The 482,802-nt window shown below is 36.7% G+C and overlaps 1 protein-coding gene and 5 long non-coding RNA genes across 7 annotated transcripts; 3 read left to right on the top strand and 3 right to left on the bottom strand.

The window, feature by feature from the left end:
- Positions 1–26,353: 26,353 nt before the first annotated feature.
- On the bottom strand, positions 26,354–446,623 carry LOC126920134 (UPF0489 protein C5orf22 homolog). Its single transcript, XM_050730096.1, has 5 exons — positions 446,361–446,623; positions 341,007–341,201; positions 181,070–181,185; positions 29,432–29,650; positions 26,354–26,581 (listed from the first exon to the last, which is right to left on the bottom strand). Exons 1-5 carry the CDS (start codon positions 446,394–446,396, stop codon positions 26,449–26,451), a joined length of 699 nt encoding a protein of 232 aa, XP_050586053.1. The 5' UTR covers positions 446,397–446,623; the 3' UTR covers positions 26,354–26,448.
- On the top strand, positions 193,168–200,823 carry LOC126920151 (uncharacterized). The gene is made up of 2 exons (XR_007711899.1): positions 193,168–195,333; positions 196,088–200,823. It is a non-coding gene; the product is annotated as an uncharacterized LOC126920151 (long non-coding RNA).
- On the top strand, positions 249,017–279,479 carry LOC126920138 (uncharacterized). Its single transcript, XR_007711895.1, has 2 exons — positions 249,017–252,144; positions 265,633–279,479. It is a non-coding gene; the product is annotated as an uncharacterized LOC126920138 (long non-coding RNA).
- On the bottom strand, positions 361,101–365,866 carry LOC126920140 (uncharacterized). Its single transcript, XR_007711896.1, has 3 exons — positions 365,777–365,866; positions 362,112–364,042; positions 361,101–362,050 (listed from the first exon to the last, which is right to left on the bottom strand). It is a non-coding gene; the product is annotated as an uncharacterized LOC126920140 (long non-coding RNA).
- LOC126920145 (uncharacterized) lies at positions 400,447–403,457 on the bottom strand. Of its 2 annotated transcripts, XR_007711898.1 has the most exons (4): positions 402,073–403,457; positions 401,312–401,766; positions 400,862–401,222; positions 400,447–400,790 (listed from the first exon to the last, which is right to left on the bottom strand). It is a non-coding gene; the product is annotated as an uncharacterized LOC126920145 (long non-coding RNA). The 2 variants fall into 2 exon arrangements; XR_007711897.1 differs by having other exon boundaries at positions 401,312–403,452.
- Positions 446,624–475,797: 29,174 nt separating the features above from the next.
- On the top strand, positions 475,798–478,695 carry LOC126915644 (uncharacterized). The gene is made up of 2 exons (XR_007710281.1): positions 475,798–478,309; positions 478,402–478,695. It is a non-coding gene; the product is annotated as an uncharacterized LOC126915644 (long non-coding RNA).
- The last annotated feature ends 4,107 nt before the right edge of the window (positions 478,696–482,802 follow it).

The following is a 482,802-nucleotide window of genomic DNA, read 5'->3' as shown; positions in this document are numbered from 1 at the left end:
ATAGCTTCGTACGGTGGATGCTGTAAAGTAGTTTGCATGATATCGAGATGGCTTATTATCGATGGAGGTTGAAAAGTTTGTTGTACATGTTGGTTTTTAATCTTCAACCATTGCAACAGATAGAGAAATAATTGCAATGTGTAGGGAAGTAGCGTATGTTTTTATTTGCAAGGGATATTAATTGTTTTGCCGCTACTGACGCATAAGTTGCATTTTGCCAGATTTTTGGTAATGCTGTTGACACAACTATTGCGATTTTGTATTTATTAAATATTTATCGATGTTGCATCTTCGTGGTTAAGAGAAGAATATCGTGAAACACGGAAAGAATATTGTGATACGTTGGTATTTGATGCGGTTACTCATTGATTTTTTAAAACTGGTTTGTTCGAATAAGGGTTGATAATAAAGCTGGATGCAAAGATACTTATGGGAAAAAGAATACGTTACTACAGGGGAGAGAAAATGAAATTTCAGTGGCAGCGACAGTGTTAAATATTTAATACTATTTTACGTTATATATTTAGCATCCATTTACTTAATAAATATTTACATATGAATACATTATGTTCTTATATTTTAAATATTATTAAGTACATAGTTAAATATTTAATAATACAAATTTTCATTCGAGTAAGAAAAGTTCAAAGTAAAAAGAATATCAGGAATTTGTATACGGGCCTTAATAGATCATTATATTAATGAGGTTTGTATTCGAGTAGCGGGAAATTACGATATTCTTTTTAAGCCTTTTTGCAGCCTCACTTTCAGAATTAAAAAAAAAAAAAATGTTGATAACTGGAAAATTTTAGAATCGTTTTAACATCTTAAGTTATAATTATTTTCGGAGAAATTTTTTTAGAAATATCACGTCTTTAAAGAACAGTTCTCTGATTTGCTTTTAATTGTCGTTCCAAAAAGAATCAAACATCTTTTCATTATTTTGATATCATATTCATTATACCATTTTATCATTATATCATTGTTCTATTCCTCTGAAAATGGCAAACATCTGTTTTCAAAAATTCTATTTTACTTATTTTCCATTCATTTTATATTATACACCTATCATATATATTTGCATGTTTTGAAATTATTAATTTCTACTTATATTCCGTTAAATATATTTCCATTGTAACATGAAATATTTTCCAAATTTTATTGACCATTGTCGGAGATTTAATAATTAGAATACGAATAATTTTCCGAATAGAATATGGTGTTTGTATCGTCACAGAATAAACGAGGGTGGTTGGAGTGGGGGTTAGAGGGTGGTTCCTCGACCAACGATACAATTCAAGCTCCTCTTCTGTGCAATGGCGCCCGTTTGAGTTTTGTGTTCCTTAAATGTTCTCGTTAAATCTATTTAATTAACTCATTAATCGCGGTAAGAAGAAATTGGAAAATTCGCAAATACATTGCAATAAAATAACAAAAACCCTACAAGAATCATAATGTTGTGACTTTATTTACAACTATATCATTAAATATTCTATGAATTCTTACGGACACAATGTATTATTTTATAATTACAAAATATTAAGAATATTTAGTAATTTAAAAGCAGTTGCATTACAACGATTATCTCAAAATTCTTCTAAAAATATAAATCTAGCATAAGATTAAATTAAATTAAAATTAAATGTTGGGAGAAAATTAAGTGATGCGATAGCGAAACAAGTTATTTGTTTATATAAAAGTTACTACTTTATTTATAAAAATGACATCGTTAGAATTAAAAGTTAAAGGAAGTCCTTATTCTTGATTGAAATTCTTTATTGGAACGTGTCAAACATCGACTACTCTTGATCTTGTTGAAAAGGTAAAGGCTACCCCTCAATGATATTCGATGTGAACCTGCGGATGGTTTTACCTGGTCGCGTGCCACCTACCTGCTGCGCACCGAACAGGTACGATATCGATTCTATTGGGTATCGAATCAATGGTGCGAAAATAATAAAAGGTATTGATACCTGTTGCTGGAAGCCCGATTTGTTACCTGCCTCCCTTCCATGCACTGCCAGGCAATTTAATCATTTCCTTTCTTCGAACAGGATATATTTGTAAACAATATTCACCCATTAACCCTATTTTCTTCAATAATTTAACGTGTAAGATATATATGTAAAAATCGTATATGAGATGCACGATGAAGATGACGAGAAAGATTTTTTAGATTTTCAAGTTTAGTTATTTCTGTGTAGCGTGAAAAAGTTTTAGGTTTAGTTTACGTGTATATAAGGACACGTAAAAAATTCTGAAGTGGTATTTATAAATTAGTAAGATTAGTAAGTAACTTAGATGATGGAGAAGAATTTTTATTTGTCAATTTAATGAATTATAAATATTCGCTTTTATTCAAAAACAAAAGCAAATAAAACAAAACGGTACAAGTGGTATTTTTATAAAAATAAAAACGATGTAATATCGTAATAATAGTTTGCAATAAATATTTTCGATATCAATTAAATTTCAACGAGCTCGTCTGGCTCATTCTGAAATTATCCATGCATCATTCTGTCGCTACTTTGCTCGAGAATATTGAAATATAACAGGTATTGAAAATATTTTCAATTTATACCGCATAATTCTTTGTTTGTCTCGGTATTTGCTAAACGAGATTCGCTCTTACATCGAAGGGGCCTCAAACACTTCCCGTCTTCAGCCACGTTGTTAAAAGTACGAGCTATAAGCGAGCGTAAAATGAAGTTTTAATGGCGTCGCGTTCAATTCTACCGGTCCTCTCTCCCCCCATCGTCTTATTTTGTTTCCTCTTTTTTTTCGGTGGGGGTCGATAATCGCCATCGTCACGTTTTATTCCGCGTCGGCTACGGTGGTTCGGGTTTACGAAGGATTTTCGAGGTAAGCGGTGTAAAATCGCTTCGTCGACATTCTACGACTTCCTCCCTGACGATGGTGACGACGAGAGTTAATTACGCTGTAATTAACGTATAAGGTAATCCAGGACTTACATTTCGTTCGAACAAGAGACCGGGATCGCAATTAATGCGCAGCCTTGTAAGATCTATCACTTTGTAGGGTTAGTTTCGGAGGGAACAACGTTTTAGGGTCGTAACGATTTCGAATCCTGTCGAAGTTTCTCGTCCAGGTCGTGTAAAAAAAGTGTCTATGTATTTGTTAAGTATATTAAATTTATTTGTTACTTTTAAATTACGACATCGTTCTAAAATAACATTAAAGAACGGGGTAAGTAAAATATCAGTGATTCTATACAAAATGACTTTGCATTTCTTTTATACGATTTTATAGAAAATATTATAGAAAATATAAAGGAATCTAATAATAGCGTTAGATATGCTTCTAAAAATTCTACTTATAAACATTACAATTTAAAATTATTTGCAAGTATGGATGTTTATTCGAGCTAATAAAAATGAAAATGAAATTTGCGGTACTAAATGCAAAATAAACTATTATTACGACTATAAATATTTTATTATGGGATTGTATAAAGATTTGAATAAAAAATATTGAATTTTAGTTGTAAAATTTACAAGTGACAAAGGATAGCTTCTCACTTTTCAATTGAAACTTCGGCCAATGTTATCGGCTGTAAAGCCACCCTTAATATGTTTCAACCACCCTTTGCTAGAGGGTAGGCGCATCGAACACGTTTTCCCCCATTCAGTCAAGGTAGAAATTTCCCTTATCTGTAAAGACCTTTGCGGTTATAGATTCCTGTTTTACCACACTCAGTGGCTCTCAATATTGCATCCCATGTTAATTTTCACGTTTGAAGGTATCTCACGTATTAGACGCGTCGCATCGGCTCGCTTCTAAACGATTTATGTGCATGATAAAACAGTCACTTACGCGTTGAAAGCAGGAAAATTGCTCGTATAAATTCGAATTTACCATCTTAATTGCTTTCGTTTATCTTCCAGCGAAAGTATTTCCACGCATTCAAACGATCGCTAATACGTAATTATGCTTTACGGAAATGCAATCGTAATAAAATTATGTACGTCATTAGGTACTAAAAAATCATGTATTTAATTATTGAAAATCTTCTTACGTCTGTCCTTTTGTATTGTCTATCAATTATGGTATATATTCTAGCCTTAACAATAAAGTCTAATCATTTCAAATAGGATCGTGATTGTCGAAATCCGAGATAAATCTATTTTAGTGTGAACCAGAACCAGTTGCTGTCATTAGCGATCTTATGTCTTTAAACCTCGTGCCTGTTCTGCCAACTGAGAAGAGGGTGGTTGAGATTAAGTCTGTGGCCACTCCACCTGGGACGAAGAGAGGTCAACTATAAGGATAACCAAACAAGTCATTGCCATATTAAATTGGCAACGTGGATAAAGCCACTGGGGCAACACCCAAGGAGGATGAGTCTGAGGGACTGGCTGCTCAGCTAGATATGACGATGGAAGCGCTGGGTGGGACTGTTGATCGGGATACGCCTGGGGGGCTTTATGACACCAGAATCATTGACCACTCACGTGATCGCCTCTTAGTGATAAACGAGTTTATGAGATATAAGGGTGCCAACTCTCATCATAAGAAAAATGCTCGCAAGAAGTAAATAAATATTAATTTAATAAATATCTTATTCCTTTCTTACAAAACTTCAAATTTGTAAGTCTTTGAATAAATATCGCCAAACGATTGGTAAAAAAAAATTTGCTTGAAAAATCTTTGTCGATAGGAAGGAAAGTACACGTTGGAGAAATGAACGTGCGAAGTAATCGAACGTGGAAGAAATCACGTGTCGAGTAAATGGAGAAATAGGAGAGCCGGTTATGCTTTGACAATGTATTCTCTCCTGTAAAAACAGTTATTATTTTTCCGACGATTGTTCGAGCAGGCAGATGTATACTGAAAGGTCGTTTCTTCTCTCTCTCTCTCTCTCACTCTTTCTTTTCTCTCTGTTGCACTTTCGTGTTCGACAAAATTTGCATACACGGGAACGAATCGCAGGATCCGGAAGGACGTCAGGTAGCGATGCGTCACAGTTCGCGCGTCGCTGTGTGCGTGCATACGGTGAAAATGAAGTGGCTCAGGGCATTAATAACTGTACAAAAGGGCCTTAAGACCGGGATGGGAAACGTGGACCACGATGCATAAATTAAATCGAAACGAGTTCCGCGAGACAACAGATCGAAAAGGGTCGAAGCCTCCGTCATTTTCTGCTCGCCCAGAACACTCATAGTACGTTGCTGTTTTCATTGACGTTCGCTAGTAACGATTCAGATGGCAGTTTCCTGCTATTAACATATTAATGAGTTCTTTGAACGTAGTTCTTTTATGAATATTTATTGTATAATGGTTTTGAGAAGATACCGGGAAGTTTAGAATATGCGAACGATACGAAAATATTTCGACATTGGTAGATTAAATCGTTCGAGATATTGAGAGCAAAAGGAAACTAATCTCGATGCTAAACGAGCTAAGTAATTCCATGTTTAAAATAGACAAGAGCACAAAATATTCAGTATAATTGATTTCGTTGTACGTATCCGAATTTAATTTGGAAAAAATGAATTTCTCCATCTTTATATAATTAATACAGCTTATTAGAATAAATCACACTGAGAAAAATTGTGATCTAGTCCACTTTTGCAACACAATGTAGCCATTTAACTCATTTATGATTATTTAATAAAAAAACGAGAAGAAAAAATACTTTTGTTGTTAACAATTCCACATCGGCGCAACGATGAAATTATCGAAATAAATTAACTCATCGGTATCTACTCGAAAACTAATCAGAATATAATTTAATTACATCGGGGATCCGTGACAAAGTCTGGCCCTCGAACGCTGTGGATGAGAGTCATGTCGTGTTGTAACGACTTTTGGGCGGAGGATTAAGCGCGATGATCAGCATTGATAAAGACACAAATCCCCGAGGAGGGCAGGAAAGAGAAAGGAGCAGAAGTAGGGAGAGGAACGTGTCCACCGGTGCTGAAGAATGCGAGGACATTATGATGCTCTTATTTTTCGATCCCCTTCGGTTGTCGTAAATGAGACAGAGACACCATCATTCTTGATAATCCTTGTAAATTGGCACGATCGTTCCTCATCAAGTTTATTGAATTAATGCGCGATCTCTTTCACGATATTGCAGCCTCAGCACTCGATGATCTTCCTCGAACGTTTCAAGAATTCGTAAGATTTTTCGCCATAATTTCATCTTTGTTCGTTTGAAGTTTCAATTTTAATAATAATCCTCGATCTAATTCATTTTACAGTGAATGCATGTTCTGACGAACTATCATTTTGATGAATTTACCACAGGCTCACATTCACAGGCAAGCGTTCAAACATTTGCGGATACTTTTTATGAATATGTTACGTGTGTTGCACGAAACATTTTGAAATTTCATCGGCATTGTTATGGGACCGACTATCATCGGAAGTTACAAGATATTTAGTACAATTACGCTCGTATATTTCTCAGAGATCATAAAAATATTTAAACAGTGAACTATCCGCTATATCAACGAACCTCGATATTCAGCGGAACCGTCTTCGACGCTTATTACGTGCTTAACACGACAATTCTTGTCGTATACTACCTTTTTGGTAAATAAATGTTTCGTAACATAACATTTCGTAACTTGGACGTACACGTTCAAATTGGTTTCAAGTTTCAACGATATAATCATGGCAATCGAGCCTTATTACAGTGCAGTACTACTGAAGTTTCAGAATATTTTATATAACATATACAATGTGGACATAAAAGTTTTCTATGTTAAGTGCTCAAACACTTTTGTGTGTCAGTGTATGTATATTCCCACAAGAACATGCCTTTCGATCTTTAGATGTTTCATTCATGCCAATGACGATTCGTCGAAACACGCATTTACCGTAACCTTAAACTTACAATCAGACGATAATTTAATTAACGGGTTTATACGATACTGGTCTGGATAAAAGGAAAAAATAGAAGAGGAAAAATGCCGCGTTTTTGCCGTTGTGGTAGACAAAAGCATCGGATGTCATCGGATCTTTAAGCTGTCGCTGTAACTCATCTTGCAACTTTCACCCTGGTTGCCTGTACACTACCCTAGACAGTTTTGTTCCTTTCTGTCGGGCGGAAAGCAATTGTTTCGACCTGGCAGTCTGCAAGAGAGAAAGAATAAAGTACGAAGAGTGGTCGGTAGGTGTGGAGGGGCGGGAAAAGAGAAGAGGGGAGGTGTGGGGGACAGAAATTATAAATGCGCGACTGCCAGCGACACCCCATTACTCGGTTGGGGCCCTCTTCTTTTCGGCGCCATTGCATCGAAAATACTCGCACGACCGAAAACAAAAGACGAATACTGCAGCCTCCCTTTCGAGAGTTGTTTTTTCGCTTGTATTAATGCGGTACACGGTGCAGATACACGGTTAAAATATTAAAACGCGCCAGAATTACAAGTAAAACGAAACGCGCCGCATGACGACGAATTTTGTCAGGCAAACTTTCTACCCTTCTCGCGGCCGGTGCCAAGAAAATCCGACCGGCGAAGATCACGAGCGTTTACGTGCCGGGGACAAAGGGGTTAAGCGTCGGGTCAATTCGCGACTTTAATTCGGAATGCGGTTGAACAAACAGTTTCGCAGAGAAGAATAATATGCTTACTTTTGTTCGGAAAATTGCTTACAAAAGTTTATCAACACTCGTGCAAATAATCTATGTTAGATAGTAAACGAGATTTCGTTTTCGGCAGTTATAAATGCAAATATTTTTTAAATCCAAATGGTTCGTAATTATATGATAGTAGTTTGTATTTATAGGAAGTATTATATTTCAATATTTAATATTTATATCGAATCAAAATGATTCACCTACTGTTATACAAATATTTCAATTTCAACCTTTTACGCGAGGACTATATACGTGGAATGTATCCGTATGGAGCGTATACGTTATTCTTTATATTTTAATTATTCATACGTATGTTCTTCAATTAAATACACATATATCTTTGCAACGTGTGTGCGTTCAAAAAGCTCGCAATGTTAAACTGATTTATAATTTCGCATTTCGTTCAGTGTTCGTATATCGCAGGGCTTATACGATAAGGTCAGGAGACACGACTGTTCCCTTTTCTTCTCGTCTTCTTTTTTCCATTCGTTTCAACCTCGTAAATCCGCGTCTATGTTGGTCTGGGGTTGAGCGCGCACTCCGACGCGCATCGATCCGAGGCGTCGCGTCGCCTGCCTCTCTTTTTGGATCCTCGGCATGTGTTTCCCTTCGAACCTACCGACGAACACTATCTCGTTCTTTCCCTATCTCTATCGATAGAAGTTGCAACTTGCAATCGACAAAATCTTAATCATCGCATTTTTATTCTTAGATTATTTTAGATGGTATGCAATCGAAGCGGAGTATTTATTAATAATCAAATTTCAATCAAAATTAAATCAACTATAGATACAATAGCCTTTTTAAATAAATAATTATAAGGATATTTTTTACTTTTTATTAATACTAAAGCTGTCAAACTTTGATGTACATCTGAATATTTATCATTTTGTCTTTAAATATTAGATATTATGATCAACGAAATGTACTCGTTTGATCATATATGTAATATAACTTTTTGAAAAATTCTACTCGAAAAATTTAAAATATTATTAAAAATTTTACCTCTTCTTTATGTATACAAATATTCTATACGCTTATGGGGCTGAAATAAAATCTCGTATGAGATTTTAATCGTTTAATACGAAAAGAAATGATTACGATAATGATAATGTGATAAACGATGTGATAAACGATATCATAAACGATTATGATAATGTGATAAATGCGAATAAGTATATATAATCACGGTTTTAATTTAATAGAAGTTAACGTTAATTTCGCTAAAAGTGCCTGTATATGGCAATTGTAAAAAAGAAATAACTGTGAAACCGAGCATTTTGACAAGTTTAGTAGTTCTACTATTAAATACATGTGATAGTTATTTTGTTATTTACTAAAACAATAATCTTAATATTCTTATTAAAAGTAAAATATATTATTGATGAGAAAACCTAGGAATAAGTATAGTAATCTTACTAAATAGAAATACTTATATTTTATTAATACTATCAATTCCAACAAGATTTAAACTTGCTGATCGTTTAAATTTCTTTTTATAAATTAAAAAATATTTGATGATAGTTTCAACTTATATTTAAAAATGTTCATCTCTTGAAACACTGTCCCTGGTATTTTTCAATTTCGTTTCGAACAAAAGTCGGCCCAACTGGTCCCGAGGAAGGACTTAACTTCATTAGCGTGTCGTAACTTCCTTGGTATTATGGTAAATGTTACCGCGATGCTTACTCGGTGATTTCCCGTCGTCGGATTAATTTAATACAGACACACGGATTTCAAACTAATTTCTTATCCAAGGAACCGAGATCGTTTCAAAGTTTCCGTTTGTTAGATCACTCTAAATTGAACGGAGTACGGAAGTCTCGAAGATCAAGTAAACCCGTTTTATCGCTTTTTCATGTTACGGCTTGCTGGCGTACTGCGAATTTGCAGGAACATTAATTCTAACGTAGAATAGAAAGATCGAGTCTATTTCACGTCTTTGCGAACTATAAACCCGGAATTTCTTTATTAAACGACGAGTTATTTAAACGTCTGTACAAGTACGAAATTTTTTATGATTAACGCTTTGATAATTGTTTCATGGTACCGTGAAATTCTTTAACACAGTATTTTATCTTGGAAAACCAATCTAGGTAATCGCATTTTATATAAATAGACACAATAACGAATTAGCATTTAGTTATGAATAATGAATTGAAATGTAAAATTGAAAAATGGATGAAAAGATTGAAATTCATGATATGTAATAAAATTAGCGCGGTTTATAATTTCCCCAATAAAAATTAGCTTGAGAAATATATAAAATTCTGTGCAAACAGAAAGGGAGAGATCTATCAATTTTAAACAAAAGATTTTATCTACCCCATGAACCTAAACAGAGTTGCTGTCAATTCCGAAAATTACCATTAACATCATTGTATACCTACACGTCGATCATTAGTATTAGAATACTTGCCGTATCATATATTGCTTCCATCTATTAACTACTTTATTAAATCTATTATTTCACTCGCATCATATCTATCTTATGGTCTAAAATACAAAATAAAATATTTATTAGAGTTTCCCAATAAATGCACAACCAACAGCTGTCCTAATATTTCAGTCACTCATAAGTCATATTGACCAACTGCATAAATTGAAAAGTTCAGAAAAGTGACAACATTACAAACGTTGTTTCTTAAATTTTCCTTAGAATTTCCCGTTATTCATGTCATCTTCTCGCGACGAACGAACTTATGGAAATAAGTATTTGTTTTTTGAAAATCGAATATCAATTGTATATACTTATGCAACGTGACAAAGAAATGAATAAAAAATGGAAAGTTAACCAGCTTGGTTTGTAAGTGGTTCTTTTACATCAGACAATATACGTTGACCGCGTGCCAACAACGCGTCTCCAAACGATATCTTGCAGCGACGAAATGGTGGAACGATGGTCGAATCGTGCGAAATACTTTCTATTCTCGAAGTCGTCCGCATGAATCAAGTATACGGTAATACCGGGTGGAACTCTGCTGGAATAACGTCACATTCTCTTCCTCTCACGTGAAGAACACGGGGAGGAAAGGAGTTTGCAGAAGCGGGGACCGGTTTCTCGTATTTCCTGCCTCTTTCTCGCATCCACCCGCGATCAATAGCGTGTATTCTTGACGCGCACACATTGTATCCGAAGAGAATGAGAGAGCAGGCGCCCAACTGCTCCTACAACGAAGACAGAGCGACGCGAACACGCGCGCACACTCGCGTCCCAAGCTCGTGGTACATGCGTGTGCGTTCGCGAGGGAAGCGCACACGTGTGACGGAGAGAACGCGGAGAGGAGCAGACGGAATATGCGAGCACAGAGACGACTCGCGTAAGCTTCAATCTTCGCCTTCCATCGCGAGAGAGGCGAAGAGGGTGAAGGAGAGAAGGACAGGGTGAGACAGGTAGGGGCCAGGGTGGAACGAGAAAGGGAGCGAGAAGAAAGACGAAGGAGAGCTCGACCAGGCCGAGGGGGTGGCGGCAAGGAGAAATAGAAGAACTTTTATCCGACCGGCACCGAACCGAAAAGCTTTTTCCAGCTTTCGAGCTTTTACACACTCGCGCTTTCTCGAGCGACGAAAGGTCGCCCCAGATGGAAATCGCTTCAACTTCTTCTCTATCTCTTCGTGCACGCGTGTAGGATGCACGCGAGTGCTATACGTGATTCTAGGTTTTTTTCTATTACGTGGCTTTTTTTGGCAATCTGAATCGGGGTTAATGTTCGTTCGATAGTGCATTTCGAGCATGTTAGGTATATTCCTTTCTCACTACGTACAGTATGTACACTACCGGGGACGTCTGGTGCAACTCGATTAAAAGATCGAGACAAGATCAACTACTCCGCTAAATGTAAATTGAAAGAAAAAGTAAATCTGCATTGGTCTATTTCCGTGCTTGTCTATAAGAAATACATAATTGACGTTTAATAGAATCTATATAAACTTTTATAATATTACTAAGAACATATATTTCAATCGCTTCTAATATCGTACAGACTTAGTCTATTATTATACTTAACTTAGATATTAGATAGATCGTATTTTTTATATTGCATATTGCGCCATTTTTGTTTCCTATTGACCTTATTCTCTTTACACTTTACACTTTACGCTTCAAATTTATTTTATAAGCAACGATGATACTTTGTAAAAGAGTTTTCACGAATAAATTCGACGCACGAAGTCGAAATAACGATCGGTGCAGGTGGTGCACAGGCGAACTCCCTTGGTATTCCATAAGACATTGTTTCGGTGTTTTCTCCGGTGATTTATTGATAATCGGCATAACGGGCACGATGCCGGAGACGCTATAACGATGCCACTCCATCTTGGTTCGCCCTGGCGACGCTATTCGTTGCTCTTTTCTCTTCCTCCTTCGAGTTTTTGCCTCCTTCCGTTCGCGCCCTCGGATGTCGGTGATGAATGGATCCTGGCGAACCTCCAGGACAGGGAGAAGGGAAAAAAGATATCCCGGCCTATGCGGGAATTATTCGAAGACGAAGACGTCGTTGTCGGGGGTGTGAAAGAAGAAACGACAACACGGGCCTCGAGCTGCCTGAGACGGACAGGGAATGGGGAAGAAGGTCTGCCGACGACGTCGGGCTTTCGTATGATTGATCGAAGCCACTATAGTTTACTATAGCGGATGATCGTTAATGATATCCATCGACGGAGAACCTGATCCATTATTAACGTTGTCATCAATATCTTTTCGCGAGCATTTTGCTTCGCCGTATTTCCAACCACGTTCCATGCAATGGATCTCGTTTATAATTTTCCATCGCGACAGCCGATTTTTACCCGACTTTTGTCAACAATTTTCCGTGAAACATCGTTGTCTATCGTTAGTAAATTTTTAAATTATAGATTTGGTTAATCACGTTCGTGAGTTGAAAATTACCGAAACGAAGGGATGCTTTGTTCAAAATTGCAACAACACTTATACATTCTGCGCTGAATATTATTCAAGCGAAAAAATTATTTGCTTGAAATTATTATATCATATGACTCTGTTCGTTTCAAAAAGCGGGGTTTAATTCATTTCATTGGGCAATGTTCGCTTGAAAATTTCGTAGCATATCTCTCTCATCAAATAAAATTAAAGTATTTTAAATTGGGATGAAACCACACTTCCAGAAGTAATACGATTAAAAATGGAATAAAAGATATTAACAGAAATTCATGAAATTTACATTCAAGTATTTTTATTCAATGATAAAACATTTTCCATTACGCGTTTAATTCTGTAGGAGTAAAAAACGAACATATAACTGAAACTCATAATATTTAGGGATAAAAGAAACTATTTCAAATTCTTTTAAATAATTTTAATATATGTCGGTGCTCTGAATACCAGGCTCATTAGCATCTTTTTCTCGTGGAATATCAATGGCTACCGATACGTGTCATCTTCTTTCTTTTCCGTGTCACTAAGCACCTGCCCCGTTCAGGGCGCAGGTAAAACACACGTTGGATGTTTAAATTAAACGTGGGAAAGGGATGGTGTGGCCGTTTTGACGCTCTTCTCACTGAGAAGGTCGCATAAATCAGCATACATATGTTCGTTGAAGAAAAAACTTGAACGTACTACGTTCGAAGACGAAGGGTATGTTTTTCTTCACAGGAGTTTCGAGGGCCTTTCCATGGCTGGGAGGGGGGAGGGGGGCAGGGAGAGGAGGTAAACGCCAACTGAAGGGCTGGAAAAGAGCGAGAAAAATTCATCGCTTGAATTTTCCATTTCCAAGAGCGCGAACCCCTTCGTGCGTTTTCGAATAATAGTTCTGAGGGGCGAGGCAAGTGGGTATCAAATGTCATGTCCCATCGACATGATTTCACTTGTTTAGTTTTCGAATGCGTACTACTGCTGTCGAGATTTGATTATAAAAAATAATTCACTAATAATTTTTTGGCACCTGTGGAATCATATTAACGTTATTTTGTGTATGAGATGGAATTTGTAAAATTCTATTTTGGAAAGCGATGAAATCATATAATTCTATTTTGCGTATGAGAAATGAAATTATACAATTTTATTTTAGGATTACATGAAATATTATTTTATTTCATTTGAAGTAAAAAGGCAATAATATGATATTTTCAATTTTCTAATATCATTTTTAACGCTAGAATACTTGAATATCAGAATATAGTTTTTAAAGTAATTTTATCGTTAATTCAACGTTTGTCGTTGTACGAAGTATGATATTGCACTGATAATACGACTGAGTATTTTTTTAATAATAAAAATAGTGGCCGAAGGCACGTGACAATCGTCACTAATAAATCAAAATCGTGTACATTGTAAAGTGGTTTGACAAAGGATTCGATAGATCGTATATCCTGGGACCGCAAGCTCCGCGGTCTACAATAGCGCTGCGGTACAATAGTGACGATACAAATATACCTTAAACGTCAATTAATCAATCCTGGGCGAGGTCGAAGGTCGAGAGCGATTCGACAAACTGAAGTGCAGTTAGGAAACGCAGTCATCCTGTTGCACAATAGAACTACTTACAGTTTGTCAAAGCTGCATCATTTATTTCAATCTGTTAGGAATTTGATTCTTTTTTTTGATATATCACATATCATATTCGTAACTGATAAATAAATAAACGATGGATGTTTATGCTAATTGATATTTCAATAAATATAATGAAAGAGATGGAACCAAGGCAAAGATTTGTTTCATCCATCAAATATTATAACGATCATTGGTTTGGATATTTTGTACGATTTCACATATTCTGTGCATTTTTGAATCCTTAAATTTTCCGTAAATGCATGAACATTCGCAGCCGACGAATAAGAAACGTAACATTATCAAGTTCGTTTTAAATTTGAAGGAAAACAATTCAGATTATTCGACAAGACGGATAAACGAGGGTTCGTGTTTCTCCACTTTAAAAACAATTATTTGCAGAAAAGGAACAAAGTGAAAGGAAACGGGTCAAAAGGTATCGGAGGGTGCTTAGTTAAAAATCGATTGAAATCGGCATTTCACGGTGCGCCTGTACAATGGTGTTTTCATTTCTCCGATCCTTAATGATGCATTCTTTTATGCCAAGCTCCAGTTCTCTTATTTTTTCTTTTCGTCTCTGTTCCTCCGACTCCGTTCCACCTTTTTCTTCCCTCTTTCTCAATTAAGGAAGCTGAAGATCGCGCGCCGACGCGCTCGTTTAACCTTCCATTTTTCCAGGGACTCGTCCTCTATTTATTTTCTTAGTAAATTACTTGAGGACGGTCCGGGACACGGCGAAAAGGGGTGGCCGGCCGGGGTGAATTGTCGGAGGGGGTGTGCGGGGTTTGGCCACGAAAGAGAGAGCGAGAGTGAACGGTGAGGAGAGGGAAAGAGAGACGGACAGAGTTTAAAGACGTCTACACCCACCTGTTGAGACGCTCTCATAATTAATTCCATTTCATACCGCCACGCGCTTACTTTCTTCGGACCACGGTGGTAAGAGCAAGAAACCGAGTAGGAAAAGGACAACCAGAACGATAGACCGCTTATCGCACAGTTTAAGCAAGTCTATTCTGCACGTGTTCGTTTCTAATTTTCAAATTGCCTTGAGGTAATTTCTGTTAATAGGAAAGTTTTATCCTTTTCTTTGTCACGACTACTCGATAGCCTTAACTACGCATTTTCCGATTATTAGTCAAGGCAAAGGAATTAAACTATTTTATCATTAATTTACAGCAATTACGTCATGAATTTTGTTTTATTTTGCCTTGAGTGATAGAAATAAAAAATTTAAGAATAATAAAGAAATGGTAGTAATTAAGTATTCTTTGGAGAGTATTCCCGGAAAAAGTTATACGATACGTTTATTCGTGTCTCGGATCAAAGTATTTAAATATTTTAAAACCCAGATATTAAAATATGATGTTACGTAAAAACGGAAAATAAAATATCTTTCACTCGTTAAGCGAGAAAGACGAGTTAACTCCTCATTAGAATAATAATTCCTTTTATTTAGAAATTTCCTATCTTCTTACATGTAGTTTTATTTTTGTTACAAATAAATTATACTTGCATTTCCAAGGACTGAAACTGACCTAATTGAAATTAGTTTGCCCTTATTAGAATTTTCGAATTGAGGGATGTCTCGATTAATATGTCAAGGAATGTAATATTTATTGCCGGCAAAATTACGATATATTTATTTTCTTCATAATAAGAGACAGGTTAGAGAACGCGAAGTCGTCGTTAAGAATGAATAACATTATACAAAAGTTATAATTCAACAATTACATTCAGATTTTCTGGTTAGTTTTCAGTTATAGAAAGAATCACTCGAGACTCGGCGGAGAAACCGGGCGCACACGTACACAGAGAGATCGGTTTTAGTTTAGACGGAGTATAGTTCGGCGGCAAAACTTTCTTTCGCATCCATTCGGTCGCGTTTTAATCTTTCTCCGGGTTTGGAAAGCCGCGGGGCCGTCTGCTCCTTCGGGTAGTTTCATTTCAATTTCATCCCCCGTCTCGTATTCCAGCCATCTCCAAACCTCGAAGCTAACGGAAGAGGCAAGGAATAGATATCTACATTATGCTGATACGAACCAACTACGTTTCATCCGCCTCCTACCCACGATCCACCCTCGTATCTTTCTGGCCAACCCCCTTTTTCCCCTTTCTTCCCTCGTGTTTCTTCCATCCTTTGGTTTAATCCTGCCAACTGCGATATGTAAGATTCTTCTACGAATTTACATGATATATAAGGAAGAGTGTATCATATGGTTTACGAAGAAAATAGTCCCCTTTCGTTAACTATAAAGTTCTTTTAAAAATAATAGGTTCTATGTAAATATGAAGCATTGGATTTTTTAAATACATATATATGTAATTTCTTTCAAGTTAAATTATTTCCGATCATATTTTTTGATATTGGTTATTTAGATAGCATATATCTTGTACTTTTTATGCTTTTTAATTAATCTAGGAATTTATCATTTATGTTAATGTCCAGAGACGAATAAGAATTCGTTTTTATACAAGTAGATGGTTAATTTTTATTGTTTAATAACTAGGCACGTATAATATATTTTAATAAACTGCGCATAAACATGACTTTTGATAATCCTAATACTTTTTATTGATTATTATATTATATACTTTATTACAGCACTACATATAGTAAGTGACGTATCAGTCTATCAACTTTATGCCTGATTGATGCAATAGATTGTAATAGCGATCCTCTAATTGTTTTAAGTAGTGAATATTATACAAGACTAGTCCTTCATATACCTCAACTCTGTTCCATACATTTACCTGCCATTAAAGCTTCGCTTTGAGCCAAAAAAATTTACGCTAATGATATTAACAAACACTATTACGTCAGATACGCCAGAAGAAAGCGCGAGAATTTACCGTTAGAATTCAGTGCGCGTATCGGAGTTTAGATTCCCGTGACTCTGTGGGGTGGCGTTAAGAGAAAAACAGGATACGTAAGAAAGTAGCCATCGTTCGGCTAAAAGCGGAAAAGGAAATCGTTCCCCGCCTCCGTTGACGCTGGGGGGTGACCTTCTTCCTTCCTTTTTTTTCCAAGTGAACTCATGCGAAATATCGATTCGCCATGGCAGCATGGAGCATATAAATAAGAAGAGTTTTCCTGCGTGCACACGCGTCACTGGCCACGCCACGTTCTCGCAGCCCCTCCAGCCCATTTCTCTGGCATTTACGTCACGGCACTGGGGGGGTTTTACACCGGAGATGGGTGGAGGGCTGCGCTCATGGAACAGAGGATGAGCGAGCTTCACCGTCGAGAGGGGGTGAGAGGGATGCGAAAGAGACGGGCCAGAGGGACGGAGATTATGCTGCAGGACTTCTGGGTGGGGGGAAACCTACTGCCTACGAACGAAACATCTCCCTCAAAAACCACCCTCGCACCCTCTCCCGTGTCCCTTCTGGCCTGTCTCGTTCTCTCCATCGGTCGACCCTGTACATCTACCTCTGGTATCGATTCACTCGCGATCTTGCCACTGACGACGAGATACCTTCGCCCTGACAGAAAAAAAGACAAAAAAGGAAAGGAAAGGAAGAAAGAGAGAAAAGGGAGTACCGATGATAGCGCGATAGGTGAAAGTGAACGGCAGCTGTACGTCCTTTCTACAAAGTCGGCTTCATCGATCTGGTCAAGGATTACAAATATTTGGACTTCTCAGAATTTAGAAATTGTGACAAAGTTTAGAGAACGAGAAAGATCGAGAAATTCTTCTTACTACGATATTCGAGAATGAAAGTGACACACTCCGTTCGAAGAGGTTAACCAAATATCATATGTTGCAACGGGACAAACCGACTCTCCTTATCCCAAAGCATTTCGCGTAGTTTGCAATTACCTCGAATTTGTCGCGGAATGTAATAACGCCGGGTCTCTACGATCGCGATTGCGGAGGATTACCGTCGTGGGCGACATTAGAATCCTCGTTTCAAAGTGTCGAGCAATCGCGCGGCATATTGTTAAGCGACCCTTTCGATGCCGATGTTCGAGGAAAAGTTGGTCCTCGGATAATAGAGGGAGAGAGAGAGAGCGAGAGAGAGAGAGAGAGAGAGAGAGAGAGAGAAATAAAGGAAAAAAATAGGGACACGATCCGCGACTCCGGAATTATTCGATCTGTGCTTCGAGATTCGAGTGGAGAGAGGGTCTGGCACAAGGGTCAGAGGTTGAGGATGTTTTGGGTGACTTGGAAGGGCGGGGTGGCGTTCGCGTGGCTGCTTGGAAGTTTGCCGGGTGGAGCATAATGTCTCTAATGAATCCTCAAACTCAAATTAAAAGTTCGAAATTGTCGGCAGTCAGCGAATGCGACACTCGATTCCGTAACAATGCAAAGTTCGCTGTTCCTCGTGTACCTCCGGCTCTGTGTTGAGAACGAGAGAAGAGGCCCAAAACAAATTATCGGCTGTCTCGTTCACAATACGCCTTCGAGGGGTTTCCGTGCATACCCGGACTATAGGAAAGAATTTCTCTTTCTTACTTGACATCTTGTTTCCCTCGCGCAAAAGAAGAAAGTACTCGTCTCATCGGCCACGCTCTGTCGTGCTTCGTTAATCCAGAACAAATTAACTGAACGGTTCAGACGACGATTCCACTAACACTTCTTTGCTCTGTCCTCGTTCCGCGAAAAGCGTTTCGTTGGAACTTATCATGTGTAAAGTTGTTGCTCTTTTTGTTGTGAAATAAGGGTACACGGTTTTTTTTGCTGTAAAGTGATTTTATTCGGTAAAGTGATAATTATTAACAATTGTTAATGTAAAATTTTATACATCGGTGTATACAGATTATCAGAAGAGATTGTTAATTATGATAAAATTTTACGTTCAGGGACGTCGAGCTTAATAAGGAAATTGTTTGTTCGAATTTGTTTAGATCTTGATGAATTAAGAAATTGTAAGTAAGAAGTAATACCGTTAAAACAGATTACTATTTAATTCACATAACAAATTTCCTTTTCGTGTTAAATTATTGGCCTTATCCGTTGGGCAAATAATCTTCAATTACTTAACTTTCGAGTAGGAAAATCGAGGAGTTCAACTCAAATGTTATTCTTTGCGAAGTACTTCAGCGTTAAAATTGTTTGCAGAGAGCGTTTAAACCTCTCATTATGTACATATTTTTAATAATTTGCTCCCATCTTTATACCTTGGAAGTTAGCACAGCGTTCATTTTTATATTTTACATATTTCAATTATTCTTGGTAAGTTACAAAAAAAATTAATTTCTTGTATAATTAATTGCAGTAGTAACATTTTATACGATAAATAATAAATCTAGCGGTACAAATAGTAACGCAAAAATTGCTACAATACCGAAACTCTATTCAAATTCGTTCAAAACACTGTCAAAGGAGGTAAACTGGCAACAGTAGATCGCAATTAGACCCGTCGCAATTTCTCAATAACCGTATATCCACAGAGCTCTAAGGACAAAGAAACATCGCTAGTCCCAGCCATCAGATACAAACTATCAAACGACCATGATTTCTTTCATGTCCCGCTAACAATAACCCCCGACCAACAAATGCTTGGTCTGAAAAAAGCCCCGTCAGTTGAATCTCGATGCCTTACTTGTCTGCTCGTGGTCCCGCGCCGCTAATAATTCAATAAATCGCGTCGACATTGTTGCAGCGTCGGCTCGCCGCGGCTATGCGTATGTTTGCCAGCGCGTTCCAAAAAGAAAATGATTACCTTTTGCCCGTGACTCCGCGTCCAACAGCGTGGGTAATTTTCCGCAGGAAATTTACCGCGGTACATCATTACCTGCTGCAGTCGCCTCCCCCCTCCTCTTTCGTGTCTATGTTCACAAAGAAACGAAGCGTGCGAGCAGGAGCAAGTAAGAAAGAAAGAAAGAAAGAGGAGGAACGCGGTTTGTACCACCTCTTTCTATCTTTTTTCCCCTTTTCTCTTTTCCTCTCTTCCTTTTTCTACGCGTTTCCCCTAATCATTCCTCTCGCTCTATAGTTTCTTCTCGCTCTTTTCTCCGCGAAAAGCGAAAGAACGTCGTTAGCTCGCGTACCGTACCGGCTTGCCTTCCACACCATCGTCCCCCTCTCCGTATAGACGTCGCAAAAGCTAACGGGGAGAGGGGAGGAGGGTGGCTAGTGGTGGGCGTTGGTTGCCGAGGGTCGTCGTCGACCTCCACCCTCTCTCACCCGGTTCCCCTTGAACCGCCTTCCATGCACAGGCCCTGTCTCTCTCTTTCTCTCTTTTCCGCTCTTTCTCTCTCTCGTCTTCTCTCTTTCCCCTCCACCCTTCCGGCCTGAGCCGCGTTCAGCGAAGAGAGGGTGGCCTGGGGTGGGATTGTGTATTCGAGATAAACCACCCTCCCCGTCGACGGGGCGCTGCTGCCACGTGTGCGCCGACCATTTTGCTGAAACATAATGTAACTCGGAACGATGTTAAAATATGGCGCGGCCTCGGAATTACACGCACCCCCGCGTGTATTAGAGAGCCACCAACCACTTTCATCCCTTCCTCCTTCACCCGCTCTTATCGGGAATGGATTCTGGCAGGTTCACTTCGCGCGATTGAATATCAAGCAAAATGGAAAGAAAATGAAAAATGTTTCCAAAGCATGGATGATGCTTGTTCAGCGCCTAGAGACAGTCGTCTCAGCGAAATGCAGTATCTACTCTCTCTTCCCTAGTCTGTTTGCTTCGATGTACAGGTATATCTCGTGGCCGATGTTTGTCTTTAGTTCAAATAATACTTACAATATTTCATTGCTAAGTTTACGTTGTTTACGCGTAACAATTTCGAAAATTTATCGATCGAAATAGATCTTCAATAATCACATGGGCGGTGGTACGTTGCACGAGTTGGTCGATTAAAATCTGTCGATAAGTTTCTCTTCAACTACGCACGTAGTTGTAAATCCGTCTCGTATACGTAGTTTAAAGCTTCGCTCGAAATTCATTCGCGTTGTCTTAAAGGAGAGAGGCGCTTGTTCGAGGGCGAAGTTTCGAGATGAAAAGCCAGTAATGCAACGGGAAAGACATTGATAACAAGCTCGGTTGCGTTTCGAGAATAATATCGCGCGACGTAGTTATTTCGTGCATGAACGACAAGAGCGGGCTGGTTCGAGCCGGCGGACGGCTCGTTAATTTTCTATAATTTCAACGAAAACGCGGTCCTTTTGCGCCACGGCGCGCGTTTAATTTATAATTCTAGCACATGCTCGGCGAATTAAGCTTATCGTCGGTCCCGGTCTCACGTGACGGCTGCGTCGCTCGAGAGAGAAAAATGTCACGGTTATGATTGAATATTTATAACGAGACCGTGTTACGTTTTCGCATCGAATCTCGCCCGGGAAACTCGTCCTGCAGAAACTCTATTACAACGTCGCCGTTTATTTATGTACCATTAAAACTTATAACGGAACTTTTCCTTCCGTGCCTGCGACCATGTAAGAACTGTCAGAACTTCGTCTTGTGACATTATGAAATTACTTGTCCGTTCTCGTCGAAAAGCGTGCCGGATCCCGCATAGAATAAACTTAGACCGTGTAGATGTGATTAAAAACTTTATCGCACGACGACAGTTCGTACTTTTTTTCTCCCCTCTATCCGCCTCAACTTTTCGTTACATCATGATTTTATGATTGAATTTGTAAACCACACTTTTTTCCTCTCTTGTACACCCGGCGACACTAACGATTGCAAAACGTATATATATTTATATCTTTTCTCCTTTTTTTTTTCTTTTTTTTTTTTTTAAATCGATAGAACAGCTGTCGAGGATTTTTCTACGGAAACGGAATCGGTTATGTCGCTAGACACAATCACGTGTCACACGTTCGGAATCGTTCGTAGAAATGTTGGAGAAAAATATGTAGGTTCGATATATGTCACTCGCGCGAGGTACATCGAAAAGTGCCGAGGGGATGCACCGAGCGGTCAGTCGTTTTGCGAGCTACTGACCACTCGCAGTTGCATCCGCTGCACGAGATGCATTCACACACACATGCGATCATCTCGTCACATACTGCACCAACGAGAACGAGGGAATCTGCATGATGGGGCAAACACTTGGCCGTAATTCGATCTCTGGGATTAATTGTGTTACGTGCTTGGACATCCGTGCACCTTGGTTCCCGATTTTATTTTCACCTGGCTCTGCGTATTTCGAAAATTCACCGGGCGATCAACTTTTAACGAAGTTGACGTACGAAAATTACATTAACATAATAATTAATGCATTAATTGAAGAATTAAACTTGCAGACGATCGATAGTAATCGATGAATTATTTCTAGTACGACAAAAATGTTAAAATATTGAAAATAAACGTACATAAATTTTTCAAAATATTAAATTTACGTATTACGTTGAAAGAAGATTTCCCTGGTGTATATACTTTCGATTACAACGGTTAATTATCTAATTATTTTAATGAGTACACGATTTCATTTTAATTAATTATTTTGAAAAAACTTGGATACAACGGCACACTCGTCTACAAAATATACACGTAGCAGTATCGAGCAGCGTGCAACTATTTTTTCGACCGAAACGTCGTATAGTCCCGTAACGACTAGTGGACCTCACCCCTTTGCCTCGTCTTTGAATAATTTTTTTCTCTCTTTCCCTCTCGCTGCTTGCCCCACCCTCCTCCCCATGAGTCTCCGGGTACGAACAAAGGCCTCGAATAAATACAAATAGCACTTTCGAACAACGGCCAACGAGGTCTCCGCCTATGGCGTTGTCTATCACGCGGCCCCGTCCTCTCTCGTTCTTCCTCCTTTTTTTCTTTCATTTGCTATTCATTTTCTCACCGATGCGTCGCCCGTGTGCGACCCTCTATGCGTTTCACGGAGACGTTTTTCGAGAGAACGACCTATAGGTCGAACGAGACGGATCCCCATACTATAATTGGCTTTCTCCGGCGTATCGATATTGCATTATGCCTGCTGATTAGCATACTCACCTCTCTGAAGATCTCTTTCGTCACGCGCATAATCGTCAGGTACGGGAGAGCAAAGGGTCCTCGGGCTCTTTGCCACGGATGGATGAATTGTCTCGTCTGGAAGCTGTGAATCGACGTAGAATGTTCCTAAGTTCGTAAAAATGAATTTTAGTTTATTAGTTATAGATTTATCGGAGCTAAAGCGAAGCATTTTTTATCTGAGCTGCGTTTGTTGAATTTTAAGTTTGGTGACAATGAATTCCATTTAATTTTAATACACTTATCGTAGTTAAAGTGTAGTACTATTTATTCAAATCGTACCTGTTGGAACGAAAATTTATTTTATAGTCTAGTTTATCGGATTTTAGATGAACTTATATTATGTCAATTATTTTTAAATATTAGTATAACTATTGCGAATGATAGATTATGACTGATGGAAAGATTGCGAAGTACTGGAATGGACACACGTTGTGCTCGGAATTAATTTTCTGAACACAAATTCTTAGTATTCTCAATGGGAAATTATGGAACGAATTGCTATCGTATGAACTACCCTATTATCTGTAATTTATAAAAACATTTATTTTATACATATATATATAAATATATAAATTGTTAAATAAGCGATCGTATTTGATAGATTGTGATTTGTTCGTAATAGTTTTTGATGTTAAACGTTCGATCGGTGTTCTTTATTGTACGCTTTTGTTTTCTCGTCTGTTGCGTTTTTTGCGTTTCTGTTTTATGCAAATCAAATACGGGATTACGGTGCCAGGGACGGCTGTACTTTTGCCAGCCAGACCTGGTTTTGAATAATTCCCCTAGAACCCAATGTCACGGTGTCACCTGGGTGAATGAAATCCGAATAGCCATGAGAGAGAATGAGACGCTTAAAATTACGTTCAGACCGTGACGCAAAACAATTCTTTCTGTTAGATTTTCTAAACAATACTATTTTTATAGCCCTTGATAACATTCTTTCCAATGGATAAATACTGTTTTTATTATTTGAAAAATATTTATACCATTATATTTATGTATAACAAAACTTTTTTGGTTCGATGTTTTATATATCTTCGTTATCTATTGAACATTTATAAAATCGCTATTTACAATTACACAAGCGTCGCAAATTTTATTAGTCATGAAGGATAAAATATCATAAGGACGATTGATCGAAGCTTTTTCTTTTTAATAATTTAAATTACTGTTTTTAGGAGAATATTAAAAATCATATTTCGTTCCTTTTAAGTGCCATGTAATGTGCAATACCGAAACATGTACCGAACAAATATCGATATTTCAACAGCGAGAAAAATAATCAAAGTACTTGCTGAAATTACATTGCATTTTCGAAAGACATTAGAAATTCTGCTAATAGTTTAAACCAAGCGTAAGACCGATACTAGGTTACTTGCGCAAGAACGTGCACCTTGTGGAAATTCCTTTCTTAACTGAGCACAGTTGGTGCAGTTTAATGAATATTAATGCACGTATTACTTGAGCGAATGGTTACACCGTCGTCCCGAGGGTCTCGTGAGCTCACTGTTGTTATAGACGAGCAGCGAGAACCTCCCAGTGGCAGAAGTTAATTTTGCACGGATAAGGAACCATAGAAGAAAGGAACGACTGTATTCGTCAATGAATTTGCGAAAAGCTACGGTTCGTAGTGGTCGTAAAGTTTTCAACGGGTCGAAGGTCGAGCCCGTTTTTAATTCGAGGTCAATGGTACTCGAGGGAGATTTAAAACTCGGCCGAACGATGGGTCTGTTGACCCCTAAGATTTTTTACTCAGGGTGGCTGAAATCGGACCACCCTGTCATTAGCATACAAAGGCTTGGTTCTCCGGCCGAGTCCCGCACCGTGGTTAACGACAGTCATTACGTGAGCCTGGCAGCTCGTAAACTTTCCTTGCGGTTCTTTAAAATTCGTCCCTTCTCTACAACCACACTTCCGCATTCACCTTGTTCATTTAACGTTTATTCGCGCGTTATCGCTCGTTTCCTCTGTGCTGACCCTAAACGCGGAATTGTACGATCACTTTAACCATTGAATGACTCATTTCGGCTATGCTACCATGAATAACTAACGAATTGATGCTTAGACGTTAATTTGAATCGGTAATATTTCTTCTTGTATAGGCGTTAGAATGTTTATTCCTTTAGAATCTTATTAAGAATCCTTTCAGTTTAAATTCTAATTCTTTTAATCGAAGAACTTAGGAAAAGAATTGATTCCTTGTGAAAAAAATTGGTATACTAATATTAGAAATAATTTTAATTTTTCGCAATATACTCCGAGTAATTTTATTTTTACTTTTCTCAAATTACTTAGGTACAAGTTACTAGTAAAATATTTTGAAGTCTACAAACGAAACTTCTAGAAATTTATAAACTATTCAAAGTGTTTGCACGAATATCCTGCACGAATTTTAAACCATTTATTAACGCAGTAAATGAAAATGTATCAAAAATGTAACTATCTTGAATCAACAATATGTAATTATAATAAACATCTGGAATATTTCATTTAAAAAGAAGTATCTATATTTTATTTTCCATCATATCGTTGAGGATATTAAACAATTTTCTTATAAATAATCAATCCAAGATAAAGAATTATTTTGCGCAATGTCCGTGGTGTTTCCTGAACAAAGACCTCCATGCCCATTGTACTCTAGAAATTCAATACCTGAAATGATGTATAATACACTACGTGCACGCACATTCAGTACACAATCTGAATGCGTACGAAGGCCATGTTGAGAGACATTTCGCCAGGAAACGCCAACATCTTGGAAGAAGGAAGACGTTTTTTTCTATATTCCTCGGTCTTTTTGCCCCCGCTGACTGAAAAGGGTTGTAAGTAAAAGAGAAACGGAAACGAGGGAAGGTTTTCGAAAGAGGAGGAAGAAACGATCGCTGTTAAGACGTGTGGGAAACTAGCCTACGGTATGCAAATGTGCGGCCGAAGGGACGAGAGAGGGGCACAGGGGTACTCGGTGCAGAAAAACGCTAACCTTCAGGTTGGCATTGTGTTCGCTTCTTATAATGGGCCAGTGGCACCGATCTTATGTAAATCGTCGCTGTGATCAAAGACGTGCCAGTTTCCTTCTTCCTCCTCGCCTTCTGATCTTCTGATGTATTCCATCGATTCGATGCAACGTTGCTGGACTCCTCGACTTACTTTTCTTTGCCCAATGAAAAAAGTGTAATTGGTCTTTACGAGCGTTTCATTTGGTTCTCACTCGAGAACTCGTTGTCTTAGTAACGACCCGCTGCTCGAACCGGTAGATTTTATTTTTATTATGGACCGCGGAATGGCTGACAGAAGATACGATTAACGGAGAGGTGAATATATTTTGTAAAAACGTTTATTGTATTGAAATGAACATTATTCGATTAACATTTATATGTTGGAAAGAAAAGGGTGATTATGTCATGTTTTGACGTTTAAAAAGATTGCTCCTCCTCTTGATAAGCCAATTGGATGTCGATATCTCCTAAACATTCACGAAGTTCTTCGAGCACTGCCATCTGAATTTGATCGACGTCCTCTGACGGACAATATTCGTCTTCGCTGGATCTGTGAACAAGAGCAGATATTCTTCACTTCATGTGCTTTCTCATCAAAGTGTTCCGTTGAATAATATATCGGAAGTTTTATAAATGTTTAATATATAATTGTTATAAATGTCTATTATATAAATAAATATATATATATTGAAGTTTTTTAGAGAAAGTAAAATAAAAGATGGTAGCTTGCAAATAATTTTACGTATAATAGAACTACGTATAATAGAACACTATGACTTGATTTAAATTGATTTTTACAATTGACGATTCCAATTGTAAAATCTTGTAGAACTATTTTGTTACTTGACAAGTTCTTTATCTTCCGATTCTTTAATTTCTGAATTAGATAGAAAATGACGTTCATAAACAAACTTGATACTGATACAGATGATACAGAGGCAGATACAAATATCGATATTTAAACAATGAATGTATATAGTAGACATATCTACTGTGCATTTTAACAGCTAACTTAAATTTATAGTCTGCTGATGCCATGAAAAGTGATTATAAGTAAGTTATAATTATTGATTTATTATTAATTTTGGTTAAAATCAAACGTCGTTGCTATAAATCAAGCGACCTGTGTAAATAATTATGGACGATAAAGTACGTAGATATCGTAAAATCGACTGAACAATGAAGAAATTGCGATGGATAGTGGAAATAAAAATAATCAAAGATTTGGTGAAATATAAACATCACAGGATAAAATGTACATTTAACGATAGCAAATAGTCTCTTTTCGGTCTCGTAAACTCGCTCTCTCTTCTTGTTTCTGTTTAATCGCCGTCTGGCAAACTGAAAGAGAACCTCGGTGCCGTCCAGAGGCGACATCCGGCGGCGTTTCCGCGTCTTTCCCGGAAGCTAGGAGTGCTGGGGGTGGAGACCAAGGGGTCGTCGAGGGCTGCAAGTGGGCCGAGTGGGATGAAATCGATTTTTTTTCTGCCACCGCCGGAAGTCCGAATGCTATTTCCTTAATTTTATCACGAGATGGCGCCAAATCAACCATTTACAGATTATTCCATTATTTTTACCCACGTTTCCATTGCATAATTTGGTTTATTAGATATTTCTACGAGATGAATAAGTATAAGTAATATAACTTTAAATACTCTATCTTCCTTTTGACACGATGAATGTTATGAAATATATTTCAGACTGTAGCACAAATGGTATTAAAGAAAGAATTATTGTAATAAGTAATATACATTGATATAACATACTTAGATGTACTTTTCAACCATTAGTAAAATTTATTGACCTAAATAATCGCATAGGTGGATGATTTAAAATGACTATATTTCCTAACGTACGACGATATCATATTTGTAGAATAAATTTAATTAGACTAATCAGTTGAACTAACTTCAAATAACAATGAAATAAAAGAAACCTGAATTTAAAAATTATTACATACAAACATCTTGTGTTAGTTTTACATAGCAAAATCTAATCGTAATGATAAATCTAATAGTAATTAATATCTGTAAATAGACAATACCATTAATAATGCGCAGTGGAACTAAATAAAGCTATAACATAAAGCTATGAACTTAATCACGTTTTGCCAGAAGAAATCGTAGAATTCGACTCTGGGCGAGCTTCAGAGAGTCCGTGGAAAGATCTCTCTGGCGATGATCTCATTAGTATCGTCGCGTCTCGTATGTTTCATAAATCACAATTTCCCGTAGCGTGGCGCGTTTATTACGAGAGCCGGCAAAATTGAGAAACGGATTACCGTGTCTCGCCTTAATCATCCGGCCAACTAGACCGTAGAACAGAGATAAAAAGGAATAATTAGCATCTGTCGCGGGACATCGAAGACAGAGACATCTGACAACGAGTGCCGAAAGGTCGGGGATTTGATTTTGTGCACCCCTTACAAGGCCACCCCTTGCCCACATGGGAGGTGGGGCTTCATGGTAGCCGAACGTCCATGAACCCACCCTTCGCCCAACCCAACCATACCTCCCCTACGATCCTCCCTTTTTCTCTATTTCCAGCCCTCCCAGCATCTTCTTCCACGCCATCTGCGACCCTGCCGTTCTCTACCTTCGATAGAGACGGACAGCCTTGGAATTCAATTTCACGCGTTTCAAAAACATTCCGCGGCGCGATTATTATCGATAGCTATTTTTGTTACCATCCTCCTTTTAGCGATGGACAGCTCCGTTTATTTTGGGGAAATGTTTGGGGAAGATTTTTAGATTACTTTGTTAAGTTTGCTGAAGGCTATATTAACCACTTAGCTTTCTTTAACGACTATACTCGTCATGAAGAAATGGCAATACTTTGCGTTATCCCTGTTAGTAATAAAATTAGAAAATGGAACAGTTATTTATAACTTAATTCTATATTGTAACAGCCACACGTATTCTGTGTTTGACGAGTATACTCGTCATCGTTTACTTTTTACGACACATTTTAGGCACACAGTTTTCAAAGTTTTCGAAGAGGTCGCTACAATTAACTGGTTAATTGATCGAATGTATTATTCAACTGGGTCACTATGATAAATAGGATTATATAGTCTGGCGTGGGAATTTTAGAAAATAATGTTAGAAAAATCGATAAGTAAAGGAAAACATTTATCGCGTATGAAAAAAAAAAATAAATTTGTTGGGAAATCGGTTTAAAGTAAGAAATTCTGAAGTAGAAAATTTCCTTTTATAAAGTAGCTAATAGTTTCGTAGTTGTAGGAGTTTTTAATAAAGTATTATTTATACGCTTGAAACAGCTCATTTGAATTTTTACGTTATTAAATACATAATACGATTGTAGTAGAAAAAGGCATGAATTCTCGTTATAATTTAGAATGTAAAAATTCGATGTATAAGACTGTACTATCCTTTCATACCTTGCAATTGTTACGATCGTAGGAGGAGTCGGCAGAGCAGTCAAAAAGGATCTGAATGTTACGCTGATTAATCGATTGAGGTCATTAGGCGCAGTAACATGGTCTGGCAAATCAGTATCATCTCTAGTGCATCCTGCATTGTGTATTATTTTCCAGTCAATTTCCGATTGCTTGTAAACGCTGGTCAATTCGCGATAGATTAATTCCACTGCCTCATATCTGAAACACAAAACAGGTTAAGGTTATAATATTTAATCGTACGTGGTAGTTAATTGAACTGTTTGCTTAGTATGAAATACACAAGTAGATCTCCAATTATTTTCTAGATATTTCGTTTAAATTTTATCGCAGCATCTTTAATATTGATGAATTTATGGTAAATTTTATAAATCGAATTTCCCTGATTATAAATTGATCGATCGAACTTAATTCATATTTAAAGTTTGTATACATATAATGTGGTCATTGTTTTCACGTTTCCAGGAGAGAGGAAGAATACATTTTAAAAATATTATATAAATGTTAAATAAGCGACGAAAACTAATACATATTAAATAGCGTCGTTCACTATATTTCTTTACTTTATACAACTTGTTATATCATTTTTATTATTACAATGATACCATGAAAATATTATCTTTTTAAATATTATAGATAATTGAAAAAAGAATTGCATTTTACGGTATCGTTACAGTATTAATGCAAAATATAACCTTACAGTATAATAACTACAAAGTAACGAATATCTAACGAGGAATATTGGTCAATGTTTTGGGAAAATATGTTTACGAGGAAAGTATAACGAAGACTCTACGAGTTCGACCGAGTCACAAAATTCTAGAAAACAGTGCAAGGGCAAGCCGTAAATTTCGTTAACGCGTCGTAAATAATGAAAGCAAACAAGGAAAGGGAAGAAGGAAAGGGAGAGGGAAAGGCCGAGCAATGGAAAGTTTATAATGCCCGGACGATAACACGTGGCTGCAAAAGTTGAGGCATTTCCCGAAGGCACGCGACGAAAGTTAACACGGCCACGAGACCAGTTCCGGGTGGTCGTAATTTGTACTCCGCTTTCCTCCGACCCCTCATCCGCTATCTCTTTTTCTCTAACTCTTTTATACCGGTCTCTCGCCTCCCGCTCTCGCCCTTATCTGATCATAAGTTTTCCTCGTTTTCTGCAGCTGCAATTCGTCCTGCGGCTCGGTCTACACGCTTTCGTTATCAAGGCTACTGAGATTTCACCGGAAGATTGCCGATATCTATGTTAGTAGATTACGATTTATTCGTGAAACCGTGCCTCATGATCGTTCTGGCTTGACATACTTTTTTAGTTATCGTTATACAAATTTCCGCCATGAAAATGGGGAACTTTAACATGAATCGCTATTTCGAGAAATATATCCACTTAGTTGTTACACGAGTCTGTTACTTTTTCTATTTTAAGGCGGATAAAAGAAAGTTAATACCTCTACACTGTGCATACCATATTCAACTATTCAGGAACTTAGTCGTTTCGAATAGAAATTCGAAAGTTCCAAGAGTGCGGTAGGAATCCAAGAAGTCCGATAAAATCAGTCCCACGAAATTTCCGGCCAGGTACCGACCAACAGATCAAACGTGAAACAATTACGGTGTAAGGACGATCGACAAGACGAACATAATTGGGCCTGGAAGTCTTTCTTGGGAGGACCAGCTGCGTGTCTAGAAGCGATGTGCCCGTTTGCTAACGCGCTAACTGTTCATAAGAGAAGACTATCGCCGGCTCTCGCCCACTTTTTCCTCGCTGAATATTAATTATTCTCTCGAAAGGTACACCTGCCCTCACCCCTTGGACCGGACATAACATATACATGGCTGTATACGTGTATCACGGCTCATGATTCTCGCCGCAGATTATCCTAACAGTTGTGTAACGAAGTCGGTAACAATCGGCCTCTCCAGGCTACAAAACCGGTCCCCTATGTCCTGCGACCTGTTATTCCCAAAAATGACTGAAATTCTTTAGAATACCCCATTTCCTATAGAATACCTATATTTTTAGCATTATGAAGTTTTCTATAGGTTTGAATTTTTTTGCGTGTTATATCGATCACTTGAGAGCTAAGTTAAGAGAGTGATTTTTAGAACGATCATTGAGAAACTTATCACAGATTTGTGAAATTTTGTGCTTATGTTAAGATGACGAGTAGGCTTAAATAATACAATAATGAAATTTTATGACGAATTCAGCAAAATTTTTGGTATTCTTCGTTTCTGTGTTTCGAGCTTTTAATTAGAGAGCTTTTCGTGGATTGTTTAATGGGAAGTTTGTATATAATAATTTTATATATAATACGTTTTACCATATAACGTTTTACTTCTTTTTTTTTTTTCTTAATTATTTGCTACAAAGCGCAGTAAGTATGAGCATAATATCTACTTCTTTCTGGTAAAGAAATCTTAATTTAGAGATATAGAAAATTGACTTGATCTATTCTGTAAAATAAGGCATATAAAAAGGTTAACAGAATGATTAAATAATGGAAAAAAAGAACAAAAATTATTCACGATAACGAGTACTTAATTGCAAAGCATAGAATTATGATTTTCAATTTTGAAGCTTCCTCCGCAACAAAGCTCTCCACTTGCGTTATAGAAGATCAAATTATCACACAGACTACACCTACAGTACTATTTAAAAGCGAAGTCAATTATTCAACTACATGACGATTTCACGATGGATGCAACGATCCTTGTCACAGGATCATTCTCACGCGTCCCACACGACGACTGCGCAATGCAACGAAACCTCTATCAGCGATCATTCTTCTTACCACCATTTTTTTTCTTATGTCTATCTCGAAAAGCAGATGCCACAGTATAGAATCCCATCCACGTTTTCACGCTTTTAGCTTTATCTCTATGATTCATATTTTTCGACGCGTAACCGGTTCTGTTATTCCCTGTCGTTATTTTTTCTATTTTTTTTTTTTCTTAACGCGGGTTCCCAGCCTGGAAGGTCGCGGTTCGGTTCAAACACGACAGGAACACACCGAGCGGAGCTAGTGAAATACAGAGAGCGAGGCGAAACATTTTAAATGAGACAGAGACAGGGACAGATAGCGAGAGAGAGAGAGAGAGAGAGAGAGAGAGAGAGAATGGAGACTATAGAAAGATGAAGTGGATAACGAGGAAGGAAGGGAGATACGAAGCTGGTCCACGGTGCCACGTCGAATGAGTTAACGGACAATGGCGGTCCACGTTAAAAAAATAAAGAATGGTGGTGAGGAGGGGCGAAGGGTGGGGCCCTCATTACGAAGGGCGCCCCCGGTGTATTTGTCGATAAGGGGGCCTATATGCAAATGGTCGTCCCTCGCCAGGCGACGGAAAGAAAAAGTTTCCTTCTCTGTTTCGCCAGTTTACTCTGTTTCCCTCGGTGCACGAATAATGCCCTCTCTGACGGTGTACCAAAGTAGAAAAAGGGGGGTATAATGTATCGTAATCAGATGATCAATTATTAAGAGCGCGGCAAAAAAACAACGAGGGTTGACATACGACTGACAGGAGTGGAGCGTATCCGGATGCGAAGGGGGTCTTCGTCCTTTTTTCTTCCTCCTTTTCTCTTTTTCTCTTTTATTGCCGGCTCGGCAAACGACCGCCTCTCGTATGTAATCGATACTCTGAATTTTAGAACGTGCATCGCGAATTTCATTTTCGAAAGTCGACCATTCGTAGATGTTTGGAAATTCCAAGAATGCGAGCAACTGTGTTAATCAAATTTATCAGCGAGAATAATGGTTATACAAGAGGATCGTTTTTCTGTCGTTTTTAATTTATAATGTTAACTTTTATAATCTCATGTGAAATGGAAGTCAAGTACTCATATTTTTATATTTTTTTAAATTTTTGTTATAAACGTTTATCACTATAATATCGTATCTTATTAATATGCCGTTACGCAGACACAAACCAGGTTATTTATATGCAATAATTAAAAATCTTTGATTATACGTTTAAGAATATATTAATAAACTGTGTCCAATTATAATCTTTTTCCCTCATAAGGAAATAAAGTTCTGTTCATGGGAGATTAAAGAATTTATTCATCGTAATCGTTGTTATACTTCTCACGAATCCAGGATTAATTATTATTATTCGTCTTTTTCTCTAAATGGATAGAACAAAAAATTCATTTAGAATGGTGTCCGTATAATGTTGTACGGAGTAACACGATGTTGAAATATTAATATTGCGTTTAAAGAAACGGTACGTTATTTGAACACTGACATGAACAGAGCATGTTAGATGAAAGATAAAATAACAAACTTCCTGATAATAAAAAATAATTGTAATATGTAAAACAACTTTCGTTCAACAACATAAATTATAAATTACGCTAAAAATACGTCGTCATATGAAACAAAATGTATCTTTCAACTCGTTTCTAACGTTATATTTCCTTATTATTTTAAGATTCCTTATATGTAAAATTATTTGAAATTATACCTTTTATGCCATTATAAAATTATTTGAGATATTATTTTATTACATTTTAATAATTTATTATTATTTAATTTTATTACATTTTGATGATTTAATTTTAATAATTAAATCATCAAAATAAACTGTTCTCCAAGTGATGAAAATCTCTATGCAAAAAATACTATCTTAATTTTAGATATTACGTTATAGAAGAACAGCTACTGTTTTACGAATTGAATTATACAAATAACATTTACATGAGAACGTACACAGAGAGATACGTTACAACGTAGGTAGAGTTTTTCATCTTCCGGCTCGGAAGATTCAACGCGATATGAAATCGTGCGCATGAACAAATATGGTTCAGGAGAAAACCCTTCCAGGACATTGTTTAGATATGCATAATAAATGTATCGCTTTCTTCGGATCTCCAGTGCATAACTGAGCAAACTTTCTAGGCATGTGCGTCGAGTACGTTAGGACAGTACTCCGATATCGAGTTACCAATTTTTAATGGATGTGGATCTGGTAGCGATCATGCGTGTGATCGGAGGTAAAAGCTCATCGAGGCTGTTTAAAACACGTGCCTGTTATATGCAACGCTTTGCTTTGTAATTATAATATGCTCCTTTAACCGTACAGTGTTGAAAGTGTGTAGAATGCGTGAGAAATTTGGTAAAAATCAATCTGTAATAATGTAGATGAAAATTCTATGTAATTTTTAATTAAGTCATTGTTGAATATAAAAAAATTTTGTTTCTGCAAAATGGGTTGTAGTATTGTGGGTAAAGCTTGTAATTTCAATCTTCGCTATATTTATAATTTAATTTTAATCTGTGAAAATTTTAGTTTAGTACAGTTTTGATGTACAAGAATTTTAAGATGTAATATCATTTTGTTTAAAATATCTGTATATTATAATACTCATGTTTTATATCTTAGTTATTGATAACTTTAAAAATGTTAAATTTTTAAAGCGATGTTGATAACATATAGATACGAACGTGTGTATGTAGAATCCTTCGTATTATTACTTACATTTTTGATCAGTGACATGATTTTTAATACGCAATCATTTCGAGTTAATCCCCGGGTTGTAGTTTTCTTGCTAAATTTAATGAGATATCTGAGCAAGTTAATCCCATAGCAATTTCCTACCATCTTCTTTATTACACTAATCACAGTGATTCTGGTAGAATATAAGGTAATTATCGTCATTCTAAACGCGAGAACCATGATATTCCTCCGAGATCGCAGTGCATAATAAATCACTATATAATTGAAGAGCAACAATTTAGAAATACAACTTTTCTAGTTTCATATCAATTATTTAAATTGTTTCAACATTTCAGATTACCATCAACCTATTTTTCAGTATTTTAATACTTTTGAGACACAATTTTCTAATTTTTTATTCTATTTATACACCGGATATTTAGTACAATTTAACTAAAGTTTGCTTCGTATACAACGCGATAAAAAATTTGTATTCTAATTATTTTACATATGTATATATTATTTTAATCTAATTATTAGGTGAAATCTAATTATTAATCTTACTTTATAGACAGTAATTTCTTTTACCAGATCCTTATAATCTTGGAGTATGGAAACATCTTTTATTTATCGAGTTCTGCAAGTATTTTTTTCAGGCTAATATACAGTGATTATCGGCATCGACTGTTAAAACTAAAAAGGACAACGATGCGTGCCCGATACCATGGATGTACCTGACTCGTGGCACGTGGCTCTGAAAACACGACAATTTGCTGCATACTCGCAGGTAGCACGAATATATTTGGGGTTGCGGCAGGTATACGCCTATATATCGAGGCGATTGTGAGGGGTGGCTTTGCCAATCAATAGATATTCATCCCCATCGAACCATCGACACTATTGTCGATACACGATGCATTCAGCTGCAGTGTGGGACACGCAGGTTGCACTTTGATGTACCGTACATCGAGTTAAACAGATCATCCACGGATCCATCGACACAGGTTCTTATATTTTCCAATTACTTTTTTTTCCTAACTTAAGTATGTTATCAAACTACTTGAAAATGTGATAGTCCGCTAACGTTATTGTGCTACTTGCGCTAGTTATTTTTCATACAAATCTCTCCAAATTTCTACGTTAATGATATAAAGATCTAAAATTACTCGGAAACGACGAATGTCCAATTATCCTGAAAAGTTATTACGTAATAATAACAGTTTCACATGGAATAATACTTTTTAAATGTAATGAAAGGGGAACGAGAGAGGGAAAGGGAAAGATCATTGTCATATGTTTTTATTCTCCCAAACCAAAGACTAATTAGCCAAAATTTGCTTCCTTATGACACTGCCATTGAACATTTCAATCTGGCAACGGAACTCCCTTAGGCCCCTCGGCACGAAATTAATTAATTAACGGTCGATTCGACATTGACGACGACTGAGAATACGTGTCGTGCAAAATCGTCGTACGAACGTTTTCCCTGCATTGGTACGCGGAACGAGAGAAAGAGGGTGAAAGAGGAAGAAACAGGGCGAACGCAGTGAAGGGAGGCTGGTTTTAACCTCTGCGTGTCCCGCTGAGCGAAAATTTGCATACACGTTCAGGACTTAATTAGGTTACGCCTAGAAAACGGGTTGAAGTTCACACACTTCATTAGAAATTCCAAAGGGCCGTTTCGTTTTGACGTATGCGCCTCTCTGCTTGTTTTTCTCCCCGTTCGCCATTGCCCCTTGGTTCCTTCGCATCCTTGCTACGATAATTGAATGCAGAGCCTTGTGACGGTATTAGAGATTTATTTTCATCATCGCTGATGTTTCTTTTCATCCTCGATATAGATCGTAACTAGCAGTTTATTTGCATGAATTTTGCTCGAGGGAAACGAAGCAACCCTTTCTCTTCGAACGTTTCTTGATAATTCCACAACCGAGATAGAAGTTGATACGCCGTTTCGAAAACGAAGATAAAAGAAGCTTAATCATTAACGATACTTCGCGATGGTATAATTAAAGAATTTTGCGGAAAAATTTCCGTGAAACGACTTCTAGATCGATAAATAGGACGAGATATCGGTGATGCGAAATTTTCGCCGGCTAATGTCTCCGTGAAATTTACATGGCTGCTAGGCGAGAATATTTAACGAGACGAGAAACACGAGTAACATGATACCATGTGAACCGCATCCGTGGCGCACGTCGTCGCTATTATTGCATTTGCATTTGCATAAAACCGGCCCCTACTAATTATAAATTTCATGCGGTGTAACCGTGTAAGGGTGCCTATCTTCCGGATGGACGAGACACGAACAACGCGATCCTGATGTGCCTTAAATCAGAGCCTTATGCAAATGATATCCTGCGTGCCCAAGCATCAGCTGTCTTAACCTATTCCTAGACACGATCTCGTAAGAAATAAAAATGGATCGACCGTCATCCGTTCGTAGAAGGGTCATAGGGCGAAGGGTCTCACAAGAAAGGTATACCAAGTTGGCGGGAACTCGATCTCGTTTCGAATCGACGCGGGAGCAGAACTCTCAACAGAACGGTGTCTTAATTGCGAGCGCGATCGACAATTTGTACGGGAACGGCTTAACGAACTTTCCCTTTGTCACTCGTCCCTATCGATCGCGGTTGAATACCGTCGGGGAGTCGGTGGTAATAATTTTTTAAGAACTCTTCACTTCCTGGCTCCGTCTCCACCCCACCTGCATCTCTGCGGTCGCGATTCGTACAAATTGCAATTTAACAGTGGCAAGAAGGAACTAAAGAGCCAAAGAACCGAAGAAAGAAAGAAAGAAAACGGTGGCCGGTTCTTTGCTTTCCCCGAGGAATTTTATCGAGAGACGTAATCCCGAGGAAGCAGGAGGCGCGGGGTCGTTTAATAACGTAATTAGCCCGAAGGATCTGGAATTTCTGCGGCGGATCGGGAATAAATTAATGCAATTATCCTTGATCGGGGGCGACCGCGAGTGGACGAAAGGGGTGGAGTAGTTCAACTTCCTCCTTTCCTTTTTTTCTCTTCTCCCTTGGTCGCGACACAAGTCTACCAATGATTTCGCCTTTCTCGTAACTCATTGTCGCCATTCTGTTCTTTCTGAGAGAGTTCCCCGGAGTTTTAAACCGACGAAAAGCGAGCCCGGTTTTGGTCTACGTTGCGGACGGAACGCTTATTAACATCTCATCGATTCGACTCGGCCAATTAACTTACTTTTTTTGTGCGCCGCTCGAAAGCTGCATCCTCGAACTCGTTTTTAAATGAATACTCCACGGAACCAGCCGCCCCGCGGGTGGTTTCTTTAGTATGCTAAATATCCCGCCGTACCGCCCCTGGGGAAAAACGTAAGTTCCTAAAACGCCTGACCATCGGTTAACAGTCGCGTTCTTTACGTTCTTTTTTTTGCGAATTTTTTTATTTCTATTCTCTTCCTTTTGGAGGAGGTTTTAGCTTTCCGTGGCCGAAGCGCGTAGTTACGGTCAATTATTAAGTTAACGACACACGTCGACGTAACGTGTTCCCTGAATTGCTTCACCTGTACGAGACTTTCATCGTAAATATTCCGCTTTGTAAGTCTGATATTATGCAAAACGATTCTCTCCTTTTTGCGCTTGCTATGCCGCTCGATAGACAGATACACTTTGTGAATATAATTTTTTATGAATTAATAGTGCTGGGTTAAAAAGCTTCTCCTTGGTTTTTGATCTACGCGTTTCCTATGAATCTGTAATAATCTTCTTTACCGTGACTAATAATTAATTAGGTGAATAATTATTAATGTATTAAGTTTTTGATTCTCGATTATTTACTAATTTTCTCTCATTGTTAGTAGTAACTTTCGTGCAGAGGAAAACTGTTTCTAAAAATTCAGCATGTCTGATTGGTTTTAGTGGTTTAATAGGATTTATCAAGGCATGTGACATGCAATATTCTCGAATTTGTGACCTCGTACAAAATGAAATCATTTATCGTTGCACATCGTTTAATTCGTCACACCAAGTGTTTCAAGATAACACTCTCCTTGAAGAATTAATGGGATTTTTAAATCTTTGTCACTGCTCTATTTGCGGGAAATATATTATAAATTTTCAATAATGATATCAAATCATCAATGATATCAAGCATATTTTTATAAGAATATATTTTTGATATCTTACTTTACTAACTGTATTTTAACTACACTATGCGATATCCTATTGTTCAATTCAGAGAGACAACCTATATGTTAACATTTAAAAAATATTTCCTCCAGAATAATTGTTCCATAAATTAGATATTTCTTTCCTGCGATATACAGGATTTCCTATAAATGTTCTCTATAAATAAAATCCACATAATCATGTATGTGCGCGCACAAATGATATGGTATCATTCGTTCTTTTTAAAATAATCTATAAAGACAGAAATAAAGAATTGTTCAAAATTCATACCTTATACATGAAACGAGTATGAGAAAGTATACAACAGGGGGTGCTCAAGATATTCCATAGCGTGTATAATCCACAAACTTCCCACCCTCGTCTTTGGACACTGATCTGATATATGTATAGAACTCTAGAAACGATTCTCTTGAGCGGTAGATCATCGGTTAGCGACGTGATCTCGCACGAATTAACGGACCCGCATAAGAAGAACGATGCTCACATGCACGACCGTGTGAGTCATGGAAAAAAAGAAGAAAAATAACGAGAAAGTGGGGGTAGGGGAACTAGTATAATTCGTACGAAGGGGCACGTCTTCCGTTCTTCTTTCGTGGATGGGCCTAGATTCTCAGGCACGGGCATGTGCAGCTATGCAAATGTACATAATGTTCAGGAACGTAGTCTATTTTTAGTCACACCCTATAGCACCTCCCTATGAAATTTATATTATTTTGAATTTAATTTGTGGAGCGATGTCTTGATGCTTGATGATTTATTAATTCGTATGAAGTGCATATAAAGTAGCATTGAAATTTGAAGTTAAGGAAAAGGAGATATTTATATGTTTTTATGCGCCTATAGGTTTCAGTTTTAATTTGTAACAAATTAAGGTGCATATACTGAGATATGCGTTAATAGTTATTACATTTAGTAGAAAGTATCAGATTGTTTAAATAATTGTATTTTTCTTTCTTACAGATCGTTAGCTTCTGCCTTAACAAATTTTCTTATCCCAGTCATCACACTTCAGGAAATGAGTGGTTTAAAGAATCATTATTTATCGCACCTTTCTTTATTCCTGATTCCAAGCGTCTTCCTTGAAGTATTCGTACCAATGTCAACTACCATTTTACTGTTGAACACACGTGTGACGCGATTTGTAACTTCTATAACTTTAACCAATTCGTTTATAATCCCAATACACCGAACAACGTTTTCTGTTCCTACCCCTCAATTTCTCCAACTCAAATGTCAAAAATCAAGCAAGGAGAAACTTAACAGAAACTGCTGATTTAGATCAGTGTATCTTATTTCGATGAATTTGGTCGAATATCGTGGTATCGAGAACGCGGCGCGGAAATTGGAGGAATTGACGCGACAGATGCGCCTCTAAATCACGTGCCTGGGAAAGAAAGAGCCCTCAAGGTGGCCGTGCAAAGGGCCCATTACGCGAACCGGCCCCGGAACAAGAAAAAACGACACATTGTGATGCGATGTATGCGCAAAGGGTCGCGCCGTGGGACTAGAACAAAGCACGGCGATAAAAACTGGGCATAAATCCGAGGGCCCGACCATCCGAGGATGAGGAGGAGGAGGAGGGGACGGCCAGGGGGGCCAGTGGGGGCCCTTAACGCTTTCAAACCTGCTCCAATACTTTCAGTCATCCGCGCGTATTCGAGCTGCGTTTCCGCTCGTTTCTTCGCTTCTCTCTTTTGTCTCTACCGCTGCGTTTGCACACGCGATCCGCGCGATCCTCCACCGCGATAACGATTCGCTGCGATCGTTACTCGCCGTAGCTTTTGTTGCCTCGGTGTGCCTCCTTTTACGCTGCCTTTCAATCCGCGAATCGCGAACGGAATTGTTCGACGAGATTTTGTGAGAATTAATTGCAAAAAAAAAAAAAAAAAAAAATGAAATAAGTGAGAAGAATCGAAAAATTATCGTGACGTTTGGAAAATGGAGACTACTGAGAACAGTGGGAGTAATTGAGGATGACGTATATTATCGAATGTAATAGTTGAAGTATTGGTTTGAGAATTCTTCGGAACTTCGTTGTTGTTTAAATAATGTGGTGTAAAGGTAAAAGTGCAAAGAGGAAAAGGTTATAGACTGCGGGTATGAATGAAGTGTATAGGATTTTTCCGTCAAGTCGTAGGATCCAGTATTCATAAAGGACTTTTTGCGCACCTTGAAGGTTCCACGTGGTCCAGGCAGGTCTACAAGGACACGGACCGGAAAGGAATCAAGATTCGTGGGATCTCGAGAATCGAAAACCGGAATGATCTTATCCCCTCTTGTTAGATTTGCACGCGCCTGGTCCAATCGTGGTTCCACCTTGGGCCTGAAGCGACCAGTTTTCGAGCAACTCGCGTTCGGTAAACCTGTTCTCTGATAATCGTCGCGAAAACAAAGGATAATATTTTTCGTTGAGGTGTAGTACATTCTTACAACATCAAATAATTCGGGATGATTTTACGACGTTTAACGTGTGACGTAAAGAAGGTGCGATAAAACTGATACATAAAATAACGTGTTAGTTACGTTGGTGCTATAATACAGAAGTATTCAACATGTTTATCGTTGGGGGGTGTTTCGCAAAGATGGCCGCTGGTACGTCGATGGCCATGCTACGGGGATCTGGAGCATTGGGGCAGTTCGAGATCTCCACCCCTGTTCGTAGGGCGCAAAACTGTAAAGGGTGGTCAGACGTTTCAAGAAGTTTGTGTCCTTAAGTAGGGAACGTTTTAACACGCTGTTTCAAAACATGTGCCATGAAAATAACACAGATATTAAAATATTCGAAGGGCATCTTCCGCAACATATACCGGCGTCGCTGCTACTTTAACAATCCGTAATACCAATGATTTATAATAATTTATAAATACATTACTAGGATAAAGTACTTGCAACTTTCTTCAGCAACGTCGTTGCCTCGCCGTGAACGATCTTTCGTTTTTATTAGCGATAAAAGAAGTGATGCTCGAATTGCCCGACTAATATCATCGTTATTTGTTGCATGGATGGCAAATATTTCCCGGAACGCGTAAAAACAACGTCGATATTAAATACGCGAGTTACGCGCGGAGATAGCGAGTCTACCTGGTTAGCCGGGGCTTTCATCCCTCGCGATATAGGGAGCACGTCTCGAGAGAAAGAAGGGGAAAAATAGTACGAGAGGGAGGAAGATAGAGAGAAAGAGAGAAAGCATAGCCGCGTATGGATTTGCTTGGGACCGTTTCAAGGGTGAGGTTAGACCAGGGCGGTTTGAAAATGATGAAAAAGCTTCTTGCGTCACTGTCAGCCTCTGTCACCCATCCCTTTCGCCTTCTCCTTCCCTCGTCACCTACAGAAGAACCTGCACCCTCGCCCCTATCCATCTTAATATTATTATTTCATTCCGCGAGCCCGTTTTTTAGAGCCTTCTCTCTTGCCCTTCTTTCTCTCTTCTTCTCTTCTTCCCTTTTCTCTCCTCTCTCTTTTTCCCGATTTAATCGTACGAGTACGAGTTCGACCTCCGTTCCCTTCACCGTGAAAACCACCTACCGCCCTTACCCAGCCCTGGAACCAATCCACCCCCGTCAGGGGACACCCTCCACCTTCCGGAGCTCCATCACTTACGGATCAATAGGGTATGGAAGATAAACGCACCTAGAGGGGAACCAGAGGGGCTGTCGGTCGAAAGGAGGAGTAAAAAAGAGGAAACGCAAATGGTATCCACGCTGACTCTCTATCTCTTGTCAACAAGCTGTGGGAATTGTCTTGTTGCTGATGCTGTCGCTGTGGCTTGCAGTTTCCGTGTTAGTCGCTTTCGTATTTGATGTAGCTATTATAGGACTAATGGAATCGTTGATCAATGGGTATAATATAGTACTTAATAGGAACAAATCGTTTCTTTTTTTCTATGTCTAGTTAGTTTTACGTCTTCCTTTTTTTCTTGTTTTATGCAGAATAAAATATGAGAATAAAAACAAAGAAAGTTGTCGTGGATGTCGACTTAATGTAGTTTTTTCGCACATTGCTTTCATGTTTGATGAACTTGTTGTGGAATTGATGGGAGCATCGATTAAGAGAATCATTGAACAGCTAATACGACATCGTTGTAGGAGAGAATCTTCTTTCATTTCTGTGGTTACTTTCTACGCTTTCCTTATTTAAATATTTTATACAGGATAAGATTGTTTTGTTTGCTGACATTCTCGATGTGGCTCGCGCTTTTTGTGCTTTTCACTTTCGTGTTTGATGTAGATATTCCGATAGAGATGGAACTATTGATCAATGAATATAACATATTAATAAAAGGAAATCTTTTTTCTTTTCTACAGTTGTTTCTTAATTTTCTTTTTTGAACATTCTGTATGGTATAAGATGTGAAACTTGTTTTGTGATGCTGATGTACTCGTCGTAGTTCGTAATTTTTGTGCTTGTCGCTTTCAAGATCAATCGAGTCAGTCAATACATCATGATAACACGAGGAAGTTTCTTCTCGATCCTATAGTTATTTTTTACTTCTTATATATAAGATGTTTTAATTATATTCCAAATATCGAGTTCGCAAATTGGCAGATGACTCGATTATTTGGTCCTACATTTTCCTCGCTATCTTGCTCATGAATATTCACGAGGTTGCAGCAGGTTTTTAGATTCTCGTTAAAAAGTATCGATGTTCCTCGGCTGTGGTGGAAGAGGACCAATCTCTGTATCAAGACGAGCCCCCGAAAATATATATTTAGGGCGAATCCCGTGACGTTATCGCGACTATCTCGCATAGAAACGAATAGGAAAGGGGGAGGGAACCTTATTCAACGTCATTTCTTTTATCGATGAACCAGATGAAGCCCGAGTTCTCTCCTCGAAGAAGGAAATCGTTAGGAGAGCGACATGCAAATTCGTTCGAAAGTTTCGCCCACCTCTGGCTCTCTAGCACCCTCTGGGCAAGAAAAGCGGGACAAGGGTAGGCAGAACCCTCGAAGAAGACGAAAGAGTACGCCGGCGACGAAGAAGAGGAAGATAAAGAAGAGAAGGTGGTCGCGAATGTTTTCTGTTTCTGGCTGCTGGCGATTTATGCGCTCGAAATCGTATCGCCCCTGGAAATGAAACGACGAGTAGGAAGGGCAACGAAGCTTCCACGCAAGAACTGCGGGTGATCTACGTGAGATGTTTTGTCTTGAGAAAAATTAGAGATTAAGAAAAAGGTAGAGAGGATAAAATATTCTTAAGAAAAGCTCTTGAAGATCTTGAGTATTGTTTTTCTTACTTGTCTTCTGGTTTAGAAGCGATTAATGCGACTAATGTGATATACATTTTTAGATAGTGGTAATTACGCGAGTGTATAGGTTTGCAAAATTTCGAAGAGAGTTTTCTGCGAAAAGTATTAATTTTTCCAGTTGATTAACAGGATGAGAAACGATGTTTAAATTGTTTGCTTTGATTTCGTAGACGTGAAGTATTTTCGTATTATCCTGTGATATATATCGAAGAATATAGGATACGATTGGAATCTCAAAGTCGGTTCAAAGCTTACTTGGTCGAACGTTCCGTTAGCATCGCAGCGAAGATCAAAGAAACAAGTTCTCTTTGTCTTCTGTCGAGGGTTACTTCGGAGAGTAGCGAATATTAAAATCTGGGAAATGAAATTTTGAACACGCCTTCAAATGTTCATCTGCAAATTACTATCCCTATATATTTCATTTATGCTCGCTTCTTTGTCGAGCAAGGGATACGCTATTCTTTTCGTTGTTTATTCACTAATCGATCGTATGATATTCAACCAGATATCGAATAAATGTTCGAATCATAGCACCGTATGAATTCGCACATAATTCGTTTCTTTTTTTGTTGATTTCGAGACTGAAAATGTGAGAATCAGAGAATCAATTGGACTCGTCGTAAAAATAAATTTCACGACGGAAAAATGATGCTCCTATCTGGTGGGGCGGGGGGGGGTTGGTGGGATTCCGAAGCATTCAAGGGCTGTTTATAGATAACAAATTCTCGCGGTATCCAATTATTTTGATATTCCACCCTTCGCATAAATCTCGTAAAATGCGAGATAACGCAGTTTCGGTCTGCGGGCACAAACGCGAAATCGGGCGCGAGCCTCGTTTTTCAAGCTTCGTGAATTTTTATCGCGCCGCGGCACTGCGTCCGGTGTCGTGTGCCATATTTCCCCGGTCACCCGATAGATTTTAGGCCATGCAAAAATATTGTCAAGCAAGATAAAGTACAAGGGAAAAAGTAGAGGACAAAACAAAAAAAAAAAAGAAAAATGAAAAAAAGGAGGAATAAAAGGACAGAAAAAAGAGAGACAAAAAGGATGAAGGAAACAATGACCGGTCGGTTTCGGATCACCGCAGCCGCCTACCAACTTCCACCTCCTCCTCTTCCTCTTCTTCTTTCCTCGTCTCTTCCTCTAGCTCCCCTTCTCGTTTTCGTCTTTCTTTTAATCGGCCGCGTGCCGTCGGCACAGGGGCGGATGGCAATATTCGAAGCGAACCGAGCCAAGCCAGTTTAATATCAGCAGATCGAGGCACAAATGAATATTCATTAAACACATTTTTCCGATTTTAATTACATCCCCTAAGCGGATCTGGCCTGGGCTTACGCAGCGGTTCCCTTGGCTTCTCTCTGCCTTTCCTTCTCCCATCCGTCTCTTTTCGCGCTTTTTTCCTCCGCTACTTTCTCTTTCGACTCTGCTCCCGTCCTTTCTTCGCCTCTGTCCATCTCTACTCTACCGTTCCCGACCTTATCATTCGTCGTTTCATTCGCTGTCCCATTCTCGCCGATTTCCTCGGTCTCTTTGTAACCTATACGCTTTTTAATGAAATCCACCGCGATGCAAGAGCAGCGAATGCCATTATTAATATCACCAGCCTTATCTTTCAGCAGTAACGAGGAATTACTTTGTTATTAATTCCAATGTTCGGCTCTACCCAGTCCGTTGTTCGAGTTTCGCTCGTCGAATGAAATTGACGTGATCAGAGTATCGAATTGAAACGCTTATAGTTGGGGAATTTTCTTTCGAGACGCAATTTAATTTATGGAAGAAGAAGATAACGAGAAATGTCGAAGTGTTAAAGTATAGTTGTCTCTTCGTTCGATGTCGATTTTGTGCCCCGGTAGTCTAAGCAAATTTTCTCCGTTGCTTAACGCGAACCAAGTGAACAATTTCACGCTATTTGGCTCCTACTTGGTCTTTTAATTTATCAATTTCGATAATTGTGATTACTAGTCGTTGAATTCTATCGCTGCATTTCTTCTTTAACCAAAGTTTATATTATATTAATATAATGTGTTATTAATACCTTTTCGAAGCTAATAGTCGCAAGGTTCTATTATTTTTAAAGTCGCAATATAAGTCACATTCGAAAGTATTGGAAAGTTACAGATATTTTCATTCAACAGAAAGGTAGAAAGTTGTAAATCGTTTCATTCGATAATTAAAAGTGGCCTTTCGTTAAACGAAATTCCAATTGACCATCGTTTGTCACATAAAATTTAAACTTTTCATACGTGTATCTCGCGCATCCGGTAGAAATCTACGCAGAGCACGTAAAAACCTAACACCAGATTATCTAAACGATCCATTATTCCGGTCGTTCACAAAACGTTCTCGCTCGCTTCGAGGATGCGCATGCATTCAGACGACGTCGTAACGTCTGAGGAAACGCGACGCGTTCAGCCTAAAGGGCCTCGTTAAACAATCGTTCCGGCTGTTTTCAATCCTTCTTCTCTTCTCCAGACACCCCCGAATTTTTCTTTGTGCCATACCTCTCCCCCATTTCTCAGCTCACCCCCTTATTCGCCGTCGCACACAGGATCGCGCACATATGACGCGATGGCGAATGGTGAATCGAGCACGCATGCGCCCGACATCGCGTTTTTTTCTCCTCTTCTTTTTCGTACCCCACCCCAATGGCCAGTTGCAAGACGAGGGGTGGTTTGGTGGTTGGGGGTGCGGGTCGGCGAAGTAAGGGTGTTGCCACGGGCAACGCTAACGAGCTCCATGAGCGACGTTAGATAGAGCAACACACCCCCATGGTACCCTCGGAATTCCCCTCCTTTCCTGCTGCTGCTGCTGCTGTTGCTGCTACGACAAACCCCGTAGAAAGTTGGTTATGTATAAATACTCCCTCTTACGTGTGCTACCGTCTATGCAATACGCGGCGGAGGATGAGAGTATGGCGAAAAAAGAAAAGAAGACGGAGCTTGTGGTTCGCCTGCACGTCTATTCAGACCACTTCTTCTTCGTCTTCGTCTTCTTCTACTTCTTCTGCTTCTTCTTCTTGCGCTGCTGTTGGCGTTTTTTCTTTTACCTTACAAGCCGTACAGACGTAATTTAACCACTTTCGCGTGCTCTTCGTTTTTCTTGTCGTTACAGCCTGCAGCTTTGTTTCCCGCTGCTTTATGTCACGCCTCCGGTTTTCTCCGTTCTGTTGTTCTTACCGACACGCGAAATTGATCGCGCGTTACCGTGTGAAATTCAAAGCACTCGTTCTCTCGTTCGTGTCCGAACTGGTTAAGTCGTTTCCCGGCGAGGCGAACGGATTTCACGCTGGATTTTGAGGGAATTGTTTTTACGCAATCGTCCTCCGTCTCGTTTCCTTAATGATGCATTTTTACATATAATGTACGTTGTTTTGTCTGTATATGAGATCCATTTCTCATTATATGTACTTTGGAATTAAACTATTGGAATACAGAGACATCATATTCGTAATATTTATAGTTTCTTATAATTAATCGACGGACGATTATTGTATCGTAATTGCATCACAGTGTGCAGAGTTCCTCGTTTTCGCTCCGGAATGATGAGATAGAGATACGCCTATTGAGTTCTATTATTTTTCTCTGATGAACGCACGTAAATATGTTGTTAAATCACATTTTCTATGTTAATGTTGGTCTACTTTAACAAAGTATTATAAAATTGCTTCACAGTATTATTCTTCCACTTTAACCGTTTTATAACAGTTTGTAAGTAATTTTATGCTACCCTTGCTCTACCGCAACAGTTTTAAAATAACTTCGAAATAGCTTTATACCATTGTTTATTCACTTTATAGCTTCGTAACAATTTTTAAACAGTTTTATACTGCTGTTTATTTTATAGCAGTTCCATAATTTTTTCTAAATATTTTTCTTCCGTCTGTACAAACATGTTTCATCATTTTACGTCACCTCTTTCATTTTCCGATTTCTTCCCTGTGATGATTAGGTGATCTTCGTTCATAGGATAGACGATGTACGTTAATAGATACTTAAGAATTCGCGGCCGAAGGAATTAATTCGAGTTAAAAGGGTTCTTTTCTTCAGGAAGATGTTCAGGGTGAGGATCACGCTGCCAGGGGTGAATCAGCGGGGGGTTTACCGGCCGCGACGGGCTGTGGGAGGGTGATTGTCGGAGCGGGAAGGCAATTACGTAATCAAGTAATTAGTCCCTGACCTCGGTTAACAGGTTTCACCGTGCCATTCAACCGTCCTGATTTCCTACAGAATCTCGGTTTCCTTCCTTTTTCGCTCCTTCGTGAACGATCCGCGCTTTAATGCGCGTAGCAATAAATTTCCACGATGCGAGATTTTTTTCTTTTCTCGATTAGTTTCTCTGATACATACATTTTTCGCGTGGTTATAATTTATTAATCGAAAACCATGCGAAAAAATATGCTGGATCTATTCCTGTTGATTTTCTGATTTTCGTGTTGAAAGGAAGTTCTTTCATAGGAAATAATTAATAAAAAAAAGAGAAATAATCTGTTATCTAAGACATAGAGTCTTTCAGAAATACTTTATGTACTCACCAAGTTTTACGACAAAAATGAACACAACTAATGTTGCGATAATCAATAGTTCGAAATGTTTAAGAGTGTGCTAAAAATATATATTTAATTTCATTGCATTGAGTCTTAAAACTGTCCTTTGTAACAGACAGAAAATGTGATTTACATATATCGTGTCTTTTTCCTGTGATCTTCGTTTAAATATTGTCCAAATATGAACATTTTTAAAGAATAATTTAACTTTGTTTTCTTTTTTCATTTTTCTCAGACGCATTGACTGCTTAGTTATTCGAAATAAAATTGATACTGTTTTGGATTAAGGTTCAATTTTTTAGTATATATAGATCAGAATCTTCGACTAATTTGATTATGTTTTCCTGTGATCCTTGGTTATTCGTTATTATTATCACATATTAGTTGGTGTTAGTGCTGTATCTAGAATTTTCGTATGAAATAATAAATAAAAAACAAAGACAGTTTTCTATTCAATTAACGCATCACTAACTCGTTAGTGATTTTACATTGTAAGACTATTTCGACGATTTAAGATTCTTTCTCGTTTTACCGAAAATGGAAGAAACACGCGAGGTCAGTGCAATCAAACTAGAAAATGAACGAGCCAGAGTTTGCGCAAATTAAAAGATTCCTTATAGAACCATTCACGTTCCGTTTGATAACCAAGAGCGGACGAATCATAATGCGACGGAACGAACCATCATAAAATAGTTGCGTGTCTACCATGACAAAGTAACGCGATTTTTTTCGTGCGAGGAGTGGAATTCATGTAGAAATATTTATTGGAGCGAGAAATGTGTAGACCTTTTTTTTTCTCCTTTCCCCCTCCGATACGAAAGTTTTGAGCAAATTTTTAAAAGCACGATAAAAAGACTAGATGAGGTAACGAGAGGACGGGCAAACGAGTTTCGCGCAAATTGGAGAGTTCCTTTTCGCAAATACAGTTATGAGAAAATCGTTATATTTGAACTGCGTATACTATACATACGCGATAAAGAGAGGGGGAAAAAAAGGAAAAGAGAGAAGAAAAATTATGTTCTCACTCTTTGTGGAAACGCGTACGGTTTTTCCTAATGAGATATTTTTGCGCTTTAGAGGGGAAAAACGAGTTTTTAGCCTTGTAACGTGAATTATGATTTTTGAAATATCGAAGAGAGCGATGTCGCTGTATCAAAAATATCGATGACCATATATGCACAGATATGGATATATTCATCTGTGTACTTTGCGCGGAACAAATGATTGTTCAAACTGAATAAAGAAATATTGATAATTCGGGTAATTATTATATGATAAAATTTGTAATTATTCTGTTAGAAAAGACACTGTTTGCTTGAAATTATACATATTTTATAACCACGTTCCTCGTGTGTATTAATAATAAATAAACGAGTGAGATATATATCTATATATATCTATATATATAATATTCGTGAAACATAGCAGTTTCGTATATCAAAGACTGTACGAGGAGAGTTGCCAGAGAATTTAGAATATTTCATATCTTCTTTGTTCTACTAGGAACATTATGAGCGTGCCGTCTTCATCCCAAGAAATGAAAAAAAATCCCGCGAGCACACGGGACAAGAGGGTGGCTGCAGAGGGGTGGGGCTTGACATCGAAGGCAAGAGAACAGACGGAGGGAACCTTACTTATTGCTATGTTTTAATATAACGATGCTATAACGATGCTTCGTCTGCTGTTACGTTTATTCTGATGTTGCTTCCCCCCTTCTCTCGTCCCATCGTTCTCTTCTTCCTGGTTTCGCTTCAATAATCCATTCGTGATACTTGTTTTCCGTGTGTTGGTAAATCCGCGACGTCATCGTTGCCCGACATACTCCTGCTATTCTTGATTTTTCGCTGGAGTATCGTTCGATCCAGTCGCGTGACGATTGCTCGAGCTTCCCATTATATTTCCAGAGATCAACCCTGTGTATGCAGTAAATATTTCACAGTTTGAACGAATACGCTATAAAGTATCGATGGCAGAATGAAAATATCGCGTAAGTTGCATTGTTCGATTGAGTATTTTCGAGCATCCGTAATTTAGTGAAAAATTAGGAAAACCAGATCAAATTTTCTGTTTCATAGGTAATAAGTATCCTATAGATAGTATGTAAGATTTATTCTATCTATTGTTTTTACAATTTTTATTCATGATATAGAAACTTTCGTCATTTAATAGAAGAATTACAGAAAAATAATGAAATTTTTCTATAGGCGAAAAGATTTTACATATTTTTAATACAATTCTTATCAAGAGAATAGATACTCAGTTGTATAAAATTTTGTCATATCTAAAGGTTCACAATTATTTCAAATTCTAATTTCCATTAGTCATAAAATCTTGTTTTGCCCGACATACTATAGTAATATTATATCTTCGTAAAAATATTAAATGATAAAAAGTCGTGAAACGTTAACGATGCCACTCAATGACGATCGCACTTCATGGCACTCGAGTTTTCAAATATTTTGCCAGAGAATAAATTATTTCTTCATTCGACGGTTGTTTAGCGAGAGCCGTATGTCTCCGATGAGTTGCAACTGTGAGGGTGCAGGATTGGAAGGACGAAGATAACCCGGCAGCGAAGAAGAAATGATCAACGAGGAGGAAGAGTCACAGGCGGCGGAGTGTTCTCTCTCGATTATTGTGCATAGCACAAAGCACGGTTCTTTCTCCATTTCTTTCTCTTCTCTTTCCTACCGTCAACCTCCCTCCTCTGACTATCCTTCTGTATCAGTTTCTCCACTCGGCGTCCTCATCTTGCTGGATAATACCGGCTTGGATATAATAATACTCCCGCGCAAAACACAATGCGATATTTTCTCTTGGTAAATTATCTCTGTGTTGCTTTCTCAAGCTTCTGCTCCTTTCCACCTACTCTGCCTTCCGTCGTCTCCCTTTTGACGATTACTTACTCGCCCTTTGCCCTCCTTTCTTGATCCTGCGATTCGTCTCTTGGCAATACGTCCTCTACCGAATGCACCGTAGATTTTGTTTAGTAATGAATCGCCAAGTTATTTCACTAGAAATACTGCCAATTGTTTGATAGACAATTATGAAAAGAGCAGAATGATCTATGTATATGTAGGCATGAACGAAGGGATTGGTCAATGAATAATAGTTGAAACGCGGAGAAAAATGTGAATTGAATTAAACAAAAATTCCATTCTAAGGATTTTTAATTGGAGCATTTTGACGTTTTATTATCAGGTCACGTTTATAGTTTAGGAATTTGCAATTTTTATTGACAAAGAGTACCCTATCTATAGAAGTATAGAAAGATACAGAAAAGTAAGATTATCAACGGTGGAATTACGAAATCTTTACTACATTTGCAATTATTAAAATTATTCCACGTGCTTTTGATAGAATTAATATTGCCTTTCATTCGAATGGAAACGTGATTACGTATATATACTTTGTTCTTTGATTATACCGCTTCCACTAGAATAATTTCTGTATGATACGAATTGTAATAATTTACGTACATGCCACGGATTGACAGCTCTAGTTCTCAGTTGAATGCTGACTATACATTTTTAAATAATCAAACATGTCCAATCGTCGAAATAAAAATTTCAACAATACACCAACAAAATAGAAAATCTACGAAAAGCAATCTTTATCCATCGAACGATCTTTGAATTTTCACCTCTTCAGTTTTCATGCATCAACGTACGTCGATAGTAATGCACATATAGAATTGTACATACATACGTAGATATATTCTATGCGCTCCGAATTCTTTTATTTTTACAGTCTACGCTGCACGGCGTGAAAGCAATCCGCGCGAAAGCGGAAAGCACAAACAATCTGGCGCGTTCGCGGATGACAAATGTTTTCGTTCCGCGGTGCCATCGAAGTGTAGCACTTTTAAATCCAATTCCTATAATGCCCGCCTCCCCCATACACCCCTCATCGACCATCCCTGCGTCTTTTGCTCGGTCTCTAGCCAAGTGGAGGCGGCGAAAAAGGGGGGTTGCGAGCATGGCCGCAAGCGCGTCCAAACAAACCTAGACCGATGGATTTCAAGCGCTTCGGCTTTCCAGGGATTTGAGGAAACGGGCTTGTATACCCCAACCGGTCGCCCGTTTTCCGCTGCGTGGAATCCTCGCCCCGAAAAGAAACGCGATGATTGTATGATAATGCAAAACCGAGCTTCCCTTAAGATACATTTTGGCGGATTGAAACTGTCTAGATCCTCTAAGACAGCGCTTCCCGACCTTTTTTCAATTGCAATTCCTTTTTGCGATAGCCGAATAATCTCTGATTTCTCTATATATTATTTTTCTATCTTTTCATTTATTAAAGATTAGTGTCATCGTTAGTGGAATATAGCAATGTGGCTGTATCAGCACTAGAACTATTTCCTAAATGTGTTATATATAATAAAATTATAAAAATGCGACGAAGGGAATTTTTATTTTTTGATCATTCGAAAATAACGCGAAAATTAACCACTGTATAACTTAACGATTGCTGGTATAAGCGTAATCCATAATATCGTCTTTTGTAAATTCCAGAATTACGTGATAAAGTAACCATATTAATTGCGGATTAAAATAAACGTTAAAAATGTGCAACTAAAAATAAAATAACCACGATAACCTGCCAGGAAAAGGGTCACGACTCACAAGTTGATAACCAGGGTTCTAAGACGTACGGACGAGACGTACGAGCTCGACCAAATTTATAGCTCTGATTTCTTTTTCCGAATGATATCCAAGATTGTAGAGCAACAGTTCATTCCGGGGACAGGAGGAGGAATATATAAATTTTCGGGGCTGGGAATTTCAGCTGACAAAGCGAGTAATTTCATCGTCGGACGCTCGGTTCCTTTGAAACGGACATGGTTACGCGCGAAATTACGAAACCGTCGGAGTAAAACGTTCTTCACCGACTGTAGAATATTTCGTGCGCATTTTTCCGACATACTCCACGACAATGTTTCGTCTGTGTTCGGTGAATTTCTTTTGCATATAAAAGAAAATCGGGAACACATACAGAAAACGATACACGTGTATCTGTCTATTATTGTTGGCGTTAGTTGAACTGTAAATTCTCGTAAAACGAGAGATGTGGTGGTTAGAACGCGTCGAATACGGTAGAACAATTAAATATCAGTCTCCAAGAAACCAAACTCGGCTTTCTATGCAGTTATCGATTTCGCCGTTATCTAGATACGTAATTCATATACAATATCTCAAAACAAAAATCTTATTTTCATAAATTTATTTATCATAATGGGATAGCAAGAATGATCGCAAATGTCGAGATAAATTTTTAAAAATTTCATCCGTAATCGTCAATTTTTTATGCGTTCCATTTCATGGAATTAAACAACATGGTTTCTGAACGACTTATATATACATTCTTATCATAGTGTAGTTACACAGCACGCATTTCGGTCTTCGGGTATTCAATTCGTCAGAAGGACAGTTCTTCAGAAAGTGCATTCATTGTGACGGCAATCTTAAGCAAAGGATCGGCCGGAAATTATTAATTCCGTTGGTCTTCTTCGCGATGTTACGGAGTCGGTCGCGTGCAAATCCACGAGGAGGAAGAGTCACACACAGTTGCTGTCGCAAAATAATCCCCTATACCGGCTTATTGATCAGATCACAAGTCGTTGGAGCACGCCACCCCATTTCGTCTACCCCTCTCTGCCCCGGTCTTCCCACCTCCCCCTCCCCTCAGCGCTCAGAAACCGGGCATTTTTATTCGTGCAGTTTCACCCCCCTCGTCCTTCCTTCCTTCCTTCCATCTCGCCTCACCTCCCCCACAGCCGCCCTCTCAACGACACTGGGGTGGCAAAGTCGTGAGAGCGCCATTTTTTATTTCACCTACGTCGAGGAACGGCCGCATGGAGATTCATTAATAACAAGCTGCGGCGGTTCCTACGAGGATTAGAGAGAGAAGAAGCGAATCCTCGATTGAGGGGTGTAGGGGTGGAGGGAGCGGCCGGAGGGAGGCGGGCTCGTTTGTTAGGTGGGATCAATCCTCGAACGAATATCGGGGGAAAAGGAAAATTGCACGAGTCGAAATATTCGATGGATTAGAGGACACGTGCCAGCTCACCACGACTTGCCGGCGAGTCTGAAGGAAATTGCTAAGAAATTTTAATAAAGGTTCCCGTGGCTCGGTCGCGGCTGTAATTCAGGGGGGTTGCTTTATCGCTCCGTGCACGGCTCCGTTTGATTCCGTGCGTGATTATCGACGAGTGTAATGCTCCTCTATGTATGCGAATAAAAAAAGTTTCTAAAAGTAGTTCGTCTGGGATGAAACCGTAAGTTTTAAAATGGCACGCTGTCGCGTATCGGGAATTCCAGACATCTGTAATTCAAATACGAGAGAAGTCGACGCGACCGCGCAGAGTCGGATAAGGTGTTTTATTATGCGTCAACATATTACTCTTCTCCTTCTTTTCTTTTTTTTTTCTGGTCGGCCGTTTACTTCTCCCGCTCCGCCGACACTTTTATTTGGTCGATCCTGAGGGTTGGTCTCTCCGTCGAGAGAAGTGCCTTAGGGTGGGCCGTCGCTGTTGCAACGAAGAAAGAGGATTTTTGGTATTTTTCGCGAGAGCAGGGAAACAGAACGGCTGGGCGGAAAAGGACAGATTATAGCTGGTGGGGGTCGGTTAAATAAGGAACAGAAATAAATAGGAAGGGAAGAAAAGAGCTCGTTAGGGGGTCTCCGTGAGTTTCTGAGTACCCAACTACCCGGCCAAACCCTCCCTCTTCTTTCCCTTCGTTTCTCCTTTCCTTCCTGTTCTTCTTCTTGTTCTGACTTCGTCTCTTCCTCTCGCTTTCTCTCCCTCTCTATCTCTCTTTCTCCTTCTCTGTCACTCTATTCCTCTACGTTTCACAGGCATTCCGTGTCATTCCTTTTGCGTTCTCGCTTCAATGATATTTTTGACGTTGCTGTTTACTCTTTTTATGATTGTCACGCCGAGACAAGCTTATCAAAAGATTTGTACCGGAGACTAATTTGTTGAGGGTAAGAATGGGTAAAGATGATGCTAACACACTACTTCGCTCAGATATGTAAACTAGTATTGTTTCATAGGGTACAGTTAATAATTGTATATCCAAATTAAATTAACTAAACTAAATACAAAGTTATGATTGATAGCGTATTTTTATACATTTATGAAAAAAGTTTAAATGTAGAAATATACAGAATGCACATAGTATACAAAGATATATGAAAGATTCAAAACACGATACTTGCTACAATTCCTAACAAGCGGATCAAATCTTTTCTTTAGTTGTGTCACGAAAATACGAATTCGGAAAACTGAACAGCTGAGTGAATTATTAAAGACAAACCGTCGTACCACCGATCCGGAAGTCAGAAGAACTCTTTAAGAACTCGTTTAACAAGCTATTAATCGTTTCTGGGGGCTTGAAATTTTAACGGGTTAATTTTTTCCACTATACATAGGGTGGTTGGGACGCGAGAGGCCGATGCGGAGGATGCAACCCTTTCGTCACGGAAAGGAAGGAAGGAAGGAAGGAAGACCGTCGCCCTGGCAAAGGGTCGACCAGGTTTTGTCGGGGGCTTTCGTCGGTGAGTTTAACGGGGTTTTGCTGGTCGCTGGATCGAGGGTTTAGCCTAGGTGGAAAGAGGTGGTTTAGCGAGTTACGAGCAATTGCCCACCGCCATTCTGCGCCATTGCTTCGTTCTTTAACCGACCAGCCACTTTCTCACCCCCTAAGACCGGTCTCCTATCCCCCTTGCGTGAGAGGGTAAGCGCTTGATAGGAACCGGTGAAAATTGCGTGATTAACCGAAACCATTTCCCTACCCGGTTCATCAGTACGCTTCTGCGACCACAAGGATTGGGATGCCTTCGGGTTATTTGGCCACGGACAATCCTGAAGGACCACGACGTCATCCTGTTCCAACCGTGTTTAGAGGATTGATCCACTAGTGAAGGAAGAGGGTCGTACTTACTTGGTTGGAACGAATGGAAGATCGTCCAATGTCCAATGAAGTTGTCGTTCGTTTCGAACGATCTGTTTTGCGGTTTTATTGTCGTCGATACCAGCGATCGATGGACGAAAAGTTATCGTAGGGTCAAAGGGGACGAACCCTTGAGATTACGTTATAAGTCGCCATGATAGTAGGGATGTAGTTGGGTGTGAGTGGAATAGCGTTTGTGTGTAATGGAAGGTAGTGATGTGATGTGATGTGATGTGATGTGATGTATATAGATGTTTGGAGGAAACGATGGAATGACATTAACATTTTGTTACATTACATTACACGTTACATGGTGTTATTATTACGAGAATAACATTACGTTCAGCGAAGTTGATGTACTTTTATACGTAAGAATAAGGGGAATGATTTTATGTTAAAGTTTTCTCTTTCTCTCTTTTTACCTTGGTTATTTTATGTTCATTATAATTGTATTTATAGTAGGTTAGAGAATATTTTGGTGAGCCTGTTACGTGGAATTATTAAATATCCTTATTTTAAATTACATATATAATATTTATAGTTTTTTTATGATTCTAAAGTAGCTGTTGATTTGAAAATATTTGTCAACGACATCTTTCTTACATTATGAAAATAAAAACGACAGTGAGAATACCAAGGTTAGTGTTCTCTCGCTTCATTTTCCTTTTCTTTCTACTTAAATTTGCCGCAGATCGAATTATCCGGCAGTCGCGAAATTACGCGAGCAGAATCAGCGCGAGGAACGAAACGAAGCGCAAAGCTTAATGTGGATAATCCGCGGTTGATTGGTTCAATTAAAGGTGTCCAGACGGGTATAGACGATTCAATAGTACACACTTTGATTTTTGTCTCCTTATACAGCGGCGAGATATTTGTTCACAAACTGTTCATGAATTTACATAGATCTTTTTCTACAATTTAATTCTGTTTATAGAAAACCATCCCCTTTTTGAATAAAATAAAAATATATTTCTAAGACACTTTGCACTAAAATAATCCTACTTTGCAATAATAAAACTATATAAATAACATTTAATTATTACGTATTAGAAAAGTATCTATATCTATGTATATTTTTATTATAAATCCTAGGTTCTTCATCGAAACGATGATAATTATTCTTCTGTACTCATCTACATTAGATAAAACTGTATTTATTCTACATCTAAATTATGCGAACGGTATCTATCGGTTTTTAAAATCATATATAATAAAAATTTATATATAGATATACATCGCAGATCATTGATGTATCATACTTACGTTAATATCGTTATGGGATAAAAATTCTCATATTATTACAAAATATCAGTTTACAGCAATACAAATTTTTATAAAATGCACACACCGCATATTCAAGCTCTATTCTCAAAAAACCAAGAAATACAAATAATATCTCAGCTAATAAAAATCGAGCGCTGACCAGGAATACAGTAGACGACAGTCGGAAAAATAGTTCACGCGATCAATAGCAAAAATAAAAAAATGTTAACGAGCCTTCTACCGGATGTTAGTGTATTTAAGGTAAAAAGCATCGTCGTCCACGTTTTCCTTGGTGTTTTTCGATCGGTCTCATTCCACTGTCTCCTCTCGAGACATAGCTTAATAGTCCTGTCGCTATCTTGTATTGTAATCAGAGGGTGATAGCATGGCTTCCTGCTGCTGCTGCTGGTGACCCAACACATTCGCACGGCATTAATATTTGATCATGGCTGGCGGGGGTATGTGTATGTTCGCTCACGCAGAGAGGGCGGGGCGAAAGCACACGAAGAAATGTTACCAGGCATGAGGACTATGGACATTCCTTTCCGTTCGAATTTTCGTAATTTTCGTTCCTCGGGAAAATTCGATTTTATAGATGTCGTTTTAAAGATTTGGAAAAATTCTGTACAATCTGAAATTTTATAATTGTCGCAGAAATTTGTTATATTGATATCTTCCTATTAAACCGATATTTACAGATTTTCTAGAGTAACAAAATATATAGTAGTTTGATTCTCTAGCTTTAAATTTAATTAATTCTTATTTATATTTAAAAACAAAGTATATTATATGTTAAGGCGTTGTTAAATATAAACTAATACAGTTGTACGTAAGTTGCAATATAATAGTTTAAAGTACATTTTATTCGAGTCAGAATATCAGCTATTAGCAGTAGCTATTCGTTGGGGCACGTAAATCTCTTACTTTTAATTTATTATTTTCATTTATGTAAAAATGTAATTTGGTCGATTATAAAAATTGATTTAGAATTCTCTTAGTAATTATCCCTTGAAATAAAAAGTATAGCCAAATAATTCGATGTAATCAAAAATGTACTGTTTACTATAGGTAATTAAAGCAACTTGCACATGATATGCTTTCATTTCCGCTAGAACACTTGCACCAGAATAATTTCTTCAAATTGTACAATTACTATTATCATATATTTCCCTCAAAATGAAGTCCAACAAAATGTATACCGACAACGATTATTGTTGTTATTTTCCTTAATATTTATGAGTTTCTTGCGCTGAAGACGACGATGTAATGTGAGGATAATCGAAGGCAATATTCATGGGCTGTAACACGTGGCGCGTCTATGATCTGATTTCAGCCCGTTCCCTTCACGGTAGCGACGGTATAATGTAATCGGAGTCGCGCAAGCACATTAGCTCGAAGCCACGGCCTGGATATCCTACCGTGTTATGGACCGTTCTAATTGTCCCTTAGGAGGCGATGTTTGCACAGGCGAAACTTTTTCTCCCGTTTCTTCTCGTGTACACAAAATTATTTCTCGATCCGTCAACGAGAGGCGAGTGTAAATATCGAGTTTCGTCGTGAGAGGGAAAGAGTTTAGCGTGGAATTACCAGGTGGAGACAATGATTGAAAACGTACACGAGAGAAAGAGCAGCAGAAAGAAGGAAGCATATACCTTATGATTCTCATCTTTTGTCAACATGTATAATCAATAACGTTTTTAATGTCGTGCATTTTTCTATTAGATATAATATAATGTACTAGTGCTCGCTAATTAAAGTTTTTCCACACTCTTGACCAACAGATATCGTTTTTCTGTGAGAAGAGAGATTTCGATTCGCTGGTTGATCGAAACGCAAATATTTTCTCTATATCGATCGTTGATATAACGGAACACGCGGTTTACACGGTTAAAAAGTAAGGAAAATATTTGGCGAACCTGACGAGATTATTCGTGCGGACATATAGATACGATACTGTATCCTGTTACTGAAACACAATTATAAGGGATGTTAGACGCGTTTTAAATTATTGGCTGTAAAATCCACGAGGTAATAATTCCATACAGAAAGTTAAGGTTCCATACAGAAACCATACAGAAACCATTCCATAAGAAAGTTCCATACAGAAAGGTTATAAAATGATATCGTTTTGAGGGAACGTATAATTACGTCTATAGTCTGAGAATTGCTAGAACATACTACTTGCATTAGTACTTCTCGGTATGATACCGAGTATATACTGTACGTGATGAACATCGTTGTTCTTGAAATTTATTTTTACGAAACTTATTTCTTTCATAAGTTCTTTCATAAGACAGAGATCAAGCGAATCCAATATTTATAATTAAGGACAATGTTTTTCGTTTACTATAAAAATGATTAAGAACGTTTCTGTGTCACTGTGACATTCTATGTTTGTTCCATAATAAAAATATGAAATTAAATCAATTAATTTTTGTATGTAAAAATAGTTCTTTTTCTATTATTACCTTGTCAGCGGTATCCTCTATCATATTATATTCGATTTTTATAAAATGGAATTATAGATAAAATCATGTATCCTAGAATATATTTTTGGTTTCATCCTAAATCATCCCGCGTTAATTTTATACTTTATTTCGATAATTGGGTATAACTCGGCTTGTTTACGTTCACAGGAGCGAATCGTTCGTTCTCGTCAGGATGACGTTAATTAGGCTGTCCCTGGTCCCTACTCGAGGGTCGTTTAGGTATCACCCCACGATTATATCGCATCTCCAGAAAGACAACGTTTAGCAAGCCTACCCGCTGCGACTTTTCTTGCCTATAATTGAGGTCGGTCGTACCCATTTGTCTCTACATTAAAACGAGACGATCGTCCGGTCTCTTCCGCCTTTGTTCTATTTACCTGCCTCATAAAGATCCTAATACACTTTGTTCTACCATAATCAAGATTGAAAAATACCCTTTACTTGTTGGTGTAGAATATTAGAATATTAAAACGCGAGACATTGTTTGATATTATTGGAAATGAATGGTAGGACAGCTATAGGAGTATTGTACTGACTGCTTGAACATTATTTCTGTTTCTAATTATGGTTAAAAGGTAATAGATTTATTGTAAATCGTTGGAGCAATTTTTATATTCTTTGATCACCGATTTTTTACATTTCTAACGAATTAATTAGTAAATATGTAACAATTTTTATATCATTAACCAATATTTTTAGAAATTTATATATTATACTATCGTATGGTCTGTATTAACTTTATTATATGAGCTATGGTGCGTTTTAGAGATCATTAATTACATTATACGCTATCTACTATTGGAAATATTATTAACATTCAACAAATAATTCAGTTTTTACAACTATCCACTTCTAAACTCCAGTCACAAACAAATACCTCCGTCAGAAATTCCACTCTACCAAAAAAGAGAATGAAAAGATACTCCGCCATATCATAAATTCAGCACGATAAAAGACTCATAATATATTCCTTGAACGTAATCATTGAAGGGGAAATTTTCGACTTTTTGGTCGGCGTGAAGCTTGATCGACCGGTCAAAGGAAATCTGCGACTTCCAGTCATGGAAGCGTGCAACAAAGTCGTTGTCAGTTAGTATATAAAGAAACGACAGAGGTGGCGATGATGGGAAGCCTGGCAGACGGAGCATAACCGAGTCTTCTGGCGTGAGGTGAACCATGAACGAGGCTCAATCTGCTGGAATCCTGAAGAACGGACATTGATCCACTTCAGGACCGGCTCGGCAGCAAATCGTTTGGAAGATCGTCTTCTAAAAGGACCAGACACAGAGACTGTGGCCTGCCACGCGTATACACACACACACATATATGCATATATATTTGCCGAGCTGAGTATATAGTTCCGGCCAGAATTTCTCTGCACACATAAACACGAGAGTACGTCGATCGAGCGTGAGAACGTCCTTTGCCAGCCCCCGATTCTTCAAGCTTAATTGGTCCGCGAGTCAATTTGAGAACCGAAAAAGGAAGAACAGGTACACCACATAGACGTTGCTTCTTCCGCTCGTGGAGATCTCCTGTAATTTAGCGTTAGACGATGGATCGTTCGGCCCGAGTCAAGGTCGGTTCAGAACAGAATAGAGCAGAATGATCAAAATGATACGAGCCGAAGATTAGAAGAAGACTATTATCGGGAAGATCGATCGTTGGAAATCGATTGGATGGTATTTTTTATGCAGAGTTAGAAATTTAATGGATGTCTGGAAAGCACGTAAGACTTGTTTTAATATTGAGTTAATTTTGATGTAAGAAAATATACTTCCATTTCACGAAGAAAGCTATTACCTCTCTCACTGTTTGATCGCAAATTCCTGTATCCCAAATTATCTAAAATAAGTATAAATATTAAGTATCTCTATCTATGATCTTAATCGATGTCTCTCTATTAGTCGCCCAATTTTCTTGAGATGCAAATGACGTTAGTCGATTATGAGTGAATTAAGTGGATAGTACATTCTTCATAAAACGATTGCTTGGATGTTATAATTCTTCACTGACGATGGAATTTACTGGGTTCTTACAGAATCTCATTATAAATAGGCATACGACAGTACATATTTTTTAAATCTGACTGACTGATAGTTATTCTACAACTTTATTATTAGAAAAGAGATCTGTCTCCGAAAAATCTAACCTTGGTATTTAGTTAATTTCTATATGAATATCTCCTGTTGCACGAAAGAAACTACTATCACGAGACAAATGGAAGAACGATCTTTGATCACAGATTTCTCTTTTACCTACCAAATGAATCGTTCAAAAACGCCTTCGTCGAACTTATCCGCCTATTACTCTCTTCCTGGATCAGCGAATCGACGTTTCGCCGCTCAGATTCCGGGGAAGTCATCTAATACAATTTTCCAGGAGCGTTGGAAATTCAAAGGATCGGAAAGAAGTCGCCGAGTCCGCGTCTCTTTCAGACGAAAGATTAATTGATACGTCTTCGGTGATCCCTGATGGATTTTGACAGTAATCGGTTCGCAGAGGCGCGCCACTTTGTGAGTCGGTTTTTGCCGGCTCATCTTGTCCGGGAAAACCTAGGGGCAGGGAATAAAAAGTGGTGTAATCTAACAGACGATTGGTTGAGAATGGGCCCGGTGTCGGTTGAACGATTTTGCCTGCGGGCGACATGTGGACAGGCAGCAGCAGGTGATTCCGATGTAACATGAAAGTGTGAGCGCTCGTCTGCGTATATACCTGGCCTGCGTGCATTTGCACGCGACCACACTGCACCCACGTGTCGTTCTTCAAACCTCGTGCATCGCGTTGGAACGATAGCGGGCCATTAAGCGCAACGAATTGCGCTGGACAGTGTCCAGCTCGGGAGCGCCGACGAGAGCCGGTCTTTCTGTCGAGATAGCCATCTTCGTATGGAAATTTATTTTTACGGCTCCATATAAGTAGTCACGTATGTTGAAAAAAGAAGGAGACGAAGAAAAACCACGTGCACGTGAGCCAGGTAAAGGTGCTTCGTTAAGATAGATTTATGTGGAACGAAAAGCTTCTGGATGCTCGAGTATTTCGTTAGTATATATATCTTATTTATCTATTTATTTGCTTATTTTACGTAGTGGCTACGAAAACTATATTTGCGCATCATTGTATTTATTACGTAACATTTCGATACTAATTAATTAGATCCAAGCGTATTAAATTTCATAATGATGAAACGTATTAGATTTCAAAATGAAATATAGAAGTTGATAAAAAAGCGGTCCACTGAAAAATAAAAGTATGAATTGAATTTAATTATAAACAGAGGAGATGAAATTCAATCAACGCGGTTCAGACACGTACAAACTACTTGATTTAAGAATCATTCAAAATGGATAGATAATTTTGCACGAAAAGTTACGACAGATGTAGCAATGATACAAAGTCTCATAAAAATTAATTTTCACGATTCAACAAATTTTATCCGTATTTTCGTGATATCTTCTCTTAATTTTAACTATTAAGAAACGCTATGCGCGTTTCCTAGCCCTCTGATAGGCCCTAATGGCAAGCCTAAAATTTGAGTCAATAAACGACTCGATCGATTTTCGATTAATCAGCATACGTGGAGTCACACGAGCGCGAATCAGCCTTCTCACCCTCCGTGGTCCCCTTTTCGCTCTCTGGTTCCTCTTTGTTGTCTCGCGACAAGTCCAGTACACAATCAAGACGAGCGGATACTGTTTACGAAGCGTCGCATCAACGACGACAGGCTAATGGCTTCAAGACATTAAGTTAATTGCTCGGCACATCGTACCTATGTACTCGCATTTGCGTGTGCGACGAGCCCATCTTTCTTTCCCTATCTGCCTTCCGCATTCCCTTCCCACCTTTCTTCTGTCGTCACGTAATGTTCTCCGTAATGGAAGCATCGTAAAGGACATAAGTGCTTCCAGCGTGGACTTTTCGCGGAAAAGAGCCTCATCTTCCTCGTCAATATTCGATCCATTAAAGTGGAAGTTTTCAGACAGGTCGTCGTACTCCCGGCCGTTCATTTGAATCTAACCCAGCGCGGCTTGCTTCGAGTTACAGAAAATATTTTTCCGTCCCGTTCACACGGAGGGATGATTTTGTCGTTAACTGCGGAACACTTGTAATTTCGCATATTCTTAACGCGGTCACAATGTATAAATTTTACGAACGATAATAATAATAATAACAACAATAATTATTACCATGACTTTAATACGCGAAAATATTGTACAAGATGAGAGTAAAATTTAATAAAATGTAAAAAATACTGTGTTACAGGCAGTATACAAACTTGATAAATTAGTTAATCGATAATATATTCAGATTGTGTAGGCACGTTAATAATAAAAAGAAAGAAGAAAAAGAATCAAGAAAAATAAAATTGTAAAAGATTTGACAACGTATCAAAAATAGAACCAGAAACAAGGGACACGACAATGTAATTAACGAATTATATCGAACAACGAACGAATTAAGATATAAATTGAAAGTAATGATTACGAGGGCAGAGAACATGTATGAAATGACGAGATAAATTTATGATATCGTTAGTATACTTGTAAATTGAAAATATCATTCGACGAGACATAACATTCTCCTTCTTATACTCGATTTGCTTTTCTTTTTTATTTCTGTCTGCGATCGTGAATCGAGACGGAGCGAAATTATAACTCCCGTACATGGGGCGTACCGTTTAATGGATACTTCAATTAAAATTGGTCCAATCGGGGACGGGTTAATTAAAACAGTATTTACAAGAGACATGAAATTTAATAGAAAATTCTTCCGTTCATCCGGCCTGTTGAAAGTCATAATGCCGATTATGTAACCGAGAAGCAAGAAAGCAGCAACGTGGCATTCATTAATTCGGCGATGGGACGAAGACCGCGACGGAGCGGGTTAATCGTTATAGAAGAAACTGCTGACGAATTCACGAGCGAGCCTTATAAATATGGATGCTTTCGAAGAGCTGGCAAGGCCCGCTGCTATAACTTAACCTAGAATAATTGTAGAATTATTTCCCACGGAGCCGATCCAGAGCTACCTGGAGATTTCCTACTTTCGAACAATTTTCTTAACGACGCGACGCCGAGAAAATGCTGTTGAATCGAGTCACTCGTAATGCATATTAAATGAGAAATTTTTCGTCGTCCACGTCTCGTTAAGGAAAATATGCACGCGATCGACGATATTTTGATCGTAACTTGTTTTTCTTTATTTCTCATTCTTGGCTATTGTATGCTTTATTAAATATTCAAGATATTCGAATAGAGTTCAAATATAATCTTTATTGTATTACACTACTTCATATCTACGAACGAGAATATATATAATAGTTTAGAATTTTACCACGTAGATATATAAATATGTAAAACTTTTTAACGATTCGATCAACAATATTTTCATTGTGGAAAGAAAAACATATTAGACGATAGAAACGTTAATTTATATTTTTTAAATGAAATAAAAGGCGATTAAATTTTAGGCGAAGGAAACGATCGAGGAATAAATGGGTATAATATAAATATGAAATAAATTATACGATTCGCAAACTATAATATAGTACGATTTATGCAACCTATAAAATCTACATTTTACTTATATTACAACATAACGGTATATAAATATTCTAACTCGTCCGAATGTTAATGTAACTTTATACTTCATCCTCGCCAAAAAATATAACTCAAGAGTGGAAGCAGGGGATGACAGTTTCGTCGCTGATTTTTCCTGCTCGTCGAACCGTCTACGTGTATTTACATAAAAGGGCGAGTCGTTGGAATTTTTAAATCAAATTCCTTATCGGACAAGCACGAGGTCGTGCAAAGGAGAAATTGTGGGGGTGTAACTGGTACAGGATGTAGGGATGATGGCACGGGAAAGGTGAGTCTCTATCCACGAACAGGAAGAGGTAACGAGCTCGTTCCTCCACCACCAATTCCCCTGAAATACTCGCGACCCCCTTCTCAAGTGTCATCTTGCTCCCTCTTCACCTCTCTTTCTCCTTTTTCCCTCTTGTTGTTTCGTTCCTTTTTTAAATCTTGTTTCTTATCCAAAAATTCTTCTCACGTTTCTCCAAGCGACATTCTTGTGGAAAACGAGAAAACGATAGGAAAATGTAAGCTTTATAAAGAGACATTATTGTTAACACAATGACAAGCCATAGTGATTTGATAAAATATAGTTGGCATAACATCTTTAACATAGTTATTTGAAGCAATTATATATTTAACATTTTTAAGATTTGTTTTGGTACCTTTTAATCTTTTTGTTCCCTTTTTTAATAAAAAAAAATATTAAATCCTATTGTGACTAAAAATATTGTTCTCCAATATTTGCCAAATTGTAGCTAAAAGTGTTTGCTTTCCAATTTTTGCTTATTTCTGGCAATTTCCATTAGGTATATTGAAATATGTATTAAGGGTAAGCATGTAATTATAGTGCAATATCTTAGGTATAAGGAAACGGGAAGAGTATATGAGATTGAAAAGGGAGGGACAAAAAGGCAAAAGGAGGGGTTACCGAGGACATAAATCTTCGAAGCTTCCTTATCAAAGGTGCTCCGTTGGGAAATGGCGGCAATCTCGGACCTTTTCGTTCTTGAAATGAAGAAAAGCCGATCTCAAAGCCGATATGCCTATTACGTAGCTACATCTCATTCGACGAAATATGGATGATTGCATCAGAATTTCACGAATCTCTCACTCGTTTATTTTATATATTACCAGCCCAACATTTCTTACAATCTATTACTTCCTACAAGAATGATATACCAATAAACATTCTCATCCACATTTACCTATTTAAATATCCAGTAAACTTTATTCATTTTATCTGATTCATCACCACATTGCAGATTGATATATATTAATTTTAGAAGCTTATATATTGGTATATATTATATATTATGTTGGCTTTAGAATTTTATTGGATACAATAAATAAATATTTAATAATTTATTCAGAAAAATTCTCTTTTATTCCTCTGGAATATTTGTCTAATATTCTCTACTTAGTTAATATAATCAAGTATGATTTACCACACAATTGAAGTGTACAATAACAAAATAATAGGCAAATGGATAAAAAGGTAAATTTAGAATATAGTTATAAACATAGAATCGTATTTCCGCATGGATGAAAGTCAAAATTAAATTCTCCGAATATTATTTTTATATCTTAAGCGGCTACTTGCAGGAACCAAGATCTCAAACCTCCGTCGTTTTCATCAATTTCATAATTCCAGTATCAAAAGACATGTTTTTCAACGCGATACAACTCTATACAAGTGCTTATCTTCGTTCAAACACAAGTTACATCAGGTTTCATAATAATCGTCGAACAATGCATTTCTAAAACAAACTAATCCCATATTGTTCTAAATAACATTTTACGATTTCTAATTCTCCAACAGCAATGACCAGGATACTGCTCCGTTATCCACGTTCTGGAGCGGCTGACGCGAGCGTCGTTAAACTGGCATTGAAAGTACTCATCGATAGAACGATCATATTTCTTTTTCTTCTCTACTTCTTCTTCCTCTTTCCAGTCGTCCGTACGACGACACGAACTTTTCAGTAGGCGTAACAGTCGCCGTTATATAATGTATTCGCATGCATATAGTGACTGGTCGTTATCGTGGTAGTCGGTCGTTCCTTGAAGGGCTGTCAGGTGAGAGAGGGCCCTCGAGCGTAGGGAAATAGGAGTGCTATCGGGGTGAGAAAGGCGGGACGAGCGGGTGGACGAAGGGGAGCGGGTGGCTGAGGGAAGAAGTGAGAAAACACAGAGGGCGAAAGAGAGAGAGAGAAAGGGAGGCTGCTGGCAGAGAAAGAGGAGAGAAAGAGGAGAGAGCTCTCGGCTTTCGCGAGTATTATCTTGTCAGCGTGGATAACGACACCTCGGCGTCGTTCTACAGCCCTCATCAATTATAAATCCCGGCTACCTCTTACTACCAATCGCGATATCCCTATCTCGGGTCCCGCAATCGCAGATCGAGACGTCTCATTATCTCGCTAGTCGGCCATTGCGGTTTCGTCACACGCCTCCGCCCCCCACTCATGACGGAATGGATTGATAGAAAATATGACAACGTGTATCGGTGCGGATATTGATACTTTGTAACGTTCAATGTGAAATACTTATCAGAGGCTACTTTGATCAACTTTGATCAATAAATTGAAAAGCATGGAAAAGTGATATTACAAACGCTATTTCTACCGTTTTCTACCATTACGTATGCCATCCTCTTGAGAATTGAATATTAATCGTGTACTTACGTAATGGAATTAGAAATGGAAGCGGATGAGAATGATTGGGGTTGTACGTTGTTAAAATATAAAGCAGTATTTTAGTAAAAACGGTGGATGTAAGAGACAAGAGAGAAATAGCAGTACTATGAAAATTACTACTATTGCTGGAAGTATTAGATTCACGCATAAATTAATTCATTGTTTTTAGATTCGTCCGTTCTCTCATAATTATTTAAAATTGAAATATTTTTCCAGCAGTTGTATTATAGTAGTTTTGACAGAGTGCTTATTGTATTCACGTATTCTAATATCACTCATCCATCGGCCATTTTCTCAATTTTTTTAGGTTTTTTTCCTAATATCAAAATGACATTATACGTACACTTTCATGTTTATCCTACATTATTATATGATATTTTGGAAGAAAGTGCAACAGCATTACACAAATTTATTTTCCAACTATTTATTAACTAATAATTTAAAAATATTAATTAATGCAATAGAATTCCATTTTTATAATGATGTTAAATATCTACAATAATATAAATGATATCGCCTTTAAAATAATACACATAATTTCATAAACGGAAATACCAGATAACTAGAAATTCATTGTTTCAATTTTGTAACACAAGAAAAACACTTAATTTTATTTATAATTAATTAAACTGTTGTCCCTAAGTTTTAGGATATCTTCTAATATTTAACACGAACTACATACTTTTTTATTGCTCTTATTTTGTATTTATTGCATCGTAATTGTATAATGTATACTACTAAATATAGTAATAATATTCGATAGCGTTTTTCAATAAATGTTACGAGTGGATATCCTAATATCTGTGATCATAATGTATATGACAATATTTCTACATGAAGTAAATGACTCAACTTTTGTAGTATATTTTTCCATCACAGTGAGACGCGTTCGTGCAAAGACTTTGGTTTTACTCGCGATGTGCAAACAGATAAACGCTTGTACCCGCTAATAGTTATTAGTAGTGGACATGTTCTTTACGAGGAACGGTAGCCAGATTATTTGGTAGCCGCTTATAGCGGTCCTTGTTGATTCACGTTGTTGTATAAACGCGCACAAACAACACCATAAGTAAGCAGTGGACAAAATTGAAATGCCAACGCGCTCGTTAAACAGCATCGTAATGTCCTCGATGTTCAGCCGACAAGTGTAACTAATTACGAGCCGTGTTTATAGAATTCAGTGTACGTGCGGTTCACCGATGAAACGTGGAATTCATACTGAATCATCTCTGGCTATCGTTCGTTCAATTTATCGTTGTTTGTTAACATACAAAGAGTCGTAATAATAGTTTGTCATGTCTTTGTAATACAAAGACGTGTCGTAACTTCTAAACGAAGTATTTCATTTGAAAGAGAAAGATATTAAGTTGCCAGGAGTTGCTCGGTCCTCGTTACATGTGACTTAGTCTTCAATCTGTCAAAAACGGCTGGTTTCGGATCTTTCTGTTTTACAATTACTATACAAGTATGAAAATATTATTGGCAAAATTAATATTCATTTTTATGGAAACGAAATACGATTATACGTAGCTTATTTATTTATCTTACAATATTTTAATTGAGACCTTACAGGTTAGTCGTGTGCGTCTTCTTATATTGTATTATACTTACGTAAAATTGAAAACAGTCGTTTGACAACTGTTAAACTGTTAAATTAAAAGTATCGGAAAAAGTACAGAGGAAAAAGGATTATAATTACGAGTAAGGATCAACCCACTACACGTTAATTGTAGTTAAAAATTGCAATTAAGTTCCTCCATAAAATAAAAATGTTCTTCGCTAGAAATGCGAATTACAATATCGACGAAGGTAAAGCTTGGTGCGTCTCTAAATTCAGTAAAACGCCAGCTATGAGTTGCGCAATCCTTTCAAACAGTTTTTTTTTACAAAATTCCGAGTACTGAAAATCGTCAAAAACGTGGAGCTGCTCCGTGCCAGGGTGGCTGTTGACGAAGCGGCGAAAGTCGTAGAATCGTTGGAGAATGTACAGCTTTTGGTTATTAGGATGGACTAACGATCCCGTCATTACGAAAATCAAAATGAATGGACTTTGTCGGTGTGTCTGAAACGTAGAACGATTTTCCTTGGTAGCCGCAAAGAATTCTTGGGCCCTTTTGGCCATTTCCCATTGGAGAACGAACGAAGGTGAAGCAGGTCCACTCCTGATGGACGAAAGGTGTTTCACGTAATGAAGGGTTCTAGTCCGCCTAATAAAAAGTCTCTGCCACTGCACCCGCCTTGTCCTCGTCTATTCGACTGATGGATACGATAAATACACTCTCTTGTCGCAGGAAATGATCTTTCTCCCGGGATGTTGTCATAGTTATAAAGCAGATACTTGTGGTTAATGACGCGAACGATGACACTTTGAAAATTTTGAGAAGTTTTCGTTTCAGGCAATCATTGCGTCGAACGACAATTCGCAACACTTTGAGATCAGTTGTACTGATTTCTGAGGTTCCGTGAAATTGCGAATTTCATGGCGCGGAGTCGAGTGTGCTTTTGCGGATATAAGAAATATTCTATACTTCCTACCTCCGAGGACGCAATTTCCGGACCACTTATGCGAAAGTGCGCGCTGGTTACGGGGTGGGAAATGAAAAATCTGAATACGAACAAATTTGAAAGTTGTTAGATTTTCGAAATGTTAAAACCTGTATAATTTCATATTTATTTTAACACCTTCGAAAGTGAATTTACTAGAGCTGAAGCAGGATAACGATTTTTTATCCTTAGGAGAAAAGTAATAAATATACATATATATTACACGTAACGATTGAATATCAAGGTATACTGTTTATGGGAGAATTTCATCTAGAAATATTTACTTACGATAATTGTTATTTATTAAAGTCATGGTGCTGATAATTTTGTTATGAATATACATATTGATATAGGAGAATCATACCAAGTTCGAAATCAACGTCGTGGCTTAGACGTTAGATTTAACAATAATATTAATTGCATATTTTGGAAGTATATGCTTCAATAAAAAGAAGCTAAACATACATACCAGCATTTATTAAAGGATTAAATACGGTTTATGATGAAGGGCATGTTTATCGTAAAGAAATACAAATCTAATTACTTGACAATTTTCCGGATGGGTAGATTTGAATAATTACACGTTTAGTGAAAGCGAAATGCCATCATGTTACGACACCGTTGTGACATAGTTGTCTGTTAGGTTGCCTAACCCTAGGAGCAAGCATTATGTATATTAGGGTCGGTTAACCCTTTAACGGATACCCTGAGCTTGGCATTCATCAGAGAACGTCTGGTTGCTCAATTTTAGGTGCAAATGGGATGTGGTATTCTGTCTTCATTATTCCTAAACATTTTACACGTTATCTTAAGTTTAACTTGATACTTGATACATTCCCATAACACATAAATAATTTCACGACAAATGAAAACCAAAAATGTTCTGTTTAATTATACAAATTATTTACAATACAATGGAAATAAAAAGATTACTTAAAAAATAAATAACGAAAATTGTTCAAACGTTAAAAGTACAAATACTTTATGCATGATTATCATTTTAACTTTCCTTTCTTTTTTATCGTTCTATCTTCCTAAATGTTAGTAGGGTTGAAATCTAGAGGGTTGATACTATTGGCACCTCGCGAATAGTACCATTCAGGACCGAGTGAGTCGCTGGCTGTAAAAAAAAGTTACCCCTTAAGAAAGAATTCTACCGCATCGATGCGTTAGAGGGTCGAAAAGGGTGAGCTGTTTTATCGACCCCTAAGCTCGTTCACGAGCCAGTGTCATTTATGAATTCACCACTAGATCGTTCTGACGTGTCAAGAGTTTTCAAAATCACGTTTCAAGGATTTATTAAATTACCTCGCTTTTATTTTACGATCTTCAATCGGAGGGAAATAATTTTAAAATGATTAACAAGTAATTATCTGATTTCGTTTATTACGAAGTTTTAGATGTAAAGAAGTTTTTTGTAGCAATGATTAATTAATCCTCAGCGGAGGTCATCAAGTTCCTCCCCATTGTTTGCCGAGGTAAGTTTAAGGACGTTACGTGATTGAATTTTAATAGACCATTTGAATAGACCTTTTTAAGGGCACAACGTAACCAATGTATTATGATTTTATGGAAGTGAAGACATTATTCACATTTCTATTGAAAATTCTACTAGTAAAATCTATTAAGTTCATGTTGTATTAAAATCATTTTTTAAAACATTCGTACATTGTAATTAATATGTTTTGTAATTTATTATTAATTTTCTAATTTGTCATTTGTCGTATTAATCTGCTATATGTACCATATTATTTATGCCGTATAGGTAATTGGAAAGCAAAGTGAGAAACAATTTAAGAAATTTTCAAAAACAGACATATAATTTTATAGAATCAGTTTTGATAAATAAATTTCAATTAACGTTATATGTCTACAAATCCTGCCTCTAAATTGAAATTTAGAGATCCATATATTTAATATATGACGATTTTATGCTTCATACATTACGACAAAGGGGAAACATTTTTAAGGCTTATAGTTAGGAAATCGAATCTTACAATGAAAAAAGACCAAAAATTGCGACATAATTAGAAAATTTCTCCCTTGAATCTTTCCTAGAAATTCCTTCTACGAATCATGAACTAAAGCTTCGTTTAATCCGTAAAATCCCAAATTGAAATTGAAATAAATTTCCTTGGAAAGTCAGCGTACTGCGCAGCATACATAAAATCATTCAAATTCGTAAGAAATCTAAATTCTACCGAAGACAACAACGCAGACTAACACGCGCGAACAAAGGAAGAAAAATTGATGTCAAGATCACGATTTTAATTTGAATCAGCCGAACGTGTGAACGTGGCCTGCGAATCTGTTCTTCGAACGTACCGTGCGGACATAGTCTGCGAATTTTGACTTTTGTTTCAGATCCTCGTTCAAACGTCGCACTATGCAACGTGTTTAAACAACACTTGGAACTTTCACCGCGAATCGAACGATGAAGCGAATTTTAGTATTCGCGATTTAAATGGCGACCGTTCCTCGGAATGCAATATCACACGGATAATAACTCTTGTTTTATTCGCCGGCACATGGTGCTCTCCTGTTTACGACTATTATAAAATACATATAGATATGTACATGTACACGTGTATCAGGAGGCTGTTCGTGTCCGTTTCGCGGCGGATGTATCGCGGCGGGGGCAGAAATATCTCGAGCGTGTAATAAAGCACCGAGAAAAATGTCGAAACTCGAAACCGAGACGAAGCGCGAGCTGCATAATGTACGAGTATCATACGTCACAATCAACTGCACGCGGCGCCAAACGCTTATTTCTCGCGATGGCGCTGCCACGCTATGAAATTACACCAACTTGACTTACGTTCGGGAACGACACCCTGACGCAGTCTAAAACTCTGCTGGCCTAGCCGGGTAAAAATAATTTTCTCGTATATTTAATGCCGTATTTACGTCCATCGCAGCCCCCGGCTAGATCTGTGTTTGCCTGGTAATGAGGATTTCCCAAGGGGTTAACGAGAAACAACAAGGGGTGGTAAGCGTGTTCTTGATGAACGGCTGAAAAATTTGTATTATCGCATCGTTTGGATTATTGGTTCTATTTTAAATAATAAATAAATGATGTATAATAAACGACGAATTACGTACGAAGATCACAGATGTAATATTCAAGTTATATTTCAAATCTTTTATAAGAGTAGTATTTTAAAGTTCAATATATCGTCAGCTACATAGGAACTATCTTTCCATCTGAGTCATAATCTTGGGTGTTTGACAAATATTAAGAACATGGTTTACGCAAAGTAACATTTGTGTTAGTATCAACTTATATTTACATTAATATAGAAACCAAAGATGGAGTATACGTTCGAATTTATTTCCTTCTTCGATAATTTACAGTCATCGAGCGATATAAAGATCAGGAAATTAACAAAGATGAACTTATCATACTTTTTCTATGTGTTCTTCATATATTTCTTCCTTGGATTAGGTGAAGTATTTAAAATGAAATGGATAATATGTTTATTTTATGTAAGAATTTTCTGATCAAATTAAGCTAGCGATATACACAAACTTATGGATTGATCTAATACTACCATGAATCCTAAGATTTGAGCGAATGAGAGTTTGTAAAAGTTTTTTGAAACTCAAATAAGAGGAATGTTAGCAAGTTTTCATGCATAGCAGAGCACAAGTGACATCCATAAAATCGTTCAAGTCGATAATTTCTTCATAATTAAATCTTGTTAAGTGGCATAAAAGACAAGATAAATATTTTTCTTACAAACATGAAAATAATTATTAAGTTTGCGAAAAATCGCTCATTAAACAACATTGCTTACCTGCACAACAAAAATCCGACAATCTATCGTTAATAAAATAAAAATCTCAATAATTGGTTAAGTGAACATCCAGAAGATACTTACGTAGCATAAAAATCCAAACATTTCGATCAAAATTCTCAAACAATCTCTAAAATATGTACTCGATTATTCTGTCTCAGAATCAGATCTCGCGTGTTAAAACGCGAAACAATGTATCCGCTACTAAAGCGTTCGATAATCGTCAGACAAGCCCTATCTACCGAATTGATCGAAAATATGATACCATATGCTAATAACTCACGCATGGCTCGTCGTGGAAAAAAGGACGCATAGGAGAAACGAGGTAAGAAATTAGGGTAACAGCGGTTAGGCTTACCGCACGGGTCGAGCGTATTATGCTCGCGAGGACGAGTATAAAGGTACTGGGATTTCGCATTGTGGTCGCGTTTTCACGACGTTGGAGGAACAGGGAGCGCATACAGCAGATCTCGCGTAAGGTCAGGCAGAGGCTTTTAAACGATCGTGGAACGAGACAGAAGCCAGATAGGGTTGCCTCACCGGATGAGCGCGAGAAGGGCACCACAAACGCGATATGTACCTGCGATGCTGCTGTCCGATCGAATCAGCAGCCGGCTCGTTTCATCGGATATTCGACGTACAAAAGCAAACTCCGCGACTAGGGAAGCTCGAACAACGAGCCACGAGCCGCAAAGTCGTGCCCTGGTCCGGGATCGGTTTTCTTGTTTACCTTGGCATCTGTGCGCGGCGGGCACGTTAAGCCTCGCCAACATCTATGGAATTTGTTCGAAGGAGAAAATGTTCTAAGCGGTGTATTTCTTCGACTCGCAAATGCCATTGATTCCTTTATTTTTTCCATAACTTTTTTTTTTGATAGAATTAGATATATTGGTCAAGCATATTGCATAACGTGATAGTGAAAAATGACAGACAGGCACAGATGGGGACCGATGATGACGCTGCCCTTCTTAATTGAAATATTCTATTGGGTTGGCAACTAAGTGATTGCGGATTTTGTCAATACCACCTAACGACAAAATCCGCAATCACTCAGTTGCCAACCCAATAGATATGTCGCGTGTATTTCATTTTTTAAGGTGCGTAGAAATATTTGAAGTTTTCTACGTTTTCTTTACTTTTCGAGTAAAGTTACGTTCTACAGGATGTTACGGAGTAACAAAATAACAAAGGAAATAATAAAATACGAGTTTCTTCTCAGTGTCGAAATTGTAGATGGAACGTTTTGGTTAAGAAGGGCGAGGTTGCGTTGTGGAGAAATTTCAATGTATTGTTTTCGATAATAGATTCGTTGCTCGAATATTATTGACGAGGCAGTTTGAAGAGATGATGCGAGTGAAATTGGAGAATTAGTTAATAACATACAATAATGCTTACATCTATGCTTACAAGTAAGATGTCAACATCTATGTATCGAGATATGCAAGGGATTTTTTAGGGTAAAATAAAATTACATTATACATATGTGAGTTTCGCTTGTTCATAATATTAGTTTATATTATTATGTATTTAATAATTTTATTATAGGAAATCTCTGTAAAGGATAAAATTCATAAAAACCGTAACAAATTACACATTATTTTATATGTAACAAACATTTCAAAGGGAAACAGTTAGAACAACAGTAAAAAGATTTCTTTATTTGTGACAAATGGCACTACCAACATGTACGCTTTATTTGGCAATTTTTTAAGATGCTTTCAGCTTCGAACAGAGAGCTCCGTTACTTCGCAAAAAAAGCACGGCTAAAAGTGAAAACGACAGAAGCTTCGATCTTTCGAAAACACATATTTCATACCTACCGTGAAAGCAGTATTTTCACGACAATCGCGTGCACAGGATGAAAAAAACTCGATTCGTCGGTAAAACAAGCGACGAGCAAACAAGGTCAGTGGAATAGGAATAGCCATTGGCTTTGAGCTACGAGTTTGTCGATTGATCGACATCGGCTCCAAACCCATCAATTGGTCGAATTCGTCCCCCTTCTGGCGGACGGGGTGGACGCATTTCGATTTCCACCCCCTGCGTGCGAGGGTGCGTTTGTCATCAAACGGCTCGGCCATGCTTGAAATTTCGTGCGATACAGCCGTGGAATATCGATATTCCCTGCCAGCGTTCCCGGATTCCTCAAGGACGACATCAAAGAACGTTATTCGCGACGGATTACATTCACCGGTGGAACATACACGCGTTACTTCCTATCTTTATGATAAAACTCGATGCTCTACGATCTTACCATTCGTAGAATCTAAACCGAACAGTAGACTGCAGAGTCTGCTGGTTGTCCGATTCCGTTTCAATCGACCACTGTTTCATTGAAACGAGAACAACTGACCGGTAAAAAAATCGTCGACATATTCCATGATTATGCCATTTTCGTTCGATTAAATGCAACATTTATCGTATATACATACAGTGGCTCACGAAAGTACTGGAACACTTACCATCGAAAACTTTTACGTTCACGTTTTACGTGCTATGTAAATCATTTTGAGATTTCATTGACGCTGTAATGCAACCAGATTATCACGGCTGCATTTGCAAAATTTAAAACCAGTCTAAAAATGAATGCTAAAATTGTGAGATATTTAGCGCAAATATATATATATTTTATTTATTTATTTAGTAAAAAATTAGTATATCATGGACAGCCATCTTAAACATATAATAAACGTTAGATAAGGTGCCACTAAATATCGCTGGGTATTAATTGACATCCGATATTTTGAAATTAGGCCCACAAGGAGCATAGCGGGAAACTATTGTATTTCGTTCTGAATAACATTCTGCCAATTTCGCCATTCACGATCTCCATTCGATTTATCATTCGCCGTAAAGACAGTGAAAGAAACGAACGACTTCCAATCCCTGCTCCATGAACAAGATCGACTCAGCCAATTTCGATCTTTCAAATAGAAAAAGACTTAAGAGTTTGAAACCAACAGCGCACACTGTTCTTCCGTCACGTGGTGGGAAAAGAGACTTCCGTGAAATTGGCCTCGATGTCACCGAGAGAAGATAATACCGAAGCTCGACCAGCTCTCTCTCCTCACTACGATGGCGAGCTCTTCTGCTCGCGCGAGAATCTATGCTGGCATAGCGCATCGTGATTCTGGTTTCGAGAGAATCCCAGTCTCTTACCCTCTCTGTCCCACCCCCGAAGAAATAAATCTTCGGCCCGGGGCTCTACATCACCGGTTGGCAAGCAATTTGGGCCCCGACGATAACTCATACATGCATCGATAGTACCTGTTCCCCTCTTTTCCTCGCGTATCTACGCCGTCGCGTCTGTGTGCGCGTTCCCGCGCCTGTATACGCATAATATATTATGTATGTACGTATATAAGCCGAGGAAACCGACGGAGAAGATGCACGATGATTCGGTGGCCGTGGCACGATCTTTCGAACGGGCGAAAACGAGACGAGAGCATCGAGATACGGCCAGGATCGACGAAGAAACGAGACGTCACGGTAACAGGGAGGAACGAGCCGATGGAGAGAAAGATCACTGCCAATTTTTACGCGGATCTCGATTTTGAATCGCGTCCAATCGATTAGAGGCAAACGACGATAAGTTTTTGGCTTCTGAAAGCGAGCGTGCGTTGCGGTCTGCGATCGTAATTATTTTTTGACCACTTTATGGGTAAGCTTTACGTACGTGGTTCTTCTTCCAATTATTTCTGTACGTGTTGCTGCGCGAATGTTTATCCGGAGTTTATGTCGTTTTGTACGTATGAATAGAATTTTCATTGATTGTTAGTATGTTTGCTTTGGATAGGGTTGATAGTTGGTTTGTATAAAAGTTACGAGTAGGAAGTTTAATTAAGCGATTGATTTGCTTAATTGGCCTTTGTTATTAGAGATATATTGCTGGTAATATTAATCTGTAATATAGAACACGATTATTCAAATAAGTTGATCTTTGTTTATAAAATATTAAATAGACAATTGGTGGATGTTCTGATATATTAGCCTTACAAGACACTTTATCTATTAATCATCTCTTTCGAGACTTAATTCTTAAGAAGAAAATTTCGACCTTTACAATTTCAAGACTTAAATCCTTCCATTTCCTATATAACAAATAATTAATACTAAAAAGATTCGAACAGATTATTGTGAAATTAAAGAATTGGTAAAAGTTATTATTTTCATTAAGAAATAGAATTATCTGTAAATATTTAACTTCAAAAGACACGAGTATTTCTTTTATATATATTTTTTTTTAATAAAAGCAGACTGTGCTAAAGATATAGAAAAAATATACTATCTCTTATTAGTAATATCAGAAAGAGGAAACTCCGGCATTTCTAGTGTTAAATTAATCTTACATAAAATCGTAGATACGTAAAATCTCGTTTCCATAGCGAGCGAACCAAAGAATATCGGAGTCGTCTTTCGTTCAATACGCTCTCAACATCCGCAAGCGCATTTCCGGATATGGTTTGTACGTTACGTAAGCGTATCGCTCGGTTTCTTACGTAAGCTCTGACGGTACATAGGTAGTTTCGTACGTCTTTGCATATAATTAGAAGAGCATTGAATCGCCCCCCATCGGACGTCTTTTCACCATGAAAAAGCAGGATGGGACCACGGGGGTAAGTCTGCCTCGCATCCGAGTCACGGGGTCGTCGATTCTCGCTCTCTTCTTTTTTTTCTTTTAGCCTTCACAAAAAAGAGGTCTCCTTCGTTCGATGAAAAAAAGGGTTGAACGTTCCTTTCCTAACCGGCAGGTACATGCCTGTGACGTGTTCTAGAGCATATGCATATTACCTGACAATGGTCCATCCGGAAGAGGGTAACTGAATTAGACCAGTACCGTACGAAACCGTCACCCTGTCTGATCGTGGAAATAAAATAATCAAGGACACTATATTTTTATCATCAATCACGTTGCATGAAATTTCCGTAATACTGTTTGGTTATTTAAGTAAATCGAGTTAACGGAAATATTGGAACTCGTCATATGCAGAAACATATTTTCCTCCACTCTTTACGCAGATCGGATCGTTTAGATCCAATACTATTTTTTTCTTTTTGTTATCGTAATCGTCCAAATGATCTGAAATAATTCTGAAATATTTATAAATATCCTCGTTACATCGTATGATTGTTTATTAAGTGAAATGTTTGAAACCTTTTGCGATGAAAATAAAAATCCGGAGGATACAGATAGAAGGATGAAATCTCGCACGAATCCTCAATGATTTAATTCGCCTGTAGTGGGCAGATGTATTAAATCGCATAATCGGAGATTAAAAATAAAAGCCAAGGAACCATACGTATTATCAAATTAAAACTTAGCGAGGTTATAACTAGGTATCTAATTATCTAATTGGTAAAATTATACAAATTGTTCTTATATTTCTTAAAAGAAAATCCTATTTGCCCCTATCTGGCGGCCTATATTCTAAGAAAGAGACGAGGGAAATCGAAGTTACGGTCCTGACGGAGCAACCCTTTCCTTTTTAGGTCCCGTCTGCTTCCTTGAAAATCATCGGCATAAATTATGCATGCAGGTAGCTGGTATTGTGCGACCGGTTACCTCAGCGGGGCCCGATGATAAATTATTGCACATTGAGAATTTCGGGACTAACGAGGGTACGAAATTTGAATATCGTTTCTCGCGCTTTTCATTCTCACGTAGCTCTCTCCTTCTCCCTCCTTTTCTTTCATTTTTTCTCGCAGCCCTTCGCGCGTCTTTGCGTTCCTCTCTTGCTTGCTACGCGCAGTCATCCCGCTGGCCTACCTGAGATCACGTCGGCACAATGACTTCCTGATTTGATTTATCGAACGATTTCTCTTGTATGCGAGAACTTGCATTTATCAAACGACTTTCTTTCTGCCCCTGGAAGCTTGTATCCAACGTGATGAGACTTTTCCGCGTCGAAAGTGGGACAAATTGACGAAACTTCAGGGCTACGTTGGTTAAAACATTTGTTTTGTGTTGAGCTACATGCGCTACAGACGAAAATGTTTAAACTGACTTATAAGCTCCTGGGTTCCATAGAAGACGATTGGTAACGATTTTAAGTTTCTGCGTGGTGTGACACAAATTATTATATAGACCATTTATCTATGAAATTATCTGTTATTATTATTCGGTATTCATACTCCGCAAACTCTTACGAGCAAATCTTTTCTTAAAATTATAACAGAACTTTAACAGCCAGCATTCGTATTACTCGTACATCGATCTTACTAAATAGACTGAAATACCAAAATACAATTGATATAAGATAACAAAGAGATGAACTCTCTCATAGTTTCTATATCGTCAAATTCTCAATTTCGTTTCCTTTATAATTACATGCTTTGAAATTCTCTATTTGCTTCCAAAATACTGTACTTAATATAAAAATCACCAAAGTACTATACGTAATTTAAATCCAACGTTTCCTAATTTTATGAAACGAAATTTCAACTACCGATACAATTCGAATAATCAATATTCGTCACGAATGTAGTTGCTATTTCGACCATATTATAAAACAAAGGATTAAAAGAAAGAAGAAGGAATTACTATAATGTTATCTATACGATTTCCAGCCAAAGCATCCAAAGTCAGGAAAATAAGTCGTCAAAAATTCCGTGGTCAGGATGTGGTATTCGCGAATAGAACACTTCAAAGGGCCACCGAACCGAACCGCCCATCGGTGGAAAACTACACCCTTATAAACAATCGAGGGCCGGCTCGTTGGAGGGGTGGATAGGCATTATGGCCGCCAATTCGGACCCAGTGCCCCTATCACGAGTGAAAAAAATAATGAGCTTCCTACTTTGACCCCACCATTGGAAATTTTAGCCGCTATGGAGCACCGTACGCGCGAATCGGTTGGAAAGAGAAGTTTGAAGGCAAAATAGAGACCAGGAACGAGACTATAGGGTTAAAGAGGAAAAGAGACGATTTATTAGAGAGAAGAGAAAGAAAAGAGAGCGGAAGAGGAAGAACCCCATGCGAGTGATTTGCATACACGGCCAGCCGGCTGCACGATGTGAGTCAGTTTTATCGACGAGGGGTTAAGTCGAGTCGTCTCTCTGCTTTAATGAAGTGGCGTTTCAACGACGAACTTTTCCTTTTTTTTTTTTTGCTGTACTCTTTTTTTCACCGCATGGGCTTTGTAGAAAAAAACCCTTTGTGGTGAACACAAGGGATGTTCCACAGTTGGGATAGTGCGAGTTTGAAGTTGTTGTGTCATGTCGGTGATCGGTGATGTTGTACACGATGTAACCATATTACAGGATGAAAACATGAAATTTATTTTCAGCTGGGGAAGAGTAGCCCGTTTAAAAAAGTAACTGTACATGGTGTTTTGAAATTATTTCAAATCGAGTCGGTTAGAGATTAGAAAATGGCAAGGAAAAGAGAGAAGGCTACGAGTACAAATATCAGCAATTAACGAGAGCGCAATTGTTTTCGTTAATTTCATTTCCTTGCTCCTGGTTATCTTTCGTACGTGCACGAAAGATATTCATTTAACCCTCATGGCAAGAATTTTTATTGTAACGAAATAATTACGCACATATACAGCTTCGTAATAATTCCGTAAATGAGTCTACTTGATGTTTTTTGTTTTTCAAGTTAACAATCAGATTAGTATTTATTGAATTTATGTTTCTACAAAATTAGCAATTAGATTTTGAAAAGACAACACTTGCGTTCTAAATATACGAAAATCGTATTATACAACAATAAACATTCAAATATAAACGCCCGTGCCCTTAACAACAACGACTGGTCGGTCCGTGATCTTCCATTCACCAGTTCCTACTTTGGTCACAAAATTGGGTCACCATCTTTCAAGAACGAGCGTACATTTATTCCTCGCAAATTATTGATCGTCGAAAACAACCATTCTGTCTCACAAATATATCGAAGAAACTGGGCCACGAATATTCCTTGTTTTTCTCTACGATTAAACTCAATCTCGTCTATTTGACATATACTATGGTCAGTCTTCGAATAATTATAATATTTTTCGTAAATAATTATGCAAGAAGATTTATTATCGAATCAACCACTTCACCGTTCGTACGAACCGTGTCTTAAGATACGTCACGAATGCTACTACAATACGACGACACTTGGGACGTTTTTCTTCCGTTTGAGAATTCTCGACGCGAGATCGCGAGTGGCACGAAAGCACTTAGCGGCGTTTTATTAATTACTGGTACGAGTTAAACGAAGGAGAATCTAGGCTGGATGGAGGCGAGAAGCAGCAGCCATCTTGACGCCTGCGTGGAGAGGCGCCGCGACGCTCTCTTGGGGCGTCGTGTCACGGGGGCGGAAAGGGGATGTGCTCTGCGCGGAGAGGCCGATTCTCGGAAAAAGTATTGACTAGAAAAAAAGTGACGAATGTGGCCACGATTTTGATTCGCGAATTTTGAAACAAATTTCACTTCCGTATTTCATTGAGCGTTTTTAATTTCCAGTCATATGTCTAAAATAAAGTTATAAAATCTCTAACGATATTTCTATGCAAGTTTTTAAATTTGCTTTGAACAAAAATATAACGCAAATAAACCTATATTATATATTTCACTATATTTTAAAACAGCAATTTCTGAATTTTTCAGGAGCTCTGAATTTAAACGCAATACACGTACCGTGATTGCTTCGAAGAAAGATTAAGTTTTCTCTCTGAAATTGTGAAAAGTTAAATATCACGTGTAATAATAGCAATTTTCTAGTAATTTTATCGATAAATTTCTTGAAACACGTATTTCATTTTTCTACGATACTACGGCAATCGCTAAATACAGGAACAAAACAGGAAGCGCTCGAGGTTTGTGTATCTCGATAACAGTATAACGATGGAATCGCGAAAACAAGAATATCTTTCCATAGAATTTGATTGGGACGTCGAAAGGCTTCCACATTTTCCTGAATATATTTGCGCGCACATGTAAATATTATATTATACAAGCTATGCATGTACGCGTGTATATTCGTCTACGGTAGATATATCGTATATATAGGCAGATGGGACGCAGACGCCGGCGTCGCGACGTTCGACGGTACAGTTCCCGTCGGACGGTCCTTCGAGATGGTAGGATTCGGTCCCGGATCCACTCTCAGTCCTTTCTACGCCTTCGTCCTGACACATCGTCCTTCCCCCTTATTCTTTTCTTGCCAAACTCGAGGCGAGCGGCACATGAGATTGTGAACGATATTCAGTGCCTGTTTATACGCGAATATAAAATGATTTATTCCGTCTCAAATGAAATCCTACGAAATTAAAACTTCCAACGCTCACGACATTCGATTTACATTTATTAGAAAAATCTGATAGTGAAGTGATCTTTCTTTTCCTTTCACAAATAACTTCTAACCTTATAGATTAACTTGCTCGATTCGTAAAATATTCATTTCGTTCGATTTTACTATCATTTTATCGTAGAATCCCTCGACTTCGACGTTGAAAATAAGACACGATGTTTTCCATTTTCGCGTATCGTTTACATACAGCGAGACGACTGGTGATACGCAAACGGTTGCCCGTAAATATTATGTTACAGATCGAACAAAGATCGTTGTTGTCGGACAAACGATGTTTTTATTTTTTGCCCGTGTTCCGTTGCCGAGTGTTTCCGAGGGAAGGCAACAGCTGATTGTTTCCCTCTCACGGTACGTCGAGCATCCCTCGCCTCGAATTAATTACGTCACCGCTGCCACCTCCCCGCGAGCAACCCTCCCAGCGCTCTTAATCATCCTCCCTTCCTTTCACCGTCGCTCATTCATTTTCACTTTCTCTTTCAGTTGCGTCGTACTCCGCCCGCATCGTACATTCGCTGTCGTTATTTACCTATTTCTGTCCGCGTTCCGACGGTGTTTCGAAAATTGACACGACCACGCGTTCGTTCCACGACAGAATCGACGTGTTCGCGGCACGACGCCGCTGACTCGACGCGATGATCCACGAGAAAACGAAGATCGACAGGTAATTCCTCACGGCGACTGTCAACGGTAAGTGTTCTAGAATTTCTCTTTTCTATATTACTCGTATATATTTGGTATTTGTTATTGAATTATGGTGTCTAAAACAAAAGAAGAAAAAAGAAAGAAGTAAGACACGAAAATTAGATGGTCTAAGAGTCTAGATTGATAGTCACGATCTAAAGAAGATTGCGCGAAAACGATGTTAAAATCGATGTTAGTAGATGTCGATCTTCCCTACTCCAGCCGACTATTGGAATATTTACGATGTTTATGAGACGCAGGCTAAACGGTTATACTTTTGCGCGAGTAATAAATACGATTTCCTTGACGGGGGGCGGAGCGAAGAACCAGGCACAGAAATTGATAAACGCATTATGGCTGAGTTGAAGCGGAAACGGAATCTTTAATTTAGAAACTGGAATATTCCGGAGGGAATATCACGAGGACGTTGAACGGTTGTGATCTAAAGTAGATCATTCACTTTGCTAGTCACTTTCTTAGTTTCGTTTTATCTGATTTTTAACCACTGACTCTACGGAATTTCTCTTATATCGAATATTCCAATTAACGAGCATCTTCGAGGGAATTTTAATAACTATATACAGAGCGAAGGACATTTAAAAATATCGAACTCGTAACAATTTAGGTTTCTCAATAACAGCCACTTACTTCCAATCGATCTGAGTGATATGATCGATTAGTTGAAATTAGTAAAGTCCAATTATTTTTAACTGTTTGCAATCTGTACTCACGAATAGAACAACGATTATTCACGCAAGAAAAATTCTATCTTCCCTTTCGTTTATTTTTGTGATTACGTACGAAAGTTAGTCAATTCTCTATTACCTCTCACTTTCGATATCACTTTCGGTCCCTCTGCATCGAGATTTCGTGTTAAACTGACACGTTTCCGATGACAGGAATCCGCGAGGCCGTTTTGTCGACTGTCGGGTCGACAGAGGGTGGGGAGGAAGACACCGGTTGCACTCATCAAACCCCCTCTCTCGCTACCCTCTTTAACCCTTTAACCCCCTCTACCTTTCCATTGTACTTTCTGCATGTGTAATTGCGATCTCATACAGGCGACGATAGGTAAGTAGACCATGTATGGTACATGTACCATGTACCATGCTGTTGATACGATAGGCCCAGTTCCTTCGCTTCTACGATTCTTCTTTCGTTTCTCCAAAATCTCTTATCGTGGTTTTTACAGATTTTCCAAAGTACTTCTAAACTTTTGAATCATTAGCATATATTAATATATATGAAATTAAGTCCAATTTTATTAACTCTAAAAGGTATTTAATTAAACCTTTAAATTAAGAGTAATTTGATGTTGTCAGTTTTACGTTTATCTCCGAATATTCGTGCGGTTCGAAGGGTTAAAATCAAACTCTAAGATACGTTTCTAAGTGTTTTAAAACTTTGCAACTATCAATATACACTATATATACAATATATAATATACATATATCGCTATATACAAAGATTAACATTAATGTTATTGATTAAAGGAGATTTCCTAATCGAACACAAGGTAATTTAATCTAAAAAGAGATTACGTTCCCCCAGTATGTTCGTGAAGTAGCCCTCGAACAAGCATTAAGACGAAACTCTAAGAGATTCTATTTTTGAATGTTTATTGTAATTTTTATAAATTTGTTTAAATATTTCCAAACTTTTGTTACTATTATACGTGAAAGTTAAATTTTATTATTTTCTAAAGATTTTTAATCGAACACAGGCTAATTTAGGCTTATGAGGACACGTATGTCCTCTCGAATATTCGCACGGTAGCTTCGAAGAAGGATTAAGATAAAATATAGTTCCTTCGTTTCAAATCATGGCATACTTTTTTCTTCCACGGTGTTAGGTATACGCGGTTCGCCTATCCACGCTCAACCCTTTTTTCTTCGCAGAAGGCGGGCGGGATTCACCCTGCGGGGCACCCCGTTGTCGCACCCTTTGTATACCCGCTCGAATAATGAATTATATTTTTCTTTTCCATCGAAGCATAGATTATAATATTTTTTACTATCTATAAAAAGCAAACGGGAGAGAAAGAGCCGTTGGTTGTTCGGCTCTGTTCCCTCCCTGTGCTTCGTGTCTCACCCTGTGTCACGAGCGAGCCTGTCGATGGGAAAAAGGGTTAAAAGGGGGAGGTATGGCACATAAATAATCAGAGCGACTCTTCCTCTACCTGGCCGGGCTTTGCATACGCGCTAACTAACTAACCAGCCTGCCGGTTAACAGACAGCCAACCAGGCAGCCAGAAGAGACACGCGAGCCCACGACATATGCAGTGGGTTGACCCTATCTGTGTTTAATGACCCGCTGATATGCCGCTCTTTCACTGGCGCTTTCTCGGCTCTTTTTTTTCACTCTTCTTCGACCTTTGTGCTTCCCTTTGTTCACGGTGTTTTACGCGTGTTATAGAGAACACTGTGCTTATAAAATGCAGAGTCTACTATTTATTTGAGGCATTTCGTGTTGTATTTTGGGAATGAAATTTTAGCTGCTGTTTCTTTGTTATAAATAGTTGTTTATATCGTAGTTTAGATTTTTCGAAGTTATAGTTTAATTGCTTTTTCGGTCGGGAATATTATAATTATATCTGAAGGAGTATGGAAGAATTAGGAAATATGGAATTGTGAGCGAAATTATCTAGAATAGTAATTTGTAAGTTCCGCAGTCGGAATTTATTTGACATATTAATTATGATTCTCAAACAAGATATTAGAACATCCGGTAAATAAGGCATTCTTATCGACAGTTAAATTTAAAACAGTAGAACTCCTTTTCGTGAAAGAGGAATAGGAAACTTAATTGAAAAATGTCGAACAATTGCAAAAAATGGAGGAAGCATAAATCACTGATTATTAACAGGTAGGTTTATTTGCTTACAGGCTTAATTATTTGCATGGAATTACTTATTAACATTTCAATTCAATATTGGGATATTCCCAATACGTATGTATATACTTCATAAGCATGTACTTACTTCATAAGTAATTGTATAATACTTCATAAGTGCTCCAGTTATCAATAAACACTCCAATTACCCAAATAATCTATAAAAATTCATAGCTACAATATATAATAGTAAAACCTTTCGTAGAATATTTACATATATATATTTTCGACTTTTTTTGACTTCATATAATCAAATAGTCAAATAACGTGACTCAGCTCGAATAATCGTCACTTTGTCCAGTTCGTTTAGCAATTCCCAACGAATCGAACGATTTGATCGTGACCAAACCTAAGCGTAGCTTGGTATTAGAGGTAAAAGGAGGATAAAAGGTGAAATCTTTTTGGTAAACGGCATTCTGGCTTGTATCCCGTTTCACACATGGTGCCGCGAACCCCTTTTGCCTGTATTCTCCGTCTGTGGCAGGTCGGAGCAATGTTTTAGATCTTATCCCCGAAATTATACGTCTGTCTGGCTGTCTGCTCCTACTCCAACCCTCAGGACGTTGGCACGCGGTATCAAACGCTAATCGCATGCCACGGCCCACCTCCTCTTCCTTCTCCTCCTTTATCTTCTACCCTCTGCCCTCCTTTCTCTTTATTCTTTCTTCCTTTTCTTCCTGTCTGGCCTGCTTTACGTCCTTCTGCCTTCCGTTCTCTATCCCGCAGGATAACAGAACGACACCGTCTGCCCCGCGTCTTTCGCGCCTCAGAGAAAACCTGGACGTGAAACCTCGCCTCTTCGAGGGATTTCGAACATCAGGAATTCGTTCTCGCGTTCCTTTTTCGCGCACTGCCGAGCAAATATTTCGATGCGCATGGTTCGACTTGCATTGATACGTACTTTCTTTATATGTTCTATATATATTCTGGATAAATTTTACCGTTTAGAAAAGAATTAGAGAGGTAGATTATTTCCTAGAAGATGATCTATGTACTTTTGAATAGAGATTTAAATTGACAAGTATAAATTTGTAAATTATTATTTGTAACTATATTATTATTTATAATTATTATTATCTTTTAAAGACAAATGTTTCATGTCGAGTTATTTTTCTAATATCCGTATTATTAATCTATGTAGAATACTTAGATACACTATACATAGGGCAACAGGACACGATGGAAATGATTAATTGTCGCTGTTTTTCGATTTTTGTTAAACATACTTTTATATTTCTAATAATTACGAAAGCAAAAAGTCCAAAGTTCATTGGATTAGAAGACTAGTAATACCAAGTACTCGTATTACAGTGAGACAAGTGGATTAATGAAATTAAATGTAATGTACTTAAATTAGTTAAATAATTGAAACTGAGTAGTGCGCAAAAAATGAATGAAGTTGATGATAGTTTTATTTTGCATTTACTAGAATATCTATTGTCTCATCTGTATTAGTTAGAATTAGAATTATGTTGAAATAGAGTTATGTCTGTATCAATGTAACGTCTGTATTAGTTACTTTAGCTACACTTTCTATGGATCACCATTTAGATCTTGTGGTTCTATTTGTTATTCTGAACTGACTTCTCCGAGAAGTAGGGTAGCTAAGTTTTAACAGCGCATTACGTTAAACGTATTAAAGTCACAGTTTCGCCGCGTTAGTTGCACTTTCATTCAGTAATTCTACGCTAACTCGTAACAGCAGAGTGCTATGCAGATTAGTTAAGAGGAAAGACGGAGCGCAAGCGCGGCCATCGCGCAGGACTAAACTCACCCCTAACTTCTCGTCCTGCGTTATTATGCAACAAGTTGCTTTACTCATCCTCTTTCTCTCTCTCTTTCTGGTTTCCAGTTACCCACAGTTATTAAGGGCGTCGTTTTCATTGGGCAACATTCCAACGAAACGTGCGGATATTTTATGCCGTCCTTAAAGACGATGGTTGATTGTTCCTGTTAATCTTTCGCAAATCACGTCCTTTCAGAAGACTCTGACCGGATTTCTCGCATAGAAGAAAATTAAATTATTTCAATTATTTTGATTTTCTGCGCTAGGAACAATAAGAACTTTCATTGCGCTTCTTTTCAAAAATAGAATTAAGTTTTTGATAATTTTACCAGCGAATATTACGCGTTATTTAGAATTGTAGTCTCTTACTTTCTCTCGTTTATCCTTTTTTTCCTTTCATATGTTGCAGTTTGCATATAAATATTGTAGCGTTGAAAGTGATATCTGCTTTTTTGTTTCAAAAATAAAACGATCTAGTATTGAGCTTTTGATAAGAAATAAGCAGTATGAACATTAAAAATTTTATACAGTTACAACGATGAACTCTTGTAAGATATATCTATTTTATTATTTTTGCCACTTTAATTTCTTTGCGATATGTTTCTCGGTTTAGTCATTGATAATTCTACCGTAAAGATCTTAATGTCATCATTTCTCATCTTCTCGTTCCTGTTATTTACCAAAAACGATCTATCTCAGTCTGATCTAAACCAAGTAATCAAAGCGCTATTACGTAACATTCCACGTTGTTATAGAAAGACATTCCGGAATGGTTTCAAGATTACACGTACGATATTTTCATATTGTGAGAAATGTCTAAAGAAAACCTGGAACAGAGAGAGGAAAGGAAGAGAGGAGAATAAGGATAGGAAGATTCCAGAAGTAACGTATTCGAGTCGCAATAACGAGGACGCCCATTTGAATATCCCGCCTTCCTTGCATTTTATTCTTCCTCTCCACGGCTTTTTTTGCCTGCCTCTTTCGTACATTTCGTCGTTTGCTTCCGATACCCACGCAACGCGGCTGCTAACGCGCGCTTGTTCATGCGTGACAGCGATACGCACGTGCACGGAATTGTTAGCATGGAAGCAGTAAAATTAGAGATCGTAAATTCCTTTCGGACGTTCAGACGTCGCGGAATTACGGTTTACGAGGCATTTTCGTTAGTAACGTTTAAACTATGTTACTGGTAAATCTGCGAGGTAATTAAGATCCTTAAAATGTCTAAAAAGATTCGTCGTAGTTCCTTGGATAGCAGATTTGTTACGTATTGTTTATTTGTAAATTTTAGCGTCCTTCTTGCGAAGGTCAATAGTCTTCTGATATTCGACTCGTTTTCCAGAATTAAAGGTCTTGTATGTTGCTAAAATAACAAACTACGATAATATATATGTCGAAATTAATATAGAAATATGGAAATTAAAAATATTATATCCAGAAGTATTTATAATATCATTGTAATAGCATGCTATTGTTGATAGCCCGTTGATGGACGATAAATGTTACCAATAAGTTTCATTTATACTGGTAACTATTTTTCATAACGTTATGGTATTATTATTATAATTATATAGTGTTAATTCTAACGATGTCACCATTCGTACTATGGTAAAATATTGGAACCAATATACAGTGTTTAAAATATCAAATTTGTGTATTTAGAGATACTGAAACTGTCACTTGAGCACGACAATTCCTCGACATATTGTTGTAAAGAATGCTGTTACTCGAAACCATTTTTACCCGAAGCACGGCCATTCTCGCACAACTCAAAATCGTACGGTCGATTAAAAAGACAGAAAAGGGTATTTGCTGATTTATGGGAGGACTCCCTTTCTAATATCTAACCCTTTCGACAAAGGTCAGGGTGGATACTCGAAGAACGGAGGGTTAATCGTATGCATTTTACGGGATTCTTTTTTCTATCGCGGGCCTCTTTTTCGTGTTCGATATTGCGTTACTTCAGCATGCCTGAGCAGAGCGTGACGCGCGTGTAACTTCGCAATAAATCGCGATTATCAATGTCCTTTCCGACTCTTTTATTCGATTTCACCGCGTCCATATGCAGATACGGTCGAGTTATATGGACCGTGAAAGCGGGAAAAGGCACGGCTGCGTTGGTAACGAAATAAAAAAAATCAGAATAAAAAAAGAGAGAAACAAGAAGAGAAAAGAGAAAAACGTATTCGCGTAAAGTCACATTTTCGAGGCCGCAGCGCGCTTTCACAGCGTAGCGGATCTCGCGCTCGAAAAACGTTGGGGTTACCGCGATGTGTGGTAGCTACCTGGCTGCTGAAGTGGTGCAAATATTTGCGTCCTTTTTATAACTCATACAATGCACACGGACATTGTGTGTTTGTTTAAGCGCAACGACTGTGTCAATTTGAAGCATCGTGTATCAGGTTACCATTTTATTCCGACCCAATTCCGACCTTGCGGTTTTAACATCGACTCTACACAGGCTCTAGCCTTCTCGAGAGCTTGAAATAACTACCTTACTTAAAACTGCTTGCACTATCCTCGTCGAATATCCTTGTCGAATATCACCTTCGAATATCCCCGTTGAATATTTTCATAAATTAAACGCCTAATTTATCGATCGGCTGCAGAGTAACCAAAAGAACATTTTTTCGGCCTCGGGCAACAATTTTCACGTTAATGCGTACCGCTATCTCTCGATCAGGCGGTGGATCATTACGGGTCTTTACACGCAAGGGAAATGAGCGTGCACAGATTATTCGCGGTGCCGTTAATGATCACCACCGCGCACTTTGCCTCGCAGCCAAGCCAATGTAGCTTGGAATGCTTACGTCGCGACGCGTTTGTGTAGCCAGATACATGGAACCCGGTTCTTCGCGTCTTCTTACACGCGTAAGCCTTCTACGAACGTATATATTACATACGTTGTTCAATTTCACGACGTCTCGCTTCAATTCAGCCGACGGATTTTCCACCATTACTCCGGCGTATTTCTCCTCTTCCTGCTGTTTCCCCGCCCCCTATACCACCTCTTCCTCCCCTTTTAGTTCTCTCTCCTCTTTTTACCTCCGTCTTTCCCTTGGTTCCTTCCATATCTTTTGGAGTGAAGCTGTGTCAGCTTCAGGGACGGCGCACCACTTTGTGCACGAAGACAAATTGGAAATATCTTGCCGCGAAATATAGCCGCGGTACCGGCTTCGACTCACCGGAATATATGGGGCGACAACGGTATATCCGGTCGTACCGGCTCGTTATTAAATATCCGCCCTCTTCGTACACCGACACGCCCGGCACCCGCCGATCCTGTACACCTACGAGCCCTCCGAACCGGTTACCAAATGGCTCGTGGTGATGCTTCTGTTGCGCGATAACGAACCTCGAAATTGCCGTACCACTTTCCGCGATGAATTGATTTTGCTCCCGCACGTTCCGCTGCGGATGAATTTACTTCCTTTCGCGTGTTCACTTTTTGTATTTTCTATTTTCTTTGCTTGTTTGTAGGTCTCGTTTTTTATTTTCTTAGATCGGTGCGAGCAGTTGGTTTGTTAAGTGGATTATGAAATAGAAATTTAACTAGGGATGTAGAACACCGATGTGTGTTTGTTGGTGTAAAGTGTAAGGGTGTTTCGAGGTTAGAAGAGGTAAGATTTTTTCAGTAATTTTTACGAATAGGATGGATACGTAGATCGATCTCGAGGTGGGTGTAAATAGAAAACGAGAAGATGAAACAAAGGGTAATACGAATTATAATATCGTTGTGACATCGTAATTATGTTTTGTGAAAGAAGCTATAGTCGTCAGTAGGGAATAAAGTTCTCATCGAGTTTAAATATCTAGAAAGTAATCTAAAATATCAACAAATACCTAAGAATACTTCTTATTTTTCTGAATCCGAGACAGAAACGCGAATAAAGAATTTCCTTTGCCCTAACTACAAGTTAATAGCCGCACAAAATCTTTTCAGCTTATCTTTCATTTCCAATCTCCATTTCGGAAACCAATATCCCTAAACATTAACTTAAACAAATCACAACGATTCTTCTCAATTTTCAACAAATAACATTGCATTTAGAAGCCGTGAAATGCGAAAATATAGTTCTTCCTGACACGTACAAAGTGACAGCTATCAAGAGAATCATTAGAGAATAATACAGGAAAGGCTTAGCGATCGCTTAGGCACCGATTCGGCAGATTAAGGAGAAATAGCCGGATAGTTGCCGATCGTTTCAAGGGAATAGGGTGGAAGCTACGACGCTGGCATAACCATTAATATCATCGTCCAATATAATGCCGCATTAGAGAACAGTGGCTGTGTAAAAGGTCCCGAGGGGTTGCGTGGAAATCACCGTAAAGATGTTTGTGCTCGCAACGGCGGCAGGTAGCCGGGTCGTGGGTCAACGTGTGTTCACACACAACAAGAAGGGTGCTTTTTCTCTCATCCACAACACCGAATCTTTGGAAGAAAAATCAGGGTAGCCCGATTAAAGAGCGATTTCCGGAAACGAGTCAGGTGTTACAGTTACACAAAGTCGGCTCGTTTCGTGTGATTCGTTTCCCTAACAAGAAGGAAAACACTGTTTTTCATCCTTTTGTCGTTACTCAAGCGCGATGCACGAGATGTTGACAGACTCCTTTCACCGGTAGCTTCGATGTATTTTATTTTAACAAGGGTGGCTCGAGCCAGACTGCAAACGTTGCGTAAATCTTCGCGACATACAGTGTATAGTAGGAGGAAGTCGATTGATCGAAGATACATTACCGTACATAAGTATTTGGACAGCTAGTCCAATTTCATCGAAAGATTTGTATTTTTCTTAGATTTTCAAAGTTGTATTAGAAGCTCTCTAATGTTATTTCCTTACCTTTTTTAAATCGACAAACTGTGACATCAAATTCTCTGCTAAACTTAAACTAAAACAGAGAATATGCCTGTATCACTTTAACTCCATATTTGTTTGTAACGAACGATTCACGTTTTACGAAATCTATCAACAATATTTAATACAAGTTATGTTGCACAGGATTTGTGAGGAAAATACAACAACGATAGTTATAATCAATATTTATCCCTCTTATAAAGAAGATGTATCACCATACAAAATGGTTCGATAGGAAATATTAATCTCGAAGATCAGAGCCACGTTCCTTCCGAAAATTTTAAATAGTAGACATCGACAAAATTCGTGGTCAGTTAAATGAAACAGAAAAATTACTATCTACAATGTTCAACATCGTAAAATCAACCGTTCGTTGATATTTAAAACGTGTAGCAATGGGACCAAAACTGAAAGAGTTTAAATAATAGAAAAACGAACGACGTAAATTTACTTAGGATAACCTAATATTTATGAATGTTAATGTACGTTGAAGACCATATTCTAGCAATGTGAAACCATATAAGAGGAAGATACACGTTTGTGGCGAGTTGGAGTTATTTTATATGTCGGGATCGCAGGTATTCGCGGGCTCCATATGCCCAGGTAGACAGGCGGACGCGCCACCCTATTGGAAATGGTTACGCAACCCTCCTAGACAAGCACGATCAAGCGGGTGAATAAGAGAGACGAGTAGAACGTGTAGAGTAGGTAGGTAGTCCCGATGAGAAGAGGATGAGAAAGCTACCTACCTACTGAACTGTCGGCACAATGACACCAAATAGGCGGTTGATTGCACAATACGCCGATGTTTATCGACCCATCATCGATACGTGCCTCTTGTGTGCGCGCACCTAGATGCACGCCCGGGACAATCCGCGCGAGCGCGCGCGCGCACACCGAGTCAACAACCGAATGTTACACCCAATTTAAGACGGCCAATGCGGACGCGTTTGATGCGCATTAGAAAGCGAGAGAGCAGAATTGCCCTTTCGAGGATTTCATTCGAACGTCAGCGGATACCGATCCTGATCGGTTGATGACATTCCGATCGGAGAAAATCGCGCGTAAAGAGGAATTCGGACGAACGAGATGGTTAAATGTAACTGGTGCGATGGTAGAAATTATTTGCATATTTTTTACAGTCGAGTGGTATCGATATTTTTTACGATAATTGTCATAGGATTTGTTCGTTTTCTTTCTCACGTAATAAATTAAGATCATCCTTTCATAGCTTCAGTTTTTATAAGTCTGAAAGAATTGAGATATTCGTAAGCAATTTCTTTACGATTCAGTGTTTATAGTTGTTGAACAATTTTCTTTCCTCTTTTCCTATTGTCACGAAATTAGAACCATCTTTTAATAATTCGATTTTTTTTAAATCAGTCTGAGCTATTATAATTATAATTGTCATGGAATTTTTTTCTGCGTTTCTTAACAAATTAAAGCTGACTTGTAATGGATTAGTTTGTCGAAATTGAATTCGTTAAAATTTGTTTCTCTTAGGCGTCAGGATATTGCATGTCTATCGCATAATCATATTACTTTCTTTTTAACTTTTAACGAAGTATCGTAAACAAGTAGTTGAACGTTATAATTTTTTAAATAAGGCTCGTTCTGCTACTGCAAAAATAAATTGAAGTCGTACGAAGAAACGTAAAGAATACATATTTTCCCAACTGTTTCGCGTATTTACGCACCATTCTTAAACATTTAAACTATACATCGAGTCGCTGCAGATTCGCAAAGTATCAGCATCTCATAAGCCAAAAATTTGTTATAAACTTTGAGAAAAAGAAAGTGGTAATCTCGAATGTTAAGCCTCTTGATGCCAGCGATATCCAACAATTTAAGCCTTCGAGTGGACGGTCATATTACAGTATTCCATTACGTGTATTAAAATGTCCGACGTAAAATTCAGAAAGTTAAGCCGGCTGAGTTAAATCTCTTCACGGTAAGCTTGAAAACGGACGACGACTACGAGGATGAGGAAGGAACAAAGTGCATGGTGTATGAAGCGAGTGGTCGTCGAGTTAAAAACTTTCTTACGTCGTTGGCATGCTCCTTTTCTTCATCCTACACACGACGTCGCATCGTGTAAATCTCGCTCGAGTGAATTAAATCCACTTGAAGGAAATCTTGAAATCTTGCTATCGGATCGACAACTTTTCAAAATAAAAGAAGGAAATTCTTGCTACATAACCAAGCAGCTGGCAGTACTCTAACCCATTGAAGATCGAAATTGCATTAACGCAACATTTCGTTTGTCATTCTTCTAATTAATTTATATCACTGAATTCTATTCAGTTCACATTGAAATTTTGAAAAGGAATTTTAAGAATCTTGCCAATATCTGTTTCGTTATCCATCTAGATCCTACAATTTTATGAAAATTGAAGAAGTAGGATCGAAGTATTATTATAACATTATGATAAACTCTCTTAGAATCGTAGAAATTTCCTTTGTATCTCCAACTTCTGCAATGCACTTGTTTGATGTATTCCAACATGTCCATTATTTTAATATATATTCTGCAATTTGGCAAAACTTACTTTATCACTTTTTCTAATAACGTTTCGTTCACGCAAGTTTTACGTGTCGTTTCGCTGTTTAGTCTTTAATGGGTCAAAAGGTATGTAAAGCGAGAAGGAAAAGACAAATTACGATACGCGTTCTCTTAACGATAAATCAAACATGTGCAGCGTTAGTCTTGGTAACTCTTTCCGCATCTTATAGATGGAAGGTTGCAAAATCAGCAAAAATAAAAATGCTAGAAGGGAGAAAGGGAGAAAGGAACAAGAGAAATGACCGAAAGATCGTCGTTAACGTGCACGGATTCGGAAAACGGTCGATCACAATAGCCCAGAATTAAAATCAGCGTGCAAGTTGTCGAGCAATGAGCCATGCTCGGCGAACGCCGTGCCGGATAACCGAGAAAGAAAGAGCGCGCCATGAGGAGAAGGAGGGTGAGCTCACAAGGGGGTTTTGGGGTTGGTCGAGGGTGGTGTGAGTATGTGGGGGTTGAAAGGCGTTGCCTGGCAACCACCCCCGGCTCTGCGTAATGGCCGCCACACACGTCACACACATACTCCCCCTTCTTCTTTTCTCCAACCAACGTTCTCTTTCCTTCTTTCAGCCACGCTGCTCGTTCCTTTTTCTTCCCTCTCGTCTTCTACTCGGCCAAGACACCGTTTTTCCCCGCATAATACATATCCCGCGCGGCCAACTTGTAGGGTGTGGGATGTAGGGTGCGCGGGGGTAAATTCTGAAATTTTGCCCGAATTGAAAATTTCCATATCTTATACTCGTGGCGCGAGACTGGCTGCCTGCTGGCTGCAACCAGTAGTCGTTCTCGTCTTCGCCGTCTCGTAGTCGTCTTCGGCACAAGTCGCGCGACAGCTGCAATCGAATCGAAAAATTTCCCAAAGCTACCGTCCGTCTTATCCACCGACTCGCCTATTGTCGGGACGCTGGTAATCGGCGGAGAAGTGTCGCGACGATTTTCTGGTTTTCCAGGGAATGCTGTTGCGGCGCCTCTAAATGCAAGATCATTCGAGGAAATGTGGAGCAGTATGGTTGTTACTCTTGAACCATGTTGAGTTGAAATATTATTATAGGCACGACGGCGCGGCGTTTAAATTGTTCTTGGAATTTTTAGTAACTGTATCTCTGTATATGTACCGAATGGCTGAATCGTCCAACGGATAAGCTATGTATTTCATAAGTCATATTCTACTTATCTTCTTATGACAAAATTTATGATTGTCTAACGATAAATAAAGGTAGTTGTACAATGACGAAGCTGAAAGTTCACTTGAGACGACGAATTAACTTTTTACTGGAATAAATAAAATCCTACCAACAACACGTGTCGTTTGAAATCAAGAAATTATTGTCCTACGATTTTCTATTTATACGTTGAAATATTTATACCGCCATGCTTTCATCAATATCATTCGAACAAACCATTCCAAAGTTTTTATTAAATTTCACCCTGAAATCCTACACGTGTAACTTAGAATCTGTCGCGTATAACAGATACAAATAAAGAAGTAGGTATTTTGGAAGAAGTCAAAGCAAGGCAACGATAACATCAAAACGTTGAAACGAGTTCATACGATTCCGGGCAATCCAAGCTAAATGGATCACGATGAAGATGATCTCTCCGTGACGGTCGGAAAGCAGAGGCGAAACGGGAAGCACAACACCCGGAAGCAGGAAGCAGAGGGTCGCGAGTCCTTTAATCGGATGTCGGGGCACGTGTTTCGCGGTGGCAGTACTCGCAGCTGCCAGGACATTTATGCAAATCGCGCCTCGAGCCGGCTGAGCTTTCGGCTTTATGCACTCCGTTTTAGTTGGCGAATTTGCATCCGTTGAATCGACTCGCCTTTTCTCTCTCGCTTTCCCTCGTACCCTCTTTCTCTTTCTCTCTCTCTCTCTCTCTTTCTCTCTCTTCTATCTTTCCCTCGTCCTCCGGTCGTACGCCCTTTCTATTTTTACCTTTTACTCGCGACATATACCTGCGAGTACGCGTACGAGCCGCCACGTAACGCACGACAATATCGGCCAATTTGCATACGAGACGCGTCGCTACAGGCTCTTTCAAAGTTCCCTTTTCCTCCACACACCAATCAGCCGCTATCGGGACGAGCTCGTTCCTTCTCTCGTTGGCCTTGTCTACCCGTTGAAGTTGCATGGGGTGAAACAGAAGAGGTAGCGTGCGGTTCAACGAAATCGATTGTTTGCGCAAAAGTAACTGGAACGCTTGGAATAAAGTTTGTGTACAATTTGGGTTAAACTATCTGGAAAATATGGTACGAAGTTTTGGTTTCGAGAACAATGAATTGAAGATTTGTAAAAGTAGGATGTGGTTAAACTTTATGGGAAAACGTGGAATTATGATTTCTGGGTATTAAGATTGGCTTTTGAAGGAAGCCAATCGAACAATCTTTACCGTTCTCATTCCAAATCTTTGTTTAATAAGATTCATATACAGAAATGATGGATAAATTATCGCAGTAATTTCAGTTGTACTATGGTTCCATTAATTTGTCAATTTTAATGATAAAATCTATTAAGTTGAAAGCCAGTTACCTGAAAAAAGGTTCAGTAGAACAAAAATTATATACATTTATTACGTATTTTACGGTGTATATGTATAAAATATTTAAAAATTGAAGGAAATAGGGATTAAGTTATAAAAAAGTAGATGACCGAAAGAAACAACGCTTATAACTCGACTTACGATCATTGGGCACACCGTGTACCGTCTACTCTAATAGAGTTACAGAAATCAGTCTGGCGTATCATAAAATACATTCAAATTTATTCTAAATTCTTTTTGCTATCTTAACATATCTCAGCCAAGCAACATGTCTGCTACAAAAAAATTTTGAAATTTCCCTGGACCTCGTTAATATAGTCAACGCAAACCAAATATTCCACCGAAACCACTCTCGTAAAGTCGATCGAATCCGTGGTCGTAGGATAACTCTCGTGGAGCATCCTGTAGCCGGCGAAAAAAGAGTAACCAATCCGCGTATGCTTGGAGTGGAATAATATTGTCATGCAAATACAGCTAGTCCGCGTACGTATGTTATTACGTACGCGCACACGCAAATCTTCTAACGTGCGTGACACACGTGGCTACACGATACGCGCGAGGACGGCTGCTGTGCAGTGATTTGCATACACCTATGGAGAGTATGGGGTACGGAACAGAGAGAGAGGCTACGAAGAGAAAAGAGGACAAGAAGGACGAAAAAAAGAGAGCTTTCGCTCAACATCTACCTGATTATTCGTTTCGGAGACCTGGAGGGTTCACCGATGGCAAGAGGGTGCGACAGCGACAGAGTAGTAGAGAGAAAAAGAGTGAGAAGAGAACGGATCAAGGACACGGGGATCATAGATCGCCGGGGATACGTACATATTTGCAAATATATTTATCCTGGTTCGACAGGGCCGGAGAGTTAAAAGGGCAAACGATGTACGCTCGATATTGCGTCCGAACTCGTTGAGCCACGGCCAATTTAATGATTTCGTCCTACTCTTCGTCGTGTTCCCGCGAAAAAGGCTAAGGGGCGTGCCACCCGGGGAATCTAATCTTACGCCGTGGAAGCAGATTATCCTATTACTAACATTTTTTACTGGTTTTGCTTTAGAGCAATAAAACGAAAGAAAAATTTTAGTGCTAACTATATCTTTCATCCTGGATGTGTGAATTTTAAATAGATTTACAGGCTAGTAAGGGTAATATGAAGATTGAAAATGTATATAAATTTTGTTACACACCATGGGAAATAATTGCGCTATTACTCATTTAAATTTGTACAGTTTTGCTTTTAGACAATAAGGTGAAATGAGAATGTTTGAAAAATTCAATAGCGTTAGTGTGTTGAACATATACTTCGATTTTTCTTAAATGTTATACGATAATTCTGAGTTGAACTATGGAAGAGGAAAATAGGTATGTGAACACATAGCTGATACACGATCTGAAAGATTTCTATCCTAGTCTCAAGCCCTATTATTCGAAACTCAGGGACAGCCAATCAGGTGACGCAGGTACGCGCGTTTCTAGAACGAAAGAAGGGGTTGATCCTCGAGGTCGCAGGGTACATGATGGGTTCAAGAGTTAGTTTCTTCTGGGACATCATACGTACATCACGGTACATGGAACATAGATATATCCAGTAGTGCGATATAACATATTGGTATTCGATATTCTTCCCTCGCACCGACTAATATTTCGACAACAATCAGTGTTTCAGTGTTTGCATTTATCGAGTACATAGATTTCTTGAAGTTACAGAACACCGTAAAAGATTCGAAAGTATATTTCGCGTAGACGTTAGACAATCTCGAAACATCTGCGTTAGGAATAAAAAAATTAATCAGACAATATCGAGGAGTTGAAATTGTAATCGACGTAAGTGCCACAAGTAAAACAGTACATTTCCAATAAGGATGTTAAAACGTATTTTTCTATTAATTATGACACATCAAATATCACTTGAACTCTATGGACTTCCAATCTTTATCATTTTTGCACATACGGATAAGTGATAAAAGTCTATTGTATCAGTTAAATTCATTTATCTATACTGTCTCAATCATATTCTATAGTTATCGTTTACATTCATAGTTCTGTCTTGCGACAGTCGCAAAACAGATTATTCTTTAGCACTTTCTTCATCGCATGCCCCATCGAATATACTTCTCTTTTCGTTAAAAGAATCATTTCTTTATTTCTTTCTTTCTCTTCTTTTTCCTTTACCTATTATACTACCTCCTCGATTTCCGCAAATACGCCGCTAAAGAAAACGTAGGATTTATTCAAAATTTCCCAGTAGAAATTCACGGGGGTCTACAGGTGAAATAAATTTGATTCGCGACACAATCGGATACGCGGGGATCCGCGAGGCGTTTCCAAAGAAGGGGCGGTGGGAAACGGGTCTCCTTGTTCGTACGTATTCGAGACAGCTCATTCCCTATCTGGCGGTGAAATCAAATCTCCGAGGGCGAAGGAAAAGTGACAGGCTCTCGTTCGCGATCGAAGGAGGCGGCGGAATGCGTGGAATTTCTGGTAACCCGTCAGCCCGGCGATTTCCAGCCAGTCACGTACTTACAGACCAGCTCCGCAACTTCTGACAGATACAAATCTTCCCGAGCCGTTATTTGCAGTGGCGTGGCGTTAACCCCGGCGCTCGTGTGCACTCGACAAATCTCGATATGGAAAATCCACGAAACGTATAAATGTAGCTGTCAGTCGCAGCTTGCACCCCTAACACCTTTATCCTTCGGCCTGGTTGCCTCTTGCCGATGGCGTGGGGTGTGCTGCTGCCTTCCGAGTGTCTGCCGTGTACACGCACGCGTGTCGACAAAATACAGACCGCCGTTTCGTTTACGATAATACAGACTCGTGAATTTAACATTTACGAGTTAAATAGATACCGTGCAAGTTCGCTTTTCTTTTTCTTTTAATTTCAATTCATCGTGTTACGTTCTGTTTATGTTATTGGATAAGGAGGATTGTTGGTATAGATGAAGAAATTTTTGTTGATCGGAGATGGCTTGACAGGTTTGGTGTATGAAGAACGGCGTTTATTAGCGTTACTTCTTCGTTTGTTGGTACTTCTTTATGCTGTGTTGTTGAATTTTCCATTTGTATATTAAAATGAAAGAGAAATTATGAATCGAATTAATTTTGTCTTTGAGAAGTTATTGAGAGATTTGTGATTTTAGAAAATAAAATGAAAATATCGTCTTTCGATCGGAGACCTTTCAATTTTATAGAATATGTTAGGACACGTACATATTTATCGTATTAATAAATATATATACTTTCTAAAAAGCATATATCTTTGGAACAGGCGCAAAATAAAACTAACTAATATGATTTTAGAATACTTTTACTACCAATAGATATACGTACTTACTAAAATTTATAATTTTTTAGCGGAATATGTACGGTATATCGTCGATTTGCTAAGAGCGCCACGAATGAGGCAAACAAATTTGCCATGAAATCTGGCAGAAATAAAAAGTTATTCAACGATTTAGCAATAGAAACAATTTTTATTTCCATAACTTAGCTACCAGCCTTTGAATTTCGAGAGTCTTTCGTAAAATATTATTCTCGTTTATCGTTTACTACCAAATAAAGGGGTAAGCAACCCTCTGAAAACTGTTCTTGTCCAATAGTACAGTTATATGGAATAAGATTAAAAAGACAAATCTGGTACGTCCGTTAGTATCAAACGCAAACTGCAATTAAACAATTGATATTGTCGCAAAATAATTTTTCTTCGTTCTGAGTACGTTCAAATTCCTCCGTAACATTTGGTTTCCTATACGAGACGCGGAGAGCTCTGATTTCACGTGGCGTGTCATGCATCGCGTGTCTATTCTGTGGCGTCTACAGAAGAATTTTCCAGAAAAAGCTCGCAACTTTCCAAGAGTGGCATCGAGATATGAAAATTCCTGACATCCTATATTCGGGCCTTGGTTGGTCGGTCGTTCTTTCCTTTTTTTCCATGAGCCCCCCTGGGGCCTCGATTCTGATAGGGTTGCCACTGGCTTTTCCATATCCGCATACATCGACGCACACCAACAACACGTAAGTACACGTACACGTTACCACCACCACGCGCACGCAGATACTCCAGCCACCCTTATCACATATTTTTGCATATCATGCCACTGTTCTCGGAACCACACCTTTCCGCGGAAGGTCGTAAGATAGAGACAAAATCGTTGGAGAACTAGAGAATGAACAGGATCGGAGGATGACGCGAAGACTCTGTTTCCCTTGTAAAATATAACCGTGGATTCTAATGGAAAAAAGTATTTGCTTGCGTTTTTGCAATATAAATACTGGTTCCTGGTTGTGGTTCTTGACGATGGAATGTTTTTTAGCCGTTTGTGTTTGTGCATTCAACGTTGATTACAAGTCTAGCATTATCGATTTGTTCTTTGAGAATTCGAGAACGTTGTGCAAATTCAGTAATTTTTACAGAGATTGATTTTTTAAATGTACACACAGTTTTGGATATTGCGTGTATGAAAACATGAAATAGTCTCGATTTCTAGTTACAAACATATCTAGTATTAACAACTATTTTCTTCTGAAATAATGCTACTATAACATTGTTAGGTATACATTCTATTTTTCATTTTTAGTCTAACAAACATATATTGCTGAGCATACTATACGAGGTAGTTGACGTGTTAAATTCGATTTAATTTAGTTTGTAATTTTTACTTGTGTAATCTTATAGTAAATAGGTTCAATGGTTTTATAAACATTCTTGTTTCGTTTTAAATTACGTGGTAACAAAATTACCTTTCTTTTGAAAATTCTCAGCTTCTTGGCTGCTAGTCTTACGATATTAGGTATAAAATTTCATAATTATGCACTTTGTATTACAATTCATATTTTTTGTATCGACAATATATAGATATTTATCTCAATTCAAAACATATATGTAACAGATAAGAAAATTGCTGGGGCATACGTCGAACATTCATCGCATAAAAGCGCTCTAAAGAACGTAAACCCAGTTATACATGCCTACTTTCCAACTGTGTCTACGCTTTAGAAAAGAAATCTGCATCAGCCATGGACCGACGAAGTTTCTTTATACCTTTAAATATTCACAGACGAGAGTTCTTTGTCGACGGTATGAAAGTTTTCGTGGCCAAGCAAGTTTCTTGCTTCGACATCCACTCACTTATAATCGCACACACGTTCGTTTTCTTTCGAATGGAAAGGGAAACAGCCGCGGAAAAATTATTCTGAATCTTGTAAGCGTAACGTCCGTGCCTAAGGAAACATTGCGTTTAACTTTTCATCTGCGAGCTCGAATTTCGAGATCGAGCAGCCTCTCGAAAAGCTGCGAGATAGCGGCTAGCACGAGAAGGCGCGAGGTGGAATTGTCAATTTCATAGTCGAACGAAGAACTCGTATCCAGCTCGAAAAGCGTATTGCCTACGGTGCCAAGATACCTTGGCCAAGCCATATTTATATTATTATTAAACATTGCAATGTGCTGTGTATGTGTGTGCACGGCTCATGCATACGTTCTCATATTCCAAACCGAGCTTCCGCCCCCGAAGCTTCTTTCTTCCGCGAGATATTCCATTTGCGCGCCACTCTTTTTATTTCATCCACCTCTTTCACGGCTATAAAAAATATTGTTTCCTGCTGAAACGAAACTGTTTGATCAACATTATGACGTATTGTTATAATACTTTCGTATATGAGATTTATTCTTTATTGGTATTAATTCACATATGCTCGAACATCCTTTGTGTGGTTTTTCAAAATAGTATCAGTTTGCTTGACTCGTGGTAGGAATTGAATATATCAACTATGTCTTTGTATTGTTGTCAATTGATTTTCAAAAAATGGCTATCCGTTACAAAGAACACTGGCTAGCGTGAATAGCGCGATAGAAATGGAAAATATAATGGAATTATCTTCAAATCATCCCTTTGTCCTCTCTACTATTTACAATTCTTTGTCGAAATAATAAGAGTTGATCTTTAAACAATTATTAACTTCTTCTTAAACTTCTTCTTCATCTTAAACTACCTACGGTTTAATCGGCCACTCGATACTCGAAAAAATGTATCGCTTGCCCTACCACACGTGGACACAAATTAGATCATACGACAAGATGCTAAGTGGCTGATATATTGGATTATCGGCTTCCCATATATTAAACGACCCAAATTTCACGTTAGGTTTGGCAGTTTCAGAAATTTCCTCAAATCCTAATCCTACACGTTGCACGCAGAATCCTTCCCATTTATATACCGAATACCTGCGAACTGTATATGTATACCGCATACATACATACACATATAAAGGCAGAGCATTGATATTTTTATTAAAAATTCAGCGAATACGAGCGCGCAGTCTATATGTACGAGGCGGTATTCACGAGTGGCAGCCGGTCTACGGCAGTGCGCTATTCACTTGAGACATTTCGCGGCGTTGGGTTTTCTTCTCGTGTTCCAGGCCGTCGAGAAGGACGAAAAAAGGGCGGAGAGAGAAAAGGTTTGGGCCGCGGAAGGGATAAGGGGTAGCGAACTGGGTGGCAGCGGTGGTTTCCGGAATCCGAGCGGGACGGGGGTGGTTTTTTCTGTTCGTTTCTGGCGGCGAAATAGGAGGGCCGGAGGGCGAGAGCGAGAGAAGAGTGTCTTATACCGCGGGTGCACCGGCCTCTTATATGAAATACTTATACCGGGGGATATTCAGCAAGCTTATATTCGACTCGCATGCAAATCTCCTCCATACTTGATTTCTCGTGGATGCGACGCTCCGGGGGATGATGGCTCGTTTTACGCGGCAACCACTTTTCCTTCTCTCTGCTGCCTCCTTTTTCCCGTCGTTAAGTTCGACCAACGCTGGTATCGTGGCTTCTTTAAAAAGGATGTGCTCTCTGCCGCGTGTCTCGTGAAAACGCTTGCGCAACTTCGAGAAGCAACGTCATTTTATCCGTCACACGATTCCGATATTTGTTCCGATGATTTGAAACGAATTAACCCTGGAATTGTGGTTACGATCTTCTTCAATGTTGTATTATGTGATAAATTGTTTGATATTCTTAGCATGCGACTCTTTAGAATATACGTTTAATCTTTTGAGTTAAGATGCAGCAGCATGAATTCCAATTTTTCTGAAGTCGAACGAAATACAATTTCATTTCTGCAATTTGCTACAAAATTATTGCACAAATTTTGTATGTGTAGATCTGTTTTATAAATATTTCAAATTATTACGTTTTATGATAACAAATCTAGATTCGTTTAAGAATAAGCAGTTCCTTCTTGCAAAAGCAGCTACAAAATCTCAAGTAACTTCAAATTATATTTTTTTACAAATACGATCAATTGCTTCTGTAGAAAATACTCTGATATAATAACATCGGTACGATTTCAATCAACTCCGATGATATTCAATTTATACTCCATCAATACTCGGAATTCTCTAAAATCCACCAAAACCACTGTACAATTCAATTGTATAACCACGGAATAAAAAAGGATGCAGAAGAATTCGATCGAATGGTAACGAGGTAAACACGACATCCTGTTTCTGGTGGGCCGGTACGTCACAGCCATGATTTCTCGACTATTATGGCGAGGCACATGCATCGTGGGTGGTACAATTTTTGCTGGGAAAATATGGCGACCCTCTCGACCTTAGGAATAATATAATCTCGCTATTTTACTTCAACTACTGTGTGTACCACGGCCAGGAAGAATATAGGCGGGTGGAGCAAATAGGATGAGGATGTGTGGGGGATGAAAACAGAAAAAGAGAGGGGGGACGTGATGTAACGTAGTACCCGGAGGGTGCGCGGAGCAAGGGTGGCAGGAATACTGTCGGATGGGGCGCGATGGTCTAGCTTAAAGTACCAAGACACACTGTCTAGCTACGAAATTGTTTGGCGAAATACGCTGGGACTTTGTCACTTCTTTCCGGCTACATTTTCCTGTGCGCACGGCAACGCATATTCCATTTCGAATAACTTCCGAGTGGAAAAACGATGGTTTCATTCACTCTTCGTGGGAAATGGTTCTCGAACTATGTACTTAATTCCTTGATAAATATATAGCTTCTAGGTTTTTGTAAGTTTTATTCGAATCATAGTGGAATGTAACATTTTTAGTAGAATTTTGATTATTTTTCTTCTATCGAATCGTTAATGAAAGTAATAGTGTTTGGTGTGAAAGAGACTAGTGTTATTATGAGCATATAGCGATATTATATCTTTATATTTTTTATTATATTTATATTTTACTATATTTTTGTTATCTTGTTATTTCTTCATTCACTGCTGTAGAAATATAAAGAAACGTATAATTATAGATTGAATATTTTTAATTATCGGTTGATGGACCTGTTATTATCAGTTTTACCATTAATATAACGTACGTCAAGTGGATCGTTATTACATAGACAAGAAATTATATCCTTTTTACATTTATTTATATTTATTTATTTATATTTATTATTACAAACTTATATATTTCATTAAGTATCATTTTCTATCACCACAGAGAGGGAATGCAAAAATAAAGATATTTTACCTGCTTGTATAAAATGTTGAATGCCATATTCTTTGCTTTAGATTTCTTCAGAAAATCATTTTCTTTTTATGAAAGAAAAACTACATTTTCTTTATCTTTCGTTCTCTCGAATCGAAAATCGTAATTTTTCTTTCATCCTGTCAGGCAGCGCGGGATTTTCGCTGAAAATTCAACTATCGCGATCGAAGTTGTCGAAGACGGAGAAGTGAAGGGTGCGGGACGACGTACGGATCCTTCGTCATGACGTTCGTCTCTCTAACCCCTCTGCAAGTGTATGCGCGTGTGTTGCAAAAGAGGGCTGGGTCTTAGGAGGATAGAATCCCGTGGGAGGCGTCTTGAAAGATAGGCTAGATAGTGGCTGCGAAATATGTATGCCTTCAGGATTCTGTACCTTGAACCAGCGAGTCTCGAAGAAGCTGCAGGAAGTCACTTCGCGTATCGCGAAATACTTTGCACCAGCCTTCCTTTTTATGCCTTTTCTTCTTGATACGCGAGGCAATAATGTTCCAAAAAATTTCACGTCGGCGCATATGCAAGGGAAAACTTCGTTGAAATATCATTAGAGTAAAATTATTTTTAGTAAAATAATTTATAAGGAGAATGCAATGGCGAAAAGGTTATCGTGTATGGCCAGTTGAAACATTCGTTTGTCTGCTGAGGTTTATAAATATTTTAACATTCTTTTAATAGAATTCTTAATAGAATATTTCAGTAAAATTTGGTGCATTTTTATTAAAATTCTTATATATTATATTGTTTTGATTGTCTATTAATGATTTTAAGCAACTGTTTGAATTATCTAATAATATGAACACAAGTGAAACTATTTGTATTCTAATAGCCGAATTATTCACGATACGGAATACTAAGGGGCGATAAATTACCGTGACTTACCCCCGTTTACTTAACACACGACGCATCTATCCACTCGTGTTCATTTCTCGAACGTCCCTCTGAAATAACATCGCGCAGAGGAAAGTCCTGACCCACCTTAAGAAGTTCCGCAAAGTACTTCGCAGTAACTTTCACTCTCGTCGAATGAACTTACCCCGAGTTAACGGTCGAAGTAACGAGGAACACTTTTCCTCTCTTGCACCAGCCGTACTGTGGTGTACAATAAATCTTACGCGTTACGACGACCAATAGAAATCGTTGAATAATATTTGAGCGTAAAAAACGAAATTATGCATTTAAACAATAATATTCGCAATTTCAATTTCAGATAAATTTAGAATCGAAATACTTTCTAAAATATTGTAAAATAAAATAAAAAGATAAATAAGATGTGAAACTCGATATCTATGTTTATACTAAAATAATAAGGAAAGAAATTTTCTTTTCCTAACAATTTTAAAGTAAAATTTATTATATAATCGTGAAATATTCCATTTGAATTGATTTTTTAGTTTAATTTAAAAATCATTGCTACCTAACGTAAGAGTCGTATTCAGGAGATCCCAAGTATCGCGACTATCGATTTTGCGTTTCCAGTAATTTTACGTTTCCAAGGAGAGAGACCAGGCCGAGGAAGACGGGCGAACGTGCGTACATATATACACATATGTGTATTTATATGTACGTATGTATGGTACACGCGTATGTATGTCGCCTTATGTGCCACGTACGCCCCCCGTACGTACGAATACGTGTGTTGTATGGGGTAAAAAGGGGGTGACGCCGCGACGCCATGACAGATGCGTATATCTGTCGAAGAAAAAGATGGAGTCTGAAATGCTTCGCGTGTACTAAAAATACTCGAATATTATCGCGAGGAAAAATATCCATAATGTGTTATTTTAAACCGTGCAAAATATATCAAAAAGTTAGCCATAAGATTTTTACGTAAATCGGTGATTCGTCAGATTTAATGTAAAGTACAAGTTTTATTGTTAAATAGCATTGCAATGTTTGGCAGATTATAGGTATAGTGGATCAAAAAGGGGTTATTATCGTTAACTAAATATATAAATTAAAGATCAATGTTAAAAATTTATATTTACTTGAACCTAAAACTTTAAATTAAGATATACTCCACTGAAAATTTTTTAAAGGAAATGTACTTATTCTAGTTTTTTTTATTAAATACGTATTTTTTTAAATAAATACCAAATCTGACAGCAGATAAATCAAGTATCAGTTATCGAATATCCTGAACAATTAATATTCAGTAGAATAGATATTTCTCAGATTCTACACGTAATACTACCGTTATGATGCGACATCTTAAAAAGTGTTCCCTCGCGTGTGACAGGTTTTTCATTTTTAACTTCGTAGAGTTACATGCCATAACAGCGATCCGTGGTAATACAGTAGAATGTCGACGTTGAACCGTCATGGTGATACTTAAGAAACGGGTACAGGATATATAAGGGATGAGCGATGATGCTTGATATTAGGCAGGCACAGGACACGTCACCCCGCGAAACTTAAGTGTAACACAGAGTTGCGAGAGCGGGAGAAGAGCGAAAGAAGAAGGTGGAAAAGGAGGTAGGTGAAGGAGCAGGGTGGGCGGGTTGGTTGGCAAGGATATAAGATAAGGATATACGTGTGCATCGTATCCAGGATCCTTGATCCTTTATCCCAAGAGAGCTCACGCTGGAGATGGAGCTTTTCGAGTCCTCCTTTCAACCGAGACTATGTGTACAGGTCGTTTCAACTCTAAGGAGAATATGACACCAATAATCAGACACCAGTAGCCAACGAATAAAACTATTAAAATTCCACGAAACTCGCTAAACATACAGAAGCTAGAATCGTTGACGTTCAATTAAGTACAACATTTTGTAATACAATACAGCAATAGTGATGTTTAAAATTTAGATGATTATAACCATAATGATCCACTGTTCGAAAAGACAGAATAAGCAAAAGATGTAAAGCGAATGGAAGTAATTCAGCGCACGATATGATAGAGCCAACTGAAACAGCCTGTAGAATCAGCCATAGAGGTTAACACGGCAACGTGATGCGAGATAGACCGTAAAAGATTACTGCGACATACAGTGTGCTGCTTTCTCCTCCATCTCTTTACGTCTCTAGCATCGCCTCGCGATACCACCCTCTCGCGCTCTTAACCCACCCTATCGTCGAGTTCTCCTTTCTGGCGCATCCCGATCTCCCATATCATATTATTCACGGTGAATCCCTTTTCACATTCGCCTCCTCTTGCCTCATCGTCTTCTCCTTCCTCCTCGTTTTCTTCTCTTTTGGTATCAAGCTGGCCATTATGCACGTATTATCGATACTTTATGGACATCGATGCCAATGAAACATTGAAATTTCGCGGCCGCACACATCCCCTCTGCCCTCCTTCTCCTAGCCTGTCCAAGACACGCAGTTTGAATGGCAGCCAAGTATTAACGACGTGTCGTGCAAGCTTCTGGCCTGAATTTATGGTCCCATATCCCAAGGAGAAAATTGGAACTGTGGTTTTCAATGTCGGCCGCAACCAATGACGAGCTTTATGACGCGAAATATAAGGATTACTTGTGTTTCGTTATTCGCTCTTATCTTATGGAGTGGTGAATTGTCGCAGGGAGATGTGAGTAGAAATTTAAAGCAAAGGCTTCTACCGTTAACACTCTATGATGCTGTTTTTAAGAGGATGAATTTTGTCTTTAAGAATTTAGATTTTAAGAGGAGGAACTGTTTGTAAGAAAAAGCAATTTAGAGACTCAAATGGTAAAAGATAGAAGCGTAAATAACGAAGATTTTTAATACAAATTTCCAGTAGAATATTTCTGTTAATTTTAACTTCATCACTTGAATGTTACGAATATTCAGTGTTTGCAGTGGTCCTAAGAGCTAAAAGAAATCATTCTAGCCCTTCCATTTTATCGTATTCTGCGCAAAAGCATCCTGGCACAAAGACAATTTCTTTGTCATCTAAGATAGTATATGGAATATAATGGACTACAAATTTTTATTCTGAAAATTGTATTATTATAAGATACAAAATTAATGAAATTATTTTGCCCGAGTTCCACCGAGAAATTCTACCCTTTTTCCTCACCCCAGTCTTTCTCTTAATATTTTATATCCTTATTTATCCTTCAGCCTATAGACTTAAAAATTTGCAAATATGTTCAGATTAAAAATACGTTGCAAGCCCAACATTGATCAGATTTTCGGTCGTCGTAACGATAAAAATCCTCAAAACCCATATTCCCCTTTCGTAACAACTGGAGAAGAAGAGAAGACAGAAATAGTGGAACATAGTCCCAAGTTTCGATTACGCTCGCATCGTTAACAATTGCGATGTAAGGCATCGGTAGCGAGCGAGCGACCGTCTGGCAAGTCTCTCAGGGAAACATTTTAATACGTCGATCCTAATGGCTCTACAGAGTTTCACAACCGTTTCCATCGTTACGAATGCTTTTCCTGTACACACATGACCGTCCCACGAAACGTCGTCTCCTCGAGCACGTAAGAACACTAAGGACCTTGTCGGTATAGTTTTCTCAAGGGTCGTTCGTTCCTCTGAAATTCAAGTCGAAGAGTACCGGCTCTCCCTCTTCCGTACCCTGTCCTTTTCTAGCTCGTTCGAACCACCGTCGCCTTCCTTTCCTGTTTCCTGCTGGATTCAGAAACGAGGGCAGATACGGAGCGTCCAAATAGGATTTTGCGTATTCCGGCAGACGTCAGGACCATTACCAGGCCAAGAAACAGAGGACAAGGAAAACCCGAGCGCGCTTTGCTCGGAGGCAGACTGGAAGACACAGAAAAAATACAGAATAAGGGAGTGACGCGAACGAGGAAACGGGGAACGATAGACGAAACGGCGGGATTGTTATTTTTAGTATTGCCATTTCGGCTATTGGTATTTGAGTTTGCTTTCTTGTTATCGGCTCATCGTTCTAATTTCTTATAATTTAAACGACTGTCGTTTACGGATTCTATAACTTTTTGGTTATTATGGATCATATACAAATACCATAATTAAATGATACGTAAGCAATGGGGAAGTTGAAGGATAGTTTGACATTTTTAAGGACGAAGGACTTTCTAATGCTGTTGCTGTTACATATACTATATATATGATAAACTTTGGCTCATTATAAATGCTACAGAGATAATATCTACGAGTGCTACACAGGTAATATTTAAGTATCGAGCAATCTTGTAAAAAACGAACACGAAGAAAGAACACAAAGATTGACATTCTCTGACTACCTTAATTTTCCATCCATTTTTATACATTTATCTCCCAATTTTTATGCCTCTATGAGAAAAGTGAAAATTATTTAAAGGAAACAAGATATAATACTCTTTGAAATATTTAATAAAACGAATCGCTACTTAATTCTATTTTTTTCAATTATATTCACAAAAATATGAATTTGCAGAATATCTGGTCTAAATCTAACGAATTCTATTCTCGAACCGAATTATCCAATTCCATTCCTAAAACCAACGTTAATGGTAACACAAATGGTAGCCACCAAACAGAAACCTCCGACAGCCACGAAAGAAGAATAGAAGATGAAGCGAACAGGGGTAGTTGAAGAGAAGCCATCGTACTTTCAGAATAGTATTGTATCATCGTCAGAAACATATGTGGCGAGTAATAAGAAAAGAAGGTGGATTCATAGTAAGAGATAGGCGGATCTCTACGTAGAAACTCGCTGACTGGATCCTGCTGACTGATGGTAAAACTTGAAAGACGTTTAGAATTGGGTCGCCGACTGGGTGAGGGTGATAGTGGTAGCTCCAAGAGGGATGGTTAACATCAATGAAAACGAGGAAGCTGATAGATGCAGAGGAAAAGGGAAAAGAAAAATTCTCTGTCTACGATCAGACCAATATAATATACGAGTTGAAAGCCACGCTTGAAAATGTATACACAGTAACCTGGATAGGGTGATCGGTTCGATTCCAACGAAGCGTAAGCTGGTTCTCCCGAGAATACCAAACTCTCTTGTATGTCGTGCACGTAGATGTTCGAGACTCTGACGACGTCTTTCGGCCTGATTGGCAAGCCGAAGGTTCGTTATTTGACGACCGTGGATTCCTCGTTTGAAAAGGATGGTCAGTCTGGTCAGAGAAACGAACGAATAAAATCGTGAATCTTTTTTAAACTTCCAGGGACCAAGGGATGAAACGTTTTATTGAAGATGAAGCGCACACGGGGGATGCCACTCCGAGTCAAAGAATTATCTCGAGAAGTTTAAGGCCGAGCGAACGATCAAAAGGGCTCCCGCTCGAGGGTGGAATTATTTGCTTTCGAAATTGAATAATGGAACCCTTACGTTTGCAATATTTGCTCTTTTCTCCTTTCAGATCCGACGTAGAAGTTCTCTGTTGAATAAGTTTCAGTTTCGCGAAAGTAACATGCAACTTGATTTTTAATAATTAGAGAATCTTGGAAAGGATTAGAACGTTAGAAAAATTAGTACCTCTTATCGATAATCTCTTTAAGAATATTTTTGTTATACGTTGAAAATAAATACCGCAGAATTGTCTACTATGTAACTATATTTGATAATGAAGATAAAAATTCTCATTAATTCTGAATCAAGACCATTTGACCAATGTCGGTGTTGATAATAATTTTTCTTCTAAAATGTGTCTTCACAGTCCATCGAATGAATTTTCAAGGTTTTATTAATAATGCAAAAAATGAAAGATATTTCGCACATCGTCATTATAATATAATTGAAATTTTGGATCAAAATTTAGAAAATATCTTGACGCTAATTTTACGAAAATTCAATTCTTCGCTTCGTCGAACGAACTTCGAATAGGGCAACACTTTTCGAAAATCGAATAGAATTCCGTAACGCGAACGTTGACTAGGAATTTTTCCTAAAGTTCCCTCTCGTAGTCGAGCTCCATTTCAAAGGTCGCGGTGGGATTTAATTGGCATGAATAATGAATTCCGGTGTGCGGCTTTTGCTGGTACAGAGATATACGTTGCCTGCTGGCTGGCCGGGGTTAGTTGAGGGTGGAAGTGGGGGCGAGAAGCGCAACAGGTTCCACTTAATTATTGAACACTATAACCGGCTGGCACAGCTGCCACCTCCGTTTTTGCACCCCTCACAGCGGCCCGTAATCAACCACCTGTCCGCGATTACGCGAAGGTTAAGGTCGATCGTTGCCCTCAAATCAATGCAAAATTTCTCCTGATTGCTACACTTTTATTACCGTTTCACGATCGAATCTTCAGAAAGGAGAAAATTTTACAAAGAATTATCAAACTAAGTATAGTCTTGTGTTTTATTTGTTTGATATACAACATTTAATGTTAAATATTTTACTTTTAGATTTATGGAAACTTTATAACGAATCTTCAAACGAAACTAAGTATTATATATCTTCTATTCAGCTTAGATATAATGCACAAATGATTTATTTTAGAAACGTAATGCTGAATATTCCGGTTGATTCGCAGAAGTCTACGTTATTTTTCATCTGTCAGGGAATAGAAATCGGATTCGTCGAGCTTCGTAACCGAAGAAAAGAAATATTTCGTATTGGAGAACGTCTCGTTTCACGTTGGCAGCAGTGCACGCGGCAGTACGGGAAATGGGTTCAGAGACGCTGAGACGGTATTGATTTTCTATCCGACGTATGAGAGATGCGTGTTTCGGATGTTCTCCTTGCTCTTTGTTTTCTCCGTTCTCGTCTACTTACCATCGCAGCGCGTTGCATTCTTCAGAATGCACTTTGATAAAATATCTTATTTACGAGTTTAGAAAATACGACGTCGGCCGGAAGCGAAGAGGTAGATCTTCCGGCGCTACACTATATACTTTTCAGAGTATTTCGCAGACTTTGATGCCAACTGAATTCCCATGCATCTTGATAACATAAAAACGTACATAAAATTCTTCCTTGTTCCTTGAAAAATTAGTTTTTAAAAATATCATTCTAACAAATTATCTTAAAAAATAACAAATATATTGTAATGGATATAAGAAAATTATTTCCTTTCGAATTGCTATACACCCGTTGGCATATACTCCATATTATTTTTCATCTCTCCATTCAGAATAATTCGACAGTTCGAAAGAATAAGTTATCGTACGTCAGTTGGCGTACAGGAACGCGAAAAATGGCGTCCCCGTGAAGAATGGATTTCTTCTTCTTCTTACGAGGGTTTTTGCTCCCCGTAGAGAGGGTGGGTGGCTCGTGAGACCGGCTGACGTTGACGAAACGCTATTTGGAAACAACAACTATCGAGAAACTCGCGATATGGGTAAATACAGTGGCTGCTGCAGGCGGCGTCTCTCGAGTTTTCCTCCATAGACTTGCGTACACACGCGAGATCCGTCGGTGTATGTAAATTCGCGAATACGCGGAAGTGCAATGACACACATGCTGTGTATAGAAGGACCGCTTCCGGCGCCCCAAGGGGGAGCACGAACGCGAAAGAAAGAAAACGCAGTTCACCCGCTGGCTGAACTTGACAGATTCGAGAAAAGTTGAAAGAATGTCGTCGGTCTGCTCGCGAATCGTTTCAGTAATAGAGCGCTGAGAGAGAGGAAAAAATCCCCGCAGAAATTCGCACGACGGAGATGTTGATGCATAAACGGTACCTAACAAATGAAAATGTTGGCCCGAGCTGAGAAATATTTTTCTGTTTGCGAAAATAAACTAGGGAAACGCGGTTTGTTAAAATGAAATCAAATAACATTTAGGGATAGTAGGAAAACAGCAGCAAGAACTTTAGCTGTTTTGCGAAGCTTCTACACTGTTTCGTACTTGTGAGATAGTTTTGAGAAATTAGGAGAGATATGATATACAGAAGCTAATATGGTATCGTCAATTCCATTCCTTTTCGATTTGAATTTTTCAACGTCGCGTTGATTATAGAAACGAAATGTATGTGCGTATATCTTTAATGTTACACTGTAGACACAAAATTGCAAATGTTTGAAATTTCTAAATATTCTAGCATTTTTAAAACACCGCTGCTTTTCGATTTACCAATTCTTTTGTCCTAATAATCTGATTTAACATATATACCATATTCGTATAATCTAACTTAAAAGCTGAAACTGTATTTTACCAGAATTAAGATATCAAACGCTTTGACTCGACAGATTTAACGTTTCAGTAACAATCAAATAAAAATAAAATGACATAACAAAATATCCAAAGACGATGTAAATCTCGCTCAATATCATGTGCAAGATTTATTCAACGGTTATATCCTCAGATTTCGCAAAAAGATCAAGCACGACATTTATACACGTGCCATATCTTCCACGCTTGTTATCTAAACAATTTACTAACAAACGACACTTTAACTTTAACTAAATTTTCAATGTTTCTCGTAGTGAGATCTTCCGAGTTCTCTGCGATCGTGTAACGCGAGAACGCAGCGTTGGTAAGCAGCCGCAATTTTGCATGTTTTATCGTGGCGCGAGAGACACGCAGTGGAGTGTCGAGAAGGAGAGGAAACGATGAAAGGTCATGGGATGCGTTTTGCCTTGGCGAGAGGAGCCCGCGGAATTAGCGAGATTTACACGCGACATAAACGCCGCTGAGGGCGTCGTAAAAGTTTTCAGATGCCGTGCTCGGTTGTTGTGCGTGTGAGCGTCCGACACTTGGCTCCACGTATGGCGTCGGGAAAACGTGTCCTACGTGAGACGTTCGACGTCGCTGCCTCCGATCCCTGGGAGCGCATAGGTCGGTATCACTGCCGGAACGGTAACGGCCCCATAAAAATTCGGAATCGCGCTGCAACGGCCAAACTTTCGACGTCCCTTACGAGCGCTGGGATAAGAAACCGTCGTAGACCAACGGTTGGAGAACACGCGATGTTTTCATTGATCGATGCGCCATTAATTTCGGATCGTAGTGTACCAATAAATTTGAATTCAAGGCGGATTTCTCGGGAACTCGGTAGTTGGAACGAGTTTTACGAGTGATAACGGTGTATTCAATTTTTTATGTGAGATGTAATCTTGTGACTGTAGTTTTAAATGTAATTGGGTGTCGTTTTTGGTTGAACGGTAGTTGTTAGCATAGGAATATAGATAAAATTTCGCTTAAAATTAGAGAATTTCTATGGAAAATAATCTTTTATCGCTTTGCAAAAATATTATTTTATGTACTTGTAAGATATGAAGTATTTACCTATATACATGCAAAAATTTATAATATACGATATATAAAGCGTATAAAAACGAGCAGAATAAAATTATAGATTATTTAAAGCTGTAACAAATATGCGATAATTAAAAAAGATTCAGAAACAGTATTATCGTTTTAGCTGCTATGTGAGTGCTTAGTATGTCTGACTATGTGTGATCTGTTCTACTAGCATCGTACAAAATGGACTGCAGCAAGTACAGTGCTATTTCTTTAAAATGTTCTTATACTTTATTATTTTCTTTGCATATAAAAAGATCAACTTTTTTATTTACACATAAGATAATATAGCTGATATTAAATGATTTCTATAATATTAATATTTATTATATAGTAGAGACGTGAATTAACGATATACTAGAAGCGAAGAATTAAAAAGAAGAAACGATAAATCTCGTTTAATACTAGCGGAAGCTTTTTCGAAAAATGTTCGTCTACGTTTATGGGACACCGTAGATGTCGAGGGGTTTGGCACAGAATGTCTCCGCTATAGCGAGCCATTTGTTCCTGCCCTATCTACATCCACAACGTGCTCGGCGTTGCTCGATGAAACATGGCCGCTTCGTTCCCGAAATGGCACTTTGCGAAAACGAATTTTCTGGTTTCCGCAATCTTCGATCGCGCCTATATGCTCGTATGGATGAACATGTGGGTCGGTCTCAGCATAAAAAGAAGAAGAGTAAAAGGCACAGAAATAAATAGTAGTTTTCCATATCTGTAACTTTATGGGTTAATTCTATTCTAAAATAACGAAACATCAAAACATAAAAATATCAAACAAATATAATATCCGCAAATATGTAATAATTTACTTAATTTTTCTCTACACTTATGTTTGTATCTTTCCAAAAGAAATTTTCTTAAATCATCCAATAAACATCATCAACCTCTCGAAAGTTACATTACGAAGGTGCTTAACATTCTTAAAGTCGTATTACAAAAGTACTTAACGCCTTTGAAATCACGTTAGAAAAATTACATTGTAGAGCTTGCTCACTGCAAACATTACTTCATCACGATATCAGACCTCTATCACCTGCACCTTCGGTTTAGCCAACAGATAAACCCCTTTACCTTAATCGTCGATTATTTTCGTCATTTACAGCGTCGTCTTATCTTTGGTCGGCCAGGTCGAACCTAAAGATCGACGTCATCGGAAAAGGGATACGATAGAAGAAGCGGGAGCAAAGAAAGAGGGAGGATACTATGGGTGGGTGTTTTTCGCGTCACGAAGATTATCAATATCCAAACTGCTATCTCTCGAAGGCGCGTGTACACATCCCGTCTACATGCTAAAGAGGCGGTATCTACGAGGGTGTAAACCCCTTGGTAGGCGCATAAACAGCCCTGTAGATTACACGACCATTGGGCCTGGAGCTTCTCCAGCTCGTCAGCGCCCGACAGCCGCCTTCATCTCGTGTAAAATCGTTTCGTGGTCGAATTCAAACGCGTGTCGTCGTACACGAGAATCCATTAGCGTGCACTCGACGAGTCGGTCGATTCCCCCGATTCATCACTCGCCATCGTTGCACCTCTACGAAGAGATGAAATAAAATTGCAGCCAGTTATTGAACCGGCGATCAATCTTCTTCTTTCTCGCGATGCACGCACTGTGTCGACGTTTGTTTAGGCGAGAGCTCGACGCTATTCGAATCGAAGCATGACGCCGCGTATCGCCACGGATTTGCCTTTTAACATATAAAATTAAATAAAATAGGGAAATAGCGATTTATTTTTCGTAACGGTACCGCAGCACTGTAGAAACTGGGCTTTCTAGGGGGATTTGAGATAAAGAGTAGAGGTTTTGTCAATTCTATTATGCGAGGGGTTCCCTGAACACTGGGGAAACTGCATAGATATTTGGTAGGAATTCGCGATACGGAGCGAAGATTTCATTAATTCTATCATCGTCAGATTATCAGATTATCATTATACTACACGTCAGAGACATTGAATAAATATTTCTTGACATATGACTATACTGAATGTAAAACAAAGCAATTATGAAAATATCTTCGTATATAAAAATTGTTAATTGTTAATTGTTAGTAAATATAATGGTAATATGAAAAAGAATGTAACTGTAAGTATACTAGAATGTTTAAAAAGATATGGAGCCTTTGAACATTGATATCAGACATTTTATGAATGAAATCTGTAAATTAATAAAACCTAACTACGAAATAATGATAAGATATCCAAATTGATAAAAGAAGTTTACGAATCTTCATCCTCAAAAAAGTAATTAAATGCTTCCCAAAGATACATTTCTCCTTAATAAATCTGTCTAAAATTTCTCACTTTCGATGACGTCGACCACGACAGCACCCTAATCAGTTCCATATACTAAATCAAAGTTCGAGCATTCCGAAATCTATCGGACCGATGGAAATTATCATGGAGACCAAACTCGGCACTTCTTCACGATCTAACGTGTCCGTGCACATTGAATGATTTCACCATCGTTTCCCATTGGCCACGAGTGCGATAAGGGCAAGTAAGAGGACTGCTTTCAACGTTTCGAGCTGGCAGTGGCTGTAGGTGGTGTAGTCGTAGGGGGTTGAAGACGGCTGCGGATGCGAGATGGTCGCTCGAAGACAGCTACCGATAATAAATCATACGATGATACATTCTATCGTTCCATTGGCGAACGCTCGCCTCATCTCTGTCCTCCGTGAAAAGGAAGATCCTGGAGAGAAAGCTCGAGCTTTCTCGAGAGAGATCACCTCTGCTGCCGGGAGAGAGCTTGCCTCGTCCTCGCGAGCAGGCAATCTATCACTCTTGGAACCTACTACCCAGCATCCCTCGCCAGCTCAACCACAGAGACCCTCCCACGCGTCTACTCGCGCCTCTGAACACCATCCACCTTCCTTATCCTCGTTCTTTACCTTCATCGGGCTCTAGACACACTGACGATCTCTCTCGCGTGCTAAACTTTACTCCTACGTGGCGTTTTCTCTTCGATGCTTCTTTTCGAGAACGTTTTGATTCGAGCAATTGATACTTTGCAGTGATTGAAGAATAAATTCTTGATTAATTAAAAGATATTTGGCTGAGGTTTGGTGGTTGATTGTGCGCTATTTTTTAGGATAGCTTTCAATGGTGGTATGCATGTACTGAGGTTACGTATTTAAATAATACAACATTGTTATAATTACGTTATGGATGTTAATGCATTTATGGAAAGTTTAGATGTCTAAAAGTGTACAGAATATATATAATATGTAGAAGTGAACAAGATAACAAAAATAAAGTATTAATGTAAATAATATTTTAAGAGTAGGATTTTAAATTATTATAAAATTAATATTAAATATTGAATACTTGGGGCTTGAATTTTAAATAGCTTCACAATTGTAAGTAAATGCTGGATTAATAAAATAAAATATAATGTAGAGGATAGTAACTAAACGCTTTACCGGCATGAATCGAGTCGTTTTATTCTACGTTGTAGAATAAAAATTGTTGTATAATTCTAAAAGATCTCTCACGCGCTAGAATCAGAACAATTGTATCTTCTAAAATATAGTCTTTTAATGATAAAATTAATTTTAGGGATATTTCCACATAACTCTGATCTTCCTAAAATAATCTCCCTTATAATTTCTTATAGAGAATAAAATATTTAATACCGCGTAACTAAATATCGAACTAAAAATAACAAACTTGTAATTCTTTCTTGAATTTTCAAAGCAGAGTCGCTATTTTTATAAAACGATATCACGACGAAAGGATGGAGAAAACATTTCGTGTAACGAGTACAAAAATGCACGTAGAATATCGAAGGGTTTCACGATAAGAGACATCATGTAAGTTCACTTGTTACAACGATAAGAGGATCTTTAACAGGGGGAAGAGCCAGGCAGAATCTTTCGTAACGCCATCGTAACGAACGATTATGCAACAAAAGTTCCAGGTAATTGGGGATTTGCAGGGGCTTTACACTTGAGCAACTTACGCTCTGAGTAAGCATGCGAGACACGTTAACAAATGTTGGAATAAGCAGCTTGTCGACGCATGCAGAAGAGCGATGCACTTGTGATTATTTTTTGAAATGGAAATCGCAAGGATCTAACGATATTTCTTTCTGCAAATGACAGTGTCTACTTCAAGAATATAATTAATTTTAGTAGAAGTTAAATGTTCAATGTCTTCTCCAATAAAAATATGAGTAAACTGCACTTAATCTATCGCATTAGTGAATATAAATAGTTATTTTTTATATAAATAATTTTCAAATGATTAATTTCTCTAACAAACACACATATCCATTTTAGATTTTTAATTCCTTGTCTTATAATATCGAATCAATTTTCTCTTGATTCGACAAAAGAAGATTGTGATTATAATTCTAACTTCAATTTCAGTTCTTCAGACTGAGAATTCGTAATTACTAGACTGCAGATGTTTATGTATTTATGGAAAATTCAGATCTGCAAAGACGTACAAGATGGACTTTTATAATAGATTAAAGATATATACAAGATATAATTATATAAAGTACTCGTTATTAGTTCTCAGCTTATCACTTTCAAATTACGTATACAATAATTTATTCATATTTTACACCTGATACACTGTACCAGTGAAAAATTAAAATATAGTTTATCATACGAACTTATCTTTTATGCGCATAAATTATATACATAATTGATCAGTATTAAAGAAGCAACAACATTATGAACATAAAAGTATTTAAAACCTAAAGAATTTCTTTTATTAATCAAAAGTATTACGAGGATGCCATATGGATCAGGTCTTGGGGGGTGTTATGATCTTCCACTCGGCTGAGTTCAATATTTTTTATCAGGACAAAGTCAAGTTCCCATTCCTCTCTTTTCCTCCTTACACTGTTTCTTTTGCCTTTCGACGCAACCCACTGTTTCATATCGTCGATTTTCTATAAGACTGACTCCAAGGCGGTCTAACGCGTCAGAGTTTTCTGCATTCGCGGTAATTTCATAAGGAGCTACCATCCGAAACGATCGCTTCAATCTTTCTCCTTTACCCTGTTCTTTCTTCTTCGCTGATGTATTCTTAATTTAAGCGCCGTCCACATTCCTGGAATTTGAACAAAGCTTCTTCTTTTTTTTTTTTTTTGCTTCCGCGATAAGCACAACACAAACGAGTAATCGAGATTGGCTCGAGCAAAGCGGGTGGATTTTATTTTCTGCGGTTTTTCCATAGCGTTCTGTCGTGGTTCTCTTGAAATACGACCGCTTTGAAATACCTTTCATTTGATTTTAGCCCGTTTAGTATATATTCTTTAGCATGGATTTAAAAAATTTTTTGCTCAGTTTCTTCTCTTCTTATTCCTTAACTTTTCTGGTTCGTACAAGATTCAGTATTTTCTAATTTTTGTTAAATTCCAGAAAAATAATAATTCAGTATTGAATTTTTTTATAAATTTTAGAAAATTTATACGGCTACTTTAGAGTATCGAGATAATACATATAAAATATACTACTCCTGAATAATTTTTGTATTTAAGAATATAAACCATTTTCTATAAAGGTTGAAATTCTTCATTCATCTTTTCTTTCTTTACAAGCAAGTTTAAAACTTGATACACTGTCAATTAATTTCATATCACTACAATTGTTTTTTTATTTGGTTTTGACATTATATTTCTTTCTTCTTTTTGAACATTCTAAAGTGTTGATTATCATAATATTGATTATGATGTTGAATTTTATAAAACATCGTAGGTCTACCACCTACTTTTAATATACAATTTATATTGTCAAACATAAACTTGGACTGTTGAGTCTTATTCTATATCGTAATCAAATTTCTCCTACCAGATCATATTTTAATAACTTTAAAAATTCAAATCAAACAATACGATTGTTGCAATATTTAAAACTAACATACCTTTCCCAAAAGTTACAAAACTTTCTCCAATAATTTCAATGATTTCAGCTAATTAAAAACAAAGAAAAGAAGAGAATACAACAAAGTTTATCACATTTTTTCCTTTCTAAACTTTAATTGTCTTCTCTCTATTATTATACAAGCGATAGTATAAAAGCATAAACAGTTTCTCACAGAAGAATGCCACAAAAACTCGTTTCTACTTAAACCTCTGGTTTTGTTGCAACCTCTTACAAACGCGACGTCGGTGAAAACACGCCTGCATATGATACATTTTACGGTAGACCAGCCACGGTGAAATAATAGGGAGTAACGTATAAAGTTTCGCGTGGTTTCTTTCATGGCACGTCATCGGGAGGATTGCACAGCCTCGTCGATGTCTCCTCCTCCTCGTGTACGTTAAGAGTAATAGAATTTTGATCGAATACAAACAATCGAGCGGGTGGCAACAGGAAAAAGTCGCTCGTGGGAATATGGAGAAGACTCTCTATATACCGTTCATCCAATCATCGCGCGGTTCCGCGTGTCTCCCTTCATCTCGCTACTTACTCTTTCATCTTTTGTCTCTCCTCATTCTTTATTGCATACTTTGTATTTTCCTCGATATATTTTCCGTTTTTGGAATTTGACGTTGGCTACAAAAGCGATTTGTTTTAAATTTCTATGGTTCCGTACGTTTTACATTTTTTCCCATTTATATAATTTACATAATAGATATATGTAATAATTTGCATCGGACAAACAAAGCTTCAACTATGAGATACAATTACTTAAAAATGTTTGATAAGTATATGTTACTATGTAATTTGCCAGAACTCAGGATGAACGAAACTTTACTTGGAATTTTTCTCACAGACTCTCGTTATTAGAATCTCGTTACGAGACCTATTTACATATGAGGCTCTCAGAAAGGCCAAACTGATCAGTTTCACTTTTTATCAATTTTTCAATTTTATTACACAAGTACATGATTAATGTTCTCGCGCGTATAATTCTGAAAAAACAAGTTATTGAACTTTCGTGAGTTCGTTTATTACACGAGGATGATATGAATAATAACAGACTTCAAGATAAATTTTGAAAATAATTTTTACTGTATCATCGCTCTTTACTGCTTTCCAATTTTTTCATGTTCCACCAATGTGGCTTCCGAGTTGCTCATATAATATATCGACTTATCTAGGAATGAATGTAAACTTTATATCAGTTACTTGTATTTAATCACACACTCGGATATATGTTGCAATGTTGTTCGACAGAATCCATACAAGTGATTTTCTGCATGAAATTTTTATAATTCATTAAATAATTTTTCATTTAACGATCAATATAAATCAGTTTTATATTATACTATATACACTATCGTGTATCTCATTCTTGTTAAAATACATAACTCCCTAAACATGTGAAATTTTTATATGATCCAGCGACATCCAATTATTGAAATAAAGTCCTCCAAGCATAAATACAACTTCATTCCTAAAGCTTCGCGATATCGAGGTCGCGTAATAAATGACAGAAGACCTCGAAACGAACCGTTCTCCTCCCATTGTTCCTATCAATATTCCTGCGGAATCCAGCAAGAAATCTCGATGTACATATTTAGCAATTCGGTGTTTCACGCAAGCGTTGTTCTCGAAACGTACCGCGTCTCGTACAATCGAGTTCGCGGATTGTATCGTGGAATCGCGTGACACAGCACGACACGCTGTACCACGTAAATCATGGGTCCTCGATTGGAGATGTGCACGTGTAACGGGGTCTCGCGATCGTCAAGGTAGACTGACGTTTCTCTTATTTGATCGTTGATTGTCATGCGAAACGCCGCACTTCCTATTGATTGGGGCCATTGGGGGTTCCTGTCCCCATCCAGTTCTCTCTTTCTGATACCGTCTTACGCGTGTGTCTTCGCCGTTCCTAGCGGCGGCGGAAGAATACGCCTGGCCTTGTGTACGTGCGTCCTTGTACGTATCGTGGTATCTCGTGACAACAGGGGAAAAAGGAAGGAGAAGAATGCCGGGACAAATTTAGGGACCGTTCGAATGGAGATGCCGTGTCGATGTTACTCGCATTTGCATTCCGACTTTCGATACAAACCCCTTTGTCCCAGACCTTCTGCCTGGTCGCTCCTCTGTTTCCTATCTTCTTTGTTTCTTACCTTTGTTTACCCTCTTTCTCTCCTTCTTTTCTTCTTCCGACTTCGTTCCTTTCTTCTTTTTACTTTCTATTCAACGTCGTCCTCGACTGTCTGCATTCTCTTTCTCAGTTTGCGGTGTCTAGAGTTAACTACCGGATGAAATTTAACCGAAGATCTTTTCCTGGATCTTCACCCTTTTATGATTTTTTGATAAAGTTATGGTACATTAGCTGCTGTAAGTATTAGGACACCTAGTTGTTACATTTACTGCAAAACTCTAGCAGATTTTACTTTATTTAGTATTTTATATCATAATATTTTATATCATAAAATTATATTAATTATTATTAATTATTATTATATTTAGTATTTTATATCATAATATTTTATATCATAAGACGCATATGAAGTAAGCAAAGTAACAGTTTTGTAGTACAATACGTAGAAAATAACAGTAGCGAAAAGTATTCGATCTGTGTTATCAGCAGGCGAATCGATAAGTGTGCTAGTACTTACGATGATATTGGTACCTTTTTCGATACTTTAAATAGCTTTCAATATCATCGTTCACGTCATATATACGTGGACTTTTTCATCCTCCGGTACACACGTATGTTCCATTTAAAATCCAGTTAGTCTGCACTGAAATTCAATTGCAGCAAAATGTAACATCTTTACATCGCTATCGAAAACCGTTTCTCAAGTAAAAAGCTACGTATATCTAGGATCGAGAATTTCTCCTAGTAAAATTGAAACAAGTTCGCGTTCGAAATGAGCCAGAAAATTTCCAGTGGAAAGCGCGATAAAAGCAGGTCAGCGAGATTGCCGCTAGAATTTCGAGTTGCAAGAAACGACAAGGAACAGAGGACGAAGGGAAAAGAATAATAAGCGATGTAAGAGAGAAAGCGACGAGGCGAAGAGAAAGAGAGAGAACGGGTGAAGCCGGAGTGATATGTACGGGGCACAGGTATGCGGGGTGAATATTTCACGAGGAAAATTCAGTTACGGGCCGAAGATTCTCAGGACACGTAGAGCTCGTCCGACGGCGTGCAGCATTTCGAAGTATTTCAGACTTAGTTAGAACGTTTGCGTTTCTATTTAACGTCCGATGCCTTCGAATCCGCCGCGAGTTTCCTTCCTGTTTTCCCCTGCGAGCATACACTGCATTTTTATACGTCACTGACGATGTGGGATGTGACGCGCACTCCCTGCTCGCGATAGCTTTTACGATGACGGGCTACGTTGAAATATTTTATTAAGATCGCGAACAAACCTGCACGAGGTAACGCGTTTCTGGCGTTTTGAAAAATTTAACTTAATGCGTGAAGTGCGGCAAAGAAAGATGAATTTTTTTCTAAAACCATAAGATTCTTTACGATTGACACATTGTTGATTTACATGCACTTATGGACAATTTAGAAATGCATAGAATGCATATGATATATAAAAATATATAGAACATGCAAAGTAGTTACTCGTTATGATATTTAGATGAAACATATTTCTGGTCAAGTCCTAGCTCTTTCAATTATTTTCACAGCGATATGAATTTCCATAAATTGCTTAAATAACAGTCTGCTGATTAATTATTGATAACTATTCGTTTCCTGTGTAATTTCATTATGTTGAACAATTTTTCATAACATCTGGAAGCTAAAGCTTCCGAATTATTAAATGTAATTAAAGCAAATTGTTTCGTTAATATAGAAAAAGTGTATCGAGTATCAGAGGCACAAATAGAATTTGATATAGTGTGAAAAAACATTTCATTATTATAACTATCTACTATATATAAGATATCTCAGTTCTTTAAACTTCGTAAAATTTTGGAATCTAGCTATAGAAGGAGAAATAGTAACGAAAAGAATATCGAGCAAATTCTTGGAAATCCTTCGCATAATCGCAATACGAATTTGTTAAAATTCAACAATGTTATCGACTAGATCGACTAAGAGAAAAATTACGTATGAGATATTCGTTAAGTCAACGTTAGTCCTTAATAGCTTAAACCTCTTCAAACCTCTTCAAATCTCGCCACTACACCAATCGTTATCGAGATATGGAAAATTGCCACAATTTCACGCGAACTTTCCTCCTCGAGAAGGAAGAAAAAGGCGCCGCCTTGGCGTCGTATTAATATCCTCCCCGCCTATTATAAATCGCTGACATCGGGGCCGAGTCGAAAGTAAAAATTCTCGTATCTCGGTGTGTGTACCGCGAGCGGAGCACTCTTTCGTGCGACGCGGTAGCGCAGAATCGAATTCTTCGCCTCATACGCGGGTTCCGGGCTGAAGAAGGAGGGTCGATGGAGAGCAAAATGGAAAGAGGGTTGGTAGCTGAGTCGACGTCTTTCACCCAATATAAGCGTGGAGTGCGCATAAGAGAGAACGAGAACGAGAAAGAGAGAGAGAGAGAGAGAGAGAGAGAGAGGGACGAAAGGGAAGGAAGGAGGAAAATAGACGAGGATGGAAAATGGAAAACCGGAGGAAGGCGCGGGATACGAGATTTCGTATGTCTGGCTGTCTGTCCGTCCGTCTGAACCTGGGGGTACATCAGCAGCCGCCAACGAAAGAAGAACTTGGCAGATAGACGCATGCCGCTGCGCGGAAAACGGAGCAAGGCGGGGAAGGGGAGAAAAAGATAGTACGGATAGTACGGATAGGATAGGTAACCTAATAGAAAGGGCTGGCAGGGGAGCTTGAGCCGACGTCATTGGCAGAAGGCTGTCGACTTGTCTGTGAGAGCGGTTTAAAGTCGAATTCAGAAAGGCGAAATCCTCCGGGGTTATCTGTCCTTGCGACATGGATGCGCGTAACCTCCATGCACGTGCACCGGATAAATACCGGCTCCTATCGTGCTCGTCTTTCCTTCGTTCGATGACACTCTGCGTGCCTTCGTTGTCTTCTAAAGTTAATTTTTTGCAAAGAATCTTATGTTGTATAGATATTGGCACGTTATTGTATTTATCGTAGTTGATGGAGTCCAAGTATATTAAATCTCGTGTCATTTAGTAGCTACTTCTATATGGTTACAAAAATCTAAGCGCCATGTTAGAAAGTAAGGATATGTGTTAATATTTTCCGTAGCTATCGTACACGTAAGTTTCTTGGAAACGTGAATTGGATTTCTGGCTGTCCTACTTTTATTTCCTAGGGTAAAAATAATTTGGATTGGTAACCTCGAAGCGAACAAGTTATATCATTTTTTATAAAACGAATTGCATATTCTACAATGGTTTCATAAACGTATTTCCTCAATATAAGATGCTAAAAATTTGATGAAAGAATAGCATTATAAGCAATAAAAGAAAATATTCAACGATTCTTAGTGCCAGCTAGAAAAAGAATCTTATACTATCCTATAGCTAATGACATCCCCACAAAGAACCACAACTCATCGTTACATCGCACGCTCAAATAATCTAAGACAAATACTGTCTTCCTATTTCCTATTCCCCTCGAAAACCTGTTTCATTAATTAACGAAATTTTACGGCCCCGAAACGAATCCATGTCCGCGTACATGTCAGACGGAAAATACTTTCGAAGGCACCGGAAGAAGAGGGTGACTACGTTGGAGCATACGAGTTTCGCGTCACCCTTAGACTCCATCCTATTCCGCGATTCTACTCACTCATCCCACTTTGCTCAGCCCCTGGGAAGCACAGCGGGACTTCTATTCCTCCCTTCGCAACCCACAGTACCCGACTCTGACGTCCCGACATCCGCAGTCCTCGCCTCTCTCTTTTCTACCTCCGTTTCCTCTCGTTTCGCGTGTTCTTCCCGCTCTCTTTCGCTAACATCGTCCTCCTGCAGCCCCTGGTTTCTTTCCAGGTCGTCGTAGCGGCGTTTTCCCTCTTCCCTCGGCCCTCGAGCTTCGTTCGTTCGTCGTTTTCAACCCTCCTCTCTGCGTCAACTCCTCCCGCCTGCTTCTCGTTCGTACATCCAATATTGTAGATATGTCCCGGTCTCGTCTCGAGAATCGTGAATACGCGCCTAGCGACGCGACGATTCGCACAGGTGTGTTACCGGTAGACAGGTGGAAGCGCCGTCCTTTCCCCGGGAATCGTGGAATTTTCGACGGTGTGCAAGAAACTGCTCCTCGTGGGTAGAAATTGTTTAAATAATACGACTGTTTTACGCGTAGCTGATCGTAGGTTTCATAAGAGTCGTTTTCCAACTTCTTCGATTGCTTCTTTTTATTAGTATCTCAAAATTACTTTTGGTGGCGATGTAATGAGTAAAGCTAGTATTTCGTGAAAGTTTCTGAATTGATTGGTTTTCTAAATTTGAGAATCATTTTCTAAATGGGAGTAGGATTTAGCATTTTTATGATGGAAATCCTACGTGCTGTAAAAATTGAAGGAAGTTCGGAATTTTCACTCGAGTAGAATTCTTTGTCAAAGTATAAACCAAGGAAGAGATAAACGTGAAAGATAATAATAATATATTGCGATATTAATATTATTTACAATATTATCTCGTTACTGATATTAGTACTATTATTACTAATATCTTTATTAAGCATTTACACATTTACGGGAAATTCGAAGATGCAAAAATACACACAAACGTATGTAATATGCAAGGATCAAACTACCGTGCCTATCATTTAGTTATTTAGTAGTTAAAAGCTAAAACAATTATCTAGACCTAAATTTCAATTTCTTCGTTATATTCATAAAAGTATATGAATATGAATTTGCGTAAATTTCCGCAGTCTAATGATTTACCGTCATATCTTATTATTAATCAAACGATAAAATCCACATTCATCATCCTCTTCACAAAATCCATAAAATGTGCAAAACGACCGTTGCCAAAAAATAATCGCATCATCCGTAACACGAGCAAAACCATCCAGCGAATTCATCGGAGCTTAAAGCGTAAATTCGATTGTCACGCTTGCGAGCTCGAATTCCACGAGGATTCATTTGCCCGGAGCGTATCATCCCCTGAGTCAACTTGGTTCCGTTTGCTCTATATTCGCCGGCGCCACCCTCTCTCATTTAAGGGTGCACTCGGAGTCAAGGTCGCGATGAGACGTGAATGAGAGAACGAGCGAGACGAGCTGAGGCGCGAGAACGAGAGGGAAACGGACCGCGAGATAAAGAAAGGGAGCAGTGGGATGAGTAAAAGCGAGAGTAAGCGGGGAAGATGAGAGTCGAAGCGAAGCTGGAGCAAGGTAGATTCCCCTTATAATTAATGTGTAAGGGTAGGTCATGGTACGACCGCCCGTTCTCTGCTCTTCCTTCCAAGGGAATTAAATTACATCAGCTGATTCGAGAGACAGAGAAGGAGAGAACGGGCTAAGGGGAGGAGGACAAAGAAACCGGAGAGCCATTTCCTCACCTTCCTCCTACCATCTTCGAAGCTTCCTCTTCCTTCTGGACCAGCCACGCTACCCCAGCAACCACTTGTTAAACGGTTCCATTGTCCTCGAGACTGTACTCGCGCGAGGATGAGCAGTTGATCAAGGAAACTTTGTCAGGGATGTCGGCACGTTTACGTTGCAGCTATTGTCCACGTTCATCTGGTTCCCCGAGCATGTTTTCAGGAGGATTTTACTCGTTTGCATGGTTTTAGAGTATGAATATTAAGTAGTAGGGTTGGTATTAGCTCTTTTCAATTCTCCTCCCTTTCTTTTTCTTCATTCTCTCTCCCTTTGCCTTTTTTCTCTCCATTTATTTTCCTACTCATTTTTCGTCTATGAAAATTCATATTATACTAAATTCTGGTCTTTAAAATAAAGACCACTGTTTTTTATATTTTTAATCCACTATTCAGATTTTTAGCCTTGCTGCTAATTGCTAATTAATGGTTCTTGTAAATTATACGATCTACTTAATCTACTTAATTATAACAATCTATTTAAATGAAATAATTAGATGACGAAGTAGTTCATACAAGTTGGGAGAAGGCATAAGTACTTATTGTAAAAAGAGTTTCATACAGACTGATTTATTAGTATTCATATAGGTTGAATTAAGTTCAAAGTCTATGAGTTTGTTGAAATATAAAATCGTTTTAAGACCATATAATTTATAATCTTCTTGTAAATACCTTCTCTATTTATTTACCGCGACATAGTATATTTCCTGGAATGTCACTTTGATGATGTGCTGTCACTAAAACTTGTTAGTCCACGCAACGATGTGTCCACGGATCAATAAAAAAATATCATCATAAGGAATTGATACAAATATCATAACAGATAGAAACAAATACAACGTGGAAACCCAAAATACTCGACAACAAAGTATTATTACTGTCGCTTAGTTTTTCAGTCTTCTTGAACGTTCAACTCGTCCCAAACATTCTATACATTTCCACCCTACCTTATTCTACCGCCATTCTTCGCCCTTAAATATCCAAAAGCCCTCTCGATCCAAAAACTAAAAAGCAACTTCCTTCTCCCTCTTTGCCCCCAAAAAACATCATTCTCAAGGAGATCCTTTAAAATTTCCTCCCAAACGGATTGTGGCTGATGGCGAGTTTCACGAGGGGGTTGCAAATCGAGTCTAATCAGGGGCGAGCTTAGACGGATCGCGTTCGAAATTCAGGTCCACGGATCCACCTTCCGAGAAGGATCCTTTCCTGATCGTCGAGAGGATCCTTTCTACCGCGCGACACTCGTTTCGCAACATCAGATCGCGGATGGAGAAGAGAGAAGAAGAGGAGTCGCTTGCCAGAGGAAAACTCGCGGTAGATGCGAAAGGGGAGGGGGTTGCACGTTGGTAACAATCTCGGATAAGGAATAAAGCTCGCAAGGAGGTCGGTGATGGGGATGTGTTGGAGAAAGAACGTAGGGTTTGGAGGGTGCCAGCGGAGGCGGATGCGGTACGACGAGGGATGTACGGAAAATAGAAAGAATTCAGATCACGGGACGTGGCGTGGAGCGAGGGGAAGAAGGGGATGGTGGTGGAAGTAAGCGACGAGGTTGGTTCTAGGAGAAGAGAGGAACGCAAAGAGAAGCGAGGAGGAAAAGAGAAGAATGTGGAAAAAGGGAAAGAGGGTAGAGAGGAGAAGGGCGAGAAAGAGAAAGAGGAAAGGAGTCCCTAGAACGAGAATGGAATCAATACGTGGAGGCAAGTGTGTGCCTCTGGTCCCACATGCGTGTTTCAGTGCCTGGGGAGGCCAAACACGCGAGTTTCCACGCGAGGGGGTGGATAAAGGCAGCCGCCCCCATCTCCACCTTCTTCTCCTCGTCCTCTACTTCTCCGGTCCAACCCTCGGGGGCCACACGCGTGTGCGCGCGTTAGCGTGTGTACCCCATATACGAGGAATTCGATGGTATCGAATGTTATTGGAATTTCTTTCTGCTTGCCTCCGAGGAACAAGCAGTTTGCTCAAATATTGCGAGAAATTATTGTCGCCGACTTTTTGCCGCTAGCTCGGCGGAAGGAATTCGTAATTGTCGGGGATGATGGTATCTACCGCTTCTTTCTCTCCGATTTTATTTAGCTTTGTAACGCAAAAGTTGTGCTTTTTATATCTTTCCTTTTACGTGAAATTTTATTGCTTTGATAAATTGTAGCTTTTCCTTGTTGGTTCCTTGTTGCTTGAGGATGTGTAAATATTGCAGACTATTTTACTTCGGGTCAGTAAGATCTACGTATAGTGGTTTATTTTGTGAAAATTGTTTTAAAGAATTGTTTTATACAAGAAACAAATATTCTGTGGCAATACAGATTCACTATGTTATATCGTTTCATATGTTCGTCGTATTTAATAGTAGATAAAATTGCACCTAAGTTCCATACAATTGTTCGTAATTTAACACCTGATATGAGTCCCTGTAAATCAAAGTGATCCTCTAACTATTATGATACAGAATGATAATGAAGCATTCAAACATGATATAGTTGGAGAAGGAAACAATCTGCTGGATCCAAAAAAATAGATGACAAATCCTTGAAACTTCATAAAATGATAAAACTTCAATAAATAATCTCATGGTATAATCTCAAATCGACTTAAATTATCTGCACAAACTACCAATAAGAGTATATCGTTCTTATCCGCGTCCTTAGACTTTTATATATTAAATTCCGTGAAAGGTTATTATGAAACTTCTTTGAAAACACGAACAGATGTCAGGGGTCTAAAAGCAACTCACGAAAACTGCGATCGAACCGCACCAGGCAAATCCTTGTGCGAATTCTGCGTGTAAATCCATATGGATCGAGAGAAGGGGACTTTGAGATTCAGAACGAAACGAAACTCGATATCTCGGTAATACTTCAGAAATGACTGGAACCAGTAAATGTCGGAACTCGTTGTATGCTTGATGCACGTGTTATAAAAAGACGAGCTCATTATTCATGCCATACGGTGTGAAGTAGAAGCCGCAAAGAGAAATCTTACAGAGACACTTCGAGCCAGTACACTGAAACATATGTGTTTGCATTAAAAAAAAAAAAAAGAACAGCTCGAATAAAGTAATTCAATAATTTTATAACTTTTGTAAGAAAAATATTCTTAAATCGGAGAAACTAGAAATTTCCATTCTGTTGCTGAATATAAGCGAAACTGATTGATTTGTTGTCAGATTTCGCAATAGAATAAATTTCTGTAACAAGAATTGACAGATTTATTTTTAGATTCTACAAATCAAATAAATATATCTTTCTTATATTTTATCGCAGTGCATTTCTTTACTGTTTTGCATATGAAGATACCGTGATAAAATCTTTACTTACAATTCGACAGAAAATGAAATTAATTTTCTTATGCATCGTTGCTTTGCGTATCTTATTTCTTAAATACGAAGGTACTGCGATAGAATTTTTATTTGGAACTTGGCACAGAATTATAATCATCAATCAGAAATTATTCTATTTGCATTATATGCAAATGTTCATTTAAAAAACGATAAACTATTCGAGGAACAGGAAGGATGAGGAAAGCCTTCTACGCATCTTCTTGTCTCGCCAATAAAAATGAAACTCCCATCACGTATGATCGATTCTTTCTGCCTTCATGGGGCTGCAACATCATTTTCGTCCCTTCACCGATCTACCCTACCCTCCTGCTTATCTGACAGGATACGTACGAATACTATTCGTATAAGCAGACTGGAGGAGGAAGACAAGGATGCTCGGAGGGGGGAATATTCTTGACTCTATCAATTCTCCACGGGAATGGTTGGCAGCCACCCATGAACTCTTTGACGTTGTTGATTTCCCTCGGAAGTCTGCTGGTTCGTGTTTGATTCCTTACGTTTGGCATTCGAAAAAATATCTGATTAAAATTCCAGAGATCAATACCTTTTCATTCTACAAAAAACGATGGAATCTAATTGTTATTTTTTTTGTACCTTCCCCATTTGGATTAGAAATTTATAATTTATTGCTTAATATTGAGACTAATGATAATTCGTACCGGTGTACTTTATGGGCGTATAATTTCTTTAAAACATGAAAAATATGAAACTAGGAATATTTTTAGAGAAATTCTATAAAATTTGTCCTGTAAATGTAAATATTTTAAGAAATTATTTAAAAGGATCATACTGACAAATGCATTCCTTTATTTTAGATATTTGTTATACTGTCATTTGTAATATTTCAAAACTCCTTTAAAATAGCAAATAGAAAAGATTTCCAATTTTCCTATCCTACGAAAGATACGCTATATTTATCAAAAATATGAAATTAAAATAATCGTTCTTCTCATGACGAAGTAGTAGTATAAAGTACATATATCTTGTCGAAACTACTCACGTAGAGGTTTTTACTCCGAATGAACGCGCGTGGTGCAATGTTGTCTGTCGAACTAGTCGCTAATACTACTTAACTCCATCACGTGCAGATTTCGTAAGTGCGTGCGCGTTCCGTGGCGGAGAACGCGTGACGATACACGACGAGAAATCCTATTTAATTCCATTCCGCTCGCCTTTCGCAAAGCTGCACGGTATTTACGGAAGTACGCACAGCGCTTCGATAATTCCATTTGCCAGGTCCGTCTGCACAGGCACGTGGTTCATGGAAATCCTGCTGCATTTAAAGCAGTGCACTTCCGAACGCAATCAAGACACGAGTCAACAGCCGTTGGATTTTAACGAAACATTTATATTCTTTTAGTTAAGAAGTCCGTTATGTTTCGTAAATTATTACAATGAGCTGATAGACGTTTATTTGTTAAATGCAACATTGACGAATGGTATAGGTACATACATATGGAAACTGCTTGTTACAATTTGAATTTTATTGACTAAAATCTTCTTTGCGTTTTCTAAAAAATGATATCGATAAGAATCACTTATGTCAATATCTCCTGTATATGCATTAGGCGCTATAATTTATTGATATTTTGCTATGAAATAATATGAAATTTCCTTCCAACAATAAGAATTTCTTCTTCTCTTCTATCGTTAATAATTTTTTAAAGAAATTTATGCATGTATATAGTACATATATTCATACATGTATTATATGTTATTGATGTTATATAATATTATACATGTTACATATATACGTATATTCACGAGAATCTAGCTTCTGTTGTAATATCTTCTAAGAAATGAAGATTATTACAATCAAAATTAATTAATAATAGGAAATAAGAAATTAATTAATAGCTCCTCAATGCTTTTTTTAAAATCCTTTACAAATCACATACTTCACATTCCTCCACTCTAACAAAGCATAATATTTATTTGATCATTTATTTATTGATACCGATTTATTTACTGCAAGACGAACACTTTCTGTTTAAAATCCATTTTGCCAGAAAGCCGTCAAAATTTTGCTCGTAGTCATAAGAATGTAAAATCTAAACCATAATTTCTCTAAATCATCTAAAGCATCTCAAACAATTGTACAGAAGTAACCAAGCACTCGATCAAGTTTTCTCAACGTGGCAGACGTCGACACGGTGTACAATGGTGAATTTATTCAGCGGTGATTCGTTTGCATCTGCTTAGACGCGAAATTGTTGTCAAAAGGCGGGGGAAGGGAGGCGTGTAAAAACGCATACGAATCGCATAACGCGTTAGACGAACGATAGAAAGAGAGAATACAGGGAAAGAGTCCTCCTGTGGACATCTCTGGAAGAAAGGCACGGGGTTGTCATGACGACCGCGCTGAATTCCATAGACACACGCATCCCCCGGGCAGGGGTGAGTTGCACACGTTCTTCGTTCCTGATTGGGCGTTATTTTTTTCCCGATAAGGGTGCACATGGCTTTCACGGAGCCCTTTCGATCGTATCTGCGTGTGAGTGCGTGCCCTCCAAGAGTGTGGGTGGTCTCGAGATTTGAGATTTTAGGGTGGATGGATTTCTTTGTGTCACGTGCGCCTTTAATTCTTTTGTGACTTTCCGTGACATATACACCTACTTCTTAGTCCATAGATCTTGGAGTTTAATCTCGTTTTCCGACAGCAAATCGATTTATATTAGCTTCTATAGTATCGCGGATATTTTTCAGTGAGCTTTGAGAATTTTTATTCGAGCATTCTTTAAAGAACCTTTTATTTATCGTAAGTATTGAGATCGTGACTCTTTTACTATCAGAGAATTGAGTGCCTTGTTAAACGACCGATTCATGTAGAAGTAAGAAAATAAATAATAAAACTTCGTTGCTGAAGTATAGAAATACTATTGCAATTTTTCTGATGCAAATCGCTTACATGCTTGAAAATTTCTTGCAAGGAGTCTTATAAACTTATCTATATTTAATTTCGATAAAATTTTTAATTCTCACGTAAGAAATAAAATTATGGGAAACTTGTCCTCAAGAAATGTAAAACTATGGATCTCTACCATAAAACTTACTATAAGAAATTTTCAGTCAACGATATTTTTACAGCTTTGAATCAAAATAATATCACTATACTCTGGGAACTAAATACTTACGCGAACTTCAGTTTAAGGAAATTTATAATGTGGAATTTCGAAAAAAGATTTTTCTTTTATAACATCGCTCATATCATTAATCTGTCATTAGCTAAAGATTTATATCTTCAGAATTTAAACCTCCAGAAAATTTTCTGGAAATCATATAGAATTGATAATTAATCAAACCTCGACACCTGCATAATCCTTAATTCGAGTCACATCTAAAAATATTCTAAATTTCCGTTGCCTGAACCACAACTCGCATCAAACAAAGCTAGTAAATCCAGAACTGTTCATTCCTCGATACCCCAAAACCAAAAAACCAACCAACCTAGAACGAATCTCCGAAATCAATCAAACGGTCCTCCTCGAAGCCTCGAGGACGCTAGCCATTCTTCAGCCGGCTGCGACAAGAACGAGCGTTCAGTTCGAATTCGACGGATAGGGAAAGGAATGATGTCGGTCCATTTCGCATCCTGTCGCTGGTAGAATTCCGCGGATGCCGAAGACGGGCCATGGCACGAAGGCGTGTTTATTTGGCCGGAAGTCCGTTCATAAATCTGGCTGTTTTCGAGTCTCTTCTGTGAAATATGATAATAGATGCGAGAGCGATGGAGGGCTGTCTGGCAAGGAAGGTAAATCTCGACGAAAACGAGAGAGCCAGAGTCCGCGGACTAACCTTCGTGAGCACTTACCGCCCCTCTTTTTCTCCATTGTGAGCCCACAGAGGTTGAAAGTAACCGACAATATCTTCGTTCAACCCTTTCTCTTTTCGTCTCATTCGCGTAACTTGCATTTCTCTGTTACGTCCGTGCCTCTGTTGAATTCTCAGACATAAGTTTTCCTGAGAAAGTTTGCGGATTACTCATGCGGATGCCACACCGTGCAACATATCACGAAGTGAACTCGTTGGATAAATATGTTTCGTGGCTTCTCGTTGCTTAGCTCTTTCTCGCGACATTTCGCCACGTTTCTTGCCAATTTCTTTTCCTTTTGCAATGCGTTTTAACGTAAGTTGTATTTCCGATGAACTCTGTATGTATTTATCTCTTTCTTTGTCTAATCTTTTACAACAAATCTAAATAGATTTTTATAACGCAGAAGGACCGTAGTAAAAAAGTTCCATACAAAATTCTTGTGAAACTTTTATTTTATTCCTCTGATAGAATACAAAAGTCAACAAGAATCTCTCAAAGGATTACTTCAGCTTATATTTACTTATATCGTATTTACTTAATATTTATTTAAGTTTGAAGATAGAGAAAATATCAGCCTGATCATCGTACATTAAAAATATTATTCGCATACAATAAAAATATTATTCGAAGATCCGCATCACGTTGTCATGAAAATCGCACAAAACACAATAACGTTTGTTAACAAGGAAAACAGTTATATTCTATGAAATAGTGAGAATTTTTAAGACGATCATACGTGTAAACACAATAATTATTTTTCATTCGTATCATCAATCCGCATAACCAAAGTAATCCTCTACATTCGCAAGAAATGGTAGCGACTACAAACACCATCTTCACGGTAGAAAGAGGATATAACAGAATTTCACGTGAGAAGCATCATCATCTTTTCTTTTTCCCTCTAATATTCCCGACAGCACATTCAACCTCTTTACCCTTTTTGTTCTGCTCAAATATACATTGCCGCTTCTTGTTATCCCTCTTCATCCCTCTCATTTGAAGGAGAGCCGCGTTAAGTAGAGGCAGGGTCAGGTTAAGGTAGGTCGTGACTCATAGCTCCTCACCTTGGTTAACCGAGCGCCTTCGTCTTTTTCCTTTCCTCTTCGCGATCTTCCTCCATCTTTCCAACGAGGGTGGGCAGAATTTCTTCCTTCTTTTGTTCTCCTCTTACTCGTTCCTCTCGTTGCCATTCGTTCCGCAATCTCTTTAAGACTTTAGGACGCCGCGGCGGAGGGCACCAGAGGCAGATGAGGTAGAGTATTAATAAAAACTCGCATCGCATCTTATCATCCCTCGAGCGAGTCCTCTTAGCCATCGCCACCACGTGGAAAATGCTCACCACCGCCACTTTCCCTCTTTATCTCTGTCACTCTTACCCTCGAGGAGAATATTGTTTAAACCCACGGAGACTTTACCCCTCGTCGTTGATTTACGCGACACGATTCGCGGTTATTTATGTATTAAAATTCTTTCCTGATTTTTATGGAATTCGCATGTCCCTCTCGCAGATCGCGTTGAACGCTGCGTAATATTGACGTTGACACGCGGGACTGACAGTTTGACTCGTGATCGATGGGGTGAAGCATTTGTTGCGGGACTGTTATTAGAGGGATAAATTGGACTTTGATGAAAGAAAGTATGTAAATTGGACGGAGGATTGGTTCGGGAGGTATTAGGAAGATTTTTAAAAATTTGCTGTACGAATTTTGCAAATTTGATATTTTGATTACAGTACGATGGTGTGGTTAGAAATGAAATTTATCGATTGTTAACGTTGTATAACGATTATTGATTTAAAATTCACTATAAAATTATGATAACGACAAAATTTCTATAAATACAGAATAGTTTATAAATTTATTTAACATATTTAGACGAAGAATAAAAATTATTTCACGTAAATCCTACGTTCACCATTTAATTAATTCTTCACACAGCTATAATTCCTACAAACAACACAGAAAGTTCTCAGTAAACACCTACGCTTTTTGATTAAATAATTGAAATTCATTCAATAAATAAACCCTACAATTTTCAATTATCATTGCTACATATGTACATATATATATCAGATAGCACCGAAGAGTTAAACTAACATTTAATATCTATTTAAAGATATTGATCCTCTTCTTTTTACAATTAAACAAATTTTACAAATCTTCAATTGTAATCCATAAATCAGGAAATAAATTTAATTCTCATATATAATATAACAAATAAGAAGAATAACCTCGATGTATCTAAAATTAACGAATTTAGCGACACGCGTGTAGGTCGACTTTAACGGTCTGCCATTAAGAGAAAGTTTTGGCCAGAAGTGGGTGGCGGTTTATGTCAGGTGGGATGGACGAAACCGCGTGGATGATGACAGAGCCAAAGGGGTGGATGGAAGGTAGATTAAAGCGAGTGAACGAACAAAATACAGAAAGTGAGAGAACGACAGGAAGAGAGAGAGAAAGAGAAACGTGAGGGCGGGGAAAGGGGATAAATGTGTGGGGGTAGTTGGCACGGGGTGGAGAAAGTGGGTAATGGAATTTCGAGAGCGAGAGTCGAGGACAAAATGGCTGGCACGCTTGGTGCTTTCAGAGCGAGAGAATGAGAGAGGGTGGAACGGCTGTGCAGTCGGAGGGGTTGTAGGTTAATTAATTCCGGGACATAAACCCACCCCGCTGTCTACCAGCGTCTTTCTCTCTCGTACAAACTACGAGCTGTCGTACTGCATAGAGAACACGGCCTCGCTTCATAAACTATTATCAAGCGCAAGGTCGCGCTTAAATTGTGCCACTCTGCACAGTTTAAAGGGACCGAGTCAGAAGAATGTTTAAACCGAGACCTAATAAAATTCTGGCAAGGATGAAAGATGGGGTTTTCAGTGAAAAATTGCTCGAGTTAGTTGTACGCGTTGTGGTGGGAATATTGAATGAATTCTGAAGCCGAGTGTTTTTTTTTTTTATTTGAGAACTTCTTATCTCCTTCTTATTCATGTTTACAAAATATTGATCATATTGGTTCTTATGCTTTTTAAGTATATTATAGAAAAATCACTTCTCTATTCGATGTTTCGAATATAATTGATATCAAACATGGATATCAAACATAGTTCTTTTATAAATGGTGATCGGAAAAAATTGTAAATTAATCGATATCAGTGACAGCTGAAATAATTGAAAATTATATATCGATATAAAAAGTTGGATTTAATATCTCAATGAAAACTTGCATTGTATGATGCTTAGAAATAATATAACTGAAAATATTTACTTCTTTCCTTTCTACTTGTACGGATTCATTATAATTTTATTTATATAGAGTATAAATCGTTTTACGTCTCATCTGTATATGGAATACGAATTTTAAAAAATTCTTTCTGCATATACTTTAACTAACATGTCCACAAACGATTTCTTATTAATTTTTCCACAATGACAATCTGAAAGAAAATAAATAAGAAAATAATGCGTTTCAAAATAATTAAACAAAACCGACAGTCGATTAAATAAACTGAAACTTTTAAGACGGTAGGTTTTGCACCACCGATACACCATAGCTTTCTTCGAAATAGGTCCGACACGACGATTTCCCATGTAAATGTATACGAACATTCATCAGAGGCCATTGTAATGCCGTCTCGCGCGCCGCACGCAAGAATTTATTTCGACTTGGCTCGTTTATTGCTTATCATGGAATCCTTGGAAAAGCGTCGATAGTATGGGGCACCACGCACGATCACTACGTCGCTGACACCTCCCCTTTCTCGTTTGTGATTCAATACGTAATCTACGATGCTTTCGTGGCAAAGTTGGCGATACTTGGCGGTAAATCGTCTCGTATGCGAAATACCTGAAACTGCTTTTATAGCAGGTGACAAGAATGTAATTATCTTTTCTATTTTCTTTTCTAGATATATCTTTGACAAAAAATTACAGAAATCTTTATTTGTCAACGTTTGATAATACCATGAAGCGATATTTAATTAAAATCGAACGTATACAGCATAATGGACGAGGTCATTCAATTTTCCATATTATTATTCGATTAAGTTAATGTAATTTGATATAGTGATATATGTATGTATGCGATATTAAAGGATTCTACAAAACAAATAATATTTTTCTAAATTTTGTGTTTCAGATTCCAACAGATTGTATATTTTTCCTATTTGTGGAAAAACATAAAAAAAAGTAACCTGACCTCTTCACCAGATGTGATTGGTAATTATATTTATTTACTTCTACACGAAGAATTTGTTCTAGCATACTCGTACTCAGATTCGTTCATTTGATGCGATATAAGTCATGCTTCTTTGACAAATTATTATAGTCGCGGCAAAACGAGTTAAATATTGGAATATTGAAAGAGAAAATATTCTATTCGTTGAAAATTTATCTCAGTCGACGCATGATGCCATTAAATTAGAAATTATTATCCAGCTTAGTATTGATATATCTCACAATACCAAGATAATTTCGATTATTGAGAGCGAAAGTAAAATTAACACATACACGTCTATTCAGTTTGCATTATATTAATAGTTATATCTATAGAATCTGTTTGTGCTTTATTTATGAATTATCTAAAAGAATTTTCGTAAATTTCGTAATCTTTAATTTACATCGTATCACTATTAGCATCGCATATATTTCAAATTATATAAAATTACATACTGAATCAGGTTCGAAATATCTTATACATGTATATGTATAAATCTCACGATTTCTTAAGAAACACTCTTCGAAGCAGGCGTATCAAAAACTCATTACGATCGATCCTTGGTATTTTCCTTATAATGAGAGGGAAATTCCTAAAATTTTCGGGTCACGCTAAATTTAAACAATTATCCTCCTGTTCATAAATATGCGCATAAGTTCCATTGATGGGGCAAGAAACACCACCGCGTGTCGATATCATTAGGAATATTTCAGCCCTAATTGGATTACAACGAATTTCGTCGACAGACTTTGGTAATTCGATTAGCATCTCAAACACCGAAACCATGAATCGAATAGCCATTTCACCAGGTGGACGACACCATAATTATTCAGATCGCGTTTGTCGTGAGGACAATCGCGCGTATAACGCGACTCAGAACCCGTTAATTAAATGTTCTTTGTATCTTTTATCAATTTTTAACCCATCATCGATTACGATCGTCCGCTTTCGTTTGCATCTGCGTATCATTTATCGAGCACCTGCTTTGCTCGACCTCGTGATACCTTGGTCTGATGACGATCGAAATCGTGTTTCTTATGGTAGCATTCACATCTGATAACATGGAAAAATTGATATCAATTCTTCTATCGTGCATTTTCGAAGTTCATGACCCTTTTTGCGGTCTTCGTTTAATGTAGTCTGATTTAATCTTGAAGAAAGGTTTCGTTTAAAATGTTGTTTCCATAAAGAGACATTGCGATGGGTCGTATCTTTAATTCTCGTTCCACGCGCAAAACTTTCAAAAAGATGAGAATGATCGAGCTTATTCCTTAAAACGTAAGCATTTACTTAACTTTTATTCTCAATTGTAAATTGCACTACAGTTACTACTTTTGCAGACTGATAATCTTTAAAATTTTCAATATCAAATGACTTTGGAAAATATTATCATTATTAATAATATTACAGCTGAACAAATTCGTTATTGAAAAACTGATCTTTATCGTAAGTTTAAAAAACATACTCGAACTATTTGAAATGTTTAAAAGGCATCGATATACAATGTGTTTTGTAGTAAGTAGCATTGTCAAGAATGACTGTATATAGGCACAGGAACGAATCGAAAATATAAAAAAATTTTATTAACACAGAGTTCATTTCCAATAAAATGAATCTAAGTTTCGTCTATATTGAGCTATCAATAAACATACCATGATAATCTATAAATCAATGCAGAGAAAATTTACATTTTCACAAAATTCTTTCAAAAGGATTATCCTACAAACTTACAATTAGAAGCTTAGTAATTTAGTCAAGTGCACGTACGCCCGAATAATCATCAAATTCAATTTTCTTCGAAACAAAGCTACGAGTCAAACAATTTTATTTTATTATTTATAGAAAGTTATTTTATCTTCGATTATACCGATCGCTGTTTTCTACGTGCGCTGTTCACAAAGAAAGGAGTTAGACCACGTGATCGACGTTGTCAACGAATGTGGCTGTCGTCGAGAACGAAATGCTGCGCGTTGCGTGAAATAACGTCGCTCGAGGACCGTTAGCAAGGCCCTCGATAATGGTCGAAATTTGCATAGGGGACGTTCGTTCATTATTCAAATCGAATTATGTCAGCCGATTGACACGTTCTCAGGTGGTGGCTTTTGAAATTGGTGACGCGACCGCCGGGGGTCCTCCACGCGCGAGACGTCGTGAGAGAGTAGCGCATTTGCATACGGAATTGAACTCTTCCATTCGTCGACCCCCCTCGTCCGGGCTCCAACCAAATTCAGGAACAACCCGAGAGAGAAAAGAGACCGACACATTTCTTTCAGACGCACTCGCTGTACCGTGGTTGCTTAGAAAATTATACCTACGAGGTTTTGGTTGTCACGTGGTGGGTTTTCAATTTGAATCGTTTTTGCATCGTGCATTTGGTTTGAAGGAAACGGGCATAAGGTGAGAATTAGAAAAAATGGTAATTGATGACATTACATCTAAAGAAAGTGAATCTGCTTAGTTAGCTTTTTTTTATTTTGATGAAGCTGATGGTAATGATATTACATCGATTATAAATGTTGAGCTTGATAATGAATCGTAGAATTTCTTTTAGATGGAGATGGGATATTTTTTCCGTGAAGAATAATATATTATCTCTCGAATTTTGGAAATTTATAACACAGAGCACATCAATGTCTTATTAGATACATTTCAAGATTAGATTTTACTGTATAAGTTGGTAGAATATTATTATAAACTGTAATTGGTCAAATTTTGATAAATTGTGACAAATTGCAATAGGGTTCCCAAATTTTGTAAAATTTATATTTCGATCGAAAGAAGATATTTTAATAAAATTAAGTAACATAGAAACAATCCATTTGAAAAGTGAAACGAGAGTGGTATTAAACTTTTTTATGGAACTTAAAACTCATGAATGTAAACTCTTTTCTTTCGAAAATAATGTTCAGAAACTTTATGTTTTTTAAAATCATTTCTTATGTTTCTCGCGTATATATTGTGATACGTACAACACTGTATAACCTGAAGTAAAGAAAATTCTGGTCAAGTTAAAAATTGAAAAGACAAGCGAGTATAAAACGAAGAAATCATTACGCTCTTCCGATTCTTTAAGTCATCTTATATCTTTAACATTTATCAAATAATCCCCGCAATTTTAATTTTTGTATTTTAAATATTTTTCGTATAATCAATCTCGTAAGAACATTTCATTCGAAATATTCATTTAATCGTCACAAAGTTCTTAGATCATTCCACTTCTCCGATATATCAACGACAATTTAATTTCCTATTGCACAACTGTATTATGAAAACTTAAGTACGAATATATCTCAACAGTTTGGTTTACGAAACGTATCTCTTACAACGAACTAAAAGAACAAAAAAATCGAAAGAAATTACCGTCATCGTGATGAATTTGCAAGATCGTGCGACCAGTGATCTTTCATCTATTGTCCTGCTTCCAAGAAGTGTCTGCATGATGTTAATTAATTTAAGGGAGCAGCGTAATAGACACACATATAATACACGCTTGTCTGATCTCGATCCGCGATCTTGATATCATTGTTTGTCTGGAATTGCATATTCAATAGCTTCGAGAAACAATTATAACTGTTATCTGTCTTAAGCTTATTCATAGCTGTCTCAATCCCATTCCGCATTTGCAAGCGCGGAAAATTCTAGATACTGTATACTCTATGCTTTCGTACAATTAACCCCTCTTTCTTACATGGCAGTAACTTAAAATTTACTGAAAGTTTTCTCTTCCTCTAATTTAATAGTAATTACAAATACGCGTTATAACAGTGCAATTAGAAATTTTATCCCGTTTATCGAAAATTATCGAATAAAGACAGATGTTTTAAGTTTGTCTGAATAGTTCGATAGAAGATTTTGATAGGGTTATTACTTTATGAATCGAATCTTGTTCATTATTAACAGATATGTTTGAAACCAGTCACAATTTTTAATAATATTTTTTTAATATCTTGAAGAATATGTCAATATTTCAGTCCTAGTAGAATTTTCTTAATATGGTAGTATCTTTTATTATCTTATCGAATATACATGAAAATATAATAATAAAGAAAGTGTATAAACGTGTTATGCAAATAGTGAGAAACAATATTAAATGAGAAAATAGAGGTAAAAATTCAAACACTTTAATTATCAATTATGATATACACGCAATAGTTTCACTCGACCATTACAATAAAACGTGATTTAAAAGATACGAATTACTAGATGCATTTATAATCTCAGGAACTACAATTCTTTTCAATTATTAAAACAAACAACATTATATATCTCAGATAAGATTATCTATTTCCAATTTACTTTAAACGTTAATAAATAAAAAAACGAATTTAAATCTTGATTATACTCTTATTATAGGTACTTAGAATAATCCTACAAATATTTATTTGTAACATTAATAGATATGAAATTCATGTTTCATACAATTCATTTAAGAAATCATAACGGTAATTACTTACTATAAATCAATAGACTACAACATCATATGATTGCTATTATTAGTAGTTAAGATCATTGATTATTAATATTCTCGGTTAATTAAATTTAGTATGGTATTATATTACATTCAATGCAATAACAGATCTTTAATTTATTAATTTTCCACTTTCGACTAAATAATATTGCGTTTCAATGAAATCTGATTGCTTTGACATGAGTTAAACTCTTTCGTTGTACGATTACCATTGTCGAAGCAAACCTAGCATACTATTTATCTGCAACACCCGCGCATTACGTTCTATCAGGAAGTAGAGAGGCAAGCAGATACGTTGACACGTGCATATATTAGGAGGCAAACATCTGTCGGTGGGCAAAGCGTGATAGACGGCCCTAACAGGGTTGTACAATAGTCGAATGGCACCTTGAGAGCTTGGAGGTCGGTACACCCGGAAATGTTTCAAGGTTACGCGTGAAAGATCTTAGAAAAATAATTTATTTTCAGGCTGCCTTCGATATTGATCACTTGACATGAAATAAAGTGAAACTTGCTTTGGAAAGAGATTTGTAAATAACGCTTTTGTCAGTAACTTCGTTTAGTTTAATAGATTCGAAAGATTTAGAATAATTAAATAATTTGTCCATGATAGCTTTGGAAACTGTTACAATATAGAGAGAAAGTGCTTCGTGTTAAAAATAAAAATTCATTAAATATTTAACTTTTGTGGTACAAACTTTTGATATTATTTTTGTAGAAATAAAAAAAAACATTTTAGTTGTCATATATCAATATTATACAATAATAGTATTATATATATTATAGTACCAATTTTTTTTAGTACCATAATATAATATTTTTATAGCTAACAGAAACATACCATTCCAAATTTAATAATTTACTCAGTTTATTTGTAAACCAAATTTTCCAGGAAAAGATTTCATTGTACTAAAATATTTTTTTAGACGAATAAAAGGTAATGAAACAATAGAGAGAGGGGGCGGTGAGAAATCACATAATAATTATGATAATGGTTACATAGTAAAAAATTATCAACCTTCTAAAATAATCGTCAATTCTCATATTTATCAAAATTATAATAATTCTATATTACCTTAGATTTCGAGTAGATAATGTTACGCTCTAAACACAGAGATAATTAACGGAAGCGTTTCGTCATAAACAGGTAGATGGGAGATGCCTAACGGGACGTTAGAAACTTCCAGCGCCATTTATTCTACTCTTTTTCTTACAACGTGAGATATGTCGAATTAAATGATTTACATATAATAACTTTAGTTGCCCATCTGAAAGAAATAGCTTCTATTATGCGTATACTCGGGCACGTATCTGCAGGGCATTAAAAATTGTTAACATGCACGATTTGATTACATTAGAATAAATTAAGATCAAACCATAAGAACGATATATCATAAATGTGTTAAATGCAATGTTTTTTTTTTTTTCTTAAAATATCGAATTACCTTTAATGCTTTACTTCGGTAATTAATAGTTCCTCTATAACAACAACAAATAAGGTAGGAGAAGTATTGCTCATAAGAAAGTACATCACTGCTGGATCGTATTGCACAATGATACACTAACAATATATTAGTGAATTGATAAAAATGGTATATTATGAATCACAGATTTCTTCCCTACATTTTTACAATCTTTTGACAAATTGGATAATCAAATAATCTGTAATTCGTTCAAAATTTCATGAGCAAGGTCACTTATTAATATTAGTAGCTTGTAATTTTATTTTAATATTAGTAAAAAATTTTGATATTAGTAAAAGAAACAGATACTCTTTTCAACACTTTGTTTAAAACAGTAGGAAATATATATTTCGATCTGTTATGCATTAACTTTCGATGCGGAAACTACAACCGAATCCGTATGGCATTTCCTCGAAATGGTATTTCATTCTGGTGGAACAGATCCTCCAAGTTGCGAATCATTCGGAGCTAAATTTATTCCTCGAGGAAGACCAAAATCCTTAAATTTACTGCTTCGATCTTACTTCGGTCCTTACAGAATCCCCACGGTAAACGAGATTCGATGAGACCATGTACCAATGAGATCGATAGTCTCTCCCTACGGATAGTACTGGCTTCCACGCCTGTAAGCATGCAACTGGAACTACTCTTGCGTGCAGAGATCTGTTGCCTGAAAGGATGCTGCCATCTTGTTCAGTTGCGCCGGTACGATCATGTTGCAGGCGTTACATAAAAATTCTATCGCGAAAAAATTATTTGAAAAATATTGTGAGAATGATAAACGGTACGATTCATCTTTAATCGATAATTTTACGGAATAGTCGGAAATTTGATTTATCAGGCATATATATATTAGAAATTTTATATTATATCATATTCTTAGATGTTTACAAAGTAAAAGATAAAAGGCAGAGATTTCACTCGCTTCAGTTCGTAAGAATTTATATATATTGTATAAACTTGTATAAATAAAAGTTAATCGGCGTCAAACTCCTCATATCGTTATACAAGTAAAAATTCTGAAATCAAGTTCCCATCTTTTGAAACTTCTCTTTCCACTAACTCAAATAAAATATTATTTTTTCAATAAAATATCTTCATTCATACAATATTTAATTTTACAAGTAATCATTATATGGTATGTAGCAGTAATGTGTATACAGTACCAACAGTAGATGCTTTGAAAATATTTAAAAATTCCAACAGAAAGTTAAAAAATAAGTAACCAAATATTTCAACTAAATCCAATCTGTTCAATGACAAAGCAAACGATTAACCTACAAACCAAATCATACCTTAAATAAAAATTTGTATAATCGTGTAATCGAAAATTGATAAAAACTTTAATATTTTATTTCCTCTAATAACTTTCAATAAAAATGTAACAACGAATTAAAATACAACGTGTCCATACATAAAGAAACTATCGTATTTGATAAACTGTATAGTTGATAAATTAATTCCACTTCTCCAGTTAACAGGTTAAGCAACCAAATCTCACGAATCGATAGATGCCAATATATCATAATCCATACACGAATCTTCGTTGGAACTGCAAGTTGTTGCACAGACAGGGTCTAGACGCGGGGCGCAACAAACTCGGTTAACCCCGAGTTACGATTCATCCCTCGACTTTTCCTACGTTCTTGGTGCTCGCGTTCACGAGAAGTACGTGGAAGAAGGCGGATGAATGCTCGTGGCTCGGCGGGGATGTTAAATCGTGCGGTAAATTCGCTTGCATTTCACTCTCTGCCGAAGCAGTCCCAAGTAATACGTCGTCCTCGTCGTCGTCGTCGTTCCCGTCGTCATGGAAGGCGTAAGAGGAACTTGGAGCTATTGGAACGGGGTCGAGTCGAAGGTCTGGAGGACGACACGAGGGGTGTGGGCGATAGAAGTAGGGGGTGGGTTCGAAGTCTGATCAGTTTATAAGCGCACATTGAGTTATTGGTAGCTCATCTGCCCCGTCGATATCCGACTGGATGGCTGTTCTCCGTGCTCTCGCTGGCTCTTCTCTTCTGCCACGAAAAGAAACCCCTCGCGGACAAAAAAACTTCGATTCCTTTGTTGTTTCGTGTATAGATAGACGATATTAGTTGTTTTATTCAGCTCGAATTATATATAAGAGGCTGAGAATTATGAGAATACCGTGATGGATTCTTTTGTAAGCATTATAAATTATTAAAATGATTCGTGTTTTATATTTGATAGAAGATGTAATTGGGATACTGATACAAAAGTTGATGCGAAGATATGAAAATTATTTTTATGAATATAAAACGGTGATTACTTCGATGAATTATTGACGTATAGAAAGTCGTTTTAGGTCTATCGCGTTTAGATCGCGAAATGCGTTCTAGTATAATATTTTCTGATTTTTTAATTCGTAAATACAAATATTGTCTGGCAAGATTTGATTTCCTCGGTATTAATTTATAATTAATTCTGCTGCAAGACAAAACTGTAACTGTAATTCAACCTAATAACTCAACCAATAATTCGACCAAATAAATAAATATATATTCACGTTATTTATTTGATTTGCTGTCATGAACGGGATTATTGGAAATAGATATTATAATTTCATGGTTGCTATTAATATGCATAACACACGGAAATCATGAAAACGTGACATGCCGGATACAGCATGCCGGAATCAGAATTTTCTAATGCCTAAGTATACTATGCTAATTTCGATACTTTATCATAACGTCACTCTAACCGTGATAGTTTTCTTTCTACTTTCTCGTTTACCAGTTGTCCATATCGATAAGCTATCAGATGTCGTTGCAAGAACTCAATGAAGTGCATCTACTTTACCAGACCAATGATCTACGAATAAGAATTGCAGATATCCTGTCTTGTACGATCAATCGATACCAAAATGACCATATAGTAATGAAATATTCTGAAAAATTTTCTGGTTTGCCTTATAAAATGTTTTTGAAGAACATAACTACTCAAAAAAGTAGAACGTATTTTAAATAAATTTTCAACTATTTCTATGTATATAATTGTCATTATATCGATAGAATAATAATCCCTTCACCAAAATGACAAACAGAAATATAAAATAATATTATTAATACTTCACTAACGGAGTACTTTTAATGTTTCGTTCTACTAGTATATAGGTCGTCCGAAAAGTTTCTTTCGTTTTATAAGGAAATAATGGATGTAGAACATTTTTCGTTTTATATTACTTTATCAAATTACGTATGATCCATTTTGTTCTATCAAGATAAAGATCACAATGTTCGACAAATTAGATTTCATGTTTGTATAAAGATGCGTCGTTGGAAAAGACGTGTCTGTAAAAGAAAAACACTTTTCGGACAACCTAATATATTTTTGAAAATTAAATGCAGATACCGGTATAAAAACTTAACGATTTATTAAAAATTCTAAAGGCCCTTGATTGTTATTTGCACATTGTTTAGTTAATATCATTTAAATTGCATATTACTGGAGGAACGTATTATATTTCATATTTGCACATTGTAATGTGATTAAATCATATAAGACGTTACTCAACGTGTCGCGACGTTAAATTGTTGACAGAAAAAGAGGTTCTTTAAACGAATTATCCAATAGTTCCAGTATACTTTTCAAACAAGTCTTACCAATGACCCAACCTCGGAAAATATCCATTTTCTTATCGATAAAAACCCAGACAGATAATAAGAAATAATTTTAGCCACTTAAACGAACTTTCGAAGCCGTTTATTACTAACAGTAATTCTGTGGCATATTTAACGAAGAATTACATTTCGAGACGCGTTGCTGCTACTAAAGCACTTTTTCGAGTCGATCGCAAGATAAAAATATCGAAAGATAAATAAAATATCGAAAGATTAATAACCCGTGGCGATCTGCTAAATCAAATCTGCGAGGCACGTAAATGGAACACGATCCTCGAAGCAGTTTCTCATTTTTGAATCGTGACAAGTTAGGAATGTACTTGGACTGATTAGATCTTTGACAAAAAGGATCAAAAAAGTATATCGTATGTCGCGACTGAGACAGTTATTTTATGAAAGAAATAGAAATGTACGAGCGAACAGCTGAAATCAAGCATATTATACGGGCAAACAGCGATATTAAGAATTTTTTCGTCTGGTAGGATTGCTGAAGCTGTACATAAAATAGAGCTCGATACATTAGCTCCGCGATTACGAGTATCGATACGCGAGGGGTGACTCTTCCCGGTTTACGAGGTCATTTTTCTTATTGTTTTCGCAGACTGACGAGAAAAACGAGGAGAGCCTTATTCCTGTTTCTATTCTCGTACGACGTAGACGTATAAATTTCACTGGAGCGTTGTATTGAATTGCAAATATTTGATTGAATTCGACTATAATGGGCGGGAGTAATATTAATATTCTTCATTCATCAGAATCCTCGTATTTATTCCATTAGTCTTTTTCCTTCATAGAATAAATACGTCGCCGACGTACGTAATACGTACTACAATGCCACTTACGTATGCAAAACCCTCAATTACTTAATATGTCGTCGGCAATCGATCAATTTCTCACGAATTTTGCTACGTAACCAAGCCCAGACAAGTAGAGACCAATATACATACATATGTATGTAAAATAGTCGTAGCTTAAATATGAACTCCAATTTAGTTTCTTATATTTGGCCTCTTCATTGTCATATAAAGAATTTTGTATAAAATATGTACATGTACCTATTATGGGATTGCTGCTAAGATATATTCATTATGAGAGGCCCTTTTTTCCAAAAGTTTACTTTAAATAGAAAATATTAAAGGAATTTTATTACTGGACAGTACTTACAGCAAAGGATCTTTTTCTGAAAATTTGATTTATTACTATAAGGATCTTTGATAAAGTTCGAACGTTTTATCGCCTTTCGTCTATATCTAAAGAAGATTAGTTGGCAGCTCAATTTATTCATATGTAAAAATATCATTTCCTTCATTCATTGAACTGAAGAGAAATCGAAGAATACTAATAACCTTCGAACACTATTTAAAATAAAAGATACGCGAAACAAAAGAGCAGAAATCGATCCTCACACCTGTTTATTCGATTTGGGAATTCCCAATGAAAAGGTATCTTTCATTTGTAATTTTTATTATTAAAAAATAGGATGAAATAGATTTGATAGGATGAGAGTTGTGGAACCCTTCTCGTTAAAAATAACATAAGTTTACCAGACAATTATGATAATTCCATCCTTCTAAATACTCGTAGTTCGTTCTTCTCGGATACCCTAGATATCTCGATATTGCCGGTTTTCTATCAAATCAACGTTACGTTGATATAACAACCAAAATGCTCATGCATGTTATAAACTCAAAAATAGTGAATGAACCGAGCAAAGTATCTTACAGTCGCAACAAACGAGAACATCTTCTCGTTGCCTTCCTAGAAAATGAAATCGAACGTATTAATGTGTCGATTTCAGTTTCATCGACGCATAAGTTTCAGTAGGATGAATCCGATGTTTACGACACGCTGTTCTCGCTCCACATTGGCAAGAAAAACGCGAGAAAAGATGGAATGATAGGTTTGTGCGGCAGCGGCCTCGTGAATCCCGCGGATATAACTTCCTATTACCGAACCGTGGCTCCGCGATCCGAATGGAGGTTGGTCGGGGTTTGAGGGGGTGTCCCGTGTGCCAAAGAAGAGGCGTGCATTAGGAGATTGTGTTCGACAGTTGTTTACGACTAGCACCTAACCACCTTCTTCCTCGCCTAGCCTTTTGTGTCTCGAAGCGTACGCTTGGATCTACGCGCGCGAAGGTTTCTTTTATCTCGTCTCTAGCTCCGTGTAGCTCCTCTTCCTCTTGTAGCTTCCACGGTCCTCAGAACCGTGCCAAGACACGGCAAAGGCGTGTATTTACATCGTTGCGCTCGCATAACTCTGCTCGACAAACTGGCGAACCTCTTCGTTCTCTTTCCACGATCCTTCCACTCCTTCGTCCGCGCGAAATCTCCAGTAGTACTCTTTGCAAATGTCTTCTATTGTATTTCGATTTCTTCTGTTTGAATGTTTGAAGGTGGCTCGTACTCGTTAGCTATGCTAACGCTAGAGATGAGATCATAGCCGAGGACAAATTTATTATCAGAGCAATTTTACATGATAATTTACTAAATAATGGTATTAGTGAGCTGACGAGTTACAAATTGTAGATTATATAGATTTCCCTTTCCAATTTTATAATTTTACGTTCACGCCATTTACGTTTCCAATCTTAATTTATAAAAATGTAATTTAACGAAAACGGATAAAATGCAGGTGTTATCGGAGAAGGCGCGCATGAAAAAGCGCGCCGGCTTGGACCTATTAATGTTAAGTTATTCGTAAATATATCGGCATTTGTTATGAAATTATAATGGCTTAGAAATATTTCTAGCGCTAGTAGTATGATTAGTGGATAGACATTGATTATATGTAGCTCTTTTTATTTAATTCCACTCTGGTGATTGTTATTTGAATTTGCATTATACAATTAAAACAATTAAAACGTTATTTCTACATATAATCCTATACGATTATATCATAATTCACAATCATTTTTATCATCAATACTTGAGCAACCTTGTCAAGCAAATTATAGATAATATCTCGTGTTTCGAGTTACTTTATCAGAAAAATTAAGCCACGTTACCAATTGTCAGTGAAAGTAAAATACATGTCTCGTAAACATTTAATATATATGGTAATGTAATAACGCTGTGAATGTAACAATTGACAGCGAATATAATAATTGAGAGTGAAGGATAATTGCACTATTCAAGTCTTTTTACTATAAATAGAACATAATCAATGAATTGCAGGTTAGAAATATATTAGTTCCGGCGACAGGTTTAATTTCCTTCTTCCAGTTCCCATGTCCTCGTGTCTCTGCCAGCAGACTCCAAGCTAGCAAACCCTATCAATATTTTAAATTGCCTGATATGCAGACTGTACATAGTAGTCTTACTGATAATCAACTAACTGGTCTAGGATGGTTTTTCTTTTTCCTCCTCGTTTCCTTCTCAACCCTCTTCGACCATTAAAACACGCTTATCCTCGTAACAGAGTCGAATAAAACTCGTTCACCGCATATATCAATCTGTTTTATTCAAACTATCCTGTTGAGCATATTTAAGAGATGTTCCGCATGACCCAGTTGATAGTGGAAATGTGAGTGTTAAACGTAGACGAACGTCAAATAATTGGACTGAGTAGTTAGAAGAAAGTATTAAACAATGTAAGTGGCAACAGAATAGAAGACGATCTCATTAATGGAAAATAATTCTATGATAAATAAAACATTTTTGGAGAACTGACACTGAGCTTGTAACAACGAAATTTGTCACTGTGTACGATTTTATGTTTTATAAATTAAAAATAGGAAACTTAATAGAAAGATGGCGAACAAATGTAATTACCCATATAATTATCAACATTTCCACATAGAATATGAAGAAACCGCATTGCAAATGTAGAAAATGAAGGGAAACTTCCAATATGATTGCCAATATAATTATCAATATTTTTAACTTAGAATACGAAAAAATTGGACTCTTCGTAGGAAATAACTTTAATTAATTCGATAAATTGTTTACTATTAAAAAAAATGAAATTTGTGAATGCCGTAAACGGTGAAAATCCGCAAATTTCGTGTAATAAATAATGTTTGATGATTTTCATCTCTGATATTTATCGTTGCAACTTCTCAATTTCCTTTTTCTGTCGCTGAGGGAAACGTTAAAGGGAGCCAGATTACGGAGATCCTCGTTGCTCGATCACCGTTGATTACGATTTCTTAGTTCGTTACGACGACTTGAATCGAATGAATGCGCCGGCCACAATTCAATGCGTCATTGTTTGACAGACATTGTTCCCTCGACAGTCTCTCTGCTCTTGATCTTTGGCGTGCTTTGTAACCCTGTCTTCCCGCCAAATACATGCGCCTTCCTACGCCTGACCACCGTCAGGTTGACAGTTGATAGCTGGTAGCGTTAAAATCTAACTGGACTTTGTAAAGTCCAGGTAGATACGAATGATAACAATCGGAAGAAATTTAATTTCAAGAGATCGATATTTTGTGAAAGTGTTGACGGTGAAATTGATTATGCTTTTCTATAATCTCCTATCGAACTTTCGATAAAAACGGAACAAAACATTGTTACATATGAAGCGGCCGATTTAAAGTATATTTTAACTCTGCAACTTATCTTACAAATAAACTGCGTATGCTTATATTTTTGCATATAATTAAGCAAACAGAACCTGGATAGTATATAATTTTTATCTATTAAATATTATAGTAATTAGTGTAGTTCGAATATTTTACATATTTTTGCATATTATATGCATTCCATGAATTTTTATAATTTCGAATTTCTCATAAATGCATAAAAATCCACGGTATAATTATAAAACTAGTTATTTACAAGTTACTGAAACGTTTAATTACATTTCAATAAATGACAGATAGATCATTCGGTTAAATTATAAAATAAGCAACGACAAGTAGAACGACATACGGAAACGAAACAAAAGTAGATTTTATCGATAGTGGATTGGCAGGAATATCGAATCAATTAAAAAAAAAGCGAACGACACCCATAAATAGATGGTTTGAATGATAAACATATCGCGATATGGCTTGATCAACAACTTGCTATATGGATTGAATAGTAAGGTCGATATACAGAAAAAAACCATCTGAATTATGCATGTCATCCAATCTCCGTTATCAGACGTGCTAAAGATACAGTGTAATATTGTAGTAATGCTAGGTGCTTGATTTCAAAACTTGTTAATTCGAAAGTTTGCTTTTATTCCTTCCAAGTGGAGTTTAGAACTTGGCGATAAATATCGACGAATATCCTGAATAAAATGAGATGAAATTAGCTACTTCCTTGCTAAAGAAGGCGGTAATTTATAAGAATTATGGTAGATTTATAGTAGTTAGTTAATGACAGCTTGCAACATGTATCCGCATGTAATTATAGTATACAATAAATTTCCAACATATCCAATTGTTGGTTTGCAACAAACGATTGTATAAAATACGGAGATCCCAAGTTAATTTAATTTACCATTAATCTCTATGTTATTAATATTTTTCGAATATTCAAGAAAGTTAGAAAACATATATTTAATGTCAAAATCAAATGAAAGGAATTTTTTAAAAAAGTGGTTTTGATGTAGGACTTATCGTTAACATATTGAATTTAAAAGTTACGCTTTTGTAGAAGACAAAAATTCTAACTCATCACGTTCTTTCACCTGTGATCTGGGAATAAACGAAATAGCGTTTCTAACGGCAGGAATAAACGGTGCATAGAGAAGTTGCACTGGCGAGTGAGATACTGCAACAAGCCGCGGGTTCGTTTATCACTGGTGCGCTCCAGATGATCCTCAAATTTATTGAGGCCGATATCGAGAAATAGTTTCGCGGAGCCATAGGCATTTTCCAACGAATAACGGCACAGAAGAGCAGCCATACGCGTAGTTAGATAAAGACATTATTGGCCTTGTACGACCAGTAATCAGGGAATTTTTACGCGTTTATTACCGCGTGTGCGCCAATCTGCACTCAATTAACTCCTAAACGAAATAATCGACCAAGAGGTAACCGAAATCAACGAGAAATTAAAGATTGCGTAAATGCACTAAAAGAGATAATGATGTCTTTGCAATGAGAGACGTGGTACGTCTGAATAAAAATATTATTAGAATATTAGCAATCTGGTTAACAAGCTCATTCGCCTTTCTCACTTAACGAGTTGCTCAATTTTGTTAAGCGTTAATATATTATATTAAACAGAAGAAATAAGATAAAAATTGTACATCAATAATATTTCTTACATTACCGCTAGTTATATTATATATCATTTCGCTATCAGCATTATTTTATTTGTACTTTACAATTTGTCCAACTGGACATTTGCTAAATTTTCAGTATTATGAGCAGAATTTTTGGAAAACATGTGTTGTATAAACATGAAGATTCAACTTAAGTCGGAAAGGTCTTTCCATTCCATAACATGATATTATAAATTTTATAAATATAGGGAAGGTATTGGAAAAAATATAATATAAACAGGACAAAATGAACGAACGATTTTCGCTGTTGAACTTTTCCCTTCAGTCAATTGCGGCTATATACATAAATATCGTTTGCATTATCAAAAAGATTGTAATTCTGAGAAACACATTATTCCTGTAACGCGTTTTGCTAATTTTATTCGAGTAAGATGCGAAGAAGCATTTCCATGTTCTTATCAGAACGCAGAATTATTCGAAATTCTTTGATACCTGTCGAAACAAGTAAACTGCAGGAAAGATTATGCACAAGCGATCAGGAGATTCTAAAATTCGTCTCTTAACATGTTAATGTGTACGACTTCTGATTTTCTCGCGCGTTATGTTCACCGTAATTGCTTCGTAGAACCGAATGAATTGCGCTCGCGGCAATACATTTATGATAACGGAGTAATAATACTCGTGACGTCGCGTCATGAGCAAAGGTGGTGGTCATCGGATTAGCATCTGTCGGAATTATCTCAAATAAACGAGTAATTAAAGTGAAATATATAATTCTATATAATTTACTCTTTAATTGTGCCCCTAACGTGGATGATCTTAATTGCCATCGCTTATCGAACGTTGTACCTCGCGATCGACATAAAAATTCTCGATATTTGAGTAACATTGTATTGAAAGAAACTCATACTTACACGCGAGCAGGTGTCCTTCGTACAAGAAGATACAAAATTTCTCGATAAGATTAACAATTTAGCGGCGATATATATAAAGTATAATTAAAAGGCATATTAATAACGGTTTGATACTCCCCTGAAAGTCTTATTCGTTATCGTATCGATACATGCACCAAAATGCTTCGTAATCTATATTAATGAATTTCAATTTGCTACGTTGAATTTTGATTCTTTAATTTCGCAATGAGAAGCGTAGCAATATGTTTAACATATTATTCATTGTAGCATCGATATTGTTATCAAAATATTTTCTAATAGATGTTAGATTATTTTGATTAAAATTTTCATTTTGTTAAATGGGACTTTGATCTGTCAAATTCTAACGAACATAGAATATCAGTACTTTCATAGTAATGGAAGTTGTGATGAATATTAGTTAACGAAAATTGGAATTTCCAGATACGTCTTTGCCTTATAGCAGACACTGGTATCCAGGATATTAATTTTCCTAAATTGGATTTTGATTCTTCAAAATTTCAGAATTTAATTCTTCGAAATTCGCAACGAACGTGTCTTAGCTTCGCTATCTTACTTAAATATAATTAATCTTATTTTTTTTATTATTCCTTATCATTTATAGAAATTATCTTTCTTACTTTATCGTAAAACATATTTCATATACCAATGATATTCATACGTTCCTTTCTCTCTTGTTCCTAACTTCAAACCAAGATAAGAATGTTCTTTCTTATATTTACATCTCCAACCAACCTCGTGGCCCACCTACGCGAATTTCACATAAAAGGGTTTCATTCGTTAGCCTCTTCGCATAAGAAGATCAGTCTGTCTGCAAGGTTGTTTAAACATCGATCTACAATAATAGGACATCATTCTCTACATGATTTTACATCTGTTATCCCGGATGTAACACATTGTATCTAACTGCGACTATAAAGAATGATAAAAACTCTTGTGTTATTCATAACGAATGGTTTTTATATGGGTAAAAAAAAAAAGTACAGTGTAATTATTGATTAAATACGAACATGAATATTTCCCGCATTTATTCACCAGAGCATTTTTATGGACATTTGAAGAATTATTTATGAACAACATTCCGTACGTCGCGGTAATTTATACCTGTGTGCCTCATATTTCTTATATAAGGTGTCTATTATCTAAGCGTTTTCTGTCACACGGTGCTAGATTCTATGAACAGAACTAAGAAAAAAATGTCATACAAGTAAGAACTCGTAAATGTTTCATTAAAAAGAAAAAGATGAGAGTATGAAGAAAAAAATAACAGATCAGTTTCCTTACACAATATTAAACTCCACGGCGAATACGACGATTAAGACCATTTTCTTTGAGTTTCAAGATCATTACACACATACACGAACGACTAAAAATTTGGAATTTTCCCAGTTACACTCGTACTAAATCTCCTGTAGGTTTTTTCATTAATTTGCTATTAACGCTATAGATGAGTATAGCAAATTCTTTTATTTCAATAGATATGCTACGGGAGAGTTTTCTAATTCTTTTAATAGAATTTCGAGCTAATTTCTTAATTTAGATTCTATGGTACGCGTTGTAATAAAAAAAAAAAAATTATTATTACTCCTGAAGGATTTTAAAGCACTAAATTTAGCAAGCAAGAATTATTAACAGTACGAATATTAAAGATTCGTAATGTATTCATTGCAATAAAATGCCATTGACACGAAATTCATATCATAATAAATATACAACATTAGCATTCATTGAATTTAAAGGATATCAACAAGAAATTTGTGTTCTAATAAATATTCAACACTTTGAAGTGAAACATACCTAATCATCGTCAACCTGTTCCTACGCTTTAAAAACACAAGTCTAGTGGTGTGTTTGTTATTTCTTATCTTTGGTATAACATTCTAGTAAAGTATTTTATGAACCTACGCTTACAGTAGCGAACAAGCAAATGTTCGAGACATATGTAAATGAAATGAGAAATTTCATAATGTTACAAACGAAATTATACTCGATGAAAGCACCGAATAGACATATTACATATAAAAAAAATGAATAACCATCGTCGATTTGGTAAAAGATATTTCTACAGGGTTTATTAATATTAATATACTTACACAGCTAACAGTTTTACATTTTTGTTTGTTCGTCACAGAATATGTCACTTCCTTTTTCTTTTTTTACTCATAGAATAAACTAGCACCATTTGTTGAAAAAAAAAAAAACGTGGGACACCCTGTATTTACATTTTCTTTTAGGATATTCGAGACGTTGTTTCATCGGGAAACATAGTCGCGTAATAAAACGTAACATGACAATTACTAGATGTTTGCGATAGCCTGTTGAAGTGGCTGGACAGCCATTAACTTCTAAATTTTAGGTGTGGCCCCCAGATCGGTTGTTAGCAGTAAACGTAACGAGAGATCCTCTACCAAGATACGATGTGTTGAGTAAATACCGGTCGAGAGTGAAGCAAATGAGAGTGGTTACGAGAATATTACAAAATGAAATGTTTCCAAAATGACGTTCGCGTCATCATCATCGCAACCATGTTATTAGCCCTGCAATTAATTATTAAATAAGTTACAATGTTCAGGTTCGGAGTTTTTATCGCGTGTTTTCATTACGATATAATATTGAGTTTATTTCGTATATAATTAACACGTTCCAGCGATTATCTAAAGACGGCAGGGAAATCGCGAGACAATTTTGCTGGAAACGATCGTGTAAAAGTATAATTGTTCCCTTAATTTCGATGTTTGTTGAACTTTCATTATGTTATGATTATGTACAAATTGTATACCGTGAGAAATATTTGATAAGTGTACTCTGAAAACAGTTGGGGCTTATTAAAGGTAGCCGTGAAATTGGTGTGAAGTAAATTTGCTTCCTGAAATGGCTCGTTAAAGGCGCATGCCAAGAAGAAATTACTTTTTGAGAAATATTCAATTTTCGAAATATTTTATTTTGAATGGATAGCTGCATTATTTTTGATAGGTAAAACAGATTTCAGTCCATGTTCTATCTCATTGATAGTTAATAAAAATATTAATTTGCACGAATATCCGCGATCTATTTATTGTAATGTAATTCAATGTATAATACTTATAACAAATGAAACAACTGTTACTTCAATTCCATTTATTCTATCAAAGTATGAAATTACATAAAAACCCTCGATCTATTTATTCAAAAGCTGCTCACTTAAATCACTCACGTTAAAAAATTTAATCTTCAAAGTAAAAAAAAAAAAAAAAACACAACAAAGTTTCAAACTGGAAAGATAGCCTAAAAAGATGCACGAACTGGATACATCACGTATACTGTCAAAAGATCGCCATCGGCGAAAATGTTCGCACGGTATCGATCGTATCGATCGTCGATCATTATATGGCGTGATCAACGTGTGCTGGCTGAAAAGACAAACAGATCCGTAGCTACGTAGTTCGTGCATTCGAAATCGATTCGTTTTCGAAACGCATCTGCCTCTATGCCGATGTTGTTTGTGTAATTTTAATCGAATGATTACACAGCACGCGTCCAGATAAGAGGTTGCTGATTATCTGCCGGTGAAATTGCACTATGTTCCATCGAGAAGGAACGCAACCGGCAGTTAAGCCGTTTTCGCGAATTGGCAACGTCTTGTTATTTCGTGGCTATTTGATTTCTGGATTAAGGACCGACGATGATTAAAAATTTTGCCAGAGCTCGTAGATCAAATTTTTCTTGGAATCTCTGCCTCGATGAATCCTCGTTTAAAATTTATACGATCGATGGATATTCACATTTGTCGAGGGAATTAGATTGATATAGTAATATTAATTGCTTTGTACAAAGTCTTAGATGAAAAAGTGATAAGAGCAATAGGTACAGATAAAAGGAAAGAAAGAGCTTTTAACAATATATTTCGCTATATTAAATGTATATATTATAATATACTTGTATTAATATTTAATCCATTTCATTCTTGATAATAATTAAAATTTGTTATGGGCATAACTCAGTGAATTTTTAAGTTGCACAGAAACTATACTATGTTGAATGGAAACAGTTAAATTTAACATTTGTTAATATTTCAAATTGTTTACTCTGTAATTGTTTAATCTGCAAACGAACTTCATCGTGTTAAATATGATTTTTTAAAAATGATGCATGTGGAAGGTAATATTTAGCATAATTTATAGATATAATTTTAACATATATATATATACGATGCAGGCAATATCTATTGCTATTTTTTAAATACGTATAATTCGGTATGATGATATATTTATTTCAATAATCTTTAGTTGTCTACTATTATCAGCTATCTCATCTGTATCTTATTTTGTTCATATATTTTAATTGGCACATGTGATTCAGTAGAACGTAAATACTAAATGATGTATAACGACATACGTGTATTTGCATAGAAAAGGTGGAAAATCCCAGGCCCGGGTAAGGCGCTTTTTTTGTAATTCTATAATTTATACATAATCAGTTATATAATAACTTCTTTACTACGTATCGCATACATTATATCTTTATTACGCTATAATTTGCTAAACGACGCATGACACGAAGTAAAGGACAACTAACATAGGGAACACATTGTGCAAAGATAAATATAGAAAGATAGCAAGAACATTCTTTATCATTAATCGTAATCTTCCGTTTATATGCAACATATTACGAACCGAAGTAATTAAGCCCCTTGTAACACACAGGAAATTAAATTTGCCTATATACTGTCCATTCTCACATGCCATTTTAGTAAAATATTTTTTTAACTATTTCACTGCGTACCACATGTTACTACATCGATAATTTTCTATACCTAAATGACTGAATTTAGATTTTTAATTTTTAGAAGATTTCAATTTTTTTGAGATTTTTAAAAATTTTACGAATTTCTAAAAATATTAATCGCGAATTATCTTGGAATTATATTTCGAAGAACGACTCAGATATCTTAAAATAACTATTTAATTTGTCCTCAGTGTCTCTTATACTATACTCAAACATTTTTATGTTAATCAAATCCTTGGAATATTACAAGTCTATAAGTAAATTTTTTAGTACTGTCCCGATCTTTGCAAAATTTTATTTTGTACAATATTTCTGACAAGATTATTTTTTCTATAAACACATTTCTCTTCCAGCTACTATACACGTCAACTTAATTATATATAAATTTCTAACACCTAAGGGAAAAAATACTTATCTCCATTATCAACCTTAACTTCATTGAACACAATAGCACTTTACCTATCTATCATGTCGCTTACTCGCCTCAGTGTGCTATTAGTATAAATTACTATTAATTATGCTCTGTCTCAGTAGAAAATACAATCTTCAACACGATCGACAATTTTAACTTTCTAACAATAATTTCTAGCTGGTCTAGTTTTCACGATCTAACGGATCTTTATGGAGATCTTCGATCGATTCTTTAGAATCAGGAAACTTTATAACTTCCTGCTTAAGGAGGTAGAAATACATCTGCGATCTTTACGTTGAAGTTACGAACATCGGAACGTTAGTTCTCTACTTTGGAAGCAATCACGAGCTGTCTTACGAATGATTAAAGAAACGATAGCCGGTCATCGATAATATCTCACGATCAGGACCGCTTATAAAAGTCGATTTATACAATACAGGCAATCCTCGAATAACATGGCTAAATTGCTTCTGTGCGATAACAAATTTTACAGTGCTATAAACCTGACTGTATTTAAATAATTTATATCTATTTCGATACATATAATTATTCATAAATAATTCATATTACAATACATATAATTTATAATCTAGTATCTTTAAGAAACGCCTGATATTCTCAAGAATATTATCCTTTACTCTTGTGAAAAATCGAAAATTTATTGATATTGCCGGCTTGGAGTATGGTGGAAAAATATTAATATCGTCTTCCTTTTAAGAGACAAACGAGGAGATGCCATTCGCCTTCTAACAGTCTCCATAGAAAGATTTGTTGTACGCTAAAAGATTAGCTTCTTTGAACCATCTAATTTAAGAAATAAAATACAGTCGATATCTTCGTTGCTTTTTGAGGAAACATCTTGCAACATTATGTTACAGCCGTCTTGTACTTCGACAATAAACAAAATTTTATATGCACGAAGTCTCACTTCTTCAGAGGCTTCAGTAATTAATCCACCGGAGGCTTAACGAAAGTTGAACAGGCCTTTGTTTTTATTGTAAATCATGCCACGTTTTTTTTTTTCAAATTTACCGTACAGAGAAAACGAAAACATCCAATAAAACTTTTTTCCATGGATATGTAGGTACTTTGGAAACATTATGAGTAGGTTCGCTGTAGAAATAAAGGTCCGTAGCAGACAAATTGAATGGCGCGCGAGCACGCAACGAATGGAGATGTTCGTATATGCACGTGGGCGTGTATAAACGTTCGGTCAGTGAAATCGACGACGTGCAAACCTAGAGAACACGATGTTTAGAAATACCACACGAACAAACAGACGACGTACAGCAAAACGAAGAGTCCGAGCTGTTATCGAGGAAATGGAATATCTTGTGTGTAATATATTCGAATCGAAAACGTTTCTGAAAAGGCAACCAGTCGCTTTTGAAATTTACCACGGCGGAGTTTGCGAACGTTTAGAATGCCGTTTCGTAATATTTACGTTGGCAACGTGTGTAGAAGTCGTGGGCAATCCCGAGGAGGAGCAACGCGTAATTTAAGCAGGAGAAACATTGTTCTAGCTAGATAGCTGGATAAAAAATTCTGCATATTTTATGCATTCAATGCACCGCCAACGCGAAACATATTTGTCGTGCTGGCGACAAGTGTTTTCTTTCGCCTTCTCTCGATTGCTATGTCGATAAATATTCCGTTATTTTTGCGTCATCTTCGACACGGTGTATAGACGTTGGTAGCAGTCTTGGATATGGTATGGTGATCGAGCTAAGCGTGTTATCCTTTTGAATACATATGCAGGGTTGTTTCGTGTGAATTGACTATTTTAACGTTAGAAGTATCAGCGTTTTGTCTGATCTTCGTTATTTCTTCGAGGTAATCATCAGAGAAAGTAGTTGGTTATAATTTTAAATACATAGAGATTTACATATCTTTCTGAAATAAAAATGCTGCCAGTAATTGTATTTAGAGATAGAGAATAATATTTTTCAGGTTGTCAGAAGATCAATTTAACTCAAATGGTATGAGGTAGTATTAAGTAGCTTCATTATTGAAGCTGGTATAAAATGGTAATGCCAGAAAGTAATTCTTTATAATTTTATTAATTAATTTAATTAAAAAACGATAAATAGAAAGAAATTCGGTAGACGAGATATCGACAATGTCAATGTTTGTCGAAACTTTAGATAGAAGAAAAGTTAAATTATATATAAAGAATACAAAGAATATATTTCATAGGATACTATTCCAAAATAATTTGAAATTAAAGTTATTCGCATACTAATGTGATACAACTTTCAGTCTGTGAATATTTTTCTGCTGATACTTTTATACATTACGTTACAAACGGACATAGATTGTCTAAAGGAACTTAAACGAACACAAACGTGTGTAAAATATGATTATGATTTATTCGACATAACACGAATATTATCACACGCGATTGAGATCTCTTTTATTAAACGCCTCTTTTCTTCCACGTTATTCCAAAGCATTCGTGCCATTTCATTTAAGAAATCACATTTTTACATCAACCAACTAAACTATCGCCATACAATTTTCTTATATTTCCCTTATTAGAGAGCGTAATTTCTATCCAAACGCTTCTGACTATATCCAGTTATTCTAATCTCCGTACAAAACTGCTCACCTTAACGAGAAACTAAGAAGAGACTAAGAAGAGACTAAGAAGAGACTAAGAAGAGACTAAGAAGACGAAAAGTCGGAATATTCTTGTCGATACCAATTAACTGAAACGTCCAATTTAGCGCAGATTCTATTCGAAGCGATTCGCGATACAAACGGGAGAAACGAAAAAACGTAGGGTTTGCTCGGCGTGTCGTAAAAGGATCGACAGATCCTAGAGCATACGCGAGGAAGATTACGCGCGGCGTTCTTCACGATGCCTGCAACCCCTTCTCATTAGAAACTCGTAAAACTCTCGAACGCGGTGTGGTCGTAGATACGAGCGAAAAGGATGAGAAGGGAGACAAGAAAGAGAAAGAGAGGCAGAGAGAGGCAGAGTATACTTGACGAGAGAGATAGGAAACGTAGAGTGAAGAGGGAGACGAACGTGGAAACCAGTTTCTTGGGCGTTACTCGATCCAAGGAAGAACGATTTCTTTCCCACGTGGAAACGCCACGGATAAATATACCTGTGGCTCGAGCTCCTTTTATAGGTGTGCGCGATTAGTCACTGGGAATTCACGGGTGCACGTGTGCTTTCTTCTTCTATCGTGGCCTGTTCTGTTCGCCGCGAGTATTTTTAATTATTTCTTGATGGTCGCCGGACGTTGTTGCATTCGATATTAACAGCCCTGATAAATCACTGATGTTACCTTCTTTGGAATACGTTGATACGTTAATAGGAATTAAGAGAAGAATGATTTTTGTTTCCCGAGAGAGAGAGAAGATGAAATTTGTAGGAGTTGAAATTTCATTTGTGAACTAGATTTCTGAGAACGTACAGGTGAAACAATTGTTCGTGATCTTATGCAATCATAATTGACAAGGTACGTTGCTGGATTAATGAGAAATTGGTATTAGTTAAAGTAATTAGTAAAGTAACAGTAATAAGTGGTAATTGTAAAAATATATTACGTTGTCTATAGCTTATTTGTTTTCTTTAAACTTAATATGATTTTAAAAAGAAACACAGGGATTAGTTACTTGTTAAATTTTCTTAAACAATAGTAACACGACGCCTTTTATTTCATAGAAGTAAAACATGAAGATTAATCCACTACTAAATATCTACGATATGGTGAAAAAGATTTGATTCATTAATTGATTTTAAAATTCATCTAGATTTATCTTGGGTTCGTTCGTTTAATATGTAAAGAAATCTGTCTCGAAACAGCCTTTATATCAATAAAGTATCGTTTATATTCTTGCTAGGTCTTGCAAATTTTTATATCGAAAAAGGTGGGTTAATGTTACCGCCTGATTCTCGACATAAAAATTCACGATCATACACGATCGGTTTAAAACATTAACATTCTCATAACATCTTGCCAGTTGTACTCGAATAAGCCAATTCACTATAAGGAATACTAATTTTTCCATTTTTAAAATACATATTTATACACCTGTCACGTGAGATAATTTGGAATTTACGAGAGTAATGTATCTTTAGAACGACAGCCACCATTAGCATCTCAACGAAATATTCAAGAATAATGAGCTTCAATTTACTATTTTTACGAGATTCGGATGTACCATATTATTTCATAGCTTATGCAAATGCAAGAAGAAATGACGGAATAATAGTCATCGTGATTGCCTTGATAAGATTCATAGCGTAGAGCTACCTTTCATTCTCGTGTGAAAATTCCACGATCAGATGCACCTGTGGTTCGCGACCCCTTCTTAATTGCATACGAATAGCCGGACTATTTACATTATTACTTAGGTTTCCCGTTTTACAAGCGTTCTTTGCGATAGATCACTCCGCATAACGTTCTACCCGCTTTGAAACTGATACAACTTTCGATCATATTACGAAAAACGGTAAACGGTAGATTCATATCTCTTTTCAATTTGAAAATTTCTCAGCTTCTTAAAAGATATTTAGATAACATCTTGCTTTCGAGCTAAGTGAAATCGACTTGCATAAAATACAAGATTATTCTATCTTTTAGAAGTTCCTGTCATTGTTATTACCAACTTATATTACTACAGATATTATCAATTTACAATAAAGTTTATTTAAAGAGATGTAAATGTACACAGGTTCATGGAAATAATCGAATTCGAAGACATCTTTTTCTAGACACCTTTTGTGAACATATCGCTTCTGATATATCAAATATCTTGAAATTCCATTAATATCGTTATGAAATTCGACAATCGTTAAATTGGAAAAGTTTAAAGTTAATCTGAAAACAAAAATCACACATATTTAAACAGTCGATTATCCATTGTATTAATAAAACTCAATATTCAGAGAGACCATCTTTGTCACGTATATGTCTAAGATGGCTATTTATGTCGTACACTAATATTTTACTATATGTGCATATGTTTGCAATAAATATCTTGTAATCTCTTTGTACATTTTCAGATTGGTTTTAAATTTGACCAACATAATGATGACAGTTGCGTCTCATCTCGTACCTCGTATTAATGAAATATCATGTTTTATACAACACATAAGATACAGATGCAAAAGATTTCTATGGTGTGTTCAATACTTTTGTGAACCCATGTAGCTTCCTATTAAATAATCGGTATACCTCAAAATCATATTCTTCAGAAGAAATTCCGCAATAATTTTAGTCTACTTTGAGCAAAAACTGTACAGAAGAAAAGCAGCAACACAATTTAAATATTTCCATCATATTGCAAGCTCTTCAATTAAATTCAGCAATCTCAGCGGAACCAATTTTCCGAGAACAAAAACAGTCTGCTGGCGCAAACACAAACCATTTAAAGAGTGAACATCGCAATTCTTCCATCAACCAAAATCTAATTCCAGCGCGAAATACCTACGTGGACGAGTTGCATGGAACTGCAATAAAACATGCATAGCGGACCGGTAAATGGGGTCATCTGCCTCGCGATATTCACAGTGGCTGGCCTCTGCGCGTTTCCGTCGGCCAATTCAACGTCCATTCTTCTTCGACGTTTCCGTCGTAACGTAAAAAAGCGACGTAACAATAAAAAAAAAAAGGAAAAAGATGAAAAAAGAGTAACCTCGGTAGTGGGAGGAAGCGAAAGAAACAGAAGGCAAGAGGAGGAGACGTCAGGTTCGTTAACCCATCGCGTACACGGGGCATCCTTGCAGAAATGCAATTCGCCAGCTGACGATGCGCTTAACTGCAACGAAATGATCGTGATGCAGGAAGAAACACGAGAGAGAGAGAGAGAGAGAGAGAGAGAGAGAGAGAGAGAGAACAGAGGCGAAAAAAAAACAGGAACGAGAGAAAAGGAAATAAATAGCGGTCAAAGACGGTCAGGATAGAAATAGATATAGATTCTATCGGTATAGAAGCTATATAGATATAGATATAGAGAATAGGATGAAGGAAAGGGAGGAGCATCGATGCATTCGATTTTTAATTTCTAATTATTGCGTAATTACCCTGCACTCAGACCCTTCGGTCGTATCGTGTGTGCAGACCTTATGTCTCGATAGAAGCCCTTAGTTATGGGTTGCGATAATTGCCAATTTCCATCGGGTGTTCTTCTAGCTTCTATTAGCACTCGCGCGTGTGCTGTTCGTATCTAGTTCTCGTAACCTGTGCTCACAAAGCCATGGATGCGGCGTCGAATTTTTATGGTTCTACCGGAAAGTTGTTTCAGAGTGGTTACCCGGGTCTAATCGATTACACGTGCTTTCATTTCGCTGCTACGAATGGAGGAATGTCAGTTTTATCGGTTCGAATGGGCATTCGCGTTGCTTGAAACAAATGTAGATGTAGCTTCATTCAGTCGTAGCGAGGCTGCGATCTTTTTCTGGCATTTTTGAATTATGTATAGAGAACACGGAGTGTTTCGATGTTATAATGTTTAATGTTAGACGATAAAACTTGATTGCCGGCTAGTAAAAATGGAAGGGGAAAAGAATTGTAAATTTATAGACGGAGGAAGGAAGAGAGATGAGCGTGGCGCCTTCAGAAATCACGTAGCCCCAAGAGTAATTAGAGATTCAGCACGGCGGCAATCGAATGATAAAATCTGCATATCTTAGTCACGACCGTAGATACACGTTTATCATAGACAACTTTTATTTGTGCGTCATTAAACTGGTAGCTCCCACTGTACGTAACTAATTGCGTATACCATATCCGAGAGACGAAATTAACCGCGGACGGTTAAAGACCGAATAATAAATCAAGTTGGCCAATTATTAAGCCGAACATTTTCAGAGCGTGGAAAGTAAGCTTCAAGTATATTCCTGCGAGTTTAATTAAATAATTTATCATAGCCGCGCAACGCTATAGAAATTAAAAAGTCACGGGCTATAGAGAGCAAAAGTTACAATTTCTTATTTTCATTCTTGTATATTCTTGTGATGTGTTTAAACTACGTCGTGGAATACCAATTGTTTTTATCGAATTCTACCATAAGCAATTTTGTTAGATTTTACTTTACGATGATTACGGTCTGGTTTGTGAAATTAATACGTAAATATTATAAATTAGTATAGCAGAAATTATATAATAAATTCTAATCGTTCTTTAAGGCTTTAATATTATATCATAAATCATTCTTTAAGAAAATATATCAGATTTCGAACCTGAATATTTCTATCGAGCACAATATTATATAAGAAATCTTCAAAAATCTTTCATTTCAAAAATTCCTGTTCTAATTTCTAATAATTTTTCAATTATATCATTACATCGAACATCGATACAATCATTGAATATTATTTACAATGAATAATCCCTATACCAACACTTAATCGTACCAAAGATCCTGATTTAACATTTTGTTAACATTAATACTTCAAGGAACAATATACGTCGCCATTCAATGAATCGAGTGCTTCTTAATTTCTCAGAAAAAAAGGATTAATTTTATTCTCATTAATACAACGAAGAAAATATTTAACAATGTTTAGTACAAAGTAATTTTCAGCATATTTTTATTTACATTACTTTATTGAAACGATTAGATACTTACAAGATCAGTTAATTTATAGTGTCCGAAATGTATTAAAGCCTTAGTTTCTTATCTAGGGAGTTTGATTTAACCCTTCGTTAACTATTTTTGCGGAATGTACACTTACACTAAATATCTCATAGCTCCAACGTACATAAATATCATCAATCATGATAATCGAATCTCATAACACTGCTAATGAAACTTCAAAATATCCTATATAATACATATAATACACCGCTGGCCATAAGTATGAAGAGACTTACTCGCTATATCCATTGGAGAACCGAAACAAAATTTATTTTTTATTTAGTATTACTTGATGCTATAAGGCACACATAATGTAAATAAAATAGCTAGGAATTTATGTACATTTATAACAAGATATCTAGAAATTTATAGTAATAAGATACTTAGCTTTATAACAAGATATCTGGGAAATAAAAGCGATAAAAAGTATTCAATTTGTATTAAATATCAGGAGGTGTTCTAATATGTACTTATAGCCAGCAGTGTAATATTCATAATAGGTTTTTACACCACGTTCGAATATATTTGTGATCTACCTGAATTGCTATATACATATATCCCTACACCGTGCCACAACATCCTCAATAATTTCTTCCAACTATTAACCAACCTCCTCTCCATTTACCCCCACATCGAACCCAATTAAACCAAGCTGAACCTCGATGTGAGCGTCGCTTAATCCGAGACGGGCGCAAATCATCGGGATCGCAGTCGGTGCAGGCAATATCCACTTTGTAATCCGTGCACAGGCCGGCCGTACTGTGCACGGATGCACGAGGAATCGCAGGTAGATGCACACCGGCAGCCCGGATTCCTAGGTGTGCGCATCTCCACGGTGCGCTCATGCTGCACATGCAACACGAGACTATCTGATTCCACGGCGGAAGTCCTGTTCTTGCTCAATAACCTAGGCGATCCGCGGAGAATAATAATTGTTCCAGAGGGGTCCTGGTCTCTCTCTCTCTCTCTCTCTCTCTCTCTTTTTCTCTATCTCTATCTCTATCTATCTAGCTATTTATCTTTCTCTCCGTGTGTAGAAATACAGCAGGTGGAAAATGCTGGTCGCGGCAACTCGTCTCTGGATTTGTGGCCATCGTCGTCGTCGCTCTTGTTGTTTGCCAGATACGAAATGAAATTCCTTGATATTTGCGCGCGATGGGGTTGCTGGCGATTTACCCGGGGAAAATTCAAATCGGTTTTGTTACGATGAACGCGGAATACGTGAAACGAATCCGACGATCCTTATCACGGACGCGGGAATTATCATAATTGTAATTGACGTCGAGTCGGTGAACGGCATTCGATTCTTTGTAGTTTAATCAGAGACTAAGGGGAACCACGCCAGGTCTTTTAATAATTTTGCTTTATTGACCAGAAACAGAGGAGGTTTAATGAATTGCTCGAGATGCTCGTGTAGCAGTGCATTCCTCTGATATAAAATAAACTACATCGTATTTTAATTTCATTAAAATCCTTGTCACCGATCGTCGAAACTGATAAACTTAATATGAAACGATCTAGTAATTAATATACAATTTTATGTTACAAAGTTGTCTGTAGATTTTGCAGATAAACCTGTGTTTTTTATCTTCTCGAAAATTTTCAAGATATGACTCGTAGTACTAATTGCAACTTTATAAATAGTAAAATATTACATGCTTTAATAACTGTACCTTTGGCTTTGCCAATTTATCAGGTAGTTTCATGAGATTTACACCCTTGGACAGATAATCTTCGTTCCGATTATGTCATATTAAAATTCACCTGTTTAATCGGAATGTGACATTAACATCAGAAACTCAACAAAGATCAACTTGTCGTGTCTTCCTTCTGTAATCTTCGTATGCAAAGCATCTTATAATCCATTACAAGATCTGTAATTAAGCTTGCAAAAAAAGTCAAAGGCAATTCGGTTTTATCTTCGATTGCACATCTCTTTCGTGGAATTTGAACTGAAAGTAGATTCTCATGTTCGATGTAATGATTCTCGTGATTCATTTAATCGGAAAAATGACAGATAGTCACAACGCCTTCGGATGGTTCATAATTTTTGGAAACCGATTCGTAACAGCTCCAGATGGATGGCCGATAATCGAAATGGGATAATAAATATCTTTCAAATTATCCGATCGGTCGCAGGTGTATTACAGGTGCAATACCTGTCGCCAGGAATGACCATGCATATGGGGCAGGTGATCTTCTCGAAGAAAAGTTCCCTCAGTGATCTAGAATCGATCTTGATGAGTTCTTCACGGGCTAATGCATCGATAACGAGCACCGACGCCTTAAATTTCGTTGTAGTCGTCGTTTCGACTTCGATTATCCAATCGTCATCTCCCTCTTCCTCTTTAACACCCTTTGAGTCCGTAAGGATTCTCACGATTAGCTACGCACGAGTTGTCATATTTTACTAAAATATTATGTTACGTTGTTCCAAAACAATTTAGATAAAGGGAGGATTGACCCTTTTTGGTAACTGGAATTTCAAATTCAAAATTTCTGTTATGTCCGTGATGGGTCACCTGCTGTTGTGAAATACGATTGTTATAATTTTCTAGGTTGTGATAGCTGACTGCTTTCTGTATATTTAACTTGAAGAATATAAAAGAAGAATACGATAAGTAATATCTCTCTTATTTTTGGTAGGAAAGCAATTTTAAAATTCAATATGTAGTTGTATGCATTACCAAAATTTTCTTTTTATTTGTTTTTGAAGGGGGAAAGTTATTGCTCCAACCTCTTTGTAATTTTAAAAATATTACTTGGCATAGTATTAAAATATTGAAGCCAGTTGCAACTATGCTTTTTGCAAAACTTCATCAACTTAAAAGCTATTTTTAAGAGGTTCGCTTATATATATATATGTATATATATGTGGATCTAATGGGTTGCTTTCATTTCTTCTTTCTAGAAAGAATTTCTATAAAATACTTCCATTTCTACTTGTATTATTAGAAACACATATATTACCAGCAGTCTGCATATCTTCATACATTCACGAGAAATTTAAAAATGCAAAATTGCACGTAATACGCGGAATAAAACATCCTAAACACGTAAACCATTCAAAATATAGTATTCGTCACAATCTTCAGTGGGTGAAACAAATCTCTACATAGATTCTATTGCTTTAACTATGTTCAGAAAAACGTGAATCGCCATAAGCACAACCATACTAAAATACTCTGCGCTTTTCGATAACTCTGATTGTCGATTCTTCGGGTTTCAACCGCGTTATTAGTGCGTTGCACTTTGTGAAGTGAAGTGGAATTCGCAAAACGTCGAAACAAAGAATCAGGAATATGTCATCTAATCATCGTGAAAGTATAAAATCTAAAATTCTTCCAATTCATAACGATCTTTTCTCCAAACACCCTTCCTAGTTTCACACGCGACTTTCACTCTCGTTTTAAAGTTCCACCGTTGAATACTCGAAATTCTGCAACTTTCTCCAGCGCGCATTTAAAACCTGTCTCTAATCGCAACAAGGTAGAGATTTCGAGAAAAAGTTGGTAATGGAAGACGGAAGTGAAACGGGACGAAACAGAGGCGGCGACGGACGGCGCTAATTATCGATCATTATGCGCGCTGTGGGCGGGTAATTGGGATTTATGTTCTCCACGATAATCCACGAGTAATATGGAAGAGAGGGTGAAGGAGTAAAGGCGAACGAGGGCGGCGAAAGTCCGACTTAATGTACCATAGGTTTCGTTTAATTGTTATTTACGTGAAACGATCACGCTATTCTCGGGATCGAAAGGTGGCAGGAGTGCAGAACAAGTGGAACAGATAGAGATAGGCAGGTAGGCACATTGTTGAGAGAAAAGGAGAAAGAGAGAGAAAGGGAAACTGGCTGATTTACTGAACTAATTCGCGACAATTATCAGGTGGAAGAAATAGTAGCCCGAATCACGCGGATCTGTAAATCTTTCGAATGCCTCTCGCGACTCATGTAATTCGACTGTGTGTGCACGCACACAAGGAAGATTTCGTTGATATCGCAGAAAATAACGAACAAGGATTTTTATTTTTTATGACAGGATTACTTACGAGAAGAAATTATTTTGATGCGTGTGGTAGATAGTGAGTTGGATATTTCTACATTTACTTTATCCTTTTAACTATTTCCGCGTTTCTTACGTCTTGCGCGCGGCAATGGTTGCAATTTATTATAATAAGAGGAGAGGATGTAGCTGTTGTGTTGTTGGTGCGAGACAAGATGATAAATGGAGAAATGGAAAGACGTGATTTTGACGATTTTTTAGGTTATGAATGTGTTTAGCGATCTTTAAAGATTGTTACGTGAGCGTGGAAGATCACGTACAGAAGAATATAAATGGAAAGAGACTCTTAAGTATTTATTACTCGACATACTGCAATGTAAGCACAATGCAATATGTCAACAGGAGATCTTTAAATAATTTTTCATTAGAAACTTACGTACAAGTCAGGGTACTGTCGAATACATAATAAAATATTCAATATTTCTAATATTTTTAGAATGCACTTTGATAAAAAAAAAAGGATACATTTTAAGGATTGATTTCAAATTGATATTTAAGAATACATATATGTAGATTTGTTATAAGGATTTATCAAGCCTAGTGTGAAGTTCTTCTTCCTAATATATTTACAATACACATTATCAATTTACGTTATCAACACAAGATTTAGAATCAGTACAGATTATAAGAAATAAGCTATAGAAAATCCTGCAAAAATATCAATTGTATTGTCGATTAATAATGCCGATAATGTCAATAAACATCGAACAGCATTAAGTTTCAATTTTTTTCTGATATCAAAGTTAATACATAATATTTCCAAAATAAATTAAAATTAAGGAAGAGGTCACAGTCATCGATTCCGATAAAATTGTATTTGTCGAATCTAGAGCAAAAATAAGCCATATTCTTTTTTTTAAAACCCATTTACTTTTAAAAGTCTCTTAGCATAAAGAATTTTTAGACGTGTTTGATAACAATTTTCAATGTGTAAAACACATCGTGGAAAACAAACCCAACTTTTACATAATTATCTTTATCACTTCTTAAATTATTACATGATTGTAGAAATGGGAAGACTTCATTATCTGTATTCCAAAGAAAATTCAAGGGTACAACACACGAGTTGCCCCACCATATCAGAAAGTATTTTATAGCAATTCTCGTCTCATCAAATTACAAAACAGCAAACAGATAAAAGAACGAACGTCTGATACAATGAATTCGCATCGTTTATACGGAGCGTCTGTACCTTACGCTTTTTTCCGGTTGCCGTGTCGTCGTCAGACGAAATGCCGGAAGTTTCGATACCGGCTATTCGCCGGTGTAAAAGCCACGACAACACCGAGCAATCCACCGGGCAATAAAATCGGCGACAAGCAGTGAATTCGTGACACGACGACCATAAAGGGATTTATGCGCACGTTCGAAAAGTACGGGCGACGAGGTCGTCGACTACACGGCCACGACCACGGACAAGAAGAAGATACGATAGCAAACGATAATGATAGCTAGTCTCCTGTTACTCTTGCCCTCGAGTTTCATCATAGAATCTTGCAAAAGTCTCTACAAGCATAAATTTTGTCATAAATAAGCATTGCACTTCGTGAATGTGTCCCGTTTATAATCTGGAAAAATCCTCAAAATCACGTCTTTTCATTTCTCTACTCGTTACGCAAGTAGATACAGACGATAATTACGAACCTGATAATGGTTGAGCCAACTAAGCCAACCGATCACGATATTTGCGATGTAGAAGGAATATTAAACGTTTCTCGAGAATATTTATGAATTGAAATTATCTCGACTAGAAGTTGCTTGTTCCGTTTAAACGATTAACAGGAGTACAAGTCGAGTGTGGCTATATGGCGAAATACGGTATGACGTTTTATGGCTTCTAGGAGCCTGACTGAGGAATATTGTTCCCGGGAAGTGGTCCTGGATGTGGTTCGTGGTTGGGAGAATGTAGAGAGAGTTGGAGATTTTTGTGTTAGAGTGTGGAAGGAATTATGATGCAGGTTATGACGAAGTTGGTGTGCCTTTGGTATATTTCGATGTTTCCAGTATAGAACGATCGATGGAAAATGTAGTTATGTGCGAATGAATTTTTATCGTTCGAAGAATGAAAGGAAATTTTAGTTGATCTTTTGGGGACATCGATAAGCTCAGATTCTTACGAGATACTTTATTTAAGGCACTATTCGTAAAGCCAAACATATTTCTCTCTTTCTTTATCATCAGTATCAAAATTCTAAGAAACTTTTAACAAAGATTATATAGAAAAAAAATCAATTCTAATTCTTCTTTATACGCAACAATAATAACAACAATAACGATCTTTATAATCTAAATCGAACATAAATCAAGAATTTACAAACTTACAGACTAACAATAAATACAGATTAATAACTTTGGCAATTCACTAAGTACCGTTGTTATATTTGTAACGTGAAACAATCGATTATCAGATGTTTTCAAATGTTTCAAAGAAATTCGAATATTTGAAATAAAAAGATTGGATGAAATTCAACTGCAAACCTAACCATCCCCTATATTCTCCATATTGGAGACACAAGCAACAGTAATAGAGGAAACAAACGCGAGAAGAACACTGACACATCGCGCGTTATCGAGAGACAGAGGAACGGCATCCTTTCGAAAATGAAAGAATCCCGATGGCTTTTTTCCTGCTTTTGTTCCGCGCATCGATTCCGTCGAGCATTCGTATCCCGACAACTATTTTACAAACCACCATTGAAACAGTACTGTGTGGATCTACGCTCTCTGTGTGGATGTGTACGTGTTTAAGATCCGGTATCGAGAGGGATGACGAGAGAGCGAAGAGAGAAAGGAAAAGGGACTGATGCAGTACGCTGGAAGGATCAGAAAGCCAAAGATCCCGAAGACAGGCACAAAGGGCAGACACGGCAAAGAAATTGCATCGCACGCTAAATCTCGGACGTCAATGCAACCGCCTAATCAATCTTCAATCGACACGATTGATTCTCTCCCCTTTCAACCGGCGACTACTTGATCTCGACGCCTCTCTTCGTCGACGACCTCTACCATCTCGACGTCCCCCGGAAGCTGCACCTCTCTGCTCTTAATGCACGCTCGTGTAATGCTCGTCGATAATGACAGGAAGGAGCGTGAGTGGCAAAAAATATGCAGATAAAGTCTTTACAGTGAAGACTTGTTTGATAGATTTTTATAAACTTTTAAATTCTTAATAGAATTCTGGTTTGACATGCGGATAAATATAGAGCATTTCACAGAACTGGTTTAGTGATATCTTTAGGAATGGTTACGCGTACAAAAGAATCTTATGGAACAATATATGGATAAAGAGTACTTTTAGATGTGAAGATGTGTCTGATGAATTTTGTTTGGCTTTCAAATGATGGATGTAATTTTAGTTTGACATACAGACAAATATAAAGTATTTCGCAGTACTTGTCTAGCGATAATTAAATTTAAAATTGTTGTACGTATAAAAGAATATTGCAAGGCGATATCAAATATTGTTGAGAGGAATATACGCAGTGGAAGTGTTCTTCTAAACCTTCTGACGAATTTGGTTTAGATTTTTATCACAACTTTGCAACAACTACTTTCTTATACGAGTATTATAGTGTGTAGTATAAATACAATTTATTCGCGATAAGATAAGGACTTTTAATGGGCAACAAATATTAACTAAATCTTTCAGCATATCGCCGTGATGAATAGAAAGTCGAAATTCGAGAAAGGATTAGATATCAGAAAAGAAATATAATGAAAAATTATACTCCTCAAACATTACAACGCGAGGAAAGGACTTTGATAATAATTCATTGAAAAAGAATTTTTTGTCTAGCGGTATCGATTTCTAATGACCTTTAAGAAGCCTTTTTTTTGTTACGAATTGAATTATATTTTTTAAATTGTTTCATACCTATACGTATATTTTATATTGTTACTTCTTCTCGTTTAAAGTCCTTCTTACACTTAATATAACAATGTGCAACTATATTCAAAATAGCCATATCTCTCTTTCATTGATCCTTGAAAGCATCTTTTTGATCCATGCAGCAAAATACAAAATCATTTAATTCTGCGTTGTCCAATAAAGTCGTTCGTGGTAGCAAATTGAAATTTCACGCGATTCAGTCTCTCGAGCCTATCGATATATTCTACACATACTCGAATGCAAAGAAAAAGAAAAAATCGAAGAAATTCTTTTCTCTTTTCAATAAGTCACAGGGCACGGTAGCAATTCCTGGGCGATTTGACGTGAAATGGTTCGCGCCTGTTCGTCGTCGATCAGCAATTGAGCAAACAGCGAGTGTTAATAAAACGCGTCGAACGCAGCCAATCCGATTACGGGCTTGAAATGTTCACGTATCGAGGCATTCGTCGCCCGGCTCGAAACTCATTTTAATCCCGTTACCGGCCGCGTGATTTACGAGCTCTCCATGTAAATTGCCTCATTCTCGAATGTCTAATAAAACGTAGAAAAATCGTGCAAACTCACCGCGCCGATTTCTCGCCCTCGTAACCCTGCAGGCTCCTGTGTTCATCCAAATAGTCGAAGAGGTTTTCCAACTCGGTGAGCTGTTCGTTCCTCGCAGCGGTCGTCTCCTTCAGGATCTGCAAGAGAAAGGGGGAACCGGTCGTCAGGACACGTGGTTACGATTCATGGTTAACCGGTTAATTCGATGTAAAAAGGATTGATAGGCGCCACGAGTTATTGTCTCGAACGGTGACTGGCTGAGTGTCTATTCGTGAAAAGTTTTAAGAAATTGAATATCTTGTTCCGAATAGAGAGGCAAGAAGGCGTGGAAGCGAAAGGAATCGTTAAAAGAAAATATAAATATAGTATGGAATTGTACTGTTGGGATGTTTATCGTGACCTTTTACTATAACCTATCACCTTTATTTTCTTCGTGAATATCGTTATTTTGTAATAATTTCTTATAGTTTCGAGCTTTGGATATTGATGTCAATTAATATTTTTCTATTGGAGGTATCAAGGGAATTATTTAAATTCTTCTTGACTTTCAAAATTAAAACTATAGTATAAATATCTTTTAGTATCTCTTCACGTGTAATAATAAAGGAATATATCTCGACGAACTTTTACCGATTAATTTAATTGGTTAACTGATACAATACTTTCTTACTAGATACAATAATTTCTTTACTTATGGCTCTCCTAATTTTCAACCTACTCGTTCCATTTCTGTTACAATTAAACTATATAATACATGAATTTGGAAGAACCAACACTGATTTGATTTTATTAACATCTAATTTCATGGTCGCCGACATTTTTAGTTAAAAGATGATCCAGTTAATGGGCTGAAAACTTCTTGATGAAAATCAATCTCAGACAGCCAAGCTAGTTATTAGGACTATCATCCTTGTTTAAACATACGGATATTCAAATTGCAGATTCATCTACATCTCGTTCTACCATTTCAAGTATCTTCACGTTTCATTTCCATCACTGTCTCCTCTCTTGCGATTTCTGCACAAATTGTACGTAAAACGCAGAAAGTAACGGATAGCTTCCTATAAGAGTTCGCGTAAAGACAGCATAAATTTGCAGCGCGTCGCGACGATGGCATACGTTATACACATATGCCATGCATAAAAATGGTATCCATGATACGCCGACGTGATTTACATAAATATAGTACTCCTGCCTTCCATTACGTCACTACGACGACATAAGGAATCTCTCTTTTCCGACGAGTTCTCCGGAAGCCACAAGTGCGTGGAACGGAAAAAAATCGACGTCAGAACTGTATCGTCAACGATAGGAATAAATTCAAGGATTCACGCGTAACGCATCGATGAAGCGTGTCCTTCGATCTCCATATTTTTCTACATTTTTTCCACCGATCAATGCGATTTTCTTTTTTTTTTTTTTTTTTTTTTCACCTCCAGTTCGATTTCCCTCGCCGAGTAATTACACAATATATTGACGTCATTACGCGTTCGATAAGTTACGTGATATTTAATACTTGACTTTGATAAATTAGCGAATTTTATCTCTCTTTGATCGCGATGAATTATTAATTTTGTTTTTCATTCTTATCTTTTCACAAAACGGCGCGTATGTGTAATATGTATCGTTCTGGAAAATCACACGGGATGTGACGAGGAGAATAAGAAATAAACGTTTTCTACATTGGGCAGATCTTTTTAAATAGAACCTGTATTGTTGACGTCATCTTTTAAAATCGATGGATGAAAAGTTGCCTCGGATGACAATATGTAATGAATTAGCCTGCGTGTTCTCTATCTTCCTTTCTATCTAATCTACATAAAATAGACGTTACAATCCGACATGTGCTAATGTACACTTCGTCGATCGTGTGAAAGAGACCAATGCTATTTCCTTGACCCTTACATTCTAGAACATGAATTTCTTCTCTCTGGCCTTAAATTCCAAACTAAATGAACTTCGGAAGAAAATCTTATTGTGAGCGATTATAATCAAATATTACAAACATTTTCCTTCGTAAAGAATTCAACGAGCTACAATAAAATTTTCATAGTAAGCTCGTCTCAAATCATAGTCAATGGTACGGATGTTTGTATAGTTGATACCAACGAGTTTAAAATTCGTTGAAAAAAAGAAAATATCTTATTACCTATTTTTGGTGGAAAGAAATATACAGCATTGCTAATTGAGTTTAATGATACAACACGGTAAATTAAGGACAGTTTTTCTGCTTTCTCTTATATTATCCAAACTTCAGAGAAATATTTCATTTGCACGAATCTGATACGTGTTTATTTATTTCTTCCTCAATCAAAATTATCCGGCGCCGCAATAATTGAGACACATCGTACGAGACTTTCACAAACCAAACTGATTAACTTTTTATTCATTTCTTAATTTCGTTACATGCGTACACGATTAACATTCGATTCTCAAGAAACAAACGATATACTTCCGTAAGATGACATAAATAATGGTGAATTCAAGGTGAATTTAACTAACGATCATCTTTTTCATACTTTTCAATTCGACAATTTATCCATCGAGAACGTGGCCTGCGAACGTGCGAACGCTGCCTATGAACAGCCTGACAACGTGCGAACGTTGTCTGCGAACGTGGCCAGCGAATTTTGATTTTTGTCCCAAATCCTCAATGAAATGCCGCACTGTGGAACGCTTGGTAAAACGAAAGAAGCAGAGCAAAGAGAGATAGAAACGGTAGCGATGGTACGGGGTTCGCGACAAAGCGGGGCATGGGGTAGGAAAAAATATCGAAGGTAGCGTCCCTCGAAAATAAAATCGGTTTTCCGATAACTGGTTATTTGCTCGCACAAGTGGCTCGCTGACTGGGCGAGCACATCGGAAGCGGTTTTCGCGTGTAATATTATCGAGTTATCGGCGGCAGAGGGGGGCATTGATCGGCTGCCGGAGGGACAGGGAGGAGAGGAAAGAGACGGGTGGAGGAGACAGCCAGAGAGGGTGGAGGAGGTGGAGTAGGTGGATGCGGAGGAATAGGGTGGGTGGAGAGGGCTAGGCGAGCGTGCACTGCACGAGCACAATATATCCGCGTGATTACAATATGTCGGGGCTCGAGAGACCAATATCAACCTGAAGTCGGCTCAGCCAATGCTAATAATCCCTATTGTTGGTGCCTCCACTCGACTGCCTCTCGCGATCGGATACATCTTGTTTCGAAATTTCGAATTGCCTCGTCGTTGCGTCCACCTACCGATCTTCTCTATCTTCCCGCGAGCGTCCTCCACTCTGTATCGTGGAATTTTTTTCCACGCAACGTTTTGCATCGAGGATCGCTGCTGAAATTGTTTGACGTGGGCTTGAGATAGTTGTTTTGTGGAGTATTAAATAGTTTCCTTTTGAAAAGTGGGTGTCGTTGGAGGAAAGTTTGAAGGTTTAAAGTTTCCAGGCTGGATTTTGTCAAGTCGATAATCATTTTGTGGATCTTCTAAAGTATTAAAGTAGCATTCCCATTCGAAAGAGTTTAATAATTAAATACATATCAAGTATACCAGTCGAGAGTACATTAAATATAGCAACTTTGGTTTTAAATAAATGATGGAGGATAAAACATTTATGTATTTACGTATTATCGTACATCAATATTTCTCAACTACTTTAAAATAAAACAATAGAACAAGCTTACTACAGAACGATTTTATCAGAAAATTATGACAAAGTATTTCGTATGAAAGATGAAAATTAATTCTTCCCATAAATACGTTGCACATTTGATCTCAGGTGTCAAGTAACCACTTGAACTTTGATAAAATGTGTAATAATGTAACGGTTGGAATTAATATCAATAGTTAGTGTAACAATCGAGCAGCAAATTGCAACAATTTTCTTATAATCAGACAAGCGATCGTTGAACAGAGATTACATTAATTGAGCAATCCGTTTGTTACATTGCAGTGCGTGCTGTTAAAAGACGGGCCATAATGGTGGTCAGGTATAAACGACGAAAGAAACGAGACTTGTCCTCGACGTTTATCCCTGGCGTCGGCAAGCCAGGCCTCCTTTCACACGTCCCACACGAAAGACGACGAAGCTCGATCTCTTTCAAAACAATTACGCATTCTTCAACGCCAGTTCTCCCACGTCGACATTATCGTCTTGCTGCAATGTTCTCTCCGGGCTTGCCTACACTATTTTCAGAAAAGACCACGGAAGGCTCGACGTTTACTGCTCATCATTCTTACCGAATTGTTTGTCAAGAAACAGATCCCTTTGTTGTTAAATTACTTTAATTCGATGACCTTTTAGAATCTTTATTCGGAGTAATTTTATTGTTATGAGGTCTCCATAAATACACTTTCAGTACTTTTGTAGTGATAGTAATTTCTATTAATAACGAGTCTTTTGTCTGTTTCAGATTTTGAAAGGAAAATGTAGAACTCCTCGTGCAGATGTTACAGCAATGTAAGTATAAACTATGTGTAATATTATTATGAAATTTTTATAAAGATATTATTAAAAACAAGTATTAAATATTAAAATATTGTTGTTATTAACATAATTAAATACTATTATACAATGTACAATAGTAGTTGCATGAAAGGTATGAACACGAAGTTTTATGTTTAGATCACAAATTCTCATTTTTTTAATAAACATAAAGACGTATATTGTTTTAACAAAATTTCTAGCAGAACATCCTCAATGTCCTCAAACTTAAGAAATTTATTAACGAAAGAAGAATACGATTGAGTCAAAAATGATCGGTGATTTAATTATTAATTGTATCATAAAAAGAATATAAACTGAATTCTATCTTATACGAAGATTAATAATACTATTTTCCACATAGTCTGTATCTTATCAAGAAACGATAATTATAATACAATCAATTTCACCAACGCACTGGCACAAAACGCAAATATAATTCATACTATATTCCACCGAAGTAGTCATCTACCGTCATATTTCACGTGATTTAATTACAATTTTAAGAACCGAACATTAATCTCCATAACAACTAGACAGAAATTTCGAAGGTACCAACCTTCACCGGTCGAAATGATCGCAATCGAATATCTCTCGTTTAATTCGCCCAGCTAACCATACCAAAGACGATACCTAACGCGTTCATCCGCCGTGTGCATATATGTAACTACATCGTCCCATTTTCAGTCTACAAATTGAGCTCGTTAATCTCTTTCGAGAGTCGCGATGTGATTTTTTATGGATGTTCTCCGGTTGTAATCGCGGGTTCATATTTAATTTCAGCTGCATGAAGGCCAGTGTTTCGCGATACAAAGACCCACTATCGAGTAACGTTCGGTGATCAAATAAAAGGGGTGGCAATTTCCGGCGCGCGTAACGAGCAATTGAAAAGCTGCAGTACGAGGGTTTAATTAATAACGATTAATTCGACCGATCGGGTTTCTCGAACGACTTTTAAAGGTACATAAGGATTTAATTGGACGTTTGTATCGTACTTTACAAAGACGCGCGTTCGATCAGGGACCAGTAATTTAAATTCAATCTATTCCGGATCGAGTGTCTTGGTCACGCTATATCCTCGATTACGAAAAGGTGACTTCGATGCTTATCGCGGTGAAACGTACAGTCTGATAAGAGCTGGTCATTGGCTCGTTAATCAGCACGCAAGCCGATAGTTGCGAGAGGCGTGTTCAATTAGCTCCGACTATAATATTAATGAATATTAGCGACGGTGTACAAGGAGAGTCGGTCGTGCGTTTCGCTGTCAGAATTTTGCCCAAGGGCTGGAAGCTTCGCTGCTCGAGCTCGGTTCCGTGGTTGGTAGCACTAGCCAGCCATTAAACGTACGAGCATGCGAGCTCTGGTGCATGCGATACTTCGTTTCTAATCGTGGCTTTATTCTGAATTATACACGGGTAATTATTGACTGTGCTCGCCTTCGACTTTTACAAGGTAACGAGGAAGTGAGTCGGGTAAATTAATTCGATGTTTCAGAACCAGCTTCTTTAGCTTGGTTTGTTTCATTTTAGGTTTCACGTAGTTATTAGGAGATGTATTGAAATTATTCGAAGGTTAATGAACGCTTAAGAGGAAAAAGTTTCGTAAATGAATGTGTCTTTTTATATATGCAGACCACGAGGAAATGATATGGTTTTGGCAGACAAATAGTTTATATAATTACGAATTTATATAATTTTATAACTTATATAGTTTTTATAAACAGATAATTTATATTGTAAGGGATTCATATAATAGAAATGTCCACTGATACTCCCTGACACCTACTTATAATTGTTCGTTTCTATACCAAAGGATACGTAGGTCTTAATACGTAGGAGTTTATATTCTGATAAATAGATTCAACTGGTGGGAGTTCATTTAGTCAGACAGTAACTCAGATTTCGTTCAGATATAGATAAAGTTTATAAATAAAATTCCAGTGTATTAGTATAAATATTATAGATAATACCATAGGTTCGTTATAAATTCATATTACAGAAATGGAATTTTTAATTAATAGGCAACAAATAAAATAATAATACGGAAAGCAATACAAAATAGTTTAGATTAGTATTAATGTTATACTTCCTAGATATAAAATGATAACGTAAATGGAGTAACGCATGATTATGGAGCTACTTATAAGCTGGTGAATTTATAAGAATTAAATTACGAGCTTTTGAATTACATTTGAAAATCTTGAAAAACTTACACGGTATTCTCTAATGATAACAATAATAACCTCTTCGAGAATTCATTCTGTATATCAAGTATCTAAGTCAGACTCGTGTTTTTTCATGAGATTACATGACCATTCTGAGCTGTATAAATTATAGTGCTGTTATGTTGATGTACTTAGTTGAATAATAAGCGAAGATGCTGATCGATGCTAATGTATAGCAATTTTTTTAAGTATTCCATTATACAGTGCGGTTGCAAAATTTGGAGGAAAATTAGAAAGAATACAACAAAGAACACCAATTTCATAAAAATGTCAACATAAGCTTGTTATTCGTAATATCGTCTTTTAAAACGTTAAATGTAAAGCATTAAAAATAATATTTTTTTGAATTGAAAATATTTAAGTAAGTCGTGTAATTCATTAATTTCACTTAAGTCAATCGAATTAACTGTACAGTACTATGATTAACGAAAATAAATCAAAATAATATTATAGCCGTTAGAAACGCGAAACTATAATTTTTGTATAGAAGAGATGAGATAAAAAGATATGTAAAGAATTCCATTGATCATTGAAAATTTCACAATTTCTAATCTCATTAATAATATATCAAAGATACGAAAATGTTTACCTCGATTGATTTCTCGGAATCGTCAACGTTTTAGCAGATAGAAAAGAAATTGTTAGTATTGTGTGTTTACTTTCACTAAGCGTATGGTTATTTCGACAATAGCTGTGTGGGAAGTAATTACTAGGTATACATTACGGTTCGATGCACGGCGAAAACAGCGGTTTCAGTATATCTGGCAGTAAATATTGTTGAGTTAGCGGCAATTGTGGCTCGGGGAGGCATAATACCAGTACTTATACCCGGCATGAAATAATTGTTACGGCCTGCAGTCTGTATTTTTGCGGTAAACAGTCACTTCTTGAGTTTGTAATTCAGGAAGGATGCCCATTGTCCTGTTCGAGAAATGTATTTTACAAATTGAACCTTGTTGTGCTTTTATAACTATAATTTTTAAAGTAATGTAAATTTAGAAAATCGTTTCCTCTGATTTTTTGATAAAAACGTACAGGTTGCTGCTTATCATAGCTTATCGAAGTGTGGATCGCGTTAAATATTAAAATATCAGAGTAGCTAACATGTTCGTTAGAAGACTTTTACACGTCGAGAAGACGTAGGATGAACAATTCAAAGTCGATTCAGTTAAAAATTATGCGAGGTAATTCTCACAAACTAGAAATAATAATTTATTTTTAATTTCCCTTAGCTTGCAGATCAATTAGCTTCTGGAATTGAATAAATATACAAATATTTAGGAATAAAAATATAATATCATTTTGTATTTCATTTTACATTTTTCATTTATGTTTCACTTTATGTAGATAAAAAGTTTCTTAGAAGTCTAAGAAGCATAAAAGTTTCACTTTGAACTTTCCCATTAGTTTTGTAATTTTTTAAGCGAAGAATATTCTCAACATTTAACTAACAATAAATCAAAGTACTTTAAACTACTCGATCAACTTCTTTTTAGTTTGATATTCTATCAGTTCTACAATTATCAACGACTAAAGCGTAATACCTTGTACCAAAGAAGTCAAAATGAAAGATATCTGACAAAATATATAGTGCAAGGAAGAAAACAACATTCCATGCATATAATAATCTTTTAAAGAAACATTTAAATGGCTTAAACACATTAAAAATTATTTAAAACTATGAATTGGTAATTTCAGTCATTCTGGTCGAACTACGTTAGTAGAATAAAAATTCTTCTCTATTCAATAAATTGTTTACCAATTCTTCCAATACGAACACCTCCATTTGGTAACTCCAATCATTGTCAAACCATCAAGTTCTTGTTCGGTCATCTAGATCATCGACACAGAAAGAAACTATTTTTGAAAAAATTTCAATGACAAAAAAGAAAGCGACATACAAAAGACCCTTATCAGGTATGATATCATAAATGAACGATGTTCCATTTCTCACGCAATTAGGTATCTCGTGATCGATAACAATCGAGATCCAGTTAGCTCACAATCAGTGCCTGTTACATGGAAAACTACCGATAGTCAATAAATAGCATGTCGACGATCGTCGAGGCGCATGCAACCGCGTTTCCCTTTGCTATTTCCCACGTGTTTCCCTGGCTTTCCTTCACCCAGTGCCGTAGGATGGAATTCCACCGGTCCGGTATATCGACTCGCTTGTTCACGTTTATCCCACTCGTGACCGGCCTACACGCGCCTAGAATGCACTGAAATAATATGATTATGCTAATCAATCGGGGCGCAGAGGTAAAAGGAGAGGAGGGCTTGGGATTCCATTGAATTATTCCCGGCTAGTTCAACACTAGCTCGCTATAACAATTATCAACCACGGTCCATTCATCTTGATCGACTTTAAAAGACATCGCGTAACTCTTATTGTTACCACCAACATAGACAATCTTGTTTCTCACGTCTCACTTTTCTTCATCTTTCTGACTCTCTTCCATCTTCTCGTACCAATGGCGGAACACGGGGGAAGGAATGTAATTTACGGGACGATTTGTAACGTATCGGTTGGTGCAACTGTCCGGCACAACGAACAGGTATTCAAAGCAGCAACAGGGACGACAGAGCCAATCGGGACAAAGTTGCAAAGCTGGATCGGCGAATTAATGCGAAAAATTCAGGCCAACCTTAGAGCCACGCTGGCCTTGAGGCACTCCTATTTTCCCTCCCTGGGAAAAACTGTATCGATCCCGATGGAAACTTTCTCCTTCGATTCGCTCTGAATGTCAGGACGGGACGGGACGGGACGGGACGGGATTCTTTCCAGTTCGAGTTTGTCTGTCACTTTCGTTTCTGGAAGTTGGAACGTTATCATGTGACTGGTGGTTGGAAACTTGAGACTTGACAGAGACGGACTTCAAAATTCAAATTGGGATTTATGATTATCTATATGTCCCTCTTTCAACAAATAAACTCGTGGAAGTGAGTTATATATCTCTTGAAGAGTTGAACAGGAGTTATGTGCAATTGATGGGCCATGGAATTCAAACATTCACAGAACTGGAGTCAATCAATTTAGTTCCTCAAAGTTTTCATGGTCAGTATTATATAATTATCAAAATTGAGCTTTTAAGAAGAATAACCCTAATGATACGAAAATATTGCAAATTCCCTTCATTCTGATCGAATGACACGCTGTGTGTTATCGATATTTTTCCACGACAGATACTGACATTATATTGTATATTCTAAATACCGATATTATGAATGTTATATTGGTATCAGTATCATAATATTACAGTTCATTGAGTATCCTGTACAGTACCCTAATTTCCACCAATTTCACGTTGGACGCAATTGCTCCGCAACACTCATTTTCCAAACTTCCCCAACTAAATCTCTGTCGCTAGTCGGATGTCTTCTAAAATCGATTGAAACCAATCTAATCTCATTATACAATTTCATCACTGCCACCAATTCATCCAAATGATCCGAAAAGCCACCTACCCGTCAACGTGCAAATCTCTAATCCTGAAGTTACATATCGCGACCGATACTGATACGAAAATGAATTCCGCGTGAAAGGCACGGCACAAGAACTTCACCCGAAGCAAGCGTGTCGTCAGGAATTAGGCAACGATGAGAGCGGAGAAAGTGCCACGAAGATTTTAACGAGGGCCCTGAAAATTGCGGGCGGATAAAGGTTAACCGCATCGAGATCGGAGTAAAATGGAGAAAGGATCGTTATAGCTCATTAGCCTTATCGTCTGTTGATCGTTTAACCTCACACCTTTCCGCTGGTCCGTGGCCTGGCAAAACATCTATCCATCTATAGGAATATTGGAATTTTAATAGAGCAACGTTGTAGTCGAAGCAGGCGCGCAGGGTAACGCGATGCCCTAATTGTGCGATTAAGCCAAGACGATCTCGACACAATCGTGGCCCGAGATTCTGGCCGTCACGAAACCATCTTGGGCTCAATGAGAAAAAAAGTCGATCTTCGGCCTCGTATAATAAACAGGGTCCCGTTCTGACGTAAGACAATAAATTCTGCAAACGAGCGAGCTGGCGCACGCCAACGAATAGAACGAAAAGGTCGCCATACGACCAAACGATCTTCTGCTATTCCCTGTTTGATTTACTATATACCTACGAAAGATCGTGAAGATTATCACTGCTGATTCGACAGACAAGTGAAATAAATGTCAAGACACTGGGACAGAGGTCCGTGGAAATCGACGTTAAGTTTTCCTTACACTAATGACAGCTTTCTCCGATTCTTCTCTTTTTCCTGTTTTCTAATTGTACTCTTTTAACGAGGTTCGTAACGCTGGATCGAGCAGAGAAGCGAATTATCTGTGTTTAGAAAAGAGAATTTTTGTCTTTCGATTTTATTCTTCGAACAAGATTTTGTGTTTTATACGAATATATATTATAGAGAGAGGAATTATGTGTAACATATTTTGTGATTTGTAAAAATCGTAAAGTTCTGTAAGATAATTCATAGAAGAGGGAGAAACTACTTTTCTGTAGAAGAATAGCTCTGACGTTTTATTTTACTCGTTCATTGTTAATTTTGCATAAGGTGGATAGTTTAGATTTTAATTCTATTTTGTTAGTTAATTGTTAATTTTTTGTAGAACAGAGAAAGAGAGAATAATTTGGGTGATTTCTTTAATACCACTTGCGTTATTCAACAAGGATGTAACATTAGATGAAGAAGCAAGAAATAATTTTTCTTTAAAATACTTGTTATGATAAATATTTAGAATTAATTTCTGCAGCTCGTTGACGTAGAAGAATGTTTTGTAGAATATTTCTCATTCTGTTAGGATTACCTTAGAATTCGAAATCAACCTGAACGAGATCTATCGAATTAAAATATACAATTTCTGTTTACTATTACCTGTCTTAACATATAAGACGATAAATCACGATACATGATTTTTAATCTGTAATAAATGCAAGAAATTGTTAATGAGATAGAAAGGAAAAGTATTTTTTCGTCAGTCAATATTCGAAATGTCATTTTACACGCATGAATTGTCAAACATATTAAGAACGACGATCGCATATCTATCATGCTGGATTTCACTAAACATTGCCGAAGGATCGCCTTATTAAAATAGAGCCTCTATAATCCGATTTCGGATCGAATCTCAAGAAAGCTGACAACGTTCTATCCCAGACCTTATACATTTTAAATCGTCCCTGGGCGTACACGTTCGTCATTTTTGCCGTTTCATTTCCTTCTTTGCTTTCACTCCTTTATATCGTCATCTGTACGAGTTAATATTTACATTTATTTCAAATAAACCCGAATATTGATTCGTAACTAGATACGTTAGCCGTTTTAGGGGTAAAACATATACCAATTAATTGTTTATGAAATCTTTCTTATAAAATTCTATTTTATTTTTATAAATTAAAACTGCACTTATCCGTCAAAATAAGATAAAAATAGAATATATTCGTGTTAAGAGATTACGTGGGTGTTGGTGAGATTCAATTTTCCGCAATGTATCACAGCGTTAAAAGCGTTTATTTATGGCACGTTTATTTGCATCTTAAACGTTAGTTTCTTTAAGAGCATTACCTTCCAGGCTGTAAATCATAAGTAATAGTGCCTGTTGGTCTCATTAGGACTCCCATTCACATCAAAATATAGCATATTTAGTGTTTGCAAATTTAATGATTTTGAAGGAAACGATTAGTTAGCCAGAAATAGCAAAATGAAATCTTCAACGCGTACAACACAGTTCATAAATCATTTTCATGTTGCGAATTATACTTTGACACAAATATTCGAGAATAATGAAAAGCAAAAACATACGTAAACTTCCGCATGAGTAGGTACTTATTTCAGATAACAATATCTTCTATATTATATGATATTATAATGATCGAGTATATCAAGTAGATTTGTAAATTTGTTCTATCGTGTTTAACCTATACTTACCTTACTGTATAATATAAATGATAGATAAGATAATATAGATAATTATTCATGAAAGTGTTAATTCATTAAAATGTCTACGTTCTTTCATATCTCTTGCGTAAAAGCACAATTATTCCAAGACATAATCTATATTTTTCTCAGTCGTTTCCTTCCGTTAGATAGTTTTTAATGCCAATTAATCTTAGCTCGCAAAAGAAACCACTAGACGAGAGGACAGCGTGCTGTCTCCTGTGTAATTGCACGACTACTCGACGACAGATTAATTGCAAGCGTCTTGTTTGTCGTTATTCGCCGAACACCACGGCACGATCCATATTTATGCGTTCAGATGATGTAACAGCACGTGGATACGGATGCCAGTTCTCTCGACACACCTGGTTAGTGGCAATTTAGTATAATTCGTGTCCGGGAGTTCGCAACTCGCCCGCGTCCATCTTCCAGACGTGTTCGTTCTCGTCCTGGCACTCGTGGCTATCTTGTTTCCAAGTTAATAGTCTCTTTCGTATTTGAGCGACGTACCTAAATTCCATTGGAATTGATAATCTTTGGGACGGAGAAATAGTTAATTTAAATTTTACATTAACGACCTATTTTGAACAAATCGAGGCCAAGGTTAAGGGTTGACAGTCTACGTTTGTCAATTTGAGTTTCTCAGTCTTGTAGCTCGATCGTAAATCAACACAACCCACTTTGACTATAAATTAACGACCTACGTTCGTATCAAATTAATGGTTTACTACGAGATAAAATTAATAAAAGACGTATTGATTGTTAACACAATCGGATTGGCATTATTAATGGATTTGAAATTAGTTGCTCAATTTGTTCTCCAGATGATAAACAAAGTATCATCGTTAATTTATTTCAATTAGTACTTCAATTGTTCATTTTTGTAATTCCTTTTGATATGGATATCCTTTAAATTCAGGTTACATAATATTAAGATATATCAATGTCGAATTAGCAATTGATTTCAAGTTGCCATATTCCGTGTCGCGTGTATCGATATTGGTCCACGACGGTGATTGAAATTAAAATTTTTATTACATTCTTATTCAAATACTTTTCTATTCACATCGAAGCAGTACAAATGTAAAAAGGAATCAAGTTTCCAATTCTCTATAACCCAAACGTTTTTGGCATAGAAAAACGAGGAATCGATAATTGCCATATATATTATAAATAATATTACTATCTTTCTATATCTACATCTTCTAATCTAAATTTTATTCGAAAATTCCCAACTTTCAATATCCTCGCGTCATTGAACATGCAAACTCACTTCGCTATTTAAATCACTAGCCTACTTTGAATAACCTACTTGGAGCTCGAATTAGCAGTCTACTTCGATATGTAATCGGGATCCAAGTTTGGTGTCGAATTGACAGCCTAGTTCGACTTTGAATTCATAGTCGGACGTGATAGTATCCGACACGTGAGGCGCTTTCACGTGTTTCCGTGAACCTTCGATCAGATCACACTGCCTGTCCGCTAATTTCGTTCGCGCGTGGGACTCATTGACGGATAATTGCGTTCTTCCACCCATGTGGGCGTTATTGTTGTGTCATTACCATTATCGTCGCGTAACTGTTAAATGGTGTTCCATAGAAAGGGACCTGAGAAAGAAACCTGTTTTTTTCGTGGCTTCTAGGTGTACCTGGTACGATAGATAAATATATGGTAAGTAACGTCTAAGGAATAGATTTTCAACTATTACCAGCACTTTTTACTATGTTTTAACCTTTAATAAGCAAATTGCTTTCTTGCCAATTCAAGTGAAATTTTTTAACATTTTACAAAAGAATTTTATTTCTATCGAAGAGTTTTACGCTATTATAACAAAAAAAGAATGTAAGAATATTATACTTTAAAGGTTTTTGATACTATTTTAATGAGCTACTAAAATACTATAGAAGATTACTATCTAGTAAGATAAATATTTCCTTCGAAAATTCACTGTATTATAAATATTCCTAATATTTTATGCCGCTATTTCTCTACCAGAAAAGTTCCCAAAGAAAATCACAATATTATCATTAAATACCTTTCACCGTAAAAGCGACTCAAGATCAAATTGAGCAATCACATGCAAATAACAACCTAGATAAAGTCGTTTACAGATACATGTCCCATAGAATTAGCCTCTCAAATAAGTCATCAAAGACAATATGATATACAAACATAGCACGATATTAATTCACCTATCTAAAAAATACACCAAGCCTATAACATCGATTAAAATCAGAAAAAATGTATACGTATGTATACGTTTATATTTTATTAATTCCGCTATCGCACCATATAAAACGTGCTTATACACATATTTCTGAAGGGCAAGCGTTAATTCACGGTTATTACTGCGTGTCCCGTTCATTCCCGTAAACTAGAACCGCTTAACCGGTGTTTAAATCAGCCACAATTACGCGGTTTGCAGGGAAAGCAGGTACAGGGAACGTCTCTGAAATGAGGAGCGAAAATATCCAACTTATGCGCCGGTATCGGATGATTGGAACGTATTCCATCGATATATGTATACTGTGAATCACGAAAGTATTCGAACACTTATAAAAATCTTTTATAAACATATTATATGTGATGTACAGAACATTCTGAAATTTCATTAATATTGTAATGAGGAATGGCTATCATGATAATGTTGATAAAGTTTGAAGCAAGGTTGAAAATATATACGGAAGCTGCAATTTTCATATTCACAAATGATTTCTATAAATATCTTAACACATATCGTAGAAAACTTTCGTGGACATATTATTCGCGTTACATAGAACATTTTGAAATTTCATCAATGCTATATTAAAACACGATTAGCTATATTGATAAAATGTGAAATCAATGTGAAAATGCATATCGATATTAAAATCTTCATGTTCTTAAAAGGTTTCTATGAATGTCTGCACACTTGCCACAAAAAACTTCAACGCGTGTAATATAGGTAGATATATGTTATATAAAACATTTTAGAATATCATCAATATTATAATGCGACGCGATTGTGATAATTATATCGATAAAATTAGAAATCAATCTGAAAATGTATATAGGAGTTACAAGATATTCACTGCAAATATGCATTTGGTAAAAAATTAGTATGCAGCATGAATAAACATAAACATATAAGTATTAAAGATAGTCGTACCGAATATTGAAATTTGTCAATAGTAATTGACTATTTCGATACTTTTGTTATATTTATGGACTATATGTATATTTACATATAATTGTAATTATTAATAATATCATTACAATCATTACCAACACAACTACGATAACCGTGTCACATTACAACATATAATATATTATTTATGTACATAGAATTTTTCTATGGTAAGTGTTCAAATACTTTCATGAGTCACTGTACCTACACACCCTCGATTTAATGCTCAGTCTCAAAGGCCAACGAAGCGTGGAATTTGCTTGACAAATGGCATGGAACTAGCACCAGCACGGGCTAGTACGTCCTTGGAGGAAATCGCGTTCCCCAAGTTGGCGATACGTTTGGCCGAGCGATTAATGTAAAGCGAATGCAGCGGGCGAATATGTGACAGCGCTACGTTGATACCATGCGAGGAATCGACATGAGCGAAGAGTGAATGCCATTTATGAATCGACGGAAAATTGACAGTCACCGTGTCCCCGTAACGAGCGATGGAAAAATATGTATATGCGTGGCGCGTACGCGACGATCTTAATGTTTAATGGAGAGTTAAGCGGCTTAAGTATGGCTGGATGTTTCGAAATGTAATAGTGGTCGAGCATATATACGTGGAATCGTAAGAAGCTTGTTTTATTTAAGGATATACCAAGATTAGAGTGAAAGACAAAGGTACGATGGTGTGATGGAATTAGCATTTGAAGTATTGTATTTCGTATTTGCTTGAAATATTCGGCAAATGTTAGTTGAAGAGTTTGTGAAAGTGGGAAAATTATGGTTTTCAATTTTCTACATTCAATCTTAGAGATTTTTAATCTTATCATGGTTAGAATCTTTTTCCCTACTTTTTATATTTTCGAACCTTCACAGTTCCAAATATCTAAACACCGAGTTATCAAATATGCAAATTCTCGAATTTTCTAACTGTTAGGTTCTCGAATTTTTTAATTCCTTAAGTTTCAAATCCTCGAACTTTTACAATCAGAAAATTCTCAAAATCTCATATTTTCATGTTTTCAATTCTTCAAACTTTAAAATTCAGAAATTTCTAAGCTTTCAAACTCTCAATATCTCATAGATCATCAGATTTTTAACCTTCCAAATCCCACAATTCTCAAACTTTTAAATCATAGCCATCTCTTAAAAACTGATATCTATTCTCCAGCTATACATATAATATTATAAAATAAAATCAAATTTTTTTAATTCTATGATCCTGTATCCATTTCACTAGAAATTGAGGCGACTCTTACAATAACAAGTGCACATTTGCATATCTATATACAACAGGAGTAACGAAACTACCTAAGACATGTAGTACATCGAAATGGTTAAATCTAACCTCGAGTTACCTTACGCTCTTCGAAGAACCTTCCCGTAAATGTTCGTTCTTTTTAAAAGATTGTGATAAATTTTGCAATTTAACGTGCGTACACGCGGTGTATACCGCGAGGATAGGTCGCAAATTCGAGATAAAGTCGCCTGGATACACTTTATCGTCGGTGTTACTCGATACATACCGTGCCGATTCCAAACGGAAGCACCTGAACGGATTTATGCGGCTTTCCTTCGCTCGTTGCGTTCTCTTTTAATTGCGACGATCACAGCTGTTAACGTAAATTGGCAAAGGTCGCAATTCCGCGAATTATAAGCCAAGTCCATATACCGCGGCACGGCATTACGCAATGCGACATAGTCGGACATAGCGGAGGTTTAATTGCGATAGAGAAACATCGCCTAAGAAGTAATAAGTACACGTTGCTTGATTTCGAAGAGAGGAAGCTCGCTTGACTAATTTATCGTGCGTATATATTAATGATGCACGTCACATGCTCAGGTAATTTATTTATAATATGAAAAATTAAAAATATGTTATACGAGAGCAAAGTATTATTATTTGATTAAATAAGAAGCTCACTTGACCAATTTATCGTGACTGTATGTTAGACTGTATGTGTGTGTGTGTTTTTTTTATAACTTTTTTATAATATGTGAAATCAAGAACATGTTATAGATATGAGAGAAATTACTCGATTAGTAAAAAGTTCACTTGACCAATCTATCATGGATATACATACGTGTATTAGAATGTATGTAATAATCTTCTTATGATACGAAGCATTAAAAACATGTTATATGAGAGTAAGGCACTATTATTTACTAAGTGATACGCTGATTTGATCAATTTCTCATGATTATGTATTAAAACGATGCAGTTATCCTTATTATAACATGAAAACCAAAAGCGTGTTATATAAGGGCAAAATATAGTAAAAGGAAACTAGTATAAATAAAAATCCGATTTTATTTTGTTTGTTACTTGCCAATTCAAAATAATAATAGAAATAAAATGATATGTGATGATAATATTAAAAATTCAGAGAAATGTTCACAAAAATTTTGAAACTTTTCTATTAATATTCCAAGTACTATTCCCATATTGAAATCTTTGCTCTTTGCCAAATATCTCTCATTTAATAATATTCGATTCAATCATCTAAAATTGCCCTTTCAAATATCGATCTATATGATATTACAGCATTATAACATCAATAAACCTATAATTTAACCTAGTAACGAAAAAATCTAATTAAAAATTTTTATTGAAAGAAAAAAGGACTTCGAGCTTAAACCAATATAAGAATCTAATTATTTTCCTGTATTAATTATCTTCGCAACGTTCACTCTTCCATATTCAATCCACGAACCTGACATCACAGACTTATGTAAACTAATCAAAGAATATAAATCATTTCACAACATCTAAAAGTGTAATATGAAGAGTAAAAGGTATAAAAATTTCATTTACAAGAGACCAAGCTTGAAAATGTTAAACCAATATAAAACTCTAATCGAACCATTCTCTTCAACGATCTCCACAAATGCCACTTTTCTAATATTAAATCTTTAAGATTCGATGGAAAAAGACATGGCACAAAAGCAAGCAACGCGAAAGTCGATGAAACACAGCTCGGAAAGTAGCTTCTCGTCGCAGCGTGATACCAGTGCCGCGTATAATTACGGTAAGCGCGAATTAGCGTTGAATGAAATTGATTTTACAAATTATGCGTTGTTACGTCATCGTCTCGTATCGTGACCGGACGAGCAACGAAGAACGTCGTAATTCCTCTCGTTGCACGATGATCGCGAACGAGCAATTTAACGATCGCGTTTCCACGGGTTAGAATTTCGAAAGCGTTGGATAACTCCACTTTCGCCGGGAATTCAGCGACGATGGCGTTTTGAAGGCTCTCTCGATCGAAAATCGTGGCGTACTTGTTCGTGGCGAACGCAGGTGGCGAAGGTGTTAATTAATTCGCCTTTGTTCCACCGCCTCTTAGCGGCCGGATCGCTGCCTCGATGGGATCGTTAGTCATCAAAAATTCAGCAGCACCTGCGAGCTTCGAACGCGCGATCGCGTTATTTATGCGCGATTATGCCTCGTGCGCGCTTATACGCGCTAGTGAGTCGCGTGCGCTCATACAGCACTATGCAAAAGTCTGAGGCAATGTTAACCTCTTATCTTATCACATTTCTTTCAAAGCGAATGTATGTATTTGTTCGTTTTATTAACGTTACCTGTAAAAAAAAAAAAGAAAAAATTAAAACTTATTACCCGTAAAACTTATAATGCGGAGTTTAAGGGTTTGTAACAAAAGCAATCCTTATCAACTTTTTCTTAACTTTGGGAAAGCGAAGAAAGGTTTTTGGTTGATAGATTGGTAATTTTGTTTGATAGATTGCAACGCTCTTTAAATAAATATTCGTCATATTGTAGTTACGTAATCGCAATTTATCATATTATATGTAACGAACGTGTATCAAATCCTTGTTGCAAAAGTGACACATCTCGTCATATTATACAGAATGTATATCACGTTCTTGTTATAAGAAGTTGGTTGTCTCGAGGAACTTATTTTTTAATTTGTAACTAAGTTCTTTGAGGTTCTTTGAAGTTACAGATTAAAGAATCAAATAAAAGACATTTGATTTTGTTTCATATATACTATTTTTTCCGATGAATTTCAGTAGCAAGATGATACGTTATTATATTAAACAAAACAATAACTTTAACAAAGATATGTCGCCGTCGATCGTCAGAATGAACTGCTTGTAAAAATACCTCGCAAAAAGATACTGAGAAATATTTACTCTAATGTCGAGGAATATTTTCTTTAATATTACGATCATAACAATATTCATTACATCTTGTTTAATCATGTTTGAGTTAAAGGAAACATAAATGTATTTATACATAATGATTGACCTCTCAATCTTCCTCAAAAAGTTGATGTTGATTTGATAACACTATCTAAGATTTCTTAAGGAGTATTATAAAACTAATTAACATGGAAAAAAACAAGAGAGGAAGAAAAATAGCTAATAACAATGTGAGCTGTTGGGTGGTCCGAGACTTTTGCACGTCACTGTATGTTCGTGTTTATCATCGTTTCAGTCGGTTCAATTATAAACAGCAAGCCATTAAATTAAATTATTTATGAAGCGAAACAGTAGGAGATAGCGTGTCCAGCTATTCACGAGCATTCCTCGCGGCTAAATTGCTAGATATACCGGTTACCAATTCCAACTGTTATACTTTTTGTCAGGAATAATCGGTATCTGGAACTGTACACGTACAACTCGACGATGGATTGACTCCGTGAGGATCACTTTCCATAACTCGATCCTCGATCTTAACGTGTTCGTTTATTCCCTTCGTGTAAGGGACGAATAGACCGCGAAATTAGCATCGAAGAATTCTACCATCTTCTTTATCGAGGCAATTGGAGTAGCTATGAAAAGATCATTTCGCAGTACATCGTACATTGTACATCATCAAACAAATTACAGTTAAGATTACAATATATAACTTTTTTAAATTGTTGGGTTTCAATTTACTTCAAAAATCGTCTTTTTAGCTCTGTATGTAAGGGTGAATTAAAAAATAGCACATTTTGAGAAAAACGCGTTTTAATTATTTTCAGGGAAGAGTGAACTCAACAGAGAATTCTTGTAGCTCATTTTATTTATCGTTTATTTTATTTTTTATCACATCATTTTATTTTAAGTATATCAAATATATCTATTCGTGGATATGCATGTTGGCTGCTATAAAATTAGCTTGGTAAGAAAATATGTACTTTCTGAATTCTGGTGAATTCGCCTTCACTGCTCGGAAAATCTTATACATTATGTTTTAAGGTTTTATTTTACAAGGTATTATTTTTCGCATCGTTTTTCAAAGTTTGCCTTGTTTCTCCATTTATTCTTATTTTGTTTCAGCGAATGAGAAACGTTATGAATTATTTTCGTGAAAATGATAAGGATTGTGAATTATTTTCCTAAGTATGGCAATGGTTGTGAATTATTTTTACAGGAAACTTGGCTCGTTTGGATTGTTATTCATGATTGATATTAACATGGAAAACATGGAGAACGAGAACGAGACACGTATTTTTTTGTACAAAAGTGAACGTAACATCGAGCGCGAAAAATTCAAACTACTCGATTTGCGAAATTAGGGCAAATCGCGTTTCTTTTTCCCCTCGAAGACAGAAAAAGTAGCGGAGGAATAAAATTGAATGGATAATGCACGTTTCGTTTTTCGCAGGTGCAACGATACACCTGCAACGTGCAATCACAATACTTTTCCCAACGTAGTAATTATTTTCTTAAACGCGTGCACGTAGAAACAAAAAGTTAATTTCTTTTTCTATTGAAAAAGAAAATTTCTCACGTCTGTATTGAACAAACGATTCATTTTTTAAATTACTTTCACACCGCCAGCTCTTTTGTATTATCGAAGAACACCTTATTTTCTTTCTAGGGTAACGTAGTAAAAATCATTAATTTAAAGCGGTTAATTACAACAACAAGGGATAAGAACTATTAAATTAGATAATAAATTTGAAGCACAAAATACACATCGATGAATACAAATAAAACTTCTATACGCTGACAACCTCGTATCATCGATCCAAATATTATCACAGTTTTATCATTTTAGGAGGATGATTGGAATTTTATTTTGTCATCTATGATTGAATCGTTCGTATTTAATGTTATTCCTTTATTTGAACGATTGCCTAATAATTTCTTTGAAAGGCTGGCTAACAGTAGAACAAAAATTTTAATTGATTCCTAGACTTGAAATCTAAAATAAAGGAAAAATGATATTACTTTGAAAGATAATATAAAAGAAAAGCTTTATTCAATATGAATAAGAAAAATATAATCCAACGAGAAAAATATCTACAATTTATCATCGTATACATTGTAGCCAAAACTCAAACATTTACTTAGTGCTGCCCTATAAAAACTGACAACAGACGCGGATGATATTCCGCTTATTAGTCAAATCGATTAACTCCGCAAAACAAGACGCGAAAGAAAAAAAAATTGATGAAATGATAAAGGATATGCATCAATCAACGCTTTGACATTAAAGTTTGAAAAAGTGGAATTAACCACTTTGGCCTGTAAATAGCTGTTTTAAAAGAAAGAAATTTTTCTTTATATGCATTATGAAATTGCAAAAAATAAAAATATAAAAAGTGGTTATTGCTCACTGTCTTTATTTTATATCTTCAAACTTGCGTTTCCATTCGTAACGGATCGAAGAGGGCGGAAGTAATTCGAATTCAGAGCAACAAGAGCGCGTTTTACGTACGAAAGGCGGTCTGGTAACGCGATTCCATCGGTGTATTTTTTAATTACAGACTGCCACGCGTACGCCATCTGAGGCTGGGTCGGTTAGATAGGATCTAAGAGTTGGCAGAGACCAACCGTTCGAACGATCTCGTAGATTTCATCTGCGGTAGAATTTCGCGGCGAGAAGGGAACTCGTTATTTATTCGCGACGATACGAGGCCAGGCCTGCACCTATCTTTGCCGGCAGCGAAACGTCGATGGATATTCATGAAAACGTTATGCAATTAGGATCGCTGCAAATGAGAAAAGGCGGATGAAAACGATAAATAATTAGGACCTGTCAGTTGAAAGCCGCCGACAACCTTTTTCCACACTTTTGCTTTTCCGTTGGCTATTAGTTTAATAGCAATCGGGATTTCACGCTCTCTGTGTCAGTCCGATTAGGCTTCCAGTTTCTTCATCGAGCAAAATTGTCCGGAAGTCGTTCCATTTTTATCAACTTTAATATAGTTAAACGTAATTTCTTGCGATTCTAATTAAGAAAAGTTGCAATGGAACGAGCTTATACGAAAATTTTCATCCCGCGATACAGCGAGCATTTAATTCAAATTACCGGTATAATTTGTTTCAAACATAACTTATTTATTACCACTCGTCACTTTTACTTTATGGAACAGAATGTAGATATCTACAGCGATCTGCTGTTGATGTATTAACGGACGATAAGACTGTGTGGTCGTGTATGTGTTTACATGCATGTACACTGATTTATTGTACTTTATTTGAATAAAAGAAAGAGATTTATATTTGATTTATATCAATAGTTTGACGCAAGATGTAGTAATGTTTTGTTACAGATTGGCAAAAGGAGATTTATGTAAGATCTACATCCATGTTCTTAGACGAGATACGTATATACAAGGTATAAAATGTGATATTGAAGTTCTGAAATTCTTTAGTTTCCTTTACCTCAATTTATAGGTTTAACTTATTTAGTAAGGTAATACGATATCCAGATTTTGTTATTACTTGGAAATTAAAGAATGTTAAGTGGCATGTTAATCGTAGTTCTTTAAAAATATAAGTAAAAGGTCGTACGTACTTTCTATCTAAAGCAACGAATTAATAAATCAAATCACTAAATTCCAACAAAGGATAAAAATTCCGATACTCAAAATGACGTGTACAAACATATAATTTACTTTCACCTCCAATCCTTCTATGATTTTGTGCAATCACTAGCAGACGCATGTACTTATTTTAGAGTTTTCATTATAGAATCTTACTGTAATTCATCAAACAGATAAATTACTCACTTTCACCGCAACATCACAATCCACAAAAATGAAAACCTGCTTCGAACATAAATACTTTATCAGAATTATCTTTGTCATAATACTGAGTAATAATTATTAATAACAGTAATCACAGCAATATTTTTAAGAGCATACTTGCATTAATATCGGAAGAGAATTATTGTAATTTTTTACTGCTTTTAAATCTTAAATTACTGTTGCAGTGTATACCTATATTAATAAAATAAATAAATAAAAATAAAATATATATCACAAAGTAATTGCTTCCTCAATTATTAAAATTTTCTCTATTTGTCGCGAAAAATAAAAAGAAAGCAAGAACTATTCCCCGTTTATTTATACTAGCAAGTATACTTAATAATAGATACCTATATACTAACTCTCTTTGACATTTAACGAAGTAACACAAAATAAGATTAGGCGAATGAAATTCTTTATTAATAAAATCATGATATAGGAAATATTACCAAAACATATAGCATAACAAAATTTTCCATATTTTGTTCCATCATACACTTAAAAAAATTCACAAAGTTATTTTATTCTCAATGGTAGATGAAAACCAGAATTTCCTATTAATACTTCAAATTCTATTCTTTCTTAATAAAATAAACCAAGAAGATACTGCGTAAATAACATTCCTTTTTGTAAATAAAGATATAGTTCGATATTACAAACATCGATGAACCCAGCAGAAGTTTTCAATCATTAAAAAAATTCACAAAGATATTCCAATCTTAGCCATTTGTAGAAACTAACTATCAATCCACTAAATTTTATTCACATTATTTAACACTGTGAAACAGAACAAAACTAGTCAAATAAAATTTGATATTAGAAATGCTGTTAAATACGTGTAATTGAATGTGTGAATTGAAACGAACAAGGGTCTAAAGCACACTTAGCACATTTTGAGAAAAACGGTTTCGAAGTTACAATGCTTCACAAGTTTTAAACACCTAACGCACTTCGTATGTTCGACATTACATCGCTTATATTCTGGCGAAATATCTGTGACCAATGTGTACTAAAACGACCGATAAAGACTGTAATTACTGTTAATTGAATTTTGATCAAAATGCGCTATAAAACATTATTCGAGGTTTCCATGCAATTAATAAATTATAATACAATTTTTTATATTCGTATCTCCTGTCATACTTTTTAAAATATTCTCAAATATATTCCATTTCCACTCTACACTTCAACTAAAACTTGACCTTAATCCTCCAAATTTTCTTCTACGCTTTTAGTAGTATAGTCATGATTTACTAAGTATTAATTTGTAGCTACGTTATATGCCTGCCAATTAATACTTAGTAAATCAATCTATGAAAAACACGGTTCACGGATGGGGCGAACGTGTTTCCATCTAGCTGCAGACTCGGCTTTACGCCGCGATTACGCGGGCCACAGTCGCCTCGGATATTCTGCCTGTGTAATAATACCCTGCGAACCGGGCATAATTGCTACCCTCTGTGTGGAAATGGCCATTCTCACTCGAGATAATCGTGCAGAGTCGCACGATTAATAAGCGATAAAGTCGCTGAGCCCTGCCCTTCGCCGCCCACCGCTTCGTTCATTCTTCTTCCCGTTTCTCTTTCCATCCACCGCGATCTTTTCATCCTGACCGAACCTCTCGAAAGCACGACGTGCACTCGCGTCCTCGATAAGCGTCGAAACATCATGCACCTGTTCGATGACTCTCGAGGAACACGAGAACTCTTACGAATTGTCAGGTTTGTAATGACGCGCCAAATAGATGAAGTGTAATGCGTAGAATTACTTTAATATTTGATTTCTATTAGCTGATGCGTAAGCTTGGTCTTGGGCTTTCTGGTATGACGTCGAGATTGGATGCTGCTTCAGATGAGAATTACCGTTCGTCATCGTTGGTTAGACTCGTTGCTGCGATATACAAGACGATCTTTCGTGTGTGATTTTTAGCACTAGAACGATCAGATCATATTGACGAAATTTGATTAAGCAAGTTGATAAAATTATTATTAGGTTGTGGATTTTATGAATGTACGGAAAACTGAAGGGTGCGAAGATTCATAGAGTACACATAATGTGTAAAAGTATATAAAATATCTATGTGGAGTAGCTATTATAATATTTATATAAATTTTTCTTTACGTTTCGTTTCTTCAATTATGTCCTTAAAAACATAAATTTGTACGGTGGAACAAAATAACACTTATATCATTCGATAAATGTATATCAAGTCGAAATAGTCGAATAGGAACGAAATTTCCGAGCAATTTAATATTCATAAATATTCGCAATCTAATTATTATTTTCACTAGTTGTATGTTTTTGTCTTTGAAAAAAAAAGATGTGTTTTTTGAATATTTTGTTTAAAATAATAATATAAATATGCTTACGCGTATTTATACGAAAGTTCGCGGAATTAATATGATTTATATGAATAATAATAATCTCCAGAAGCAACAGAATAATATCAATTTTTCCACCTCGATATACTTTCCTCGCATTAGTAGCCAACAAAGTGTAATCATTGACAAAAACGCACAAACGAGTATACATTATACGCATACGTTATAATCACACGCAGTTCTCGCGCAAAGTACTTCGGACATTAGCTTTCCTTCCAATCTCATTCAACAACTTCCCCCGAGAAAAAGCCAGCAGAACAACTGACGCAACGAGCGCACCATCCATCACAAACCGTGTCGACATAACCGTTGCAAATCCTAAAGCACGCACAGTGTCTCCCTGGTTCGAAATCACGCAATTAGTGGTTCTATTAGTAACGAAGACCAATTCCCTTCGCGGTGAGTGATCGATCGCTATTCTACTATCGTCGCCGTTAATAAGACCAGGACGTTGTCGCAAACTTTTCTATTCGACACTATGATGCAAATAAGCAGTCGAGAATATTACGGAATTTGGTTTATTTCTAGAATCATTTTTCATATTAATTTGATTCTTTTATATTCAAGAGGAAAAATATTATCAAGGATACTACAGCGTAAGATATTATTCTATGAAATACGACGAATGAATTCTTTTCTATATTTTTAGAAAGAATATTCCTTTTACTTTGATTTCATTGTCTATTGAAATAATTATAGTTAGACTGTTTGGAATTTTTCAACTGTATACACTTTTATATTAATCGACTACGATAATTATTCAAACTTTGTGCATATTGTATATCGATCGGTATTGCGTATTTTTCGTAAAAAAGTATCGAAAAGTTTTGTTATATCGACTTGTCACGATCACAATATAAATGTGTAATTCTTATAAAGTATCAAAAACTGATTATAACATAAGGCAAGCATTAATTCCATTATAATCGAATATTTGATATCATGGTATGTCTATAAAGCTTCTTACGGATCGTTTCTTCTAAATCGTCGCGTGATAATCGCAACAGTCGTATCAGAGTTTTTCAAAATGCATTCGTCAAAAGATAGGAGATAATTAATCCACAGCGTCGTCGAGGAAATACTTTCTTCACACTGAGAAGTCAACCGAAAACGATGGAGATAACGGTGTCAAATTCTTGGATATGGCGGATAATATAATTGATTGCGTTTCCTCGATTGATTTATTCCCGACGAACGAGAAGGAAACTTAATTGCCTGGATCGACGTATGCACCGGTCGACGTGTATGTACCTTTTGAACAAGTTGAAGTTGGCGTGTTAGGGTAATTGCAAGATTAATGTGTTGTACATAAAGTAGATTTTTCGCTCGCGCCCGAAGAACGATATCGATCGATCGATCGGCCATTGATATTGATAAATAATATATGTTATTGAATAGGGAGATTCTTGTCGGTGCAACATTTAAAATTGAATATGTATAAAAATCGTAAAAGTAAGAGAAATAATGTTTTTATCACGTTGTATGACATACTTTTGCTTTTTAGATCATTTATAACATACAAAAGTATTTTCCTATTTGGAATCTAATATCTAACAATATCTTCAGTACCATTAATTCATATACATGTCATATATTCACCTAACACAACACCTAAACTATCATGTATCTCCTAAATTAGTAGATTTTCTGGATTTTCCAAAAAAGCACTTAGCAAAAGAACTTTAGTAAAATTCCACGAAAATTCTAGACACCGCTGGAATAATCTAAACAAACCAAAAGCCTTCATATCTACATAAATATTGAAATTAAAACAACATAATACCCAAACAATCAGCTCCTAAATTAATGTTTCTTAATTTCGAAGAAAATTATCTAAGAATTCCCTTTGTGAAACTTCAATAGCCTTTTAAATAGCAACAGAAAAATCTAAATAAACCAAAGGCCTTAATATCTAACAATCGATTTACAATCACCTCTGCAAGTAATACCGTCTTTCCGTAACCGAAGTAAACGCTATTATTCAGTCTCGCGGATCTGGCATACCGATACCGTGGCACGAACGAGTACGGTGCGGTCTACGTGCGATTTATGCGTCGACTGTATCGAAAACAGGTGGTTGCCTAATTAATTCCACGCGATCGGCTTCGGTGTAGCGCGCGAGGCGTGCGAGAAGATAAAAGGCAAAGGAGGAGCGCGGCCAAAAGAAAGGGGCGAAAGGGATCAGGCGCGGATTATTCAATCCGGGACGAATTATCGGTATCTGAGCGATGTATCAGCGTCGAGCAAATTCGAGTGATACACGTGGGGGCACCGTTATCGTGGCCACAGCCGTGCGTATCCGCGAGCCGGCCTCTTTAAATAGTCGCAAGCCTATAGGAACGGGTTTGGAACAGGGCTCGAGAGACCGGCCGTTATCTCTCACAGAAAGGTATTTCCTGCGCGTAGGTACAACGATCATGGCAGATAAGGCAACCGTATACGGGATACAACGCGACAATGCCACGTTTCGCAATGCATGCGCGATCCTTCGCGTGGCAATTTTCATCTGCCTGAAGAACAACGTGGTCGTGGTTGATCTTAGTAATCGATGAATTGGCTTGCAATTAAGAAGTTCTTTTATTCCATCGAATGGTTGGATAGTTGAAGTGGTAAAAGATGTAATTATCCAAGTAAAGTAGAGATAAAAGATCAATATTTTTGTGAAGAAATGTATTTGTACGTTTCGAAAGATACGGTGGAAAATGTATATTATAGGCATTGGTATACCTAATTTATTTTACCTTTTAAGGTTGCTATAATAATAGAGATATGATGGTAAGTGACAATCACATAGGTTGGAAAAAATGCGTCTAATGTGGGATAAATAAACCAGTCGAGGTTATTTTTTATCATTTTGTTCTTTGTTCCTGTTGGAAATTTGTTCATTCAACACTAAAATTATTTTTCACTTCAATTCCTCAATTCTTGGGTGGTCATGAGAAATCTATCAACAACACGATCAATAAAAATTCGAATATGACGAGTAAGAAGAGAGATTGAATTTATCATAGGGATGGAGTAGAAAGTTCGCAACAATGTAATTAGTGGAGATTTTATTGTTTGGAAGATACGATTTAATGGAATTAAATTGATTCTATAAGGTGGACGAAATTGTAATGGATTTGTGTTCTTTCGTATTGGAAACTCGGACGAAGCGAAAAAATGAACCCCGAAGAATAAAGACGACCCCACATATATAAAAATGATAAAAAAGGACCGGATTATTTACTTGAAATCACATTAGACTAGCCGGGTTATTAAATCAGAAATCAAATTTAGATTCCTTAGTTATAAAAACCTAATGTATATCATCTGAGCCTCCTTACATAATTTTATATATTGTATAACTAATAATAATAGTAATAGTAATTTAATAAATGAGAACTTGCAGATTACAAATTTCTATTTTATAATTTTGTCAATTTACGTTAAGTAAAATAATCGGATGATTTGTAATTTGTAAAGCTTCATTTCTTTCATTTATTTAAACTCCGATTGTATACAAGAATTTATTGATATTTGTAATAATAAAATTTCACTAGTAATATTAGTTTATTTGCACAAGAGATCGATCATCCATCAACAAATTTTCATCTTCTTAAATCTTCTAATCTTTGAGAGAACTAAATAACTTCACGTGGGACGCTCCAAAGGACACGTGATGAATAAATTAAATAATCTCCGAAGGGATCGACAAAAAAACGAAGCATTCGATTCAATAATAAATTTTTCTTCATCCATGTATACCTATTTAAGGGACAACAAGTGTCCACTGGGAAGAGATCCTGTCACAGCCGGCGGCGGTACGAACGGGAATGTTAAGCCGGGTGTGCCGAATGGCTGGCATAGCTACGAGTTTGCAGAAATCGTAGATCAAAGCTCGATTAGTCGCGGAGACACGATCGTACCTCGGGCGATATTAATCTTTTATGTAGGCACGCCTTGTTTCATCATATGTGCGAAGGAATAAACGGGAGAAAAGCCACCGGTTATATGTTATATTGTTTGCCGTCAGATGAGACGAACGCAAACGAAAGAAAAAGAATATCGAGGCACCGAGTAATCGCATATCTCGTGCTAATAGCCGATATTATAAGAGAGAATTAAAAACAGTCGGGCATTGTTATTATTAATAAGTCGACGAAAATTAGCGCTAATTAATGATTTCGTATTTAAAATCGTTTATCACGCATACGTTGTTCTCTATATCATATTTGAAGTTTTAAAATGGTACGCGTAAGCAGTAAAAAAGTAAAAACTAATTTCTTCAGCGTGGAAGAATGCAGGTTTTAAGTGACATAATTAAAAAGTTATAAGTAATAGAAGAAATTTATTTTAGCTTCTAGAACCATCGAAAGATAGAATTTTGATCATAAGTGATAATTAAACGGCGAACAATAAAATGAAAGTATAATTACAAATTTATAAATAAATATATCATCTTTTATCCTATTTTATTTCTCGATAAAGGTAGTAAACGTAGAAAATCCAAGACGTTCAACTGATAAGCGATGTGAGTGGCGAAATTTGCAGAAATACGTGTTCTTTTCCTATTGGAAATTCTTACCTTTGATTTATATTTTTATAAAATCTCGAATTGTGTGAGACAGTCGAGAAGAAACTGTCACATATTGTCTTATTTATTGATAGGAGACATCCATTAGTATAAAAAGAAGAAAGAAGGTTTTGCATGTACGAGATATAAAATAGGATATAAAATAACATAGCGAGGTGGGGACAAAGATCAAGGCGAGGTACGAGCTCGTAAATGTTTAAGTAAGACAACCGAGACAAAAGATTAAAAGATGCATGAGCATTATTGGCATACATTATTATTCAATTAAGAGTTAAAATAATCATACGATGATGAGCAACTCGCAATAATTCAAAATGACGTAAGTTCTTAGATAGAAATAAGTTGATGTATATTTAATTTACGTTATAATAAGAAACTATAAAGATGTTGAATACCGTATTGAAATGATAAAGTTGTCTTAATAACTACATAATTGAGTAATTAGATATGAATTTGTAATAGTCGTAAATTTTGAATATATGAGTACAGAGAACATAAAAAGGGAATATTTCCGCATTATTTAGTCAACGATTTAAAAATTAATTTGGTTCGAAGAAAAGAGAGACTTATTTCCTGCATAGCTTATATTGTATTTTCAAATTAGTTATTTAATTATTCTTCGAATATTCATGAAAAATTAGTTATACGTTAGGTTTCATAATCCATACTGTATATGTTGCAAGTAAGTTTGATAGAAAGCAAGATTACTGAAATAGATGCATAAATATTCTTTTTCGCCACACGAGCAGGTAATATAGATGAAAAGATAAATAGGAAAATATGTATGAATCGTGTTCTATTCTCAATTAGTTCAAGTACTCTGATTAGCATCAGAATATTTGAGTCAGATTTCGACGTGTCACCTTCTACACCTTACTCTCTGTTCTCTTAATTACACTTTTTAGTTCCGCTACGCTCTTATATTACTACTTTTCAGCTAAACTTTTCGAACAATAATATCTCATGCGTTCTTTCATAAGATTTCTCTCATAAGATTTTGGTTGAGAGAACATGCTGACTATTCTGAAAGATTTACTTTTCGTGATTTTATAGTGATAGAGTTGCTGGCAACGTGTGGATGGCAACAAGGTCTTATTAAAAAGTTCAATTTACTTAATTACCTTTTTCCATTAACTGTACTAAATGACTTTTATATTGCATATTCCAGTACAATCTTGGTTATTTATGTTGTTAAAAAAACTAGTAACACCATGTATATGTTTTGTACAAATGCTCTTTACACTGTGACTTTACTACGACCAAAGTTTCTTTTCAAAGAATATTTTATTTCTCTTTTATGTAAATAATTGTCATTAAAATCAAAATTATCTGTTAACTAAATCTAGATTTTGTTGTTTAATAATTATAAATATGAATAAATATGTAGAATACATAAATACATTTTTATGTAGAATACATAATATGTAGAATATGTAATATACAGAATATAATATACAGAATATAATATACAGAATATGTAGAATACATAAATACATTTTTTTAAACTAAAAAATTAGCGTGTGTTTCAAAATATATTGGTTGATATAAAATGATTAATGTTTTGTAATCAGCTAGAAATGCTGTCGCATAATGTTTTAATACACATGTTTCCTACATTCCATTATTATCCTCTGAATATTACCCGTTATTATCCTCTGATTTGCCTTTCTAATTTCTTTTCTTTCAATAATTTGCTTTAAATAATCCGTGCAATATATATATATAACACCGTGAAAAGATTATACAACAATTTATTTTCGTTCAACAGTATGTGGAAACATTTCTTTTAAATATATTCAGTTACCATTATAAGATTAATGATATAGATTCTAAGTAATTTAACATTTGCACAATATTATCTTCCAATATGAGATATTTCTTAAGATATTTATATAATTTTACAAGGAAAGGATAAAGAAAATTATTTGTTATTAGTAACATTTTAGTAAACACTGTATAATTATATAAATAGTAATAAAATTTCTATGTTTGTTATTCGAAATCATTCTTGACGAAAATTACATCGAACAATTATTTAACTATTAATAACAGTTTCTTTCAAGAGAGATAAGATTCCGGCTACGTTATACAAAGTTATCATCCAGCAATAGTCATAAATTCTGGTTAACTATTTAATAAGAGACATAGAGATATCGAAATATTGATACGGAAACAGACACACCCTCTTATCGCGATCTCATACAAAGAACTCATATGCCACATAAATTATTACACTTTTACGTTCTTCATTGAGTAATTTTTGCACAAATTATCTGGCATACAAAACACATAAAACAAACACGAAATTACGTAAGAAACATAAAAGAAACAGGCTCGAAGGAAGCGTATTTATCGTTAATCGTGGCCCATTATACGAACGTTAGTATGATTTATTAATATTCCTCTATTAAGGAAATTCAACGAGGCAAGCTGTAAAGCAAAATTATTAATGAATAGTCAATCGGCGTGTTACGTGATCAGTCAAATAATTATGCTTTTCTATCGTACATAAATCACGAGCCGATTGGAATTTCACCGACAGACCAAGACTAGATCGATATCGATCTTTTGCTTGCATGTAGGTTATTTCATTACGCGATTAAAGCACCCTTAATGTCCTCGTATTAAGTTTCTATGGTCGGTATTTTCCAAGCTCGTGGCAGAATTTATCGCCGAGTCGTAATACTAATTCGTAATACTAACCTCGTATCGGGAAACTCGAGAAAATAACCTGTGACCATAATATTAGAACGAATCTAAATTATACGAATCGCCGGAGAATCGCTGTAATTTCGATAATACGATTTTGAAAGTGCGCGTATAACGAGCCATTGTTTTTTTATGGAAATTGAGATATATGATCGGAAAAAGTGAATTCATTTGCTGGAATTCGAAAATATTAATGAAAAATAGACGTTCTCTTACCGAAAGGAACGAGTTACGTAAAAGTGCTATCGTGTAAAGGTATCGTTATTTCTCTAGGCTCTTTCTTATCGTGAAGGTGATGGTTGTTAAAATCTTATTCACTTGTTAGTTATTCATTCAGTTAGAAATTTTACTTTTATAGATATTTTTGTGAAACTTCATGTTGGCGTCACGAGATGTTTAAATACTCCTTGTGTTTCTGGTCGTTCAAAATATTAAGTTACAAAAGAGATTAATAAATTTAAAAAATATCTTATCTTCTTTCTATCAGTGTATACAGTAAAACAATCTTTTGACTTAATTTATTAGGTACATTGAAATTGAGAAAAGAAATTACAATCTCACTAACAAATCTAAAATGATATAAAGGCGATTATAAATCTAAACTAATTGAATTCATATTAAGTTAATTGATTGACTTTATACATATTTTTCTACTAAAATATATTGTACAATTTTATACAAATAAATTGTACAAGTTTCAATACTTAAATTATTTAAATTCGAAAGTATTTAAAATTTCTATCGATCGCAGAACTCAAATTTAATTTACAAAGAAAATCTCTGATACTTCTGACAAGTATTTTACAACTTACTCAACTTCGGTTTATCAAAAATTATTCCATCAACGTATCAATAAAAATTGTTCAAATTCTCTAGACAAAAAGCTCTAAAGCACCATCTTTTTTAAGATTCTCCCATCTCTCAAGTCACAATAAAGCTTAATCCTTCCACGCATCCTTCCTCACAATAATAAATAAATCAGATCAGGACAATTCATCGAAACCATCGTATCTCTACTGACTACTCTAAATCTTACACGCAAAATCATATCACTATACACGAACAGCTGATGTATGTGCCTACAATTTGCAAATGTAAAAGATTTTATCTTCTTTATAAGTCGTTTTTTACCGCGATAAGTCGTTTTTACACCGCGATAAGAGTTAACCCTTCATGGACAAGCCGAAATGTTTCTCCTGTAGCCACCATCATTCAGCGCGGACGCGTTCCCAACTTTAAATCATCATGCCATTAAGCGCATTATTACCATCCGCCTATTCCTCACCGCGAATACGTATCCGCGATAACGATCCTTGTAACGATTTTTTTACACACGTGCCACTCCGCGTCGGCGAGAGAGTTACGACACGTTCAAATTACGTACTCTGAAAGATCACTGATTTTCTTGCGATCGTGTCCTTCGTCCTGCACGGATAATAACTTAATCGATGTTTCCATTATTTTTGAGAGCCGCGGGCAACATGCGTCACGTTCGAATGGATTCACTCGCGATTCGCTTGGAATCGCGTTATTAGCTGTCGACCGCGAGAATGCTCGAACTGATACGTAAATCGTTGTCAATTATTTACCACCGTTTGGCATATCGCGGACTACGTTTTTGTTTTATCCCATACTGTATCTAGGAAACTATGCGCGTTTCTTTCAACGATTATGGCACTCGCGAACGCATTAAGAGTTTACACGGATGTTGGTATGTTACGCTCGCAACTGGGATCGTTTAATCGAATGAAGAACGTTTGAAGAACGATGCTTATGATCGGTATGATAAGTGGAAGTATAGTGATTAAATAGTGATTAATATGGTACGTACAAAAATTGGTACCTTCGTTCTTTTAAAATGTTAATCTAGACGTTCGTGATTATTTGGTTCGTAATAAATCGTAACAATAATTTTATTTAGCTTTCATTTGGGGTTTATATCGAATACAATAATTAAACATCGATATTAGTGTCGATTAATTTCAAATAAGGAATCGTCATTCATCGTGAACCAGAGTACCTTGCGATCATCGTACTGGGCACCAATAGGCACCTTCCTGTTGAAATGTTAATATAGATGTTCTCAATCTTTTTGGTTTATGATTATTTTTGAAATAATTATACTTAATTACCCTTGATTCGAGGCCAACATTGAATGTATTAGGTAAATTCCTATATTATTATCACAATTATTATCCTTCTGGAAAGATGATCGGTATATTTAAGTTAATTGAAGCAGTGATGATCGTGGATGATATTTACCTATATAGTCATATTACAGTTCAGGAGAATTTTCTAGGAAATGCAACATTACATGCATGTATGGGGTCGCTTGGAAAGTTCGTTCCAATTTTTAAGGAGAATTAACCAATACGTAGGCATAGAATACACATTTTTAAATTCAGAACAATGATAAATTAATCTTATATTTAGAAACCGATGTTTGCAGTTACTAATTGTTTAAATGAAAGACGAATTATACTACATCCCTATAACATGATCAAAAATTTCTCTTAGCGAATATTTTGTTCAAGATTAACAGATATCTACTGAATTGACTACATACGTATAAATTATCAGTTCCCCGAAGTTATTGTAAAATATTCTCCAGACGTTATTTAATCGTATTTAATTCTCCGATATTTCAGGCTATAAAAAAATGAATGAAAGAAAATTAAGTTAAAGTAAAACAATCGAAAGCATACCATAAAAAAAATTAAAAAAAATAAATAGAGTAGCAAATAATTAAAGACTCTCCAAAATAAATCTAACTCGGGGAATTTAAACGTTCAAGACGATTAGCATAGTTCAAAGTGACTCTTGGCGAACTCACTTGAGAACGATTTTCCATTCGACGTTGTAATTCAAGTCGAACGGAGGTAACTCGCGTTAATGATCGACCGAAGATCACGGCGCGCGGCGCGAGCGTTACAGACGATGATTTGCGGCAAACAGCGAGCCAGGGAGTAGAACGTCTCAATTAGTCTGGATGTTAATTAGAAAAGAAGCCTAACTATGTGTATATATGTGTGTCTATGTGTGAGCCGCTTTTCACGAAGATGTAAAGCGTACAATTAGTCAACCATCTTCAATTACATTCCGGTAACAAGCATTAGGCCGGCGAGCGGCAATTAACCGTCGACAATGAGGCTGACAAATGATCGATGTTGTCGTTCTTAATGGTTCACGCTCACGGTGATCGATCGTTTCGCCACGACTTTTTCGCGATTTAACGAATAACCTTCCACTTACATGCTCGCGTAATATCCTATGATTTTCGACTTCCAAGCGAGAATCGAGTACAGGATCGAGTATAGGAATGCGATATTCTCAAGCAGCAGAAGGCAATTTTAACAGTGCAACTAACTACCAAACCTATCGAAATTATGGATTTCGGACTTTTTATGTTTGTAGTTGAGAGGTTGGAATGATAAACGGCGGATAAATGTCAGAGGTGAAGATTTCTAATAGGCATAGGAAACGTAGGTATTTTTCTTAATTTTTCTATCTATATCGCTAACCATCTGAATGCTACAAACTTTCATCGTTTGGTATCTACATACGATTTAGATTTACAGAGAAAGTAAATGGTTGACTTTTAATAAATAGTTTTAATAATAATGAATAATAACGAATTTTTATCCCAATACAATTCTTTTTATCTTAATGTCATTGTGTTTTATTATCATTTTAATAATTACAATATTTTATCATACACTTTTCAATTCAGATCACCTATAGAATATTAAATATATAGAATAGTAACTGATATTTAGATACATGTTACGTACTGCGGTAATTTTAGCGTTCAATTCCTCCGTGAAAATTTGTACATTGTTTCAAGGGTATTTTACGTGTCGACGATAGCGATTAATCGATTGCTTAGAAGGAAATCCGTGCTTGCGCATTCACGAACGCCGGAAATGGTTGATTATCCACGATGGATTGTTAAAAGAATCACATGAGAATTGCGAGAAAAATCCGTGTGTATCAACGATGTATAACGTGAGAATAATTTGTAACGCTAATTAATAATTTCCGCTATCGATAGTCGCGCGGTCATTAATTAATACTGGTAATTAATTATGTCTTCATTACACGCTCGATTTAGTTACATGATACATAATACAATATCTAGTAAAATAATCAATTTTTCTACATGAGGAAATGAATTATTAAACACAAATTATAACAAAGTCTTTCTTGTCTAAATTAATGAAGAGAGTTATGAACCTAACGATATTATCAACAGAATTTATTTAGAAATAATATAGATCGTAAAAGATAGAGAGTATAAAATAGCAAACGACAAATAAAATTCCACATTTTCTCGATAGTAGAATTAATATGCAATATACCTAAAATAATTAATACTCAAACTTTCTAAAACACGGAATAGTTAAGAAAATTATTACTTTATTTCATCTTATGTATTTCGGCTGCCGAATAACATAGCTCTTCTTGTGCTCTAAATCATCGAGGCCCCTTTTCAAATGTTTCAAATATTTCCAATAATATTTCAAATATCTAAAAGGAAATACATTCTCGTTATTTGTATAAACTTTATATCTACGATATCTTCGTCATTCACCAAAAATCGATCTATTACAGAGTTAAATAAAATCTTTCGCATGTTCATATTTGGATTTTCCAAGAGAATGTTTAATATAAAATTAAAACGAAAAGTCACGTATACGAATTTCTTCATATTTTTCTCAAATTAAAGATATTTTTTAACGTTGAAAAATATAATTGGGTTGACAATGACCGAAATAACTCAGCGTGGTTAATAACCATTAATGGCATAATGATGTTATATTTAACAGAATCAATTTCCTACAGCTGATTGATCATTATGTCACACACGCTATTTCTCAGCATCATTTACTATCTTAGATCAATATCCGTGAATCCCTGAGCTTTTAACCTGTAAGTACTTGATGTATCGAATGTCCTCGTGCTATGCCACTAACGGTGACGTGATTATTTATGCACGTGCAGAATAATAAGCAAAATTGGGGTCAATCGAAATGGCACCCTATGAATTTGCAAAATGCACCGTTACAACGCTAATAGCGTAGGGTGTCAAGGAAAAGCGATTATAGTATCTTTACGGTTTTTTCAAGATTCTAGAAAAATTTAATAGACGTTAACCACTTAACGTACACGCCCATGACGTATATGGATGTAGTCGATATACTCGGCGCTTAGCTGCCTTTGATCTTTACAGATTCAAGATATAGTATAAAGTACACTTACACACTTTGTAATGTACAAAGATTATTTATAAAGGAAAAATGTTTTATTTTCATGAATGGGTATAAATATTCTTGATGTCATTTTAATTTCGTTGTTATTCTTTTAAGAGGTATTTAATTTTAAAATCATCTCAAGAAGTATTAATTGATTTGAAATAATTAATACTTTATGATCATTTTATTTTATTTTCTCATAAAGAAATAATTTTTTTAGGCCATTTGTTGAGTAACCTTTTCACAGATTGATTTTATACTCGTATTTTTTGATATTCCGTTTTCAGCATTTCAAACGATTAATACCCATTTTTAACTTGTTTCGATCTCTTTGTTTCTTCTAAATAAACCCACGTGTATTCCATAATGTTATGAACAGGACTATATTTGTTTCAGCGCTTTAAATAAAATGATCTAGAAAAACTCATAAACAATGAGTAATACTATAAAAGAAATATCGAAATATTCATTTACATACAGTTCTTCATAATATATTCAGTTACTCATTACGACGCTAATAAGTCAGTTTTATGTACAATATTTTAGATATGTTTCGTACGATAAAACTAAGTTTGGTGCTGTAATTACATATATTAAAACAAGCTATCTGTACAAACAATTTAAACAAGGAGTTTCATCCCAACGCTCATCCAAGAAACCAGGAACGCAGACTAACAATTTATGCGAAACTTTCTCATAAAATAGTTTAGTGGCACGGAAGTGGAACGTGAAACGCACAGTGTGTCCCTTTGCAATCGAAACTATGCAAGACACGTAGTAGACGGTTTGCCAGTATGCGTGAGTGAATTGGCGTGATTGCCATACGACGATCGTGGTCGTAGCTTTGAAGAACGAAGCGAACGAGGAAGAGCAGGAAGAGCCGAAGACATATGACGCGGTATATATCTTCTGTAATCACGTATGCACGTGTACCACTTGTTGATAACAAACGTTTTCCTGCAAACAATTCTATAATGGCGAACAAGTAAATACATCCCCATAAATACGTTCTCTCTCTGATTCTTCTTTGCCTCCTTTTGAATAACGGATCGTACGAGCAAAGAAATCCATTTGACTGTCCATGACAGTTCGTTCGTCCTAATAAATTATCGGCTTGTCGTGCACCTTGAGAAAAATGTCTACAATCGAGACGATTGTCCGACCGTTTTCCTGATGACTGTTATAAAACGTCTACCCGTGGGCAATACGTTTTGACGAACGTTTTAATGTTCTTCTTTGACTGTGGTTACGCCGTGGAGTGATTCTCGGTGTACTATAATATAAATCCGCTACTACCTTCTTCTGGTGTTACATGTATTACATCTAGCGATGGGAATAACGTGATTCGAAACGTATTCTTCGCGTAGTACGCGTGTATGAAAGGAATTGGTTGAACGAGTTTCGGATGTCTGTGTTGTTACGATAATAGCTGAGATTATCGTTCTTTTTCTTTTTATAAGAGTGAGTTTTTATAAGAGATTTTTTAAAGGTTTTTTAAACGCTGAGATTAAATTGAAAATTACGTGATTGAGATTTTCTATTAATTGTTTTGTTAAAATTATTATTAGCTACTATTGTTAACAGTTTCATAACTTAATTGTTCTTAATTATCGATTAAATATTTGGACGTAGTTAAGTATGTTATGGTAGTTGAAATTTCAAGACATCGAAATTCAGAAATCAATATACTATACGATTATATACTGTTGTGATCGATGATTTTCGTAGAAAATATATGTTGTAATTCGAAAATAAATTGCTCAAGAAACTATCGGAACTTTCATAAAGGATTTCAATATCGAATTTTAATCTTGGGGTCTTAGACCTTCAATCTTTGAATCTTCAATGTTAGATCTTTAGATCTTCAATTGTTGACCTGAATTAAAGCGATTCAATGTCACAATATTAAAATACTACAATATATCAATAGCAAAGTATTTAATTGAAAAAGAGCGGAATCGAGTAGCCATCACTACGAAGTCCATCGTTACAATGTCCACTAGCAATAAATAAAGAAGCACAAGGACACTCTGAATGTATATAATGTAAGTGTATACACGAAGAACCGCATCGCTTATTAATATATTGAGCTAGCTGTTTTGTCCAGGAACAGATGGAGATATTTAAATGTCAATACCTCCTGGATATGCCGTCGGCTTCTTTACGATCGGTCGTTAGAACCGATGTAACGTACGTACGTACATCCGGCGTTTACATTTTACGATCCCTTCTTCGTTTTTCTCTTCTTCTTCCTCCAATGTACTATCTACCTTGATCCTAATGTCTGCCGTTACCGTTTTTATTCGACGAGATCGTTTGTCCAGCTGCTTGACGATGAATTTCACTTTTAATCGTGACATTTTATTCTTTCCCTTCGTCTGAACATCATTAGAAATATAATGTTTTGAAACTTGAGCAAAAGATTTAAAAAGAAATTGTATACAATGGCTGAAAAAGCGTATTCAATGTATAAAGTAATTTGATTTTAATATTAAGATATGTAACAATTAGTTGGTTTTAAACATGACAAATGTTTTATAAATCTTTTTGATGCCTTCTTTATTCTTTTAAAAAATTCTATCAAGGGTATTTTAATCTGTTTGTAAAAATATTAAAAATGTACATTAATATGAGGATATTTTTATTTCTAAATTTAACATAAATGTAATTTAATTCATCTTATTTAATCTAAATATACTTTAATTTGATCGTGAGAAATTAAAAGAAATGGAATTATCTATTTACCAAGTATTTACGAAATAATTAGATATTGTAATAAGAAAATGCCAATGGATGATTAAATTAAAGTAAGGTCAGCATTAAAATATATTTTTTAACAAAATGAATATGTACTTTGTAAAAATGAAGTTCTCTTTGACACAAAAAGCAGGTTTAATTTCAGATCTTCATTTAGAAAAGTTAAATTTAATTACTTCTCTCCATTTCAGAAAAAGAGCATTCATCCATTTCTCGAGTTACACTTTCATATCTTTTCACGTGTTAATCTTCATGGGAGGTTTTTTGTAGAAAAAATTATTATCGCAAGTTCTTCCCAAGCAATTTCGGTAAACCAATTTTCTTCCATAATTTCATACGACACAATAAATCAGATCACAAATCACCACATTAGAACAGTAATAGTTACGAATATTACTAATCTACTTCATTCCACTTCCCTGATCTATCTATAATTTTCCCGGTCGATTCGTGAAGGAATTTAATTACATGGCCCTCATCCACAGTACAGTCGACCATAATCGTCGTGCGTTACATAATCGCGGTGCAAAACCTAGGACGTAAAACGATTTTAATACGCTTGATTGTATGTGTGAATATAATTAGTAGTATCGGGAATTATTTCGAAATTAGCATAAAATATTCGCGGAGAAAAAAGCGACACTAGTAGCCGTGATACCATTAAGCCGACAGAAGGAGAAGAAGGTGGAAAAAAGGAGGCAGAACCGTAGGATTTATTGTGGTATTAGCGTTAATGCAGTTCGCTGATTATTGCTCAGCGATGATAAAAGATAATTGCATCTCGTCGAATAGCACAAAATTCAAGATACATAAAATGTCAAATTACAGTTAATTATATATAATTATCCGTACATGCTGCGAATACTTGACGTGAACGCAAAAGATGAAATTTTTAATTAATACTTCTGCGAAATTTATTCCACGTGAAATACTGTCATGCTGATTAGGATAAAAATCGGTAAGAATCATATCGTTAAATGGCTTTACGAGCTCGGTATTTGATTTAATCTAGATAGATTTTGTAAATTTAGCTTTTTATAGAAAAATAACTCTTTTCTTATCTAAATGTGGTCTTATAAACGACCAGTTTTATGAATAGATAAGTCAAGTAGCATTTCGCTTTAATTGGAATGTTTATATCTTTGAAACACGTTATGTGTGTTATACGATTTGATATACGATATTCGAAGGTGAGTGAAATAAGAAATTTATGATACCAATGTAAAATTGTTGATACTAATTCAGGTAGTTTCATTCACAATTACTTCATCTGACTTTAATTTTGGCTTGTTTTGATTTTATTCTGTAGAGCTTCGAACAAATCTGAAAATATTTATAAGAATTGCAAGATATTTAATACAAGTACAGGTATATATGTTTCGTAGAGATCGCAAGAGTATTTATCAATTAGCTATGACATTAATAAACTTCAATATTCAGTGGGACCATATTCGACACTTGGAGCAAAATCTATAATGTTATAGAAAAAGATATTCACAACTGCACAAATATTATAATACATAAAAGTAATGAAAAATTATTCGACTGTACAAAACGGCAGAAAAATATGAAAATCGCATCGTATTAACTTAAAATTCTTTATATCTTTTTTAACAAATCTTCTCTCGTAAGATTTAAAAAAATGTCGGAAAAATCAGCCTCATGAGCAGAACTTTTGCTTGTAATTCCCGGTATCGTCAAATGATACGTTTCCGATCGTTCAGGCTGAAATTATGATCGCGGCCTAGAAAAGCGATTAATTAACGAGTTGGAGGACTCGCGTGACTCGATGAAACTCCATGAAAGGCGCAGCCGAGGCGGTGAAGGCGCGGCTTCGTTCGTTCTCAGACACTTGCCGGCGTGCCATAAATTAACCATAACGATAAAGCAATAGAATATTTTTCGCAGCGGTCCCCGCGTTCACCGTACGAACATGTTAATAATATCGGCGATTTGTACGCGTCGTTCATGGTTAATACTTCATAAAATTCCGACCGGCGATTGCAACAGTGACGATTAATAAATTCGTTAGAACGCAACTAGAAACTGCAGTGGCCGTGGTTAAAATCAATCTCTGATCATTCACGTGTAGTTTGCGCTTTCGATACGGTACTTCATACTTCAACCTGTTCTCCGTACAATAATGACGGACTGGATTTTTCTAGTTCACAACTAAATAAGAGGATGAAGTATCAGGTTCGCGATTAATCGACTGGTGATAATTTGATCCCGATTAAGGATCAAATAGAATGTATGTTTAACCGGTATTAAGATCATATTTTAAGATAGATTAAGATGGGATTATATAAAGAGATTAATCTAAAATATTGATAATCGATGATGGAATTTGTTGTAATTCTGTGAGAAACGTAAATTCCTGTAATCATGTTTATTTCTTTTATTTATATATTTTTTAATATCGAGAATATTGTATAATACGAGAATATTCTATTATTTGTTCTATTATTTCTATTGTTATTTCTATTAATCCCATATTAATGTCACAATGAAGTCGTGGAAATAATTTTATTTTGAAATTAAGAAATGGATAAAAAGTGGAGTTGATCAGTTTAGCTTCTGAAAGGCTCGTATAACATTGTAAAAAACACGAAAGATTACTATGATCAAGTGTCGTTATAGCTTTTATTATAGTTTCAATAAGAATTTCATTTTATCGACTAATTACTTTGCTTATAAGTTAACTTAATACATAGCAACGGGAACTAAAGTCATATAGAGTGTAATAAAATTTATTAGATTGATTTTGTAGAATAATTAATCCTTACGATACATCTGCGAGACTGAGATGAAATGTCATTAATTATGAACGTGAAACAATGACCGCGGATCGTGCGTAATAAAAATGTAAATAAATCAATATCACGCTTTATTATATAGAAAACATTAATTATACGCTATTAAGGTTTTCAATCGAGTATTTCTATACATACTCTGATAATTAATTACTCTCTCCGATTCGAAAGTTCCACTGGTATTACACACAGCAAATCAATATCGAGTAACGTTTACACGGTGAGTAATATAATTAATCAAACCAATAATAGCCTCTATTAGATTTCGAACTCTCCTCAGACCAATCTCGTATTCATTAGCGATTAAGGGTAATCGCTAATCAAGTCAATTTTTATATATCAAAGATAGAAATAAATATTAAAGAAATGACATAGCAAAGTAAGCGTAATACATATGCATATATAACTTATATTTTTACTCATATCATATCATTCCAACAACTTCTCATTGTAAAAGATTGATAATACATCTCAAGAAGTAAATAATTTCCAAGAATATCCATCAACTTAATACAATAAACCTACACTTTTCTTTGATTCGAAGAACACAAAAATAACATATTAAGGTTTTTAATCTTTCTAAGTATTTTAGTCCTCTCTTTTTTGTCAAAGATTTGGCATGAAATTATAGAAAAACATTATGATTTCAATCATCGACACATTCTCGTTGATATAATTCCTTCTTCCATTCCTTTCCTATCTCTAGGTTATTGAATTCTTGCTCTTGTATTTGTGTTCCTCTGATTTAGAAAAATGGTAAAATTTTTTAGTTATAACTTTTTGATAAAAATTTCCAAAGTTCTTTTCAATTCCCTGCTCAATATCGACTGTTTCTTTATTTTCTTTATAAAATTCATATCACATATACATAGTTTGACAAATGCTCATTTTTTGATCTCTCAGCCATTCTTTTACCATTTTGTCAATCTTTCAAAAATTTGCATTTATTGAAATATACTTATATTATTAAATATATTATTAATACATAATTAGGTACATAAATTATTTATTAGTAAATGTATTCAACACATATTGGTTCAGAAAATAACCAACCAGGAAACGACAGAGTCTTGACAGATAGAAAACAATACTTCACTAAATATACATACTGAAAGAACATCAGAACTTACGGAACGACCTAATATCACACGTGAAGGTTCCAGTAGCGGAAAGTTGCCTAGTGGCGAGCGAAGTTAGCGGTTCCATGATTTATGAAGCCGTAGAGCAGGATATGGTCGATGCTAGTGAACTCTCACCATGAGATTTTATGGTTCGAGGTTAAGGAGGTCCGGGTTGGGGTCTAGCGACGCGTTGGTCCTCTTCACGATCGTCCCCATTGTCTATGAGTCGGCCGCAAAATTTTGCTGACGTGTACCGTGACCTCGTAAATTTACCTAACGATCGTCTTCGTTTCTTCCTGGCCCAACGTCCAGTCTATGCCGGCCATTCTTCCGATGAGGTACGTTCATCATCGACCGTGTGAACCGCCGGGGCAAATGCACCAGGATAATCAACGGTGAGGATGTTCGATGACGAGCCAACCAATTTATAATGTTCAGTTTGTGGCAAGGTTGGCGAGATTGTTTCGAAGAGAATAGAGTAGAAAATGAGAAAATATTATGTAGAGGAATGTGACGCAAACTAGAGAGTGCATTATCATTGAGTGGAAATAAAATGTGACTTTTCGAGGAAATAACCGGGTTATTAATAATAAAAGTGAGAGGGAAGATGATGCTGATTTTTCATATAATTTATGCGCATGATCTGTGGTAAAAAAATTCACATTATAGGACATTTTAGTGATTTTGGATTTTTGATATTATATGATACATGATACATCTATAGAAACATGTATATTTAGTACCAATTTTTTAGTATAAATGTGGATTAAACAATTTCAAATTAAAATTCAACATTCATACCTCTCCTCATAAATGATTAATGTTTCTCCTATATTATATCTGCTTCTTTACCACATACTATCATATTTCACGTGCTAACAAGAAATAAATTAACACCATCAATATGAATAGATTATAACAATACAGCTTTCTTACACCCATCGAAGTTAAAGTAACAATTCATTAAACTTCTAAATACCCACACAGAACAATCTCTCAACGCCCACGCAATAGCGTCTACCTAGAATGCAGATTCTTAAGACAGTATTTGCACTTTCGTCGAAACGTTTAACAGTAAATTCAATTGGCTAACGGAACGCCCATGTACAGTTTGTCGACATGAAAGAGCCAGCCTGGTTACGTGAAATCACGAAGAAGGATAGCTTTATCAGTCATTAATCGACATCGAGAGTCGTTAACGTTTCAGCACGAGCTGTTACTCGTTAAACTGTTCTAATCAGCCATCGTTAGTAAATCATAGAGTTATTTAAATGATTTGCCAAGTTGATTAAGTTCTATGATCGTTGAATTGAAATGTTTAGCAAAAGGAAGCGATTTGTAAGGAAATAATGAACAAAACATATCGCTACTCCTTTTACAATCGTCTGGCGTCTTTCTTTTATTTCTTTATTTAAATTCCATCGATTCAAACAATGTTTTATCGATCTCTATACTTGAAAAATTAATTGTATAATTTCGTACTCGTGTGAAGATGAGATGGTACGAGGTATTTTATAAAATAATACAGAACATGCTCCCTTACTATTACAAACTTTAAAATAATTGATCGAGAATAAATGTACGTTTAGACAGACTCAATTTAAAATGCGTTCTCTTACTTAATCATCGAAAAGAACATCCTTCAACAACAGTAAAATGGGTTATTAACATCGCTAATCAATTATGAAATTTATCATAACCCTCTGAACACTCTACCTAGTTGCAATTAAAATAATACCTACAATGAATTTTTAAAAGATAATATACGAATAAATCTTTTAAAAATGTGTTCAAATTGCACGCTATATTTTATCTCAAGATATCAGATTCCTGAAATACCAGTTGGATTAAAAAACTGAGAAGATAAGAAAACTGTGCGACTGGTTTAAAGCCCGAAAGGTAATCTAGTTTTCTTAATTAACGGAATTGCATTAGGCACTATAAAATCGGTTGTTGTACAACCACGACGATCTCATGCAGAGTGAATGCTCTTTCTTTAGTAAAATTAAGGTATAAACGAATATTGTTTCGTCGTTTCTCGTCGAATCGCTCCAGAAACGCCCGTTCAATCGTTATAAATGAGTTTACGAAGAAATTACTCGATGATCGAAGCAAACACGAACAAATTATCTTGCTCTCGCTTTAAATATGTTCTTGCTCATTTGGTCTAAACGCACCTTAAGGTGCGTGCTCGATCGAGGGTGGTTGGCTTGTGTTTACTTGATTATTTAATTAATTTCACGCCGCGTGTGCAGGCGTGGGTACACGCTCGTCCCATCGATTACGTCAGGTAGCACTTTTATTCACACGCGAGTTTATTTTTAACGAAGGCTTCTATTCTAGAAAGGATGGCTCAAGTACTCCGTCTCTTTATTCGTTTCTGTCTTTTTCTCATCTTTATGCGTTAAATTAACATTTTCTTGCCTATACCATTTGCTTTTTTTTGCATTTTTAATAATCACATGCGTTAAATCAATGATGTTAAGTGGCAATTATTCTATCGCGAACGAATACTGCAAATAAGAAATTTATGTATTGACGCTGGTGAATGTAAAGATGTTAAATAGGTTTGACATTTTATTGATTTCATTGAATGGCAAGCCAATAAATGATAATTATCGTATTTGTTTTCGACGTTTGAAGTGCATAGGAAAAGATATTTTCGAAATACCTCGTCATCAATAATTTCTAAATGATTATTATAAATTATATATTCTTATCTTATATTCGTGTCTTACATTGTTATATATCGTATCTTATATATTATATATCATAAGATATATTATTTGAAAACAGAAAAGTAAAAGACGTTTGATGCTACCAATATAAAATATATTTTTTAAAAGAGAAGAAAGAGCAACGTAGGATGCTATGTACGAGCCTTTTTTTCAATTCTCGTAGTTTTAAATTACAAACAAATTGTAGGGAATAATATTAATGAGTTTCAATGAAAGTGCCACGTCAAGAATGCAATAATCAAGATAAAAATTTAATCTTAACGATGTTGTTAAGTTTTAAATACAGAGAGGGTTTTGAATAATTGCAAGTAAGGAAAATTTGTAAGAAGGAAATCAACGCAACTTTCCGCCATGGTAATTGTGCACATCTTATTGTATTCAATGTGTAATTTTATCTTCATCGTCTACAGTGTGCAAATTTCGCTGATTCTCCCTTCTTTCTATTTTTAATCATCGCTAAAGTTCGAGTAATGATTTCAAGCCAGTGTTTTAATGAAACTTGTTCTGACGTATAATCTTTTTGTGATATCAAATGAGATATGTTTTCTATAAACGGAATGGCATTTCATAATTAAATATACATTTTAATGTTTCTAAACGAACATCCTCTATAAAAGGGAACAATGTAATTCAAATATAATTTCATTATACTGAATGGTTTGCTGCAAACCCGTATTATCGTTCAAGATCGATCAATTTTATTCTTTACTACAACTAACAATAATATACTCACCTTCTATCCCATGTTACATATCTTGCCATAAACTTACTGCACATACAGTATATGCTATTTTAATATCTCAATTCTAAATAATGAAATAGTTTTTAAATATAAGATATTAAAAATATTGCAATTGTCCTTAGCGTAATTACGAAGAACTCCAAGATTTAATATCTTTTAAGTTACTATGATAAGACGTCGTTATTTATCCTGTACCTTACCGTGGTTATATATATTTATTTGAAACCTATTCTGCTTATTTAAAAATAGCAGAACACATTACATTATCTTTCTCATTGTAATCCAAAAATTTACAACACATACACTATACGATATTACAATATTTTAATCTTATTTCGCAAAATAATCTGGAACTGTAAACTTATTAAAAAATGTTCCAATCAACCTTTAGCGCAATTACGAAACATTTCAAGGACGATAAATCCAACATCGTTTAATTTACGATGTTAAAACGCGTGTTTCTGGTATTGGTCGCGTTTCGCGAAACTGTGATCAACAAAAAACGTTCTTTTCTCTGTTAGCTGAAAAGTTTCTGTTGCGGTGTGCATCGCGCGAGATGTAATGGAATTCGTTAGGAATTTAATTTCGCGTTGCAACGTTCCTCGACGAGAGCGTAATCGCTGTGGTTCGAAGCCGGAAAAATCGTTACGACCTAATACGCCTGAAAAATATACGGATTTTTTACCTTTCTTTTCCCAGCCCGCAATAGCGTCTGTTATTTTCAATGGCCACTTTCCATTCTCTTTTATTCTTCGCCGAGTCGGTTGCCTCTTTTCTCGAACCAAAGGAAAGTATACTTTAAAGAATTTTTTAGAACTATCTATATATTATACGCATAATGAAACATTTCTGTACAATGATTTTCAATTGGATGTATTTAAATTTAACACTTATCGTGGATGAAATATCTTCCAGTGGGAATTTTATTTTAATATTATCGTACTGCAATAATACCATTCTTTCTTCTCGTATATTATTTGTAACCTATAATAGTATCATCTATTTGATAATAACGAAACATTTAATTTCTCTTGTTTAACTTTATTAATTTTTTAATTTAAAAATGACGTGATGCTGTGAACTTTCACCAGTAATTTTATTTATTTTGGTAATTATTTTGACCAATAATTTGGATCCTGTATAAGTTATAAAGGATTTTATTTATTGGCATTTGCTTTTACTATCAAGACGCAATAAAGATAATACAAAAATCGAGAAAATTAGGAATTTAGAAATAACTGTTACGAGTATTTAGAACGACGTCTGTTGAAGGTGAGGGATCTGAGAAGGGGAACACCGAATTCCAGTAGCCGTGTATCGCTGACTATTTTAACGAGACGATGTTGTCTATCGTATTTATCGTTTCAACCAATCTTGTATCCTCCATTCAAATTCTTCGTCATTTACTTAATTTATTCCGCTCTTTACCTTCTTCTTTACTTACTAATTTATATATCACTCATCTGCTAACATAAACTTTAATATTATCTTACGATGTTCCATAAATTTAGAAGATTACGCAGTTAAATAAGAATTCAACAGATCAAAAGAACGATTTTTTAATAATAAACATTAAAACTTTTACCCTACACGTCGAAGTAATCGTTGCACTCACCGAATGAATTATTATAATGATTGTCCACAAACATCCCCAATTAAAAAAAGAGAAGAAACTACACGAGATACAAAAATACATAACGATTCCTTAAAACACGTGAACACCATGCATTCGCCGATACCACACGCTTGGTATTTACACAAGAACCGGTGAAACGAAAGCAAATAAACGAAGAGCAACCCTTACGCTGTGTAAAACAAACGTTCCACCCTCGACGTTGCTTTTCGAAATTGTGCGGAACACATGGCGCGAAATAAACACGTAAAACGAACACGTTAAACCGCGTTTCTCCCTTTTTTGTTCTCCTTCTTCTTCGACCTTTATGCTACCGTTGACCGATCTCGTGGAAAAATAAAGGGACAAATAAATAATATCGAGAAGGAAAACGGTGGTGCTTTTATGGTGTTCTGAAACGCGAGTGTGCGCACAGCGAGAGTTCAGGAATTTCGATGCTTCTACCGCGCGTCCTTTTATCGGTTCCAGAGCGAGATAACCGTAAGAGGTTGTTGGAGTATTTATCAGAACTACCAATTTTCTGTGAGAATTGTCCCTGTCCGAATGACATTCTTCTCCGCATTATTGAATCTCTGATGACATTTACTGACTACCGTACTCTGCTAGTTAACAAACAAGAAATTTTTCTCTATTTTATATTTGGAAGTATTTGGTGTAATTTGTTTACTTTCGAAGAATGTTTTTAAATCTATATATATTCTATAAGATAGAATAACCTAAAGATTTAAAAATGATAAATTTAATTTAAAGATTTAAAAATATATATATTCCATCTTTAAAAAGTTTCTAAATTAGTGTACTACAATATTATATTAAAGATTATTAATAAACGAATTACATGTCGAGGCCAAATTACTATTATTAATTATTAAGATTTTTGTCTTGCCAATTTTGAACCATATTTTTCTATCATCAAAATTCCTAAGAAAATTGCGTATTTATTTCATTTTATCTTTGACAATATAAAATAATCGTGTAATATAATTTAATTAATCGTTGGTTACAAAGCTGAATGCCAACGATGCTGATTAGTATGCCAAGTGTAATTAGAATTACAAGAATAGAGTTCCGTTGCATTTCCTTTCTCTGGTTTTTCTAGATTTTTCCCTCGATGATCACTATCTATGGAAAAACTTAGACAATTTTCTCACAGAAAATCAACAAGTTAAATATACAGAATTAGAATTAGATTCTAATCTAATTCAAATAATAGACTACCTATACCTTGATGTAGAAACAATAGTATTGTTTTATTTTAATTCTCATAGACATTAAAATTAATCGAAGGCGGTAAGAGAATAATATACGGTTCAATTTTTCTTTCAATTTACTTTCCTTCCTCTTCTCTTTCTGCAATTTTCTTCCTCAATCAACTATAATACCCTGAAAATACCCTAAAAACAGTTACCAATTTCAAACTGAATTATAAACACGATGTACCATATTTCCCAATGATATCAAATTTTCATTGCACCATACGAATTTCCGCTTTATTATATTTTCAACACCCGTTACATAAAGAATATTCACATGCCGTGGACGGTATCCACCTGCTAGTTCCGAGCCAGTAACCCTATTCCTCTGGTATCTGGAATCTAGAAGCCTCTCTAGACGGACGAACACTCTCCAATTTCGGGGCCCGTCCCCTAGAAGAAGAAAGGGACCCTATAAAACGAACTCGGTGCGTTTTAGATGCCCTACGAGGTCCACGCCGAATGCTAAGCCTCTTAAATCTCAAGCCACGTCTCTCTAGCAAGCTTCTTTCATCTGCTTACCAAAGATCTTCTTCGAGATTGGGGTGTTTCCCTCCTCCTTCCATCTCTTTCCTCTTCTCGAGGATCACTAAAAGTGCACGGTATAAAGAATACTGACACGGAGAAACGTAAGTCAGAAGATTTAGTATGCAGCATATTTTTCTTCCTTTTTGTAAAGAGACAAAGATGATGATGCAGAAAATACATTGTAGATTTTCGGATTCGTTAACGTTCCTTATAGTTTCTGATTAAAAGTTATACTTCGTCGTTAAATGCAATTGGGGATCGTGTTTCTCAGATATTTTAAGAAAGTTGAGAATTTATAATGTGATTTTCGAAAATAGAAATAAAATTAGCTTTTATTCCGATGGGTAATTTGCTATGCTTATTCAATTATTCGTTTGAAAAAATTATTTTGTATAGATTTTCGGAACTACAAATATTCAATGTCAAAAATACTTTCTTCGGTATGTTACATTATTTCTGTAGCATTTTTTCCTTTCTTTTTTTTTTACTATTCTTTTCGTAGAAATAATTCTTCGATCGTTCACCAGTATTTTAGTACAAACAGAAAATTATCTATCGCACAAATAATGATTAAACTTGATAATATTTGAAACAAGATCCATATTAACTCAATACGTATTTAATTACGTAATAATATATATCATGCTTGCTCGAATTTTCTACATTTTTCCAATTTAATACCTACAAAAGAAATTTTTACCAAATACTGATTAAATAATAAATTACTTATAAAACATCACCTCGTACGTTCGTCAAATTCTACCTGAAAAATCCTCGCAACAACAATAATAAAATAGAAGAAATAAATAATCAAAAACGATAATAAAAAAGAAGAAAGGAAGAAAATGCGTACACGACATGCAATAGAGAAATAAGATTTGATCAATTTCGTTGATGATTTTTCAACGAGAGAAAGTCAGAAGCAGCGTCTATACGGATGATCGGCGCCGATAAGATTTCAAATCGTTTTCCGGTCGTTGGAGTATTCTTCCGCCGCTCTAAAATCGTCGATCGTCCTCGAACCACCGCTGTTAACCGGACTTTTACGATTCGTACCGCTACATCCAGAAGACTGGGGGAAGATACAACGTACAAAAGTGAAAGAGCAGAACGAAGAAGGGAGAGAATCGTACGGAGACATTTCCGTGGCGTTGTTTGTATGGCGTTCACGATAGCGAGCTCGTACACGGTAACGACTCCTTCGTGTTTCCGGTACGCGTGCCTCACCATCTTCGTCCCACTTCGAGAGCAGAAACACTCGACACGGTGCCGTGTAACTTTGTTTAATCAATTTATCCTTGGAATATACACTTCTTGTATTTTATATTTGTCTTCTTCGCACTCGTTTAACAATTGCTTTTATGATCGTGCTATCCAGAATCTCAATGGTCAGCCTGAGAACTGACGTAACATTAATACGTTGCAAATTTATTCGAGATTCGTTTACTCGTATTTTTAACACGCGAATGTCAGGAATATTTTATTTATTCTTGTTCGTAGTTTCTGTTTCTGATCGAGGTGATGATCGTAAGAGTTTTATGTTTGCAGTATCTAAACGAAAATTGACGGTATTGGTTCATCCATAGATTATACAGGTGTTTATCTATTTATGGGGAAATGAAATGTTCAAAGGTGTACAGAATGTAAATGATATACTAAGATCTATAAAATATGTACAAGATATTATCGAGAGTTATAGTTGTTACATTATCGAGAGGACGAAATTTTTTACTGAAATCTCATTTTCTCAATTATGTTGATAAATATAAATTTGTATCAAAATTCATAGTCTTGCAATCAATAGTACGTCGACGTAGCTTGAGTTAAAATAGCTTCAGTTAAAATCAAATATATCAATCTGTCGTAATTGACACAATCCAAATGATAAATCCAATTAATTGTATTAGAGTTTAATACATCTGTTACAAACAAAACGGTCCATCATGTTCTTTATTAATACTCCAGAACGGAGAGGAGAAAAATATAAATTGAAAATCCTTTGGCTAATATCTAGTACGCCAATCTTCGATAATTATGCCAAACCACATGGAATATCTAATTGTTAGAATTTAATACTGGTACTATTAAAATCCTTTTTATTAATTCTGCAAAAACACAGAAGCAGACATTCGTAAATTAAATATCCTTTAATTGGAAGCTAACGCGTCAATCTTTGATAATAACTAGCCCAGACCAGAAACATCTGAATTATTAGAATTATTGGAATTCGATACAAATGGTATTAAAACGATTTTTATTAATTCTGCACGAGTATAGACAGAAAATTTCATCGACTAGAAATATAAAATCGAAGAGTAATTGTTCGATAATCGAAGCAAATCAAATAAAACGTCCAATTATAAGAAATCATCGATCGATCAATCAGAAATATGTAGATACTATTAGAAATAGATTGTCTAGCGTGCAATACTCGATTAATTCCATCACGTCGGCAAATACTACAAGAACATACCATTTCTAATAGATAGAAAAGTATTCCCGATGTCCATAGAATCTTTCACTAGCAATTACATAATCGAATCGACGATAATTGTTCCGTCTAGTTAGCAGAACGCAGAGTCACAAGACATTCTCCTTTAATTGCATTCAGCCGACAAGACTCTCTTCGATCGACGCATAATAAAATAGCATCCAGGCGCGTTCGCAGACCCCTCGATCTTTCCTCTTAAAGAAAAGGAAAAAAAGAAGACGGTAGTAATGATAAGGATACATTCCCGAGTTCGTGTAAACATACCATAAAAGAGGTGGTAATTAAATATCGTCGATGAACCGAAGTGGACGCGCGGCAATCATTGAAAATTTTCTTACTAAAGAAATCAAAATGACCTCCGTGAAATGCTGATGGCGTACAGGTTCGGACGAAGAGAAAATTTAATGAATGTCGCGAACTGTACGACCAACATTCCCGATGTTTCACTCGTGATTCGTTCCTCGAGTATTTCTTCACGCTATCGTCCCTAAGAAATTAATATTTCATAGGAAATATCCGCTTTTAGATTACAAATAGCTGGACATTTTCGATGTTTCCTTTTCTGTGTAAAATTAACGCGGATATAACGTGGTTATTATACTCCTTGAAGATGAAGATCACTTGCAATATAATTCTGTTCTTCTAATCTAATTTCACCGTTCGCATTTGCCATTGCATTTTTGTTTGAAACGATCAATGAATAGATCAAATGATCATTGAATGATCAAACAGTATGAGTACGTAATATAAAAATTTAATTGATACATTCTTTCGTTAATGCGAACCTCGTACAGAGGGTTTAAATGACATTATTGTACAAAATTTCAGAGAAGAAATAGCTGCGTATCTCAGTAGACATATCATTAATTAGAGTTGAAATTTGAAAAAAAAAACGAGAGATTTAATTGCGTAAAGAGGAGAAAGGCTCCTTACCTGTACACGAATTTCGCAATCGGTTCGATGTCGATATCAATTCACATCGTACAACATGAATAATCCTTCGAAAAATGTTCAAGCAATGACATTTTAATGGATTCTTTGTGTTCTCTTTGAATCGTTGCAATTAATCGAATCGTTATATCTTGACTGACATATAATATAAGTGTTAAATGCAAGTTTCATTTTTAATTCAATTGAATTATGCATAATGGCATTGTATAATGAGAAAGAAACAAATTCCTAGTATTCTTGAGTATTTTTTTGATTTGATAATAGAATTCCAATAGACAAACGGGGAATTTTTATATACGACACCGCGGTTTAATTATATGCGTTCATAATTATGCAGATTGCATCCAGAATTATTTTCGAAAACATGCTTTCCGAAGCGAAGATTCTTCAAATGATCCTTCCGGTTCCGTTGATCGCACACAGTGTGAAAACAAAGCTTTCACCTATACTTTTTCCTTTATTTCGACATTTACGAAAGCTGTTTCCCGTTTGCTCTATTACCTTGGCGCAACTTTCACACAATCAATAAATCCCAATATTTTTTCTCTCAAGAATCCTTAGCATCATTTGCATCCACCGACAGTCATCTGCGCATGTTGCGCGTTTTGCTAAATCAGCCACGCGCAATGAACTCTCTCAACATTCCCACGCATAAATATCCAGCAAATATAGGTTAGAAAATGAAGAAAATCATCGTGATAAATGAAAATTTAACTAAGCTTATCACCGAAGAATTTTCGAAAGGTCAAAAAGTCCAAAAGCAGAAATAATAGTATAATGGATAAAACTACACAAAAATGCATCCCGATATGAAAAAGATCATCGTACCGAAAGAAAATTCCTAAACCTTCGATTTAAAATCCTCGTCAGTCGGAAACATTAAAAAGGAAAAAAGAGAGAAATTACCAATAAAAGTATCCTGCCGATGACTAAAATCACACCGAAGTACGTTTTAACAGAGAACGCCCGAAAACGATTGTACATATGCTGGTCGACTGTTTTGATCCATTTCAACGAGTGCCATATGCTTTCGAGCCACTCGTACCCCTTTTTCCTCTCTTTAACGCCCCACATTTCGAATTTTTTCCATCAACGATATTCCACGGTAAACAATATCGATTTCGTTATTTACCCAACAATTCAGAATCATCCTCCGGTATCAAGCTACGAAAGAGGCGAAAAAAGAGGAGAAGTGGAAGAAGTGGAGGAAAAAAAGAAAAAAAAGAGAGAGGAGGAAAGTATTCCAGCGCGGACGAGGACGAAAAAGAGAGACAGGTATTTACACAGCCGTGACTTGAAATACCCTGAAGCCTTTCGTATACGCTATTTAACGCTATCGGGTTCCCTCTCCGCTCTGCTCACGCCCCTCCTCTCGACAGCTTCTCTATCTGTCGGCCTAGAATGCACCGCGTTAGCTTATACGCGACTAGAACTCGGCTTCGAGGAGCTTTATCCAGGGCCCGAGATAAGTTTCTACGGGCCCCAGGTCCCCAGTTTCGTTGTGGACCTGCCTTGTAATCGACGAAAAAAGAAAAGACACACCGAGAACAGGGAAAAGATACCGAGCATCCTATCCTACTATATTGCGTGTAGGCGTGCCGTGAAGCGTGTGCGCGCGTAGAAAAAAGCACGAGGCAACCTCGTAGACACGGGGTGCAGGTCAGTTTCGTGTCAGCTGCGTTACGCTGTTGGTGGCGGTGCATACGCGTGGTCCTCTGTGGTGCAACCTTTTCCGGTCGACTTGCCCGGACGCGGTATCCAGACGTGAGAGTTCTACGAAGTTTAGAAGGTAGGAATTCAGCTTTTTTAATCGCGCGGGATAAAAGGTGGAAATAGTGGAGGGATTTAGAAATTTATAGCGTTGTATATGTATAATTTAAAGCTTGACGAATGAGAATTTTACGAGAACAAAGGAGAAGTGGATCAGCGATTTGAACCGACAAAAATCTGAGAGATGATAGTTCTTGCTGTAGGATAGTTCGATGTAAATTGTAGAAATGGAAGGATGGTACGAGAATGTGGGAATTTATAATTTTACATTTGAATAATCGGACATCGGCGAATGAGAATTTTATGAGAAGCAATTAGAGAATACAGATTTGAATAGGCAGAGGTTGATGTAATAGGAATTTTTGTCTTCTTTGGATTTCTATTTGTTGAACGCATTAACAACGATCTTTCATAAAAGATTTACAAGTTCCTGAACCGTATTATCTTCTATTCTTTTTATAACATACCAGATAGGTTACTAATAATTTATACCGATGATAAAATAGTTGTTAGTGAATATTCGCTTAACTTGTAAACCTTCGTACTTCGTTCATCTAATCAAAATCTCTTTGCTTCTTTCGATTAATATATTAAACATTATACTTGCAATAAATACACGACGATATATATATAATAATTAATAATTGTATAAAAACAAAAGAATATTACAATAACAAACGAAATTATTATATAAATATATAAATTCCCATTACTGTTAACAATGTTAATCGTCTATATGTCAATGTATTAAATTAATCGATAGCTCAAAATAATAATTAAGCGTGTACCAGACCATTGTTATATCTACCAAACGATCCGAAACCAAACAAACGAATCTACGATAATTCGCAGGAACAAAAAGGGGAAGGAGAACAATGTACTCCTTGTCGGCAAAAAACAATTTGCAAGTGTTTCGCATGCATGGATGATAGACGTACGATAAAGATCAGCCTACAGGTATTCTTATTCAACGCCTTAGTATGTATTATCTGTATAAAAGTAGCTAGGAAACGTTAATGGTTAATCTGCAGCTCTGTTGGCCGCGAGATGAACAGATACACCGTGTATATATCCTCACAGTGGATATAATTAAAGTCTCTGTTAGAGCCTAGCTACGCACGTTCCATCTCTCTCTTTCTCCCTCCTTTTCCCTCTCTCTGATGTAATTCGTGTGGTAATCATCGCTATTATTAACCAATAACCAGTGTAATTAGGTAGGATGCTTGCCTATACCTGGATGGCAGGAGACAAATGGACGCCCGTTACGCGCTTTATGCTCCCTCTGTGTCTCGGTCAGACGTGACGAATGGTGTACATATGTATATTCATTATTGTCGTTTCTTTTCCGTCAAATGCCGCGATAGCCTTTTCGTCAGCGGGATTTCGATGGTAAACAAATTTTTCCCTCGAGGCAAGCTTAATCGATAGGAATTTCAATTTGATTTGTCCGAGTCGGACCAGAGAAGATTCATCTTCCAACGGTATTTACTGGTTGATTTTTTACATTGATTTCCACCTGTACACGTGAAAAATTGCTGGCCATGGAAATCCGTTTTGGTCAGAGTGAAACAAACCTTTTAACTTTTTTTCGATTTTTTCTCCCTTTGTTTTTTCTTTTTTATTTTATTTTATTTATTTATTTTTTCTTTTTTTTTTTGTATATAAAGCGTTTATGTTGGGGTTTCCCGGGTAATGGAAGGAAAAACAACAGTTAGCTCGGAAGTTTAAAATGTTTTTGGAATGGGTATAGAGGTATCGATTGTATAAAGGTATCGAATAGATGAAAAAAGCTTTCGATATAAATTTGTGGATGGATAGATTAAACAGATGACTGTGTTAAAGTCAAAATCGATTTGTTTCTTCTTTATCCAGCGAACAAGTATTTGATATAAAATACAATATAAAAAATTTCTATAAAATACAAGCTGTATATTTCTTTTGCAAATATTTTGAACAGGTCTTATTTTTAAAGAAGAAAGTGATGTACAAGCGTGTTGCATCTAACAGGCTCGTTATATTTACGAATATTTTTGATCCTTCGATAAACTACAATTGACGCGTATGTCAGAAAATTTTCCATATATAAGAGCGTAGAATTATTCTCCAAATTTTTAACGAGTTTGCAAAACCAACAGATATATTATACATATATATTATACATTCGTAAAGTTTTCAAGACAAATCTCATTTTATTACTAGGTTGAATACAAACATAATATTCGAAATAATAAAAATGTTTAATCGAGATACAAAATATTAAATCAATATTATATTCGTCATCGTAAACTGATTACAAAAAGCTTATTGTTAGAACGTATCCTTATCTTCGAATGAAACGTCTTCTTGGCAGATTCAATATTTGATATGAAATCTTTGCAGTCACATTGAAGTACCAAATGATATGAAATTTAATATACTTGAACCTAACCAATTAGCATAAAAAAATAAAAAAATAAAAAAGAAAAATAAAAGCAATAATAGGTATAATGACGTACAAATGCTATTCTCTACCGTGTTACGCTAGAAATTTCAAATATTCGAGAATCGTTGCACAATATCTGCTCTCTCGATCAGCCGAAGTTCTCAATGTCGAAGTGAACGATTTTAACCGCGAAACCAGCAGTCTGTCTCGACTACTTCTCGAAATTACCCCATAAACGGGATCGTTAGATGCACAATAGGTCCGAGAGCAAACTACTGGTTCGACTTCTCGATGGAACTCGCCGAGGGGCAGGTTTCTCAGGTAAAGTCTCGAGGGTCCAGGTATCTGGAAAACGTTCTTGAACACACACAGTGTAACCGAACCGTGGAAAGTTTATGGAAACCCTGTGGAAGCGAACATAGGGGATACAGGTGCATGGGTTGGGAAAAAAGCACTCGAAATCCCATAATCCCAGAGAAAGCCATTCATTCCTCTTTCTCTCTTGCTCCTCGCCGTGGCACAAAAAATTCGAGGCGTGACCGATCCTTTCAGCAGGTTGATTTTTGGAATTAGAGGCTGATTAGGGATACAGGTGAAAAGAGCGAACGATCGCCTCGAACCGATAGAACGCATAATGCATTCAACATTCTGTAACTTTTTTCCCCTATCAATTTTATTCACGGTGACTGGTTTGTTGAATTTTGAAGACGCCTTTGAGTGAATTTACGTTGAAAGAATATTATTTTTCTTTATTTATTAGTACTTCGATTAAAGTAGATTTTGTATATTATTTAAAGAATGAAAAAGTAACGTGAACAGGTGTAAAAAAAACTATGTTATTCTAAAATATAAAGCTGTAAAGAAACATGAAACTTTCGATCTGCTTTCTTTTTTTTTTTTAACTATTTTATTCTATTGTATTCTATTCGCATCTGGTTTTTACAAAATTGGAATCAACAAACTGATATAGCGGATAGATATTGATTTCAGCGATTTTCGTTCTTTTTCAATTTTTAAAGCTTTTAATTTGTCAAGTTGTTATTTCAATAAAAGTTCGATTTTTTTTTTTTTTTTTTATAAACGATTACACGTGCTACGATGAAATCTAGCAAAGGATCATAAAATTGTATCGGATATTTTACAAACTTCCTGAAATACCGAATGCGTCATTCTTCTGTTTGTACGTACAACATTGTTTCATAGTTTATATTTATCGACTGATCTCTCCGTGCAATCACGTACACACCGGATGCGTAAGAATAATTAAGCAATCAAAAAGATCATACGTCACAGCTGTACTTCGGATTATTTACCGTTACGAGCAATTACAAACACTGTTCCATTGTTTAATTACCAATATACGATGTGGACGCAGTTCTGTCCATATGAAACATGCGTGCACGCAACGCGTTATACCTTCCATATAACTAATTGGGCAGGAAAATGAATCATATCCTTCTAAGGATCACGTACAAATTATACTGTTACCTTTCCAACGTATTATCCACTTTTACGTTGTTGTTTAAACTAATTAAAAGAGATTTTCCTTTATTTTCTTCCACTTGTTTCAGCTTTGTGAACAGTGAAATATCAACCAATTAAACTATGATTACCACAACTATTCATTAGTATGTATCTATAAATATTCTTTCACATGACATAACAGATGTATAGTACAATTTCCTTCGAGTTTACCACATTACAGATCATTGGAATATTTATTGAATATTCCAACTGCTATTGAATAAACCTCTTTATACTTAGAAAAGAACGACTACTATTTCTTACAAAAACTATGAAATTTACTTGTTGTTCAATCAAATAGCCCCTACGTAATGCTAACGAATCTTCGACGTTCTTTTAAAGAAATGCGAACGAACTTATTCGCGCAACCCGATTCCAACGAATCTTAAATCACTATTCTTCCTATTTAAATAGACAACTTTCAAAAAAATTAATCCGTATTAAGGCTGATTGCAATAAATGTTAAAGCAACCATATGCTTTCCACGTACAAAGCTAACTTTCAAAGAAGTTAATCCGTATTAAGACGTAACCTGACACAGGGGATGACTGGCTGAACCGTTCAGCTTGGCCTCGTCGGATCGTTTTCGATTTCGACTTTTAGCGAACGATGACACAGCCGTTCGACTGGTCAACGTCGTCGTGTTTCGTCGTTTAAACGAAATCAATTAAGGCCGGCGACAGAGCTGTCGGCGTAATCCGTCGGCTGTTACACAGCCGATTCCACGCGACGTCGTCGCCACAGCGGGGTGCCAGCGTCCAATGGGCTTGCAGGTATTGCGAAACGCCGTGGGCATCCAATCATGTCGGCGGATCGTACCTTTAAGCCCGTCATTACGTCGAATTAGTCTTCCGGGCTTTCCGTGGATCGCGGCTCTCAGCTAGCTGTAATCCGGCGTGTGTTGCGTCGAATGGCAACGTCATCGTTCGATATTATGATAGCGATTCGTCCAGGGATGCGTTTAAAAGCTGTCAGGCGATAAAACGTGCAGAAGTCGCGCGGCGATTCCAATTAAGCGCATTGATTCCGTGCGAAGCTTTCGTGATCGATGCTTAGCGAGATATTAAACCGGCGCTTTGATGATTTTCTGCATATTTTTTTATGAACGTTATTCGATAGAGAATTAATTCGTTTGTATATAAACGTAAAGTAACGTTAAACAGTCGGAGAAACGGTTTATATTTCACTTGGAAATTTCTTTTTATCAAGATTATTTAGTGGGGAATTAGTATATTTGAATATGAATGTAATATGAGAATAATTTAGATACAGAGGAGAAATCATTTAAGTTGTTGGCATTTAAAACTCGGTTTCATAACACCGGCGTTTTGGTGACTCTCTGGAGGTTTTTCGATTAAGATTATTTTATTAATAAAGAAATAACGTATTTGTATATAGATATAATGCAATATTAAATAATCGGGCTATATGCAGGGAAAATCTTTTGGTGAAGTTTGTTTTGGGTTGAAAATCCGGATGGATAATGTAGTTGGTTTTTTATTGTTCAACGTCCTTAGATAATATTGTTTTAAAAGATTTGAGATATAAGTGTATTTAGTAATTAATTCAGATGTAATTTAGAAAATGTTTCCGAAACAATTATTTGCATTCTATTTGATCGATCTTGTTCAATTGAAAATTTCCTCTATAATAGAAACCTTATTTGTATTATTATATTTCATCTACGTAATATCAGTGTAATATAATAAAAAGAATATTGAAGATAATATTAAAGTTCTTATTTTCACGGAGAATTGTATTTTTTCTGACATAAGATAAGAAGGTATTCCTATTAAAAATTGTTGCTTACATTAGTTTGAAGCAAAAGAACTTCTAAATTTTACTTTATAAATAGTAAAATAAATAACAATTAGATTTCTTCGACAATTATTTGATCTCAATCGTATTAAATATCCAGTTTTATTCAATTTCTTACAGAAATATCTCTCACTTCTGAGCGACAAGAATCATAATTACCATGTAATGTTCTTTATCCTGTGATGATCTATAGTAATTCTTTATTTAACCTACAAATTACGCGAAGAAACACGTTCTCGATTAAATCTTTGTTTCTTGCATTATCAACATTCCGGTAAAAATGTTGCAAGAACAATACATACTATCCACTCCACCATGTTCGCCTCCTACACTGCAAGCATAATTACAACCTAAGAACGACGAACGCCAGCCGGGCATAGTAAGCAAGCAAACAACGAGTAGTTCTCTGAATCAGTAAATTGCTACTAATTTCACGCTCGAAAGCGAAGAGTGTTACAAAAAAGAAAAAAGTCAGACGCCTTGTCACGTGATAATCGAGCAGACTAACGAACACGCTCGTTGATCATGTTGTAAACGCGAACAGCTTTCAATATTTTTGATACCGTCCATCGATCTGTCAGTCATCTCGCATCCATGTTCTATCAGTCAGAGAGCCAAACTATCAGTGCGAAAGGACTTTTATTAAATTTCATAGAGCACTTGGAATTATCTACTTAATGGACAAACTGACAATTCAATATATTCAGAAATCGATGTATGAAAATATTATACAGCCACTGTACTTTGTTTTCAAGGTACTTTGGATGCAAAAAGTATATAAAAGTATACGAAAGTATATAGAATGATGTAAAATATATATTGAACGTAGTTAGTTCTTCATCGGAAACAAATTTACCACTTGGTTCAGAGAAATATATTTTCCTACGACTTTTCCTAGACTTTTTTGATACAATTGATGCACTGTTGTTATAACGTATAACATTCCATAGTTTCTTAATAAACGTTATTTTTAATTCATATAAATAGACATTAATTTTCCCAAAAGATATATTTCGACATATCTTGCGCGTTATTTACGTAGAACGTCGAAATCAAGTGACTAAAAATGACTAAATCCCTCTTCAATTTTCTAACCATATTTAATACTATATTTAACCTTATTTCATTAGCCCACTATAATATACGAACTTTTTGACCACTCCATTCATCTTTGCAGAGCGACGCAAACGTTACCTCACAAAATACAATAGTATAAAAGCAAAGAAAGATCAAATGAAGCAAAGAATTATTTTAAACACGACTCTTTCTTTCCTTGGCCGAAGAAAAATCCGGTTTCCCGTAAAGGGTGGATGGGTTGGTCGTCAATTCCCACGTTCGACGTGCGCGCAAGAAGAAGCTGCTCAAAATTCTGTGTCACTCGAGCGATTCTTTTGTCGGCCACTTCGTTAATCGTTGCAGTAACATTCCTCCAGTTAACCGGAAACGCTTCACCCTAGCCCTTATTTTCCTCTTTTTCTTCCAAGAGAAAGAGACAAGCATAATAGCCGCGGTCCCACACGCATAATTATCGCCGACAAACCAACAGATCCTTATCGACGGCAGCGTCATAATTATCAGCGTGTCGGTGGTCACTTACACGTTACACGGCCACGCACATACCGCGCATTGTTTCGCTCGAATTCCGTGGTAATCGACTGTCACCCGACAGATGCTACGTACAAAGCGAAACGAACGAAGAAACAAAAGTAAGAGGAGAGTAGGTTGGTGCCACTGGCTAATATCGGCACCTTGTCACGCGATCGAAATCGATAACGTGGAGACAAAAATCACACGAGGCATTTCGGTCCGAGGCAGATAAATAACGGCGGCCGTGCGGTCTGACCATAATCGTCTTAATCTACTTGACGCGCTCGTTCGCCGCTCAACGCATGACTGCCTGAACTTCTTTTCCTTTTTTCATCGAAGCGTTTCAAGCTACCATGCCGATCCGAGTTTCAAATTCTTGCTGCTACATTCCGGTAAATGATAAATCGAGCCAGTTTGAAAAATGGAAATGCGAAGGCCTAAGGTTTGGTAAGGAATGGGAATCGAGTCGAAGTCGTGGATGTTGGATACCTGCATTGTAATTTTTATTTGCCGAAGAAATTTGAAATATGTTTGCCAGACAGATATGGAAATTCTTTACACGAATGCACGAACAAATAACACAAATATCTTATTAATGTGCACGATGGTTTTGTTTCGATGTGTAATTTCAATATGATTTTGTTTTGTCTGTAAGAATGAAATATGTCGATATTTTATGTGATAGGAAAATTGTTGAATTGTAGAAAGTCTCGTAACGATTTATTAGAGATTTGCTTCTGTAAAATTCTAAGATTTCATTGCTTAAAAATCTTTGAAGTATGAAAAAAGAAACGATGCAAAATAATTGAAAGAGAAAGTCAAAAAGGAGAAAATGATGGACAATAGTATTCTTGCACTGTAATACAGAGTACAAGCGATCTATGGAAACCTATATATATATATATATATATATATATATATATATATACACGGTCCTGGAAAATATCGTAACTAATATTGCAAATGAAGGATCTGTTACAAGATTTTTGTAGCTGTACCTCTGATTCAAAATTCAACCAGATCCATACAACCAAATTAATATTGGATTGTTGTAGATATTTTAGTGGAGAATGGTATGGATCGTTTGTTATAAACTTTTGGAACAAAATGATAAAAATTTAAGATCTTCATGGCACTGATTCTTTACTAATTTTTTTTATCATAATTGATAATTTCCATAGTCTATCTTTCACGGGCATCGCTTTATTCGATGTAAATCAATTTTGAAGCGATGGGAACATCGTTTTTCGACGTGCTCAAACGCACGATTTGGTGGAAATTATACCCATGTGCGCCATCAGGGGCCTCGTTTGCACTGAATTGAGTGTTAATCGGTTGAAAATTTTGTGAAGTAGTCACCTGCTTTATCGACGTCGCGGGAAAATGCGGAATCCATACCGACACGGAAAAACAAGCCCTTCGGCAAGATCGTTTTAAGAACAATATTTTGTGATTACTTCTAACGCTTTGTATTTCATTAACAAATTGATAGTTTCTATACAAATTGAACATAATAAAAACAAAATACTCTTTTTATATTTATAGTCATGTATCATAAAAGGATTAAAATTACGTTTAAGAATATTACCGCTCTAAACATTGAAATTCATATATTAGAGATTATTATTATATATTTTTTAATTCTTACTATAAAATCATTTTGAATATCGTGTCACTTTTGCGTCATGCGCGAAATGTTACGTTAAAAATACAATGAAACGTTAGGAATGCTTTCATCCTGAATTGCGTCGAATTCACCAATAGATGTCGCTAACGTTCAGTCTAGTGACTTCATACGATACGATCGATAACCGAAATAGGAGAGTTTTCTCCCTTACCTACATAAGATATAACAGTAAATTTCTACAACTTTCAAATATTTTCAATATCGCAATATCTTCAACTAAAATACATCTAATTCTCATGAACTCGATACACAGACCTAACTAAATCTGAAACTAACAGACCATCAAAATTTGTTCATCAATTGCATTCTATAAGAACTGTCATTTTTTCTATAACATTTTATTGTTGTTTAACTCATAAACATCCCTCATATCGCCTATTACTATTTCTAAAAGATACGTCATATCGATACCTTAAAGTAAAACGAAAATCGCGAAAGCGTCGAAGATATGAAAAATCCTGAAACAACCCCTGTTCAGAAAAAATATCCACCGCTAGATGTCGGTAGGATGTCCAGATAGCGCTAACTAGTGGGAATTGCGCGGAGCGTTTCTCCCGCCTCGTCTCGAGAGGCTCGAGGAGAGAGAGCCATATTCCCCCGGAAAATCTGTGGCAGCGGAAAAGCGTCGATGGGGAACCCGTCGAAAGGGGGCGGGGTTTTGGCGTGCGGCGTGTTTGCACCGCGGAAGAAGTGGGAAAAAGGCCGAGTGGCTCGCGCCTGCTCCGCTTTTTTCCTCTCTGTCGCTCCGTCTCGCTTCGCACCGCAGCTAGGCGGAGTTTAAAAAAAGATTTCGCGCTCTGTGAGGGGGGAGGTGGAGCCACGGACGCGCGGAATTCCGGAATTTCACGAGTCCTCGCGGTGGCGGGGGAGGAAGACGAGAGACAGTGTCGCGGATGGTATGGGAAGGGATGAAGGGGAAACATATATATCGGTCGTGTGTGTTTCGCGCGGCGGAACGCGGAGAGGGGGAGGGTGCGCGCAGGGAAAGTGGCGAAGGGGAAACTCGCCTGCTCCGGGCAGACCGATCGAGCTCGACAACAGCCAGTTCAACGTGTGCCAACCCTCTTTCGAGATACTGTCTTCTCGTGTCGAGTAAACCGCGCGCCGGTATCTCCGATTTCCTTCGTCACGATTCACGTCGGATCTTCACGTCGATGACAGAGTTCGAATCACGGTGATTTCTTCTCCCGATACGATTATACGAGACGTAATGCTGGTTATTTTAACGAGACGAGGAAAAGTGTGTATATATAACGTGACGTTTTGGAGTGGTCAGTGGAGTTCGTTATCGAGTTTGAGGTAGGCTTTTCTCGTGTGACGGGAACGTGGAACGACGATGATTATCGTTTCGCGATCAACTAAGAAGGAACGCCGTGTCCGAGGAGGAGTTCGTATGCGACGCGTGGATGGCTCGTTGCACTCAAGATCGTTCAAAGTTTCTTGGTTCGTATAATTATATCATGTCATGTACCTTCAAAGTGCTGTGGAAGGATATACGCGTAAGAACGAATGCTCAACGGACGAGTAGCGGCGCGATTTTAGATTTATTTGGAACGTATATCTGGAATCACGTGGTCGAGTGACGGGAGTAATGGTCGGCTAACGACTTGCCACTCTTTTGAAGTTTAAAATTTGATAGTGAACGTTCGGATAGGAAATGTTCATCGGGAACACCGTATGTTTAAAGTAGAAGCTATTTTCGTTTCGTTTTGTATCCGCGTGCTAGAGACTCGAAACTGTCCACTGAAATTTATGATGCTGTGCGTCGCACATATAAACACACACGGGAACATGTACTTAGACACGGTGGCAATGGCTTTTAAAGGGAATAGGGCGACTCGATCGTTGACGAGAGGTCGCCTAAACCGGAAAACCGGGGAACGATTACGAGTGTGTAAATAGGTATTGCTCCGTTCGAGGCCAGTTTGCTTTCTCGTCAGAACGAAACTAACGACGCGTTATCGTCGTACAGCTGAAAGTGCTCGTGTGTACCTTGGCAGCCAGAAGTGATAACCGCGTTGTTAGCTGCAAAATAAGCCGCGTGACAAACACACGCTCAACGATAGCGACGATAAGAAACGTTCTACAACGATCAACCACGAGTTTGATGCACTACGTGGCGGACGTCTCCGAGTTTCCACGATAACCTTGATAAACTGATCCATAAATCAACTGATAACTACAAAATCGGTGAAACGAATTCCAATACTTTCAAAGACCTTTCAGAATCACTCGTTCCTTTATATCTTCTTTGCGTCGTTCATTTTATCGAAATACCTCCACTAGCAAAATGAACGGACGCTGTTTTAAAAGAAGTCGAAAGATCTGAAATTTTGCTCCAATCGATATAACCAAGATTCCAATACGAGCCTCGATCGCCTAATATGATCTCAACACTTCCAATTTCCTCCAAAAATCACGACGCTTTTCCTCCAGTCACGAGCATATAATCGCAGCGTGAAGAGCGCGTGACGCGTGCTGGCTACATTACAAAGTCCTTCTGCTCCCCACTACCACGCGGTATTTCTCGCGCATCCCCTCCACCGACGATATTTCACCACCCCTACCAGGAACTCCGGCACAGGGCGAACAAGGACGAGGACGGACGATCGTTTTCCGCACGAGACCGAGTGGAACGGAACACGTGCCGCGTCGGTGGGGGTGGAGGAGGAGCGATAAAACTGGAGGGGAAACGTAGTGGCAGAACGACGATAGGGGAAGTCGAGGACTCCCCACCAGTGGTTACCACTCCCCTTCCACCAACCAGGGGAGCGCGTTCTCTCCCACATAACGGCGCTAACCGACGGGACCTTTGTTGCCCGCCACGCTCGAACGGTGTCCCGCTCGAGAGTTTGGACGCTGGTGCCGCCCAGCGGTGATCGCAAGAACTTTCAAAGCGCGATGGTGGGGACACCGCGGCTGGTAGTGGGGGAACCGTGGCGATATGGTGGGGGTAGAACGTAAAGGAATTGGTGGGGATGAATGCAGAGAACGGAGCGAGTACGAGGACGGGGGCATGTTGCTCTCAGGACGCGCAGAACGTCAGAGTGGGACGAAAAGGACGGGTGTCTCTCGCTTTCTCGCTCTCTGTATCTCTTTCTCTCTTTCTTCGTTTCTTTCGATCATTTGTCTCTCTCGCTCACTCCTCGTGGAGAGGCAGAGAAAGAGAGGCCGATGGCGGGGTGAGAGCCGGCTTACTACGCGGCGAAACGCTACCACGGCGTTCAGTCGTCAGCGATCAGACCGCCGGGCAGTGTGAACCTTCCTGGGCAGTCTCTTCATCTACTACACTCTTCCTCTGCTGTCCCTTCCTGAACATGAAGCAGTAATCAGCATCTGGGAAAGCCGGAGTACAGCTTCCGTGATCGGATTTGCCTGATCCGTTCTACGATGGTCGTAGACTACCACGATCTTGAAGAAACATCACGCGTAAGGGAACCATTGTAGAAGAATTTACGCGAGAAATTGCATCCAGTGGTGAAAGAGAAGATACACGATTGGACACGCCAAACGAATTGGAGAAGGTTCAAGGAGATAGACTTGGTCTCGCACGATTCCAACTCTGTCTCTTTGAATCTATCCTGATACGAGATACGTTGCAAACGGTGACAAGCAATCGAACAATCCAAGTCTTCGAGAACGCTCGGCAGTCGTTCGATAGCCATACTCGAAGCTAACAGATGTTCAAGAAGATCTTACTAAATAAACGGTTGTCGCGACTGAAATCACCAGAGACGATCATTGTGGGAGCATTTAAAATCGCAAAGAATTCCAGAAGATGTTGGATATCGAGAAGTCGTTTCGACAACGCTCGAAGATGATACGCAACACTCTGTTCCAAACCGCAAGATTCTAAATCCCAGCGGAAGTCAATGTTCGCAATGAAGTTTCGTTATTCGAAATTTCGACATTCGACGAGTGAACCAAAAGAAAAAGAAACAAATTATCCCTTCGTAGTGAGATTCTTGGGAAGACACGTAGGGCTCGTTCGAACGGTTTGTGCTCGGCCTCGCGTCGAGCCACGTGGTGTTCCGAATCGCGCGAACGATCTGCGCTTGATAATCTTCGGCACGTATACGTTCACTTTGCGAAACCGCGGCCCGAAAGAAAGGTGAAAACGATGGCGAATCGACGAGCACGACGAGCCGTCGCAATTCCGAAGATCGGTGAAGCCGTTCGAAAGTAGAATTTCCTTCGTTGCTCGTCAGATATGTGGTACCGTTCGATTGTTACGTAACGAGCATCGAATAACGAGAAACCGTTCACGCATTGGCGAGTCGTACGGCGAGATTTTTGCACCGAACCGTTACTCCTAGTGCGGGATAGTGTAAATCTGTCGGGAAAGATCGACCATACACCGAGGAAGAAACATATGAAAATGTGTGATTAAATTTAAAATAAAGTAAAAGGCAAAGCAAAAATAATTGAGAAAAAGTGGAAGGAATAGCAACACGATGATTCTTATCGTCAACGAAAGTAGTTGAAGAGTACGAAGAAAACGTTACGCTTTACGGACGTGTTAGCAGCCGACGGCTCTTTCGCCAACAGATCGTCACAAATCACCGTTGAAGAACAAGTGAGGTAAGAGTCAACACCGTAAATAAAGCCGATGAAATGCCTTCACGAGATTTCCCATTCGATCGTGTCCGATCGGTACTCGAACTCGTTCCCTGAATTATCCTTTATACCTGAAGAAGCTTCCTATTCGCTCCTTTCGATCGACCTCGCGTTTATTTATGGTGAAGTGTAGATATGAAAACGTTATTTGATATAATACGATCTTTCGCTATTTCTCCAATTTTGAAACGGTGACGCTTTTTGCGAGTGAAAAATCGGAAAGTGAATATAATTCACCATGATAAAATTTTATGAGATCGAACAAGATGCACAGTTCGCTACTTGTCAGATTGTTGAGATAGAAGACAGTATCCTACGCTTCTTCCATATTTACAGCGAAACTTCATTTATTGGAACGAGATTTTAGTTAGTGTCTGACTAGGTAGCGATCGAATCTACGTGAATTCCAATTACGTAAAAAAACATTGTAACAGGAAGAACCAGTGAACATGTCTATTACATGAGCTCCGCTTATATGAACTGTAAGGTTCAACTAAACGAAGTTTTACTCAATAACTCGAACCTCCTGGTAGTCCAACTGTCTCTATCCAAACCTATTACACGAATTAGCCTTGAAAGTGGTTTTCGCTCAATCTACGAAGTACCATTAGCTAAAGCGATGCTATCGAATCGAGAGATTTTCGCGAGTGACATAAACCTTCGACGCTTGCAGCCTCGATTTTCCTCCATAAACACTAACTTTCTAGTACTGGGTAAATTTGTTCGAACGAACGTGGAACAAAGTTCGAAGTTCCCGAAGGAGTTATCTCGTGATTGGTACGGTAGACAGGGGAAACAATTTCCCAACCGATCGTCCACGGGATAGATCCACCTGTTAGGCAAACAGGCTGACCGCAAATCTGCAGCTCGAGAAGAGAGTCCACCTGTAGAGCGGTGGTGTCTCGCGTGTCAAAAAATTTCCTCGTATTCGGACGAACAGAGGAGCACGTGTTCAGGTAACCGCGCCCTCGGGGTCGCATTGTATCCTCGAAAATAGCGACAGAGTCGTTCCTCTTCCTCTCTCTCTCTTTCTCCAACTCTCTCTTCCTTTCTCTCGATGGCTCGTGTGGACCTCTTAATCCTGCGTTCGACAGAATCGGGAAGTCAAGTGCTCCATTCAGCTTTCCGGCTACCTCAAGGGAAAATCGAGGTAGAGTATTATTTAGTGACGCATGCGGTTACCTGTTCGAAGATCTTGGAAAGATTCGTGGCACTCTCGCTGTAAGTTGATTATGGCGGTATTGTGTCCGGGAGATCGAGTTGACTTGATAGTGTTTTATGTTTGGAAATTGAACAGGAAGATGGGATTAGATAAAGTGGTTCTTGAGGTTGAGTAGATTAGGTTTAGATAAATTTGGAGGAAAATGGGTTTCTTCTAGTTGCATGTTGGACAAATACGGGAAACTGAATGTTACGTTCGAGTTGCGAGTAAAGTGATTTCTGAATTTGTGGATAACTCGGGTTTAGTCTAGTTTGAAACGAAATTTCTTTCTTTGGATCGTGCGTTTGATAAATTCGAGAAATTATGTGTTACGTTTGAATTGGAATTAAGAAACCGGTTTTAGGTTCGACTAACTTGGTTTAAGTTAGATTTGGAAGAAAATTGTTGTTTGATTACGCGTTTGAAGAAAAGAAATTAAGTGTTATGTCTGAGGGCTGGAATTTGCTAAAGTGATTTCTGAATTCGAATAGTTTGAGTTGAAATAAAAGAAAGAAGATTGGCTTGTTTTAGAGGTAAGGAATTAACTGTCATATTCGAGTCTTTTACGTTTAATGGGATGAAAAAAGAAGTTGTTAATTTGAAGCATGTTCGTCTACATCTTGTGAAATTCTGAAACCTGCGTGGAATTTTAAGTAGAGATTTTGGAAAAAATATTCATTAATATTATAATAGAAATTAATTGAAATTTTTAAGTAGCGCATTTCTTTCGAAATCATGTAACCTTCGATATGATGACGTATCGTCAAAACCGTGATACCATCATCCTACTATAACTACAAAAATTGACTTCCAAATGTCGCATGATTTCATACGAACATCACAAAGAAGAAATGTAATTTATAATAATAATATCAGTCTGTTATACTGTCTTCAAACTTCACAAATTAGTCAAGTTTCTTCACTTTCCTAATTGCAACTGTACTTCATCGCATCAACCAGATATTTCTAACTCGCACTTATTCGCTTTCACAAACAAAAACGCATCTTTCCTGTATAAGATGGACGTGTATTCACAGTAAAGGATTAATCAAACCTTCGAATGACGACTAATGACAATTATTCACTGAGTACTCCACGACAATTAATATCAAATTCTACAATCCATTATTCGAATTTCATTCAAAACTTCATTAAAACAAATCTCATACTCAAAATCCATCTTTCGGTTTCGCGAAGGTCTGATAAGAGGAAGTCTCGGGGACGTTGAAGTTCGGATCGTTGGTCGAGGGAACTATCAAGAAAAGTATTAATCACACGCGATCAAGTCGTTAGAGACGGATATCGCCGCAATATTTCACGGCGTCACGAGGCTAGCGCAACAGCCTCCGAGCGTACGCACGATTTTTTATCGTCCTTGTCGCCGGGACACAAAACCAGGCAGCTTCTATAATTCATTGCGGTTAGAAGCGTTTCGAAATCGCGCCTCGACGTCTCGAATGCGCAGCGCGGGTATAAATCTTGCTCGATAAGTCGTCGCCTGATTTTCGTGCGGCCTGTGGTTCGAAACTAATCGAAACTCTTGACAACGTTTAGTTAGAAACAAACGAGTTTAGGCTGTGCTTGCAATGGATACGTGTTCTGACGAACGAAACGTCCGATGATCGAAAGCATACATTCGTAAGAATTTGCACAGGCTCGCGAAATATATTATGTGTGTTGTGCGGAATAATTTGAAATTTATTCGGTATCGATAAAGTTTGAAACAAATCTGAAAATAAGATATTTGTTACAAATATATATTCCGCAGTGATTACAAAAATATTTAAACAGTCAATCATTTTAACAAGTCTCAATACTCAGTGGGACCGTTTTCTTACTTTACATATCACATGCTTAAGATAGCTGTTCACTAGTATGTTACTTAATATCTGTGTGCAATAAATATTCTGTAATTTATGTATTCATTTTCGAATTAGTTTTAAAATTGATCAATATGGTCATGACAGTCGTGTTTCGTTACAGTATTTCCAAACGATTTTATAATACATGTTCCATGTACGTATACGTTTTCTCTGGTAATTGTTCAAATACTTTCCTGAACCAGTATGTACGGTACACGTTTGATTGCTCTCGCGTATTCATTAGAATAGACAGTTCGTTAAAACACTGTAACCATAGCTCTAAATATATGTTCGATCGTGAGACCCTTGGCCGTCGGACGCTGAACATGTTTCGCTTCGAAGTGAACTTTAGTTGCTCGAAGATTGGCTTGATTTACGATTGCGAAGTAGGAACGTGTATTAAAATGTGGACGTGAAGGAAAGTGAACGAGATTGTAATTTGAATGGTGGGGCTTTGACTTGCCAAATGTAAGAGTTCGTCTGAAATATTTTGTTCAACTGTTTGGTGTAATTAGTTTGAAGTTTTTAGGTGTTTCTTGTAGAGTAGATGTAGGATTATGGTATATTTGGTTTGAAGTTTCTACTGTTGTACAAGAAGTCTGATAGTTGTTTGGAATTATGTGGTTCCAGAGGGATGAGAAAAGAATTATGTGCAATTACATAGAACGTGTATTGTGTACAAATTCTGAAATTGGTGAAGCCGAACATCGAGTAGTATTGAAGTAACTAATGATTTTATCCACCTGTCAATTTATCGAGATTGTTTAAATATCTTTTACATAAAAAGGAATTCGTTTGTTATTATTCTGTTTGAATGTAAAATAACAAATGCAATGAAAAATTCACGCGAACACGTAAATGACAATGAAATATAATCTAAGGAAATATAACAAATGAAATTAACTTGTGACTTATCCTTTTGAGTAGAAATCACGAGCCTCGTCCGCGTGAGTCCTCTGTTCCAAGCTTAACTTTAATAGACTATACGCTATTATTTTTCAAGTGATTCGTTACTCTATTTGAAAATACACAGATAAAAATTATCATACACTTCAGGATTATTAACAAAGCTCAAATATCGTAAAATATTATGTAGCTCCAAATATAAATTGAATTAGTCGGCCAGTTACAATAATCATCTTGATCGTTATTTTCTTATCGTTCGAAACTTCAATGAAATTCGTTTCCAACTTTAATCGCCAAGCAACAAGTACAACAAAGGAAAAGACAGCTTAAAACAAATCGCAGAGTAAGGCGAATATTCTCCTGTATTCTCAACAACATACCAAACGTGAACTCACTCGCTAACAACAGAACTCAGTCACACTTCCTCAATTTCCAATTTCCATATGAAAACGTTCACCTCCTTTCTGGCACTCGCTTCCTAAAATATGCCCAAAATGCCACAGCTTCGTTCATCTTCATCGCTCCACGCAAAGTCACGAACACTTCTGTTACCCAGTGAGTAACCCAGTGAAACCTGGTAGGTTTAAAAGTCGTCGAGATTTAAGCACTCAATCGACCAACCACCTCGGAAAGAGAGAAAAAGAGAGAAAACGAGAACGGTAGTATCGGATAGCGTCGTGAATGAAATCGATGCGATCGATTCGTTACGCGGTTCCTGAGTAATGCGTTCCAAGAAGCGGGACAATGTGTCTCGGAACGAAAATAAAGGCTTAGACCCCCAGAAGACAGGACCCCAGACAATCGCGTTGCTCGTGCGCGCGCGTTCGTCGAACGTCCCTTTGGGTACAAGCTGCGGTTCGGTAGATATACCCCAGAGGTTCTACCTTCTCCTGGGCCTTATAGGGGCCATTATCCGATCGTGGAATTTGAGATCTGGCCCTTTCAGCCGCGCGTCAAATTATCCCTGAGCACAATGCGCCCGTTGATTGATATCTTCAGTCGTAGCTGCTGTAACGTGGTCTGGGCCCCGTCCGTTCGTTCGCCTCCTTTTGGCCTCATCTCACCTCTCTCTTTCTCTCGTTCATTCTCTTTCGTTTGGTCCCTGTTCTTCATCCAGCGGTTTGCTCTCCGTCCTCGTCGTATCGAGTCGCCGTTCGATTTCCTCGTGTTCGTTTTAAGGCCTGTCCCGCGTAGCGGCCTCGTACAAAGCGAGCGCCGAATATTTCTAGTCGTGGACCCACGCAGTCTTTCTACTTGATTTATTCTAAAACCTTTGGCTTTCTTTCGACCGAGCCACTCCCGATCTGTGGGCCGCGGGAACAAATCCCCTTACGAAACTTTTCGATTACGTTTACCTCGCAGTGTACCGTTTTTGTTACGTCTTCGAGGTAGGTTGATACTCCGAAGTATAGTTGAGAGGATAGGGTTGAAGTCGTGGATGGAAATGTGGAAATTTGTTTTCCAATTCTTCGTAAGAGGCAGCTGATGTAGTAGTATTCTAATTTAAGAATTTTTATATTTTGAAATATAGTCCTCCCATGCTTGTTTTGAAATTTGAATAGTATCTGAGATTGATGATTCTTTCCCAAGAGGAGGTATTATATTACAACATGTTTGAAAGTTTTCAGTATTTCGGCTGTGAGTGTGATCTCATGTTTTATTTAAGTGTATATACCAGCGATCACTTCCTACCCATGGTCCAATGTAGCTAATATCATCAGAGAAATTATGCAACTTACTAGTATTAACAAATTCTATTGCACAATAGTAACAACTTTATCTTATAAAGTGCAAACCAAATTGATAGTCCCATTAACATAAAATTGTCAATTCTCTGATATTATTAATGAACAAATTACCATGTAAGAAGATTCAGAACTTGATAGAAAAGCGAATCTATATAAATGTCATACTAAAAAATCTAAATTCTCGAGCCTTCCTTCGAAACAATCAACTTTATTCGAGTGATTAAAATTTGATACGAATAACCGTTACATCAAATTATTTCCAATGTTTTTTTTTTCGTGATTCTTCTTCTGAGAGATCACCTGAAAGATTTCAAACAAAATATGCTTACTGTTCGTGAATTAGACATCTGCGATAGTATCTGTATCACCTGCAGCTGCCTGAGAAATGTCTCGAAAGCAACACTCTAATCGTTGGTAATTACGCATAGCCGAATTAGGTAATTACTCGAGGCGCACGGCCATCAATTTATCTCTTTACTTAGCCCATTTTAACTCAAATTGGTGTAATTAGCACGAGTCGGAGCATATAATGCCTGACTCCCTGTACGAACTTCCGTGCCTTTCCATACAATTCATCCCCTTTTATGTAATTCTCTTTATCGTCCACGTTCTTCGTTGTTACCTCGTTTGAGTTTGTCTCCTCTGTCAGCTTTTTGCTGTCTCTATATCGCTTACAATTTCTTTAACGTCATGTTTCTTCGTGCTGCAGAATTTGTTCGCTCTATGTTGTTTATTTTCTACTACACGATGAGAGATTGAAATTATGATAAGTTCGTGTGTTTTAATATTAAGAGCGATTGTAATTAACAAAATATTCACTTCGTTACATCCTAACTAAACTAATGGCAGAATATTCGCTTAATTATGTCTTAACTAAAGTTGTTTCATCATATTTGCCTCTTATAAATATTCATGTACGATAACATGTAACGTTCATTATGATGAATCCAAGATGAAACTTTTGCAAGAAGATCACGTATATTGTACAATCATGTGCATTTATCTAATGACCAAAAAGAACCACTTCGAGTCATATAATACAACATATAATAAGTATGTAACTCTTACATCAAAATCATAACTCGCCCACAATTCGTTCAGCAAGTTGTTCATAATTCTGCCAATGAATTTCGCTATCTACATAAACATCTTTGGCATGTTTGCTCAAACATAAATATATACCTCGAGCGAATTCTTTCTCCAACTCGATTCTCAGTCAGCCTAACCAACTCAACTGATCAATTTTCCCTCGAGTTCTCGCCGAACCATACAAAATCGAAGAGGTTGTTCCTGCTCGTCAAAGGGTCTCGCGAGGAAATCTTCCGCGAGACCTAGCCCTCTGTGCGTTTTTTCCGAACAGCTCGACACTAGCGGGCCATTTTTCACGGGCACCTCTCGCCTTTCCACTCCCCGTGTTGGCATTTGAACCGGTCGAAGGGACGTCGAACGACCGGAAGCGAGTTTTCCGCGCCGTCGCCGCCGCCAGCAGCGTCGTCGAGTGGATTTTTCTCGCTTTTCCACTGGCTGCCGGCGTAACGAGGTTACGCCTTAAGTATTTGCTCGTCGATTTCGCGACGATGGGGACTGACTCTCTTTTTCTCTTCCTTTTCCCTCTCGACACCCTACGCCTCGAAAAATTCACCACCCGGAAAAAAAGTTCTACGTGACTTTTCCTCTGCGTTCACCCTCTCCTACTCGCCTCGCGTTTCAACCCCTTGTCTACTTGCTTCTTTTCATCTCCACGGATTTCAACGCCAACTTTCTACTCTTCTCTCCTTCTCCTTCACTTCGCATTTTTCCCACTCTTCTGCTCTCGTTAAGAGTTGGAAAATTTTGGTTGGACAAAGACAGAGAGAAAAGTATAGAAAGGCAAAAGAGGGATAATCGTCGACGGAATTGTTCCGTGCGAGAAAAGTTGTGTCGTGCATGACCGGTGACGGGTATTGGACGAGAGTAACGGCGCTGCACTTTATTGGATAATTTAGTGACGATTTAGAGAACGATTTGGGGGGCTAATGGGATCGTTATTGCGTGGGCAGGCCGGCAGAAAAGTGATTTTTGCGTTTATGAAGAGGATAAAGACACGGATGGACTCGGTAGTCCGTGGTGTATGTTTGCGAATGAATGCTGGAACGTCTGATCATTTGTGATCGTGGTTTCCTTTTCTTTTTCAAGAACACGCGTATGTGGTTTCGTGATCTTTTTCTTTTGAAGACTTAATACATTTTCAGAAGTATATTTTTAATGTTAATTCGTTTATTTTGTTGAAAAATTAAGATATGCAATGTCACCGATAATAAGAGATTCTATTTTCATGACTTTTGAATGAAATTCTTTAGAATTCCTACGACTTCTTTTCGGAAGATTCTCGTATGTTAAATAGAAGATTTCACTTCTTTCAAATACTTCATGATGTAACTTTGACATTTTACGTAATGAGATCAAGTCCGAGAAACAGAACAATCGTCGTATACTTCGATGTAAATTGTATTATATATTAATATCGAAGAGTGGATATTTAAAATCCAATAAATACTTGCTTTAACTGCACAACAAATCTTGGAATATATGCATGTTTCATAGAAAAGAAACAATTTTATTAGAACATTCCATATAGAAGATATGAAATGTTCAATACGTTATCGTTACATATTCATCATCGTGAAAGTATCGATTTCGATTTCATTATCTTCCGACAAATGTCAAACTTTGCATCGAGAATGCGACCGTTTTTGAAACAGAATATGATGACGATATATCTTGAAAGTAACCTTTTTCGAGCGTGAATGCCGGAGGTGAAAGAATCCGATAGTTTACAGGTGTGTCGCGGTAGCATCGTCTATTCTTCACATGCAGCCCTTTCGAAGCGACGTAGGTCGATACCTATGCTTAAAATTTTAGTAGGGCTACCGTTTCAGGTCATGCATGGCGTATAAATATTGTGCATAAATAAGCACGGTTATTTATGGGAATTTTATGAAAATTCGTTCTACCTTCTGCATAGGGATAGGAACACCGCTTAAAGAACCGTTAACTATCTGACACGTGGGTTATATATTTCCCAGTTCAAATCACTGTTAGTTTTGGCATTACATGGTTAGATTTACGAATCTATAAATGTTAAAATTCATATGGTATTTTTTATATAGCAATTTTTACATCGATTTTTCCGTACGAATCTCCGTTAGTTTTGTCATCAAAATTTAGGAATATATGTATATAGATAAAGTTCTATATAGAAAGTATTTCATACTTAAGTTTTCCAGTTCAGATTATTACTAATTTGTCATTAAAACAGCTCAATTCTACGAATGCATAGACACAAAAACTTTGTATCAAATTTTTCAAATTCAAAGTTCTCACGTATGGAAGTTCATATAGATAGAAATCCACGCGATAAACTTTTTTTTTTTTTTTAATACGGACTCGATAAAAATTCGAACTTTCTATTTTTGAAAACGGCTAAAATTAAATTTCCCCGCGTATCATGTAAAACCTTGTACACGCCTCTTATACTCTTACGCTCTGTAAATTGTCAAAAGAGATTCTGAAATAAGATAAACTGTGAAACAAGGAATATATTAGTTCAAGCTGATTGAATAGAAGGAAATATTGAGTTGAAGGTATCCAGAATTCATTAATCGAGACGATAAACGGGGCAGGGTTCGTGAGAAACGAAAGGATCATCGCCTTATGCTAATAGGTGAAAGAAAAACACCCTTGGGGAGTTTTCTCACGGGATGCTTGTCGTCTAAGGAATATTAATAGGTGCCCCTCCCCCCTCTCGACCCATCATTCTTCGACACAAGGAAATTTCCGCGTCGAAGGGTTAAGGGCGAAGCTGCTGGACCATCTGTGTACCTACTTGGAAACCTTCGTTTTCTGACAAACCTTCGCACGTTCTATTAGTATGCCCGCGTTATTATAATATAATACGAGGTGGATCCATCCTGACAATATTTATTCTAGGGGGAGCAGGTAAAGGGTTGATACGGCCGGAATTTAGAAAAACTGCCTTTCGGTGTGGAACAAACAGTTGCATAACTTGAACCCTTTCGTGCAGCCATTATTTCATGTTTATTATTCAAAAACTGAAAGTAAACGTGCGTTTGTTCGTTTAAATCATTTTATGGAGTTGTTGATGCTTTTGACTTTTAATGGAAGTTTTAATGATTTTGAAGTATTTTGGTTGGTTGGACTTTTTATTAAAAATGTTTTGTAGCTAATCTTATAATATTCTCGAGTTGGTTGATTTAACGATTAGGATAGAAAATTTATGTTTTAGAAATTTCAATGAATTATATGTGAAAAAATATACGGATAAATAAATAATGATGATAAATCCTTCGAATTCCGAAAAATTCGGTACGTACTGAAAATCTATAAATTTTCTAGGAAGATTGTAAATTGGACATTTTAATTATTTTGATAATTCTACAAAAAGAAAAAACATATAAATACAGATCATTGATATTTTAAGCAATAATTCGTATTTTTCTCTTTTTTTTTTTTTTTGAAAATAGATAGCTACGAAATTACGATTTAACAGCGTTAACGTTTAATAATTAGCAACGATAAGGAGAATTTAATGCCATTTTATAAATTTTCCACGATGTAAAGCGTTTAATGACAGCGGCGCTTTGCAACAGCAAAATAGCAGTGATGCCATTAAAGTGTTTAAAAATTAATTAATGTCACGAAGCATCGTAAAATTGAAAAGAGGAGAAAGCAATTTTAATTACCTGCAGTAAAAACATCAAAATAACGGAGAATCCATTAAATGTTTCAATTAATTTATTGAACATTTGCCGCTGAATTATCAGTAATACAAAAGAAACAATTTCATATAGCTTTTTGAAATTTGGAGACACAAGGGAATCATTTACATCTCATTTTTCACAAACATTACTGATTATTGCTGGATATTACTGAACATTGAATTATCACAAATATACGAAGACTTTAATTAAAACCCATTAAGACAATAATTTCAAATATTATGAAGAGATAAAAAGTTCCCAAACCACGAAGGAAGCTACATTTTTAATGATAGTATTATTCGCCATTGAATTAGATTGCGAATATTTTTTTCTTATTACAACAATTTTCACAGACTCAGCAGACTATAAATTTAAATTATGTATTAAACAACATGGCAATACATTTTGCTATATATTATATATATCATATTTATATATGTAGATATATGTAGATATATGTAGATAGGGAACAAATATTCAAAGATCAAACAGATCAACACCATAACAGTGATTATCAGAAAGTGTGTAAAGAAAGATATTTCAGCACAGAAATAAAATTCAAGAGCAAAATTCAAGTAGCTTAAATCAATTATCCATCTATTATAATATATTCTATAATAATATTTTTAATATTTCAAACCCAGCTCGATCGATAATTTGATTGACCACGGCAACATCCGCGTAATTCACGCGCGATCGAAAGAGAACGGAGGCAGAAATCCGCGCGATTCTCGAGATCTGGAGGCAGCTCGATCGAAATTAGCCGGGTCGTTGCACGTCGTAGAACAAAATTACGTCGAAGAATCCGCTGGCCAGTGCCCTTTCCTGGGGCCTGTTGCCCTCCCCCGTCGACATCATCCTCGTCTTGATGCGATTATAATGAACGCTCGGTTTACCGTGGAGCCTGATAACCTAACCCCGAAGAAGAAGACGAAGAGAAAAAGAAAAAGGACCAGGCAGAAAAGAGAGAAGATGATGAAGAAAACGAGCACAAGGTAGAGGGTACAAGAAGGAGGAAGAAGAACAAGAAAAAGTTGGGAATGAAAAAAAAAGAAGGAGGAAGAAAAAAACAGGAGAAGAAAAAGCAGAGAGAGTCGAGCAATAATATGAGAAGGCGGGGCAGGCCGGAATACGTAATGCGCTAAGAGCGAAGCCGAAGCGCGTCTTGAACGGAGCATGAAATTGGCTTTTCGGCTGGGATCGATTTGCGACAAAAAAGTTGTTGTTGCTGGTTGTTGCAGCCGCGATGCGAAAGATACAATCGTGCCTGCCGGACCCGACGCTGTTGCTAATTTGAATTCATTTCGTGCCTCTGTTATCCAACAGTTGCTCGCATCTTGCGCGCGAACAAGACGAACATACATTGTCTTGATCTTACGGACGGTGATGATGCGCGTGAAGACTGAATCGCGAGACGAATTTTGCTTCTGAAGCTCGAAATGATATTCAGATATCGCTGATATTTTTGATCTGAAATTTTTAACGGTAATTAGGGAATCTTTATGTATTTATGCGGAATTTAAGTGTTTGGAAGTGTACAGGATGCTCATAATATGCAAAAATATACAAAATATATGAGGTATTCGTTATGATGCGTTGAGGGTACAACGAATCTCTGGAAATCTGAATCTCTATTCAGATTTTATTTCTTTAGTTTTGTTTGTAAAAATATAAATTTGGATAAAAATCTACAGTCTAATAAGCAGCTAATAATATAAATATCTCCATTCCAATCGGTTTGGAAAGAATCTTATTTTAAATATGATTAACTTGGTGCATTCGATGGTGCGAAGTCTCAGGTTGCTTTAATTCTAGATTCGTCAGGTTCTAATACTGTTAGATAATGAATATTCTAAAATCGAAGTCTTCGTAAACAGCTGAGAGAAACGATATTCTCTTTCGACGCTGCAAAAGAAAATATAATAAGAATATGTCAATATTATTCATATTTTACGATTTGGGAAAATATTACCAAATTAGTACGTTATTATTATTGAGCAGAAGATTCGATTTCAAATTAAAGTCCGAATTAACGTTCATAAACTACCATATTTTCAGTTATATTGTTCAAAATTATCAAACGTAAATGCGACACTCGAATACCCGCTTTTAAATATCACGTATGTACATTTTGCGAAAACGTTAATTCGTTCGGAAATATCATACGTCCCACTGGAAATGAAACGCAATCAGTACGATTGCCAATTTTTCTGGCCGTTCAATTTACATAATAACGATTTTTCCATAACAGGGCGAAAGAGACCTCGAGCATGTAATTTCTCCGCGACATTATCGTTTCTTCATATGCATTTACGTCAAGAGACGAAAGTGATATTCGGTGACGCTTGTTTTCTTCTCTCTTTTCAAATTCGCCGCGTTCTCACTGGACATGCCACCGTGTCCCCGTGATTTGCAATAGTGGGTCACGATATCCATATGATTGATACCCCGGCTCGTAATAATAATAATTATTATTAAGCGGCAGCGCATGGGTAAATCCATGCACTCATTTCCTGTATCTCGAAACGAAGGTTCGAATTATCGCTTGTCCGACGTGGGCCAAACAGTCAGCAGCGATGAAAAAAAAAAAAGAAAAAAGAAAGAGAAGAAATAAAAGGGGAGAAAAAGGGAAATAAATCATTCCGTCAAAAATACGGTCGAAAAATACCGAAAAATCGCGGCGATATCGTTGGACCGTCATTCGATTGACCAACTTTTTGCACATTTACAGGCTGTTCTTTTTTTTCCTTCCATCCTTGCCATTTTTCGGTGAGCCAGTATCGAGTACACTTGTAATCCGAGAAACTCGTTACAGCTTGTTCGAACACCGTTTCACGCGAAAATAGGCGTTGTACAGTAAATTTCTCTTTTTTCTTTTTTTTTTTTCGATACCCCTACCTGTTATCCCTTCTCGACAGTAACGTATTCGTTTCGTGCAGTCATGTTGATCGACGACTTTTCTCTGTTTGTTTCAGGTGTGCTACGCTCGGTTGGAAGTGTGCTTGTTGCTTAGTGGCGGTATTTGGTAAGGATCCCCTTCCGTCAAATTGACGGAAAATCGGAAGTGTCGATTTCGATCGCAGTGCACGAATTCACGGTGATGGAATCGGTAATGAATTTTTCTTTGAAAATGTCTATGGTCACAGTGAAGTGGTCCGTGATTTATATTTTCTTTAAACGTTTCGTTCAATTTGAATTTTCAGTCGCACATGCTTAATATGATATATATATATATAAATAATCGATATAATATTTCAAGTTCTAAGAGTAAAGTAGAAAAATCATACGTTTGATCGACGAATTTTAAAGGAGTGCTTTCTAACGGCCGGATTGCGTAAAATTTGAAAAAATACCTGGTATCTACAAAACCGTGAGCGGTCTACGGTTAAAAAGTTTCCCCATAAATTCGTCACTGTCAGAGAAATGATATACGCGGACTGAAATCTCGTCGAATTATCTCGTTCCACTTATCAGGGAATACTTCCAAACAAACCACGGTCTGGCGGCCACGCCCCGCTCTAAAAATCTCCCCTTTGAACAAACTACCAAAAAACAGGACGCACAGACACCCGGCTATCTCGAAAAAAGTCCACTTATCTCCATTTACACTGCATCAACGGATTCTACAAAAATCATTGCTCCACCTCCCGCGGGCAATAAAAGTATCTACACTTCCGTTCCAACTACCCCCTAGACACCGTTCTCACCGTCGTCACACGGGAGGTCCCTAATGACCAACCCATACTTTTCTCTCTAAACTCTTCCACCAAACGTCCAACGTGTAACAATAACAAGAAAGAACGAAAAGCAGACATACAAGAGCTATAAATATAATATCTTTTCATTTTCTAAGATACATTGAAATATTTCCAGTTGTCTATGTTTTTTACCTTTCGAGTAATGTTCTATTATACAGGCTACTACGATTTAATGACTGCATAGTCTTAATTGAACGGAGAAAATGAAAGACGATGCGAAGATATAAAAAGACCTTGACTCTGTATATACCAAAAACATGTATATTTTTGAAATTAAAAGTCAACAGAGACAAATCAATTTCAAAGATGTAAAACATGGTAGAATTTATTTTCAGCAGACGTAAATGAATCGGTGCGTTAAAAGTAATCCGAATAAAGAACCTACTATACCTAATTATGAGAGAGTTAGGAACCAGAGTGAGACAGATTAACTCTTCCCGGGATAACAGGTTTATTATGTTTATGAAAATATGAATTTGCATAAACAACCGTTCCTCATCCTTCGAACGCACGAATTAATTATCGAAGCAGGTATTCTATATCTCGAATCCATTACCTCTTCTCGTGATCCCCAGAAATTCTCATCCATTCAGCCCCCTGGCGGCACCACTGGTACCATTTAAAAAGAAGAATGTCCTATAAGAATACTCTAAAATGAACGAAAGACAGGCAACAGAGAGGATACTAAAAAAAGAAACAAAAAAAATAAAAAATAAAAGGAAGTGTAAAGAAAAGGGAAGATGTTTTCGCGCTTCGAGGGGTGGTTGGGAAGGGTCTGTTACGTCACCGAGAGGAGCGAGGCGCCGAAGAATCCAGCAAGACGATACGGCCCTGCCCTTCGCCGGGCAGATAGGGTATAATCATGGCGAGTTTCGTATCTCGAAGGGGCACACGGGAAGATGGTCCAACATCTGCCGCTGCAGGGAATCTCTGCCCACATGCTGGCCGTCGTGCACGTACGTACGCACGCACACGCGCAAAAAGTGACATAGCTACACGCTGGGACGTCATGTAAATTCATTCGAAACACATGGCAGGGCCGAGGCGGCGTTTTTCTCGTGCGCGCAAAAGGGTTCTTCCACGGTGGAATCCGAGGAGCGCCGCACGGGGGGCTCCGGGTAAAAAAGGCAGACGATAACTTCGACTTTTAGACAAGGACCACTCTCTCTCTCTCTTTCTCTTTCTCTTTCTCCTTACCTTCTCTTTCGCCTTCTCGACCTCTGTCTCTGTTACGAGGGACCACCGGCTCGAATGAGTCCACTGGTTAGCCGCTTCTTTTTTATTTAATCGCCTCGATCATCCAGTGCTCGGGGTGTCCGATGCTTTGCAATTTCGGCTTAGCGAAAATTTAGAGGGTAAAAGCTTCTCTTGAGATATGATTCACCTTGGAGGGGTGGTGGCTATTGGATTTTGTATCGGGGTATTATTTATGAGAATCCCGGTATCGTTCTAAAAATATGGCGAGAAATTGTGGAAACTATTTTTACGAATTCTGTAGGCAAGTAATAAATCAAGGATATGTTGGATTAAATAGGTCAAAGTTCGAATCTGATTTATAGGATTGTTTATAGCGAGCATGAAAATACAGCATCTAATAGATATAACTAAAATCAATCGCGCGAACGCTGTTGAAGGTGTATTTACGCGAGAAGTATTTTTGGAACGATTTCAAACAGAGTACTAATCATAAATAGGTATGGAAGACGTATTAATCGGAGCTAGCGACGAACGTTTTCCCTTTCTGATTAGATTTTTAATAAACGTCAGACGATCTTCTCTAATTAACTTACCATTAAAAGTAAGCACACGATACAATCATTAAATCGAATAGTGTGCAATTATATGTACAAGTATTAAGACAATTAGCTTCAACGAATTATACATCTCGATATCAAACTCATTTCTTAAAAAATCCACTAGAAATCATAATAGAATCCAGTAGAAATCGTAACAAGATCTAACGAAAAATCTAATTGGTCTATCCAGTGATTTTTTTTTAACGAGTCTTCGATCTGATTGTTCCGCGACGTTAAAAGAAGAAATAAGGGAAACCTAATAAAAAAAGACCTAATAAAAAATAGAATCACCGATGTAAAACGCAAAGAAAGGAGCAAGTAAACCAACAAGGAATAAAAATACACCGGCTCGAAATAACAGGGCATTCGGGTAACGAGTGTTCCCTCGTCTAACGAGGGTTCCGTGGAAATCGTTAACGGGGTAATTCTCGCGTTCCGCGGCTAATTACACGCCGAAACCATGAAAATTCCACCGCTCTTGATTCATTATGCTGCCACGAAGACAATAATGGATCGCCTTTTGTTTTCGATTCGTCAAGTTCAAAACCGGGGGAATCTCGATCCGGCTACGAGATAGGCTGGCTCGTTGAAACGTTAACCGCTGCGCCGGAAAACCGCGGCAAGCGAAAAAAAAAAAGAGAACCAGAGGTTAGATAGACAGAACACAGGAGAACGATGGAAAAGAAGGAAAGAGATACACGAACAACGTGTACAGGGAGAAGGACTGTGTGAGGAGAGGAGAGAGAGAGAGAGAGAGAGAGAGAGAGAGAAAGGAAGAGAGACAGGGAAAATAGGAGTAAGCTCGCCGCGCGCGGAATTGCAGAACTGCCTTTAATTAAAGCCATCAAGCTAGTTGAACAATTATCATTAATTATGGACGTTGCTTGGCCGCTCACACGAGCCGTCCTCGTCGTCGTGGCTACCTAGAGAGAACGGTTTCACTTCGTTCGCGTGCACGGCGTCAATTTGAAAAGAGGTGGTTGTAAGAGGAAAGAGGGAACGAGAAAGGGAAAAAGAAGAAGAGAGATAAAAAATGAATACGCGGGAGATGGGGAAGGAAAGGGAAAGAAGTACACACGGCCCTGCCCTCATGATGTATTTTCATCGACGCTCTACTTTGTAGCGTCTTCCTCCTCTTCTTTTTCTTCTTCCCCACTCTCTCCTCGCTTTTTCCTTTACCTGTTAGTCTGAGTAACTGATTTAAGAGGTACAGTCCAATTTGAGATAGCTAGCAAGACGATTTTTACCGCTAATTAAAGGTGCGTTAATTAAAAAAGTACAGCCCCTGGTTTCATGCTCGAATCGGCCTTTGATCGCTTATAAATCGTTGGATCATTAGCCAGCTCGGTTGCTCGCGGACGAAGAAAACCCTTTTGCGGTTCGTGCGCGACGATCAAACGCGGGAAGAATAGACGATTCTTCTTTGATTCTCTCTTTAAGCGGTGTGAAACAATAGTACGTACGGAGAACGGGGAAGAACGAGAAGAAGGGGAGAAGAATATTCCATCGGAATTCATGGCCTTGAGAAATACGATTGTTCAAAGGCGTTTAAAATTCTTTGAGATTAGGGTTGAGAAATCGTCGACGGTAGATTCTTTCCTCGAACGACGAGAAGCAAGCGTAAAAAAAACATGGTGTCATAATAAAAATGACGATTTACGTTCTATGTCATTCTTATAAAATTGGGGTCAATGATTTCAATGATCTACGTACTTCGGACACGTTTTCTCGCATCTTAACGACGTGAAATATCACTGAAGAATGTTAATCTGATGTTTTCAAAGCTATACATATATTTCGAGTTTGTCTTGCCACAATCGAAATAAAGAATGGAGTAGATTCTATTCGATAGGAGTTATTGTAGCATCTGCTTATTGTTATATTTTATAAGATTCTGACTGAACGAAGCTTCTCTATTATTTGAACATAATTTTATTCGTTGGATTAGGATGTGAAAAATTTTCTTGGATTTTCGAATCTTTATGTGTTAGGTTGGTTACTTTGGTTAGTTCGAAATCATTCTAAAGTTAATATACAATGTTAGTTTTCATGGTATCATATTTATCTTCATAGTTAGCCGTGTTATTTTTATAGCTAACTAAAAACAGAAATAGAATATAGATATCCTATTTTGCAACAGCATAGCGCAATTCTTCTTCTATTTCTAGCTCTAAACCGTAAAGATAAACTTGTCCTAATCCATTAAGCGATAATCACAGTCATAAAAAAGCTGGAACAACACGCTACACAAAGTTTTCTCCTTCGATAGTATCTCACTGTTTATCATCGTTCTCTGTGTCTATAATAAATAGATTTAGACGTACACCATTATGTTCATGTATAGTCTTTAACCTTTACTCGATGCTAGGGTAAAGTATCAATTTACTTTTCCTTCAAACGTCACCCAGAGAATATAAAATGAAGTATCTACATTTACCCATTATGCCAACTAGTCTTCAACGATCGTTAACTTGGCTTAAGAACACCTTACTCTTGAAAATAAATCTTCCCTTGTCCGACTATAGTTATTTTACTTCTCTTTCTTATATTTGAGTGCATTAATTGAGAGATTTAAAAAAGAAATGGTATAAGCGAACAAATTTTTTGATTAACTTAATTCCAAGTAAACTATGAGCGAAGATAAACTTTAATAGAAAAATTTGTATACTTCTCATTACTTCATTCACGAAATTACGATCAACAACATAAATTATGCTGCTACAGGAGAAAAATTGAGAAAATAAACTGCCAATGAGAATATTAAAAGAAAGCAAAGATACTTGAATTGAATCTAACTTCGAATTTAATTGAAATCGGTTTGTTTGGAATTTAGAAATCCAAAGGAAAAACGTATAGGTGATAAAATTTTTAATTTAAGATAAATTCTCTAGATACCTAAGCATACATATTGGAATAATCTAAAAATAAAAAATCTACATGTTTTGAACACTACCGTACGCACTTATAAATCTTTAAAAACTCCGAACAAAATTCTCTAAATAAGCATAGATATCACATATTAACATTTCCCCCTATTTATCTCTTTTTACGAAAAGATATAGGTATGTCATTTTTCCTTGGTAGAATTCTTTATTAACAGTACATTTCTCCAATAATTAGAGATTAAAACTACAGATACTTTCGTTTCCTAAACACACCCAGGGAATAGCCACGATTTCTAAAAAGAAAGATAAGAGACGAAACGGGACGAAAAACAAGCTTCCCTAACAGAGAGAAGTCCCTAAAAAACAGGCTCGGTGGCTGACCACGGCTAATCTTCTCGCGCCCCATAATTAATTACGCGTTATCTGGAACAGGTCCCGATTACGGCGTGTGTCTTAACGGGACAATGGTGAACGGGGTCCCCGATAATGGGCCAGATAGCGTGTCCTTATTAGGAAAAATTTAAGGTTCGAGCAGCGTGTTTACGAGCCGGCGCGGCGTTCGGCCCGCGCCAACGACAGAAACCGAGCCATATTTCTCCATGAAATTTAACGAACCTCTGGCGCAATGGGACACCATTAAAAAATTCCTCAGCGTCATATGCCATCGTGCACGCAACGCCGATAAACGCCGGCGGGCGAACGCAGGCCGACTACAGAGTAAACGAACAGGAATGATAATATTACCAGGCGTTTCACGCAAGCGCCTTTGCAAAAGTGCCATCGGTGAAAAAAACTAATTTATTGGACTCGTAGCATAATTGTAAGCAGTACCGATTTATGAGGCCGTGTACGCGTGTCCCGTTCGATACCTTGCACATTGGACACGCTGCGTGAAAGAGCTCCCGCTACGAAGTTTCGCGGTAATTTTCTGTTTTGATATCCATGTTTTGATTCTTTTCTTTTGTTGGGAACTTCCATAGGATAGTCGGAACGGCATGTTTGGAGTTATAGTCAGGAACGTCGAGAATTCTAGTTTAGTGCTTTGACAAATTTCGTTCAACGACGTGGTTACTATTTGTTACGAAAGATGTCAATTATTTGTTAATCGGTAATTTTTCTTAAAATTGTAAGAAAATCGCGAAATTCTAAGTATTATTAATACTGTACTTGGATTTTTAAGAAAAGTATACAAAATTTAATTTTGCTCGTGATTGATCCTATATATAAAGATTCGAAATATGTCGACCAATATCAAGAAAAGGCAAGAACACTGTCTCTTGTATAAAATAGTTTATTCTCTATAGATCCACCACTTTTCTGTGAATATTATTTTTGTCCTTACTATTATAATTAAAATTTCAAAGAAAAAATGTTGAAAAAGATTAGAAAAATATTTCTTATACCAAATAGTTTCTCTACAAATCCATTATTCCGCCATAAATATCAATAACCTTCTTCGATAATGAAGAGATAAAGATACATCTGCATTATGACAGGATATAACATTTCCTAAAATATTCATGAAAATTATTATTTTAGATCTGCCTCGATATAAACGAAGAACGTAAATTTTCGTAACATAGTCGGACGGACGTTTCAATTATTTAAGCTGACAACGAGCGCACTCGGCCGAAAGAGTTGGGAAACTCGAAAGTGCATTTCGTGCACGTAACGAACTTAAATAGACGGATCGTGTGCACCGGTTGGCCCGCGAGTATTATCAGATCAATAATTGCCAAGGAGGGCCGAACTTGCCGAACTTCGGGCCGCGTTTCAAGCTAATTCCTGCCTATCAGACCCGTGTCTGTCACCCGTAGCCTTCTTGGAAGGAAAAAACGAGAAGTTGGTTTCGCGTCACGGGGGAAAATACGGTTGCCATGTACCTAGCGAGACGAACCTCGGGAATTAAAATCATGAAAAATAAAGATTCCAGATGGATTGAAAAGAAACATTTAAATAGTGAAACTACGTAAAATATTTAAAGTTCGAGTGAAAAAGTCGAGAAATTTGAGGAGTATAAAAGAATCATCAAAGCTGCGAAACCGGTGCAGCTTGTATGTAATCAAAATTCATGTTAAAAAATTTCTACAAACATATTTCGACATATATATTTCTATAAATTCTATGTCAATTAAAAAACGATGATATCAAACCCATATAAGGGCATTTCATTTTAAGAGGAAAAACACGCATTATTTTAAATTTATGAAACACTAATTTCCTATCTTACGATGAGCTTCGGATAACGTACATTCACTATAGCTCCATTACCACGTAAATTATTTCATCCTCTGTGCATCGTACCGAGTACATTACAAACGTTAAATGAATATTTTGTACATTCTTGTATACTATATATATTCTATATAATTTTACACGTTTCAATATTCCACGTTCGCATGAACATCAGCAGTTTATTCATTATGCTTACGCGTAAATAAGAAGCGAAGAAAAAAAAACGAATATTTCGTAAATGAAATAATTACTACAAGTCAGCGACTTATTACCCAGAAGGAAATTCTTCGCGAAGTTAAATTATAATCTCCATTCGAACCACCGAAGCTTATTGACTATACATTGAACAAAAACTCGAAGTACCTACGTCGATGAATATGAAGGTATAATCTCTCAGCGAAAAAATACTGGCAAAGCGCAACACAAAGGTACAAAAAAACGACCTCCCGCGTTAAAGGGGTTAAAAGGGACGGGCAGCACGTATTTCTACGATCGTGCCGGGCAACAGGAGGAGCAAAATCGACGACGTTTCGCGCATAATTAAGCAGTTCTTGCGGGCGTATTTCAGGGCCGCGGTGACGTCTCTATCCCATGCGGCTCGCTCATATCGCGGCGTTTACTCGGATTTACATCGCGCATACATATGTATGGAAGAAACTACGATTTGTATCGTCACGTTGGCCAATTAAGGGGCCGGGGTCGTTAACGAAGAGAATAATTAGAAAGCGTTGGCAAGCCGACCGGTGCGGTGGACGACGTGGTGCACGTCCACCTCGCTTTTCAGCTTCTTTTTACTTTCTCAGCTTGGCTTGGCATCGCCGCGAGCCACGTTGGTACATGAAAGAAAGAAAGGAAGAAAAAATCGTAGAGAAAACGAGCGAGAAATGTAAGGGGGAGGGGAAATAAGAATGAAACGAAAAATTCGCGCTCAGGTTCTATAGGTGGTGTAAAGACACGGGGAATTAATATGTCTACCACGTGTATTTGCATTCGAAATGCCTGAATATGAAATGGACGCGCCTCCAGGCAGTCATGGAATATCCGAGAAACGGGCAATTAAAAGGGGGTAATTGGATAGATTCCTTTTCGTAGGACCACCCAGTGTATATGTGTATTATCCGCCGTTTCTTTCCGCGAATATAAACTGTTATAGATGTTTGAATGCTTCACAAAACAAATTAATGTAATACAATTTAGACCTGCGATCTTATCTGGGCAATCATATGCAGTTAACACACATTGATGAAAATAATGGATAATATTAAGTAGCGTAAATATAATACCGATAATTCAAGATCAATGAAAATTGATTTTGCAGAAACAACTGAGTCGAGTGACTTTAAGTGGGTTTGCTCACTGTTGGGATCTTAGAACGATTAAAATACGTTCGTTCATCTATGCTCTAAAACTTTACAGAAATTTTGTGAAATGCCTAGCGAAATGCTATACGTTCAATAATGTTCAATAATAAAACTGTTATTATGAGACCTTATAGGAATATTTTGTTACGTGATAAGCATTTTGTCTTTAGATTTCTGAGTGTTCGAATTATAAGTTAGATTAAAAAGAATCTTTTAGATACAGAAAGACTCATAAGGTAATACAATTAGTCATATTTAAATAATAACTATATATAGTAACAATGGGTAATTTAACATTACTGGTCCGACAACTCCTGACAACAAGAGGGTACTGAAAATTATTTCTAATTATTAATTCGTCACTGATAATACGTATTCTTTGGTACCACTCGCATACTGTTATTACAAATCGATCAAAGTGTTCGGACACTTATGCGCAATACTACTTGAGAATTACTAAATGTCTAGAAAGACAATTCTTTATGTATTATGTATAATTTGGTTCGATTGGCGATGAAAGATATATACGAATTGTAGCGACGAGTTTATTATAATATTTTAGAAGGGTAGGAAATTATTACTTCAGAGTCTGCTTTACGAGTTATTTCTTTGTTCAGACTCCCGGAGATTTTAATTTTGATTGGTTCGCGCCGTGATGGTTAATTACTTCCTCGAGAAGGATTTTAATTAGTTATGGACCTCTTTCGACGGATACAATTTCATAGTTTCTTCCCTTCGAATCTAATCAGAATCTAATTTACCCAGTCTATTACATCCCCTGACATCAAACTGTGATTTTCTAACAAACGCCATTTGCTTGACTGATTAATATCACTTTTTACATGTCTTCGAGTTCATTTATAGCTTTACGTTATAAAATAATTAACTATATACGAAGAACGTGTTATGTAAAAGATATTACAATATATATAAAACTACGAAGGCTATGTTATATGAAATATACCAAGCTTTTCACTTTTTGCTTATTATTCGAACAATATCAAAAAACATCGGGAACAACAAACCTATGGCAGAAAAATTGTATGCAGTGTCGCGTGAATAACAATCAAAATCCTTTGATTTGTCCAAACCGATTCTTCGAATAAATCATTCTAAAGAGGAGACAATTACACTTGTAGATTAATCAATAATCGATTGCAATGTAAATCGATGCTTGTTATTTGTGATCGGGAAAAATTACCCGTCATTAATTCTCACCTAGGTCTTTCAAACCTATCATCAGATATTGTGTAATGAAATTGCGATACAATTGCATTTTTTCTCCAAAACATCTACTCTCAAATATACACACGTATACTACCATTTTTAAGCATATGGAGATTTGAGACGATTTTTATTAATGATACATGGATTTTAACGAAACATGGATTTTATTATTGCTGATATTAATCACCATAGCCTGTCATTTCTAACTTGATAAAACATATCCTTTAAGAAAACGCGCTGAGGACAATTAATAGCCAAAATACCATATCATTTGACACATACAGTCGCAATCTTTTACATTGTTTTACGATAGCTTTAATAAACCTTGTATTCGTCCTGAATTTAGTAATTTCATAATTAAATTACATTCTATCCAAAATAATTTCTGTTCACATAATTTTGAGCGGTACTGTACACACAATGGATTTTTCTGCTCCAAATACTAAAATACCATCGATCAGATTCACGACTGTTGCTCGACTACACGCGACTTTACAAAAAAAAGCCAGCATGCACGGCGAATTAATCGTCTCGATGGTCGATTCGCGGGCCGGGGATCGGATTTGTTGTTTTCACCGGTGGTGCAGATTTTTTTCCCTGCCGGAGACACGTTCGCGAATTAATGGTGATGGTAGTAGTCGAGTGGCGGTAGCGGGGAGGGAATCAAGCGAGGGGAAAAAATTTGATAAACCGCGCCTCTGCGGTGGCTTTTTTCCCTCTACTCTGTGCCTCTCTCTGTAAACCGGCCAGTTGATATTTGCCATGAAAATCGTTCCGCATGTCGGCAAACAGAACGCCACCATGCGTTGAATCGCCTGAAAATATATTCCGATTGGTCGATCGGTGTTTCCCGAAATCGCGACCCGATAAAGAGCAGCGGTGGAACGAAAACGACGAGGGGAGAGGAAAAGAACAAAACAGAAAAAAAGAAAAATATGCGAACACCGACACGATTTTCGGAGGCTGTAAAAAACACGTGTTTGCACGAGGAGCCGCGGTTGGGCCCCGATCAGATGGCTACAGGACTGATTTGCATGCGACCTTTGCCTCCAGGTGTTCCAGAATTTACATACGAAAGGGTGGCGCTCACAGATTTCTCCCCCTCCTGGATCCCAATTTCTTTCTCTTTCTCTCTTCTCCGTTTCTCTTCTCTCGTTTCGTCTCCCTCTGTACCTCTATCTTCCGCTTTCATTCTCGTATTCTCTATCTTGTTCCCTCCACGACGGCTCTGTTCAACCCCCGGTGTACGCATTTATGGGTTACTGGCTCAGCGTGTCGCGTCGTTAACTCGCCGTTAAATTTTCGTTAACGTCGCTCTTTAACCGGTAAGCATTCGCCGGCTGCATGGAAATTACGATCGACGGAAATTAATAGCAAGCTTGGTACAATGTTTCCACGTCGATGTTCATTATACATGTAGAGTAAAAAGTAAATTTGCGTTGATGTTTTTACATGCGGAACATTATGCAAGTAATGTTCTCAATGATATAGTTGGATGAGACTGTATTTGCCAAGTCATTGATATTCAACATAACGCTTCATACAAAATCGAAATTCTTAAATGCATTAAAGATGTCCGATTTGAGAAAATTATATTTGACCAACTATCGAAAATCGATTATAACACTGGTAGCCACTTGATGTTCAAAGATATTCAATTTGTGGAGATGACACTTCTCCGTAATCGATTACTCGTTGAATTTAGTTTCCGTCAAATATACAATTGCAGAGAGCTTCGAACATTTCTATATTTGTTGCACCAGTGTGTGACTCTGTACACAAGAGCATAGAAGCTTCAGTTACTCGAAGAAAAAGAAAAAAATAGTCGAGAGCCGCGGCAAATTTACACAAGCAAATTTGATCTATCAAACGAACTACTTTGCTTCGAAGCAAATAACTTCTCATCGATATTCATATTTCGATTGAATTTCAAGAATTCAAGTTACATAAAGAAAGAAGAAAACAAAGCTATTAGATGTAAAATATATTCGTGACAAACCGGCTGAGGCAATATTTTTTATCGAAAATGATCCAACTGTAACCAGTCGCAAAAAAATTCCTGCTCTCGGCTGAAACGAAGAAAACACACGCCGACGTAGGCGGATTCCGCGAATAGTTCGCGAGCGGAACGACGATTGAACGACTGAAAGGCCGTTATAAATTCAATCACGCGCACGCCGGGCCAGAAACGAGCAAACTGAAAAGAGTCCCATGCAATTACTTGTGATTACGGATCGGTATCGCGCGCGATCGAGGCCGCGGCGAATATCGTTCGCGTGGCACGTAACGAGCGTTTCCACGCGAGCCATTGATTTATTTATCTCGGAACGCGAACGTAGATCGTGTTTATCGTTCAAGATTATCCATCTCACGTCGAGGCGGAAACCGTTTCCAGCTAATCGCATTAATGTTTTGTGGACAAGTCGAGTGTTACTACGTTACTCAAACAATAAACGCGCAACAAAGACAGAATGACTTTGAAAAATTAGATTCTTTAAGAGTGAAAGTTCTTCAAAATTCTATTAGATCCTAGAAGAGTGGCGTTCATTTACCTTGTTTATCGTCTTCTTATTTTTTTTTTTTTATCAAAGCGCCCGATTCTCGGAATATCGAATCGCGATTTTTTCCGCCGCTCGTCCCAGGAGTCCGATTGCACAGTGCCACAAGTAAATGACAGTCTTGTCACGAGACGGCTTGTTTTTCTTTAAATTGTCGTTTTCTTGCCGACTGACAATGAGGTAGTTGCAGTTCTTCGAAATGCACATTAATCGCGTGCAAACATGCTCCGATTTCTTGCCTCTACTTTCTAATTTACTTTTTCAATCTGCAACTGGTTATTCGATGTATCGGAAAATTATATAGGGAAGTTTAATGTGTACACTTGCGCGTCTCGTAAATTCTTCTTTTTCTGAATATGGAATTCGCGATACGAGAGTATAGAGTACTTATTAGATACGTGAATGAATGTTTGATTATAGTGGATAAATAATTGTTTTAAAAGTACAGGGATGGATAATGACCATTCTTTCTAATGAATCACAGTGAACAAATTTAGAAACGAAGGCGGAAATAATATAGCGGTTAAGCCTGAAACAATACCGATTTCGACTACTGTCACTCTAACTTCATGGAAGCTGTAAGAAGGATTTTTCTACTTGGCGTGATATTACAATGTCTAATCGTAAAACAGTCTATCCACTAATTCAACAAGAATATTCAAAATATCGTCATATACTAGTAGCTCGACGAACTTCTCGTGCATCTATAGAGAAATAATTATTTTTCTTTTTATCATCCTGATTCGCGAGGTCACGAGATTCCAACGCAAAATTCTTTTACATCAGCTCTATTCATAATCCCTCACCGATAAGAAAATATTTTCTTCTGAACAACAAGTTCAGCAGCTGCATCAGAATTGCGCTTATCGCAATCCTCCTTTCTCCTCCTTCTCAGAATCATCCAATCAACTCAATCTTCCATACATATATGAATCTTTATATGTTTCTGAAATATTTCGATTTTTCTTCCGTACAAAAAATAAAAAAAGAAAAAAAAATAAATGAGCACAGAACAACATGTTGTAAATTTGCAGCAAAGTATTCGCTAGAATATCGAAAGACAAATCCCTATTTATATTTCATTCGTCAGTTTCGCTTATAAAAATCCAACTAGCGAAAACACTGGTAAACTATTCGCAATATATCCTCGCGCTAAATAATAATAACAAATATAATTCTTCAGAGTAGTTAAACCTCTATGTATATATATTCTTATCAAAAACATGAAAAGTTTGTAGTCGACCGAAACAATTCATAGAACGATATCTATGTACATATAAATGTGTCATGTGATTTTTGTCGGTTCAGTTTACCCCCATCCTTTCCCCTCTTCCGTTCCCAGCTAATCACTTAATCTGCCCCGGAACCTCCCCGGTGTCATTGCGCCTACGCGCGCGTATGATGGCGTGCGTGTGTATGCGTGTTCCGCGATGATGAAGGAGAGGGCCGGCCGGCAGCCATCTTGGTTGACGTCAACTCATGCCGAGCACGCAACCGCGAAACACCGACTTCCTCGTTGCGATAGCGCCTTACTTTTTTATTGCTGCCTCTCTTTTCCTCTTCCCGACCCTCTCTGTTCCGCCACTTCTTTTACGTCCCCTCCGTCTACACACTATGAGGTGTGCTCGTATGTATCGCGTACGTACACGTGTTTAGGTTGCGAAACGAAGCGAAACACCCCTCCCGCGATATCTAAAATGGCGGAATTTAATGGACAAACGCTCGGCCGCTATTCGCCAGTCGCTATGAAAATTAAGGTAGGCGGCGGTGGCGGCTGATCTTTATCGCGGTTCGTTCGGTTTCCCCGTCGTGAAAACGATGAGAAAATCGCGCGCTCCTCGCGTCACTGAGGATCCGCCGCACCTGTTCAACGAGGAAAAACGGTACCGAAGAATCTAGTTCCTTGATTCCTATTGGTCTTTGAAGGGTATTTTAATCGTCGACTTTTTGGTATCGCCGGAAAATGGACAATGATGGTTCGTGTGAAACAATAGCACTAACAGTTTGAGTCTTTTAATGTTAATTTCTCGATGATTCCAGTATCGTTAGATCGTAGACGATTTTGATAATTTGAGTTAAGTTTTAGTTTGGACGTTTGATTTTAGGATATTTAATCTCAACTTGCTTTGTATATTTTAAGGAAGAAATGTTATTGTTGGTCTCGATGAGGTAACATACAGAACATAAATTAAAATACAATTAAAATCGAAAGCAAATTCAATTTATTGCCAATCTAAGCTTTGTGGCGTATCTATGAGCCTACAGTACTAATAGGAGAGTTAAATCGAGGGTTAAATACGGTTGACTAATAATTCGTTTAATGTACCGTGTAATATTTGTTACGTAGCATTCGCTAAAATGAGCATTTTCTACTGTAAACTGCGAGCACGTGGTGTCTGGCTAGGGAGGGCTGAAACCACTTTTATTTCTATCTACTTGTTATTCCTCGCTGAAATCTATATCACTTCGTGTATTACTATTTTATCAATTTGATTCAATCCTACATCACCTTTATTTTTACATATTATGTTCTAATATCGTCTATCGGTATCTTTAATCACATAAACAAGAGTCAACTCGGTTCGTCTTAATCGACGATCTATGATAAATTTTTGATTATGTAAGAATTATACGCTCGTAGTGAAATATCTATGATATTAAAAAACATTGCAACTTTCTTTACGATAAGATAATTTTTTCTTTTTTTTTCCAAACCCTATCGTAATTCATCTTAATCCGGAATGAAGAAAACGGATGATGTATCGACAAATATTTCCGTAATGTCGAAGAACTTTCCTAAGAGCTACACTGTCTTGCCTGTTCTAATATCGTTGCAAACCAGATGTTTATAATTCGTTGGTCAGCTTGTTTGTTAGTCGTGCTAACCAGAGATGATCCAGGTACATACACGTCGAACGAACAATGTGCAGAATCTGGAAGTTGTCTACGTACAGGAAAATGTAGATATGAAGTTGTTTCAGTAAACCGTGCTCCAAATACAATGAACATTTTTTAAAATTTTATTCCAATTTTTAACGTGCTCATAACTGACCTCAGAAAAATAAATTCTCTAACAAGTCTATATCTCACTATTGCGTTAATTAGTTATCATTTTTAATAGATATATGCAGTTGGTCGAAATTTCCTTCATTAGGAATCACATCGTTTGTAATATCTTAAAACTCGCAAACAGCGTTGTTTGAGTTTCATTTTCACTCTTATACTTTATCTTTAATTATATTAAAATTGTTACATTCATAAGCAAGACGATATCCTATATTAAGTTCTTAATTAAAGGGTTCTAAAAGAGAGGACAACATCACAAAAAAGTAGAAAGTAGCGTTCAAATTAATTCGCAGGATAGAAATACGCAATCCAAGCATTTCGGATGTGTGGAAATTAAAATTCCTTGATAACAATCTACGAATAAGCTCAAACCGTATATTATTACAGATTCTTTTAATTAAGAGCCAAAGAACTGTAATCAAGAAGATTAACATTCCAATAAAGTCAATGTGAACGCACACATTAAGGCACCTGAAATAAAAATGCGAAATATAGAAAATAAAAGTTCCGAAAGTAGAAATGCAGAACCCTTAGCGTCTCAGATATATATCGTTTTAAAATTGAAAAGGTTGACAGATTCAATGAACTTGCATCGTTCGACGATCCTTCGATTTGTACCGTGAAGAACCAGTTTTAAAATAGCGAAAAGGATAAGAGGGTGGAAGTAGTGAAGTAAGAAGGAGTAAAAAGACTTGCCGCAGCGGCCGCTGTCGTTGACTCCGATAAAAATTGTCTTTTTTGTAAAAACATCACGATTTATTACGGCGCCTACTGCTCGTCACCGATCGAAAACCTGCTCCGGCAAAAAGCGAATGAAAAACGAGATCAATAGCCGGCCACGTCTCGCTAATCCGGAGTGAGCTCGCGTTTCGTTTTCTTCTTTCGGATGATCACGCCGGCGAGTGGTCGGTTAACGCGCGAAATGGAACGGGTAAACTGTTCTGGACGTTGCTGCACCTTTTCCAGGTGAATATTAATTTTTTATACAATCATTGGATTCGCGTCAATAGTCACGATAGCGGTGAAATAACGCTGAGACAGCAGAAATTGTATTTTTCGTGATCCTTTGTTTTTACACGTGTACGTATGTTTCAGAAACTTGTAACTCTGTAATATCGGATGATTAAATTCATCGATGTCTAAATCTTCAGATAATGTTTTAACTTCTTCTAGTTGTCGATTATGTTATTCGTTATCTGGGAAAATTGACGACAGACTGTTTGCTAAGAAACAACATCGCGCAGTTTTCATAAACGTAGAACTTTAGATTCCTAAAATTAAATTTTAATTAAACTTTCATTACAAAGAATGCAGCAATTTAAGAAAATATGAATCGAATCTGCTGTATTCAATTTTCTAATACATAGTAGAAATTTAGTTTCACTTTATCTCAAGAACAGAAAATGTCCAAATGTCAGATTTTCATTTTACATTTGCTATGGTTACATTTTATCTCAGATTTCTAATAACGAAACTTGCAAATTAGGATTTATCAGGACTTATAAAACTTCCGCAGGGGAAACAAACGATTTGTACGTCGTGCTCGAATCACTATTATCGTTCTGTCATGCCCTATCGCGGGGATTACTGGTGCTGACTGTTACTTGTCTACTTTATTGCCTACTGTGCCGCTGTGCTAGCACTATAATATGCTAATAGAGGGATGCTAGCCTCCCCCTGTAACGACGTATCCTGTTTACGAGAACCGACCCCATGCGTCCCTTTCGCGTTCGCAAGAACGTTACAAAGATCTTAGGAAGACTCGTATGAACAGTGGTTAGTATGCTCGTGTATCGACAGGAAATATCTATTACAGGGGATGAAGTCAAAGATGTATGAATTGACGAACATTTAGAACGTCATATTTCACTACAAGTTGGCATTCTACCTATTACTTTGATAATTCATAGCACTTTTCGTGACTGCAAATTCCACGCAAGTTTTATTATTACATACTCCTCTTTGTACTTTCCTCTGTTTACTTTTTTTTACAGATTCCTTGTGATTCTTTCCTTAAATATAAGATTTTTCTATACATTTCTTTCTTTCTTTAAATTGTTCGCCTCTTCCTTAAATAGAAATTTCTCTAGAGATTTCATTGCGCCGAGAGTAATTCGCAATTAAATCGTCACCTCGTCGACCACTCTTGCTTTCAATTTACAATGGAAAATAATCGGAAAAAGGAGACCCAGCACCGAAGATAAAAACAAAACTGTGAAAACAGCGATATGAAAAAAAAGTTCATCCTATCATTTCTGCGCGTGTAACTCTATCGAAGTCGAGCACGGTCGCGTTTAACCGTAGAGCTGTAGCGCCGATCAACCGTATCGACAGAGGAAACAAAGGCCGGGTAGTTGTTCCGCATGCCGGAAAATTTCGGTCCGATCTCCTCGTAGGAAACAGAACGAATCGAAAAAAAAAACCCGGTCAGTGAAAAAGGAAGCGGTAAAAACACGGGACAAAATGTAGTAAAAAGAAAGAAGAAAAAATAGGGGTGAAATCAAAAGCGTCTCGCGTTGTTTGCACGCATCCAGGTTAAACGGGGATCGGTCGCGCGCGCACGATCATCCAGGCCGGACGATTGACCGAAGCGGAGCTGGGGGGTGGTTTGGGGCTTGGTTACGGGCGTGGTGCACACGATAAAAATGGCGCTACGTCGGGGCGAGGGTGGCCTCTTTTATTCTCGCATAAATGCCGCGTGTGTGATGCACCCCCAACAGACCGCCCCGGTTTACTCTGCTGAAAAACACCGTTCACCTTTTTCTTTCTTTTCTCTCTTATAGCCCAGTCTCCCCACTCTAGCCACCCCCCTGTTCTTCTTTTTTGGTAGCGCGGGAACCCTCGCCCCTGATGCTGTTCTACCCTTCTCGTGATTGGGAGGCACGAGTTTCCCGCTTAACCCCTGAACAGCTTATTATGCGACAGACTCGGGATAGATGGATGGCACGAGAATGGTTTCGGGATTGTCAGAGGGCACGTCGGCGACAGATCGAAAGGTTTTCGAAGGTTTCGAAGGATTGCCGCGTAGACGTCCAATGACACCAAAGGATTTCCTTTGTTCAAGCGTAGGGTTGATTTTGGATTTATATTTTCGAGAAACGGATCTCTCATATAGCCAAACTGATCAAGTTTCTTGCCGTTATTAATTTCACGATAGGTAAATGTAGAATTAATAACCGTCATCTCTTCGTAAATTTATCTATCGTAAGGGAACAGAACGAACAATCGCAAGTTCCAAGGGAAATTTAAAAAAATAGTGTCCGTAATTGTTAGTTTTCTATGCGTTCCGGTTTATGCAGCCGGCTTGTAAATGATTCAAATAAATAAAACACTATGATCATATATTAGTAGACCATATAAAGCCGGGGGATTCTATGGTTTAAAACAAAGAACAAAAAAACGAGAATCAAAGTGTAAGAAACTTTTGTCGCTATAATTATGATAGTCCAGTCTCCAAACGGTGCCAATAAACTTACAAAATGTTTTGTATAACATACACAACGTGATCATAATAAGTGTCTATAGGTTTTCGAATGTGAAGAGTGTCTATAAGTGTCTCGTAAATCTATGTGCGTATTACGGGCGACGTAACGTTACATGTCAGGTGCAATATTATATCGAGGCGGAATTACATCGCATAAAGTATCGATCGGACGAACAATGAACGATTCCGTTGTAGAGTGCCGGACGTGGAATCTGGTGCGGTTTAATCTCGCGTTTCAAAGAGCGCTCTTGACGCTGTCATAACAATAAGTCGAATAGGGGATGCGTAGGAAGATGCAATCAATAATTAAATAAACGACGAAGGTCGCCTCGAAGCCCGACGATTGATCGCGTGATGGGCCTAATGGGCGAGCGTTATGGGGTTTCGACGTTCGTCAAGCGCGCCAGGGGGACCGGAAACTTTCGTTTCTTCTTCGTCTCTGACGAAACTGCGAGTCGTTCCTTGCTCGTGGCACGTTTACTTTGGTGTAAGCTGCTTCTTTAACATACTGTCTTATAAGAATTTTTATGAGAGTTTTATATATTTGTGCTTGATGAAAAGGATTTTAGATACATAAATTGGTAGAAATTAAAGAAGCATAGAAAATATCATACGATTGAATCCCTGATTGAATGATATTATTACAAAGTTGAACGATACAAAGATAAATTTTCACATTTATAAATTTAGCATTTATATTCGATTGAAAATTATTATCGATCTGTTACTTGAAACGTTTCTCTACTTTTATTTCATGGTTTTACCTTCTTTATATACCCAAAAACGATCTTAATAATTTTTCCGAAACATCAAATATATTCATTTGACGATACAATATGCAATTACTAAAGTATTAACCAAGAAAAACGATGAACCATATTGCAATTTGCAAAGAAAAGGCAATATTTCTCGTTCAAAAATATTTCATTATCCCGGGAAAAACATCGCTAAACTCTGTCATTCGCAACTCATATCCTCTGGACGAATTACAATGCCGCTCATTGCTTTGGGAACGCGCCATTCATCGACGCGAGACAGCTCGCGCTCGTGCGGTCAGTTCGGGTGAAAAAACGAGCGTCGGAATGAAAAAAAAATCAGGGTTAGGCAGTCGACGGTGGGTATATAACACGCCCCTAACAATTCCATTTCCGGATGTGATAAACCGTACGATCGCGGCCGCGCAGTAAACCGATCGAACCGGACGTTACAGCGCGACGATCTCGCCCCAAAATTCGGATCGTTTCACGCGACTGTGGCTGACGCATTCGCGCGAACATGCGTGACCTCGCCTCGACAACGATATACCTTTTCTACGTATTCATCCTGTCGATTATCTGTTGCTCTGCATTTTTTTCGACAATTCGATTTCAATAACTGATGTTGCTAAAACATATGTTCTTTTCTAAAAGATAATTGAAGATTTTACTAAGTTTTGAACGTTCGTGTGAGGAGTACCTTCTTCAAGAACTATGTTAAAAAAATACTACTTTCAAATGGAAAAGTTTGAAATTATAAGTGAAAATAATTGAAATTCCCTGAGTATTCACCATAGTGTCGTAAAGATTGATAATAGAGAACATTGAACATTATATCAAATGAAAGATCATAAATTAACATTCAATTTTTACAAATTACTTTTATATATGCGCTTGTTAATACAATTTAGGAAGACATTTTTTAAACGATTGGTTTGTTTTCTAATTCCGTTTATGATCGAAGGAATTACACCTCGCATTGACGAAAAAGGGCGAGATTTGACAAATTTTACAGATTCGTTTAAATTTATCACGGAAAATGAATTTCCAATTGCGCTCGTATAATTTCAAAATAACAAGTCAACAGTAAAACGAGAAATATTTTGAAAGATCATTTTACGACATAATTCTACAAATTTTTTATCACGAGTTACAAAATTTTTACCATCGAAACAAACGTGTATTTATAATTTTACAACAAATATTCCACGGCTACTATCTCAACAATGTTTCATGCTCAATGTCCTCGCTGCAATACTTTTTCCTCTCGCATTTTCTCTGCACGTACCACCGCTAAAAAGGATAATATTTACTTTCTAAACTATACACACGTTAATGACTACTGTGTCTCGTAATAGTCGTCTATTTACCAATTTCAACTTAAATATTCACAATACAGACGTATATATGTATGTCAAAGGAACACACGTTGCAATACCTATAGTTAGAGAAACAGAGATAGAAAAGCAGGAGCGCAGGGGGTGAATAGTCAGAGTATGGGTGAGATGACTATGCAATTGCATTGGCCACACCGTCACGTAGCCACGTTTACGTGGATGCCGGTAGACACGTATAATGGCAGTGCGCGCATCGTCGATAGTTATTGCTTTGTTATTGGACTGCCTGACGCGCAGCCGGCCGGCACCGAATGTTGGATTTCCCTTTATTGGAAATTTCCCGCGTCCCACTTCTGCGATTCCCCGATTTCCCGTCCGCAAATATAACTGGCGAGCCGTCACGCGTGCGATTTCACCCTTCCGCCCTCGCTTTCCCCGTTTCTCCCTCTCGATTCGCCACCTTTGTCTTCCTCTTTTCTATATCCAATCGCGTCGAGTCCTCTCGATCTCGCTCGATAAGGGGTGGATATAAGGACAGTTTCGCGGTTTATGGGTGTGAAATAAAATGAAGTTGGATGTTTGGATAATTGGTTTAGTTACGCGTGATTGATAGTATGGCGAATCTTAGTCTTGGTCTTTTCTGTTTGGAGTTATACTATCTTTAAGAAAATTTCATCTTTCAGGTCTTTTTATTCAGACCATTGGCATTATTGATTATTTGGTGAATTTTTTTGATTAATTTGATCAATTAGACATTTTTTAAATCGAAGCTTTTCACTGATTTGATATGTAAAATTTTTAAAAGTAAGATTGTAGATGTAGGATGTGATTCTTGTATATCTTGTTACGATATGGGAAAAATTAGTTGCAATTAATATAATATCCTGGCAATCTGAAACAATCAAAGATATCTTCATTCTCATCATCATTTGAAACCAAAAGATATGACGGTCATTTATTTGATGTTCTTCATATTGATACCATAACCCAGACAAATAACGAGCCATAATATTCTAGCAATCTCAGACAATAAAAAAGGCCTTAATACGCGTCATCGTTTGAAACCAAGAAATCGTTCGAAAGACACGACGATTGAACAATTCTACTTTACATTCCCTTGAAACTAGGATTTAAATACATTATTTATAATAACATTAAGTTCACTTCCTAAGCGAACATCCATCTTCTTTATAGACCAAAACGATCGAGAGTTGATTTCCTCCATTTTGTGAAAATCTTCCGACCGATCCAATCACCGATGCAACGAAGAAGAGGGTGGGGTTGCACGTGGCTTAATTGATTTGATTTCGAGGGGTTTTCATCCCACTTTCGCTGTGTACGACCCTGCAGCCCTATATTAACGTGGCCCTTTCCCCCCACTTCATGGTGTTTCCCCCCATAGTTTTCGAAAAGGTCGACCGGGGTTCGAACATCGATAAACTCGTCGGCTCACATGCTGAACGATGGCTTCCATCTTGTCATTCTTTCCAACTACGTGCAGCATTCATCTGGAAGATGTATTGCGCGTTTAGAGTATTTGATATCGTCACAGGAGACTCTGTCATTCGATAATGATAATCGTGTCGCATTTACGGGTGCAGATATCGTTTCGTCGTTACGTCATATAAATAGGATTAAATACGTTCTATTCTGCCAGTGATCTCCGGGATGACCTCTTGGCGATATTAATTAGAAATTGCAATATTAAGACGATTGCAGTGGTTGCTTATTCATTGGTAAAGTTTTTATGAAGATTTATATGTTTATGAACACGGCTATGTATAATTATGTATTTATGACACTCTCTAAAAATTGTAACGAGAGGCTTACGTCGGATATTTTACCATATTCTTGCATATAATGTAGACTATGTATATTTTTGAACATTTAAATTCCTCATAAATGCAGAAAAGTCCACGCTCCGATATCTCTTTCCAAAGATTATCTGTAGGAAATGTCACTTATATTATTATTATTAATATTGACCATTTAGGTTATATTTCGTTGTGCTCTATTTTATGTAATTTAATAATTCTCAAAAATTAATTTCATCTCATATAATTTGCTAATTCTGAGAAATTAATTCTTAACATGAGAATATCAATAGTAATAATTTATTAGATTTGCAAAATTTGAAGATTCTGAGTAAAAGTAATTCTTGTTCTTGGAAGTGTCAAAGATGGATCATATGATATATTACACGTCACTCCCAGTTTTCTCGTGTCTTCTAAAAAACAAAGGAAACAGTTGCAGATGATTCTTATTAGCATTTGCCTATCTACGCTAATGCGGTTTTTTGTTTTAATCGTAACTCGTTAACAGTTCATCGTGGTAATCCTTCGAAGGGTGAGTCACGATGGCCGGAAGTCGCCAAGGATGATTCACGAATCCGTCTGCTTGCAAAATCAGCACAAAAGCGATTTTTCTTCCGGTGGACTTGGCAAAATTATATCTCGCGGAAATATTCGGTGACATCATCGTGCGTATAATTCGCCCTTTCGATTCGCAACACAGCGACTGGTCCTGGTTTCGTCGAATGGAAATCGCCATGCGTTTGCAACAGCCGCGAAATTTTGCCAGAAGACGCGTTGCGCAATCCATGCGAACTTGCGCAACGATATTCGCGAAATGAAACATCGTTTCCCAACGATCTCGAAATTGAACGTCCAACTGCGGTTTAAACTTGCATTATTCGCAATTTGTTGCAACAGAAGAGCGTCCGTAATAAATACCAATTTTATGATCCAAGCAATATCTCTATCTATAAATCAAAATTTCGTCTTGTACAATATTCCCCATAAAAATTCTGCGCTAGTGTTTAAGTATGAATTATTTTCTCTTGTCCGAGAAATTGATACGATTTCTTTCGTAAAATAATATTTCACCGACATTTTAAATTGAGAAATTAAAAGAGAGGAATATTTTGAAATAATAATTATGATTATTAAAAAAAACAATCCTTCCATTAAAATTAACAAGAAGAATGCGTATAAGTATACATGTTATCAACATTTTAACGATGGGATAATTTTACCGTGAACGATGATTATGTTCAAATTTTTCAAACGATCAAGATATTGCTATAAAAACAACAAAATGCATACAGAGAAACTTTCCTATTAATATTTTTACTATTATTCGAAAAATATGATACCTATATCTCATGTTTATACATTGCAAACGATTATCTCACTTAAGATGTCAACCGAGATGCTCCGTTGCTAATATCTTAAACTATAGAACAATTAACAATTGCAATATCGCAATCAAATTACTCTATAACAACTATATTTAAACACAACATCAACCATCTGAAATCCTAAAATGAAAATATTGGAATATCTCACACTTCTGCACATCCTCCAAATCCTCCGATACTCTCAACAAATTTCCCCAATTCCCGTAACTCTTTATAGAGAACCAGAAAGAAAATAACCTCCCCTAAGAACCATCATGCCAATTCATCTACCAAAAGGAAGACACGAAGAACACAGGTTCGCCGTTGGTGTTGCAGCCAGAGTTCACGGAGTAATTTTCAATATCCACCTTATTAGCTCGGAATAATATCTCGTCCCAGGAGCTTCGCCTCTCCCCAGGATTACACGGTGCTCGCTCGTTTCCATCGGCGAACGTGGCTGCCTCTAATACCGCTGCCACTCGAAACGAAATCTTATCCATATTTCGTGACTCGAAACACCGGGGATCGCGGACGACGAACACGCGGGACGGAAGGGGACGAAGATTTCCGCGAGGGCGAGCGGAAACGCGAGGAATCCGCGCGTCGAGGGGAGCCAACGGCTCGGTTTCCTTCGTCCCTTCGACACGAGCCTCTTTCGTTTACGACCACGTAGGCGTTTTTACGCGCGCATCCTCGATTTCGTTCCCGGACCAACCGGGTATTAAAGTTCTGTTTTACGCGTCGACGTAACCCCCCGTCGTCTTCCGTTTTACTCTATTTCATCCTGTCGGCGAATCTCCTCTGTTTAAGGAACGAGTGGGATTCTTAGATATCCTTTGAAGAGTTTCGTCATTTTTCGAGGAAGAACAGCCCCATCGAGAACCTTGGCTCTCGCTTGCCATGCCGAATATATTCCTCACCACGTCGAGTTCTCTCGACAAGTTTGATTGCCGCGAAGCGTCGGCGGATGTCAGCGTTTGGTTCGGACAAGATGAACGAGCTCCGCTTGAAAAGCGATTCGAATAAGGGGCGTTTCGTATGGGTTCACTCTCTCTCTCTCCTTCTCTCTCTCCCTCTCTCTCTCTCTCTCTCTCTCTCTCTCTCTCTCTCTCTCTCTCTCTCTCTCTTTCGGTTTCGTGCGTCTCTCTTTTTCGGGCTTTCGAAAGAGTGGGAGACTCGAGGGGGTCGTTCCGTTCGTTTGGATAGGATACTCGCTACTCGAGTGGCCTCCGTAATAAATTGGGAATCATTTTTTGAAGGTGTCTGGGTGATAGTAGTAGCCATAAGAGGAATCAATTTTTGAGAAAGTTCTAGATTTTGCAGGTTGCTTGTTGATTAGGTCGATTATAAACGATTGATAAAGAATTAAACATTAGTAGGATATGTTTCGAAGATATTTGTGTTTACAAAAGAAGTCACTGTAATTATGTTAAAAAATAATTGTAGTTTCGCATTAATGACTCTAAGAAGCATCAGATTCATCGATATACATACGTTCTTTGTAATTCCTAAATTTCAGCAGAAGTTTCTAATATCTCGAAACTCGGTTTGAATAACGATACACATAATAGATAGAGCATAAAAATTCCTAAGCAATATATTTCTCATATGATAAATACAAAAAAACAAGCTCGATTAAGAAGTCATTTGGAATCATTAAGAAACACGAAGCAATAACATCTGACCCATACGATCTTTCATACTAAATTTCAACGTAAACCTAATTAAATAAATTGTAACTTCCAAAACAAAAGAATCAAAATTAAAAAAAGAAACCCTTTGAAAAACGAACCTCGAAAGTAGACATTAAAAGATTCTCAAAAATATTCGAATCTCAATAGTCCAACACAAGACCACGACAAAACTTGAAGCAGCTATGAAGCACAGCAAGCAGTTAGCGTGGAGCTCGTTGTGAAGATCATCGAAAGATTCTCGAGCTACTATTTCTCGGACTGGTTCGTCCCATTTGGCGACTACCCCCGTCCCCCATCGATATTTCCTCGTCGGTAAAGAGGAAGGATTCAGAGCGCGAGGCTCGTAACGCGGAGCAATTTCGCGGGGCCGAGCACCTTGCTATTCACCTTGAAACCGGTCCACGCCGAAGCTGCTCTTCGTTCAGAGGCCAGGGCCTGGCCGATCGAATCGAATCTTCATGTCCGATCTCTCGTTCACCCGCAAACGAGTTCCACCTCGTGCGCGGATGCGAGAATGATTCGCGAGTACCCGTGTTTACTTGCCGAGTCATCTTCTAAATTGCAGCGTGTTACGGGCCGTGTGTCGATCGTGGATCGATATTGCGATAAAAAGAGGAGAAAAACATTATTGGCCGGCAGCGGCGTTCATCGTGCACCGTTCAAGTAGCCGCGAGCGGGTACCGATGTCTAGCTCTTGGCTTCGCGCTCGTTTCCCCGTTATTGCTGAGCTGCGCAATCGATGCCACCAATAACGCCGATATATCGTAAATTGCATTCTAATTAACCGTAAATTTCATCGATGTCCAGGTACCTTTTTACGTGTTCCGCGGAAATTAAGAAATTCTGAAGTTGTTTCGTATTTATTTTGACCATGTACGTTGATAGTTTCTGGCTGAATTGCGTTGGCCTGTTTTTTGGAATTTGATGCAGTTCGATGACCCGTTGGTAAGGCTGATTTTTTTCTTTCTTTTCTAGAAAAAGAAAGGCATCGATCTGGTATCTCTTACGTAATATAGATTTTTCAGGCGCAAAGATCAATCGAATTAGTAACGTGTTCTAATTAACGTTAAATTTACTCAATGTCGAGATATAACATATTTCTTTGCAACGAAAGTAAACGCAGGATAGATTTAAAGTATCTGACATATTTGATATAAATTCAAAATCCTCCGAATACGTTATCTAATCTCTGAATTTTTTCTAAAAAATATCAAGTATTAATTTGATATCTGTTTGATATCTGTCACATGACATCTTTAGCGGCTGAATTATGAGCCGCTTCATTTCGAATTCATGTCGTATTTCATAGAATAAACGATTCTAACGTTGAATAACTACAATAGTCAACGACCGATTATCTCTTTGAACATAACTCAAAGGAAAGAAAAATAATATTAGAAAAAGAGTGTACATTGTAATTCAAGAATCATATTTCATCTCGTTAATAGAATCAATATTATAATAACGATTTCGAAAACACGACGTTCTAATCCTAAATTTCCTTAACCTCGAAATTCCAACAATACTATCCCCAATCCTTTAACTTTTAACCAAATACACAAGCCCACTCTCCCTCTCTCTTTCTCTCTCTTGATCTCAATAAATCGGTCCTGTAGAATCTAGAGTTTAGAACCACGTTGTTTGTCAAAATAATTTATCAACGTGATTCGCCTGGAAGGGTCAGAAGGAATCGCGCGGCGAGCAGAGAAAGTGTCACACGAATCTTTATCACGAGTTCGGTAGCGCGCAAATTGGCCGCGCTATCCACGCCACTATCATTTAACATCGTCGTATATTACGAGCAAAGTTTGTTCGCGCGAGCTCGAGGCTCCCCTTTCCTTCCTCATGCTGTTGCACTCGAAAAGTTCGCATCGGTTCGGTCCAACATCGAAGAGGGAGAAGAAACGTGCAGAGAGGACCTCTCTGTTCGGGAGAGAGGAAGAGATCGGCCAGTCGCGATATATAATGCCGCTGGCATGACAAGGCGAGAGCAATTAGATGTCGCCGGATGCAGCTGCAGGCGATTGCGTCATCAGAGTTACTTTGCAACCTTGATCTCTCCGGAGGGGTCTCCGTTTCCCTGTCCCCCACCTCGAAGTTGCTGGCCTCCCTCTGCCAGGTCTCAGCGGCCACCGCCTCCTCCTTCTTCTTCTTCTCTTTCTTCTTCATCGTTTTCTTCTTATTTTTCTTCTTCTTCTTCTTCTTCTTCTTCCCATTCTGGCCTCCGTTACATTACAGCCCCCTCGATGACGTTTCTCGCGTTTTCTCGGTTTCTCGATGAGATACGTTGGCCAACAGTCCGATGGAAGGAGGAAAAGAGTGATGACTGGTTGATAGAACTTAATGATTATCGCTGTGTTTGTTATTTCTAGCGGAAGGACAGCGAGCGTAGTTGGATCCTCAGGTGGGAGGAATAATTGATGAATCGTACAATGTACACACGTGGCGGATTGGTACATCTAGAACGTAGAATCTTCTCGTCGTTTCAGGTTTTCCTGATAGAAATACCGTCGTATTTTCGCTTACAATTTCGCTTATGCTTGCGTGCGGAATTGCACGTTCAAGTCGTACAATATTGCTGCTGGACGATACTAAACGTGTGGTTATATCTGAAAGCGCAGCTGTCACGTTGATGTCTTTGAAATTCCTGCGTTTTCGATGATTTTACTCGATGTCTCATACGTGAGATTAATTTTGCCAATATGTAAATCTTTATCGAAGTTCTAGATGTTTGCTCCTCAATATTTTTGTCCAAGTACTTGGTCCGATATTCTCTATACATTTAACGTATCTTTGAATTAATTTTACAGTTACAGTAACAGTATTAATTTTACAGTTAAGTACACCTACGTGCTTGAAATAGAATATGCTTTGCAACAAATATAGGCTCAAACTTATTCTTAAAGATAACATGGAAAAAGATGAAATTATTCGAAAAAATAATCGGTGTAACAATATAACCAGAGCATTTTATTTGTCGGTAATAATCATACAGCTGATGAGTTTTATTTGCTGGTAATTACCTTCGGATAAAAAAGGGGGAACAGTTTCTTTCTTCTAGCATTCCTCTGAAATACATTTTCGTTGTAGGTAAGTTAGAAACAAAGAAAGACACTTGTTCCTTAAAAATCTAAAAACTCTCAAATAACTACTCGTTAGCGAACATAACTCTTTACTGATTAATGGCACGAAACGAATCGTCTGTTTTTTTTAACGTCGAAGACGCTATTTTAGAAAGTTGATACGAAACGACCAAGTCCAAGTAGAAGGATCCATTTTCTCCGACAGTTGCGTGTATTTATTAGAAACACGGCGTGTAAAATAGAATTAACTCGTAAATCTGACAGTCTCATGGCGTGACCCGGAAACGGCCATCCAACTCGTATAATTTAGACGCCTATCACGCCAAGAGTCATTAAACAGTCCTCTGGTAGGAGTTCGAGATAGAAACAGGTGCGATTCTCGCGAGATATCACGAACTTAGACGCGTTCCATCCCTTTCTTCTTCTTTTCGTCTTGCTCGATTTTCCATTTAGCTACGAAACGGGACAAAAAAGCGCGACCAAACGAACGAATGACTCGGTTTTTGCCGCGCGCTGATGCTCCTGTGTCGTGATCCCCGCGGCGGAATCGTGGGACTCGTTAAACCGTGCCTTCGCTCAGGTTAATTATCCTTCCAGGCCTTGTATTTACTCTGCCTATGGGATTTTCTTGCCTGCTCGCGAGGAGAAAAAAGAGGAACGCCCACGGGGGGCCAGATTATCCAGGTCCTTTGCTATCTTCCTCCTATCAGACACGAACTTCGCTGATTCTTTTCTGCAACTTCTCCGTCGAAAAGAAACTCGACCACCTGTGTAAGTCGTAAAGGATTTCAGGAGCTAAAGTAGTGACCAGAATTGATATACGAATTTATTGTTTCTTTACTTGTTGCTGTTTCAGAATGGAATTTGACTCGAGTCTTCTTGTATCCATTCTGTTGCATCTGTCTCTTTCGGCTTAAAAAAAAAGACCGTATTTTAAAAAAGAGACCGCTAAGAATTTTCTTAAGTTCGAAGAAGATATAGGAGAGTCGTTGATTCGTTAAATATTTCAGTTAGAATGTTAGAAATTTGTTTGTTTGACGAAACAAGATTGGATAATTGGAACGTAAAAATTCAAAGATGGCGAGAATTAAGAATAGAAACGTGTTCATAGAATCATCTCTCTCACAGAAAACATCTAAAGATAAAATACGTAATTTTTCCTCGTTAAAACTTCCTTTTCGTTTTTTTATAATTAATATTCGTTCGTGCATCACCAGTGTCACATATATAGTATCGCGTTATAAAGAAACGAGAAATTTAAAGACCAAGAGATCGAGACCAAGTAGGCATTCACCAATCACATATGAACTGGTTGTCAGGTTTGGTTGTCCAGGCTATAATGCTTGAAACTGGTGATTGGATTTTTTATAGACTACCTTTGGTGTTTCTTCACACGTTAAGTACGAATCAGTTTATAAAACGTTTAGGTTAATCGGTTGTTAAAAAGTTGGCCCATCAGTCCAGAACTGGAAGATATCACTTAACTGGGTAATAGAATTGGACGATCACGTTCGAAAGCGGCAGTCCAAGTCATAAAATTTCGCGTGAGGACTTCAGACGAGCTAAAAGTTCCTGTATAACTAGTCGATGGCAAAGTCACGTAGGCGTCCACCTAAATAAGGCTACGAAACACTTTCGACGTTAACCGTTCACAATTTGGAATTCATTAAAGACGCAACGTGACTCGATATTTTGAGTAGACGAGTTTCAAATTAACGATTATAACGCAACAACCTACGATCTTATCGGAACGAATAAACAACCGAGGAGATTTCTCGAAAAAAGATCTATAAGACAGGACGGTGAATCGAGTAAATGGTGTTGCAAGTTTCAGTCGTATTTTTAAAAATTTTTATAAGCTTCGACATTTGGTGGGATTATATATGTTCCAATTTGACTGCTATCATTTTCAAGGTTAGACTTCATACGCAGCCTTAAATGAAATTTCAAAATATTTTATAAAGCATATAATCATAAAAATGTTCTATAATAAGTGTTCACATATTTTCTACTACAGGTGTCTTCCTACGTGTTTTCCTATAAATTTCTTTTCATTTCGAGTACTAAATTTTACGACGCTATTATTATTTTTTAAGAATCCTCGGTTTCTTTATAGCTGGCGGTTAAGAAAAAACTGGTAGACGGCTCAGCTTGTTCGATGATTTTCAGCAAGCTTTCGTCATCGAGTCGATTCTTGCTACATAACACAGCTCTCGGAGGAAAGGACGAAGTTCAGGGTAGGGGGAGAACGTATGGATGCGGGCGTGCAACACAGTTTTCTTAAAGAAGGAAAAAAAGTTCCCACGGGTCGCGGAGAACTGCGGAAGAGGGATGTGTACGGGAGCACGTGTAGTATGGCTGCGACAGCTTAAAGCCAATTCACACATGGCCGTCCTTGTTTCGTGGCTCTACCGTTTCAGATGCGTGCAAGTTATGCGTGTTCCTTCGGTATGCAAGTGCGACTGCTAGACATCTGTTTGACGTGTTTGTTAGGCGATCCACAGCCATTCGTGAAGAGGGTTTCCGAGATGAAACAGAGACCCTCCGATCCTACGAGTCTCTCGAGTGCTTCACGAAATTAGGAACGCCGGTGGAAAAATAATTCATCGATAGAAAAAGAATTTTTCAGATTCTTCGTTAGAATTGCTTTCTGTTAATGAAAGTACTGGCGAATAAAAATTATAATACAGTGTCATCCCAAGGATATTTTTAGATTCGAAGTAATAACGAAAAAATAATTTCCAAAACGTATCTTTTTATATTTCGTAGGAAAATTGTATTGTTTGTGTTTAGTTCTAATCTTGTTACTGTTTTAGGTTTTCGAAAAATTTTTAAAGAATCCTGAAATATTTATTAACGTCTCTATTAGTTTATGCAATCGTTCGTTTAGTGATATCTTGGAATATCTTTTAATAAAAGTCAAAGTTCTGTTTGAAGAAGTGGAAGGATGAAATTTTGATTGTCTATAGAGATTCAATTAGTAGGAATTATTTGAAACGGCATTAAAAACTGATTTATATAAATGGATTAATCTTCTGTTCATCAAACGTCTTCTTTAGCTAAGCTAAACTATTAACTCTGATTCTTTATGAAAATTTCTGTTAAAATTCATAAGAGATAAAGAGAAAGGTAACTCAGTATTGATTCGAAGTTCAACAACGCAAAAGTAGAAAATAGCAACTTCCTTCGTAAGAAAACAAAACACGTGTTAATCTGTCGTTGCATAAAGACCATCTATCTACATTTTATTTGACTTGATTGGTACAGCGGAAAGCCATTGCTGCCAGCTGTTTTGAATAATTAACCCAGCAACATCGATCCTCCGATTGCGTTCTTCGATCGAGGAAACAGCGGCCAACGGATTATTTCTTACGTATTCGGGCGAAATTTGGTTTTTAATCAACAGTTTTCTTGTAATTGTATTTTTTAAATTGATCGAGATATTGACAGCAAAAATGTAGAAATAGACTCGGAAGAAAAAATTCTAAGACGTCAAGCTCCATCTTAAAATTGCCTTTAAAGTACAACATCAGTTTCCGTACTTGCCTCCATTTTATCAAGAAAATAATCGAAGCACCTATTTAACGATTGCTCGTCTGTGATCTCACTAGATGCAACGCAAAGAAACAAAGAAAATTGTGTGTAAATTACCAGACGTCATTAGTTTTTCTCCACGCCAAATTGATTATCTTTTCGCGGTGATCTTTGAAAAGACCGCCACGAACACGTATTTACAACGATGGTCACGTCGCGCCTCACATGGCGAACTACGAAACGGTTTTATGTAAATTCTAATCGCGCAACAGTGATATCATTCGACTGACTCACTGGCGGCGGTCACGTTGATCGGACTAATGCATTTAAGTGCGAGCAACCGGCGGCCAGTACTATTAATCGTCCGGTAATCGAATCGCTCAATTGACTCGATTTTCCTTTGAACGCTGGATCGTCTATTGTGCACCGCCTCCTCTTCCTCGGGTTCATCAAAGGTGCGCCACGCGATTTATCCCGTCACGATGATATAACGTTCTATCGATATTTACGGATCTATGCACTTCCTCCTTCTTGCTTTTTAAAAGTTTCTTTTTTCATCTTTAAATATATCGCTGTTTCTCTTTGCTGAATGGTCAAATGGTTATGTAAAATAAGGGAATTGTGAAATATGAGAATACAATATGTGAGATGTGGAGTTTAACCGATTGTTTAAGCTGTCTCTGTGACGTTTGCGATATCGTAACGTTTTTCCCTTAAATTTGGAAAATTATTTTTCGTGACAGGAAGAATAGATGTTTACTGTGAGTAAAATTTGATTTTAACATTCTGAATGCTTTTACCAAAGAATAGCTACAGGTATTGTCACATTCTTCAAAGCAGAATTCCAATATGAAATATAGTTGTCTCTCGAAGCTATCGCTAATGATTCAAAATGCTATTCTTTTACCAATCTTTAATCTCAAGAACCGTCTAATTCAACATTCAATTCAAATAAAAATAATATTGATAGTATATATCGTAAGATCCCAATATTCTCGGGACAACGTCTAATTCGAAATACCGCTAACTTTTTTCATATTCTCCCAGAGAAGAGCATTAAATCTATAATTAAAAACATTTATACACAACAGAAAAAAAACATAGGCGTAAAAATATCCATCAATCTCTCCTTTCACTTGGCGATCTCAATCAGCGGATACCAAAAACATCAAGGAAAAACACGTTTCTTACATCAGTATTTCGATTACTCAACAATATCTAAGAAACTTCCCAAGAAAGACTTTTTACACCGACTGTTCCGTCGTCATTCAGTCCAAAGACCGACGTAAAAAACGAACAAGAAAAATCTATGTTTTTCCCTGCTAGGTAGCAGCACGATCTCGATCACGCTCTCGATCCCGATCACCGGCGATCCACGCCGGCTCTCCTTCCTGTCCCGTCTCCCTTTCCTCGACGTCTTCTTCGTCTTCTTCCTCTCGGACATCGTGTCATTCTTCACCGCCAGGGGCGTTAGTGTCGCCGGTGGACTCGGAAGAAGGAGGGGAAATCAGAGGGCCGTGTGTGTCTTCACCGTCGTGTGTGTTTCTAGCCGGTGCCCCTCGAGACTCTTCAGTGCTTCGCGGGCCTTCGTGGCGAACGGGTTTCACGAAATTGTTCCAAGTCTCATCCAACACGATACTTCTCTTCTTTTTTCTACAAATCAAACTCCAAAGCCGAGAATCCGAAGAGTTTGCGTTGGCCGTTCGAGTGTTTAGGATTCGCCGCTGTTGTTAAGACACGAGCTCGAGTAACGTGTGTCATTTCGTCCAACGATCTTCGTTGCGATCGGTTAGAATCGGTTACTGGTCCTTGAATGGGAATTTATCGGTACACGTTCGCGAGATCCATCGTTGGATCATCGAGGATTGAAAAACATATTGTTCTTCTCGTTCTACGTTACGCGTACAAGAATAAAATTAAAGAAAAGAAGGAGACTCGAACGAAACTTGGAATAAAATTTTAAACAGAAATATAAATTTTCCGAATAGTAGTTTGAATAAAGATCGAGACTTTGTACCAAATCGAAGGTTTGCTACGCGATATTTGTGATAATCGGGGCCCTCGACTTCCTCCGTGAGGAAGCAAAGGAAGAACTATCGGTGTGGTTTAAACAGTGTTTAGTGTGAAACAGTGACAAAAGTGATGAAAAGTACTCCAGTTGGTGTATGCCGAAGAAGATGAAGAATTCGTCGAAGAAATAGACACAAAGGAGATTATACGAATCTTCAATCGGTACGATATGTACTCATATATGGTAGAGATCCAGCAGCGAGGTATAGAGTTCCTACGTAGTGTTCAGAAAGTAGGAACTTCATACCGTGCTCTTGGACTTGCCGAAAGATCGTCGAACAAATTGTATAGCCAGCCGGATATCATGTACTTGCTATATATTGTGGTGTCGAGTGAGAGAAATGAACGAAACGATGCGCGGGGGATCGATGATGGAAAAGTACCGGCGGACGTAGTCAGAGGAGACCCGATAAGCACCCGGGGATTTATCAGCGATCGCTCCATCAGACGACCGTTCCAGGATGCTGATTTTGTCGAAGTAAGTCACGTTGCGAGAAACGAGCCCGTCCAGAGAAAACGTAGCCTTTTCCGCGAACAATCGGCTCACGTTGCCAGCCAACATCGCTTGCGTATCCAATCACGTTAATTTTCTTAAGGCAACAATTCATTCCGCAGAACGAGTTTCCTGAACAGTTCGGATGGTCGTTTCGAAGAGTTCAGGATATTTGTTATATTGGTACCTTCCTGCTGTTTTTTCTTTCAATTATTAGCCAGAATGATAATTTAGAGCGAACTGATGGAAGATTTAGAACGATCAAGGTAATAGTTCACGTTTCAGTAAATAATTTTTTAATGGTTCTTCCTTTTTCTTTCGATTAAGGATTTCATGAAATTCGTATGATGAAAGATTTGGAAGGATCAAAGTAGTATTTCTGAAAAGACGAAGCAAGTTATATGAATCTTTTGTTATATTGATACTTTCTTCTTTTTTTTTTTTTTTTACTTTGAATCGTGGGCTAAAATAATAGCTCAGAGTGAATTAATGAAATTAGTAAAACGAAAGATTTGGAATAACCGAAGTAGATGATGGTCGATAGTATTTTTGAAAATTTCTATTTATTGGTTCGAGAACACTCGATTTTGATGATCTTAACAGGTCGATTTTATTATTACCAGAAAATCTAAAAACTTTGCTTTAAAGAGATATTTTTACTTAAAGGAAGATTTGCATTAGAAACAAAGCAGGTTGAAAAACGTGCAAGAAAGAAAAAAAATGAGTAAGGAAAAGAGGAGAGAAAAAAGAGGAATTGGTTATACATATTTGTATATCCAAAAATAGTATGCTGAAGTTCCTCGGTTACCAAGCAAATATGCGATTTCAGGTTTCATTTTAGACACGAATGGTGGATTTTTCTGTAACCTTCTTAAATAGTCGTTGAACGTATAAATATCTTATTGAAATATTATTGAAGAAAAGATATAGCATATTTGGAGCACGGATGGATTTGATTGGTTCGAACGGAATTTCAGAACGCGAGCTATTCTCGTCGAATCGTATGATATGTTAGAAGGTGTAAGAAATCCGTCTGGGGAAATCGAGAAACCGTCACGATTAATAATTACCGATTAATTATCGATTCGTCGCGTCGCCTGACTGTGCACCACATGACCCTGCCTTTTACGCGAGCACCGCAAAATCGAGGCTATCTTGCGCATCGAGCCGATCACTTGCGAGCATTTTTCTTTTTATAAAATTACACGTGCAACTTAGTTTCACCAAATATTCGGATATTTTTCTAAATATTACTATACTATTTCGGAAGTTCATTAAATACGTAAAAGAGCGAAACGTATGAAAATATAAATAAAAAGAATCGGATATCTCTTTTTGATAGAATAGCAAGAATAATATGTGTTTTGTGGGATATATATGATAGAATCTAACTAAAATATATTTAACAAAGTCAGAATTTGACAAAAATATTTTGGAAATGCAGTATGATATTGTAAATTGAATTCGACGGAGAATAGGATTAGAAGGAAGCAGACAAAATTTATATTTCAGAAAGCATAATAAAAACACGCTTTTATCGGTTAGATGTTCTAAATCTATTGCAAGAATAATGTTTTACGAAATTTAAGAGCTATGGTAGGAAAATATTTTGGAGCTGGTTATTGGAGAAGTAAATACGGGATGCAAATATTTACGAGACAGATTTCTAGGAAGAGACGTCTGCAGCGTGCAACAATCTCTATATGTATGGCATTGGGTTTTCAAAACTTTGCCGTGAACTACTATGTAATATGTACCAATTCTCGATGTCTTATTATTGTATCTCAGATCTTTAATGTTAAAGACAATTTTGTGCGATTATTTTACAAATATACAGAAATGCAATTTTTGCTCGTCTAAACAAAGACGATAATAATTAAGAAACGAATTAAAAGTGAAGATCGTAGATCACGTAGCACGAGCAAAAGAATTAAAAATATGTAAAAAAATTCACCATTCTGGTATCAAAAGAGCTTGGTGAAAAATACAAAATCGCCAATCAACCCATTTGTTCACCATCAAAAGCTACAAATGGAAGAAGAAAAAGACGAAAGAAGAATTCGTAACAGAGGAGACGAATAAATTGCCGCGAAATCAATATTTCCGCACGAAGAGGCGGCTAACAGATAAACGTATTGACGATTCGCGCGTTCTCGATAAGCCGATATTTTTCTTCGATTAACGATAACACCATCGATCTACCATCCCCCTGGCCAGCTACACTTATCATGTAGTCGAGTCGACCAATATTGACAAACGTCAGATAGAGACCTATCTGACGATTTCGAGTATCCACAGTGACTGGAACAACAAAAATCGCCTTCATCCATCATTTGAAAAAATCAACATGGAAATATAAAAAGAAAATAAAGAAATCTTTTTACCACAGCTTTCTATGTATATAACTACATATATAAATTGCCTCTACACCTTCTATATTATATATCATGGGGTAGCCGAACAACCATTCGAACCAATATTGGTCCCGATCGATGTTTGCATGCGGTGACAGGATTATGTTTGACTCAGCGAATCAGTGCTACGGCCATTTGTCACCTCGAGATTAAATAGAAAGCCCAACTGTCTTGGAGGAGCGAATGGGACATGGTACAAGGGTGATTATTAGGCGTCCCTACCTCCAGCCCACCCCCATGAGGTTATGTTCGTACCTTCTTCTTCTTTTTTTCTCTCTCTCTCTCTACGCTAGTTAGCAGCGTTACAACCCCTATGGAGATAAGACATCTCTCGCAGAGAGGATCCTGGTCCCTGGTCGTTGAATTAGCATGCGTTGGTCGCGATGATATTTTTCACGTTGAGACACGTACGGTTTCCTCGACAAATTGTCGCCGTTTATGGGCTCCAGATGGATATTTGCATGAAGGGCGAGTCCGGCCCAAGCGCTTCCCGAGTTCTTCTCTGAACGTAGTACGTGTCTACTTGTTTTATCGAAGTCACCTATGATCGAGAAGGTTTGTTTCGGAGACACTGAACATTTTTCGTAGTGACATTTTTAAGTTTTGCGTAAGTATTTTTAATTAAGAAAAAAGTGACGACAGTTAGTTAAATTGACAGTGTCTTTTAAAAATTTGAGGTACAAATACGTGTTTTTTTTTTGATGGATGTTAACACATGGCTGGTTTATTTCGCGAGTATTGGCGTTTTTTTTGATAGCGAGACTTTTAAGTTCCCTGAGTATTTTTAATATCGTGGGAAATGTTTGATATTGAGCGAGTAGAGTATGATATGTGATAATTAAATTTAGCGTCGTCTAAAAATCTTGTAGATTATAGATTAGGTTATAATTGGAAATGTATCCGAATCTTTTTGTTACTTCGTCAAGGTTCATAGGTTTTTTTAGTATTTTCAGATTGAATCACGAAGCAATTTTCGAGGGAAGATAATGAAGATATCCACGAAGAGATTACGACGATGTAGACACTCATAAAAAATTTTAGTTCAGCTTAGATACGGTAAAGAACTGATAAACTCAAGTATTAACCCAATCCAAACCACTTTTTACTTTATCTTGTACAGTTGCATTTCTGGTTTTATCCTTATCCCAAGTGGTTCTAAATTATCAGATAGGCTATTTAGATTTTTATCATTAAACAAGGAATGAAAAAAGTAGTTGACCTAATTATGGTTTTATAAATTAAAAAATAAAAATGCATACTTTTCTTAATATTTAAAAATCTCTTACGAATCATTAGAATTAATTGATAATAATTTGGTCATTAATTCGCATTACTTTACTCTTCAAAAAACGACCTTTGTAAGTAACCAAAAAATGATCAAAAAAATTACATATTTTAAATCGTTAACATCGATATCTTTCCCAACCTAAAGAATAGAAACACTAAAAATTATTCAATTAAAATCACATATAAATTTCTTCCACTTAAATTACTTTCAATGCCCTTTCATTCAATCGGATGCTCTATTTTTAATGCCTTACCTTTTTTTCAACATTTTCTCTTCGCATTTCGGCACGTGACCCATCTATTCTCTTTCCATCGCTTCTTTTTATTCGTCTCCTTTTGTTTTTTATTTCGATTCAGCGTGACATTCGAAACGGTACGACATTTCGAAAGTTTCGATGGCACAGCATCTGCCCGTTTTTCCATGCGTTGCGTATACGAACGGCCCCAGCAAAAATCACGCACGTGAAGGTGGGGTGCATAAATTATAGTGAACGCCATCTTTCTCCCATGGCGTGCCGATTGGACGAACGAAAAAAATATCCATCCCTCGACCGAAGTGGCTCCTACACACGGGCCACGATTCTCACCCCGAATACGCGAAACTATCGTGGCCGTGCGCGCCATTTTCCTTGCGCGATTTCCACCCCCGTTTTCCGGCCGTGTGCATTTCCCGAGCAGCATTACCATGCTTCGATTACTCGAAACTTAACCGGGGAAAAAAGTATATTGGACTGCTCTAAATCGACTGTCCCAGTTACGTAATTTTTTTTTCCAAAAAGAAAAATATTATTTAAATTGTTGAACTTTTAGAATACTCTACGATCTTCGAATTTTTATACTTTAACATAGGTCTCATTTTACAAACGTAAAAAAAATGTATAATATTCTAAGATGTTTCATGCACACTAATAACAATTTTTTGATATTTTGGTAAAACTTCAGATACCGTTTTATCGTTAAAGAAATATATTTATGATACTTTTCATCGTTGGAGAAATAAATTTCGGCCGAAAATGATGGAAAGAGCGCAGCACGGTAAAATAAATTTTAATCGTTTAATTTTAATCTATTTTTTATTTCTTTGAATATTTCTTCGAAAATTCTTTATTGTCCTCGGATAATAATCTGAATAATTTGTCAGTGATAATTTTAATTTTATAGAATTTAGTTAAAATGATCGAGCTATTGAAGTGGTTCATCATTTTTGTACTATCAAATTCTTAAGAAAAAAAATTGTGAGTAATTCGACACGATTAAAAGTGTATCGACGAACTTGATGGAATAATTTACATTTGTAACTATCAGAAATACTTAAGAGAATAAAAACACTAGCTCTATCATCTCCATTAGTGTGTTACTGTTCGCGTGCTCGAGTACGTACGATTAATCGCCTCCTTTTCTTTTACTTACTCCGATCAATGTTTTTCAAATCATAGGTTATTTAATATTTATTACAGAATTGATAGGTCGACATTTATCTTAATTTCCTTATAATTAATACTTATTCTTATCAAAACCTATTTAACTGATATGTATAGCAGTAAAGTATGAAAGTAACAAAATAAGAATTGTTGATAATGTTTTAATCGTTCAAGCGTTTTCAAGCAAAATAATTTTCACATGATAAAATTATGTGAAAAAACATAAACAGATAGTTTAACGTTTGGCTGAAGGATTTTGAGAATTGGAAAAATTGTCAAGTGTCGCTAACAACGAAACGTTTAAAGTTATCCCATGAAATTCGTCGTAATAAAAGCATTTCCGTGAAACGATCTACTTGTTAGCTCGGAAACGGGATCAAAGTTTTATGCATTCTATCGTATCGGTGTATAACTTTTTACGGCGTTGAAGCACCATTATTGAAAACGGTTCTTCGATCCACGTGACTGTCCATTTCGAGGAATTGAAAACAAGAATATCAAAGGACCGGTTATTTCCAGCAAATTTTAAATAATTTCTTTCGAAATTTGTTCTGTTAGAGGTCAACAGTTTAAAATTTGCTAGTATAAAAGTTCTACCTATGTATCTATGTATACTTATCATTGCTCATTTATTTCTTAATATTTTACTTGTACTGTTGTTGCGTGAAATGTTGTTATAAATAATTTTTTAATGCTTATTTCGTTTATGGATTTTTTACAAATATTAAATATTTATTTATTTAACAGCCGCTCTTTTTACTCAAATAAATGCGTTTGATCAAATAATTTTTATAAAGGAAAATTCAATAAAATGCAATTATATGAAAGATAACAAAAATAAACGACAAAATTTAGCCACAAAAATCGATTTATTCAAGTTTGTTAAATATAAAAAATATTATTTTATCTCTATTATATTTCAAATAGAAAAATACTGAAATACTGGTTAGATTAAAAATGGTTATTTTTAATCACTTTCAGCCTTCTCATTCAACAGTTTTTACCACTTTTTAACATTTGTTTTTGCGATAGAATTCTATTGCAAAATTCAAAACGTTCCATTTCTTTCTAATGCACTCGTAACTCTCATAAATCTCAATCAGAATCATTATTGACTGAGAAATTGAAATGACAGAAAATGTCGGTGAAGATTTTTAATAAAGCAAAAAGCGGATTTCTGTTCATTTTAAGACGTGCATTATTTATCATTTGAACGCTAATGGATTTTCAGCATTAATTACGTTTACATATTTAGAGGAAGAATAAATGGCAAAAAATGTATTGTATGACTTGTACAGTATGTACATTTCCATCTTTTCCAATTAAGGTCTAGCTGCGATAGTTCTAAGAATTAAGATAAATTATTTTATCACTTAATACATTTTCTATCGTCATTCACGTCGTCCTTCATTTCTTTGATCACTTATCTATTTATATCTCTACCATATCAACTTCTTAATGCTTTCAGATTTCACACGTGCTTGCAACACTGTACTATAGCAAGTTATTAACCAACTAAACTATGAATTGATAAGACTACTCTCAAATATTGCTTTATCTCTTCTTCCCAAAGACGCGCAGGGACTATACTACTTTTATGTTACTGCCTAAGAGAAAACTTCAATCCCAGAAGAGTTGGAAGCGAATAAGATGTTTCCAACTCACATATACATAGTTTCTAGTTGATCAGCTTATTTACCAGATCGACTTAACTCCGTAAAACAAAAAATAGAGAAAAATGTTGAAATTATATGAAACAAGCATCAATTAAATGTTTCGGCGCTAGAATTTAAAAAAATTTCATAAAGTGGAGTTAACCACTTTGGCCTGTGAATGCCAGTTCTCATAAATCTTAACCAGGCCAATTCCTAATTCCCATGGGTCCCTTTTTCATTGTCTGCGGTACGTGAACTTCGTTTCTTGACCCTTTCAGTTGCGGGACAAGTGTCACGTTCCAGAATGTTGCAACCGTGAGCACCTGGTGCAATTGCACATTCGACGAAAATTGCGTCGCATTGTGTACTTCATGACGCCGGTACGCAACAGCGTGTCGCAGCAACTTTGGTCATTGAACTTCGCTAGACATGTGGTTCAAGTCTCGCGTGCACAAGGTGCCCAGAAACTCAGGATGCTCGCGCAGAAGGTGTGCGAAGTGCACCCCACAAGACGAATGATGGCCGTAGGACTATTATATCGACGAGATTGAATGTGTATGGACGTCGATGGATGATAGAGAAACGTGTCGGAGAAATGTTTATGAAAAATGCCCCGAATAAGAACTTAGTTATCGATTTCCCACGAACTATTCTCTGTCTGTCGAAACGATAACGTTTTCCAGTTATATATTTTCATGATTATTATTAAATATTTAATAGGTTTTTCTAATTGAAAGTTTGAAGGAGATTCATATAGTGGTGAAAGAATGGCATTGAAAGAGCACGTCAAGAATATTTCTGAGATTGGATCGTGACACGAATTTCATAAAGAATATTTTCGTATTAATTTGCTATATCCGCAAGCTCTAGATATAAGAATATGGTTAAAGATAGCTTTCGAGGCTTTTAAACATAAATTTTTACCAGACAATTTTGAGCAGATCCCAAATCACAGAAATTTTATAAATTACGAATGGTAAACTTAGTTTGCAAATGGGAAACTAACATTTACATATTTTCCCTATTCTCCATCATTATCTATAATTTATCCTAATCAGCTTGAAAGTCGACGATATGTCAATACTGCTTCTCAAAAATTTGCCTACTTAATTCGATAAATGTTACGCAACGAGTTGAAACAAAATCGCAGCATATAATTTTTCAGAAGTAGCTGTTACATAAAAATTCGAAACATTTTTCTCGAAGAATAGTAACTTCGATTCTGATAAGAATATACGGTATGATAACCTCGCAGATTCTTTTAATGAAGAAAAATCACGTTTCAAATGTACGAGCGCAGGTTGGTTCAAAGAGGCAACATCTTAGCGATACTTGCCAGCAGAATCGATTCGAAAAATCAACACACCATCGAGAGCAACTGAAAATCAAAAGGTTGTGGAGCGAGTGAAACAGCGACCACCTATGTTAAACCCGTTCACATTCCGCGCGTACTTAAAAGCGTCCGATCGATCGTAATAAGGGCCGAAATTTATGAGGACGCGATAAACTCGACGATTTACGGCGCCATCGTCGTTAATAAATAACAAAATCGTCGAGCAGCGCGGCCGTCTGAAAACACAAAAGGCCGGGCCAGCGCGAAGTGTAATTTATAAATATCGCCCGGCCAATTTGTTCGCGTCCCCGAAGCGATAATTTCGCGTACCCGATAACCCGCTCGCATTGTGCGTCGATTCATAACTATCGTCGAGTTCCGTCGTTCGAGATATCGCTGGACACCGTACCTTTCGCTTTCCTTCTTTTCTTTTTCCTTTTATAACGTCTTGCTTTTTTTCCCTTCTTCTTCTTCTTCTTCTTCTTCTTCTTCTTTTTATTCCTGGCTCTCACTATGGCAACGACACGATGGTCTCAGAAAACTACCATAAGTGGTGATACGTTGTGTCAGACCACCGTGAGGATATGGAAGATAGCGTGCATTAAGGATGTCGAGTGTCATCGATGTTCTTTTATTATTTGTCTTGGAATCTTCGTAATTTTCTTTGCTTCTGTTTTGTTTGAGTGAAGGGGTTTCATTGTTGAATTTCTTCGTTTTATAGAAGTGTAGCGGTACTCGTCGACAAAAATCATAATGGTTTTTGCCCAGTAAATCCGCTACACAAGAAATCCTGTTTACCCAAAGACGAGCTAATTATAGATCCGACGATCTTAGGCGGTTCCGATCGTTGGTCCAAATCCGTCGTTTTTGCCGTGTTCATAGGCCCTCGAGCAGCTACCCAAAAAGCCAACAATTGTAAACAAGGTGGAGAGCTCAGCGCCCGTTGGGACGTTTCGAGAACATCTTCGAAATTCAAATCCCAACGCCTTTCCTCAACTTCGACGGATATAAATATAGCGAACAGGGTAGCGACGCATTCTTAGTTATCGAGAGACACGAGCAGCAGCAATTAACCGATACTTCTTTGCGCCGATCTATTAGCGACCGCGAACCGAGACAGCAAGTGTATTGTACGACTAGTGTACGCATTGGGTATATTCTAATAAACTACGTAGTTAGTTATACTCTGGTGTTTGTAAAAACTAATCAATCACCTTACCACCTCAGAAGAATCTATAGAATGGGTTACTGGATGTAGGGATGTAAGAGATACGTTCGTTGTATTAAGAATATCGTTGTTAAAAGATACTGTTGCTACTAAATACAGTAATTGTGGCTACTATTAATAAATTAACTAAAGTATTTTTCTTTTTATATTATCATTTGTAAAACATCAAATTATTATCATCGTCGAATAATAGACATTTCATAAATAATAATGTTGGGAAGATATTTTATTTAATTTTTTACTTTTCATGTTAAACTTGTTACTCTGCTTTAATTTCTATTTGCAGTTTCATTTACAGGGATTAACAAATTTATTTGTTTGAACGTATTCCGGCCACATTCGGATTAGCAACGTGTCGAAATATCTGTTCGAACAACGCTAAAACATTTGATACGGATCGCAAAAATCGACAAAATCGTTTCGTTTATTCGTTTGAAACAAACGAGCTCATAACAGTGGAGTATCGCTACGGACCCCAAGCGAGTTTATAACACCCTATGCCGCAATTGACGTAATTGCCAGCACAAGCAAATCAAGTCGCGTCCGCCGTCGTCGCGTGCACGTATTCGAAATCGTTTCAACAGGTCGATGATCTTCCGGTTTCGTTAACAGAAATTCAAAAATATTCAAAGCTTGAAATGACTTGTAATAAAAATACGAAAACTTCATTATTAGTTGCGGTGAATAATATAATTATAAAATATTTATGTGATTGTTTCATATGGTTTTAAATATGGGGAAACTGCAACGAAAATCGTTAGAAACTTAGATTTAACTTTTGGAAAATGTTAGACATTTTCTACTTCTAAATAATTTTTTAATGCATGAATTGCTTTAAAAGACCCTACATCAGTTTCATTTGAAGAATTAAATCAATAAAAATATCCTCTATTCTATTTAAACAATTTTTCCGCTCATTTATTTTACATTTAGTTCGATTATTTTGAAAGAAATTGGAATGATTCCGTTCTAAAAATTTTTTAATTTTCAAATCGATATTTCTTATAAATCTGACGCAATTAATTCGATTAACAAATGGAAAGGTACAATGAATCGTGTAAAAATTATTTTCCTTAAGCGTACAATATTTTTAAGAAGCCATGCGTGCTTGAAGTTTTACTTGAAAAAAAAAAAAAACAATTAATATTAAAAAGCATTAATTCAAATATCATTCAGGACACTATGAAGAATTTTAATTCTATTTTATTTTATATTCATCAATTTCAAGATAAATTAATATACAAATTTCGATTTTATTTTCGAATTTTCCTTCTAAATTGAAATGTATTATGCCATGGTAAGTTTGTCTGAATTTCAGTGAACTCGAAACTTCTCTTATTCTACGTTAAATGCGATCCAGTATGAGCGTACATTCGTGAAGTGCATCGTTGCCCCTCGCAGGAAGTCAAAGCGGCTATAGTCGCATCGTGGTAATGGAAATCGTAAACATTAATTAGCAGGATGACCCTGGTCTGTGAACGAGAAATGGAATTCTGAACTGCAATACGTGGCTTGTGTGACGTAAATCCATCGATCGTTGATCACAGAGCATTAGATTATACGATATAGAGCACGGTTTACTTTGACAAAGAGAAATATCAAGCAGCAGGATGAATACTACTGATTTATTCCCCTTGTGCTTGTCCAATGTGCGAATATATCGATGATTATTTAGTCAAGACTCGAAATAAGAAATGGAAAGCTAATTTTGGTGTTTGAAACTTCGTAAGTGATATATGTTTGATAAATGCATTTAATTTACTTTCTTGTATCAATTAGAATTTTGATAAATAATGCAGATTTATCGATGCTGGTTTTTCCTTTCCGTTTAATTATTCGATGATAATTCAGAATCTGATAAATGCGTTACATTTATTGAATGAAGTAGGGAATCGAGATTTGTTAATTACTGTTTTATCTTTTCCAGAGTAATAGAAGATAATGCTGAAAGACAGTTTCGATAAAACCTTATATTCCACGATCAATAAATTTGTCACTTAGACAGCAAATTAATAAATGCCGTTGTCAATATTGTAATACTTCATTCATTGTTATCTTATTTTATTATCTTTATCTTTGCGTGTTTTACAAAGTCGGTATCGATCCAATACAATCATGTACGCAGGCAATAAAAATATTACGTTTAATCGCGCACAATATTATACTAAGTACTAATTAGAAGTGGAAAAGTATGAATGTAATCAAACGAGTATTTCAACTCTGAAACCTGTTATTCATTAAATATTCCAGATTAAAAAATTATTCCGACCAGTAATACGCGGCTTTGAAGATTTATTTTTAGCGTCTTAGCTTGAAATTCCCTCTTCATTGCACAAATAATATAAATACGGATGAACTTTAAGAAGGATTTAAGAAATCGGTTATTCGACCGTCTCGAACGTTTTCTCAATAATTTAGAAAGCGATTTTAATTCCGATTGTCACGATTGTATTTCGGTGATACGAGCCAGAGCAGATGCAGCCGGGGTCATCTCTGAATAATCGATCGCACCCGAAACCGGCCAGAATTTATAACCGACGATCCCTCTTCGTCTCAATAAACTTGTATAATCGTGCAATATGGTTATATATCGATTCGCCATAAAACAGACGACTGCTCCATCCCGGTGAAATACCGCGAAAATAACTCGCCACGTTTCGTTTAACTCTCCGCAGATCGCCGCGATAAAATCGCCTATAAAATTCAACTACCTGTCGCGTTCATGTAAAAAAAAAAGGGAGGCAGAGAAAGAAAAAATAGAAAGAAAAATAGAAACAGGGGAACGGAACGGAAAAAAAGCGTACGCGCGTACAAAACTACGTGACGTGTGTCATACACACAGGCCGATAGGTGTCACGTCACAGTCGATCTGTACTATGCACACCGTGTTCAGCAAATCGTTATACAATCAGGAAGAAAGTGATTGTTGATGAGTAAAAGAGCGTAAAACGTACGATGCGGTTTTTCCATCTATTGACTGTGTACTACACAGCGTGTAGTTTCTTTTGAAAACGATGAGCTATAATTTCTTGCGTCGTAAAATATTAATAAAGACGTTTGTATCATATTAATCATCCGAAAATTAGAGATCCTAAATTATAGAGGAAGTCTATATTATTTTCAATAGGAGAAGAATTTACATATTGTGTTTCTTAGAATAATAAAAATATTCATCATCTCGGGTTTTTACATATTTATGAGAAACTTAAAGATACATAGGCGCATAGAATACACGTAATACGCAAAAATTCGAAGAAATAGTCAACAATATGCAAAGCACAGAAAGTTAAACAAATTCGTACCTAGACTCTGTTCTTCCAATTATTTTCGTAAAAATACGAATTCACATAGATATCCATGAAATTAGTTATCACCCTTTTAAAGCAATACTAATCAACGCAAACTACTAGCTAACGCAGATCTATGAATGGAATAAAGTTCAGATATCAACAAGTGACTCAGTACCAAAGAAAGTAGTTTTGCTCTTTACACTCGAATAACGCTATTACGAAACGAAATTACTCAGAAGTAACTGTGCGGCATATTACGCGAACGACTCTTGTAAACAGTGAAAATTTCTAAGTTCTGCATGAATATGATACTTCAGATTAAAAGGATTTAGCGCGCATTAAATCATTTCGAAAACCTGCTTTTAACGCACGTTGCGAATAGTTTAAATTGTCACTTCTGAAAGCCAGTTTGTACACAATATAATATGTGTATGGAGTATAAAAAAATGTACGCTACAAAAAACTGCTTCGGCCTGCAAAAATTCATTGCATACTCCTTTTTACGACTTTTAAATGCTTCAAACACCAATAGAAAGAAAAAGAAGGAAACGTGTAACTTATCAACCATTCATTGTTAAAGACGAGACGAAGAGAAATATTATCGTTTTCTTGGTCTCGTTGTTTTCGCCTTTAGCTGCATTTAATTGACTCCGCGGTTTAACTGTGCAAATGTTTTGCCGACTGCTGTTGTTTTCGCACTTGCGGTTCGTCGACTCCGCGGCTTTCGTGACGATGCGACGCGACGCGACGCGGTGCGGCCAAACGTTTCGTTATTCGACGCGTCGTATTTCCGGGAGAGAATGCTATCTGTCGCGTACATTCGTCCATTTCGTTCCTCGCATTGTTTTTCTTTCTTCAGTTTTCGTTTCGTTATTTTTCTTTCAGTTTTTCCCTTTCGTTTTAGTTGCTACTCTCACGATAATGCTCTTCGTCACTCGATAAACCTATCGTTAACGCCCTCGTCACTTCCCGCAGTCAGATCCTCCATACTAAATGGTCACTATGAAATTTGGAAACTTCGATTTGACTTACAGTTTTTCAAATGTAATGTACAAGCTGTCCTCGAATACATTTGAACCTATCCCGTAACAAAATGGTGACAAATTTTTTTAATGATACACAGTTAGGGGCAAAAATAAGTATCAATTAAGTCTCGTTAAATATGGTTTGTTTGCACAAAAATGTAAATATCAATTTCAATTATTTACTAAATAATCTACTACAGTACTACAAGGATATGTAATAAAGCTTATGTAGTATGTGACAGCAGCATTAGTTTCTTTAAATTTCATTCATATCTATTTGTCTCCGACTGTATTTTAAGATCAATGTTATTCTTCTTTTTAGATCTAATAACGAACATCTTAAACTGAATGTCTTAATATAATATCAGCCGTTGCAGGCTCTAAATAATAATATTTCTTCAAAACGATTTCAATGACTTAAAAGAAATACGAAATTCTATATCAAAGTCACAAGATGAACAAGATTACAGTCCGAACGATTAAAAACCATGCACTTTCTCACAAACAATTGCCATCTTCGTTAAAGTTTTACTACAATTTCGACAATTACTTGTTTCGTTAAATTCATGCGCTATAATTCAATTCCGTGTTCGAAAATATCTAACCGGACGGAAAGAAAGAAAATAAAAAAAAAAAAAAAGGAATAAAAAAGTGGAGAATGCAATGAAACGACATCGCAATTAAATCCGCAAAATATGGCTGAGCGCGAATTATTAAAATCAAAACGGGAGGGGGATGAGCAGGGGAGATAAAATTTTTCAAACGAAACGCTGCTTACAACGCGGGCGCGACCGCGGGAAACCTTCGGAATAAACGAATATTTATTTCCGGTTCGCCGACTGGCGTTTTAATTTTAATAAATTCAATTAAACATCTTCCACAAACGAACGAATTTCTGTAACGACGTTTTCGCTGCACGTAAATCGTTTCGACGGCTATATTTATTCAAAAGCGTCGCGGAGAGCCGGTATCATTATGAAAATTTATACACCGGCATGAAATGATTTTGCTAAATTGCTTAATTAGTGAACCGTGGTTTTAAAACGAGTCCTTCGGCTATGCCCATATTACGTGTACGGAAATTTTCGGTAATTTCGACTGTCGTAGCCAGAAATATCCTAATTAAAGATTATCACTCAACTTCGGGACCCTGTGTAAAGAAATTGCAAGCTTTATTCATATTTGCGCGTGTCTTGTGTAAATTCAATATATTTTCTTCATTTAAATAAACGTTAACGCACGATTCGTTTCGATAAAGTTTAATGTATTTTGTGTTTTTATCGAATAGAACATTTGTTGGGGATTTTTCAAAGCTGGTACTTTTAGTGGAGTACCAGTGATTTGATCGATGCCCTCGGCTACTCGTTTGTTTCTGTTGTAATCTGTCTTTCTGTGTGGTCGATGATCATCAAACGTAGATATCAAAGGGGACGGTTCGTTCCGCGATCTATGGCGGAAGATCTTTATCTCCTAGCGGACCATTCTCCCATAGTTATATTCTTCTTATAGACCTGAAGGGTCTTTAGCGGAGACGACTCGAACTTGATGTCAGAGATCGTTGCTATCCTTTATACTTTATGCTGCTGTTATATCTTTCATTTAATATCAGCTTTCACACATTTATTATGTTAACTCTTTTTAAATGTTATTTATGTATTCTCATTCTCGCTTATCAAGTCGTCTACATCAATTTAACTGGTTCTTGCTATTCCAATCGCTTTCTTTCTGTAGTTATTATTCAAACAATTTTATCTCAGCCTTTGGCTATATTATAGTCCCCTTCGTTTATAATAATATTCTTCTTTCACAAATAATTTCATGTATCTGATACTTCTATTTCTGTAATTTCATGTAAAAGATGATTTTTCTATGATTACAAGGTAAATATAAAATTACATTAATACACACAAGTTTCTGCTACTTATTCTCGAACTTCAGAAATCTCTACATATTTTTTCTATTTATTATATTCAGTGTTCTCTTCTTGATAAAAGTGCAATTGCTGAACAATTAATTTGCAATAAATTCTGTTCCAATATTTTTCCTAAATTCGTTAAATCATCCAAGGTTATCGTATACATGTAACAATACGTATGACATAAAGGATGTTAGAACGAACGGCTCTAAAACTTTAAGGGATCCTGGTATTTACAAAGGGGAATAAAAATATTTAATCAATATAGGAATTAAAATCAATACTTTCGGTGTAAAATATAATTTTATATCTCTCTGTATGGATACTTGTGCAGAAAGTTTAGCAAGTAATATAACAAATGCTTGAACAACGTATATCTATAATTAACAAATTTTTAAGCAAAGTTATATTACATAGGCTGTTACGGAATAACAATTAAATATTTTGATTCTAACGAAGGAAAGCAAAGATGACACAAAGAAAACGACGAAACTCTAATTCTCTTCAATTTCGAAATGGTAGATAGGATATTTTAATTAAGAAGTGCAATATTAAAATCTTAAATAATTATTTTTTAACATCCTGCATAGAATTTACGTATATACAATATATATACTAACTATAGTGGCTACAAAAGATATTTGTTCATCCATCCTTATCGATCTATTGTATATCGTCGAATGAAACGTTCTTTTTTAGCAAATTTTACATTTCGTCTTGGCAGTATCAATTTTTTAATAGACAAACGAAACTCAAGTGTACTCAAAGTGCACAAATAATTTTTGTGACCATTGCGTTTACTCTCGTATTTAATGACATGTTTCTTTGCCGCTGGTGCACCATATTCGACAGTTTCTTCTTGTTAAAATCTACGTCATGATAAATGAACTGCCGATGGCCGCTAACCACGCCGGAATGCGGCGACGTCCGCTCGAATAATCACAAGATAATTACTTTCCTGCACACGGTCCGCCCAAACCGCTCAAAAGCCGGATCTCCAGTGTTCCCGCGGGAGTTCCAAGGATTCACGAACGGACGGACGCGTTAAACCGCAGGAAGGAACGGTCTTTCGCTGGCCCGGATACCTAACTCGCTTAAAACTTCTCTAAGAACAATTCTGTTCGTAACTTTTGCAAAATTAATTTCTTTTATTTCGTTCTTCCTTTACGATTCGTTCGACGTCTGCCTCGTTCTTTGTAACAATGTGTGATTTTTAAATAAAACGCTGATTTTCGAAATAAAATTCCCTGTACCATTGAAAGATTAAATTAAAAAAGCTATCATACTATCATAAATAGTATGTTATGCTAACTAGGTAAATGGATTGTGGATATTAATGAGTACTAAATAAATTCATAATTTATGAAATATTTTTTAATAACGTTATAAATAATTTCTGTTGTAATTTTTGTACATTTCCACCACCGAAATCTAAGATTTCGTAATAAAGCAAAGAAAATATGGAAGGAAATAACAGGAGATTAAATTAAACGGAATAATGGAACGAGCTCGCCACGAAGTATTGAGAGTTCGAAACAATTTAGATATGAAGTGGTAGGCACGAACATTGTATTACTAATTTAGTATAAACTTCGCGGAAACATTTCATTCCCCATCTTGAATAATCACTTCACTTTCTATTCGTAGAAAATTAAAAGCAACATTCTTACCCCCTGTACAATTGATTATTCGCGAAATTTCCCAAGTTATCAAGGTTAATGAATTTACTCGAAAAATTTACTGACAATAAATCTAGTACACGTAAATTTTACCAATTTTAAGTCAACCGATTATCTTAATATCCGTAATAACGTAACATTGTAACATAGAAGTTGATAATCTACTATCTGTAACTTATCAATTCATTAACGTTATTGGTTGGTAAATTATCGTGTAAGAGTGTCCTAGTATCCTTAAGCCCTATCTCCACTGATAATGAAACAATAATAAGAAATTGATAAGAAATGACAAAAGAAACAGCAACTTATAGAAACATTTTGCCTACTCTGAAGCAACGTTATTCGAGGAACATCTGGTTTTTGTTTCAGTTTCAAGCCTATTTGTCGCTAGCAACAGATATATGCCATTTGTTTCTGTTTGCTTACGTGTTGCTTCCTATTTTTCTTCTATTTTTACCGCTTCGAATGCAGACAGTTAACAAACGGCAACATTATTTCCTGATAATGAGAACACGAAGGAACTTTGAGAAACATTCGACAACAATCGGCGTCTTTTTCAAGAAACACGAAACCGTAACAAAAAGTTTCTCGTTGTTGCTTCAGTGGAAACAGGGCTTTACATTATCAAAAACGCTTAACCCAGTAACAACCACGGAACCAACCCCAAACATCGTTCAAATTTTCATCCCCAGAAAAGAAACGAATGGATTTATAGAGCGTGTCCATCAGCTCATCGAGAGGCTGGTTGTCTGGCTGCCGCCTTGTCCTGTTCCTGCACGCCTCTCTGTTTCCTCTTCGTTTCCTCTTCGTTTCCTCTTCGTCCCTTTCTTCCCCCTTTCCTCCGACACAGGATCCCAGCTTCGGTGATGGTAACAACGGAAAAGGATCCGCGCGCGTATGTGCAGGCGCACGTAACCGAGGACAGCAATATCGGGGGTGGGATTTATGGGGCATGACGGAGATTTACAACGCTTCTCGCGTCCATGGGCTTCATGGATCGCTGGATCGTAGGGGGACCATGTTCCGCTCGCTTTCGATCGTTCTCGATCTTCTTTTCTGTTGTTGTTGGTACGCTCTCGGTGCGGCCTGTGGCTCGCTCGCTGCACCTGCACCCACGATCGCGCAATCGAGAAACGTCAGATGCGCCCGCGGCCGAATGCGAATCGGATTCGGGTTCAACGAAACGCGTGGGAGGGCCCCGCATGGCAGAACGTGCCGCTGAATCGTAATCGACTCGGTTACATCGATGCAGCGCCAGCCAGGCCGGCGTTCTTTGTTCCTCGTACGTGTCGTTTTCGTAAGTATTTTGCTGGAAGAATTTAGCAAGATGCTGAAGGCCGTTTTCCTCATCTTGTGGTGTGACATCTATTGCCGTTAAGTTTCTGTAGGCTGTAACAGTTTCGGGTCATAGAGATTGTCATAAAAGACTGGGTCTTAGAGAGGTTAAGAAATAAGCATATAATGCTATATGCATATGCATCATTTAAACAAAGATATCCTTTTTATAAGGTGCGCGAAGACTTCTACCAGTGACTGTATATACGTTATTCAGTACCATTGAGAATTTGTTTATGAATATTTATGAATTATCCACTTTGGTCTGGCCTTAAACAATGAAGAAACTTTTCCTAGTAACAATATATATAACTGGCTACTAGAAATCGATCGAGATAAACAAATTCCGTTGTAAAATTTCATCACCAACGAATATAATCTGCATTTGCTGATCAATAACAATCGACATTTTAAGCTCCTTTCAACGTTTAATATCACATTCACCAGATCGGATTTAAGCAAGAACAATTGGCAAAAGACAAACTTGTCACACAGCTTATAATTCAAATTTTATATTCAAATTTTATAATTCAAATTCATCATTCAAACAATTAACACGATTAACGCGCTCTATCGCGATAGAACAGATCTTATCCGCGCATTTCAATCAATTTCTTCCAAACGAAACGAAACTCAACCCACAGTTTGCGATCGGAAAACTTGGTTTGGCACAGCACTCGTTCCGTTTCCAAAGCAATCAGACGAGAGAAAAAAGTTAACCGTGCCCCTTCAACGTGGCGATTAATTGGAAAATCATGCGTTTTCTTGGAATTAATGGGAACGAAAGCACGTGCGGCTTCGTACGGTAGTGCAGTTAATTGGCGCAGCTTTTATTGAGGGTATTAATTTGGGAGAATCGTAAACAGACGCGGACAACGCCCGTTTCTGGATATTATTCGACGAAAAACCGCAACGGCTAACACTCCGCCCGCCGGTGTTTTTTCTTTTTTTTTCTTTTTTTCTCCTCTTCTCTTTCCATCGACGCCGATCGATAGCTAATTACGCGTTTACCCGCGTCGAAACGAATCGCCCGCGGACGAAATTAAAATGATTTTGACCTCGCGCCGACAGTTTTTCGGCCATAATAAACGGAAATAACGAATAGTCCGCACCCCGGACGTTGTTCAAATAAAAATGTACGCGTATGCCTGCTGTCTAGCTTAAGCATATCTGTTTTACTAATATGTACGTGACTTCCGTTTCTTCTGGTTTCTCATCTTCTCTTAGCTATGTTTAGTAGCTTTCCTATGTTTAGTAGATTGAGCGTATGCGTGTAATGAAAAGATTCTTCGAATTTAATTTCATATAGAACGGATCACAGTGATTTGTTTAAAGGAATTCGCTTTGGTAGTCACTTTCTGATCGAATAAATGAATTTTATTTAAATAATTGAAAAATCAATTTCTTTAAGCGTCAGCGTTTTATCAAAAAAAAAAAAAAAACACCCGTTCAATACGACACGATATAATTTGCTTGATTAAGAGATTGTAGAAAAAAAAAAAAAATAGGAATGAAAGAAACAAGTAGATATAAGTATGTATATAACGAGAATGAAATTTGTATGATGTATATGATTCACTGGTATAACATACCGTGAACTCAACTAACTCGATAGTACATACATATTTAATGCTCGAAGAATACAATCTCTCTGTCGAACGAGGCCGCCCCATAAATCAAGCAGCGAGTATTTTCACGATTCGTCGTCCCATCGTTCCGTCAATTCTCCCTCCCGCAGTCTGTTTCGTAAAACCACCCAATCCGGATTTCTCCGTATTTACAAACATTCGCGCGACACGGCCGCAATTCCTGTTCATACGATCCATCATACACTGCGAAGAATTTGTTTCTAGTCTTTTTAACTACACCTCGTCGATCCGCGAATAATTAATCGAATCCCTTGCGAAGTTGATTGACAGTCGTACAGTGTGTCATTTAGCAATATTATTCACTTTCTAAATAAATTATTCATAATCTTTATGGTTTAAAAAAAGAAATGAAAGGCTGACGTCAAAATAGTGCTATTTGAAATACCGTGGTATTTAAAAATAAAGGATGTTTCTGCAGCTGCTGATAATTTCAGTAATCATTCTATTAATAGTTCTATCAAGTGTTTCCAATAAATTTCTGCTCTGTAATGAAGGTATTTTTAATTTCTTATATAGTTCTTATAACATCTACATATTATAGAAATATGACCAATATAATTTAAAGGAAAATAAAATAATAACGATAAAGTAATATTTGAGTACAACGAATGCTAATAAAAGATTTCTTAAACAGATCTTTACACTGTATTATACATAGATATTTTTTATTCGTATATCATTTTCATATTTAATCTACACAATTTAAATAATTGTTTTTATATTCATATTTATATTTGCTACAGGAAAATATACACATTATTTTCCAAAGGTTCTTCAAACGTTCAAAAGGTGTATCTTTAACAATGATCTTTTTCTCTTTTTTCCTCGAGTCACGTATTTCCAATTTCCATTTAATATTTATACACAAATTTGATTTGTTTGTTGGAATAGTTCATCAGTCAACCCTTGCTCGAAACTCGTTCGCTCTCTCAATACCAACGAGATCGTTCGAGAAACTGCGATCGAGCGGCAAGGTCGAGCGATTTGAAAGTGGCGGCGCGCGTGCACACTGCACACGTGGACACGCGTCGAGGCAACGCCTCGCGTATATCTGCCCGCGAGGACGGGTTAGACACACACCCGTCGATCCAGTATGTAGATTTGTGCAGGTGTCGCAGCGTTTGCTCGACGTAGTTCTCAATTTTAATCGAGCAAAGGAGGGAAAAGAGAGAACCGCCCGGCTGACACGGCTCGCGCACGCGTATACGCGCCACTTCAAAACCGCCTGACACCGCTCCATTCGTCGATGTTTCTTTGCTTCACTGAGAAAAACTTCACGTCGATTCTATCCTAACCTTCTACAATCCTCTATAACCCGATAGTTGTATTCTTATGTATCCATAAAATTCATTTTGTTTTTTTTTCTCTCTTTGGTTTATTATCATATCGGTTCGTTAGACGAACATACATGGTATAATTTCTTCAGATGTCGGTGTGATAGAAGAAGTTCCAAGTAGGAAGTGTTTTGTTTCCTCTATAATTTACGCTTTGCGGATGTCTAAGGAATTAAAATAGTTTTTGAAGCGTGACATTCTTCGTGTTAAATAGTATAATTTTATTAGATAAAATAAAGACATTCTCATTTTAGGAAGTAGTTCGCTTTTAGTAGTTCAATTTCAGCAAATGTCTCAAATTAGTTGATTTTTTCAAATTTCTATCTTCTTCAATAAACCGGCGATGTATTCCCGCGTTATATCATTGCGTCGTAGTAATCTGTTGCGTATCAAAATTGTGGAGGAAAGACGCGATAAATCATATTTGCATTCTTTTACAGGAAGATTTTACAATTTGATATACTCTCGATAAATACCATGTAAAACTTGCTTTCAAATTTCTCCTTGAGATTAAACTTTTCGCCTATCTTCAAAAACTTTGAATTTTGAGAAGTTGTCCTCCTTTTAATTGTGACATGTTAACTTATTGGCTTATTAATATCTACATATTGATTTTCAATCAAACCACGAGTATTACTAATTTTATCACAAATTTGTTTATACTATTTGTAGCAATCTCCTTCTTCTGTCAGAATGAGATATTTTAAGGAAAGAAAAATTCAGCAAATAAAAAGTTACGGTATTACACGTTAGATTTCGTCCATTGCGAATTGAATGTTTTAGTCTGCTAATGAGAAGTTGAAATTTATTCAAAGATCAATCGCGAGATAGTGTGTCGCTTAACATCTATCAAACCTCCGATCGTACCTTCAGGATTGGTTAATTTATGAGAGCGATAAAAGTTGCATTGCATTTAAAATCTGATAATGGTATCAGTCTGTAAGAGGTGTCTCCGGATATTTATATTTAAATCGAATTATTTAAAATGATATAATCATTTTTCTCACATATAACGAGTAATGTATCCATCGTGAAAGAGTGAAAACTATTTTAAACATAGTGAGAATTATTTTTCCAAGATACGAAAAATACGTGTTTCCTTTATAACGAAGTAGACCTTATGACAATAATTTACTTCAGTTCAATTTATTGGAGATATAAAGCTTATGAATGGAACGTAACATTTTGAGAAATACAAATTTTTTAAGAACCCTTGAACCAAAGAATTCCATTGATTTTTGACTCGGCTAATTTCAAGATAATTGGAAGAGTTTTTACTCTTCCTTAAATCGTCTATGATTGGAATAAATATAGGTAGTAAAGATTAAGAAAGAAAAAAAAAGAAAAGAAAAAATACGTCTCATCAATTAACAAATAAATAGCAGAATCATAAAAAAATACACGAAAGAAATTACAAGTCCTTTAAAACGCATAAAATCGAGGAATTCCATTTACTTTTAGGTTGAATAATTCCAAGGTAATTTGAAACATTTTTGTCTCACTTTCTTAGCTTTTTTTTTCAATTTCAATAAATTCAGCCGTCATTATTTTTTAAATTATAATTAATGCACAAGTACTAAAATTACATTCAAATTTCTGCAATAATTTACTGCATATTGCTTATTATATTCGTTCGACGTAAATTGCACCATCTGAATATTGAAAAATCGTGATAAATACTACGCCGACGTAAATGGTTCGTTGTTGGCCGAAGCGACGACAATTAACAATTTCTCCGTAGCCCGTCAAGTATGCTTATTAATAAACGTTACTTCATGCCGCGCATAAATTATTTTGCATGATCATCGCTGCACTCGTTTAGCACATCTTTAAGGCGATCGACAACTGCGTGAATCATCGAAAAACCGAGCAACACCAAACGTCTAAGAATACGAATGACTCGACTCGATGCTTCTTTATCGTGTATTTTTCGGTATTAACAATCGTTGCTTTCTCTCAAGTACGATTTTTTCACTGCGATTAGTGTTGTTAGATCATCGTTTTATAGTAACGAATGATACGAGACATTTAGCAAATCGTTTTCGTAACGACAGGCCTGTTAACGATAATCTTAATGTCTCCTTTTCGATCCAAGTTAGACTTTCCTTTGAATTTATTATGAAACATTTCACAGATATTTGAACGAAGGATGTAACAAGCACAGAGAAGTATTATCTGTTGGCATAATTGAAAATGGAGAAGTTGACACAATCGAAAATGGTAGGAACGAGAAAGACCACTCGCCCACGCGAACGTCTATCAATAGAGTCTTTCGTCAGGCCCATTTTGCAATGTGGGATCATTATGAGTTCTGAATTATGTCATTTTTTGTGTATATGTGCTCGTATATCGGGGGGTATAATTAGTTAGACGCTGTACACTATGAGCCAAAAGTTTGAGATCATTAATTGTAAGTGTTTACAGAATATAAAAAGGATTTAAAAGAAAAGAGTTAAGTTGTAATTCTATTACCTTGAAACATTTCTTTCGTAGAAATTTATTAAGTTGAAAGAAATTACTATTTATATCTGAAACACTGATTTTGTAATAATTAAATAAAATTGATGCCAGGTTTGGTATGAATACAACTCATACAACTAGGAAGTAATTCCGAATATATGACCTCCTGTTAAGTATTGCTTTATGTCAACCTTCAAGTTATAAAATTCTCATTTTGAACAAGAATTTATAATATTCAATATATCAATGAAGTTTCATTAAAAATTTTAGTAATCTCAGCAGTTAGAATTTTATGAAAATGTCAATTATTTAATTCTATTATTCCAATCCTTATTTTTACACGACAGAAAGCTATTTTTTTAAATTCTATGCTCTTCTTATTGATAACTATAAACACAATACAATGAAAATATCTTTTTTCTATAAATTAAACAATATTGATAATAATTTCCTTTCAGATTTTAGAATCTGCTTTTCAAAGCGTAACAAAGCTTCTTCAAAGTGAAATCTAGTATTCGTCAATTGTTTCCAATAAATTGCTTGAGAAAAGACACGATCGTAATCACGAATTTCATAGATAACAAAAGAAAATGAGAAGTCGTATCTTGCGACGATTTACGGCGCTCGTCGTTGTTCTGGACGAAAGTACTTTTTACCACACGATGCTCAAAGTTAATGTGCAGAATTAATTACTCATGTTACGACAGCAACAGCGGCGATATTGTTTCAAATACGATTACGTACCAAAAGGCGATTAAGAAACGGGAACGCAGAACGTCATTAATAAGGGTGCTTCGATGATTAACAAATTATCAGGCGGGCCGATCTTGACGAAGTTGCAACGCGGTTCGTTCTTATTGGTCGTTAATGCATACGTTGTTTTACATCCGTGATATCGCTGCATCTGCGTATTACCGTTTTTATCAAAACGAATCTGGTTCATTTAACCCTGGAATTCTATTCAATGTTTGTACAACATGTTCTACTTAAAATATGAACAAGTCGAGGAATAAAAAGATTTTCGTATAATAAGCAGAAACTTAAGAATTTTCTTTCTGGCACAGCGGTTTTCAAAATTTACTTTACGATCACTTAAACACGGATATATCGTAATCTAAACACATATTACAAGCAACATAAATTGCATCCTTATTTTTCTTTTCATTTCGATAATCTTCGTATGCGAAAATCTGAAGTTGTACAAAATTTGACGTTTAGATATACTTACAGAAAAATAGCTGAATTTCTCAAACTTGTATTTTCTGCTAACGTTGTTTGCATAGTGATTTAAAAATTTTACTTCGGACTGTAATAAAACAAGTTGAATTTTACAAATACGTTCTTCAAATTATAAATCACTCGACTATCCTCTTTAACATAAACCTATAAAGTTACACAAGAAATATTTATAATCTATAACTTTTAATTTATCAATGCACCATAGTTTACTACCGTTGACTTTAAATTATTGTGCAAAAGAAAACACAAGTTGCAGCGAACAGTAACAAAATAGTGAGTATTCGTTCGAAAACCGGGAACTTTTGAAACGAATAAAATCGTCGACGAGAACATCTTTCTGTTTCGTCAAATAGATAATGAACATAGATAATGGTTCGCGTAGCAGATTGCAAATAACGAACATTTTCTCGATAATCCCATTCATTCTGAAACGTAACATTTGTCATGGATAATGACCGATTGTTAAACATGAGCATTCGTAATCTGCGAGGAATCCTCATTATGCGGTAACTAAAATACCAACGACTTGCGTGAACAATCAAGTCTTTTCATAGATAGCCATCAGTCCTTACAGCTTCAGACAAACAGAACGATTTTTTCTATTCTGACGCATGACGTGATTTGCTAGTCATTAATGAGAGTTTAACGAAATGACAAACATTCTGCATCATTCTAATTGGTTTAATGACATAATCACAGCCAATAAGTAGCGCGTTTACTTCGAGGGTTGCTCGTTTCTTATTTATGCATCGTAAGTTTCTTATTTATGCATCGGTTTAGTGCTATCAATCGACTTTTTTTTAAACCTGATTGTGATAAACACGTTCTCAATAAACATAAAAACACATAAATATTTAAGAAGTAAAATAGCATTCCTAGAAAAAGCAAAATAGGTTTTTTTTTAAAGTGAGAATTAACTTCTTCGAGAATCGAATTAAATGTTAATGAGAAAGTATATTAGTTATTTTATATATCTTTTCACGCTACGTAGTTCAACTGGATCGTTCGTATCCAAGTTTAATTTCTTACTGTAGAAAGTCCAATAAATCAGATAACATTCTACGATGTTTATCGATGTCTATGTTACACGATCATTCGTTAAGATAAATATTTCAATACCATAAAATGATTAAATTATTTTCAAATATTCCCAATTGCACAAGCTTTGCATATATCATAGTTGAAACTATAATTACTACTTTGTAGAAATTAGTTACTACAATGGCTATTTCTTTTATCGTTCATCGTCAAAATCGTGAAACAGGACTGATGAATTCCTTTGCACGATTTAATAATAATAAAACTCTTGATAATAGAATTTTTCGATCGAACGACATTCATTAAATTAAAGTCGAATACCAATCTGATTCAATTTGCTCTAAATATTTCGCTGAAAGGTAAAATCGATGCGATTCATCATACAATCTGTTAATTCGACTCTTGACATACCAGAATATCGAATCGCATTAATGAATATCATATTCTCGCTCTAATTTATTCCATCGAAAATCTCCTCTTACAAGAAATATTATCAATCGTAAAGCAACAAGCTTCGAGCACGTAATACAAGGACGGTACAACTAAAAGAAACGAAGAACGAAAAATAAATGGAAGTAGCGTTATTCCATCCGAAAACCGAGGCAATAGATCGCGGTTTGTCTCTGTGCCGAGAGGTGAATGACTTTTGACAGCAGCCCCTAGATCGGCTCGGTCAAATGAGAAGGCTCGACCGAAAAGAAACCCTTTCTCGGGGCAAGAAACTCGGAGAGCATCAGATGGTGCCGACCAACCGATGCCCAACTGCAATGCGCCTTTGACATGTGCAAACTGCAAGTGTACACTTGCAATTACTGGCATGCGAGCGCACGCGCCTGCTTGAAAGAAACGTGCGACAGGATCCACGCGGAAAGCGCGAACACGCCATCGCCGGATGCGCTTACCCCTTTCTCAGATTAATGTCCACCTTTGCGCCGAAAAAGTCAGCGTGACCGGTTCGATGACCTCTGTCAGGTTGACGGAAAGCGTAACACAAGGCCGCGGTCAACGAACCCCGCGGACACCTCTCCCTCCGGATCTCCGATGCTCACTTCCGTTCCGATGCCACGAGGCCTGTGGAACGCGCTTCAGCGTCGTTGCTTACATGATAATTCGACCGAGCAGCTCTCTGTCACCGACCGACTGTTGTTACCGAGAATTTCGAATGCCAACTTTTTCTCGTCATCGAAACGTCGTTTTACACGTTGGGTGGTCGTTACCGAACAATCGTGTTTCCGGTCGTCGAACTTTCCACGACGATCGCGGCTACTTGGTCTCTTAATGTTAAGGCGAAACGATCGTTGGATGTCTTGTCGCGATATAAAGCGAGGAGATTATTGGAATGCCATTTGTTGGCAACACTAATGCACCGAGATATAGTCAGAATTCTAAATGTTTCGCAGATTCGCAAGCCGTCCGTCGATCTTTGTTGCTAAATTTTGTACGAAATTTTAGACAACGCTCGATCGATCCTCTGCGGTGCGCGGTACTTTCGAACTTTCGTTACAGTCGGATCGCGCTGATCTCTATCTGACGAACGCTATTTTAATATATTTGCAGCAACTCAATATTACATTACCTACATCGTATTGTAGTATTATATCCGAAATGCGATGTCGAGTAACGTTCGAGTTAAATGAACTCGTGCTCTAATGAACTATTATACGAACGATCGATAAATCACTCGTAGAGGATCACGTTTCGCAGAGAATCAGTGAACTTTTGTTTTACTATACATACAACTTCAGTTACGTAAATTATTATACCCCGATGGATTCAAATAAAGTTCTACTATATTTTCTATAAACCTGTATAATACATATCGATTTTCAGATAAAAGTTTCGTAAGATATCGCAGTTAATCTTAGAATAAACATCTTCTTAACGATTTTAAAATGTTGCATGTTCGATTCTATTGTACTAACCAAAAGCCAACTTGAGTATAGTTAAACAAAGAATAATGTTGCTTTTACGAGAGTTGGCGAATGATACAACAGATGGTTGATATAGAAGAGGAATGGTACGTGTGAAATTCCTTTAACCCTTTCGCTACGGTATTCTTGGGATTGGAAGCATTTTTGGCATAGCAGCCGAAATTTTCGATAACGCCCCGTAAGTAAACTGGATCGATGGCGATGGAAATTTCACTCTTCAATTTCTTCTTCATTTATTAATTGAATATCTAGTTTAATCGAAGAAATGTCACGTCTCCTATTAATTAATGTATTTTCGTTTGGATTTATCAGTCGATGGAGAAAGAAGGAGAGTAATGGTAAATTAGTATACTCTGAAAGATTTCAGTACTTTGAAGAAAAGTTTTCTATTTCTTCGTAAAATCTTTAGAAGCATCCTCAAGATATTCCGCAAGATATCCGACATTTCACACTTACAGAATAATCTTTTAACAACGTAGCCCGAGGCAGGCTAGAGGAAATAATCAAATACCATGCTATAAATTTTGTTTCACATTTCAAATTCATTTTTATTTCTAATATAAAATTGAAATTACGCGTGTGTTTTGTGTTTGATACCAGAAAGTCGAGAAGTCTCGTGGATAACTATTTTTTAAATTACTCATATTGAATTCTTTGCCACTTTATTACATAATCATATAGAGTTCGTCATATGTATATATATATCATATTTCACGATAATATTTCATCATTATTTTTTGAAAAATGATATAACGGGAAAGAGATTTCCAAGTTTCGGGATAAAACAATTTCACGTTCCGGTGTCGGATCGTTTACTTTAAAAGCCAGACCGTTTGTTCAAGGCTCGTTTTCAATGCACGAGGGACAATTCGATTTTTAGGTATTCGACAGGGACAATGAAAGCGAAGCTTCACCCTTTGGCTTTATGGATACGTATTATATTTCGACGATTAAACAATGTGTAAGCGCTGAGAGAGCTTGTTCGGCCGTCAATAAACGGTATATCCGCGATGTTTGCTAATAGGTATTTGCGCGTACGAGCCGATTAATATTCGTATCTATATACGTATTCTATTATCCTCGAAATGAAAGTTCTCCATTTGCCGGCTGCTCGCGTAATGAATTGCTGTCTGCCTCGAATCTCAGCGAACATCGAAAGAATGCAAAAAAATCAGCAGCATGTCTGGTAAACATGGTCGCGAAAAAGATAAAAATTGATCGAGCTTATTCCTCAAACGGACGGGTTTATTAAAAATGTCTCTTCAGTTCTCTCTAGTTTCAGGTCTATTAAATGATGCACGTAATATACAATTACAATTAACGTATGCATGTACTAATGTACATACTGTGACTGTTTTAAGTTCAGTCATTTCTCAAATAAGCCACTTCCATCGTTTATCTCCTTAATTGTAAATTAAAGCGACCATGCAACGATCTTTACTTCAATTAACGAAGTCGATTATAAAGTTAGCCAAGTGTTACAGAAGCTATAAATGTTTAATCCAACAGAAGTTGTAATGCAATGATCATTTCATTATCTTTTTGCACTTTATTACTCAATACAATCATTACTCTTTCTATATCTTATTTTTATATGAATAATGTTCATATAGTAAGACAATACGATATTCGATGTTAATGTTCATTTGAAAAAATTAAAATTCCTCCAAAGATAGGAAATTAAAAAAGAAGAAACTTTCTTTACGTAAGTTCTCAGGAAGTTCAATAAAGTACGTGCTAACTATCGAAACTCTCATATTACCCTCTCAACAAATGTACATCAATGAAATCAGCCTCCTAATTTTCTTTAACCCTTCCCTTAAAAATTACTCTACATGTAATATCAAATTATCCAATCCATCCAATAAAAGTTCAATATAAAAGCAACGCAAAATTCTACAAAAAGAAGAAGACCGAGAAAAAAAAACAATCTTCGAAATGTTGATCCATACAAAATCAGATAACGCGCAATTTCAAGCCTAGCAAGCAGCATTCCTTGTATTCGCATGAATGAAAGCTTCCGTATACCAAAGCGAGAGACGTCGAAAGGGTTCTGAGTCATTTTGTCTATACAATTACTGGTGGAAACGCATCCTGAAACGGTGTTTCACGTAACTGCGTGGATCTGACGGCGTAACTATTCTTCGATCCTATTAAGAAGCGAGGACACCCCTAAAACCAACCCCCTCTGTCCCACCACCCCTGGGGAGCTTGCGCGTGACCGTTTAACGATCCGCGGCCATTTTGGACACATGGCGTCGGCGTCGGCGTCGGCGTCGCTCGTCACGTCACCCCCGGTCTGTGCGGCTTATCCGGAAACTGCGAAGAAACCCCTCGTTCTTATCAGCCATAACAGATGGCGGTGTTGGTTCTTATCCGGTTTTCCCAAATATTCCTGCTCCCTTATCAGTTTCGTTGTTCGGGTAAGAGTTAACAAACCTTGGCCCTCTTTGGTGATCTTCGATAACATGCCAGAGACTTTTTAGATTGTTTGTACGTTTGACTTTCGATTAGGGGTTTGCATGAATTTGACTCCTTTTTAGGAAGTAGGGTACAGTTTAGGAAGTAGGTTTTTACATATTTTGATGATAGAACCAACGATAAGAGAACGGAAGTTAGGAATTTTATTTTTCGTAACGGAGAATATGCGGATTATTTTCGTGCTAAATCTCTTAAAACTACCTGACGAATCTGTGAAATTTTCTAAGCAATCGATTTTGAAATGTTCGATGCGGCGAGTAAAAATATATTCAATCCCATGGCCAAATAAAGGGGCGGTTTCGCGACGTAGAATTAATCGGTAAATTTCAAAATTGCTCGGTCTCCGTTCGTATAGGAACTATTATAAAGGATCATAGTGTATTAAAAGAGAAAGGAAAGCGAAAGGAAAACGGTATTTTGAAACGAAGGAAGTATTGTAATTATGAAATATTTTGTAATCTTTATGAGGAATATATTAGGTGAGAAACGAATAGTTTCTTAAATTACTTTTAAATGGTGTTTAACGACCAGAGGCTTTAATCAATTCTTGTGGAATAACTTTCTCTTGACTAATGGTCTTATTTATCAGTTGAATATTTAAATTTCACAAATGGAGATATTTTAATTTCTTTCTAATGACGGAACGTTATTTCCACCGATTAAAGTTACGACATTACAAGTTCCACAGAAAACTAGTCATAACATGGTTTATGACACTTTTGCGTTTACGAGTTTTTCATCGACATCGTTTAATTCCACCAATGGAACGAAGTGTATTCCATTTAGTTACTCGTTGTTAACTTGGATTTCCTAACAATGAAATACAACATGTATTGTCAGCCTTTCTTCCATAAACAATATCTATTCAATTTCATTTCAAAGACAACTTCGCGTTCACAATAAAATCGACACAACATTCTTACCAATGCAATACTAATCATACCTTTTGCTTCCAACACTTCTTTACTTTCGTTCTGTTATAAGAAAATAATTGCGTTTATCTATCTCTAGACTATGCAATGACAAAAAGATATTTGTAAAGGAATTAAATTTACATACATATCTTTATCTTCCCATAAAGACCCTTCTTTATTAGATTTTTTACGTTTCATTTTCATAGTATCGTATTTTTGTAATCATACGAAGATTCTACAAAACGATACGAAATTTAACGTACTTGGACCTAATTAATTGATATTTAAATCCTATAATAAATTCAATATTGTACTTCTAATGGTTATTTTTTTAAAGCCGCTATAAATCTATCACAAAGTTCTAAAAATCGATCATTAAATTTTCCAACGATCGAATCAAACCAATCAATTATTCAAACAACCCCACATTTTTTCAAAATTATCTGTTGCGAATAATTTTTGCCTGAAGAAACGCATTGAAATCTTCCATTATTAACTTGGCATCTTACTTCGGTTAGACTCTCAAGGATCGCGATATTCGAACGAAAATTACGCGCGCAGAGGCTGGCAAAGTGTTATTAAATAGGATTGACGGTTGATCTTAACGACGTGCTGCAATTTCGGTGGTTCGTCGTAAAAACAGAGAAGTGGAAGGGGAAAGGGTAAGGCTTGTTACGCATAAACGTCGCGGTAACAACGGTATAAAGGGCGCCTTCGCGGCTTTATCGATTTAATTGTCGGAGGGCTTAATTGTAGGGGATGAAGGAACGACCTTGAGAAGGGCCACGCGGGCCACTTCCGTGAGAGAAGGTAATTACGAGAGTGACCTACCTCAACGAGATTCCCCTTGCCAATGAAGAAATCTTCCCTCCGCGTGATCCAGTTTTCGTCCGGCCGTTTTAAAGAGGCTCGTGTGTTCCGTGATTACGGAGGGTCATTGAAGGAAACGGCCATGGTATTTTCTTGCGATACGAAACATTCGTATTTTTATGTATAACGTCAGTGTATGGATATTTATGAAGTAAGTTTATCTTGTATTACGGACAGGAAATAGGAATTTTGACAAACACGAGGAAGCTCTAAACCTTACACTTTACAATGGGTAGTGATAGTTTCAAATGAGAAAGAAAATTCTTTAACTTTTATCGCGTTAACTTCCTACTTACGTTGTTACACGGATTTTGGATTACCAATTTTATACTAATTTCAGCTTACTGTTCAGCAAGTACAAGTTGCAAATCGAAAACTATCCCCAAGAATAATAGAGTGCAGCAACGTTGACATATTATCGTATGGCAAGCTTGCTTATGATTTTCAAGAAGCTGAACTTCCACTCGAATCTACTGAATAATATACTTAGAAAAGATGAATTACTATAGTCAAATAATAATCATTCGCGCATTAACCATTTCCACACAAAGATGAATTGCATACAAACGATTTAGACAAAACGTAGAGCCCATCAGCCACCGAATCAACGCGAACTACATCAAAAACCTCTCAGCCATTTGCAGACGCCTGGAAACTCATCGAGGAAGACGAGACGAGCACGAAACGAAGATAACCACGAGCAGAGAAAAACCTTCCTGAGTATTTTAAAGGACGAACGTCTAGGAGGACGAGAAAACGAATACTTTCCGCCGCGTAACTGGCGTGTTTCCTTCGATGGGAAATCCGTGAAAAGTCACGATTGAATTATCCTACTGTGCCGCTACGACAGTGCAGTCGATGTAGCGGTGTGCTGTGAAGGAGGACGAAGAAAAGGAGAGAGAGAGACTAAGAGGAGGGGATGGAGGAAACAGCCGGGTTGCTGGCTGGCTGGCTGACACGGGGTGGAAAGGAAAACGAGAGAAAATAAAATACATACCCGGCCATTGGCGCGACTTCGTTTCGTACATTTTATTCGAGCCAATTGGATTTATTTATGCGGGCGGTTGCCAGTCTATGGTGTGGGGCGGGGGAGGTTGAAATGTCGCCGCTAGAACGTGCAGCCGGTAAAGCAGTTTCGCTTCTTTTCCACCCCCACCACGCCCTTTTGCTGTCCAGGATCGCACGCTTTATTGTATATTTAATTCCACGTTGTTTATCTCCGTCCTGTTTCGAGGCTTCGTATTGCCGCAGCCTTATGCAGATATTTCAACGGGGTGAACGTCGTTAAGTGGAACGAGCCGAAGGCTGGTCCGGAAGAGACAAAATCCTCTACGAGACTCGTCGTTATTGTTCCACGAATTCCGATAACGATTTACGCGTGAAAATTATTTCTATGTGATTCTTTATTTTGGAACGAACGGATGTAGGTCGGTGTACCTTAGCATGGTTCCTTTTAGATAGCTTAGAGGTAGCGTTATCACTATGATCGAGTTAAAAAGCATTCTTTTCTCGTTTTTTGAGATGATTTGTTGACGATAGTGAATTTAATACAGTTTTGTAAAAGCAGCTGGGAATTTCACATTGGATTATGTAACTGTTGCGTAATATCGATATTTTACAACAGAATATAGTAGTTCATAGAACATTTTCAAAAGGTAAAGGGTTACCATCGCCATCCATATGATTTTATATTACGTAATTGAACATTAATCGCGTGCATGGATAAAAAAATTGAGAGCAGTAAAAACTCCAATCTTTTTGGAAGAAAGAAAGGGAGACGTCAATGACATCTAGGCTGGAAATACACAGTACAAATAATCTATAGGTATACATGCGTATGTTCCATGTTACACAATAATAGCTTGATATTAATCACGAACGAAGCAAACAAGGCACACTTCTAACGGCACTGCGGTGCATCGAGTGGGAAAAAAGCTAGAACGGCTTTAATAAATCGCATTGCTACTCTCTGGAAGGTTCGTACCGGCAAGAAAAGTCAACGACTATAATTCGACCTCGCCGAAAGAAAGGGCATGCCACAAGAAGGGAGAAGGCGGGGTACTGGCTTACTTCCGGTTCGTCTATTCGCGTCACCATCCGGCACGAGCTGCATTCTCACGCTCATTTGCATAGCCGGCTACACATCAATATTCAGGGAGGCCGGAAAACGGGCCCGTTTTGCATACTGGACCCCCCGCTCGTGTCATTTCTTCTTTCGTTGGGATCCCGGTGGGGCATCGCGACTTCCATCCTGAGAAAAAGAATCGGTACCGAAAGGATTCGACCAACCTCGATAAGCCGATCAATTGATATTCAAACGTGTCTTCGATCAACCGTGAATCGTGAATGACATGATATTTATAATTTAATCAAAACGATTTTTCGCGAGACCATGGAAAAATTTTATGAAAGATTCTTCCCGATATTAAACGTTGGAGCATACGAAATGATATGTTTTTAAAATTTGAATTTGATAGCAGGAAGCATGTAACATTATATAATATAACTTATTAAATTTGATGCTTCTTTTGTACCGAGTCACATAAAGAAGAAATTTATTACAAACGAGGAATATTAAATGTTAAGAAGATTTATAGTAAAAGTATGAAAACTTCATCGTTGGTCGTTATGAATAATCAGAACGTTCATGTGATTTTCTTACAAGGTTAAATTTCTTCTCTATGAGATTAAATTTATAAAATGTGATACGAAAATTGCTGATAATATGAATGTTACACTCGAGGAGGTGACCCGATTGATTTCATCTCGTAGATCGAAAATTTTAATCGGAAAATGTCACTTACTTGAATGTATAGTAAAATTTTTAATTTGAACAAGAATGATACTTCAATAAATTATGTTAAATAGTAAATATAGCGAGAGTTCCTTTAGAAACTTACGTAAATATTTTTACGATTTTATACTTTTTATTCAATTACAGATTAAGTATAGAATTTTATAATCCACCGGATAAAAGTAGTTTTTGCATTTCATATGTAAACTATATCAAATTCTGCAGCTATGTAGCACAACGAACTTCATTTTTAGCAAACATACCTTTAATCCGTCCAACATCTTGACCCAAAAACTCGCTTCCGTCTCCCCATCCGCAACCTTGCTCACTAAATCCCCCTTTAACAACATTCCTATCCCATCTCTCCTTTCCATCCCAAAAAAGAATTACCATAATCAAAGAATCCTACCATCTATACCCTACATCTTCAAAATTCTTTCTCACATAAACATCCTGCCCGAATCACATCGACATTGATCATCAATCAACGAATAAGAATCATCAAACGAGGCACCTTCGAGTCCCATCCATGGTTCCTTATCGTACTAAACGTCTCCCCATGTTTCTTTCTTTAGACGTCTTTCTACCCCTCTTTTTGCACCTTTCCACTGCCCCTGTGTTCGTTTAGCTCGCGATGAATTATTGTACAACAATAGATAGAGCGGACGCTGTCGCGTTGCATACATATACAGGGTGTCCGGGAATCACAAGTGAGCAAAGGATAATTCCTCATGGAAAAAATAAGTGGAAAATGTAAAATAAACTTTTTGCTTGTTAGGCTTCGTCCTCGAGCAAAACAATTTTCCATTTTCTGCTCGTGTTTATATTATATTGCTATAATACTTTCAGTTGATCAGTGCTATAAGTCTCTTATATCGTATTTGACTCGAACGATTTCGTAAATAAGGTAGGGCTATGTATTACGTTTAAAGATCAATTTTATCGATGTAGAAAGTGTCCTAAAAACATCGATGATAATATTTTCTATAGTTGCTATCTTTAAACTAATTTATACGTAGTCTTTGTAGTATACTATCTGTATCATTTAATTCTTCTACTCTCATAATTCATAATTCTTCCTAATATTCGCATTATTATCAATAAATATACATATAATAATACGTTTATGGTTTAATAAAACCAGACAAAACGTAGAGAGAATTTCGTAAAGTAAAAACCGTGTACCGAGCAGATTATCGAAATCGCTTTTCTCCAAAACGAAGCACCATATGCAAAAATTCTATCCAACATTTTCGACCTATTTTTTTTCATCATAAATTACCTCTTGCTGCACCTTCTTCAACTACTATACACCCTGTACATATACGCTTGTAAACTTGTATGCCGAGGAAGGAGGGCGGGTTGCGTAATTTAAATAATTCAGAAATGACCCTGACCCCAGTTAGGCCGCGGGCTGACCTGCAGAGCCGGCGATTACAATCACAATGCGGCGTCGAGTTCTCAGGGTAAGACAGGTAGCACGGCGTGCCCGCATACATTAGATCGAGCGAGGCATCTACCGTGCGTGCACACGCGGACAGACTCGCGTCCGTGTCCCTGCACGCGTGATTTTATGCACGAGAAGCGCTAACAGCATGAACGGGTGAGTCCGCGTTGTTGGCCCATAAAAGAGGGTCCAACTCTTTTTCCAAAGCCAGCTCCAGAAGCTGGCACACATTTAACCGGACCGGGCGAATTAGCATAACGACGTCGTACGATATTTCGTTGCGGGTTTGCCACTGAAAATCCCACGGTGAGGACGGATATCTTTTTCCTTGGCTACGATCGAGACGATCTGAACGAATGCTCGTTGGAGGAACGGTCGCATGGAAATTCGTGAGAAGTCGTGGATCGGACGGATCGACGTTTGCGGATCGGCGCACAAAGTGGGTCGCGGTACGCTCCAAGGGATCGCATGGAAATTCGTGAGAAGTACCCGGGTACAGAGGAGAGTTGAAGGATTGTCGGATGAATGGACGAGTCACGGTTTCGCTGATTTACTTCGTGAATTATTAATTGGAAGATCGTGCATTGTGACATGGATCCGTAACGATCGCTATGAACGTTCCGTGCTACGGTTTGGTATCGTTTGAAGATCTTGAAACGGTTTAACGGAAGAAAAATTCTATGCTTGATTGTCGAGATGTATCTTTTGTGCAGATGAAAAAGCTTACTGCACCATATTTCCAGGAGGCAATTATTCTGAGATATCAAGAGAAATTTGTCGAACAGCAAGTATCGATTTAATGATGTAAGAACATAATGATGAAAGAAGTTTATGGAAGATGAACCAAGTTTTTCTGAAGTGATTTTCTTAAAATGTTAAGATATAGCGCCTTGCAAACAAAAAGCATCGATTTGATGAGGTTGACGAAGAAAACTCGTGAAAGATAGATGAAATTTTCTTAAGACGGGCGTGCTTCGTATAAAGAATTATTACTAATTTGTTAAAATCTTTATGATCACTCTTTCGCAAGTTTCCAAGTATTTTACATGACCATCATCGATCGGACGATTCTAATAGAAATTCTTATTACCCGACATATCGAAACCGTCTAAAATCATCTTCGATACAGATGCGTAGAAAATCGCAAGAATTAATATCGCAAAGAACAACTTTAAACTCAGTGTAGACATATAACCAACGAATCATTGCCTCTTATCCAAGAACAAGGGCAATTGACAATAATACTTATTGAAGATGAATCAACCCTACATTACCTACAGTACATTATACAGAAAAAACCTTAATTACTGTAGTACATTTGAATAGAATAATTATCAAATCAAAAAAAGAGAAGGATGATATTAATATATTCTTCTACGATATTTAGAAAGTTTTTTAACATGGGTAGCAACCAAAAGATCCTATCAAAACCTATCATCCGGCCGATACATATATCGAAACCATCAGAAATCCTCTCCAATACAGATCCCTAAATCGCAAGAATCAACAGTGCAGAGAGACTTTAAACCGATTTTAGACGTATAACCACGGAATCACCACCCACCCCATTTCCTCTTCTCTAAGAACAATGGCGATTTGGTACCTCCGGTACAGCGTAGTGTATACCGTTTCACGTGATCGATGGCAATCGAACATCGGGAGGATGGATCCGCGAGGATAGAAATTTGCATCCACGATGCTGGAAACCAAACACTCGAAGGGTTGAAGGCTGGCATGCAGATGAGCCGACGTAGCCGCCCTCGAAAGCGGATGTTGGCAGTCTGCAGCTAGGTAGACAATGGGCCAGTGCCATTATGTCCGTCGAATCCTAAAACCCCATAGAGTCGTTCTTCTCTGTCTATTATCCCGCTGGTGGCAGGCCACATTGTGTATCCGGTCTGCTACGGGACCCCGGCTATTGTCGGCCCACCTAATTATTCGCAAATCTTCCGCTCGTTGCCAGTACATATCCCGCCACCCTCTCTGTCTCTCTTTCTCTCTCTCCTTCTACTAGTTTAGTCTGTCTTCTATGAGCTGGCTCTCAGCATCGCGAAATTCCGTCTTTGGCCCAGGGGCTCGTTGTTCACCGTGTAATTCAGCTCTAGTTCGAACTGGCTTGGCTTACGAGCGATCATCTAGGAGAGTGAGAAAGAGAGAAAGAGAGAGGAATTTCGCGTCTTGCCTCTCGACGTAGCCGCAATTAAATCGTGGGACCCCCCATTCTTCGAATCCGGTTCCGACCGATCTGATACGAGATGGCAGCGTTTAACGCGCCGATCGCGTTTCAGACCCTGTTCCTTTATGCTTTTTCGTCTTTTTTTGTTCAGTTTAGGTGAGTTGTGAAGTCAATTTGCTGTTGGACCAGTGTTACAGTTGCACGGTACAATTTATGCAAGTATGCGTGTAGACCTGTATCTTGTGTTTTGCAAGCTATTTGCGCGTTTATAAAATTAATTGATCCGAGGAAGTGATAAGAGAGGTATGTTAATCATTAGATCGAATGATGTAGGTCCGATATTTTAAGTGCACGGATTTTTTATGGAATTGTACGATACTTTTGTGTGCGATCGTTTTGTGGAATTATCAAGACATACGTGTATGTAATATAAAGCATAGGCATGCAGCCGTGCTCGTAAGTATTAGGACTGGTTAATAATCTGATATTAAAAGTAGCATAACTAGTTAATCTCATACGGAACGTGATAATTCATCCAGATTATTAACTAAACGAAAAATCGGTCTGAATTATATATTCATTTATAAAATGTACGAGGCCAAGGAATGAGAAACATAATGAGGCGTTTAATAATGAAAATCCTAAAATTGATCAGCGATGGAGTGAAAATTATATAAATATTTTTGTAATTATAAAAATTATTATCAGAAGAAATTTAATTCTAAAGTATATACTCAATGGGGTTGTTTTATATATTTTACAATTCCAAATGAAATAACGTCAAAGATTTTAATAAGTCAATTTTTTCTAAGTCTTCTAATTACTTACGAGCGATGGTACGTATGTAGATAAAAATATTGCACTTTTTTAACAATGTAAGTGTAAGTAATATGATTTGCCATGCGTCTCTGTGTACTCACCTCAGGATCTGTTGAGTTAGGCCGATTGAAGGCGTAGAGAGGTGCCAATTTGTCGTAGAGATTTATACGATCATGTAGAGATTTGAAAGGATTCTTGGTGCTGAAGAAATCCAGATCGATGTCTAAAATGTATGGTGTATTCCGCTCCGGCAGATATTGACGCAAAGTAGAACTAATTGCGGTAAAATCATCCTTCTGAAACATAAAAGTTTCGACTTTGTTAAAATTATATTGACACTTCAACTATCACTGTTATCAACACTAACCTTCATCGAATAGAAAAAATGTTAAAAAAGATTCTCGCCTTCAAAACGATATTGAAAACTATCTATAAGAGGATCAAAATATTTGTCGAGGAAAAGATTTCTATTATTTCTATTATGTCCAAGATTTTCATCGGTGCTCTTATATTTAAAATATTTCTTTAAGAATAGAATATATTTCATCATTCTGTCTCCAACATTCTATAACACTTAATGAAGACATTTTATATAATGAAATATGAAACATTTTATAAAACCGTTTTATAAAAGCAACAACAAATTATACAAATATTTTGTTACGTTCATTTTATTCATAAGAAATATTTTATCACACTTAATAAAAAAATTATATCATCACATTATACCAAATATATTATACTTAATTTTTTCTATATTTTATAAAAGCATTCAATTACAACCATTTTATTCATAAAAAATATTTACATACATTTTAACAAATCCACCATTTCATTTTTTCTTATTCTCCAAAAAAGAAAATACAAAAGAAACAGTACTATAAATCGAGAAGCATTCGAATCGATCACAAACGATCCAACCACTATTCATCACACGCTCAACCCTTATTTTGCAACTCATTGATCGCAATTTCGAAAGCCGGCATTTCTTTCCCGCAGGGGAGACAGAGACTCTAGGCCGGACCAGACGGGTTGGATATTGTTCGAAACGAGGCTAAACGCTGGCCATCGTTGCAAAAAGAGGGGTGGGCTTTTTGTGACGCGCAAAAAACAATGACTGCACTCGAATTAATCCTGTTAGAATTGATACTCGTCCCGGCACCGGGATCGCAATTTGCATGCGTTCACAACAATGAAACGCGAGCGGCGCTCGCTGCCATGCTCCGCGGAGGGGTTGCGAATGTCGATCGAGGGGGTGGAGGTTTCGAAAGCAAAGCCAACAACGATCACTATGGTCAGCGGCTCTCAAACGTTTAATACGGGACCTTCGATAGGCCGGCTGTCGTGTTTTTCCTACTGCTGTCTCGAGTGATCGCGTAATGAAATTTAATTACCGTCCCCGTTTTTTCCTTTCCTCCTTTTTTTTCGTTTCGATCCTCGCGCCAAACCTGCGGATAAAACTGATCAGAACCGGTGCAATGCAATTTTATCAAGCGTGACAGGGGCGACGCTATTTAAAAAGAATTTAGGACATTGACTTGTTTTTTCTAGTATTATTTTGATTAAATATCGAGTTGTTATGAAGTATTTGTGATGATTTATCGAATATTTATAAGCGTATTAAATTTGGTATAGTTTTTTGTTTCTATGAGGTACAATGTGAACCGTATGTTAAATGTATGTTTACAAATTTAATTTTTCTTTTAGCTGTTTTATTTATGTATTATAAGTTAATGTATGAACTGTTCGGAAGTCACATTGGCCAGTCGTATAAATTAAAAGTAGAGGATAGCGATGATGTTATGAAAATTATTTCATTAACTTTAAAATTTATTATTATTTATGCCACTTCCTTATGATGAATAAGTTTATGGAAATAGGTCGTCTTTTTCTTGAAAACTGTACATTAATTATGTTCTTGTGCAACGAAATTCAGAAATATACAGACAGTAGAGATCAATTTCGTTTCTGGCAAATTCATAATAAACATATAAAATAATAAACATATAAACATATAAAAATCAAAGTGCCCTTCTACATCAATATTAATCGTTCGATCTTTGAAGGATCTAACGCTAATTATATACTGTGATACTAAAAATAAACACTTGTTAGAAAACGTAATCGATCAGTTTGATTTCCGAGTGGTTTACATATTAACCACTTCAATCAGTTGATCACGTCACGCTTGAAATTTTATAACGTGAAATAATAAATATTTTAGCTACATGTTAAGTGAAATTAAAAATTTAATCCACTTTTACGAAACAGAATATACTACTTTCCGATTCAGGCAATATTTTACTTCTTCACATATTCATAGATATTTATATTCAAATTTATTATATATTCACTGTTTGTAATTTCAGATTGAAATAATAATTAACAATATGGAATATAAAACAATTTAACGTTAAGTTGCTACCACATGTCAAAATATCAGATAATATTTCATTGCAATTGTATTTATTGATCCACGAATTTTATTACCTAACACAAACGCAGTGCACCGTAATTAAGACCCTAAAGAGAAATTAATACCGAATATGTTCAAACGCAAGTTTACGCGATTATTATCGCTACTAATAAACAAATTAATCTGTCGTTCCCAACAGTGTAAAACGCCCGAGTACACGAAAACTACCCGCTAATTTAACGAAATCCATTTATTCTTTCGAAAATATTCTACGACATACCGTTGACAAAAGATTGGAGAAAACAACCCTTACAAATCAAACCTTTCAAAAACCCACTCCAAACCAACAAAGAGTCACTCTATTCTTTGGCAAATTTTTTCCCAAAAGTTCCTGCTAAAAAAGAGCCAAGTGTTCCCTGCAAAAATCCGAAAAGCATGCACAGCGAAACCGCATTGGGCAAACATTAGAAGCACGCTGCAGAATGGTCGGTCCTCCGTATGCGCATTTATTTGCATTCGCCTAACATCAGCTTTTTGGTTGCCCTTCGCTCCTTCTCCTTGCAACAGAGAGCAAGTTGGAAAGAGAAAGGATAAGACGAAGAAGAAGAAAGAGGAACGTCCGGACTATTTTAGCAGAAGAGAGACCGATTGAAAAAGGTGTGTTCGTTTCTTCTTTCTTTCTCTCTTCCTCTTCTATTTTTTCCTTTTTTTTTTTTTTGCTCTGCTTGTCCTCGTGACAAAGCACCGTTCTTTTACGCTGAACTACCAAAGCTCTTTCTGACTGAAACCCGTTTCCCGTTTATGCGAACCGAACCGGCCAGGGTGTTCCTGACTGGGATCGAGGAAGGACAAAGGACTCTTACGGAATCCCCGTTGCGCTTAAACCAACAGCTCTGGCACAACACGCGTAGACATTTCTGTGACGTTCGCACAGGAAAGAGAGAGGCCAGTGTACGATCTTTAAATATTCTTGTTATATCGGTTTCCTTGCATCCTTCGTTTTCGACATGCGAGAAACCTGTTAAATTTGGTTTTTATTTTAGCTTGGATTGGTCTTTGAATTTCAGTCGTTTTATATTCTTGTTTGTTCTAGGTTTTATGTTTGGTTGTTTATTGTAGATACAGTAAAATCTTGATTATTCGGTCTTGTAAATTCGAACTAATATTTTTAATGAAATTTTGTAAGTCATACGTAAGTTACAAGTCATAAGCATTGATAAATACATTTGAATGTTAACATGTCTGGCAATAAAACAGATTAAATTTTATAAAATTATAAATTTTCTGATTATACAATTTGATGAGAAATCATGCAATGATAAAGGCGATTTACCAATAGCATTAGTTGGTAAATTATTGTGCGACAGGGAATAGAGTATCGATTAACATAATTATTAATTGGTTGAAGGAAAACTTGGAAATGGTACATACATTACGAGAAACATTGGAAACAAGAATAGAACAATAAAAAGAGAGCTATATTTTATTTCTATTTAATACTAATATTTATAATATGACTTTAGACAAATGATTTTCTCTTCTATGCAAGTAAACTTCTGTAGTTTACGAAACTCGAAATCGAAAGTTTTTACGTCGTTTGGAAAAAAGAAAAAGAAATGGTCGAAGTGTTTTGTATTTCAAGGCCCCGTATCGTGCACCTCATCGCAATATCTATCGCGTTGAATTTTGAGCAGCGAAGATGACACAATGACATTTATATCGATTGCTCTACGACGTCTCTACCGTTCTACGATCTTATATTTTAAAAATACAACCTACACATCCTAAACCAAAATGTGCAGCACCTATTCTAAAAATACAACTTACAAATAAACATCAACCTGACTCACCAAAATTTAAGCCAAATTTAAAAATCGGAATCGCGGTCAAAAACAAAGATCCCTCGATCAACATCGTCTACCCGTGTCATAAAACACCCACGTGGCGTAAAAACTGCGTGAAATCACCTTCCACGAGAAGAGAAACGCACAACACGGCAGAAAAAAAAAACGAAAGGAATAGAACGACAGGAAAAAAAGATCGGGCAAACAATCGTGGAACGCGAGCGTAACGCGAGCAGAGGCGTCGAGACGAGTCATTCGGGGAATTAGGCAAAAGAGCCGCGGCCTCGCGAGTGCTCGTGAAAGCGCAACGAGGCCGGCGACACCGTGCCACTTCGGGTCAAGACAATGCGTCGATTTGCATACGGCTCTGCGCGGCTTAATTGCGCTCGTGGCGCGCTGTCGCGATAGACGACCGTCTGTTCGTTTAATGCGCGTGGAAATGCCTTCTTCGACTTCGCCACGCGTTCCTCTTCAACCATTCGCGTGCTCGCGAATGGTCCCCATGCCACACGGCCGAAAATATCTGCCGAAATCGAACCGACGGATTATCGCGTTATTGCACTTACCAGAGAGTGCAACGGCCTCCCTTGGATTCCAAGCGAGAACCACGTAAAATTAGCAGCTTCTCCACTCGTGGACCACACTTCTTCAAATCGTCTCGATGAACAAGTTTTGCGTTGGGTTTCAAGTGAGGAAAAAAAAAAAAGAAAAGGAAAAGCAAGAAGAATATATAAGGACCGCAGGAGAGGAAAGTGATAAATATATTGTTATTGTTTTTCTGATTTTAATGTCAAATTTATCAATTAACAGGAGAATCCTAATACGCGACATGCTGTTGGTTGTGGTTTTTTCATGCTTTTTTATAGGCAATAGTAACTATGCTCTTTGCAATGAGGCTAACTTCAAGTTTCTTCGGATAATGAAAGTAGAGAATTGTTCATTGCAATAATGTCAATTACGAAACATTTGTAATTGGTTGCACGAGCTTCCCAAAACTATCGTGGACTACGTATCCTGGTCGGTTTTAAACGACATGCGTAACATAGCTGAAAACGAAACAGATCTCTCTTCTGGAGTGCATAACATTAAGTTTTTTTGCACGCTAAAGTTGTTAATCTTTTTTTATCGGAGTACGTCACATATGCGCTGCTCGCAAGCCACGTTGATTAACTCCATAAACTATGAGGCAAAGAAATGTGTTGAATGTCACAATTTTTAAAGAATTTCTCAACAACTTGTATTTATTTATATCACTTTCTTGCGACAGATAAGCTTCTGAAAGTGAATATGTAATCCGTATCTCTCAAAAGATTGAGATTAATCGCGTATCTGGATAATAAGATTCAGAAATTTACAAAAAGTGAAATTGACCAGTTTCAGCTTCTCAGAGACTGGCATATATATAATGTTCTCTAGCAAAAAAAAAAAAAAAAAGGATAACGTGCGAGAAATTTGAAGTTAGACGCTAAAAAGTACTCGTATGAATTCCTGTTGCCGTCTCGCAGGGCTACGTATATATAGAACGATTGGCGATTGCCCACGTGAGACACGGGCTGGATTGTTAAAGGGATAATTCCCGACAAACGAGTAATACTTGGAACAGGGAAACGGGGCGTCCACGTATCTGCCCGGCTTATACGTCGAAATCATTAAGCGCGCGATTGCGCAACAGCTGTAATCCCCTATCTTTGTCACGCGATTTTTCATTTGCATCGGTGCCTCGCCGTGGCTGTTATCTCGCCGCCACGCACAAGCGTGACGAGCATCGCCAGCGCTGTTCTGCAAATACGTAGTATGTGTTCGATTCTAATGACTCACTAGATAGAGTTAAGCAATTCTGACCGCGATGTATCATCGCGAAGAAACAAAGAAAAAGCTGCTCGGCCTGACTACGATAACAATTTCCCTGTGGGTCGTATCTTCTTTGCATTGTCGTATGGCTTCGTTACACCGTTTTGATGAGTAATCTATTGTAATTTGAAATAATAGAGATAATGATAATAATGTCAATGGTAGTGGTAAGGTAGCATGAGTCATAGATATCTTTGGTAACATTGTAGAATTCGTTAATTGTAGAATAATGGATTCCTTGGAAAAAGAGTATAAGCATGACTGTATGATACTTCTGTCGATGGTGTAATAAATAGATAATTGTCGCCTGTTGATGTCAATTTCAAATATGACAAATGTTCTAGAGGGGTAATGTGATTTCAGTACATTAATCTACGGTTGTAGATTATAAGTTTGAGTAGGGACAAGTAGAACATAATGTAATAAATACATTATTGTTCTCTGTTGGTGTCAATTTCAAGTATAAGGAATATTCTAGAAAAGTAATGGGTTTTGAAGAAGAGATAGCTGTAGATTATCTGTTTGGATAGGTATAAGTGGAACATAATTTTGGTTAAGTTAATTAAATTCAATGCTTCATAGGAAAACTGGGTCGTTGATAATCTGACGAGACAAATTTCCTGGAATTTCTTCGTTAGAATTTTTATTTTTAATATTCAACGAAGCTGCAAACATTTAAACATCGATAAAATCGTATATTAATACGATTCTATAATTCATCGAGAACGCGAACAAGTATCCCAGACATTTTTTTAGATTTTCGGAAGCTCGAAATAATAAAACAATTAAACCTATATAAGATAAGCGATCCAGTTTGCCTGCGAAAGGTTAAATTCCACGCACTGCACTTTAGCCCTTGATGATCCAAGTCACACGAGACATTCCATCCATAGCGGTTCATTCTCGATAAATCATTTTCAAAAAATATACATTACTTGATCATATCCTCATACTTTTATAATCAAATAGAAACACGTATGAAGATATTAATGCTCTTTTTTAAATTCTAACGTACGACCGATGCTTTAAATTATATATTTTAAATTATGTTTAACTTCTTCTTATTCTTCAATTAATTTATTCTTGGAAATTTGTCGAACTGAAAATGAAATTATCATCGATGCCTTTGTACGAATATTCGAGCGAAACGAAACTTCTGGTTATATAAACTCAGACAAAAGATCGATATAAAATTATCTATTCTAAACATGTGCTAAAAATATGTTTACAAAACAACTTGTAGGACACAGCTGCAAAATCATATCTATAACGTAGATATGAAATACGAAATTGTTATCTATCGTGAAGTGTCGATTATATTAACGAAATTAGAATTAAGCAGAGAATCGCGAAATGAAAACAAGCTTTATTCCATTCTAATATAACTCTAATATTCTGATATAAACTGCGCAAGGAAGTTAACAGCTCGCCAACAGATATTTATTGAGAACAAAGGTGGGGAGTGATCTAGATCGCGGCCTCGCGATTTGGTTCAAAGATCACTCGCGCGTCTTAAATCACAGAGGAGGCCGACGAACATCTGCACGGTGGAATTCGAAGATTGCGCAAAGCGCGAAGAGCTTCTATCACCGTTAAACTGGGACAGGGAAGAAGAGAAAAATTAATCACGGCGCTTCAAAGAAGCACTCATTGCCGCGCTCGCGATACTCCGTGTGTTCAATTCAAGAAAGCGCTAGATTCATCGCGAAATGACGTTTTAATGATCGGTTGATTAAACGACACAATTCCTGGAATTTGTTGCAATGTGTTTCTTGGAAATTAGAAATCTTAGCTATAAAAAGCAACAGCGATTTATCGATCTCGATCTATATTTTTACATTTTCTGTAAAAACTCAGAAATATGTTAATGTGTATATGTAATTACAAATGTATTTGGAATGCTCATAATTTTATTCAGATATATTAAAATATATTCATTTGAGTATTTTCATAGCTGAAAATTATGTAATCGTGGGATATTGTTGTTTTATTTATTGGAAATTTTCTGGATTGTTTTATACAATATGTCGAAATTAATATTGCGATAGCTAGAAAAAATGTAAAAATCTTTATTAAGCAATATTTCTTAATAGAAAGCGAACGAATGCTCAGTGAAAAAATATAAGTTACACACGTAATCTTGGAAAGCCTAACGTTTTGTAAAACTAAAATGCAAATTTCGAGCGCTAAATACAGCATAGTTATCGTTAGAATAACTATCGCTGAAAGTACTATTATCTAAACTAGACTAACAATTTTCAGTTTATAGTAACAAACAAGTCTTATTTGAATGAAACAAGCTACATACATTCTCATTTTAACACAACTTCACTTCCTTCTGTATTCTTATAATATGTAGTTATAAATATTAATATGTACAATAATAACATAAGATGTTAATTATACAAGAGTTGGTCTACATTTTACCCTATGATATAAGTAATGCCAAACCCTGTTCTATCTACATTAACAAATTTTAGATTTTAAGCGTTTATTTTTAATTCAGTTGTAAACTGGAATGCTCGCGAAATGTCGAAACAAAACGCAACCTATCAATGACACGATTGAAACTCGAAGAATCATAAACATATCTTCTAAAATTGTATTTCATCTTTTCTATAATCTATCTTTACGACTGTATCAATGAAAAATAATTTTGAAACAATTTCGACGATAAAAAGCACCTAAAAGTCAATAAAGAACTCGTGTTACACCTCGTCCTTTCTAAGAAAGTACAGACGAAGCATTAAACATTAAATGCTGGCAAAATACATACAGATTGGGAACAAATCGATCGACAAAGGGGTAGCACGATCCGCCCTCCTTGAATCATGTAAATCGCGAGGAACAATAGATGGACTGAAGAAAAGACCGAGGTGTGACATGTGCGCGCGAAATTCGAATTCCCGCGCGCCTCCTCGTACAGCGCTGGTATTGTTTTAATTAACACACCGTGAATTCTCGCTGGCTATTCGTAGAACTAATTCGCCTTGTGCGAGAACAATACGTCACGATCGACGTTGCATCTGCCACGCGATAGGTCGCACGCAGACGTCGCCTCGCACACGGCCAGTCGTTGATTGCAAAAATGGAATGCCATGCCGGCTGGTCTGTGCACGCGAAACACCCCAGAAATATTAAAAAGGGCGTTGAAATACAGTCCCGCGCCAACGAATCTGTCGACGAGTTTCAAGAACAAAAACCTCTCCATCCTGTGAATTAAAATTCTAGGGAGGTGGGGTCGGTTCTCAGCAATAGAAAGATTCTATCTTCCAAATCGTCGTCAGTTTTTTTCTAATTTTTATCATGATATTAATATGTTTCTCTAGTTTTTTATTAATGTAATTTTACTGATCGAAAGAAACGTCGAAAGGATAAAATTGTCGTGGTATTTTGAGAGAACAAACATGATTTTTAAAAGTGGGAATCTGATCCATGATACAAGTCGATTTTTAGTGGCACAGATCTAACTGAAATATTGAAATTACTTATTTTATACAGATCTAAATGCTTGTCATATAATTAACAGAGTAGAATTGTCACATTCCGCAATGAGTATCATACTTTCTCTCATATTGTTCGATCATCGTCTTCTCGTACAACCTAAATTCCAATCATATTATTTCTCCGAATAATATTCTAATTTTATAGAAGCTACAAGAAAATAATGACTAATCTAGCATCAGAACTTAGCATTTCTTACAATTATACTAAAAATTCCTTCTTAGAAATCTTAGTAATAAATACTTCAATAAGATCAAAAGTCTGCGATAACAGATCCAAACTTTTATGAATGTAAAAAATTAAACGAGTGAAAATTGAGTAAAGTTTTGTTTAATTTTCTAAGCATTATAATACGTGATCTACTTTGATTATTTTGTATATTCTTATACATCATATCTTTACATTCATGTATATTTAAATTCCACACAAATGTGTAAATATCTACGACGTAAGTATGATAAATAGACTGCGAATATTTATGCAAATTCGCAGCTTTGTGAATATACCTAATTTAAAAAATGAAACGCGCGAAAACAACTCTTTTACTTATTAACTATAACAAATACTTACTTTGAATATTTTATGTATTTTTGTGCATTATATGCATTTTGTAAATGTTTGTATCTTCGAATTTTTCATAAATAACATCCGCGATCTAATTACAATGAATTATTGCCTCGTCCTCAATAGGTTAAAGAAGCAATGCTCGGAGCAAGAATTCACGGCTTGAACATCTCGAACGCTGAATGGTGGCTAAGATCCAGCAAGAAACCGAACGTACAAACGGCCGTGACGAGCCAGCACGTTTCCTAGCTGGACCTTAGAAGCCGGGGCCGCTGTTCAGTATGCAAGCTCGGTGTGGGCGCATCCGGTAGACGCCGTAAGCTCAGAAACTCACGTTGCATTATATATCCGGCTGTCGATACGAGCCAGCACGCGTCATCCCGATGATAAGAATAGAATAATAGAATTTTCTATGAGCCTGGCGGCGGTGGCCAGCGTAGTCGTCGCAGTCAGAGAACCGGTGACGTGCCGCAAAACGAAGAAAATGCACGGGGACCTTTTCCGGTCTGATGATCGACGACAATCCGCTACGTGTCTTCTCCGTTTCGCGTATATCTTTCCTGTGGATCTTAACCTCGGTCGTTGCTCGTCTTTTTTTGTCTGTATGGCGGCTGAAATCCCGATAAAATGGCGTCATGGGACAGGACGTGTCGCGCTGCCCCGTGACACAATCTCGTTTCGTCCCGTGAAACGTAAGAGCACCCAAGGTGTCAGATAATCTACAAAGTTGCTGTCACCGTCAATGTTTTACAGTTTTTCTTATCTACCATGTCAATTTGTCGCTATCGTGATTGATGTTTGAATTCGTTTACCACTACACATTTGTGGGGTTTCTTTATTTCTGGTGAAATTGCGAATGTGCATTGGAAAGTTAAAATCCCTGGGATTATATTCTTATTGCATCTAGATCGCGAAAGAATGTGTTTCAAAAATAAATCGTTTGGCTTAACAAGTAGGCACTAATGCCATTAAAACCATTAATGTTTTTATGACAAATCTTTTCAAATTCTTGACGGAACAACCGCGAATCGTAATTTGATATATTGTGCAGAATAATTCTATTAAAAGCTGCGAAAATAAATCGACCGCGCTGCTTCATGTTGAAGAAGTAGGTAGATAATAGAATTATTAAGCGATTCAAATTAAAATTAAAATTCTAATGGCACGTATCTTACTTCCATGTTTTTGGAGTTATTTCTTCTAAAAATGCATTAATGAATTTATAAAAAACAAAAAACATATTATAATAAGCACACCATAGATTTCTTGGGTGCTAAATGATTTTTTTCATCGCTTATAATTAGACTAGATATTTATACAAATTCGTGTCCTTAAAAATACAACTATAGAAGTAGAACCTAAAAATATATAGTTATCGTCTTTTAAATATACCAATATTTTACCTTGAATATTCTGTATATTTTCGCATATTACATGCATTTTGCATATTTTCAGTAAAGATATATAACATTTCCATAAATATAAGATATATAGATACATAAAGATCCGCAGGCTATCTATAACATCCATAACAAAAAGAACACTCTCGATCTTTCGCATCAATCGAATCATTGCTACTTCTTATAATCTACCTCCCATTACGATCGTCTTACCGTGAAACTGACTGAAACCGAACATGATCGTGCATCGCGAATTGGCTTACGCAACCGTCTATCCCGAGATCCGCGATTTCTTTCTACCAAAATAATCCTTGCTGTCATCGCATCGAATGACGACTGGCAAAAAGCCCGACGCCGGTAGCGGTCGTACTACCGTCCAATTAACAAGGAATCAATAAAAGACGAGGCCTCGAAAGGACAGCGCTCGGTTCGTTCAGACGAATGCACACCGGTTCGTGGCGATTGCGCGACTGGTAATTGCCGGACAATTACCGTAGCGCTGACGTATTTACTCGCATGCGAGAAGAGTCAGCCATTGTTTGTTTGCTCGCCGCTAGTGAGCTCCTAATTACGTGCAATGCTCGCGAGGACAACGTCGACGCGCGATGACCCCTTCGCAGCTGTTCCTTCACTGTCTTTCGCCTGATGTAATCGACTGTTTTCACCTTCAATCCTCCTGCCCCAGGCGATCTTCGTATTTTTCTATATCTCTAAATCGCGCACGATTTTCATATCTTTCTGTTCAAAATCACTGACGAAATGTATATCCTGTACGGGTTATAAGGTATAAGGGAACTCTTAACGCAGCACAAAAAACCCATGAACATGAAAATAGCGTGGCTCGTTGGAATTAACTTGAATAAGTAGATGCGTATTCAGTCGGGAACGAAAATATGTGGACAGACAGTGGAAATAAATAGCAATGAGATATAATCGAACATGTACTAGCGTCATACACTTGAGTTTTATTTGTTACATATCCTTATAACACATAGATTATTTCAGTAAATAATTGAAATTAATATTTACATTTTTGTGTAAATAAGCCGCATTTAGCAAAACTTTATAACCATTTCCACTACCTGTTTGCTTATTTTTATCCCTGATCGTATAATACTTAGTAACAAAATCAGGTTGCAGGGCTAAACGAAATGAAAAGTTATTAGCAAGGTGATCTTCTTCATAAAAGTACGACGAATAATGATCGATGATGATCTGTTTAAAAGAATAGAAAGATTGGAAAAATCGGTTAGTTCACGATTCGACTTTCTATTATATCTCGCCAGTCTCTGTGATTTTGTCTATAAAAATTTGATGAACGATAATCGATGAAGATTAAAAACAATCATTTTCTTTGTGATCTTCTGTCTGATTTTCTTTGTAAAAATTCGATGAATTATTCATATGTGGTTATTCATATAAGATTATTCATATAAGATTAAGATATGAAAACTAAGAATAAATATGTACATGGAACGTGTATCTTTTGTCTGGCGAGATCTTTGACTCTGAAACTTTATTATTATCTTTGTCATTAATCGTACACACGATCAGCATATGCGACAGTGTTTCGTTTTAAGCGATGAGTAATTTTCGAGGCATTAATGAGTACTTATTGATTGTTTCCTTTATTGTCTTATGTTGGACAGAACAAAGATAAATTCATTGAAAGTTGATCGTAGCCTTTGTTATTTGAGTATGTCTTTCGATAAGGTGGCTAACAAAGAAATCTTCGATTATGAACTAATTAAAATTTGCTGATACAGCAATCTTTATTTGCATATTACTCATTTGCTGCATCAGTGACGCATTTTGAAATTTGTCACTTTGCATTAATTAGCACAGAGAGAATGATACGTACTTGTAAAATATTCATATTCTTTTTCCCTAAAGGCATCGCCATTTTCGTGATTATAACCCTCGACGAATTATGATAATTATCAGTGAAATGTCGTACTCTTATCTTTTAAAAATAAAAGAAAAAATTACAATCCTATCATCTTTTGTTGATTTGCCGTAATCCACGATTTTCTAATTTCTCGATTTTTTCAAATAAGAGTTTCTCGAGACTACAATTCCGTCTTGATAACTATGCTCTGTTTGTTTCTACTCTTATACCAATTAAAGATTTGTATTTTTTTCGAACTTCGATACAATAAAATCACGTTAAAAGGCACGCGAAATTACGACCACCAAAAATGGATAACGTTTCTTTTTAAGTCACGCTATTCGTGTTCTGGCTCTAAAAAGAAAAATCCATTCTCCAACTAAACAAATAACTGACTTTTTGCCGAGTAACGGAGAAATAAAGCAATAACGCGGAGACGAGGCGGAAGACGATTCCATCAGGCCGTATCGAATCGAACGTCTTAACCACGCGGCGAAATCGTTGAATTGGGTGTTTGGAGAACACGAAAACCGGCTGCGTTTCCAATGAGTCACCGATAGAGGCTCGTTCGCGGGTACCTGGACCGGTTGTCTTGTGTCTTGGCGCCTTTTAAACCGATGGAAAACACTTGTTAACGCTTGCCAACCGAATAAAATGCTGGCTGTCCGAACTAAACGTAGATACGCCCCTTATACGCCCGTTATCGCTATCATCTGTGACTGCGTTCGACCTTTCTTTTATAGCTCTTTTCTTCTTCTTTTCCGATAGCCTCAATCTTGTTCCCTTTCTTCGTTGTATTTACTATACTCGTTGCCTTTATTGCGTAAGAATGTTCTTAACACGTTGGGTAGATTTCGTTGAATTTAAAGATTCCAGTATGGTAATATTTTTATTGTGACGTAACTCAGATTTATATTGCAGGTTTCAGAGAAATCAGAAAATGTTGGCTTAAAGAAATACGAGCATGACTTGGTATACAAAATTTGGCAGAGTATATAAGATTGAGAATTATCGTTCTTGAATGTATCAATGGCTATCGATATTGAATCACAGATATAAAGCTTTGCATCATTGGCAGAATATCGATTGACAGGATTGAAGATGTTTATCATGAAATTAACAGTGGCTACAAGAGGTATTTACATTTCATTGTATTTATTCTATTATTTATATACTACTTAATTAGATCCAAGTCTAGTATTCGTATCATTTAATAGTACTTTCATACGATTATGAACAATTGACACTATGAGAATGAAACGTATATTGAAAACGATAAAAAGACGCTTCGCTAGAAAATAAAGATACGTGCAAATACTGTTGCAAAAACTTATGATACATATGTATAGTATGTTTTCGAACTCGAAGAGCAATACCATGCGGACGTTGCGACCACTCTTAATTAGTACGTTCGATGGTTAGTGGTATGCGGGACCTGGTTTATTTCCAGGACGATTAGGACGGTCGATTCTCGATCAGGGAAAGACAGCGCTACCTTAATTACGCAAACACCGTAATTTCGCCGTTTAATTGGAACGTTCGGATGCTCGGAACACGACGGATGCTTCGATGGTTTAATTAGCGACGCGACTCGTGGCTACGCTCGAAAGAAACCGGGCCCTGACCAGGCTGCTATGGGAAATCGCGATTCCACAGAGACACGGAGGTGTTGAAAGTGTAATGGATCCTCGTCGGCTGCGAATACGCGCGGCCACGAATAATCTCGTTGATCGATTATACCGGAAAGCCAGGACGACGCGGCGTTTGTACAATCTCACATAATTGAATTGTAAAATGTCACCGCGACGGTGGCCGTATTTGTTTTGCAGGAAAATTTGACGTGTACAGGTAACTCGTATAAAACCATGTATTTGAGCCCCTATATACGTAGATCTAATAACTTTGAATTTATGAAACAAATTGTGTAATCAAAATTGTATTTATTAAATGCTTCCATAATGAACACAAAGTAAATATTGAAAACAGAATTCAAAACACAGTACCTATTTAAATTAATAAAAAAACGAAATCTCTTTTTTCCAATTTTGATCCACGACCTGAACAAAATTCTATATACTATACGGTGTTTCTCTGTGATTTAAACTAATAATAGTAATATTGAAAAATATCAATACTTTGGATGTACATGTAGCGATATTATCATAAGCCCATCCACCACATCTTACACACCATACACAAATTCCCTTTAAATTTGCAGTGACTATGAAAGGTATTTGTACATATCCTTATTTTCTAACGTAGCGTCTCTTTATCAGATTCTAGCTTTCATTTCTATAGTATCAAACATTTATAATCACGTGAAAGTAGGTACTAGTATCCGATACGAAATTTGATATACTTGGATCTAAGTGATTAATTAATCACGTAAATGCTGTAACATAGACAGTGGTATGCAAATATTTATTGTAACCACTGTAAGTGATTCTACTATATTTGTAATTTTTCTCCACGATATCTGTTGCGTACTTCTTGGAGCACGTGGCAACAAAAAGTTCCTGGTTGCTGCTTCGTCGAGAAGCATATCGAAACAGGAAACACGTCGATCAATATTCCCATTGAAAGAAACCTAGATACCTGTGAAACAATCCGCGACAACGTTCACCGCCAGAAACAGCGGTTCGCTCGTTCCCGTGAAAACGATGCAAGATTTCGCGGAACGCGGTTGCTCGGTTTGTTTGCAGCCGCACGGCTCGCGTTTATTTATCACGGAGCATGGGCCACGATTCCGCTTGGCCCTGCTTTCGATCCGTTTTTCTCGGCAGTTCCGGCTGATCCCGGGACTACTAGAACTACTAGGAAACGGTGTGCGGCCTCGTGAACGGTTCGACGTGGCCGGCCCGAGCCTTCACCGCCAACTTTACGTTTATATGCGCCCGTACACGACGCTATCCCGATAGCGGGCCGGCCACACGTCACCGAATCGTGATCCTCGAGAAGCCGAAGACGATGTTGTGTCCCCCATCAAAGCTAGGAGCACTGTCCAGTTCGTGAGCCGGGCTGCTTCCTGCACGGTCGACCGTAAAATATGAAATACCATTCCTCCCTGCTCTTTGGTTGCTGGAGCGTTGCTGCCGTCGCTATCGCTCTACCAACCGGTGTCTTTTTCTGTCGACTTCGACTAGGAGGAGTCGAACGAAGAGACTGCTCGACTTTGTTCTTCCACGATATGACGAGACGGGGAACGTGTTACGGTACCTGGTGTACCTGGTACGATACCGTACTAACTGGAAAAATCCAAATGTCCCCGACACGAAAGATCGTTTTCGACCTCCCGCGAAATCTGGCTGCTCGATCTGTTCTGCTCTACTCTCTCTCTCTCTTTCTCTCTCTCTCTCTCTTTCTCTCTTTCTGTTCCTCTCTCGATGATAATAATCGGATTATGAAAATCCTTTGGAGATGACGACTCACTGGTGCTTCTTTTTACGCTGAATAAAGCTAGGTGGTCTTCTTCAGGCTGATTTTGTTAAGATAGGTAAGGTAGAGTTATTCGAATCAAGTTAAGTAATTTGGCTTGTGAGATTTGGCTAAGATTTGAAGCGATCTATTTGAAATTCAGACTATTCGAATCGTCGTTAATGGCGTGATGAACGCCAAGGGAAGTATATCGCGTATTTACATGGATAGATGGGAAGATCATAGTTTCCTACAAGTACTAATCAAAGTGAAAGAAGTTTGTTCGATGTTAATATTTGTGGTTGTACTTATTTACTTTCTAATCATTTTTGTAATTGCAATAGTATTTCAAAAGTATGTGACCATTATAAATGAATTCAAGTGCATGTCAGGACTGTTTGTATCGTCTACGAGGGAAAGATTTCGAATGAACCTCGTCACGGTTTAATCTGACAGGAAAACGTACGATATGAAGGTGTCGTTAACAGCATAACAGGCCATAACGTTAAAGGAAAAATATACATGGATGCCGTTTAAACGGCAATTGACACTTGCTACTCTATATTCGTAAAAATCGACACACGTTCCGATACTTTAAATGTCACGTGCCACTCAAGTGACGTTTATAAATCTCGATCTGAAAGCTGTGACTAACTAAGTTAAAGTATCATTGGCGGTTCCATAATCACGAATTGCTATCAACCATGTCAAAATCTTTTGCTCTGTACAATAGTGGAAATGTTACACGATATGTTTGCCGACTGATGAGTCATCGATATCTCGCTTAAATCGATTCGACTCGCGTTTGCATCAAGGGGTATTCAGTTCTGTAATGTACCAATGTATTCAATGCTAATACCGAAGAGGAGAATTCTTTTCGTCGAACGTGTTCTTTGGGAATATTACAAGTTGTTAACAATATTTCGAATTATTAACGAGTTATTAAATTTATCGTATAACGATTACCATATTCATGTACTATTATATCTTCAATAATTTTCGCATAAATTTTAACTACGACGAATGTAAGATTTTTATTTTCAAATTATGCAAATTATTCAAATTATCCTTATTAAAGATAAACAGAGAACCTTTTTTCAGAATATTACGAATTATTAACAATGTTAGGAGAAATTATTAGACTTAGAATCATTAAATAAATTTCCAGTATGCTGAATGTAAAACTTTCTTTGAATTGTACAAATTTACGGATTTACATTGTTTATACGGCTCATATAGAAGTATACGAACGAAACCAGCACATATTTTCTATGCTCTAAATTAGGCTCTTTCTAGGACAATTTTCAGTAATGAGACGTTGTCTCTTGGATAACAATGCTGATTGAAACTAACGAGCGATGATTCATAACTTCAATTCTGATATAATAGTGCAAATCTAATGGGAGATTGGACGTCTCACAGAGACTAATTGACATCGAGATAAAGAATTTTTAATTTGTCATATCAAAGGATTATTAAACATGTAACATTAAGACTGATAATAATCGACGATCTTTAGAAACTTACTATTGAACAGTAGGTAAACCGAATATTTCTTCGACATTTATTCGGGTTTAATCAATCAATGATAAATAAAATTTATAACATTCACGATTGTAAAGTAAACAGAGTACGTATAATTCGTTTGAAAATTTACAAACCTATACAAACATCTAATAAAACGTATAACAAATATGGTAAATTTAAATAAAGACAGAAAGTCATCATTAGATATTCTTAAACTCGGAAATTATTTAAAAGACAAGACTTTCTTACAGATAGAATTCGTCTGATCATACGTACGTCGATCAAACATCGATGTTTTGAATTATTGAATCCACATGAGTGGTTCGATCGCGTTCATGCGAATCAAGAACACGCTCGCCAACAACCACTCTAATCGACCGATCTGAATCGTTCTGCAACGAACCACGATAAGCGGAATAAAATTCCGCGGGATTTAAGGCAACGCCGCTGCGAGAAAATTGTTTGCCTTTCTCGAAGCCACTTTATCTCGTTGCGGTATTCGCAGAATACCAGTTCGAAACCTTCACTTTCTGCGATCGTAGATAGAACGGAGGTTTGAAAACGACACGTCACGACGAGACGAATTATTATGTTCAGAGGCAGCGACGTTTCCATCGAAAACTAAAACATTACGTTTCTTCTTTCCTTCGATAGAAAGCTCCTATCGAATATCTTTTATGCAGAACGTTGTGTTCCATTCTTTTTATTCTGTTTCAAATCTTTTAACAAAATCTAATATCCTAGAATATTATTTGTCTTTGGGTTCGAATAATCTGTAATTTTATTCGAAACAATGCGATTGATTAAAATCTGGAATTATTGAAAATTATGCGATTGAAAATGCGAGACTCCCGTTATTATGCTTTATCAAAAATTATTTTATACGTTGTTAAAAAAGACTAGAGTAGAAATTTTGATTAGATAACGACTGGATGACTAAACCGCAAATTTACACTTTTATAAACATAATTAGAGAAACGCAACTTACGCAAGAATTTCTTTCAGTCGCTGAATATCATAATGAGTAGGTACTATGCTTTCGATATTTCATACATTTCGTATATCTTATATATTTTTATTATGTACATTCGTTATGTGTATTTTGTATTTTTGAATATCCCATATATGCATAAATAATCACAATTTAATATGATTAATTTTTTAAAGTCACGTGAAGCATTGAAGATACATACATATTTATACATTTTTGAATAAATCAGTGTTTAATTTTGTTATGACACACGGTCAAATGATTTGTTGTCGATAAAATGAACGATTAGTTTCATTGTTCAGGATACACGTACATAAAACAGGTGATTAAGAAAAAATTGACGAGCGTAATTCTTTGGCAAGCAGCTCGAACAAAATCTTGGCTAATAGTTGGCCAGCGATGTTTAACGACGAGCATTTACAATTCCATGCGTCGTACTTCGCGGGTTACTTGGATTTTAATGATCCTCATTTGTAAACGGAGACATCTCCCATGGAAATCGGTAGCTCTCTACGCGTGCGCGTTCGATCGTGCCGGTCATTCTATCGATGACAAGTAGCGATTTAAATGTCAATCGTGGAGGCACACGAATGGACGTGCCAAGTTTTTCAAAACTGCGTACCTTGCAACATAACCATGAAATTAACATTCCTCGTCGATCACAGCGAATATATCCTCTATCAGTTCATAACAGCTATTTTCTTTTTTCCGCAAACGTTAATTAAATTAATTTTCTAAAATCGAGTGCAGTACGACACAACCATTGAATGGATATACCTGATATTCTTTCAGTTTCTAGCAGATCTTTCCTTCGCTTCAAAAATCAATTGCGTTAATTTTTTGCCAGACTTTACAATAATCAAGAAATTAATATTCACTATGTTGATCAATATTTCTATTTCCTCCAGCAATTATTTTTTTATCTTTGTGTAAATTAGACAATTTCTTGTTTGCTTTTTATACGAATGAATATGTACAAACGGAATTATGTATAATTTATGAAATATATAATGAAATATGTACAAGGCAATTTGAATCTTGGAAATTGTAGCAAAATCGTTCTGTATAAACAACATGTAGATGTCTATTGCACTCTGCGTAGAATGACGTTGAAATACTGATTGAAGAGTTTAATACGTAATCACTTGTGTAAGAATATATGCATAGAACATCTAGTTCAAACATTTGATAGATAAAGACATATTTACTCTTGCTTCCATGCAGGAAATGTGTGCAATATTTTCAAAAATCTTAGAATTGCATCTAAATCGAGCCGTTTTAATAAACTTTCTATATTTATTATTTCAATACTACCGGTTTATCGTTACCAGGATTTAGCAATATACTTTTTATCATTCTGTCTCATTTTCCAGATATCATACCAGTATTATTATGTAATAATATCACTTCCCACTTTATTACATAATTTTTATATAACAAATAATTTTTTAGAAAAATATTTATTGAAGAAAAGAACAACAATTTTGTCGACCTTGTTTTTGTATCATTTCCACGACTCAGTGTCGAAGAATTCATGAATGTTCTATTAAGTAGAAAAGGACATCACGGTCAGACATTTGGCAGCATATTAACATTTCCGGGAAACACGCATTGCATTTAATACAATTACAAGATTTTAAAGCTGCAAAACGTATCAAACATGCCAACGCGCATATGAAATATCCAAAGTATAGTCAGTATCCATTTTAATATCTCAACGTAGATTCTATCTTTCTTCAGTCACGTCTGCAAAAATACGAATTTGCATAAATATCGCACGTACAATATACAAATATAGACCACTTACGTAACAAAAATTGTCAAAAAAATACCCACTCAAAACTGTTCACAGAGTCTAAGCAAGTAGATGTAGATATCCTGGCAGACCTAAGAAGATCAAGATAGAAACATTTCCCATCAACATTGCCGTCGACTCGATTTAGGGATCCGTAACAACAAAATGGATCGCAGTTATTCGAGCGAATTAAAAATTCTCTAAAGCATCTAAAGTTCGAGAAAACGTTCTGTTGCACACACGTACACATTACGCTGCTCTTTATTTCCTTTTCGTGAACGGTTTAGCGATCGCGGATAACACGATGGCTCCGGAATGGAGATCGCAGCCCTGTCCTTTCCTTGGCGCACGGACGCGTCTGTCATTCCTCCGATAACGAGCAGCGACTTAAAGTCTTTACGGTGTCATACGGGCTTAATGCCACGGGCACGGCGACGGGACGTGAGCCGAGATAGCGAAGGCGCTATTTAATTAACGATAATAGCTTGGCTTAACAAGAACTCCGCGGCATTTTCTTTTCATTGTCTTTCCGTAATGCGACGGCCTCCACGCGGACACATTTCTGTTTCTTCTTTGTTCCTCGCTCCTGTCGTCGTGAAGTATCGCAGTACACTGCGACCGATTTCTGGAATTCTCTTATAGATTCTTGGTATTATAGAGTATCGATACTTCGTTCTTAAATGTTTTCCTTTCAAGCAGTTATCTATGCTCTCGTGTGATAGTTCGCGAGACGATGATATTTATCGGGGCCACGGGTTATTACATAGTGTTTTTCGTATCATTAGTTTATGAATTAAGTGGACTTCGACAGACAAAGAAAGAGACAGTAGAGTTTTACGTCCGTAGATACGATTACGACACTGTACCGCCATTGATCTTTTCCTATTGATCTTCTTTGATTATTTAGAAATTGTCAATGACTCTGTAAAATTCGCACACATAAATAGGATGCCTGTGTAGATTTACATTTTTGCAATCGCCTTATATCCTATCGAACTCGTTATATTTAATGAAAAACTCGAAGAAACAATATTTTATAATACACATAAGTCGTAAAGAAAACGACAGCTTTATAATAAGATAGCATGAAAACGAAAGCGATGAAGCGTATTCAATTTAATTCTAGAATTTCTAAAATTTTTCTGTCACAGTACTTCGTTGATGCTTATCTGAAATTATAATTTCATCGATCGTATCTCTCTGAAATAAACGGCTCAGATATCAGTAGATATCTTGATACTTATGGCCAGCAGTGTGTGTCAAGGTCAATACCATTGCAGCTGACTCTTCTATATTAAATAACTACCTTATACCTTCTTCCATCATGGAGGTGATCTATCCGTGGATGGAAAACGTGTCGTTCGATCGAACTAGCGACACGCTTGCAAGAAGGGAGTTGACCAGCCGCGCGCATAAGTCGGCCTGTGGACGCGTTGCAGATACGCCGGTGCTAATTGCAATTTATGTCTCATTGCAGCGGTCGTCGGTGCGCCACGACAAAGGACCGCACCGCGGGCGGCCGTTGCTGCGTTAAAGCGTTTCGAAAGAGAGCCTGTGCCACCGCGGTTCACGTGTTACAGGCGAACACCGCCATGACGTTGTTGTCGTTGCTGTTGTTGTCGTTGGCTGCTGTTGCTTTTGCTTGTCGGACGGTTTCACCTGTGCGTCCGCGCGAATCGACTTTACGAGGCCGGCTTTTGTCGGAATCAGCGCCGCGATTCGCGTCCCCGCTGCGATCGACGGCTGTGAAACGCGGACTCGTTCTTGCTGCCCATCGACGCGACGCTCTCTGCATGATAAACATCCCGTGGGACAGAGTATTTGTGTACCAAGGGTACGTCTGTAAGTGATTTCCGTTTAGTTTGCTGATTTCGAAATTCGTCGCAGTAAGACTCGTGACGAAAGTGATTTTTTAAGTTCGCTTTTTGCAGCATGCTCTGCCACTGGAAATATAAAAAGTATAGGGTGGTGACTCGTGGAAATATTTGAATACTTGCTGTGAACATTTTTGATGAAAATATTATGCGCGTTGTATGGAATAGTTCGATATTTCGTTTAAGGATGCTACGAGATACGACGATAGCGATTGCATTGGTAAACTTTGAAACATAGTCGAGAATGCACGTGCAACGTGCAAAATATTTCTTTCTTGGAAATATATTGAAACATTGTAGTTGAAGATTTTTAAATCAAACAAGTACTCCAATTTTATGTATTCTTAGATAAATACGTAATGTTTCAAAACTCGTTACGAAGGATCTCTGAAATTGAAGGAAAAGATACGACTATATTTCTAAGGTACGATAACATTAAGGAAGATTTCTAAATTTCTAAGACCTCTAAATTGTTTACCATTGATCATACGATATTAAATAGCAAATCTATAATTAGTGTTGTAATTGACAAAAAAGAACTATAAAAAAAATTCGGTTTCAAGTATCTAGATTTTAAAAGAACGATTCCTATCATATCATGTTTCCATATTCGCCTGGAAAATAAAAAGGAAAACAAAATTTATCATCTGTTCTTGAATTTTATTCATATTCCGATTGGACACGTTCAACGTCATCCAGTTTCATGTCTACATGATACCGCAAAAGCGATGTCAGCGACTGAAATTCATCGACAGAGCCAGATAATACACAGTAGCCAAAACCGCTACGATTTTGTATTACCATAATTGAATAGATCTGCAGCGGGATTAATGAAGTATCAAATATCCCAGGTCGGCGTAAACAATGCCGCAAAATCTATTTAAACGATGCTCGATTAAATATCCATTGGCCATCGCTTAACTCTGTTCACCCAAATGGAACCGCGTATATCTCTTCTTGCAACAAAGACGTTACGCATCGTGTTGTAGAGCAAATTAAAACATGGCGCAATATCGTCTCGTTCGTTCAGCCCCGCTGAACAACACCTTATTTAGAACGCTATAACATCATTCACGTCGACAAAGAGAGAATCATTATCAAAAGTTTCGAAGCGAAAGCTAACGAAGTGTGATATTGCACGATGTGATCGAACGTATACCTTTGTTTGTTTAATTCTTTGTTATTCGTGTACAGTTTGTTTCTTTTTATTCGATATCATTCTTTTATATGTTCCGGGAATTTTAGACGAAAATGAAATTTTTCGATGATAATTGAGAGGTAGAAAACACAATCTTTGGCCGTGTTTAACTTTCTCCAGCAGAATAACAGAACAAAGGAATACATATTAATTTTTTTAAACAATAAGTCTAGTCATTACGTTACGTAATCCTTATAAATGTATCTATGCATGCTGACATCGCGGAAGCATATTTAATCAGAAATCACAAAATTGTGGACGTCATGATAAAGATTTTGAAAAGCCAAAATATACTTCGTACTTCACTTACGGGACGATTCAATCTCGAAACTCACGAGATTGAAAATTTTATAATAAACTTGAACTATCTATAAACTATCTATCTCTTTCAAACTTAATTTCAGTATTCAGTAACTTAGACGATCCACGTAAAATACCAAAGTTAAAAAACCTCCTAAATTACAAGATTCGAACTCCCATTACATCAAAAAAAAAGGAAAATAGAAAATCAAAACCCATTTCATCAATTCCAACGTCCAGTCTCTTTACTCTGGTACGACAATTACCATCGAAAAATAAAATTTCCTTTGTCTACCAATAATTACCCCTTTCGTTTTCTTCTTTCCTAGTTCTCTGCTTATTCTCTCCCGCTCTCGCCTTCCTCGTTTCTCGAGGAACGAACGCCGAAACGCTGGTCGATAAAGTACAAACGCACAATGGACGTGGAAGCATAGAAACACGTGGCGCATAAATCGCGCATTATGTGCGGCTCTTTGTGCGCGACGAGAGTAAATAGGCTGGCGTGCGCGCGCTCTCCGGCTACCCTTTCCTTTGGATTTCCTTTCGCTTGGGCTCTGGCTGTTGGTGCAGTTGTTGCAGCAGCCAGCAGCCGCCGCCGCCGCCGCAATAGACGCCGGCCCGTGCGGCCATTACGCCGACGCGGCCGTCGTCGTTTTTCGCAACCGCTCCACATCGTGATTTCCTCAAGGTGCAAAGAGCCTCGACGACAGCAACGAATGCCGTGTTCGTGTGCTGCGCCTACCTCCGTGAACCTTATGTCGCATTTGCAACAAAATCCGAACGCTGCCCGCCGATGCAACTGTGCGTTATATGACACTCGATCACGAGGGTTGCGACACGTGTTACTGCTCAACCTTATTGGATATTGTGTGTGCTAGGTTTGCAGGATTTTTTTAATTGTTATTGCTATTTCTTCGTTGGCAAACCAAGCGGTTCATGTTGCAAGAGTGCCGTTGAGGTTCTTTATCTTTATTGAAAAAAGTTTCAAATATTGAACTCGACACTTGACGCATGGATATACCTCGAGCGTTATCGTTGGCATATTTATAGAAAGTCGTATTTGTATGAATGGGATCTAAGTAGGAATTTCTTTCATTTACTAAACGTTATAACGAGTTCATTACTCTGGATATTTTACTACGATTTACACTAAGATTTATAAGTACAATTTCTTTCAAGTTTTCGCAGATTACATTAAATCATACTAGTTCTTAAAGACACCGTATTTAAGTACGCAAATTATTCACCGCGTGTGAATAATTCTTAGAACGTAGATAGCTAAAGAACAATCAACAGTTTGCAATATAATGAGCGAGAAAAACTGTTTCCTTACGAAACATTGTTATAGGTTATTATAATAAAATTGTCGACAGATAAAGACACTCCTCCTGTACATACGCGCACAGATTGCTTTCGAAGAATTGGTTTTTGTTTTTATTAAACCATGGTAGCGCGTCTTACATGTTACGGGTTATGGTTGTTTCTTGGAATTTGCCGTTTGTAATTCAAGGAGAATAGGAGAGCATTGCGATTAAGAGATCATTTGAGTCGTCAAGTTGAAATTTATGCGCAACGAACGTCACGAGGAGAAAAAGTAATATGAAAGCGATCAACTACATTCGAATCACCGACCGTAACGTTTCAAGCTTTTTCATGACATATACTATATAGTTGCAGGCAATACTATGCAATCCTTCGAATCGTAGCTTGCCACTTATCGCGTTAATTTTGTAATAAAGATAGGAAACGCGATATTTCCGGTTTCACTGATGTCTCCATACTTCGGCGATGACATCATCCATACTTTGAAATATTATGACACACGTACATATAAATTACATTGTAACATATGAAACTTCCCATCTTGTTCCATTAAGTTTCTAAATAACTCTGTTTTTTCTTTTTTTTTTTTTATATAAATGTCGATATTTTTATATGCTACTGTACAGTTACGGAGATCGTGTATTTTCGATATTAAATATAAATATAATATTTTTATCCTTGTAGATACAATACCATTTTAAATCTGAGAATTTGTTACTTTCGTCTATTTCTATTTTCGTTTTCTATTTCTATAATCGTTTCAGAATTCGATGTAATTTTATGAATTGTTGAAAATCAGACATTTCGTACATTACGGAAACTAATATAACGTAATGGAAAATTTCTATATATTCCGTACTAATATAACGTAATATGTAATTAAAGGACATTTTACAATTTTATCAATTTCGTTTAAAAATTGTCTCGACAGCATCGAACGTGAAATAAAGAAAAATATTATAAACATTACGTTTTGGAGTAAAAAATCTCATTTATCTCTCATCCATCAGATCCATCAACGGTCATAAACTGTTACGAGCACAGAAGAATGAACGCGGTATTTACGTATTAAACCAACGAGATACGACACGGAACGTTGCTTTTCGAAGCTTTTTTGGGGGATTACGTGGAAGTTTGTGGTTCGACCGGTTTGGTGTAAATGCGGCTTAACGTTTGGCGGCGTGTAAGTCTCTGTCCTGGTTAGAGGTACTTAATGGGGCCCCTTATATCCGCCCCTCCCTCTGACTCTAATGATCTGCAGTACCTCTAATGTGGTACTTTTCAGCATGAAACTTATTAACGTGAAACCGCGCCGGTTTCGTTCAACGTTTCTTGAAAAGTACAGAGAAAAAGGGATCTGAGAAAACGAGGAAGAGAGAGAAAATACAGAGATCTTGCGTCATTACCAGAAGTGACTTCTCTGCTTCGTGTCTATTTCCAAATAGCTTTTTCTGAAGTCGAAATGTATGTGTGGAAATGTACGTTTCGAATTTTAGGCCGATTTCAGGTTGTTACAGAGATTGTATCTTTAGATTATATTTGCGCTGGTTCACGAAAAACAAAATTTCTTCTCGCCATACTAATGGTATAAAGGAATATTGGAGAGATAATTAGATTCTATCGTGAAAAATATCTGTATGGTTTTGTATGTCTGTATGGCAAACACAGGAATATTCAAAGTATCTATTATAATATTTAAAAGGTAGAACAAATTTGTTTTTATGTCCCACTTTTTAAATTTTGTCATACTCGGTGTTACATATACGCAATAAATTTTAATAAATTGGTAATTAACCGATAAGTGTGCTTGTCTTTAATAAAACTTAAAAATTCTAGTGTGTTATGATCTTCTTATAAGACCATCTGAAAAAGGAGTCTGCGTAAATAACAGTTAATAAAGGAATAATTTTTCTCACAGACTAAAAAAGATTCCACGTTGAAAGAGTTAATAGTGTTTAGAGAAATACAAAATTTGTACAAACACATCCGCAATGAGACACGTCACCTTTTCGATAAAAGTAGGAAAATAATCTAATGCTCAGTTTCTAACTCACCCCCTTGTATAATCTCAAATTGGATTTAACTTGCAGTTTGACGAACATATCGTTTGAGAATCTGTCGAGTTTATGTACAATAAAATTTACAGGTAAACGTAACTGTAGAATAAAACAGAACGTCTCTATTAAATATACACCCATAAATCTCGCATGAAGATTTCAATAAACGTCAGTCAGGAGATCTCGCCGCATAAAATTAAGAAGGAAGAGCGTAGGTGACAAACACGTTAGCCATTCTGAATACGAACAGACTGCTCGTTCCCATGATCGGCTTAGGGCTCTTAAACATCGATTACTCGAAATCTCGTAGGCGTATTCGAGTCGGAAACGATATAAATCTCTCCTAACTTTAAACTCGTAACACCTTTCTCGAGAATCAAACTGAGAAAAATGTTTCTCGTTTCGGAGCAATCGTAAAACCGTGAACTACGTCCGCGTGACCACACCAGGAGATTGGGAACGAAATTAGGAAATCGAGAAACGTAGGATAATTTTAGAAAATCGTAAAACTAGGCAACTATATTGATGTTGAGTAAATGAATTTTAAATTAGCCTATTTATAGCGTATTTTAATTGTACTGTAATAGAAAAAATCGAGGAATGTTAATAAAATAATTTAATTGATCAAATAAATTTTTATGACGAAAGAAATAAAATTCGTTGAACCTTTTTGTAACATAAAGCGTTATTCCCTAATTGGTAGACTGTGAATTTCGTTTATAGGAAATTACAAAATTTAACGAGAAAAAATACACGGTAGTATACCGGAAAAAAATACACGAAATATTTAAGATAGAATGTTCGTTATAATATTTAATAAGCTAAAAAAAAAAATGTCCATTTAGGTTTTATTTCATCGATCGTGTTCAAAATTTGCGTAAATTTTTCGATCTAATAATTAAGTACCGATGCAATTCTGTAATTCTAATTATCATCAGAATATACTTGCTATTTTTCTTTATTCTTTACTTAATTCCTTACCTAATACGTAGAAAATTTATATGAAGCTATTTTATATTCCTGCATATACGAGGAAAGGTATTAGAAGATTTATGTATGAAGAAATATACGTATGACAGAAGTAAAAGTTTCGTGATTAGTGATCGAATAGACGGATAATGTTAATGGAAATTCTAAGGATGAGAATGGTGTAAATTAAAAAAAGAATTGGACAGACTGAAATACCTCTGAAAGTTTATTACTAGAAAATGTATTTAGAATGGCAATGAAATAAATCAGTAGTTGCTTACTGATCTCATACAAAGCAGCATTGTGCAGAGCCCGGAGTAAAGTATATTTACTGCTTCAAATGAAAGTGATGTAGTACGTCAACTGTATAATGGCTCTTACCTACATGGGAACATTCATCTTGCTAATATTTATGTTTTCGTAGAGAAACTTTATTAATTAGCCTATTGTTAGTTCGAAATGGTTCAAACTTGTACCACTATGATACTATATTACATTTGTTTAAGACTTTCTATAATGCATCTTAATCTTCATCAAACGATGATTCATCTTAATAGTTCATCCTTCAAAATGGCATAAAATTAGCGTATATTCTCTATAGATTTAGGTGCACAAAATATTTCATCAGCAAATAAACTATTTTATTTTATAATATTACACTTCATCCTTTCTTTTCAAATTTAATAGATTATTAATGGATTTTGTGGATTTAAATTTAATGGATTTAATTCAATTCTCTATACTTCGCTTTTCCATAAAAATCATACTCTATATATAAAAGGATTATAAGAAAAATAAATTAAATTAGAAATTAATCGATATACATATACATGTAGATTTTTTGTACGGAATTCAAGTTTCCACGACTAGTTCGTCACCGTTCTACAAAATGTAAAATTTTTAAACAACTTCTCCAATATTTTGATTTTAATTGCTTTCAAAGAAAATTTTAATGCATAAAATAATGAATTCAGAAGGAGTGGACGCGCAAGCGCCACGTGCAAAAAGTGTGACGAGAACTTAATACCTCTCGGTAAGTGGATTGTTCCCGGTTGCTGAAACTTACGTAAACAGGTGTATACTGGGTCAGTCAAACATCGAGCTGTGTTCGCACTTGATTAAATTATGCAAATCGATCGGATCGTACGTGTCCGCGGGCCGGAATGTAAATTACGCCTGGAAATACTACTGTGCTCGCAGTTTCGGTGCCTTGTGAAACGGTTTCTTGCTAATTTATTGGCCGATCGATTGTCGAACAGCCGTCGATCGAACTGTCGCGTTGCTTTATATGTCTCGTGTCAGGACATACTCGTTAACCAATCGTAAAGAGTTTATTATTTGCTCCTTTCTTCTGCGCCGTGACATTTTAATACGACTCTCAGTTGTGCAATTATCAGATATTCTCATTCAATGCAGATTTTATTAGAAAATATAGCATTCTGGTAGGTTCTAATGAATAGATGGATTAGTGAATAGAAAATTTAGCATAAAATAATTGTGAAATATTAAGGTCAAATTCAGAAAGAAATATCAGACAATGTCAAACATCTCGTTGAAAAATTAAAGAAGACGGTAACTTAATAAATAAACTTCCCAAATTTTCTACTTCGCACAAAATATTCTATTTTTATATCAAATATAAGTTTAAAGTAATGAAATCTAATCTTCGATTGATATTGTTAATTTCATTTTGCACTCTATATTCTATAAATCATTGATTAGAATCGTTAATAGCCTCTTTTGCACAGAATATCGAACACAAATTGCGATAATAATAAATATCCAACTATTACTATAGCAACCTATAACTCTAACCACCAATTAAACGCCAACCCCTTGATATTTCAAGCTTAAAAAATTCTTTCACTAGAATTTCAATATACGCATCGCTCTATATTCTTCTACACCGTCGTTTTATATATTTTTCGAACAAGCCTTTATTATCCACTAAAATCTCATAGTTTCAACGAAGGTACTAACGAAGAAGTTAACTTGAAGTTATCCAACGTTCAAGGAAGGAATGACTAGGGAAGAAATCGAGGTAGGTCCATGGTAAAAATGCCTGATCGTAGACAACGTCGTCGTGAAGATCATATTATTATGTACAACCACGAGATACCCGTAGCGTTGGTATGCATGGGGAAGCCGATTGGCCGAGAGAAAACGCGCGTACGCACGCACGTACGGCGCAGCTGGTTTGTACGCGAGCTTGCACCGTAGTCAGAGCATATTTATGGATTAGCATACAATGGTGGTGTTTATTAGAGATTCCTCGAAGGTTCCCACCTTCGACGCCAGCTCCGTGCTTCTCCTCCGTTCCCGAGAACCGTGACGCCCTCCTCCTGGAAGCTCCGTGTCGAAAACCGTGCTCGAACCTAAGCCCCCCGATCGTTCGAGCCGCTTCCTTCTCTTCCTCTTTACGTAACCGCGTTTCTGACCGCAACATTGACCTTGTTTTCGCGTCACACTTTTACACAACTGATTTTCTTTCGGACGGTTCGCGCTAAACAGCTTGATCCGGCCCATTGCCGTAGTTTTAGAGACGCGAGGTGCAAATGGAAGGAATTTTAGTGATTAGTAGACTACGGATATTTATGCAAATACATATTTTCACGAACGAAATTGCAGAAATGGAATATAAGCGGAGGTTTGTTTCGCTCGGTAAATATTGTAACATGTACGGTATTTTGGATGATTTGTTATTTTGGTTCTCCGTATTCTGTGCAATTTTGTGCTTTCTAATTTCTTGTAAACACATAAAAATCCTCGGTCAAGCGACTAGATATGGTAGTTTGGTTGTGAAAGATTGGTCGATTTTTCATGGACAATACGTACTGAGGTAATTTGATATTAATATTAATTGATCGTTAATAGAGTGTGGTTCTATTGATCTATTTGTCAGTTCTCGGATTGGAGAATTTTGGTAATTTGTATTTGTGTGATTGCATGTTTGTGTGTAACATTTTGTCGATTGGGTACGTAGTTTGATATAATCTCTAGTTTAGTTATTCGATAGAGTTTCGTAGCTTTATGCTAGCCACTTCAATTTTGTAGATAGACCTTGTATGAAAAAATTATACAATACTCATTATGGTAAGTTTATTGTAATTATTTTCCAGCTTCGTAACTCTCTTCGAAACGGATAAATACTTAATGTTCATTACATACATATATGGACGTATGGACGAATAAAATGCATTCCAATTTTCAGTGTTTTTAAACTTTCATATACAATTTCTGTAGTTAGATACAGAAAAAAAAAAAAAACAGATGAATATGTTAAAAGTCCATTTCTTCTTCACGTCACTTTTATCACAATTTTCTATACCATATATTCTTCCACACGTATTTTCACCATGTCCATAGAATATACACTCACACGAAACAAAGAAACTGAAGAATCCGACCTGAATATCTCGTGAATTACGAAAGCGTCCTATATACGCTATCGACCATAAGTCACAGGCCACCCAACACACTTAAAACAAGCTTAAATGGATGTTGTAATTACAAAATAAACTTTATACTTATTGACGAAGCTGAAGATTACATCGCAATATTATGAACACTTATGATATAGGTATAAAATTATACGGGAGCAGTAGCAATCTTTTAACTACATTATACGAGACCCTATTGTACTCGTGAACCTGTTAACCATATCGCTGCTGGTGATTTTCCTTGAATCGAGCTCTAACGCGAAGCTAAGCCTGATCTTGGAGTGGCAGCGCGGCAAGGAGTGTGAGCATCGTGCGAAGACGCTGAAGAGAAGTCCAAAGAAAGCGGCTTCCTCGGAAGCAGGCAGCAAGAAGGAACTGTACGGTATTCCAAGACGAGAGATCCCGAAGAAAAGGGGAGCCATCGGGCCAGCCAGTCGTCGCAGAATGCCCGTTTTGGTCAGCGGAGCTTCATTCGCATGCAACTTTGTCCGCGGCTCTTACTTGGAAGTACGTGTGACCACGTCGCAACCGGTACCAGGCGGCTGCTGCTCCCTATGGCCCGCGTCTTTATTTATTTCTTATATCGTCGACGAGCTTCATTCAGTGGTCTCGGTCCGAATCGCACGGACCCAACGAGGAACCAGAGAGATCATGCCGCGCGAACTCAGTTTTTCGTCATCCTTCTGCCAAGGTCCAACTCGCAACTGGCACTCGTTTTCGCCCGGTTCGGAAACGATCGTGTTAAGATGACTTCATATAGAACGAGCAAGGGTAAAAGTCGTAGTTGGTAAGCTGTGTTTGTAATTTGCCTGTGTTGAATGGTGTTTTGTAGGGAGAAATGATTGTGCGTATAAGAAACGATGCAGTGGTTGTTTTTAGAAGTTTCGTTAATGTTGTTCGTGATCGAGTTGTACAGTGATTTCTTTAACGACACCGGCAGGTGTTATAGTAATCTGATATTTTTCAGAACGAAAAGAAACTACTTTTTAGGGCTATCCAATACAGAAAATATTGATCGATGATCGAGTAGTCATTGTTCTAAAATTGTTAAGACTCCAATGAACGCCATACGAGCTAGATTTTGGAGAACGTCAATTGCGGTGATTTGTATACTCGGTTATTTTATTATATAGAAGTTTGTCAATTTTTTCATTATATAAAACTTCTAATTAGTTGATGTATAATATTAATGCATAGATGACTATAATTTTCTAATTGTAAGTTATTCTAATTGATATAGAAGAAATCAAGTTCCACTTTTGTTCAATTCTTCGAGCGACAATTTTATTTCTTACCTGTGGGTTGCGTGAAATTTACTTCTCAGGTGTTAACGATCAAAATGATCTGTGACTGAACCGAATATGAACTCGCTCGTACACTTTCTTGAAAAGTGCACAGTATGTTATATACGATATGATGACAAACAAGATGACAATTAATCCACGAGAAACATACACCTACTTTAGAGATACAAATGGCTGTCAAAAGCCTTCGACACGTTAATAAATTTAAAATTTACCTGTAATGAATTATTTATATATTAAAATGTCTTATATAAATCCAACGAACGAGTAAAAATATTCCTCAAACAACGAATAACGAAATCCACAGTATTGAAATTTATAAATGTTATCCAATAAAACATATTTAAACTCTGAAGCAATAAAATAAACAAAATACGATTTATTTAACATTTAATTAAATCATATTTTGTACAATATGCGAATGCTTGTGAATGGCTGTACCTAAATTTCTGTACGTACATCCTCGGAAAATCAAAGTATCATACTTTCTCTTTCATTTGGTTTAAATGGCGAATTTCTCACGATCATCTCATGGATCGCCTCAATTAAATTCGCATCAAAATCCATTTCCCCGCGCTGATTCATTACCCGTGCACGCTTTAATTTCATTCGGCCACGCGGTATGTGCCGGATAATTTACCGCCTCGGCCTTTTAACCTGGCAGCCTTCGAGCGCCGGTTTGTCTCTAACACCGTGCACAACAGACCTACGTACAACGTACAATGTACACCCTAACCACTCGTCGATCCGGATTCCCGATATCCCGAAATTATCGAGACCCGTTATGTCGTCCTGACTTTCCCCCTGTCCATGTTTTTCTCCTTCGTCCAGGTCCACGCCTATTTCTCACGACATTATGGTCGACATTCTCTCAGAAATACAGCCATGAAACGACGGAATAAGATGAAAGAATCTTATTAGCAGGTCAGTGTTTCTTGCACAATAATTTAGTAACAAATACTATTTATGAAATGATGAGAAGCAAGTTGTAGGTTGTATGTTGCATGAGACTTTTGTTGTATAAATAAGTTTTACAATTTAAGTTTTTTAATTTGTAAAATTCATATATAAATAACTCGTCCTATGATCAAACTTGGTATGGTTTTTTTAAAGTAGCTCTTATAATAATATTAGTTCAATTGTGTGAAAGGATTCAGACTCTTTTAATAAAACATCTCGTAAATCGTAAATTTACATCTACACAAATCGGTCGGTACCTTGTTAACCAGAGAAGACGAATTAACTCAAATTATCAATCGTTTGGACAGAATAATTTCTTTATTTGTATATCTCCTATCTTTCTAGGCGTGTCATTCTATATTTGTCAAATAAATTATATTCTCTTATATCTTCACTGAAGTATATATATTCGTAAGCACCAACATTGGTTTAAATAAAATCAATGTGTCTCTGTTAACTTTTAATTCCACTTTAAATCGTACAAGTTTCTGCTTAAGAGACGATCAACAGATTAATTATTCCACCAACAACCATAATATCGATAATTAGTCGCGTTAATAACACGGCTGAAGCACGCGTAGGCATAAGAACGAACACGCGTGCGCTCGCTCCAGCTAGCTCGCGACGTTGGTGAATGTCGTTGTAACGGGTGTTCTAAATGTCAGCCACGTTCCACGACGAAATTACGCGCCGACATTTTTTCTAACTTTCAAAACCGTTCGACGCCTGCACGGCCGACTTTAAGGTCATCGCAGTAATTATACGCCGGCCACCGCTCGTTCGATCGGACGACGAGTTCATCGATGTGTTCATCCCTTCGTTGTACGTTTGAGAGAGGAAAAGAGAGAAACAGAAGGATCTAATCGTGCAACATAATCGATCGACGGATCACGGGTTTGCCGCGAAGATGAAGAATTTCGTGTCACGACTGTATGATAGCAGCGATATAAATCAGTGATACAACGAATTATCAGCGGCGACCGATCACATCAGCTGTTTTGAGTGTGCGGTTTGCACTGTTAATCATTTTGTACGGTTAAGAGACGATTTTGTTCGGTGACCAGTCGACAACGTACGTGTACTTTCGATGAATGAAGCTTTGTATGAAATTGCTTTGCGATAAAAAGAGCTTTGCTAGGTGCAGCTAGGTGTATGAAACCTGAACGTATATTATTGTATATACATATATACTTACTTACGATGATAGTAGAAACATATTAATCTTATAAAACGTAAGTGTATTTATCGCGAGGATTGAATAGATATATAATTATATCTTAGAATATATAGTTGTTAGCAATATGTTAAAGAACGTCTAGTACAGAAGTTATTTAAATTTATATTAACAAATTTTCTCTTATTGGCTGCATGTTTAGGGATGAAGAGTAAAGTTCATGTGGCCCATGTGGACATATCGAACGTTAACGGTTAAACATCATTTTCAATATGTTGATTGTCGTGGTGATCATTACAAATGATAACAATTATATGAAGGATGATTAAATATATTTGATCAAGTCTGGTCAATTAAATTAACAATCACATCGACGTACAGTTTTCATTTAATATTACGGTGGCAACATGAAGTAATAAATGCATCATAAAATAAATAAACAATTTTATTTTTTTTAAATACATAATATCAGTCCAATGTTACAGATGAGACGTACCAACGATGGTTTTAAACGTATTGAATGAATTGATATATGCATATTAATTTTTTTCAGTAAATAGTTTATCAAGTATTTTAGATTGTTTTTCATATACATATGTTTTACGATAGTTTAATAATACTACCCTTGCTCTAGAATTACGGATAAATTCTATATTTATTAGTTAAATGACATTAATGTCGAACGAATAAATAATATGTCATGTAAACATAACATTATTTCTATATCGCACGTTAATAAGTTTCTATCAGAAATCAAGAGAGTCAATGATCGTAAATGTCACAGGTACTTGACATCCGAATAGCCAGTTTTATCGTCCAATTAAGAGTATAATTCAATGTAAATTATCAGTTTGCCGGAAGTTAGAACATAATAACTGTAATTTCACGGCTAGCATTCACATAATGGAGAACTTTTATTATCACCGTGTATATTAGCAGACCCCTTATCTCCAATGCAACACGGAAATTACTTACTTATCTTAATTATTCAGCCGCGTTTGATAAGTCCTTTCATGTACTCAACCCGCTTTGGCGATAGTTTTTGTTATACTTTTCCCTCGGCTGGCTCTGACATTTCAAACTTTTCACGCACCATTTGCGCTCCCGTGGACGGACAAATTGCAATCAAACTGTTTCAATGCAAATTGATCGATTCTTCAAATGAAACACGAGTTTCAGTTTCGATTCCACCCCTTTTGTCTCAATTTCGCAGAAGATTCTCTACTGAACTGCACAGCTAACCGAAGAATATTCTCCGCGTTAATCCATTGATCACATTGATAATGCAAATTAGGATCATTATCACGTAAACAGCAATAAATTGAATTTTGTTTGGAAAGATGCTGCAAAGTGCATTGCAAACAAGAGATTTTAACTTTTGACACTTCCACTGTTACTGATGTATCTATACATTTAATTATCTTACTTGTTGCTAGATCTTAATTGTAAGTATCTATTGTGTTTTTAAATCTATGCGTTTGCGCAAAGAGATTGAAGAAACGAAACGACACAATAAACAGTATGTTAAGATAAGTACTATTAATTAAAATCTCATCTTTAGGATAAGGAAAATCTAGGAAACAGTTGGCCGTATCTTACGCAATGAATGTGTTGATTGATACAATGTAACACTAGTGGCAACACTAATAAATTTTCAACCACATTATGGTTGTAATTAGCTTCTCTGATCTGATAAGTAAGATTGGAAATAGAATGAAACCTTCCTTTTTGCAAGGCAAACAATTATTCAATAAAAAGAATTAAATACAGGAAAATTAAATTAATGGAACAGGATGATACCATGGAAATAAAATTGAAGTTTCAAATACAATCTTAATTATGTCCAGGTGAGTTTTTAATTATATTACCAACCAGAGGTTAAATCTGTGAAATGGAGAACACCTGTCGTCGAAGAAGGATAATATTGTCTAATGAAAGGTATATTCTCTCGAGTGTAACACGTGCAATGTTACAAGAATTATCCTTAGCAAGTTTCACAACGGAAGTTTTTAATAGAAGACAAAAGGATCGTGCGATATTAGAATATTCTTAAAAACGATCATATGTGAATGTATGTACACAAAGAACAGTCAGAACGTCATGAGAAAATCATGAAAGAGTTCCCGTTGTAAAGAACGATTCTAATTAAGAAACCACATAACCTATTGTTACCAAGAAGACAGATATATGTAGAACAATGATAAGAAGTACTATTATGTATCATATCCGCCTTCCTTTATTTCATCTTACATCATAAAAAGAACTCCTGCTAGGTCTTAATTCACCTGTGATTTCTACTGCATATACATATGTATATCCATTGACATTACTGCGAACATACCTTTTGTGTACTTTTCTGCTACTACTCGAGCGACTTATCATCTATGAATTTATTCCAGAAAACTTTTCTATTGTAAATTAGTTTATATCAAACCGTGACTAATGAAAAAAATAAAGACATGGTGGCACAACTTTATTTTACGATAATGAAACATTAACGATAAATATTTAATCCTATAATATTTAATTCGCGACTGAATATATAAATGGAGCGAGAAAATTTAGCTGAATGGAAAGTTTCAATGAAATCGCTGACCCGAAGATTTTGCACTCTTCTTAGAGATTCGAAATTATCTTCCTTGAAAAAGGAGTAGGGCCTTTAGAAAATAAAAGGAAAACCTGAATGCCTCGACTTCACTTTATCATGATAGTCGTCACAATAATATAATCGTGGATATTTCGAAAACTATTATGCATTTGACTCTAAAATACGATATACTATACATATTTACGAGCAACTCGAGGAAATATACCTGCGCAAAATTTTAACTAAATGTCTGACTCGAAGGTTTTTCACTGCCTTTGTTAGAAGCTAGCTCCGTTTAAAAAGACATACAAGACGTTAGTCATAGGCCGTGATCACTCGTTAATCAAGCAGAGTTTCCATCACAAGAAGAAGCATACCAAAACAATGATACAGGACTTTAAAGAATTTTACAGTGAATCTTATATATCCTGTAATATATATATTATTATTTCGTGCTCGTATATGTAGCTATATCCATGTCAGAATTGCAGGGACGTAATGATATGAATAACATTTTCAAGCCAAACATAAATAATCCGTGACAAAGGCGGCAAGATAAACGGTATCAGTGGCATTCGTTACAAATTCTCGTTCCGCGGTTCCGCGGCGAAAAATCTGTCCTTTAGTCCGTGCGGCAACGACAAGCGTGAACGAGGCGTGCCTTAAGGCAACAGGCCAACGGGGCGATGGAATGCAGAGGTGAAATTAGTATCGCTGTCGCCACAAGCGCTCTCTCGCCAGTTACGAGCTGCAATTCTTTTTTTCCGCCTCTCTTTCTCCCCCCTCCCTTCTTCTCTCTCTCTCTTTCTCTCATGCTTTTATTTCTTTTCAGCGGGGCAACGTCGTAGCAGCCCCGGCTGTGTCGACGATTTCCAGGGAAACCGCCTGTGGAACGAAGAGGAACGAGCTGCCGTCGTTGAATTTATTTGCCGGAGAAAGAAAGGGAGCTTCGAGCTCCGTACCGCGCGGTTCGTACGTAGCATTTTAATTACCGCGCTCCGTCCCATTCCGTACGCGTTCTGACGCGGCGCGCATGCGCTCTCGCCTCCGAGCAACCGTAAAAATGCGCGTGCGCGTAAGCGAGCTCGTTTTCTTGCGCCGCGCCGCGCGCGAGGAATTTGACGTTAAGTTTAATGCAGAATAGTGCAATTTTGTGGAATGTATGAAACGCTAAAGAATTTTATAGGTATAAGTACTATTTTATATGTTTTACTATGTAAATATCTCTACTAAGTACATAACAGTATTTCTGTCGATTGCTCGATTTTTGTGCAACTTGGTAACTAAAAATAGGTACGCGAATATACAACAGTTATGAAAGAAAATAACCTGTTAGGCTAATAGACTTTCTGAAAATAAATATTATGAGAATCAGTGTATGTCAAAAGCATATATTTAATATTAAAATCCAATAAATAAAGAAATCCTAGCTGTATGGGAGTATGCGATCGACTGACAGCGTATTGGATTTTTCTGTTGAAATTTATCCTCTATAAAAGGAGGAAAATGTAGGTTATCATGATTTCCATGCGATCTTCATTTTCAAAATAATAGAAAATTACGAGAAATTCGAAGATAAACTGACATTCGTTCATTCAATAAATTTTTATTTCAACCGCTCTTTTATTTAAGAAAGTCTTTTCTATTCTTTTAACCTTTCCTATGTCCAAAAAGTACTCGCTCAGTTATTTGTATATTGCTATATTCAAATCCCTATTTTATTCCCATATCCCGATATCCAAATCCCCTGTTATCCCTTTGTCTCTTCCTATATCCAACAAGAATTCACTCAATTATTCGAAAAGGAATCGAACGTGTCAGATTAGATCAAACAATGTCAGCGCATTAATTTGCACAAAGCTCAACCTGGAAATTCAACTTCTGTCCAAAACATCATTCTATAAAAACAAATAAAAATTCAACGTCTCTAACATTTTGGCAGAAGCCGCCCTCTTCTTCGCGCAGATCGTGACAGGTGTCATCGAAGTTGGTCGTCGCGGATTTCAGAAGCGCGTTTGTCGACTTGCACGGAGGATGCGTCAATATTGACGTAGCTCTTGCGAAACGAACACGTGCTCCACGGCTGTTCTCTCCACTCCCGAAAAGACTTTCGCTATGAGCCAAAGCAACAGATCCACGGAAAGAGACGAACAGACGCAAGGAGCAAATCCAACGCCCGAAGAGAAACGACCAGAACCAGACAGCAGGTTGCCTCGAACGCGTAGGATCGTAGTAGCACGGTTCAAGTGATGGGCAAACAGAGGACAACAGGGGATGATATCTCGAGGGTGAATGGACCGGGTGGAGGACATGCGACGATGTGTTTCTCGAAGCATCCTCGAAAGGGCTGCTTTGAGAATACGTGATCTCGGCAAAGCGCGTTTGCGTCAATTTGCGATGAATCGCGTTTCAGTTCGAGGTTCACACACAACATGAACCAGCCTGGTTAGTCTGGCTTTAACGTATGCTATCTGTTCCAAGCGAGTCGCCTCTCGGATGGTGATGTGTATTCCGAATGTGCGCGAGCGTGGATCGTGGACTGCGTCGCGAAATGGGACGAAGAGTAATTGTCGTCCACGCTAATGCGTTGTAAGGTGAATACTTAATTGACCGTTGCTCGATTAGGTGGCGTGTTAGCCGAAGAAGTAGACCATTATTTGTCGATTCCTAGATCGATCAACCTATTCAAGGAAATCGGCTTAGTAGTTAACTGTTATCCTATTTTAACGTTTTAAGGTCGGAAGGGTTCTTGCGTTGGCTGCTGCTTTGGTTTGTGATGCGTATTTTTAAATTCATTTCTTGATAAGAATTATGTTAATTTATCTTTTACATGGAATTGTTTCTGTATTGATTTGAAGCCGACAAATTATTTCATCTCAATCTTTTTTTTAACTTTAATACATGCGTGATGCATATTTTTTTATGTTGTAGTTTAATTCAATGGAATCATGCCAATACAGATACGTTATTTAAAAATACTCCAGAACTTTGTTTCTCTGCATTTATTGAATCTACCGATTCTCTACATTATTTCTGATCTTTCGTTTATATAGTAGTAGTTGCGTTTGGATAAGTTCATTTCAGTGAATATTAACTTCCGTTTCAATAAGTGGAGTTCTACTCTATTTATGAATATCTTTGGAAAGTAGCTTATTGAGTATGAATTACTTTAAAAAATTTTAATTGTTAAGAGTAATTTGAAAGCATTGCTATCACTCGATTAATTCATTTCCTTCGCTTCTATTAAAGTACACGTTTAATTTAACTATATGCGTTGAAACCGATTCCAATTTGACATCCAAACAGTGCACATTTCTTCAAAATTTTCTTTCGTATTTCATAAAATACTACCGCTTAAACGTACTATATGAAAAATTGTAAACAAACGAGTCATAAAATCTGTCAAAGTGGATGATTACATTAACAAGCGTATAGTAACAATAAATTTCGAAATTATTAGTTTACGAGATAGAAAGCGTTTTCGCTAGCAAAAAGTCGCACGATAACGCGAACGATTCGAGCAAAAAGTTTACACGAGAGTTTCAACTCGGACGCGACGATCCGGTAGAAACTCAGGCGTGCGTGTTCGAAGATTTCAAGCCTTTCCCTTATTTGCCGACAGCAAATTTCAATTCGCCGTTTCAATTCACGCAGCGTGGTAACTGCTATGCATACGCCATATATGATAAACCATTACTCGATAAGTATCGGATAAATGTGCAATGCGGTTTACTATTCTATTATTGGCTCTCACTCTGAACGTATCTTAAAACATCGATCGATGAATAGTATTTTTGAAGCTGTATTTATCGCATCGTTTATTTCATTTTATAAATAATAGACGATTCATAACGGTAGAATCCAATTTTTCCTTGTTATATGATCGAATGCAATTTGAAACTCTAAAGTACATGAAATATGAGAAATGTAAATGGATAATATGTAAGTACGTGTGTAATAAAGTGTAATTCTAAAAGATCGCTGTAAGTAATAGCAACATTTTTAGTACCTATAAATTAGGCACAACGTATCATGTAGCGCGAACGTGAGACAGTCTAAACTAGATACTATATACGAACATACCTACAGCCGGGTGATTGTAATACAAGAAACGGTATAACGAAAAATAGTTTACAAGAGAATGATAGTAGTAATGATGCATTGAAATACGAACGGCAAGTCAAAGATAGAACAGTTGTAGAGATTTATGAAACATATAGAGAGAAGCAGAGTTATACGAATCTAAACAAAAGAGAAAGTTAGATACAAAACAAATCCTGCAATATAGAAAGTTCAGAAATAACTATTATTCTGGATTATATATCTATCGTACTTTAGTTTTCCTAATTTGCATTTAACGATCTTCGGCATAATTTGAAACTACGGAGAAGAATTCTATAAAGGCACCAAGTTTCTTGAATTGTAAGAATAAATGGAACACTAATAAGAACTATAAGAAGTGAATGGAGTAGCGATAAGTAGATAAAACAAAATTTAAAGGAACATGTATATGGATGTGTAACTTCTAACGATGAGTCGCATGATATTATAAAGAATTAAAACGTTTCTTCAATTGTCCCTCTTTAACGTCATGTGATTTAAAACTTACACATACTTATATCCGCAGTTTATTTGCTTCTCATTCTGTCATCGTACTTTATTACTATTTATATCATCCCTACGATCATCGAACTTCCAATTTTCGCTCACACGCTTACACAAATCTTAACCAACAATTACGTTTCTGCAATTTCATATTTTTGTTAGCATAAATACTACTATATGTTATAACCATGGCTTTATTCCAGATGTTCCATGTATTTTTATGCATTACGTCCATTCCGTATACCCTTGCACCTTTAAGTTTCCCAAAAACACATAAATATCCGCAGTTTACCAATAACAAAATTTAATCTAAATATAAAGCTCTTCAAAACTCTGCAGCCAAGAAAGAATTCCCAGAACCACTACAAAAGCTACATCACACGTAAACCTCGCAAATAATATTCATCTAAACGTTTCGCTAAAATTACGATTTCCTATCTGAAACGTATTATTCTACTCGCGATTTTTCCAATTTTTTTCGTCGATTCGTATCTCAGAAATCGAGCAGGGAAAGTGTAAAAGAGGGAAGAAAGGAAGAAAAGGGATGGAGGGGTGGGGGGAGGAGAAACAGAAAATCCGAAGGTACAGGATCGACGAACACGTCCGCTACGTAGCCGAGATCTACGGCGGAGAAATTTCTCTGCGTCGTTGCCCATTATCGTATCGAGTATCGACCGCACGCCGCAATTTCTGCCCACCGGGTCACGTCCAGCCGCGAAATCGGTATGCGGAAGAGAAAATATCGATGTTTATCACGATGCGGACGGTCGCCGTCGGTGCCCCGACGCGAACCTAATCTACCGACGCTGCGCACCACTAACGGTCCGCCGAGCCGTACACCGGTGCCGTTTCTTCGTTTTTCGGCACCCCGTGGTACTGTACGCAGCTGGGAAGGCACACCGCAGAGTACTGAACTCATACGACGAATACCATGGGAGATTGATATCCGTCTGGTGGTTTAAATCGACAGACGTCACAGGCATCGTCAAAGGTTTGATGATGATCGGTAATGGTAACTTTGTTGGAATGTGAGGGGGACGATGGAGTTTAACGTAATTGTGAGGTATTAACGTTTTTGAGATTTGGAAGTTATATGCAATCTTCCTAGTTATTAGAGTCATATATCGATATCGTTTCTTGAAACGTTCGATGATAATCGGCGATGGAACCGCTGTCAGGTTATGAAGAGGGTGATGGAGTTTGATGTAATCGTAAAGTACAAACGTCTATTAGGTTGGGAAGTTACATATCGGTCTTCTTCGTCATTAGAGTCACGTATCGTTGTTATCGTTTCGTGAAATGTTTGACTATAGTCGGCGATTTTAGTCTCGTGTCTTGCACAATCACCCTCTTTCGTTTGTACCTTCTTAGTAACACGACGACAATTACTGCATCGGTTACGTCAATCCACTTTTACGATTTAAAATAAACTTCACAAATATACACCTTTCGAGCTTTAATGGGAAAGGTACGCGTGTCTTAACGACAGAATGAAAGTACGGATCATTAGTTAGAAGATAGGTCGAAATCGAACAGTACAATTACTTTGTATTAGATAATAAATTCGTCATATAAGAACGAAATGTTGAAAGACTACAAATACAAGTGTCATAGCAGGATGAAATTGTCCATCGTAATCAACTTCATGCTACTAAAACCAAAAGCTTGTATCAATTATTAAATACATCTAGTAGTAACATCAGCAACTTTCTTATTTTGCACGTGTACCGCGTTAACACACATTCCTCCGTAACATCGATACTGGCAATCCCACGAATGGGACTGTTCGACGTTCAAGTCTCGTAGCAAGGATTATATCGAGTTTCGATCCAGCCTCTCTCGCGTATATCGTATTCTTTCCTCTCGTCCGCTTACGGGAAACGATTCCACGGTGCATTCATTTTTCTTATCTCTAGCACCGAAGGAGGTCGATCGGTCAATTAATTACAAAGGAGTGATCACTGGATAATTAATGCCGCGACCAGCATATTCTCGAAACGTTCCACTCTAACGTTGGGTGGCTTATACACACCGAGTATCGTATCTGTTTCTGTGTACAGAAAACCTGGGCGCGGACTTTTTCCTTTTATTATATCACCCGCGAGTCGTAAGAAATGCAATTATAATATAGTGCTAGCCGTACAGCGTGTCCGCTCCTCTTTTACGCTCTCTTCTATCTCTGTATTCCGCTCGAGCGTGAGCGTACATGATCGTGATGAAACGCCATCGACGTCAACCTTGACGAAACTTCGCGCACTTCGCATTTTAGATGCAATCGAAGGCTACCTGGCGCGATACCTTTTAAGGTGATTATGCGAGGAAAGATCGTGTTAAATCGTTTCTTTATCGGTAGATCGGAAGATCGTAGATCGGCAACAAGGTTTAAAGTCAAAATGGAGCTTCTCTTTACATTCACGCAGCATTCTCAAAGCCTTCAAGTTCTTCCGTTGTAAAACGTCGTTCGCGAGTCTTCCACTTCTTTCCCCTGGTCTGTCCAGCGATGGTAATCTCAGCATGGCAAAAAAAGGCATCGCTATTTTTGATGCAGCGCGCTAATCATTAATTAGCTGTTTCTTTAATCAGCGATCGTCTCCGGGGCGTTTCGACGGTTCTTGCTAGCGAAGAACAACCAGTAGGACGGTTATAGCGAAAGGAAAAGGACGAACAACTAGGGGAACAAGGACGTACGATGTGGCGAACGAGGTGGAATGCCGAGGGGCAGCCACTCTGGAAAGGGCCGATTAATTTTTCGTGTCGCCGACATCGGTCGTTCGATCCTCCTGCTTTTTCGTGCGATTCCGCTCAATGAAGATCGACGAAAGACGGATCTTGCTTATGGTGGTCGTGTAGGAACGCCTGCCCGCGTCGTTAACAGGAGATCGATGGTTTCGCGTAACTGGCGTTTCGCGGCGATTCATTCTACTTTATTGTTATTGCTTCTCGTTGTGTTGCACGTGAGAAGATCGAGATCGGGACCGTTCCGATGGAACCGATGTGTTCCTTTTTTTCTCTATCGTTATTCATCATTAAACTTCTTTTAAATTTTATTCTTGTGCAGGAATGATTTACTTTATTTGTAAAAATTGTATTGAACGTAGGATCGTAGAGAATTTTTAGATAAGAACGATTTGGAAATTATCATTTAATTTAAAGTTGAAGGATTTACAAAATAGATAATGTTAATGATAATGTTAAAATGTTAGATATTTATCGATGTTCTATCGACGTTGAGACGATTTATGAAGGTCTATCAAGTATTTTGAGCATCATCGTTTATAGCGAAATTGACGGGTGATTGATTGAACGAAAGTTGTATTATTCTATCTACTCTGTGAATTCTTTTTCTTTGTTCTTCTCTAATTTCATAGTTTAGTAGTTCACGAATATTTTTCGAATTTTTTAATCGTTGTTCAACCCTAAAAATTTTCCATCCTCCAATAGTTAAGGGTTAACTTTTTAATGCTGCGTTAAAATAACAAAGAATTCAGAATTAATTATGTGAACAATAATTATTTTTCGACATATTTGTTTAACCTTAAGATTTTTTACATTTCTCATATCAAATATATAATACAAGATACATTCTCCTGAAGTAATTTAGAAACACTTTTACAGTAGAGAATAAGACGATGTAGGAATGAAACAAACGTACAAAAACAAGTATTTTTAACTTTTGTGTTACATATGACGATATTTAGCATATAAAATGTACGATGCACTATATCTAACAGCTTATCCGCGTCTCTTTCGGGTTACACTGTAAAAGGGTTAAACACAGTGGCAAGCATTCATCTTCTCTCAACAAACATCATCCTCCATCACCATCTTTCAAACAACCTTCGCTCAATGCTATCGCATCGAAATCGAACGTGCAGCGTCGCTCTTTACATTTCGTGCCTGACTCGTCCAACTATCAGGATTTTACGTACTTACGGAAATCTTCTATCACGCGATTTACTAGATATAATAACTGATGCAAATTCCTTGTAACGCTTGGGCCAGCGATTTCCGTTTCTAAAGATATTTTACGATCGGCGTCGTTTATTTCCATAGCGTTCTGTCGTCCGACGCAGGTCGCTTGATCACCGAGCGGACGCGCTGCTATCTTCGCGGATATCAGTTCGAGCTATAAAGTCGTCTCACAATTACGAGGCGTCTGACAGGTGTATAGTGCGAGGAGAAACGTTAAGAGGTTCGTTGGGCGCAGGACAAGAGGCTGAAACGAAGTAGCGACGAGAAACGGCCGACAGGAGGAAGAAAAAGAAACGAGTGATGGAGGACCGGCGTGGAAATGCGAAACACGCGGAAGACCATCACGTAACTACCGGGAAATGATCCTGGTGGAAAGCTGGTCGCGATCGCGCGCTTTCTGCCATAGGCTCGCAGAAAGTCTTTTGATTAGAAATTATTGCGTCGTCAGAGAATCCGCTCGTAAAATGCCTCGTAATCGAGTGAATGATAATGTATCCTTGGTTTCATCGGCGGCGTTTTGTTAATTTATGCGTGGAAACAATGTTATCGGACTTACGAATATCTTGCCAGCTATTTTTTAGTTTTTATTTTTCCGATATACGTATATGTACGTATATATTTTGTAATCACAACTTGTGATCAACGTCATCGACGTGGGTTGTTTTTAAATATCAATGATTATTAATTACCTTCATTATTTCTAATGTATAATAATATATAATAAAGAAATTTTCAAAATATTGAGTTAGTCGATTAAATCACCCAGTGGCTCGTAATTGTAATCTATAGGTTGTACGTTCAACTATTCAAATTTCAATAAATTTTAATAATTACGTTACGTTGCAATATAAGAACTAGACTGGGCAACTGAAATATTTACGGAAACTCGAAACATATAAAAATGCATAGCACGCGCATAAATATGCAAAAATACAAACGTTATACACCAAACTGAAATACCGCTGCAAGTCTACTTTACCTTCCATTCTTTAATTACGCCGATAGAAACGTGAATTTGTTCAGTCCGTAATGTAACGATAACGTATAATAATATAAGCCATGAAATTTATAGTATTCGTAAAAACCAAAAAACCAAAGAAAGAAATTCGCACAAAAAGCAAGCATTGATTCTACGGGAATCGTCGTAAACAGTCTCTCGAAGATCCACATCTAGCAATGGAAAATCGAATAAAGATAAAGGCTACACCAGATCTATAAAAACCGACAGAAGATTATCCAAGGAAAGGGCGTGAAAATGGGCAAGAGAGAAGGACAAAGAAAGACCATAGGAGAGAAACGACAACGATGAAAAACAGAGAGGGAGGTCGCAGAAGAGAGGAGGTCAGCGACCCGCACGGAAATAGGATCAAAACCTTAGGTAAACGTAACTTTTCCTGCGGGAAGGGGCCGGAGGGTGGAGTGCAGAGAGGGAGGAGGGGGCGAGCCTGGTTCGGCTCATTCGGCGCGTTTGGAAATCCGCCAAAGAAATCCAGGAACGGCATACGTCGCGTCGTGGCGAGCCGCGGGGAAACCGCCACGACGACGTGCCATGCTTCTCGATCCATTAGCGCGTACTGCACTGCCGGCTAAGGTAATTGGACAGCTTCGAGGAATAATAATACACGATATGTATCATACGAATCCGGACCTCGAGTCTCGATTAAACGTAACGATGGTCCATGACGTTGAAGCTCGCACCACTGACTTTATGGATCACGCGACTGACTTATTTCGATTAATGATGCAATGGGAAATACCGATGTTTGGCTTTCATATGTTTGATATGCAAGTTTAGACGGTTCACTGACTACTACGATTTATTTACGATTTTGTATTGGCTACTATGAAATTCGCGTAGTAGGTTGTTTAACACACGAAACAATTGAGAAAAATCTTTTGGAAAAAGAATCTAAGTCTACGGTATGTGACATATTTTTGGTGCTTCGAGTTTCAATCGTATTTTCATCAGTACGTTGAGTTTTGTGCATAGATCGCAACGTATCGGTAAATAAAATTAAAATAAACGAATGAGCAATCTAAAAATCGAGCATGTTCCTTGTTAGCTTCGTTCACGTCTAAGTAGGTCATCTTCCTTTAAATGTAATAGAGTCGATGCATTCAAATGTTAGACGTCAGTAATGGGACCCATGAATCTTCCGCAAAAGCACTTAACCAAAACCGAAGAAGAATTCGCAAATATCGCGAATTCCATCCTCCGCTTCTGATCCTTAACCCCGTTCTATCGAAAAGCAAGTTTCAAGCAGCGAGAACGTTGAGAGGGCAGGAAAGACGAGAGCGTATGAAGCAGGTTGCACGGTAGCGGCTTATCGCTTGGTTGGTATCTCGTTGTACTGAGAGATGCTCCGCGGGTAATCTACATCGTCCAGGAAGGAGAGAGCCCAGTGGTACGAGACTCGGTGGCCGTGTACAACACAAAAGTAGAAAGTCTTTCTCGTTCGATGACCCGCCACCTTCTCCCTGTCCAGGAAGACCCCGATGCCACTGGCGTGGCTAAGATTCTTCGTGTAATATAGAAGTCGAACATCAGCCCTCTGGCCACTGGTGTTTATTCAGGAAGAGTTCTCTACCACTCGTAGATAACCATGTCCACCGACAGTAACGAAGTCCATACGTTTTCAGCACTCTGCGCCATTCCGACAGAGAGAACGAGACGGAATAAAATAGAAGTAAAGCGAGAGCAAGATGGAAAACGAAAGAGAGAAAAAGAGAGGAACTTCGCTTGGGACCTCGCTCAGCACCGAGATTTGCATGAACGTTCGGGTCCTCGTGGAGCACGTAGGTACGTAGATACTTACGTACGACGACACAGAGTCTGGCACGAAGGAAGTCCTCCAGGTCGTAGCCGATGTCCAAGGAAATCAATGGAAACTATATTTGGATGTCGAGAAATAAATTGTAATCACCAACACGGCGTGGAACGGATCGCGGAAGGTCGTCGCGTATGGGACGTGCTCGACGTTTACTTGACATTCTCAGCAGCGAGATTTATAAGACGCAGCGTGGACCGCACCGGTCTTCCTTCTGGAAATCAGAGAGAGAGTCTGAACGATTTTATGGCGGCCACTTTGTGGTCTCGGAGATACGCGTGTCGGAGAAGCGTCTTCCGGCTGGCACAGCACCTTTTTCTTGGACACCTTCGATATTCTTACTTCATCTTCTTGTGACACACCGTGTTTCGTTATGGGTGTCCTCGTGCATCGAGAATGACTCGAGTAAATCGATGTCATGTATGTTGTTTGTTTGAACGACACGGCTTGGCTGATTGATTTTCGGGGTTGTGTTCGTCGTATGACGAATTGCCTATTATTTATTCGATTACAAACAACCATCGCAGTTGGCATAATTAGCTTTGTTTCGAATCTCAGTTCTATTCCTTGGCTGGTTTGATCATTAGTTTGCGACAACAACGATTAATGTTGGTAGTTAATAATCGAAATCTCTGCAAGCTTACACCTTGTTTAATAAATTTAGGGTAAAGATTTTAACTCTTTCTTAGAAATACGTAGCATGTTTAAATACTGTGACATATTTAGATCAGAATGAGGTATATTATGATTTAAATTTATCTGCTTCGAGCTAGGATGTACATATCAAACGTTAAAGAAGGAATCGCGTGATCATATTTCGTTCCATTATTGTAAGTCCTTCAAATTCGTTTGCTTTTTCTCTCTGGTTTCTACACATTATCATCTCTAGAATCATTTACTGTAATATATTACGTGTTCTATTTCAACGAACAAGTGACACACATTGTAACGATTGCGGATAGAAATTTTAAAGAATTCTTCATTTCAATAACTGAAGGACTTTTGACCTCTTTCTTATTTCACGTACGCCAATTGGCAAATTATTTCACAACAATAAATCAATATCTTATCTATTTATAGGCCTTAAGTAAATCCTTCATTACTTTCAACTTGTCATATTATCGATCGTATGATGGTGGTAATTGTATTTAAAACCAACGAACGGAACAGCATTGCGTTTCTCCGATGCAATGTTCGCCTTCTGACCACCTTCCTATGGGTTACGATATTTGCATAAAGCGAGAGGTTAGCGTTTACTTATGATAGATGGATACCAAGTAAGTACTCTTGTGTTCTTCGGAACATGACAAGTGGAAAGTTCGTTAATGAATTCGCCGTGATAGAAATGCCACGTTTCCCCTCCGTCCACGAGGAGATCCCCGCGAGACACGATCGTGTAAAATGCGCGAAAAAGGAAATCGATGTTGTTTGGCCAATGCAAATTTGCGTTGCACTTCTTAATATTTCGTAACCAAGTGAGAAGATGTCGATTCGAGGCATTTAGAATCGGGAATTGATTGGATGATGCTTGACTATCGGCTATGCAGTTATTAATAAGTAAATAAGGTATATTTCGTTTCATTGTATGTGTATAATGAGTGACACTAATGATTAAAGAGGATGACGCTTCAAGAGCTGGGAATTTTTATATCTTCCATTTAAGGAATTTATTCGCTTGTTTGCAGTGAAAATCACATTTAACTGATGTATTTGGTAAATAATATTTTTCGTAAAAATAATATTCATTAGTAGCAAGGAATTTTTAGCTTGTAATTTATAAGAAGTTTAAAAGATAAGTATATTTTTTAGTAGATTACATTTTCTAAAAAATAATGACTACAATTCGAAGCAGATATTTTATTAGAAAATAAAACTAGAAATCAAAGAAGAAGAAAGACCCAAACTACCGATTATTATACAATATTTTGTATCTATCAATAACTATCGTAATACTTTTTAAAAATCTCAGAAGAATATTAACACCTACCAATGGCCGGATGTTTTCCGGGCTGTGGCAAAATATTTTCTTTCGTCAATTAATCATGACAAAAATACTTTTTTAATCTTTTTGTAAAGTGGATGTAATATATTAAAATTAAAACAACCTTTACCAAAAATAATTATATATATATATATATCGGTTAATTGAGCAGCAATTTGTTAAAGTACGTCGTTACTTATACGAATTTACGAATTTATCCCAACGTAAACAACTTCTAAAATTAGCATAAAGTAGCCACTATATTAATAATTCTAATTCGGATTTTTATACATTGATGAGAAGACAAATTCAAACAGGTGCATAGAATGGACATAATATACAAAGATATACGAAATATGCAAAATGTAGTAGGTCAAATGTAAATCAAGCAATCTTTTGCCTAAAAATACAATTTTTTAAATATATTTCATATATTGAAACACATTATACAAATATAAATTTGCATAAATATGCGCGATCTGTCAATAACAAATTTCTCTCACGTGCCATCGACCCCATCAAAAATTTCCATCACGATATTCCAAGTTTTTCTCGAGGAAACTTCCTTTACCTCTATTACCATTACAAAAATCTAAAACCGTTCGACGAAGCTACTTGAGATACGTCTAATAATCGATGTACCTGCCGCCGAATACCAGTCGAGCGACATCATTCGAAGAGAAAAAAAGAGACGGCGGATTTTGCAGGAAGGAAGCGGCGAGAAAGAGACGCGAAGTCTGCGCGAGTCAGATGATCGATGATCGTCGCGTTGATCGGCCAAACCATCGATCACTTGCGACCTCGCGTCATTCGACATTGTGCATCGATTGCTGCAACCTCACTTCCGGTACCTGAACAATAAACGCAGACATTCTCGAGACTCCGAGAGATGTCCATAATGAAGAGACGATCGCTGGATTCGTTTAGAAAAGGCGCAAATGCTTTAATGGCGTTATTAGTTAAGTTTAACTGCGTTTTCCTGTAACGTGGTTCTCTTAGAACGACTATTGTTTAAGAGTTAACTCGAAACGATTTTGTGGAAAGGAACATGTAGTATTTGAGTAAAGGAAATACGTTTTGGATTAGGTTTTTCGAAAGATTAGAATGAATTCGAGAAATATTTATCATTTTATTTTGAAAGCTACTATAGGATGAATACTTTTCTTATGTCTCATACTACTTATAACAAAACACTCTAATACTAAATACGAAGTAACAAAATATGTACATAGAAAGTAGAACTGAAAAAACTACAGTAATGAAATTTAGCATCGCAGCTATGATAGAACAAGATATATAATGGTATTAGATGAAATAGGATTTTATGATTTAGATATAGACGTGTTAAACGTTAAACGAAGAGGATAAAAGTAGCTTAATACGGTTAGTAATTACACGCACTTGTTTTATTTAATCGTCGACCAAATTTGTACATTTTATTTATTGATAATACCTGTCTTGACTATAAGATTTTAATATGCTATCTTGATTATAAGATCGTAATTTTCAATGTTACATTCGATTCTCATCTTTTTGTTTGAAGTATTTGCTAACTTTCACACCACAAAAGAAGCGCGATATAAAAAGCGATACCTTTTTATTGGCAACGAAATCCGACTTCTGAATTATGTAAACGATTATAAGAAAAAAGCTTTTAATTTCTGAAGCGGCTATCAAATAGCTTCGTAACCAATCTTTTACGATGCAACGAAATATTCCTGGAAATTTTTAATAGATCTGACGACAATACCACGATGCAGACACAAAAGGATCACGATGGTATAGATCGCTCGACAGGCGCGTAGAACGAGCGAAATAAATGATCCCAGCTGTTAAGGAAATGCAACACAGTTGCGTAGCAATTCGACTATTAATTATGTCAAATAAATGCTACATAGTAGCCAGTCCCATTGCACCATCCCTAATGAATTCCGTGGCTAAAGATAATCGAAATATAAATCTCTCGACTTGTTTTGGAGAATAATAGCGAATTCCTTCAAAGTACCATTAGAATCTTCTTTGATTAAAATAAAGATACTACGAAGTATAGATAAAATTAGAATCCAATTTAATCCTTCCATTGTGTTCGGGACTATATGATCCCATCGCATCTTCAAATTACCGTAACCTTTTGTATTCAATTATACTGCAGCCAGATTGTTTCATTTTGTATATTATTATGGAGAGATACTTTAAGAAATAAGAAGCAATTTCTCGTTAGATTTATCAAAAGATGAACAATCACAATTATTACACAACAATGGATAAGATAAAGTTTAACGTATATGATGAAAGGCATAAATTCGTTTAGAAACTTTAGAATTTTTTAAAAGATTATCTTGTAGAGAAACCAAAAAATTGTGAACCCACAATTTAATATAATCTTTTCAAAAAAACAAGTCTTATACAGATAAGAGGAAAATGTTGTAACTTCTCCTATTCACTTATTCCTGGAATTATCGCTCCATTATAATACCTCTAAACTTTTAAGTTATTAGGACGTGTTATTCTTCCTATAAATTAGAAGAAATCAATGATAAATTTTCTATGAAGAGGAAAATTTACGAAGTTCTATTTAACATTTAATTACAATTACAATTGCACGTTCAAGTAACAACACTGCGAAATTCAATTTATTCGAACCAATCGTTAAGTTACTCATTTGAGTTACTAAAGATGCCCCAAATATTACTAAATAGTACATTCAAATTAAATAAATATTAATCCTTCCTAATTCTCCCTAGCCTTCATAATTAATATCGCACCAAGTAGGTGTAATTTCTTCGCTTTTTCCATAAAATTCTTCTTTCCATCAACCCCCATCCACGTATAGTACCGAAAACTAATTTTTTCCGAAATACTCCCTCAACATTCGTACTAATCGTTCAACGCAATCCGTTGCACTATCGACATTCGCCCTATCGCGGGATCCCGCCGGCACGAAACGGAAACTGATACGCTAGAAGGAAGGTGGTGCAACGCCTGCAGCTGACCCACTTTAACAGCTTCTATATCGGCGAATAAACAAGACGGAATGCTACCAATGCTATGGGGGACTTTCACTCGGAAGGCTCGTTCCTCGTTCAGAACCGGGACCAACCGCGCGGCGATCGATTGTTTTCGAAAGGTCGCCGCCCGGTCCTCCATTAACCAGTTTCCCATTAGTATTTAAGTTCCTCTCTTTTAGAATCGCTTAAAGGTCAGGCCGATGGACCGATCGTTTTATCATTTTTCAAAATAACCTCATCATCGTCGATACCTCTGTGCCTCCTTCTCTTAGCGTCTGGATAAACTGCGTGTGGGATAAAAAAGGGATACAGAAGGAGAGAGAGAGAGAGAGAGAGGGAGAGGGAGAGAGAGAAGGGAAAATTGGGGGACAGGAACAGACAGGGCAGACTGACGGAAAATATTTACGTTTCATTACGTGTTCCGTGGAAGCCAATTAGCGCGAGTCGCCAACGCGAAAAACGTGAAAGGGAGCTCTTTGTGTCCCTTCGTTTTACGCCGCGCCGGCTCCATAGACTGAAACATACTCTCCGGACGATTCGTCAAGGTTACGCAATGCCGCAGAAACGATTGGAAATGAAATCCTTTCGTTCGAGGCCGTGTCTTGATTGTTTCAGATTTCGAGACTTGCCGCCAATTTTCGGAAGTTTAACGACCGCGGGACAAGGGAAACCGTTGACTTTGCGGTTACGAAGATTTGTGAATAGAGTACTCTCCAATTAGCAATTGTTCTTCGTCTATTGTTTCGAGGATTCGAAATTCATTCGACTTGACTACGTTCTTGGTAGTATAAAGAAGTATCTATATATATAAATACATTTTTTATTAATACAAATGATCATTTTCAATCCTCTTCACTACAGTTTTATTTATCTTCTTCTTTTATTTCATCTATAAAGTTGCTTTGTGGACTTCTAATATAGTATTAATGTACTATATTATTTCTATAAATTCTAAGATATTTGATCTTCTCGTTTTTTCATATCACAGCATATAAAACTTGGAAAGTAAAAGTACGAATTGAGAAATTTAACATCCCTTTATACCATATTGTAATATAGCACTAATACAACAAACGATGTTGTCGATCCATACGTATCTTTCTTAAGTATTTCTCATATTACCAAATATGAACACAACAATTGTTAGATGTGCAATAAATCCAGCTGATAGTTATACAATTTTACTTATTCTCTCTCTTCGTCTCATTATTTATTACAAACCGCTTTAAGATAATCCCAAGATATCCGATCGTTATTTCATATTATAAAATGAATGTAGAGATACTCCTGAATGTAGGGGATCGCATTCTATCCCTATATTTCACGTGAGAGTTCGACTTCCTATCGAAAGACGTCTGTTTTGTCCCACAAGTACTGGAAGAATCGTCTCGCAGGATATTTTCGCCGTTCGTCCAGCAAAACATCCGTCACTGCGCTCGGTCGTTCCATAAATCTTGAAGAACGTTCGGTCGGCGTGGCGTACGGCAAGAAACGAACGCCGGGTCACCGGATATCGTTTAGATGCTCGCTCGGAACGCGGGCCGTACGAACAGAGTAAAGAAAGAACCGCGTTGCTCGTATGTCACTTTCCAACGGAAAAAGAGAGCCAAGACGAAAGCTGAAAAGCTTGCGGAGATCGCGGTCAGAAATTATGTGAATTCATTAACAAACGTGTCATGCAATCAAACTGCTATTTACCAATCGATTAATTCAACGATCTGAGCGATTTACGGCCACGTAGCTCAGCTATCGTCGCATCGCTGCTTGCTATGCGTTACTTTTCTTTCTCCTTTCCTCGTTTTTTATCTTGTCTGCTACGTATCTGTTTCCTTCGTCTTCTTTCTTCTTCCTTCGTTATGTTCCGTGATAGCGTCGATGTACAAATTTTAATATTTTATATCATCATAATAGTTTATATATAATTAGAATAATATTTTGTTAGAATTCGTTGTAATCGAAAGAATATTATTATATATATATATATATATATATATATATATTGTATATCATTAGTAGATAATTAGCTACTTTTTGTACTGTTGCTAAATGGCTGAATAATTATTAATCGTTTACTTCAAACTTTCTATTGCAATCCAATTTTTCAAACTCTTATTTTTAAACAGAACAGCTTTGTTTTATTACACTATATCGTTCCATATCTAACAAACGTAATATAAAAGAAGAAGACTCGTGTTGGATTCATCAGTTCGTTTTTTAAATTGTATTGGATCCATTAATTCCCTTCTTGAAATTCTCTCCCCGTTCTATAACTACGATGGAGAATCCACACAAGGAACTTTATTCGCCAGCAAAACTGCTTAAGGGGTCGTGTATCGTCTACTATCGTTACATCGTATCGAGGCGTAAACGTTATTCCTTCGATGCAAGTATAATTGTCGAGTAAGTGATTGTCGATGGCCAGAGGGATGATCCTTGAAACAGCCGAGGTGAACACACTGGCTACGCGAGGTGTTTCATGCTTCTCCTATTCGTTTCCGTGAATTAGGTAAGAAATCATGCGTGTCGTGGTTATCCAGACTTTATAGCCGCGAAATAGGGCTGGACAACGTTCATGCTTGAGCGAAAGGCGTAGAATCGAACGATTTGGAAATGAAAAGGATTATCTGACAGGCATTGTCTGCTATAATGTGGAAACTAATCCATTCGTTTCGTCGCAAATAGCATAGTATTAACTTATTGGAAAATTTTAGCCATTGTTGGCTAGAATCATTAGTTATTTAGAAATATTTTCTAGTAAAAAGCGTTAGTCAGGAATTCTATCCTTTTGTTATTCAGGAAGACTTCTTTTTTGGGATGAAGAATTTTTATTTTTCAGGGTGCTTCGTGTTATGATTATGTAACATAAAGGACTATTAGAATTTCTTATTTTGTAAAGTAATACAGTAGACAAAGAATTATATGAAGTATATTTTCTATAGATTGACATGCGTAAATAATTTATTTACAAAAAGCTACTTTATAATTGAAATTCTATATAAAAAGGATACAAGAAATATAATCCATTTTATCCAGCTTGCTTCTCTAACCTAACGTTGGCTAGTAGATTGAGCCAATTATACACGGACACAGTAGTATGAACCGTTAGCGGATCAAAGTATGTACAATACGTAACGGTATAATATTTTTTACAGGATAAACTTAATATCTTGTTAGTCATTTTCATATATTATTATTTCACCTTTCGTTTAGCATAGTATGCCATTTTTCTATAATAATAATATGCAAGATACCAACAATATCCTAATACATTTTAAAATCTATTCCAAGAATAATCGTGTAAGAAAAGTTACTGACTAAATGCAGTAAATTACGTTTAATACCTAGCCATAAATTTTCTGAATATAATCTCTTCGATATACGTAAACCGACAGCCCTTGATTTATTGCTACGTTGATACATTATGCATTTTCAAAACGTTTAAACAAGATGGATATTGATCGCTCTACGTCAATAATAAGGAAAATAAGGGATTGGACAATGCATTTTACAATTGTTGCATTATTATTGAACACTGTGTGTTCGTACTGTTTATATATTTTTAATATATTATTTCCACGTCTGCTATAATATTATTATAATTTCAAACATTGCTGCTTATTATTTACTTATTAATATCCTGGTTTATTTCTCCTATGTGTCGCCAACTATGAAAGATAATTTTTATGAAAATAGATCTTCAAATTCCCTCTAAAGGCAATTTAATTTAATTTTAATCCATTTCTTAATAGAAAACCATGGACCGTGTCTCATTTTACATTATAACAAATTTTCCACTGCTAGATTACACTTTAATATTCATTTTTCCCCTAACTATAAAAATCCATATAAAATCCTACAATTGTTAAAGTTGTTATTAATCTCAAACAAACCACTTCCTTCCAAATATAGAAATTCAACCGATGATTTCGGCTGATTGTGAGTCGCCAATGTGAATGTGAGTCGTCACTATAGCGAATGATGCGACTGCAAATAATTAATTAAAAGCAAGAAAAAGCAAGAAAAAGGAAAGAAGATCATGACCCTATATTACAAATTCCAAACCAGTTGACTAGAAACACTAAACACGTAGCAAGTATCTCATGGAAAGAAGTATTGTAGTCAAGAATAGATTGATATTAAACCATTCCCGTGGAACTTGGATCGCAGCTTATTTCTAGCTGGCACGCTCGAAGCGTTAAACTCTATCTTTGTAACAAACACACGTTGCAAGTAAATTTTTCAGCAGCTCGATTTCACAGGCCAAGGTTATTAACACCCGATGGTTTCCGGTCGCTCGTTTCGCGATTTTATCGAAATAAATGCTACGTTTTACCACGCAACCGAACCACTTTCGACCGGGAACGCTTATTTGAATTTTACGACGAACCGGGTATTTTCGATTTTACAGTAATGGCGTCCTCGGTTGAGATACCTTGGAAATGCATCGTTGCATCATCGATATCTTCTACACATCGAACGGACGATCGTTTCTGCGGGATATGTATGCGCTATGACTAGTTTTAAAAGAATTTTTTCCTCCTGCTGCACCAGCGGCGGAGGCGGCATGATGCAACCGGCTGATTTTACATTTGATGGATTTCTATAGGTACTTGTACGCTTTGTGTACCAAAATCAAATTCGATATTGCTAGTGGTTCTTCGCCGATCGAACGGTGGTTTCGTATGCTTTTAATTCACAATTGAATTCAATACAAAATATCTGTTCGAAAGTTTCGCAGTAAAATGTAAGAAATGTTCGAGAGCTATATTTGTGAAATCAATTACAATTCTTTACGACGTTTTATTATAATTTAAGTAACGTTATAATTTGTATTTTTTTTTTAAAAAGAATGAATTCTTTCAATTTACAGGTTACCAGCGTTCATTCGGTTTCTCATTTAGTTTTGTAACATTAAGAGTATCAAGATAAACGATATCCGGACGATGGTATTAGATGGAATAGAATGTACCAACTAAGATTGAATATATTTTAGATAGTATAGATTATTACGTGCCAACTGATGATTGAAGATTGATATGCTTTTTAATCTAATATTGTTTTATTACAAAACTCTGGATATTTCTCTTTGACTACTGTGTTTAATGGCCAACCTGGAACAATATGTATTTTACATTTTACATTGCAGTATTTGATTTATTATATTCATAGTAAATAATCTTACCCTCTTTCTAATATGTTAACTGTTAATGGATGGCCAGTACAGTTATCAGATCAGTTGTTCTTATTATTTCCATTTAAAGATACGAAGTTTTTGTTTCCATGGTTTGTAATTTTTCTGTGCTCAATGATAGAGAACTTTCTAAAATAAATTTAACAGGAATTTCTTGCAATTTTCTGATTTCTAACTTAAATTAAGGAAACAAATCGAGTGTTTTTTAAGTCGTCATTTATTAGCCCCCTGTGTAATCTCGTTGAAGTTCTAGCAGATTACACGTTCGTACGAAACAGTGATTTATGATCAGTTGCTTTCGATTCTTATTGCATTCCTTGAATTCCACACTTCATCGGTACGGTTATTTTCCCTAGAATGCATTTGAATTTCAGCTCTTGGGGATACTCGTTTTATATCACCAATTTCATTGATCTACAATATAAATCTGTAAGTACCAACTTTCAGCGAACATTCGTTTCATATTCCCTCAGTAGACTTCATTTTTTGCATCATAAATGTTGAAGTAACTACTTCAAGAAAAACTCTACATCTTTATTTATGGACATCCGTGACCTGCAGACTGCTATTACGCAGAAATATTCTAAATAAGGAGAGGTGCATATTATCGTACCCTTGAATATACATTATGTTTTGGGTTGCAAGGTCTAGAAACAAAGGAACTAATAAACAGATTTCTATTTATGTTCTCTGTAGCCTTTAGCTAAAGCTATATGGTTAACTTTTTTGGTAATGTCCTTTTGTTATAAATATATAAACGATCGATTCCATTGTCTAGTAACACTAAGAGAGTAAGGATCTGAATCAGCATAAACTTATGCTTATACCTTTAGTTATTTCAATATACTTTTCTATTACAAATTCATTCACTCGTTTTTCAATCAGTCAACCTCAACCTCAACACTAAAGAAATGTAGCGTACTGTTGACGAACATATCGTTGAAATTAACTCTTCCAATCTCATCAACCACGCCTATATGTACAAACTAAATCCATTTTCTTTTCTATTACAAATTCATTCACTCGTTTTTCAATCAGTCAACCTCAACCTCAACACTAAAAAAATGTAGCGCACTGTTGACGAACATATCGTTGAAATTAACTCTTCCAATCTCATCAACCACGCCTATATGTGCAAACTAAATCCATTTTCTTTTCTATTACAAATTCATTCACTCGTTTTTCAATCAGTCAACCTCAACCTCAACAATAAAAAAATGTAGCGCACTGTTGACGAACATATCGTTGAAATTAACTCTTCCAATCTCATCAACCACGCCTATATGTGCAAATTAAATCCATTTTCTTGGGCCAATGAATATATACATACGATACGTTCACACAATACGAATATACTAAATCCTATTTGTTGAATGTTTACAGATTCAATATAATTAATATTTCGCAGTGAAATTATGCGTCGCAACTTTGAATATCCATAATCCACAAAGTCACCAAAAATTGATTTAATCCACGGATATACACTCATATATTTAATATAAATTAGATGCTCTTCTCTGCTTTTAGTTTCTAGTTATTTTGTTATTAGGTTGTCCTAAAAGGTTCTTTCGTTTCATAAGGTGATAATAGATGAACGACAATTTCTGTTTTATATCATTTTATTAAATTAGGTATGATCCATTTCGTTATATTTCTATTATTATGTTCGTGCATAATTCGATAAACTAATATAAAACAAAAAACATTGTGCGTTTATTGTTTCCTTATAAAACGAAAGAAACTTTTCGGACAACCTAATATAAATCTGTTGTTTCATTCTTATCATCAGTGGTTTAAAATGTAAAATGCTAAGTAAAGGAGAAACTGTCAGATTTTTCGAATAAACAGTATGTATAATATTTATGACCGCAATAAAACGACTTTTAAATTAAACTATTAATTAAACAAATTTTTAATTTAAACAATATCGATAAGTACGAAAAAACAATCCACGTCAGAAGGTTTAAAGACGTAGAATCACGCAAGTCGTCTTCCACTAAGTCTCGTCCCACACTTGCATTGCAACACCAAACACCCTCAAACCATACCAAACTCGCTGCTAAATATTATCCGCGCGTATTCAGCGATTCAAGACCAACTCACGATCAATCTCACCCACTATATTCTCGACACAAATCATACCAGTCATACACAGCATCGACAATACGTCCCACAACATTTTGTCGATGACCGCCCACTAGATGTACCGGCATAAATCAATCTTGATACACCAGCCACGAGCGACAGTGAACCAACCGGAAGAAAGAAACAAAAAGAAAAGAAAAAAAAAAAAGAACAAGGAACGAGGCACAGACGACGTTCCGTGGCTCGTTGCCTGTCCGTGTCAGGCTTCTCGAGAAGCCGCCACTCCAACACGCATTTATCGATACACAGACTCATAAAACTATTCCAACACTTGTAGACACCTTTTATGAATATATTATGTGTGTCACGAAACATTTTGAAATTCATTAACGCTGTTACGAGACTTACGCAACCAACAATGATCTTATTGATGAAGCTTGAAACAAATCTAAAAATATACGTAGGAATTGGAAGATATTCAATATATATATATGTGTGTGTGTGTGTGTGTGTGTGTGTATTTCGTATAGATCACAAAAGTATTTAAGAGTATTTAATTATTAATTCTGTTAATAAATCTCAATATTATAATATAATACTACATTCTTGAGATAGCTATTATATTAGGATAGCTATGTATACTAATTTTTAGTGAAATATACTTATAGTATCTTGTAACTTCTATAGTCAGATTGTTTCTAATTTTACCAATATACTCATGACAGTCGTGTCATTATAGTACTGATGAAATTTCAAAATGATTTATATGACACGCAGAATATATGCACAGAAATTTTGTATGATAGATGTTCAAATGCTTATAGAAACCTTTTACGAACATACAGATTGGAACTTCTATATGCATCTTCAAATTAGTTTCAGATTTGACCAATATAATCATAACAGTCGTGTCTCATTACAGCGCTGATGAAATTTCAAAATGATTTATATGACACACATAATATATACGTGTAAGCTTCATGCAATAATTTTCTGTGATATGTTCGAATATTTATAGAAATTCTTTATGAATATACCAGACTACAACTTATGTACATCTTTCAATTTGTCTGGAATTTGACCAACGCCAATATTGACATCGTCGCCTCTCGTTACAAAGTTAATGACATTTTTTAATGTTCCGTATAATACGCGCAATATGAATGTAAAAATTTTCTACGCCAAATATTCGGATACTTTCGTAAGGCAGTGCACGTCGAGCCGATGTTCGGCGTTCTTCAGCGTCGCCCGGAGACGTGGCACGATCGGTTCTCGTAGTCGCAGTCCAGTCGTTGAGATCGATGGAAGGAAGCCAGCTGCCGCGGCAACCGGTTGGCGCCGCTCTGTCGAGCAACCTCCAGTCAAACAGAATCGGCTCTAGCCAAGTCTCCGCAGGGGGTTCTCTGGCCACGTTACGCGCATTTAGCACACAATGCGCGATTACAGCTTCGCGAGCGGATAATGAAACGATTTCCGCGATACGCGAATAATAACTTTGGCCTGCGGGACCCTCTATCGCTTTGTTTCGCCAACCGACGGTAACTTGCCTCCATGCACCGGCTCTTTTCGCGGATTACGAATTATTATTAATTGCGGACATTATGGAGTTGAACGTGTATCGTGATATTTTTATGCTCTTCTATCACATTTTCAATCTGATTATTCGTTTGAGTTTATCATGTTATTCCCGCTACGGTTCTTTCACGTGACAATTTTATTCCTTTTAACGAGTAAAAACAGGTTTAACGTTCGAAGAAAAATTCTAACACACTATCATTGATAACATCAACAACGATTCTTTTAGACTTTCTTCAAATTTGAGAGGCTTGTTAACACGATTGGGTGTAAAATGATTGGAAGAACGTAGAGGAGTTAATAGTCGACGACTAAGTTATTTAAAATGTAGTTGTCCGGCTGAAAGTATCTAATTCTATTGACGCAATCAGCATGTCTTTAGTTTTATGCGTTTTAAGAAAGTTAGTTGGAAAGCAACGGAGATAGCGGGCAATGTTGTTAAAACAAATATTATTACACAAAGTAAAAATATTTTTACTGAAAAGATATGAAGCTTCTGGGGAAAGATTGTCATATTTTAGTGGCAACGAATGTGCTAATGGATGGTTATTTGTAGAAAGCGGTTGTAATGCGGTGCGATTTTAGATTATGGTTTCTGCGAGACAAATGGAATATATTTTTGTACTTGTAAGCTATTTTAAAAGCAGAAAGAATCTATGCTATAATTACTAAGTTTTGAGTATTATACCTTGTTTTAATCGAAAAGATTTAATCGAAAATTACCGAGAGATCCAGCGTCATCTGTTCCCGACTTTTCCACATGATATTTAAAATTTTTATCTTGACATGTCCCTTTTTCAACAATTTCCATTACACCTTTTTCAAATAAAAATAATTCCTAGAAAAATGAAATACGTACAGTCATCAACAACAGCCCCATATATTTCATAAAAAATCCATCTGTATCATCTCTATCAAAAATGACTATACGCAAAGCAATGTCTCCTTTTCATCTAAAGGAAAGGATACAGGTCGAAACCTACCAAACGACATTACAAAATAATGGTACGAGTGATAGACAAAGGAACAAGATACTCGCATCGTTGGACGCGACTCGCGAATGAAAAGCTCTTCAAAGGCAGACAAGTCACGGCTGAAAAGTCGCGTGCTTTTTTATCGTTAATTTATGGGCATCCGCGCGAACCTGCCATTTGTATTATTGTACTTACGACTGAGAGCTACTAATGGAAACTCCGTGTCCGCTAACGCATCGCGGATTAGACGCGAGATAGAGGCTGCGTTCCTACCGGAAAGAGCTGCGCTCGCGATCGTGCCACTCGCGTACACGATAAACCGAAATAGGTGTTCGAGCCTAAGCGCGATCTAGCCAGCAACGAGCCGAGTCTAATTTTAATGAGTTTCACTTTTTTATTGCGCCGGGGCAGTATCGGTCTGCTCGTTAATGGCCACGCTCCGATGCCGTTAGGATTTTTGTACAGTCATTCCTGCACCACGGGAAGCCGTTTGGCCTGTTAATTGCGTAATTACCTTTAAAGGAGAATACGGTACTGGCCGAGCGTTTTCTTTTATCACCGACCACTGGATATTTGATATTTCCACCTCGAAGCTAGTATAAGGAATTTAGGATGAAGGGTTTATAAATAGCTGCTGTTTTTCAGAATTATTCTCGATGAAATAATCAATAATAAGCGAAATAAAAGTTTTGTCTGAACTTTATCCTTCGAATTCTTGATAAATCTGTTATTTATTTTATATAAATTATGTATAGAATTTTTTAAGTATCTGAAAGAATAAATTGATCGTTGGTTACAATACTTTTTAAACGTACATAATTTGAGATGGAAGTACGAGTTTAGTGTTAGTTTCTTGCCTTGCGATTTATTTTTTGTCACAGTATCACACATCAATAGGAAGTAACGGCTATTGTGTGCTAGAGAAAAAGCATTTATTAATATTCCGAATCTATAACGTAACCATAAATATGATTCTTATTTGTTAATTTCGATTTGCGGTACGTATCATGAGCTAGATTCGTGTATTTTTTATGTTTGGTCCGTATTATAAGTTTGATATTATAGGGCAGGGAGTTGAGTACTTAGTATAAAATACTATAACACTAGAATGTCTATAGATATTCACTAGTTGATTCTTAAATGAGAAATTTTTATTAATATTCGATATAAAATATTCGGTAATAGTATTTCGTATTGCTCGATACTTTAAATTGCAAAATGTATGATACGTTTGATATACACGTTTAATAGTAAAAATTTCGAAAATCTAAAGAAAACCTGAAATCCTTATTTTCGAGATACACAATATGTGTTTACACGAATACATGAAAGCACGCTTAACTTTTATAAATATGTATTCGAAAAGATTGCATTCCGTTGAAAAAAAGCTAGAAGCTCCGTACGTATTTTGAAGAAACTATGTTCTTAGTTTAATAGCCAAGCCATTGTTCGTCCGAGAGAAGAATTTTCTCCTGAAGTTTAAACCATGGTCGTTAAAAACGTAACGAGCCGTTTCAAATAGAAAACAACAATTGTTTTCGTACAAAGAGCACGATCGCGTTGATTATTTCTTCTTCGGGTTTTACCTTCGTACAAACAGTACGCGTTCCCGGTCTGAAATAACAGCCACGAACTCTAAACCCAGTCCGAAAACACCTTTCTCCGCTCAACTATAATATAATCGCACCAAAGATTCCAAGTTTCGCGAAAACAACTTCACCGACTATTTTGCCGTTCCGATCTCTTTCTTCGATCACAGAAACTCTACGAGAAGAAAACAGCAGAAAAGACCACAGATTCGTTAACAAAAAGAAAAAGATCACAGAATTTCTTATCAAAAAGAAGAAAAACATTCAACACAGCTCAATACTAATCTGCTCAATAAATTCGTCAAGTTACAGTGAACGATTTTATTGCGCCAACTAAGTAAACACAAGTAAAGTTCCGCGGGCTTATTAAATGGACACGTTATTCGTACGAGACTATAGTAAAAATTGGCAAAGTGACGATCGTTTTCTCCAGCGCAATATACCTTGCATTATATTTTCCATCAAATTAACCAGACACGGATATAACCAATGAATTTTACATCCTTCTAACTGCACCGGGAAGGTAAATATTTCAACAATCAGGCAAAAAACTCGAAATTTACTGAAACCGCTTTACACATAGCATTTTACGACTCAGGATACGTTTCATTTCGACCGAATGCTCGCATAAACCGGCAATAATTACAAGCTCCGGTTGCAAACAGAAATGCCTATGCAACGTTTCTTAAATCAAGCGTACGTAGCGCAGAGAAAGACAGAAAGGGATGGTGCGGCTTGTTTAACAGGTGAACATTACGTTGCCGACGATTTCCTCTTTCTGTGTGCGCGGAACTCGTGCGACTCCACTCGAGATATTAAATTTTAATACTTGTACTGGAACATCGACGGGACATCGTAATTCAAAATTCAATTACCAGTACCGTTTCCCTCCTTCTTTCTGTAGCCCGCTGGTTAAAACACTGTCTCGAAGCGACGCGAACACCGCAACGGTCGTCACGCTCGTTTTTCCATCGGCGCGGCCGCTACGAGGTTAATGAGAGGTAAGTGCGCCACGATCGGTATAATGAAATAGCTGCTGCGATACGAAAATAATAATCCGCGTCGTGGCCGCCTACCAAGATCGAGAAGCTCGATATTAATACGCCATAAGGTTTAGACAATTAGGATAATACCGCGTCCGGCCGAATAATTATAGCCCCGCCGCTTCGTTCCATCCCCTTTCGCTCGCGTAATGGAAGAGGGAGATGCGCACGGCCCAGACCCGCCTGTCGACGCGGTGTTTAATGACATTTAATAATCTCGCGATTCGCGGCGCGGTAAACGCGATGTTTGCCTGTAATTACAATGTCCGCGCGGTATAAACACGAACGATACCGAGTTTCCTTTTTTCTGCACGCTGCACCACCCTTCACGGCGACACTCCACCGCAACCGTATATAGGTACACGTGTGCGCAACAACGGCCGAAATTAAGCCGGCAGCTAATGGCCAGACAGAAAAAGTTCCTCGCGGTCGAACTCTTTTGTTTTATGCGCACACTTTCGCGCCAGCTTGATGCTCCGACATTAAATTCACCGCGATACAGCCGGAGACTTTTTGGCGTGCTTTAATTTCGGCTACCGCTCGCTACACCCGGGCACAGATGTTTCGACATCATTTTCGGAGACAGCTACTTTCTTTAATGAGAGGTTTCTCGGCTTCTTATGCTTCTCTTGTGATGGCGGACTAGTTCTTCCATGCATGTACAGACAGCAAAGCGTAAGGGTCGTAAGGACTGCGAATTTGCCAGATGATGTTTTCGATGTTTACGTCGTGATAAATAGATAAAGAGGGATGATGATTTCTTAGGAAAATAAGAAACGAAGTGAGTACCAGATAATGGAATGGAGTATCCACATGCTCGATCAACGATTTTAGGACAATTGTCATACCGGTTTGTCGGAATTAGAAACAGCTAAGTAAGATCAAGGAACACCAGGAAATATCTGACATTAGATATTTTATATACGATAAAGGAAATACAAAGCCCTGACAAACTATATTAATAATTTTATTAGAAAGTACACGAAATTTAGAATCTACATAAAATTCTTAATTTTTATGAAAATGGAAAGTGTTTTAAGATATTGTGTGAGGATATATATATATATATATATGTATAATGCTAAGGAAGGAGTAGAAATTTTTTCGTGTCAAATGAGGCCAGTACATTCTACGATTTAAAAAAAGAAGAAAGTTTCACAAACATAAAAATAACAATATTCGACATCAATAAGAAACTACTTCTGAAATTTATCTCGTTAAGAGCTTTTTTTTATTAATCTTCGTTCAGTTTAATGGATACTTGTGTACGTTTAGCAGAAAAACTTGAAACGTACTATGTACATTGAGGTAGTAAGAAAGTACGCTATCAACAAGCCAGACAGTTATTGCGGAAAAGATACTATACATTGAGTAAAAAGTAAACTATTTAGTGGATATCAAAATTACGACCGTGTAATATATTGAAATTAGTTTTTAAACGATTTCATTAGGTTCTAAAGACGGAAAAAAGGATTTTAATTCTATATATTTATATATTATATTAATTAATTAATACAGCTAATATGATAAACTGTTTCATTTAATTACTTAAGGGAAATAAATAAAGAAAGGATATAAAAATAAGCGCAGTAACTTCCTGTTGCATGCTTTCTTAATTGGATAATTATGTTATGTCGTGCGTTAGGTGAATCATTGTAATTTACTCTTTTAAATAACTAAATAGCTTCAAGGTAATTCTAGTATCCTGGCACTGAATTTCCACGTGCATCGATTAAAATGGAGCTGCCCGAAGGAAAATGACGCATTTCGTTTCTAGACAACAAAATAACCAAGACGAGAACCTTGAGATTCGAAAAAGTGCTAAAAAACAAAAATTATTCCCAAGCATCTAATTATTTTATTTCGCGGAGAAAAAAACACGTCCGACACAAGTATTTTTTGCTATTTCCAAGGATAAAAATTTCTTTAACGCGTTAATTTATGGTGACTCACCCTGTATATTCGTTTTATGGTGCAATAAACGCGTATAATCGCTTGGAAACAATGACCAATGAAGTAGAAAATTGACGAAGGTTTACCATATTTTACCCAATCTACTTTATATTCAATAAAATCATCAACACCGTAATCATCGGCTACATACTGCGATAAACAAAAATATATTGATACTCCGGCAAATAAATAAAAATTCACCGTTTAAATGCTGCAAATGTTTACCACTTAAAGCGTATGCACCTCATATGATAGCTACTAAAGCTATCAACGTCAAGGTAAGAATATATTTATGAATAATTGATGATTTTAAATAAAATTCCGCAAGATGAATGTTTTAACGAAACTTTTCTGCGTGTAGTAGAATTTTACTACGTACGAACTTCATTTATCTCGATTAGTGCTCGATTAACTCAACTAATATCGATCAAATCTACTTGTTTGATCTTGAACTTTTATTGTAAGCGAAAAATACTATGTAGTGAAGAGAATTGACGAACACGTATTACAAGAACTGTTTGACTCCCGACAAGTTCAGATAAATTGAATTCTGACTTGCTCGCTTCCAGCCATTAATACACCATTAATAGACCACACACATTCTAACTAAAACAACAAAAACTCCACCCTAGTGATCGTCGCTAACACTGTCGAGATGCACACTCTTCTATATTAAACAAACTATAAAACAAATGTGAATATTTGTAGCAACGAATAAAGGATTGCAAAGAAAAGTTGGAGTTTTATCGTATTACAGAAACAAATTTGATCTTAAACGATATCGTAATTTTAATAGCCTTGTTATGATTAAAACTTTTCTTCCGATTTATCGAAAATCTGTATGAAATATTTCTATTAAAAAATTCGGATTTATAATTTGTTTATTGTGCATTCGATCGATCCTTATCTGTTTAATTCATTTTCATATTCTTTTTACAATGAATGTATGTGTATCTCGGTCGATGAGTCCCTCCAAGGTTGAATCAGTAAAGTATTAATTATAGAATGAATTATAAAAGAACGAAATTTCTTATGAAAAATAGTATAAAACTATCGCAAGAGATATGCATAATTTGGTTATGCCTGAAATGATTCATTATTCGAAGCAGCAAAATTTCAAACCGTACACGTAACATCGAAGATTGTGTATGCAAATATACAGTTTGAACCACGGTATAATATTATACGGCATGCGTATCATATGCGCAACAGCCTACACCGTTATCGTCGTCATTGCACGTTCACTGACAAAGGAATTATGTGTAAATCTGTTTGGCCACGGAATGTCGTTAAATTCGTCACATTGTGCCGGCGGTCTGGCTCGGCCTGAAAATTAATGAAGGATTCGATCGTAGCGATCGGCCTTTAAGCTCGTAGCTTGTATTATTTACGAGAATCGGTAGCCTTATGACACATCTATATCTTCGGGTTATAGCAAATAAAGCGTAAATCCCGCCTCGTTGTGTAATCACCTCTCGTATGTACAACCACAGAATTTTCATTACTTCTCGCAGAATGTGTATGTATATTACAAGTACATACGTTGATCTATTAAAAGAGTGGGTGTACCTTCTATACTTACTGTTAGTTACAGTTTTATTTCGCTATTGACACTGTTTTGTAATCCCTACCTTCCTATTCTTTCCAAGCTAATCCAACGAAATTTCCTACTTATCTTCTTCTGATATCTCACGTTTAATACGTAACATTTAGACGAAAAATTTGTGTTTTCGAGCCAATTAATAGTCAAATTAATTTCCGCTACATTCAGTCATAGCGTCATTCCAGTGCCGAAATTATTTTACAAGCTGTATCTTCTCACGCCTTTAGAGATAATCTAACAAAAATCCTTGTATTATTTTACATAATAAATGTAGCGAATAAATTGAGAAAATTGAAGTTGAAAAAGTAATATGAAAACATGAATAGAACGTAGTAAATAGATTAATAATCAATATTCATAAGCAAAATTTTGTGTCCGCTGTCAACCGATAGACACTCGACTTAATTTCGACTTACAGACTGTGACCGAGCCGAACTGGCAATTTTCCATTCCTCTTATCAGTTTCTTTTTCATGATTCCGTTCGTTCATATAAAAGATCATCGGGGAAATACGTTCGACGGTTTAGAATTTTAAGCAGAAGCAGGCAACCTGTATATAAACGACGCCGTACGTATCCGGTTATATTTAACAAGCACTCCTCGTCGACTAGCGAACTGGTTTACCACAATGTTGAACGCTATCACGCGGTATCATTAATATATCAACCGATACGCCGCGCCGATCGAAATTATCTCGAGCATGGAGCCTGCGTGTATTCGCGAAATACGATGTTGCCGGACTGGCTTTCGCGGTCCTCGACGAGGATTTTACTTTAGCCACACGACGAACTTTAAAATATTCCAAGCATAAATACGAGGAACGTTTTGCGCGCAAACGATGAAGTTTCGTTATTTAGCACGTCGCAGGAGAAACTTGGAAATTGAGTCTGTTTGGATTTGAACGGGGATAAGACCGCGAAATGTGGAGTGCCAGCGATTGTTACGTGTAAATGGGATTCGAAGGAGAGTTGCTCTCTTTCCCTCTCTCGTTGTTGTTGTTGCCGAGGAAAAAATATATATTGGAGGGTGCATAACGGGTATCGATTTGCGATATCAGTCGGTCTTTAAATCAGAGGAAACCGAGGCAATACGGTGGCGTATACATAGTGGTCGAACAGTAATCGGTTCTATGTGGAACTCGTCTGTTATAACTTTTTTTCAAATATATGTAGCTACATACATACATGTACTTACGTATGTGTATTTAGATAGGAGCAATCCGTTTCAAGCAAACGTTTCAATGCAAACTTACTATTTCGCTTAAATAGGATAAACGTAGTAGACAAAATGAAAAATTGAATTTTAATATACCGTACACGTAAATTTGGAAAGCACAAGCAACCTAACATACAAGGAAAGACAATTTCTCGTTAATTATATTGCATTCTATAGCGTTATATAGCATTTTACGATTTTATCGATAAAAACCATTCGTCGTAACAATTTATTCGTTGCAGTATCGTTCGTTTTATCGTACCCTACCTACGATGTAATGCTACGTATCGCAGTAACACAGAATGAGTATAAACATAAAACAAGTATAGTAGGACGTTATTTTTTTATATCTTCGTATTAATTATCCCGCCACGGACATAACACGCATAACGTATGTAATTCTCCGTACCATATGACCGATTACAGCTAAATTACACAACACTGATATCGAACCTGTGAAAAATGTTCCCTTAATTACTACCTTCCAAGGATCAATTTAACACCCCATTAGTCTTCCGACCTCGATAAAGCCGGCAATTAAACCAGCATACAATCGCAGCTCGCGATCATCACGCACGTCCCAATCAACATTGCAACAACGATATCTCATAGCCAGGTTAAAGAGATTCTCGACAAACTTCCTGGCACAAAGTCTGAAATAATCGTAAGTACATATGTAAATATATACAGGGTGTCTCGTTGTATAAGAGAAACAAAGAAGGGATGAATTCAGCGGAGCAAAATCAGAAAAAAGGTTCGTATATATCCCATTTGCCTTCGAATCGCACTTTGTTTTACGTTAAAACAGCTGCTTACTTACCTTTAGGGAAACTAAACGAATACGTCTTATTATAGATCGTCCAATTTCTTTGAACAAGTTACATGGATGTACAAGTAACTTTGATCAAGCTATTAACAAATTGTTTATGTCGACACTATCGATCGGTGATTTGCGAATTGCAGATTTTCAATATTCCCATATGTAATAATTAAACTGCGGATTTTCATGCATTTATGAGAAATTAAAAGACGCAATAATGCACGTGATATGCAAAATTGTATAATACATACCAAGTATAGCATATACAAATATAGTCCTCGCTGTAGTATTTAATATGTGAAACGTGTCTCCGCTTGCGTTCTGTTCCTTTAGCTATGTTTATAAAAATATGAATTTGCATAAACATCCGCAGCCTAATAATAATCGAGTAAGTTTGAGTCCGGAGAGCGAGCTGGTGAAGAAATGGAATCTGCATGACGTGTCTTTGTGTCAAAAAATTAGAAAAACGATGGCAGCATAAAATAAGCTGTAACTAGAAAATTATGTTCTTCCAAATATGATATATGTTTGCATGAGATTTTTCTTATTTTAATGCGCCGAATGCACCTCTGCTGTACTTTTCACATACAAAAAGATACCGTGTATATATACGATACAGGTATACGTAGTTTGTTTGGTCAGCGATCACCCACCTTTAAGGAGCGGAGACACGCGGTCATTATGCAGCGAAGAGACTCGTGCAAACGTTTCTCTCTTTGCCAAGAGACCAGGTTCGCATCGCCGACGTTAATGCGAAATCTGAACTTATCGCGCCACTAAGGACGATATTTACGGTTATCGGGGCTGCTGCACCGACTGCTAAACGCCGTAGATCTTGCTCAACGCGCGAATCCACCGGGACCGAACTTCCCGTATCTGAGACCGTAAGTGTCGCCTGGTGATCGTGGTTATTAAGTCGCAGAAAATATAGTTTCGCTATACGGGTGACGAGCAATAGAACAGAATCGATCGGACTAGTCGAATTAACGACGATCGTTCGTGCGACAACTAGTCCGGTTGAAAGGGAGATGAACGACAAGACCAGGTTAATTCGAAGGTAAATGTGCGAGCATGGGAACGTGTTTTTTTTTTTTAATTGTTTTTTAGAAGGGGAGAATATTAGAGATATTATCAGAATATTTGTTATTCTATGTGGATCGTAATATTAATCGTTTTGCTGTCCGAGTATTCGACATTTCATCTCAACCGATTCGTATTCAATAAATTATTTTCAAGATCTGTTTATAAATCGGATGAACTCTCATGATTTCATAATTAATGACATATCTGTGTCGGCATGTTTCTACTTAATTCATTTATAACACGAAAGAATAGGATATTGGTTGGAAGTAGAGTAGGATAGTCGGACACTGATCCGATCGAGCGGCAGTGCAATTGTACGGGAACTGCAGTTTGAAAAATAAATTTGAAATAAAAGCACGAGGGTTACGGAGGATTTATTTTAAAGACGTTTCACCGGTTATCGTAAAGAGTACATGGAGTAATTTAAATTCTTCGATGATATATGTAGCATGAAACATATAGCTAACTAAAATTCAACGTTCTCATTGATTTTCATATATTTTTACAAGTAAATTGGAATGAAAATTTGTCAGTTTAATTAAATGTATGCAATCGTCTTACATTTAGATTTGATTTAAAGTTCTTTGAAGTGGCACGATGAATTTTGAACGCGACTAAATTTACAAAAAAACCGCATTACCAGGAGAGAACAGTTTACTCGAACCTACAAACTGGTAATTAAGCGTAACTCTTACAAAGATGCGCACTTTGCAAACCGATCTTACTACCCGCAATTACATTAATAACTACAAAAATACAAAACAAATTATTCTACACATTTCCCAAACCGTACATTCCATGAAAATTACACGGTCTTTAAGAAATTACGGTACGTAATTGACACTCGTCTTTAAATCAACGTTCGAGGAAAACAAAAATGTTAACGCTTTAATCGCGGTCACTATGGAACTTTCGAGTCCCGAATGTTATTTTCGTTCCGTCGATGTTCATCGATACGGCTAATTTCATGCTCGAATCGCCTTTACATCGTTATTATAATCAACAGATGTGCGGTAGATACACGCAGTGACGGCTCGCGTGACTTGGCCGCTATTTTTTTCTTTCTTTCTTTTTTTTTTCGCGAAAACCAAATAAATTGCTGACGAACCGCTGTGCGGGCTACGATAAAGACGTTTGAGATAAGTGTCTCTTGGTTCGGGCAGTGATAAGAACACCGTGGAACCGGTTGTCTCGATGGCAGCGTAACGGTGAAACGGACGGCCCTGAAGGAATCCAAGTTCGTTAAAACGCATATCGGTCCTCCATGATAACATTTTCGTATTTACGCGGAACGGCATGCTCCATCACTTATTACAGTCCTCGCTTATATCACGCACTCTTAATCACCCTAGAAATTTGCATATCGCGATGCTAGTTACTTGGAATTTTCACGTATACGTATATTTAATCGAATTTATGATCAACGAAGCATTATGGGGGACGAAATATATGCCAGTTATGAAAAATCACGACTGATCACAGGCTTTTTATTTTTTAATAAGAAACAACGTGATAGATGTAATTTTATATAAAAACCAGGGCTGATCGATATACATAAATACAGGGTGCTCCGCGTAACACGACTCGCTACTTTTCTGTCATTTGCGTACATGTAGTGCGCGACATATAGTAAAAAATGCTCTAAACTATATTTTAATGGCATCGAGTGTATTACAAATGACGAGAACAAGAATTCCGAATATATTTTGTTTTCATGACGAAACCAAGATCACCTTGGATAACTTAAATAGGACCACATGCTTTTTTTATGAGAATGCATGAGACTACGACAAATTCAAAATGTATAATATAATATTTTTATCAACTCAATACCAGATTTACCGCCTTCGGCAATACAAGATTCTGCTCTTTTGCAGAAGTTTAAACGAGTTAGTGTTATTAGAGTCGCTGGATGTACGACTCAACGTGCTGTAGTAATATTCTCTTTTTGAAATGTCAGTAATTCTGAAATGTTTCTGAAATGTGGAATATTATTTCCACTAAAGTAAACCTATTATTAAGTTAATAAAGATATCGTGGAATGTGATTTTTGAATTTATCGTAAAAACCTCCGTCAATTTCACGGAGAAAGACATATGGTTCTACTTACCCAAATTGATTTTGATTTTCGCCATGAAAACAAAGTATTTTATGTTTTTTTTTTTTTACATGCCCGCAAATGATAAAAACACTCTATACAATTGATAAAAACAAGGCAAGTTTCTTGGGAATTTATCGTAATGTTAGTTAGTTTCAGTGGCGTTATAACAGAAATATTGATAATTAGACGAATAAGGTGTGTAAGAGGTGTGAAAGTAATATATCGAAAGATTTGGAAAGTTAAAGTTTCGATGTACTTAATGGTGTTTCAAGTTCGAAGCTTTTAGAGGAAGTTCGTAAGTAGATTATGAAGTTGAATTGGGTTATTTGGTTACAGAGTACTTAGCTGATTATTTCATCGAATTACGTCACGGTATCGTGCGTTTTATTTCAGGGGAATGGAATTATAGTACGAAATAAAATAACATAAATATATTAAATAATTATTCAATAGAGAAGTTGCTGTAACTTTTGGGATTCTTATAAACGATATTTTTCTTTGCGTTGAATTTTTGTAATAATGTTTGTAGTTTTCGACAGCATACTACTGCCCCTATTTTATCACTGGACTTCTCGATACATTCATAAAAATTGGATATGCTGTATTCATCAATGTGATTCTAAACTATTTACAAATTTTCACAAGTTTTTCGTCAAGACTTCATTTAAATTCCAGATGCAAATTCTCACTAGTTACAATTCAATCAATTATGCTATAAATCAATGAAAAAAGTGTACATGTATCTAAAACATATCGTGTACAAAAATATTCCAATAAACCTTGAACAGAATCCCACTAATCAAGTTTTTATTTTACTTTTTCAATACACTGGCGTCGTTACACGATGCTAGTGAATATCAAAGACTGTAAAACCGGCGAAAATAGCGAGCCAGAGTAAATTACTCGGGCACCGGTATTAAATGCACGCACTCACCGAGCCGCGCGATTTTGATTTACGGCTAATTGCTCGCTGTTTTTCCGGACTTCTTAACGCGTTTTGCATCTCATGAATGACAAAGTCATTTTTACGGCCGACACCGCGCTCGTTAAATTCGCGTCCGAGCGAAAGGATAGTAGAGCATATCTTCGCGACGCTGTTCAAACTATGGATCGTGTTTGCGGATTCACGAGGACCGCAACACTCGAATCCTGAATCAAACTCATGCGAAACTAGTTCAATGAACCGACCAAAGACACTCTGGTATTTGATCTCGCCAAAGTTTGAAGAATTTCAGGTGCTAGAACGTAGAGAGCCCGTTTCTCATTCTGAATTCTTGGAATGTTTGTGAAACGTTCGTTTGTATATTCCTCCTTTATTGCATACCAGTGCCTTTCTTCCTTGGTAATTTCTACGTGTGATTTTGTAAATATCTAACGTTCTGAATGTATAATAACAATCCTGAAACATGCGTAATTTTTACTATTTTAAAATGTCGATACATTGATTCTTTTACATTCTCTTTTATCAGAATTTCGAACTATTCGAATTTGTACATATTCGTGTAACTACATAGATACGAATGATCGTGTCCGTATCTTTAATGCTAGTTTCTCTGGAAAAGATAATATTCGTGAACAAAATTATCTGCTCCCATATATTGAACAAATTAACGCATAATTTGCAAGTTCTCGTAGATTTCCTGGCGTCACAGTCATTCAATTTTTCAGCCAGAACTTTCCGCGCCTAACTAGTACCCACTAAACCACTAATCGTTATCGAGACAACTTCTATTTTGCACATTAATCGATCTACGTTTTTATCGATTCATTTTATTGCGCCTACGGTATCGTTTATATCGCCGCAATAGACATAACTCGTTAGCGCGCGCGCGTGTGCACTCACTCGTGCACACCCTTGCCGCGTGTACACGCGAATTTATTCGACCCGGTAGCCACCGTTTAAGACGCACACGCGAGTGTTCCACACCGGAATCGAACTTGTTTTCGAATCACTGTGAAACCTTTACGGATTTCCGCTCGTTTCACCGGCCAATGCAATTTCTTCGAATGTTGGAACGTTGCGGCGCACCCGGCACATATCTTATGGATGACGTGCGTCATTTGCTCAAGCTGTTTTCATTAGTTTTAATCGAGTAGTAAATCGAAGAACGAATTTTTAACCTACGAATGATTCTTAAGTAATTGTATTTTGTAAGATGTGTGAAGATAAACCTACGCGTAAGATTATTGGAAAAGAAATGACGTAAAAGGACGAGCAACTAGACTGGAATTGGTGGTTCTTTAAATACGACATTTTAGAATTTGATCTATCCGCGATAATTATTACGCCAAAATTAGCTTTCCTTGATCAAGGTGTATAAAATTCATCGTAGGATTGTTGCATTTGCTTAAATTGGAAAAATAAATTCACAAATTTCGGTTTCAAGTTTATAAGCTTGAAAAGAAATGGCGTAGACGAATAAACTGATCGACTGCAATTAGGTTCTCATTGAATGTAATCGGCTTGGTGTGAGAACTTTGTTCTATAATTTGAATTTATAAAATGTTAGATTTTTAAAGTTAATTGATCGGTTCTAAAAATAATCATTTTTATCCTTTTAAAGAATACTGGTTCAGATATATATATATGCACACGTTTGATTTTTGTTTAATAAGATACGAAAGCTAATGTCTATAAGCATTTTGAACTATATTCCGATACTGATTACATACACATCCATATACCACTTGTCTGGTTTAACATACCAATAGATGTGAAAAGCGTCCCGATTGATTTCTTATGCTTCAGATTTTATTACCATTCGAGATATAAATGTTACTGTGTTAATGAATGAAAATAATATTAATGTAAAAACCGAACATTCATTGTGTAAATTTATTTGGTCGAAAGACGGGGCATATATAAGATATATCTATTGTGGAAATAAAAATTGACATACTAGTATATTATCCAGAAAATTAATATCTTTCCAGAAAATTAAAATACTATACATACTAAAACGTAATTAAGACAAAGAAATTAATTTAAAAAAATAATAGGTGTCGCGAAAAACATTCGTACGTCTCAAAGCTTCTAATAAAATTTATGCGACATTGAATAGGTACGGCAGTAATTTGACATTTATTTTCAATCGCAATGAAAATATTTCACCAATTTAATAAATTTGATATTAATAAATAATTTATTATAATTGCAAAAATTCTAATAAAATTCAAACAATATTAAAGATTAATATTAACGTCAGATTACGCGCAAAAATAATTTTTAAAAGTCTTGTATGGAAATAAGAAGAATAATATTCAAATTTCGTGCCGTGAATCATAAAAGAAAAATGTCTTTTGTCGTCGTCGAGTCATTGTACTCCGATGGAGAAAATAAATCGTATTTAAAAAGAAGCAAAACGCTAGTGTCGGTGTGCACGAAAAATGTAGGATGTGTTGTCAGAGCGTCGATCTTTGCACTCTATGCAGGCATCATATATCACCTTTTGCACCGTTTTAAAGCTAGGCAAAGGTTTCCACAATGTGAAACTCGAGAATAACGTGAAAAATATCGAATGAAAAACATAATACTGCTGAAGTAGAAACGGACTGACAATGTCAAACTAGAGTACCATATTGTCGTGTGTTCCAATCTTTTCTAAAAATTATGAACTCGACCTACGATGTCAATCGATTAGTTAATAATATTAATAAAATTGTATATTAATTATATCGTGTGCATTAATGATTACAATATACATAATATATTAGGCAATAAATACATTTTCGTTTTCTTAAAAGAACACGTATAACGTTATTACTTTCAAGCAAAATTAATCTAACCTAAGCAATTTATTTTAATTTGCCATATGGTTTTCAATTTCTATATTTTTCGAAACGTAGGTATACGTTAGCGAAGGATGAACAAACTTATTACTCGACTCGATGATATTATACTATACGCATTCATGCATTTATGAAAGATTGCAACGTGCAAAAATACGACATGAGAAAATATTAAAAACATCTAAAATATAGTACTCTTTATAACACATCTAAACGAACCAAACTTCTTCTTCGATTCTACTTCTTCGCTTCTGATCAGAAAAATACGAATTTGCGTAAATGTTCCTAATCTAACTACAGTGGTTAATACGACTGCAAGCAGTCGATTTAGGCAGAGAAATTTTTAAGAAAATAATAAAGTCAGACACAAACTGGGAAAACCAAAGAAAGGTTTCTCATCGACAGCTTTCATTTTACTACGCGCGGCCTATTAAAATTTCAAACGTTCACAGTGTCGCCGTTCGGTTTACGCGTTATCTCGTGAAATCATTATCCCGCGAAACCGCAGCCTTCACGGCTGCCTCCGCGTAATCACTCGTTTCTCGCGAGGATGACGTGGAAAGTGAAAGAAGAAGAAAAAGAGAAGGAGAGACGACGGTGTTCGGCCACTTCTCTCCACGCTCCCGAGAATAATTTGTTTACCAAATCTGCGGTCTGTGTACGTGCGCGATACCGCGGGAAAAAGAGGAAAGAAAGACGGAGGCAGCGAACGTTTATCGCGGTTCACCGCGACGATTTATCGGCGTCGCCGTTCCTATCTCGACCGGCTTTTGATTTGAACTCTGACCAACGCGCGCACGAGTATATAACTCTTGAAAACGGCGAAACTATAACCAACCTCTCGTTCCTCGCTGTAAAGAGTCATCAAACCATCGATAGTTGGATCGTTATGACGAATATGCTGTTGGACGTGCAGGCTTTTCGAGTAAAAATGTATTGGATACTTTGTATCATTAAATAGCAATGTAAGTGTGTAGAAGTCTGTTATTAAAAATGTAGAGTTATAAAATATGAGCACGTATGATAAGATTGTGTAATGGCAGAAATTATTCTCTTTGTGACACTTTTGACGAACGGCAATGACAATGGAATTTTAGTAGAAGAATGTTTTTTCTTTTTCTCTTCTTCGTTTTTGTGAAAATGTGAGATTAAAAAGCATGCTGCATGCCTATAGGTATATGATAAGATTGCACGATGGTCTAAATTATTTTCTTCGTGACATTTTGAAAGAATGGTAAAGATAGTAGAATTTTATTAGAAGAACCGTTTCTACAAATATTTTATCCTTAGTATTATTCTTATATATAGCAGTTTCTTCCAATAAGATCCGAGAAATAAAATATGGTCCCCTTGACGCGTATTTTTTTAAAATGACATTTTGAAAGAATGGTAAAGATAGTAGAATTTTATTAGAAGAACCGTTTCTACAAATATTTTATCCTTAGTATTATTCTTATATATAGCAGTTTTTTCCAATAAGATCCGAGAAATAAAATATGGTCCCCTTGACGCGTATTTTTTTAAAATGATATTTTGAAAGAATGGTAAAGATAGTAGAATTTTATTAGAAGAACCGTTTCTACAAATATTTTATCCCTAATATTATTCTCATATATAGCAGTTTCTTCCAATAAGATCCGAGAAATAAAATATAGTCCCCTTGACGCGTATTTTTTTAAAATTGAATATTAATTGTGTACCTGTGGAATAGAACTACGAATTAGTATCGTGTAGGAAATTGTGATCATCTTCCGTTATGAGATTTGTGACGTTAATAAAATAATAATAGAATGATAAGTAGCTATGATATATACAAATAAATGAACTCGAAAAAAGAGATTACTCTAGGCCTCAAGTAGTTCTAAATTAATCATATTCGTTTAATGCTTTAATTATAGTGATTTTAGTTTCAAAATATCTATAGATATAAGCACGTAATCATTTCTATTTTAAGAATAACTATTTACCTTGATGATATTATAACATGAAGACAGATAAGGATATAACTCTTTGAGATTAACCTCATATTAATTTAAATATTTATGTTGCGTGTGCGTGCAATGACATCGTAGGTTTATGCGAAACAATTACATGAAAAGCTTCTTAGGATATTTTAATTATATTATTTCAAACGAATAATAATTATGCTCTTTAAATTACACTTTCTAGGGTAAGAAACTAAATATCAGGAAGTATTACATCCACTAATGTTTACTTAGATTCTTGAACAAAAAATAGGTGTAATTTTGAACAATACGATGGTTAAACTTACTGAACACCTGCTACCTAATTATCATGTTAAAAGCATAAGTGCTACAATGCTGTGAATGGATCGGAATTGTTTGGAATTTTGTTCCGACGGTGTTACAATGAGAACAAAAGGCAATCCTTTTGGATAGGCTTTTAATATTCATCGGCACGTTACTTCTTTCAACGGTGATGAATATATATTGTCGTTGCAAGTGCGTCAAACCGCGCATGATTTATCAAGCATTGACCGCTTACGAATATCGGGAAGTGTGTTGTGCAAGCATGCAACCGCAGGATACTTTTATGGGTTTCGAAATCCCATGCACGCTGCCAGGAATTCGAAAAACTTCCATCGCTTTGCAATATTGCGCAAGACATCTTGTAAATTCTCAAGTAAGAATTCCTCCAATTTCACAATTTTGCCATAAAATCAACGAAACAGAATGTGGCGGCGCGTTCCAACCTGTTAAAAAATTTTGTTACGTTTTCACAGTGGGATGAATGCCTATTTCGCTTTGCAGTGTCTTTTGACAGATAGGTACAACGGTCTATATAAATTCCTTGACTTTCTTTTCGAATATCTTCTTGTATTTCAACATGGCATACAATTCGATGTGAATCAACCTTTCACTTCACAAGCATTTATGAATTCCTTCCTTTTCTTTTCCAATAACATTTTGTATTTGAAAATATCATACATATCGACGTGAAACATTTAACATTAGGTATTTACTTTTGAAATAACCTTTGACTCTACACGGGCATATAGATTCCTTAATTTTCTTTTCCAATACTTTCTTGTTTTTTAAAATACCATAGAAAACCACGTGTAACATTTGAACATCAGCTCAATCATGAAACGACCTTTCACCTCGTAAATGCCTACCCTAAGTTCAATTGTTTCTTCTAATGTGTCTCTTTATTCTAAAATCAAATAGAAAATTACATACACATACGTTTAAATTGATTTCATTTGGAAAACATTTTGAAACCTTTCATTCTAGAAATATGTATAATTTCCTTGATTTTCTTTTCCAGTAACTATGTTGTATTTTAAAATATACAATGTTACGTGAAACGTGTGAATATGATTAGTTTTGAAATAACCTTCCTAATTTTGAAGTAAACTTCACAAGTAGATTCTTTCATTTCCTTTTTCAGTATTTTCTTGTATTTTTAAATATCGCACAAAGTCACGTGAAACATTTAGACATGATCAACTTCGTAATAAGCTTCCACAGAAATTGATCATTACCGTTCCTTCAAAAACATTAAACCATCTACTAAAAAAAAAGAAAGAACAAAAATTTCAACATTCATCGCGTTACTAAGGAAACAGGAACCGTTTAACTCCTCAACTACATGGTTATTAAAATATCTCCTTACCTGTGTATTTTATTTTTAATATTCTCCCAATGAAGTACACAAATTATATACCTCTGACGCTGTTACACGTCAAGCTAAAAAATCATTAAATCAAAGTTGAACACTTTTAATCACCGCTACTTAAAAATTCAACCCATAATACCATCGGTGATTCGCCGAGCTGAACAGAGCTCATATCATCTAATAACTCTTATACACACCTTCTACATGAAACTTTTACGCGTCCCCATCCAATCGAGACTCGTTTACTGCGGATTGTAATCGCTATATCTGTTTTCACACTCGATACCAACGTTAAGCTGCGTTCTCACTGAAGCAACAACGAGCAACTCTCTGTTGCCTATCGTAGACAAATGCCTTTAAGTGTCCTTAACAAATATCGAACTATAGATAATATTTCCTGCACAGCGGATTAACAGAATCAAAGGAACATTTGGATTTTGTTTCGGTTTGAAAGTGGCACGTGTTCCTACAAACAAGTTGTTCACGTGTAAATTTAACAATTAATCGAAGAAGACTTGATCCTTACGGCAACGTTTATCGTTATTAGTGATAAAAAAAAATAGTATGGATTCGACAGTCTTAAAGAACATCACGGTGGTATGCTATTTAGAAACAGACTGAAGAAAAACGACATATTTTAACAAACGAACGACGCCATCGAAACATTGTAAGATTATTAAATTCGAATTTAAAATATCTACTTCGGCATTGATCCTATTATTACAAGAATCTTAACACATTTCGCACTGTAATACCGAGAAATCAATTTTACTGCAGTTCGCGCATATTCTCGGAAAATATGTCAATGTCTACGGAATGAGAAACGTCGGCTCGCGTACCAACAACTTGTTAACTACACCTATCAGACAGCAACAATGCATTGTGAAACACGACGAATTGTACACAATGAAGGAACATTTTCTTCTATCACCATATATTGTCACGCGTTTCTTATTTTTCTTTGGTCTTCGTTGCTCGGAATAGCACACACAGCACGAAAACGTAAATAAACCTAGTGAAACATTGGACAGCATTCAGCACTCTCTTTTTCGAGAGACACGAAACGTCAACAGAAAGTTTCTCATTGTTGCTTCAGTGAGGATGCAGCTTAACATTTTTTTCTGTAGCTACGTAGCCAGTTGAGGCCAAGCAACCAAAACCCTCTATCAAACCACCTAACTCTCAGTTATTCTTATCGCTGTGCCTGGCTCCTTGTAAATATCCAGAGGCCCATTGTGCTTTCTTACGAGTGCATTTCTGGCGTACAATTAAGCCGGACACGAGCTACGTGTAATGACTCTCTCTCTCTCTCTCTCTCTCTCTCTCTCTCTCTCTTTCGCATCTCGCTGCCACATATGCGTGTACCTTACGATTGGCTATTCGCAGCTGCACGCGAAAACGAGATATCGTAATTGGAGAACGTCCCACCGTACGATAGAACCGCCACTGAGAGACGTCCGAGCCAACTTTACGGTATCGTGCCGACGCGATCCTCGTTTCGCCTGCATTTTACACGAGCCGTTTCTCCATCAGGGACTTGTTTCACCTCTGACGAGTATAGACAACGTTGTTGGCCGGGAAACGTAGAAACAGGCCGTGTTTGCCAGACTAATTTTCACGGTTATTTCGCCGGGAACGCTTTTCGGCAAAGATCGGAGTATCTGTTCGAATCGTAATGACTAGTTTGAACGATTAAGTTGTTGTTGATGGTGGTATTAGTAGATAAACGGAGTTTAATCGTCGGTTCAAACGTATTGGTCTGGAATCGACTCTTCACGTGCGATCGCTAACTGGAGGATGCAGTAAATTACGCGGGTATTTGCGATTCGATCTTCTTATTTAGATTTGGTTTTGTCTCCTTTGAATACCCGTTTTTGTATGCCTGGTTCGAGTGTATATAATGCTCGTAAATATCAGAATATTTTGATGGAATTTTATTAAGATGTAACAGATTTTTATTACATAGGAAACGTTATAGCGTTAAGTTACTAATAATATATCGGTATTAAATTTTGCGATTCGTCGATGTGTTCTTTGCTTGTACTGATTACAATGATGTCTTCATGAATTTGAAGGAACGATTTTATAAAAATGCTTCATAAAGCTTGATAATTATAAGTGTTAATTGTATCTATCATTGCGCGTTAGTTCTTAAAAATGAATTTTATCGTGTCATGATAATGTTTAATATTTACTGTGTTTGGTTGAACAACCAGTATCGATAAATTGCATATCGATGTTTCACGAAGGAATTTTTTTCAATTAATACCAGTTAAAAATTATAATCTACGATATATAAATGTAACAATAATAAGAACCAAAGTTATTATGGTAATGAAATATTTGCATTTCTTTGTTAACTTTATTCAAAGAAATTTCAATATCAACATAATTTCTTTAAATTAAACATAAACTTCAAATTGAATTATTACACAATTACAACACGAAATTAAATTACTTTCGCTCGATCCGATAATCCACTAAAATATATAACGCAGCTCATGTATATATACAACATTTTCGTTAGTACAGATTTATTTATAAAATACTGTATTCCTTGTACATGCGATACCGTAGGTATCAAATCTAAATAATCTAGGAAAAAGAACAAGTTGGAAAGAAAGTAAAAATAGTTGGATAGCTTACTTCATAGGAAGCATCGCAGTTATCTTAATCATACACGAGTGAAGTAAAGTGGAACGAGTCGTGGTTCGAATGCTCGCGAAGCTCGTTATAATCTCGCGGTCAGCTCCTGTTTATCTGTAAATGCTTGACGCCGTGCCAATTTAGATACCGGTTGACACTAACCGATGCCGTATTTTACAGTGTTGTTCGAGAAAGCTTCCAAATATACCCAGCCGACACAATATTTTCCTTATTTTATAATGATAACTTTCCACGATACACCAGTTACCATCGCACGCTTCTTCCAGCTCTCGTTGAACGACCACTAGATATAGATTATAATTTTTAACTCGTATTAATTGAAAAAAATTCCTTCGTGAAACATCGACATACAATTTATCGATACTGGTTGAATATTAAATATTAAGGACTATTAGGAATTGTTTTGGTTTTAAACAGTGTCGAATGAGATCCAATTAAAAATACCCTTCGCGTCTAATGTGTTACTTACGACTGGATAAATGTTGTTCGCAGTAAACGACTACAAAGAGATTAAGGAATTGCAAATAACGTGTGTAGGACTAATAAAAGGCGACCATAATCAAGATAAATACTGTTCCATAAGTAGGAACGGATTTACTTCGTGCCAAAATGAACAAATCCTAAGACTTTTTGAAATATACGGAAAACCAGTTTCGTACAGAACCTTTTACGTTCTTTTTCTACACAAAGCTTGAGCGAATTATTTTGAATTCCATTCGAGATAACACTAATAAAAGGGGAATCAGATTAGTCTTTTTCCACGTGAATATACAACGCAGGAAACCGATCGCGTTATCTAAAGTTAGATATCTTCTGGTTGATTTCCATTTTTCAATGTTCTCGCCGGCATAATTGAACGGGCAAAATAACGTATCCTACGGATACGAATTGCAAATTAATATCATCAGCATAGAAATCTCGGGATCTCCCTTCGAACTAGAAACTTTCCTCGCGATCGAGCATTTTTGTCAAATCGCGAATTAATATCGTTGGCACAGAAAATCATTATTTCCTGCCGCAACCGTTTCTACCGATTCGAACGCGTTGGTAGAAATCGGTTCTCCTGGTCGTTTTCGAATCGCGAACTTTCCTCGGCAATCAGCATCGCCGATATCTCTGTAAACAAATTCTTCATCTCGCGCGATAGACGTTTCCGTAATTGTCTCGAGGAAGCAATTTTCTTCGATCCATCAAGAATCGTTGGAAAGCGATGTTCGAGATTACTCGTCAGTGACATTTTCGAGTTATAGTTGCTCACGAAAGTATCGCAACAGTTATAGACACCTTTTACGAATATATTCACGGTGTCATAGGAAGCATTTACATTAGCACTGTTATGACAATCAATTGTCATGGTTATATTGAGAAAACTTGGAACAAGTCTGATAGTATATATAGAAATTGAAAGATATTTAATACAAGGACAAATACATATTTCGCAAAGATCACAAAAGTATTTAGACGATCTATTATTTATTATATTAATAAATCTCGATATTCAGTGGGACCATATTTAATACTTGTCATATGTTCGAAAAGTTCTATTTATGTTGTATACAATTTTTTACTAGACATATATTAATAAAATATATTTAATACATTTGCAATAACTGTGTTGTAATTTCTATACTCACTGCCAGAATGTTTCAAAATTTTATCGGTATGGTCGTGAAAGTCACGACAGTGTTCAATGAAATTTAAAGATTCATTGTATTTTTACGTTTTAAATTCTCTATGATAAATGTTCAAATATTTATAGAAATCTTCTGTAAATACAAAGATTGGAATTTCTATATACATTCTCAAAATGATTTCTTTCAACAATCATGACAGTCGTGTCTCATCACAGTTACACCGTTGATGAGTATCGATAAGAGTTTCTTATAGTAACTGTTTAAATACTTTCGTGAGTCACTGTAAATTCACCGATTGGGCCTTTCGATCGAGGAAAATCTAGTCAAACGACGAAGTTTAGGCATCACTGATGACGATAATCGCGCAGAACAGCGATGAAGCGATCCTGACAGTCGACGGGCCGGCACTTAACGTTGATGGGGAATTGATTGAAATTCTATTTCGCTTGGACGCTCGTAATGGATGTTTCGTTTCGAACGTTTGTTTTCTACGCCGAGGAGAAAGGAACGTTCGATGATTTATGTCGCGATTTCGAGAGGGAGAGAGAAAAAAAATAACTACATAAAAAGAACAAAATCCGCGCACCGTTTAGTTGCGCTCGAACCAGCGAAACTGCTGAGTAACAGAGTGATTCCTAGCCTGCGTGTCTGGCGATTTAAATTTACCACTTCGTTCTGTGATATATTGTGAAATCAGTAGTCGATAATCAATGTTGCTATCAATCATAATTAGCGTCTGTAATGGACGAGCGAAAGGTGGATTGTTCAGAGAAATGTTTCTTCGTTCTTCGTCTCTTTGTGCGATCGATGCGCGCACCAAATGTATCTCGTTTTACTTATTGCTTGAAGATCTTTCTTTGGATATTAATATTTCGTTATATACTTGATAACAATCCAATAATTATTTCGTTATACACACATATAACAAAATATTTATTGTAAATTTGTAAAATGATAAAATAAGGGAATTTTCGTTAGCGCCCGATCAAATTAATACTTATCGATTGAATTCATTTATATGAACTTCATTTATATCGTAACGTGAGAAACATAGCGAACTCTTACATGAACTATAATTATAAAAACTGATCATCTTCCAATGAGTTCAGCAAGATACAGCGAAAGGTTTCACAGCTCTCGTCAATTTGTATCTCTATTCGAAAGCATCTTTGATTTTTGTCTTATCATCTTTCAGTGCTTTTTTAACGGAATATATTTATTATCTAAAATATTAGATAATTGGTAGCACGTTGTCGTTATGATAATTATTAGCATCTGTGAATACGTGTACAATTATTTCGCATTATCTTCGCGTATCTACTTAAATTAAGTCATGAATTCGTAAACCTGATGCCTAAAGTTGCTTACCTATGTACAAATCGTACGATATTCTTTGCGACTGCATCTACCATGAAATATTGCCCGCGGCTAATTCAGGAACGGCATTAAACATGGCTAAACCGAAAAAAATTCAATCAATTGCTTGCTGACACAAAACAACTTACAGCGACTGAAATATTGCCGACATCGTCAATCACTCACGTACTCTCAGCATTCTGTTACTATTTAATGCGACAAAACAAGCAAAAACCATCTAAAATTATTCGAACTACATTTCCTAGAGCCTCTATCGTCGAAGCCGACTAATCTCGCAAAATCAACTACATAAATCGAATAATCCACGTTCGGGGGCAAATGGTTTTCGAGGATCGATAAAAATATTTCGAACTGTCATCGTATAGGGTAAAAAGCAGTCGCGGGTTCCTCGTGTATCGCACGGCTACGACCGTGGCTCGTTGAAAAAAGCGAATTACATTAGTGTAGTACACGCGAGAGTCCACTATGTTTTCTGCGACTCGATGACGACCACTCAACTTTCCCAACCTGGGTTAAGCGTCAATTCTTTCCAAGCCTAAAAACCATCCGGACGGCCAACACCATAGATAGATGTCTAGCAACGTTCACGTTCGTCTCTCGATGAGTTCCCAGTAACCGCGAGGTCAACACTCACATCGGGACATGTTTGGTCGATGAGAAAACCGGGCAAGAGGAAAGAAACTTAATGACGGAAGGATCTTGGCCGAATGCGTTTACGTTTGCCACGTACACCTGCGCATACCATCATTTTCTTTCCATCGCAAACGAATTCCCGGATTAGGCCGAAGGAAAAAGAATCTCTTAGGTCCGATGAGATGCGAATGCATGTAGATCCGATCGAACGTGGTTCAACGTTTGCAAATATGAGATGTACGTACCTACATACGTGTGCATAGAAATAGTATGCATTCGAACATACGTCGTAAATTATAAGTATGTGTGACGTTTAAGATAAGAGACAACGTCAGATATTATTCTGTTTATATTATTGTACGAAACGTCTATTTGGACGCTTTCCAATTGATTCCACGTGTAGATTGCAGTAAAGAATATATTAGTTCCTGACAATATGGTTTATGTACATAAAATTAAATGTTGATTTATACTATTTTGCTTCGCGTATTATTCGTTTGAGATAGCGTTGGAAGTTTGCCAGTATTCTCTTTGTAACGGAGCAATGAATATGCATGAAATTCGTGTTATTTCTCTCTTACCAGGCTAAACTTACTGTTTTCGTGGTATATAACATTAACTTTTAATCACAATGTTGCTAATCAATGCGCTACGATCTTTAATCTTCTAAATTTTAGCGACGTTCGAGATATACGTCGTAGAAATCTCTTCGTACAATCTATTTCTTTAATTCTGTTTATAGAAATATGAATACGAAGGTAGAAAATGATGACAAAGAATGGTAAAAAAGTAATCGAAAAGATGGTATTTAACGGTAATGGAAAATGAAGTGTAATCGATATTATTATATTTATGACAAATGAAATATAATTGGTAATATATAAGAATACAGCAACTGGTATATGGTATTTAAAGTAATCATTATTTTATAATTATTATAAAATCCACAATCAATCTGTTTATTATTATATTCCTTGATTAATAATTACTACAATTAAGTATACCAACTATTTACGAATAAACCATTAACCGTAATAAATCTAACAAAATCAATATACCCAACGTTATTTGATAGATCCCAAATTTAAAACTTCTGTAACGTACAATAGAACGATAATAACATTCACACGTTAAATTTCTCGATAGCTTGGACCTGGAGGCGCATCGAGGCGAAGAAAATCAATCAGTTTATGCTTTTTATTAATCGCATGGCGAGTGCTGTAGGTCTGCCAGAGTCCATCGACAGGGATCACGCGACTACCCGAGAGGCTAGAATTAAGTGTCGGGATAATAAGCATGAATGACCCGGCTGTTAGCCAGGTATTTGGTTACCCTGCCCTCAGGGAACATAGGTCAGCATCGTCGTCAGCGATTTTAGGGCGACTCGCCGTACCAAGATGTTGCTGAATCACGCGAGAACGACCGGTCGTACGCGACGTTCGTAAATCAATTTGCTACCCGGTGTTCTGCTCGTGATCCTGTACGATGCTTGCGCTCGCTTTCATCGCGGCAAAATGACATCGATTAGAAACCTAATCGATACGTCTTGAGAAATGTGTGTTGGATAACATTTTTTTAATTATAAGGTATATAAAAAGATGGATTTTTAGGGAAATTAGAAACTTTTAACGATGATTCTGTAGAGAACGTGGAGAAATGTTCAAATTTTTGTTCTTGTCATTTCCAAATTTGACGAAATATCGTGATAATAGCTTTTGTATAACAATTTAGAGAATTTTTTAATTTTTACTTTCGCGAAATTTTATGTAGTTTTCTTTGGCCACCGATATTCGTAATTATAGTTTGGTACGTCCGTATGATTTTTGTATCCATTTAATAATAATACCTAAATTTGTCGATTAATTTTCATTGTAAAATATACTCTAATCTTTCTTTCTCTCTTTACGTTAGAGTTTGAAGACGAGAGATATTTGAATAATTGTTTCTTGAAAGATGAAGGAAAATGTTAAGAGCTTTCCGTAATATCAGGAATTAAATCAGAGTTAGAAGGTTAAATTAACTTGATAAGTTTTTCGCCAAACTTTATTATTACGTCGTTGTATTACGTTAATTAATTGATAAATAAGAAAGACTGGAGAAGCCCTTGGCAGATTGTTATACTTTATATAATCTCGGAAAAGCTTGACATTTTTCAAAACAAAATATTCCATAAATCGTGAATATCGTCGAAAAATTTGATCACGGACTTGGAAAAGTAGTTACCGCCTCTTCTCCTTTTGTTTTCCCTTTCATCTTCCCTTCTACTTTCCCTTTCGTGTTTCCTTTCAATTTCCTTTCACCGTTTCTTAACAGATGAGCATATATCGAAAGATTGACCAATCAGACTAATAAAATGGTCATAAACTGCTTACTACATTAAATGAATAACCTGTGACAAAACTCTCCACGCCAGAAACATTTGCCTCACCTATGAAATTTCAGCGCGTTGTCCCTAATGAGAATCTAAATATTTTCTTAAATCGAAAATTTTGCAAAACTGCAAAAGTATAATCTCAGAATATAACAACACGTTATTTTGTTCATTTGTATGGAGATCAAGCATCGTTTCTTGTTATTTTTAGTTGACACTAAACAAGATTTTCATGATACATTTAACTCAACTACGAAACAACAAATTAAATATAATTAATACAAAGAAAGATGTAATGTCTAATTGTTTCAAATCACAATTATTACTAGTCTAATCACAGATCAGTTAAGAGAAACAGAAGTAGAACATTCTATCAATTATTTCCAAGATGTTGCCACAAATTACATTAATATGAATCCCATAGATTACGTTATAATCAGCCATATTATTAACATTTAATTTAAAATATTGATAATATCATTGATCGGGTAAACTCGGTATTTGAAGAAAGAATTGACATTGAGATCGAAAATTGACGAATTTTTGAAATGTAATCAATATTCTATCAACATTCCGTAATTAATATTACCTGCATATGATCAGATTTCACTATTTTAAACCATATTCGCAACGTTGATTCGATTGGAAATACAGTGGAGCTTATCGTATCCGAAAATAGGCGGATAAAAATGATAGAATAATGGAACTTCTGAACAATAGAACTATCACCTTTCTCTAATACTACATTTTACTCGTTCAAATAAAAATCAAGAAAATTATCAATTTGTTTCAACATTTCAAAAACCCATACATTTCTGACTGCTAAACTGCATTTTCGGCATGAGACAATCGATATCCCTATCATTTCCATTTGATTTTTATGCTCGAATGTAATGATCATGTAATAATAGTATTTATAACAACAAAACGCATCTGTTACTGGCAGACATTCTGTTCGGATAACAAAATATTGCAACAGTAGAACGGATGACTGTACTGTATTTAACAATAAAGAAAAAAGTTAATACATAATCAGATAAAGAATATCTCATAGCCTACAACAAATTGGTTGTCGTTACGCGAGCTATAATTTTATAATCAAAATATATGTTGTCAAAAATAAGCAAGTATCCAGATATCTTTGAGTAACAAGCAACCAGTGGATATCCAAACGAGACCATATCCGACCTGCAAAATGATCTGATAATCGCCAAGCTTCATCCTGCAATCGTTCGGTTTCGTTCACATTTCCCATAATCTTTTACTCAACTCTCAGCCCAGAAATCATCCTGTTGCGGATCAATCTTGGTAACAGTGAAAGAAGGTGGCAACCACGAAAGGTCCCGTTTGTTACGTGGCATCGGCATCCGATCTCGACGATGAGAAAAGAGCAACACAGTTGAGCATGAGCAGCCGCTTTTGCGCAATTTCCCTGTGGCCAGTGCCTCGTACAAGCGGCGACGTTAATAAGGTGTTAGCCGAGCTCGCGCATAATCGAGGAACACGGAGCATAGGATACGACGACGTTGCAACAAAGCGACGGTGACGGGTGCAGACGAGCCATATCCGGGACGTCGGCCAATAAAATTAATCGCTTTTGCTACATCGCCTGAATAATTTATGCTCGCTGCCGTGTCTAGGAATTGGCCGATCATCGTTCGGGACGTCGTCCGTGGCGTTCCGCTTGCGACATACACGGTCTTCATGGAACACCGAGGCCTCATTTGTATTCGTCACCACCACGAAAAATCATCTAGCCATCGACTTGATTATTTTTTTGGATGACGACTCCAAGTAAAGATCAACGGACGACTCGAAATACAGATCGAAGATCAATGACTTCGATCAATGGCTGGGAATTTGACGAACAAGATTTATGATCTCTAGTACGCTATATTTGAAACTCGTAGTGAAGAAGAGGAAAGGTAAAATACGACCACCGCTTAGGTGTTTGAGAATTTAGAAATCTTGTTGTTTGTTTAGTACAATCTTTGGAACAACGAGATAAAAGGAAGATCATCCTCGATAGCGAAGAATCGAAGATCCGTGAGAACAAGATTCGTGAATTTTAATATGTATGTGGGGACATTGAACATAATCGAGAGAAATTCATTTGCGTCTATAACGATGAGTCAGAAGCTTGAGAATTCTCGCGATGACTTGAAAAATTAAACAATACCATTTAATACGACGTGCAGGAAATTTATTAATATTTACGTGAACGTGTTAGAAGTTTGCAATATGAAATTTGTAAAATGTTGTGTTGTTTGAAATATTAATGCTTCCAAAGTTATACCGGAATAAACCAAAATCTCGTAAACTTAGATTCTAGAAACAAACTTTTCACAAATTTAACCAGATAACAAACTATTATGTTGATTTAACTATTGCACAAAGTTTCTTAGAACTTCTTGGGCAACCAGTACGAGTCTAGGATGGTACTTTTGCGGATCATTCGCTTAGAACTGATGTCTTTTTTTATCCTGAAAGTATCGCGATGGCCGCATGTCGTTGGCTCGTAAAAGCTGTCTACGTGCCAATTGGAAGATGCTTCCGTTTAACGTCTTCGTTGTTAGACAACAATGCTTCCTTCAGTCGTGGTATGCATTATTCAACGCATCAGGAAATCTGCTTCAGCACTTGAAGAGATTGACTCTTCCTCCGTAGATGGTTTCCATTTACTCGGTATTTTTCATATATTACCGAATCGAAGATACAAACAAGTTACGCTCGTTGAACGTCGTTGCTATTTTAATTGTTTCGCTTTTCTGGTAAATTGACGATACGATGATATGATATCGATATATGGAATATAAATTGGAAATCAGAAAGTTTTCAAAAATTACTTAGTGAAGTTCGCTTTACGTCGAATATATACGTAAAGTTTTGCAATATTTAAATATACCTCGTAAGAAATTATTTACTACCATGCGATGCAAATTTCATCGACAGTAAATGCATTCTACTTGTAACGTAACAGGTCGATGGGTAATAAATAGCATTTCATTTCTACATGAGGAATTTCATTTACTTACTATCATAAGCGAAGAAGGTATTTCACCTTATGCAAAAAAAGATTATAAATATTTTCAATCTCTATCAGCATTTCTTCCACTTTAAAGGCTATCCAACACCCGCTCAACGCGAGATTCTTTTCCATCATATTGTTACAAATAAAGAAACAAGTCAAGATGCGTATGAAATACCAACTTCAAAGTGGCTTCACCTCACAAAACTCATTTTCATTTTAACTGAACGCAACAAAAATCATAGATCGTTTCCATCACTTTCTGTTCACGGTAAAATGAACGCCACTATACAGGATCCTCCAAAAGTCCTGCAACGGTTAAATATCCCAAAAACAAAAGCATTTTTGAAACAAATATTTCAGACAACAGTTTTCAAATCTTAAAAGTTGTATTGCATGGTCATATCCGTTTGAGCTTGAGCCAAGGATCAAGCTGACGTCGAGGTTAGCATGATTTTTTTAATGGTATACCCTATTTTTTGTCACACAATGTTAGAGCCGGGGGCAAGATCTTCCAAAACACTGGTTGATGACCTTTTCTTGATAAAAATTATCTGATTTATGAGCATCGAAAGAGGTAGTGACGCCGGCATTAGCATTATGCAGGATGTATCGCGTGGTCGTTGCGTATTTTACACCTCTTTGTATGTATGCATGAGTCTTTATCGTTGTGCTTTGTATGTGTTTGGTCGAGTGGTGCTTAATTAATGAGACGTTCAATCTGATGTCTATCGACTGTTTGACGATCCCTTCAATCGTACATACAAAATTACCGACTACATTTATTGTAGTAAGATCTTTTGAAAAGATCTCCAGTCGTCAGCTTTAACTGTACATGATAAAAAGTAGGCTGTATCATTAACGAGAATCGCGTTAACCTGGACCTGAGTTTGGTCCTACCATTCAAGGTCAGACGAATATGACTATTCGGTAGGACTTTCAAGACCTTAAAACTTTCGTCTCAAACATTTTTGTCAAAAGTACATTGTTTTTTAGATAATTTCCCGTCCCGGAACTTATGGAAGACCTTGTATAACTTCTCCTTTAACGAAAAAAGGTATCCAACGTTAAGAACGCGTCGACGATCGCGAGGTGATTTGGCGCGATGTTTCAGAAATTCCATCCGGCCGTTAGCGAGATATTTATGCCGAATAGCCGGCACCTGGGTCATCAAAGTTCGTAAATATGCCATCGATCGCAGATTGAACGTCCCTGGCGCGGCGATGGTAAACAGCGAAGATCGTCGAACCTATCCAACCGAAGAGTAAAATAAAATTCAATTAACACGGTTGCGGCAGGGTAATTTCAGAGGCGCTGCAACCGCGTCTTTGTTGCCGCATTGGCCAACGATAGCGGCCCATCTTCCTTGAGTCTATCTGGTTTCCTCGGCTCGTATCATCGACGACGTGTTTTGCTGCCTTTGAATCGGCCAAGTATTACAAACACCTGCCGCAATTTACTGTAATCCGCGTGCAGTGGTACGTCTGTTTTCCACGTCATCAGCGTTAACGGACGCTTCGCGGTTGAAGCGCGAAGAGAAACCGGTTTTCCCTTATTTTAACCGCCTCAAGTCTTCTATATTATATACTACTGTTGTACATATATATATGTATATGCGACTATGCGTCGCGTATATCTCACGAACACCGCATCAGTGGTGTAATTATAACATTACTGGGATTTAGCGGCGCGCGATCGGTAGTGGCCGCTTGTTGGAAGGCCGTCGCGCTTTGATACAGAGTTGATGCGTGTTTAGCCGGTTAACCTTTCGCAAGTTATGCCATTTTGATGCATTGGTAGCTTGTTTCGCCGTGGAGGATCGTGTTTTCCACCGTGGAAGTGGTAGCTAAGCCAATGTCTTTATTACTATAAACGAATTGTAATCTTGTTGCTCCGTTCTCTCCTTAATTAGTTTTGAATTGCTTCAGCTCTTTTATCTCTACTTGTTAATACGATAATGCGACCATTGTAATTGTTTAGTTCTTGACGAAGTTTCTCTGATGTTACAGAATACGTGAGAGTGATCGTAACCGTAGAAAGTAAATCTTTTTATTTTCAAACAAACTGCGTAAACTTCTTTGTATCCTTTGCTTTTGGAAAGACTGTTCGTAAATTTTGTGAAAGTAAAATTTGTCTTTGTAATCTGGACTTTCTAGCGTTAGCCTCCAGCTCTAGTGTTGGTTTCTAATTTGCGCCCTTTTTCTTTTAATAAGTAAGGGTGTGAATGATCATCGATCATTTTCCCTAGCAAACACAACGTTCTTTCTAGAACGAGAATATTTCTTTCGATCTTCCACTTGGAAGATATAACGTTGGTTATTTTCCTCCGAACCAAGTACTTTCTGACCCTCGATTCTTCTAAGCTATTTCCAGTTTTTCCTTGCTATAGTCTCTATATGAAATAATGAAATGGTACTGAACTGAACTTTCCAAGTATCATTTTTCACAAAAAGCTAATACTCGAGCGCTTCACCAAATCTCTTCTCATTGGATTTATTCGTTTCATTGCACAGATGACTACATTGGTAGATTGGAAAGATCTCCTCGTCTATTTCATTGCGTAACAGCTACATTGTACATTGATATATTGCTTTTCAGTAGATATTACGCTCATCAACCTCGGCACACGTAAATTATAATCGACGTAAGTGCAAGTCTATCGATAATTATCCAACGCACAGTGTTCGACGATTAGTTGCTTCAGTCCAGCGTTAACACGTTCGTTGTATACGATTCGAATTTGACTACGTAACAAGGATGATACGTACACCGAGTAAGTAAGCGAGGAATGTGGGCGATCATTTCATTCGTGGTAAAAAAATGGCGAGAACAAAAGTGGAACGACGTACGAGTCCCTCGAGATCCAAACTGATCAACTCGACGTCTTATTAATTTTCCAACTTCGTTGCCACGCAATTTTAATGCTCAATCGTGAAAAGACAAATATCACGACTAACTTTAAAATAATTCATACAAAGGATATGTTTCAAAATGATTTATCAACAATGATTTATCAACGCGAACATAACATTACGGTTACTGTTAATCCAAGGTCCAGCTGATTATATACATGCTACCATAACTTATAAAGGATGACACACGTGCTTAAAAACGGAGAAAAGAAAGAGATGTGCAAACAACAAGCGTCGAGAAAATACTGAAATAACCGTAGGAAATGGCTCGTGACTGAAAAATGCGTTCAATTTTCCACGAATTCTGTCATTACTCCGGGGTGAGACTCGTCGAGAGGAGAGTTTCTGTGTAACCTGGCTACGGTAGCCATTACGAACAGGATTAGCCGTTAAAGAGGCAGCGTTTAGCAGCGCACTCATAAATCACGTGGAAGCGACAAGCAATTATAATAACTATCGTCGGCTATAGACGCATAAATAAAATAGTAGAACCCCTCGGCTAGGTAATGAGCCGTGCGAAACGGGATGCGAACCAGTTTCTCGACTCGTTAATCGCGACACGGGCAAACAGGGAAAGGTACTTTCATGGAAAAGATCGTCGCGACCGACGAATATTCGTCGAGTGTCATTTTTTTTCAAAAACAGCACGGATATTAATTCCATATTTTGAGAGATTGGAAGCAATCGGTTCAATAAATTTGTTATGCCGGTCGATAAATCACGAGCAACCCTCGAAAGAAGATTATTAAATTGTTCGAAAAATGTATATAAACTCTGTAAAAAATATTTTGTACGGAGAAATGAAGAAATAGAGAAAAAGAAGAGAGAGATAAATTCGTCAAGGTGGTCCAAGAATTACAATGGGAAATCAAATAATAATTATTAGTTTCGAAAAATTCATAGTGTCTCTGGCAGTCGATTTATGTTATCATATAATGCATGTTATGTTATCTACTATGTATTTTTGCAAAATATTGCTTCATAAGAAGGTTGCTTACAACTGTAATTAACGTCTAACTAGCCATTAATTAACATAGTTACTTAATCGAGCCAAGCGACCCAAAGTAAATAAGGACTTCAACGATTATATTGGCTGTAAACTGGTTTGTATTCTTATCTTATAACATAGTAACCGCAAAACCATTACCGCGTTTGATAGTTTTCTATTATAACTTTTTAATAAAGTTTTAAATCACCTATGTTTATGTTGCATTTTTCGTTTAATAATATCTATAAAATACGCTAACAAAGTTCGATTATTAAACGTTAGGTCAGTTATTAACCTATCAGCCATTGAATTGAAAATACTAACAACTCGATAAAAATCACTAATGAAAGTTCAGAATTTGTTGAATTATTTAATTTAATAAAAATAACCACAGAATACTATCCTTATGTTTTATTCCACACTGATCGTAAAATAAAATTAGAAATAAATATCTTTCCACTAAATCATTGAAATCGTTTAGAAGAACAATCCAAAGAATGCTCTTCTTACGAAGTGAAATTACAAATAAGTAGCTATTCGCTAAATCGCTTAAAACCATTGAAAAAAAAGGAGAAAGAAAAACAGTTCAAAGAGTGCTACCAGTGTTTAAAGTTACTCGTCGCTCGAGTCTCATATTGGATCGCCAATCGCGTCTCAACGCCAACTAATATTTCGGTCAAGTATTTTGAAATGCCAATGGTAATTGCTGTTCGCTTGTCCATGCATAATAGTTTTTATAGTTCCATTAATTTCGCCGCAGTGTGTCGTCGCTCATGAAAGGACGCCTTTAGTTTTTAATATGAATGTTGCGATGATTGGCAGATCGATTCATACGAGCGTGAATTAGAGACAATATTTTATTGCAACGCGGCTTCTCCAGCGATACGTTATTGCTTCATAAACGATGATTCCTGATCTTTAACCGTGCTCCCGCAATCATTCCGAGTACGAGCCGGTGTTATTTACGGGCCACATAAATGCCAATTACGTATCAAGGCTCATAATGTGCATAGTCTGATAAAAATTCGATTCATCCCGCACGTTTGAAAAAGGGTTGGTATAAAAGATAAATTATGATGAAACGTTTTGTAGGTACTTGTCTGATGTATGCACCTTAATGACTTGTTTATTATTTCGTTATTACTACGCTATTTCAAAATAATATTTGATTAATATGTATACTACTAGAATTATATGTAATAAACATTCTATTATACAAGTATAATATTCATACGATACTTAATACATATTTAATTCTTTACGCTATCGTAATGTAGTATATCGTGTGCTCGGATGAAATTGAAATTTTTCTACGTTTAATTCCAGTGGAAGTACAATGGTGTCGAAGTGGAAACATTTGCGCATTGAAATGTTAAGATAACAAGGTATTGAAATAGTGAAACCTTTACGCAATGAAAGTTCACACAGTACTGTCTTATTGTATCAATAAAGATATAAACACACCCAGCATAAGCTGCTTATAGATGAATAGTAAGTTTAAAACAATTCGCGTCAATGAATCATAAGCCATTCCCATTGTGTGTCTCAGAAAGTATTGTACATTCTGAAACTCCAATTTGCTCAGATAAAATGAATGATAAAAAATGAAACTCGAATGAAAAATATATCATCTTCACCGATGTAAAAGTACATTCTAAATGACGTAGATATAGAAATGTACTTCACTGTAATAAACATTTCAAAAGCGAATAACAGTCACGGCGGAATGCACATTAGAACAGTGGAATGGATTTAACCTATTAAACAGTTTAACGTATAATTAATAATCAAGAATATCCTCGGATAAATATATCATTACGCTTGAAATATTCACAAGTCATCATTAGTTGACGGGTTAGCAAGTTGACTGCTACGATGATCATCGATAATCCGAATTCATTAAACTCGATTAAAATAAGATAAATTTTATGGATTAAAAAATGTTCAACAATGACATAGACGACGTTGTCACATGAAAAATACGCAAATACAATATAATATTTTGGAAAAATTAAATGGTATGGTATATTTCAATATACCGTGACCCTCGAGATAAAATGTATAAAATTCACACGACGATCTGTTAATATTAACTTCAAAATTTTACATCCTCGAGCCACCAGTCGATTCTCCCCAAAGATACGCCTAATTTCCAATTCTATTATCCAGAAGCTACAGTTTTATCGATCGACTAGCACAAATTTCTCTCAATCGAGCACAAGTATAACACAATTACGATGCAACAGCACGTGTCATCGAATGTTTGCCAGGGAACCACCGCGAGGTAGGATCGTTGCCCTGTCAGCCCCTGTTATACAGCACGAGATTAGCGATAACGTGACTATGTTCTGTCACCTAAAGCACATATACCAGCCGAGTTCCCGGAACGGTGCTCCACGTAGTACTTCGTTCCTGGTAAAAACGCATTAATTAGATTTCCACTTAGCTGCCCTTCCTACGTTGCTATCCAAAGCGAAGCCTGTAAAGCCTCAAGGTCGCGGATACCTCATCGACGCTGGAATTCGAGCCGAGTTTCGAATTTCCAAGCGGAATGAACGCGAGTAGCTAGTTGAAGCAAAGAGGTGAAGAAGAAGAGAAAAAAAGAATTGAATTGAAGATTCGAAGAAGAAGAAGAGCAAGAGACGTTGAAGTAGACGTAGCAGGGAGTAGAGAAACTTGGTGAAAGATGTGGACGAATAAAGTCGAACGTGCGGAAGACACAAAACTGAAGTAATTAAGAAACTGATAGATGACACAGGTAACATAAAAGGAGAGTTTAGTAATTATTTATAGAGCGGCGATCTCACCGATCTCAATGATCTTAAAATATGTTCTCGGTGCTAACATTCTGTGCAACTTTTCTCTGTACGTGTTAACGTCGCTTGGTTTTGGTCTTCGAGATATTCGCAAAAATCTTCAGTTCAATCTACGATACGATCACACTTTGTTCTGAAATAGACAGACGTCTCACGGCGTCCGTATTTTCGCGTAGTTCGACCTAACTCATTTTCGATAATCAGTTTCAACTCGAGTAGGAAAGAAACATCAATGGGATAAGTTCAAATTTTTTTTTTTTTATTTGTTTCTTAATATTCACAATTTGTCCATTTTGGACATTAGGTCGAATTTTTTAGCAGTTATATTATTATGTAGGTGGCTACCCCCAGCGGGATACCATCCTCGCGTTTGCTAGGTTATAGCCTCTGCGAGGTCTGCTGGGTGCTTCCTTTTTAGCCTTCTGTCCATGTTTAAGGTGTTGAACGTTTCCGCAGCTAGCCAGTTTGGGCGTGTTGCTATTCTTATCTTGTATTTTTCTGCATATCTGCTAATTTCTTGCTTGGCCGTTGGGATAAGTTCAAATGAGATAATTATTCGGCTACCTCGCGCTACTGTGAAATAATTTAAGGTGTCACACAATGAGACAGACACCATTCGTATTAAGCTCTATATTATCTCAGCGTTATTCAAAATCGGAAACGCTTGAACTATGACACTGAAGAAAGCGACTATTCGATTATCAAAATCATACTGTCGTCGAACCAGAAGCCTTTACATATGTCAGAAACTATAGCTGGGTGATACCTATAGGGAACAATTGATCTTGACAATATATTTCAAGATCATTGAAATCGGGAGTTCGTTCGCTTTGTAAATAAATTACCGAGATTTTTAATAAAATCCTTTTCGATCGTAATGTAGTTGGCATTTACAAATGTAACTTTACTTCAGAATAGCGCTACAAGCTAAAATAAATTATTCCAGCGTTTGTGACTTCTTTCTTTATATTTTGCGTGGGATTTACATCCATTTTAATTAAAAACTCGCATTCAATCTTTTTACACCGAAATCCTTTAGCTATTTGAATTTCTGAATTGAAGATGAAAGTAGATAATTGTAAAAAAGAGAAACTAAAGAGGAAAATAAAGGAATAATAGAAGAAAGAACGAGAAGTGACATCGCTAAAGAAACGAAACTGAAAAAATTCTATCTTTGAAGAGAAAGAAAGATTTTGTAGAAAAGGGAGAAACAGAAAGATCGAAGAGAAAATGGGGATAGGGAACATAAAAGAGAAATACTACATAAAAAGCTGCAAAATAAAATCGCAAGAAGAAGACAAACTGGTAGCAAAAGGCGAGTGCAATAAAAATGTAAGGATACAAAGAGCAACCGTAAATTGGGGGAAGGGAAAGTAAATTAGCGAATCTATTTCTGTCAGCAAGAGAAGTACAAGAGAAGTACAACAGAAGGAAATGGACGGTTCAATTGCAAAAGCAAATAACGAGAAAACATTCATTAAGAGAACGCGAATCAGATCGTAGGAAGGGCGCACAAAATTGATCACCGAAATAATAAAAGTATAGAAAAACGAACAGATAGAAGAAATCACGGAAATAAAAGAGGAAGCAAATACAAGAAGGCACTTCTTTCTAAGAAGGGCACTTCTCTTTATGAAGAACATGCGAAGTAGCCAAGAACGACCAGGAGCGATAGAGGAGGAATATGAAACAACCAAAAAAGGATTTTCACAATTTAAATATGGAATATATATTTATGCAAACACATAAAATCATTTGTAGCTTCCAATTGGAAAATTACCGGCAGTCGTAATTTTTAACAAACGTTGTATTCGAAATTATTCAAAAATAATGAAATACTCCTGAAACCTAATAGTTGACTTCTTGCGTCCATTACGCGATTAAGCATAAGAGAAAAAAGAGGGCTGCAGACGGGAACGAAACGCGTGGAGAGGGCAAGGAGCCACAGGGAAGGAAAGAAAAAACATGGAAAGACCGCAGAATGTGAAAAACGAACGAGCAAAACCCGGCGTAAAAATACGCGGAGGTGAAAGAAGAAAGCGAAAGCACGGCAAAAAGCGACCGATGCAACAGCTAAGAGGAGGGAACGAAACAAAAGCAACAACTTAACATGCACGGTGAAGGAATTAAAAGAAGTAAGAATACAGGAACTCGAAGTGAAGGGCCTGAGGAGAAGTGGACGAGGAAGAAGACGAAGCGGAGGAAGAAGCAGAAGTGGCAGAACAAAGGGAAGAAAGGTAGAAAATAAACAACGTTGACCAAGTGGAATAAGAAGTGAAAGTACAAGATAACGTATCTAACAGGCAGAAGAATAATATAAAAAGAAGCGACTATCTAAAGCGAATAAGAGAATGAAATAAAAGAGTAAGATAGAAAGAAAGAACGAGAAGATAGAGGCTAGACAGAGTACGTAAGTGGGGCCAAAAGTACATAGTGCGGCTCGCGGACCGCCATAACCTTTTATCAGTTATCTAATTAGCCGTTGCATTTAATTAGCGACCCGAGAAGAGGGCCGAGGGAGATAGAGCAGGCAGCGCGCGAGACCGACGTACGCTTCTCTGCACAGTCGTACGTAATTTTAATCGGTGCTCACGTCAGATAACGAAGGGTCGACGGATGAGCCGGCATTCGCCGCGTTTGCAATTAGCCATGTTTTTATTTATTCGAGTATCTGGCTCCTATTGCGCCGCGTACCGACCGCCAGAAAGAGAACCAGACACCAGGAAAGGTAGTTTCTCGAGTACGTATCTTCTTTGATTTCGAAAGATCCTCTGATAATTACAGCGTTGCTCGTTTTTTGTTTTCGATTCAAACTTTTTAGAGTTATTACGCAGGTTGCTTGGTAGGATGATGACGATTAATTGAAAGTAAAGATTAATAGTTGGAGAAATTGTTCGAAGTAATTGCACGGGGTGACTTGTGAGAATTAACGAGCGTACTTATGGAAATATGTATATCTACATTGATTGACTTCCTATCTTCTATTTTGATCGATTCTCTAAATAAATCTAATTCTTCCAGTTTTTCTACTTTCTGATATCTGGAGGAAGTAGAAGTCCAACTACTGTATGATATAGATATAACCACACGATACGGTATTCTACGGAACTTTAGTTGGTAATATGATCCAAAAAGATAGGATAACAATCAAAATTTCCGTCACTGAGTCTCATTTTTGACGTTTCAATCAAAGAATATTAGAATATTCTCGGGTAGACTGTTCGATTATCACCAACTTTTATTTCAATTCTTAATTTTTATATAGTTTCAATACCATACTTTGTCTCCAAGGATTAGATATACATTATATTCTAACTAACTCGCGAAAAAGTTTGCGCATTTGGTTGTTAGCACGAATTACAAAATCCTCTACATCTGCAACCTTGCATGAAATTTCACGGAATGCAAACCTCACGATGAACCAACTTCGAGAACGCAACCTCTTTCATATTTATCATTCCAAAGGCATCGTTCGATTTGGTAAAGCGAACACGCGTAAAGAATAGAACGATCCATCGCGAATCCAACACGATGGACGCGATTGTTACTCGTTCGAAGCAAAAAGAAAACGTTTACGTAACGATGGACGACTTACCTTCGTCGGATCCTCGATGAAGCTGCCGATGGTCATCACGTGTAGGGTAACCTCGCGCGTGTTTTCCAACTCCTCGAGAGTAGCGTAGAGACCCTCGCTGACGAAATAGGGCTCGGGGCACGTGAGCCTGTAAACGATCGGCAAATTAGATAATGAACAGGAATGCGTCAAGTTGCATCCGTCGATGGCGAAACCGCTATGGACTAAGCTAAACTCTTCTCTACGTACAACCCCGAACGTATGTACGTACGTTGGATAACGTAATTAGCGTTATGTAAGCGGTCGAGCGAGTTTGCTTCTTGCGAGGTTCATTAATGGAACGCTATTAGAATAACGAAATATGTTCTTTATTGTTTCATGTAAAAGTTACTGTTAGGGTGACTCGAAAGGATTGGCTGTTATTGTAAAAAATTTAGAAGAGTTATGCAAGTTGTAAACACGAGGAATCTGTCGATAATTTACAGTAGACAGGTGATAACTAAGAGTGTCGATAATTTACGAGCATATAAATACGGAAAGTTTTTACGCGAAATTCTTGAAAAAATAGTCGTAATTGGAAGTAAAAATTTGGAAGCTGTTCTTTGCTTGTAATATTTCAGAATATAAAACCTATATTTTTAATTGTTGTTACATAATAGAAAACAGTCGAAATGAAAGCTTTAGTCGAATTTAGTAGTATTTCCCAACATAGTTAGTAATTTATTAAACATTTTAACGGATTTGTGATAACGGTATATGAATTTTATCTAAATGTACGAATTAATGACGAATTAATAATTAGTAGAAGTATTGGGCTGGCAACTAAGTGATTGCGGATTTTGTCAATACCACCTAATGACAAAATCCGCAATCACTTAGTTGCCAACCCAATAGGAGCTATGCTCACTACGTCATTGAAGATTTAATACAAACAAATTTACCAATATGTATATATATAATATTTTAACCCTTAATTAACTTAAAATATAAAATATATTTTTATAGTTTGTAACTACTATAGTCTGGATACTACATTACTATAATAGTCCATACGACTATATTCCAGAGAATAGAGACAACTAGAGACAAGCAATTTGAGAAGATTTCTCTAGATAAAGTGTGACACTATTTTTGTATGTATATCTTCAGTCGAAATTTCTATAGCAATGCGGCTTACACGTGAAATCCTCTAACAGTTTTAACTCTAAACAGCAAAGAGCTCGTATATAAGGAACGGCACAACCAATCCAATTTAACAACGTCTTCTCTAGACCAGCGATAAGAGCAAATAGAGCATAAGTACAATTACATATACCATTGTAAAATTATTCAGAAAACCCGTAAAGTACAATCAGAATCACATTTTAATTTCAATTACTAAAAATTACTGCTATAAAGTTTCACAATGGATGTTGAATTTCTAAATTAATATTTATTTTCCGGTACCTTTCTTAGCCTGATCTTCAGCGAAACAAAGACGAAGAATCCATCTATGATAATAGCAACGTATATCTTTTATACGTCATACACGATATATCGTTAGAGAGATTGATCAAGCTACGCAGAAGTCATGTCGATCTGCTCCATTAATTAAACTACATGGAACAACGACAATCGTAAAGATTACTTTTCAGTACCTTCTTTGGAATTTACAATTACTTATGCTTCTTCTTTACGGTAAATAAATTTACAGAAATAGGTTTTCTTCTATCAGATGTTGGACACCAACAATGTACCTGAATGATGCGAAATGAATAACTTCATAAGAAGCGAGGTTGTTGATCTTTCGCTTCTTAGAGGTTCAAATGAGACATTGCGAGTAGAAATAGACGACTCGCAATAGATGCGAATACAAAAAGAATCAAGCTGGTCGAAACCACATTCTTAACTATAGTTCTTGTAGGAGCCTTCGTTACATAAAAAACCATGCCTTCTTGCCCTTTCTTTCGCAAAACCGCAACAACATTCTTGCGAAGGTATATACACGAGAGCATCGATATTATTGCCAAGGAGGAACGTGTGGTATCATTATCGCGAGAAACAAGAAAAAAGGAGAAAGGAAGGTAAAGTGTGGAGCGAAAGGGAGGCAGAGAAGGAAGGACTGGAAGTATCCTCCTCCGTTCAACTTCGTGCACCAGGAGGTTCCTCGATTACGCGGCCATTCGAAATTTTCGAGGCTCTTCCGACAGCGGCGAGAATCACCCTCGAAATTGATGTTGCCTGGCCACGCGATCTCTCCGAGCCACTCGAGCCTCTGCTCGATATTTCTCGCCTGCTCTATCCCCTTTCCGCCACTCGAACAAGACGCTGCGTGAACATATTTATTACAGCTGCCCGTGACCCCTGCAGCATACTTTATTGGTTATGGCCTCGTAAATAGGATGTTTTGTCGAGATTCATCTCGCGTTATGCTCGTTGTTGCTCGCGATGACTTAATACCGGAAGATTGATTACGTATGGAATGTTAGTGGCGTTGATGGTCGTACAGAAATTTCAACATCATCTGCGGAAATTTTATGATATTCGATGGATATAAAAAATATTCGCGCATTGTTGTATTTATTATACCATCTATATATTAATTACTTACGTTACATATATTAGGCACTTTTATATCATTACAAATGTTTGTTACGGTACAGATGAAATGTACAGAAGCAGACAGAAAGGAAACACTTCGTTGGAAAGCAATGGAACGTGCCAGTATGTTTTTTCGTAATTAACCTTCTTGGGGGTAATGGAACATTACATTTGGCAGGAAGATTGAGAGCAATAATGGACTAAGCAACATCTTTTTAACGAATTTATGCCATTGATTTAATCCAATAAGCTGTATGAATCGTTCGTGAGTTTTAGTACGTTAAATGAAAAAATTATTTTAACGTGATTATGTTAGAATTTTATTAATAATTTGATCTTATCTTTTCATCACGTTCTCGCAGACCTTCAGAAACGATGAGACGATCATTTAACGATTTGAAATGCAGCAAAAGGTAGACGATGGCATTGGTAATATAAATGTATCAAATAGAAACGAATTACAGTTAGAAATGATAACGAACGAAACATAAAACGGAACGTATAGTATCTTTATAGCAGTATCGTTTAAATTATATTGTATACGGTCTATTTGTTAAAATAAATTCCATCTCTCATAAAACATATTAATTCTTCGTTAAAAAACCTCCAACTATACAAATAATAATTTTCTCAGAATTAAACAAATTTACACATAAATCAGTATTCAAATGGTAGCTCACTAAACTACTTGTGTACCGTAAAGATCAAATCGCATTCACTAACTCCGCTAAGTAAATAACCCTTCAAGTATGTTCCTTAATGCGCTCCCATTGGAAAATTTACGGCTATTAACAAACGTTCACAAATCAAACGGCATTAACAAACGAGATAGGGTCGTTAAGTCGTTGGAAATTGACCGCTAAAACGATAAATCAACAAATGTAACGATAATAAACGAAAACGCAGCGCGCACTTTCGCTTGCAGCCTTTTTAAAACACGATCACCCGTTTTCAATTATCGACTACGGAGTTACGCTTCCAGCAAACAAACGCTGCCGTCTCCTAGGTAGGGGCTTTGGATCCTTTTCAATTAGAAACGGAGTGTGAAAATTAATTACCATCGCCCAAAACCGGTCCAGCCACAAAATGCTCCCACGCGATCTTTACAAGCCGCCGCGGTTCCGTATAATTAACAATTCATACGAAGCAATTCACCGGTGGCCTTTCGCGTGGCCACGTAACCAATAGATCTCTTCGATCCTCGAATCGATCAATCGCCCACGTGGCTCTCGGTGAAATCACATTCGTTTTAAATACCAAGACCCACGGACGGTTTACAAATTTTCTTAACGATACCGTATTCTTTTACTTTTCTTTTCTTCTTTTTCTTTTTTTCTTAAGATAAATTGTTTCTTATACTAGATAAAATCAGGTTCTGTTGATTTTGATCATTTTCTCTGTAGGACTTTTATTCTATTTCACGTGAGACACGAATGATTAAAACGATATTTAGTTATTTCAATGAGAAGTTAAAATTACCATGTATCAATCTTATTCTCGTTTTAGCAAACGAAAGGGAATTGTAACGTTTTAAGATGTTTGATAGGAAATTGAGGCGAGAGTTCACGCATACCAATAGAGAGTTTCTCGCAATTCGTTTAAGCTTGAGATATTTTTTAACGTTAGAGAAATACAACTCGGTCGAGGTTATTGGAAAAATGTGACAGGTTTAACGTGTGTCTTAATAAGATTATTTCCTAAGTAGAAAATTGTTATGAGCGTGAAATTAGAAGTTAATACAGAGAAATAAATTTCAATCGGGTTGGCTTGAATCCTCGCAGAAATTATTCTGAAGAGAAATGAAACAACGTAAAAGAATTGAGAACTTTTAAATAAAGAAACTACTATACGTACTATATGAATGAATAACTTAACACGTCCTTCTCGTTCAACGGGTTAAGAAAGAAGAAAATGAAGAAGGTAACGATAAGCAACGGTAGGCTTCTTTTAATATATTAAGGCTGCTTTTAAAATTTTCTGAAAGTAATTGAAATTACACGAAGAATTATACTAATCGATTGTGGAATTTACACGCGCAAAGTGTTCGAAGATTTAGGAATCAAGTAGCTTAGATATTTAATAATTTAAAATCTTGAAAATATTCGAAAATGTAAAGATACAAGAATTTAATGGAAGTACCGTATAGAAAAAGTTGCATGAGCAAGGGAGTAACGAGGTTCGAAGAAAAATTTCAGCACATAAGGAAGAATTTGATTAAATGGTATATAATTATTCGGAGGATTCTTGGACCGTTCATTAAATTCAATCTTTCCGCGTAACGACTTCAACGCCTATAATTTTCAATGTTCGTAATTGAAATTCGTCCGGTTATCCTGTTATTCGATCGATTTTATAGCATCGATGAATCTATAATTAAATAACAAGAAAAGTAAAATTGAAATCGAGATTTTTACATGGCCATTAATTAAAAAAGTCGAGAATTAATTATAAGAGGAATATACCGATCGTAAAATGCGTCTGGAGAATGAAACCGAGTGAATAACCATTTTTCGAGGTTTTTGCGATTCTCCAGCACGCTAGTGAAATTAGTTTTATGGATTGAAAATTATTGCCGCATAAACGAATAATAGTTTTCTTTCTTTTTCTCTGCCTTTTTGTCCGTTAAATGACGGTTTATTAGTTAAATGTGATTTCGATTTAAATAAGAATCGCCTCCCACGATGAAACATCTAATAAACACCTCTTAACTCTCAACATATTTCTCAGTCTGCCGTAAACATTTATATTCTGCGAAAGTAATTTACAAACGAGCATCGCGACCGAGGAAAACGCAACGCGAATGCCACTAACGATCGCACCTCGATGGCTCATTAATTTATTCGTTGCGTTTCCATGAATCATCAGCTCGCCACCGCGTGTTTGATCATCTCTTAACGAAGACCATTGTGCGACAGGTATTTGTTAAATATTTTTATCTGATAGATTAGTTGGCATGTATCCTTGATAAATATGTATAGAATGGATTGTTTCATACTGTTCCATTTTTTAATGAAACGTTTGTTCTGGTAGTTTCTCCTATCATCAACTCCGCTATTGTTAAATTAGATTTGAATTAGACCGGGAAAATTTGATTTAGATTTCAGTTAATCTATTGGATCTATTGGTTAATTTTACGCTATTTAATTTTCATTTTTCTATTTTAATATCTTACGTGATCGATGTCGTAGACACTAGCTATATGCAGTACGTAAAATATACGATATAATGTAAATTAAGGTGAAGAATAGGTACTGCAAAATTCGGTAATTTATAATTCAAACTGCGTTATCTGCGATGTAATGATAGGGTATAATGACAGAGTGTAATTTGAGAATATTCGATCAATGAACAATATACACTTGAATAAAAATCGAATGGAAACCTCTCTAATCGTAATCTAATAAAAAATAGAATTTTTACAAATGGTAAAGAGCAAATTGTTTCAAATATCCATTTTTTTTTAAATATAAAAGAGTGAAAAGGAATTATATATGGGATTATAAAGGGAAAAATTACGTTATGAAAAATATGAAATATTAATTAAATATTAATTATGTAAAGTAGAAAATTTAATTTAGAATACTGATATTGCAATTGTTAGTGAGATATATCCGATATATGGTTTTATTGTTAGCTGTTCATCCTAAAAATCCACCGTTATGATAGTCTCTCATGAACTCGAAGACACTGATGTTATCGTACACAGGCGAGCGTGCACGTCCATTATATGCCATCGTTCAGCCAGTTCGGATAGCGTACACAATTCCTCCAGTCCTTATTTATTAAATATTTCAATCAAGTTGTCGGGTTAAAGAACTCCTACTCCTACGACAGCAATAGTAATAATGATAACTAGAACGCAGACAAGAGCGTACGATACAAATGACCACAAATCTGTAATTTATTTGCCGAGATAAAAGGTTAGACGTTGCAATATTGTGAAACAAGCCGTATGCGTAATGATACTAAAATGGGTACGGTCCATGCTTTATTTGCTAATGCTACTAAAATAGATACGGTGTTTCGTAATGCAGTGTGTGTGCAGTGTGTTCCATTTAGTGTAAACATTAAATTCTTTCTCTTGGAAATATCTGTATAATTTCGAAATTATTTTCCACAAGTGAAACGTATAATTTAAAAATAATTTTTGACAAGTGAAGCGTATAATTGTAAACTAAAAATCACCAGAACATCGGTATTGTAACAGTTTCGAGAAGCAACAAATATGTCACATTAAAATTAATAATAAAAATTGTTATTGATCCTGTAACTAATTAATTTTGACATTATGTGATTTCTAAGTTACGTATCTGTCTATTTAATATTTTTGAAGTATTAGTTTAAATTATGATTAAATTAAATATTACTGAAATAAATTGATGTAGGACTTCGTGACAAAGTATCTTGTTTGAAAGTTGTTGAACCTTACTGTACCATCAAATATTTCGTTACATCATTAAAACTAGTAACGGATTAACATCTTAGCATCAAAAACTTCACAAAAAATTACCAACTATGTATGCTGTCCCATTTATTGCTACCATCAATTCATTAAAAACTCGCCTTCAAAAACTACTTCGCTCGTGTCCTTCATATATACAAGGATAGTTGTACAGTAAATACAAAGTACAAACTAGCCGTGTAACCACAACAAACTCGAGGCTTTACCCGCTTGATGGTTGACAACGATATACATATATAATATAATTTAATAATTTAATAATACCATACAGGTTGAATAAGAAAATATAAAATTCAGCGGGAGCAGGTGTCACGAATGATAGCTGCTCGTGTATTTAATTACACCGCGGTTATAGAACCTAAAGACAGCAAAACTAGACGGTGAAATATTATTACGAGAAGCAATTAAGGGATCGGCCTACGAGCTTACACGAAAGAAAAACGAGTCATCGCTCAGGAATTAACTACTTATGCATCGTTCTATTAATTACTTATAATCGTACTTGCAACACTTGCTAGAAAGTTCGATAAATGTAGATTGAGTTTCAGCAGTGGAATCCCATCTGCAGGGAAAATGTGTCAGAAGCTTTTAAAATTGAAGGTGATTGAAAGTGAAAGTGAAAAAGCACATAGTGATAGGCATCGAATTGAAAATTGTACGATACAACGAAAGTGCGAGTAATTTTCAATGTGATTTGATACTTAAAACCTTTAGAGTATCGAAGAATCTCGAATCTTCAGTCTCAAGATATTTTGAGTCTGAATACCTTTCGAAGTCTCGAGAAGTCAACGATTATTCGATATCTTATATAAGATAATAAAGATAGATAAAAAATATTAAAGGTAGAATCTAACAATATGAGAAATCATATTATGGCCGTAAGGTTTTCAAGATTTAGATAGGTCAAAATGGCGCTGGTTATGGAATAGAATAAGAATGAGACATCCAGCGGTACGTTCGGAAGAGAAATCAGGAATAAAAATGTTTGAAAAGTAAACTCACGCGGACGTTGATACATTACAATTATATTACAATGAACTTACTGAAATAAAATTCCTAGAAACGTGGATCGTGTTTCCGATTACGTAACCGAGGCTTGGTGGCACATAATGAAACGATGGATGGCTCTAACGACGCTCGTAAACACGAAAGTATTAAAGATAAATTCATAAATCATTTTATGCTAATATTCAACGAAACATGTGTCCCGCTTGTTAGATGGGCGTAGAATCGTAGAAAAAATATTTCCTATATGTCACGTATGCAACGTTGAACACTGTTTCGAGCACGCATAATTAGCGTCCCCGCTATCTGATTATTATTCCAAGCTATTTTTATAAGCGTTGGTGGGACTTTCTTAAAATTTCTTTCGAGGCTTAAGAATATCTCTTGTTATTAAAAGGACGTGTTAATTGCTAGGAAGGTTGATGTTCGGAATTAATCAGATTCAAACGTGAACGTATCGTGTTAAAATGTTTTACAAGTGCCCATAGGTATTAATGGTTTTCGTTTCTAAACGATGACGTGGCTGTCCCACTGTGCCTATTTCGTCGACACGAATCGCAGGCAGAATCAGTAAAATTGCTAATAACGTGAGAATTATACGTAGAAATGAATATCTTGTATAAAAAAAAAAAAAAACCAACAGTCACTATGTTATATCTCTTCTTTTCTGTTTTACCTATGTCATTTCTTCCTACGTGTGTTTTCTTTGTCGTACATTGACACATTCGTACCAAATTCAACATTATTAATTTGTAATTGTTATTTTTATATATTGGAATAAGAAATCTTCTTTAATTTATATTTAACAATAAACGAAGGAACGATGTTTACGTCGGTCTGTATACAGATCGTCTCCATGAGTCAACTCTAGCAACGTCAACCCGTCTACCGACAGTGAGATAAAGTGCGATGATTTTACCAACATAATTACTCGAAGTTAAAATTTGGAAGTTGTTCTATATTCATAGGATGTGGGCGTTCGATAAGTAACAGATCGAAATATCTTATTTAATTAGAAATATGAAATAGAGAAGATGATATCACATAAAGAACTGTAAAGAATTTTGTCCATTTATGGTTATCTCTTCTTTTCGAGAAATGCTTCAGAGTAACAGGAATATATCATTAAATGATACATAATAGAAATATATTTTTTCATAATGCAATTAATAGAATTTGCAAGTATTTTGTTAATTATATGCTTGCCACTATTTGTATATCAAAGCATTTTTTAATAAAATTTCTCATAACTAAAAAATAGAAAGACGAAGAAATATACAGAGATACATTTCCCCTTAGAGATAGTTCGAAATCGATTTCATTTCACGAAACCAGATTCGCTCTAAAAAATGTAATTCAGGTTTCAGTTCTCCAACTTCGAAGCATATCTCGCACGCAAAAATTCTAATCGATCCTAACGGCACGCACGATGATTTGCAATAAATTTCATGCGTAAAACAGTGAAACTGATTCGCACGCACGATCACCCACACGAAATCGCAGGAAAGCATGTGGGCGCCTCTATCAGCCACGCACGTAAGCACGAACGAACTGGTTTCTCTGGCGACACAACGTAGAATTTCGTTAGTCGTGTGAATGACGGCCTGTTTATCCGGCATCCTTTCCAGGTCTTCCTCGAAAAATATATTTTTCAGTCATCTCGTCTGTCGTTCGCCAAGAGATTGTATGAATTTCATGGCAACAGGGCCATTGACTCTAATGCAGTTTCGAATTTACGATAAGGAATCTGAAACGTTGAAGAGAATAAACATAGTTTAATAAAGTTTAATAAACACAGTTTAATCCTGTAATTTGCAATATATATATATATAATTGCGTAATAGTCACGAAGATTCTTTTTTTAAACAGCTCGAAATATATATACCAAATATCACTATGAATTCCACATTAATGGTATTTAACGACAGGACACACCAATTTCCGTTCTACGCGAAATAATCACGTTACACCGTGTAAACGTGAGATACAAGTATTTCAAATAATATGTAATATTTTAAAATAATTTTAAATAATATAGAAACGATGATCGAAACATTTTTAGGTATCCTCAAATATCTGTATCAATGTGCAAGTTAATTTAAGAGATACGGTTTTAACAAAACGACTGTATAACCGCATCCTGTCGGGGAAAAATATTACGAAAATATCGAATTTTATATGAAAATCTCGGTAATAGTAAATAAATATTAAGAATATTTTCCTGTTGCGAAAGATTCAATGGCTTGTAATAAAAACAAATTTTCTACAGTACATGTCATATCGTCGATTACGATCAAATTTGTATGATTAATTGTTTATTATATAATTAATTAAAAAAATTAAGAAAGAAAATGTCTTATTACGAAAGTATCGTTGGTGGAAAGAGACATACAATGTTGTTCATTGTTTGAATATAATATTTAAATGTTGTTCAAATATAATAATATTTCATATAGTTGGTACAATTACGTATATGGATTTTAAAACATTCCAATTTAATATTAGGCGAGGAACGCTTATTCAGAGAATTAGAAAGTTCAGATTATTCGGATTGCGTCTACATCTAGTAGAGGACGATTAACATAATAATTTGTTTCGAAGAACATTAACATTTGGGGAAAGTGTACAGTTCGTTTCGGAAATAATATGTATGTCGCTAATTTGAAAATAAATGGGTTTGCGTGGTGAGTTAATGTAGGATCAGTGCCGTAAATCTTTTTGATGTTGGTGCTTCATCATTTTAATCACTGCTATCTTTCAAATTACTTGCGTACCGACCAACTTAGTCTAACTTTTTCAATCTTATACAAATTTTCGTAAATGTCCAAAGATCGGGCCAAATTCTTTGAATTCTCTATAGAGCTCAAAACAACTTCTACATTTAAGGTAATCTAAGAAATCTTAATAATTTTCTAAACATTGTAACGCGTTATCTCTTCCACAATAATTTAAAATTAATCTGAAAACTGTGAGCTAAAAGAGCTGAAACAAGCAAATAAGGATTAACAACATTAATTGAGAGGCTTTTAGATATACAAGTGCCGAGTGTACTTTTTAATCAAACAGTTGAATAATTCTGACATTTGTTTCTTTTTTAAATCTAAAATGATCAAAGTTCTTTAACAATCATTATGATTAGCAATTCAAACATGATTGGCTCTTCCCCAGATAGCTTTTCGATTCCAGCGAATTATTCCCATTAAAAAAAAGAGAGAATAAAAAATGCCATCGCTGAATTTGGACGAAATTAAATCCAAAAATCATAGTGCAGTCCAGGGAATCATAGAACGCTAAAACGTACGTCAAAACGCTGAATAAAAAATAAATAAAAATGCTTCACCTTTAAAAGTAACAAGTAAACATCACGCCCATATTACATCGTCGATCGATTTTTATGATCCTGACGCAAACACCAGATATTCTTTTTAATCTCACATCCAGGATCGTTACCAAACACAGATATTAAATCGATACCGCACGTGATTCAATGAGGCGCAGTTCGTCGTGGGTTTCGTGCTCGCGCGTACAACTTTGTACGCATCGTGTCTGCACGTTTCGAACTAAACGAACATTTACCCGCTGCGTACACGTTACCATTAATCTTCGAGCTCTGCCACGAAAGAACGGGCCCTGCTTCCCGATAATTCGTTAATCGTCGCTTAATTACGCCATCGATCGACTTAACGATTCACGCGTGCGCCGGGAAACGCGGTGAGGCTGGGCCCTTTCGAACGAAATCACCATGGCCCGTCGTTTCGACTAATTACGAAATCGCTTCGCGTTCACCTCTTTATCAATCTTGCCTTTTCTCCTTCGATTCACGCGACACGTATTTCTTATTCACTGATTTTCACATCATTTTTCCATTCGCGCGGAATATCCCTGTCGCACGAGACGATTAAAAAGGTTTAGAAGTAAAGCGCGGAATTTTTTGCTTTTATGAGGAATCCGAAAGTGCAAAAAGTAGACAAAAGTACACGAATTTATATAAAATAAATTTCTGCTTAAGTTGCATTCTCTTCTTTATAGACATATGAATTGGCATAAATATACGTAGTCTATCGATAACTGGTGGTGTCTAGGGAGTAGAACATTTGAACGTGGATATTTTGGGATTGTTATTGGAACTTTTCTAACCATTTTTTGAACGAAGATTATTCGTGGAAATTTTTTTAGAAGAATTGCTTCCTGTGTGCATGCCCAAGTCTCCAATGATATACGATGTATTTTATTTATCGGTTAATCTTCAAGTGGTACTGTTGGGTTCCAAATTACTGAATTCTAAGGTATTTAATTTTAACTTGCATTATTCATTTTATATGATAAAAATGAGTAACTGATTTTTATTATGTAAACTATAGAGTAAAAAATAAAATTAAATTAACCGTTGTAACCAAAATTGCTATAGTTGGAATTTTAACTTATGTTTTATTCATTATTAATTGAATTAATTGGATATCATGTTTCCTATCATTTTTTAATAGTTTACCATTTATGTTCCTTCTACCGAATATCAGTACATTTCAGATATATTTCGTAATTTCGATATAATTATCTATTAACTAATTTTTCTTCGATATAAAAATATTGTAACTCACTTCATAAATCAAACTACTTCAGCTTCGTGTTTTTCGAAATTTCGTATCCTGTTTTACCAGTTTTACATTGCAACTTAATATGCTTCTTCCGCGAAAGGATTATATCAGGACTCTATCGTGATCGATATTAAATAAAATACTGAAACGTTGATAAGAATCTTCCAATCATGTTTCTCCAGTTTTACATTGCAACCTAATCCGTCTTTTTCCCTCAAAATGATTATATCAGAATTCTGTTGTGATCGATATTAAATAAAATATTGAAACGTTGATAAAAATCTGCCGATCATGTTTGCCAAGTTGTCGACAGGGAAACACGCGTTTAGATACTTGTTACTTGGATTGTCAATATTTTTTACGTAACAATATATTTACTCAGGGATTTGTCATTTCAAATCTATCTTTCCAGAATTTACTAAATGACGCAACTATTATAAATCCAATTCCCAATAAACATGTTAACATTAATAATTAATATTTCCTATATGTATAGGATATATATTTCAAGAATTAAAACGTGTTACTTATCTTGTCATGAAATATAAAGATTAAACAATTAATCATCCATTAAGCAAGTGCATATGTTTATAATTATAGTTCATACAGCAATAAAAATTCACTGATCTCTGCGTTACTTCCAAGTTTTAATTCATAGGACGAACATATTGCGATTTTACGTTCAGATAAGTACATTCAGTCGACAGCAGTTCATTTAATAGGTCCACTACTACTAACGCACGTGTTGCGTCGACACGATTATTCGATTAATACTGCCAATACAACTGTTGTCTTTTAGATTTTCTATTCTTCCACAAGTTAACAATTAGGCAGAAAGAAGAGAAACAAAATAGAGAATAATGTATCGAAACGAACTATTTAAGATATATTATTTTAAAATAAAAACATCTTTTACAAAGGAAAAATACGTCTCTAAGAATGAGTCGTAACGAATGTGTTAATCTAATTAACTAAAATCGAACTAACATTTCATCTCAATAAATTCAGTTTTACTGTAATTAATATACTGCAGATTTTTATAGAAATTTATATTTTTAAACAATAAAATGGAATCTAAGCAGATGTTTATTTCACACACTGAATATCATAAGTATTATAGTTTCAATATTTTGTATATCTTTGTATATCATATTAATGCATTAACCTATAAAAAAATTCGCAGCAATAATTAATAATAAATAATATCTCACAACCAAACCATTTCAAAGTGGTAAAAAGAAATTTAAAAAATAAAAAAAGCCGATATCTATCTATCCGTCTTACCAAAATCGCTATAAAAAAATTTCTTTGACTCATTCCTGACGATATTCCCCTTTTATCGCAGACTACGTGAAATTTATTTGATGCTCATCGTATAACACGCGTGTGCCGGTAACACAGCATTTAAAGCATCACGTTAGCCAGAAGCCGCGATGCGGGTAGTATTATGGAATCAATTTGCTAAATGGACAGGCTAGAGGGTGAGGATAGACGATGAGGGCGGCAGAAACCGGCAGAAAAACGACAGAAGACCGATGACGAGGAGTAGGCCGAGGGAAAGACGCGAAGAAACGCAAAATAGGCAGAACACACAGGGGCAGGGAGTCAACACGTGGCCGCACCCTGATTTCACGCATGCGACGACTCGTGCAGAGGAGGAAACCGAACGTGGAGTCGCTCTGCCTCCTCTGACCACGCGCGCACGTGAAACGCTGCGGCTATGCGGTCAGGACTGATTCATAGGTTCTCCTGCGTCACCCTAAGCTGCTCGAACTGCGTTTTATTAACGCGACGATGAACCTTCAAATTGCATTACACTGGCTCACGAAAGTATTTCTACGCTTATCGTAGAATATTTGTGTATATATATGGCGAATGTTTGTTATATAAAACATGTTGAAATTTCATTTAGACTGTAATGAGACACGATCGTTACGAGTTACGATTATATTGGTAAAATTAGAAACCAATCTGAAAATGTACGTAGAAATTGCAAGATATTTACAAGCCTAAATATATGTTTGGCAAAGATTACAAAAGTAATTAAACAAGTTAATAACTCGTTTGGTTAATAAGTTACGATATTCGATGGGACCATTTTTAACGCTTAATGTACGTTTGAGATTACTATTCACTTGTATACTAATTTTATATTAAAAGTACATCTAATTATTATTTGGTATATAAAGAATTTTTAAGTTTAAATAGTTTGCACAAAATGTTTCGATTCAATGATCCATCTATACTTAGTCGTTAGTAGGCCCTGACATATAAGAATGTCTAAACATTTAACATTTATATTTTCTACAAAACATTAATTAAGATAATTATATTTAGATAGAAGAAGGAGCATACACGTGATTAAATTCTCCAAAGTAATTGATTAGCTTATCGATGTAATACATTACGTTTGAATACTATTCGTTGCTATACATAGTTACACATATCACAAACCTGATTCATTTTATCCTAGCAAAACAAGCAATCGTACAAATTCCTAAATCCAGATATTATCTGATATTTTATTTACGAGATTCTCTTCTGCGACTGTGCCGTAATTCTTACACGATCGAGAATAATTATTATGTTATAACTTCGGTTAATGGAACGATCGATTACTGGAACATCGATCAATGGAAAACTTGCGAATGATCCTTTGCAAGAAAAATTGAAAAACAAGTGAAAACACTGAACGAAACTATCACATTTTTATTCCAAATTTTATATTTCTATTTAATGTCGATATTTATAAAATAGCTAAAATAAATTTGTTTAATACGAAAGAAATATTATATTCGATCATACGAATAATACCAAAGATCCAAACATATGTAACGATTAGTTTACATTTATTAGTTGGTATAATCAAGGTATGTACTTCAAAACTTCCTCCACCGGCAATTTATCTTCAATTCACATTTCAATCCTACCATTCGACCAGAAACTTTTCTCTATAATTTAATTACACACTATATTAATTTCAATATTAAGGCCAGCGAAGAAGACGAGTCAAAGTAACCCAATTAGTTATCTCGATCGTCTACCAAGCAAAGCTTAAGACTCCATTATTCCCACCCAGACAACCGTATAACCAATTCGTTTTCTCCCGGCGTGGCTCTCTTCGTGTTCGTACGCCCGCTAATTGTCCACATATATTGTTCTACGCGTAAAATCAACCACGCACACGCGTATATACCGCTATACCTCTCGGTCAACAAGCCGGCATCTTAGGTGCAAACGCCTCGAGTGTCTACCGGGTGGTCCATGAGACGGATCTTGTAAAGCAAAATGTCAAGTCCTCGATCTTCCTGAACAATCGATCATTTTAGGTTGCATCACGAACGCCACGATAGAGTGTGATGCAATTCATCGCATCGTCTACAGAACGACAGTCACGTGTAACCAATACGGGCAATTTCGTTCGCTGAAATTGATTCCTTTCTTGCGACCGATCAATTTAATTGATATTAATTCGATTGTTTTAATCGTTGATTAAAAGACATCGGCGAATGGTGTGTGTCTAGAGAAAGAAAAATGTATTGGGTGTAATGGATATAGGTAATTTATTCGTTCATAGCGATTCTTTGGAAATTTCTGATTCTCTTGCCGTTTTAATTTATTGAAAGATTATTTCTTATGAATAAAACTTTCCGTGAGAAATGATATTTTAAACAGGAAGTAAGTCGATAGTCGATTTCGGATGAAAATTAAGATAAGAATTTTGTAAACCGTAATGCTGTTCTTCAAGTATTGTTTAGAAACACTATATGAAAAAATCGTTATATATGTCTGTTTCGTTCTTAAAAACAGAAATAAAGAAATTTCTGTTGATAAAGATAGAAACGCTTTTAAAGAGAGAAACGTCCATTTCTAGTGAGTTCAAAGTAGGCACGCGTCTTATTATTTTTGTATCAATTGTCTAATTAGCGTATAGGCTTTGTGTTACGAAGTTTAGTAAAATTAGATTTTTTCATTCATCTTACTTTCTTAATGAATTGTATTAATGAATAATTTAGTTATTACTTTAATAAATTGAAAGCATTAAAATTTCTTGTCTTTTTCCTTTTGTATTACATTTTACTTTACAAAAATTCACACGTTAAGATATAATTCTTCCAATTTCTTTCTACCAGATCTATTCATTTTACCGAACCGCTTATAAAAATAATATGTTAACAGAAAAACACGAATATTCCTTCCAATTAACACAAATACACACAAATTAGTCTACAAATTGCTCAATGGTTTCAATGTATCTATATCCATGACACCCTATAGAAGGTAGTATGCGTATCACGAGTTCATACAACTCACGGCAATACAAATCGCTTGATTAGACGGGCATACCGTTCTTGATTGCACATCAGCTCCGATGTTAATCAATCGACAAAAATATTCGTCTGTGGCGCCGCTCCAATTTCTACCATCGTTTCTCTGACACATTTTCCCAACCATTTTGATCGTTGCCGCAACCTGGCCGATTTGCCGGCCGCGAAACTTTCAGCGTTCTCGTTAAACAAACATGACGCGCGTTAAGCTGTGAATTAGCATTTTTATTATGCCTCGCGGCCTCTCATTGGCCTTTATTGCTCCTCCGCCAAGTACATCCTGTTATCCTTGAGTAAAGTTTAGTTTTCGAGTAAAGTAGAAGAAGCATACGACGCAAACGAAGAGCAAAAGTGTGCGATAACACAGGGTAGAATCGTTGAATGTGTATACGAGCGGAATCGATGTGTTCATTTATGATTAAACGTTGAAAAAGTAGTTGAAATGATAATTGTGTCGTAGGAGTATATGATAATTTAAAATACTCGTTTAATATTATCGTACTATTAATTAAACGTTATTAATTGGAAGTATTCAGTTGCGAATAAATTTCAAGGAAGCAAGAATAGGAATGAAAATTAATTTGTAGGAATTTATGCCGCTTTCTTATATTTTAATCGAGTAAGAATTTAATTTAGTTGGAAGTAATGAAATTTTAAGGAAATGTTACAGTGACTTATACGGCTATGATATAATTTCATTTAATGTTTTTTAATATTGATAAAATTATTTCTTCTGATCGCATCACTTTGGAATTGACATTGGATTAAGAGTGAAATACAATTTTCACATTATTGGAAATATTCAACTGAATAAATTTTATGGAAACAGTTGAAATGAAAAATAATTCGCGAAAGCATACGTCGATATTATTGATTGAACAAATTTTTTGAAACTCAAGTGGAAAGTACTTTTCTATAAGTAGAATATACCTACTGTATATAAATAAAATATTTATATTTTGTCTTTCATCCTTGTAAGCAAGAAATAAAAATATGTTGGATATAGTCATCCTTATTCATTTCATCTTTTTATTCGAAGATTTCATTTGAAAGATACACTTTTATAAATTTAAAGATACAGAAAATATGTTGTTTAAAACTTCCGCGTTATGGAAATCTACGTCGTACAAGGAGCAGGGAAATTATACATTGTAATAATCTTATGATCTGAATAACAAGGAATCATTTAGTTTCATTAATCAGTCGTGCAACCCGAAAAATGATAATTTCGAGGAATCCTACTATCATTATGTTTATCATCTCCGGTACAAGATTGGAAAAGCGATAAGACAATACAAACAAGAAGATAGGACCGGGAATAAAAGGGTAAAGAAGGAAAACTGAGAATACGCGTGAGAAGGAAAACCTATGAAAAGCGCCTACGGGAATAATAAAATCGATGCAAAGTTATCGTGAAAGAATCGTTTAATTACATTATTAAACTTTATCGCGTCCCTGTATCATAATTATAATGTTATTTCAAACAGGCCTACTATTTAATTAAGATCCTTTATCGACCATCTTTAACAAGACCCTTTGTCGATCGTCAGTTCCAGCATATTAAAGTATATTTATTACATATAATAAATCTAATCCTAACCAAATATTTTAAAAAACCTGAACTATTTATAAACCAACAGACCGATGCTTTTATTAACAAAATAAAAATATGGTTAATTTTTAAAAAATAGATTTAAGCTTTTCTATTCGCAATCTTAAAACTTCAGTTGCTAATAATATTACATTCTTAATAATCTGAAACTTCAATTGTTCAAATATCCACTATAATCAAGACTTTAGTCTTTGAATTCGCAGTATAATTCCTTAGCAATCACAGAATCTTAGTAATGTTGAATTCCTAAGATAAAATTAGATCGGAAGTCGTCATAATTTCGAAACTTTAACATTTTCAAATTCAAGCTCCTAATCGTCTTCGAAGTTTTAGCATTTCCACGCTAAAATATATTTCCTAAATCTCGCTATTTCCGATTCCCTTAAATCAAACTTGCAAGAATATTCCAGTTCAACGATATTTCAATGATCTAAAAATCAGTATTTTCGTAGGAAGAAAAATGTCACTGGCTCCGACGCAACCGCACCGTGAACGTTTACAAATTAACTTGCAAATGGTTGGTCGCTCGATCAAGTGGCTGGAATGGGAAAGCTCGGCCGTAAGTTTCGCCAGTGGTGGCGGCGACTTGGCGGATAATTGCGTTCTGGTCGGTAGAAAACTTGTTATTCAAAGGAAAAACAAACCTGCTATCCCTGGCCGTTGGATGGCTCGCAATTAACACAAAAGCGAGCAGCCAGGAAATTACGTTCCTTCACAGGGCCTTTATCATTGGGCAGCATGCGTTGCAACGGATTGTCAAGCGATTAACCGTCGTATGGAACAGGCCATGATGTTTTCGATTGACAAGTCCTGCGGTTAATTCAATTAACGTCCCTTAATCATCGACGCGGCTCGTACACGCTTGAAATTTTGTGGAATTCCATCGACTTAAATGGTACAGGTAAAATCTTTTATGCGTGTATCGCGTGTGTTATATAAAATATTTTGAAATTTTGTTCGTAATTGCAATACAACACGACTGTGGTGATTATATCGGCGAAATTTGAAACCAATACGAAACTGAATACGGAGGTTACAACCTTTATATTCATAAAAAGATTCTGCAAGTATTTGAACGCTTATCGTAGAAAATTTATATATAAATATATCGTTGATATATGTTAATGAAATTTCATTAGCATCATAGTAATAAGATACATCCTCCATGGTTACATTCGCAAACTTTGAAACCAATCTGGAAATGTATATAGATATTACAATAGAATAAATAACCATTCAGAACATGGTAAAAAATGTCCAACACACAAACTACTAAGAGACTCGCGTATACAAGTATTAATTTCGAACTTGCAGAATAATCAACACTCGCTTGATGAATAGAGTTCGTTGCGAAGACTTGGAGTATCTCAGATTCCCTTTTACAAACGTTGTTATAATCTTCGATATAACAACGAGTTAATCCACAATATGGACATGAAGGTTCTTTATAGTAAGCGTTGAAATATTTTCGTGAACCAGTGTATGTACACGTTACTTTACTTGAATAACTTTCATAGCCAAAAAACGGACTAATTAAATTATATTTGTATTTTATTTATTCTATCACACTTATTCCACTTATTATTATATCGTTATATTATACTTCTTATATTTACCAATGGAAATTTATTTTTATATTCTTGTTGCCAAAGGTTTTGGTACTGAATATTCTTCATTATTGTACTTATTGTTATTATATAGTTTTTATGATCTCAGAACATGGAGTTCCTTCTGTAAGATAATAATAAATATGAAAATATTCTACTATTACGTATTTTTTAAAGACCGGTCATTCCGACGGAGAGCTACGTCTCAAATGCCGATAGTTCTAGTGTTAAGGATCCTTTATAATACAAGAATCTAAAGAAGCCAAGAATTAAGTACCATAAAATAATGAAAATTACAACTTTTTCACGATCTGATATCCTTTTCAGAATACTGTGCGATGCCGCTAATGTAAAATGCATCGTCTTCGCCGGCAGCTTGTACGTCGTATTACACGTGAGATCGCGATTGCGTTGGTGCTTTCTTGCGACCCGGCCATCGGTAATGTAACGAGTGTCATTAAGCGACGTTCACTTAATTCAATTATTATCATACCGCGCTCTATCTTCGCGTTCCTGCCTCCCCTACTTGGCCCTTTTTTCTCGTCCGGTTCACCCGTAGCCACCGCGCGCGTTCCGCAATCGTGATTAGAGTCGCGGACTGACTAATGCGGCAGGAGAATTATTCTATTAGAGCGGAGGCGCATTAGAGGGCCGCCAGAGGATTTTTCTAGGTTCAGCAGCGACTAATAGGATGCCCATTAGCCACGCGGTACGGTCAGCCATAAACAAGTCTACGAGGCAAGGAGACGATAATGTTCGCGAGGGTGTTACGCGGTACAACGGTAATTCGCGTTTCGTCCGACTTGCACGTGTGACCATCACGCCATGCCAAACCTTATTAGCCCTTTCGTTGAGTTGCAGTTTCGTACACGAGCTGTAGGGTGTGTCTGTTATGGCTTTGTATCTAGGGTGGGTTAGGATTAAAGTTTCTAATAGGTGAGCTAGATGCATTCTTTGGTAAATATGACAAACGTTTAAACAGTTTCTTCGTGTGTTTGTACCGTGTTATTATTTAGGATTCTCGTGGCTGTAGATTGTTGTATGATATTTTGAGATTCTGGAATTTTGTTGCTTATATGCTTATTTCTTCCTTCGTCTAGGGACAAGAATTGTTTTGTTGGAATATTTCCGTTGTTCTTGAAGAAGATACAAGTTGATATATTTCGTTCACGCTATCTATCGTATATTCTTACAATGTAATATTATATATTCATGATATTTGTATTACACTGTATGTTATATTTCTCGAAGTTATCTCTGCGTATGTTGTATTATTGTATAAGAATCAATTTTTAAACCATATTCATGTAACTTTTTAGAAATAATCCATTTGTATTTAATATACAGTAACACACTAACAGTAAAGTAGTATGAAACAAACGATACTGAATAGCTTTTACCAATAAAATCGAGACACTGTAACAAGAGCAGAAGCTACCGCGATCACAGCCTATTCTTCTCATGAATGTAGATTGATTATGTCTCTTATCAAAGAAAATTTGTCTATGGTTAAACATATATCGCGTACAAAAGCGAAATAGATTAATTATCTATACGGAATGATAATTTTGCTTCAGACTATGTGCATGTAACAGATTTTACAATAATACAAAGAGATATTGTAACGACAACCAGTTACGTTCTGTCTACTACATTTTACTCTACTAAATACACTGATAATTAATACAATATCATTTCCACAAAAGCTACGAGTTCGCGGTAAACACATCCAGCAGTATGAACGAAAAACAGCAACGTGTAATAATATTGCACAATATCGCGTCCCCTTTTAAAACATTCTTTACTTCATCAACGAAACCCTATTATCCCCGAAGAAACAGGAATTCGCATACAGGCTGATTTACGCGTTCACGCAACCGACACGGCCTGTTATCTGAAAATCGTAAGCGGCCATGGTTTCGTTATGTATTCAAAGCCAACGAAAAGAATCCTTATTGGCGTGCGCTGACTCGGCGCAATTAAAGTTGGCGCTCACTCGAGTTTGACCCCGGAATCCGGCACGAGCACAATGCGAACCGTCAATTATTGAATAACTATAATGAACGGCCGTATAAATTGTGCTCGTTAAGAGGCAACGAGTGAGCAAGCGGAAAAGTATCGCGCGTGCAATAACAATTCGCTCTGGCTAACGCCTCGATCGACTTTGACATTAGCGCGGTATAACCGACGCCCACAGGCTAACCGTAACCTTTGCGCCAGCCTGTTGCCGTGTTTTTCAGGAAATGTTATCCCACTGACACCGATAATTCGATATTTTCGCAGAAAACCTGTGTCCTTTTCTTGCAAGGAAAATTCACCTTGAGATTCGCTTTGGATGATGTTAGCTGCTGGATGATGTTAGCGCGAAGAACAATGATTCATAAGACGCGAATTATGACAATCTGCTGATCAGTAACACAAAAAAGTAGTAGCTAAGTCAAGTCGTATTTTTCTAAAAAATTTAATGAAGAAATCCAATGCAAAACAAAAATATGTCACAACAGAGTAATATTGTGTTGGCAACTAAGTGATTGCGAATTTTTCCATTAGGTGGTAATGACAAAATCCGCAATCACTTAATTGCCAAGCCAATGTTATCGGAAGAGAAATATTAAAATTTTGCCGAAAAATTGATTAGGTAGTAAATTGTAATTATTTTAAATGATAATGCAATTACGTGATAAATAATAGCTACTATCCAATTTTAACTGTGAAATTCAGTTGGACGACTTGCTTGCTTCATCATGGAATATTTTTCAATACGTTTTTAACAAATAACAAGGAAATAACATTAATAATCGACAAAAGTTTGAAAAACTCGATCTCAGTCCACATCGTACAAGCCTAGACAGGGATCTAACACGAAGCACGTCGATTACTAGACATTCCTCTTCTTTCAAATAGGATAATCAGAATCACAATTAACTCTTGTCAAATCAACTCCTCGTAAGAACACTATAACCAACTATCATAAATTAGAACGCCATCCAAAGCACATGACGTCCAGTCTGAGAAGTCGTCAGGAGGATTAATCCTGCCCATAATAACCGTTAAACGGTTTCAGCGTTGGATAAAAAGCGGGCGACTTTAATAACTTAATTTACACCTGGCATGATCGTTCTCGCAGCGAGATCTCCTTCAAAAGAAACGTAAGAAATCTGATAGCGAAGTCAACGGTTGCCACTTGCCTAAAAACGCCACGAGCGACTTGGAGCTTCTTCACGCCATCGAAATAGAGAGAAACTCGCGTCGCGGCGAGTAAATTGCGGTAATCACGCGGCTGGATACCTGGAAGTGCAACAAGGGATCAACAAAAAGAGGAAACTCGCGGCCTAGAACGAGGGGAAGAAAAGTTGGTCCTCGGGGCAAATAGAAAAGCAAGGAGACGAGCCAAATGGTTGGACAAGGCCCACAGGGCGGACAGAAATCATAGAAATTAACGTGTTGCTTGGCCAGCAAATGGGCAATTTTGCGCTAATAGCAAACATTTCCCGCGCCCGTTAAACGATGTCGTGATATCATGAATGTAAACGGAACATCGGCAACCGAGTCGTAATTCTTCCGTTTGCTCGTTAGCCGATAGCGTGCCATGCCTAAACCGTCGCGCGTCTTTAAACGCTGTTAATGATGTTTTCCAAGGTTCCTCCGTCTGATAGCCTTCAGCTACCTACGCGAGGAATCGAACGGGATAGTTTGTTCCTTGCTTTTCTTCATCAAGGTAACAGACCAACGCGCGCGGCAAGATGTGTAAGCTTCGAGTTGTTGGATTGAGAAGTGCGTATTACAGAGGCGAGAAGATGGCTAGATAAAGAAATGCAGGTCTGGTTGGTTATTTATGTTAGACTTAATGCCATCATGAAGATAAGCACATGTATTGGCGTATAAAAATAATTCGCGAAACATTGCGTGACGTTGGCGTAAACGCAACGCAGAATACGATTGATCCCGAAAAACCAAAAGCATAGCGCAAATCGATCGATCAACGTGAGAGCTTTTAAAATCTAAAAAGACCGTACAGTATCGTGGGCGATAGCGAACAGCACTTCCCTTGCTCTTGTGCGGTTCATTAGTATCTTCCCATCTTGACGATGTTCTCGATCTTGACAAGTTTATCTTGATTCGATATGTAAGGTTTGAGTTATTGGAATGAAAAATATGTACACACGTGGTTTAATTTTTGTTTGGTTCTTTTTCGACCTATCGATAAATCCGTAACTTTTTATATTGTGATAAGATGAAGACGCGATAAGATATGATAAGAGTACATGTTTGAACGAGCTCAACATTCGTAAACTACACTAACAAATGCATTAAACATTAGGAATAAAATTGCTGAATGTGAAAATAATTTCAGCCATCGAACAGACCGAAACGACGCGACGCGACGCGACGGATATTATTTCTCCATACGAGTATAGCAGATACTCGTGCATCTAAATCTCCCAAAAAGTCCATCCATCAACCATTTTTTGCGCACCATCCATTACCATGAAAATTATACAGGATTTTTACATTCCACAAATAATCAATGCCACGATAACCAGATGAATTACTCGCATAAATCGCGCGACCCTTCATGTTCGTTGTTCAATTAATCCGCATTAGACGATGGCGGAGGGAGTTTTCAGCGGAATAAATTGAGACGTTAAATGTATAAATTAGAAAGTAACGATACACGATGCCATCGGCGTGATGTCCCGATAAATTGCATCCGTTTATCGGTCGCGACTAATAAATCCGTAGAACCACCTGTCCAATCTCAAGCAGATCTTATCGTTTCAGTTTAATAATATATTTTAATAATACATTAAAATTTTCTATCGATCTTCCCCTCTGCGTTATCGATCAAGCTGCACTTTGTTGCAGGCTGTAATTTTATCCCTTTTTTCGTTTTTGTGCAATTAACTACGGTTCGATCAATTTAAAAACGATCGTTTCATTCGGTGAAGTTGCCTGTTCAACCGGTGGATAAACGTCCGAGGGGAAAGGACGTGGATTTCCTCGTGTTTGCGACGGAAACCATGCGTGGAATCTCAGATACGAGGTTGGCACGTTGTTTGTCCCGCAGTGACTGATTTGCGGTATTCGCGAACACGTTTCTCGCAGGTTTGCGAGAGATTACGGATAAATGCAAGTTCCTTTGCCAAAAATACGGAATCAGCTACACGATAAACTGTGTAGCCCAGACGCGAACACGTCCCGTGATGAATCGTGCTTCTGGATGCTTCGGTATTGTCTTGTTGCCAGAAGCAATTCTTTTTTCGAAATATTTGTGAAACTGTTCGTGGGAGGAAATTTGCATAGGATCGATAGACAAAAGCGATGAATAAGCTCGCAACGGTTATTTGTCTCTCGACAATCGAATACTAATCGTGTACTTATGTAATGAAATTAAGAAATTAATAAAAACTGGAATTGATTGGTGCGACTTCTAGAAGCCTCGTATGTTGGCAATAGAAAAGCGATTTGAAAATTAAATAAATCTTCTTTTTCTTTTAAAATTGAAGCTTGCCAAAAATAATTCGAAGAATAAATAACGCCACGAAACCAGTATTATCGTCTAAGAAGAAATTAAACGGAATAGCAAATTACTTAATTAGCGGTCTCATTACCTCTGCTTAATTTTCATTCTTCGACTCCTATTCACGCTAGACATCTTAAATCAGAGAACGAAGAAGCTCGCCATCAGCAAGACGAATTATGGCTGAAAACCAGCATTTACCACCTTGAGTCAATAAATACACAGTCTGTTTCAGCGACGACAACGAGAAGCAAAGTCCTTTAATTAGTAGCGGCTCGTCCTGGATTTTCTTTAAAAACAACAAAAATAAGAATAATCGAAAAAGGAAGAAACTAAAAAGGAAAACGCTGCAGTCGAAGCAGATATATTATAGAAGAAAAGAGAAAGCATTCTTTGAAGCGTCGTTTCCGGAGATGCAGCCGTCTGACAGACAGAAAAGGCAGCCTCGGGATTCAGCTTAATATCACGAGTTTCCTTTCACACTCGTCCAGTGGGACGTTCTCATGCGGAGAGTGAAAAACGAGTAATTCTTTTATCGCAATATCCTGGCGGAGCTGAGCGAGAAACGCGACGAAACGAGGGTTGCGGTGGCTAGAGGGTGGAGGCATAGAAAGATACGGGAAAAGGCCGGCTAAAAGGTAGATACGGTGGCTGGCAAGTTCGCCAACTTTAATACCTCAAGTTTTCTCGCACGTATCTGCTCCTCCTTCGCTTCCTTCTCTACGTTTGCCTCGTTTTTATACTGCGTAGACAGCCACGTTGAATTGGAAATGTGTATATTACCGCGATATGCAGATTGCTGGATGTTTGTGAACGTTTTCGATGCTGTTTAGTGCGTGGATGAAGTTTTGTAAGATGAAATATCGATAGGGTTGTAAGTGTAGGTATAAAGGATAAGAATATCGTTCAAATTTGTATAGTTCCTCGTGTAATAGTTCGATAGTAGTATTGCTATGAGAAGAACGTTTCTTTCGTGCTATTTATAATGTTTATAAAAATTTATAAAAGTTAGGAAGACTGGTATTAATATTAAAATCATCATAGAATTAAACTAACAGAACATTTTGTCAAAAAATCGTCAGGAACTCTTGAACAAGAAGTTCTACTCAGAACCTACACCCCCGTTTACAGGTATGAGAACAACCCCTGGTTTCATATTAGATGTGATAATTAATTTAGATTATGAAAGAAATGATCGATCGATTATAGTTTTATAAAAATGCGTAGAAACTCTGTTTATAAAAGTTACAGAAGGAACTGTTGCAACACGAGCAATTATTAATTATACGTGTTGACTGTCATAATGTACGGATTGCGCGCGAAATTCAGAAACGTTTACCTAATATAAATGGAAACTTAGGAATAAACAGGAACGAATAAAATATAAAAATTACATATGAATTTCGTATACATGTTAAAAACCTCTAACTATCTATGTGCAAGTTTCAAAATAAATAATAATTTCTAAACGTTTTAATAATTCCCTAATAGTTTTTATTATTTATCTCACTTTTTGTAAGCGTCTTAGTATCTACGAACGTGTATATACACGTTATATTCTCATTCAAACTGACATCAAACTCCTGGATCTAAGCCAAAGTCCGAGTTACACATCTTCTGATCGACGTCGATCCATCACAGTCACAGATCCAATAAAAACCCGCATATCCACCCCTCATCGCCCCTTTTACGCCATACGACACGCATCAATAGCAGACGCAAGAACAACGCATTCGCCAGAAAGAAAACGAAAAAGAAACGAACAAACGAAGAAGACTAAACGGTAGGAAGAAAGAGGTTGCTGGCAGGTTCGAAAGAGAGAAGCCGCGTGGAGAGGCAGGAGTTGGAAAGAAGCGAGGGCCCGCCGCTTCAAAGGACTATAAAAGGCTTAATCCTGGCGGCAGGAGTTATGTACGCTTAGAAGGGACGCAGATAGAATTGCGGTGGTTTATAGACGCCGTGCCCTCCGGTATATTGCAATGTGGTTAGCGTCCTCATCCTCCTTGTCCTCCTTCGTCCTCCGTAGCCGTGCCTCCTCCACCTCTTCCACCTCTTCTTCTCGTTCGTGGGGTGCGCCGACAATGTGACATGCAATATGGTAATCACCGTGGAACGCTCCGGGGCCCTATGTGGATGCTGGACGTCGTGGCGCGGCCTCTGAATAGACTTCCCGGGGCTCACGGGAAAGGAAGTACGACAGGCCAACGACATACGTCCCCTTCTTGTCCCCGCCGCCCTCCGTCTACGCTTCGTGGCACACGCGGCGTATGAATCACTGGCAATTTTTTCGTACCGGCGAATTGCTTTCCTTCGCTACTCGAAAGATACCAATTTTTGGTTACACGGAAACATTTTGACATTTGGCTTGGTATAGATAAGGCTATGTACGTTGAGTACGAGTTCTGACGAACCAGAGTAACATTTTTCTTCCTCGTCTCAGGATATACAGTTGAACTAATTACTAAAATTGCGCAACAAAAGCACTAAAAAATATATTATATTCTGTGCAAGGCAGCTATTATTATTTTCATTTGACAATCTAAGGGAAACAGCGTCTCTGATTAATTAATTAAAAAATCGCGACTTCAGAGGAATCTTAATGTAGGTTCTTATGAGTGTACGCATTTCGAGCATCAGATATTTTAGAACACGCATAAACTGTAACTTAAGGTTTTTTCTTCCATCCTCAATTTCGACAGTTTCAAATTAGTGGCAAATACATAAAATATAGGGCAAGCTAAAACTTTCTCGTTTTTGATATTTTCTCTTGCCGGATTTAAAGGACAGGATATTGCCTCATTCTATCAATATTATATTGTACTAAGGATTAATGATGTATCATAATATACCATCACAAGCTTGATCAAAGTTTGCAAGGCAAAGTTCAAGATTGAATTTTAAGGTGTTGAAGTTCAGGTGACTCAATAACACTAACCGATTATATATTTTATCTTCAAGGTCAGTGGTTATCAGAAAATGGCCAGTCATACGTACACAGACACAAACGCGCACTTGCACTAAATCAAGGTAGAATTTGAACATATCCTACGAAACTTTTGCGACTATATTTCAACTAGACACGACTATTATATCGATCAAATTTGAAATCAAACTGAGCATGTATATAGAAGACATACATCAAATATATATTTAGTAAAAAATTAATATACAACACCTAAGCGCATAGTATCAAAATAAGTATTAAGTATGATTTCACCGAATATTGAGGTTTATTGATATAACGGACGATTGACTACTTGAATATCTTATAATTTCTATATACGACAGTATTTTCAGACTTGTTTCAAACTTTTCCACTGTACCTAATCGTAACAATCGAGTTCCGTCCGCAGTGACAATGAAATTTCAAAATGTTTCGTATGACACACACAACATATTGGTAAAAGGTGTCTGCAATTGTTCGAAGCCAAAACTTCCTTCAATCTATATAAATGTCGTAATCGAGCGTAGCAGACAAAAGGGATGGTAGCGCGTATGGCCGCGCCCCCTTGCCTAATACGAAATTTCTATTTGCCTCGGAAGTGGAAGCCAACGAATGGTTAACGATGTATGTTTTCCACATTCCGATGAGTAAGGCTGCACGCGACGCGTTGATCAGCCTCCTTTGTGCGTTTTCGCGAGCAGACCGCAAAGGAAAAACGACGATATCGGTTGGCCGTCATCTATCCTTTTACAGTACAATCGCCGGCGCCGCGCAAAAATTAAAAGGAAGTCTCTTAATTCGTGTACCATAATTTTTCATCGGTGGCGAGGACCGCCAGTAAAACGAACAATCGCGTATCCGGGATCCGAGCAACGCCACCGACCACGACAATGGGAAGGCGTTCCCGGAAAGTCCGCGGAAAGCAAGCACGCGACACGAGCTTCGAACAGACAACGCGTAAGTACTTACTTATACGCCATCTGCGTATGTACGTTCCTGGGTACACGTGGTGCGTGAATCACGGGACATTTGTAGCCGCCAGTGTGTTGCGTTTCTCCGACGGTCGCGACCACACGAATATCCAAGAATGCGAGTCTCTTGACTAATTTCGCTGATATACTTAACGATGTATAATATTAGGTTGGCGCGTATGAAATACACTTTCTTTGGAAATTAAATTTAACGGATCGATAAGAAACATTACCACGTTCGTAGGATTGTATTATTTTAAATTAAAATGAACAGTGAAATGTAGAAGTAACGTTGTACTACTACAATTCCACACCATCTGGTTTATATCGAGTGTTGTGTATATTTTACACACTCGTTATGTGATCTCATCGACGACGGATAACAGCGTCGAATGTATTAAATGTTGTCCTATCATCGATTATAAATATACCATTTTTATATGTATTTACTATAATAAGGTAGGTGCATAAATATTGAATTTTACGAAGATCTCAGTAGACATTAGCAATAATCAGAGTATTCTTACGATCTCTTTGACAATTATCGATTACGTTTGTCATATATTCGTTATATCAAGATTATGAATAAGCGAAATGATTCTGTCATTTCTTTACATGATTTTAGGCTTAGATATGAGTTTAAATTCCATCCGGATAATAACGTATTGCATGATTATTGTACAAGAAACTGTAATAAGTTTAATCGAATAATTTTTTAATTCTAGAAGTGATAATTCATACGACTTTGAAATAATGAAACGTAGAACTATTGCGATTAGCTGTGAAAGAAGTAGAATAAAGTTAGTGCATGTCAGACAGATCGAAAATATTGATTAAATCAGTCTAGTAGATGGTTATGAATCCACAAAACAATTGATCATTGATATATATTTATCTGATAAAATTCATCTAATCTATATACGTATGATATATGTATATTCAAAAGTCTTTTTGCGGCAACTGTTTTTTAAAGTTTCTTTTATCCGCCATTAGACGAATTCATGTATTATACTTGGGTCTGGAGTTTAAACAATTATCAGACGTACCACATTTTATGTGAGCTATAGGTGGCGATCGTCAAGTTCATGTACACGTGCATGGCTTAGATTTACCTATAAGAATCAAAGAAGAAATATATGAAAATGAAGTATGTTTAAAATGTCGTTGAAAAACTGGTGATTACAATTATGCTTACATATAATTTTTATTCAGATTTTAATCAAATACAATATTTACGACGTTGGCTCCCTTTAGAAGGATTTAGTGGGAGATTATTATCTACAGATAGGTATAATTTTTCTAATCAAGATGGTACAGTTGACCGTAGCAGAGATAAAGTAAGATTGCCATCCATGGCTTGGCAATGGGAAGACGATTGGCAAATAGAAACTACATCAGATGGCCAACCGTTAGATCATGACGTAAATATGATAAAATTTCTTTAAATAATCATCCGAATTAGATTCTCAAATTTGAAGGGAAGAACCGTACCCTATATAAACAAAACCAGGGATTTATCAAATACAAGCGTACTAAATACAAGTGTAATTCATCGTTTATAAAGTACCAGTTTATAAGGTATTAAAGACTCTTTATACCAGGTAATTGCAAAAAAGAAAAAACTCTAGATCTCCGTGACCGACGTGCAATTGTTCGCGTAGTGGAATATCACGCGGCGAATCATTTCTAAGATGTTGCTGGCGATGTCGCAATGGCGGATTTACCTCATCCACCAGCACGACATTTAGATCGAAAGTCCATCGAATGATCTCGTCTCAGGATGATTAATTCGACTCATTACCAGTGAGTAATCACTATTATTATCCACGTGTTCTATGTAGCCCGGTTTTGTTCGCCCACGAACCTAGCTGGACCAGTGCACGCAATAGTACGGAAAATGGTGTTTGCGAAATCGATCAGGAAGAACTAGCCTTTCACGGGAATCCGTCTGATAGACGAGATCTGATCAAACGCACGCGTGATTCTTAGAAGAAACATCGTTAACTGAAAAACTATTGGCGACGCAAACTGACGATGTTAAGTACAAGAAATTTCGTGTTTTGGCAAAATTTTTACTCTTCTCATGAAACACTCAAAGACAGAACGGAAATGATACATGAAGAAGAGACGAGAAAGGAAGATAGGCATGAAACAACTACATTGTCAAATATAAATTCCTAGATTTTTAGAGATTTTTGTACGTGTTCTTCACAAAGTTTATGGATAAAGTAAAAATGATGCATAGAATAAAACACGAAGAAGAAAAAGATACCTTAAAAAAACATTCGTCGAGCAACCATCAAACATCGAAGAGAGAAACGATATGAAACAATACTGAAACGACTGTAAGCAATTTTATTACTATGAAAATATTTTCGTGAATTGGAAACGTAAAAGTTGATTAATCGCAGTATAACAACGTAAACGTCATTTTTAGATTTCTGTAATTTTCGATCATAGAATCAAATATACGAACATCCCTTTGTCAAAGGAAAGATTAAATTTTGATAATTAGGATGTAAATAAATCAATAAAAAATTATTTTGCGCGCTTGATTACTTAATAGCTTAATTAATATTACGACAAAATTATGGAGCAACATTACCAGATAAGCAATATATGTATATGGAAAAGGAAAAAGCACAAAAAATTTCATGTATGTTTCTATCTATTTGTAGCAACATAATAACAAGATATAACGTTATAATAAAATATTTACGATGAATATAAACATTTCAATTCTTGTAATACACCTTAATACGTTATAAACTCCTAATGCCCGTCCAGTTTACTATACACGAGCCGTGCACGATGACGATGGGAGGGTACACATACGCGTTTCTGAAGGATGATTCTGCGTTTCGTAATAGCCTTTCGAGACCTGTCACACTACGCCACGTGTACGGCTAAATTTATTTGCTTCTGTTCGTCGTATATTGTACGGAAACAAATGATTGTCATTATAGGTGTAGAATTGCCTTATTGTCTTTGAGCATGAAAAAAAGATTCGACCGATGGGATTAATGGACTAGGAGTTGATCTCTGATCTTTCGTTTGTCGGATAGTCACTCTATTAGTTAGACTATTCGTTTACGACCTCCATTGTTCGAAATGATAGAAAGATATTCTTATTCAAGTAAGAGAATTTCTTTTCATAATGGGAATTTAAGCTTTCGATGTTCGAATACGTAGGTGTGGTTTCCCAGTATGTGATAAATGGCCTATCTGTACATTTTATAGTTGCTTTTGTCAGCCAAATAGATTGTTTATTGTAAATACACAATTTGATTACATTGACTTTTATGTTAGAGGCAGATGGATTATCAATGTCCAATGTAATATTTCTGCAACGGGAAACTGAGCATAGTTCAGACTATGAAAACAAGTTTTACTTCCATGAAATATATGTACAGGTTTTGTATGTAAACTAAGAATATTTTCATAAAAGGATAAAAAAATCCATTATACACGAAAAGGCATATCAAATACTGATCGCGCACGTTGTAGAAAGTTTACGAAGCTTATTTTACAAAATTTTCTGTGTACAATAAATAAGAAACTCCCACGTATTAAGAATTATCGTATCCTACTTCTACTAATCTTTCAATTAATTTGAAAAGAATAGGATTCGATAAAGAATCAACGATTAATTCTTACGAGTATTTTCGTATTGTAAAAATGGACAGTCATTTAACGTATAAATAAAACAGCAACTAAAACCGCAAATTTACGTTTATTAATGAACAATCTTCAAACCCTAACTGCTTCGTAAATCATATCACCTTCCTGTACTCGTGTACGAAGCAACGATATGGTCTATTAGGCATACAGCGTAAACGAAAAGGCCTCTTGTCACTAGCTGTCATCGATCGACGAAACTCGCCGAGTACCTGTGTCCCGGTAGAACACACGAAGCCAGAACACAAAAGTCCCGTTGCGGCCGCTGAGGAGCGCGTAAGTCCTTTAAGCGTACTTAGAATAACAGAGCACAGGGGTCAGAAGCACTTAAAGGAGCGTGACTGGAGATGAATTTATAATGACCTCCTGACATGCAACAAGAGGCATCGCTTCCGCAGAAATTCACCAGAGATTATCCAACTCTCCGTTGCTCGAACGCAACAAGATCAAACGGCGGCCGGTTTGAAATCGTTCGTCCGATTCCTCCAGCTCGAACACGCTCGCGGAAGTACGTCTCACTTTCTCTCTCTCGCTCTCTATCTCCCTCGAACGAAATAAACAAGAGAAAACAAGCAAGACAAAAAGAACATCCGAACGATCGAATCGCGCGAACCATCCAACCGTTGCATCGTCGTCGACCACCATAACCGTGATCGAAGATGAATTTATAATGACCAACGAACGCGTAGCGGTTGACCACGTGGACCTAGGCGGAGAGGAATAGCTCCCAAGGGAGGATGTATCGCGATGATCCCGAGAGACCGAGATCCTCTTTAGCAGAGAACAACTCTCCGCTAAAGTCAGTCTTTGCTCGCGAAGCTTTGTGGCTCCTATACACAAGATCAGATTCATACAAATGCAATCACGACGTAGAAGTCGCGGCAGATGAGACTTCGATGCGGCCTGGCGTACGCTCGCGAGACGACCGCGCTGACTGATCGTGCGCATTTTTCAGCGGCTCACGCGGTGCGAGATCCAATCGCGTATTAACGTCGACACGACCGGAACACCCGTGGTCCGATTCGCCGACGATGCACCGGCTGCCCGATTTACCCAAGCGCAGTCCCATCGCGGACGTGTGTGCATGCGAAAGGTCCCGGTGCACGCGATGAACGCGGATTGCACCGGCTACCGCGACTAGGTTGGGCTTCCTAGCTTTCTAGAAATTTCTTGTTTGCGGTGGATTGATAATCTGTTCACGGCAGTCGGGGTTTACCGGAGTAGATAAAAAGGATTTAGATATTGTAATCTGCAGTGCGTGCGCGTGATATATGTTACAATTTTATCAAAAGGAAAGAACTGGAATTATTAAAATAATTAATTCCATAAATTGAAAAATGGAAGAAAGTTGATATTAGGAACGTTATATTCGATGACTGATTAGAACAATGGCGATCAACTGGACAAATTATTTAAAAAGATATCAAAATGCCCCTATTTTCGATTTGTAACGTCAGTCGTGTAAAAAAATTGTCGCTTCTGTCGATAATTCTGGCGCTTCCATCTCAATGAATAACATACGTCCAGATAAAATCCTAAGATTTCAAAACGTCTTTAAAAACTGATGTTTAAATTTTTCAAAATGTGTCATTCATTTATTTACCAAATCGATATACTTTGGCACGTTTCGCGAAACAAAAATTTCTTTCATAAATCGAAGTTTTCCTTTCCACATAAAAGCAAGTGGATTCGATTTTGAAGGGGCGTGTTCGAGCAAGGTCTCTCGCAGAGAACGCGTGCACTCTCGTATCTATATATATATATATATATAGATATATAATTGCAGCAGGACACGAAGGCGTGATGGATCGACCGAAACGTAGGAGCGTGTAATGTAGCGTGAGCCGCGGCCTTTTACATGTCAGTAACTTGGTCCGATGTTGGCGAGCTTGAAGAATGACTGCCGCCAAGGTATTGGTTTGTTTCTTCGAAATTTCGACAGCTGATTAATACGATCGCGAGTGTTTCTGAGAGGACGATTCTACCGCGCAAACGCTGGTTCAAATGATATTCGACACTTTGTTCATGTATTCTAATAGCGTCGTTTATGGCCGACTGTAACTTATCACGTCGTTTTGCTTTCTTCTTCGCGAAATGTGAAGGACTTCGATGCCAACGAATAAACACGGTCGCTTTGGACCAACGAGAAAAGTAAGCAGAAGGATATCTTAGATGTTAAGAGTTGTCTTGGTTGGTGAGATGCCCAACTTCTTATAGGTCAGTTTATTTATAAACTAAAATAAATTAAATCCATAGGTTAGTTGCGAGAATTGAAAAAGTACTAACAAAACGAATAGACGCGAAACTTATTCGAAAATATTTCCATCGGAAAAATACTTATTATAGGAAACATTCCAAATGCAATCTATTAACATAAATTGTATCATGAAACATGTAATTAGGAGATAAAAGAACGTGGATATGTAATCAACAAATAAACTAAAAGTTTAACAGAAATTTATCATCGTCGTTGTCATATGCCTTATGACTAAAAATATGTCAAAAACATATTTCGAAAAAAACCAAAATAATTCTTAAATAATATCAAACATACTTGCATCTCCATACCGATACATTAAATGTCTAGATTCATACAAAAAATGAAACAATCTAATAATATCCATAAACCTCAACAACTATCTTCAACGATAAATGGCCGAGAAATTAACAATCATAATTGCATCGATCAATAATCTCTAATAATTTCGTTAAACCTTTCGACGAGATAAACGGAGAACTTTGGATGACTTTCACAATCCACGTTAAAAAATGTTAGAAACCGAGCAGGGCGCTATCTGATGCACCGCAAGAGCTCGATGGATGTTTAAACCATCGTCGATGCACCTTCAGCAGTTTCCTGATTTAAACAATGACTGGCTCTCTCTCCTTTATAGTCGACAGACTATCGGAGTCATCGGTAATCACGTTGTTCCCGTCTTTGCGCATTCAGAAGCTGATTAATCCTGACCGACGTCGGCGAGGAGAAACAACCGTTTCCACGATTAATCATCCATTTGACAAATCATCCATATTCGAATGTATTTTTCTACCGGTATAATTACGAAACTGAACGAACCAAACATTTCGTCGTTGCGTTAATAATACTATTTGACTATCTGAATGCAATCTAATCTTGCTCGTTTCCATAATGCACGGTGTG

This window comes from Bombus affinis, chromosome 1 (assembly GCF_024516045.1).
Source record: "Bombus affinis isolate iyBomAffi1 chromosome 1, iyBomAffi1.2, whole genome shotgun sequence".
NCBI lineage: Eukaryota > Metazoa > Arthropoda > Insecta > Hymenoptera > Apidae > Bombus > Bombus affinis.
This window is presented reverse-complemented; position numbering and strand designations above follow the sequence as displayed.

Excerpts from the sequence above, each read along its gene's own strand:
- LOC126920134 (XM_050730096.1), bottom strand. The coding sequence starts at position 446,396 with ATGACCATCGGCAGCTTCATCGAGGATCCGACGAAG. Across the intron at positions 29,651-181,069 it reads GAGGGCGAGAAATCGGCGCG|ATATGAGGCAGTGGAATTAA; the intron begins GTGAGTTTGCAC and ends TTTGTGTTTCAG. Across the intron at positions 26,582-29,431 it reads ACGATCGTAACAATTGCAAG|ATCCAGCGAAGACGAATATT; the intron begins GTATGAAAGGAT and ends TCTTGTTCACAG.